Genomic DNA, 576716 nt, shown 5'->3' on the forward strand with positions numbered 1-576716 from the left:
TACACAGCTCCTGGAAAGTGGTCTTTCTCATGCGGAAGTTCCGTAGCCAGTCTTGGTCATCCCAGATCTCCATCACGAGCCGGTCCCACCAGTCAGAGCTGGTGTCAAACCTCCAAACACGCCTGTCAACGAAAAAGTTCGGAGGCAAGGGCAGTGTGGCTGCCGGACGGGGGAACCCCTCATCCCTCTGGTCTGGGTCCAGCTCGGGAAGGAGCCTCATGATTGTCTCACGAAGATGCAGCAACAGCTGCAGTATGGTGGTGTGGGGCCCTCGCCTGCCCAGGGGCAGCTCTGGCTCCATGCCACAAATAAGGGTCTGCAAGCAGAAAAACCTCACAAGAAAAAAGCTGCTGGGGTGTCCCAGGAAGCTGAGCACTCCAAAGCAGCACTGCGATGCCTTGCCAAATTCCTCAAGGGACAGCAAAGGCAGCTGCAGCAGCAGAGCAACGGGTATTCAGGAGTGTCCCTCTCACCACGCGTCTCTGCAAAGGGCAGGCAGGCAGCACCCGGAAGGAAATGCTGCCCCCATGCCCTGGCAGAAGCAGTTCCGGGTGGCTTTCAATTTCGAAAGAGCGTCCGGCAGTCTGGACGCTCTTTTTCGAAATAGCGGATCGATCTTTCGATCCGCGCATTGTAGTCTGGACGCGCTCTTTCGAAAGAGCCTCTTTCGAAAGATGCTTTCGAAAGAGGCTCTTTCGAAAGAAGCCTGCAGTCTAGACACACCCCTAGAGGATATGATATGGCAAAGGGCAACAACTAATGATGATACAACTATTATACAATGTCTATTTGAATGTCTATTTTAGCATATTAGCATGTATTGTCTCAATGGGTGACCATACAAAAGGAAAATGAACAAAGGTCTGAATTTGCCTTAAGAAGATGCAAATCATATTAAAAACTGGCAAGAATTATAGCAGTCATATAAAGGAAGAAAGAACCTTGTAAAGTGTAAGCATGTGGATTGAATGTTTTAGCCCTGGCAGTTCTTTATACTATGTTTGCAATGGCTGAATTATTGCCTTTTGAAATGCATGGTGACATTATTTGTACATGTGGGAGCATGTGCCATGCTGTTCCTAGGCACGTGGCCCCAGCAGGTTGTGACAGAGGACCCTTTGGCTATTGGCCACATGGTGTCTGAAGAGGCTTGCCATGCTTCTGACCACAGGATGGGACCCATGGGGTGGGACCCTCCTGTGGGACCCTCCCCCACCTGCTCATGGACGCTGAGGACCCTGCACCTGTGGTGGTGGGATCCACACAGACCGGCGCCACTCCTGTTCTGAGCCTTGAACCTCTCCTCCCTCTTCTTCCCCTGTCTAGCTCCCTCCTCCCCCTCCAAGGTTTTCAACACCCTCCTACTTCCATCCTCCCTCCTCCCCTCTCCCAGGGCCTTTCCCCAGTTTCTTTTACCCCTTTGTTATGTGAAATACAGAGTGTTTAGGTTTGCAAAAAAATGTGTCTTTATTTTTTATCAGGAAAGTGGGAAAGGAGGGGTAACTGGCGGAGCATTGCCAGCAGATCTAGAGAAGCCCTGTCTGGGTTGATTTAGTGGGATTGGTCCTGCCTGGGGTAGAGGTCTGGACTTGATGACCTTCTGAGGTCTCTTCCAGCTCTTTGATTCTATGATCTATAAGGGACAGCAGTGAGGGGTGAAGCAGAAGCCCCCAATAGAGTGGACCAGGGGAGAGTGTCACTGGTCACCCTGGTAAAAGCTCTCCCTCAGGGCCTCCAAGATGTGCATGGCCCCCTGATGGGGCTGCTGGATGAGGCTCTGCCTAAGTGTTCAGCCTCAGCTCCCCCACTCTTGCAGGAAGGCTCCCCCCTTCCTTTCACACACATTGTGCAGAACACAGCATACAGCCACCATATGTGGGATGTTGTGCTCCCCAAGGTCCAGGTGGGTGAGGAAACATCTAAAATGCACCTTCATGTGGCTGAAGGCACTCTCGACCACCATGCAGACCCTGCTCAGCCTGGCTTTAAATGCCTGTCATGAGGGGTTGAGATGGCCGGTGTATGGCTTCATGAGCCTTGGCTGCAGGGGTTAGGCTGCATTCTCCACCAGGCTGATGGGTATATCCAGATCCTCAGCCCTGATGTTGCGGTTGGGGAAGCAAGTTCCAGCGTGTAGCTTCTGGAACCCACTCAAGTTCCTAAAGACACATGTGTCATGCACCTTCCCTTAGAGCCCAACATATATGTCCGTGAACTGGCTCTAATGGTCAGTCACAGCCTGCAGGACCACCAAAAAGTATCCCTTGTGGTTTATGTAGCTTGATGAATGGTGGCCTGGGGCACAGATAGGGATGTGGGTCCCATCGTTAGCCCCCCCCACACACACACACACCCTTCCTGTACTTGCAGAAGCCTAGGGCAATGCATCCACATTTGCCAAGAAGATGATTCTGTGGAGCATGAGGCTATTGATGGCCCTGACCACCTGCAAGAGATAAACAAACCAAGAATCACAGGGGTTCTAGGGCACCTGCGAATTTCTTGTGATCTGCTCTCCTAGTTCCCCTCCCCCCCACTCACTAGGAGCAACTCCCTGCAATCATTCCCACCATTGGTAGGGCTTTGTGATGGCATGACAAAACAAACCCTCCCGAGGAGGGGGCTTGCATCCCCCCATCGCCTCTTTTCCTAGAGAAGCCCATTCCTTCCTTCCACCACCCTCCTGAACAAATAACCTGAGAATGATATACCTGTATAAGCAGGGCCCCTATGGTCGATCTCCCTATGCTGAACTGGTTTCCCACAGATTGGTAGCTATCTAGTGTGGAGAGCTTCCAGAGGGCGATGGTGACACATTTCTGGAGGGGGATGAAAGGCCTCATGTGCATGTCACATCGCCTCAGGGCAGGGGCGAGCCACTCACACAGCTCAAGAAAGGTGCCTTTCTTCATTCTGATGTTCTGGAGAAATTGTTAGTCTCCCCAGTGCTTCAGAAGGATGTGGTTCCACCAGTCTTCACTGGTGCCCAGATGCCAGATGTGGCAGGGCACAGCAACCAGGTCACAGTGGGCAGCCTCCAGCTGCTGGAGCCACTCCCCCACATACCCGGGAAGGGTCTGCCACAAGGGTTGGGGGCTGGGTTCATGCAGAGCCTGGGAGGCTGCCTGCAGAAACTGCTGCACGACTTGCAGCAAAAGCTGCAAGAGCTGAAGACTGCCCAGAGGCAGCTCTGGCTCCATAGTGGAGAGTGCTGTGGTGTCCTGAGTCAGGACAACCAGAGCAAGAAGAGGAAATGCTTTGCTTCCCCTCAGAGAGGTAGGTAAGCAAGCAGGGAAACCTGAGAAATGGCTATCTGGGGAGAAGTCTCTTAAGGAACCAGCCTCAGATATTGGAAGGACAGAATAGGTCGTGCGGGTGGCAGAGTGGCATTATACATCAAAGATAATGTAGAATCAAATGAAGTAAAAATCTTAAATGAATCAACATGTTCCATAGAATCACTATGGATAGTAATTCCATGCTCTAATAAGAATATAGCAGTAGGGATATATTATCGACCACCTGACCAGACCAGTGATAGTAATGTTGAAATGCTGAGGGAGATTAGAGAGGCTATCAAAATAAAGAACTCAATAATAGTGGGGGATTTCAACTTTTCCCATGTTGCTTGGGTACATGTCACCTTAAATGCCTTAAATGATTGCTTCTTGGAGCAGCTGGTATAGGAACCCACAAAGGGAGAGGTAATTCTCGATTTAGTACTGAGTGGAGCACAGGATATGGTCCAGGAGGTAACTATTACAGGACTGCTTGGGAATAGTGATCATAATATAATAACATTTAACATTCCTGTGGTGGGAGGAACACCTCAGCAGTCCAACACTCTGGCATTTAATTTCAAAAAGGGGAATTACGCAAAAATGAGATTAGTTAAACAGAAATTAAAAGGTAGTGACAAGAATAAAATTCCTGGAAGCTGCATGGAAACTTTTCAAAGATACCATAATAGAGGCCCAACTTAAATGTACACCCCAAATTAAAAAACATAGTAAGAGACCTAAAAAAGAGCCACTGTGTCATAACAACCATGTAAAAGAAGCAGTGAGAGATAAAAAGGCACCTTTTAAAAAGTGTAAGTCCAATCCTAGTGAGGTAAGAAAGGAAAATAAACACTGCTAAATTAAGTGTAAAAACGTAATAAGAAAAGCCAAAAAAGAGTTTGAAGAACAGCTAGCCAAAAACTTAAAAGGTAAGAACAAAATGTTTTTTAAGTACATTAGAAACAGGAAGCCTACCTGACAACCAGTGGGGCCCTTAGACGATTGAGATACAAAAGGAGAAATCAAGGACGATAAACCCATTGCAAAGAGACTAAGGGTATGTCTACACTGCTACCCTAGTTCAAACTAGGGTGGCTAATGTAGGAATTCGAACTTGCAAATATTTAAATATTCCAGGCTTCATTTGCATGTTCCCGGGCGGGTGTCATTTTTAAATGCCCGTAGTTCGAAATACCTGCCTGTGGCTACATGCGGCATGAACTAGGTAGTTCGAATTAAAGCTCCTAATTTGAACTACCATTATTCCTCCTGCAAGGAATTTTAATTGTAGTTCGAATTAGGAGCTTTAATTCAAACTACCTAGTCCGTGCCGCGTGTAGCCACAGGAAGGTATTTCGAACTACAGGCATTTAAAAATGGCGCCCACGGGGAACATGCAAATGAAGCCCAGGATATTTCAATCCTGGGCTTCATTTGCAAGTTTGAATGCCTACATTAGCCCCCCTAGTTCGAACTAGGGTGGCAGTGTAGACATACCCTAAATCAGTGGTCCCCAACCTTTTGAGGTTGTCGGGCGCCAGGGGGCGTGGCCATTCGCCCGCCGGGCGCCAGGGGGCGGGGACACTTGCGCGCCAGGGGGCGCCCCCCCCATAGCCGCATGCCCGGGGCCGGGGGCCCCCCCATAGCCATGCGCCCGGGGCCGCTGCTCCCCTCCCGCAAGCGCCGCGCGCCCGGGGCCGACGCTCCCCGCAAGCGCCGCGCCATGTGCCCGGAGCCAGGCCAGCCCCGAGCATCTGGCAGGCGCATGCAAATGGCCCCGCGGGCACCATGGTGCCCGCGGGCACCGTGTTGGGGACCACAGCCCTAAATGATTTCTTTGCTTTAGTCTTCACGGCTGAGGAAGTTAGGGAGATTCCCAAACCTGCACCATCCTTTGTGGATGATGAATATGAGGAACTGTCCCATACTGAAGTGTCATTGGAGGAGGTTTTGGAACAAATTGAAAAACTTAACAGTAACAAATCATCGGGACCAGATGGCATTCACCCAAGAGTTCTGAAAGAACTCAGATGTGAAATTGTGGAACTATTAACATGGTTTGTAACCTATCCTTTAAATCAGCTTCTGTACCCAAAGACTGAAAGACAACAAACATAATGCCAATATTTAAAAAGAGCTCTAGAGACCCTGCCCATTACAGACCAGTAAGTCTGACGTCAGTAGCAGGCAAATTAGCTAAAACAAAAGTAAAGAATAAAATTGTCAGACACTTAGAAGAACATAATTTGCTGGGCAAAAGTCAACATGGTTTTTGTAAAGGGAAATCATGTCTTACTAATTTATTAGAGTTCTTTGAAGGGGTTAACAAACATGCGGACAAGGGGGATCCGGTAGATATAGTGTACTTAGATTTCCAGAAAGCCTTTGACAAGGTCCCTCACCAAAGGCTCTTGTGTAAATTAGGTTGTCATGGGATAAGAGGGAAGATCTTTTCACGGATTGAGAAGGGTAGGAATAAATGGTAAATTCTCAGAATGAAGAGGGGTAACTAGTGGTGATCCCCAAGGGTCAGTCCTAGGACCAATCCTATTCTACTTATTCATAAATGATCTAGAGAAAAGGGTGAGCAGTGAGGTGGCAAAGTTTGCAGACGATAATAGACTTCTCAAGACAGTCAAGACTAAAGCAGACTGTGAAGAACTTCAGAAAGATCTCACCAAACTGAGTGACTGGGCAACAAAATGGCAAATGAGATTTAATGTGGATAAGTGTAAAGTAATGCACATTGGAAAAAATAACCCCAATTATACCTACAATATGATGGGGGCTAATTTAGCTACAACTAATCAGGAAAGAGATCTTGGCGTTATCGTGGATAGTTCTCTGAAAACGTGTGCAGTGGCATCAAAAAAGCAAATAAGATATAGGAATTATTAAAAAAAGGGATATAAAATCAGACTATTCTGGCGTCGGGGGGGCCCCCTTCGGTCCTGCGAGTCAGGGTCCCTTCCCGACTCCGTGCCCTGCCAGGAAAGGGGTGTTGGGTACCTCTTCGGTCGGCAGGCTTCTACGGAGCTCCGAGTGGCTTCTGTGGCTTCTTGGCAGGAGTCCCTTGGCCGGTCCTTGTTGGTCCGAAGCCCCATTGGTCTGGGCAGGGACACCCTGTTCCGGTTTCCCCCCAGCCCCTTTCTGTGGGGGGGATGAGAGGCGACGGCCGCTGGCACCCCTGCCATCCGCACCTCTCCCCAGTCCGGCGGAGTCTTCCCTTCTGCACCCTCCGGCTCGTTCCCCGCCCCGCGGGTGTGCTCCTTCCCACAGGTGTGCTGGCGCTGCGCTTAAAAGCGGCCGCCAGCTTGCCGTGCATGCACAGCAGCACAGCTGGAGTTCCTCCAGCTCCCTGCTTGCCGCTCGAGCTGCCCGCATGTGCAGACCCGGCGTCAGTGACGGGATCAGCCCGTCACAGGGTGAATAAAGAAAAGTTATTTAATCGGTCCCATAATATAAGAACTAGAGGAAATCAAATGAAATTAATTGCTAGCAGATTTAAAACTAATAAAAGTAAATTCTTCTTCACACAGCGCACAGTCAACCTGTGGAACTCCTTGCCAGAGGAGGCTGTGAAAGCTAGGACTATAACAGAGTTTTAAAAAGAGCTATATAATTGAATGGAGGTTAGGTCCATAAAAGGCACTGGCCACTGTCGACAGACAGTATACTGGGCTAGATGGACCTTTGATCTCACCCAGTATGGCTATTCTTATATTCTAATGTTCTTGTAACCTCAGGCAGCAGCCACACGAGGTAGCTACTGACTTTATGCCCTGCCTGAACAGGTTTCAGGTGGCCTTAAATGCAATTCAGTGTCCAATCAGTGTGGACACTATTTCAAAATGCATTTTGTGTGTAGACCGGCTATTTTGAAATAAAGTATTCTAGAATATCTCTTCTGGAATAGCTTATTCCAAAATAACACTTCTGTGCAGACATAGCCTTAATAACCTAGCAATTGCAGATCCCATCTGTAAATCAAAGCTGTATGTGTAATATATGGAAACTGCAGATCATGCATCACTATATTACAGCCTTGGGAACTGGGACTAATAATAGACAGACTGCTTTAATGTGTTTTCAGCAGCTTGAAGATCAGTGTGCAGTTTCAGAAGGAAGGACCCCAGGATGCAGTTAGAGCTATGATAGCCAGTTGTGTTGGAAATTTATTAGTATGTTACAGTAAGAGAGAGAAAATACTCATACTACATAGTTCTGTCTTTTGTTTCAGCTAGACCAGACTAACACGGCTGCATCGCTATCACTATTCCTAGTATGTGAGTGTCTCTGCAGGATCAGGTCTCTAATTAGCATGACAGTGAGGTGAGTGGCAGTAAAACAGTGTGCCCTCAGCCATATTGTGCTGCGTTGAAAGCAAAGCTTAGATGGGCTAGAACACTGCTTGAATGGGAGACCACTAAGGAACAGCAAAGGTGCTGCAGGAGCAGTGTTCATGATGCACTGTAGGTATCCCTTTCGCTATTTAGTACTAAATCAGTGCCCCTAGTTATTTTTTGGATGAAGCGTGGAAAGGTTAGGACTCTAATATAGGACTTGGGAGACCTGGTCTCACTCCCATACTCCACCATAGATTTCTTGTGTGACTTTGGGCAAGTCACTTCGGGTACATCTAGATTGCAGCGCTATTTTAGGATGCATCTGGTATAGTTTTCCGCATCTTTACAGCATGCCCAATATTTCAAAATGCACCTGAAATAACAGGCATGCTAGTCTGACATCCTTGTAAACCTCATTCCACAAGGATTAAGGAACTTCTTGGAATAAAAATTGGTGTTGTGTAGACAGTGCCAAATTTTGAAATAGGCTATCTTGAAATAAGCTCAAAATAAGATACGCAATTGGCATAGCACAAATTGTGTAGCTTATTTTGAGTCGTCGTTTCAGTGTAGACACACCCTTCATCAGTTTTCCATCTGTAAAATGGACATCAAATCCAGCCCCCTGTCCAAAAGCAGGACAAATCCCAACTAAATCATCCCAGCCAGGGCTTTCTCAAACTGAGACTTAAAAACCTCTAGGGATGGAGATTCCACCATCTCCCTAGGTAACCCATCCCAGTGCTTCACCACTCTCCTAGTGAAATAGTTTTTCCTAATATCCAACCTAGACCTCCTCCACCATAACTTGAGACCATTGCTCCTTGTTCTGCCATCTGTCACTACTGACAACAATCTCTCTCCATCCTCTTTGGAACCTCCCTTTAGGAAGTTGAAGGCTGCTATCAAATCCCCCCTCACTCTTCTCTTCTGCAGACTAAATAGACCCAACTCCCTCAGCCTCTCCTCATAGGTCATGTGCTTCAGCCCCTTTATCATTTTGGTTGCCCTCCGCTGGACCCTTTCCAATGTGTCCACATCCTTCCTGTAGTGGGCCGAGGGGGACCCAGAGCTGGACACAGTACTCCAGATGTGCCCTCACCATTGATGAATGAAGGGGAATAATCACTTCTCTAGATCAGCTGGCAATGTTCCTCCTAATGCAAACTAATATTCCATTCAACTTCCTGGCTACAACAGCACACAAGGGTTGACTCATGTCCAGCTTCTCATTCATTATAATCCCCAGGTCCTTTTCTGCCAAATTGCTGCTTACCCAGTTGTTCCCGAGCCTGTAACAATGTTTGGGATTCTTCCATCCCAAGTGTAGTACTCTGCACTTGTCCTTGGGATGGGAACACATTGGGCGCTGCCCAAGGGCTCAGAAACTCCCTCTCATTCTCTGTTTTGTGTATTTCTTTGTCTCTTACTGCAGGTTCTGAGGGCCAGTAACTCCATCCTTCTGTGCAGAATCATCCACTTGGGAGACCTGGACCCCATCGTGGCCAGTTTTCCGGCCCGGTAGATCCTGAATTGCGGTGGAGCCATTGATGGAAACCATATTCCGATCCACGCACTGGACCATCAAGTGGCACAATACATAAATTGCAAGGGCTACTTTTCTATGGTGCTGCATGCCCTGGTTGACGGTTCACGGACATTTTTGTTTGGTGGTCAGGCAGGGCATGTACGAAAACCTGGAGGTGGGCACATTCTTCCCCCACAGTTAATTTGCTGTTGGGGATATGCAGATGTCATTGTGCAACACAGGGGACATGTCTTACCCCTTGATGCTATGGCTTATGAAGCCTTATACCGAACACCAGGACTGACGCAGGAACCAATTTAATGGCCACCTGAACTGGGCCAGGATCCAGATAAATCGCACCTTTGGCCACCTCAAGACACAGTTCAACTGCCTGCTGACCTACATTGACATGAGGGAGCACAACATCCCTGAGGAGGTTGTGGCATATTGTGTCCTCCACAACATTGTGGAGAGGAAGTGGGAGGCCTTCCTCCCAGGGTGATAGGCAGACACCGGCCATGAGGGTCAAGCCTTCCAGCAGCTGTGGATAGCTGTCATACACCAGGCCCATCAGTTGGGGGTGTGCATTCAGGAGGCCCTGAGGGAGAGGTTTTCTCAAGGACCCCAGTAACTCTCCCCAGGGTCTCCCTAAAAAGGGCTTCTGGCTTGCTACCCTATCCCTTCCCCACCACAACCCCTCTCTTCACCCCTTCCCTGACCTCTCAATAAACACACCTATTTGGTTTCCAACAAAATGAAGTCTGTATTTATCTTACATTCAGAAAAGTTGGGCGGGGAGAAGCTGGCTCATAACCTGCATGGGGAGGTGGGACTCGGAGTGGTGTGTGGGGTGGCTAGATGTGTCACCTTGGGTGCGGAGACCTCATCAGAGTTGGGATTGGGTGGGTCCGGGGACCATAGGTGGGTGGGCAGTAGGGGGGGCTGGAGCTGGGACAGGGATGGCAGGGACAAGGGGAGGACGCATAGGCATCACTTGGGGAGGAAGTATGGGCCTTCCTTGGGGAAGTAGCAGAGGAATTGGAGGGGGGCAGGAGGAGGGAGAATGGGACTAGGAGGGGGGTAGGAGGATAGTAGGCGGGAGGAGTGACAGCAGGCGGGTGTATCATCATTTCTCTCATGACGGCAAACATGCTATTACACTGCTACATAGCTGGTCCCAGGCAGTTCCACCACTCAGTGTCCTTGCATATTTTTTTTCTCCTCCTCCCCCCAACCCCATGGAGAGTGTGCTGTGACAGGCAGCTAGAAACTGTTGGCTTCTAATTAAAGTTTGAAATCTAGAAGCCTCTGCTGATTTGCTGAACCTTGGTAGGTGGAGGGGCTATCAGGCAGTCCAGGGCTTTATAAAGGAGTGAGTCAGCGACCAGGGAGCTTGCAACTGTGACTTTAGAGTGGAAGTTTGGAAAGGAAGAAGGAAGGGGGTGATGTACTCTTGTTTTTCCTTTATACTCTTTTTAGGGCAGCAGGTACGGATGGTGATAGTTCTGCTGTTGTTATCTGCACAGCAAGTGCCATGTTTGTCTTCCTCTCAGAAGAAAGAAGGGATTTCATCTGTACTAAGTGCAAGCTGGTCGCCATTTTGGAGGAAAAAATCAGAGGACTGGAGGCCCAAGTGTGGACCCTACGCTTGATCAGAGAGGATGAAGACTTCCTCGATAGAAGGCAGTGTTTAATCCTTCAAGCAAGGTGGGCGGAAGAGCCAGAGAGGGCAGTACAGGATGAGGAAGAGAACTGGTATCATGTAACTTCTAGAAGGAAAAAAAGGACAGCACGGGAATCCCCCATTTCTACAGAGGTAAATAATCACTTTCAGGCTCTCTCCACAGTCTCTGCGATGGAGAATTCATTGGAAGGGACCTCACAAGGAAGAAATCAGAAGGGAACCACTTCAACTGGAAGGCATAGGATGCATAGTCCTGGGAATGGGGGTTCCATGACCACCACCCCCAAACGAAGAAGGTGAGTGTTGGTGGTTGGGAACTCCCTCCTAAGAGGGACTGAGCCATCCATCTGCTGTCCAGACGTGGATTCTAGAGAGGTGTGCTGCTTACCGGGAGCTAGAATTCAGGATGTGACTGAGAGGCTTACAAAATTGATCAAACCTTCGGATTGCTACCCCTTCCTGCTTCTCCATGTGGGAACTAATGATATGGCCAAGAACGACCTTGAGCGGGTTACTGCGGATTATGTAGAGTTGGGAAGAAGGATCAAAGATTTCGGAGCGCAAGTAGTTTTTGTAGTAAGTTGAGGGTCAGGAACATGGAGTCAGCAGGCCTGAATAGAGGCCTGTAACATGAAAGCAGCAACAGGCCTAGAATCTAGTGAGCAAGACTTTGGTTCAGTAACACAGGAGCCAAGAAAGAGGCCCTGCTGATAACTGTGTAATTGCGTAAGTTAGGTGAAGCATGGAAGAACACAGGGAAGCATAAAGTACAGACTGTACAAAGTTGAGAACACCACATCAGATTATCTGGAGACATCTTTATTGTGTACCTTCCCGCTCACTTGAATTTCCATTGAGCCACCACAGTGTATCCCATTCCAAATTAGCTCCAATCTTCCTCACACTGGGTATGTCTACACTACCCCGCTAGTTCGAACTAGCGGGGTAATGTATGCATACCGCACTTGCTAATGAAGCCCGGGATTTGAATTTCCCGGGCTTCATTAGCATAAGCGGGGAGCCGCCATTTTTAAATCCCCGCTGCTTCGAACCCCGTGTAGCGCGGCTACACGGGGCTCGAACTAGGTAGTTCGGACTAGGGTCCTAGTCCGAACTACCGTTACTCCTCGTGAAACGAGGTGTACCGGTAGTTCGGAATAGGCACCCTAGTCCGAACTACCTAGTTCGAGCCCCGTGTAGCCGCGCTACACGGGGTTCGAAGCAGCGGGGATTTAAAAATGGCGGCTCCCCGCTTATGCTAATGAAGCCCGGGAAATTCAAATCCCGGGCTTCATTAGCAAGTGCGGTATGCATACATTACCCTCCTAGTTCGAACTAGGAGGGTAGTGTAGACATACCCCCAGGCTGGTCGTGCCTCGGGGCACTAGAGGGTGCGGGGTAGGGGGACTCGGGCCTGCCCACTCTCCCGAGTCCCAGCCCAGGGCCCTAAGGCAGGGAGACTGCTCCCTGTCCAGTGAGTGGGATAGTAACCCCTAAAGTCACCTGCTCTTGGGTTCCACAGCCCTGCCCTGGGCCACTTCCTACTCCGCTGCCTCAGCCCCTTCGTCTCCGCCAGTGGTCCCAGGGACTGAGTTACCTCACTTGGCATCGGACCTCTCCTCCCTTGGGACCCCGTACTGGCTCTTGTGAGGACCTTTCCCCCCTCCAGCATCCCTGGGCCTACTTTTCAATGCCCCACCATCCCAGTGTGTGGCGTTATTGCCCAGCACCACCGGGCCATCGCACTCGGCGGTGATTTCCTCACCCGGTGCTCCAGGGTCAAGTCACGTGGTGCTGACGTCATCCACACGTGCCATCTGGCTCGCCTGCCCAGTGTTCTCAGCGCCGGAGTCTGATCAGGTTTGGGTGTCCCCCTCCCGCGGACCCTGCGCTGTTGCTTCAGCAGCTTCCTCGCAGACATCCCCACCCAAGATTCCCTTCTCCTGGGCCCCTCTTGTGTGCGGGGTTGCTACACCCCGCCACACACCTCCCCCGTCAAATACCCCCTTCTACTCACCCGCCCCCCCTCACTGTCCTGTCCTGGCACTCGCTATAGGCAGTCTGCATTTTGATGCTCTGCACCACCCCGAAGTGGTATGTTTGGAGGCTCAGGTACCATCTCATGATCCTGGGGTTGGTGTCCGCCATCGTGTTGAGCCACTTCAGGGGAGTGTGGTCTGTTACCAATGTGAAAGGGTTCCCTAAAAGAAAGTAACGGAGTGCATCGATAGCCCACTTAATGGCTAATGCTTCCTTTTCAATTTTGGCATAGTTTTTCTCTCTCGAAACTATTTCCGGCTTAGGTACACCATCGGGTGTTTAACACCCTCTTTTTCCTGGGCCAACACCTCTCCAAGACCAACTTCCAACGCGTCGGTCTGGAGTATATAGCGGTGGGCAAAATCGGTTTGGTGTAACACCAGTGCCCTAATTAAGCATTCTTTTATGGTCTTAAAGGTCTGAATGCTCCTTTCCGTCCATCTTACCCACCGGGGCTGACCATTTTTTGTAAGGTCCATCAAGGGACCAGCCACCGTCACGAAATTAGCTATAAACCGGTGGTAATACCCCACCAAACCCAGGAATTGGCATACCTGTTTCTTTGTCATGGGAAGGGGGTACTCATGGACAGCTTTCACTTTATCTACTAGGGTCTTTATTTTTCCCCATCCCAGCATATACACCAAGTACGATACCTCGTGTCTCCCAAAACAGCACTTCTTTGGGCTGGAGGTTAATTCATCTTGTATTAGAGTCTTCAATACCATGGCCACATGCTGGAGATGTAGTTCCCATGATGTACTGAATATTATAATGTCGTCTATGTATGCCACTGCATACCCCTGGTGGTCTCTCAGAATCCTGTCCATGAGTCTCTGAAAAGTGGCCACGGCCCCATGTAACCCGAATGGCTTCTTTAGAAAGAGGTACAGGCCGAAGGGGGTCGCAAAGGCTATTTTTTCTCTATCTGCTGCAGCCAGCAGTATCTGCCAGTACCCCTTTGTTAGATCAATGGTCGATAGGTACCGGACCTGCCCCAGTTGTTCTAACAGCTCATCTACACGCTGCAGCAGGTATGCATCAAAACGTGAGATAGCATCGACTTTCCGAAAGTTGATGCAAAAGCGGGTAGATCCATTGGCCTTTGGCACCAACGCAATGGGGCTCCTCCATTCCTTATGGGATTCTTCTACCATGTCCCACTTTAACATGGATTGTAACTCTCCCTGTACCGTTTCCCACAGCTTTCGGGGGAGGGAGCAGAGGGCTTCTCATATCTTTTGGCCAGGTTCCGAGGTTATTTCAAGGTACGTTAGGTCTGTCTGTCCTGGTTGTCTGGTTAGCCCCTGCTGGTACCTGACAAGTAGTTTCTGTAGTTTGTGCCACTGCTCGGATCCAGTTCTTCCCCCATCCATACTTTGTCAACCTTCGTTTCCTCCTCGCCCCATGGGCCAAACTCCACATCCGTAGGGTTGGATTTCAATGAGGAGTGTTTCCCTTCACTCCCATTTTTTCAATAGTTTTACGTGGTAGATTTGGGTGGCCTTCCTTTTACCGTCCATTTGGACCTTGTAGTCCACCTCTCCAACCCTCCTTAGCTCCTTGTAGGGCCTTCGCCACTGGGCCAGCAACTTAGACTCTTCCGTGGGGAGTAACACCAGGACTTGTTCCCCAGGCTCAAACTCCCTCACTTTAACCACACAGTTATACTATTGGGCCTGGGTCTCCTGGGCTTTTTGCAAGTTCTCTCTGTCCCATTCCTCTAAGGCATGCAGCCTTTGCCTTAGTCTGACTACATATTGGATGGAGCCCCGGCTTGGGGAATCTTGCAGTTCCCATTTTTCCCATACCAGATCTAATAGGCCGCAGGGCCGTCGGCCGTATAACATCTCGAAGGGGGAATACCCGACTGATGCTTGGGGCATTTCACGGACCGTGAACATGAGTGCTGGTAGTAATCTACCCCAATCGTAGTGTCCTTTCAGACGAACTTACGTAACATAGTCTTCAAGGTCCATCAGTCTGGGGATGGTACATCGATGTTCTGATTTTCTTGACCTGTAACCACTTACACAATTCCGTTATTACTCAGGAGGTCATGTTTGGGCCTTGGGCCATCAATCGCTCCTTTGGTAACCCCACCATAGAAAATATTTTCATCAACTCCTCGGCTATCACTGGTGCTGTAGTCATTCCCAAAGGCACAGCCTCTGGGTACTGTGTCGTGTAGTCCAGGATTACCAGTATGTACTGATGTCCTCACCGCAACTGATCTAGGGGGCTGGCTAAGTCCAACATGATGCGTTCAAAAGGGAGTGGCACCAGCGGGGCTTTCCGGGGCTTCTCTTGTGAGGTACTCTGACACTCTGGGCAGGATGTACAAAAGTCTTTGATCTCCTTATACACCCCAGCCAGAAAAATTATTGTAATCCTTCTGCTATGTCTTGTCCGGACCCAGGTTTCCGGCCCAGGTGTTATTGTGTGCCAGTTCCATGACCCACCTCTGGTAGGGTCTGGGGACCAACAATTGTACCTGGTCTTCCTTCCTCCCCCCACTGGGGACCACTCTTCATAGGTGATCACCTCGTACCTCAAAGTGGGCGCCCTGATAGCCACCTGCGTCCCTGCCATCCTGGTCCTCCTTGGCCCCTCGGGCTTGTTCCCATGCATTTTGTAAGGTTGGGTCACTTCCTTGTTGTGTCAAGAAGTCCCCTTCGTCCACCTCCATGGCGACGGATGGTACCCTCTCCTCGGGCTCAGCCACAGGTTCAGGTCTCGCCTCCTTGGGCCACACACATGATATCGGTGCCCATCTATTGAGCTCTGCCCCCGGGAGCCTTGCTCCAGGGCCGCACTAAGTGCCTGAAGCCTGGTCAGTCTCTGCCCAACAGGACCGCATGGGTCAGTTGGGGCGACACTGCCACTTCACAGACTGCTTCCTCCCACCCATCATTAATCTGGACCCTGGTTGTGGGATACGCATGTACGTCCCCGTGCACACAGCGTATCCACAGTCGTCACCCTTGGGATGGGGCTACTCCAACCACTCCAGCCTCCCATCTCCCTGTTACTTGGAAGAAACCACTCTGACTCTGACGAAGGAGGGAAAAGATAAAAATTCCTTTGTCCCAGTTTGAAATCCCTACCTGCATTACTGTTGGCTGACCAGATACTTGGCTAGGGACAGGAGACATAGTTAACCCCTTAGTCATCAGGCTGCTGGCTAGCTTTCATGGTTATGACAGTGGGTAACCAGTTCAGCATGGGGAACTCCACTGTTGGGACCCTCCTCATGGAGATAAGGTACTCTGGGGCTGAAGTCCCTGTGTGTGTGGGGGAGGGGGGTCCTGGATAAGGGAGATCCTTGGAAAATGGAGGTTGGGGGCTGTTAGGAGTGAAGTGGGGGTCAGGGGAAAGCCCCATCCCCAGGAGCTGTGCCGTCCTGCCCTCACACAGTCCTGCTGCTAGGGGAGGAGGGCAGTGGCCTCATCAAAGGTGTCTTCTGGGGCATTTGAGTGGGGGAAAAGGAGGGGAGCAGGTCAGGCACCTCCCAAGGGCTCAGGCACTCCCTCTTTCATTCTTTGTGTTATGTGTTTGTTTGTTTCCTTCTGCAGGTTGGGAGGGCCATCAACTCGATCCTGCGGTAGAGGGTTATCTGTGTGGGAGACCTGGACATAACTGTAGACAGACTTGTTGCCCTGGGGTTCCTGAACTGCAGGGGAGTGATTGATGGGACCCACATCCCGATCTGTGAACCGGACCATCAAGCGGCCCAGTATATTAATTGGAAGGGCTACTTTTCAATATTGTTGCAGACCCTGGTCAACCACTGGGGACATTTTACAGACATTTTTGTCAGGTGGTCAGGCAGGGCACGTGATGTCCAAGTCTTCAGAAACCCGAGCCTATATAATAAGCTGGGGCGGGCACATTTTTCCCCCACCATGAACTTGCTATTGGGGATGCGGCCTACCCCCTTGGCTGTGGCTGATGAAGCCGACACTGGCTGCCTGCATCCCAGCAGGGACCAACTGAATGTTCACCTGAATCAGGCCAGGATTCAGGTGGAGTGCACCTTCAGCCGCCTCAAGCTACATTTCAGGTTCCTCTTGACCCACCCGGATGTGGGGGAGCACAACATCCCCAAGATGTTGTGTCCTCCACAACATTGTGGAGAGAAAGAGGGAGGCCTTCCTCCCAGGGTTTGGGGGAAGAGGCTGGCCTTGAGGAATAAGCCTTCCAGCAGCCACAGACTGCTGCCATCAACAGGCCCATCAGCTGGGGGTGTGCATTCAGGAGGCCCTGAGGGAGAGGTTCTCTCAAGGACCCCAGTAACTCTCCACAGGGCCTCCTCCCTGGGGCCTCTGGCTTGCTGCCCTATCTATTCCCCACCACAACCCCTCCCTTTGCCCTTTCCCTGACTTTTCAATTAACACCTGTTTGATTTTCAACAAAATGAAGTCTGTATTTTGAAACATTCAGTAAAGGTGTGCAGGGGAAGAGGGGATCATAACTGGGAGGGAGAGGGGCTCATAAGTGGGAGGAAGCTTATAACTTGGAGGGGAAGGGGGTGGTTTGATGTGCCATCACGGGTGTGGGGACTTCATTGGAATTGGGGTTGAGTGAGTCAGGGGACCACAGGAGGGTGGACAGGAGGTGGGGCTGGAGAGGGGTCAGGGATGGCAGAGGGCAGGGGTGAGGGCATAGGCATCACTTGAGGGGCATGGACATTTCTAGGGGAGGGGGCATAGGTATCATCTGGGGAGGAAGCAGAGGCATAGCTTGGGGAGGGAGCAGCAACATAGCAAGGGGAGCAGGCGGAAGGGGAATGGGCATAGTAGAGGGGGCTGGAGGGTGAAAGCCAGGAGCAGCAGCATCAGGTGAGTGTGCCATCATGTGCATCATGAAAGCACACATGTTGTTACACTGCTGTATCTGCCACTTGGAGTCCTTGTGGACCTTGTATGACAGGGTCTGTTGCATGTCATGTAGGACATTGAAGTGCTGGAGCACCAGGTTTTCATGGACCCTGGCATGCCTTCGGGTCCCCTGGGCTCTGGAGGGAGGCTGCATTGGTGTGGCTTGCCCCTCAGTCCCAGCTGGTCCAGCTGTGGAGAACACAAAGAGGGAGAGGCAGTCAGTCATCCATGCAGACACTGTCCCTGAGTCCATGTTCTCCTTTGTGAGCAGCGACCAACAGTCCTTGGGCTCAAGGAGGGGGATGTCCCAGAAGCAAGGCCATGTGTGGCCGCACAGCATGCAATGCCTCACAGAGGACTGGCTGCCTGTTTCCCACCCTATCCCTCTACCCGTCAGCCCACAGACAAGTAAGCAAGGGACATGTCCAGCCCCAGTGGGATCCCCTCACAGACAGCAGAGGAGCTGGGAGCATCCTGGGCCTCCCTTGGGTCCGCATACGAAGCTGCAGCTTGCAGCACTGTCTATGGGAGCGGCTGCTGTCTCGCACATGCAGGCATGCCCGTGTGCTGAGTGCACACCTCTCAGTGTCCGTGGGGTCATGCCTGTGCCCTTGTGGCTAGACTGCTTCCAGACATGGCAGCCCCCCCTCTCATGGCAGGATATGTGTGGCCTCCCCTGAGCCTGACAATAGGATCCTGGGCATGCTCAGGGGCTGCCTGCTGCATCTGCATGCCACACACTAACACTCCACGTGGTTTCATGTGCATGGACCACAGCACGCTGTCCAGCCCGAGCCCCCCAAGCTGCACTCACTCCCCACATCCTGTGTGCCTGCTTCCCCCTAAAAGATAGAGCACTCACCTGAATATCACTCCTAGGCATCTGAGGAGGCCTGGGAGATATCCTGGCTCAATGGCACTGGTTCCAGGGAGAGGGTCATAGTGTCTGCCTCGTCCTCCTCCTCCTCCACCTCTGGCTGGGACTGGGCCTTCTGCTCCACCTCTGACTGGGCAATGACTGGGGTCTCCAGGCCAGAAACCTGATAATAGAGACAGGTGTGAGGTCCTACCCCTGAGCATGAGCTGTGCTCTCTGGCACACACATAACCCTGGAGGAGCTCTTTGACTTTATTCCAGACCTATTCCAAGGTCCAGGGTAGATGTCTGTGCTCCACCAGGGACTCGGTCATCCAGCCATAAATGTCTGAATTGTGGTGCTTGGCACAGAGATCCTGCAAGGTCTTCTCACGCCACAGCTAGAGGAGGGACAGGGTCTCCGGGCTGGACCAGGAGGGTCCCCCTAGGTGGGTCCTGGGACCCTTGGGGCTGCTCCCTGCAAGGGCCAAGGCCATTCGAGGGGCTTGAGGTTGTGCCATCACTCTGCAGGACTGAGGCAGGTAGAGCCACATGGCGAGGTGCTGCTCCATGACTATATTCCTGCCACAAGGCTTGTGGTGCCTGCAGCTTTAAGAGGGGCCAGGAGACAGGAACTATAGAGTCCTGATTACTTTGTATGGAGTGGCCACCGGGGCATCTGTGGCATCCCAGAGGCATCTTCTTTAGAAAAAAAAACCCTCCTCCCCATCCATACATGCCTTTTCCAGCAAGTGCTTTACTGGAAAAGGCTTCTTCATCGTAGAATGAGGATTACCAACATCAGAAAAATCCCTGTTCTTTCGTTTTACTTTTGAAAGAATGCGATTGCAGTGTGGACGTTCTGCAAATGTGCAGTGTGGATGTTCCACACTGTTGTACAAACATACCCTTACATAGTTTTGGGCTCTCGTCTCTGGCTAAATGCAGTGTTAAATAAATAAAATTGGGACAATGGCCCCATGCTAACCTTTCCTCCAAAACTTTGTTGTAGCTATTGTTGATGGCATTTCCAGTTCTACCCCAAGCCCAGTATGCCTCTGTGTGGTAGGGGTGCATTTGATATGGTCTCCCACAATATTCTTGCCAGCAAGTTAAGGAAGTATGGATTGGATAAATGGACTGTAAGGTGGATAGAAAGCTAGCTAGATTGTTGAGGCCCAATGGGTAGTGATCAACAGCTTGATGTCAGGTTGGCAGTTGGTTTCAAGTGGAGTGCTCCAAGGATCGTTTCTAGGCCAGGTTTTGTTTACGGATGACACTAGGCTAGGGGAGGGGAAGATATGTTGGAGGACAGGGATAGGGTTGAGAGTAACCTACACAGATTAGAGGATTGGGTCAAAAAAAATCTGATGAGGTTCAACAAGGACAAGTGCAGAGTTCTCCACTTGAAAAGTAAGAATCCCAAGTATTGTTATAAGCTGGGGACTGACTGGCTAAGTAGCAGTTCAGCAGAAAAGGACCCGGGGATTATAGTAGATGAGAAGCTGGATATGAATCAACCCTTGTGTGCCCTTGTATCCAGGAAGGTGAATGGAATATTAGGTTGCATTAGGAGGAACATTGCCAGCAAATCTAGAGAAGTGATTATTTCCCTTTATTCAGCTCTGGTGATGCCACATCTGGAGTATTGTACCTAGTTCTGGGCCCTCCACTACAGAAAGGAGTGTAGCTTCCGCACCCAGGGAGAGGGTCGCCAGAATGAGCTCGGGATCAAGCTCAGTCAGGAACAGGACAACAACTAGCACAAGTGCTGCAAAAACAGCAGCATGGCTATGTGGAGCCATCGCATGTCCAGGGACAGCTCCAGCTCCAAGACACCAAGACAAAAGCTGTAGTATCCAAAAAGCAGGGCAACCACAGCAGTCACTATGGGAGCTTTGCTGTCCCTCGAAGAGGCAGACAAGCAGGCAGCAGAAACAGAGAAATGGCTTTCTAAAGGGGGTCCTTTTAAGAGCGTATCTCTGCAAGGCTCCGGCACCAGCACTCAGAAGCAACTGGTGATCTAAAGCCCTGTCTGAAGTGGTTCCTGGTGGCCTTTTATGTGAGGGAGCATCCAATCAGTCTGGACACTCTCTTTCAAAAAAGCGCATCACTTTTTCCATGAGCTTGTGTGTGGACGCTCTCCTAAGGGTATGTCTACACTACAGAGTTATTTCGAATTAACTTTAATAGCTGTCTACATATACAAACCTCTATTTCAAGATAAATTCGAAATAGTGGAGCCCTTATTTCGAATTAGGTAAGCCTCATTCTATGAGGAATAACACCAAATTCGAAATAGCTAATTCAAAATAAGTGCTGTGTAGACACTTATTTCGAATTAGAGGGCCTCCAGCTCTTCCCAGTTTCCCCTAGTGGCCACTCTGGGCCAAACCAAGAAAACTCCTCTCCTGTCCCCCAGCCCCGGGGCCCTTAAAGGGGCAGACTCTGGCAATTGGGCATATGCAAGAGCCAGGCCTGCCAGCAGCTGCAGACCCTCAGCCAGTGGCCACAGGATGGCAGCCAGTGGCAGCCAGCTCTTCCCCTCCCAGTCCCCCAACACCCAGGGGCCATAGACGGCATGCGCCTTCATGGACTAGTGCGGAGATCATGGACCTCATTGAGGTTTGGGGGGAGGCCCCCAACATCCATAATCTTCACACTAGATGGAGAAACATGGCCGTCTATGGCTGCATAGCAGCCACCATGGCCAGGAAAAACCACAGGCGCACCCAAGAGCAGGTGCACCTGAAGTTGAAAGAGCTGTGGCAGGTGTATGCCAGGGCCACCAGGGGTGCTGCCACAGCAGGGGCTGACACCTGCCCCTACTATCCCGCCCTCAACCAACTCCTGGGGGGCGGGGCGGTCTGCGCCAGCCCAGGAGACAGTGAGCCGGGACTGGAGGGCCCCGACCCGGGCACACCAGAAGGGCCACCACCAGCTGTCCTGGTACCGGAGTCGGCAGGGTTGTCCAGGGAGGCCATACCAGGTAAATCCCCTACCCAAGGGGGAGGCGGGGAGGGAGACCAGGGACAGCGTGCGTGGGCTATGCCTCCCAAGGATAATGCATCCACCTGTGCACGTGCAAGCATGTGCCATGCCACCCTTGGGCAGGTGGCTCCAGCTGCGTGACACCCAGGGGCCGTAGCCCAATAGGCACATGCGTGTGTGAAGAGACCTGACATGCTCCCGACCCTGGGGCGGGACCCAGCAGGACGCTCTCCCTTCACATGCCCCCTCTACATAGAGGCAGGGGACATTCTCGCCCCCCCCCCCCCCCCCGGCTACACTATACACGGCACAGGGACATGGGTGTGGTCTTGGGGCAGCTCCCAGTCCCGCGGAGAGCCAGACATCCTGACCATGGCCTCTGTCCAAGCACATCGGTTCTGATGGTGCAGGGCATGGTCGCCCTCACGTCACAGGGGTGTGTGTGGGGGGGGGGGCTGGGCATCATCCACTGTGTCCCCAGAGAGAACTGACCACTTCTCTTCTTTCTCTACAGCTGCACTAGCTGCTCATGCCAGGCGCACCACCCCACCCGGGACATGCTCCCACACCCGCGGCCTGCTCCGGACCACCACCACGGAGCAGGATTACTGGGACCAGCACCAGGGATCCCTGCGAGCCCTGTACCACACCATCCAGGCCTGGATGCAGGAGGACCTGCAGCTCCGCCGGGAGCAGCTTGCTTAGGACTGAGCCATGAACTCAAACCTGCAGGCCCTGCTGCAGAGCGTGCTGCCCCGTGCTGGTCCTGCATCTGCTGCCCCACCAACTACTGTTCCTCCTTCCACTCCTGCCCCCCTCCCACCTCTTCCTCCTCAACCTCCACACCCTCCTCCCCATCCCCCCGGGGATGCCAAGGCCCTCTCCCCCGCCATGCTGGGAGGTGGTTGGCCCGGCAAGACCCCCAGCCCTGAGTGCTGAGCTTCCCCTCCCCCTTCTTCCCCTTGCTTCCCCCTTCCAGCTCCCTCCTCCCAGTTTCCCCCTCCCCGCTCCCACCTTCTCTCTTGCCTTCTCCCACCTTCTTTCCCTTGTCTCCCCAGAGTTTCATTCCCCCTCCCCAGTTGTGTTAAATAAAGACAGGTTATATTTTTGAAAATACATGTCTTTTATTTGACATCAGGAAGGGGGGGGGGGGGCCATATATAGCCAGTTAGATTTCTGTCAGCTTGGAGGCAGAGCATTATTTGGCTGCTAGACTGCATTGTTATTGACACATAGTTCTTAAATCATTCAGAAGCTGTTAACTGAGGCTATGTCTACACTATGGACGTGCACATCTGATTAGCAGAACATCCACAGCTAGCAGCATGTGTTTCTATTGGTGAGACATATCCTCACTTGCCTGGGTGCACATAACAAAATGTATCCTGCATGTGGATGGAAAAAATAGAGGGAATATTGCTTCTAACCAGTGGCTCTGATTTCACCTGGCCTCAGTCCTCTTCCTTTCCCCTTCTCCCAAGCAACTGGGTAAGGGCGAGGGGCAGCAGACGCTGTACTGGAGGGTGGCTGCAGCTTGGGATGAGCCACAGGGCCCTCAGCTGGAGAGACAGCCCTTCCGTGGGGGGGGAGGGGAGAGAGGTCCCCACCTAGTGAGCCAAGTGCAGAAAGTTGGCTGGCGGCTCAGGCGTTCCCCAAAGAAGAGCGAAGCGCTGCGGGGCCCGCCCAGCGCCCCCTGCCCTGCAGGGAGGAGCCGCAGGTCTCCCTCCCCCGCGCACGGAGGGGCGGAGCGGCCGGGCCGGCTCGCCTGTCGCTGCGCCTCTGCCGAGCGCGTCACTTCGCACCGGCGCCGTGCGCTGAGAGCCCGCCGCAGCAGCGCTTGCCGGAGCCAGCTGGGCCGGCAGCTCCTCTGGCGCCGCGCCGCTGCCCGCACCCCGGAGGGCAGGCGGAGACCGAGCGGGGCGGCGGTGCATCTAGTTTGCCCCCGCACTGGTCCCAGGCCAGGGAGAGCTCGCCCGCGTGGTGCTGAAGGAACAGCTCCCTGCCGCCGGCCGAAGCTGCGGAGCGGCGCACCGAAGCCAGCCCGCCCCTATGCCCGCCCCCCATGCCGCCGCTGCCCGCGCCTCTCTGGCTACCATGCCTTGAGCCCCCTCCCCCCCTACTCCTGCCCAGCGGCTCCCATGGCGGTGGCACGGAAAATCAAAACTTTGTTGACGGTGAATATCTTGGTCTTTGTGGGGATTATCCTCTTCTCCGTATACTGCCGGCTGCAGGAGCGCTCCTCGGAGCTGGTGCAGATTGTCCGCAGCGCCGACCGCCGTCTGCGGAACCGCAACACCAAGGGGCCGGGCAGCCTGAGTGAGCGGGAGGCCATCCTGCAGCGCCTGGACCATCTGGAGGAGGTGGTGTATAACCAGCTCAATGGTGAGCGCCTTGCCACGGGTCTAGGCAGGGCGGGGGAGCGCCTCATGCGCCCATCACTCCTCCCGGGAGGGTGCCCCAGAAGCGTCCCCGTGGGCGGCGAGAGCGCATGGCAACCTTAGAGACTTGGAGTTCCTTCCTCGCCTTCAGCAGGGGAGGGCAGCACGTGGATAGCGGGTCCCAAGTGCTCAGTGGGCAGGGCGATGCAGAGGTTTACAGGAGGGAAGAGGGAGACTCCCATATATGGCTTATGATCAGTGTTTCCTGTTGGAGATATAGTTGGGAGGGTAGCTACCAGTGAAGTGAGGGGAAAGAGATGTATGTGTGTCAATGAGTACTTGTGAATTATCTCCAGTGCTCAGATCTACAGTTTGCCATAAAGTCTGTTGGTCAGAAGTCTGAATTAATTTTTTTTAATAAATGGTGGATGGGAACTGTGTGTGTGCATGTAGATGCACCCACTTGACTATTTGATATATTAGCTAGCAATCAGTGCAATAATCACATTGCCAAGTTTGGTTTCAGCATTCACTTCCAAAACCACTCCTTGCTGTCTAATAGTATGCATCTTTGTCCCATTGTTGATAGCACCATGTGGTTCATTAATGATACTAACACTTAAATCTGATAAGATCTCAGGGAGTGAGGAAAAACAAAGTATGCCCCTCTTTTATTGGACTCAGTTCTGATTCACCAGCCTTGAAAAATTTAAATAGATATACAAATAAGCTCATATTCCATGATGGCTAGAACATGGTAACTGATTAAAGTTACTATAGGACTGCTAGTCTTTCACACAGAAACTGGTTCTTCTGTGACAAGTGAATTGCAATTTGCAAAGATTCATAAACTGTGAAATGTGAAATGCTAGAGGATTAAGTATGTAATTAAATACCAGTGTTTTGGACAAGAGAAAAGAGAAGGAACAACTTAGATTTACAATATAATGAAACATGTGCCTTAAATTTAGTGCCAGATAAAACTTAGAAGTATTTTTAAATTACATAAAATGTACTTGCAAATGTACTTGTACAAGCTTGGAAAATGTGGATAGCCCAATGTGTTGAAAAGCATTTGATGGTCTAAGTTCTAAGGTACTTACAATTGGATTGAAAGAACCATCTTAATCATAACATTGATTTAACATAGGCTACAGCTGCCCCAAAATGCAGAAATGTCATGTACAAGTACATTGCTGCCACCTGCTCCCCTTGCTCTCTTCTGAATGACAGAATCAATCTTAACAGCTTAGACTGTTATGGTAATACGTTATGTATGCAGAGACAAGTAATAACCTTCATCTGCCTCTCTCACACATGTTTATCACATATACATACACAAAACTAAGCGTGAGAGAGTAGTCTACAGTTAGATGTTTTACTAACAGCCCAAAGGAGATGTCAAGAATAAATTTAGGGATAAATCCTGCCTCCCAGCTGCAACATAGCAGTACAGAGCCCAAACTGAACCTACACACACCAGAGCTGAGCTGTGTGAAGCTGAGCTGGGCTCTTGGGCTCAAACTTGTTTTGAGGAAGGATGGGGGGAAATGGAGCTTGTTCCACTGAGCATTCTTCTAGGAAAGTGTGGGTGCAGGTGCCCTGCTGCTGTAATGGCTGCAGAGGAGTTCTGCTGCTGATCCACAGGTAGTAGGGCAGATTCCTTGTTTACAAGCCCAAGTCCCCAATAGGGATGTTAAAAAGTGTATAATTCATTAATCATGTAATCAACAAAAAATTTGTCAACTTCAACAAAAATTTTGTCAACTACATGATTAATCAATAAAGGTTAGCACTGCTACCACTCTGTCTCGGCTTGCGCTGGGACCCGGCATCAACCCCTGCTGTGGTTCTACTCACACAGGCAAGCTGGTTCAGTCCTAGTTCGTGCCAGGACCCAGCATCAACCCTTGCTGTGGCTCTGCACAACACAGCACTTGTGCAGAGCTGCAGCAGGAGTTGATGCTGGGTCCCAGCGTGAGGACCCAGCTAAAAAACTTACTTGCGAAGCCACGGGGGTGGGAGGTGTTTGCATGTAGGCAATAACATTAGCTAATAAGCATCTGCTTATCAGTTATCATTAGTCAACTACAATATTAAATCCCTAATCCCCAACAAACAGCTTTGAAGCTAAGTGCTGGGGTTAGTGTTTGGCCCTTCTCACATGGATTTTTAGGTGACTGTAAGTGTAAGGTGTGACTCAAGATGAAATCTCAGTACCAGTGGGATCAGTTTTGCTTGATAAATTTGGGGGAAGTCAATGGGAGCTTTGTGTGTGCCAGACATGAAGAATCAGGCAGGACCTGCTACATGTGGTTGCTGAAAGCTTTCATTAAGCAGGATGTTCTTTGTAATTTCACTTTCTAATTTCACTCTCTTTGTCTCTCTTTGTAGCCTCACCCTTTCTTCCCAAGACCCTGCACCTTCTGGGGGGCCTGGAGATAGTCCATGATCAAAATTCATGAAGTTCCCCCCCCCCCCCATGAAATTGCCCATTCCTTGTATAAGTGCATTCAGAATCAGGCCTTCTATGTTTAAATTAGACCAGGGGTGGCCAATAATTTTTGAAGGGGGCCAATTTTCAGAGTGGTTGTAGGCCATCCCAAAAGGGGTGGGGCCTCAAGCAGAAGGGGTGGGACGGGCAGGGCTTTTAAATAGAAACAAGTGAAAGGACTCATGCCTCCCCTGTGGCTCCCAGGCAATGCTCACCGCCCGGGAGCCACAGGGGAGCTGCGAGCCCTTTCAGTTTCTTCTATCTAAAGGAATTATGCCTTAGCAGCCACCAGGAAGGCTCAAGTCCTTTAAATAGAGGCAGTTGAAAGGGCTTGCAACTCCTCGGCTACCAGGTATTAGTGGCGGGCCAGCAGGTATGAGCCCTTTCAACTGCTTTATTTAAAGGACTTGTACCTTCCCGGAGGCTGCTAAGGCATGAGCCCTTTAAATAATGGGTTCCCAAACTGGGGGGGGGGGGGTAGGTGAAGAAATTCAAGGGGGGGCATGAGGTGACCCATTCTCCCCGCCCCCCGTTCCTCCCCCAAGTTTTTCTGCTATTTTTATTTTGGCCCCGGTCAGTCCCTCCCCCCTTTTTTAAATTTTTGCTTAGCAAGTTTTACTGCTATTTTTTTGGGAGGGGGGCATGAGGGTTTCTCAAAAATTAAAAAGGAGGGCATGATGCCAAAAAGTTTGGAAACCACTACTTTAAATAGAAACAACTGAAAGAGCTCACAGCTCCTGTACTTACTGCATTGCCTGGGAGCCACAGGGAAAGTACTACTTTAAAGTACTACTTTAAATCGAAGTAGTTGAAAGGGCTCCTGCATCCTAGGCTCCCATGCCATGCATTAGGATCGCAGGCCGGATAAAAGAGCTAGGCGGGCCTGATCCAGTCCATTGACAGGCTCTTGCCCAGGCCTGGGTTAGAGACAAGTGTTTTTTAACATCATGATTCATTATTTAGAAGGAAGCACATTGCTTTGACAAGTAAGTTAATTTATGAAAGTGCTATATACTGTCTTAAGGAAATCCCATGGTATTAGATACATGTTCAAAGTGCTCCAGAGTTGTGCAGTTTCATCCTTGTATACACCACACTATTGTTCTAACCTAGAGTTCCCAAACTTTGCCATAATTTTTGTCTCTAAGGTGAGAGAGTTTCTATGTCTTCTCTACTATTATCTTTTCACCAAGATAGTAGCAAAAGTCTTTTATTGGGGCCAGTGATACACTGGGGATGCAGATTGTAATCATAACGGGTCTGATCCTGCATTCCTTGCATACATAAATCTCCCAGAAACATCTAAATAAATTAATGGAGATTGCCTATTTCCTAGAAATAGATGGGGACCTTGAAAGGTCATGGAGTCCTGTCCCCTGCCTTCACAGCAGGCCCAAGTACCATCCCTGACAAATTTTTGCCCCAAATGGCCTCCACAAGGATTGAAATCACAACACTGGATTTAGCTGGCTAATGCTCAAACCACTGAGCTATCCCTCCCCCCAAGCTATGGAAGTTCTGACTGACAAATGGCAACACAGAATGGGGAGTTGGGTCTGGCAGGTTCATTCATTTTTTTTCCTTATTGTTGAGTCATTTCCACATTGGTCTCAGCAAATGAAGAGCCATCTATTGAGTACTTAGTCTTTGGTTAGGAATGTCTAGTATTCTATACTAGGCCCTGATTATGGCTTAGTGCTAAGCAAAGAAGACCTTGTTTATATTTTCCATGGACCTGCTTGAAGTGCAATTATATAATACTTTGCATAGGGAAATCAACTTCCTAGTTTGAAAGTTTCAGAAGGGTAGCTGTGTTAGTTTCTAACTTTAAAAACAATGAGTAGTCCTTGTTATCTGTCGTTGGACTCGGCCAAAGAGCAACCTAGACAAAAGGGTGAACTCGAGCAGCACTGGAGCTAATTTATTAGTACAGATTCTTAAAAGTATGGCAATACTCAAACCACACATCACATTCATATTAGCAGTTTGGAGGCAGGCTATAGATGCAGCATAAATTATTTCTGATTTCACAAGCTGCTGGAGTTGGCCAGAGATTGACCACAAGCCCACAACTATCCCTGAAGTCACTTTGAATCCATGGGAGGGCTACTGCCTCTGGTTCAGTTCTAGGTTTCACATGCTGTTACATCCTTTCTGAGAGGCGATTTTTTCCTGGCCGCTCGTCAGTTGATTTATACACTGTGCAGGGTCTTTTCTAGCTTTAAAAGGTTATAAATCCTAGACTGCCTTAAAATTGGGTGATTTTCATTCATGCTTTCCCACAAATTCCACAGATTACATGCATATTAATAAGCATACATTAAACAATATGGTTTCTTAGCAAATGTCTGGCCTTATTGGTCTTGACATAACAAAAAGCCTAACATAAATTGTAGCTCAGAGAGCCAGAATCAAGGTAAGGTGAAAGCAGGACTGTATGTCCAGCCAGCTAGACTCCAGTGGTGGGGGGGTGTTGTGTCCGGCTGGCTACAATCCTATGGCACCTTAGGACATGTCTACACTAGGAAATTATTTCAAAATAATGTATTTCGAAATTATAGCTTCTAAGCCTTGAAATTTGTCTAAGTCAGGCTCCCTTAATGTGGATACGCTACCTCAACGTAGATAATTAAGAGAAACTTCCAGATCACAGGGCCTGGTTCTCACGGGGAACTTTAATCACCTGACATCTGTTTGGAGACCAATACAGCAGTACACAGACAATCCTGGGAGTTTTTAGAGAATGTTGGGGATAACATTGGCCATGCTCAGCTTGTCCTGCTCCTCACAAACAATGAGGAGCTAATAGGAGAAGTAGATGTGGGTGGCAACCTGGGAAGCAGTGATCATGAGACTGTTGATTTCAGGATCCTGAAAAAAGGAAGAAAGAAGAGCAGCAAAATACACACCCTGGACTTCAGAAACACATATTTTGATTTCCTCAGAGAACTCATGGGGAAGATCTTCTGGGATATCCTGGGATAGTAACATAAAGGCAAAAGGAGTCCAGGAGAACTGGCTGTATTTTAAAAAAGTCTTATTGAGGGCACAGGAACAAACCATCCTGATGAGCAGTAAGAAAAGCAAATATGGTTGATTACCAGCTTGGCTCAGTAGTGAAAGCTTTGGTGAGCTTAAACACAAAAGGGAAACTTAGATAGATAACTAGGGAGAAGTATAAATATATTGCTCGAGAATGCAGAGGCGGAATCAGGAAGGTGAAAGTACAATTGGAATTGCAGCTAACAAGGGATGTGAAGGGTAATAAGAAAGGTTTCTACCGGCATGTTAGCAATGAGATGGTGATCAGGGAGCATTTGGGGCCCTTACTGGATGAGGGAGGTAACCTAGTGGCAGATGATGGGGGAAAGCAGAAGTACTCAATTTTTTTTTTTTTGCCTTTGTCTTCACAAACAAGGTCAGCTCCCAGACTATTGCACTAGGCAATATAGTATGGGAAAGAGGTGGGCAGCCCTCAGTGGAGGAAGAACAGGTTAAGAACTATTTCAAAAAGCTAGACATACACAAATTCATGGGTCCGGATTTAATGCATCCAAGGGTACTGAGGGAGATACCAGATGTCATGTCAGAGCCTTAGTCCATTATCTTTGAAAATTCATGGAGATTGGGGGAGATCCCAGATGACTGAAAAAAGGTAAATGTAGTGCCCATCTTTAAAAAAGGGAAGAAGGACAATCCAGGGAACTATAGACCAATCAGCCTCACCAGAAAAATCATGGAGGGTAGCCTCAAAAAATTTATTTTGAAACATTTGGAAGAGGAGAAAGTGATCAGGAATAGTCAACATGGATTCACGAAGGGCAAGTCATGCCTGACCAAGCTGATTAGCTTCTATGATGAGATAACTGGCTCTGTGGACATGGGGAAGTCAGTAGATGTGATATACCTTGACTTTATCCATGATTTTGATACAGTCTCTCATCATATTCTTGCCAGCAAATTAAGGACGTATGGATTGGATAAATGGACTGTAAGGAAAATGGAAAGCAGTAATGGAAAGTTGGCTAGAATGTCGGGCTCAATGGGTAGTGACCAATGGCTCGATGTCTGGCCGGTGGTCGATTTCAAGTGGAGTGCCACAAGGATCAGTTCTAGGGCCAGTTTTGTTTAAAATATTTATTAATTACCTGAATGAGGGGATGCATTGAACTCTCAGCAAATTTGTGGATGATACCAAGATATGTTGGAGGATAAGGATAGGGTGCAGAATGACCTAGACAAATTGGAGGACTGAGCCAAAAGAAAACTGATGAGATGAGGTTCAACAAGGATAAGTGCGGAGTCCTGCACTTGGTATAGAAAAATCCCAAGCACTGCTACAGGCAGGAGACTGACTGGCTAAGTAATAGTTCAGCAGAAAAGGACTCAGCGATTACATTGGATTAGAAGCTGGATAAGAGTTAACAGTGTGCTCTTGTACAGGCAGTCCCCGGGTTACGTACAAGATAGGGACTGTAGGTTTGTTCTTAAGTTGAATCTGTATGTAAGTCGGAACTGGCGTCCAGATTCAGTCGCAGCTGAAACTGACCAGTGGCTGACTACAGGAAGCCTGAGGCAGAGTTGCTCTGCCCCAGGCTTCCTGGAATCAGCCTCTGATCAGTTTCAACAGGCTGAATCTGGACGCCAGTTCCGACTTACATACAGATTCAACTTAAGAACCCCAGGCGTCCCCAAGTCAGCTGCTGCTGAAACTGATCAGCGGCCGATTCCAGGAAGCCTGGGGCAGAGCAACTCTGCCTCGGGCTTCCTGTAGTCAGCGCTGGTCAGTTTCAGCAGCGGCTGACTTGGGGACGCCTGGGGCAGAGCAGCTGGGGTGCTGCTGGGTTGCTCCAGTAGCGCCGCTCCTCGATGCTACTGGACCAATCCACCAGCACCCCAGCTGCTCTGCCCCAGGCATCCTGATTCAGCCACTGCTGAAACTGACCAGCAGTGGCTGAATCAGGACGCCTGGGGCAGAGCAGCTGGGGTGCTGCCGGGTTGGTCCAGTAGCGCCCAGAGCGGCGCTGCAGGACCAACCAGCAACGCCCCAGCTGCTCTACCACAGGCGTCCCCCTGGTCTGCTGAAGACCAGCAGACCAGGGAGACGGGGAGCAAAGTGGAGAAAAGCCGCGGAACACACCGGCAGCGGAATAGCCGCGGCGCATCTGGGCTGTCCGCTGCCCGGTGCTCCGCGGCTTTGCTCCACGTCTCCCCAGACCAGGGAGACCGGGAGCAAAGCCGGGGAGCACATGGGCAGCGGACAGCCCAGACGCGCCGCGGCTATCCCGCTGCCGGCGTGTTCCGCGGATTTGCTCCCCGTCTCCCTGGTCTGCTGGAGACCAACAGACCGGGAGACGGGGAGCAAAGCCGTGGAACATGCCAGCAGCGGGACAGCTGCGGCGGTCTGGGCTGTCCGCTGCCCGCGTGCTCCCCGGCTTTTCTCCCCGTCTCCCTGGTCTGGGGAGACGTGGAGCAAAGCCGCGGAGCACGCAGGCAGCAGACAGCCCAGACGTGCTGTGGCTGTCCCGCTGCCGGCATCCTCAGAGGCTTTGCTTCCCATCTCCCTGGTCTGCTGGTCTTCAGGAGACCAGGGAGACAGGCAGCAAACCCCGTTCATAACTGCGGATCCGACGTAAGTCAGATCCGCGTAACTCGGGGACTGCCTGTAGTCAAGAAGGCTAATGGCATATTAGGGTGCATTCAGAGGAGCATTTCCAGCAGATCTAGAGAAGTTATTATTCCCATTTATATGGCACTGGTTTGGGCAGAGGGCTGGACTCAATGACCTCCTGGTCTCTTCCAGCCCTAGGATTCTATGATTCTGTGATTTTATGACTTAGAGTGCCAGGAAGCATGGGGAAGTAATTACTTTGAATGACTCTGGAGAGTAGTTATTTCAAAATAGCAGCAGTGGAGCATTCACACAACCACTATTTTGAAATAACTGTTTTGCAATAACCATTATTCCTTTTGGAAAGCAGGAGTTATTATTTCAAAATAACCAGCCCTTTATTTCGAAAAAACAGACTTGGTAGTGTGGACGCACCATATCTTATTTGAAAATAAAGGGAGTTATTTCAAAATAACTATCTAATGTAGGTCAGGGCATAGAGACTAACACAAATATATAATATCATGCTGCTCATCTGAAGAACTGGGTTTCCCCCATGAAAGCTCATGATAGTATCTATATCTATATCTATATCTATATCTATATCTATATCTATATCTATATCTATATCTATATCTATAGATAGATAGATAGATAGATAGATAGATAGATAGATAGATAGATAGATAGATAGATAGATAGATAGATAGATAGATAGATAGATATAGTTGTTACTCTCTAAGGTGACACAGGGCCATGGGGTGATACAAAACCCATCTTCCCTATTTGTTTCCATGCAGCCAAGAAAATGATATCATATGTCTTAGAACTCACCTTCTCTAATAAGAAAAAAGAGGTTATGTTTGTATGATGTGCCAGCATAAAACTAGACAGCTGAAATGCTTTGCCAAGTGCCATATGAAGAACTTTCAATTTTGAATATAATGTACCAATATATAATGTCCATGAAACATCCCCAAAATGCCTATCCAAAATCCATATGTGAAAGTCACTAAGAATAGTCCTAAGAATTATATCTGGTGAACCAGGAAGAATTTTTAGAGTTGTGTGAATAGGAACTGCCACACATCCTTGAATAAATGTGCAAAGATACACATAAAATAATTGTTTTCAATATACTGATCCCCTGAATTCCCACTGTCTTAGAAAATACATATTTCTGAAAGCTTCCAGCATACCCAGCAGCTGCTTGTTGCAGAAATAAGGCAGCAAGGGGGAATCACATGACTGTAGAATGTGTTTGCTAGGATTTATATAAGTCTTTTAGTTTGTGGCTTTCAAAATTGTATCTGTAATGAACACTGAACTATTCTGACTCTGGTTCATCAAACTATCTATTATCATAAATTTGTTAAATGTTTATTTTCTGTGAATATTGCTTACCTAAAAGTCAACATTGAAATCGTGGCAGAAAAACAGACAGCAATTTATGAAATGTCATAATAATTTATTATCATTTTGGTTTTTTACCTTGCAGCAAGATTTAATTAACTAGATTTTTGCCTAATCAGTTCTGCATCTGTTGCTAATAATTTACCATAGAGAATGAAAAATGTTTAATATCCCTAACTAGCACATAACCTTTTGTACCAAAAGCAATTGAAGGGTGAGATGCAATTTTACTATAATTGCCTTTTTCCCTTTTCACTGTCTCTTTCCAGAAATACACAACAATCAATAAGCATGTAATTTGGTTTCATTCAATCTAAAAAGATTAAGAGAGTTTTCATCTTCTCATTATGTATGCTCACATCATGCCTTCCTACCCATCATTTGCTTATTAGACTTTTGCCCTATTAGGTTGTAGACTTGGAGGGATAATTTTTTGAATATTCTATTAAATTCATCAGATTGTCATTCTTTACACAGAATAATTTGATTTTGTTCTGTTTGGGAAAACTAAATACAACAGCAATTTTTGGAGTGATAAATAGTTTTTAAATTGCATATGTATTGCATGGAGGGAAGAAGTGGACTTTTATTGTAATTGCAGTATGCAGATTTAAAATTATGTAAATACTGTAGTAAGCCCTGGACACAGGAGACTGATTCATGTAGGCTATGACTCCTGATTTTAGAGTGTGCAGGAAGCAAAGTAATTGTGTTTAAAATTTATGTGGGCAACCTGCATACCGAAGAGGTAAAGCTGTACTTTTAAAAGGACAGTTTATCATTTGCAGGCTAGGAACTGGTTGAAAATGAGCCTTTTCAGATTTCCATGTGAGTGATAAGGGTTGGAAATGAACAGCAAATGAATAATTTCAAATGCCCACCTCAGATTTGTCAAAAAGAAGCTTTTATACAGCTGGAGTATTTCAGATGCAGGGTAATTCCATTACAGAAAGTAGTGGCAAAGCCATGTGTACAAGAGGGAGGATTAAATATGACTGTCAGCTTTTCATTAAACAAACTGCACCTTTTGAGATCAGAGAAAAAGTGTTTTCTGTTGTAACTATTTAAATTGAGCAATCCATGATGCTAATGCACATCTGGTGACATTAGCACTTCATATTCTCAAGAAGCAGCTATTCTGTTTGGGCCACTGCTCTCAGCCCAGCATTTATCTTATAATATGTAGGGCTCATTCCTGCAGAGCCACTGGGAGCTATTCAGGATTGCAGAACAGGGTGTTGTGGAGCCAGGATGAAAAAGTATCAAAGTAGATTTGTTAAAAAGACTGTGCTGAGTATATCTGTTAGTCAACTGAAATAGAATAAATATTTACATATTTCAAATCAGAGAATCATGGACTTCTTTCTGGTCCCATGTCAGTTTTACCACAATATAACTCTCCCAAGTTCAACTGAGTTCCTCTTGATTACATTGATGAGAGGAGAATCAAGCTCACAGAATGAACCATGGCTTTCAAGATTTTTAGGGCTGAAATCTGTGCTACTTTGTCCCTGTCATAGTCATTTACTTGTGCAAAGGTGCATGTAAAATAGAATCTAATCTAAGTGGCGGTAGCATTTGCACCCACTTTGCATGGCTTTAAATGGTGACAAGTGGTGAATTAGACCCTTAAAAGTCATAGGGTGCAATTCTGGCTCCATTGAAGTCAATGATAAAACTCCCATCAGCTGAGCAGGGATTTCATGCCTCCCTCCTTCCCCAAATTTGAGGGGAAAAGCATGAAGAGTAGGATTATAGGTTGGTTACATAAAAATTCAACACGGTCCTGTTTTATTTATTATTTTTTCAAATAAAAAAAATATACCAAAATGCCAGATTGTCATAGTACACAAAGTAAATAAAATTTAGAGTCGAGGGAAGAGAAGAAAAGCAATTTTTACCTATAGAGTCAACCTTAACCATTGACCTCTAAAAAAGCAGCCCAAATAGCTTTAAATGTTTGGATTTTCCCTTTCTGTGGCATGCTAGTCATTCATTAGCTACAAGGCCAATCCTAGCACTAAGCCACAGATCAATCAATGGGAGTTGTCTATTTTTGCAGGATTTATTATTTTGGGGACCAAAGCTACATATTGAGACCATGCCATCTTGTTACAAGATAATTGCTACGTATGAGGAATACATCCAAGAGTGTATTCTGGGGCGAGAACTCCCTGTTATGTCACCTTCCCCCCAATCACACACACATACACACTGGGTGGCCAGTGCCCCCTAACACGCCCTTGCTCTGCTGCCAGACCTCCCTTTTCTTGGGCTCTATGTTCAAAAAACATCCATGGCCCATGCTGTACTATGGATGTTGCTGGACCAGGGAGTCTTGGTTAAAGGAGATATAACCTGTAATAGCATAAGAACATAAGAATGTCCGTACTGGGTCAGACTAAAGGTCCATCCAGCCCAGTAGCCTGTCTTCTGACAGTGGCCAATGCCAGGTGACCCAGAGGGATTGAATCAAACAGGCAATGATCAAGCGATATCATCTCCATCCTAGGACAAACAGAGGCCAGAGGCACCATTCCTTACCCATACTGGCTAATAGCCATTAATGGACTTTACCTTCATGAATTTATCTAGTTCTCTTTTAAACCCTGTTATAGTCTTAGCCTTCACAACCTCCTCAGGCAAGGAGTTCCACGGATTGACTATGTGCTGTGTGAAGAAGAACTTCCTTGTATTTGTTTTAAACCTGCTGCCCATTAGTTTCATTTGGTGGCCCCTAGTTCTAATATTATGGGAACAAGTAAATAAACTTTCCTTATTCACTTTCTCCACACCACTCATGATTTTATAGACCTCTGTCATATGCCCCCTTCATCTCCTCTTTTCCAAGCTGTAAAGTCCTATGTCTTTAATCTCTCCTCATATGTTCCAAACCCCTAATCATTTTAGTTGCCCTTCTCTGAACCTTTTCTAATGTCAATATATCTTTTCTGAGATGAGGAGACTGCATCTGTACTCAGTATTCAAGATGTGGTCGTGCCATGGATTTATATAAGGGCAATAAGATATTCTCTGTCTTATTCTCTATCCCTTTTTTAATGATTTCTAACCTCCTGTTTGTTTTTTTGACTGCTGCTGCACACTGCATGGACGTCTTCAGAGAACTATCCACGATGACTCCAATTTCTCTTTCCGTGGAACGAGGTATACCGGTAATTTGGAATAGGAAGCCTAATCCGAACTACCTAGTTCGTGCCGCGTGTAGCCGCGGGCACGGAGTCCGAACTAGCGGACATTTAAAAATGGCAGCGCCCGGCAATATGCAAATGATGCCCGGGAAATTCAAATCCCGCGTTTCATTTGCAACTCCAGTTGCCTACATTAACCACCCTAGTTCGAACTAGGGTTGTAGTGTAGACATACCCTAATAGATTAGTAAGACATGATTTCCCTTTACAGAAACCATGTTGGTTTTTGTCCAACAAATTATGTTCTTCTATGTGTCTGACCATTTTATTCTTTAATATTGTTTCAACTAATTTGCCCGGTAGTGAGGTTAGACTTACCGATCTGTAATTGCTGGGATTGCCTCTAGAGCCCTTTTTAAATATTATCATTACATTAGCTATCTTCCAATCATTAGGTACAGAAGCTGATTTAAAGGATAGGTTACAAACCATGTTAATAGTTCCACAATTTCACATTTGAGTTCTTTCAGAACTCTTGAGTGAATGCCACCTGGTCCCGGTGACTTGTTACTGTTAAGTTTATCAATTAATTCCAAAACCTCCTCTAATGATACTTCAATCTGTGACAAGTCCTCAGATTTGTCACCTACAAAGGATGGGTCAAGTTTGGGAATGTCCCTAACATCCTCAGCCATGAAGACTGAAGCAAAGAATTCATTTAGTTTCTCTGCAATGACTTTATCGTCTTTAAGTGCTCCTTTTGTATTTCAATCTTCCAAGGGCCCCATTGGTTATTTAGTAGGCTTCCTGCTTCTGATGTATTTAAAAAACATTTTGTTATTACCTTTTTAGTTTTTGGCTAGCTGTTCTTCAAACTCTTTTTTGGCTTTTCTTATTACATTTTTACACTTAATTTGGCAGTGTTTATGCTCCCTTCTATTTACCTCACTAGGATTTGACTTCCACTTTTTAAAAGATGTCTTTTTATCTCTCACTGTTTCTTTTACATGGTTGTTAAGCCGTGGTGGCTCTTTTTTAGTTCTTCTACTATGTTTTTTAATTTGGGGTATACATTGAAGTTGGGCCTCTGTTATGGTGTCTTTGAAAAGTATCCATGCAGCTTGCAGGGATTTTACTTTAGTCACTATACCTTTTAATTTCTCTTTAATTAGCCTCCTCATTTTTGCATAGTTCCTCCTTTTGAAATTAAATGCCAGAGTGTTGGGCTGCTGAGGTGTTCTTCCCACCAGAGGAATGTTAAATGTTATTATATTATGATCGCTATTTCCAAGTGGTCCTGTTATAGTTACATCTTGGTCCAGATCCTGTGCACCACTCAGTACTAAATCAAGAATTGCTTCTCCTCTTGTGGGTTCCTGTATCAGCTGCTCCAAGAAGCAGTCATTAAGATATAAAAAAAATTGTAGCTCTGCATCTCGTCCTGAGGTGACATGTATCCAGTTAATATGGGATAGTTGAAATCCCCCACTATTATTGAGTCCTTTATTTTGATAGCCTCTCTAATCTCCCTTAGCATTTCAACGTCCTGTCCTGGTCAGTTGGTTGATAATATCCCTACTGTTATATTCTTATTAGAGCAGGGAATTACTATCCATAGCGATTCTGTGGAACATGTTGATTCATTTAAGATTTTTACTTCATTTGATTCTAAATTTTCTTTCACATATAGTGCCACTCCTCCATCCGCACGACCTGTTCTATCCTTCCGATATATTTTGTACCCAGGAATGATTGTGTCCCATTGATTGTCCTCACTCCACCACGTTTCTGTGATGCCTATTATATCAGTATCCTCCTTTAACACGAGGAACTCTAGTTCACACATCTTATTTTTTTGACTTTTAGCATTGGTGTAGCACTTTAAAAATTTGTCACTGTTTATTTGTCTGCCCTTTTCTGATGTTTCAGATTCTTTTTTATATGAATGTTTTTGTTCTCATCTGGCGCATACTTTATCCTCTTCCATCCTCTCCTCCTGACTAAAATCTAGAGAATCTCTATCAATAGGCTATCCGCTAAGAGACTTCACTGTCTGATCCACGTGCTCCTCTGTACCAGTTTGCTTTCCCCCATCTCTTAGTTTAAAAACTGTTCTGTGACCTTTTTAATGCTAAGTGCCAGCAGTCTGGATCCACTATGGTTTAGGTGTAGTCCATCCTTCCTGTATAGGCTCCCCCATCCCAAAAGTTTCCCCAGTTTCTTATAAAGCTAAACCCCTCCTCCCTATACCATCTTCTCATCCACGCATTGAGACTCTGAAGTTCTGCCTGCCTACTTGGCCCTGCGCGTAGAACTGGAAGAATTTCTGAGAATGACACCATAGTGGTCCTGGATTTCCTAGTAGCCTCCCTCAGCTCCTCCAGTTCAGCCTAAATTTGGCATCCAGGATGTCTCTGCTACCCTTCCCTATGTCATTGGTACCTACATATACCACAACCACTGGCTCCTTTCCAGCACTACACATAAATCTATCTAGATGCCTTTAGAGATCCACAACCTTTGCACCAGGCAGGCAAGTCACCATATGGTTCTCCCGGTCATCGCAAACCCAGCTATCTACATTTCTAATGATCGAATCTCCCATTACTAACAACTGCCTTTTCCTACTTACTGGAGTTCCCTCCCCCGGAGAGGTAACCTCAGTGCAAGAGGATACTCCAACATCTGGAAGGAGGGTCCCAACTATGGAAAGGTTTCTTTCTGCTCCTATTGACTGCTCTCCTTCCCTGAGCCTTTCATCCTCCTTAACAGCATAGGGACTGTCTGTCCAGAGATGGGACAATTCTACAGCGTTCCGGAAAGCCTCATCTATGTACCTCTCTGCCTCCCTCAGCTCCTCCAGTTCAGCCACCCTGGCCTCCAAAGCCTGTCTCCAAAGTCCTCCAAAGCCTGGTCTCTGAGGGCCAGTAGCTTCTTGCACCGAATTAACACATACGCCACCCACCCATAGGCTATGTCTAGACTGCAGGCTTCTTTCGAAAGAGGCTCTTTCGAAAGCATCTTTCTGCATCTTTCTGCGTCTAGACTGCAGGCGGATCTTTCGAAAGAGCAATCCGCTTTTTCGAAAGAGAGCACCCAGCGAGTCTGGATGCTCTCTTTCGAGGAAGCCCTATTTACATTGAAGAACGCCTTCTTTCGAAAGAGGAACTTTCGAAAGAAGGTGTTCTTCCTCGTGAAACGAGGTTTACCGCCATCGAAAGAAAAGCCGCGTTCTTTCGAAATAATTTCGAAAGAACGCGGCTTGAGTCTGGACGCAGGGGAAGTTTTTTCGGACACAGCTATAGGGAAAATAATCATAAATGCTACTCTGAGCACAATAAACAGGATAGCCCTCACTCTGCTGCTGGGCTTCTGCCTGCATTCTCTCCTACAGCTATCCAGGTTATTGATAGGGTTTCTAGTTAAATCAGGAAGTTTTAATTAAAACCTTTAAATGAAACTATAAGACTAGCAAGTGTACCTTGGCCCCTTCCCAACTCCCTCTCAAAACTCCCTGTTTGCGGTTCATGTTTGCAAAGCTCCCTGGTCGCTGACTCACTACTTTATAAAGCTGTGGCCTTCCTGATATCCTTGCCCCCTGACTAAGGCTCAGCCAATTAACAGAGGCTTTTAAATTTCAAACCTTTAGAAGCTCACAGCTTCCAACTGCCAGCCACAGCACACGCTCCTTCAAGCAAACAAACCAAACAAACACAAGCTCAGCACACAGCAAGAAACCCCCAAACACACACTACAGACAGCCACTTCTCCAGAGTCCTGTATTTGCTCCTCCTTTACCTGCAGAACTCCCTTTCAAAACTCCCTGTTTGCTGCTCCTGTTCGCAAAGCCCATGTCATTTAAAAAATAAAAAAATTGGATCACCTGGTTTGGTGAAAGTATTTCACATCTCTTACTGCATTGTGCATCTGATATATTAGTATTAGTATATATTAGTTTTCTATATAATATATATATGTCCTTTTTTGCTTTGTAGCTGACAAGCAAACATACTCTGATATAAACATGTAACAGTTTTATGGTTGACTCATTTGTTTATTACTTTTTCTGCCAAATCTATAGATATGAAATCATTTGCAGTATGTACCATTAAAATTAATATTTACAATGGTGCCAAAGAAAATAATAGTTATTTGATTGATGTTGTTCACTGTGTTTAAAAAGATGTTCCATGCTCTATTGAATTTCTTTGTGAATCTGGCTAGAGCTTGAATAGTACATAAGTATTAACATTTTTCTAGTGCAGAGCTAATACAATTTGGTTCTTTCATCTGCACCAAGTGACTGCCAGATTTAAGGGTTTATATTGACCATAAAACATGGCTGTGGTTTAAACCATTTGTTTATTGTTGCTTTTTAATTTTGTTAGTTTTTAAATAAATAAAAAAATGAAAAATCAAGACTATTGTTTAAAATGCAGTTTTAGTCACTGGCTATCTGGCTATTCTCTAAGGAAATATTAAAATTTATGAATCTAAGGAACAGCAATGAGTTATGTTTAACAAACCTTCCTTTTATTAATGCCTTTCTCTAACCTCTCTAACACATGTGCCCTTTTACTACACATGGAATAATTTTTTTGCCAGTGGTGATCTACTTGATTGTCCCTTACATTTTTTAATACCAAACCCCCTTTTCCTATAATTTACAGTATTCTAAGTAATGGGAAGTAAGGGGACTGTTGGGAGCAGAGGTACTGTGCTAAAATAGATTTAGCTCCATTGGCTGAAATAATCCTCTGAAATACAGAACATTTTAGGTCCCAAGAATGGAAGATCAGACATGAAGATCCTTCCCATTTCTAGGTCCCAGTTCATAATGGTTCAGGATATTTCAGTTAAGTCAATGAAATATAGTAGTAATATAATTTAAAAAAAATCTGTCTATAACAACTGGTTCTTTAACGCCCCAATTCATCAAAGCCCTTAAATATGTGCCAATTTTACAGACATACTCAGGTCTGTTGTTTTTCAGGCTCTGAATTTAGCAATGAACATAAGCACATAGTTACTTTAAAACACATGCTTTTAAAGTCCATCCTAATTCATCAAAATATTTAAGTTCATGCTTTAATCCCCTTGCCTTCAAGTTCAGTATGTGTTTAAGAACATTGATGAATTGGGGCCTAACTGAATAGTGGTAAAAATCAGTGAGGTCTCAGGTTTCATAGAATCATAGAATAATAGGACTGGAAAGGGACCTCGAGAGGTCATCGAGTCCAGCCCCCCGCCCTCAAGGCAGGACCAAGCTCTGTCTACACCATCCCTGACAGATGTCTATCTAACCTGTTCTTAAATATCTCCAGAGAGGGAGATTCCACCACCTCCCTTGGCAATTTATTCCGATATTTGACGACCCTGACAGTTAGGAATTTTTTCCTAATGTCCAATCTAAACCTCCCTTGCTGTACTTTAAGCCCATTACTCCTTGTCCTGTCCTCAGAAACCAAGAGGAACAAATTTTCTCCTTCCTCCTTGTGACACCCTTTTAGATATTCGAAAACCGCTATCATGTCCCCCCTTAATCTTCTTTTTTCCAAACTAAACAAGCCCAGTTCATAAAGCCTGGCTTCATAGGTCATGTTCTCTAAACCTTTAATCATTCTTGTCACTCTTCTCTGTACCCTTTCCAATTTCTCCACATCTTTCTTGAAATGTGGCACCCAGAACTGGACACAGTACTCCAGCTGAGGCCTAACTAGTGCAGAGTAGAGCGGCAGAATGACTTCATGAATTTTGCTTACAACACACCTGTTGATACAACCTAGAATCATATTTGCTTTTTTTGCAACAGCATCACACTGTTGACTCATATTCAACTTGTGGTCCACTATGACCCCTAGATCCCTTTCCGCCATGCTCCTTCCTAGACAGTCGCTTCCCATCTTGTATGTATGGAACTGATTGTTCCTTCCTAAGTGGACCACTTTGCATTTCTCTTTATTAAACCTCATCCTGTTTACCTCTGACCATTTCTCTAACTTGCTAAGGTCATTTTGAATTATGTCCCTATCCTCCAAAGAAGTTGCAACCCCACCCAGTTTGGTATCATCTGCAAACTTAATAAGCGTACTCTCTATCCCAATATCTACATCATTGATGAAGATATTGAACAGTACGGGTCCCAAAACAGACCCTTGAGGAACTCCACTTGTTATCCCTTTCCAGCAGGATTTAGAACCGTTAACAACAACTCTCTGACTACAGTTATCCAGCCAATTATGCACCCACCTTATCGTGGCCCTATCTAAGTTATATTTGCCTAGTTTATCAATAAGAATATCATGCGAGACCATATCAAATGCCTTACTAAAGTCTAGGTATATGACATCCACCGCTTCTCCCTTATCCGTAAGGCTCGTTATCCTATCAAAGAAAGCTATCAGATTAGTTTGGCATGACTTGTTCTTCACAAACCCATGCTGGCTATTCCCTATCACTTTATTACCTTCCAAGTGTTTGCATATGATTTCCTTAACTACCTGCTCCATTATCTTCCCTGGGACAGACTTTAAACTGACCGGTCTGTAGTTTCCTGGGTTGTTCTTATTCCCCTTTTTATAGATGGGCACAATATTTGCCCTTTTCCAGTCTTCTGGAATCTTCCCTGTCTGCCATGATTTTTCAAAAATCATAGCTAAAGGCTCAGATAGCTCCTCTATCAGCTCCTTGAGTATCCTGGGATGCATTTCATCAGGAGCTGGTGACTTGCTGACATCTAACTTTCCTAAGTGATTTTTAACTTGTTCTTTGTGTATCCTATCTTCTAAACTTACCCTCTCTCTGCTTGTATTCACTACGTTAGGCACACCTCCAGACTTCTCGGTGAAGACCGAAACAAAGAAGTCATTGAGCATCTCTGCCATTTCCAAGTTTCCTGTTACTGCTTCTCCCTCCTCACTAAGCAGTGGGCCTACCCTGTCCTTGGTCTTCCTCTTGCTTTTAATGTATTTATAAAAGGTCTTCTTGTTTCCCTTTATGCCTGTAGCTAGTTTGATCTCATTTTGTGCCTTTGCCTTTCTAATCTTGCCCCTGCATTCCCGTGTTGCTTGCCTATATTCATCCTTTGTTATTTGTCCTAGATTCCATTTTTTATATGACCCCTTTTTTATTTTGAGATCATGCAAGATCTCCTTGTTAAGCCAAGCTGGTCTTTTGCCATATTTTCTATCTTTCCTACACAGCAGAATTGTTTGCTTTTGGGCCCTTAACAACGTCCCTTTGAAATACTTCCAACTCTCCTCAGTTGTTTTTCCCTTCAGTCTTGCTTCCCATGGGACCTTACCTACAAGTTCTCTGAGCTTATCAAAATCTGCCTTCCTGAAATCCATTACCTCAATTGTACTGGTCTCCCTTCTACCTTTCCTTAAGAGCATGAACTCTATTATTTCATGATCACTGTCCCCTATACTGTCTTCCACTTTCAAGTTCTCAACTAGTTCAACTAGGTTTGAATAGTTCTTTCAAAGCATTCTTACTTTTCAGAGAACAATAGAAAAAAGAGGAGAAAAAAATAACTTAGCAACATCATTTAGATAGTAGGGCTACGTCTAAACTGCATCCCTGTGTCGACAGAGGGATGCAAATCAAGCACATTGAAATTGCTGATGAAGCAGGGATTTAAATCCCATGCCTCATTAGTCTAAACATGGCCATCGATTTTTTTTTTTAAATGGAGATTTTTCGAAAAAAAAAAAAACCCAGCAGTCTAGACGTGGATCTCTCAAAAATACAGCCTTTTTCAACAGATCCTGTAAACCTCATTTTTTGAGGAATACAGGATCTGTTGAAAAAAGCTTTATTTTCGACAGATCCACATCTAGACTCCTGCATTTTTTCAAAAAAACTCCATTTAAAAAAAAAATCAGTGGCCATTGTGACTGGGCGAGCCTGGGAGAACTCCCAGGGAAGGTGGGGAGCTGGCGGAGGCCGGGCAAGCCTCATGGTGGTTTCCCAGATCCACACCAGCATTGGGAGGGATCCATCCCACTGGAGCACTGTTCAGGGCTATTGCCTCAGTTTCCTGTAATAAAACATAAGGTTTGCCAGTCTTGGATACAATCCAAGCCTCAGTAATGGCTATTGGTGTTAGCCCAGCATCTGCAGTTGTCCAGACTCCTTTTCCCTTATAGGAGTGCAGTACATGGGTTTGTGTCCCCAAACTGGGGTGTTGGGACAAGGGCTATTAAGTGGTTTAGTCCCTTCTTATGGTGCATCCTAATTCCTGCTAAATGACTTTTCTCAATGACACAGGTTTGTCTACTATTAATTTGGTAAGGAGGGTGAGCTTGTTCACTAAGTCTCATACCTCATGGTCCTTTTCTTAAACATATTCCTGAGGGAAGAAAAACAAAAAATAAATCTGAGAGTTGCTTTAACTCTCAGCACCCATCCTTAGCGGAATCTAGCTCATCTGGGTACTGAGGGACATGCATTTCTACCTCTCCACTTCTGCAGCAGAAGCTTTACATTTTTGCAGTTTCATATTTGCATTCTTTTTTATATTCAGTAAATTTTGAAGAACCTCATTACAGGTTTTCCATAGAAGACAAGCTGCAGCTGTTTCCCTCTCCATTGGAGCCAAGGGTTTACATATCCACAGGTAGTCAGACAATTTGTCTTCTAGGTCTGAGATTGTATGGACAGCAGTTAACATTTGATCAGACCAAGGGCTATGCCCGAACCTTTGCAAGATTTTTTCAAAAGGGGTAACAATTTCTCAGTCTTCTCTCTGGGAACCTTCTTAAAAGACTGCTTACATTTAAACATTTGCTAGTATACCCAACCTCCTACTGGGACTAAAATAGCAATACCAATACCTCCTTTTTTTTTCCTTTCTGGAGAGCTATAATTTGAACTTTCTGATCTCAGGTAGTTTGCTGATCAAACTTAGCTATTACCTGCAATGCTTCTTTGTGCTGCCAGCTTGGGCATTTACATCACAAAGGAAATTACAACCTATTGTGGCTCTTGGAGCTTTCACAGCATTTAATCTGTTTGCAGTTTTTTTTTCTTCTACAATATATATGGCATGTCACAGGAAAATGTGCAGTCTTTGTTTACAACACTACTTAGCCACATTAAACTTTGCAGAGAGTGTAACTCTTTCTTTATGCTTACAGTTTTCCTGTACTTTCATTAAACAACTTGGACTGAAAGTAAACCAAACCAATTTGTTTTAAACCTACAAACAAGATTACTGGACCTTGAAAACTTTATATTATTTATACAATATATATATGTATATTTACACACAGATACACATACATTCTCTCTGAACCTTTCTTACACTATTTCTACATAGCTGTACAACAATTACATTCCCTTTTTATTCATTGGGGGTAGTTAAGTTCCAATAGAACCCCCTCCCTTTAGAGTTCTTTTAGCAGTATCTATAATCAAATGTACAGATTTGAGTCAAATTTGCCTGGATTATTTACAGACATTCCATTGGAAAAAGGGCCCATTTTTCCTTCAGAATGGCTGCAAAGAAACAACAATTTTCGATCTACACCATTTTAGCATTTGCACAACTGCTCAATTCTCTCCATTCTCTGTACAGTTAAATTCTCTGTGGGTTTCTTCTTTTCTTAAAACACTTTCTTATCTCTAAAAATAAAAAAAAACACTGGCTTTGTTTCAGATATTACTCTTGTAAGTATTGTTTTAAGGATTTAGATTTCCAGTACTTACTGCCTTTTTCTTAGTTCTACCACAAGGCCTTCAATCTATCTGTTACCTGCCTGCTTGTCTGGGCCTGATCCTGTTTTCTTTGCTAATTGGAAAGTGGTTCCTTCCTACAGACTCAGGCTTTTTCCCATTCCTTAACTTGCAGGCAGTTCTATACTTACAGAACTGCACCCGCAACTCCTCAGGATTTCCCCAATCCTTTTCTAACATTTTTCTATCCCATTTTGGGTTGCCCCTACCTTCCTAGGCAAACCCTTTCTCTATACCACTAAAATCCATGTCTATCATGACAGGCTTCATGTTGCTGTATGTGAACCTGTAGCACAATCCTGCCGACTACACCAATTCTGTCAGCCGATGGTCAGGGCAGTGAGTCCCTTATGACCGGCTGAAGTTCTTTTAAATTGTGCTTGGTTCTGTTACAGCAACTGAAGGAGTCAGGTTAAAGCTTAAACAGTTACTATTTTATTGTTACAGGGTAAACTTAGTTGTTAAATGCTACTGCTGTGTTACAGATAACACAGCCACTACAAAGGACAGGTCAGAAATTACACTAATAAGACACTTACAGGTACCATGAAACCCTTTTGGTTCTCTGAGCTCTTATTAAATGCATGCAAAATAGACACCTAGCAGATATATATTCTCACCCCTACGTTCCAGACTTGGCGTGGCCAGCGTCTTTCTCTCAATCCCTCGGGAAGAAGCAGGGCGAGGTTGGGCGTCCCAGAGACCTCGGGAGACAATCAATACCTGCCAGCAGATGTAGATGATTGGAGCTCAAATGGGGTGGGTTTCTAAACCCCTCTTTATACCCCTTGGGTCACATAGACTTCTTCCTGGTCTCAAGTGGCCAATTAGGAAAAATGGCTTCGAATGCCAAGTTTCCCACGAAGGGTGCAAAGCATAATTCACACCTGGGAAAATGTAGACAATAGGCACCTCTGGTATGTGATGGGCGAAGATTCCTCTCCTGGGACAGTGCAGGCGTGTCAATTACTGGTACTAGTCATCAGGGCGACGGGAGGCCCTGGGTCATCAGCTAGCCCATTTACTGTCTGGTTTTTGTTTATGGTAGAGTCAGGGACAGGCAGCACACCTGCGTTCCCAGGGCATCAAAGGCTGACTGCCTTTCTCTTGCTCTCTGGGGGGGGGGGAAACAAGATGGGGTTTGTGGAAAAACAAGATGGGGTTTGTGTCTGGCTACACCTTTTTTGAAGATGAGCACTACATTTGCCTTTTTCCAATCATCCGGGATCTCTCCAGATCTCCATGACTTTTCAAAGATAATGGCCAAAGGCTCCTCAATGACATTTTCCAATTCCCTCAGTACCCTCAGATGCATTAAGTCCGGACCCATGGATTTATGTACGTTTAGCTTTTCTAAATAGTTCCTAACCTGTTCTTTACCCACAAAGGGCTGTCCATCTTCATCCCATCTTGTGTCATTTAGTGCATTAGTCTGGGAGCTGACCTTGTCCGTGAATTCTGAGGCAAAGAAAGCATTGCGTACTTCAGCTTTCCCCACATCATCTGTCACTAGGTTACCTCCTTCATCCATTAGGGGCCGCACACCCTCTCTGATCACCTTCTTCTTGCTAACATGCCTGTAGAAACCTTTCTTGTTATCCTTCACATCCTTTGCCAGTTGCAATTCCAATTGTGCTTTGGCCTTCCTGGTAACCCCCCAGCATTCTCAAGCTATACATTTATAGCTCTCCCTGGTAATTTGTCCAAGTTTCCACTCTTTGTAAGCTTCCTTTTTGTGCTTAAGTTCACCAAGGATTTCCCCTGTAAGCCAATCCGGTCTCCTACCATGTTTGCTTCTCTTGCTACGCGTCGGGATGGTTTCTTTCTGTGCCTTCAATAAGGCTTCTTTAAAATACTGCCAGCTGTCCTGGACTCCTTTCCCCTTCATGTTAGCATCCCAGGGGATTCTGCCTATCAAGTCTCTGAGGGTATGTCTACACTACCCTCCTAGTTTGAACTAGGAGGGTAATGTAGGCATACCACACTTGCAAATGAAGCCTGGGATTTGAATTTCCCGGGCTTCATTTGCATAAGTGGGGAGCCGCCATTTTTAAATCCCCGCTGGTTCGAACCCTGTGCAGCGCGGCTACACGGGGCTCGAACTAAGTAGTTCGGACTAGGGTGCCTATTCCGAACTACCGGTACACCTCGTTTCACGAGGAGTAACGGTAGTTTGGAGTAGGCACCCTAGTCCGAACTACCTAGTTCGAGCCCCGTGTAGCTGTGCTGCACGGGGTTCGAACCAGTGGGGATTTAAAAATGGCGGCTCCCCGCTTATGTAAATGAAGCCCAGGAAATTCAAATCCCGGGCTTCATTTGCAAGTGCGGTATGCCTACATTACCCTCCTAGTTCGAACTAGGAGGGTAGTGTAGACATACCCTTACATATAATGCAACTCCTCCTCCTTTTCTCCCCTGCCTGTTCTTCCTGAACAGTCTATACCCTTCCATCAGCTAATGGTCCTCTGAAACAAAGGAGATCAAGGTTAATGTTGCCATTATAGGCATAGTTATAAATTATATCAGCACTTTATTACATTGCTTAATGTCATTTGATTTCCTGTGTTCTAAAATATACTTGAAAGTCTGTGATCCTTACTCAGGGCTAAATTCAGCCATCAACTAAGTATGCACAAATCTCTTCAGCTTCAGTGGAAGCTGTGGTGTGGCAGTTAGCTGACAGTGTACATACTAAGATTACGTCTAGACTGCAGGTTTCTTTTGGAAGAAGCTATTTTCGGAAGGGATCTTTCAAAAAAACTTCTTCCGAAAGAGAGCTTTCACACTGCAAAGGTGCTTTGAAAAAGCTATCTGCTTTTTCGAAAGAGAGTGTCCAGACTGAATGGACGCTCTCTCACATGTAAGCTGTGATTGCTATAAATGGAATGGCAACCAGGGCACCTGTGCTTTTTCCTCTTCCCTCTTCTTCCAAAAGAACTCCCTCTTCCCCATCCACACGCGCGTTTTTGCAAAAGAGCTCTTTCACAAAAAGACTTCTTCCTCATAGAATGAGTATTACCAGTGCTGGAAAACCCCATCTGTTCTTTTGATTTTCTTGCGGAAGAACACAATTGCATTGTGGGTGTTCCTCAAGTTTCATCGAGAAAAAGGCCGTTTTACTGACAAAATTCTGTAGTGTAGACAGAGGCATCGGGCGGGGGGCAGGCGCCATGCTAGGGGGGCATCGAATTGGTGTGGGACCGAGCCCGCGTGCATGCTGCTCTTTCAAGCTACCGGCTAAATGCTGCTCTGGCTGCCAGCACCGGCTCTCTGCAAAGTGAAAGCCAAAGCAGTCAGCTGGGTGGGAGGAGCAGTGCTCTGAAGAGCAAGACTGGGTAAGTTCCTCGTGCCTGGCTGGGAGGGGGGATGGATTTGATTGGGGGAGTACTTCCCTTCCCCACATGGGGAGGGGGTGCCGGGCTGGGCGGGGTGGGACTGACCGAGCCACTCTGAGGGTATGTCTACACTACCCTCCTAGTTCGAACTAGGAGGGTAGTGTAGACTTACCCTGAGTCTGCTCTTCTTGCAAGCTGCTGGCTAAGGGCTGCTGCAGGCTGGGGACACTGGCTCTCTCCAAAGTGCAAGCCAAAGCAACCAGCTGATGGGTGGGAGGAGCAGTGTTCTGAAGAAGGGTATGTTCCTCCGTGCCTGGCTGGGGGGGTGTGGATTTGGGGGAGTGCTCTGCCCCGCACTGGGGGTGCCTTGCTCTGAGGGGAGGAGAGGGGAGTGCATGCGGGGGTCTGGCTTTGGGGCAGGGGTGAGGTGAGTGTATTGGGATGGGGAACACTGTGGGGGGGCTGGCTCAGAGGAAGGGGGTGAGTGCTTTTGGGATGGGAGGCATTGGGGGGCTGTCTCTGGGGCAGGGATGGTTGTGTTGTACTTAAAAGTACTGCATGGGATCTTTTTTTGGGAAAAGGCAAAATGCCACATTTATTGGCATTACACATAGCAGTCAATAGTTATATGCATATAATACAACACACACACACACACACGTCTTGTTTTTACCAATAGCTGTTCCACATAACTGTTGGCCAGATTAGTTAGGTGGGGGAGGGTTGGAGCCAGATCAATGCTCCCATGTTTTGACTTCAAGGTGCCTTAGAGATGTCTAGTGTCTTCCCTCTCATGCTGAGTCATCATATGTATATGCAGTTATTCATCTATGGCACCTTCTTCTGGTTGTTTTTTTTCTAATGCTTCCCCATTCACTTTCAAAGAGGTATCTTCCAAAAGCAGGCACTTGCTGCTTACTCCCAGAGCATCCATAGGTCCAGCCTTCTTTCAATGAGCCCACTTCACTCAGAGGTCCCATTGTTCTTATTGTTCTTGAATCTGGCTTCCACCTTTCTCCAACCATTGCAAATGCTCAGAGTTGCTTTTCTTTCATGCCTTATCCATTCACACCTCATTCACTCAACAAGATAATCAGTTTAGCAAAGGGGGGAGGAGGGCTAAAAAGTCTACAAGATACAGGGTTTCTGTGTAAAAAGACTTACTACAAAGTTTCTACATTCTGTAAAAGTATACAAAGTTTCTATAAAAGGACGAACTAAAGACTTATTACAAAACTAAAAGGACTTGATACAAAGTTAAAATAAACAAAATTAATAAGAAAATGATTAATACAGAGATTAATGAGATTTACCTATAGTTGCATTGGTATGGAGGGGGCTGAACTGCCTGATCTGGAGAAGGGATGTTGTTTTGGAATGGGGGGTGCCTGGCTCTGGGGTACAGGTGAGTGTATTGGGGTTACTTATTTTTTTAAATAAAAGATACTTTATAACAAAAGAAAAACTTAAAAAACAATATTCTGGTGGCACTTTAAAGACTAACAAATATGTAGATCAGGCATGTCAAACTTGAAGCCCTCTGAGGGCCACACAAATGAAAACGGATAGCTTTCAGGGACACCAAAGAGAATGTACTTCTATAGGGCTTTTGTAATTATTTATTATTAATTATTATTATTATAGATTATGTTTTAGATATATTTTATAATATTTTTCAGGCTCTGTTTTAATATAATACAATAATTTGATGTGTAAAATTATTTGCTCATATAAAATGATTTTTAATTTAAATATAAATTTAAGGTACTTTAAAAAATGTTTTATGATACAGGCAGTCCCTGGGTTACATGGATCCAACTTACATCGGATCCCTACTTACAAACGGGGTGAGGCAACCCCACACTAGCTGCTTCCCCCCAGCAGACTAGGGAGACGCGAAGCTAGCACCCCCCCCCCCCCCGCCAGCAGACCAGGGAGACGCGGAGCGGCTTTTCTCAGCAGACACCTCAGCTTGAGAATAAAGGACTGAGGGAAGTGAGATGTGGGAGAATAAAACTGAGCTCTGGAGAAATGTTTGGCTAGAGTTTCCCCTACAATATGTACCAGTTCTGACTTACATACAAATTCAACTTAAGAACAAACCTACAGTCCCTATCTTGTACGTAACCCGGGGACTGCCTGTACATAACTTGTTTTGTTGAAATGAAAACAGGTATAGACCATCGTCGATCAAATAGAACAGGTTTTTTTGAAAATTTCACATACTTTGTAAATCTGAAATTTTGCATAAACATATAATTCTTTGTGCAATTTGAAAAAAATGACATATTTATTGATATAAAATTAATATACATTTTGTGATTTTATTTGGGAATAAATAAACAAAAACCAAAACATTAACAAAATATTCCCCTCCTTTACCCCAGAGCCAGGCACCCCCATACCAATCCAATCCCCCTCAAGATAGTGCTACTGTGATCTATTATCTGATCTATTAATTGATCCAAGGATCTGTGGCTATTAGTGGTGTTTGTGATTTTTTTTTCTTATGTTCTTATTTTTTTTGCTGACTTGGAAATAACAACAGATCCACAGTAACAAATGATTGGGGGGGGGCACAAATTTGGGCTTTGCCCCCAGGCACAAAACATCCTCGCTACACCTCTGAGTGTAGACATACCCCAATTGGAATACATGTGCTTATTGTTTTATCCTCTTTTCCCTCATGATTACTTTGGTACTGTATTTCAGCTGATTTTGTTGACTTAGAAGCCAGAAAAGCCTTCTCTGTAACTCTTTTCCTGATGTCAGATTGCTCAGCCTTCCTTTCAGTTCTGAATGATTGGTTTGGTTTTTCATTTTATGGTGTGTCCTCCAGCTGCAAAGCATATTGAGTGAGTCTGGTTGCAGAACCAGATCTCTTCATTATAGAAGCGTCATTCAGACTCTGGAAATAAGAGGATGAAATTAATGAATTGCCCCAGGAAAAGATATACCTGCTCACCAACTGCTATCAGATTAAGTTACCCAAGAGTGTTGCCTGCCTAACCTTGCTAATTGGTATTTGGTTTTGGATGATGTAGGGGATAGAGACAGCTTCTACCTCATCAGGATGATCCAGATAGCTGGAAGGTCCTTTTGCTGCCAGATAGTAGAGCTGGTGGTTGGGCATTCTCAGTGATGAAGGGTTCTGATTACTGTTAGCTTCTTATTTTTTTATTTTATTTTATTTTTTGTCAGAAATCATCAGCACCAGAAATCATGCCTAAATAGCCAGAAAGTCACTGTCCTGGTTTCTCTCTTGCACTTGAGATATACTTGGGGCATCTGTGAGCCAGTCGTGCTTTCCTGCTACTTGTGATACATTTGCTTTAGCCCCATCTGAACAAGTTAGAACAGCATCTTAATGGGTTATATGAATTGGCTATGATTTTGTGATACCTTATGCTGTTTGTGACTAGGGATAGCACAGTTCCTATTAAAAGCAGTGTTCCTTTTAATTTTTTCCATCCCCGGGCAGAATAAATTTTGTTATGTGCATTGAGGATTGTGTGGATGTGTGCTACCAATAGAAACACATGCAGCTGGCTGTGGATGGTCTGCTAATTAGTTAGGTGGGTAGGGTGCTGGACTTGACCTTCTGAGGTCTCATCCAACTCTATGATTCTATGATCATGACATGAATATAGCAGAGGCAGGGCCAGATTAAGGGGAGGGAGGCTAACCAGGCAGCCTGGGCATGCGGCGTCCTTTACCATTTCAATCAGGCGCCCCCATAGGTTGGCACCCGGGGGCGTGGCCGCACATGTGCCGCTCGCCCGGGGGCGTGCCGCCCTTTACCATGTCAATCAGGTGCTGAACACCGGAGGGCGGGGCTGCACATGCGCCATGCACCTGGGGTGGGGCCACGCATGCCAGAGCCATCTATGACCAGAGCCATCTATGACCCTTCACTCCAGTTAAACTGTCCAGTTACTTTGCACCACCAGAGTAACAAAAAGTGGCATAAAAAAGTCATAAAGCAGAATTGTGGAGTGCTTATATAAATAGCTCAGTTGGCTTTAAAGAGACAATGTGCTCACTGAAGGTATGTCTACACTACAACACTAATTCGAACTAATTTAACTAATTAGTTAATTCAAACTAAGCTAATTCGAACTAGTGCATCTAGACCTAAAAACTAGTTCAAATTAGCATTTTGCTAATTCGAACTAGCATGTCCACACTGAGTGGACCCTGAACCGAGGTTAAGACAGGCCGGAAGCAGTGCCGGCAGGGCATCAGATTAGGACTTAGAGCATGGAGCTGCTGTCTCAGGCTAGCCGAGGGCTGTGCTTAAAGGGGCCCGACCCCCACCCCAGACAGACAGTTCTAGGGGTTCCCCTCTTGCAGAGCAGTCCTGGCTTGGAGTGCCCTGAGTGCTCACACTCGGCACATCACAGCACTCGGCCATCAGCCCGGCTGCACTTGCCACAGGCTGCCATCCAGGGGTATGTCTACACTACAGCGCTAATTCGAACTAACTTAGTTCGAATTAGTTAATTTGAACTAAGCTAATTCAAACTAACGGATCCAGACTAAAAAACTAGTTCGAATTAGCGTTTTTCTAATTCGAACTAGCATGTCCACATTAAGTGGACCCTGAACCGGGGTTAAGGATGGCCGGAAGCAGTGCCAGCAGGGCATCAGATGAGGACTTAGAGTGTGGAGATGCTGTCTCAGGCTAGCTGAGGGCTGTGCTGAAAGGGACCCGACCCCCACCCCTGACAGACAGTTCTCAGGAATGCCCCGCTTGCAAAGCAGTCCTGGCTTGGAGTGCCCTGAGTGCCCACACTGGGCACATCACAGCACTCGGCCATCAGACCGGCTGCACTTGCCGCAGGCTGCCATCTGGGGAGAAGGGTCAATTGGGGGGCTGCAGGAGAGCTTCCACCCCCAGAAGCCCACAGAGCCAGCCCAGTCGTCCCCATCGGGGGCTTGTACCCCATTACTCCCTCACCTCCTTCCACTTACCCTTCCCTAGCCCCACTTCCTGGTGTACAAAATAAAGGACACGTGTGGTCAAAAATAGAAACTCTCTTTATTTAACAAAACTGGGGGAGACTGGGAAAAGGAGGTGGGAGAGGGGAAGAGAGAGGGTGGGAGAGGGGAGGGCAACTAAAATGATCAGAGATTTGGAAGAGGTCCTAGATGAAGAGAGGCTAAAGAGACTGGGACTTTTCAGTTTAGAAAGGAGGAGACTGAGGGGGGATATGATAGAGGTCTCTGAAAGCATGAGTGGCATGGAGAGGGTGCATAAAGAAAAGTTCTTCATTAGTTCCCATAATAGAAGGACTAGAAGACACCAAATGAAATGAATGGGTAGCAGGCTTCAAACTAATAACAGAAAGTTGTTCTTCACAAAGCAAAGAGTCAACCTGTGGAACTCCTTGCTGCAGGAGGCTCTGAAGGCTAGAACTAGAACAGAGTTTAAAGAGAAGTTAGATCAAGTCATGGAGGTTGGGTCCATGGAGTGCTATTAGCCAGGGGGTAGAAATGGTGTCCCTGGCCTCTGTTTGTGGAAGACTGGAGATCGATGGCACAAGACAAATGGCTTGGTCACTGTCTTTGGTCCATCCCCTCCAGGGTACCTAGTGTTGGCCGCTGTCAGCAGACAGACTACTGGGCTAGATGGACCTTTGGTCTCACCCAATACACCCATTTTTATGTTTTTATGTTCTAAGCTCACTGGACCACCTTGATTTTCATGCAAACCTGCTCCTGGGTGGCCAGGCTGGCAGCTATCCTGCCCTAGATGGCCACTTTCCTGTGCCTAGTGCAGAGGTCATGGATGAGGTCCACGATCTCTGCACTAGACCAGGCGGGCGCCCGCCTCTTGCGGCCCCAGGCAGGCTCCTGGGAGCCGCCAGCCTGGTCCCGGGAAGAGGCGGAGGGCTGGGTGGCAGCGGGTGGCTGGCTCATGCCGTGCCAGGTGCAGGGTCTGCTGGCTGGATGCTGCCAGGCTTGCACCTAGCACAGGAACCGTAGCCAGACCGGGCCCCTTTAAGGGCTCCGGGGCCAGGAGGGTGGCAGAAGAGTTTCCCTGGTGGTGCCCAGAGTGGCCACCAGGGAAAGCTGGGAAGGGCTAGCCTCCCACTAGTTCGAATTAAGTGGCTACACAGCCCTTAATTCGAACTAGTTAATTCGAACTAGGCGTTAGTCCTCGTAGAATGAGGTTTACCTAGTTCGAATTAAGCGCTCCGCTAGTTTGAATTAAGTTCGAACTAGCGGTTTGCCTGTGTAGCACCTATTAAAGTTAATTCGAACTAACATCTGTTAGTTCGAATTAACTTTGTAGTGTAGACATACCCTAACATAGGGATACCAATCTGGGTCACAGTGTACAAAGGAGTAATTAAAACTCAGACTTGCATTTCATCACTGCTTGATACAAATGGTGCAGTAGTTTAAATAATAGTCCCCAGCTGTGTGCCAACATGGATCATGGATGAAAATAAATCCTAGCAGGTATTTTTCATCTCTTTCTTATCAATCTTGAAAAGACTCCCATAAATATTCATTTTACTGTGATCATAAATATTGCATGTGGGGCTTTGTCAATGCTCTTTTTGTCTCCGTAAGGTTTCATAGACCAGTTATTGTCATGCTTTGCAAAATAGTCACAGCTCAGTAGTTCTGAGAGGGTAGTCAGTCTACGTGGTATTGACAATATGTTATTATTTTGTGTCCTCCAAAGACTTGTCTGTAATGAATTAACTGATTTGTTTAAACAGAGTGATTCAAAGTGTAGTGCAAAGAAAGATATAACTTTAAAAAGCAAACCACATTCTCTCCCTTTGCCCAAATTCCGTCTCAGTACAGTTGTCATCAAAACTAATTGCTTGGGCTTATACAGGTATCGTCTTTTGTACAGTATTCCTTGGTTGTTTTCTTAAGATCAGCTTTAACAGATGTCTTGTTTACTAATTGTTTTTGTGCTTGAAGGCTATGTTACAAATTTTCACTTTGCTCACGTGCTGTTAAAGTTAATGGCTCAAATACATACCTTGTGTCATTGCAATACTTTCCAGAGATGAATTTGGCCCAATGAAACTATTTCTAGGAACAGGGTGATCAGGATATGGCCAACTACAATGTTGTATGAAAAGTATGGAGGAATTGTGCCTTTTGATCTTCCCTTGTAATAGTGTCAATAAGATAAGGAACAGGATCATCTCATTTAAGGGTCTATCACTTTTGAATGATCACTCCTTTAATACAGAACCCTGGAGCATTACAATTCTGTTTACATATTGTACTCACTTGTTTCTTCAATATCAAGAATATATTTATGTTCGTAGCACCCCAGTGCAGTCGAGCAGTGGCATTATCTCCACTTTAAAAATGGGAACTGAAACACAGAGAATCTAAGTGACTTACCCAAGGTCACACAGTAAGATTGTAGTTAGAACAAGGATTTGAATCCAGCTCTCTCATGTCCTAGGCTAGTGCTCTAATCAGTGGAATATCCTTGTTTCCCTGCATGAAATGTGTGTTCTTTGCTGAGGAGCTTCATTTTCTCCAGTGGCGTGCACCTGGAGATCAGGAAATCCCTCCTGAATTCTCAAACAGGGATAAAAAAGTTGGCCTTTTGTTTAGTTTGTATGGATTATTGGTAAGGCAATAACGGTTAATTGGTTGTTTTCATCTGGATTCTTTTATGATGTTTTTTGGATTTTATTTGTCAGTGAAGCCTTGTTGCCCTTTAGAAAATGAATTTATTTCCTATGGCTCCAGGATGCCTCTAGGAAATGCTTTAATAAATAACAAAGCTTGTATCTTTTATTCCTCAGCTCTGACACAAATTTACTGTGTCTCTTTGGACAAGTCACTTTGTATCTTTGTGCTTTAGTTCCTGTACTTTATTTCTTGGGAATGTTGGGAGAATAGATATTGCAAAAGATCATAAGCTGCTCAGATACTACAGTAATAGTATCTATAGAAATACCTTAAATGAGAGAAAGGGGTACAGGGTCCATTTCCTTATTGCTAACCTGGCAATTTAAAAGGGCCCGGTCTTCCAGCTGCTGTCATAGTTACTGTGGCAGCAGGGGTGGATGGAGCCTCAGGCCCTTTAAATCTCTACCTGAGCAGAAGACACTGAAGGACTGGCTGGGGAGGCTATCCCAGCCCCTTCCCTTTTTCCCCAGTCCTCCCTCCCCAAATCTTGCCCATACTATGTCTATACTACAGAGTTTTTGGGGGGAAAATGGTTATTTTCCCAAAAAAACTTCACTTACGTCCATACTGCAATAGCATTCTTTCGGAAAAAAATCGAAAAGAGAGAGGTTTTTACATCATCGGTAAACCTCTTTCTATGAGGAAGAAGCCTTTTTCTGAAAGGGTATGTCTACACTACCCCGCTAGTTCGAACTAGCGGGGTAATGTATGCATACCGCACTTGCTAATGAAGCCCGGGATTTGAATTTCCCGGGCTTCATTAGCATAAGCGGGGAGCCGCCATTTTTAAATCCCCGCTGCTTCGAACCCCGTGTAGCGCGGCTACACGGGGCTCGAACTAGGTAGTTCGGACTAGGTGCCTATTCCGAACTACCGTTACTCCTCGTGAAAGCTCTGATTGCCATTAACAGAATGGCCATCAGAGCACCTGTGCTTTTTCTACAAGAAACCCCTGTTGAGCGTCCACACATACCTTTTTGCGCAATAACTCTTGAACAAAAAGAAATTATACCTAGTACCCTATACCCTATACCGCAAAAAAGCCCTCTATTCTGCCATTCTACTGTAAATTTTCTTGTGCAAAAATGAGCTTGAGGTGTGAACGCTCTGCGGGTTTTTGCACAAAAATGGCCGGTTTTGCACAAACCCTGTAGTATAGACATAGCCAGAGTGTGTAGCCCCTTCCAAACCTTGATCAAAAGCATAGTACCATCATTCAGTTTTCATGCCCATTTAGCCTATAAGTAGGAGCTAGTTTTAAGTGAACTGTGGCACTAAAAAGAAATACTATTTGGTGTGCATTTGTGACATTGACAGCAAGAACTTTCTATCCTTACAAAAGCCTTGTTTAACATCAAATATAAATACATCAGGGAATTAAAAGTTCCGTTTCCGATAAGATATGTGTCACCGTAAGAATATAATTTTTTAAACCTTTATCTCTCCCTGAGTGGTTTACTTAAGGATTAGGTCTAAAACAACAGTGCAGAAGAATAGCAAAGAGAATAGTCAGGCCCTCCACACTGGATGTGACTGCATTAAGACTTCCTAAATTGAGTTAAAGTTTCAGAAGCTGTCAGAAACCTGTATCCCTAGAAAAGGGAAAAAATGTATAGGCAGGTGTGTTAGACCAAGCTGGATGAGCAAGCATCTCAGGGTATGTCTACACTACAGCGCTAATTCGAACTAACTTAGTTCGAATTAGTTAATTCGAACTAAGCTAATTCGAACTAACGTCCGTTAGTTCGAACTAACATTGTAGTGTAGAACTAAAAACTAGTTTGAATTAGCGTTTTGCTAATTCGAACTAGCAAGTCCACATTGAGTGGACTCTGAACAGGGCTTAAGGATGGCCGGAAGCAGTGCCGGCAGGGCATCAGAGGAGGACTTAGAGCATGGAGATGCTGTCTCAGACTAGCTGAGGGCTGCACTTAAAGGGTCCCGACCCTCACCCCGGACAGACAGTTCTAAGGGGTGCCCCGCTTCCAAAGCAGTCTTGGCTTGGATTGCCCTGAGTACTCACACTGGGCACATCACACCACTCGGCCATCAGCCCGGCTTCACTTGCCGCAGGCTGCTATCTGGGGAGAGAGGACAATCGGGGGGTTGCAGGAGAGCTTCCACCCCCAGAAGCCCGCAGAGCCAGCCCAGTCCTCCCCACATCGGGGGCTCGTGCCCCATTCCTCCCTCACCTCCTTCCACTTACCCTTCCCTACCCCCCTTCTTATTGATGTACAAAATAAGATAACGTTTCTTCCAACATTGACTCTGTCTTTATTGAAGAAAACTGGGGGAGACTGGGATAAGGAGGTAGGAGAGGGGAAGAGAAAGGCTGGGAGAGGGGAGGGCAACTAACATGATCAGGGGCTGGGAACAGGTCCCAGATGAAGAAAGGCTACAGAGACTGGGATTGTTCAGCTTAGAAAAGAGGAGACGGAGGGGGGACAGGATAGAGGTCTCTAAAAGCAAGGGTTGGGTGGAGAGGGTGCATTCAGAAAAGTTGTTTATGAGTTCCCATAAAGAAGAACTAGAGGACACCAAAGGAAAGGAATGGGTAGCAGGCTTCAAACTAGTAAGAGAAAGTTGTTGTTCTTGACAAAGCAAATAGTTAACCTGTGGAACTCCTTGCTGCAGGAGGCTGTGAAGGCTGGAACTGGAACAGAGTTTAAAGGGAAGTGAGATCAAGTCATGGAGGTTGGGTCCATGGAGTAGTCTTAGCCAGGGGGTAGGAGTGGTGTCCCTGCCCAAAGTTTGTGGAAGGCTGGAGAGGGATGGCACGAGACAAATGGCTTGGTCACTGTCTTCGGTCCATCCCCTCCAGGGTCCCTAGTGTTGGCCGCTGTCGGCAGACAGGCTACTGGGCTAGATGGACCTTTGGTCTGACCCAGTACGGCCATTGTAAGCTCAGGGCTCAGGGTCGGAGGTCTCAGTGGACCCCCTTGATTTTCATGCACACCTGTTCCTGGGTGGCCAGGCTGGCAGCTCTCCTGCCCTAGACGGCCACTTTCCTGTGCCTAGTGCGGAGATCGTGGACGAGGTCCACGATGTCCGCACTAGCCCAGGAAGGTGCCCGCCTCTTGCGGTCCAGGGCAAGCTCCCGGGAGCCGCCAGCCTGGTCCCGGGAAGAGGGGGTGGGCTGGGGGACATCGGGTGGGTGGCTCTGTGCCGTGCCAGGTGCAGGGTCTGCTGGCTGGGTGCTGGCAGGCTTGCACCTGGCACGGGCACCGTAGCCAGCCCGTGTCCCTTTAAGGGGTCCGGGGCCGGGAGGGGGGCATAGAGTTTCCCTGGTGTTGGCCAGAGTGGCCACCAGGGAAACCTGGGGAGGGCTAGCCTCCCACTAGTTCGAATTAAGGGGCTATACACCCCTTAATTCGAACTAGCTAGTTCGAACTAGGCTTAATCCTCATAAAATGAGGTTTTCCTAGTTCGAACTAAGCGCTCCGCTAGTTCGATTCAGATTCGAACTAGCGGAGCGCTAGTGTAGCTGCTATGAATGTTAGTTGGAACTAACGTCCGTTAGTTCGAACTAACATTGTAGTGTAGACATACCCTCCGAGAGGTGATTAAGAAAAAGCAGAAAGCATATAAGGAGTGGAAAATGGGAGGGATCAGTAAAGAAAGCTACCTTTTTGAAGTTAGAGCATGTAGGGATAAAGTGAGAAAGGCTAAAAGTCAGGTAGAGTTGGACTTTGCAAAGGGAATTAAAACTAATAGTAAAAGGTTTTATAGCCATATAAATAGGAAAAAAACAAAAAAAGAAGAAGTAGGACCACTAATTACTAAGGATGGAGTGGAGGTTAAGGATAATCTAGTAGTGGCCCAATATTTGAACAAATACTTTGCTTCAATCTTAAATGAGGCTAATGAAGAGCTTAGGGATAATGGTAAGTTAACAAATGGGACTGAGGATAAGGAGGTAGAAAGCCAAACTTGAACAGCTTAATGGGAGTAAATCGGGGGGCCCAGATGGTCTTCATCCAAGAATATTAAAGGAACTGGCACATGAACTTGCAAGTCCATTAGCAAACATTTTTAATAAATCTCTAAACTAAGGGGTTGTACCATTTGACTGGAGAATTGCTAATATAGTTCCGATTTTTAAGAAAGGGAAAAAAAGCGACCCGGGTAACTATAGGCCTGTTAGTTTGACATCTGTAGTATGTAAGATCCTGGAAAAATTTTTGAAGGAGAAAGTAGTTAGAGACATTGAGGCTAATGGCAATTGGGACAAATTACAACATGGTTTTACAAAAGGTAGATCGTGCCAAACCAACCTGATCTCCTTTTTTGAGAAAGTAACATTTTTTAGATAAAGGAAATGCAGTGGATCTAATCTACCTCGACTTTAGTAAGGCATTTGATACAGTACCACATGGGGAATTATTGGTTAAATTGGAAAAGATAGGGATTAATATGAAAGTTGAGAGGTGGATAAGCAACTGGTTAAAGGGGAGACTACAGCGGGTCATACTGAAAGGTGAACTTTCAGGTTGGAGGAAGGTTACTAGCGGAGTTCCTCAGGGATCAGTTTTGGGGCCAATTTTATTTAATCTTTTTATTGCTTATCTTGGCACCAAAAGTGGAAGTGTCCTAATAAAATTTTCAGATGACACAAAGTTGGGAGCTATTGCCAATTCAGAAAAGGATCAGGATATCATACAGGCAGATCTGGATGATCTTGTAAATTGGAGTGATAGCAATAGGATGAAATTTAATAGTGAAAAGTGTAAGGTTATGCATTTAGGGATTAATAACAAGAATTTTAGTTATAAGCTGGGGATACATCAGTTGGAAGTAACGGAGGAGGAGAAGGACCTCGGAGTTCTGGTTGATTATAGGATGACTATGAGCCGCCATTGTGACATGGCCGTGAAAAAGGCTAATACGGTCTTGGGATGTATTAGGCGAGGTATTTCCAGTAGGGATAAGGAGGTGTTAGTGCCATTATACAAGGCATTGGTGAGACCCCATTTGGAATACTGTATGCAGTTCTGGTCTCCCATGTTTAAGAAGGATGAATTCAAACTGGAACAGGTACAAAGAAGGGCCACTAGGATGATCCGAGGAATGGAAAACCTGTCTTATGAAAGGAGACTCAAGGAGCTTGGCTTGTTTACTTTAACCAAAAGAAGGCTGAGGGTAGACATGATTGTACTTTTTAAATATATTAGAGGGATAAATACCAGGGAGGGAGAGGAATTATTTAAGTTTAATACCAATGTGGACACAAGAACAAATGGATATAAGCTGGCTAGTAGGAAGTTTAGACTTGAGATTAGACAAAGGTTTCTAACCCTTAGAGTGAAGTTCTGGAACGGCCTTCCAAGGGAAGTAGTGGGGGCAAAAGATCTATCTGGTTTCAAGATTAAACTAGATGGGTTTATGAAGGGGATGGTTTGATGAGATAACAGGATCTTGGTAACTAATTGACCATTCATTATCAATGGGAAATAGGTCAATGGAGGGATGACAGGAGTTACTATAGAGAACTTTCTGGGTGTCTGGCTGATGAGTCTTGCCCACATGCTCAGGGTTTAGCTGATCGCCATATTTGGGGTCGGGAAGGAATTTTCCTCCAAGGTAGATTGGCAGAGGCCCTGGAAGTTTTTCGCCTTCCTTTGTAGCATGGGGTACAGATCACAGCTAGAGGATTCTCTGCATCTTGGGGTCTTCAAAGTATTTGAAGGCTTCAATATCTGAGATATAGGTGAGAGGATTATTCTAGGAGGGGTGGGTGAGATTTTGTGGCCTGCACTGTGCAGGGGGTCAGACTAGATGATCATAATGGTCCCTTCTGACCTTAAAGTCTATGAGTCTAGATTGATCCTACTTTATACTCTCACTCATGGGAGAATATTGAATAGAATCCTCAAAAGGTGTGCAATATGCAATGTGAAACTTGGAATGCACAAAAACCAAATTCTGGTTTAAGTTCTTCAGTTTTTTATAATTCTCTTCCGCGGTGGACCGGCTGAGTGGCGCAGAAGTCAGCCGAGTGCCATGGCGGGAGAGGATGGGGGGTGGGGCAGTCACGTACATGCCCAGGGGAGCATGCCCTACATGCCCTAGCCATGTACATCACTGCCCCTCCCCTCTTCGCCTCCCGCCATGGCGCTCGGCTGAATTCTGCGCCGCTCAGCTGGGCCACCATGGGGGCGCCCAAACGGATGCTTGCTCCACTTGCTCCCCCACGGCGGCCCGGCTGAGTGGTGCAGAAGTCAGGCGACCACCACGGTGGGCGTGGAAGGAGGGTAGGGTGGTGATGTGCAGCGTGACAGCAGCTCCAGGCACCGCCCCCTGGCGGAGAACACCCAATAAACCTGGTCTATACCAAATTCATCGTGCAAAAGGCTACTCCCTGAAATAAGGTAAAAAAGTACAAAGTTCAGCATTAAAGAGATTCAGGGATGCATGATATGCTAGCTTTCACTAAGAAATGGCTTCGCCATTCATACTCACATGCTGGTATGTAAATATTACATAAAGGGAGAGACTCTAGTAACTTTGACCTGCAGCTGAAGAACACAGACTGCTACCATTTGTACTTAAGGACAATTCCCTTTGATGGCAGCAGCAGAAAGTCTTTTATCCACTTTGTGTGAACAAATGGCAACCATTCAGCCACATACAGAAAAAATGCGATCTCTGGCTATCAATAAGACAAAAACATGTCATGTCATTAGGGCATAGGTGGGTTCAAAAACAGGTGCTGGGGAACTAGGGAGGAGTTCTGATACATTCCACAGAGACAACTGCACCAGTGGTGGCCCAGCAAAGGACAGTTTCTTTTCTGCAGGTGTGAGGTGGGTTGACCGTCCTCCAATCCTCCTCATGGATGTGTAGTGAAGTGGAGGCAGCACGCTGACCTGTTTTAATGCAGAAGATTCTGTCTATAGCTCTTTCAGGAAAACATGTACATTGTGGAGCCACAATGATCTTTAGGCAGGCCTGGGGCACAATTAATCAAAAGTGGCCAGAGTTCTTGGCCATCACTGCTGCTACTGTGGCTGCAATGGTGGCCAAAGCCTCGGGCCATTTAGATTGCTGCTGGAGCCCTGTGTAGAGTGCTCTGAGCATCTCTTTGGGTATGTCTACACTACAACGTTAATTCGAACTAACTTAGTTCGAATTAGTTAATTCGAACTAAGCTAATTCGAACTAACGGATCCAGACTAAAAACCTAGTTCGAATTAACGTTTTGCTAATTCAAACTAGCATGTCCACATTAAGTGGACCCTGAATCGGGGTTAAGGATGGCCGGAAGCAGTGCCAGCAGGACATCAGAGGATGACTTAGAGTGTGGAGATGCTGTCTCAGGCTAGCCGAGGGCTGTGGTTAAACGGACCCGACCCCCACCCCTGACAGACAGTTCTCAGGAATGCCCCGCTTGCAAAGCAGTCCTGGCTTGGAGTGCCCTGAGTGCCCACACTGGGCACATCACAGCACTCGGCCATCAGACCGGCTGCACTTGCCGCAGGCTGCCATCTGGGGAGAAGGGTCAATTGGGGGGCTGCAGGAGAGCTTCCACCCCCAGAAGCCTGCAGAGCCAGCCCAGTCGTCCCCATCGGGGGCTCGTACCCCATTCCTCCCTCACCTCCTTCCACTTACCCTTCCCTAGCCCCACTTCCTGGTGTACAAAATAAAGGACACGTGTGGTCAAAAATAGAATCTCTCTTTATTGAACAAAACTCGGGGAGACTCGGAAAAGGAGGTGGGAGAGGGGAAGAGAGAGGTTGGGAGAGGCGAGGGCAACTAAAATGATCAGAGATTTGGAAGAGGTCCTAGATGAAGAGAGGCTAAAAAGACTGGGACTTTTCAGTTTAGAAAGGAGGAGACTGAGGGGGGATAGGATAGAGGTCTATAAAAGCATGAGTGGCGTGGAGAGGGTGCATCAAGAAAAGTTCTTCATTAGTTCCCATAAAAAAGGACTAGAGGACACCAAAGGAAAGGAATGGGTAGCAGGCTTCAAACTAGTAACAGAAAGTTGTTCTTCACAAAGCAAAGAGTCAACCTGTGGAACTCCTTGCTGCAGGAGGCTGTGAAGGCTGGAACTGGAACAGATTTTAAAGGGAAGTGAGATCAAGTCATGGAGGTTGGGTCCATGGAGTGCTATTAGCCAGGGGGTAGGAGTGGTGTCCCTGCCCAAGGTTTGTGGAAGGCTGGAGAAGGATGGCACGAGACAAATGGCTTGGTCACTGTCTTTGGTCCATCCCCTCCAGGATCCCTAGGGTTGGCCACTGTCGGCAGACAGGCTACTGGGCTAGATGGACCTTTGGTCTGACCCAGGACGGCCATTGTAAACTCAGGGCTCAGGGTCGGGGGTCTTAGTGGACCCCCTTGATTCTCTTGCACACCTGCTCCTGGGTGGCCAGGCTGGCAGCTCTCCTGCCCTAGAAGGCCACTTTCCTGTGCCTAGTGCGGAGATCATGGATGAGGTCCCGGGAGCCGCCAGCCTGGTCCCGGGAAGAGGGGGAGGGCTGGGGGGCATCGGGTAGGGGCTCGATCCATGCCAGGTGCAGGGTCTGCTGGCTGGGTGCTGGCAGGCTTGCACCTGGCACGGGCACCGTAGCCAGCCCGTGCCCCTTTAAAGGGTCCGGGGCCGGGAGGGGGGCAGTAGAGTTTCCCTGGTGTTGGCCAGAGTGTCCACCAGGGAAAGCTGGGAAGGGCTAGGCTCCCACTAGTTCGAATTAAGGGGCTACACACCCCTTAATTCGAACTAACTAGTTCGAACTAGGCTTAATCCCCGTGGAATGAGGTTTACCTAGTTCGAACCAAGCACTCCGTTAGTTCGAATTAAATTCGAACTAACGGAGCGCTAGTGTAGCGCCTATGAAAGTTAGTTCGAACTAACGTCCATTAGTTCGAACTAACTTTGTAGTGTAGACATACCCTTTGTGCAGTGGTTCAGATAGCACTGAAGACTAGTTGCTTCGAACCGCCCCTTCTGCCTGTGGTTCTGCTCCTTCTGGGGGCATGGAACCAACCCTCCTCTCTTTTCTGGGGGGCCTGCGGAAGCTGTCACCCCCCCCCACACACACACACACCCCACCACCACCACCTTTAGGCATGGAGCCTCCTCCACTAACCAGCTTCTAGGATCAATATTTTGTCTCAGCTTGGTCCAAAGGGGACTCCCAGATTCAAGCAGGCTCACTGTAGCCACAGGTAGCCAAAGCAAGAGGAAAACCATCTTAACTGTATGTCTGTAGTGAGATGTACATTCTTCTAGTGTGTCAGGCAGTCTTTTAGGGTCCTTATGTCATCTGGTCAGGGATGGTCTGGGAGTCTCCTGGCTTTAGTACTCCCTTCAGCAAGAGGGAGAAACACATCCCAATTGTGAGATTAAGTAGAAAGGTTGCCATCATCTCTATGTTTTCTGGGCCTATTATCTCCAGGAGATAGAAGGACATCTTTCTTTCTTACAGATGCTCCAGGCAACTTCCGCCTTCCTGTTTTTATATACATCTTGAGCTCAGACTGAGCAGCTTCTTCTGAGTAGGTCAATCCTCTTCCTGCTTCCCCTGGAAGATAATCACCCTGTTCTCCATTAAACTTACTTGTACTCCACTGCCCCCATTCTCCTTCCACAATCTTCAGGAAGAAATGCAGAATACAGTCATATTTCTTCATCCATCAGCAGCACATGAAGTAAAATCAAGGAACTAGTCAATGAATCAATTCAGATTATCCAAAACTGCCTTTGAAAGTGATCTAACTCTTTTTCTGCCAGCTTCCCAATTGCAGGCCTGAGGCACTTTTAAATTAGCATATAAAAGCCAAAGTGTAATATTGTTACAACAAAAAGGACTAGAGGTATTTTCTGATTGCATAATCACAAAGTTTAAATAATAAATGCCCAAATGATAGCACTTTCCCCCCAACATTCAATTTTTTACATCACTATGCAAAGCTAGGTCATACATCAGAGTATAGCGGTATGGTTTCTGTTCCAAAACACAGCAACATAATCTAGATTAGCTGGATTCTATTCTCAGATATTCATAGAAATGGAATAACCTAACCTAGTTTAGAGGGAAGAATCCATCCCTCCACGTCTATTTAGACTGCTCTGAGAAGACAGCATTCTGCTCTTTGGTTAGTATTAAAATAACTAGACAATTAGCCCATGATAAGACGGGCTTTTCAGGTCTCTCCTCCATGTCGGTCTTCTTTCCTGAGCTTCCGCTCTCTCGCTCTGTCTCTCTCTTTCTCTTCTCCTCCCCCTCCTGCCTCTCACTCCAGGGACTGCGGAGCCCAAATGGCCTTTTGGGCTCTGCACTTCCTGTGCTGCATGGGGAGCGCGGAGCCCAAACGGTTACTTGCGCAACTTGCTTCCATGAGGCAGCCCGGCTGACCAGTGCAGAAGTCAGCCAAGCGCCACAGCGGGAGACGAAGGACGTGATTCAGGCAACAGCGCCGCCCATAGGGAACGTCCAGGGAGGTAACAGCGCAACCTAGAGGGAACAGCCAGCATTTCAGTGTTACAGAGTCATTGACATTGGGCTACTATATATATGATGGCAAGTTTCCATTAGGAGTTGGTGGGCTGTGGGAAGGTCAGCATTGGACTGGGTAGGCCATAGGACAAAAAGTTTGAGAACCACTGTTCTTTTGTCATTCCCAAAATACACACAACGTTTTACATTAAAATGAAAAATTAATTCAAAAATTTTAAAATGTGTAAAATAGGCCAGCTGGGGCACTCTGCTCATTTAAAGGGCTGTCTGAGAGTGTGCTGTAGGGGATTCATTTGTGCTCCCAGGATGGACAACTAGAGGGGCTGGTGGTGGTAGATGCCTCTCTCCGGCTGTGGCAGAATGCTTCACCCATCATCTGACAGCTGTGGTCTGTACCCAATTGCCATGTTCCTGGGGCAGACCCCATGTCTCAGCCATTGTGGCCGTGCAACTGCTGCAACAGCGAGGCTGCAGTGGCCCATCTTAGGCTGTGGCTGTGGCAGTCTGCCTAACAAGGCCCCAATTGGAGACCCGCCCCCACCTGGTTGCAGCATTCTGGCCTGACTTTGATCCTGGGGCAGGCCCCACGGTCCGGCCTCTGTCTGGCCTAAGGAAGTGTTGGCAGTGGCCCTCCTCTGGCAGTGGCACAGGTTGGAAGAGAGGCCCTGATCTGTTTGTGGTGATCTTGGCTCGGCCCCTTGTCTGGTCACTGTTGTGCGGGTGCAGCAGCCCACTCCTGCAACTCCCACACTCACCAGCCCCCTGCTCTGATCCCCTCATTCACCCCAACCCTGACCCCTGTACCCCAACAACCACAAACTGCACCCCAGCAGCAGTAGAAATCCCATTAAAGTCTGTGATTACAATGTTTCATTTATGCTATTATTAATTATCATGTCAATTATCAATAATATTATGTTGTATATTTTCAGGAACGCAAATGGGCATTCTTATACAGCTCTTTGTTGTGCACTTGTTCTGAATTTTGATGTAGTTTGGCTCTTTGATTTGAAAAAATTGTCGACCAGTGAACTAGGGATAGGAAGAGGCAGGTGGGTGGACATGAAAGCCCAGTGGTATTCCAAATTTACCGGTTCCCTACACAGCTATGTATATATAAGGACAGCCCTGGTGCTTAGCTCAGCAGTACCCTGATCTACCCTATTATAAATAAATGTTCTAAACTTGGGAAGTAACGATGGCTTCAATTAACACTAACGTTCAATTAAAAACTAGATCGTTACCAAATAGAAATGTACTCTGAAGCTCAGACTATATAGCCCAGGGAGGAAATAGGGTTTCAGAGCCTGAGCCACATAGCTCTGTTTACTGCCATAATGCAGATTAAAGTCTGGAGAGGAGGGTTGCCAGATGGCTTAACCAAAAATCTCGAATACCCACCCCCCCAAAAAAAACATGGGGGAAAAAATTCTGTCGAGGAAACAAAAAAAAGGGGGGAGATCAAAGCTGTTGAACAAAAAAAAAAAAAAAAAAAAAAAGACCCCAAGAGTTACGCAGAAAAAATACAAAAAATAAAACAGCATTAAAACAGTACGGCCCCTTTAAGAAAAGTCTTTAGGCTTTTTGCCAGCGGTCATCTCATTTTCTTGATCAGAGCCAGAAGGCAGCTTCTCTGTGGAACCAAGTAAGTGGGGGTGGGGGAAGGAGGTTTGGGGCTCTGAAGGGGTGGCAGGAGCTGGGCCCGGTTTCTGTAGGATTGCCAGGTGTCCACTATTTTCACCTCCTGACAGGGAAAAAAAAAATCAGAATATACCAGACATTTTAGGTATCCAGTATTTTCTGCCTTTTTTAACGGACAGGAGGTGAAAATACTGGACTGGCTGGATCAATACCGGACACCGGGCAACCCTACTGGAGAGCCAGGATCTGAGACTCACCGCTGCAGGTTTGGTTTTTTTATTTGTTTGTTTTTGTTTTTTTTGTTTAGCCATATACCCTTAGGCTTAAAGGTGACAATACATATCTGTCTTTTAGAGAGAAATTGAAAGCAGATCTTCTTGTCTTTCAGGTGGGTCATTAGTAATACAAGTCAACATTTAAACCAAGATCAGGGCCTAAGTTATTGTAGTTCAAGGGTTCTCAAATGTCACTGCACCATGATCCCCTTCTGAAAACAAAAAATATTTCATGACCCCAAGAGGGAGGACTGATATCTGAGTCCACCCGAACTCAGTGCAGAATCCAGGCCTTGCCTCTCTGGTTGGGGTGGGAGACTGGAGAAAAGCTTGAAAGTCAAGGATTTCAGCTCCAGGCAAGATGTCTGCAACCTGATCCTTTCTGTCCAGGGCGGGAGCCCTCGGGCTTTGGCTTTGCCCCCAAATAGAGGGACTTGAGCTTTAATCCTTGGCTCTAGGAACTGCAAGTCAGTCCTGGAAAGCCCATTTAAAGCAAGAACCACAGCTCTCACTGTCGAGAATGGCATGGTATCTCTGAGTTATCATCCAGGCCACACAAACATAATATGTCTCCTCCATTTTCAAGATCTTAAAATAGCAGACTACAGTTCCCCATCTTATTCCACTTGTCATTCAGTGATGATCCGAGGGAACAGTAACGTATTTCTCTATCCTCAGAGGGGTAACCAAGTTAGTTTGTAGCTGGAAAAACTTAAAAAACAATGAACAATCTAGCAAGACCTTAAAGCCTAACAAAACATGTAGATGGTATCATGAGCTTTTGTCGGTACAATCCGCTTCTTCAGATGAATGGAAATATTAAAAGTCCAGTTCCAAAATAAATAGGGGATGAGGAGGAAGGGAAAAAATAGTTAATTAGAGTGTTCATGTTACATGAAGCTGATAGAGAAGGTGCAAATTGTTCTTAAGTACCCATTGTTTGGTTGATTAAGTAATTAGGATGTGGAAGGTAGTGTGCTAGTCAGGTGATGTCTTTATGCATTTGTGATGAACTTGTAAATGAAGTTAAGTTCCAATGCTTCCCTGTGTATTTGGTTGAGGAATTGGCCTGAAATGAACAACACAGTGACTTTGAGATCCATTAATGAGTGCCCGGGCAGGGTAAACTGTTCTCCAACAGCTTTCTGTGTGTTGTCTTTTTGGATATTTGATTTGTGTCCATGAATTCTTTGCCATAGAGACTGTCCAGTTTGGCAAATATACATGGAAGAGGGCATTGCTGGCATTTGATGGCATAGCTCACATTCCTGGATATGCAATTAAATGAGCCTCAGATGTTGAGGTTGATGTTGTTGGGTTCAGTGATGAAATTGCTGGTGTGGATGTGTGGACAGAGTTGGCAGTGGTACTGATTGCAGAGGTGGTTTCCTGGACGATTATGATGGAGGTGTGCTGTGTGGTTACTGGAAATAATTTGTTTGAGGTTAGGGGGATGTCTGTAGGTGAGGATTATAATCTGTATATTATAGATTATGAATATTTAAAAGCATTCTCCTTGCAGATTAAATTTACCTTTTGTTGTCAGACACACACTTTCAGCCAAACAGAACTATGATTAGCCAGGTAGATAAACTATGTGTGAGCTTGCCATGACTATAGCTAAGCCACAGCCACATTAGCCACTGTCTTGAAACATGCATCATAGAGATGTGCACGTATTGATGCAGGGTTAATTTACATTAGGTCACAATATGTTGCAAACTGTTTGTGTATGTCTACACTGCAAAGTTAATTCGGAAAGACGGTTCAGTTATAGGACTAGTCTGCAACTGGCTGGCCGACTGACTTCTCTGATTGAGTGGTTACTCTGTTATTAGTGCTTGGAAATGGGTAGTGTATGTTTGTCATTTAGTGTGGGGGAGTCACCAGGCCCTGCGCTCCCATCCACAGTCAGATGTGACTCTCAGCTAGCAGGTAGAACAGAAGGTTTATTGATTTTCAGGGACACAGCATAGCACAGGATCATTGTTAACACAGGAACCAGGAGCATTCAGTGCCATTTCTGTCATAAAGTAGGGATTCTGGACCCTGTTCCTCCTTTCTGCTCTAATACCCCCTCTCTAAACCAATAGGCTGTGTCTACATTGGCACCCCTTTCCGGAAAAGGGATGCTAATGAGACACTTCGGAATTGCAAATTCCGCGGGGGATTTAAATATCCCCTGTAGCATTTGCATGAACATGGCTGCCGCTTTTTTCCAGCTTGGGGTTTTGCCGGAGAAAAGCGCCAGTCTAGACGGGATCGTGCGGAAAATAAGCCCTACTTTCAAGTAGGAATAAGGGATCTTCCGGAAAAGGGCTTATTTTCCGCAAGATCCCGTCTAGACTGGCGCTTTTCTCCAGCAAAACCCCGAGCCGGAAAAAAGCGGCAGCCATGTTCATGCAAATGCCGTGGGGGATATTTAAATCTCCCGCGGAATTTGCACTTCCAAAGTGTCTCATTAGCATCCCTTTTCCGGAAAGGGGTGCCAATGTAGACACAGCCATAGAGACTGACCCATTCCCCCCAGGCCCTAGTCCCCAGCTTGGTGTCAGCCCTGCCTTGCTCTTTGTTCCTTTTCCAGAGCCAGAGGTGCTTCTGCTGCCACCAGGCTCTGCTGTGCAGGACTTGAGAGACTATACATTCCTCCACAGTGAGTCATGACCAGCCTGCCCCTCATCATCCAGATAGTGTGCTGTGCCCAGGGAAACTGAGCATGCACACACACGCAGAATTATTACAGAACAGCACTGGACAGAAGAATCAAATACAACACCACAAGGCAAACAGAGTAATACAAAAGTTTCAGAAGGATAGCTGAGTTAGTCTGTAACAGGAATAACTTAAAAAAACAACAAATAGTCTGGTAGCACTTTAAAGACTAACAAAACATGTTTTGTTAAAGTGAATACAGTCCAAATACAGTACCTGCTATTTCACATTATTTTTATATATATGTAATGGCTGCATGGCTTTGAGCTTAGGAGTAAAATGGCACTGATCTTAATGTTAAAGTCTTTAAAATGGTAAAAGAACAGGGAGATGCTCTGTAATAATTTCTGAATACTGTATGTTACCTGATGTTGGAATTCTTTTCTGTGGCTCCAAGTAACACTTCTTTTATGGTTACATGACAATGGAAGGGCAGTGGGCAGGTGGAGGTTAGCTCAGCTCCCCTCTGTAGGCAAAAACTCCATCTACACTACCTCAGAAAGGCGATGTAAGCTATGCAACTCCAACTATATGGTTCACATAACAGGAGTCGACATACTCTAAGTCAATTTATCACAGGTTCTACACCCTGGGGGCTCATCTACACTACGGGGAACAGTCGAAAGAAGATCACAGAGCTTTTGAAAGTGGAAGTAGTTAAGACATGGCTTTTTCAGCAACCCCCCCCCCCTTGTCAAAAAGTTGCATAACATCCTTTTTTGAGGAAGAACAGCTTTTTGATGAACAGGGCGGGGAGGGGCTGCTGAAAAAGCCGTGTCTTAACTACTTTCACTTTTGAAAGCTCTGCTTTCAAAAGTGCAATCAGAAGAAGATATGCAAATTGTCACAGAATTTGCATATCTTCTTTCAACCGTTCCTCATAGTCTAGATGAGACCTGGCAGATCAATGGGAGAAACTCTCCTGCCTACTTCTCTTACTCTTCTTGTCTGGAATATCGTACTAGAGTCAACTGGACAGTGATCTGCAGTCAATTTGGCAGGTCTTTACTAGACACGTTAAATTGACCACCAGTGAATCCATCTCAGAGTATTGATCCAGGCTGTCGTGTAGATGTAAACAACTTGTATGCTTAGAGAACAAAGAACTTTGATTGTGTTTGATGGAAGTCCCTCAAGGATAGGGCATGGAGTCTTATTGGTAGTAGACCAAGACCCAGACCTCCCCTAAGTTGAGAAGTCTGGAGCAAGATGGGTGAGGATTTGTCATAACCGGGAGGGTTTGCCCAGAACCCAGGGACTAAGGGGTTAACCATGTCTCCTGTCCCTAGCCAGGTAACTTGTCAGCCAATAGCAATGTGGTAGAGATTTCAAACTGGGACAAAGGAATTTTTATCTTTTCCCTCCTTTGTCCAAGTCAGAGCGGTTTCTCCCAAGTAACAGGGAGATGGGAGGCTGTCTTTCTCCAGGAAAAGTCTTCTCACAGTGTGTAAGTAGGGCAAAGATTAGTTAGTCCATGAGGTTTTATTGTTTTCTGGTTTGGGAATTTGGAACTGAGGTCTGAGCTGTTAAAAGTGTTTTTTTTTTCTTCTTTTTTTCTTAAAAGTGTTTTTCTCTCTTTTGTAATGAAGCCTTCTAACCCGGAGAATTTTCTCTGAGTATATCAATTGGTGGCTCTTTTCCATCTAGCCACTTCAACTATACTTGCAACTGTAGTTTTGTTTTGATAATAAAAGTTTGTTTCCTTTTTCTAATTAACCTGGTATTGGTTCATTTTGGTATCATAGTTTTACCTTAGGGATGAGATTCCCCAAGTGATCTCTTCCCTGGTTTTTTGTGGAAATATTTGGGTGGTGGCAGCGGATATTCCCCAAAGTCCGGGTATTAGGATGGGGCGGAGGGGAGAATGTTTTTGTACCAAAGCCTGTAGAGATAAGGTTTTAGGGTGCTTTTGCGGGCCCCCACTTCTACATTTGTCATGCAAGAGTGGGGAACATCCTTGACAGTATTCAACTTAGATAGAGAGACATGTGCATGGGCCTTTTGTTGTGTTAAAAATCCTTTTTCTCTTAATGTTATCTGTTGTTCCTGCTTTTCAGATTAAATATCATGGGGTTTTTACCAGGTAGCTGTGTGTCATTATATTCCTCACTGGTCACAAGCTCTACCCAATCAAAGCTGTTGGTGTGAGCACAATTCACACAGAGGAGACTGTAACCAACCACCTGGCCTAAGAATTGGAGAATCATGAGATTCCACAGTAAGGAAACTAATGAGGCCTGAGACCAAGGGAATGCACCCAGAGAGTTCTGAGAAGGGATTAGAGGCACAGCTTGTTCTGTATCTGTAACAAAATGCCTGTTGACTTCAGTGGGAAGTTTGCTGGATTAGTAGCTTCACTCCTTTGGCTATTCATTAACATGTTGGAATCTATCTAATTCTTTAGTCATATCTGATTCAGAATTCCTTTCCCCCAAATACACCTGTTCTGTTTCCTTCCTCTAATTTGCATTGGTGAACTCTCTGCCATTCAAAAGATCTTTTACCTATTAAAAAGGTTTCTTTAACTTGGCTACTAAAAGCTTGCTCCTGAAGCTAATTAAATAGCCCAGAAGTTTTCAGTTGATCATCTTGGGGCTTTTCAAGGAGAGCCTACCCCTCTGTGTCTGACCGTATCTCCTCCTGGGAGCAGCTCTTTTAATGAGCACTTCACCACAGGACATCTTTGTTTCCCTTGGAAAATTAAGGCCTGCAGAAAATCCAGTGTGCTGATATAGCAGATCCAATTCATGTTGCTCAGTGAGACACTGACATGTCACAGCAATGTGAAATTCACTGCTTTGAAAAGCTGTCAAGTCACATATTATTGCCTGGTTATAGTCCCTTTGATGGGGACTCGCACCTTGACCCATGCACATTGATAGGAAGGTACATGTATTCCTATTACTTTAAGAACTATGCTAATGATAGTTTTAACTGCTGCTAGGGCCAACCAAGCTGGACAGTAAAGGGAAGGGATGAGATGAAATGCATACCTGCTAGCACTCCAGGTTAGGGGTTAAGCAATAGATCACCAGTCTAATCTGGTAAAAAATATTATGTTGTAAAAATGACATGGCTGACATTCCAGCAGACAGTGTGATAGACAGGAATGGTGAACCTTTGTTTGTGCTATCAGTGAATTCTGCTGCAGGAGATTAAGACTTTTAGAAGAGATGGATATTTTAAGACCACTAGCAATATTTCTGGCATACCCAGTGAAGATAATGATGAGGGTAATCAGATATTATGCTTCTACTCTTAAAATGCTTTTTGGTGAGCTTTGAAAAGAAATATTTCTTCCATGTGCTGTGCAGCATTGCTTAATTCACCAAGGACTTAAGCAAATACATGATTTGTATTTGCTTTTCTCTGAAGACTCACTCCTGGAAACCAAATACAAAACTGATGACACATTCAGATTTTGGCTTCCTTTAAAAGCACTTGGCTATCAAACAACTACACAGACCAGAGTTTTAGCCCCCTGGCTTTCCACCATATGCCTGCCACCATCATCAAGGGAATCTTTGGAAGTTTTCCTGCCCTGTTCCATCCTTCTGCACAGATGATTCAATTAAATGTATTTCAGCATTGTAAGCCACATGTCTCCTTGGATTTTAATACTAGGACACAAGTCTTAGCATCAGTTATTCAGATTAAAAGAAAACATACAGATCTTTCTGTTTTATTGCTTCATCCTAAAAATGAAAAAAACAAACAAATAAAAACCCTCCACAGGACAGCCAATGTATAATTTAGAAATGTCCTGGTGACAGCGAGTTCTCTTTTCCTTTGTCAATTTAAAATGCTCCATGTTGTTCCCCAATGTGTTTTTCACCAGAGTATTTCTCTTATGGGGATTGATTCTGCTCCCAAAAAAGTAAATGGCAAAATCTGGTGGCAGTAGGATCAGGTTCATGATCAGCAATAGTGGGATCGATATCTACTCCATAAAGGGGACTTGACCTCCTGCTTCCTACAGCATCTGCATCTCCCAGTTTCTCGTCTCTTGGGAATTTGTTTATCTCCTTCCAAATTACCTGTAATTAGAGAACATTTTCTCATCTCATGGGGAAACAGGTTTCAAATGATTATTCCATAAAAGCAATTACTTTTGATATTGGATATCTGCACATGTAAATGTAATATCTTTCCCAATTAAAAAAATAATGAATTTTACATCTAGAGAGTGTTGGGATTTTGTGGTTCCCAGAGAGTCAGGTACTGGGCAGAATCAAGGGTCTTCAATTCAATTCAATTCAATTCAATGTGCACAAAGGGAGAGCCCCTGGTACTAAAATCAGCCAGAGCCCCTCGAGCAAAGAGTCCCTCCCCTTGCTGTTTTATAGCACATGGTTACAGGTTACATAACACAAACTTCTAAACCAATCAGATTCAACCTTTCCATATATGGCTTTGTTTATCACATGCTTGTACTTCTCCACTCCACATGTTGAGTTCACCCTCCTCCCCTTGGCCTTTTCAAGGCTGTTGCTAGGGTGGTGAGCCACAGCATGCTTCTTTATGCATACGTACTTTCCAAACCACATTTTGTTTAAAATGAACACATGCATACCCTTCAGTTCCCCATTTGGTTTTGGGGCTAAGAACAATTCTTAGACCCCACTAACACCACTTCCTTGTATTTATTGGGAGCTATAATTGACCTTATCAACACTTAATTAACTGCAGTTTTGGTAACAGAATTAAACAATACATTCAACCTTTAATACATAATGATATCTATACTAAAAGTAATAATAAGTCCCCATATCCATTGCGAAAACACAACTGAAATCCATCCCCAGGGAATCTCTGTTCCCACAATAGCAAACTCTTCTATCCACTGAATCACTGCAATTGCCTTAGCACTTCTTTCATAATATCTTTCACAATAGGAAGAACAAGATGTTCAAGCTAGGCTTACTTTCCAAAGCTAAATACCCAAATCCACACCAGATAGTGGAGTCTTTCTTCACTGTTATATCATCCATTAAATTAAACATTACATGCACCATTAAGTCAGGTCCCAACATTTGGGATAGAGCTTGTCCTGACTCCATGTTTCTTATATGCAAAACCCATCCTCACAGGATGGAACATTGGTCCCATGGGAAAGCTATGTAGTTATCTCCAGCCATTATTACATACAGGCAGTCCCCGGGTTACGTACAAGATAGGGACTGTAGGTTTGTTCTTAAGTTGAATCTGTATGTAAGTCGGAACTGGCGTCCAGATTCAGCCGCTGCTGAAACTGATCAGTTTCAACAATGGCTGAATCTGGACGCCAGTTCTGACTTACATACAGATTCAACTTAAGAACCCGAGCCATCCCATTTGCAGCTGCTGACTTGGAGACACCTGGAGCAGAGCAGCTGGGGTGCTGCTGGGTTGGTCCAGTGGCGCCCAGAGCGGCGCTACAGGACCAACCGACAGCGCCCCAGCTGCTGAACCACAGGCGTCCGGAGCAAAGCCGCGGAGCACGGGGGCAGCGGGACAGCCCAGACGCGCCGTGGCTATCCTGCTGCCCTCGGGCTCCGCGGCTTTGCTCTGCTTTGCTCCCCCTCCCCCTGGTCTGCAGACCTGGGGGAGGGGGAGCAGAGCAGAGCAGAGCAGAGCGGTGGAACACGCGGCCAGCTGACAGCCCAGAAGCATCTGGGCTGTCAGCTGTCCGCGTGCTCCGCTCTGCTTCCCCTCCCCCTGGTCTGCAGACCAGGAGAAGGGGGAGGGGGAGGAAGAGGGGGAGGGGGAGGGGGAGGGGGAGGGGGAGGGGGAGGGGGAGCAGAGCAGAGCAGAGCAAAGCCGCGGAGCACGCGGCCAGCTGACAGCCCAGACGCGTCTGGGCTGTCAGCTGGCCGCGTGTTCCACCGCTTTGCTTCCTCTCCCTGGTCTGCTAGAGACCAGGGAAAGAAAGAGCCCTGTTCGTAACTGCGGATCCGACATAAGTCGGATCCGCGTAACTCGGGGACTGCCTGTACTCAGCTACACAGGTGTCTATGACATGAGAATGGGAGTGGGTGGAAGGGCTGAGCCTCCAATCCAGGAGACCAACGCACAGGAATTAACACCCCTCCAAAGATGGAATAATCATTCCAAAATGCTCATTATCAATAGAGACCACTCCCCTGCCATCATGCAAGGTGAAGACATTCAGTCTTTGAGAACTGTGGCTCTCACCCAACAGGGCACCTGTGACACGAGCAAGTCTCCTATCAGGGCTGCAACTTTCATGTTAACACCATGCCAGTATGATAACACCATTCCAGACCAATGCTTGCTCAGAGATTTTAGTAGTTTTTAATAGATGGCTGAGTACAACAGTGAGGACCTAACCAACTATGTTGCTGAGTTAAGGTGATATCTAATTAATTAGACACGAGCCCTATTCTCACCACAATAAACTGTCATCCCTGCTACTAACAAATTTTCAGCCCAGTCCCTATTATGAGATTTGATAGCTTGAGTAATGGCATTTACAACTGATCCAGTGGCTCCTCCCCAGGTGACACATCAATAAAACACTTAACAATACTGAGAATGACCCTCAAGGAGTCCATAGGGTAAACAGAGATTATTGTGTCCTATGTTGAGTGTCACCCTTGTATACTTTTACTCGTGACAGGTGCACCCAAACTAGAATTCCAGTGACCCAGGCCGCTGAAGGAGTTACCAGGAAAACCATGTGAGGTCCAGTCCAGGCTGGTTCAAAGGTTCGTTTTCTATAGGCTTTCACCAGTACCTGATCACCGGGCTGCACCTCACATGTGTCTTCTTCGCTAGCCTTTGGGTCAGGTTCAGTTTGGGGGTCCTGTGAGACACACTGAGATAACAATTTGCAATATTCAGCAAGCTGGTCACCCATGACATACAATTCCCCCGCTCCAATGCACAGATTTCCTGGAGTCCTCATCGCCCGCCCTGTCAGCATTTCAAAAGGAGATAAGGAATGTGGATTAGTAGAACTGGATCTCATAGACATGAGAACCACTGGTAAATTGGTGACCCAGTCTTTCCCTGTAGCAGAAAACATCTGTTTGGTTAGTTTGTTTTTAATGGTTCGGTTAGCTCTTTCTATTAATCCCAAACTCTGGGGATGGTAGGGACAGTGGAATTTCTGTTTGATCCCCAGTGACATGCATAATGTTTTCATCACCTTCCCTGTAAAGTGGATACCTTGGTCGCTATCAATGAAGCATGGAAATCCCCATCGGGGAATTATTTAGGTCATCAATATTTTAGCTACATCAGACGCAGTGGCCTTGGCCACTGGGAAAGCTTCTACCCACTTAGTAAAGTGATCCACGATCACCAGAACATATTCTTTCCCTCTGCACCTTGGCAGAGGTCCAATGAAATCTACTTGTAACTGTGTGAAGGGCTGTGTTGGTCTTGGCTGATGTTGCATTTTCATTTTCACTGTGGGAGCAGAATTACATTGAGCACATGTTAGACACCTCCTCACATAATCATGCACATTTGCATTAAGCTGAGGATGCCACCAGGTGTCCGACATCCGGTGGATCACCCTCCGTGCTCCATCATGTCCCAACATGTGATATATTTGTATCATAGTTCCCATCAGCACATTTGGTAACACTAATGTGTTTCCTGGGCCTCTCCAAGTGTTATCATCACACAGTTTGCCCCCATTATCCATCCATAACCACTTCTCTGCCCTTGGTGCAGCGTGTTGGATGTCCTGTAATTCAAAAAAGTTTGGGGTTTTATGAGAGGCTGTGTTGCAGCAATCAATTGCATCTCTTTACCTTCCACTGCTGCTCGTTTAGCTAGTTCGTCTGCCCTTCGGTTCCCCTTACTATGAGGGTCTGTCCCTTTTGTGTGGGCCCTCATTTTTATCACTGCTAATTCGGTAGGTTTCTGCATGGCTGCATGAAGTTTCTCCACTATTCCCCCATTTTGTGTTGGGGATCCTGTACTCGTCAGGAATCCCCGATTTACCCACAAGTTAATATAATCATGTACAACCCCAAACGCATATCTAGAATCAGTAAATATGTTTACAGCATGACCTTTCGCAGCTTCACATGCTGCAACTAATGCCTGCAGTTCTGCTACTTGTGCAGATGCCCCAGGCAAACTGCCATGTGCCACCAGCTGTCCATCTTGAGTACAAACGGCCCATCCTGTGTGTCGCTTGCCATCCACATATAGGCAAGAGGAACCAGGTATTTAAGTTTCTTTTACCAATGGAACGTCCATGGGCTCTTCCTCAAGGCAACAATGATATGGGTGTCCCTCATCTGGGGTAGGCATGAGGGTGGCAGGGTTTAACGATGATGCTCTTTGCAGATGTACCGAAGGCATTAGCAAGCTCGTTTCCCATCAAGTCCATCTTGCCATATGGACTGCTGAAGATTTCTTCCCTGATAAAATAGCAAGGACAGTGTGAGGTACAACAATATTTACATCCTGTGAACCAATAAGTGGTGTGGCCTGATTTAGGGCCAGAGAAGCTCCTTCCACTGCCTGAAAGCATGGTGGCATTGCTTGAGCGACAGCATCTAGTTTAGAAGAGTAGTATGCTACTGGGCGCTGTTTGTCCCCATGTTTTTGCGTTAACACTGCTGCCATATGTCCCTCACTGACATGCATGTACAATGTAAAAGGCATTAATGGATTAGGAAGTCCCAACCCTGGGGCAGTACTTAGCCTTTTTTTCAATGTGGTAAATGCCTGTTCACAGTCAAGTGTCCATTCAATTGCCTCATGTGGTCCACCAGCACCCTTCAGGAGATTATTAAGAGGCTGGACAATCCTTGAATAATTGGGGATTTGAGTTTGGCAGAAATTGAATAGCTCCAACACTTTCCTAACTCCCCTGACCGTAGTTGGTCATGGGCATGCATTAATAGCCTCAGTATGGTCAACAGTTAAAAGCCTGTACCCTTTGGATATTAGGTACCCCAGATATGATACTTCCTCCTTTGCAATCTGAGCCTTTCTAGCATTACATTTTACCGCACTGTCTGCCAAGTGCTGCAGGATCACTTCTAAGTCTTTCATGTGCGTTTGGCGATCTGGTGAGGAGATAAGAAGATCATAAACATACTGTACAATACAAGAAGCCATGTCTGGCAGCTTTGCCAGCATATCAGCTAATGCTCTATGAAACAAAGTAGATGAGTTATGAAAACCCTGGCTTATGTGAGTAAAAGTATATTGCTTCCCTTTAACAGTAAATGCAAACCAAAATTCACTGTCAGGCTGCACAGGACATTTTGCTTTTACCATGGTGAAAACATCAAAAGCATGCAGGCCTCCCACGACCATCCACTCCTGCACCTTTTCCCAGAAAGGTAGGTTTGGGTTATTAAGCTGCAAAGATGGCAATTCTTTTAACATGCTCCACAAGTCAGATGGACTCATAGGAGTGTGCTCTAGGCAACTAACAGTAGCAGGGTCCCCTTCCCCTTGTTTAGGATTAAGGACAGTGTGCACTCTCACTGGAGCCATAAAACCAGACTGATATCCCCACATTCCACATGTAGGGTCCAAAGGTGCTGAGGGACAAGATCTCTTTTCCTGAAAGGCTGTTTCTTTATAGTTTTTTGCTTCTATTTGCAGTTTTTCTACCTCTGCTTCTAACTCTCCTACCCTTCCTTTTAGCAATCACACTTTCTAACCAGCTGTTCATAATCAACAATTAAACACATACCAGCCAATTTGTCCTTTGATAAATATTGTGGTTTATGCACAAAATCAGTGTTGCCCACTTGTAATGGGGGTTGGTCATCCTTCTTTCTTTCAGTCTTACAGCAAAGATATCTCAATAAGAAAACTAATAAACTTACTGCTACAATAGTGATAAAAGCACTAATTAAACACTCTTCATATTGTGGATCACTAAATCCCTTCATTTTATCCTTTTTTTTAAACCTAAATATCCTCCAATCTCAAAATCTTTAAATACAATACTGTTTACAAACTAATAACAATTTCCAATTAGGAGATCTGGGCCAGCCAACACATTAACTAGAGGTACTTATGGCTATACCTGCCCCTACACTAATTGTTGGTCCTTATAGCCTCTTTGATTTCCCACTTCAACAACATTTAGTCAGAGGAACTTACAGCTTAACCCGCCCCCACACTAAGTACAGTGTCTTAAGACTGCAACCAAAATGTTTCAAAACTGCAACAAACCCCTTAAATTCCCCAGCACCCAGATTCACTTACTACAAAAGGTGTGAGAGTCACCAGTCAGGTCAGGGACACACAACCAAATAAAAAATGAACAAAATCACCCTCTTACTTGATTGTAGGTCTTGATCCTGAAGGATATTTCTCACCCTGCTCGCAGCACCAAGAAACTGTTGGGATTTTGTGGTTCCCAGAGAGTCAGGTGCTGGGCAGAATCAAGGGTCTTCAATTCAATTCAATTCAATTCAATGTGCACAAAGGGAGAGCCCCTGGTACTAAAATCAGCCAGAGCCCCTCGAGCAAAGAGCCCCTCCCCTTGCTGTTTTATAGCACATGGTTACAGGTTACATAACACAAACTTCTAAACCAATCAGATTCAACCTTTCCATATATGGCTTTGTTTGTCACATGCTTGTACTTCTCCACTCCACATGTTGAGTTCACCCTCCTCCCCTTGGCCTTTTCTAGGCTGTTGCTAGGGTGGTGAGCCACAGCATGCTTCTTTATGCATACCTACTTTCCAAACCACATTTTGTTTAAAATGAACACATGCATACCCTTCAAGAGGGAGTAGCCTATACAATGCTGTGTCGTCTGCCAATTGTATAGCAGTATGACAGTGATGCCAACAAAAAAAGTCTGTGTATGTGGGGCAGCTGTGACTTGGCGCTTATAAACCAGCAAGAAATTCTGGTTTGCACCTTGAGGTCATCCAGGTCATGAACGTTGGAGAAAATTTCTATCAAGGCTCAATAAAGTAATATGATTTCCCCTGAGGGTTTCTTCCCTACTTTGAAAATGAGAACTTGGTTACAAATGGAAGTGCAATAACATGTGCTATTTTTTGCTTATATCCATTTATTAGCTTTTTTTTTTTTTTTTACACATCTTTTCTTAATGTTTCCCATTAGTGCTGATTTTCTTCCTCCTACACGGACAGCAGTGGAACTAATCGTGATTTACACTAACATAAATCAAAAACAAACACCAAATCTAGTATGAAGAATCCTTAGAATCTTAAGTAATAAGATTGAACAAATGGCAATTGAACAAATGCAGTCTGCTCTTTGTATGCAGCCTGCTTATCATCTTAGCTCAGGGCCTCACATGTTCTTCAAGGCAGGCGCCCTGTCTAGTGAACTTTTCTCTGGCTGACATTGGTGGAGTGGTGCTAAGGCTTCTGAGCTAGAACTCATCCTTGCATGAATTAGAACTGCCATCTTTTATCTCATCAAATGAATGACAAGATAGGGAGCTTTTCTCACAGGCTGTGTCTACACTGGGCCACTTATTCCGGAAAATCAGCCGCTTTTCCGGAATAAGCTGTGAGCTGTGTACACTGGCCCCTTGAATTTCCGGAAAAGCAATGACACTGTACTGTAAAAAATCAGACGCTATTCCGGAAACCATACGCTGTTCCCGCTCGGGCATAAGTCCTTATTCCGGAAAAGCTTTTCCGGAAAAGGGCCAGTGTAGACAGCTTTTCCGGAAAAGCAGAAGAAATGGGGAAAAGAGCTTTGGAAGCCACGAGACCCCATAGGATCCTGGACTTCCTGGTAACCCGAGCTCCCTACAAAGCTCGGAGGCTGCTGGGCGCCCGTGGCAGGAGCCTGCCGGAGAGCGTGCTGCTTGAGCTCTGGCACGTGGCACTCTGCTGCCCAAGAGCCACCTCTGAGCCCAGCATGGCAGCTGCGGGTGGTGAGCCACCTGCACCCGCAGGGGAGGAAGCCGCCAGGGGCCGGAAACACCAGGCCCCATCCTGGACCCCCAGGGAGCTGGAGACCCTCCTGGACTTGTGGCAGGAGGAGGAGGGTCTCCACAACCTGCAGTCCCACCACCGCAATACAGACCTGTACACGCGGCTGGCACAGAACCTGGCTCAGCAGGGATACCCCGGCCGCAACTGCGAGCAGGTGTGGTCCAAAGTAAAAGAGCTGGGGCTGGGATATGTGTGGGCCACCGACGGAAGTGGGGCAGAACCCGATGCCTGCCCCTATTACGACCGGCTCCACGCTTTTCTGGGCCCGCCAGCCCCGGAAGCCCCAGCTGTCCCTGTGGACACCTGCCAGCGCCCTCCCATCAACGGCATCAGGCGCCTGCATGCATCTGATAAAGTGGGTCTTTGCCCACGAAAGCTTATGCTCCTACACTTCAGTTAAGGTGCCACAGGACTCCTCGTCACTTTTGCAGATTCAGACTAACACGGCTACCCCTCTGATACTTGACACCATGCAAGTGTAGATGCTCTCTTACGCAAGAAAGCTCTGATGGTCATTTTAGTCATCAGGTTTCTTGCACAAGAAAGTCATGTTGCCTATCTACACTGGCCTCTTGCACAAGAACAGTTGTGCAAGAGGGCTTATTCCTGAGCGGGAGTGTTATAGTTCTTGTGCAAGAAGCCCTGATTTCACACATTAGAACGTCAGTGTTCTTGCACAAGAGCTCCCTGCCAGTGTAGACAGACAGCATGTCAAAATCATGCCAATGTAGACACAGCCTAAGAGCTGAAATCACTGGTTTGGATGGAAGCCAGACCCATTGCAGTTAGCAAAGCGGTGGCAGCCAGCAGAGTGGCTGGTGGGAGCGGCGGCAGGCAACTAGCGGCATGGCGCAGCAGGAGAGGAGTGGCGACCAGTGGCGTGGCATGGCTGGTAGGAGCGGCGGCAGGCAAGGAGTGGCGGTAGGAGGCCAGCAGCATGGTGCGGCTGGTAGGAGCAGCAGCAGGCAAGGAGTGGCAGTAGGTGACCAGCAGCGCGGCTGGCAGGAGCGGGGGCAGGCAATCAGCGGAATGTCCAGTAGAGTGGGATGAGACAGCTGGTGGAGCGTGGTGAGCAGCTCGCGTTAAAGACTGCAGCAGAACCCTACAGAGAGGTGGGGCCATCGGCCTTGGACCATGTAAGGTGCCCCTATCTATCCTCCGCCCCCATTTCTACCCAGGTTGGGAGGTAAAACCCTGCAGGTGAACTTTTGGACTCTGGGCGTCACTGACCTGGGACAGAGACTTTTCAGGTGTCGGACTTTGGGACTTCGGGTGATTCTTGGCTGGGGGGTGGAAGGGCTTAGTTCATGTTTGGGCTAGGAACTGTGTTTGTGGTATTTTCCCAAGTTAATGCCATATGACTTCTCTCTCTGTTTCATTAAATGTTTCTTTCCTACACTGTGGCTGCGTCTAAACTGGCATGATTTTGCACAAATACTTTTAACAGAAAAGTTTTTCCGTTAAAAGTATTTGTGCAAGACAGCATCTACACTGGCATGTGCTTTTGCACAAAAGCATCCGTGCCAGTGTAGATGCTCTCTTGTGCAAGAAATATCCAATGGCCATTTTAACCATCAGGCTTTCTTGAGCAAGAAATTAACATTGCTGTCTACACTGGCCCTCTTGCACAAGAATACTTGTGCAAAAAGGCTTATCCCTGAGCAGGAGCATCGGAGTATTTGTGAAAGAAGCACTGATTTTGTACATTACACTGTCAGTGTTCTTGCGCACATACTCGCAGTCAGCGTAGACAGGCGGCAAGATTTTGCGCAAAAGCAGTTGCTTTTGTGCAAAATCTTGCCAGTGTAGACGCAGCCTCAGACTCTGTGCTTGTGAGTGGGGAAGCATTGCCTCTCAGAGGCACGCAGGAGTGTGTGAATTTCCCAGGTTACTGAGTGGAGGCTCAAGCCGGTTCTATGTGAGATGGACCCCTAGATATTGAACCCGGCCCTGGTTGCTGCCAGGCCTACCTGGCAGGAGGGTTATATAAACAAAACCTAAGAGTAGGTCTGACTGGGAAACTGGTAAATGCCAGTTAATTTTTAGGGTACTCACCTGCAAGGGGAAGACCAGATTCAAATCTCTGTTATGAACTGGCCCTGACTACCAGGTTATTGGTTCTTTCTTTCTTTCTTTCTTTCTTTCTTTCTTTCTTTCTTTCTTTCTTTCTTTCTTTCTTTCTTTCTTTCTTTCTTTCTTTCTTTCTTTCTTTCTTTCTTTCTCATGTTTTCATAAAAAGCTTCCAAAGATCTTGGGTTTGTTCTGCATCAAAATGGAATCAAATGCCAAAGCCACAAAAATATGAGTAAAATGAAAATCTTGTTTTGTCAGCTCTGCTTCTGTATTGGAGCTAAATGTTGGCACTTTACAAAAGAGGAAATTTGACGTACAGAGACTGACAGAGTAGGCCAAAATTGACACATGGCCAAGAATTTTCAAAGCTAAACCTACAAAGGTCTGCTGTTATTTGCACTGTTCCAGCAAAGTGATACATATTTTCAGAAAGGGATGCTACTGTCATAATGCATAATTATTTGCAAAATCTCTCTGATATTGATTTACATAAGTATTGAAAATATAAAGATGTTTGACCATAAGCATGTTCTGATGGTCCTGGAGCAGATTCCTGTCCAGTCTAGTCAAACAGTCTTTCCCTCATATTTGCAAGTGAAAAATTGAAGTAATTGGCATTGTTTTGAGCCACACAAGCCTTCCTTGCATGCTTCCTCCTGTTCCAGCTCTAGATCCTCTCTTAGCTCTGCTAGTGCATTTCAAATCCTGCTAAACAGTCAAGCCTGGAACCCACCTGGCCCACTACTGGGAGATGGTTTGAATGGGAGCACAAATAGTAATTTGATGGGAGCAACAAACTCATTGCTGCTCATAGATTTAGGTTAGCAATTAGCATCCAGAGTGAAAGCTCGAGGCTCAAAACTACTGCAGCACCTAGTTTTGCAGCTAGAAAGTGACAAGTTAAAATGCTCTGACTTTTTATAAAGTTGTTTAATTTTTTTTTCTTTTTTAACCCCTCATCCCTGGCTTCTTGCTTATTTTTTCCATGGCTGAGCTGGACACGTCTTCACAGATACATATGTCTTTCAAGAGAGGATTCAGGAAACTTGGCTATAACAATAAACATTAAAATAAACATGGCCGCTGTGCTGTGCCAACGATCAGCTGATCCGGCACAGCGGGGCACAGTTCACAAGGGAAGCCTTTGTCGACCACTCTGGTATGCCTTGTGAAATGAGGGAAGCCTCATGTCGACCGTGCTGTATCTAGACTGCCCCGCTGTGCTGGATCAGCTGATTGTCGGCACAGCACAGCGGCGGCCATGTTTATTTTACTGAAGCGGGGATTATTTAAATTCCCGTTTCTTTGACTATGCCAAATAAATTAATTTACATGGCTCTGTCAATGGAGCCATGTAGTCTAGACATAGCCTAAATGTTAAACAGACATATACCCTCAACTCCTGCATATCCGAATTTTGCATATCCAAAGCAGTGTACCCCCTATATAATATATGAGGGGTAGATGTATTGGTCAGCAAGCTGCTGTGAACTGGAGAGATATGCTGTGTATGTGGATGAGGTTTAGGTTCATGTAAGAAAACTTTCAACCAAATCACATAGCAGCGGGACTTGAGCTTTCCCACTTTCTGCACAGGAAGAAGGCAAAGAATAAAAAATCAAAGCCCTGGCCAATTTAATGTGAACACCTGTACTTTCATTCATCCAAAATACAGACTGGGTACTATCCCAATGTTTATTGTTATAGCCAAGTTTCCTGAATCCTCTCTTGAAAGACATATGTATCTGTGAAGACGTGTCCAGCTCAGCCATGGAAAAAATAAGCAAGAAGCCAGGGATGAGAGGTTAAAAATAAACTAATTTACATGGCTCCATCTAGACACACCCTTAGATTGAGACATAAAGCAGATACATCTCCATGTCAGCATACTGCATATTGCTCTTCTGCAATCTTAGCTGAATTCTAAGTTTTTAAATAAAACTTCCTTTTGGATATTATTGAGTCTGCTATGTGCTTCTGCAAAGTACATTCATTTTCCCAATCCTAATTTCAGTGTACTGATCAGATAATGCATTCAGTGACCTCTTTATGTCTGTGGATAGGATAATTTTTGGATATTCTCCAAAGCAATAATAAATTTTCATGAGGCATGCTTTGTATGGCTCCAGTGAAAGGATCCAATTCCTTTTCTTAGCAATGTACACTCCTTTGACAAAAATAAGGTATCAACAGAAGAGAAAAATATGAGGCACAGGCTCTGAAGGATACTCAGCATTTTGGCAGAATGAAATCCTGTAAGGTAACATGGAGGATGATAGCTGTTCCTTTCCATAGAAGAACACTGCTACTAGAGCTGAGACATCATTCAAGGATTAAATACGTTTCTGTGCACCTTAGACTCCAGCTAAAGTCAGTGATGTTTAGCATTTCATGAGAGAAGCTCCTTCCTTTGCTAGAATTGGTCTGTAATAAATAAATATATAATTGTATAAACAGGTGGTCTAGTTCTGTAAATCAGTTTAACCACAGTTGACCCTGACTCAGGTAAACCGCTTTCAGTTCCTGACTCTATCGCAGACTTTGTTTGTAACCTTGAGCACATAGCTACTTATTTATTTCTGTTCTCCCTCAGTTTTCCTATGGTAAGTTAGGTATGTCTACAGTACAGCGTTAATTCGAGTTAACTTAATTCAAAATAGTTAATTGGAATTAAGCTAATTCAAAATAATGCAGCTATACACAAAAACTTTTTCGAAATAGCGTTTTGCTATTTTGAAATAGCGCATCCACACTGAGTGGACCCTGAACCAAAGTTAAGGCTGGCCAGAACCAATGCCGGCAGGGCATCAGGTTAGGACTTAGTGTGTGGGGCTGCTGCCTCAGATTAACTGAGCTCTGTGCTTAAAGAGACCCTATCCCCACCCCGGACAGACAGTTCTCAGGGTTCCCCACTTGCTTGTCTACCTCAATGAGGGAGAGCAAAGCAGTCCTGTATTGGAGTGCCCTGAGCACCTGCACTTGGGACACCACAGCACTCGGCCACATGGAGCAAGAGCTGCCCCTGAGCCAGTGCCGGTGCGTCTCGTGGGGTCGTTGTCATCAGCCCGACTGCACTTGCTGCAGGCTGCCATCCGGGGGGGTCCATCGGGAGGCTGTCAGGATCCAGGAGGCCCTGCGGGAAAGCGTCCACCCCGAGGAGCCCTCAGAGCCTCCCCGGTCCTCCCCACCCGTGACTCATGCCCCATTCCTCCCTCACTTCCTTCCACTTACCCCTCTTTAGCCCCTTTCCTGATGTCAATTAAAATACACTTTTTTTCAAAAATAGAAACTGGGTTTATTGAACAAAACTGGAGGCGGGATGAACCTCTGGGGAGACTGGGGAAAGGAGGCAGGAGATGGGAGGAGAGAGGGTGGAAGAGGGGAGGGAGAGGAGGGAGCTGGAAAGGGGAAGTAAGGGGAAGAAGGGGGAGGAGAAGCTCAGTTGTCAGGGATGGGGGTCTCGTCGGGCCACATGTCTCCCAGCATGGTGGGTGCAGGGGCCTCGGTGTCCCTGGGTGATGGGGAGGAGTGTCTGGAGGTTGAGACTGGGGATGTGGAGATTGAAGAGAAGGGTGAGGAGATTGAGGAGGGAGAGGTGGGAGGGAGAGAAGAAGTGGAAGGAGGAACGGTAGCTGGGGGGGTAGCAGGCGCTGGAGCGGCACGAAGCAGCATGCTCTTCACTAGGGTCTGCGGATGGATACAGATGGCACGACCCAGAGCAAGCAGCTCCCTCTGGAATTCCCATTCTTCCTGTGCCTGCTGCTCCATGATGTGGGTCAGGGCTCACAGGGCCCCCAGCTGCTGCTCTCGGTACCCCTGCCATGTTGTGGTCATCCTGTGGAGCCCTCAGGTGCGGGAGCATGTCCCGGGCAAGGTGGTGCACCCTGCATGTGCAGCTGGTACGGCTGTGGAGAAAGAAGAGAAGTGGTGAGTTCTCCCTGGGGACACAGTGGGTGAAGCCCAGCCCCCCTCTGCGAGGTGAGGATGACCATGCCCTGCACCTTCAGAGCCACTGTGCTTGCACAGAGACCATGTTCGGAATATCCGGCTATCCCCGGGAGTGGGAGCTGCCCTGAGACTGCACCTATGCCCCTGTGCTGTGTATAGTGTGGGTGAGATGGGGGGGAGGGATGTTAGGCTGTCGTCAGAGGCATGTAGATTAGACACATAGGCAAAGGCAAATGAAGCCGCGATTTAAATGATCGCAGCTTCATTTACATTTACATGGCTGCCGCGCTGAGCCGACAAACAGATGATCAGCTGTTTGTCTGCTCAGCGCGCTAGTCTGAACGCTCCCCTGCCAACATCAAAATCCTTTGTCGGCAGCCCCATTATTCTTCGTGGGATGAGGTTTACCGGGGCTGCCGACAAAGGGCTTTCATGTCGGCAGGGGAGTGTCCAGACTAGCGCGCAGAGCGGACAAACAGCTGATCAGCTGTTTGTCGGCTCAGTGCAGCAGCCATGTAAATGTAAATGAAGCCCCAATCATTTAAATCGCGGCTTCATTTGCCTTTGCCAAAACAACAAATCTACATGGCTCCGTCAACGGAGCCATGTAGTTTAGACGTACCCTTAGAGAGGGCTTGTGAAGGGAGGGCGACCTGCTATGTCCCGCCCCAGGGTCAGGAGCATGTCAGGTCTCTTCACACACGCGTGTGGCTATCAGGCCACGGCCCCAGTTTGGCACACAGCTGGAGCCTCCTGCCCAGGGATGGCACGGCACATGCTTGCACATGCATAGGTTGCTGCGTAATCCGTGGTAAGCAAGGCCCATGCACGCAGTCCCTAGTCTCCCTCCCCACCTCCCCCGGGAAAGGGGCAGTGATGGCCACATGGTGTGACTTCCCCAGACGAGCCTGGTGACTCCTCTGCAGGGACAGCTCGGGGGTCCGGCTGATGTGGCTCCCTCCGTGGCAGCTCCTCCTCTGCGCCATGGTCAGGGCCCTCTGGTCCTGGCTCACTGCCCCCCTCCCAGGGTGGCATGGACCATCCCACTACCCAGGATGTGGTCCAGTGCCTCAAAGTAGGGGCAGGTGTCTGCCCCTTCTGAGGAGCTGCCCCGAACATACCCCTGCTGCAGCTCTTTAATTTTCAGGCGCACCTGCTCCTGGGTGCGCCTGTGGCCTTTCTGGGCCATGGTGGCAGCTATGCGGCCATAGACCGTCGCTTTCCTCCATCTAGTGCGGAGGTCATGGACATTCGGGGCCTTCCTCTAAACCTCAATGAGGTCAATGATCTCCTCACTAGTCCAGGAGGGAGCGTGGTGTCTATGAACCCTGGATGGCTCCTGGGTGCTGGGGGACTGGGCAGGGGACAGCTGGCTGGCACTAGCTGCCTGGCTCATGGTGGGGCCACTAGGTCAGCTTGCAGGCCTGGATCTGGCATGTGCAGTCCGGCCAGAGTCTACCCCTTTAAGGGCTCCAAGGCTGGGGGAGAGGAGAGGAGTTTTCCTGGTTTGGCCCAGAGTGGCCACCAGGGGAAACTGAGAAGGGCTGGAGGCCAGCTAATTTGAATTAAGTGTTTACACAGCACTTATTTCGAATTAGCTATTTTGAATTTGGTGTTACTCCTCATAGAATGAGGTTTACCAATTTGAATTAAGCGCCCCGCTATTTCAAATTAAATTGGAAATAGCGGTTTGCATGTATAGATGCTATTAAAGTTAATTCGAATTAACTTTGCAGTGTAGACATACCCACAGGGAAGATAGTTAGGTCCAGTCTGAATCCAGAATGTATTCCACTGGAAATTAAAACAGAACTGTCATCCATTGGAACAAAACCTTGAGAAGTTTTAATTTCCCATGTAATGGGAACTTCAAATATTTGTTCAGGAAAAAAAATTAAAAAATGATATTTTGTTTTGACTTCTTCAAATGAAAGTGAAGTTCTCTGAGATGTCCAGAGATTGGGTGGTCCTCTTCCAGGCTCTTTTCATCAGAGCAGGACCCTAGAAGTTTATGCAGAAGGTGATGTAATTAATCTGGTTAAGACAGACAATCCTAAACTTTGAGACAAAAACTGTATCAAGTGATGGCAGCCAACCTGGGGGGAGGGGGCCCTTTTTTGGCTCCACTTTTCTGTGACTTAATTATAGAACTGAAATAGACATGTTACATAGGAACCGTGATTTAGCTCTAAATCATTAGCTTAGATTAATTATTACCTAGCAGTTCTACCATCAACATCCTCACTCATCTTCCTCATGTCCTCATCACTAAGAAGTGGTCAAAATTATTCTTGAGACTTCCTTTGTCCATCTTCCTGAATCATCAGTGAGTCCAACAGTTAGTCAAGTTGCTTCCACTGGCTAAATATTCAAGATAAATGACACTATACGGCCCTGTATTTCACTGAGGGTAAGTCTACACTGCAAGCTTCTTTCGGAATAAGCTTTTCTAAAAGATATCTTCCGGAAAAGATTATTTCAAAATAGAGAGTCTACACACAAAAAGCACAATGAAATAGTTATTTGCTATTTTGAAAGATAATATCTACACTGATTGGACACTATCTTGCATTTAAGGACACCCAGAAGCAGTTCAAGCAGGGCATTAGGTCAGCAGTTGCCTCCTGGAGCTGCTGCCTAAGGCTATCTGAGACGCATGCTTAAAGGGACCCCCCCTGGACAACCGTTTCTTAGGTTCTTCTGCTTGCCTTCATCTCTGAGGGACAGCAAAGCATTTCCTCTGCATGCTCTGGTCGCCTTGCTTTTGGACACCACAGCACTCTTTACCATGGAGGTGGAGCTACCTCTGGACACACGATGACCCCGCATTGTCGTGCTATAGATTCTGCAGCAGTTTCTGCAGGCTGCCTTCCTGGCTCTGCATGAGCTCGACCCCAAGCTCATGATGGAGAACCTCTGCCTGTGTGTGGGAACGCTGTGCTTGCAACCACGCTCCATGGTGGAGCCCTGCTTCTGGCGGCTGGGCACCAGTTCTGACTAGTGGGACCGGCTAATGATGGAGCAGTGGAATGACCAGCAGTTGCTCCAAAACTTCTGCATGAGAAAAGAGACATTCCTGGAACTGTATGCCTGGCTTGCCCCTGCCCTCAGATGATGTGGCACCCAGCTGCAACCCACTATCCCCGTGGAGAAGCAGGCCACCATCGCTGTCTGGAAAATGTCCATGCTGGACAGTTACTGATCCATAGGCAAGCAGTTTGGTGTGGGGAGGTTGATGATCAGGGCCCTCAACATGCAACTATGGCACTCTTGGGCTGCAGTCCCTGGGGTGAGAGGACTCCAGCTGACTCTGGGCTCCATGCAGCACATCTCCTTTGAAATGCCATGGCGATGTTCTAAAGGGGAAGCATTGAACATCTGATCTCAGGCTTAGCACTGCACAGAACCTGGGGACTGCCACTTTGAAGAACCATTGCTGCCTCTATCTGATTCGCTTATCGGATAGCCAACTAGTCAACTAGTCCTTAACATCCCTAACGTGGACCCCATCGTTGCTGGATTTGCCACCCTGGGCTTCCACAACTGCAGTGGGGGCTATTGATGGCAAACACATTCCCATCCAGGCCCCTGGCCACCAAGCAGCGTAGTACATTAACAGAAAGGGATACTTTTCTGCAGTCCTGCAGGCTCTGGTTGACCAGTATGGCCAGTTTATAAACGTCTTTATAAGCTGATCAGGGAAGGTGCATAACACCTGCATCTTCTGCAACTCCAGCTATGACCACAAGCTGGAGACAGGCACTTTCTTCCCTCAGAGCAACAACATGGTCAAGGACATTGAGATGCTATTGTGCATTGTGGGGGACACAGTCTACCTCCTCATGCAGTGGCTTATGAAGCCCTACACTGACCGCCTGGATCCCACCAAGAACCATTTCAATGGCTGCTTGGGCAGGGCCTGCATGCAGGCAGAGTGCACCTTCAGCCACTTGAAAGCGAGGTTCATGTGCCTCCTGGCCCACCTGAATGTGGGGGAGCAGAATATCCCCCAGGTGATATCTGCTTGTTGTGTGCTCCACAACATCATGGAGAGCAAAGAGCACCCTTCCTTGCAGGGTGGGGGGCAGAGGCTGGCCAGGAGGGAAAGGTCTTTGAGCAGCTGCGCACAGCTGCCATGTGCCAGGCCCTTCAGGTGGGGGTGCGCATCCAGGAGGCCCTGAGGGAGAGTTACTCTTGAGGACCCCAATAACTTTCCTCAGGACTCCCCACTAGGGTCCTGAGCCTTGCCCCTCTCTGCCCTTCCCACAACAACCCTTCTGTTCCCCCCTCCACCTCTTTTCCCAGAAGACACAATAAAAACAACTGTTTTGTTTTGAAAAAATAACTGTTTGAGTATTTATTTAGGATAGAAGTAACTCGGGATTGAATATGAAATTGGATAGGGCATGTATGCGTTCTTATTGTTTGTATTTTATATTCTTTTTTTCCTTGCTGTTTCTGACTAGTAGTTAACTCTACACCTTTGCTAAAAAGTTGTGGCATTTAGAATTATACAGCTCGTAAGCAATGATCATGTTTGTTCATTTTACTTTGTAATGTTTTTCTGCTCTAATGGGTTTGTGACAGAATGGAGTTAAGTTTCTGAAAAAACAAAACAGTATCAGTGTTCTTTCTTTCTTCATCTTGAGATCTGTTACAAATGATTATTATTCATAGTGAATAAGTTTTCTGTTACTTAGCCTTGGTCTACACTAGGGAGTAATTTCAAAATAACTCTCCTTATTTTGTATTAACAAGGCAGAAGGGAAAAGGCTTGTAGCACCAGGAGAACCCCGCTAGCCATTCCACATAACACCCTTAAGTGGAGCCATAGCTGATCCTACCACTCCCGCTGCTCCCCCCATGGCTGCTAACATGTCTGCAGCACCAAGAGGTGCAATGCTGAGATCTATGGCTGGATGGTCGCCAGGCTGTCCAAAAAAGAGCAAAGCAGGATCCTGCATCAGGTGTGAATGAAAATCAAGTAGCTCTGGCAGTCCTACACCAAGACTAGGGAGCAAAGTTCCTGCTCTGGGGCAGCACTGCTGATGTGTAAAAGGGAAGTCAAATCCCCCGGAGCCATTGACTCCCCTATGAGGGGCACGTACAATATACATACATTGCTAATGCTTAGATATATTTGCTATTTGTATAGGAGTAAGACATGACAAAGGTCACAAGTAATAACTTATAATAAGGAGACGAGGGGAAGTGAAACCAGTCTTCTGTTAAGTAGAGATATGGATAGATTCCACCTCCTTTAAACTTGTGACCGGCTCAAGCAGGAAAGGAAAAAGGGAAGTATGGCTCGCCCATTGTTCAGCAAAAGTGAATGAATGTAACACAGCTGTAACTGCAAAGTCAGCAAGTAGGCATTGTATTTAACCTCATTGGGAAAATTAACCTGACCTATAGGAATGCTAAATGTAAAAAATGAAGTAACCTATCATGTTAAGGCACCTAAACCAGGAAGGATGTTAACCCTATAAAAACCCCTGCCTATGAGATGTTGGGGGTCGGCTCTGCTTTGAACATTGAGTTCCTTAGCCGTACCTTGGTTGCAACCAATAAACTTGAGTTGGACCCAGCCTGAAAGTGTGACTCTCTTCTTGGGGTAAATCAGACTAGCCTCCAAGGGGACGAAACCTTGCAATTTATGCAACACTGCATACCTGCTGCTTCTATGAGCAGCTGAATGCCATCTTGGGAGGAGACTGGTGACCTCTTTCCCTGTTGTGATTGACTGTGGCCAGGACACCATGCCCATCAGCCAGGAGGTCATAAACAACCTGGAGCTGGTTCCCTCCCAAGACTCGAACAGTCCCAGAAAATGCACTTTCAGGTGAGTTCTATCACTTTTCCTATACACGTGTGGGGGCAGACGGCGGGTTGTAAGGGACCTAGGCTGAGAAGGCTGAGCAACAGCCTGTGCACTTGGGTGCACATGGAGCATCAGTCCAGAGCCCTCAGCCCCATGACACTCTCACACAGGGGCCCATTGCTTCTTCTCACAAGACTCCTGCACACGCTGGCCTTACTCCAGACTCTGTGGTGGGACACCTTCCTATCACAAGCCACTACTAAGGAGACATGGAAACACATAGCAGTACCACACCTGGCACGGGCTCATGCCTGCACTGAGGCACCATCCACTCTGGGTCAACTGCAGTGATGTGGAGCAGCCCAACCCCCCGCATGGGAATCTGCCAGGGGGAAGAAGAGGAGGGGACTCATTAGCACTCTCTCTGGCAAGTGGCCTCTGCCACTCTCACACACCTCCCCAACACCCTCCCCTCTCCTCCAGGGGGCAGGGATAGAAGTTTTCTGTCTTCAGGACATTGCCAGTGCTGGAACCAACATGTGCCAGACACAGTCGCAACCCAAGCACCCTATCCCCTTCCCGCATCTGCAGGCTCCTGGTTTGGCCAGAACATTCTTAATATGTTAAATGACTGCTTCTTGGAGCAGCTGGTTTTGGAATCCACAAGGGGAGAGGCTATTCTTGATTTAGTCCTAAGTGGAGCGCAGGATCTGGTTCAAGAGGTACATAGAACTGGACTGCTTGGAAATAGTGACAATAATGTAATAAAATTTAACATCCCCATGGTGGGAAAAATAACTCAACAGCCCAACACTATGGCATTTAATTTCAGAAAGGGGAACTACACAAAAATGAGGAAGTTAGTTAAACAGACATTAAAAGGTATAGTGACAAAAGTAAAATCTCTGCAAGATGCATGGAAACTTTTCAAAGACACCACAATAGATTCCCAACTTAAATATATACCCCAAATTAAAAAACACAGTAAGGGTATGTCTACACTAGCCCCCTAAGTCAATCTAAGGAGGATAATGAGGGTGACCAAAATTGCAAATGAAGCACAGGATTTAAATATCCCGTGCTTCATTAGCATATTCCCAGCCGGTCACCATTTTAGAAATTGACTAGTCCAAAGTAACTGCCCACGTCTACACGTGGCAGTGAAACGGGATTCTGAATTAAAGCCCTAATTCGAATTAGCTGTTATTCCTCCTGAAATGAGGTTTACCAGCTTATTCAAGTTAGGGCTTTAATTCGGAATCCTGTTTCACTGCCGTATGTAGACGCGGACAGTTACTTTGGGCTAGTCAATTTCTAAAATGGCGACTGGCTGGAAACATGCTAATGAAGTGCGGGATATTTAAATCCCACACTTCATTTGCAATTTTGGTCACCCTCATTAGCCTCCCTAGATCGAACTTGGGGGCTAGTGTAGACATACCCTAAGAGAACAAAAAAATGCCATCGTGGCTTAACAACCATATAGAAGAAGCAGTGACAGATGAAAAGACACCTTTTAAAAAGTAGAAGTCAAATCCTAGTGAGAAAAATAGAAAGGACCATAAACTTTGTCAAATTAAGTGTAAAAATATAATGAGAAAAGCCAAAAAGGAGTTTGAAGAGTAGCTAGACAAAAACTCAAAAAGCAATAGTAAAATGTTTTTTAAGTACATCAGAAGCAGGAAGCTTGATAAAAAAAACAGTGGGGCCCTTGAAACATCAAGATGCTAAAGGAGCCCTCAAAGATGATAAAGTCATAGCAGAGAAGCTAAATGAATTCTTTGCTTCAGTCTTTATGGCTGAGGATATTGGGGAAATTCCCAAACCTGACCCATTCTTTTTAATGGGGATATGTCTCAGACTGAAGTGTCATTAGAAGAGGTTTTGGAACAAACAGATAAACTTAACAGTAACAAGTCAGTAGGACCGGATGGCATTCACCCAAGAGTTGTGAAAGAACTCAAATGGGAAATTGTGGAACTATTAACTGTGATTTGTAACCTGTCCTTTAATCGGCTTCTGTACCTAATGATTGGAAGATAGCTAATGTGACACCAGTATTTAAAAAGGGCTACACAGGTGACCCTGGTAATTACAGACTGGTACATCTTACATGAATACCGGGCAAATTAATTGAAAGTATAGTAAAGAATAAAATTATCGGGCACATGGATGAACATAATTTGTTGGGGGAAAGTCAACATGGTTTCTATAAAGGAAAATCATGCCTTACTAATCTGCTAGAGTTCTTTAACAGGGTCAACAAATATGTGGGCAAGAAGGATTCAGTGGATGTAGTATACTTGGATTTCCAGAAAGCTTTTGACAAGGTCGTTCACCAAAGGCTCTAAAGTAAAGTAAGTTGTCATGAGATAAGAGGGAAGGTCTTTTCGTGGATTGAATACTGGCTAAAATACAGGAAACAAAGAGTAGGAATAAATGGCAAGTTCTCAGAGTGAAGAGAGGTAACTAGGGGATCCCTCAAGGGTCTGTCCTGGGACTCTTTCTATTCAACTTATTTATAAATGATCTTGAGAAAGGGATAAACAGTGAGGTGGCAAATTTGCAGATGATACCATTCTGCTCAAGATAGTTAAGACCAAAGCAGACTGTGAAGAGCTTCAAAAAGATCTCACCAAACTAAGTGATTGGGCAACAAAATGGCAAATGAAATTTAATGTGGATAAATGTAAAGTAATGCACATTGGAAAACATAATCCCAACTATATATACAATATGATGGGGACTAATTTGGCTACAACTACTCATGAGAGATCTTAGAGTCATTATGGATAGTTCTCTGAAAACATCCATTCAATGTGCAGTGGCAGTGAAAAAAACAAATAGAATGTTAGGAGTCATTAAAAAAGGGATAGAGAATAAGACAGAAAATATCTTATTGCCTCTATATAAAACTATGGTACACCTATATCTTGAATACTATGTACAGATGTGGTCGCCTCATCTCAAAAAGATATTGGTATTGGAAAATGTTTAGAAAAGGGCAACAAAAATTATTAGGGTTTTAGAATTGGTCCCATATGAAGAGAGATTAAAAAGACTTGGACTTTTAATCTTAGAAAAGAGGAGACAAAGGGGGATATGACAGAGGTCTATAAAATCATGACTGGTGTGGAAAAAGTGAATAAGGAAAAGTTAATTACTTATTCCCACAATATAAGAACTAGGGGGTCGCCAAATGAAATTAATAGGCAGCAGGTTTAAAACAAACAAAAGGAAGTTTTTCTTTCCTCAGCACACAGTCAACCTGTGGAACTCCTTGCCAGAGGATGCGGTGAAGGCTAGAACTTTAACAGGGTTCAAAAAAGAGCTGGAGGGATTCATGGAGGTTAGGCCCATCACTGGCTATTAGCCAGGATGGATAGGAATGGTGTCCCTTAGCTGCTGTTTCTCTGGAAGTGGGAGATAGGGGAGGGATCACGTGAAGATTACCTGTTGTGATCCCTCCATCTGGGGCATCTGGTATTGGCCACTGTTGGCAGACAGGATACTGGGCTTGGTGGTCCTTTGGCCATTCTTATATTCTTATGTTCTTATTCCCATGCCTGCTTGTCCCCAAGACATGGGTGTTACTGTGCTCCCCTGGGATGTTTATACCCCTGCAAGAAAATGCCCTCTGTCTAGGCAACAGATGGCCTTGCTTGACTCACATCACCATCATCTGAATTGAGACCACAGTGTCAGTTCAGAGATTAGGGCTAGGCTTCATACAGTGTCTCCTGGGAGGACTGCCCTTTTCACTTTTCTTCCAGCTGACTCAAATGCAAATGTGGTGCATCCACCACCTCCCAAGCCATCAGCATGACTCCGCAAGATCCACAGATGGAAGTGTACCTGCAAAAGACCTGCTGTGGGAGCACATGGACTGCCTCCATTCCCTCATCCAGAGCTTTTATGAGGAGTGCTAGGAGCAGACTACCAACCACGAGGAGCACTGGGCTGCCTGGAAGCTGAGGAAGGCCATGTGGAAGCAGCTGTTACACAAGCATGAGACCATGTGCTCCTCAATTATATCTGTCATGGAACACATGGCCATGTGTATGGAGCAGTCCACCAGCCACCTTCCTGCACCAGCCCCCCAACTTCCTGTCCTTCCAACTATGCACACCTACCCCTGTCCATGCACCCACCCCCTGGCTCCTCCTCTTAGCCCCCTCCCAAAGGTTGTCAGGGCCTCCAAACATGGGGTAGTGGGACATCCTGGGCAACCAAAGCCTCACGAGGTTCCTGAGGGAGGTGCTAGTCCCTGCCCCATCCCTGACCCCCACTTCTCCTCCCTCCCGGGTTCTTTCCCCAGTGCCTTCCCTGATGTATATATCCCCAAATAAAAAATGAAAGTTGTTTTTTCAAACAAAAAGACTTTATTATTTGCTCTGTTATAATTATAATTATACATGGTTGAAGTGGTCTTACCCAGAGGCAGATTAGGGGTTTGTGTGGCCCCTCCCTCTTTCAGTTCACCCCTCCAATTTCAGTACTGTTGCTGGGGAATGGAGTTGGGGTGCTGAGGATTCCAGGGATTCCAGGGGGCATTTTTCTGGGGGCTCTTGGGCTACGTCTACACAGCTTCCATCTTCTGCAAAAGCCTATGCAAATAAAGTGCAGATTAGCATAATACTGTGCTTCATTTGCATTATTAATTAGGAGCTGTTTTTGTGCAAGAGGTTTTTGCGCAAACAAGTGCCATCTATATAGCGCCTTTTTCTGCAAAATCTCCCTCTTGTGCAACAGCCGTTCTTCCTCAAGAAATGTTTTGTTTTTGTCAAATTAACATTTTCTACTAAAAGCTATTCTGTTGGAAGATTTTCAATCAGCTCTGTTTAACAGCAAAAATCTACATTATACCATTATTGGTTGTAATTGTTTCATTTGCTTGTTCTGAATCATAGGTGTGATAAAAATCAATTTCGGATTGTATTCAGGAATCGTTGCTTCTGTTTTTTTCATTATAAATATAGAATGCAGAAACATAACACTGTTGTTTGTTGGTCAATAATTTAATTCCATCTCTTTTTTAGTATAACTGCAGTCAGGTTAATGTACTCCACAAAAAGAAGACACCCAGAACCTTTCAGTGCAGTTTCAGTGAAAAAGGGGTGTTTAGTGGGCATTTTCTGTACACGAGATGAGTAATAAAGAATAGTAGTTCATGATGGATGGGGCAATGATGTTTTTTTCATGGCACAACACAACAGATTGCATGGGGGAACATTAATGTCTTTAGGGCAGGACCTGTCTTTCTCAGTGTGTTGTAAAGCATCTAGCATGCATTGAGGCTTCAGTATTCAGGCCATGGTGATGATAAGGAAGGGTTCATCCTTGCCACTGGCTGGCCAATTTTTGGCCAAGCCAGACTTGGGTGGTGCTGCATTCCTGCTTGCCAGATCACAATGCCCCTCATTCAACTTTGGTGGGAGAACATGTAGGAACACATGCTCCAGCAGGGTCAGGCTGTAGATGGAGGTGGGTGCCTCAGTGGGGAAGAGAAAAGTCCAGAGAGGAGAATAAGACAATTCCATGCCCCCACCACATTGTAAATGGCACTTCACAGCTCCTAGTATTTATCACTATTAGCATAGCAGCTAGAGGCACCAATCATCATTGTACCTCATGATGTTGGTACAACACAAACCCAGGGCTTAGCTGTGACTTTGAGCACAGGATGGGTTTGAGGGTGGAATGGGGTAAGCTGCAGCTCCCATGGAAGAGAAGCCCCAAAATGGTTGTGGCTCAGAATCCACACTGAGACATGATGCCCACCCCATGGCCTTCCAAATGCAAGGGCAAGGCAAGAGTGATTTATCACTGGCTTATACCTGCAGAAAAATGTGGTACCTTCCACACCAACAGAGCTATGCTGGTCAATAACAGGTAGCATTGTGCAGCTGGAGTAGTGTTCACTCCCCACCCCTTCTATTTACTCTGGAGAGGGAGTCACTGTATTCCACACCCCCAGACTCAAGACTCAAGTAGCTTGGGTAAAGGCAGATAGGAGAATCTTAGTAAGTTCCCTCACTGCAGAGATCTAATCCAAGCTGTAGTGTAACTCACAGAGGAAGATGGCCAGGATCAATCAGACAGCATTGTCTACATGTTTCAGCTCATGCCTGAAGAAAAAAACAAAGAATTCCCACCTGCGTTGTAAATTATGGGAGTTCTACTTGGAACAATTCCATGAATTCAAGGATAGCTTCAAAACACAACCAACTTCAATTAAATCAGTGGCAGTGTTCTGAATCATCAAATCTTTTATCTGATTTTGCTCATTTTGCTGCAGAATGCCATATAGAAACAAATTCTTCAAGTTTTCTGCCCGTGTTTGGCAGTACAATGTAATGTAGAAAAAGAGCATTCAGCATTTGCATGCTGCTCTAGCACAAAAAAGACTAGCTGAAATGTTTGTCAAAGCTGGAAAAGGTTTTGTGCCTGCCTGCCAAAACTGCCTGATGCTGAATGTTTTTCTCCAGTCCAGCTGAGTTAACTTCTTGACTTTTTTGATACCTTATTCCTGTGGCAAGACTTCCATTTTTAGTTACACTGATTTCACTTCCCAGATTTTACATTTAAGAGGAATAGGATTTTCAAAGGATCAAATGGTTGTCAAATACCCAACATGCACTCTGATTGCTCCCTGCAGTGTTAAGACAAATATTTTCAGATACCAGTGCCAAAAACTAAGGGCCTAAATCTGCAGTGAAGCACTTAACTAAATTTGTCTTGATTTGAGAGCTATTTGTTAAAGCAGTCCATTTACATTTAGATGCAATTCAGGTTACAGAGGGAGAGAGAACCCAGAGAGCTCTGTGTCAGAAGGGGAGTTTCAGGATATGTGACAATACCATTTCATTAAAATCTTTATTAAAATAAATGAAAGAGTAACAAACATCAGAAAGCATAAAAGTTATGGAACATAATACAGCTCTAGGACTTCCTCTGGTAACATTACTAAGATTAAGAATTAGCCTACAGAGGCATAGCGAGGGTGTTATGCGCCCAGGGGCGAAGGCAAAATTGGTACCTCCCCCCCACTGCTAAATTGCTAAATAGTGGAGCCCCAAACCTGGTGCATGGCTGACCCTGACCCTGGGAGGAATGCGGGGAGCTTGTACCGCGTCTTACCCAACCCCCTCCAGTTTGGGGCTGGGTCCTGCACACACTAACCCTCTGGCAGAGGTGAAGGGGGTTGGGCTGGGGAGACAGAGGCAGGGAAGAGGTAGGTCTAGCCGGTGGTGGCAGGCAGAGGAGGAGCAGGTGAGCAGAGGGATGACAGGGTGCGTGTAGAGGGACTATACTGGCACCTCACTAATGTGGCACCCAGGGCCACTTCTTCCCCTTCCCCCCCCACACACACTCTGGCACCCTCATCACTATACCACTGTAAATAATCCACCTCTTGGGATATTTATTGTTTAATGAATTACTTATTTTACTAACTACAGACATATAAATTATAAAGTTTTATGGTTTACAGTCTGTTAAATAATTTTTTCTCTTTAATTTGTTCATATCCCATTGTCATTAGGTTCATGTGTTTTACATAAAAAATGTCAAATTCTTAAATATGTAAGTTTTATAAAACATGAGATAAATAAATGTTATACAACTAAATCACTATATTTCATTCAAGTATTTAAAACCACTGTTATAGCAAATGAGTAACACATTGCATTAATGAATAAAAAGTAAAAAAGATTTTGAGCATATCAAATTTATTATAAAAGAGAGGTAGCTGTGGTAGTCTGATCTTAGTAAAACAAAAAGAAAAAAAGTTATGTAGCACTTTAAAGACTAACAAGATAGCTAATAAATTTATTGTAAGCAATCTGTAATGCTTCCTAACTGTCCATTTACTTACCTACTTAACCTAATTGTTTTTCACATTATTGCACAGAGAAAAATGACATGAGAGTTATGAATGTAAGAGATTAAATTTTTAAAATAACACTCCAAAAAACTTTTAAATAAAAGTAACACACAACACAAGAATCACCCTCACTTTCTTGAAGGCACTTGAAGCAGTAAGTAGCCTAAGGCTGAGGATATCCTACAAGCGTGGCTTTCTGTCTGCCATGAGGACTTTTTCCTTCATGCTGCCTTGAGAGTCTATCCTTAAGTAAAGAAAAGAGGTCTCTCTGAGCTGCTCTTCCAAATTTCACACAAGCCATTCAACTGAAGCCATAGATATCAAAATTCAAGGCCAACTTTGCCTTGAGCAGACTGCCTCTCCAGGTGTCCACAATCACAACATCTGAACATGTATAATCCTTTTAGTTGAGAGAGTGAAGTTAATCCCAAGTCTCTACTGTGACTGTGACATGGAAAATCTGCAACAAAACATGGGGGCTGTGTCTAGACTGGCAAGATTTTCCGCAAAATCATCTGATTTTGTGGAAAAACTTGCCAGCTGTCTACACTGGCCATTTGAATCTCCGCAAGAACACTGACGATCTTGTGTAAGATCGTCAGTGCTCTTGCGGAAATACTGTGCTGCTCCCGTTCGGGCAAAAGCCCTCTTGCGCAAATCATTTGTGCAAGAGGGCCAGTGTAAACAGCACAGTACTGTTTTCCACAAAAAAGCCCCAATTGTGAAAATGGAGATCGGGGCTTTTATGCGGAAAGCCGCGTCTAGATTGGCCATGGACGCTTTTCCGCAAAAAGTGCTTTTGCGGAAAAGCATCCAGCCAATCTAGATGTGCTTTTCTGAAAATGCTTTTAACGGAAAACTTTTCCGTTAAAAGCATTTTCGGAAAATCATGCCAGTGTAGGTGTAGGCGTAGGTGATCTATCACTTCAGAAATGCCAACTCCTTTAGAATTGAGGCTCTGATTATCTAGCACCAGCTGAGGTAGAGCAAGCACCATGTGCACATCTGGTACATTTTTACCAAAACTCCTGCCTGCCCAACTCACCAAAGGAGAAAGGAAACAGGGAGGCAAAAAGGAATGGTTTAGTACAGAACCCTTTTTTATAAGCTTCAGAGGGGTAGCTGAGTTAGTCTGTAACAGGAAAAACTTAAAAACTAACAAAACAGTCTAGTAGTACTTTAAAGACTAACAAAACATGTAAATCGGGGTAGGCAAAAGGGCCTCTGTGGGTTGGATCTGGTCCTGGGAAACCTTGCTGCTCCCCTGCCCCCGGGCCAATTAGGACTTGGGGGTGGGGGAGCATGTGAAGCTTTCTCTGCTCTACCCCCACCCTGCGAGCAGCACGCAGTGTTTCCAAGTGCCATGTGCTCCTCGCAGGACAGGAGGAGGCTTCCCATGTTCCCCCGCCCTCAAGCCCTGATTGGCCTGGGGGTGAGGAAGTGTGCCAAGCCTCTTCCAGGGCATGGGTGCCTAGTGGGAAGAGGGGGTAAGGAGGTTCCCCCACCTCAGACCATAATTGGTCTGGGTAGCCCTGCCCCTTCCAGGGTGAGCTAGGGCTACTTCAAAAATTTTTGAAGTGGCCCCCGGGCAAAAATTATTGCCCACCCCGTATGTAGATGGTATCATGAGCTTTCGTGGGTGGAAGTGGGTTGTGTCCACAAAAGCTCATGATCCCATCTACATCAGGCATGTCAAACAAGCTTCTGGCAGGCTGCATGTGGCCCAATTGAAATTTTTTGTGGCCTGCCACTACATTTTTATAAAAGAATAAAGCACATGGCCGAGTGCAGATCATGGCTGGCCAGGCTGCTCTGCACAGGCATCAAGTGCCTGCTCCCAGCTGACTGCTGTGCTCATGCCTCCCCAGAACCGAGGAAGAAATGTGTGGCGCCAGTGACACTGGCTACAGGGTGCAGGCATTAGGTATGGGGGGGGAGGGACTAGGAGTGCCTGGGTTTGGGGAAGAGAGGAGGCATTGGGTTAGAGCAGGGGGGGCAGGGTCTGTGGGAGAGGAGGGCAATTGGGTTAGAATGGAGATATGGGAGTGCCTGGCTCTGGAGCAGGGGAGGGGGATATTTTGTTAATGTTTTGGTTTTTATTTATTTATTTCCAAATAAAATCACAAAATGTATATTAATTTTATATAAATAAATATGTCAATTTTTTGCAATTGCATGAATAATTATATTTTTATGCAAAATGTCAAACTTACAAAGTATCTGAAATTTTCACAGAAGCCTGCTCTATTTGATTGGCCATGGTCTATACTTGTTTTTATTTCAATAAAACAAGTTATGTATCATAAAAAATTACCTTAAATTTATATTTAAATTAAAAATTATTTTATGAGCAAATAACAATTTTGCACATCAAATCATTATATTATATTAATACAAGACCTGAAAAAATATTATAAAATATACCTAAAAGATAATCTATAATAATAAATAATTACAACTATATGTATAGAAGTACATTTTCTTTGGTGTCCTGAAAGCTATCAGTTTTCATTTGTGTGGCCTTCAGTGGGCTTCTGGTTTGACATGCCTGATTTGTATGTTTGTTAATCTTTAAAATGTTACCAGACTATTATTTTTTAAGTTTTTCCTTTTGTTATAAAGTATCTTTTACTTAAAAAAAAGCAACCCCAATGCACCCACCTCTCCCCCCTTCTCAGCCCCTCCCAAGCATCCCTCCATCCCAATGCACTCACCCCTCCCCCTGAGCCAGACCTCCTCCTGGTCTCCCAATCCCAATTCACTCACACCTCCTCCAGAGCCAGCCCCTCTGACCCTCCATCTCAACGAACTCACCCCTTCCCCTGAGCCAGCACCCCCATCCCAAAACACTCACTGCTCCCCCTGAGCCAGACCCCTCCAGCGCCCCCATCCCACTGCATTCACTCCTTCTCCTGAGCCAGGTCCCCCTCAAAGCCCCCCATCCCAATGCAGTCACCCCTCTCCCAGAGCCAGCCCTCCCCTGCTCAGAGCCTCCCATCCCAATACACTCACCCCTCCCCCTGAACCAGGCTCCCCCAGCACTAGGAGCACTCCCCCCATCAAATCTTCCTCATCTCCCACCCCCCACAGAGCCAGGCACCGGAGGAAGAGATGGCCAGATAAGGAAATCTAACCTTTAAAGTGGACGCTCCTGCCGCCCGACCCTACTGCCTCCACTCGCAGTGTGTAGAGCCGGGAGCACGTAGTTCCCGGGTCTCTGTTCAAAAGTGTCACATGGGCCAGAGCAGTGTGCGCTTCATTCCCACCCCAGCTCTGTGCCCCCCCAGCGTGATGCCCAGGGGCAACTGCCCCCCGCCACCCTTCCTTCGCTACACCTCTGTTAGCCTACCATAATCACACCCCTTCCTGAAGACCTGATGTTAAGAGATGTAGGACCAGCCTCACCCTTGACATGCCTGTTGAAGGTCCAGACAGGTAGGGTGCATCTAGACTGGCAAGATTTTGCACAAAAGCGGCTGGTTTTGCACAAAAACTTGCCAGCTGTCTACACTGGCCACTTGAATTTGTGCAAGAGCACTGACTTTGTAATGTACAAAATCAGTGCTTCTTGAGCAAATACTTTCATGCTCCCACTCGGGAAAAAGCTCTCTTGCGCAAGAATACTTGCTGAAGAAGGCCAGTGTAGACAGGGAAGAATTGTTTTGCGCAAAAAAGCCCCGATGGCTAAAATGGCAATCGGGGCTTTCTTGCACAAAATCGTGTCTAGACTGGCCACGGATGCTTTTGCGTAAAAGCACTTTTTGCGCAAAAGCATCCGTGCCAATCTAGACGTGTTTTTGTGGAAATACAGGCAGTCCCCGGGTTACGTACAAGATAGGGACTGTAGGTTTGTTCTTAAGTTGAATTTGTATGTAAGTCAGAACTGGTACATATTGTAGGGGAAACTCTAGCCAAACATTTCTCCAGAGCTCAGTTTTATTCTCTCACACCTCACTTCCCTCAGTCCTTTATTCTCAAGCTGAAGTGTCTGCTGAGAAAAGCCGCTCCGCGTCTCCCTGGTCTGCTGGGGGAGGGGGCGGGGGGACGCTAGCTTCGCGTCTCCCTGGTCTGCTGGGGGAAAGCAGCTAGTGCGGGGTGGCCTCACCCCATTTGTAAGTAGGGATCTGATGTAAGTCGGATCCATGTAACCCGGGGACTGCCTATACTTTTAACAGAAAAAGTTTTCCGTTAAAAGTATTTCCACAAAATCATGCCAGTCTAGACGCAGCCGTGTGTGTTGAGTGGCTAAGCTATACTGTGAAGCTAAGCTAATAGTAGATAGAAGGTAGAGAAGCTCACAGTGTGCATATAGCAAGCATTTTTAATGAATGGCTAGCCGACCCTATTAGCCCCAAAGCGTGGCTTTTTTATAGCGCTTTAGCATTACTTGATTCTGGCCCAACCTACCATGCCCATATTTTATTTTCTCACCCTAAGAAATCTTTGAGTACACTTATTCTCCAGGGTAGTAGATTATGATGCTTATTATTATATATTAACAATGATTATCTTGTTCTCAAAACCATTATCTTTGGCCTTTCTAGTTTTCTGCTCTGCAGTCTGTTTTATGATTATCAACCAATTCTGGCTCCGAATGAACCAGCGCAACCCTAGATTTAGTTCCCATATTTGGTTCCCCAGAGTTGAGGGCCATTTTATCTAGGACAAAGGTCACGTATGCTAACTTACTCCACTAATATGCTTTAGATGTTCATATAGGATGCAGTCCTGTATGTTTCTTGCATTACAGCCTAATACTAGGGATATATACCTTATAATGAATACATAATATGTGTATATACTGGATATAATAACAAATTAGTATGAATCAACCCAGGAAAAGTATGTTATCTTGTATTGCAGACAAGCACCTTATCCTTATGGGTGACACTAAGTATGCTATAAGCTTCTTAATTTGGCATAAGTCAACCAGCTATAGCTATAATTGTTTTGCTCTGTGTGTGAAATATTTGAAAGGTATTTGTTCTTTACTGTACTGGATGGAGAAGACTGTTATAAATAAGTTAATAACTTTTAATGACTTATTCAGCAAATGGAACCATATCATTAAGGTTTGTAATAAGTGATGAAATTATATATTAGATTCGATCACTAATGTAAGTTTCTGTTGCCATGGAAGATTCACTTAACAATGAATCTGCAGATTTTATTTCCCATGCTGTTTTTATATTTGTTGTTTTTAAATTGATTTCTTGAAATTAGCATTAATACATTAGTGAATAACACTACCAGGTGGGCTGTCCATCAGAAAACGGTTCACAGGGGGAATGGTGTTCTCAATATTTGTTTGAGTCAAAACAATGGAACCTATGCTCAGATAACTTAGCCAAGACAAGTTAGACAACATTTGCTCAGGTCCTCATTTTCTTCATCCAGTTGTTGCATGCTTACTTAAATAAAAACTGTAGAACTGATTACCATTGGCTTAAATGTTTAAAAAACCTAAACACGTACACAGAACCATATTGCTACTCACTCTCTACTATCCTTTTGTGACAAAGTGGGGATTGTATTCACTCTTTTCACTTTGTTATATTGAATGCGATTTCTACTGTCCTGTAGTAACCCAGTGTGTGGACCTCTGCTTCCCTGGGCACTAAACCAATGCCTAGGTGGTGATGGGAACTTCAATGTGATAGCATCCCACATGTACAGGGTGGCTGATACCCTATGTAACTTGAGTCTGGGGGAGAGTTATGACCAGGTAACACCTTTTGCCTGTAAAGCTGGACAAAGGCAGGAGGCAGAGTTGGCTGAGGGTGTGAGTGAGTCTCTCTGGGCTGGGGTGCAGGGAAAGCAGAGTAAGTCTCTTGGCTCTGAGCCTCCTCTCCCCAAGATGGATTATACTCACTGCTTCTGCTCCCTGTTCTAAGAAGCCTCTTCTACTCTGTATCCCTGTGAACTAATAAACCTTCTGTTTTACCTGCTGGCTGAAAGTCACATCTGAATGCAAATGTGGGTGCAGGGCCCAGTGACTCCCCACATCTCAGCAACACCTGTCAATTTCATTTGTTTTCTTTCTAGGTTTAGCCAAACCCATGGGACTAGTTGAAGGTCCAGGAGGCTTGGGCCAAGGAGGACTGGCTGCTACTTTGAGAGATGACAGTCATGAATCTGAAACTAAATATGAAGAATATGGTTACAATGCCCAGCTGAGTGACAGAATATCACTGGACAGGTCCATTCCTGACTACAGACCAAAAAAGTAAGTTGAATCCTGTATTTTTATTAGTGCAAGTGATTGTTGTTCTCCTGACCATGGTTGCAGCCCTGGATGCCTGCCTTAAGTTCAGAGTATACTGAAAGATTAGTCATGTCACACACCTAAGTTTAATGAAAACTAAAAAGACCATCCCAGGCATGGAGACTGCGTTGGCTTCTCTAGCTAACTTTGCAAGTAATGTTGCAATAGTAATAGCCATGCCTTTAGGTCAGTAATGATTTCAAAGTGCAAGGTTTGCTGAGCATTGTTCACTAAAATCCTTAGCAACAGCCAATGAGCTCAGATAGCTCTCTAGCTATCAGAAAGACAAGATAGCACCACGGCATGGAAGCAATGCTGTTTTGTTGAGTACTGATTGTTGAAGATTGCAAACATCAAATGTTTTGTGTTAAATTGCATTTAGGATGTTCTTATGAAAGAATGTAGAGGCAGAGCATTTACTCATCTCTATTTTGTGATAAAATAAGTAGCAAGATAATCACAGCAGGGCTGTTAATTACAGTCAGAGATGCACTTACGATTATTATAATGTCTGTGGAATATGCATATTTACACAATAATATAATATTCTTCACATATCTATACAAAATGACTACATGGCAGTTCTATGTTTAATATTTTTATTGATTTATTATAGGTTGTTTAAGTGACTTTCAAGTCTTTCAGATGTATATCATTATGCTTTCTCCAAAAAAAGTCATTCATTGAGTCATTTAGCAAGGGGGATAGCTCAGTGGTTTGAGCATTGATCTGCTAAACCTAAGGTTGTGAACTCAATCCCAGAAGGGGCTTTTTAGGGATCTGGGGCAAATGTGTCAGGGATGATACTTGGCTCTGCTTTGTGGGCAGGGGACTGGACTCAATATCCTCTCAAAGTCCCTTCCAGTTCTATGAAATAGGTGTATCTCCATATATTATTCTCAGAATGGCAATCAGTAATGTGTTAATGCAGTGGAGATCAGCTGTAATGCCTAGCTGCTCTCAGTAGACAAAACTGAAAAGAATACTTAATTTCTACTAATAATTTTCTCTTTTAAAATCCCTGTTGGGGTTCCCAGGCAGAAGTGAAAGTTAAATAGAAATTCCTCATTCTGTGGGGGAAAATGTTTAGTTTAAGCACAATAGCTGTGCTCCATGAATAGATTACAATTTTTATAAATTCTTAGTCAAGTCAAGAAGCCAGAAACTAAGTTTAGCAAAACAAAACTTAAGCCTATCCACAGATTCCCTTAGACATTATGTGCCAATACAGTTGCAGAACTATTGACTAAGGAAGCATTCACAGAGAGAGAAGAAAAATATTGCTTAGCTCTTTAACCTGGCTCAACATGTGACAAAAATCCATTTTGGGATTTGCCTTGACAAAGGGTAAATCCTTCAGTATTAGATTGTCTTGTGACCACTAAAGATATATATTAAGCCTGATTCCAACACTAACGAGGTCAAGGGGAATTTTTCAGTTGACTTAAGTGGGCTTTGGATCATGACTCTTGTTAACTAATAATTCAAGTAGTAAAGTCTCAGAGGGGTAGCCGTATTAAATTTGTAACAAAAAACTTAAAAAATGAGTGGTCCTGTAGCACCTTAGAGATTAACAATATAGATATAGATATAGATATAGATATAGATATAGATATAGATATAGATATATACTATCATGCGCTTTCGTAGGCACAATTCCCTTCTTCAGATGAGTGGAGCAAAAGAGCACTTTTGCTCCACTCATCTGAAGAGGGTTGTACCCAAGAAAGCTCATGATACTACAGATATAGTAACAACATTTCTAAGCCTTTTGTTCCACTTATTTGAAGACGTGGGCTGTGCCCATGAAAGCTCATGATACTTTGTATATTTTTTGTTAGTCTTTAAGGCACTATAGGACACCTCAATGCTTTTTAAAGTTTTTAATAATTCAATTAGTTAGTAAATGTGGGTAGGTGAACCATAAAAAAAGGAAAAAAAGAAGCTTAAGCTGCAAAGTTTGGATCTAGATGCTATGAATTTGGGAGTGTTAGGCATTGATGATGATGCAGATTGGATTTTGGCTCTGGCTTAGCTCTACTTATAAGTTTAACCATTGATTCAAATAAGTATCTATGCTTGTTCCTAACTATTTGGGTGCCCCACTTGGCCTGGGACTCCCATAAGATTACACTGTCTCTTTAAACATTGAAAATGCTATAAGAACTGCTTCCTGGGTGATATTTGGACATTTTAGTTAGGGCCTGGAAACACCTGAATCCAAACATGGCCAAACCTCAAAAAACATTTAGTTTGAATTTGCTCTGAAAAGGTTAGGGGCTGTCATTTGGATAGTTTTATCTGTGTGTATCAGAGGGAAGCTGTACCACCATTCAGTTGGCATAGTTCATTAGATTGCACTTTTTGGCTATAATTTTCACAAGCAGCATTGTATTGATTCTGGTAACTACAGACACACGTGCTGAAACACCAGACACTCTTGGCAATGCTCACTTTAATACTAACTAACACACAGGGTTTGGCCACCACTTCCAAAAGCGCTGTATTCCACATGAGTCTTGTACTAACACAAAGGGAACAGAGCAAACACTGGCTTGTCCACTGTTCAGTGTAATATCTGAATGTTTCACCTTAACACATCTACTATGGTATGACCAATGTGAAATTTCATCTATACACAATGGCTGAAACTAATGTTCACAAAACAGATAGGAAGTCTGTGGCTGATCTCAGATTTTGACCCAGACTTTCCGAGTCCTGTGCCAGAGCATTGTCATCTACACCATCCTTTCCGCCCAGTCTAAGCTCCATTTTGCTCATTCAGAAGCTCATATGTACATACACCTGATAGGATTATAGGTGCAAATCAGAAACATTTTTTTAACAACTAGCTGTTTGCATGGACTATTTTACCCAATTTATGCAAATGTGGAGCTTATATTATGCAACTAGATAAACTCATGCATGTTACTGATGCTTTGGAAAAAATGTGGCTTTAAACATTGAATTTCATTATATTTTAACTGTTGCCAACGTCACCACTTTTATCCACTTCTGTATAGAGATAATGCCATGTCTACACTGGCACGTTCTCACACAAAAATTCTTTTGCAGGAGAGTCCTTCTGCAAAAACTCTTCCAGAAGAGAGTGTCTACACTGGCATGTGCTTTTGCACAAGAGATGTGCTTTTGTGCAAGAGCATCCATGCCAATGTAGATGCTCTTTTGCGCAAGAAAACTCTGATGGCCATTTTAAACATAGGCCTTTCTTGTGCAAGAAATTCATGTTGCCTGTCTACACTGGCCTCTTCTGGAAGACCTCTTGTGCAAGAGGGCTTATTCTTGAGCGGGAGTGTCAGATTTCTCATGCAAGAAGCCCTGATTTTATACATTAGAATGTTAGTTTACTTGTGCAAGAACATGTGGCCAGTGTAAACAGGCAGGACGTTTTTACACAAGAATGGCCGCTTTTGTGCGAGATTGCGCCAGTGTAGACATAACCATATGGTAAGGATTCCAGTTGTGACTCTTCCTAGCATACCTTAAATAAGTGCCCAGCAATATAATGGCTTTTCTAGATGCATTTTCATCCATGCAGTGAACAGGAAAGTCATGTCTCAAAAAGGGGACATGCAGTCAGATGGAACCAATGCCAGGAGTATGAAATTGTGGCAACTCCCGATGTCATCCCATTGCCTAGAGATCTGCAAACCTTTGCAATACTTCCAGCAAACTGCTTATCCTGAATGTTTGCATTTCTCTACTTTTCTTCCTGCTGCGGTTGTGTGACCTTCAAACTCAAAGGCCAAACAATCTTTCCCCAGAAATGGAGAAATACTAACTCAGCACAGAAGCAGGCAGCAGTTTTTCAGATATTTTATTTATAGGCGCCAAATGGAATTAATCACAGTAAATATTTCACTTGAAATTACAGTTCTTTTGATTGCAATAAAAATCACATTTTGACCTACTTATGGAAATATCTCTCAACTCTCTCTTCTTTTGCTATTCCACATACACCAGAGGCATATTTTAATGGGCTTTTTAGATGAGCTAATTAGATTAGACCCTGAAAAACATTTTGAAAAGTCTGATTTCACATTGCATTTCACCTGCACCAAATTGGATGCTCATGGAGTCGGACTGGTGACCCTCCCTTTGGAAGTTTTATAGGCCTTCTGGGTTAATTTCTATAGTTTAGTAATTTGGGACTGTTAATGCTCTGGGAAAATGCAAGAATTAAATATCAGAAGTGATATTTACATGCTACATTCAGTTGCAAAATATTATCATTAATTATGACTCAGGATGATTTTCCACACTTTCAACTGAAACATTTTGCATTGGACTTAACAGGGATTTCACTTTGCAGCTTGGTGTAATCAGTATAATGTGTGCTATTTCTTTAGCTTTGTTAAAATACACAGTACTGCTTTAAAAATATGGTCTAGTTAGATAAAAATAGTTCCAGATAGTTATCCAAATTCCAATGGAAAATATAGAGAAGTAGTTATGAAATCCAAATAAATGCCAAATGAGTTGTGCAGGATTATTTTTGTTGTGGTGAATACCTAAGGAATGAATGCTGTGTGTAGGATTATTTTAACCACCATTCATAAAAATGGATGTAGGCCTCAACTCTAGGAGCTGGTGAGGGTTGCAGACAGGGGTAAGATGAGTATGTGCAGCTCAGCACCCCCACTCTGAAAACTGTTCAACTAATAGCACAGACAGTATCAAGCAGCAGCACAGGCTAGCTAACCTAAGTATGCACCTGGGGATCCAACTCATCTGCTATATTTTTAGCCAGCAAGCTTAATGAGCACTAGCAAGATTATGTTCATGGAAGCTGTGTGTATTACTCAAAACACCCATGTTATTTATGTTGCAAAGTCAAGCCCCAGAAAATTAGGAAAGATTGGATTTACAGCCACCCATGCAACCTTAATTTGGAACCTGTACACCAGTGTTCCCTCTAATTTTTTTCATCCATGTGCAGATTAATTTATGTTATGTACACCAAGGCATGTACAGATGTGTACCACCAGTACAAACATAGGTTGCTGGCTGTGGGCACTTTATGCACGCTGCTAATCAGCTGGGTGACACCTGAATCTCTTTGGGTGGCCAATAAAGTGCTCATTTTACAAGAAACACAGTTGTACATAAAATCTGTGCACTGAATGAGGCACGAGGCATGTGGAAAAACATATAATGGAATTGAAAAATGTATCATAGCACATGTGTACAAGGAAGGAGAATTAAGAATACCCAATAACTGTAAAACTTGTATTTCCTAACTTTCCAATCCTAATAACTTTCTTCTTATATTTTTTGTATGCAGTTTCCTAGGTATTGTTCATTTGGGTGGAGTGATTCTTGTTTCTTTTTTAGAAAAAAGGTAAGGCCAAATTCTGATGCGCAGAATTGCAAACCCTATGCCTTGTCATGTACAATCAGGAAAGACTGAGTGCTGAACTTACAGCATTGTAACACACATGGTGCATCTACACTGCAGGGCTTACCTCAAAATAAGCTACGTAAATTGAGCTACGTCGATTGCGCATCTTATTTTGAAATAGGGAGCATCTACACAGCACTTACAGGCAGTCCCCGGGTTACGTACAAGATAGGGACTGTAGATTTGTACTTAAGTCGACCCAGCAGCACCCCAGCTGCTCTGCCCCAGGCGTCCCCAAGTCAGCCGCTGCTGAAATTGACCAGCTGCTGACTACAGGAAGCCTGAGGCAGAGTTTCTCTGCCCCGGGCTTCTTGGAATCAGCCGCTGATCAGTTTCAACAGCAGCTGAATCTGGACGCCTGGGACAGAGCAGCTGGGATGCTGCCGGGTAGGTTTCCGCAGCGCCGCACCTCAGCACCCCAGGTACTCTACCCCAGGTGTCCCCAACCCCAGGTGTCCCCAAGTCAGCTGCTGCTGAAACTGATTAGCGGCTGATTCCAGGAAGCCCGGGGCAGAGAAACTCTGCCTCGGGCTTCCTGTAGTCAGCCGCTGGTCAGTTTCAGCAGCGGCTGACTTGGGGACGCCTGGGGCAGAGCAGCTGGGATGCTGCTGGGTTGGTCCAGTAGCGCCGCTCCTCGGCGCTACTGGACCAACCCAGCAGCACCCCAGCTGCTCTGCCCCAGGCGTCCTGATTCAGCCACTGCAGAAACTGATCAGCAGCGGCTGAGTCAGGACTCCTGGGGCAGAGCAGCTGGGGTGCTGCCGGGTTGGTCCAGTAGCGCCGAGGAGCAGAGCTGCGGGACCAACCGGCAGCGACCCAGCTGCTCTACCACAGGTGTCCGCGAGAAAAGCCTGGTCTTCTGGGGGGGGCGCACTAGCTGCGCCCCCCCCCAGCAGACCATAGAGACGCAGGTGGTGGGACTGAGACGTGCCACGGTGCTGCCGCCCGGGTCCTCCGCGGCTTTGCTCTGAGTCTCCTTGGTCTGCTGGGGGGGCCCCCCAGCAGACCAGGGAGCCGCGGAGCAAAGCCGCAGAGGACCCGGGTGGGACCGCGGCGCATTGGGGCGGTCCCGCCGCCCGCGTCATCCGCGTCTTTGCTCCGCGTCTCCCTGGTCTGCTGGGGTCCCCCTCCCCAGCAGACCAGGGAGACGTGGAGCAGCTTTTCTCGCCCCGGAGAACGCGGGCGGTGGGATCTCAGCGCGTCTGGGCGGTCCCACCACCTGCGTCCTCCGGGGCAAGAAAAGCCCCGTTCGTAAGTACGGATCCGACATAAGTCGAATACGCGTAACTCAGGGACTGCCTGTATTTTGAAACAGAGCACTCTTCCTCTGACTTCCTTTATTCCTTGTACAATGAGGTTTACAGAAGTTGGAGTAAGAAGTCCTTCAGCTTGACACTATTTTGACACTATTTTGAAATAACTGCCTGCTGTATAGATGCAGACTAAGTTATTCGGAATAGCACTAGTTATTTCGAAATAGTGTTGCAATGTAGATCTACCCACAGATAGCCCTTGAGCAATACAAGACAGAACACATTCACTGATAGCAACAGAAGGCTGTTGTCCCAGAAAAGGGGCTGTAATTCTGGGGCAACATCCTGGCTCTAGAAATAGTGGTCTGGCATAGTCAACTGATCTTCTCCCCACCCTTTCCCTTTCTACCCTGTGACAGGGCACCTGCCCTGCACTGGCCCTTTAAGACCAAGACTCAGGCCTTGAGCCGGGGCTGGGAACAGAGAGGCCAGCTGAAGCTGTTAGGCTAGTGAGAGCACAGCTGGCAGCTATATATAGAGAAGCACAGTGATTAGGAGAAAGAGCCAGTGAGGGGCTGACTGAGGAGGAAGCAGGAGCTTCCAGGAGGGAGACCCGCTGGGGTAGCCAGCAAGGGCTGGGAGAAGGCCAGCTAAGACTCCCCTGGCTAGGGGCCGGAGGCATGGCCCAGGGTTTGGAGGCGGATCACAGCGCGGCTTAGGTAAGCAGGGCCGTGGAGATAATCCCATGCCAATGATGAGCAACTTGCACGGACTGTAACTTGCCCTGAGAGGGGCTAGATGAGGACAGTCAGGGGGCACTGAGGCACGGTGGGGGCATGCACCCTGACAGATGGTGGAGAACGTGGGTACTGTAACCTCACCCTGAGGCGAAATGGGCTATTGTGTGTAAAGTAGCCTTGTCCCGTTGTGAGGGAAGGGGGCTATTGTGAGCAAACAGTGGTCAGTAGGCCACAGGACAAGAGCGGGGAATTGGGGAAAAAAAATTAATAAGTATTGGAAGGCCTGGGAGGCCCTACAGGTGAGGCCGTGGAAAAGGTGGAGCCGGCCACTACAAAGGCATGGCCCTCGACTCCGTAGTAAACCAGGCTCCAAGAGCTGGGGGCAAGGGCCGAGACTGAAAACTTGATTTGCCTGTGGGCACAGGGGACACCTGAAGAGGGAGTGCCCCTACAGGGTGGGAGCCAGGAGGCCCCACCCAGATAAAAGGGACAAAGGGAGAGCACCCCCGGTGAAGGCAACAGGGGAGGCACGGACATGTTGGGCCTGTGGGGAGCTTGGCCACATACGGAGGGGGTGCCCTAAGAGGACCTGGGGAGCCCCGGCTAGCACGGGTGGAAGGTTGAAGTGGCAAAGCGCCTGGAAGAAGCCGTGGAACCACCGGCCCTTGACGTTAGGGGAAACCAGAGGGCGAGCAGGAGGTGGTGTGGACTCGGGCAAAACCAAGGAGCAAGGGAGCTCAGATTGGAGTCCCCCCCAGAGGGCTTATGGGCCAGAACCAGTAGGACGCCGGCAAGCAGGCGACGCCCATACAGAGAATGTGTATGGCCAGGTGATGGCTGTGGACCTACGGGCGAGACCTCAGGATAGGACAAAGATTACTCTGCAGGTAAGGCTGGAGGGAAGGCTAGTGACCGCCCTGGTGGATTCTGGGTGCAGCCAGACAATGGTACAAACAGAGCTGGTCCCAGAGTGGGAGGCGGCAGGGGGAGACATCTCTATGCAATGCATACATGGAGATGTCAGAGCCTACCACACCGGGTGGGTTAATCTGTCAGATGGGGTAAACGAGATGATCTGCAGGGTAGCGTTAGCCCTGAAACTGGTATTCCCGGTACTACTGGGCTGGGACTGGCCGGGTTTCAGATGCATCCTGCGTGACTGGGAGGTGCAGGGGCAACCGCCACCAGCTGGGATGGAGGACTCGAAAAGGGGAACATCCTGAGGTCCAGGGGAGGAGCCCGACCCTGAGAAAACCCTTGTTTCAGAGGAAGTAGGAGGGGAAGAGGACTTCCAAAGAGACCAGCGAGAAGATCCCTCCTTAACCTATGCCTGGGAACAGGCGGCCAGAGAGACCGGGGACCCTGATGTGGGAACAGTTGCCCGACCAACCCCGCGATTCGAGGTAAGAGCTGACCAATTATATCAGATTGCGTGGACAGCTGAAGGGCAGATGGAGGTTAGCCAGTTGTTGGTCCATGCAAGATACCGGAGGCGGGTATTAGACCTTGCTCATGCTAATCCCTGGGCAGGACATTTGGGGTGGGAAAAGACCCTGCAACGCATAACGCAAAGATTCTTTTGGCCAGGGATTTATAAGGAGGTCTGAGACTTTTGTGAGTCCTGCCCTGAGTGCCAGAGGATGGGTCAGGGAGGGGTACCAAAAGCCCCTTTAGTCCCTCTCCCTGTGGTAGAGGTGCCATTTGACCGGGTGGCTTTAGATCTAGTAGGACCCCTGGAGAGGTCCCGAAGAGAACACCAATATATACTTGTTATAATTGACTACGCCACCCGATACCCCGAGGCCGTCCCCCTCAAGAATACGACAGCGTCAACGCTGGCACATGAGTTGGTACAAGTATTCTCTCGGGTGGGAATCCCGAGGGAGATACTAACAGACCAAGGGACCAATGTGACTTCTAAAGTGATGGTAGAACTTTGCCGTCTCTTAAACATTAAGTCATTGCGTACCTCAGTTTACCATCCCCAAACAGATGGACTTGTTGAACACTTTAACAAGACATTAAAGGGGATGTTGCGGCGGTTTGTGGAGCTAGACCCAAAGGACTGGGACCGATTACTACCGGCACTGTTATTTGCGGTGCAAGAGGTGCCCCAGGCCTCAACGGGATTTTCCCCATTTGAATTACTTTATGGCCGACAACCCCGGGGGATACTGGACTTATTGCGGGAGACATGGGAGGAACAGGACTCCAGGGTGAAGGGTACAGTACCGTATATTGTGGACTTACAATAGCGACTCCGGACAGTAGGGGAGCTGGCTAGAGAGAACCTCCTCCAGGCCCTAAATAAGCAGGCCCAATATTATAACCGAGGGGCCAAATCCAGGATGTTCCAACCAGGAGACAGGGTACTCCTGCTGTTACCAGCGCCAGACTCAAAATTATTGGCCAAATGGCAAGGGCCCTTCGAGGTCCTACGACAGGTAGGACCAGTTGATTATGAAATCAAATTATCAGGAAAACGGAAAGACAAGCAGATTTATCTTGTCAATTTACTAAAGAAGTGGATTGCACGAGAGGGTATGCTTATCACCTTACAGCCACCAGACCCGGAGCTGGGACCCTGGGAAGGTGACTTGAAGGCAGAAGGGGCAACGCATATCGGGGCAGAGTTGACGGAGGAACAACACAGAGAGATGAACTCCCTCCTTCGGGAATTCGAACAGGTCCTAACTACACAACCGGGTAAGACCTCTCTGATGAGCCACCATATCGCGATGACCCCAGGTAAAAGGATCCTGGACCACATACGACCCCTCCCACGGAAAATGTGGGGGCCTGTTCAGGAAGAGCTGCAACGGATGTTGCAAATGGGGGTGATCAGAGAATCAAGAAGCGAGTGGCGTAGTCCTATTGTTTTGGTGCCTAAGTCCGACGGCACGATATGGTTTTGCATAGACTTCCAGAAAGTCAACGCAATTTCGCGATTTGACGCCTCTCCTATGCCCAGAGTAAATGAACTGCTGGAATGGTTGGGAAGTCCCATTACATCTCTATGCTCGACCTCACTAAGGGGTATTGGCAGATTCCTCTGACAACAGCCTCGGAGGACAAGACCGCATTTGCCACACCATTTGGTCTGTTCCAGTTCATCACAATGCCGTTTGGCTTGAATGGGGCGGCAGCGATGTTCCAGAGGCTGATGGACAAGGTATTACATGAACATCGTGAGTATGCTGCTGCGTATATTGATGACATTGTCATTTATAGTGAATCATGGCCGGAACATCTGCAACATCTGAAGGCGGTCCTCGGAGCCCTGGCCAATGCCCAGCTTACTACTAACCCAAGTAAGTGCCACTTTGGACAAAGGGAAGTATCCTATTTAGGCTACATGGTGGGACAGGGAAGGATCAAACCCCAGGTGGACAAGGTAGAAGCCCTGAGAAGTTACAAAGCACCCACCACAAAAAGGCAAGTCCGCCAGTTCCTGGGTCTAGCTGGTTGCTATCGGCGATTCATACCTAATTTTGCCACGATTGCTGCACCCTTGACGGACTTGACCCAAAATACACAACCCCAAAGGGTCCAATGGACCGCGCAGTGCCAGAAATCGTTCCAAGCGTTAAAGCACCAATTGACGCAAACACCGGTTCTTCACCAATCCGACTTTACAAAACCGTTTATAGTACAGACAGATGCGTCAGACAGAGGTCTAGGAGCTGTCCTCTCGCAAGAGCAGGAAGGGGAGGAACACCCAATCCTGTATTTAAGCAGGAAATTACTACCGCGGGAGCAACTGTATGCCACGATCGAGAAGGAGGCCCTGGCAGCTAAGTGGGCAATAGAGGCACTACGCTACTATCTGCTAGGGGGAACCTTCACATTGATAACAGACCATGCGCCATTACTATGGATTCAGACAATGAAGGAGACCCACCCTCGGATCATGAGGTGGTATTTGGCCTTACAGCCTTATAAATTTGAGGTCTGCCACAGGCCGGGGAGAGCCCCTAACAACGCTGATTTTTTTTCTAGGTCCCTAGCCAATAACGAGATGGCATAAGAGGATGGAGTCCTGGAAAGGGGGGTGAGTGATGGGGCATTGTCGTCCCTCACTGACATCAGCGGGGTGACCCTCTGGGGAGCACGCCTGCCGACCCACCGACGTTGTGGTGCATTCTCAGAGGCAGCGAGGGCAAACCTGAAGGTAGCTAAGGCCTTGAGAGGAAACCAGACACCGAGGGAAGATATAGGAGAGGCCCGACTGGGGGCTGGCCGAGGAAGGGAAGCCCGATCTGAAGGGGAAGGTGTGTGACAGGGCACCTGCCCTGCACTGGCCCTTTAAGACCAAGACTCAGGCCTTGAGCCAGGTCTGGGAACAGAGAGGCCAGCTGAAGCTGTTAGGCTAGTGAGAGCCCAGCTGACAACTATATATAGAGAAGCTCAGTGCTTAGGAGAAAGAGCCAGTGAGGGGCTGACTGAGGAGGAAGCAGGAGCTCCCAGGAGGGAGACCCGCTGGGGTAGCCAGCAAGGGCTGGGAGAAGGCCAGCTAAGACTCCCCTGGCTAGGGGCCGGAGGCATGGCCCAGGGTTTGGAGGCGGATCACAGCGCGGCTTAGGTAAGCAGGGCTGTGGAGATAATCCCATGCCAATGATGAGCAACCCGCACGGACTGTAACTTGCCCTGAGAGGGGCTAGATGAGGACAGTCAGGGGGCACTGAGACACGGTGGGGGACCTGCACCCTGATATACCCCTTAGCACCTCTGAAAATCAGGCAACTTGTATTCAAGCGCCTAAGCAAGGATTTAGCTAGCTAATGTGAGGCACTCATGTTTCAACATTCTGGCTGAAATCTCTGTCTAAATTTTACTGGACTCCTGAGATCTGAAGAGCGTGATATCAATATTTTCATCAATTCACAAAGCAGGAGCTCCTTGAGTAATGTTAAAAGGCAGCTGTAAGATTTGGAGTCCTCTTGTCTAAATGGAAAATGGCCAACACACTGAATAATAATGGTGATTTATTTGAAAGAAGGCTTTGACTATGGTCAATTTGACTATGACATTTGGTGATGGATGTGGTAGAAGAACACAGATATTTAGAAAGACATCTTTGACTTTTTCCCCATGAGTGAGCCACTTACAGAAACAATGAAGAATTCTCTACCCTTTATTTATAATACACATAGGCTGTATCTACATTGGCCCCTATTCTGTAATAGGGATGCAAATGTAGCACTTTGGAATAGGCAAATCCGCAGGGGATTTAAATATCCCCCGCGGCATTTGCATTAACATGGCTGCCGCTTTTTTCCGGCTTGTAGATAAGCCGGAGAAAAGCGCCAGTCTGGACGCGATCCTCCGGAAAATAAGCTCTTTTCCGGAGGATCTCTTATTCCTATTTTCAAGGAGGATTTGCCTATTCCAAAGTGCTACATTTGCATCCCTATTACGGAATAGGGGCCAATGTAGGCACAGCCATAGACTATAATCAGGGGCGGATGAGAGTGCCATGGGGCCCAGGGCAGCACCGTAGGGCCCCAGGCAGTGAAATTTTGTGGGACCCCCCCCCCCTTTGACATGGCGAATGCACCGTGGCACCACAGCACATGCACAGGGCCTCGGGAAGCGCGGGGCCCAGGGCAGCTGCCCCGCTCGCCCTGCCCTAAATCCGCCGCTGACTATAATGAATCACAGTATTGCCAAATAAGATTTTTCTGTGAAACATTTTCCCCAGAAAGATATCCACACAGTTAGCATTGCCTTAGCGAAGAGTTACCGTGGAAGATTGAGATTTGCCTCCTGTCTAGGACCAAGAATTACAATAAAAGATCATATTTCTGCATGGCAAGCATTTTGCTAATGCTTTACTGCACATGCCATCTGGAAGGTAAGAGGAAGCAGGAGTTTAAGCACCCCTGTACCACTACAGAGCTTACCCCATTGAGTCTTGTCAGTATTATGCTTTTCACAATTGCAATAAAACTGGTATCTTCCACAAGAAGTGTGTTTTTGTGTACTGCAACAACACTGAGAAATCGCTGCAAGGAATACAGAGCTACATGAAGAGGGAACAAAGCAAATATAACCAGAAAAATTCATTAGGTTAATATCACCCACAGATCAGCCTAGCAGGTGAACAACCTGCACATATTAATAAAATACAGGCAGTCCCCGGGTTACGTACAGGATAGGGACTGTAGGTTTGTTCTTAAGTTGAATTTGTATGTAAGTCAGAACTGGTACATATTTGGGGGGGGGATGGGGAGCTGGAGGGGGAGGATGGGGAGCTGGAGTTAGGTGGAAAAGACCCTAATTCTCATACAACTTCCTTATTCTAAGAAAAACACATACTGTTTTGATATGAAGGTTTTTTTGGTTGATATTTTAATTAAAAATTGATCATAAGTTTCAGTGTTTCATGCTATATCCAAATCTTCCTCTTGGGGAACCTGAAAGATCCCAGTTATTCATTTAATAGTCAGAATCTTTGTTTTTTATAACTAAAAAAAGTTTATTCAATGCATATTACTGTTCCAAATAGAATTTGCTACAGATGGTTCAGTGAAATGGGTATTAAGTGTAATCAATAGTCATTGGAGAGCACAGTGAAATACTGATACAATCAAAGCTGTTGTTGTATTCTGCTGAGCAGAAAATGGAAATCCCTTCCTGTGAAGTGTGTGTGTGAATTTATCCACAGGATTAATTTTAAAGAAAAATTCTGTGTTGGGAACAGGAGTTTAGCCACAGGTGGGTCCTCATTGTCCACTCACCCACTTTGCAACCAGACCCATCCCCTCGGGGATTACCCTGCTCCGCTCCAGCCAGGGTGTGGGTTGGGGCTTATCCCCTCTTCCCTTCTGCCCTACTCCTCCCCATTCTTGCCCACCCACACCACTGGGTAATTTTTCAGCTTCACCCCTGCCAGGCTGGAAGGGACTTGTTAATTTCACGTGACGCTAACAAGATACTTGCAGCTCTAGTGCTAAAGAGGGAAAGAGCTGTTGCTCCCAAGGTGGGGACTGTAACACAATGGGTCTCACTGCCTGCTGCTCCTGCTGTTCCCTAGGAAATTAATTTTTCCTCTCTGGAGTGCCCCCTTTTGGCTGGTGTCTTGTTCCCCCCAGCAGACCCGCGTCCTCTGCGGCGAGAAAAGCTGCTCCGTGTCTCCCTGGTCTGCTGGGGAGGGAGTGCTAGCTCCGCGTCTCCCTGGTCTGCTGGGTGGAAGCGCCCCCCGCGCCGCCAGAGGCGGCGACAGTGGGGGAGGCACCCCGCACTAGCTGCGCCCCCCCCCTCCCGTTTGTAACTAGGGATCCAACGTAAGTCAGATTGATGTAACCTGGGGACTGCCTGTACTTAGTAGCAGAAAAAAGTTGTGAATGGGGCTGCTTGTCGAAGAGATTTCTAAACCCTTCCTTCTTTCCACATTCCCTCTTCTTTTGGCTTGTACCTAACTGGATTAATATTAAATATTTCTGAAATTTTGAATATTAAATATTTCTGTATTCAGAGCCTGGAGGTGGAGCCACTGGGAATGGGACCAGCAGGTGGATGATAATCCAGAGTTGTGCAGATCATGAGAGTTGGCAGCCTAGCGAGGCATCAAGGCAGGTGGTGGGGTTGAGTGTGTGGTGATACAGATTGAGAGGCTGGTGTCAGAGCTGAGCAAGGGCCTGGAGGTTAGGGAAACAACAGCGGAGCAGAGCAAGTGATTGGGGGGCTAGTGGCAAGACCAAGCAAGGGATTGGAGGGCCGAAGTCAGGGCAGAGTGAGGGGCCAGCGATGGGGCCGAGTGAGACATAGGGTGCTAGCAGGAAAGCAGCAGAGTTGCAATATCCCCCAGGCCATAAGGTGTGAATCCCGAGGCCAGGACCCTGAGCAGCAGAAGCATGGAGCTGGAATGCCCCATACCTGAAAGTGCTGCAGCATTGTTCTGCACCCACACTTCCTGCACCTATTTGTGCTTCTATGCCATGAATTAGTCCAAAGATGTCTTCTCAAGCTGGGATTTACAACCCAGATCCTAGCATAGACACAGCCAAACTCATGCATACCTTCTCTTGTCAAAAATACTTGCTGTGATACATGACACACATATTGGAGAAAAGTTAATATGGTCCAAGAGCTCCGTAAATTGGCATTTACAAGAAATTGTGGCCATTACATGAGGATCCTTAATTTAACAGATCTCTTTTGTGCAACTGCATGCCTAGCACATTGTGGCAGCTAAGTGACAGCGATAATACTAATAGATGAATTCAGTCTACCAGCTATATCAGTCAAAGAAGTTAATTCTTTTTGGCATGGTCACAGATATTTGTTGTGAGGAAATGTAGTCTTAAACAGCAAACTTATTAATGGTGAAAGATCTGAAATTTTCAGCCACAAAGTGCAGAAACTGTAGGTCTTGGAGAAATTAACATATTCAGCCCTTTTATAGAGTGAGATATTATAATTGTTTGCTGTTAATACTTCACAATAGCAAAGGAATTGCATCTCTGGGGTTCTGAAGAATAATGAATGGTTCTTAATTAATGCACTGCACCTTAAAAAAAGCTTTTTTAATTATCTATCAAAAGGATTCTGGAATTGATCAGTTGGAGCTATCAAGGGGAAAGACTTAGGAGACAGACTTCCGGTTTCTTTATTTAGGGGTTTAATAACATGAGCCAGTTTTAAGGCCTTTTGTTAGAAACCAGCCATTCCATCAGAGATTGTCCTTCAGTGCTCAAGGCCTTCGAGACTTAACAGTTTCATGGCTGCAAAGGCATGTACAGGTTCAAGCTCTCTAATTCAGCAACTTCTGTGGTCTGGCACGATTTGAGTTAGGTGTGGTCATGTTTCCTGGAGTCCCATAAAGTTTCTTTACAGTCACTAGTCCTGGCTCTCAGTGTTCTGTGCTGTTATTTATCTTTAATTTACCCCTAAATGTTTTCTAAGAACTCATTAAGTAGGGGAAGTGTTGGTAAAGCCGCTAGACAATATTGACTTCCCATGGTCTGGGAAATTCTCAGATTCAGCACCAGTCATTTCCCAAGGGTGCTAGACTACAGAGGTTCAACTTCAACATATTAAAAAACTGACATGATTTCAGACATTTTTCCTCTTCCCAACATAGCATGATGAACTATTTCCCCAACTAGAAGACAGTTGCAAGATTTTTGGGAAGGGGTGTCCATTGTTTTACTGAAAGAAGTCATGTATAACTTTCATTTATCTGAATGCCATTGGAGAGGAGAAGCAAAGTTTTAATATATGGTTTTCTGCTTGAAGACCTGTTCAAGGGAGCATTTCTTATGGTCATGTGCATTGGAAAATGAATAGGAGCCAGGAAGCAAGACGAACTGTGTGGATTTATAATTTACCACTATAAAATATTAAACAAATTAATCAAAGTCAAAATGAAATATTTTTACTTTTTTCCATTAAAAATGTTATCAGCATGAATATGTTCCCATAGAACATTTAAATTTGAACTCAACCACATTTTTGACAGAAAACCGTTCTGTCAATTTTCAACCAGCTCTACATGAATTCAAGGATATTTTGCTAGCTCTGTATAAAGCCTTGCTTGGAACACATTTGGAATATAATACCTTGTGGGGGTAGTCTAAGGGTACGTCTACAATGCAAGCCTCTTTCAAAAGAGGCTTTTTCGAAAGATAATTTCAAAAAAGCCTTTTTTGAAAAAGAGCATCTACACTACAACCAGTACTTTTGAAAAAGCAAGCCGCTTTTTCAAAAGAGAGCACCCAGGCAGTCTGGATGCTCTCTTTCGAAAAAACACAGTTTGCATTACATAGCGCCTTTTTTTGAAAGATAATGGCCAAAGGCTCTAAAATGACATTTGCCAACTCCCTCAGTGCCCTCTGATGCATTAAATCCGGACCCATGGATTTGTGTATGTCTAGCTTTTCTAAACAGTTCTTAACCTGTTCTTTCTCCAGAGAGGGCTGCCCACCTTTTTCCCATACTGAGTTGCCTAGTGCAGTAGTCTTGGAGCTGACCTTGTCTGTGAAGACAGAGACAAAGAAACCATTGAGTACATCAGCTTTTCCCACATCATCTGTCACTAGGTTACCTCCCTCATTCAGTAAGAGCCTTGCACCCTCTCTGATCATCCTCTTATTGCTAACATGCCTGTACAAACCTGTCTTGTTGCTCTTCACAGCCCTTGGCAGCCACAATTCCAATTGTGTTTTCGCATTCCTGATCACTCTCCTGCTTTCTCGAGCTATATATTTATACTCCTCTCTAATCATCTGTCCAAGTTTCCACTTCTTATAAGCTTCTTTTTTTGTGTTTAAGGTCACCAAGAATGTCCTTGGTAAGCCAATCTGGTTGCCTTCCATATTCATTTTTTTAATTGTGCATCAGGATGGTTTCTTCCTATGCGTTTAGTAAGACTTCTGAAAAAATACTGCCAGCTCTCCTGGACTCCTTTCCCTTTCATGTTAGCATCCCCAGGGATCCTGCCCATCAGTTCTCTGAGGGAGTCAAAGTCTGCTTTTTTGGTCCAGGGTGTGTAATTTGTTGTGCTCCTTTCTTCCTTTTGTCATGATCCTGAAATCAACCATCTCATGATCACTGCTTCCCAGGTTGCCACCCACATCTACTTCCCCTACTAGTTCTTCCCTGTTTGTGAGTAGCAGGTCGAGCTGCGCATGGTTCCTGGTTGGTTCCTTCTATACTTGTACCAAGAAATTATCCCCAAAATTCTCCAAAAACTTCCTGGATTGTCTGTGTCCTGCTGTATTGGTCTCCCAATAAATGTTAGAGTAATTAAAGTCTCACATGAGAACCAGGGCCTGTCATCTGGAAGCTTCTCTTAGTTGTCTGAAGAAAGCCTTGTCTACCTCATCTACCTGATCTGGTGGTACACAGCAGACATCAACCACCACAACATCACCTCTGTTGCTCCCACCTTTAAACTTAACCCAAAGACTGTCAACAGTCTTTTCTCCCTCTAAATTCTGCAGCTCTGAGCAATCATAGTGCTCTCTTACATACATTGCAACTCCTCCTCCTTTTCTCCCTGAACAGTTTATACCCTTCCACGACAGTGCTCCAAATATGCGAGTCATCCCACCAAGTCTCCATTATTCCAATCAAATCATAGTTCTTTAACTGTACCAAGGCTTCTAATTCTTCCTTTTTGTTTTCAAGACTTCTTGCATTCATGTACAAACACCTTAGATAACTAGTTGATTGCCCTACCTTCTTCATTCGAATCAGGAGTCCTCCTTTGTTGCTCCTTCCTCCTTGTATTTCTTCCCAGTATCCCACTTCCCCACTTACCTCAGGGCTTAGGTCACTGTCCCCCGACAAACCTAGTTTAAAGCTCTTCTCACTAGGTTTGCAATACTGCCCATGGATATACTCTTCTCTCTCTTGGTTAGGTGGATCTCATATCTTCCTAGCAATCCTTGTGCCCAGAACAGAGTCCCATGGTTGAAGAAACCAAAGCCTCTCTCTGACACCACCTGCTCAACCACACATTTATTTCCACAATTTGATGATTCCTACCTGTACCTTTTCCTTCAACAGGAAGGATGGATGAGAACACCACTTGTGTTTCAAATTCCTTGATCCTTCTTCCAAGCACTACATAATCTGCAGTGACCTGCTCAAGGTCATTATTGGCCGTATCATTAGTTCCTACACAGAGAAGCAGGAAGGGGTAGTGATTTGAAGGTTTGATCAGTTTTGGAAGACTCTCAGTCACATCCTGAATTCTAGCTCCTGGTAAGCAACACGCTTCTTGAGATTCCAGGTCTGGTTGGCAGATGGATGATTCCTTCCCACTTAGGAGGGAGTCCCTGACAACCACTACCCAACCCATCTTCTTCTTTTGGGGGTGGTGGTTGTGGAATCTTTCTGGTAGATGGTGTCTCCTTCTGATTTCTTTCCTAAGAGGTCCCTGCCAAAGCATTCTCCACCGTAGCACCTGTGCAGAGAACCTAGAAGCGGTTACTTGCCTCTAGTGTAATTGTGTATATCTGAGTTGGCTTCATCTCCTGGAGGTTACATGCAGCCAGTTTTCTTCCTTGTTCTGTACTGCCCTCACTTACTCTTCAGTCTGCTGTGCCTGACTCTCAAGGAAGTCTTCATCTTCTCTGATGGAACATAGGGTTGATACTTGTCCACAAGTCCTCTAATTTTTTCTTCCAAAATGGCAACCTGCTTGCACTTAGTGCAGATGAAATCCCTTCTATCTTCCGGGTGGAAGACAAACATGGCACATGCCGTGGAGGTCACAACAGCAGACCTAGCATTATCCATACCTGCCTTCCTTCAGAGAGATTCCTCAGATGTTTTAAAATGCCCCTTGAAGGGCAGAAGAGAAACAAAAATTCAAGAAAAAGACCACCAAACACTATAGGGCTCCCCCTAAGGCGAACTCCCCTTTTGGCTGCTTTTGAGTCACTTCTTGCTGCATTCGCTCTGGCTGCCTTTTTATAAGGCTGCTGGCTAGGCCTGGCTCAAAGCCTTGCCTTTAATCCGATCAGCCTCTGAAGTCCCACCTGGAACAAAGCACTCCCAATTCATACTTTTCAAACTTTTCCAACTGCTGCTCTTTTCAAACTGCTGCTCTTCTCAAACTGCCAAACACTCAGTCAAACAAATGCTCAGAGACAGACAAACACTTTGATACTCAGCTCACTGGCTCACAACACAGTTCCCCCAAAGCCACACTTACCTGAGCTCCTCTCAGATGTTTCCCAGACAAACTCCCTTGTTGGTTGCTGTCCTGTTTGCTGCACACAGATGCAGATACTTGTAGATATAAAGTGGATATCCATGAATTTGTGGGATTCTATGAATGTATCTGGTCCATATTTTGGGCCAGATTCTAAGCTGGGGTAAACTGGTATCAGTAAAGCTATCTCAGGATTTGACCCTTTCTGTGTTGATTAGAAAGGGAACTGCCCCACCTATAACTGGAATTGCAGCTAGCAAGGGATGTATTCATTAGAGCTGGGATGCTTGCAGACCCATTGTATTGTATGCACATAATGGCTGACAAAGCTTTTGAGTAGGTGCACTATATATGGCTTTCTGTGTTGCCTAAGAGTTGAAGAGAATAGAACTGCAAAGTTGAGTAAGGTCCTCTGCTACTTCTCTCCTTTCAGTTACATAAGGCTCTATGGGTGGTAGTAGAAGAATTTCTGAAATGGTGTTATGCAATTGTGGTGAAGTGACACAGTTTTATTGGAAACTATTTGAAATCCTGATTCTTTAACTGGGATAGAGAGGCCAAGGGTGGGTTTGTATTTCATTTAAATAAAAAGGAATATTACTAAAACTTGGGGGTGGGGAAAAAGAAAGCTGGAAGAGAGCTTCAAGGTTTAGTGTGTCTGTATGTCTGCAGAGTGTAATGTACAAAATCACACCTGCTTGTTCAACATAAAGGCAGAGGACTCCAACAATTAGGGGTTTAAAATCCCATTTAATTGGTTAACCAGTTAAATGATATGTTTAACTGGTTAATCAATAACACAGGAGTTGGGCAAATGGGGCACTCCAGCCTGTCTGGGTTGAACAGTTTCCTGACTCAGGAAGGGGCTGCTCCAGCTTGGCCACAGCAGCCCCTGCCTGCGATGTGCCCAGGCTGGAGCAGGCTCTGTGCTCAGGCCACTGGTTAACTGGAACTGGTAAGCATCCCCTTAATTAAGCATACATTAAAGGGATGCTTACCAGTTAACTGGTTAACCTTTCACATCCCTATTTCCAATGAAGAGAGCAGGGACAGCTCCACAGGTTGCTGATCTATTAGAGTTCTCTGAAGGGGTTAACAAACATGCGGACAAGGGGGATCCAGTAGATATAGTATACTTGGATTTTCAGAAAGCCTTTGACAAGGTCCCTCACCAAAGGCTCTTGTGTAAATTACATGGCCATGGGATAAGAGGGAAGGTCCTTTCTTGGATTGAGAACTGGTTAAAAGACAGGAAACAAAGGGTAGGAATAAATGGTAAATTTTCAGATTGGAGTGGGGTAACTAGTGGTGTACACCAAGGGTCAGTCCTGGGACCGATCCTTTTCAACTTATTCATAAATGATCTGGAAAAAGGGGTAAGCAGTGAGGTAGTAAAGTTTGCAGATGATACCAAACTGTTTAGGATAGTCAAGACAGAAGCAGACTGTGAGGGACTCCAAGAAGATCTCACCAAACTGAGTGATTGGGCAACAAAATGGCAAATGAAATTTAATGTGGATAAGTGTAAAGTAATGCACATCGGGAAAAATAACCCCAACTATACGTACAGTTTGATGGGGGCTAATTTGGCTACGACAAATCAGGAAAGAGATCTTGGAGTTATCGTGGACAGTTCTCTGAAAACTTCCACACAGAGTGCAGCGGCAGTCAAAAAGGCAAATAGGATGCTAGGAATTATTAGGAAAGGGATAGAAAATAAGACCCAGAACATCTTACTGCCCCTGTATAAAACTATGGTACGTCCACATCTTGAATACTGTGTACAGATGTGGTCTCCTCACCTCAAAAAAGATATTTTAGCCTTGGAAAGGGTTCAGAAAAGGGCAACTAAAATGATTAGGGGTTTGGAACGGGTCCCATATGAGGAGAGGCTAAAGAGACTGGGACTTTTCAGTTTAGAAAAGAGGAGACTGAGGGGGGATATCATAGAGGTCTATAAAATCATGAGTGATGTGGAGAGGGCTGATAAAGAAAAGTTATTTATTAGTTCCCATAATAGAAGAACTAGAGGACACCAAATGAAATTAATGGGTAGCAGGTTTAAAACTAATAAAAGGAAGTTCTTCTTCACACAGCGTGTTATCAACCTGTGGAACTCCTTGCCAGAGGAGGCTGTGAAGGCTAGGACTATAAGGGTATGTCTACACTACAGCGCTAATTCAAACTAACTTAGTTCGAATTAGTTAATTCGAACTAAGCTAATTTGAACTAACGCGTCTAGAACTAAACACTAGTTCGAATTAGCGTTTTGCTAATTCGAACTAGCACGTCCACACTGATTGGACGCAGGGGGATATTTAAGGGAGGCTGAAACCGGTTCTGGCAGGGCATCAGGTCAGTAGTTGCTTTGTGTGGCTGCTGTCTGAGGCTATCTGAGGCTTGTGCTTAAAGGGACCCCCCTGGACAGCCGGTTCTCAGCTTTTCCTGCTTCCTTGCCAATCTCGCCGAGGGCCGGCAAAACGTTGGTCTCTGTGTCCGTCTGTGTCGGTGCTTCCCTTCGGGGACGCCGCTGCAGGTGGCAACATGGAGCCAGAGCTCGCCCTGCACCTTCTGGTGCACTTTCTGGACTTGCTGCTGCAAGCCTGCCACTAATGGCTCGAGGCTGCCTGGCACCTCCCGGTGCACGTCAGCCCCCTGCCTCTCCGCCTGGCCGCCCTGGGGCCGTGGAGGAGCCGCGGCGGTGCCCCGGCACCGGCGTGCCCCACCGCATCTGGCGTCTGGACACCAGCACCGACTGGTGGGACTGCATCGTCCTGGAGCGCTGGGAGGACCGACAGTGGACCCAGAACTTCATGATGAGGAGGGACACCTTCCTGGAGCTCTGCGAGTGGCTCGCCCCTGCCCTGCGCAGAAGGGCCACTCGCATGAGGCCCGCCATCCCCCTCCAGAAGCGGGTGGCCATCGCCCTCTGGAAGCTCTCCACGCCGGACAGCTTCCGATCCGTCGGGAACCAGTTCGGCGTGGGGAGATCCACCGTCGAAGCGGTTCTCATGCAGGTATGGCACTCGTCGGCCACTGCGCCAGGAGGGGAGGGGGGCTGTGAGGAGGGGATGGGCCGCTCCAGGGACAAAGGGGGGCGGGAAGAGGCGAACGCGCCCCGCACTGGAGGGGTCGGGCTGTCCCGGCCGTACTACACGCCGCCAGGGGGGTTGCTTTCGGGAGTGGGGCGCGGGGCACTGCCAGGGCACGAACGCTCCCAGCCACCCGGGCACCCCACTGATTGGCGCTTTGCTGTGTCTCTCTCCGCAGGTGGTCAAGGCCATCAACCGGGTGCTGCTCCGCAGGATGGTCCGCCTCGCCAACCCGGACGCCGTCATCCAGGGATTCGGCGCCCTCGGCTTCCCCAACTGCGGGGGGGCCATCGACGGGACGCACATCCCCATCTGTGCCCCGGAACACCAGGCGTCCCGGTACATGAACCGCAAGGGGTTCTTCTCCGTGATCCTGCAGGCCGTGTGTGACCACCGGGGACAGTTCACGGACATTCATGTGGGCTGGTCCGGCAAAGCACACGACGCCCGGGTGTACCGCAACTCCTCCGTGTGCCAGCGGCTGCAGGACGGGACCTTCTTCCCCGACGGCCACATCAGGGTCGGGGACGTGGACATGCCCGTCTGCCTGGTGGGAGATGCCGCCTACCCACTGCAGCCATGGCTGATGAAGCCCTACACAGGGCACCTCAATCCCTCCCGCCAGGCCTTCAATGCCAGGCTGACCAGGGCCCGCATCGTGGTGGAGGGGGCCTTTGGGCGACTGAAAGGCCGCTTTCAATGCCTCCTCACCTGTCTGGACCTGGCCGAGCACAACATCCCTCCCATGGTGGCAGCGTGTTGTGTGCTCCACAATTTGTGTGAGCAAAACGGGGAGGCTTTCTGCCAGCCTGGATGGCTGAGGCTGAACGCATGGCTGGACACTATGGTTAGCCCCGCACCGCTGCCGTCCGGGAAGCCCAGCAGGGGGCTGTCCGGATCCGTGAAGCCCTGTGGGAGAGCCCTGTGGGGTGGAGGAGGAGGACTGACCTCTCCCTGCATGCCCCACTGGGGCCTTCTTCCACCCTACCCCCCCTTCTCCTTTCCCCTCCCTACCTACTGTCAAATAAAGACACCTGTTTTTCAAACAAAAACGTCTTTTTATTTCACATAACTGGGGTGGTGAGAGGGAGGAATGAGGGTGGGAGAGGGGAGGGGGAACCTGGAACGAGGGAGCTGGAAGGGGAGAGAAGGGAGGAAGGGAAAGGAAAGCTCACCACACTGCGGGTCCGGGGGTGTCGGTGGGGAATGGTTGTGGAGGGTGGGGCAGGAGGGACGGGGGGTGTGGAGGAAGCAGGAGTAGGAGCAGGAGGGGTAGCTGGGAGAGCCAGAGGAGCAGGGGGAGAAGGGGGAGCAGCAGGGGGAGCAGCAGGGGGAACAGGAGGGGGAGCAGGGGGAGCAGGAGCAGGAGGAGTTGGGAAGCGGTCAAGCAGGCTCTGGAGGTAGCCTCGCAGGGCACAGCCCTGCTCCTCCAGGGCCTCCAAGCTCCTCCGGCGCAGCCTCAGGTCCTCCTGGACCCAGTGGTCCTGGAGACAGAGCTGTTGCTCCAGGAACTGGAGGTGCCGCCTCTGGTAGTCCTCCTGGTTCCTGGCTCTCCTGCTTGCCCGGGCATGGGCAGCTGCTGCAGGCGGGGTGGTGCGCCCTGCAGGCCCAGGTGCTGTGGCTGTGGTGCAACAAGACCAGCGGTCAATTACCCCAGGGGCCCAGGTGTGTGAAATCCAGCTCGCCTCTGCAAGACCAGGGCCCCCGCAGGATCCCCAGCTGCTGCTCTGTGGTGGGCAAGGCCCAGGCGCACGGTCCCGGGGCTCCCTCTCGCCCCAGCCCCCCGTACACATAAGGGGAGCACGATGGTACTCACAGGTGGACGCCTCCCCGACCTCGGACGACACAGGCGAGCGGCTCTGTGGGGTGCCTCGGGGGTCCCGGGTCCTGGGCAGGCTGCCGGCAGGCTCCTGGCTCTTGGAGCCCTCCTCCTCCTCCTCCATCTCCTGGAGCGATCCCTCTGCCCCGGGGTCTATCACATCCTGGGGGACAGGGACGGCATGAGCCCCCAGGAGGCGGTCCAGGGTGTGAAAGTAGGGGCAGGCCTCCAGGTCAGCCCCTGGCAGGCAGGCCCGGGAGTAGGACTGCCGCAGGTCTTTGATCTTGCAGCGCACCTGCTCCCGGCTGCGCTGGTGGCCCCTGGCGGCCAGGCTGGCAGCCATGCGGCTGTAGAAGGCCGCGTTCCTGTGGCTTGTGCGGAGATCGTGGACATTGGAGGCTTCCCCCCAAACCTCGATGAGGTCCACAATCTCCGCACTTGACCAAGCGGGTACCCGCCTCTTGCATCCCCTGGCAGGCTCCTGGGAGCCGCCAGGCTGGTCCTGGGGAGTAGTGGAGGGCTGGGTGTCCTCGGGTGGCTGGCTCATGTTGTGGCAGGTGCAGGGTCTGCTGGCTGGGTGCTGGCAGCCTTGCAACTGGCACAAAGTGTGTAGCCAGCCCGTGGCCCTTTAAGGGCTCCGGGGCCGGGAGGGGGAGCAATAGAGTTTGCCTGGTATTGGCCAGAGTGGCCACCAGGGCAAGCTGGGAAGGGCTAGCCTCCCAGTAGTTCGAATTAAGGGTCTACACAGCCCTTAATTTGAACTAGCTAGTTTGAACTAGGCTTAATCCTCGTAAAATGAGGTTTACCTAGTTCGAACTAAGCGCTCCGTTAGTTCGAATTATGTTCGAACTAACGGAGCGCTAGTGTAGCACCTATGAAAGTTAGTTCAAACTAACGTCCGTTAGTTCGAACTAACTCTGTAGTGTAGACATACCCTAATAGAGTTTAAAGATAAGCTGGATAAATTCATGGAGGTTAGGTCCATAAAAAGCTATTAGCCAGGGGATAAAATGGTGTCCTTGGCCTCTGTCTGTCAGAGGCTGGAGAGGGATGGCAGGCGACAAATCGCTTGATCATTGTCTTCGGTCCACCCTCTCTGGGGCACCTGGTACTGGCCACTGTCGGTAGACAGGATACTGGGCTAGATGGACCTTTGGTCTGACCCAGTACGGCCGGTCTTATGTTCTTATGTTCTCCTAGTTTACCTTTCCATCTCCTTTCTGAGTAAACACTTGCTTTTAACTTGCAAAGGTATCACTCATGTATTAAAGGACACAGGGATTGTGTAATCTGAGCAATTAGTGCACCTTTGCAAGTGACAGGCATTGCTGGAAAATCAATGCAGCAAATCTGTGCAGCTGCTTACCCAGCTTTGTTCTGAGTTCCCATTAGTGCCACCAAATTGAGCATCACCAACTGGACTGCATTCCACTTGCATAAACATTACATGGGCACAAATAGTACAGGGCAATATTCAGTAGTACAAATTCCAAAGCATAGGTTACCCATGATTAGTAGCTCAGAGAGAAGTATTCAAAAATGTATTGAATGTATCTGGACCTCTTAGATAGGAAAAAGTAGACGAGAAATTTCCTGGGAACACCTTTTGTCCCTAAATGTAGCATTTCTATCTATAGAGAGGACTGGAAATGAGGAATCTCCATGAGATTTGGTTTTTGGATTTAGTTCTTAAGTGAGTTAAGAGTTAAAAAGAAAAAAGACTCATGTGTCTCAGCTAAACAGTTTTTCATTCTTACAGTATGAAAGAATTGATGTATTCTGGCTCCTCTTTCTTCTGACGAAGAGTATGCATGAGGATTTATGTGTTTTTAACAGCCACTTCACCACTTTTGGGAGGCCGCCTGCTGTTACTAGCAGATGACTTACTCAGAATCACATGGGGAGGTTTATATATCAAATATACCTTATTAGTACTTTGAAACAATTTGCTACCATTGGAATGAAGAAAGAAGTGAGAAAACTGCCATAGTAGATTTTTTCTAAACAAACCCTTAGAACTGATGGCTGTCATGGGAAATTTCTGCTTGTGCTAAAAACTCTGCATGCAAATTCTTGATTTCCAAAGTTTAATCTATTGTAAAAGTACATTAAATATTATTTAAGTGATGACATTTATGAAATGTGAGACTCTGCACTACTAAGGATATCTGCTACTGAGGCTATGTCTAGACTACATCTCTCTGTCGACAGAGAGATGTAGATTAGGCACATAGAAATTGCTAATGAAGCAGGGATTTAAATATTCCATGCTTCATTAGCATAAACATGGCCACCACTTTTTTTTAAACAGAGCTTTTTCGAAAAAATGGCAGTCTAGATGCGGCTCTGTTGAAAACAAACCCTTTTATGACAGATCCTATAAACCTCATTTTTTTAGGAATACAGGATCTGTTGAAAAAGGGTTTTCTTTTCGACAGATCCGCAAGTAGACTGCTGGGGGGGTTTTTCCGAAAAATCTCAGTTTTGAAAAAAAAGGCGGCCATGTTTATGCTAATGAAGCACGGGATATTTAAATCCCTACTTCATTAGCAATTTCTATGTGCCTAATCTACATCTCTCTGTCGACAGAGAAGTGTAGTCTAGACACAATCTGAGAGAGAAATAGCACCACTTTAACATTTTTATTTTAAGTCCTAGATGAAAATTGAGCACAAAAGCCCATTTTTCTGTTAATTGCTCTTTCATCAAATGCGAATTAACAATGAGAAAATCGTCAGCTGGTATAAATCAGCATTGCATTTAATGGTGAAATAATACTGAATCCGTATTACTGGCACCAACAAAATTCTGAATTTGAAACTACACTACAGAGTTGCCTTTCTTTTAGCACTTAAGAAGACTTTATATTCATTGAATACTCACCTTCTGTTCCCTATTTAGAATTCCTGATGGTGTGTATAGGAGCTTTAAGTGGCCACTAACTGCAGAATAATCAATTGGAGTATGCAGTGCTGACCCAAGGCAAAGTTTTTTTCCACAATCTGAAATCTTTCTGGGATAATCTCTTCAAATTGCATTTGTCCGTTTTTCGTCTGGTAAAATCTGGTAAAATCTGACCAGCTCAATCAAAAGCTGTGGAAGGACCATCCAAAAATATTTCCTCTCCATCAGTGACTCACAGTTAACACAGATTCACCTGTGCAATGGCATTTTAAAGCTCATTTCATTTCTGTCCCCAGGGTATATTGCTGCTTATTGCCTCCTATCAGTTCTAGGAAGAGAAATGTATTCCTATATATATCTGAACTGTCATGTTAAATTACACTCCACTGTATCACATCAGAAGATAAAGGAGGGTAAAGGGACAAGCTAAGCCATGAATGCAGGTGATCTTTTTGGAAGTTTTGCTAAGTGCAAAATCTCTTAGTCCATGCAAGGCTTTAAAATAGGTTATGTCTACACTACAGCACTAATTCAAACTAACTTAATTTGAATTAGTTAATTCGAACTAAGCTAATTTGAATTAGTGCATCTAGACCTAAAAACTAATTCTAATTAGAATTTTGCTAATTTGAAATAGCATGTCCACATTGAGTGGACCCTGAACCGAAGTTAAGGCTGGCCAGAACCAGTGGCATCAGGTTAGGACATAGAGTGTGGAGCTGCTGTCTCAGGCTAGTCGAGGGCTGTGCTTAAAGGGACCTGACCCCCCACCCCGGACAGACAGTTCTCAAGGTTCCCCACTTGCTGGTCTACCTCGCTGAGGGTATGTCTACACTACCACCCTAGTTCGAACTAGGGTGGTTAATGTCCACAAACTTGCAAATGAAGCCCGGGATTTGAATTTCCCGGGTTTCATTTCATGTTGCCGGGTGCCGCCATTTTTAAATGTCCGCTAGTGCGGACTCCGTGCCCGCGGCTACACGCGGCATGAACTACAGGCAATCCCCGGGTTATATAGATCCGACTTACATCAGCTCCCTACTTACAAACGGGGTGAGGCAACCCCGCACTAGCTGCTTCCCCCCAGCAGACCAGGGAGACGCAAAGCTAGCACCCCTCCCAGCCGACCAGGGAGACGTGGAGCGGCTTTTCTCAGCAGACACCTCAGCTTGAGAATAAAGGACTGAGGGAAGTGAGGTGTGGGAGAATAAAACTGAGCTCTGGAGAAACGTTTGGTTAGAGTTTCCCCTACAACATGTACCAGTTCCGACTTACATACAAATTCAACTTAAGAACAAACCTACAGTCCCTATCTTGTATGTTACCCGGGGACTGCCTGTAGATAGTTCTGACTAGGCTTCCTATTCCGAACTATCTGTACACCTCGTTCCACAAGGCGTACAGATAGTTCGGAATAGGAAGCCTAGTACAAACTATCTAGTTCGTGCCGTGTGTAGCCGCGGGCACGGAGTCCGCACTAGCGGACATTTAAAAATGGCGATGCCCGGCAACATGCAAATGAAGTCCGGCAAATTCAAATCCCGGGCTTCATTTGCAAGTTCGTATGACTACAATTAACCACCCTAGTTCGAACTAGGGTGGTAGTGTAGACATACCCTGAGGGACAGCAAAGTATTTGTGTCTTGGAGTGCTCTGCTTGCCCTCACTCGGGACACCACGGCACTCTGCAACATGGAACTAGACCTGCCCTTGGGGACTCCGCTGCATCTCGTGGACACATTGCCGGCAGCCTGGCTATACTCTCTGCAGGCTTCCATCGGGGAGGACTATCAAGGGGATGTCAGGATCCAGGGGGCCCTATGGGAGAGCTTCTACCCTGAGGTGCACTAACAGTCTCCCGGCTTGTGCCCCATTCCTCCCTCTTCTCCTTCCACTTCACAACCTCCCCCCTTCCTGATGTCAAATTAAAGATACATATTTTCAAAATAACAACTCTCTTTATTCAACACAACTGGGGAGGCGGAATGAAACTGTGGAGAGATGGGAGAAAGGAGGCGGGAGATGGCAGGAGAGAGAGTGGGAGAGGGGAGGGGGAAACCTGAGAAGAGGGAGCTGGAAGGGGGAAGCAAGGGGAAGGAGGGGGATGGTAAACTCAGGGATCAGAGGCCAACTGCCTCCCAGCACGATGAGGGAGGGGGCCTCGGCATCCCCACGGGGATGGGGTGGAGGGTGTGGAGGTTGAGGAGGAAGAGGTGGGAGGGGGGCAGGAGTGGGAGGAGGGACGGTTGTTGGAGGGGGGGGTGCAGCAGGTGCAGGACCAGCACAGGACACCATGCTCTGCAGCAGGACCTGCAGGTTTGCGTTTCTGGCTCAGTCCTCAGCCAACTGCTCCTGGCGGAGCTGCAGGTCTGCCTGCATCCAGGCCTTCACGGTGTGGTGCAGGGCTCACAGGGACCCCAGGTACTGGTCCCAGTACGCCTGCTCCGTGATGGTGTTCTGGAGCAGGCCGCAGGTGCGGGAGCACGTCCCGGGTGGGGTGGTGCACCCTGCATGAGCAGCTGGTGCAGCTGTAGAGAAAGAAGAGAAGTGGTCAGTTCTCCCTGGGGACACAGTGAATGATGCCCAGTCCCTCTCCTCCCCGCGACATGAGGGCGACCGTGCCCTGCACCGTCAGAGCCGTTGTGCTTGTACAGAGGCCATGGTCAGGATGTCTGGCTCTCCGCAGGACTGGGAGCTGCCCCAAGACCACACTCAAGTTCCTGTGCTGGAGCAGAGGAGAGATGTCCCCTGCCTCTGCGTAGAGAGGGTGTGTGAAGGGAGAGCATCTTGCTGGATCCCGCCCCGGGGTCGGGAGCATGTCAGGTCTCTTCACACACGCGTGTGCCTATTGGGCCATGGCCCCTGGGTGTCACGCAGCTGGAGCCACCTGCCCAAGGGTAGCATGGCACATACTCGCACATGTACAGGTGGCTGCATGATCTGTGAGAGGCATGACCCAGATGCGTGGTCCCTGGTCTCTCTCCCTGCCTCCCCCCCGGGCCGGGGACAGTACTGGCACTGTGGGACAGTACTGGCACTGACCCGGTATGGCCTCCCCAGATGACCCTGCTGACTCTGGTGCTGGAACTGCTTACGGTGGCCCCTCCAGTGCACCTGGGACCCGGCAAGCTGTCTCCTGGGCTAGCGCGGACTGCCCCACCCCCCAAGAGTTGGTCGAGGGCGGGGAAGTAGGGACAGGTGGCATCCCCTGCTGTCGCACCGCCCCTGGTGGCCTTGGTGTACGCCTGCCACAGCTGTTTCACTTCCAGGCGCACCTGCTCTTGGGTGCATCTGTGTCCCTCTTGGGCCATGGCAGCCTAGTGTGGAGGTCATGGAGGTTGGGGGCCTGCTCCCAAACCTCAATGAGGTCCATGACCTCCGCACTAGTCCAGGAGGGCGTGCGCCTTCTACTGCCCCTGGCTGGCCCATGGGTCTGGGGGACGGCTAGCTGTCACTGGCTGCCTGGCTCATCGTGAAGCCACTGCGTCAGGGGCAGAGACTCCTGGCAGGGCTGTCTCTGGCAAGTACCATCTGGCCAGAGTCTACCCCTTTAAGGGCCTCGGGGCTGGGGGAGAGGAGAGGAGTTTTCCTGGTTTGGCCCAGAGTGGCCACCAGGGGGAACCTGGGAAGGGCTAGCCTCCCTTAATTCGAACTATTTAATTCGAACTAGGCGTTAGTCCTTGTAGAATGAGGTTTACCTAGATCGAATTAAGCGCTCCGCTAGTTCGATTTAAATTCGAACTAGCGGTTTGTATGAATAGACGCTATTAAAATTAATTTGAACTAACAGCTGTTGGTTCGAATTAACTTTGTAGTGTAGACATATCCATAGTTATTTTTAAAAGCCCTGGGATTAGGGGGTTTCCTCATTTTGCTTAAAATTTGCTCCTGAATTATTTCAGTTCAAGTTCTGAAGTGCCTACTGTTTTCAACTGCATCCCTTAATACATCTTTAAAAATAAACATCCCTTGATTCTGGTAGATATGCAGAGAAAATCCATCGTAGTGCATGCCACTCACAGCAGTTCAATAATGAGGAAATCAAGATTTTCAGCTAATCACACAAGAGGTGTTTTTTATAAACACACCGACAGACTCAATTGTCAAGCAGTTTTACTCTTCTGCCTGAAATAAAAATGTGTTGTGGACTCAAAGTCAGTGCAATGTTTCTTTTTAGTAGCTTGTTTGCTTGGTTTAGTCTTCTAGAGCACTAAAAGAAAGGCAACTCTGTAGTGTAGTTTCAAATTCAGAATTGTGCTGGGTGTCTATAATACAGATTCAGTATTATTTCACCATTAAATGCAATGCTGATTTATACCTGTGCCCCTTGGTTTGGGTAAATTTAGTGCTCAGAAAGTGAGGGACTCTTAACACTAGTAAAGCCACAGATATGATACTAGTTCCAGCCAGCACGATATAAGTGTCCCGCCTGACTAGGTCCACCATATAGCTTTGCCAGTTCACTTCAGCTTAATCTGCTTGATTTCCCAGTCCTTGCCTGCCAGTTAAACCTGCCATTGAAGCCATGTATTGGTTTTGTAGCATGGAAATATGGAGCCTTATTTTCTGTTTTTCCAGTAGGTTTGAAATAATCTTGGCTTCCATACTACAACCTCTGTACCTTCCTCTGGGATATTGCAAGTTAAACCATCAGGTTGGGTTGCCATTGTGATGGGAGAAATCAAAGGAAGGCCTGAGAGTCCTGGGAGGGAATGTAAGTGATACATCAAGAACATTCTTTTCTCTGGCTTGGTAGTGACTAAGTGCTCTATCAGGGCATGTCTATAAGCAGGGAAAAAGTCAAATTAAGCTACTTCAGCTGTGTCAATTTTGTATCTGAAGTCGAAATAGCTTAATTTGGATTTAGGCATTGTCTACACAGCAGGAAGCCGAAGGAAGAACACTCTTCCTCAGACTCCCCTTACTTCTTGTGAAATGAGGGTTACAAGAGTTGGAGTAAGGAGTAATCCAGTTCACCATTATTTCAAAATAATGGCTTACTTTGTAGAAGCACTCTTTGTTATTTCAGAATAACATTACTTATTCCGAAATAACACTGCTGTGTAGACATGCTCTCTTAGGGAATGGCCCACTGGTAAATTGAATAACTGGCTCTAATTCTGGGCTGTGCGTCTGTGGAAAAAAGGAACTAGAAAGCAGCTGAATGTCCCCCACTTGGTGATTCCCCTGAAATATAGGGGGCTGTCCTCTGAAAAGCCAGACCTCAGCGCTGCCCAGACTGTGGCAACTGCCCCTCCCCTCACCCTGGCATGGCACTCTGGCAATGATTTATAGGGCCCAGGGCTCTGGCTGCTGCTGCTGCTGCCACAGTAGCAGTGACAGTTGCTGGGAGTTCTACGCCTCATTAATTGCTGGGCCCTGGGTAGTGATGTGAATGGTTAGCTCTGTGTGGCCCATCACTGGCAGGGGCTGTTCTGGCCAGCCAGAGCTGTCCATGGCATGCCTCCCTCCCCGCCACAGTCAGGGGCTGCTCCAGTGGGCTGGCTGGACAACCCTGGTCTGCAGCTCTCCCGCTCCTCCCCACCCCCAACTTTCTGTTTAACTGGTTAACTGATTAATGTTTAATTAAATAATTAAATGTGAGTTTACATCACTAGCCCTGGGGAAATTGCTCCCTTTGTGCCATTCCACCGGTGGGCCTGTTAGGGTGTGAGCAAATGTTCAGTCTTGGGAAGACAAGCTGTGGTGTTATTAGTGCTACCAGGTTCTATATGGATGTAGTGGATCTTGGAGAGGAAGAGGTGTGAACAGCTGGACAATTTGCTCTCTACTTCAATATCTGAGTTAATTCTTGAAGCAGAATTGCTGCCTTAGAACTAGGCAATAGTGTGACTTTTGATCACTGAAAGAAGGATTTATCCCCTATTTACTATTTGATCAGTTTTATTCTGGGACTGGTGGTATCTTTATTCTGGGACTGTCGTATGTATGTATGTATGTATGTATCTCTCTATAACAGAACAAAACTGATCAAACAGCAAATAGGGCAAACCTTTATAGCGTGTGTTTGTTTACGCATGTGCGTACATGCATGCATTTAAAGACACACACACACACACACACACACACACACACGCACACACACAAACATACATTTACCTAGCAGTGCTTGGGTCCTTAATTCAGATAAGTTTTTGTTTTTTTTCATTTAAATCACTGTTCTGGACTGGGCTGGGGCTGGGGCTAGGGATGAGGGTTCAGTATGTAGGCTGCCTTAGGGTGAGAGGACTACCCCAGTTCTTTCTCACCTCAGCAATTTGAGGCCAAGTGAAAAGCACCTCCCCATGGCTTCTGCAGTTCCAACAGGCACAGCCAGAGGAGAGGTACATGTCCTCTGGTTGTCTGTCTGTCCCCCACACAGACAAACAGGCACACAAACTCTGAAATATAACTGTCCCTTTCTCCGCCCCTGTCCCTTGCTGGCCCAAGGGTTATAGCTATTCTGGTCATCATCTCTACAGCTTTGCAGGCCGTTCTGCAGTATAACTATCCCTCATGCCAGAGCCCTTCCTTGACGAGAAACAATCAAATTCTAGGCACATCCCATTGTCCTGACACCACCAAGTCCTTATCTTTTTTCAAGTTATGATAAGAGGAAGCTGCACACCAGATTTGGTGGTTCTAGTTCTTCCTATTTAGGAGGAAGCCTGGAACAAATAGACTTACAGTTGGACAAACAGACACACAGATTGTGTATATAATATATACGCACTCATGCAGGATCATCATAGAATAGAGGTGATTAGATAAGGCAAACAGAATATTCTCAAGGCATGGGTGGCACATATAAGAGGCAAGGGGAGGTAGTGTCTTCCCTGTATCTTAGGATGCATCTAAACTGCACTGTTTTCCAGAATAACAGCTGTTACTCTGGAAAAACAATACAGGCAGTCCCCGAGTTATGCAGATCCGACTTATGTCGGATCCGCAGTTACGAACGGGGTTTGCTGCCTGTCTCCCTGGTCTGCTGGAGACCAGCAGACCAGGGAGATGGGGAGCAAAGCCTCTGAGGACGCGGGCAGCTCTGCCTCGGGCTTCCTGCAGTCAGCCGCTGGTCAGTTTCAGCAGCGGCTGAATCTGGACACCAGTTCCGACTTACATACAGATTCAACTTAAGAACAAACCTACAGTCCCTATCCTGTTCATAACCCAGGGACTGCCTGTACTAGCATCCACACTGCAATTCCATTATTTTGACAATCTGTCAAAAATAACAGACAGCTTTTTCTGACAACGGTAAACCTCATTCCACAAGGAATAGACCTTTTTCTAAAAAAGCTTTTTTCAGAAAAGTGCATGTGTGGAGGTGGAATAGGGAGTTTTGTCGAAAAAAGAGGCCTCTAGGAAATACCTCAGGTGCTTTGATCGCCACTCATCACAGCTCTATTGCTCCTGTTCCCCAGCAGCTCTTAAAGCTGCAGACACAGGGGACAGGGCTTGTGGCAGGAAGCCGGCCCTTACAGCTTCCAGCGCCAGTACAGCTGCCAGTGCCACATGTCTTGGCACAATGTCCGAGCCACAAGCTCCCCAAGATCCTGTCCCAGGGAGCATGCAGAAGGCTTCCAGGAGCCTGCCAGGGGCTGCAAAAGGTGTGTCCTGTCCTTGTCTGTGGCAGAGATCCTGGCCCTCCTTGAGGTGTGAGATGATGAAGAGAATCTCCAGGATCTCTGCTTCAGATGGAAGGGCCGCATCAGTACTCTGGAGCAGATCTGGAGCAAAATAAGGAAGCTGTAACAGGCCTATGCCAGGGCGAAGGAGTGCAACTCATGCTCCAGGGCAGGACCCCACTCCTGCCTTCATTTTGAGGACCTGCATCACATCAGCATCTTTCCCACCCCTGGTGTTGCACACGGGGCTGGAGACATCCATTGTCACCCGCCTGGAGGGTCTCAACCCACGAGGAGGAGGAAGAAGAGAATGTATTTTTATTGTGTCTGCAGAGAAGGGGGTAAGGGTGAGGAATGGAGGGGTTGTTGGAGGAAAGGCAGAGAGGGGCAAGGCACAGGCCCCTAGTGGGGAGGCCCTGGGGAGAGTTACTTGAGTCTTTGAGAGAAACTCTCCCTTAGAGCCTCATGGATGCACACCCCTAGCTGGTGGGCCTGGCAGATAGCAGCTGTGCACGGCTGCTCAAAGGCCTATCCCTCCCGGCTGGCCTCTGCCCCCCACCCCGGAAGGAATGTTCCTCCCTTCCTCACCATGATGTTGTGGAGCACACAACATGCTGACACCACCTGAGAGATCTTGTGCTCTCCCACATCAAGGCAGGTCAGGAGGCACCTGAACCGTGCCTTCAAGCACCCAAAGGCACATTCAGCCCTGCCTATGGGCCCTGCCCAGGCAGCCACTGAAGTGGCCCTTGCTTGGGTCAAGGTGACTGTGTAGGCCTTTATCAGCCATGGCATTGGGGGAGCCATGTCCCCCATGATGCACAATGGCATCTCAATATCCCTGACCCTGATGCTGCACTCAGGGAAGAAAGTGTTGGCGTCCAGCTTCTGGTACAGGCTGGAGTTGCGGAAGACGTGGGCCTTCTGCAGCTACCCTAAACAGCCAACAAAGATGTCTGCGGACAGGAGGCAGTAGTTGACCAGGGCTTGCAGGACCATCGAAAAGTATCCCTTTCTGTTTATGTACTGTGCTGCACAGTCACTGGGGCCCTGGATGGTGATGTGGGTTCCATCATAGCCTCCCCATCCCAAAGTTGGAGAAGCCCAAGGCAGAAAATCCATCAACAATGGGGCCCAGGTTGCCCAGGCGGATGACCCTGCACAGCAGTACAGTGTTAATGGCCCTCACCACCTGCAGAAGGAGACAAACAAAGAAACAAACCAGAGAATCAAAGGGTGTGCTTGAGCCCTTGGAAGGTTCCCGAGCCTGAGCCCTCACTTCTCCGCCTCCCCAACACCTCAGCAGCCACCACTTATGAAGCCTGCCCCTCCTCCACCCCGGCCCCGCAGGGCTGTGTGAGGGTGGAACTGCAGAACCTTCTGGGGACAGGGCTTCCCCCCCCAACCCTCCCCACATCCCTAGAGTGCCCCTAGAGTCCCCCTTTCCCTAGAGTCCCCCTTTTCAGTACTCCCCGAAAAGGGGCTGCAGCCCAAGAGTGCCATTCCTGTATGAAGAGGGCCCTGATGGTGGACTTTCCCACACTGAATTGATTGCCCATGGATCAGTAACTGGCGTAGATAGCTTCCAGATGATGATGGTGACCAACTTCTCCAGGGGTGTCACATCGTCGGAGGGCTGGGGCAAGCCAGGCACACAGTTCTAAGAATGTCTCCTTGCTCTTGCAGAAGTTTTGGAGCCACTGCTGGTCATTCCACTGATCCATCACCAGCCAGTCCCACCAGTTGGAACTGGTGTCCAGCATCTAGAAGAGTTGCTCCACCGTGGGGTATGGTTGCATGGGGATTGCTTCTGCACACAGGCAGAGGTTCTCAAGGATGAGCTCAGGGTTGAGCTTATGTAGGGCTATGAAGGCAGCCTGCAGGAACTGCAGCATGGCAGTGTGGAGCCATCGCGTGCCCAACACAGATCTGAATCCATGGCAAAAAGTGCTGTGGTGTCCAAAGGCAGGGCTACCAGAGCACACAGAGAAAATACTTTGCTGCACCTCAGAGAGATAGGCAAGCAAGCAGATGAGTATGAGAAACAGCTGTCCTGGATGGGGGGGTCTCTTTAAGTATGCTTTTAGATAACCTTAGCCAGCAGCAGCTCCTGGAAGCAACTGCTGATCTAATGCCCTGCCTGAACTGGTTCTGGGTGGCCTTAAATGCGAGATTGTGTTGAATCTGTCTGGACGCTGTCTTTTGAAATAGCAAATTGCTATTTTGTTGCATTTTTTGCATGTGGGCGCTCTATCTTGATATAAGCTATCTTTTGGAAAAGCTTATTCCGAAAGAAACTTGCAGTGCAGACATACCCTTAATCCTCATCCTCTTACATTTCCTTTCCCTCTTTTCACCCCACCCCAGACCATTGCAACCTGTTCAGCCTTCCTCAGGTAATTCTTGTATTACTGGAATGGGTCTAGTGGGGCTTAGCTGAACATTTGCTTTAAATATGTCTCGTTTGTTGCTAAAGATTTAAAAATAACATAATTAAAAAAAATCCTTGCATAGATTTTTAAATGTGCAGTCTGAGAATTCAGCTGTAGACTTGAATACTTGGTTTATCAGGTATCATTTTTTTAAATAACTTCCGCAAAAGACCACCTTTATCTAAAATACAAATTTTCATTTTAATTACTATAGTACAAAATTTTCCTATCCTTTTGACCCACCCCTACTGCTGTAATCTTTTCCTTCGCCCCTCTGTTGTAACATCTCTTTTCTTTCAGGTAGCTGGACAAATGAGTTCATCTTTGTTTACTTCTGACTGTTTGATGAACTTGTTTAAAGCGAATCCTCCACCAAAATCCATACCTTAATAAGATGTAAAATCATTTGTTATGCCTAAAATCTTTGGAAACATATTTTAACATGAACATATGGTAAAATTTCATAAACATGTGAAATTTATGGAGATCACACAAAATGAATTACTGTTCCTTTTTTCTAAAAGCAATGAATTTTGTTATGAACACACTGAACCACTCTGACTGATTAATTTAAATTAATGTCTTTGTTTTAAGGGGCTAAATATGTAGTAATCTGGAATGATTAGTTTACAAAGTCTTAAGAGAATGTAAGAAATACTGATTAAGACAATGTAAAATATGCTCCTTTTTTTTTAGAAAGAAAGTTCAGAAGAGATTTTTTTTTTCAAATGTCATTCGCTATATTTGAATTCAGAGATTTGGCTGGAAGGCATGAGCAAGAAGGGAAAAGAATAGGGAAACAGTGAGGAAAGGGCAGTGCCGAGGCAAAGTTGGGGCCATGTCTGAGCGGACCAGAAGTGAAATATGGATTTTGCAGGGCCTCAGAATTCTGCTGTTCCTTACCAGAGGTGGGATGCTGATGTCAGAAGAGGAGTGCTATTATTCTGGTTCTATTGAGAGCTGCCTTGTAGTAGACACAATGCGTGGAGAAGCACATCACAATTGAAGTGAAGTCAGACAATAGGGTGGACATCAGCAGTTGCTACTAAACTAAAAACTTATATAGCTGAGATGGGCATGAAAGGTGGGGACAATTGCCATGCACACACCAGAGAAAATAGATAAAGGCAAGCATGAGGCACACACTTTTCAATTTAATGTCATTAATATATTATGGAACTTGAAGCCAGCTTTCTGTTCATGTGTGGCTGTCTGGGTGCTTCTTGGTTTTCTTAATTATTACTTAATATTTTTCTCCTTTGTTTTAAAGGCCAATTACAGGATTTAAAGTGTTGTATTCTCAGGATTTTTAAAAAATCTGTATGTATGTAATTTGCCTTTAAGACAATGTAAACATGAGCTAAAGCCTGAATTGTACAAAATATACCTGTATGGCATAGATAGTAGTTTAGATCTGACTAATAACAGAACAATAATCTAAAAAAATCCTACATTTTGGGTACTGCTGATAAGTCAAACTCTACCCCTTAAAACTCTAATGGGAATTCCAGAAGGAAAGTCACATGTTTCAATTATTTCCAGCCAAAAAGATCATACTTTTCTCAGTCAGAAACTGAAGTAAGCTTTCTTCTATTTTGTGAATGTCTCATTAGTATTCTGTTCCCTCAGAGGGTTGCAATGCAGTTTACATTAAACTCAGATTAAAAATGATACTGAATCTTCGCACCTATTCTTCACTGCCAAAAAAAAGTGACCTAGAGCCCTGGTTTATTGCTAGTGTCCTTGTTTATTGCCTTCGTGTTATTAACTAGGGATGTAAAAAATTATTTAAAAAGATAACCTTGTAACCACTTGTGAGCCGATGGTCAGGGTAGTGTGTGTGTGTGACACCCAAGTCTTTAACTGCTAAGACACAAGGTCCCGTCGCAGCAGGCAGCCTAGGAGGCTGAAGGGCACCCCGAAAGTTTAACGTCTGTGCCTTTACTGCTAGGACCGGGGTCCCGTCGCAAAGGACAGCCAATTGGCTGACAGATGCCCTAGAATTTATAGGAAGAGCTTATTACATCACAGATTTCAGCTGCTAGGACACAAGATCCCTCTGCAGCGAGCAGTCTAGGGAAGACTGAGAGATGCCCCAATGGATCTGTCACCTGGGAGTGGCATGATCCAAACGCCCAAGCTCTTCCTATACCTGTCCCTTATGACCGGCTGAAGTTCTTTTAAATTGTGCTTGGTTCTGTTACAGCAACTGAAGGAGTCAGGTTAAAGCTTAAACAGTTACAGGTTTATTAAAGAAGCTTATAAATCATATGGTTACAATGGCTATTGCTCTATTTCTTAACTGCTAGCAAATACAGATCTTATGGTTACATAGGAAAAAGGAGGATAGAAAATAATGGTTCCAAGTGAAAGCTTAATCTTTAAAGAGCTCTAACACTATGTATATACACTTAAACAAAGGACTACATCCAGGTACAATTTTTACCCCCTTCTGTGCCTCTTGACTCCAGCGGGTCAGGCCAGGGTCAGTCCCTCAATTCCTCAGAAAGACAAATACGAGGTGGGCGTCCCCATGGAACCTCGGGGGGTCAAACACCAAACCCGACCAGCAGATAGATGGTAGATTGACGCTCAGAGAAAATGTGCTTCTGGACCCATTTTTATACCCCAGGAGGCCCGTATCCTCTTTCTTATCTTAAGATGCCAAATTGTACTGGTCCTTTTTGTGGCACCAGTTCTTACAAGGGAATTTCAAATAATTTACACTTGTTAGAGAGAGAGATAAATTAGGAGTGCTGGATATTCTTTGCTGGGTGGGAGATTCCTCCCCCCGGACGAGTGTGTGATCATATCAATATGAGTTTAAGTCAAGGGCACTCCTCGGCAGCCTCTTGGTCAGCGATTAGTTTGACCACCCTCTTATCTCTGCTTACAGTTGTCCATGGTCACTGGATGAGCCAGCATATCTAAGCCTCCTGCTCCAAGGCTTTCAAAGATCATGCTGTTTTATTGCTCTGTGTGCCCTGCATGCTTTCAAGCAGACAAAGATGGATGTTAAGTGGGGGAGGAGGGTTCATGTTTGGCTACACCACTAAAAGTCTCAACAGTTGCATGCTGCAAGCATTATACTGCAGAGCCTACGATATTACCAGGACTGCCAGGCCTTGCTGGCCCTGGCCCTGGCCCTGGCCCTGGCCCTGGCTCTGGGGAGACTTTGCTGACACAGAAAAGCTGCATCCCCAGAACAGGTCTAGGGAGGAGTCTTCACTGCCTGTGGTGAGCTGTGTGTGGCTGGAGCAGCCCCCTGCCTGGGATGGATGGGGAGCTGCTCCAGCCCCTACCAGTGAACTAGAATTGATAAGCATTACCCATTTAGAGTAAGGGTGGACAATAATTTTGGATGGAGAGGTCAAGGGGCACACTCCTCCATGATATTAATGGAGGAGGTGTGGGATCTGGGATCGAGGTTGGGTGCAGAAGGGAGCTTAGGGTAAGGGACTGGGGTACAGGAGGGAGAGTAGGATCTGGGAGAGAGTTTGGGTGAAGGAGACAGTTGTTATCTAGGGCAGTGGACTGGGGTCAGTGTTCCTTCTAAGCTGTGCAGCAGCACAGCTTCACAGGTGATTAATCAGCACCCAGTCAGAGGCTCAGGGCTCCATGCACAGAGCTGACTGACTGGGAGGGATTAATTAATCACCTGTGAAGCTTAGGGAACACTGATTGGGATGCAGGGTTTTGGAATGTGACCCATGGCAGGAGGGGGTTGTGACCTAGCACAGAGGACTGGGGTGCAGGACTTTGGGTTGTGATCTAGGGTAGGAGGGGATTGTGATCTGGGGCAGGAGACTGCGGTGCCCGATTTGGGAGGGGTGTATGGGTATGTTGAGTGGGAGAGCAGGGAGTTGGGGAAGTGAGGGTTTGGGTGCCAGAGGCAGGCTGTTGTCAGGATATTTACCAGCCAGCAGCCTAACCAGCCAGCCAACCTGCTGGCTTGTGTGAATGACTGAGGCGAAGGGGAGTGGGGCATGGTACTTTGTGTGCTGCCTATTATTTAAACAGGCAGCTCCCATTAGCCAGTTTCTGGCCAAAAATTGGCCAATGGAGGCCGAGGCAATGCCTGAAGCCTCCCCCACCTCTCTTCTGGGATCACAGTTTTGAAAGAGAAATGGCCCAGAAGCTGCTTTTCCGAGCAATGTGTGGGTGTGTGGGGCAAGCAGGGAAGCCTACCTAGGGCTCCCCATTGCATTCATAGGCTGGATCCAGTGGCTTAGTGTAGAGATGTTAAATAGTAGTTAATTGGCTAATCGAGTAGCCAATAGTATTTCCATCCACTGCTCGATTAGTTGATAAGGAAGGGCAATGTCAGCATTCACTCCCAGCTCACACTGGATCTCAGCACAAACTCCTGCTGCCTCTCTGCATTTTTAAAGGGAAACTGGCAGGAGAAGGTGCAGGCTGAATCCCTTGTCCTGGATCTGAGCATTCGCACTAGCTTGCCTTTAAAACGTAGAGTGACAGCAGGGGGAGGGAGGAAGGTGTTTGTGCTGAGACCCGGGAAAATGGATTCAGCCAGCATCCTCTCCTGCCTGCTTCCCTTTAAAAATGCTGTGTGGGAGGGAAAGGGAAGAGGACATGAGGAAGTAGTCGATAGTGCTATTTGATAAGCTCCTGTTTATCAGATAGTCGACTGCTCCTTTACATCTCTAGGCAGGCCGGACCTGTGGGACATATTTTGCCCAGCCCTGATTTAGGGTGATGCTTACTGGTTAACCAGTTAACCTTTTACATTCCTATTATTACTCCAGGTGCACCCAAAAGGTGAAGAATCTGTATTCTGTTTACTCATCACAGAGTATTCAACTTCTTTATATGACTGATCTGGGGACTAAATTATATCCTTGATGTTTCAAACAGAGGTAACATATTATGATCTTATGGTAAGAAGTATCTACTATGGAGCTTGGTTCCCTGAAGTGGCAGAAGATGTCTCTTAGTTTCATTACAAATATGTAACTGCTAGAAATCCAGTAAGAATAAATATTGAAGCATCCAGAAAAAATAGTGAATTCCATGGACTTCATGACAATGGTGATACAGTCAATACTTCTTAGCAGGACATGTTTAATAAGGTTATTTTCTTAAGAAGAATGGCTGGGAAAATTGCCTTCAATATATTTTTAAAAGGCATAAAAATCAATTTCTGGTTATTCATTTGTACAATGGAGATAACTAGAAAATGATTTTTTAAATTCTATATGTAAGTGAAATGAAATTAAAATGATAGGTTTTAAAAAAAAAGACTAATAATTAGCTGCTAGGAGATTGCTCTTTACTTATATCTTTAAAATGCCTAACTTAATGCAATTGTCCCATGCTGCACCAGGCAATTCTAATTCTCTTCTAATGTGTACAAATTCTATAAAAGTGCCATAAGGTCCCAATCTAGCAAAGCTCTTAAAACATGTCCATAGCTTTCAGTGTGAGTAGCCCTTATGAAACTGGGGACATGCTTCAGTGCTTCTCTGATTTGGAGGCCTTGTGTTGTAATTTAAGTTCATGAAGCACATTCCTAGAGTCATGACCCATTAAGGTGTCCATGGGAGTTTTGTCTGAAATATACCTGCAGAATTTGGGCCAAGAAAAACATTTTGAAGTCTCTACAAGGTCATTTGTGTCTTTCTGGTGGATCTGCACATCTGAAGTCATATGCTTTATGGACCTGATCCAAAGCCTCTATAACTTTTTGATTACCCATCATCTGTTGTTTATGAGGCTTAGTTAATTGGGAAACTTTTCTGTTTCAATTACCAGACTAATTCTGTGTAGGCACACACCTTCACTTTGTCCTATCTGCCTGACTCTGAGACATCCTTCCATAAGCATGCATTTATTACTCCCCATTCCCATGTTCAATCTAATATAAAGCATCTAAATATGAAAGATTTAATGCTTCGATTCTCAATGCTAAATCAATGTTCTTTAGACATTTATTCTTGGAGCATAGGTTCATGCTGTACCATAACTCTTCCCAGATACAATAAACTTGGTGTATATTCAGTCTGACATAAACTGTGCTATTTAAAATAAGAGAAAATTAATACAAGGCTACAGTTCATTTGTTAGCTTCCTTTATATGAGTTGTAGCTTTAACTCCTCTATCCCCGCCTGAGCACCGTTACCAAGCACGCAGATACCCAGAGGGAGCTACCCACAGAGTAAATTATGAATAGCATTGTCCTGCTAGGACCCTGAAATATTAATGACTGTTCATTGTAGGATCAGCAGAGAAAATTCTATTATAAGACAGATTTACTTAGTCTGTGATTGGCCTTTTGTTTGATTGTTCACTCTTCCAGTAGTTCTGTATTTGTACATAGATAGAAAGATGCATCTTGGTATATAAACATTTGCCCAGAGATGAAAGTAGGTCGCTTGCAAAATAGGGAAGAGCCTATGTTGCCAACTTCTATTTCCTCCAAAGATTTTTAGAAGCTTATTCAATGAAGTAACAGCAACAAATAAATTGTAATCAGCCTTCCTCCTCACACTACACTGTGACGATTAAACCCTAATGAAACCCATAAAAAACTGAACACTTTTTAAACTCTTTTTTCTGGCATATCTTAGCAATATTACAGTTTTCCTTGTACATGCTAGTCAATTTGTAGCATGTCTGGTTAGTAAAAATTAAGCAAAACACATTGAATTTTGACACTTGCAACACAATCTTCAAGATAATGAATACATTTCAGGATGCAGCAATCTGCTCTTACGCAGATGTGAAAAGTGGTTAAATTCCTTGAATAAATTATTAATATTAATGTGATTTAATATCCTGTACATCTTAGTATTGGCTAGACCTCAATGTGGAAAGGTGGATATGCTGCCAGCAAATGTGTAATCTTAAAATTCTCTGTCCAGTTTCCAGCTCTGAAGATCAATGGAAACATCCAGGCCTTTAGGGTATGTCTACACTAGCCCCCTAGTTCAAACTAGGAAGGCTAATGTAGGCATTCGAACTTGCAAATGAAGTCTGGGATATTAAAATCCCGGGCTTCATTTGCAAGTTCAAATGCCTACATTAGCCTCCCTAGTTTGAACTAGGGGGCTAGTGTAAACATACCCTTAGGTACTTATGTGAAGTAAACCAAACTCATAGAGGTTCTCTCATTGTTTTCTATAAAGTTACCTTCTTTGGATGTTGCCACATCCCTGTGGAGACAAAGAGGACCTTTTAGCAGGAGGGTATGATGGATCTCACTACTGGTGATGCAGCAGGAAAGTTGATTTACATTAACTTTGAATTGCTGGGTGAAGGCTAGTGACCTATGGCAGGAGGAGCTTGTGTGCATCAGAGAGAAGCAGCAGCAATTTGGTGAATATATTTGCTGCTAGAAATGTATTTAGTTCATCACTTAAATGAATAATTCCTGGCCATGTGTAGCTCAGTCATGAGTTGTTCATTGCAGACATTCATTATTTGAAATTTGAGAGATCTTCATTTTTATTGGACACAAAGATCACATGGTATTCTTTCTGTTCTTTAATTAGTGTTGCTCTTAGAATCAGCTTTCAAAACAAGAATTTAAAACTGTCTTTCTGACTACAGTTGTATAAAATGTGCTTTTTTTGTGAATAGTGTGGTTAGCAAATACTTTGGTTCAAATTCACAGCTGGTGTCAGTGCAGGTGTAATGAATATAGTTCTTTATTTGGTACCCCTTCACTTGATTTTCATGTCTAGCTGATTTCTGTTTTGAGTTTAATTTTCAAAGAGCCTCCCCCCCCCCCCATTCCAATGTCAAAGAGAGAGTTGTTTAGTGTCACATTTGGTCTGATTTTGAGTAGAAGCTGAGAGTCCATGTTTCAGTCAAAACTGGGATTAGGATCTTGTTGAAGGATTTGTGACCCACTTGACAAATCTTGTTTTGAGTTCTTAATTATTAATGAGTCCTGGAATCCGGCAGGATTGTCTTTTGAAGCATTTGTTTGAATATTCTGCACAGCTCTTGTTCTAGCTACAGCACTAAAACAAAAATACAGGTATGTGGGGGATTGGATTTCTTTGGGTTGTTTTAGGGTTTTATGAAAACATATGTCAGTTCCTGCACTAATTTTCAACAAGTTATTACTTGGTGATGCAGTTTGCCTGCAGAAAAAGGCAGATCGTGTTGGACACACTAGGGGAGAGGGTGAAAATTTCCTTCAGATTATGTATCTAATTTGTATTAGTAAGTCAGGCTAAATTACCTCAAAAGTCAAATATTTTTCATCCCAAAAAGATATGGGAGTGAGTGATGTAGTTTTCATCCATTTTTCTCATGCTAAGAAATGGTGAACTATGAAAGGGTACGTCTACACTACAGCGCTAATTCGAACTAACTTAGTTCGAATTAGGTAATTCAAACTAAGCTAATTCGAATTAATGCATCTAGAACTAAAAACTAGTTTGAATTAGCATTTTGCTAATTCGAACTAGCGCGCCCACACTGATTGGACGCAGGGGTGCATTTAAGGGCGGTTGAAACCAGTTCTAGCAGGGCATCAGGTCAGTAGTTGCTTTGTGTGGCTGCTGTCTGAGGCTATCTGAGGCTCGAGCTTAAAGGGACCCCCCTGGACAGCTGGTTCTCAGCTTTTCCGCTTGCTTGCCAACCTCGCCGAGGGACAGCAAAGCATTGGTCTCTGTTCCCGTCTGTGTCGGTGCTTCCCTTCGGGGACGCCGCCGCAGGTGGCAACATGGAGCCAGAGCTCGCCCTGCACCTTCTGGTGCACTTTCTGGACTTGCTGCTGCAAGCCTGCCACCAATGGCTCGAGGCTGCCTGGCACCACCTGGTACACGTCAGCCCCCTGCCTCTACACCTGGCCGCCCTGGGGGCCGTGGAGCAGCCACGGCGGCGCCCTGGCACCGGCGTGCCCCGCCGCGTCTGGCGTCTGGACACCAACACCGACTGGTGGGACCGCATCATCCTGGAGTGCTGGGAAGAACGACAGTGGACCCAGAACTTCAGGATGAGGAAGGACAGCTTCCTGGAGCTCTGCGAGTGGCTCGCCCCTGCTCTGCGCAGAAGGGACACTTGCATGAGGCCCGCCATCCCCCTCCAGAAGCGGGTGGCCATCACCCTCTGGAAGCTCTCCACACCGGACAGCTACCGATATGTCGGGAACCAGTTTGGCGTGGGGAGATCCACCGTCAGGGAGGTGATCATGCAGGTATGGCACTCGTCGGCCACTGCGCCGGGGGGGAGAGGGGCTGCAAGGAGGGGATGGGCCGCCCCAGGGACAAAGGGGGGGCGGGAGGATGCGAAAGTGCCCCGCACCGGAGGGGTCGGTCTTTCCCGGCCGTACTACACGCCGCCAGTGGGGTTGCTTCCAGGAGTGGGGTGCGGGGCACTGCCAGGGCACGAACGCTCCCAGCCACCCAGGCGCCCCACTGATTGGCGCTGTGCTGTGTCTCTCTGCAGGTGGTCAAGGCCATCAACCGGGTGCTGCTCCGCAGGGTGGTCTGCCTCGCCGACCCGGACGCCGTCATCCGGGGATTCGGCGCCCTCGGCTTCCCCAACTGCAGGAGGAGCAGGGGGAGAAGGGGGAGCAGCAGGGGGAGCAGCAGGGGGAACAGGAGGGGGAGCAGGAGGAGCAGGAGCAGGAGGAATTGGGAAGCGGTCGAGCAGGCTCTGGAGGTGGCCTCGCAGGGCACGGCCCTGCTCCTCCAGTGCCTCCAAGCTCCTCCGGCGCAGCCTCAGGTCCTCCTGGACCCATTGGTCCTGGAGACGGAGCTGTTGCTCCAGGAACCGGAGGTGCCGCCTCTGGTAGTCCTCCTGGTTCCTGGCTCTCCTGCTTGCCCGAGCACGGGCAGCTGCTGCAGGCGGGGTGGTGTGCCCTGTAGGCTCAGGTGCTGCGGTTGTGGGGAAAGACCAGCGGTCAATTACCCCAGTGGCCCAGGTGTGTGAAACCCAGCTCCCCTCTGCAAGGCCAGGGCCCCTGCAGGATCCCCAGCTGCTGCTCCGTGGTGGGCAAGGCCCAGGCGCACGGTCCCGGGGCTCCCTTTCACCCCAGTCCTCCGTACACATAAGGGGAGCATGATGGTTCTCACAGGTGGACGCCTCCCTGGCCTCGGACGACACAGGCGAGCGGCTCTGTGGGGTGCCTCGAGGGTCCCGGGTCCTGGGCAGGCTGCCGGCAGGCTCCTGGCTCTTGGAGCCCTCCTCCTCCTCCTCCTCCTCCATGTCCTGGAGCGGTCCCTCTGCCCCAGGGTCTATCACGTCCCGGGGGGCAAGGACGGCATGAGCCCCCAGGAGGCGGTCCAGAGCCAGAAAGTGGGGGCAGGCCTCCGGGTCGGCCCCTGGCAGGCAGGCTCGGGAGTAGGACTGCTGCAGGTCCTTGATTTTGCAGCGCACCTGCTCCCGGCTGCGCTGGTGGCCCCTGGCGGCCAGGCTGGCAGCCATGCGGCCATAGACTGCCGCGTTCCTGTGGCTAGTGCGGAGATCGTGGACATTGAAGGCTTCCCCCCAAACCTCGATGAGGTCCACGATCTCCGCACTAGACCACACGGGCGCCTGCCTCTTGCGGCCCCGGGCAGGGTTCTGGGAGCCGCCAGGCTGGTCCCGGGAAGAGGAGGAGGGCTGGGTGTCATCGGTTGTCTGGCTCATGGGTGTCAGGTGCAGGGTGTGCTGGCACGGGTGCTGTCAGCCTTGCAACTGGCACAAACTGTGTAGCCAACCTGTGGCCCATTAAGGGCTCCGGGGCCGGGAGGGGGGCAGTAGAGTTTGCCTGGTGTTCGCCAGAGTGGCCACCAGGGCAAGCTGGGAAGGGCTAGCCTCCCACTAGTTCGAATTAAGGGTCTACACAGCCCTTAATTCGAACTAGCAAGTTCGAACTAGGCTTAATCCTCATGGAATGAGGATTACCTAGTTCGAACTAAGCGCTCCGTTAGTTCGATTTAAATTCGAACTAACAGAGCGCTAGTGTAGCGCCTATGAGTTAGTTCGAACTAACGTCCGTTAGTTCGAACTAACTTTGTAGTGTAGACATACCCAAAGTTACTGAAGCTACATTAAATTAAGTACTTTTAAAAGCATATAAATAAAATATGACTATTGGACCTAATGAACCTGATTCTGCTATTCCATGCTTGAAAAAAGATGGAATTAATTCTGTTGAATCAATGGGCCTCCTACTTCTACACATTTTAGACCCTGTTGACTTTCAGAGAAGCAGTTATACCTGGTCTTCAATTCAGACTGCAAGCCCTTTTCAGGCAGGGACCACTTTTTATTATGTGTGAATAGTATATACTACAATGCAGTGCCAATCCTTGATTGCAACCTGTAGGGCAGGAGTGGGCAATAAAATAATGGTGGTTCACCAGAGTTAGCCCCCAGTGGGCCACTGCCACTATATTTATCTGTATCTCCTCAGGTGTGGCCAATTGCAGCGCCCATTGGCCAGGAACAGTGATCTGCAGCCAATGGGAATTGTGATCCTCATACCTGCAGATGTGCAGGTAAATATAGGGCATGGGGGCCCACCAAGGGCTAACCCTGATGGACCAGGTCTGTCCCACGGTTTGGTATTTGCCCATTCCTGCCCTAGAAGCACCTGAAATACAATTAATAAATTAATAAAAAAGAAAGAATCAGGCCTAATGGAACGACAGTGGTGTACAACCAGTGTGACATTAGTATAAGTACTACTGCTGTATAATTCCAGCATGAAATGATACATACTTAGTGTATCATTTATCTTATTTAAGGAGTCATTCCTTTAGAATTTAACTAAGAGCCATGGAGTAAGCTGTAGTTACTGAGGATCTGTTCCCATATTGCACAGGCCACATATGTCATGCCTGAAACTTTGCACAGAAGTTCCACAGGACAGAAATCTCTGGGAAATGTGGTTTGAATGTAGAAAATGGGAAGGAAGTGACAGACAAGACCATAGTGTAAATAGCCATACATGCATATTGCACAGAGTGCAAGTCAGAAAGGATTATTATATTTCCGATAGTGCCCACTATGTGCTAGGCATTTTTCAAGCACTCAGGAAGGATGGTCCAAACTCTGAGGAGCCTGCCATATAAGGAAGGAAGTTGATCTAAGAGATGAAAGCAGACAAGTACACATGTATCCCGCCTCCACTTCCTAGAACCACAGCAGTGTATACTAGGCATCAGTGCAGATTTCTGCTCTGGCCTGGGGTGCTCAATGCCCCGTCACATCTCTCAGCCCCATCTCTGCCCCACCTTTTTCTTCCCCTGCTCTGCCCCAGCCCTGACCCCACTCCACTCCTTTCCCCAAGGCTCTGCCCTCTTTCTACCCCCCACTCTTCCTCTTACCTGCCTCTTTCCATCTTTCCCCCAAGCAAACTCTGTCCCCACTCCTTACCCTCTCTCCCAGAGCCTTTGAACACAGCAAAACAGCAGCTTGTGACAGGAAGGAGGCACTGGGAGGGACAGGGAGGAGTAGATTAGCAAGGTTGCTCATAAGCAAGAGGCACTGACGGGAAAGATGCAGAGGGAGAGCTTTGCTGTCAGGGGGTGCTGAACACCCTCTAATTTTTCTCGGTGTGTGTGCTCCAGCTACAGAGCACTTATGGAGACAGTACCTAGTGTACCAAAATGTGTGGTCTCTCAACAGGTGCCAGCCTGGAAGACATTGCTATCTGGGGTGAACATTTCTCTGTGAGGGTGTCGTTTACATTGCGTTCCTCCTTCGACAGAGGAATGCAAATGCAGACAAACAAAATTGCAAATGAAGTGCAGATTTGAATTTCCTGTGCTTCATTTGAATTATGGCGGCTGGCCGCTTTTCCGAAATAGCGTATTTTGAGAAAAAAATGGATTATTTTGAAAAGAAACCGTTCCGTATTTCAAAGGAAGAGTTTCTTTTTGAAATAACCCCGTTTTTTTAAAAAATATGCTATTTCAGAAAAGTGGTTGGTCACCATTATGCAAATGAAGTGTGGGTAGTTCAAATCTGCGCTTCATTTGCAATTTGGTTTGTCCGCATTTGCATTCCTCTCTTGAAGGACGTACTCTGAATGACACAGTTATATCCTTCTGTTCTGCAGCTGCCATGATTTGGCAATGTTGGTGGCCACAACCAAAGGTCAGATTAAGGAAGGCACTTCTGTTTTCTGTGCTGCTGGCAATGAGCTTTTCCTCTAACAATCCTACGGGTCCCCACCTCATGACCTGTGGGAATGTGGCATGCATACAAGAGGATACACTTTGAGAAACTCACTAGGGGTATAATAGTGTAGTCAATTAACTGAGTAACCGATAAGTAAAAGCTTAGCAGTTAATGCTATAGACTACATGCATTTCCCCCCGCCCTTCCCTTTCCCAGTACATTTTTTAGCAGGCAGACCAGCAGGCCAGCTCAGTCGGTGGACATGGGAAAGTCAGTGGATGTGACATACCTTGACTTTAGCAAGGCTTTTGATACGGTCTCCCACAATATTCTTGCCAGCAAGCTAAGGGAATGTGGATTGGATAAATGGATGGTAAGATGGATAGAAAGATGGCTAGAAGGCCGGGCCCAGTGGGTAGTGATCAACGGCTCGATGTCAGGATGGCGGTCGGTTTCTAGTAGAGTGCCCCAAGGTTCGGTTCTAGGACCGGTTTTGTTCAATATCTTTATTAATGACATGGATGAGGGGATGGATTGCACCCTCAGCAAGTTTGCAGATGACACTAAGCTAGGTAGATACGCTGGAGGGCAGAGATAGGGTCCAGAGTGACTTAGACAAATTGGAGGATTGGGCCACAAGAAATCTGATGAGGTTCAACAAGGACAAGTGTAGAGTCCTGCACTTCGGACGGAAGAATCCCAAGCATAGTTACAAGCTGGGGACGAGCCAGCTAAGTAGTAGTTCTGCAGAAAAGGACCTGGGGGTTACAGTGGATGAGAAGCTGGATATGAGTTAACAGTGTGCCCTTGTAGCCAAGAAGGCTAATGGCATATTAGGTTGCATTAAGAGGAGCATTACCAGCAGATCCAGAGATGTCATTATTCCCTTTTATTCGGCACTGGTGAGGCCACATCTGGAGTATTGTGTCCAGTTCTGGACCCCCCACTACAGAAAGGATGTGGACGCATTGGAGAGGGTCCAGCGGAGGGCAACCAAAATGATTAGGGGGCTGGAGCATATGACTTATGAGGAGAGGCTGAGGGAGTTGGGTCTGTTTAGTCTGGAGAAGCGAAGAGTGAGGGGGGATATGATAGCAGCCTTCAACTTCCTGAAGGGAGGTTCCAAAGAGGATGGAGAGAGGCTGTTCTCAGCAGTGACAGATGGCAGAACAAGGAGCAATGGTCTCAAGTTATGGTGAGAGAGGTCCAGGTTGGATATTAGGAAAAACTATTTCAGTAGGAGGGTAGTGAAGCACTGGAATGGGTTACCTAGGGAAGTAGTGGAGTCTCCATCCCTAGAGGTGTTCAAGTCCCGGCTTGAGAAAGCCCTGGCTGGGTTGATTTAGTTGGGATTGGGCCTGCCTAGAGCAGGGGGCTGGACTTCATGACCTTCTGATGTCTCTTCCAGTTCTATGATTCTATGATAAGGGGATGGTTTGAGAACATGATCTTGGTAACTAAGGGTACGTCTACACTACAACGTTAATTCGAACTAACTTAGTTCGAATTAGTTAATTCGAACTAAGCTAATTCGAACTAACGCATCTAGAACTAGCAAGTCCATATTGAGTGGACCCTGAACAAGGCTTAAGGATGGCCGGAAGCAGTGCCGGCAGGGCATCAGAGGAGGACTTAGAGCGTGGAGATGCTGTCTGAGGCTAGCCGAGGGCTGCGCTTAAAGGGTCCCGACCCCCACCCCGGACAGACAGTTCTAAGGGGTGCCCCGCTTGCAAAGCAGTCCTGGCTTGGATTGCCCGGAGTACCCACACTGGGCACATCACACCACTCGGCCATCAGCCCGGCTGAACTTGCCGCAGGCTGCGATCTGGGGAGAGGGAGCAATCGGGGGGCTGCAGGAGAGCTTCCACCCCCAGAAGCCCGCAGAGCCAGCCCAGTCCTCCCCATCGGGGGCTCGTACCCCATTCCTCCCTCACCTCCTTCCACTTACCCTTCCCTAGCCCCCCTTCTTATGATGTACAAAATAAAGATAACGTTTCTTCCAACATTGACTCTGTCTTTAATGAACAAAACTGGGGGAGACTGGGAAAAGGAGGTGGGAGAGGGGAAGAGAAAGGCTGGGAGAGGAGAGGGCAACTAACATGATCAGGGGTTGGGAACAGGTCCCAGATGAAGAGAGGCTACAGAGACTGGGACTGTTCAGCTTAGAAAAGAGGAGATGGAGGGGGGACAGGATAGAGGTCTCTAAAAGCAGGGGTTGGGTGGAGAGGGTGCATTCAGAAAAGTTCTTCATTAGTTCCCATAAAGAAGGACTAGAGGACACCAAAGGAAAGGAATGGGTAGCAGGCTTCAAACTAGTAAGAGAAAGTTGTTCTTCACAAAGCAAAGAGTCAACCTGTGGAACTCCTTGCTGCAGGAGGCTGTGAAGGCTAGAACTGGAACAGAGTTTAAAGGGAAGTGAGATCAAGTCATGGAGGTTGGGTCCATGGAGTAGTCTTAGCCAGGGGGTAGGAGTGGTGTCCCTGCCCAAAGTTTGTGGAAGGCTGGAGAGGGATGGCACGAGGCAAATGGCTTGGTCACTGTCTTCGGTCCATCCCCTCCAGGGTCCCTAGGGTTGCCCGCTGTTGGCAGACAGGCTACTGGGCTAGATGGACCTTTGGTCTGATCCAGGATGGCCATTGTAAGCTCAGGGCTCAGAGTCGGGGGTCTCAGTGGACCCCCTTGATTTTCATGCACACCTGCTCCTGGGTGGCCAGGCTGGCAGCTCTCCTGCCCTAGCTGGCCACTTTCCTGTGCCTAGCGTGGAGGTCGTGGACGAGTTCTATGATGTCTGCACTAGACCAGGCGGGTGCCCGCCTCTTGTGGTCCCGGGCAAGCTCCTGGGAGCCGCCAGCCTGGTCCTGGGAAGAGGGGGAAGGCTGGGGGGCATCGGGTGGCTGGTTCGAGCCGTGCCAGATGCAGGGTCTGCTAGCTGGGTGCTGGCAGGCTTGCACCTGGCACTGGTATCGTAGCCAGCCCGTGCCCCTTTAAGGAGTCCGGGGCCGGGAGGGGGGCATACGAGTTTCCCTGGTGTTGGCCAGTGTGGCCACCAGGGAAAGCTGGGGAGGGCTAGCCTCCCACTAGTTCGAATCAAGGGACTACTCACCCCTTAATTCGAACTAGTAAGTTCGAACTAGTCTTAGTCCTCATAGAATGAGGTTTACCTAGTTCGAACTAAGCGCTCCGCTAGTTCTAATTAAGTTCAAGCTAGTGGCGCGCTAGTGTAGCGCCTAGCAAAGTTAATTCGAACTAACGTCCATTAGTTCGAATTAACTTTGTAGTGTAGACATACCCAAAGAAAGCAGGCAAGGAATCTATATCCAATTCAAGTTTCAGCACGTTCTTTTGATTGGTTCTTCTCCCAGCCACCCACCAAAGCCCTTGCTAGCTACCTTAGTCACCGGGTGTTGATAAGCTCTCCTCCTATCCATTACACCCCCATTCCTGTGCTCAGTGCTATTATCCGCATTTTACAGAACAAAGGCACAGAGTGACTTGCCTAAAGACACAAAGGAACTCTCTGGTGGAGCAAAGAATTACACTCAGCTCTCATACTCTCAGCTTTGAAAAGAGGAGACTAAGGAGGGATATGATAGAGATCTGTAAAATCAAGACTGGTGTGGAAAAAGTGAATAAGAAAACGTTATTTATGTGTTCCCACAATAGAACTACGGGGTCACCTAATGAAATTAATAGGCAGCAGGTTTAAAACAAACAAAAGGAAGTTTTTCTTTATTCAGCACAGTCAACCTGTTGAACTCTTTCCTGAGTATGCTGTGAAGAGTAGGACTTTAACAGGGTTCAAAAAGAGGTAGATAGATTCATTGAGGTTAGGCCCATCAATGGCTATTAGCCAGAGTGGGTAGGAATGGTGTCCCTACCCTCTGTTTGTTTGGAAGTGGGTGACAGGGGAAGATCATGAGGGGATTACCTGCAGTGTTCCTTCCCTCTGGGGCATCTGGTATTGGCCACTGCTGGCAGACAGGATACTGGGCTAGATGGACCTTTGGTCTGACTCAGTAAGAATGGTCTTACGTCCTTATGTTTTTGTTATTGCCTGAGCCACTGCACCATCTTTTCTCTCTAAAGCCACTCTATTGAGACCTACTTTACTTAAGGTTTAGGAAATATGCAGGTCACACTGAACCTGCTCAGGGGTTAGCATATTTGATCCCCCTTAAGCTAGCATCCCATCATTTCATTTGTACAGTTTTACTGCTCTATCAGTAACTTTTTGCCTCATTCTGATCTCACATGAACAATTCTGGAGTTGGTCTTGACTTAGGAACAATATAAAGAAGGTCATAATCAGAGGCATGATACATGTATTTGCAGCTGCTGCTTTTTTATTGCATGCTTTCACTGAATGCCCTGTGAAATCTTTCCAGGGGTGTGTAGGGTACCAATCTATTCCACACTTTTCAGCTGGTGACACAGAGTTCTGCTGCATTTTGAAGTAATGATCCTGTCTGACTTCTGATATTGTCTGCTGCAATGACTGAAAGGAGAATGAGGCCCAAAAAGAAATTCATCTATATCAGTGGTTCCTTACTTTTTTATGCTTTGGACCGGCAAACCCATTCACAAAATTGGTAATATTTTATTTGCATATTCATTATGCAAATAATGAATTTACAAATATAATGTTATCAGCTCCAACCCATATCCTTGGTCCCCCGTGCCCTCACCCAACACCACTTTGCCCCCACCCCACCCCCTCACTTCCTAGAGTGAGGCTGTCCCCTCTAGGGGGCGTAGCAAGGTGACCTCCTTCACATCCCTTTACTTCACACAGTGTAGCAAGTGGGCTTTCAGTAGCTATGGTGTAACCACTGACAAGGCCGCTCACTCTCACAGAAAATAGGATTCGAATGAGTAGAAGTTACGAGTAAATGCTTATTTTTTAAACTCATAACTGATTTCCAGAGATTACCCAGCAGCCAAATCATTGTCATGCCCCACAATATAACTGCTAATGGTGGGGAAAGAAGTCATCATTACATTGAAGGGATGAGCAAAAAGGTCAGAAAGTATGACAAGAGCAGGAAAAGTCATTTCCAGTAGCATCATTAGCAGTGTTTTATAGGTTAAGCTCAGTAATTGCTATGATATTTGTGAGTGAAATTTGGCTGTGAGAATAAGTAGGTAATTTTTTAAGATAAGGTCTATCTTAGTTGGAGAGATATTACACAAAATAAGGAAGCAGGCTACAGCAGAAGAGATGCTAACTGGCAGTTTGGAGCCGTAGATGCTGTGCTGTTCACCTGCTGCATGAATAATAATAATAATTAATAATAAATAATCAAATCAATAATTGCTATAGTGAGAGGCAGATATTATTAGGGATATGATGCTCACTTGATCAAAAAAAAAAAACCATCACACTACCACAGCTGATGATGAATACTTTCCCAAGTTCTAATACTGATCCATTCAGATTTAGGGTATGTCTAGACTACATGGTTCCGTCGACGGAGCCATGTAGATTAGGTTTCTAGGCATAGGAAAATGAAGCGGCAATTTAACTAATCACTGCTTCATTTACATAAAAATGGCTGCTGCGCTGTGCCGATCAGCTGTTTGGCAGCACAGAACAGTAGTCTGGACACTCCGCGGTCGACAAGGGAAGCCCTTGTCAACCGCCCTATTATGCCTCTTGGAATGATGTTTACCGGGCCGGTCAACAAGGGCTTCCCTTGTCGACCGCAGAGCATCCAGACTACCGGGTTGTGCCGCCATACAGCTGATCAGCACAGTGCAGCAGCCATTTTTATGTAAATGAAGCGACGATTATTTAAATCGCCGCTTCATTTTCCTGTGTCTAGAAACCTAATCTACATGACTCCATCAACGGAGCCATGTAGTCTAGACATACCCAAAGAGACCTAACAAAGCCAACGATCACTATGTCCATCCATTTGCATGGGAAGGGAAAAAAGACAAATTCTTGGTGCTTTTGACTGTTAGCCCTGGTCTACACTAAGGAGTTACTTCGAAATAACCCCCCCTTATTTTGAAATAACATTTGGAGCAACCACACTACCACACCTATTATTTTGAAAGAAGGAGCTGGTTATGTTAAAATAACTCATGCTTTCCACAAAGTATAACATTTATTTCAAAATAGTTACAGGCAGTCCCCGACTTACGTGGATCCGACTTACGTCGGATCCCTAGATACGAACGGGGTGAGGCAACTCCCGCACATGTGCAGCAGCATTCCCGGGGCTCGCTCACCTGGGTCCTAGGATCCTCCTCCTCCTCGGGCCGGCTCCGACTGGGGTCCCGCAGAGCTGCCGGGCAGAGGAAAAGTGCCTCCCCACGCCCGCTGCCCCCCCCCCCCACCCCCCTGCCAGCAACAGGCTGCCGAACAGACAAAAGCAGCCTCTCTGCCCCTCCTCCCCCTATACATGCCGGGCTCCCGGAGCGCAGCAGCGTCCCCGGGGCTCGCTCACCTGGGTCCTAGAATCCACCTCCTCCTCCTCTTCGGCTGGCTCCAACTGGCCTCTGCCTGCAGCAGTTGGCCACAGGGACAGGGATCCCGCAGAGCTGCCGGGCAGAGGAAAAGTGCCCCCCCACGCCCGCTGGGCCCCCCCCCCCCGCGGCCTCGCATCCTGCACGCCTCCCCCTCCCCCCTGCCAGCAACAGGCTGCCCCCTCCCCTGAGCAACAGGCTGCCCAACAGCAGACAAAAGCAGCCTCTCTGCCCCTCCTCCCCCTATACATGCTGGGCTCCCTGGGCAAACAAAGACTCCACCAAAACAAACAAAGTGCTGGCCTCATTGTGTTAGCAAAAAAAGGACCCTCCTCCTAGAACCCTGGGTGGTGTGTGGAAATAAAGCTATTAGCTCAAAGCATGGTGCAGAGCTGTTTGGTATTTGATGAGTTACTCCTTTAGTCCTGAGTTTGTCACAGGGACAGAAATAGATGTGAAATCTTCTGAACAGGGGAACAGACAGCAAAACAAACATTAGAGGGGAGTTAACCTTTCCCTATGCTATCCAAAACTAAAAAAAATGTTTGGCTAGAGTTTCCCCTACAATATGTACCAGTTCCGACTTACATACAAATTCAACTTAAGAACAAACCTACAGTCCCTATCTTGTACGTAACCCGGGGACTGCCTGTATTTCAAAACAGCAGTAGTGTGGACACACCAATGCTGCAATTTCTAAATAACTGTTCTCCAGAGTCAGTCAAAGTAAGTACTCCCCAGATCTTCTTGGGGCTCTAAGTCAAGGTAGTGCATCCACATTATGGGAGCCTGTCTCAGATTAATTTCAAAGCTTTCCTGCATTGTGGACATATTATTTTGAAATTATTTTTTCAGGAATTATTATTTCAAAATAAGTTAATTTGAAATAATTTTCTAGTATAGACATGCCCTAAGGGTTTTGGAAGCATTGTACTTTGTTGCACTTCTTGTACTGTATTAGAGGCCATCTCCCACTATTGTTTTCTTCTCTGACTGACATTAATACCAGTGCACAAAAAGAGAGTGCACCGGTGTTGAGAAGAGCATGCATTAGGTAACTCACGCAGCCAACCAGCTGGGCTAGCATGTATTTTCAAGTAACTGTGAGAGAGGATTTGCACCTTCTGCAAAAATTCACACATTTTCCAATCCCACTATAGTCTTTTATTTCTGTTTTTTCACAGAAACAATGGGTTTAATTCACAGCAACAGACTTGCCTTACATTGAACTCTCTGTGCTGGTATGGACAGTCATCCCACAACTCAGATTTTAGTAGTCTATAAAAATGAGTAGAGCAACAAATGTAAGAGTTGTGCCTGGAGGACAGGAATAAGTTGGGATGTATTCCAGGCTTTCTCTGCTTTTTCCAAAACTTCATGTAGGGACTGATTTTGATATATGGTCTCCCAAGCTGTGGATATAGATTTTGCAAATACATCTATTTATCCATTTGTCTGCAAGCCGGACAACTGCAGAAATAACAAAATTTGTGAGGGCTAATTCTTGTTTGCATGGAAACATAGGGCACTGGCTTGGGTATAAATAGGGTTCACATGAAAAATATTCTGTACCATTTTGAGATCTGTTTTTAGGCCAGTTGAAAATACGGGTTTGATCCTACTTCTTTTTAAATCAGTTGATGTCATCAGAAGCAGACTCAATTCATAGTCCTTAAAGTCTTCTTTTCAGTTATTTTTGAGTCTTAAAGCAAAACATATGAGTATTTTACAACATCTCATTTTGTATGAGACAATTTAACCTTGCTGCAACTAAAATCCTCTACACATTCTGCCTATGTTCAGGAATATGCAAATATATGGTTCTATTGTCATTAAGGTGATTAAATGTTAGCATTTAATTAGGTGATTTTTATTCAGGACTAAAATGGTCTTCATTTGTACCCAAATAGAATGTACCTGGGGAATGCCATTCATTACCATAGATCAGAATGAACAAGTACTCTGTGTCTAAATGCTAGGAAGAGAGAGATGAAATCCAATCTTCTGCATGTTTAATATCTGTCTCTTACTGGGTTCTAGTTCTTGCCTTGTTCTCTACAGGTGCAAACAGATGACCTATTCTGATGAGCTGCCTCAGATCTCGGTGGTCTTTATTTTTGTAAACGAGGCTCTGTCTGTCATCTTGCGCTCAGTGCACAGTGTTGTGAATCATACCCCATCCCATTTGCTCAAGGAGATCATTCTGGTGGATGACAACAGTGATAACGGTGAATGTCAACACATGCTTTCTTTTCCTCTAAAGGGTTTTATCTTATGTTTTGTAATGTGATTAAATAGTAAATGGAAATAATAGAGTTGCTTCTAATTTAAATATATTTTTCGGAGGTTTGACTGGAACAAGACTAGATCCAAAAATATCTGAAGTAGCTCAGAGGCGGAATATCAGAAATAAAAGTACAGATTTGTAAATAATGGCCCAGATCCTCAGAGAAGGTAAATCCTTTAACTATGATCCAGTTTGTGTCAGTGGTGGATCTGGCTCAGTGACACCAATTGTACAAAACTTAGTCATGTTGGCAAGACTAAGCCATGAGTGAGGTCGCATTGACTTAGTTGAGACAATTCACATGAGTAACAACTTACTATCATGACTAAAGGTCTTTTGATAGCATCTAATATATTTTATTTAGTCCCTGACATAAAATTCTTGATAGAAAATAAACTTTTACTAAAGTTGTCTATAAAAAAGGATCAGATAGTTTATTTGATCCCTCAAACTTCCAGATTCAGAGAAATATATTGATTATTAGCCCAGACAGGCCTGGCCATACCATGAGGCGAACTGAGATAGCCGCCCTCAGGTGCCAGACTGCAGGGGGGGTCACCACTAGGACCCAGGGGGCATGGGAGCATCATTTGAGCTCTCCACCTCAGGCACCAAAATGTTGTGGGCCAGACCTGAGCCCAGATGATTAAATAAAACAATTATACTTACAAAGGAAGTTCCTGATAAGCGTCCATTTCTGTTTTCATTGACACTGGGATAAATTGGACACAATTTCACCAAAGTGGATGGGGCTGTTATACCCTGGTATAATTGAGATCTGAAACAGGTTATGAAACTTTTTTTTTCACGCAAGAGCTTATAATTAGAGTGCAAGAATCACACTATAAGACTAGGCATGAAGCCAGTCTCATAGTAAAGTAATATAATTAACAAATACAAAAAATAGCATGTATTTTAACTAACATCATTTATTAGACAAAACTCAGAATGTAGGACAGCATTACATTTTAGGTGTTAACAATCAATATGGCTTAATTAGGTTACCAGCTCCTGTAATATATTAGAAAAATTTAAATAAGTAAATTATGCATTGTGTTTGTTATGATAGGTTGTTTCTGCCTATTTTAAGCTCTAGAAATCATTATTACATTTTAACACTGCTCAATTCAGAATAAGATCTCAAATTTAACATTTCCTTGGAAGCCTATCAATTTAAACATTCTTGTATTTGGATACTTCTTCTCAGGAATCCCAAAAAAGAGAAACCAAAAAGAACTCCTTATCAGTATGTCTGTATTGACCTGTCAACATATGGACAAATTCTGCTCTCAGTTATACCAACGTAAAGATAAAGTCATTTAGTTAAATTAGTGGAGTTGATCAGGATATATACCAGGCAGAGAGTAGAATCTCACCTGGATTCTCTGAGGTAACTTTCCTCTCCACTGCTGAAAATTGACTCATATCTATTGATCTGGCTGATAATTGTTCCTTTCCCTAGCATAAGCCAGGATACTGGAGAGCTCTAATATTATGTATTACATGACGTGTGTCAGGTCAACTATTCTCATAGCTTATGTTAAGGAAAGGAACAATTACCACTCTATAATTATTTTGAATTTTAAAAAATATGGTAAATAGAATCTAATGCAGTCCATGATGAAATTTTTAAAGTTCAAAGTTCATTATTCACAATTAGTCCGTTTATGAATGTATTGAAGTGAAGGCAAATGTCACAGCTGATGAGTTCTGAATCACATGTTGTTGAATGAGTGGAAAGTGACATCATTGGGAGGTGGGCTGTTTAATTATCTAGTATCAACTTCAGTTTTCAGAAGATGGGATGGAGCACAGGTTTTCTGAATTACATTTAAGTGCAAACCCTTGAACTCAGGCGGCCTGTTTCTGATCTGTTTTAGGACCCAGTCTAAAGCTCAAAGTAAAGCAGGAGTAACTCCTCTTATGCCAGTTGAGTTTCTCTGGTGTGTGATCAGACTCTCAGGGTATGTCTACACTGCCACCCTAGTTCGAACTAGGGTGGCTTACTATAGGCATTCGAACTTGCAAATGAAGACCAGGATTTAAATATCCCGGGCTTCATTTGCATGTTCCCAGGTGCCGCCATTTTTAAATGCCCTGTAGTTTGAACTACCTTGTAGGAGGCATAATGGTAGTTCAAATTAGAAGCTTTAATTCAAACTACCTAGTCTGTGCCGCATGTAGCCGCAGGCAGGTAGTTCGAACTACGGGCATTTAAAAATGGAGCCCGCCTGGGAACATGCAAATGAAGCCCGGGATATTTAAATCCTGGATTTCATTTGCAAATTCAAATGCCTACATTAGGGTGGCAGTGTTGACATAGCCTCAGAGACTTTCTTTAGCATGTCAGAAATTATTAGGGGTCTTGTAATATTGTGCAAATCCAAAGATATCCACTTTATATCCATGGGTATCTGTATCTGTGGATATTGATGCAGATATCCGTGGTTCATTTTTGTGGCTACTGATATGGATACAAATGTTGAATTTAAGACCCTGCAAATTTGTGGGTATCCGCTTTATATCCATGGGTATCTGCATCTGTGGATGTGGATATCCATGGATCATTTTTTCTGTCTGTACAAGGCTCTAACAATAATCACTATTTTGAAACTAATTGAAACCTGATGTTCTCTAAATACTTGACAAAATTCTAAGCAGTGCTGAGTAACTTTCCAAGTGACACAGCAATGAGGGTTTTATTTAGGCAAAATACCTATAAAATTCCATGTATAATACCTAAGGACCAAACTGCATGTGTGTAAATCCAAAGTAATACTCTTGAATTTCATAGGATTATTCTGGGTTCACACCACTGTAATTAAAAGTTGAATTTGGGTTAAGACAAGACCTTAGAACAGGGCCCATGTACATCAGTAGAAACTGCATGTACCTACCTCCTCTTGGAATGCAGCCAATCATTTGGAAAGGTCTGAGGCTCAGAATTATTTTTGAGTCTTTAGTTTTAGAAATGTTTGTTCCAGGGTAAATCATATCTCAATAAAATATTATGTGATGGCTATTTGTTCTCAGTGGAAATTTCTTTGAGAGCACGGGTGTGTGTCTTTTTTTTCAGTTGAGCTGAAGTTTAATCTGGACCAGTACGTCAATAAGAGATACCCAGGCCTGGTGAAGATAGTGCGCAATAACAAACGGGAAGGACTGATTCGAGCTCGAATCCAAGGCTGGAAAGCAGCAACCTCTCTGATCGTTGGTTTCTTTGACGCTCATGTGGAGTTCAACACTGGCTGGTAAGATAGTTTGATGCCAACACATATGTCTTTGCAGTCTGGATTTCCCAAGGGGAGAACATGCTGCAATACAAACAGAAGCATTTTTACATGGTACGCTATGCTCCCAAAGTCTGCAAATGAGAGTTTCTCAGAGGTGGCAACCAAATAATTCCAGTGATTACGTTGCTGGAAGCTTGTTTATTTTGTTTAATTTGAATAATATTCTTGATCGTTCCAGTGTTACAGTGTGCTGAGGTCTCCTGAAATGGCTGCCAGATCCATTAAGGACTGTCATTCTTGCATCTACACAGTTCAACATATAGGGAAGCAACTTGCATGGAAATCAATCTGAGATCCCTGGAGTGAGCAAATGTTGAAAAATCATTAAGCAAGTTCTGAGCTCAAGAGCAGATCTATGTTTTAAAAATATATTGTTGAGGACTTTCATTTCATTTGGTTTTGTTTACCCTCCATTGTTGTAATTTCCTTTTAGAAGCTAGAATGTAAACATGATTTTTTCTATGTGTTTTCTTGCATTTGCATTTCGGAGAGAAATGGATTATTACCTGTGTTTCTAATGCATCTTAAAATTAGTATGCCGCTTTTGCTTGATTTTCAAACCAGCGACACTGATGACATGAGCACAATTCTGAGGCTACATCTAGACTGGCAAGTTTTTCCGCAAAAGCATTTGCTTTTGCAGAAAAACTTGTCAGCTGTCTACACTGGCTTCTTGATTTTGTGCAAAAGCACTGACGTTCTACTGTCCGAAATCAGTGCTTCTTGTGCAAATGCTTTGACGTTCCCATTCAGGCAAAAGCCCTTTTCCAGAAATGTTTTTGCACAAGAGGGCCAGTGTAGACAGCTAAAAACTGTTTTGCGCAAAAAAGCCCCGATGGCGAAAATGGCGATCGGGGCTTTCTTGCGCAAAACCGCATCTAGATTGGCACGGACGCTTTTCTGTAAAAAGTGCTTTTGCGGAAAAACTTTTAAAAACATTTGCGGAAAATCATGCCAGCCTAGACGTAGCCTGACAGTTTTATGTATCTTTGCAGCGCCATTCACTTCAGTGGGATCAAACCAGATTATAACAATAATTGTTGTTGTTTTACTCCTAAAGAGCCAATGGAGAGAGCACAAGAGTAGAAAGCACTGCATTGACTGGGGTTGCACTTGGCCTTACAGTGTATTTTTTTTTAAATAACATGATTTGGCAAAAGAGAGTTTATTAAGAAAATAATTACCATGTTAATGCATTTCCCAATATGATGCACTGCTGGAAATAGGTTCTGAATGGACTAATATGAACACGCAGATAGGTAAGGACAGCTGGGACAGATAGTGTGAATGTCTAGCCGAAAAGAGGGAGGGATTAATTGCTGCTAAGGAAAAACTTCTGTACAGTTAGGTGTTTTTGTTTTGGGGGCCTGAGAGGAAGTTTAAAAAACAACTAAAAGTGGCTCTAGGTACAGCCAAAGAGTATTATATAGGGAGGCTTAACTGCAAAAGCCCTGTGGATTTGGGGGGAACTACTTTTACTGGTATTTTTGTGTCTCTCAAGTCTTTACAAAATAAAAGCTGCAACAAAATAAGTTTGGTTGAAATGTGGCTGATGGGACTTTGCCTCGACAATTTCACAGCAGGCACTATAATTATGCCTGAGGTAACAGCATCCCATTAATTTATCTTGATTATGAATGGGAGTCCATGTTGGCTATTGTACAGAGTGGTGGCTGGGGACTGAAGAGGCCTGGGCTCTGTTCCTGGAACTTAGCCTGGTACTCTGTTTCTCCTTCTTCTTCACAATGAAGAAAAATTTGCTTAGGTCTATTCATGTCATTGGCTGTATAAAAACTAGGGGTGTTACTGCTCTGTAAGAGGGGTGGTTGTTCACTTTTCTTAGTGCTTGCTTTATTGTAATGTTACGGAGGATCAAGGTCAGCATGGTCAGAACCTAATACAGTAAAAGAGACACAATGTGTAGTATTTAAAAGCCTTTTAAGACCTCAGGTAGTAGTCACTCCTCTTTCTTGTCCCTATCCAGCTGATCTGGACTTAAAAGCACTCCTGATGGTCTGATTAATTTTTCAAATTAAGTTAGTACTTTATGTGCTATTCCCACCTCTTAACAGGATAAGGCAGGAGGGCATGTCTACACTAGCCTCCTAGTTCGAACTAGGGAGGCTAATGTAGGCATTCGAACTTGCAAATGAAGCCCCGGATTTAAATATCCCGGGGTTTATTTGGATGTTCCTGTCTGGTCGCCATTTTTAAATGCCATTAGTCCGGACTAACTGCCCGCAGCTACATGCGGCAGTTAAACGGTAATTCGAACTAGTCCTGGAATGAGGTATAACAGGTAATTCGAACTAAGGACTTAGTTCGAATTACCATTTAACTGCCGTGTGTAGCCACGGGCAGTTAGTCCAGACTAGTGGCATTTAAAAATGGCGACCGGATGGGAACATGCAAATAAAGCCTGGGATATTTAAATCCCGGGCTTCATTGGCAAGTTCACATGCCTACATTAGCCTCCCTAGTTCAAACTAGGAGTTAGTGTAGACATACCCGGAGAGATTCCAAGTCTGGGACTCAGTCTTAAATCTTCCACATGTCTGAGCGAGGCACTATCCCTGTCTACATTCCCTCATTAAGGGTGTGTCTAGACTACAGGGTTTTGTCGACAAAAGTGGACTTTTGTCGACAAAACTATACCTGCGTCTACACTACCGCCGAGTTCTAGCTACATACATTGATAGAACTCGGCATTTTTGTTGATGGCGGTAAACCTCATTCTACAAGGAATAACACCTTTTGTCGACAGAGTTCTGTTGACAGAAGATGTTATTGCATCTACACTGTTCTTTGCGTCTATACTCTCATGTCGACAAAGCGTCTTGCTTTGCCGACAGAACTGGCTGTAGTCTAGACGCTCATTGTCGACAGAAGCTTTGTTGACAGTATCTGTCGACAAAGCCTCTGTCGACAAAAGCCTGTAGTCTAGACGTACCCTAAGATTCTGGTCCTGTAGGAACTATATATTCCAGATTATAAATCTGTAATAATATACTCATTGAGAGCAGCATACCTTGTTTTTTGTTTGTTTGGGGTGGGTTTTTTTGAGGTGATGGAATAGAAAATATGACTTTTTTTGTCAAAAAAGCTCCAGCGTTTTCCTCAGTTTTTAGTGTAACCAGTAGCAATTTGCTTGTGATTGGCGAATGAGAACCTTCCAAGTATCTCTTTGGGAGATAGATTGCTGCACAAATGCAAACAAACCACACCACATAGAAAATAAAATGGGGATACAGTACAGAATTTCCCCTTTATGATGCAGAGCCAGGTTCAGTCTTGATGGAAGTGGGTCTCTTGAATTCTCTTGAATTACACTAACATATGTATAGGCTGTAAATGGCCTGAGGTTTCACAGTAGTGGAGAACAATATAGGGCAAATATCTGGAAGCCTGATGATCCTCTCAGATATCTCTTCATCTGGTTGTCAGAGACACATTGTGGCTTTCCATTGTGCCTTCAATTTGAGGTAACTAATGTTTTTTTTAATTTTCTTCTCAATTTTGATGTCACAGCCATACCCTGTATTATTGTCACCATTCTGGTCCAATCTCCGGTAGATGTAAATAACTTCAGTGGAGCAACAGTGATGTTTCACCAGCTGAGGAACTGGCCCCTTGTGTATTTCTCTGCTACTGTACATTTTATGAAACAGTCCATCATGTCTTCAATAGACACAAGGACATGGCAACTGGTTGCTAAATGGTGCAGCATAATATTAACAGAATAACATTGAAAGGAAGAAGAGACTGAAGCTATGTGGACAGGGTTTTTTTTAAAGAGAATATTAACATTTTTGGTGAGGATTAAGTAAATTCAAGTCACTTTTGTTAACACTCAGAGAGTGCAAGACTGAACTAGTAAATGTACACTAAGATTTAATTACACCAGGTTAGTCCCAGAATTATATCAAAATACAGCAGAGTTGAGAGTCACAATTTGATTCAGCCATGATAGCATGAGATTTTTAAGGTGAGTGTTCTATATTAATCAGGAGAGAAGTGATGAAACTGTGACTTGCATATTGAACTTAAAAGAGCTTATCTGCAGGGGCAGATTTACAATGAAAAATACCATGCCCTGACATCGGGGTCCCCCCAGTGACATGAAGCCCCCAGGGCCAGTAGTCCAGCAATGGGTCCAGCACTTTCCCTCCCCCGCTCTGTGGGGGGCTAATCCCTTTGCAGAGAGGGCTGGGGGGAGGGAGTGGAAACAAAAGAAGATTCACTTGCAGGCTGCAGCCTCAGGAGAGCCAGCAGGAAGCAGTGAGCAGCACAAATACAGGCTGGAAGGCTTCAGAACAGCACGGGGCAACTACACAGCTGGCACAAAAAAGCTGCACTTTGATGTGGGAAAGCACCACTTCTCTCTGGCCACTGGCTATGCAGCTGCCCAGTGCTCCTCTGAAGCCTTCCAGCCCACGTTCATGCTGCTGGCCACTTCCTGGTGAACGGCAGCTGCCTGTGGAGTAAGGAGGGGGCTGGCTATGACTGCCCATAGTGGCAGGGGTGAGGGGGCAGCTGGGGGCTGGAGAGCCCACAAGCTACACAGCCAACAGGAAAAAGCTGCACTCCAAAGCAGGAAAGCACCATTTCTTTCTGGCAACTGGTTACGTGGCTGCACTGCCTCCTCCTGAGTCCTCCTGGCTTGTTGCACTGCTGTTGGCTGCCACCTGGTGAGTGGCTGCTGCCCATGAATGAAGGGGAAAGCTGCTGGGGATGGAGATCCTGGGCAGCGGGCACTTTCCTCCAATAAGAACACTCCTTCTCAAACTGAGCCAATATCTCAGAATCAATTCTTTTGGATAATTTACATTTTTGAACAAACTTACACATAGCATTAATATGAGCTTTGGAAGTTTCATGATCAGCAATATCTCTTGCAACATTTCTCCAATTGCAGTGTCTGTCAAAAATGTTTGTTTTTCTTTACTATGGTCAGAGAATAATTTGCACCATAATAATAGACTGTTTTGGTGGTTTCTGGAAAAAAATCAACCAATTTCTCATTTCTGTGGTCCCATTTTTCTTCATCTTCAGAAAATGGGACTCATGAAGACCTCTCAATTGCTTTCACCCTCAAATCTCATATTCTTTTTTTCATGATTCTATATTATCTATTTTTTGGTTTATTTATTAAGAAGTATTCTGTCCAGTCCAATGACATAGATTTTGGCCATAATGCAATGTCTTCAAGGTAGGTTTCTTCTCTTACTTCAACAAAATTAGCAACATTTTGTAGTTCCATTGTCACTTCAGAGTCCACTTGTTCAACTTTTGCCATTGTCATGATATTCCCCACAACTTGGCAAGTAATCATATAATTGAGATGTTTCCTCCCCCATACTTTTTGATGAATGTCCTCTATTCAATACTTCAAGATTTTTAAAATAAGATGACACACTGTCTTTTTGCTTAGCTTTGTCTTTTCGCCTCACCTTCATTTTTCTGTGTTTTAACTGCCAGACTCATCGTATCACATTATTGCTAAAAACTAACCTTGATTTTTAGACACATTAAAAATGTCTGAAAGAGCAGAGGTGTAGCTATGGGTGGACTTTGGTGGTCCATGGTCTGGACTACCCATTCCCCAGTTCGATTTAACACCAGTGGCACTGGAATGTTTTTAATAGTGGAGTCCTGTCTCTCCTAAGCACAGGTCCAGACCTGGGTGCAGGCCACAGGCACAAGAACTAAGAGTTCCGGCAGGGCTGCTGACAGAATAGCCAGGCCTCTGGGCAGAGTGTCAAAAGGGCAGGGATGAGTCCCAAGAAGGGTGAGGCCTGAGGTGGAAGGAGTAGAGCTGGGAGCCCAGCACAGGAGCAGAGATGTGATGGTGGGGCTGGAGAAGGAAACTGACGGAGGAGATATGAAGAGCTCCCTGGCCATGGAGGACAGTCTCAAGCACCCCTGTAGCCCTGCGCTGGCTGGCCCAGAGAAATGGGCAAAGACTCACATGTGCTCCACCTGAAGGGGGGGGGGGGCAGTTCCATTGGCCACCTGAGCGCTGCCCACCCCCGCATACAGGCAGCAGCCACTCACCAGGTAGCAGCCAACAGCAGCACAACATTACAGGAGCTGGAGAACACTGGAGGAGGGAGCAGTGTAGTCATACAGCCAGGAGCCAGAGAGAAGTGGCACTTTCCTGCTTCAAAATGCAGCTTTTTCCTGCCGGCTGTGCATCTTGTGGGCTCTACATCCCTCGTCAACGGGCAGCTGCCACTCACTGGGTGGCAGCCAGCAGCATGAACATGGACAGGAAGGCTGCACAGGTGCACTGAACAGCCGCACAGCTGGCGGCCAGAGAGAAGCATCACTTCAAAGTGCCACTTTCCTCCATCTGGATGTGCAGCTATCCTGTACTCCTCTGAAGCCTTCTAGACTGTGTTCATGCTGCTTGCAACCTACTGTTGGCTCTCCTGAGGCTGCAGCCTGCAGGTGAGTCTCCCTGCCCCCTTGAACTCCCACAGTGCTCTCTGCAAGGGGACTGGCCTCCCATAGAGTGGACACTCCTTGCGTGGGAGGGTGCTAGACCCAGTGCTGGACTGCCCAGCCCTTGGGCCCCGTGTCATTGTGGGGGCTCTGTGCCAGGACAAAATATGTTTCATTGTAAATCTGCATCTGAGTATCACCAGCTAGGCAATTATTCTCCATATTATAATTATGCATTTGCCTTTTCCTCTCAAAACACACTTTGCTCTTGTCTTTACTGAGTTTCATCTTGAATTCAGTTCTCCAATTTGTCAAGATCCTTTTGAATGCTAATCCTATTTTCCAAAATGCTTGCAGTGTCTTCAAGCTGGGTATTATTTGCACATTTTTAAGTATGTTCTCTGCTCCCTTACCCAAATCATTAACAAAATTATTGAATCAAACCAGACTCAGGTCTGACTGCTGTGGTACTCCTCTTGGAATATCCTGTCAGTTTGACAGTGAACTATTGACAACTACACTTGGGATCTACAGTCTTTCTGTAGGAATTTTATATATTCAAGTTGTCTTTGAGTTTATTATAGTTAGTTTATTATTGATAGTTTATTATTGTTATTAGGGTGAAGGAACCTGAGGTGATGAACAGAAATTTTGGTGTCTCTCTGAGATCAATGATCAATCAGTAAGCTTTTCTGAGACAGATGTGCAGGTTTGATCACAGTAGTGATATCCACCAATAGGGTGAGCTGGAGGATCTGATAATCTTCAGCTCTTTCCAGTCATGTATTGTTTATAGACTTTTCCATTCTGTTCACCACTACACTGTCAATGACTGTATCTAGTAAATTTCTGATGGGGAAACTGAGAAATTGTGACTAATTCATAGAAAATCCATAGCAGAGCTAAGAATTAGACCCACATCTCATGAATCCCAGTCCAATACCTTAGCTACAAGTACAACCCTCCATCTCCATATCATTATTGCTCAGGGCTGAATCAAACTACTTAACTGAAGTGAATCAGTGTTACTGTTCTGTGGAGTAAATAAAACTCCATTAGTGAAGGTTTGTTATTCTAATGACTGATTTTGAATAGAACCAAAAAGTCCCAGTGAATTCTGCCATTGATTGCTAAGGGTGAAAATTATATACTAACTTAAGACAATGAAAAAAGTCAGCATAGACCATCTTTAATTGCCCATCTGTGATATGGCCAGATTAATCCAGGGCTGCATTATATTGTGCACAGTGACTCAGCGACTTGGCGGGTTGATTAATGAGAATTGCTTTTATGGAGCATAGGGGGCCCATCAGTTTCATACAATAAAATTATTTCCTTTAAATATTATTTGCTCCTTTTGTTTGTGGTAGTTTCCAGTCTGTTGCTCTGCACCATGGTGTAGGTGTTTACATAATAACTCTCCCAAGAAACTAAGTGTAGTTTTTTTTGTAGGAGGTAAAAAATACACTGAAAGGTGGCAGGTCAAATTAACTATTGAATTATTGAAATTGTGCTCTGCTTAATTACAACTTTTTTGCTTCTTGGGTGATGAAATATATTAGTTCAGGCCAGATATTTTCTATTGACCCATTCCCCGTAAGATTTTCCTTAATGTGAGCTGATACTATTTCTGTGTCAGGGATAAGTGGAGAGGACTGGCTAAGAATCAGGCCACTACCATTAATTCTCAAATGGAATTTTCAGTTAGAATCATGCAATGATTCACCAAACAATTCTGTAAAATTCCACCTGTCCTGCTGCAAATGTTCTTTTTTACAGGAACACAATGTTAATCAATGTCAGTAAGCCTGCAGGGCTGAAAATCTCTGCAAAACAGATGGAACGGCAAATATATATGTGGCTATCCAGGGTCATATCCTTCCTCTATCCCCTCTGGCTGCTCTGATCCATAGCCAGAAAGCCAATTTACCTGGTGCTTCTGCTAGTGTAAGGGGAACCCCCAGTTAGCTGAGGGGTGGATATAGTGGTCCAAAGTCCCCTGCTACACAAAGCTTCCTGTGTAATGGTGCGTAATGGGAGCTGGAGGAATCTGGAGCATGGCTCAGTTAGAAGAAGCATGGATGGAGTATTGCACTCCAAACACTCTTGTCTGCTGATACAGCCCAAAGGACCCTCAGATGCATCATGCCACTCACACTCCAGTGCATAGGAGTTGTGTAATCATATGGTACAGCAAAATTAGGCCCACATAATTCAGTTGTGTATCCCTAAAGCATAGTGAAGTTCTGCATTCATTCTGTATACACCAATTTCATTTCCATGCCTTCCATATTTTGTATTTAGATGCACTCATTTTCCAATGAAGCTCCAACCAGCCACAAAGGCCCACCAGTGCGGAGGAAGGGGAGCAAAGGAGGCAACTGCCTTGGAGATTCTAAAGGCCTCAGGCCTCATGGCTTCTGCTGCAACAGCAGCAGTGAACCCCAAAGCCCCAGGCCTTTTAAATCATCACCAGAGTGCCACATAGCACAATCCTGCAGACTCTAAGGGGCAGTGAGGGGGTGCTCCAGGCGGTGTTGAGGGCTGTTGGGTGAGGGGTGTAGGGTAGGCTGGTGTGGTGCACTCACTACTCTGGCCCTGCCTCTTCTATGTGAGGCCCTCTGCACCTTCTGGTAGTGTGAAGCCTTTTCCTCTCCCCCACCTAGCGCAGGAGTTCAGCATGGCTGTTGACTTCCCTGTAGCCACAATTAACTATCCTACAGAAGATGTGAAGCATCCCATATTTGAGATGGAGAGGGAGAGAGTGAGATGACAGAGAGGAAAGAGCCTGAATTAAGTTATTTGGGGAGAGGGAGCAAAATAAAAGATAATGTAGATGGGGAGATGAATGTATTAATTCTATGGAGGAAAAAGAGAAAGTTCTGAGTCCAAAAGGTAGACCTCAGAAGGAGAGATAGTCTACAACATATTAGCAGCCTTAAAAAGAGTGTGGGGATCCATAAAAGAATACATAATGATACTGTATTATACTTGCTTCCTATCTTAGAAGTTACTGTACCGACCGTCCTCCTTCCCCCTTCCCACAATCACAGTTGTGTCTAAGCCCTGAATGGATTTATGCAGTACTATAGTAGTTAAAAATAGTGCTAGTAAATGAGTGTTGCCATAAAAAGCAGAGGAATAAAAGAAGTTCATTAAGAGATTTCAATATACAAAAAAGACAGTGCTTAACAAAGAAGAAAGGGACATGAGCTATACATTCTGTAAATCTGTGACTAGCACAGTCTGTCTTTGGAGATTATACCCCGAAACTGGTGCCAAAATGAAGATTTGTGTGCTCCAGGATGCTATTTTAGACTTGCTATTTTATGCATTAATGTGTAGTGCATTATGATGTAGTGCAGTGTTTCTCAATGTGGTTTCTCAAACACTGCCAAGGAGCATCACAGCTCCCATTGCCTCTAGTTTGCCATTTGCAGCCAAGGGGAACTATGGGAAGTGGTGTGGGCTGGGCTGCCTCTTCCTATGGCTCCTCTTGGCTGTTAACAGCGAACTGGAGCCAATAGGAGCTGTGAGGCTCTGTGGCTGCAGGGCCAGTAAATCAACACACCAGTGTGGTCAGCAGCTTTTTCAAAGTTGTTTCATGGAACACTTTGAGAAACACTGATGTGTGGGACTAATGATTGGATTCTCAAGATGTACTTTAAATCAAGGGAAAAGCTGATTTTATGGTGATCAACAAGGGCATGTCTACACTAGGAAATTGCCTCAAAATTACTAAAATTGACTTTACTCCTTATTTAACAAAATTGAAATAGCATGACCTCACTATGGGGAAGCACAGAAATCAGTTAGAGTTCTTCTGACATAGTGCATCAACATTCATTGGAGCCTGCCTCAGACTTAGGGCCCCAGGAAGCACTTTGGGAAGAGCACCAGGAGGGTGAATACTTCCTATGGTTGCTTGGTCAAGCAAGTTGGGATATATACTTTCAGGGCTCCTCTCTACAGCTGCGTCTTACAAGCCACTCCTCTACTGCCTTCCCTCTCGTGAGACACAAAAGGGATGCAGTGGACACATGCCTTCTCATGCTGTAGATGCCATAGCATGGAGCCAGAGCAGTACTTCCAGACTGCCCACATGTTGCTTCTGCAGGATGAGGATGAGGAGCAGCAGGAGGATGAGCCCCAGCATGGACCACAGGTACTGGACCTCCTGCTGCTGTTCATACCCATCAATGCAGATATGTAAATCTGTGACTAGCACAGTCTGTCTTTGGAGATTATACCCTGAAACTGGTGCTCTTTTACAAAGTAAAAAATATATATCTTAGTGAAGTAAGGGGTCTTGTGATTCAAAAGGTTGGAGACCACTGCTGCAGAGCCTAGACAGCAGCCTGCCGAAACTGCTGCAGAAACTGCAGCACAACAGTCAGAGGCTATCGCATGCCTAGAGGAAGTTCTGGCTCCATAGCAGGGTGTGCTGTGGTGTCCAAAAGCAGGGTAACCAAAGCATGAAGTGAAATTCTTTGCTGTCCCTCAGAGATGTAGGCAAGCAGAAGAACCTGAGAAATGGCTTTCTAGGGGGGTCCATTTAAGCACGCATCTCAGATAGCCTCAGGCAGCAGCTCCAGGAAGCAAATACTGACCTGATGCTCTGCCTGAACTGGCTCCAGGTGGCCTTAAATGCGAGATAGTGTCCAATCAGTTTGGACACACTCTTTTGAAATAGAAAATTGCTATTTTGCTGTGCTTTTGTGTGTAAATGTGCTATTTCAGAATAAGCTATTCCAGAAGATATCTTCTGGAATAGCTTATACCGAAAGAAGCATGCAGTGTTGATGTATCCTAAGAGTCAAGTAAGCAGTGGAAGTATTGGTAATGCTTCTAGATATAAATTCCGATAAATTCTCTGGCTCAGCACCAGTCAAGTCCCGAGTGTGCCGGACTAGAGAGGTTCAACCTGTATATCAGTGGTCTCCAACCTTTTGAATTACAAGATCTTTTTTTTTTTCAATTTAACTGCAAAGTAAGATCTGCCTCAAACCCAAATACCCTTGCCCCACTTCCTTCCTGTCCCTTCTCCGATGCCCTGTCCCATCCCTTCTCTAAAGCCTCACCCTGCTCCATCCCCCTTCCTCATTTTCAGCAGGCTGAGGTAAAGGTGCAGGCTCTGGTCTTGGGTCAAGGGATTTGGAGTGTGGGAGGGGTTCAGGGCTTAGCCCAGGGTGGTGGATTGAGTTTCAAGAGGGTGGGGGTTCAGAGTTCAAGTTCTGGGAAGACATTTGGTTGCAGGCGACTCATGTCTGGGGCAGGAGGTTGGGTGCAGGAGGAGGTTCAGGGCTGAGAGAGTTCAAGAAGCAGGCTCTGGCTGGGCACTGTTTAACTAAGAGTTTCTCAGTGGTGAAGCAGTGAGATTAAGGCAGGCTTACTCCTGCCCTGGCCCTGCTCTGCTCCTGAAAGCAGCTGGCATGGACAGCAATGACTCCATAGGACCATGTGCTGCCTCTCATCTATCGGCACTAAGCCCACAGCATAGTTCCCTGTTATTGATCAATGGAAGCTGCAGGAGTGGCGTCTGTAGGCAAGGACAGCCTGTAGAGACCCCCTGCTCTGCTTTTCTCAGGGACATACATGCCAGATGCTTCTGGGAGCAGCAGTTACCACAGTGATAATTACTCCAGCCACAACAGGTTAGGCATTTTAGAACTCACTACTCAAAGAACTGAATTTAAGCATAAGAGAGAAATGAAAATTATGAAATGCACAGACCAAAAAACAAAACTAACACACTTTGCAAGTAGTAAAAAGAGTAACAAGCCCCCACGTGTGTGCTGGGTCGGGAGATGAGAGAGAAGGTCAGTGTGTGTTTGTGAGAATAAGAGACACATACAGAGTGTTAGAGTGACAGAGCTTTGCATTGCCAAGCTCCCTCCATCCCCTTCTCTCTGTGTGGAGATGGGGTACAGGAGTGGGGGGAGGAGAAACACCCTGACATCAGTTCCACCCCCTCATCTCCCTCTCACATCCTGCACAGCAAGGCAGAGGACAGGAGCAGCATGACAGTAGAGTGAGGGGCAACTGGACAGCTTCCAGGCCAAACTAGTCAGTATCACCTGTCAGAGGCTCCAAGATCTACTAGTAGATCCCAATCTACTGGTTGGTGACCACTGCTATATATAAATTTGGAAAAACACCACCCAAATCAGCACTAATTGACCTTTCGGTTAGTTGTTTCTGGAAGACATGTGGGGACATTTTGGTATTCTCAATACTGCTTGAAAAACAAAACTTACCAATGGCTGAGTGGGTTTTTTTCACTTGTTTTTCAAGAACTGACCCTACCAGTTCAAGAGTGAATTGCCAGCCTCCTATGTCCCTGCTATATCACATGCATCAATTAAGAGTGTCAATCAACATATTTTTCAGTCCTGCAGTTTTCACAAATACTGTATTAGTTACAAAATACTTAAGTGCATTGCAAAGGGAACTATGTTTCGGCAGATTTTAGAACATCCTAAAAAATACCACACAAGTTACTCCTCAACACAGTGCTACATAAATATTAATGTACAGATAGGAAAATGAAGGCAAGGAGGGTCACAGGCTGGTGCAAAGCCAGAAAGCAAAGCATTGGTAGGCTTGGCAGTAAAACTCAGCAATTCCCAGCTCCTATTACTTATCTAGTCCCATAGGGTATGTCTACACTACAAAGTTAATTCGAACTAACAGCTGCTTGAAAGTAGGAATAAGGGATCTTCCGGAAAAGGGTTTATTTTCCGCAAGATCCCGTCTAGACTGGCGCTTTTCTCCAGCAAAACCCCGAGCCGGAAAAAAGTGGCAGCCATGTTCCTGCAAATGCCGCGGGAGATATTTAAATCCCCCGCGGCATTTGCAATTCCGAAGTGTCTCATTAGCATCCCTTTTCCGGAAAAGGGTGCCAATGTAGACACAGCCTGAGGGTCCAATCCTGCAAGGTGCAAAGCATGCCAACCAACTCTAGCTCCTAGCAGAAATAAAATATGGATCAGCGCATTTGAAAAGTCACTTGGCACCTTGGGAATCAGGTTCCATATGCACATCAGCTGTGATTGTTCCTTAGGCATTCATACTTGGGGGTTTAATTGCAAGTTGTTTAAATAGGCAATGTACCCAAAGCACAAAGCAGATGGACCAATAACTTCGGTGTGGACTGCAGCACATTAATTAGGATGCCAATTCGCAGGATCTTTGGGACGGACTCATGACCTAGCAAATCAGAATAAATAGCAGATTTGCCATTTATACAACATTATAGTAGTAATGAGATTAACTATCTTTGAAGGACAGTGGGAGTTCAAGGGGAATGCTTCTGATATTCTAAGAAAGCACAGTAGAATTAAAAAAGATGGATCTGCATAGTATTCTTAAATTATATCTGTGCTTGTCAGGCTCCAGACATCAAGAGACACACACAAAAAGATTTCACCAAAGAGGCTGAGGTGTCAGCCAGCTATACTTCCCCCATCACAGATTGTGTGCCTCGGTTCACTCAAATAATAATTGCTGTGAATAATCTCAGTAGGAGCATCTCCAACTCAAATGAAAAATAAAGGATTTCAAAATACCCAACAACAAGTGCAGGTGTCATTAATGACACACCACTAAATTGGGATTTAATTCGAACTAACGGAGCGCTTAGTTTGAACTAGGTAATCCTCATTCCACAAGGATTAAGCCTAGTTCGAACTTGCTAGTTCGAATTAAGGGGTGTGTAGCCCCTTAATTCGAACTAGTGGGAGGCTAGCCCTCCCCAGGTTTCCCTGGTGGCCACTCTGGGCACCACCAGGGAAACTCGTCTGCCCCCCTCCCGGCCCCGGACCTCTTAAAGGGGCACGGGCTGGCTACAGTGCCCGTGCCAGGTGCGAGCCTGCCAGCACCCAGCTAGCAGACCCTGCACCTGGCACGGCTCGAGCCACCCACCCGATGCCCCCCAGCCCTCCCCCTCTTCCCAGGTCCTGATGAAATGCACCCCAGGATACTCAAGGAGCTGATAGAGGAGGTTTCTGAGCCTTTAGCTATGATCTTTGAAAAATCATGGCAGACAGGGGAGATTCCAGAAGACTGGAAAAGGGCAAATATTGTGCCCATCTATAAAAAGGGGAATAAGAACAACCCAGGAAACTACAGACCGGTCAGTTTAACGTCTGTCCCAGGGAAGATAATGGAGCAGGTAATTAAGGAAATCGTATGCAAACACTTGGAAGGTAATAAAGTGATAGGGAATAGCCAGCATGGGTTTGTGAAGAACAAGTCATGCCAAACTAATCTGATAGCTTTCTTTGATAAGATAACGAGCCTTGTGGATAAGGGAGAAGTCATATACCTAGACTTTAGTAAGGCATTTGATACAGTCTCGCATGATATTCTTATTGATAAACTAGGCAAATATAACTTAGATAGGGCCACGATAAGGTGGGTGCATAACTGGCTGGATAACCGTAGTCAGAGAGTTGTTGTTAACGGTTCTAAATCCTGCTGGAAAGGGATAACAAGTGGAGTTCCTCAAGGATCTGTTTTGGGACCCGTACTGTTCAATATCTTCATCAATGATATAGATATTGGGATAGAGAGTACGCTTACTAAGTTTGCAGATGATACCAAACTGGGTGGGGTTGCAACTTCTTTGGAGGATAGGGACATAATTCAAAATGACCTTAGCAAGTTAGAGAAATGGTCAGAGGTAAACAGGATGAGGTTCAATAAAGAGAAATGCAAAGTGCTCCACTTAGGAAGGAACAATCAGTTCCATACATACAAGATAGGAAGCGACTGTCTAGGAAGGAGCATGGCGGAAAGGGATCTAGGGGTCATAGTGGACCACAAGTTGAGTCAACAGTGTGATGCTGTTGCAAAAAAAGCAAATATGATTCTAGGTTGTATCAACAGGTGTGTTGTAAGCAAAACTCGTGAAGTCATTCTGCCGCTCTACTCTGCACTAGTTAGGCCTCAGCTGGAGTACTGTGTCCAGTTCTAGGCGCCACATTTCAAGAAAGATGTGGAGAAATTGGAAAGGATACAGAGAAGAGCGACAAGAATGATTAAACGTTTAGAGAACATGACCTATGAAGCCAGGCTTCATGAACTGGGCTTGTTTAGTTTGGAAAAAAGAAGATTAAGGGGGGACATGATAGCGGTTTTAAAATATCTAAAAGGGTGTCACAAGGAGGAAGGAAAAAATTTGTTCCTCTTGGTTTCTGAGGACAGGACAAGGAGTAATGGGCTTAAAGTGCAGCAGGGGAGGTTTAGATTGGACATTAGGAAAAAATTCCTAACTGTCAGGGTGGTCAAATATTGGAATAAATTGCCAAGGGAGGTGGTGGAATCTCCCTCTCTGGAGATATTTAAGAACAGGTTAGATAGACATCTATCAGGGATGGTGTAGACGGAGCTTGGTCCTGCCTTGAGGACAGGGGGCTGGACTCGATGACCTCTTGAGGTCCCTTCCAGTCCTATTATTCTATGATTCCCGAGACCAGGCTGGCGGCTCCCGGGAGCTTGCCCGGGACCGCAAGAGGTGGGCATCCGCCTGGGCTAGTGCAGACATCGTGGACCTCGTCCACGACCTCCGCACTAGGCACAGGAAGGTGGCCGGCTAGGGCAGGAGAGCTGCCAGCCTGGCCACCCAGAAGCAGGTGTGCATGAAAATCAAGGGGATCCAATGAGACCCCCGACCCTGAGCCCTGAGCTTACAATGGCCGTCCTGGGTCAGACCAAAGGTCCATCTAGCCCAGTAGCCTGTCTGCCAACAGTGGCCAACCCTAAGGACCCTGGAGGGCATGGACCGAAGACAGTGACCAAGCCATTTGTTTCGTGCCATCCCTCTCCAGCCTTCCACAAACCTTGGGCAGGGACACCACTCCTACCCCCTGGCTAATAGCACTCCATGGACCCAACCTCCATGACTTGATCTCACTTCTCTTTAAACTCTGTTCTAGTTGTAGCCTTCACAGCCTCCTGCAGCAAGGAGTTCCACAGGTTGACTCTTTGCTTTGTGAAGAACAACTTTCTGTTATTAGTTTGAAGCCTGCTACCCATTCCTTTCCTTTGGTGTCCTCTAGTCCTTCTTTATGGGAACTAATGAAGAACTTTTCTGTATGCACCCTCTCCACCCAATTCCTGCTTTTAGAGACCTCTATCCTGTCCCCCCTCCGTCTCCTCTTTTCTAAGCTGAGAAGTCCCAGTCTCTGTAGCCTCTCTTCATATGGGACCTGTTCCCAACCCCTGATCATTGTAGTTGCCCTCCCCTCTCCCAGCCTCTTTCTTCCCCTCTCCCACCTCCTTTTCCCAGTCTCCCCCAGTTTTGTTCAATAAAGACAGATTCTATTTTTGAACACAATTGTCCTTTATTTTGTACATCAGGAAGGGGGGCTAGGGAAGGGTAAGTGGAAGGAGGTGAGAGAGGAATGGGGCACGAGCCCCCGATGGGGAGGACTGGGCTGGCTCTGCGGGCTTCTGGGGGTGGAACCCCTCCTGCAGCCCCCCAATTGCTCCCTCTCCCCAGATGGCAGCCTGTGGCAAGTGCAGCCGGGCTGATGGCCGAGTGCTGTGATGTGCCCAGTGTGGGTAGTCCGGGCACTCCAAGCCAGGACTGCTTTGCAAGCGGGGCACCCCTGAGAACTGTCTGTCCAGGGTGGGGGTCGGGACCCTTTAAGCGCAGCCCTCGGCTAGCCTGAGACAGCAGCTCCACGCTCTAAGTCCTCCTCTGATGCCCTGCCGGCACTGCTTCCGGCCTTCCTTAAGCCCGGTTCAGGGTCCACTTAATGTGGACATGCTAGTTCGAATTAGCAAAACGCTAATTCGAACTAGTTTTTTAGTCTAGATCCGTTAGTTCGAATTAGCTTAGTTCGAATTAACGTTGTAGTGTAGACGTACCCATATATAGTAGCCCAATGTCTGTGACTCTGTAACGCTGGAACACTGACTCTTCCCTCTGGGTGGTGCTGTTGCCATGCTTCATGGGGAGCTTAGGGCCCAAATGGCCGATTGCACCGCTTGCTCCCCCACGGCGACCCGGCTAAGCAGCACAGAAGTCAGCCAAGCACTACAGCGGGAAGCCAAAGGGGGCAGGGAGGTGATGTGCGACATGACAGTGGCTCCAGACCCCGCCCCCTGGCCGTGAATGTTACCGCCCCGCCTCCCTTCACCTCCCGCCATGGTGCTCTGTTGGGCCACTGTGGGGGAGCCCAAGCAGCCGCTTGCTCCACTTTCTCAGCCGGGTCGCCGCGGGGGAGCAAGTGGAGCAAGCAGCCATTTGGGCTCCACTGTCCCCTGAGTGAGAGGCAGGAGGGGGAGGAGAAGAGAAAGACAGAGACAGAGAGAGAGGCAGGAGGCAGAGGAGAGCTGAGGGGGGGCAGTAGGAGGAGGAGAGAGAGAGAGAGAAACAGAGCGAGACACCGGAGGCTAAGGAGAGAAGAATGACATGGAGGAGAGACCTGAAAATCCTGTCTTATGATGGGCTAATTGTCTAGTTGTCAAATAAGAACCATACGGGGAATCATAGAACCATAGAGCTGAAAGAGACTTCAGGAGGTCATCAAGTCCAGTCCCCTGCTTTAGCCAGGACCAATCCCAACTAGATCAACCCAGCCAGGGCTTTGTCAAGCCGAGACTTAAACACCTCTAGGGATGGAGACTCCTCTATTTCCCTAGGTAACCCCTTCCAGTGTTTCACCACTCTCCTAGTGAAACAATTTTTCCTAATATCCAACCTGGACCTCTCCCACCACAACTTGAGACCATTGCTCCTTGTTCTGCCATCTGTCCCTACTGAGAACAGCCTTTCTCCATCCTCTTTGGAACCTCCCTTCAGGAAGTTGAAGGCTGCTATCAAATCCCCCCTCACTCTTCGCTTCTGCAGACTAAACAGACCCAACTCCCTCAGCCTCTCCTCAGAGGTCATATGCTCCAGCCCCCTAATCATTTTGGTTGCTTTCCACTGGATCCTCTCCAATGCGTCCACATCCTTTTTGTAGTGGAGTGGCCCATAACTGGACTCAGTACTCTAGATGTGGCCGCACCAGAGCCAAATAAAGGGGAATGATGACCTCTCTGGATCTGCTGGCAATGCTCCTCTCAATGCAACTTAATATGCCATTAGCCTTCTTGGCTACAAGGGCACACTGTTGACTCATATCCAGCTTCTCATCCACTGTAACTCCCAGGTTCTTTTCTGCAGAACTACTACTTAGCTGGTTGTTCCCCAGCCTGTAACACTGCTTGGGATTCTTCCGTCCCAAGTGCAAGACTCTGCACTTGTCCTTGTTGAACCTCATCAGATTTCTTGCTTCCTAATCTTCCAATTTGTCTAAGTCACTCTGGACTCTATCCCTGCCCTCCAGTGTATTCACCTCTCCCCCTAGCTTAGTGTCATCTGCAAACTTGCTGAGGGTGCAATCCATCCCCTCATCCAGGTCATTAATAAAGATATTGAACAAAACTGGTCCTAGGACCGAACCTTGGGGCACTCTGTTAGAAACCGACCGCCATCCTGACATTGAGTTGTTGATCTCTACCCATTGGGGCCGGCCTTGTAGCCAATTTTCTATCCAACTTTCAGTCCATTTATCCAATCCACATTCCCTTAACTTGTTGGCAAGAATATTGTGGGAGACTGTATCAAAAACCTTGTTAAAGTCAAGGTATATCACATCCACTGACTTTCCCATTTCCACAGAGCCAGTTACTTCATCATAGAAGCTAATCAGATTAGTCAGGCATAACTTGCCCTTTGTGAATCCATGCTGACTATTCCTAATCACTTTCCTCTCCTTCAAGTGCCTCAAAATGGATTCCTTAAGGATCCCTTCTATGATTTTTCCAGGAACCGAGATAAGACTGACTGGCCTATAGTTCCCTGGATCGTCCTTCTTCCCTTTTTTGAAGATGGGTACTACATTTGCCTTTTTCCAATCATCCAGGATCTCTCCCGATCGCCATGATTTTTCAAAGATAATGGCCAAAGGCTCCTCAATGACATTTGCCAACTCCCTCAGTACTCTCGGATTCATTAAGTCTGGACCCATGGATTTGTGTACATTTAGCTTTTCTAGATAGTTCCTAACCTGTTCTTTACCCACCATGGTCTGTCCATCTTCATACCATCTTCTGTCACTTAGCGCATTAGTCCGGGAGCCCAACTTGTCCGTGAATACAGAGTCAAAGAAAGCATTGAGTACTTCAGTTTTCCCCACATCATCTGTCACTAGGTTACCTCCTTCATCCAGTAGGGACTGCACACCCTCTCTCATCACCTTCTTCTTGTTATCCGTCACATTCTTAGCCAGTTGCAATTTCATTTGCGCTTTCGCCTTCCTGATAACCCCCCCGCATTCTCAAGCTATTACATTTAAACCCCTCCCTGGTCATTATCCAAGTTTCCACTTTTTGTAAGCTTCCTTTTTGTGCTTAAGTTCACCAAGGATTTCCCCTGTAAGCCAATCCGGTCTCCTACCATGTTTGCCTCTCTTGCTACACATTGGGATTGTTTCTTTCTATGCCTTCAGTAAGGCTTCTTTAAAATACTGCCAGCTGTCCTGAACTCCTTTCCTCTTCATGTTAGCATCCCAGGGAATTCTGCCCATCAGGTCTCTGAGGGAGTCAAAATCTGCTTTTCTGAAGTCCAAGGTTTGTATTTTATTACTCTCTTTTCTTCCTTTGGTCAGGATCCTGAAATCTACCATCTCATGATCACTACCTCCCAGGTCGTCACCAACCTCTACTTCCCCTATTAGTTCCTCCCTGTTTGTGAGCAGAAGGTCAAGCTGCGCATGCCCCCTGATCGGATTCTTCAGCACCTGTGTCAAGAAGTTAACCCCATTATTCTCCAAAAACTTCCTGGATGGCCTGCGTACTGCCGTATTGGTTTCCCAACAGATGTCAGGGGGATTAAAGTCCCCCACAAGAACCAGGGCCTGTGATCTGGAAACTTCTCTCAGTAGTCCGAAGAAAGCCTCATCTACCTCATCCACTTGATTCGGTGGCCTGTAGTAGACACCAACCACTACATCATTGCTGTTGTTTGCTCCTCTAAACTTAACCCATAAACTCTCAACAGGTTTTTCTCCCTCTACATACTCGGGTTCAGAGCAATCATAGTGCTCTCTTACGTATAGTGCTACTCCTCCTCCTTTTCTTCCCTGCCTGTTCTTCCTGAACAACTGTACCCTTCCATGACAGCGCTCCAATCATGCAAGTCATCCCACCAAGTCTCTGTTATTCCAATTAAATTGTATTTCTTGGACTGGGCCAGAGCCTCCAGTTCTCCCTGTTTGTTGCCCAGGGTTCTCGCATTAGTGTACAAACACCTCAGATAACCAGTAGATCACCCTATCTTCTCCAATCGAATCAGGGGTCCTCCTTTCTTGCTCTTTCCTCTCTGCATTCCTTCCCAGTATCCAACTTTCCCACTCCCCTCAGGGTTTTGGTCAACGTCCCTCAATGAACCTAGTTCAACCTCCTCACTAGGTTTGCAAGCCTGCCCGCAAAGATGCTCCTTCTTCTCTTGGTTAGGTGGATCCCATCTCTTCCTAACAATCCTTGTGCCCAGAACAGAGTCCCATAGCTGAAGAAACCAAAGCCCTCTCTGCAACACCACCTGCACAACCACACGTTTACTGCCTCAATTCGACGATCCCTGCCCAGTCCTTTCCCTTCAACAGAGAGAACGGACGAGAACACCACTTGTGCTCCGAATTCTTGGATCCTTCTTCCCAGTACTATATAATCTGCAGTAACCCGTTGAAGGTCATTCTTGGCCGTATCGTTAGTTCCCACGTGGAGAAGCAGAAGGGGTAGCGATCCAAAAGTTTGATCAGTTTGGTAAGCCTCTCAATCACATCCTGAATTCGAGCTCCCGATAAGCAGCACACCTCTTGAGATTCCAGTTCCGGACGGCAGATGGATAGCTCAGTCCCTCTTAGGAGGGAGTCCCCGACAACCACCACCCGTCATCTTCTTTTGGGACTGGTGGTCGTGGAACCCCTATCTTTAGGACTATGCATCCCATGCCTTCCAGTAGATGGTGTTCCCTTGTGGTTTCTTCCCTGTGAGGTCCCTTCCAAAGCATTCACCACCGCAAAGTCTGTGGAGAGAGCCTGATAGCGATTACTTACCTCTATAGCATTGGGGGATTCCCATGCTGGCCTTTTTCCTCTTTGAGAAGTTACATGCTGCCAGTTCTCTTCCTGGTCCCGTACTGCCCTCTCCGGCTCTTCTGCCTGCCGTGCTTGTAGGATTAAATACTGCCTTCTATCAAGGAAGTCTTCATCCTCTCTGATGGCGCGTAGGGTCGACACTTGGGCTTCCAGTCCTCTAATTTTTTCTTCAAAAATGGCAACAAGCTTGCACTTAGTACAGATGAAATCCGTTCTTTCTTCCGGGAGGAAGACAAACATGGCACATGCTGTGCAGGTAACAACAGCAGACTTATCACCTGCTGTCCTGGAGAAAGGATTTAAAAAGAAAGGCAAGAGAACCTCAGCCAATCAGCAGAGGCAGAGGAAAGAGCTCTGAGGGATTTATGGGCTTTCCAGAAAAGGGAGAGGGATTTTTACCGTCATTTCTTCTCAGCATTGATAATATGTTGGTTTGCCCTGCAATAGCAACTGGTATTATTCATCTTATGTACATTTATCTGCATTAACTGTGAAGCTATGGTCTGCAGTGTGGTTCAGTGGTAGAATGTGTTCCTGGCCTGCAGCATAATCTTCAATAATACATTTCACCTGTGTCTCAAGCTATGTCTATTCTGCTCCACAGTTCTGACTACCGGCATGAGAATAGCTGCGTGCACTGAAGTGCTGTGCTGTAACTCTCCTACCCCATCACTTGATTCTGCAGAGGTGAACTAAAAGGTTCCTAGTTCAGATTAAGGTAGATTAATAAAAAAAGAACAAGTTAAAAATCACTTAGAAAAGTTAGATTCCTGCAAGTCACCAGGGCCTGATGAAATGCATCCTAGAATACTCAAGGAGCTGATAGAGGAGGTACCTGAGACTTTAGCTATCATCTTTGGAAAATCATGGAAGACAGGAGAGATTCCTGAAGATGGAAAAGGGCGAATATAGTGCCCATCTGTAAAAAGGGAAAGAAGAACAACCCAGGAAACTACAGACCAGTCAGTTTAACTTCTTTGCCAGGAAAGATAATGGAGCAAGTAATTAAGACAATCATCTGCAAACACTTGGAAGATAATAAGGTGATAGGGAACAGCCAGCATGGATTTGTAAAAAATAAATCATATCAAACCAATCTGATAGCTATCTTTAATAGGATAACGAGTCTTGTGGATAAGGGAGAAGCGGTGGATGTGGTATACCTAGACTTTAGTAAGGCATTTGATAAGGTCTCGCATGATATTCTTATCAATAAACTAGGCAAATACAACTTAAGTGGGGCTACTATAAGGTGTCCACTTATCATAGGTGTGGCCAAGTTTTCCATAGTCCCATAAAGTAGTTTATAGTCACCAGTCCTGATTCTTTCTGTTCTATACCGTTATTTAGCTCTAATTTACCTCTAGATGTCTTCTAAGAGCCCAGCATAGGCAGTTGGTATCCTATGCAGGGAAAATCTTTGCCTTCCCGAATCACTCTGCCCTTAGAACACCTGCTGTTGGTGTTCTTGGGGCAGAGAGTTGCTTCCCGCAGTGTCTGCCTCCCAGTATTCCAGGAATAAGCTGTGCAGTGCACCCTCCTCCCTCCCCTAGTGCTCTGGGGCTGGAGAGGCTGGGCCACATGGCTCACCCTCCTTCCTCTCCCAATGGCTCCTCTAAAAAATCCCTTTAATCTTTTTGTAAATGTCTATCCCTGGATAGGCTAGCAATCTATGTTAGATGGTGGTCAATTCCAAGCACATCAAATGCCAAAGGAAAATTGGTTGGAACAGGAACCTATGCTCTATGTTCTTCCATGCTTCTCAGATAGTCAGAGCAGATGCCAATAGGAAACTATAGGAAAGCCTGATTTTTCACAAAGCTACAATAAAAACAATAGCTTCTACCCACAACACTGATAGTGTGGGTTTGAAGTGAGGTCTTCAACGTGCTGCAAGACTATAATATAAGAAAAAGTTGAATCAAAATATGCAACTCCAGCTATGTTAATTAGATAGCTAGAGTCAACATACCTCAATTCAAGTTTCACTGTCATCCCCACAGGGGAAGCCAACAGGAGCAAACACTCCCATTGGCTTCTTTTACTCCTTGCTAAATCAAATTTCAGAAGACCGAAGGCTGCAGCATCAATTTTTTGTGGAGTGAAGACAAGCACATAGGCTGTGTCTACATTGGCACCCGTTTCTGGAAAAGGGATGCTAATGAGACCAGTCGGAATTGCAAATGCCGCGGGGGATTTAAATATCCCTCATACACAGCCATAGTCTTTAGGAAAATCAGGCCAACTATAGTCATCAAGCAGTTGTTTTTAAAAGCATAAAATAAAAATAAAAACGTGATCAAAGAGAAATCATATATATGGTACAGGCCAGATCCTTGGCTCCTGTGAACTGAAGCAGTTCCATGAATTTCATTGGAGCTAGGCCAATTTAAACCATCTGAAGTATTCATTCAGTACATCTGTATCTCCTCTCAGACCTCAAATAGCTTTGAGCTGATACAGTCTGGAAGTAGTTTCTACATGTATTCCAATTAGAGACCTCATAGTCTAACAGATAGGGCAATGAACTAGAACTCAGTGGATATAGGTGTTAATCCTGGTTCTGCTACTGACCTACTTTGTAGCCTCAAGCAACTTCATCTCTCTGTACCTGTTTTCCCTTTTCTGTGTTAGACTTTAAGCTCATTGGGACAGGGAATGTATTTCTAATGTTTGTTCAGGGCCTGGCACAATGGGATGCTAATGTTATTGACGTAATTTAAAATACATAATCTGTATAAGCAGAAAGCTTGTTTTCCATACTATTCTATATATATAGTTACGTTTCATTTGTGATGTATTTTATTGTATGTAGATCAGTAAATATACTGAGATATATATTTCTCCATTTAAGATAGTAAATTAAATATTACAATGGGTATGTATGTACAGTAACTAAGTGCACAGAAAGTGAAAAAAGATCACATTATTTTCTTGCATTAAGAGAGAATAGAGGAAAATTCCCCATCTGTTCCACCTGACATCTCTATCAGCTTTCCTGAACTGCCCTTCCAGAGTTCAGGCCTACAGTCCACCAGGCAGAATAGAATGAATACTAAAGAATATGCCAGCTTCAGAGTTAAAGATCAGCTGTTTGGCTGCAAACTCTGAATAACTCTTTTCTGCTTCACTGAAAAGCAATGAGGATGCTTCAGTGAGTATTCTAGATTGTTTAGGTAAATGAATAGCGGGAGTTGTTTTTCTGGCTTGTCTTCTGTATGTCTACACTGAAACACTATTTCAAAATAACTAGTGCTATTCTGAAATAACTTAGTCCACTTCTATACAACAGGCAGTTATTTCAAAATAGTGTCAAAATACTGTCAAGCTGGAGAACTTCTTACTCCAACTCCTGTAACCCTCATTGTATGAGGAATAAGGGAAGACAGAAGAAGAGTGTTCTATTTCAAAATAATTACTGCATAGACGCTCCCTATTTCGAAATAAGATATTTCTAAAAGAGGGTACGTCTACACTACAACGTTAATTCGAACTAACTTAGTTCGAATTAGTTAATTCAAACTAAGCTAATTCAAACTAACGGATGCAGACTAAAAAACTAGTTCGAATTAGCGTTTTGCTAATTCGAACTAGCATGTCCACATTAAGTGGACCCTGAACCGGGGTTAAGGATGGCCGGAAGCAGTGTCGGCAGGGCATCAGAGGATGACTTAGAGCGTGGAGCTGCTGTCTCAGGCTAGCTAAGGGCTGTGCTTAAAGGGTCCCGACCCCTACCCCGGACAGACAGTTCTCAGGGGTGCCCCGCTTGCAAAGCAGTCTTGGCTTGGAGTGCCCTGAGTGCCCACACTGGGCACATCACAGCACTCGGCCATCAGCCCTGCTGCACTTGCCGCAGGCTGCCATCTGGGGAGAGGAGGCAGTGGGGGGGCTGCAGGAGAGCTTCCACCCCCAGAAGCCCGCAGAGCCAGCCCAGTCCTCCGCATCGGGGGCTCGTGCCCCATTCCTCCCTCACCTCCTTCCACTTACCCTTCCCTAGCCCCTCTTCTTGATGTACAAAATAAAGATAACGTGTCTTCCAAAATGGAATCTGTCTTTATTGAACAAAACTGGGGGAGACTGGGAAAAGGAGGTGGGAGAGGGGAAGAAAGAGGCTGGGAGAGGGGAGGGCAACAAAAATGATCAGGGGTTGGGAACAGGTCCCATATGAAGAGAGGCTACAGAGACTGGGACTTTTCAGCTTAGAAAAGAGGAGACGGAGGGGGGACAGGATAGAGGTCTCTAAAAGCAGGAGTTGGGTGGAGAGGGTACATACAGAAAAGTTCTTCATTAGTTCCCATAAAGAAGGACTAGAGGACACGAAAGGAAAGGAATGGGTAGCAGGCTTCAAACTAGTAAGAGAAAGTTGTTCTTCACAAAGCAAAGAGTCAACCTGTGGAACTCCTTGCTGCAGGAGGCTGTGAAGGCTAGAACTGGAACAGAGTTTAAAGGGAAGTGAGATCAGGTCATGGAGGTTGGGTCCATGGAGTGCTATTAGCCAGGGGGTAGGAGTGGTGTCCCTGCCCAAGGTTTGTGGAAGGCTGGAGAGGGATGGCACAAGACAAATGGCTTGGTGACTGTCTTCGCTCCATCCCCTCCAAGGTCTCTAGGGTTGGCTGCTGTCGGCAGACAGGCTACTGGGCTAGATGGACCTTTGGTCTGACCCAGTACGGTCATTGTAAGCTCAGGGCTCAGGATCGGGGGTCTCAGTGGACCCCCTTGATTCTCTTGTACACCTGCTCCTGGGTGGCCAGGCTGGCAGCTCTCCTGCCCAACCCAGCCACTTTCCTGTGCCTAGTGCGGAGATCATGGACGAGGTCCACGATGTCTGCACTAGCCCAAGTGGGTGCCCGCCTCTTGTGGTCCCGGGCAAGCTCCCGGGAGCTAGCAGCCTGGTCCCGGGAAGAGGGGGAGGGCTGGGGGGCATCGGGTGGGTGGCTCGATCCGTGCCAGGTGCAGGGTCTGCTGGCTGGGTGCTGGCAGGCTTGCACCTGGCACGGGCACCGTAGCCAGCCCGTGCTCCTTTAAGGGGTCCGGGGCCTGGAGGGGGGCAGTAGAGTTTCCCTGGTGTTGGCCAGAGTGGCCACCAGGGAAAGCTGGGGAGGGCTAGCCTCCCACTAGTTCGAATTAAGGGGCTACACACCCCTTAATTTGAACTGGCTAGTTCGAACTAGGCTCAATCCTCATGGAATGAGGATTACCTAGTTCGAACAAAGCGCTCCGTTAGTTCGAATTAAGTTCGAACTAACGGAGCGCTAGTGTAGCGCCTATGAAAGTTAATTCGAACTAACATCCGTTAGTTCGAACTAACTTTGTAGTGTAGACATACCCTAAGATAAGCAATTGACTTAGCTTAATTTGCATAGCTTATTTTGAGTTAAGTCCTGCAGCATAGAAGCACCCTCAGGGTATGTCTACACTATAAAGTTAATTCCAACTAACAGACGTTAGTTCGAATTAACTTTGATAGGCGCTACACAGGCAAACCACTAGTTCGAACTTAATTCAAACTAACGGAGCGCTTAATTCGAACTAGGTAAACCTCATTTTAAGAGGACTAACACCTAGTTCGAATTAGCTAGTGGGCTGTCGACTGGAAGGAGTGCCAGGCCAACTGGGAGGAGTACCTGACTGAGCGTGAGCAAAGAAAGGCCACCTGGGGCCAGCTGCTGCACTAACATAATACCATGTGCTCCTCCCTCACCTGATGGAATGCATGGTGTTGTGCATGGAGGAGGTCACCAGCCATCTCCCTACCCCCCTATAGTTTTCCCCCTTAACCTTCCAAGGGGCTGCAAGGGCCCCAGAACATGGGGCAGTGGGACCTCTTGGGCAGCCAAAGTCTCCCAACAATCCAGAGGAAGACACCACTCTCAGCCCCATCCCTGAGACTCCCTCCACCTCCCCTCTTCCAGTTTCTTTACCCAGTCACTCCCCTGATTTATGCCCCCCCACCTCCCGTAAAGAGTACTATTTCTGTATCAAACATCTTAATTAATTGCTCTGCTGGTGAAGAGGAGGAAGGTGTGAAAAGAGAGCAGGGGAAGGGAGAGGTAGGGGAGGAAAGACAAACAGGGGTCTTGGAGAGGCACAAGGGAGAATCTCACAACTGGCCTTGCACAAAACTCTCTCTCAAGACCTCTGATAAGCACAGACCCTTGATGTGTTCTCCAAATAGCACTTATATCCAGCTGCTTAAATTCCCTAGCCAGATGTTCAGCCACAGACCCTCTGTCCTGGCAGAAAAGACTCCCCCTTGCTTTTTCAATGGCTGTCATGGGCACAAAGGGGATGTTGTGCTTGCTGAGGTCCAGACTAGTGAGGAGACTCCCGAACCTCCCTTTTAAATGGCCAAATAGGCTACCCGTATAGGGCTTCATGAGCCAGGGGAGCAAGAGGAAGACTGCATCACCCAGGATCACAATGGGCTTGTCCACTTCCCCAACTCTGATGGTGCAGTCAGGGGAAAAAAAGTGCCATGGTGCATCTTTCAGAACAGACAGAAGTTCCAGAAGATGCAGGAATCATGCGTTTTTCCCAACCACCCAACACTGATGTCGATGAAGGATCCCTTGTGATCCATGAGGGCCTGCAGCACCATGGAGAAGTACCCCCTTTCTGTTGATGTGCTCAGAGGCATGGTAGACTGGGGCCAGGATGTGTGTGTGTGTACCACCTATGTCCTCCCCCCGCAGTTTGGGAAGCCCATGGCAGCAAAGCCATCCATGATGCTGCCACATCCCCCAGACTCTCTGCAACAGCAGATGGTTGATGTCTTTCACTACTCATATGAGCATGGCCCCAACTGTGGATTTCACTCATATTAAACTGGTTCCCAATGGAGTGGTACATGTCTGGCATGGTAAGCTTCCACAGGGTGATGGCCACACGTTTACATAAGAATGGCCATACTGGGTCAGACCAAAGGTCCAAAGGTCCTGCCATCTATTTCCAGAAAAACAGAGGTTAGTGACAATATTCCTACACATTCTGGCTAATAGCCATTGATGGACCTAACCTTCATAAATTTATCTAGCTCTTCTTTGAACTCTGATAAAGTTCCAGTCTTTACAACATCCTCTGGCAAGGAGTTCCACAAGTTTACTGTGCACAGCATGAAGGAAATCTTACTTTTGTTTGTTTTAAACCTACTGCCTATTAATTTCATTTGGTGACCCTGAGTTCTTATATGATGGGAACAAGTAAATAACTTCTCCTCATTTACTTTTTCCACAGCAGTCATGATTTTATAGACCTCTATCATATTCCCCCTTAGTCTTCTCTTTTCTAAGCTGAAAAGTCCCAGTGTTTTTAATCTCTCTTCAGATGGGACCCTTTCCAAACCTCTAATCATTTTGTTGCCCTTTTCTGAGCCTTTTTCAATGCCTGTATCTCTTTTTTGAGATGAGACTACCACATCTGTATGCAGTATTCAAGATGTGGGTGTACCATGATGAGAGCATCTGCACTGGAATGGCGGGTGTCATGTGGGTGTCCTATCATCGAAGGGCAGAGGTGAGCCACTTGCAGAACTCAAGGAAGGTGACCATCCACATGCAGCCATTCTTGATTGTCCCATACCTGCAGGACAATTTGGTTCCACCAGTCTGAGCTTGTCTCTCGTTGCCAGAAGCTGCATTGATGGGTATGAACAGCAGCAGAAGGTCCAGTACCTGTGGTCCATGCTGGGGCTCATACTCCAGCTGCTCCTCATCCTCATCCTGCAGAAGCAACATGTGGGCAGTCTGGAAGTACTGCTCTGGCTCCATGCTATGGCATCTACAGCATGAGAAGGCATGTGTCCACTGCATCCCTTTTGTGTCTCACGAGAGGGAAGGCAGTAGAGGAGTGGCTTGTAAGACGCAGCTGTAGAGAGGAGCCCTGAAAGTATATATCCCAACTTGCTTGACCAAGCAACCATAGGAAGTATTCACCCTCCTGGTGCTCTTCCCAAAGTGCTTCCTGGGGCCCTAAGTCTGAGGCAGGCTCCAATGAATGTTGATGCACTATGTCAGAAGAACTCTAACTGATTTCTGTGCTTCCCCATAGTGAGGTCATGCTATTTCAATTTTGTTAAATAAGAAGTAAAGTCAATTTTAGTAATTTTGAGGCAATTTCCTAGTGTAGACATGCCCTTGTTGATCACCATAAAATCAGCTTTTCCCTTGATTTAAAGTACATCTTGAGAATCCAATCATTAGTCCCACACATCAGTGTTTCTCAAAGTGTTCCATGAAACAACTTTGAAAAAGCTGCTGACCACACTGGTGTGTTGATTTACTGGCCCTGCAGCCACAGAGCCTCACAGCTCCTATTGGCTCCAGTTCGCTGTTAACAGCCAAGAGGAGCCATAGGAAGAGGCAGCCCAGCCCACACCACTTCCCATAGTTCCCCTTGGCTGCAAATGGCAAACTAGAGGCAATGGGAGCTGTGATGCTCCTTGGCAGTGTTTGAGAAACCACATTGAGAAACACTGCACTACATCATAATGCACTACACATTAATGCATAAAATAGCAAGTCTAAAATAGCATCCTGGAGCACACAAATCTTCATTTTGGCACCAGTTTCGGGGTATAATCTCCAAAGACAGACTGTGCTAGTCACAGATTTACAGAATGTATAGCTCATGTCCCTTTCTTCTTTGTTAAGCACTGTCTTTTTTGTATATTGAAATCTCTTAATGAACTTCTTTTATTCCTCTGCTTTTTATGGCAACACTCATTTACTAGCACTATTTTTAACTACTATAGTACTGCATAAATCCATTCAGGGCTTAGACACAACTGTGATTGTGGGAAGGGGGAAGGAGGACGGTCGGTACAGTAACTTCTAAGATAGGAAGCAAGTATAATACAGTATCATTATGTATTCTTTTATGGATCCCCACACTCTTTTTAAGGCTGCTAATATGTTGTAGACTATCTCTCCTTCTGAGGTCTACCTTTTGGACTCAGAACTTTCTCTTTTTCCTCCATAGAATTAATACATTCATCTCCCCATCTACATTATCTTTTATTTTGCTCCCTCTCCCCAAATAACTTAATTCAGGCTCTTTCCTCTCTGTCATCTCACTCTCTCCCTCTCCATCTCAAATATGGGATGCTTCACATCTTCTGTAGGATAGTTAATTGTGGCTACAGGGAAGTCAACAGCCATGCTGAACTCCTGCGCTAGGTGGGGGAGAGGAAAAGGCTTCACACTACCAGAAGGTGCAGAGGGCCTCACATAGAAGAGGCAGGGCCAGGGTAGTGAGTGCACCACACCAGCCTACCCTACACCCCTCACCCAACAGCCCTCAACACCGCCTGGAGCACCCCCTCACTGCCCCTTAGAGTCTGCAGGATTGTGCTATGTGGCACTCTGGTGATGATTTAAAAGGCCTGGGGCTTTGGGGTTCACTGCTGCTGTTGCAGCAGAAGCCATGAGGCCTGAGGCCTTTAGAATCTCCAAGGCAGTTGCCTCCTTTGCTCCCCTTCCTCCGCACTGGTGGGCCTGTGTGGCTGGTTGGAGCTTCATTGGAAAATGAGTGCATCTAAATACAAAATATGGAAGGCATGGAAATGAAATTGGTGTATACAGAATGAATGCAGAACTTCACTATGCTTTAGGGATACACAACTGAATTATGTGGGCCTAATTTTGCTGTAACATGTGATTACACAACTCCTATGCACTGGAGTGTGAGTGGCATGATGCATCTGAGGGTCCTTTGGGCTGTATCAGCAGACAAGAGTGTTTGGAGTGCAATACTCCATCCATGCTTCTTCTAACTGAGCCATGCTCCAGATTCCTCCAGCTCCCATTACGCACCATTACACAGGAAGCTTTGTGTAGCAGGGGACTTTGGACCACTATATCCACCCCTCAGCTAACTGGGGATTCCCCTTACACTAGCAGAAGCACCAGGTAAATTGGCTTTCTGGCTATGGATCAGAGCAGCCAGAGGGGATAGAGGAAGGATATGACCCTGGATAGCCACATATATATTTGCCATTCCATCTGTTTTGCAGAGATTTTCAGCCCTGCAGGCTTACTGACATTGATTAACATTGTGTTCCTGTAAAAGAGAACATTTGCAGCAGGACAGGTGGAATTTTACAGAATTGTTTGGTGAATCATTGCATGATTCTAACTGAAAATTCCATTTGAGAATTAATGGTAGTGGCCTGATTCTTAGCCAGTCCTCTCCACTTATCCCTGACACAGAAATAGTATCAGCTCACATTAAGGAAAATCTTATGGGGAATGGGTCAATAGAAAATATCTGGCCTGAACTAATATATTTCATCACCCAAGAAGCAAAAAAGTTGTAATTAAGCAGAGCACAATTTCAATAATTCAATAGTTAATTTGACCTGCCACCTTTCAGTGTATTTTTTACCTCCTACAAAAAAAACTACACTTAGTTTCTTGGGAGAGTTATTATGTAAACACCTACACCATGGTGCAGAGCAACAGACTGGAAACTACCACATACAAAAGGAGCAAATAATATTTAAAGGAAATAATTTTATTGTATGAAACTGATGGGCCCCCTATGCTCCATAAAAGCAATTCTCATTAATCAACCCGCCAAGTCGCTGAGTCACTGTGCACAATATAATGCAGCCCTGGATTAATCTGGCCATATCACAGATGGGCAATTAAAGATGGTCTATGCTGACTTTTTTCATTGTCTTAAGTTAGTATATAATTTTCACCCTTAGCAATCAATGGCAGAATTCACTGGGACTTTTTGGTTCTATTCAAAATCAGTCATTAGAATAACAAATCTTCACTAATGGAGTTTTATTTACTCCACAGAACAGTAACACTGATTCACTTCAGTTAAGTAGTTTGATTCAGCCCTGAGCAATAATGATATGGAGATGGAGGGTTGTATTTTGCAAGTAGTAAAAAGAGTAACAAGCCCCCACGTGTGTGCTGGGTCGGGAGATGAGAGAGAAGGTCAGTGTGTGTTTGTGAGAATAAGAGACACATACAGAGTGTGAGAGTGACAGAGCTTTGCATTGCCAAGCTCCCTCCATCCCGTTCTCTCTGTGTGGAGATGGGGTACAGGAGTGGGGGGAGGAGAAACACCCTGACATCAGTGCCACGCCCTCATCTCCCTCTCACATCCTGCAGAGCAAGGTAAAGGTCAGGAGCATCACAACAGTAGCGGGGAGGGGGCAACTAGATAGCTTGATAGCTTCCAGACCAAACTAGTCAGGATCACCTGTCAGAGGCTCCAAGATCTATTGGTAGATCCTGATCTACTGGTTGGTGACCACTGCTTTGCAGGAAAATGACCCCAAGCTGCTTGAGGAGACCCTACACTGTGCCCCACCCACGCCATTGCATATGACACTAACCTGCATTAAATCACTCTAAGCTGCACCCAAGGTGGATTTTTGTGCATGTTATTGCTTGCAGAATTAGAGAACTTAATTGCTTACTTTATCAGATTGCTAAAGAATTTGAATGATTGAATGGTCAGAAAACACTTTGCTTCCTCTGTTGTTCCCAGGTTGGAACCAGCACTTACCCGAATCAAAGAAGATCGAAAGCGTATCATCCTACCAGCTATTGACAACATCAAGTACAACACTTTCGAAGTGCAGCAATATGCCAATGCAGCCCATGGCTACAACTGGGGACTCTGGTGCATGTACATAATTCCACCCCAGGACTGGATTGATAAAGGGGATGAGTCTGCTCCCATCAGGTGAGTCTGCAGACCTATTGCTTTGTTGCTTTTCCATTTCAGCTGCTACCAGATGCTGGGTGAGGTAAGGGAGGGCATGCTGTAGGTGCTGTAGTAAATGGAAGGGAGATGAAATAAGCATGCCCACAAACACACATACTTGATCCTAAGTTCTGCAAAACTGATGAGTGCATATGGCAAAGAGGTATTTAGTTACATGTGCACTTCCTTTATTGCCATGTGCTAATATGAGATTTTGAGGACATAATGGGCGCACTGAGGTTTGAAATAGGGCCCTCGATGTGTAAAAGTCACATCAATATGTCATAGCTCCCCTAGCTATTGTTACTTATTCACAGCAAGAGCCATCTCAATCTATATGTTTTCTAAACAAAAGAATGCACAATCTCTACCCAACTACCTTCCCAACTTTGTATATATATCTGTTTGTGTTGATTGTATTCCCCAGACACCAGACACCTTAATAGCAAAACAATAAAGACTCTTTCATACAGTTCTTGCTTCCTCTTAATTGGAAAAAAAAGTTTGAGTCCCAACACCATTTATTGCTATCTAACTACACCAGCATTGTTAATGGTGCTGGGATATGTGATGGATTAGGCCTTTTAGGAGATTCTGGGTAAGCTGTATTTGTGAGGCAGTGTGTAGTCTGTTGGTCCAACTCTCTGACTATGACCTGGCCTGTTCACATTTTAGATCTTATGGAGTTTCAGCCAAGACCTTGAAGCTTTCAAGGTGTAGTATAAGAGCGGCCAATTGCACCAGCTGTGGATAGTGAGAATGATAACCTGTTATGTTCACTCCCCTGAGGCATCTGAGAATGTGTGTGTTAACTAAAAACATCTAACCAAAATTAACGCATCATGCTCTGCAATTAATTCCAAGCAAATCATATATTAAAAATAGGGTGGAAGCTTTTATTCTTGGCATGCACTTTATTCTTTTCTACACGTGGCAGGACTCAGCTCTCTTATCAGAAGATGTCCTTCTACCATGCGAATAGCCCAAAGCCAGACTGACACAAAAAAGTTAGTTTGACCCAGGTACTTATTGCAGGTTGTGAAAAATGCATACCCATGAGTAAGCCCACCTACCTGGAAGGCAAATTCTTCAGTTAACCTAGATCAACGGTCTCAAACTCAATTTACATTAGGGCCAGTACCCAAACCTCAAGTCCTCCTCCCAGACCAATTCAATCACTGAAGAATCTCTCACCCACAACCTATATACCTGCCTAAGGCTCTTGGAGGAAGTTTGGATGGGGGAGGAGAGCAGGCTCTGGAAGGACGTTTGGATGCAGGAGTGGCAATAGGTCAGGCTTTGGGATGGAGTTTGGGGGCAGGTGGGAGGGACTGGGATTCAGGAGTAGAGGCTCTGAGAGAGAGTTCAGGGGCTGGAAGAAGAGTGTAGGCTCTTTGAGGGAGTGGGGTATACACTTCCCTATAACCCCCCCCCCCTCTGGCAGTGGCTCTGGGGGTGGGGGTGTTCCACCCCCCTGTGGATCTCCTGGCCCTGCCTGTTGCCCACATACTCCCTCGGACCATACAACTTCTGACCCCACCTGCTGCACCTGTGTGATTTTAAATGCTCCAGGAGCCACCACGGCAGCACTGGTAGTTTAGCGGGGTGACAGAAGCTTATAGCTGCTAGCTCCACGCAGCTTCTAGAATGTCCCAGTGGCCTGGGGAAGGTGTGTATCTCTATGTGCTGCTCCTAGCAGCTGGAATAGCACACAGACACCCTCCCGGGCTGCAGGGACTTGCATGCTAGCAGCCATGTGGACCTGATTAAATAACTTTTGAAAAATATTTTGCAGGCTGGATTATGGAGCTGCTCAGGCAGCAGATGGCCCTTGGGCCTTGAGTTTGAGAACTAGGTGTTGCATATTGAGGAGATGGGTGAACCATTGTGGCAGGGAAGCTATTAATTTCCACCCTGAAGCACTAAAACACCACAGTTATAGCGTTTCCAGTGAAGACACTGCCTAAGGCTGATTGACCTCTGTGTGAACTTCATAAAATTCCTCCCATGGGCCAAACTGATGAGATAGTTAACTAAGTACTGAGTGATTAACCAGTTAACAAGATGATTTAGTTTGCTAGCTGAGGACCTGTAAAAGACAAACACGTAGAGAAGGCAGGAAGAAAGGGCCAGAGAAGCCCTGGGGTTTAATGCAGATGAAGAGCTCTCCCCCCATTTCTTCCGGTGTCTGGAGAGAAGGTCCAAGCCTTATGCCATGCGGTCCAATCACTGATAAAACATATTGCAAATAAAGGTTCACGAATGATATAGTTATCATCGAGGAAGATGAAGAGCAGCTAGTGAGAAGGGTGCAGGTGCTAAATGAGGAAGGGAAGTGGTACAGACTGATTATAAATACTGATAAAATGAAGACGATGGGATTTGGAGATGAGGATATAGGAAGGAAGATCAGTGTATATGGGATCAAACTAGAGAACGTAGAGAAGTTCACCTATTTGGGGAGCAACATGATGTATGATTTAGACTGAAAGATGGAAATAGCAATTAGAATTGTGAAAGCAAGAGCGAGTTTGAAGGCGATGGATAAGATCTGGAAAAGTAAAGCAATTAGCTTAGGAATGAAACCGAGCATCTTGAAAACATGTATTTAGCAGCATGTTGTACGGATGTGAGACATGGGTGATGATGAAAGATTCGAAGAGAAGGATATTAGTGTTCGAGAGGAGTTGTTATAGAAAGATCCTGAGAATAGGATGGATGCAGAAGGTCACCAAGGAGGAATTAGATAGGAAGATACAGCCAAAAGAGAACCTACTGCAGAAGGCTATACAATGGAAGTTAACAGCTATTCGGGCATATCTGCAGAATGAACGACGAGCGAAAAGTTAAGATCCTGGTATTCAGCATAATGGATGGTCCAAACAGGAGAGGCAGACCCCACAGAGAATGAGTAGATGATATAGTAGATTGGTGCGGAACTAGTCTACAGAAACTAAGCCACACCGCACTGGACAGGGAAAGATGGAAGGAAATAGTGAGGAAGGCTTCGGACACCAACCGACTTTGAGCCCATGGTTGTTGAGCCCATGGATGATGATGCAATAAAATTCATGATGCTCAACTTGCCGAGGAAGTGTATAAGGACTATGGGCAACAAGGAGTGCAGGGTGAGGGAACCTTGCCCCATGACACAGCAGTTGTTGTAATTGTTGCAAGATTGTTAAAGATACAAGGGTATAGGTATCTGAGAGCCTTGGACAGTTGGAGTAAACTTCATGGGAAAGGAAAATTTAGGCTATGGCAGGAAATAAAGGAATTTGGGTAATTTCCTTCCATAATAAATTAGTATAAATATTAGTAGAAGTGAGTTTGTTTTGGAATAGAGTGAAGATGTAACTTTTGCAAAGCCTGTTCTCCAGATTGGTTATGTATTAAGGTCTTTCTTTCCTATAGTGTGCTGGTTACTTTTTGATTAATAATCTTTTGTTACTGATATTGTAAAACTGATATTGTAAAAGAGAATCTAATGGGAATAAAAAAGCAGAAAAGCAAAGGAACTGAGAAGGGATGTAGAAAGAGTCAAAAGATAAATTGTACCCCCTGGTACAGTCACACAATGGTGTGAATTTAGTGCAAAATCCATAAAGTAGGCTGGAGCAAATCTATCGAGAATTTTGTGAACAAAGAGGCCAATTTTGCAGTGGATCCTGAAATGAATAGGAAGCTAGTGCTGTTGATTGAGGACCAAAGTGAGATGGAAGTGTATGTATATCGCCCCCTCTCCACCTGGTTCCCTTCTTTAAGGCCAATCTGCTTACAGGTTTTGATGGACAGGTCTGGGTTCTTCTGGATCCCGCCACCCACTCAACTTTCTTTCTTCTTATGGATTTATTTGGTGGTGCCTCCATCTCCCTCACTCCTTCCTGGCAGGGTCACCAGGGCAGCTTGGGAGGAAAATTCTAACCCAGGGTAATTCCCATGTACTTGCCAGATAGTTGGAGACTCCCAGAAAATAACACAAACACATACACTATATTAAACACAATTATATTAAACAGGAGACAAATATAACATTACAGGGTAAAACACTATTTTTAGGTTCACCGGTGCCCAGCAACTGTAAGGTTAGTGTCCTGTTGGTACACGTACTTTGTTGGGGCCCTTGATGACTTATAACTGTTGCCAGCACACAGTGACCGAGGGGGGTAACAGCTGGGTTCGGTGCCCGGTGTGCGCGCTCCAATAAACACACCGGTGTGGAGAAGCAAAAAAAGTTTATTTGAACGCTCAAATAGGTGCCAGGAGACTAGACATCTCGGATCAAGCACACCAATGTAAGCAGTTTTCCCTCCTTATATACCCAGGTTGTTTACTTGCAGGAAAATAGTGAACTGTAGCAAGGTTCCCATGCTGGGACATGTTGCTAGCTTTATCCTCCTCTTCCTCCCCCCTACAGAGACATCTGAATTCTTCTTCTATACCACTGATAGTAACTAGGCAACCTTAAGGTCTGTCTTGCTCTTCCCAGCTATTAGCGAGCCAGAGAAAAGTTATGCCGGGGGGGGGGGGGAGGGCGGAAGGGGGGGAAGGGGGGTGCTTTTAGGGTGCTTGGGCTTAGAGCGGGGCCACTTCATCTATTCTTGTGATCTTCCACTCCCCCGAGTTACCTAGGATCATGCCCAGTGACCCCAACATGACCACAAAATTCTTCCCTACAGTGGTTTAGCAGTGGGGCTGACTGGGTCCAGTATAGCCCAAAGGACTCACAAGTGGGAGAAGGTGGTAAATCCCTCCATAGGTTTAATATACAGCAGGTTATAAAATCCCCAAACAAATTCCCTTACTAACTAAAAGATGGTGCACTCACACACTCCATGAATGAGCCTCATGTTCAGAGATGACTCAGTCACTGCAGAAGAGCTAGTCTCTTGCGGCAGGGATCCTCCTCAGGCAGGAATCAGGCTGCTATGGTCCCAGAATTTCCCCTCACCACAAAGGGGTGCAGGGCTCAAGGTTCAGGCCACACAACTGCACCAAAATTCAAACTATAACCTCCTAGCCCAGCATTCAGACACACACAGCGGGCAGCAGCCCTGAACCAGCAGATAGAGCAGAGCTGAGCATGCAGTGACTGGTATCACCAAGGGAGCTGGAGAGCCAATTCAGCCTGGCTGGGGAAGCCTCCCAGCAAACCCCACAAACTGGAAATCAACAGTGGAGAAATAAAACCCAGCTGAGGGATCCTGCCTTCAGGTCCCTAGAGGTTAGTTCTTAGGAGGAAACCCTGCATGCAGGCCTGGCACTCACTAGCTCCCCCACACAGAGCCCACCCCTTGCCCTGGCTGGCTCCAGACTCCTCAGACAATGGCTCCTCCTTCCCCTTCTGAACTCCCTGGGAGGGGCATCTCACTCCCTATGGGTTGCCGGGCAGACTCTGACCCTGGTAGGAAGAGGAGCCAAAGCAAATTCAGTGTGCCTGTCCCTGAGCTGCCAGCAGACAGAGGCCCAGGAATCTAGGTAATCTCCTTGGGGGTTACATATGTAAGAAAAGAAATGGAGGCATTTTATAAACATGGAATTAAAAAAAATGTGTGATGTGGCAAGGTTCCAGAGAACATGAGCCCTTTTAAGAATTCTGAGCTTGGGGCATTCATGGGATGAACGCCTATTTTCATTACAGTGTGTGAGAAACCTTTCATTGACTTCAGTGGGGTCTGGATTTCACCTATGGTCTATATGCAATCGTTTTTGAAGGTTAGTGCAGAAGTCAGCACCCAGCATGATCTAAGAAGATTTGTTAATTTTGCTCTTCTCATAATTAGAACTAGAAGATTTGCCTGGCATTGTTCATGTCCTTAACTCAAATAAGTTTTGCTTTTCTTCATTTAAATCATTGCTCTGGAGTGGAGCTGCGGATGAGGGGGCTCAGTATGCTGGCTGAGAGAACAACTTCAGTCCTCTGTTATCATGGCAGCTTCAGGCCAGATGAGAAGTGCCTGTCCATAGCCACTGAAGCTGCAGTGGACACAGCTGGGGAAGATATGGACACACAGGCAAACAGAGACACAAACAGATGAATTCTCTGAAATAAATAGTCGATTGCCATTCCTTTCTCTCCCTGAATAGTGATAGAAATGTAGCCGTGTTAGTCTGGTGTAGCTGAAACAAAAAACAGGACTATGTAGCACTTTAAAGACTAACAAGATGGTTTATTAGGTGATGAGCTTTCGTGGGCCAGACCCACTTCCTCAGATCAAATAGTGGAAGATTGTGCCAATTTTCTTCCACTATTTGATCTGAGGAAGTGGGTCTGGCCCACGAAAGCTCATCACCCAATAAACCATCTTGTTAGTCTTTCAAGTGCTACATAGTCCTGTTTTTTGTTTCTCTCCCTGCTGACCCAACGGGATTATGGCTGCCCCATCTCTGGCCTCTTGCTGCTGTCTTGTGTTCCATATACAGTATAATTGTCCCTGCTAAAAGACCTTTCTCTTTCTGTTTTATGGGGAAAAATTGCATTCTATGTGCATCCCATTGTCATGGCACAACCAAACCCGGACCTTGCTTTAAGTTATGATCAGAGGAAGCTATATACCAAATTTGGTGCTCCTCGCTCTTATCATTTAGGAAGAGTTCTTGCACAAATGGATTCACAGAAAAGAGATGGACAGACAGACAGACAGATGTGTATTTCTAAATATACAGTAATAAGTTGAATATTTGTGAATTTTGCTTTGTTTGGATTTCAAGAAGAAATGGAAATATATGAGGAAAGTGTGTGGATTTCACTTTATTTTTTTTCAAGTTAAAATTTTACCTAAAAGGAAATTTCTCAAATTCCACACTAGGGTTTGTTTTTTTGTCCCTTTGTGAAGCTGGTCTGGGGGGGGAGAGGGAAAGGGTTCGCGGGGTTTTATCTTCATTTTTCAATGTGGTAAAAACCATCAACTCGCAGTTTTCATGTCTGGAATGTATAGTTCTTGCACAGCTTTTCTGAAATGTACTTGCAGAAGGATACTGAGGTACTCAGCAGGACTGAGGCTGCTCATTTGAGTACTATTTAAAACAATCAATACAAAGGCTATGCATCTCCAGCATTCAACATTTCTCTTGTTTCTTGAAGTTCCTTATCAAGAACAGAATTAACACGTGAGGTGCCATCTCCTCATTTGGTGTCAATCAGCTAGTCTGTTCTGGGTCTCTTAGCACCTTTCCCCAGACATACTGCTCCAATGTAGTCTCTGGCTAACATGGAGATCTATTTTCCTTTCCAGGGCTTGATCCTGAAAAATGCTGAGTGTGGCCCTGATCCAGCAAAGCATGTGCTTAACTTTAAGCACCTTAGTAGTTCTACAACTGATATCAATAGAGTCAATAGGATTGGCCATGTGCCAAAATGCTTTGCTGATTGGGGAAAAGTGCAGAATTAAGTTCATATACTGGAAAGTGTCACTGTGCTTCAGACGTGAGCAAACCTTGAAATTGCTTTTAGATTCCTACCTATGCCTCATTACTGCAGAACAATGCTGTATAATAACACTAACTTTATTTATCACAGAGCAGAACAGTCTTCATCGCTGACCCTTTGCTCTGTGTGAATCTGCAGTAAATTAGAAAGTAATTACTTAGGAAATCACTTTTCCTGGATAATTGCCCTGCTTTCCACACATGGTTTTTGAAGTGCAGTTGTTGTTTTATGTGTTTCCATTCAACCGTTAGAAATAGTTTTAATGGAGAAAATACATCAAACAAGGCTTTAATGTCTGAACTCATTATCTGTTCTTTGTTCCTATGGGATTGTGCAGAAACAAAATTGCTATACAGGCAGTCCCTGGGTTACGTGCAAGATAGGGACTGTAGGTTTGTTCTTAAGTTGAATTTGTATGTAAGTCGGAACTGGTACATATTGTAGGGGAAACTCTAGCCAAACATTTCTCCAGAGCTCAGTTTTATTCTCCCACACCTCACTTCCCTCAGTCCTTTATTCTCAAGCTGAGGTGTCTGCTGAGAAAAGCCGCTCCGTCTCCCTGGTCTGCTGGGGGCGGGAGGGGGGGGGGCGCTAGCTTTACGTCTCCCTGGTCTGCTGAGGGGAAGCAGCTAGTGCGGGGTTGCCTCACCCCGTTTGTAAGTAGGGATCTGATGTAAGTCGGATCCATGTAACCCGGGGACTGCCTGTATTAATTTTCATATACATTGTTCCAGTGTCTTGAACATCTATAGTCTTGGGGACAATGATTATGCATCAAAAGAGGGTGAACCATGAAGTCTCACTTTAAAAATTTCCTTTTGTTATTATGGACCTCATTTGCTGCAGTTTTGAGAATATGGCAGTCCACCTACTGTCAGTGAATGCTATGCTGACTCAGCAACTCTGAAGCTCAGTCCCAAAATCCTTTGGCTGAGAAAAGAGATAGAATGGATCATGTTTGTTTCCTGATATACTGAGTCAATTTCACTTTAAATATACAGGGTGTCATTCACCAGTGCTTCAGTTTTGTGTTGATGATCTCAGTAGGGTTACAATGGCATCAGACTGAGTTAATGCAATGAAAAACTAGGCACACAAACACAGAAGTAAGCAGTGTTGAAATCTGATGTATGTAAATTGCTAATTCCTAAGAGCAGCAATTTTATTCTGTACAGAACCTAATTGAAGAAACTCTCCAGTTGAACAACTCATAAGGTGCCCAGAGAGAGATGAGACAAAAGTGCTAGGGCTGGGATCTTGACCCTGATTGCCCTGGGACACAAAGATGCTCTGATGACATAAGTGTCTCTTTTAAAATGATGAATTATATGCCCTGAAATGCAGACATCAGTATTGAGCTAAGAATGCAGAAAAATCTTGCTGGTAACAAGTGTCCCAAAAAAGTTTTAAGTTGAGATTTTCAGGGGAGTTAGGCATCCTTCTAATATCGACTTTAAATCAACATAACTCAGATTGCTGATGGGCAGTGAGTGCATGTCCAAAAAAGTGACACATTGCTGGACTTGCAGTCTTTTTCATTAGAACTGGATTGGATTTTTTCAGTGAAACAATGCCAGTTTCTCAAAACCAACACTTTATGTGGAAATGCATCAGTTTTGATGAGTGGCTTTATTAAAAGGAAAGGGGAATCAGGGAGGTGAACATACTTTCCTTCTGTTCTCAGGGGGCAGCAAGAAGTTGGCATTCAGGGGATCAATTAAAGCAATCACGTATTTATTGATCATTTTCAAAATAACCAAGCTTGCCTCTCTATAAGATTTGTACACTCTTTAGAATATTATGGGCTGCATCTGGACTGGCATGATTTTGCGGAAATACTTTTAACGGAAAAGTTTTTCCGTTAAAAGTATTTCCGCAAAAGAGCATCTAGATTGGTACGGATGCTTTTGCGCAAAAAGTGCTTTTGTGCAAAAGCATCTGTGCCCAGTATAGATGCGCTTTTGCGCAAGAAAACTCCAATGGCCATTTTAGCCATTGTGCAAGAGGGCTTATCCCTGAGCAGGATCATCAAAGTATTTGCGCAAGAAGCACTGAATTCTTACATTAGAACAATTCAAGCGGCCAGTGTAGACAGCTGGCAAGTTTTTGCGCAAAATCTTGCCAGTCTAGACACACCTATGGTGAAAAAACATGGAACATCAGGTAAAGTGAACCAGGACTTAGAACTTCACAATCTTTATCTTTACAGCCTGTCTATGAAGTAAGGAAATACCATTATATCTCTTTTATAAATGGGAACTGAGCAAAGAGAGACCAAGGAATAGATTTTCAAAAGTACGGGTATTAAGCATTTAAAGATGCAAATTGTTGCTACTAGGGTTGTTAAAATGCCTATCTCCCAAGGGAATTAGGTGCCTATTCCTTTTAAAAATCCAATGCATGGTACCTAAGTATTTGAAGTGCCTAAATACCTTTGAAAATATGGTCCCGAGTGACTTGCTTACAGTCCTTATGGGATAGCAGATATAGCTTAGCATTTCCCAAACTTTCAGATTTACAGTGTGAAGCTAGGACACCAGGGAATAGTTTTAGCTAATTAAGAAAAACTCTGCCTTTAACTACAGGCATTTATTAAACTGTCAAAGACATTCCTGCTATTTTCCAATTAGTGTGAACCCTGCAGACTTTCATGGAGAGAACAAACGAACCTGCAAAGAGATTGGCAGGCATGGTCCTGGCCCATTAAAGTCATTAATTTTCCCTCCCGTCTCACAGGGAAAACAGAACACATCCATAAACACAAAGTAGCTACACTTTAAAAGTTAACAACCAGCCTATTTTAGGAGTTCCAGACTGATTATTCATGAAAAGACAGATTTTCAAAAGCTCCCATTGTTCTCATTGGAGCATGCAGACAGTGCAGATTTAGCTCCCATGGAGAATTTTTCTGCATCTCCTTAAGAACAATGGGAGCTGCTGTATGTTGAAAACTTTTGAGAACCTGCTCCCACTTGTAGGTGCTCAGTGCTCTGAGAAGTCAGGCCTATATTTGTATGTGTGTGATATTTGTGGGTGTTGCTCAGAACAGCCAACAGCCACTGTGAACTCCCAAGCAAGGTGGGGGGAGCCCTCTTCCATGCTGCCAGAAGGGACAGGTCCTTAGGCAGAAAGGGAAGGGCTGGGGCAGCCGGCATTCAGCTCAGCCCAGATTGCAGCACAAATTCCTCACCCCTCAGTCCTCAGCACTGCCTGGAGCACAAGATGCAGTGTTCTGCTGGTGATTTAAAGGATCCAGGACTCCAGCAGTGGCAGCTGGGAGTCCTGGGCTCCTTTGAATCACTGGGCCCAGGGCAGTTGCTAACTTTGCCTCCCCCTTCAGTGGGCCTGTGTGTGTGTGCGTGTGTATGGATTTCAATCTGTCAAATGTCATTTAAAGGTTTGACCAGGAATCTTTTGACAAAACATTTTTCATTGGAAAAATGCTGATTTATCTGAATGAAAACAGTGTATTGGAAATTGTTGGAATGCCTTCTTTCAACACTTTTTAAATGAAAAAGATCTGGCCTGGTGTGAAAGGACATCTTACTGAGAAACTTCAGTTAATTTCTAGGGGAAAAGGTTTTTTTAACAATGAAAATATCAGATAAGAAATTAAATGTATTAGTTGCCCAGATCATAGAACACGGAACTGGAAGGGACCTCGAGATCCAGGTTGGTTTGTTTGTTTTTCAGGTTTTTGGTATGCTCAAATTTGTGAGTTTTCAACATTTCATCACAATTTGGGATGAGGAGTTTTATTTCAAAATCTCAGAAATTCTTGTGGGTCAGGAAAGCTGTTTTCTACTAGGAGTATGAATGATTAAACGGCCGGCACTGGAGCACCTTTGCTGGTCCAGCACTGTGGGTCCTGCTCCACATTGAGTGCTCCAACCAATCTGGAGCAATCCTTCCCCCAGCAGGCCCAGCCCAGCATGTGGCAGGTGGGGTGCTCCGACCCTGCCAGAGTTTAATCAGTTAAACAGTTCAACATAGGGTATGTCTACACTACAGCATTATTTCAAAATATCTTATTTCAAAATAGTTAATTGGAAATAGCTTATTGCGAAATAACGCATCTGTACACAAAATGCATTTTGAAATAGCATTTTGCTATTTCGAAATAGCACATCCACACTGAGTGGACTGTGAATCGCATTTAAGGCTGTTCCAGCAGGGCACCAGGTCAGGACTTAACCTTGTGTGGCTGCTGCCTAAGGCTAACTGAGATCTGTGTTTAAAGGGCTCCCCTCCCCCCGCCCCCAGACTGCTGGTTCTCAGGTTTCTCTGCTTGCTTGTCTACCTCAATGAAGTCAACTAAAATGCATGTTTTTTCACAAACACAAACTGTCTTTATTTAACAAAACGGGGGGGAAGGGGATGAAATTCTAGGGAGACTGGGGAAAGGAGGTGGGAGAGGAGAGGAGAGAGGGTGTGAGAGGGGAGGGGGAAACCTGGGAGGAGGGAGCTGGAAGGGGGAAGCAAAGGGAAGAAGGGAGAGAGAGAAGCTCAGTGGTGGGGGTCTTGCTGGGCCAACTGTCCTCCAGCACAGCAGATTTGGGGGCCTCGGCGTCCCCGGGGGGATGGGGAGGAGGGTGTGGAGGTTGAGGAGGATGTGGAGGTTGAGGAGGGTGTGAAGGAGAAGCAGGAGGGGGAGAAGGAGTGGGAGAAGGAGCGGTAGCTGGTGAGGCAGCAGGCACTGGAGTGGCAGAAGGCAGCATGCTCTGCACCAGGGTCTGCAGGTGTTGGCAGATGGCACAGCCCTGGGCAAGCTGCTCCCGCCGGAGCTACTGGTCTTCTTGCACCCAGTTCTGGAGGGTACGGTGCAGTGCCTGTAGTGCTTCCAGGTGCTGCTGTTGATACCCCTGCACTGTTTGGGTGGACCTGCGGAGCCCTCAGGTGCAGGAGCATGTCCTGGGTGGGGTGGTGCGCCCTGAATGCACAGCTGGTGCGGCTGTGGAGAAACAAAACAAGTGGTCAGTTCTCCCTGGGGACACAGTGGGTGCAGCCCAGACCTCCTCTGCGAGGCGAAGATGACCATGCCCTTCACTGTCAGAGCCAATGTGCTTGCACAGAAGCCATGGTCAGAATGTCCAGCTATCCCCGTGAGTGGGAGCTGCCCCGAAACCACACCCAGGCCCCTGTGCTGTGTACAGTGCAGCTGAGGTGGGGGAGAGATGTCTTCTTCCTCTGTGTAGAGGGGGGCTTGTGAAGGGAGGGCATCCTGCTGTGTCCCGCCCCAGGGTCAGGAGCATGTTATGTCTCTTCACACATGCGTGTGGCTATCAGGCCAAGGTCCCTGTGTAACAGCCAGCTGGAGCCATCTACCCAGGGCTGACACGGCATGTGCTTGCACATGCACAGGTTGCTGCATGATCTGTGGTAAGCAAGGCCCACGTGCGCGGTCCCTGTCTTCTTCCCCGCACTCCCCAGGAAGGGGACAGTGATGGCACTCACATGTTGTGGCCACCCCCGACAATCCTGGTGACTCAGCTGCTGGGACAGCTCAGGGGTCCTGACGGCGTGGCGGCTCCTGAGGCTTCTTCTCCATGCTCTGGTCAGGGCTCTCTGCTCCTGGATCGTTGTCCCCCGGGGTGGCACAGACCATCCCGTCCCCCATTATGCAGTCCAGAGCATCAAAATGGGGACAGGTGTCTGCCCCTGTAGGGGAGCTGCCCCATGTGGCCCTTGTGTACGCCTGCCGGAGCTCTTTAATTTTCATGCGCACCTGCTCCTGGTGCGCATGTGGCCTTTGGTGGCCATGGTGGCAGCTATACGGCTGTACATGGCTGCTTTCCTCCATCTAGTGCAGAAATCATGGACATTGGAGGCCTCCAAACCTCTATGAGGTCCATGATCTCCGCACTAGTCCAGGAGTGCGGGCACCATCTCCAGCCCCTGGGAGCTGGGGGATTGTGCGGAGGACGGCTGGCTGGCATTGGCTGCCCAGCTCATTCTGTGGGCACTGGGTCAGGGGCAGTGACTGCTGGCAGGCCTGGATCTGTCACGTGCAGTGTGGCCAGAGTCTATCCCTTTAAGGGCTCCAGGGCTGGGAGAGAATGGCCACCAGGGGAAACTGAGAAGGGCTGGAGGCCCCCTATTTCGAAATAAGTATCTATACAGCACTTTTGAATTATCTTTTTCGTATTTGGTGTTATTCCCCGGGGAATGAGGTTTACCAAATTCGAAATAAGCTCTCCGCTATTTCAAATTTATTTTGAAATAGCGGTTTGCCTGTGTAGATGCTATTAAAGTTGATGTGTGGACATACTCATAATGTTTAACAGGATTTTACATCCTTATTTCCCACCCAGTTCTGATCATGTAATTCCATTATTCAAAAAGGGAGAGATGGAAAGGAAGAAAAAAATCAGACAAATATTTCCTATTTTTTAAAAAAAGTCTTCAAAATATAAACAAAAGAATAAAAATGAAAGTTCTATTGATGGATATCGGACACCTGAAGCCATTATGGTTCTCTTTTGGCCAATAGAAGTTAAACAAGTTCTATCCCTAGATCTCTCTCTTGGCAGCAATAGCTCATAAAGCAGCATGTCTACCATAGAACAATTATATCTTCTAAATCCATTCCCATACCTGCTACTTCATTGAAAGCTCTCTTTACTGACTCTGCAGGGTTTTGAATCCTGTCTTGATAAATCTGAACTGGTTCTTTTAGGTGACATCTTTGTCCCATTGAAGCCAGTACCAAAATTCTCATTTACTTCAATAGGGCCAGGATTTCAACCTTTATCAGTTAAGAACTCAGAGGCAGGAGACAGGATTAATTGGAGAAACAAATTGATTCAATGAAAAAGTATATTAGGAAACTGGAGGCAATTTAGTAATAAGATCTTTCCTGGTGCCTTTATTATGTATCATGCCTTTCTCCATTTAAAAAGAGATTCTTGATAATCTTCCCAGTTAATAATGTTAGGAACCTGGAACATCCAAAGGGGAGAAAATACTTTAAAAAAATTAATTTCCACTTTTTAAATAGTTCTTTGTTGAAGTTGATCCTCTCCTCTGGATATCCCTGTATTTCAATGATCTAATACATTTCCTAGGGTACAGCTCACTTTTCGTCTACCACAATTGTTTATTTTTGCTTTTTTCAATAACTAGCCAGAGGATAATGCAAGGAAATTGGAAGGAAGTAGACTTGGTATACCAGAATGCCCATAAAGGGAAGCCACACCATACAGGCTCCTAAGTTGGTGCTTAAATCTAAGTTTGCTGAATTAGGTTATTATGCATCCATTTGTAAGGCTGGAGTCCAGACATTATGACAATGGGAAGGCATTATTAAATTCTGTCATAATTTTTATGGGGTTTTTTGCCTGAAACTTTTGAGGGAGATTTCACCTTTAGTTACTAACTCAGAATTGCTCCTAGTTCATTGTGGTTGGGCTTTTCATTTTACTATATGTCTCTTAGGATATGTCTACATGGCATTTAGACACCCACAGCTGGCCTATGCCAGCTGACTCTGGGCAGATCTATATTAAACCAGAAGATAGGCTTAAGATGCACATTTCCAGCTACGTAAATAATGTAGCTCGAGTCAACTTGCCTTAAGCCAGCGTTTCCCAAATTATGGGCCGCAGCCCGGTACCAGGCCATGGGAAAAAAATACCGGGCCTCAGCGTGGCTGCTGGGAGGGGAGCAGAGCGGGGCGGGCTGGAAGGAGGAGGGAGAAATGGTTGCCAGGAAGCAGGTTGGGGGCAATTGGGCTGTCCCATGGAGATCCGGGCTGGTCAGGGGGTCGTCGGGGGAGCGGGGCTGACCGGGGGAGATTGGTGAGGGGTGGGGAGAACCAGCCACCAAAAGCAGGGCTGGACGGGAGATCGGGAGGAGAAGGGGAGGGAACAGGACCGACCTGGGCAAATTCAGACCCTGCAGACCCTGGCAGATGAGTGAGTCTGGCCGGGGATTCCATTTTGTCCCCCCTTCCCCTCACATACCCTCCCTCTAGTAGTTGCGAACTGCCTGGCAGGTAGACACACTCACACAGCGTGAACACATCTATCAGCCAGGCAGTTTGCAGCTAAGGACTGATACACCTAATTATAATAAAACGTACCCAATTAGAAAATACCAGGCATTTTATATGTCTGGTAATTTCTCAATTTCTTTCCCGGACAAACCTTCAAATATCAGACTGTCCAGTACAAAACCAGATACCTGGCAATCCTACCCCTCCTTGCATCCTCCCTCCTAGCCAGATACCCTACCCCCAATCTGCTCCTGCTCCTGCCTCCTGGAATGCTCATGAGGTGCCAGGTCCCCCAAGCCCTGGCCCAGGCTGGGTGGAAGATACAGCCGGGTGAAACACTGAAAATGTATTCATTTTTCATTCTTTTTTTATATGCGTTTATATTTTTGGGCTGCAAAAAGCAGTACTGAAAAAAAACCGGGTTCCAGCTAAAGTAAAAAGTTTGGGAAACCCTGAGCTAGCCAGCTTTCTATCCACCTTACAGTCCATTTATCCAATCCATATTCCCTTAACTTGCTGGCAAGACTATTGTGGGTGACTGTATCAAAAGCTTTGCTAACGCTGGCACTGGGGGCTTGGGAGGACCAGAAACAACTTATTTGAATATTCATCATTTGTGTAATGAATATGCAAATATGCAAATGAATGTTACCAGTCCTCTAAAAGCTCGTGAATGGATTTACTGGTCCCCATGACAAAAAGTTTGGGAACCCCTGCCTTAAACTAAATTTCTATAGTGTCCCCACAGTGGAAGGTCAATGGGAGAAACTCTCCCATCAACTTCTCTTAGCCTCAAGACTGTGACTGCAGCAGCAAGGAGCACAGGAGTCGATGGGGGTGCCCTCAGCATTTGATTTAGTGGGCTCTTATAAGACCCATTAAATCAAATGGCAGAAATCAACCTCCATAGTGTCAATCCTTCATTTATAGACATGACCTTTGCTGCGGGGCTGTTTAACTGTAATGTGGACTTAAAGTCTCACACTAAAACTGAGGCTTTAGGACCCTGAGTTGCCCAAAGGTGGAGCCTGAACATATGCACTACAGTCAAACTGTCCCATAGACTGAGGCCTGTGAATCCATGTCAGCTGGCACAGGCCAGTCACAGGTTTAAAATGTAGTGTAGGCATATCCTTTGAGAATGTCTGCTCTGCGGCTAGTAGCAAGCCTCCCTTGGTAGCCACGACTCACAGTAACAGGGCTAATGCTAACACACTCACATTAAGTACAGGCAAAATGCAGGACAATGTAGCACTTTAAAGACTAACAAGATGGTTTATTAGATGATGAGCTTTCGTGGGCCAGACCCACTTCCTCAGATCAAATAGTGGAAGAAAGTCACAACCATATATACCAAAGGATACAATTAAAAAAAATGAACAAATATGAAAAGGACAAATCACATTGCAGAACAGAAGAGGGATGCGGGGGGGGGGGGGGGGGGGGTGGGAAGGGGGAGGAAGGAAGGTAAGTGTCTGTGAATTGCTGATATTAAAGGTAGGGAGAGTGGGATGTTTGTGAGTTAATGGTATTACAGGTGATAATTGGGGAAACTGTCTTGGTAATGGGTGAGAAAGTTCAAATTCTTGTTAAGTCCTTGTTGGCAAGTGTCGAATTTTAACATGAATGACAGTTCAGAGGATTCCCTTTCAAGTGCAGATGTAAAAGGTCTTTGTAGCAGAATGCAGGTGGCTAAGTCATTTAGAGAGTGTCCTTTCTGGTTAAAGTGGCAAGAAACTGTTTTCTCTTTGTGATCTTGTCTGATATCTGTTTTGTGGGCATTAATCCTTTGGCGAAGTTAATTAATGCCCACAAAACAGATATCAGACAAGATCACAAAGAGAAAACAGTTTCTTGCCACTTTAACCAGAAAGGACACTCTCTAAATGACTTAGCCACCTGCATTCTGCTACAAAGACCTTTTACATCTGCACTTAAAAGGGAATCCTCTGAACTGTCATTCATGTTAAAATTCGACACTTGCCAACAAGGACTTAACAAGAATTTGAACTTTCTCACCCATTACCAAGACAGTTTCCCCAATTATCACCTGTAATACCATTAACTCACAAACATCCCACTCTCCCTACCTTTAATATCAGCAATTCACAGACACTTACCTTCCTTCCTCCTCCTTCCCACCCTCCCCCCCCTCCCCCGCATCCCTCTTCTGTTCTGCAATGTGATTTGTCCTTTTCATATTTGTTCATTTTTTTTAATTGTATCCTTTGGTATATATGGTTGTGACTACTTTCTTCCACTATTTGATCTGAGGAAGTGGGTCTGGCCCACGAAAGCTCATCATCTAATAAACCATCTTGTTAGTCTTTAAAGTGCTACATTGTCCTGCATTTTGCTTCAACTACCCAAGACTAACACGGCTACATTTCTATCATTAAGTACAGGGGCACTGCATCAGTGGCAGGGGCACAGGCTAGCCACCCACCTTACTTCCTGCATCCATGCTTAAGTAACTAGCTGGAGACTCTGCCAGGGCTAAGCATCCACATAGTTATTTTTAGTATGCTAATGTAAGCCCCACTAACACAAGCCTGCTTAGCTGTGCTGGAAGGCTGATTCCCAGCTGCAGTGTAGCCATACATCCCTTTACATTTCTATAGCAAAAAGTTCTGTCACTTTCTTTTTAAAATCAGTCTGGTGTCCAATTGATCCCTTGAGTCTCTCACATCCTGAAATGCTCTGTAGCCTTTTTTTAAGTAGGGTGGTCAATCCTCTAGGATTGGCTTGGAGTCTCCACAAATGAAAGATTAATCATTAATTAAAAATTATGTGATGTGATGATGAAATCTCCAGGAATATATCCAATCAAAATTGGCAACCCTATTTTAAAGTATGACATGTTATGGGGCAGACAACTGGTGTGCAGAAGAACAGATTGTTCTCAAGTATCATAGAATCCTAGAGCTGGCAGAGAGGTCAGGAGGTCATTGAGTCCAGCCCTCTGGCCAAAGCAGGCCCAATCCCAACTAAATCATCTCAGCCAGGGCTTTGTTAAGTCAAGACTTAAAAACCTCTAAAAATGGAGATTCCACCACCTCCCTAGGTAACAGTGTTTCACCACCCTCCTAGTGAAATAGTTTTTCCTAATATCCAACCTAGACCTCCTCCACTGTAATTTGAGACCATTCCTCCTTGTTCTGACATCCCTCACCACCTCTCTCCATCCTCTTTGGAACCTTCCTTCAGAAAGTTGAAGGCTGCTATCAAATCCCTCCTCACTCTTCTCTTCTGCAGACTAAATAAGCCCAGATCCCTCAGCCTCTCTTCATAGGTCATGTGCTCCAGTCCCCTTAATCATTTTGGTTGCCCTCTGCTGGACCCTCTCCAATGTGTCCACATCCTTCCTGTAGTGGGGAGTGGGGGGCCCAAAATTGGACGCAAAGATAGAATGTAGGTCTCCTGATTTCTGTTTCTGTTTAACTGGCAGGAGGTTTTGGTCTAGAGATAAAGGACTTCAGATTCTTAACCTTCATCAGGTTTTGATGCTGTTTATCATGAAGGAAACCCTGAGATCACTTACTCCTAGCTGACAGCTCATATTCCTCTTTCCCCTCCTCAAAAATTGTGGCAGCCAAATATTTCTCTTTCTTCACAGAATGTTACCATTAGCAGTGATTGAACCTGCAACTGCTCATATGTATAGATGCACTTACATGCCCAGAGCTTTGGATAATTACTCCTAAAAACCAAACATCTTGAATCCGCAGAACTGGGCTGGACATCTTGTAAGAACAGGCTGCTCTGAGATTTGTTTCCTTCTTCCCAGATTCATATTAGACACAAAATATGCTTGTTTGTGGCATTTTGGCTTTTAAGGTACAATTCTACAGTTTGTTGCGGGTGGATGGAGCCTTTGCATGCACACAGAATCCCACTGACTTCAGAGGCTTTGCAATGTTCCCTGTAACTTGTGCAGCTCTGCTCTGGAGAGAATCAGATCCATCTAGCTAATTAGCAGAGAACCCAAAGCTAGGTTTTTTGTTTCTACTGGTGGTACACAGTCACACACACCTTGGTGCCCATAAAAACATATTCTGCACATGGACAGAAAAAATCCACACATAGATGGAAAATATTAGTGGGAACATTGGAGCTTCATGCAGGTATAGGGGTTTGCCAGTGTAGCATTCCTTAGAAATCATTATGATACCGTATGGGCAATCAGTTCCAGTACATGCAATGCAAAATCATCATAGCTGTTCTAATTCCATGAGCAAATGGAATCTAGACGTGGAGAGTGCTACAAAAATAAAAAATAGTGAAACTGAAGTTTGGTCAAATGTCTTACAGAGGGTTAGTTTGAGATAAAGCCTTAAAAACCTAGGATAAAGGTTCAGGTTGGATTTTATTTCATCCCATGCTAATATTTCAGACATTTGACATTCCCCAGAAAAGATTCCCAGGCGGTCTTTTTCCCCTGTGTCACATTTCACATATGAGTTGCTTCTAAGTCAAATTAACATGCAGATTGTTACTTTGATGCACTACATCATTTTCCATCATCTTTCCTAGAAAGCACCCTATATGGAATCCTATCACATTGCAAGAAAATGTGTAACACAGAATACTATTTCAGAGGAGTTTAATAAATAACGATGCACTAAAACATACTGATTCCTTGATTTTTTTCCTTCTGCAGCAAAATATAGAACAGCAGGGAAGGTACCTAATGTCCTAAGCTTTACCTGTGAGCCCTTTTTTCCTCACCTGCCCTGTCTTTTGATGAATTGCTCTGTGTTTGACTTCATTATCTGCAGCCACTAACATTGGAGTCATTAGTCAGCTGCACCCAGCCAAGCATGGCCTTGCCTTTTATACACCAGCAGCACTGGTGTATTACAGCATTGCATATGTTCTTGGTAATTGCTTAACATGCTTTAGTTTAGTAGCACTGGAGTACTGTCAGGAGTACCCACAGTCAGCAAACTCCAGCAAGGGTGTTGTGACACACTAATGTATAAAAATGAGCTCCCAAAATGCCATGAGAGAGTGGTCTCATTTGTGTTTCCACGATGTGAGAGAGACTGGCTTAGACCTAATAGACAAGTATTGGGTCTAACTCTGATTTTATGATTTTGTTTACACTGGTGAATTCTACTGTTTGTAGTGGAGCTACTCTGGATTAACACCAGTGGACCTCAGAGTATGGCTCATCTGTAAAGTCCTTTGAGAAAGAAAGTGCTGAGTTGTGCTAATAAATGGTTCACTGGCAGATATCTTTTTTGGCTGCCAGTTTACAGAAGCACAGAACAGAACCCTTTCTGGTTTATTTTTAAGAGTTTGGCTTCCAGTTAGAACTATTCCTCCCCCATCCCATTCACAACTGTCTAATTTTAGCATAATTAAAAGTTCTGAAGTTCTTCCTATTTAGATGCTAATTACCTTACACATTGCAAAAACAGCCTCCCCACCTTTTGATATCTCCGGATTAGCCACTTAACTGACTTTTACAATAAGCAATTTCCTCCTTCCTTGTGTCTTCCTCGCCCCCTCGCCCCCGCCTTCTGATTCTAGGTAGCTGATTCGTTACTGTACAATTTCTTCATTATATCCTTCTGTTATATAATGGTCATGCCAATTCACTTTCAGAATATGATCTGAGGAAGTGGGTCTGCTCCATGAAAGCTCACCACTTAATAAACAAACTTGTTAGTCTTTAAAGTGCTACATGACTGCTTTTTTTGTTTTACCAAGATCAGACTAACACTGCCACCTCTCTGTTACTGTTCTCAGTTAACTGCAGCATGCTCCCTGCAACTCCTTCACATGCGCTGCATTTAAAACTCAGACTAGCAGGCTGGCCTAGTTCTAGCCCATAGGTCTAAGTTTTAAATGAAGAGCACATAGGGGAGCCACAGAGGCAGCAGTAAGGGATGGAAGGTGGCTTCCTGGGAGTGGGGCCAGAGTGCAGTGGCTGCAGGCCCAGGGGAAGCCCTGAGTAATCATGTAAGCACTAAGAATTGTTATGGTTACGTGATTATTAAAATAATTGATTTCTAACATCCATAATTTATATATCAGCCTAATACTTTTCATTTTCTCTGTCACTTGATCTGTTTTGTTCTTGGTGAATCCACTAGCTAGTATCCTACAGTTTGTTTAGGAAACAGGGGTGTAGGGGCTTTACTCCCAAACACACCCTAGAGGAGAAAAGCACCAGATGTTCTGTTCTTCTTGCCCAAGGTCACAGGGACATGGGATCAAAACTAGATTAGCTCCTCTGTCCTTGCTGAGCCCTGGCTTTAACATTGATATTTTCTGTGAAATAGAAAGGATTTCAAGCACTGGTCACTAAGATTATCTTAAAGTAATTTACGCAAATTGACTGCACAGTATCCTTGCCCTACATAATAGTATTGATTCCTCTGACAGAATTTCAAAGCTTGAGCCACACCAAAACAAAAAGCCATTGTATTGTATAGTTCTAACTTTGTCGTTTTGCCATTGCTGTCATTAATATTTGGTGCCTATATTATCTTCCCTGGATGGTCTGGAAGTGTTTTGCAAAGATCATCTCTCAACACCCCTTGGCAGGAGGCATGCTATAATAGCATATATGTGCTGGACTGTTTCATGGTGCGTTCCATCTGACAGATGAGAAGGGCATGCTTTTCAAATGCAAGACAGTGGGGTAGCATTCTCCATTTTTAAATGTGACCGAGTAACTTAAGTCCTGGTGACTTTTGATAAGATGCAGGATGTGAAGTACCTAAGTCACTTTTGAAAATGGGATGGAGGCTTCTGAGCTTCTGAGGCACTTTTGAAATGATTACCCATAATTTCTATCCTCCTTTCCCAGATAGGGAGACAGAAGCATAGGAAAGAGAAATGATTTGCTCAAGATTGAGAACAGAAGCCTGGTCTCCTGACTTACTGTCCTGTTATCTTTCACTGGTCATAAAGTGGCATTAGAGCTAGTTAACACTTGGGTGAACCAAAGCATGGCAAGGTTAAGGTATGATGCTTGGAAAGGCTGAACCCCCCCAAACTCCAGATGAAAATAATGGAGGCTGCACATGTTCTGCATCTCTGCAAATAAAGCCTTCATTGACTTAACCAAGCTTTTACAATGAGCTACAGTGACTGCAAAGCTCCAGGTTTCCTGACTTCTAACTCCTTGCTCTGTAGACCACAGTCTTGTACTAGAATCATTTTCTGTACAATTTCTGAAGCTGCTATTTGGTTACTGTGGGCTCCATACTGCCATATGGAAATAGAGAGGGGAACAGAGAGATGATGGGAATTTTTGTTGTATCTCCTTACACAAGGGGCTGCATGGTGTTGTATCTGCCACTGTCTGTCAGTTAATTCTGTTTTTATGTAGGGATGTTAAATGGCATTTAGTCAGCTAATTGATTAGGCTCTTAGTACATTTAAAAGGCTGAAGTGTAGCAGGGGAGGGGCAGGGACCAGGTGCACGCTGGGAATCAGCTGATTCCCTGCTTGCACCCAGTCCCCATCTACACCTGTGCCTTCCCTGCCCCCCCTCCCCCCCTCCAGAGATGGTGCTTTTAAGATGGTTCCTCCCAGCACCAGCTCCTGCTTCCCCCGCTTGCTGCCTCTCTCTGATAGAAGTGGGCAATTAGTCGAGTCACTAATCAACTAATTGCTTACATCCCTATTTTTGTGGTCATGATATTTTTAACATTTTGTTGGAGCTCTTGGGAGATTCGTGTTTGATTGTTCTAAATTAAAAGAAATAAAATGGTGTGTGTGTGTGTGTTGTGGGGGAGGGGAGTAAACAGAAGTATGTCTCCACTGCCTGTAGAGAAAAGAAGAGCACACAGTCACATCCAGGAAATGTATACTCAGTTTTATTTAGTTAAAGCATCAATGCTTTATTGTGTAGCATCAACAGCTGCACAATTCCTTTTCCTATGAGAGGATCCAGCACCTGGGAGACATCTGATTGCCTGAAGATACTGTTCCTTATTAGGGATGGAAAAGAAATTCATCCTTCAGGGGAAGAAGCTGCTTCCTTATTGCTAGAAGAAGCTGCTTCCTGTTAATCTTTATGGGGGAATGCAAAAGGAAATTATGCTGATTCCAAACTAATGGCTTATTCTTGCAAGGGGCTGAACTCTTTAGTCCTGATACAGAGTGGCATTTAAGCATGTGCTTGCCTTTAAGCAAGTGACTAGTTGATGTTTCTGTCATTGTCATAAGAGCTTGATAAAAAACTAATAGCTCAGTCAGATACTAGCTCCTTTTAAAGATGATTCAATTTGCTTCAGCTTTATTTGTATCCCCTTTTCTATTCCAATTTCTAGATCAAATTCACTTCTCTGCAGTTGTACAGCAAAAGACCTATAAATTATGTATGTCATACTTATGACTTCACAATGGGACATGTTTAATGCATGTACTTTCCATAGGCTGTTTGTAAAGGGTTGAATCTCATCCTCCATGAAGATTCTGGAAAACATGTTTACCGCCAGAGTATCTACAGATACAAATGAATATATTTGTGGAAAGCACCTTTTGACCTTGTAAACATGTCTTGACTCACCAGGAAGCTCATTTGGAGAGTTGCTCTTATCTTTTGAGGGAACAAAACCACTGCCAGAATGATGGACTTGTGCAATCAAAACTAACTGATGATGCTCTAATTTTGGATATTGAATACACCTCACATAACTTTCATGAAGGAACAGGAAATAGCTGGAAAATAATTAATGAGTCTAAGAAAATTGCAACCCATTCACCTTTAAGGAACAGAAAGAAGCTGAATGTTCCAGGTAGTCAGCGTAAATTATTTGCTTAATTTTAGTCATCACTTTGAGAAATTATCTGAGGTCAAGTTTTTAAAAGCACCTAAAAGACTTAATATGACATCTTACCTATGGCACCCAGAATTTTGAGCCTCGGTGTCACTCATCTCTACTCAGCAAGTGAGAGTTTAGCTGCTGTATGTCAGCTTTCTGACAACTTCAGAAGGGTAGACAAGTTAGTCTGTAACTGGAAAAACTTAAAAAAGAACGAATAGTCTAGCAGCATCTTAAAGGCTAACAAAACATGAGGATGGTATCATCGGCTTTTGTGAGCATAGCCAGTTTCTTGACATACCAGCTAGTCTCTTCAGCACCTCTGTTAGTTCAAAACTTGTCTCTTATAATCTGTAAACCCCAATTCCTGAGCTCCACAGAGATGTCTCTCTGAAATTGTCCAGTCCCTGTCACTGGGTGCTCACAGAAGTTAACTTCACTGCTTCCAGAGACAGAGTACACACCACCTGTTTGGCAAGTTCAGGACTCACCCTTCAGTTTAGGACACAGCATTGGCATGGTTTTGTAATACAATAAGAATCAATTAACAAAGATCCGAGATGTGAGTGATTCTTAGCAAGAATAAGACAGCAACAAAACAAACACAAACTTTAGTGACTAAAACTTAATTTCAGCAAGTTGCAGTCTTTGCCTAGGCAGGTTTCTCACTTACACCAAATCTCTAGCAGTTCTTGCCTTCCAGCCAAGAGGTCCAGCTTTCAAAGCGCGCTGTACCTATCATCCCCTTAGTGATGGTTGTGAAATCTCCATCTCTGGAGATATTTAAGAGTAGGTTAGATAAATGTCTATCAGGCATTGTCTAGACAGTACTGGGTCCTGCCATGAGAGCAGGGGACTGGACTCGGTGACCTCTCAATGTCCCTTCCAGTCCTAGTGTTCTATGATTATATGGATAACTAACATGTCTTTTTTATTCTTCTAATATTACTCTATGTCCATTGTCTCTGCTTCCAGATCCAAGTAGGCTTCTTGAGGTGAAGATTCTATCCCCCAGTGTGATTGTTAAAGCTTGATGTCTTTGTTTATCTTATACTAGCAGAGTTATTGGTGTATTGGACCCAGCTGCGTCTGGACATGGCTGAGGGAGTCAGTTCAGGGCAAATTGCTCAAAACCGGGGCTACTTACAGCCCTTGACTTGAGACCTTTCCCATATAGGCCATAAATCAGTCACACAGAACAGGAAGCCTCACAAGCAAAACCCCCCAGACACCCTAGCTTTCCCTGTGCCACAATCAGACCCAGACCTTACACACAGATAAGAGGTTATAAAACTCAATCTTGCCAACTCTGAACAGATCCTCCTAGCCCCAAAGGACCAGCAACAGTTCCAGGCCAATTTATACTTTAGATCTTACCTACAAGATCATACTGGGACAATCTTTTAGAATTTAAAATCTAAAGATTTATTAATAAAAGAAAAGGTTGAAAGTGAGATTTTTAAATAGAACACATTACATACATCAATCACCAGTGCTTGGTGAAGGCTCTTAACAAAGATGTCACAAACTGCCAGCTTAACAGTTTCTGGTGTACATCCTGTATCAAGATGGGTCAGCAGTCTTTCCTGGCTCTCTGTCCCTAGCAACAGGCGCGGATATAGGGCAGGGCGAATGGGGCGGCCGCCCCAGGCCCCGTGCTTCAGAAAGCCCCGCGCATGCGCCGTGGCAAAGGGGGGGCCCCGCAGAATTTTGCTGCCCGGGGCCCCGCAAAACGGTCATCTGCCCCTGCCTAGCAAGGATCCATCTGGAATCAGAGCAGGATTGAAGACAAGATGGAGATCGCCTCATGGCACTTTTAAATCCTGATGTCTCCCAGACTGGAGCTGGTCACATGATCAGGTGACCTGTCTGTGTTTCACATACAAGTAGTCATGAGGCACTGACGGGTTTGCAGGTTTCCAGACCCATTCCTCAGGTGCCACTCTGAGAGCCATTGTCCATGAAGCAGTGATAGTTAGCACAGCCATTCACTGAACAATCCTTCCTCACGATATGCAGTCCAAGATCATTGCTCCCTCCCAGCTAGAGAACTTTTACAGTACAAGTACAGAGCTCATATTCATAACTTCACATACAAACATCATACAAATATATGAGTACCATACATAGAATCTGCAGAGAATGACTTTATCTAACTTCTCTTTAAACTCTGTTCTAGTTCTAGCCTTCACAGCCTCCTGCAGCAAGGAGTTCCACAAGTTGACTATTTGCTTTGCGAAGAAGAACTTTCTCATATTAGTTTGAAGCCTGCTAGCCATTCATTTCATTTGGTGTCCTCTAGTCCTTCTATTATGGGAACTAATGAAGAATTTTTCTTTATGCACCCTCTCCACACCATTCCTGCTTTTATAGACCTCTATCATATCCCCCCTCGGTCTCCTCTTTTCTAAGCTGAGAAGTCCCAGTCTCTTTAGCCTCTCTTCATATGGGACCAGTTCCAAACCCCTGATCATTTTAGTTGCCCTCCCCTCTCCCACCCTCTCGCTTTCCCTCTCCCACCTCCTTTTCCCAGTCTCCCCGAGTTTTGTTCAATAAAGAGAGTTTCTATTTTTGTCCACACGTGTCCTTTATTTTGTACATCAGGAAGGGGGGCTAGGGAGGGATAAGTGGAAGGAAGTGAGGGAGGAATGGGGTACGAGCCCCCGATGGGGAGGACTGGGGTGGCTCTGCGGGCTTCTTGGGGTGGAAGCTCTCCTGCAGCCCCCCGATTGACTCCCCCCCCCCGGATGGCAGCCTGCGGCAAGTGCAGCCGGGCTGATGGCCGAGTGCTGTGATGTGCCGAGTGTGGGCATTCAGGGCACTCCAAGCCAGGACTGCTTTGCTGTCCCTCATCAAGTTAGACAAGCGAGCGGGGAACCCCTGAGAACTGTCTGTCCGGGGTGGGGGTCGGGTCCCTTTAAGCACAGCCCTCGGCTAGCCTGAGACAGCAGCTCCACGCTCTAAGTCCTAATCTGATGCCCTGCCGGCACTGCTTCTGGCCATCCTTAACCTCGGTTCAGGGTCCACTCAATGTGGACATGCTAGTTCGAATTAGCAAAACACTAATTCGAACTAGTTTTTAGGTCTAGATGCACTAGTTCGAATTAGCTTAGTTCAAATTAACTAATTTGAATTAAGTTAGTTCAAATTAGTGCTGTAGTGTAGACATACCCTCACTTATTAGTTGAGAAGAGTTCTTGAAAAAAACAGACTCACAGACTGACAGGCTCTAAAAGATAGGTAGACAGATAGATTTAAATATACTTTAATTATTCAGTAATCAAACCAGTCAGAAAGGTAAAGGCATATTCATTAATTTGTTTTTATGCTTTGCCTCCGAAACACATTTTAAGAATATATTTTTAGCACACATAATTCTTCACAATCCATACACACCTCATGCAATGATTTTCAGGACTACCATGTCACCGTTTACATATTAGTAATAGAGAGGTAGCCATGTTAGTCTGATCTTGCTAAAACAAAAGGAAAAACTATGTAGCACTTTAAAGACTAACAAGATGGTTTAATAGCTTTCGTGGGCCAGACCCACTTCCTCAGATCATATTCTGGAAGAGAATTAGCATGACCATATATACCAAAGGAATATAATGAAAAAAGTGAACACATTATTAAACTGACAAATCAGATTTAGTACAGAAGGTGGGGTGAGGGAGAGGGAAGGAGGGAGGGAATAACTATTTATGAGTCAATGAATGGCTAATCAGGGTGATAAGTGGGGAAGCTATCTTTGTAATGGGTAAGGTAACTATCATCTTTGTTAAGGCCCATTCGTAAAGTGTCAAATTTAAGCATGAATGAAAGTTCTGAAGTTTCCTTCTGTAATCTGGCTACCCATGGCTGTGCTGCTGATCTGGAGACATAAGTTGTCCCCAAATTATAATGTCAGGGTTGTTTTTGAGACTCTGGATAATCAAACCAGCTGACAAAGGGGGTTCTGTGGTCATTATGAATAAGTCAGACTATGACCAGGAGGCAACTAGACAACTCTCCAACACCACATTTTACAGACCTCTCTCCTCTGATCCTTCTTCAGAATACCAAAAGAAACTACACTATCTCCTTAAGGAACTCCCTGCCTCTACTTGGGACCAAATTCACACAGAAACACCTTCTGAACCCCGACCAGAATTGTTCTATTTGCTTCCCAAACTCCATAAACCTGGACACACTGGACATCCCATCATTTCAGGTATTGGCACACTCACTACGGGTATGTCTACACTACAGAACTATTTCAAATTAATTTATTTCAAATTAGTTAATTCGAAATAAGCTAAATCGAAATAATGCATCTAGACACAAAAACAAATTCAAAATAGCATTTTTCTAATTCGAAATAGCGTGTTCACATTGAGTGGACCCAGAATCAAAGGTAAGGCTGGCTGGAACCAGTGCCAAAAGGGCATCAGGGTCGGACTTAGTGTATGGGGCTGCTGCCTCAGGCTAGCTGAGGTCTGTGCTTAAAGGGACCCAACCTCCCATCCCAGACAGACAATTCTCAGGTTTCTCTGCTTGCTGGTCTACCTCACTTGAGGGACAGCAAAGCATTTGTGTCTCTGAGTGAACTGCTTGCCCTCACTCGGGACATCACGGCACTCTGCAACATGGAACCAGGGGACTCTGCTGCATCTCGTGAACATGTTGACAGCAGCTTGGCTACACTGTCTGCAGGCTGCCATCCGGGAGCACCATCGAGGGGCTGTCAGGATCCAGGGGGCCCTGCAGGAGAGCTTCCACCCTGAGGAGCACTAACAGTCTCCCTGGTCTCCCTGGCTTGTGCCCCATTCCTCCCTCTCGTCCTTCCATTTACCCTTCCCTAGCCCCCCCCCTTCTTGATGTCAAATAAAAGACACGTATTTTCAAAAATATAACCTGTCTTTATTTAACACAACTGGGGAGAGGGAATGAAACTCTAGGAAGACGGGGGAAAGGAGGCGGGAGAGGGCAGGAGAGAGGGTGGGAGAGGGGAGGGGGAAAACTGGGAGGAGGGAGCTGGAAGGGGGAAGCAAGGGGAAGAAGGGAGAGGGGAAGCTCAGCAATCAAGGCTGGGGGTTTCGCCGGGCCAACCGCCTCCCAGCACGGTGGGAGAGGGGGCCTCGGCATCCCCGGGGGGGATGGGGAAGGGAGGTGCGGAGGTTGAGGTTGGGGGTGTGGACATTGAGGAGGAGAGTGTGGAGGTTGAGGAGAAAGAGGTGGGAGGGGGGCAGGAGTGGGAGGAAGAACAGTAGTTGGGGGGGCAGCAGGCGCAGGTTTGTGTTCATGGCTCGGTCCTCAGCAAGCTGCTCCCAGCAGAGCTGCAGGTTGTCCAGCATCCAGGTCTGGATGGTTCAGTGCAGGGCTCACAGGGCCCCCAGGTGCTGGTCCCAGTAATCCTGCCACGTGATGGTGGTCCGGAGCAGGCCGTGGGAGCGGGAGCATGTCCCGGGTGGGGTGGTGCGCCCTGCATGAGCAGCTGGTGCAGCTGTATAGAAAGAAGAGAAGTGGTCAATTCTCCCTGGGGACACAGTGGGTGATGCCCAGTCCCATCCCCCCCCCCTGCGACCGTGCCCTGCACCGTCAGAGCCCATGTGTTTGCACAGAGGCCATGGTCAGGATGTCTGGCTCTCCCCAGGACTGGGAGCTGCCCCAAGACTGAACCCATTCCCCTGTGCCATGTACAGTGTGGCCGGGGCGGGGGGGAGATGTCCCCTGCCTCTGTGTAGAGGGGGCGTGTGAAGGGAGAGCATCCTGCTGGGTCCCGTCCCAGGATTGGGAGTGTGTCAAGTCTTTTCACATGCATGTGCCTATTGGGCTACGGCCCCTGGGTGTCACGCAGCTGGAGCCACCTGCCCAAGGGTGGCATGACACGTGCTTGCATGTACACAGGTGGCTGCGTGATCCGTGGGACACATGGCCACGTGCACAGTCCCTGGTCTCCCTCTCCACCAGGGACGGTGCTGGCACTTACCTGGTATGGCCTCCCTGGATGACCCTGCCGACTCTGGTGTTGGGACAGCTGGCTGTGGCCCCTCTGGTGTGCCCAGGTCAGGGCCCTCTGGTCCTGGCTCGCTGCCTCCCAGGCTGCCTCTCAGGGTGGCGCGGACCACCCCGCCCCCCAGGAGTCGGTCGAGGGTGGGGAAGTAGGGGCAGGTGTCAGCCCCTGCTGCGGTGCCACCTCTGGTGGCCCTGGCATATGCCTGCCACAGCTCTTTCACCATCAAGCGCACCTGCTCTTGGGTGCGCCTGCACCTTTCCTGGCCATGGTGGCTGCTATGCGACCGTAGACGGCCGCGTTCCTCTGCCTAGTGCAGAGATCATGGAAGTTGGGGGCCTCCCCCCAAACCTCAATGAGGTCCATGATCTCCGGACTTGTGCCATCTACCGCCCCTGGCTGGCCCCTGGGTGCTGGGGGACTGGGCGGAGGACGGCTGGTTGGCCCTGGCTGCCTGGCTCATCCTGGGGGCACTGGGTCAGGGGCAGAGACTGCTGGCAGGCTTGGCTCTGGCAAGTGCAGTCTGGCCAGAGTCTACCCTTTTAAGGGCCCCGGGGCTGGGGGAGAGGAGAGGAGTTTTCCTGGTTTGGCCCAGAGTGGCCACCAGGGGGAACTGGGCAGAGCTGGAGGCTCCCTAATTTGAAATAAGTGTCTACACAGCACTTATTTCGAATTAGCTATTTCGAATTAGGTGTTATTCCTCATAGAATGAGATTTACCTAATTCTAAATAAGGGCTCCACTATTTTGAATTTATTTCGAAATAACGGTTTGTATGTGTAGACAGCTATTAATGTTAATTCGAAATAACGTCTGTAATTTCGAATTAACTCTGTAGTGTAGACATACTCTACCAGATTATCCAGCTATGTAGACTCTTTCCTCAAACCCTATGTAACCAACACTCCCAGCTATCTCCAAGATACCACTGACTTCCTGAGAAAACTATAAAACATCGATAACCTCCCTGATAACACCATCCTTGCCACGAAGGATGTAGAAGCACTCTACACCAGTATTCCACATGAAGATGGATAACAAGAGATTAGAAACGCTATCCCAGAGGATACCACAGCCAATCTGGTAGCAGACCTATGTAACTTTGTTCTCACCCACAATTATTTCCAATTTGGAGACCACTTATACCTCCAGATCAGTGGCACAGCCATGGCCCCACAGTACGCTAACATCTTTATGGCTGACTTAGAACAACATTTCCTCAGATCCCATCCCCTTTTACCCCTCCTTTACTTACGCTACATTGATGACATCTTTTATGATCTGGACCCATGGCCAAGAAACACTGGACGCATTCCACAGAGACTTCAACAAGCTACACCCCACCATCAATCTCAGCCCGGACTATTCAACATGAGAGATCCATTTCCTGGACACCACAGTACAAATCACTAATGGAAAATTAAATACCACTCTCTACAGAAAACCCACTGACTGTTACACTTACCTACATTCCTCCAGCTTCCATCCAGGACACACCATATGATCCATCGTCTATAGTCAAGCCCTTAGGTACAACCGCATCTGCTCTAATCCCACTGACAGAGACCAGAAACTTCAAGATCTCTACCAAGCATTTGTAAATCTCAATTACAAACTGGGAAAAATAAAAAAACAAATTGAAAGAGCCAGACGAATACCCAGAAACCATCTACTTCAAGATAGGCCCAAGAAAACCAACAATAGAACACCACTTGGTGTTCACCTATAGCCCCCGATTTAAACCCCTCCAACGCATTATCAATAACCTACAACCTATATTGGAACGGGATACAACACTCTGAGAGGCTCTGTAGGACAGACCCATAGTCTCTTATAGACAACCACCTAACCTCAGGAAGATTCTTACCAACAACCACAGGGTATACCACATTAATACCAACCCTGGAACTTTCCCTTGCAACAAACCCCATTGCCAACTTTGTTCACATATTTACTCTGGTGACACCATCACTGGACCATCACAGTTACAAGATCAAGAACACATATTCCTGTTCATCCAGAAATATAATTTATGCCATCATGTGCCAACAGTGTCCTTTTGCTATGTATATTGGACAGACTTCTCAGACACTTTGCCAAAGAATTAATCCCACAAATCAGACATCTTCACAAGGAAAAACCAGTTGCATTTCATTTCAACCTAGCTGGTTTCATTTCAACCCACCTGCAATGAGGAGTAATGGTAATCCATATTAGGAGCTTTAGTTCGAACTACCTAGCCCGTGCCGCGTGTAGCCGCGGGCAGGGAGTTCGAACTACCAGGCATTTAAAAATGGAAGCGCCCGGGAACATGTAAATAAAGCCCGGGATATTTTAATCCCGGGCTTCATTTTCAAGTTTGAATAAGTACATTAGCCCTAGTTCGAACTAGGGTGGTTAGTGTAGACATACCCTAAGATAAATAGCTTCTAGTATCTAACAAAGAGGATAAAGCAATTTCTGTGAGAAATTAGAACATTTTCAGATCTAGTTCAAACCTTTTTGGTATTGTTATGTTGATTACACAAGGCACAAGAATTCCAAGAGGACTTCATTTATGAGGGGAAATATTTGCACAAGGCCCTCATGTAAAGGATATATAAAATATTTTAGGATAAAGGATTATATAATTAGAGTTTTAGTTGGCTCCTCCAACCACATCCAACTCCCAATAAAGCAATGGAAACCTTTCCAATGGCATGTCTTTCATTAATTTTAGTGGGATTTGGATCAGGTCCTTGGTTCATACCTGTGGTAGTATAGTCAGCACCACATCTTCATCTTTTTGAAAAGTGCATTCAAACTCTTCCACTGCAAAATAATATGGGTATTTGCACCTGAAGCACAGCTCCTTACAGTTGCATTAAAAAAAATTAAGGAACAGAGTGCATCCTTTCATAGTATAGTTCAGATTGGGTCAACTATGAGGAAAACTCCAAGGTTCCTGCCAGGGAGTCTTCTCCAAATTGTCTGGAAGAGGCAGAAGGTCCACCATAGATTTTGGAAACTGGCAGCTTTTCTTTACTGCCTGGATGATTTAGGATGGAAATTAATCTGAATTATTTTGAAATAACATGTCCACACTGATTGGAGCCTGTCTTAGACATAGAGCCCCCAGAATCACTCCGGGAGGGTGGACACTTCCTGCAGCTGCTTGGTCAGGGAAGCTGTGACACTTACTTTTAAGGGCTCCTCTCTACAGCTGCATCTTGCATGCCTTTTTCCACTGCCTCCCCCTTGTCGAACACAAAACAGATGCAGTGTGCTCTGATTGCCCTTGTGGATGCCACAGCACTCACAACATGGAGCTAGAGCTGCTGCAAAGCAGTGCCAGGCTCATGAGCCTCATGCTATGCCTTATGGCACAGTATTTCCACATTGCTCAAATGCTGCTCCAGCAGAAGGAAGACCAGCCCAGACCACAGGCCCTCATCACTCATGTCCTGGCATTCCTGTTGCTGCGCATGCTCCTCAATCCCCTGGTCACCATGGAATACCACTTCTGGTGGTGGGAGACCAGTTTGGACTGGTGGGACCACATCCTCCTGCAGCTACTGGATGACCAGCAGTAGCTCCAGAACTCCCACATATGGAAGGCCACCTTCCTGGAGCTCTGCGAGTGGCTCACCCTTGCCCTCAGGCAACAAGAACATGCAACTGAGACTCATGATCCCTGTGCAGAAGCACGTCACCATCACCCTCTGGAAACTTACCATGCTGCACATCTACTTCTCTGTTGGGAACCAGTTCAGCATGGGGAAATCCACCATTGGGGCTGTGTTTATACAAAGACCATAAGCCATGTGCAGTTATGGAGGGTCATCATGGCTTTGCCTCTGTGGTCTTCCCCAACTCTGAGGGTGGGCCACAGATGGCACACACATCCCCATTCCGGCCCCTGACCATCGTTCCTCAGACTACATAAATAGAAAGGGGTACTTCTCCATAATGCTGCAATCCCTCATGGATCACAAGGGATGCTTCATTGACATCAGTGTAGTGGTTAGGAAAGGTGCATAATGCCTGCAACTTCCAAAACTTCTTCCTGTTCTAAAAGATGCACTGTGGCACCTTTCCCCACCCCTGCAGAGAAAAAAAAGCCTTTTTTGGGGGGGAAACAAGAGGACCTTTTATTGGGGGGATATTCAATAGGGGAGGGACTGGGAAAAAAAACCTGGAATAAGGGAGAGTGGGGAGGGGGGCCTCAGGGAAGAGCTGGGTCTCAGACTTATTTGGTAGGCTTCAATTGCCTGAGAGGTCTCACTGGTTCATGTTCTGGGGTTCTGGCAACCCCTGAGGTAGCTAAGAGGGAAAGCCACGTGTTGCTACGGAGGTGGCTGATGGCTCGCTCTATTACCCGCACAAATTTCTCTATCCCTTCCATACTTCAGGGACACATACCTTTACCCAATTCCTAGGGCTCAAGGTGAAATCCTGTTAATTTAAACACCCACTCTTACCCAATTCCTAGGGCTCAGGATGTAACTTGCGAGTCTGCAGGATTTTTATTCACTGAAAGAATCTTACATGTTCTCTATTTATTGATAATTATCAAAAAAGCAGAATATCCATGCTAAATATACAGGCTACATCTACACTGCAGGCTTCTTGCACAAGAACGGCGGTTCTTGCGCAAAAACTTGTGCATGCGCTTTCTTGCACAAGTATATTTACAGTAAGGCATTGGAACAGAGGGCTTCTTGCACAAGATCTCTGATGCTTCATATGAAGAAGAAGCCTTCTTGCGCAAGAGATCTTGCACAAGAAGGCAGTGTAGACAGGCAGCAGAGAGCACAAAATTAGCCTCCCTGGACAAAAAGGCAGGTGGCCACTTGACACGCCGTACCCACACTCACAGCTTGCTACTTCCTGCTTGCTGGACTCCCCCATAAAGGCCCAGGCACCCTGCAGATACTGCATGGCAGTAGCAGCACAGACGGCAGCTCCACCACACGGCTCTGCATTCCAGCTCTGCAGGCATGTTTGCCCCTCAGGTACCCCGTGAGCCTGCACCCTCATCTTAGGAGCCACCCCAGGGTTCCCAGCAGGCCCAGAAGGGCAGCAAGCAGCGCACCCCATGCTGGCTCGGGGCTGAGGTTGAGGCCCTTCTGGACCTGTTGGTGCAGGAGGAAGCCCTCCACAACCCCGCTTCTGTCCCCACAATGCGGACATCTTCAGCTGCATGGCCCAGGCGCTGGCTGACCAGAGACATCCGGCCCAGACTCTTGAACATGTCTGGGCCAAGGTGAAGGAGCTATGCCTGAGCTATATGAGGGTCACTGAGGGCAGGGAGCGGGGCAGGAGTTAACACCTGCCCCCACTATAAGTGCTTGCACACCATCCTCACCTGCACGCCCTTGCTGACGGGAAGCAGGAGTACAGATTTTGAAATAACCAGACCGTTATTTCAAAATAATGGATTTGTTAGTGTGGGTCCTGTGCTTATTATCTCCCAAATGTAGAACAGGACTGAGTATGCCAGGCATGAGGTGAAGTATAGTTTTGGGGCCCCTCTATCAGTTGGGTTTGAGGAACTGATAGTCTTACTTAGGTCCCACTTTCAGAAAATAATTAAGGCATTTAGGAGACTACACCTTATTAAAAATAAGTGGAATATAGGCTCCTAAGTGCCTATGTACATTTTGGAACTTTAGAACCTAAATCACTTAAGTGCCTCTAAAAATTTAACCTCAGCCTTGGAATTCATCTGGTAATTTCTGTCTACCTAAGGCACTTGTATGCCCCCCATGTTTTCTGATCACATCTCAATCTTTAATATGCTCATCCTCATAAACTCCTGGGAGGGAGGGACAGAGGAAAGGAGGTGCTATTAGTCCCATAATCCAGATGGGGATCTGATACTCCAGGGATCTGTATGACTTGACTAAAATCACATACATGATGAGTGGCAGAGCAAGGGTCAAGTTCTAACCACTGGACTATCTTTCCTTGTGGTATGTCTCACCCATGATATATAAGGTAGAATGAAATGCTGCTGTGTATTCCATAACGATATGGGACTTACACTGCACACAGTGGCAGAAAGTTCATTATTAACCATAGCAGATGTGAATAAAATAACATGCTGGGAGCAAATATGGCACAAGTCCATATTTGCACGGTCCTTTTCTGGACCATAATCACCCTTCTGTCATAGATTTGCTTCTGGCAGTCAACTGTTCTTACACTCTGAAAGGCAATCTGACTAGTATGACTGCAGAGCCTACCGTTGTGCTTAGCTAAAAGAGTACAACTCTTCCATTCTTCATCACTTGTATTTTCTTCAAGTCCAACATGCTTTTCTGACTCTTAACCAGATTTTGTTCTCCCTGTGGATAAACCTCAAGCTGATCTTGTCTATGATTTTCATTGAAATGAACATCTCCCATTTTTTTACTCTCCCAGTCTCAGGTTTTTTCCTTTTTCCGGGAAGGAGAAGCATGAACTAGAAGTTTGTTATAGTGAAATTTTCATGGTTGGTTAATCACCTTACATGGGCCATTTTGAATTAATTCTTGTGGAGTTGTCAAAATGCCCTTACCAAATGCACACTGTGTGCAGGAACACAGTTTCAGAATAGGCATACTCAAGCAGTAAAGAGATTTGGGCTTTTTTTGACTTTTTGTTTTTTGTTTTTTGTTGTTTTTTTTTTTGCTGAATAGGATAGAAGTAGATTAGCATTGTATATAAATTATAATAGTAGCAACATTCTCAACATGGGGCATTTCTGTAGGACATGAGAGGTTAATGGTCTAGAGCAAAGTTTCAGGCCATCAGCTCTCCCATCCAGTTATTAATTTAAAGAAAACTGCACAGACTTTACTTGTAGTAATATAGAATGTAAGGCTGCATTTACACTGCAGCCCAGATCAACACTCTGAGATCAATCCGCCAGTGATCGATTTAGTGGGTCTAGTGAAAAACTGCCAAATCGACCACAGATTATGCTCCAGTCAACCCTGTTACTTTGCCCCAAATAAGAAGAGAAAGGAAAGCCTGTGGGAGAGTTTTTCCCATCAATCCATCCCACAATGTAGAGCCAGGAATACTTGACTTAAGGTATGACTTGAATTGATGCCCTCTATTTTCTTCATGCTGTTGGAGTTGTATAGTTGAAGTTGACTTTCTGCTGTAGTGTAGATATAGACTAAGAAAAATTGTATCATCTTACTATGCCTATAAAAAAGTTTTTCATGTGGGACAACAGAGTGACATCAACATGTCACTCTGCATCCTGCAGTCTCTCCTCAGCCACCTTGGCCTCTCTCCTCCCTGCTGCTAACACCATAATGGGGTCAGCAACCTTTGGCTCGTGAGCCATAGGCTCATGATAGATCTAACTATGATTCTTTGACTGCTCGAAAGCAGTGCTCACTTTCCTTGCACCTTAAAGATAGGCTGCTGCTGGGCTTGTGGGGGAAGGACAGCAGAGCAGGACCAGATAGTGAGTGGGCAGGCAGCAGTGAAGCCTGTGGTGGGGTTCAGGACTGGGGTAGACCCTGGCCCCTGAGCCACTGTACAGCGGCTGACTGAAGCTCTGGCAGCCGCCACATGGAGAATGGCTGATGTTTTAAAAACAGTTGATGGGGTATCAGTGATGGGATCCATGCAAGGAGGGAGCCACAGTAGGACCCTTGCTGGTAGAGGGGTCATGGGGAAGACAGGACTGGGGTACACCCCACTCCTTTCAGTCTCTGCGCAGTGGCTGGCTGAAGATCTATCAGCTGCCTTGCTTTAAAAACAGCTGCTCCATTGCACTGGTGGCAGGAATCATGTGGTGGGGGGGTGGGAAGGAAGAGAAAGTACTGGGCTGATGGAAGTGGGGAAGGAGAAGGGGCCCTGGCTGGCAGAGAGGGGAAGGGAGAGAAAAGGCCGGACTGGCAGAGGAGGGGAGAGGTGAGGGAGAAGGGATTGGACTGGGAGAGAGGGGAAGAAGAAGAGGCTTGGGCTGGTGGAGCGGGGGAAGGGAAGAGGGAGAAGGGACCTGGACTAGCAGGGGGGAAGGAGAAGGGACCTGGGCTGGTGGAGGGGGTTGCCCACAACACTTTCTCCAGCACTCTGGCTATGTCTAGACTGGCCAGTTTTTCCGGAAAATCAGCCGCTTTTCCAGAAAAACTTGCCAGCTATCTACACTGGCCGCTTGAATGTCCGCAAAAGCACTGACTTCCTACTGTAAGAAATCAGTGCTTATTGCGGAAATACTATGCTGCTCCCTTTCGGGCAAAAAGTCCTTTTTGCACAAAAGGGCGAGTGTAGACAGCTGAGATTTGTTTTCTGCAAAAAAGCCCCGATCGCAAAAATGGTGCGATCGGGGCTTTTTTTCGCAAAACCACGTCTAGATTGGCCATGTATGCTGTTCTGCAAAAAGTGCTTTTGCGGAAAAGCGTCCGTGCCAATCTAAATGCTCTATTCCTAAAATGCTTTTAACGGAAAACTTTTACGTTAAAAGCATTTCCGGAAAATCATGCCAGTCTAGACGTAGCTTCTGTGTTTTCTTGTAGGTTACCCTCAAAATACTTCTAAGCCCTGGGCTACTTAGCTCATAGATTTTGATGGCAAGTTTCTCAAAGGTGATTATTGTTTTGGGATACCTCTCTTTTTCATAGAATCATAGAATAGAATCATAGAATCATAGAACTGGAAGACACCTCAGAAGGCCATCAAGTCCAGTCCCCTGCTCTAGGAAAACTCCAACTAAATCAACCTGGCCAGGGCTTTGTCAAGCTGAGACTTAAACACCTCTAAGGATGGAGACTTCACTACTTCCCTAGGTAACCCATTCCAGTGTTTCACTACCCTCCTAGTGAAATAGTTTTTCCTAATATCCAACCTGGACCTCTCCCACCACAACTTGAGACCATTGCTCCTTGTTCTGTTATCTGTCACTACTGAGAACAGCCTCTCTCCATCCTCTTTGGAACCTCCCTTCAGGAAGTTGAAGGCTGCTATCAAATCCCCCCTCACTCTTCGCTTCTGCAGACTAAACAGACCCAAGTCCCTCAGCTTCTCCTCATAAGTCATATGCTCCAGCCCCCTAATCATTTTGGTCCAGCGGAGGCCCATATACCAGAGGGTGCAAAGGGTGTGAACACTCCCCACATCATCCTCAAAGTAAGCATGAGGCAGAGGTGGTGCATTGTTCTGACTTCCCTCCCCTGTGCTCTAGCTGGCTAGGAGAAGGCAGGAGCGGCATGTTACCCCGACCACCCTCCTCCATGCTCTGGCCAGCTAGGGGAAGGCAAGAGCAGGGCCAGCCAGGGGAAGGCAGGAGTGGTATATTACTCCAGCCTCCTTCCCCCATGCTCCAGCCAGCCAGGGGAAAGCTTAGGCTGATTCCCCCCAGCCCTGGAGTGATGCTGGGACATGGGGGTGAGGCAGCCAACAGCGCCTCCCACCATTCCAAATCAATAGTCACTACTGAAAGTCTTCCCAGTTGAGTTCCTGACTGAAGATGGTTCAGACAAGAGCTTTTATTAGGCAACAAAATTTTCTTTCAAAATTGTCACCTTTTTCTAATCATTTCTCTCCTCCCCTTCCCCACTAAACAAATTCATTTGTGGAAGCAAAATGCTTGCAGCAGTTTATATAGTCATTACTTAACCTCATTCAGCTTCATATCAGAGGAGTTGATTGGGTAATGTTTGGGGAGGAAGGCAAGGGGAGATCCAGGAGCAAATCAAGCCATTTCAGTCTCCATGTCAGAAAATAGTGCTGATCAAATGTGTTTCTATCAACAATTGCCTTTTTCAATTACTCAGACAAAAATCAGAGGAATGGTGTGCAGTGTAGTATAGCCCAGTAATGATGTGAAAGGCTGAAATGGCCAGCAAACAGAAAGAGAGAGAGAGCTGAAGTTGTACCAGTAATGTGAATGTTACAGTAGAGGCTATTATAGATAAGTAATAGCCATGCCTCAGCAAATGAACCTTTTCAAGGGCACCAAATAGTTCCTTCCATAGGTCTGGCTGTCTGCTTGAATGTTAGATACATTTCAAGCCCAGCAGGGAAGAATTGTTAAATCTATCCATTTACTTAGCCATTTGTTTAAGGCTTTTTAATCTCCTGTCATATAGGCAACAAACACCTCATGACAGAGGGTAGCATACCTGATGACACCATCACTGTGGCTACCTCCTGCTACCAGGGGATTCATTTATACATTTTGCTTTTGCAATCTTGGGCAGTATTTTTCCTCTATATGAATCCAACTGATTATGCACGTCGTGCCTCTGAGGTAGTGGGTTCCAGCATTTGAAAACTTATGCCCAAATAAATGTGTTAGTCTTTAGGTGCCACAGGATTCCTCATTGTTTCAGCTGATGAATGTTACTCAGATGCCACCTGCTTCTATTTTATGTTTTGTGACTTTGTATGTTCACTGGAAGAACTTTTGTATTTGGTAAGAGTGAGTTGATATTACAGCAACAAACAATGGAAGAAAGGAAGTGGGGTGCTGGATTTTTACACTAAATAAAGCATATCGTAGGTCTTTTCTTCTCTTCCTGCTTTCCAGGGACATTGTGTATGGACTCTGTCTAAAATCAAGGCAATAGATGGAATTTTCTCCACTTTATTAGAAAATCAGTAGAAGCAAAATTTGGGCCTGACCCAAAGCTCATTAAGTCAATAGGACTCTTCTGTGGGCTTTTGATTGGCCTGCTGAGAACAACTATTGAATAGCCCAACTCACATTAATGTTAATAGAAACAGGAACATGAGCAATTATTCTAATCATTTATCTTTGCTGCAATCTTCTGCTTTTCCTAATGGAGGTCCTAAGCCTGCAATGTGTGTCACTGCTCAAATCAGTGGTACTCTGCACAGGTGCTTGGGTCTGTCCCAGAGGATCAGACTGCAGGATGAGGCCACATAGTATGGGAGCAAGAATTTGAGATACAAATAAATGTGGTGCTAACTGAGCTTGTTGCATTTTCTTTTTGTATTTATTTAAATTGGAATTCTGAGAAATCATAAAGTCATTATAGGTTGCAGGAGGGGGCTTGGCATTCCAGTTCATCAGATCGCCATATCAGTAGTAGTATTATTTTTTTAAAACAGAGGAGAGAAAGGAGATACTTGTGCTGAAATATCACTTTAGTAATTTAAAAATGCTATTAAAAATCCAAGTCAGTATTAAAAAGTCATTAGTGCAAGTTTGGGTGGGGGTTTGTTTCTAATGAAGAAACAAATTAGATCTCACAAGTAAAAGGGTAATAACATTTACTGTCAGTTTTCTACTGTTGATAGGCTTATCTTCAGTGTATGTTTTTATATATGTCCAAGGCCAGAAAGTTGCTCAGTCATATAGTTGCTAATATACCTTCCCATTCTCCCATTTGTACAAAATTTGTTTCTGGAAAGTACTGCAATCTATAATTAGCATCTGTTGCTAGTTTGCCATTCCCCGATGCAATTTTCATGACTATATTATCAATTCAAAATTTAGGTAGGGTTGTTTTAAATAAATGAGATGCAAATTGACCAAAACCATAGTGACTCCTTGCATTCCAGCATAGCTGGGTCATATTTTTTCTCTGAGGAAAAAAAAGAAAGCTTAGTAATGCCACAATGTTATTAACAGTTTTGACCTGAACTCTGTGACAACAAACTAAAAGGCTGCGTCTAGACTGGCAAGTTTTTCCGCAAAAGCAGCCGCTTTTGTGGAAAAACTTGCCAGCTGTCTACACTAGATGCTTGAATTTGCGCAAGAACACTGACGATCTGATGTAAGATTGTCAGTGTTCTTCTGCAAATACTATGATGCTCCCATTCGGGAAAAAGCCCTCTTGTGCAAATGTATTTGCGCAAGAGGGCCAGTGTAGACAGCTCAGGACTGTTTTGAGCAAAAAAGCCCCGATGGCGAAAATGGTGATCGGGGCTTTCTTGTGCAAAACCGCGTCTGGATTGGCACGGACACTTTTCCACAAAAAGTGCTTTTGCGCAAAAGCGTCCGTGCCAATCTAGATGCTCTTTTCCGCAAATGCTTTTAACGGAAAAACTTTTCCGTTAAAAGCATTTGCGGAAAATCATGCCAGTCTAGACGTAGCCAAAGAGAAGTTCTGCTTAGCTCTAAGCAGATCTTGATTTTTTACATCAGTTTCTGAATGCTTTGATTTCTTTAGAACACTTCTTTAAAAAGAGAATTAAGTTATTTTACATTTAACTTTTCAAGTTTAGCTCCAGGGTTACTTGTAAACTTTTGATCTCTTAAAAGTGCAGCACTAGGATTGTTTTCTCTTTTCCTAGTGAGTTCTCCTCTTCTAAAAATTCACTATAGTGAAGTGATGTATTTTTCCCCTACAGAATGACTTTAAAGCAGAATGAAATTCACTCACATGCGGAGTGCCAGAAAAAAGTATATATGCCACTTAATACCTTGATCAATCAAAGCCCTTCAATGTGTATTCAACTTCAAGAGACTTGCTTTGCATGAGCAGGGGCTACTTATGTGCTTCAAATTAGGAGCACTGATGGACAGGGTCATTTGGGTTTAACTGGATGCTGCAGGCTGTCTTCACAGGAATGAACTTAACCCTAAAAGAATTTACAGAATCTCTGCAGTAGCTTGTTTAATTCATGTCAAAGCTCATTACAGTCAGGTTCCATTATATGATATTAAAAAACCTTTTTCTCCCTCTCTTTCTGGGCAGGACTCCAGCAATGATTGGATGTTCTTTTGTGGTGGACCGAGAGTATTTCGGGGAGATTGGCCTGCTTGACCCTGGCATGGAGGTCTATGGGGGAGAAAATATTGAACTGGGCATGAGGGTGAGTGGCAAATAAGAAATTTCTTGCATATAGACCACAAGAGGAACACTTTGTCCGATAGAACTTTCCTCTGTCTTTCAGTTTACTAAACAAAGGTGGCTGGAATTGTAGGAGTATCAAAACAATAATAAATCCACACACAAACACAATAAGGGTTGCTCATGGTCCTGCTAACACTGGGAAAATTCATCCCATTCAGCAGTGTGGTTTACTCTGTATCCATGCTTCAACTCATTGGCCCAGATCCCCTGCTATAACAAATCAACTTAGCTGCATTGACTTCAGTAGGCCTGTGCCAGGGTGGATTGATTTAAATCACTAATGTTAATCATAATTTAAACCAACAAGCAGGAAACCTTGATTTAATTAATCAATTTTAATTTTGTTTTGCTTTTGTAGCTAAGGAAACACTGATATTCATTGGCTGGCAACCATTAGAACATGGTGACAGCCAACAAAATATGGCCTTTACACTAAATTTGATACTGCTTTTGCTAACCAGGATGATACACTGTATCTATGAACATTTCTAAGATGTTTTATAGCTTAATTTACATTTTTTTCAAATTCTTAATTTTTACATTTTTGTTTACATGTGAAAACAGTGAATGATGCACTTATTTACTGGATAGTGATAGAAATGTAGCAGTGTTAGTCTGGTGTAGCTGAAAAAAAACCAGGACTATGTAGCACTTTAAAGACTAACAAGATGGTTTAATAGGTGATGAGCTTTCGTGGGCCAGACCCACTCCCTCAGATCAAATAGTGGAAGAAAATTGTCACAACCATATACAGGCAGTCCCCGGGTTACGTACAAGATAGGGACTGTGGGTTTGTTCTTAAGTTGAATTTGTATGTAAGTCGGAACCGGTACATATTGTAGGGGAAACTCTAGCCAAACATTTCTCCAGAGCTCAGTTTTATTCTCCCACACCTCACTTCCCTCAGTCCTTTATTCTCAAGCTGAGGTGTCTGCTGAGAAAAGCCGCTCCGCGTCTCCCTAGTCTGCTGGGGGGGGGGGGGGGTGCTAGCTTCGCGTCTCCCTGGTCTGCTAGGGGGAAGCAGCTAGTGCGGGGTTGCCTCACCCCGTTTGTAAGTAGGGATCCGATGTAAGTCGGATCCATGTAACCCGGGGACTGCCTGTATACCAAAGGATACAATTAAAAAAAATGAACACATATGAAAAGGACAAATCAAATTTCAGAACAGAAGGGGGATGGGGGGGAGGTAAATGTCTGTGAGCTAATGTCACAAAGAAAAAACAGTTTCTTGCCATTTCAACCAGCAAGGACATCGTCTCAACAACTTGATTACCTGCATCCTGCTTCAAAGGCCTTTTAAGACTACACTTGAAAGAGAATCCTCTGAACTGTTATTCATGCTTAAATTCGACAGTTTACACTTAAGTTTGAATAAAGACTCTAATTATCTTATCCATTACAAAGATAGCTTCCCCAATTATCACCTCTAATATCATTAGCTCACAGACATTTACCTCCCCCTCCCCCCCCCCCCCCCCCCCCGCAACCCGCTTCTGTTCTGAAATTTGATTTGTCCTTTTCATATGTGTTCATTTTTTTAATTGTATCCTTTGGTATATATGGTTGTGACAATTTTCTTCCACTATTTGATCTGAGGAACTGGGTCTGGCCCACGAAAGCTCATCACCTATTAAACCATCTTGTTAGTTTTTAAAGTGCTACATAGTCCTGTTTTTATTTACTGGATGAATGTTCTGCTTTCGTTTTAAGCTCTACATGGAAGGAAATTAAAATTCAATTAAAATGCACATCCAAATTATTTTATTTAAATAAAGTTACCTTAAATATTCTAATACATAAGACAAAATTATGAAAAAGTTTCTCAAAACGTATTTTTCATTTAAAACTGGTTTATTAGACAAGGGAAGTATCATGTATAGCTAGTGAATTGAACTGATTGGTCGCTATGTCCTTCCAGACTTTAGAACTAGTCGATTTCATTTTCTCACACCTAACGTTTATTCAGAGCTACCCAGTGCTGCCTATGTCTGGGCTGGGGGAGGAGGGGTAGGACTGTGTGCAGACCTCCTGCCAGCATGCCCTGGGCTAGCCTGAGGTTGAGAGGGGGCAGCTTGGGATCTGGGGAGGGGGTCCAGCCTGGAGTTTGGGGAGAGGGACAAGCTTGGGTTTGGAGCTAGGAAGAGGGAACTGGCCCAGAGCTGGGGGTTGAGGGAAGAGTTGGGGCCATGCAGGCTTCCCCCAGGCTGGTGTTCCCTGAGAGCATTCTGGAGAGTGAGGTCTCTCTCACCTGAAAGTCTCTCTCACCACCACCTCCCTTGCATTCCATGGGGTAGAGAGGGGGTCCATGCAGGTTTTGCCTGCTGACACTCTCTGGGCCCAGGCCAGAAGGGAGTGGGGGCTGTGTACGCCTTCCCCCTTGGCATTCCTCAGGGCAGGGGAACAGCACAGGCTTCCTCCCTCAACATTCTCCAGGGCAGGGTGTTGGGGAGGTGAAAGGGAGTCTGGCAGAGAGAAGGGGGACAGCTGAGAGGTGGAGGGAGCCATGCTGGTCTCCCTCACCAGTGCTCTCTGGTTCAGTGGGGAAGGGGAAGAACAGTGTGGGGCACATAGCCTGGGCCACAGAGGCTACGCTGGGCAGCCCAGTGGTACAGGTGGCAGGGGAGGGAGGCGCTGGTGGATCCTGTGGGAGGTAGCCAGGGCTGGGCTGGTCCTCCGGTGGTGCTCCTAGGAAGGAGCCAGCAGTGTGGTGTGGGGTGCAGGAGAGGAGTTTTAGCCAGAGAGGTGCTTACCAGTGGCAGGCAAGATGTTGGAGCCCCATCCCCAGTTGGCCACTCCTTTGGTGGTGTAGCTGCACCCAATGTTCATTCTGCAGGATAGCTTTCCCCTGTGTTTGCTGCCTCAAGTGTGAGTCTGAGGATCCCTCCTGTCTCTCCCCCTTCCTTTCCATGCTATGGAAAACTATCAAATTCTAGGCATCCTGTTTTCCTGGCACAATCAAACCCTAACCTTGCTCTAAGTTATGACTAAAGTAAGCTGTATGCCAAATTTGGTGGTCCTAGCTCTTATGATTTTGGAAGAGTTCTTGAATGAATGGACCCGCAGATAGACAGACAGACAAATACAGGCCTCTTATATATATATATATATATATATATATATATATATATATATATATATATATATATATATATACACACACACGCACACACACACAGAGAAAGAGAGAGAAAGAGTCGCTTTCATGCTTTTACATCTCCCAGTTGGTTTCTTAACTTTGAATTAAATAAATCATCCATTTGATCTAGCAGAATTAATTGAAATGAAGGGAACATTCTTTCTGAACATTCTTAAGAGCAGTGCTAGGCAAAATATGGTTCAGGGGCCTAATCCGGCCTGCTAAGTCACCAGATCCAGCCTACAGACTACCTTACTGGGATCCTCAGGCATGCAGCTGCCACCGTTTAAAGTGCAGTCTGTACAGCTTTCTGCTCTGCAGGGAGCAGGAGGCTTCATGTGATCTCCCGGCCCCCATTCCAATCCAATCCTCAGCTCCTATAGGCTGGAAACAACTGGCCAATAGGAACTGACCCCAGCCAATCTCTCAGCTCCTATTGGCTGGAAACAACCAGCCAATAGGAGCTGAGAGATTGGCCTGGGGGATGGAGTTAGCACAAACCTCTTTCCTTCCCAGAGCTGAGAGTCACTTGGAGATAAAAGCCTGGGCTACGTCTACACTGGCCCCTTTTCCGGAAGGGGCATGTAAATTTCACTAGTCGTCGTAGGGAAATCCGCGGGGGATTTAAATATCCCCCGCGGCATTTAAATAAAAATGTCCGCCGCTTTTTTCCGGCTTTTAAAAAAGCCGGAAAAGAGCGTCTAGACTGGCCCCGATCCTCCGGAAAAAGCGCCCTTTTCCGGAGGGTCTTATTCCTACTTCAAAGTAGGAATAAGACCCTCCGGAAAAGGGCACTTTTTCCGGAGGATCGGGGCCAGTCTAGACGCTCTTTTCCGGCTTTTTTAAAAGCCGGAAAAAAGCGGCGGACATTTTTATTTAAATGCCGCGGGGGATATTTAAATCCCCCGCGGATTTCCCTACGACGACTAGTGAAATTTACATGCCCCTTCCGGAAAAGGGGCCAGTGTAGACGTAGCCCTGGAGTTTAAAGTGATCTGGGGCTTCATCAGGCAGGGAACCCAGCCTGCCTTGTGGATGCTGCAGGGCTGCTGGCTTAGGTAAGCACTTCCTAGTCAGATCCTACCTCTGGCACCCTTGCCCCACCCACATCCCAACTCCCTCCTCCATGTCACTATCCAAACTCTCTGCATCCCCATACCCCAGGTCACAACACCTTCCCAGACCTGGTACCCTCTCCTATACCCATCCCCCAAACCAGAATCCTCTGAGATTCTGTACCCCAATCCCCTGCACCAGGTCACCACCCAAACCCTCTGTAGTCTGCATCTCCTTTCAACTTCTCCCAGGTCACAATTCCTTCCTAGATTTTGTACTTCCTCCTATAGCCCCTCCCCCAGGCCAGAACTTCTGCACCCATACTTTCTCCCTGACCCTACACCCCAATCCTATGCCCCAAATCACAACCATCACCTTTACTCAAATTCTCTCTCAGACCTCACATCATCTCCTGCACTCCAGTCCCTTACTCCATGCACCCTTCCAAAAATTATTGCCCACCCCTGCTTAAAAGACTACAGGTGGTAAAATCTGGTTTAGCACTTCAACAGCTCTAGTTCCAGGTGCTTGGTCAGTGACTTCCATCCATTCAGAGGTTCGAATTTTAAAGAAATTTGGCAGCAAACATGTGCTGCTTAATTTTTTATTAATACATTTAAACTATTTTAATACATTGGTTTAGGCCTTAACATGAATTGCCATAATTTCAAATCTAATTTTAAATAGGTTTATATCAAACCCTCCTTTATTTAATTTGAATAAAGAAGCCTTCCAATTTACATTTTTTTAAATGTTTTTATTTTTTTAAATGCTATTTTTTTAAATGCTGAGCCATACTAATTTTTTTCCATTTGCTCATTGTTACATCATGCATGTATGTGTGTACACATGAACACCCGCACAAAATACTCCCATTTATCCAAATAGCACTGAGGACAAAGATTTCATTCAGATAATCAAGAATACAGGACTTCTTCAGTAGCAGAGTTCTCTTCCCTCTGGCTGGGGGGGTTCCTCTCCCTCCTTCTCACAGTCCTGGTTTGGGGGTCACTATTCTGGCCTGTCAGATCTGCAGCCACTCCCATCTTACAGCAGCCATATGCTATTGCCCCACAGTAGCACTTGGAGCCCTCTATACCTCTTTTGTCATGGCTACGCTCACTCCTTCCTATGGCAGCGGGGCTGCCAAGAGCTCCTTGCACTTCCACAGGAAGCATTCAGCGGCAGCTAGGGACTCATCCTTCTCCTCTCAGGCCCCATCTTGCTCTCCACAATGTTGTCCGAACCTTTGCATTATTCATATCCCTTCCTTCTCACCTAGCATGAAACAAGTGCCCTCTGCAGCGTGCTCCTTATATTGAGGGACCATACTCTATATAGTACGGGGGGATCACATTCTACTGGAGTTTTAAGAACAGACCATTGTGATCATTTAGTCCAGGGACCTTAAACTCTGAGCCTGGAGGCATTCTGCAGGCCAGAACATATTTGCACTCCAGCCTGGGACAGTGGCTGAGGGGAGGCATGTTCATCCCCGTCCCTGAAGCCCTGCCCCTTCCTACCACTGCCCCGATCTCTCCATCCCATTGCATCCTGTACCCCAAGGGACACAGCTTCCGGGATTATCAGGGTGCCTAATATGGAACAATAGCAGTCGTCAGGCCCCCTATACTCCCAACAGTAGGGGAAGTACTTGTGGGCCTATGCAGCACACTGCTCCCCTTCCCTGAAAGTGCACATGATGCAGAGATACACACTCTAGTCCCAACAGCTGGCTGCTTTGAGCAGTGTGTGGGGCCATTGGCTGACAGGGAACCAGCCTAAGGGTCCCTGCTAGGCTGCTAGCTGGGAGCCCCCTACAATAAGCACCTCCTAGCCAGAGTTTGCACCTAGCTCCTAGTCCCTCCTGCACCCCAACTCCCTGCCCCAGGTCACAGACCCTTTCTGCACCCAACCTACATCTCAAACCCGATACCTCCTCCATTAAAATCATAGAAAAGTGCTGCTCGTGATCACTTACCAAATTTTTGGAGGGCCCCCCATCAAAAATTATTGCCCACTCCTGCGCTAGACTCTTGGTAAATTCCTCCAATGATTAATTATTCTGTTCAAAATTTAACTTTTTATTTCATTTGAATTTGTCTAACCTCAGCTTCCAGCCACTAAGGGGTATGTCTAGACTGGCAAGATTTTGCTCAAAAGCAGCTGCTTTTGCGCAAAAACTTGCCAGCTCTCTACACTGGCTGCTTGAATTTGTGCAAGAGCACTGATTTTGTAATATACAAAATCAGTGCTTCTTGCGCAAATACTTTCACGCTCCTGCTCGGGAAAAAGCCCTCTTGCACAAGAATACTTGTGCAAGAGGGCAAGTGTAGACAGGGAAGAACTGTTTTGTGCAAAAAAGCCCTGATGGCTAAAATGGCGATAGGGGCTTTCTTGTGCAAAATCGCGTCTAGACTGGCCACGGATACTTTTGGGCAAAAGCACTTTTTGTGCAAAAGCATCCGTGCTAATCTAGATGCGCTTTTGCGGAAATACTTTTAACGGAAAAACTTTTCCATTAAAAGTATTTCCGCAAAATCATGCCAGTCTAGACGCAGCCTAGTTGTATTATATCTTTCTTTGCTGGAATGAAGAGTCCATTATCAGATTTTTTTTCACCCTGTAGGTACTTACAAATTGTAATCAAGTCACCTTTTAATCTTCTCTTTGTTAATCTAAAGAAATTCAGCTTCTCAAGTCAATCATTACAAAGTATTTTCCCCTAATACTTTAATACTTCTTCTGTCTCTTCTCTGAACATTCTTCTTGGCTGGTGGATGCCAGAACTGGACACACTATTCCAGTAGCAGTTGCACCAGTGCCAAATACTGTGGTAAACTATCTTCTCTATGCCTACTTGACAACCTTTTCTTTATGCATCCGAGAATCAAAGTAACCCTCTTGGCCACAGCTAAGAGCTCATGTTCAGCAGAATGTCCACCAAAGTCACTGCTTTCGAGCATAGAGTACTCTGTCTTGTGACCTATGTTTTTTTCCTGGAAGCATATATTTACATTTAGCTGTGTTTAAATGCATATTGTTTGCTTGTGCCCACTTTGTCCTCTATCAATGACCAGGGCTTGTGGCAGACTTTGCCAAGTCCTGAGCAATGTAGGGAGAAAGGGCAGGGCTCAGCTCTGAGCCACCCAGAAGAGGCAGGGCCTCAGATGGAAGGGGTGGGGCTAGGGAAAATCAGTCAACAGCGATTTAAAGGGCCCAGGGCTCTAGCATCTGCTGTTGCCATGGTAGCAATGCCAGCAGCCAGAGCCCCAGGCTCTTATAAATCACCTAGCCCTGGGCAACTGCCCCCATTCTGTATCCCTGTCGGCGGCCCTGACAGTGACCTGTGTCCTTCATTATATTACTGATCTAAAATTATTCTGTTTGCTTAGTCTAAATATGGTTAGGTCAGTATCAAAGCCATCATTAATTTTTATCTCTGGAGTCCATTCCTCTATCTGGCACATTTCTCTTAAATCTCCAGGGGCATTCTTAGCAAAGTACGGTTGTAAGGGTTGTAGTTCAATCCACATTGCCATGAAGACCTCCCTAGGAGTGAATCAGTTAGGCTGTGAATCATAGGCTGTGTCTACACTGGGCCACTTATTCTGGAAAATCAGCCGCTTTTCCGGAATAAGCTACGAGCTGTCTACACTGCCCCTTGAACTTCCGGAAAAGCAACGATGCTCTACCGTACAAAATCAGCCACTATTCCGGAAAAACTATTCTCCTCCCGCTCGGGCATAAGTCCTTATTCCGGAACACTGTTCTGGAAAAGGGCCAGTGTAGATAGCCCAGTAGTCTTTTGCGGAAAAGCGCGTCTACATTGGCCACAGACGCTTTTCCGGAAAAAGGGCTTTTCCGGAAAAGCAGCCTGCCAATGTAGATGTTCCTTTTCCAGAAAAACTGAAAACGGAATAGTATTCCATTTTAAGCATTTCCAGAAATTCATGCCAGTGTAGACACAGCCATAGAGTACTAGAACTGGAAAGAACCTCAAGAGGTCATCAAGTCCAGTCCCCTGCCCTCATGGCAGGACCAGTCACCATCTAGATAAGGACTACTCAATATGCGGCTCATGGGCGGCACGCAACACATGGCCCATTGGCAGTTTGGGTTGACGTAGGGCTCAACACATGATCCGTGTGTGGGATCCTTTGAACATGGTCTCCACTGGGAACACACTCCATAACAGCAAGTTAATATAATGAGCTTCTGTTGATATGCGTTTTAGTAGTTAAATTCCTAGACTTGCATTGCTCAGTAAACGTGCAAATTGGGTGGAAATGGGTAAATATTGCTTTATATTAATATCAGAAGAACTGATTTAAATGGGGGTCTGCATATTGCATAGTCTTGCCTTAATCTTTGTATCCATGCCCATCAGTGTGAAAGAAGCTATTTGCATATATTTACATATATATTTGCATGAATATGCAACCACACTTAAGTTGCGGCTCTTAGCATGTGCTGTGACTATCACTGTGACCCCGGAGCTTCCAAAGTTGAGTAGCCCTGATCTAGATCATCCCTGATAGATGTCTATCCAACCTGCTCTTAAATATCTCTAGTGATGGAGATTCCACAACCTCCCTAGGCAATTTATTCCAGTGATTAACCACCCTGACAGTTAGGAAGTTTTTCCTAATATCCATGGTGTAAAAGGGAATGGATCCACTGTACCAGATTTAAGGATAGTTGCTAGGATGTTCCATACCTTGGGGGAAGCATCCTGTCACCCCCATAGTCCTCATTTTTATATCATTGTGATTTTATGATTCAAATATATCATATATATAGTAGCCCAGTGTCTCTGAGTCTGTAACGCCGAAATGCTGGTTGTTCCCTCTGGGGGGTCCTGTTGCCTAAAATGCTGGTTGTTCCCTCTAGGGGGCACTGTTGCCTGAAATGTTGGCTGTTCCCTCTGGGTGGCGCTGTTGCCTCCCTGGCTGTTCCCTCTGGGTGGCGCTGTTGCCTCCCTGGCTGTTCCCTCTGGGCGGCGCTGTTTCCTGAGTCACGTTCTTCGCCTCCCACCTTAGCACTTAGCTAACTTCTGTGCTGCTCAGCCGGGCTGCTGCGGGGGAGCAAGCAGCACAAGTGGCCGTTTGGGCACCGTGGTCCCCATGCAGCACCCCTGTGCAGAAGTCAGATGAGCGCCATGGTGGGAGGGGAAGGGAGCGGGGCAATGACGTACATGGCCAGGGGGCCGGGCCTGGACGAGTATGCATCCCCGACGGAGACAGAATAGAGCCGAGAGAGAGTGAGAGGCCAGAGGGGGAGAAGAGAAAGAGAGAGACGGAGAGATAGGCAGAAGACGGAGGAGAGCTGAGAGAGAGAGGGAAGGCAGTAGGAGGAGGAAAGAGAAAGAGACACGGAGTGAGAGACTGGAGGCTCAGGAGAAAAGACCGACATGGAGGAGAGTCCTGAAAATCCCGTCTTATGACGGGCTAATTGGCTAGTCATATATATAGTAGCCCAGTGTCTGTGCGTCTGTAACGCTGATGTACACGGCCTTGTTTGGGCTCCGCATTCCCGAGTGAGAGGCAGGAGGGGGAGGAGAAGAGAAAGAGAGAGACACAGAGAGAGGCAGGAAACAGAGGAGAGCTGAGAGAGAGAGAGAGAGAGAGAGAGAGAGCGGGAGGCAGTAGGAGGACGAGAGAGAGAGAGACCGGAGGCTCAGGAGAGAAGACTGACATGGAGGAGAGACCTGAAAATCCCATCTTATGACAGGCTAATTGGCTAGTATATATATAGTAGCCCAGTGTCTGAGCGTCTATAACGCCGAAATGCTGTCTGTTCCCTCTGGGCAGCCCTGTTGCTGAAATGCTGGCTGTTCCCTCTGGACAGTCCGTGCTGCATGGGGAGTGCGGGGCCCAAATGGCTGCTTGCCCTGCTTACTCCCCTGCGGCAGCCCGGCTGAGCGGCGCAGAATTCAGCCGAGTGCCACGTTGGGAGGCGAAGGGGAGCGAGGCGGCGATGTGCAGCGTGACAGTGACTGCAGGCCCCATCCCCTGGCCGTGAACGTCACCGCCCTGCCCCCCTTCACCTCCCACAGTGGCACTCGGCTGACTTCTGCACTGTTCAGCCAGGCCGCTGCAGGGGAGCAAGCAGCACAAGCAACCGTTTGGGCTCCGCACCCCCCATGCAGCACGGGGAGTGCGTAGCCCAAATGGCCATTTGAGCTCCGTGGTCCCCCAAGTGAGAGGCAGGAGGAGGAAGATAAGTGAAAAAGAGAGACAGAGAGAGGCAGGAGGTGGAGGAGAGCTGGCGGGGGGAGGCAGTAGGAGGAGGGAGGGAGGCAATAGGAGGAGGAGGGTGGAGAGAGAGAGAGAGAGAGAGAGAGAGATCGGAGGCTCAGGAGAGAAGACCGACGTGGAGGAGAGACCTGAAAATCCCGTCTTATGACAGGCTAATGGGCTAGTATACATATAAAGAGCATGCCTTGTAAAGTATCAGGAGACAAGTGATAATCTGCTGAAAGTCAATTCTCTGTCCATATATGTATATAATCAATGCATGTGATAAGTTATGAGACTTTTATATGGCTATCATTTAAACATGCTGTAAGTCAGGGAATCAGTCAGATATTAGCTCCCCAGAGACAAGAGCAACGAGAGCAGTCAGAGCCAGGAAGGGTGTCAAGCAACTAACAGTCATTGTTCAGCAAGGGAGCTACAATCCAGACTGGAGAGAGTTAAGGAGGCACAGCAGTTCCATGGTCCTAAGCTGTAACCCTGGGGGACACCTGTCATTGCTCTTTGTTGCACAAGGAGGGGGCATGCTCCCCCCTCTGCCTGCAGAGAGCTCAGCTCTACAAGACCTCTCTATCTGCCAGTGCCCTCAGGATGAGACTGTAGCATCCAGTGTTCAAAGGATTCTCTTGTTCTTTGCTCAGCCCTCTCTCTCCCTAGCAGTATGATGCTAGGACAGGGACAACTACAGCCTCAGGGCTCAATGGTTTGGCATTTGTTTCCCCTCATTCATCTCCCCATCTCTTAGCCCAGGAACTGAGACTGCCTTTTTGAAGACTGTGCTCACATAAAGCAGCACCATAGAAACAGTGAGAAATAAAGACCTTGAGTTCTTAGCTTTACTGTAAAATGTGGAGCCAACAGTTCAGGACTGTGTTTGTCTGAATTAAGCTTGAGTTGCCTGGCATATTGCAGATTCAATACATTATGATCCTTTGCTGTGATCTTCAAGGGTGCTGTACACTCACAAATTTCAATGAAGTCTAAGGGACCTGTCAGAGGTCAATACTTCTGAAAACTAGAACACTTAATATGGCTAGAGCACAGTCTCTTCATCCTCACTGTATCCCCATCTCATGCCAGCACAACCTGAGTGCATGTTGTGTGCTCACTAAAGTTTGTATTCTGTTCATGCTAGGATATTAACCCTCAAATTAGTCCAGTCAACTCATTTATATAAAATAAATGCAAATGTTCACACCAATGGCCAGGGGGAAGATGGTCATAGTGAAAGATGTGTATTTGCATATATTTGTGTACATTTGCTCTTCAGCAGTGGGGTTTATAATGGAAGTTTAGGTCTAGGATACCTATAGTTGGATGAGCTGTTGAATGCTTATTTGGGGCAGACCAGCTCCTACTACAATTCATTCTATTTTCCTTAAGAGATGTAAGACGATCAGGAAATTATCAGGGTTGTGAGAGATCCCTGGCTTTCCTTTCTCATTCAGCAGGACTTTGATCTGTTTGAAACTTTTTCCACATGGCTGCTTAAAGAATAAACTGGATGTCTTGGCAAAACTCTCTAGTAACTGTTGAATAACCCTGATAAGGAATTCGAAAAATCTCATTCTTTTTTTTATGAGAAGAACTTGCTGGGTGTGAGGAGAACTCTTGAGAAATAGAGGAAAGGGTTATAATAGGATTAGGAAATCTGGGGTGTTGCACCTGTTTCTGCTGCTCACTGGTGTGACCATGGGCAGTCCTTTACCCCAAAGCTATGTCTACACTGGCGCGTTCTCATGCAAAAACTCTCTTGCAGAAGAGTTCTTCTGCAAAAACTCTTCCAGAAGAGATGTGCTTTTGTTCAAGAGCATCCATGCCTGTGTACATGCTCTCTTGTGCAAGAAAGCTCTGATGGCCATTATAACCATAGGGCTTTCTTGGGCAAGAAATTCATGTTATCTGTCTACACTGGCCTCTTCTGGAAGATCTCTTGTGCAAGAGGGCTTATTCCTGAGTGGGAGCGTCAGAGTTCTTGCGCAAGAAGCCCTGATTTCATGCATTAGAATGTCAGTTTACTTGCACAAGAACACGTGGCCAGTGTAGAAAAGCAGAAAGTTTTTGCGCAAGAGCAGCCACTTTTACGCAAGATTGCACCAGTGTAGACACAGCCCAAGGTTTTGAAAATTACCCTTGAGTTTTCGGTGCCTGACTCTAGAATCTCATGCTTGGGCTTGGTTTCCACAGGTGCTCAAGCACATACAGATCATGCTGGCTTCAGCTGGAGTTGCTGGTTCTCAGCACTTCTGGACAACCAGGCCCTAGGGCAAGGGTGGACAATAATTTTTGCAGGGGGGGCACTTCACGAATTGTGGTAGTGATTGCAGGCCAACTCTGCTTTTCCCTTCCCCCCAAAATGGCAGGACCTTGGGCAGAAGGGGTGAGGCCCTATAGGGAAGAGGCAGTTCTTTCTAGGCACCACATGCCTTGATGGGGGAGTGTGCAAAGTCTCCTCCCATCCCCCCCGTCCTGTCCTGCTAGAGGCATTTAGCACCTAGAGGGAACTTCAAGTAATTTTGAGCAGCTGGTGGTTCCCTCAAGTTATGTTAAATATCGGTTAATTGAATAGTCGAGTAGTTGACTATTCTATAAGTCCCTGGGATGCGGCCAGCAGCCAGTACATTCTGCCCCAACCCCAAGAACCCCCTACCACTCCATGCTGCTGTCTCTGACCCAGTGCAAGCCAGTACTGAGTTGAGCTGCTGGCCAGCCTGCTAAAAAATTTACTGGCAAGAGGGGTTGAAAAGCATCTAGTCTGTAGTATTAATCTATAACCTTTTGCATATCAGTTAATCAGTGGATGAGAAGCTGCATATGAGTCAACAGTGTGCCCTTGTAGCCAAGACGGTTAATGGCATATTAGGTTGCATTAAGAGGAGCATTGCCAGCAGATCCAGAGTTGTGATTGTTCCCCTTTATTCGGCTCTGATGAGGCCACATCTGGAGTATTGTGTCCAGTTTTGGCCCTCTCCCTCCCGCCCCCCCCCCCCCCACACACACACACTACAAAAAGGATGTGGACGCATTGGAGAGGGTCCAGCGGAGGGCAACCAAAATGATTAGGGGGCTGGAGCATATGATGTATGAGGAGAAGCTGAGGGACTGGGGTCTGTTTAGTCTGCAGAAGCGAAGAGTGAGGGGGGATTTGATAGCAGCCTTCAACTTCCTGAAGGGAGGTTCCAAGGAGGCTGGAGAGAGGCTGTTCTCAGTAATGACAGATGGCAGAAGAAGGAGCAATGGTCTCAAGATGTGGTGGGAGAGGTCCAGGTTGGATATTAGGAAAAACTGTTTCACTAGGGGTATGTCTACACTACCACCCTAGTTCGAACTAGGGTGGTAGTGTAGACATACCCTAGGATAGTGGTGAAACACTGGAATGGGTTACCTAGGGAAGTAGTTTAGTCTCCATCCCTGGAGGTGTTTAAGTCTCGGCTTGACAAAGCCCTGGCTGGGTTGATTTAGTTGAGATTGGTCCAGCTTTGGGCAGGGGTCTGGACTCAATGACCTCCTGCGATCTCTTCCAGCCCTAAGATTCTATGATTCTGTGGTTCCCTGCTAAAACAACCAGGAAGAAAATCTTTACACCACATGAAACTATGATCCACATAGTTGGGATTACAAAAAAACATGACATATACAAAAGTAATAGTATAAAGACTTGTTTGCTTTCCTGTTGTAGCTTTTTTCCTCAAGATAATAAGAAGGGGTTTGCTGTTTAACATAAAATCGGGCAGGTCAGTTATCTTCATTTTTAATGTAGGCTTGGAAAATGAGTATCCGACTGAAAATCATGTTTTGTACAACATATGGTATGATAGTGTGAAAGCTTTCACCAACAAGAACTCAAGAAATGAGTCAAAACACATATGTGAATGCTAGGCTAGGTGAAACCGTATCATGTATATTAAATTGTTAGAGCTATAATAAAATGATACATTGGTATTCCCCGTTAAAATCGAAGCTGCAATTTTTGTACCTAAAAGCCTATTTAGATTTGCCTCTACAGCTTTATATAATGTAATTTACCTGAATATCCTGTTGGTAACAGAAAAGCAAACAATTTTACATTTTCAAAGCAATAATTTTCAAAGCATTAATTCACCATGGCACTCTGGAGAAGCAGATAAATAAGTGCTGATATATTTAACCATGGAAGAAACCAAGGCAGGGAAGTTAAGTGGCTTTCCCAAGGGAATAAAGCAAAATGTACAGACTTCTGCAAATTCAGGACATCCATCAAATGCTTATGCCTGGGTGCACACTTTGTAAGGACTGTAATTTCATTTCCCACACAGCTTAAGGTCCTGATTCACTCAGAAAAGCACTTACATGCATGACTTCAATAGGAGTTAAGCAGGCGAATAATTTCTGTTCATAATAAGGATATTTTCCTGAATCGAGTACATGGCAAACACAGTTTTAAAACTCTAGGAATTGTATTAGAGCCCAATTTTTGTGTTAATTTCTCTAGCTGACTGCTGTGTTGTGCTGTTCAGCCTATTTTATCTTATAAGCTGAAACCACAGTTACTACGTCTCTGTGGTTTTTGGAGAAGGGAGAGACATTGATTCACTGGATATCTTCATTGGCCTGTATACAGTGACTATTGTCCTATTCAAAACCAGTGTGGTAATCCCCCTCTTCAATGTGTATGGTGTACAGAGATAGCATACAGTTAGTCCACCCAGTCCCACTGTATCAGTCACATTGATACAACCAGTGGAAAGTGGTAGTGATATCTTTCCCCAACAATTTACTACCATGCATCCCTATTTAGAGTAGTAAGGCTAATTCATTCTCACTTCAAACTCCCCATGCTCTTTAACATCTTTAATCTAGTTGTAGGTTCACAGCAGTCCCCATTGGTCCCAGAATTACATCATTCATGGAGCCAGAAGGCGCCACTTTTTATAATGGGAACAATTTACCAAGGATCATTTACATTTTACATTAAGATCAGGTGTTTTCCAAAGGATCTGCTTTGGCAATTATTGTGGGGCAGTTCTATGACCTGTGTTATACAGGACATCAGATTAGGTGAACGCAATGATCCCTTCTGGCCTTGGATTCTAGGATTAATCTACAGGCCATAATTTCACCCATAATTGCCTACATCAAACTCAATACATTGTAAACATATTCTGGGAGGGGATTTTAAAGAGGGTTTGGCTAGTCTGGAGGATTTGGATAGCAAGTAATGGGGACTGAGCATTCAAATCCCATAGATGCCTTTGGAGGATCTTAACCGAAGAATTTCTGTCCCTGTATCCAGGTTGTTTCTCTTGCTGTCCTTTCTTCTCTGATGCATTTTTATGAATGTAGCTTACTTGTGGGTTTGTGTCTGAGCTGGTACCTGGTGGAGTGCAGAAAAATGGGGCAACTGTCAGACTATCTGTTGCAAGAAATTAACTAATGGAAAAGCCTATAAACATTCCACATGCCGTTTCTGTGTGCTGGTTTCACTGACATTGTGCCTTTAGGCCAAAGGTACATGATATGCCTGACCTACTGAGCCTCACAGAACAACTCACAAGTTCAGCTCCAGTTAGCTGCAGTTCAAGGTCAAACAGGACTTTAAACTACAAATAAATGTCAGGGATTACTGGAACATTGATTTCAGTGTTTTTGATTACTGACAGATCCTATGAATAAATTAGCCTTGACAGGTGCCATAAATTGTATAGACTATTGAGTATGAGCAGTATATGTTAAAGAAGGGCATGGGAGATGTTGGGGACATAGCACCCTGCAAATATGTTTATATTAAATGAGAGGTGAATTTTGATACCACATTTCAGGAGTAATATTTGGAAGAAAAGGGATCACTTTCCATTCATTTGAGATTTCTTGCCAAGATGGATGAGCACGTCTGTTTCTCAAGTAATGATTTGGTTTGGCTTGCCATGTATTATGAAGTACAAAGGAATTTATACTAACCCTTCCAAAAGCTTAGACGAGACTAGCTTACTCAGAGATCTCTGTGTTTTGAAGAGTGACCATAATTAGTTACTCGTTCTATGGAAAAGGCTGATGTTGAGTTTTAGAAGGCGTGCTTTGCATTTTTATTGTACTGCTTATAACAGACCACATGCTCCGAGAGAGGATTATTTTGCATGTCAAATATTGCTGTGAGGGGACATTTTACAGAGAAATCAACACTGATTTTCCTGCACGGTATAACTTATAGTATGTAGCTTTTTTCTATGGCTATCTGAATTGTGGAGCTAACCTCCTTCAGTCCCCATGTATAGTATTACTACTAGCAGGGCAAATCATTGCTTCATAAAACATTACTTGGTTCATATGACTATTAAATGAGCACTTGGAAAGAATATGAGAGTGTTTTCCCCCAATATTGCCATCTTATTTTTCTTGTTCTCATCAAAATCACATCCAGGTTTCAAAGAGAGTCCTAGATTTTGAGCCAAAATCCTCTAAAATCTAAATATTGCAATATTAGATTTAGTCAGCATTGCTCAGGTCTGTAACTCAGTTTCTGGGGTTGGGATTTTTTTGGGGGGACGGGGTTGGAAAATAAAATTGAAATGTACCATGCTTCATTTAAATTATTGGTCTGGGTGGGATTGGGAACGAGGGATTCAAAATGCAGGCTAGCCTACAGAGAGAGGACTGCCCCAGCCCTCTCTCATCACAGTAGCTTGGGACCATGTGACAAGTGCCTCTTCTTGGTTGCTGCAGCTCCAGTGGGCGCAGCTGGCTAGGGGTGCATGGCCCCAGCTGGGATAGGCCCAGGTGCATCTGCCCCCTGTACCCTGTCCTCCCCCCCAGCCAAAGTGAGGAATGCAGCAAACTGTGCACTTTCCCCTTGCTTCCTGATGAAGGGAAACAGCCAGCAATGTTCCTGTATTAATGGGGGGAGCTTTGCCCTCCCCCCCAAAGGGCATCTGGGATGGGAGACTTGGAGAGGGGCAGTCCCAGATTCGTAGGGTTGCACATTCAGACAGCCCCTTTTATCCAATTTGATATTTCTTTCTCAGTGCTTCTCCACCCTCCTAGTGAAATAGTTTTTCCTAATATCCAACCTGGACCTCTCCCACCACAACTTGAGACCATTGCTCCTTCTTCTGCCATCTGTCACTACTGTGAATAGCCTCTCTCCATCCTCTTTGGAACCTCCCTTCAGGAAGTTGAAGGCTGCTATCAAAACCCGCCTCACTCTTTGCTTCTGCAGACTAAACAGACCCAAGTCCCTCAGCCTCTCCTCATAAGTCATATGCTCCAGCCCCCTAATCATTTTGGTTGTCCTCCGCTGGACCCTCTCCAATGCGTCCACATCCTTTTTGTAGTGGGGGGCCCAGAACTGGACACAATACTCCAGATGTGGCCTCACCAAAGCCGAATAAAGGGGAATGATGATATCTCTGGATCTGCTGGCAATGCTCCTCTTAATGCAACCTAATATGCCATTAGCCTTCTTGGCTACAAGGGCACACTGTTGACTCATATCCAGCTTCTCATCCACAGGAACCCCCAGGTCCTTTTCTGCAGAACTACTACTTAACTGGTTGGTCCCCAGCTTGTAACTATGCTTGGGATTCTTCCGTCCCAAGTGCAGGACTCTGCACTCGTCCTTGTTGAACCTCTTCAGATTTCTTGTGGCCCAATCCTCCAGTTTGTCTAAGTCACTCTGGACCCTATCTCTGCCCTTAAGCGTACCTACCTCTCCCCCTACTGTCATCTGCAAACTTGCTGAGGGTGCAATCCATCCCCGCATCCAGGTCATTAATAAAGCTATTGAACAAAACCGGTCCTAGAACTGAACCTTGAGGCACTCCACTAGAAACCGACCGCCATCCTGACATCGAGCCGTTGATCACTACCCTCTGGGCCCAGCCTTCTAGCCATCTTTCTATCCATTTTACCGTCCATTTATCCAATCCACATTCCCTTCACTTGCTGGCAAGAATACTGTGGGAGACCGTATCAAAAGCCTTGCTAAAGTCAAGGTATATAACATCCACTGACTTTCCCATGTCCACCAAGCCAGTTTCCTCATCATAGAAGCTAATCAGATTGGTCAGGCATGACTTGCCCTTTGTGAATCCATGCTGACTATTCCTAATCACTTTCCTGTCATCCAAGTGCCTCAAAATGGATTCCTTAAGGATCCCTTCCATGATTTTTCCAGGAAAAGACTGACCAGGTAAGACTGACCGGCCTATAGTTCTCTAGATCGTCCTTCTTCCCTTTTTTGAAGATGGGCACTACATTTGCCTTTTTCCAATCATCCGGGATTTCTCCCGATCTCCACGACTTTTCAAAGATAATAGCCAAAGTCTCCTCAATGACATTTGCCAACTCCCTCAGTACACTCGGATGCATTAAGTCTGGACCCATGGATTTGTGTACGTTTAGCTTTTCTAAATAGTTCTTAACCTGTTCTTTACCCACCATGGTCTGTGAGGCTCAACCCATCTTGCGTCACTTAGCGCAGAAGTCCAGGAGCCGACCTTGTCCATGAATACAGAGGCAAAGAAATCATTGAGTACTTCAGTTTTCCCCACATCATCTGTCACTAAGTTACCTCCTTCATTCATTAGGGGCCGCACACCCTCTCTCATCACCTTCTTCTTGTTAACATGCCTGTAGAAACCTTTCTTGTTGTCCTTCACATCTTTAGCCAGTCGCAATTCCATTTGTGCTTTCGCCTTCCTGATAACCCCCCGGCATTCTCGAGCTATACATTTAAACTGCTTCCTGGTCATTTGTCCAAGTTTCCACTTTTTGTAAGCTTCCTTTTTGTGCTTAAGTTCTCCAAGGATTTCCCCTGTAAGCCAATCCGGTCTCCTACCATGTTTGCTTCTCTTGCTACGCATCGGGATGGTTTCTTTCTGTGCCTTCAATAAGGTTCTTTAAAATACTGCCAGCTGTCCTGAACTCCTTTCCTCTTCATGTTAGCATCCCAGGGGATTCTGCTTATCAGATCTCTGAGGGAGTCAAAATCTGCTTTTCTGAAGTCCAAGATGTGTATTTTACTACTCTATTTTCTTCCTTTGGTCAGGATCCTGAAATCTACCATCTCATGATCACTGCTTCCTAGGTTGTCACCCACCTCCATTTCCCCTATTAGTTCCTCCCTGTTTGTGAGCAGAAGGTCAAGGTGCTCATGGCCCCTGGTCGGATCCTTCAGCACCTGTGTCAAGAAGTTATCCCCAACATTCTCCAAAAACTTCCTGGATTGCCTGTGTACTGCCATATTGGTTTCCCAACAGATGTCAGGGTGATTAAAGTCCCCCACAAGAACCAGGGCCTGTGATCTGGAAGCTTCGCTCAGTTGTCCAAAGAAAGCCTCATCTACCTCATCCACCTCATTCGGTGGCCTGTAGCAGACACCAACCACAACATCACTGCTGTTGTTTGCGCCTTTAAACTTAACACATAGACTCTCAACAGGTTTTTCTCCCTCTTTATACTGGAGTTCAGAGCAATCGTAGTGGTCTCTTACATATAGTGCAACTCCTCCTTTTCTCCCCTGCCTGTTCTTCCTGAACAGTCTATATCCTTTCATGACAGCGCTCCAGTCATGCGAGTCATCCCACCAAGTCTCTGTTATCCCAATTAAATCATATTTCTTGGACTGGGCCAAGGCCTCCAGTTCTTCCTGTTTGTTGCCCAGGCTTCTTGCATTAGTGTACAAACACTTCAGGTAACCAGTTGATTGCCCTATCTTCTCCATTTGAAACAGGGGTCCTCCTTTCTTGCTCCTTCCTCTCTGCATTTCTTCCCAGTATCCAACTTTTCCACTCCCCTCAGGGCTTTGGTCACCGTTCCCCGACGAACCTAGTTTAACGCCCTCCTCACTAGGTTTGCAAGCCTTCCTGCAAAGATGCTCCTTCTTCTCTTGGTTAGGTGGATCCCATCTCTTCCTAACAATCCTTGTGCCTGGAACAGAGTCCCATGGTTGAAGAAACCAAAGCCATCTCTGAGACACCACCTGCACAACCACGCACTTACGTTCTCAATTCAATGATCCCTGCCCAGTCCTTTCCCTTCAACAGAGAGGATGGACGAGAACACCACTTGCGATTCAAATTCTTGGATCCTTCTTCCCAGCGCTACATAATCCGCAGTAACCTGCTTAAGGTCATTCTTGGCCATATCATTAGTTCCCACGTGGAGCAGCGATCTGAAGGTTTGATCAGCTTGGTAAGCCTCTCAGTGACTTCCTGTATGCAAGCTCCCGATAAGCAGCACACCTCTCGAGATTCCAGGTCCAGATGGCAGAGTCCAGCTCAGTCCCTCTTAGGAGGGAGTCCCTGACCACCACCACCCTTTGTTTTCTTTTGGGGGTGGTGGCTGTGGAACCCCCATCCCTAGGACTATGCATCCCATGCCTTCCAGTAGATGGTGTTCCCTTCTGGTTTCGTCCTTGTGAGGTCCCTTCCAGAGCTTTCAGCACTGCAGAGCCTGTGGAGAGAGCTTGAAAGCGATTACTTACCTCTATAGCATTGGGGGATTCCTGTGTTAGCCTTTTCCCCCTTCTAGAAGTTACATGCTGCCAGTTCTCTTCTTGGTCACGTACTGGCTCCTCTGCCTGCCATGCTTGAAGGATTAAATGCTGCCTTCTATCGAGGAAGTCTTCATCCTCTCTGATCGAGCATAGGGTCGACACTTGAGCCTCCAGTCCTCTAATTTTTTCTTCCAAAATGTCAACCAGCTTGCACTTCGTGCAGATGAAATCTATTCTTTCTTCTGGGAGGAAGACAGACATGGCACACTCTGTGCAGGTAACAGCAGCAGACCCATCACCATCCATCGCTGCTGTCCTGGAGAAGGGATTTAAAAAGAAAGGCAAGAGAACCTCGCCCCCTTCCCAACTCCCTCTCTAAACTCCCTGTTAGCACTCACCTGTTCGCAAGCTCCTTGGTCACTTGCGCACTGCCTTTTAAAGCCTTGGAGTGCCTGAAAGTCCCTCCCCCTACCAAGGCTCAGCCAATCAGCAGAGGCTTCTAGAATTCAAACTTTAATTAGAAGCCAACAGTTTCCACCTGCCAATCACAGCCACTCACAGCACCTACCAATCATAGCCAATCACAGCACAAACTCCATCAAGGGGAGGGGTAGGGAAAAGGGGAAGTGGAAAAAAAAGCCTCTCTCACAAACACAGGGGAAAACAAACAAACAAAAACAAACAAAGAACACACACCAACCCTCACTCACAAACACAAGCTCATCACTCAGCAAGAAAGCCCCAAACACAACACACACGTCCCTCAAGAGTCCTGTATCTGCTTCTCCTCTACCTGGAGAATGTTATTTTGGAATAAGGTATTCTGGAAGAGATTTTCTGGAATAGCTTATTTTGAAATAGCACATCTACACACAAAATGCTTAGCTATTTCAAAATAGTGTGTGCACACTGATTGAACACTGAATTACATTTAAGGCCACCTGGAACCAGTCAGGCAGAGCATCAGGTCAGTAGTTGCTTCATGTGGCTGCTGCTTGAGGCTATCTGAGGTTTCTGTTTAAAGGGGCCCCCCTGGACAGCCATTACTCAGGTTTCCCTTCTTGTTTGCCTACCTCTTTGAGGGACAGCCAAGCATTTTCTCTTCTTGCTCTGGTTGCCCTGCTTCAGGACACCACAGCACTCTTTGTTATGGAGCAGGAACTGCCTCTGGGCAGTCTTCAGTTCTTGCAGCTTTTTTTTTCTTCTGAAAGTCATGCAGCAGTTTCTGCAAGCTGCCTCCCAGACTCTGCAGGAAATCAACCCTCAGCCCTTGTGGCAGACCCTCCTTGGGTATGTGGGGGAACAGCTCCAGCAGCTGGAGGTCGCCCACTGTGGATTGGATGCTGTGCCCCGCTGCATCTGGCATCTGGACACCAGTGCAGACTGGTGGAACCACATCCTTCTGGAGTGCTGGGGAGACCAACAATGGCTCCAGAACTTTCAACTGAAAGACACCTTCCTCAAGCTCTGAGTGGCTCGGCCCTGCCCTGAGGAAACTGGACATGCACATGAGGCCCACCATCCCGCTCCAGAAACATGTTCCCATCGCTCTCTGGAAACTCTCTACATTGCATTGCTACTGATCCATGGGGAACCATTCAGTATGGGGAGATTGACCGTCAGGGCCCTGGTCATGCAGGTATGGCACACTTGGGCTATTGTCCCAGGAGGGGGGTGTGCCTCCGGATGCAATGGGCTTTCCTAGAGAAAGGGGGCTGAGAATGGGTGTGGTGCAAGCTCCCTCCCCGGGAGGGTTTGTTTTGTCCTTCCCTCACAAAGCCCTGCCAGGGTGTGATTGCAGAGGGTTGCTCCTGGTGAGTGGAGGGAAGAGGGACTGGGAATGGGGACCCGAAGTTTGTCTTCTTCTGCAGGTGGTAAGGGCCATCAAAAGCATCTTGCTGTGCAGAATCATCTGCCTTGCAAATATGGATGCCATCAGGGTGGGGGGCCTAAGTGCTCAACCTCTGCCCCTCACCCTGGCCTCCCCCTTCCTTTTGCACATGTTGTGCAGAAAACAGCATGCAGCCACCACATGTGGGATGTTGTGCTCCCCAATGTCCAGGCTGGTGAAGAGGCATCTAAAATGTGCCTTCAAGTGATCAAAGGCACTCTCGACCACTGTGCGGGCCCTGCCTGGTATTAAATGCCTGTCGTGAGGGGTTGAGGAGGGATAAGTGGAGGGATGGCAGTGAGGGGTGAAGCAGAAGCTCCCAGCGGGGAGGACCAGAGGAGAGTGTCACTGATCCCCCATGGAGAAGCTCTCCCTCATGGCCTCTTGGATGTGCACAGCCCCTAGATGGCAGCTTTGGGCAACTGCCCATCAGGGGCTATGCACATCTGGGAGGCCCTTAGGTAGAGTTTCTCTCTGGGGGATCAGTGACACTCTCCCCTGGTCCTCCCCCCTGGGAGCTTCTGCTTCACCCCTCACTCCCATCCCTCCACTTATCCCTCCCTTCCCCCCTTTCCTGATGAAAAAAGACACTTTTTTTTGAAAAGCTAAACACTCTGTTTTACATAACTGTAGGATCAAAGAGACTGGGGAAAGAATCTGAGAAAGGGAAGGACAAAAGGGTGGAAGAAGGGGGGGGGTGAAAACCTTGGAGGAGGGAGCTGGAAGGGGGAATAAGGAGCAGGATAGGCTCAGGGCTTGGGCTGGGAGTAACTCCAGGATGTATGGATCCCACTGCCATGAGTGCAGAGGCCTCCGCATCCATGGGGGATGGGGAAGTGTGGAGGGAGAAGTGGGAGGGGAAGAGGGAGTGAAAGGAGGAACGACAGCAGGAGATGGAGCAGAGGCTGGAGCGGGAAAAGGCAGCATGCTCTGCACAAGGGTGTGCACATCATCGCACAGGGAGTGGCCCTGCGCAAGCAGCTTCTGCCAACTCTCCCACTATAGCTTCAAGTCCTCCTCCACGTAACCCTGCATAGTTTGATGCAGGGCCTGAGTGCCACCAGGCGGTGCCTCTGGTATTTGTCCATCATATGGGTCCACCAGCCAAAGCCTCGGGTCCGGGAGGCTGTCCCAGGTGGTGTGAACAGCCCTCCACTTGCAGCTGGTCCTGCTGTAGAGAACAAAGAGAGATGGTCAGTCGTCCCAGGGGACACAGTGCCTGAAGCCTAGGCTCATCTGCGAGCCAAGAGCAACAGTTCTTGGCTCTGTCACAGGCCATGTGCACTCTGGCCAATGGCCCCAAATGGCCCCAGGAGTGGGGGCTGACAGGAAACTGTGGGCATGCCTATGTGCTGTGTGAGGGATTGCTGAGTGTGTATATATGTCAATGTCCCCTGACTCGTTTTTGAGGAGGTATGTGGAGGGAGGGTGTCCCAATAGTGTCCCACCCCGGGGTCAGGAGCATAATATGCCTCTCCAGACACCCTGTGCCCAAGAGGTCAAGGGTCCTCTGTGTCAGCCTCCTAGGGCCATGTGCTTCCATGTGCACAGGTTGCTGTGTGACCCATGGCCAGCAAGGGCCAAGCATGGAACTCCCAGCTCCCCCCACCCGGCAATCACCTCCACTCCCTGTATGAAGGGAAAGTGATGGCACTCATGTGATGTACCTTCTCCGGTCTCCAACGATGCCAAGGAAACGACCACAGGGAGGCTTTGGGGCTCCTGGGTCAGCTGCATGCTGAGGCTGTCCTTGTCCAGGTCCTGGTCCTCCTCCTCCTCATTGCTGCCATCCCCCACCCTCATGAGGATGACAATGGACGTCTCCAGCCCAGAGTCTATAACTAGGGGAAGGGAAGGGACTCCCCCTCCCCCCAGGGTATGATCCAGGTCATTAAAATAAGGACAGCTGCTCCAGATCAGGAGCTGCCCTCCTTGGCCCTGGAATAAGCCTGGCAGAACTCTTTCACCCTCATCCGCACCTGTTCTTGGGTATGGATGTGGCCTTTAGTTGCCAGGCTGTCTGCCATCTGGCCATAGATGTCTGCATTCCAGCATCTGGTGTGGAGGTCTTGGGGATTGGTCTCATTGCCCCAAACCCCAGTAATGTCCAGGATCTCCACACCAGACCAGGAAGGCGCACGTCTCTTGTAGCCCCTGGCAGGCTCCTGGGAGCTGTCTGAATGCTCTCTGGGAGCAGAGGAGGGCTGCATGGCAGCATAAGACTGGCTCATTTCAAGGCCTAATTGCAGTCAGGGGTAGCTGCAGGGTGGCTCAGGGCTATTGGGCCTGCTCCCAGAGCCACAAACCCTATCTGCAGAGTCTGCAGCTTTAAGGGTTCCGGGGAGGAGGGCATGGAGTTCTCCTGTGAGTGGACAGAGCAGCCATCAGGGCACCCTGGAAAGGGATAGAGGCCCCCTATTTCATAATAGCCCCTATTGCCTGTCTATACAGCTTCTATTTCAAAATATCTATTTTGTAATAGGTGCTATTCCTTGTAGGAGGAGGTTTACAGAACTCAAAATAAGCCATCCGCTATTTTGTAATTATTTCGAAATAGTGGTTTTGATGTGTAGGCACTCACAAAGTTATTTCAGAATAGCAGCCATTATTCCAAAATAACTTTGCTGTGTAGACATATCCTCTAAGATTTTCTATCCATGAGTGCAGTGAGTTTTGCCTTGTGCATGTCAAGGTCATGTGCACTTGTTTCGATGTGTGCCACCGTGGCACGCACCAGTTATTAAAAAGTATTAAATTGCATACCATTATGCCTAACAAGGCAAGGTTTTTTATTATAAAGGACAACAGAATATTTAGGAAGCTGAGGTCTAAGCAAAGACCAAATTCAATTCACTCATGCTACGTCTCCACTATAGGCTTCTTGCACAAGAAGACTTTTGCACAAGAGCGCGTCCACACTATTGGATGCTCTCCCACATATAAAAGCCACCCGGAACTGGTTCTAGCTGGGCTTGAGGTCATCAGTCGCTCTTGAATGCTGTTGCCGGAGTCCTCCAGAGACGCGTGCTTAAAGGGACCCCCCCAGACAGCTGCTTCTCTGTTTCTGCTACCTGCTTGCTAGCCTCTTTGGCAAATCTAAGCTTCAGCAGTGCCTGCTGTTTGCCCTTTGCTTTTTTGGGGATGACACAGCTTTTTGCCTTTTGGTTTGCCATGGAGCCTGAGCTTCCCCTCAGCATGCGATGGCTCCACACAGCCATGCTGCAGTTTCTGCAGCATTTGATCCCAGCAGCCTACTTGTTGTAGTTGTATGTGGACACTGAACTCCTCCTCATGTCTCTCTGAGTAGCTGCAGCTGCTCCGGTCTGGCTGCCACACACCACCGTACTCAGGAGTGTCAGAAGGCTGGAGATCAGTTCGGAGAGGTGGGACTGGCTGATCATGGAGCAGTGGGATGACCAGCAGTGACTGCACAACTTTTGCATGCATGAGGCCACCTTCCTCAAGCTCTATGCCTGGCTCACACCAGCCCTCCGGCCCACTATCCCTGCGACACCCACCTGCAGCCCACTATCCCTGTCCAGAAGTACGTCACTATTGCCCTCTGGAAGCTGACCACCCCAGACAGCTACCAGTCAGTGACCAGCCAGTTTGGGGTTTGGAATTCCACCACGGGGGCCATCCTGATGCAGGTAAGGAGCTTGCGGGCTGCAGTCCCTGCCTGGGGGGGTGAACTGGGGGTGGGGAGAAAGGGTTGGCCCTGGGGGCTTGTCCCACCCTCACAAGCCCTGCTGCTGGAGGAGGGGGGGCCCACAGGCTCATAGGGGGTGGCTGCTGGGAGGTTGGGGGGTAGAGGAAGGATGGGGATGTGCACCTCCCAACAGATCATGCAACCCCTCTAGACCTCTCTGTTCTCTGTGTTTCTTTGACTTTTTCTGCAGGTCAGCTGGGCCATCAGCTCCCTGCTGCTGTGCAGAGTCCTCTGGCTTCAAGACCTGGATGCAACGATGGGCAGATTTGCTGTCCTGGGGTTCCCCAACTGCAGGGGAGCCATTGACGGTGCGCACATCCTCATCTGGCCCCCAGAACAACAAGCAGCTCAATTCATCAACCACAAGGGCTACTTCTCAGTAGTCCAGTAGGCCCTGGCGGACCACCAGAGCCACTTTACAGAAATTTTTGTGGAGTGGTTGGGTAAGGCACATGATGCTCAAGTGTTCAGGAATTCCAGCCTGTGCACCAGCCTGGAGATGGGCACCTTTTTTCTCCACCGGGATTTTGCAGTGGGTGAGCACAACATGGCAGTGTGCGTAGTTGGGGATGCGACCTACCCACTCATTCCCTGGCTAATGAAACCCTACACCAGGCACCTGGATCCCAGCAAGAATCTGTTCAATGCCCACCTCAACAGAGCCCAGAAGCAGGTGGAATGTGCCTTCGGAAGTCTCAAGGGATGGTTCTGCTGCCTTCTCACCTGCCTGGATGCCAGGGAGCATAATATCTCTGAGGTGGTGGCAGAGTGCTGTGTGCTCCACAATATTGTGGAGCACAAGGGGGAGGCCTTCCTCCCGGGGTGACAGAGGCTGGCCACAAGATGCTGGCCACAAGGGTTGTGCATTTTCAGTCGCCACCTGCCAGGCCCATCAGTTGGGGATGTGCATCCGGGAAGCCTTTCTGGAAAGGTTCTCTGAGGTCCCCCCAGTAACTGTCCCCAGGGCCTCCCCAACAAGGGCATCTGCCTTTCTGCCTTTTTCTGTTCCCCCTCGCACTCCTTCCCCTTGCCTCTTTCCTGACCTCCCAATAAACACACCTGTTTGATTTGAAAACAAAATAAGTCTTTTTTTATTCAACATCAAGAGAAGGAGAGCAGGGGGAGGAAGGATGTCTGAACTGGGAGGGGGGCTGTCTGGACTGGGAGGGGTAGTGGGATGGGCTGCTTTGCCATCTTGGATGTGGGCATGTGTTCAGGGTTGGGTAGGTCTGCGTACCTCAATGGGTTGGGCAGGAGAGGTATCTGCAACTGGGCCAGGGTTGTCAGTAGGGGCAGGAGGAGGGGCCATAGGCATCACTTGGGAAGGGAGGATGGGCATTGAGAAGGGAGGGAGCAGAGGCATGGCATGGGGAGGGAGGAGAGACATAGCAGGGTGGGCAATGGCCATAGGAGGTGGGCAGGAGGGTGGAAGGCAGGAGCAGCGGCATCGGGCGAGTGTTCCCCCATGCGGGACAGGATGTTACAGGCATCGCAACATGACATCATCTCAGTCCACGCACACTCCTGCCATTCTAGATCGGCATTGAGCCTGCGCGACAGGGTGTTATGAATGTCACGCATGATGCCGATGCATTGCTGCATGAGATCCTCCACCACTCTGGTCCATCTGTGGCTCCCTTGGATTCTGGCAGGTGGCTGCAGTGCTGGTGTGGTTCAGTCCTCCATCCTGATTGGTATGGCTGTGGAGAACACAGAAAAGGAAGAGGCCGTCTGTCCTCCCTGCACACACATTCCTGAGGCCGTGCCCTCCTATGTGAGCCATGACCACATCAGTCCACAGCCAGAGAGAAGGAGATGTTACAGGGGCCCCGATGGGACCTGAGGACTGTGCTGTCCTCTCCCTTTCCCCCGACACACACACACCATGGCCAGGCAGGCAAGGGAAGTATACGGCCCCTGATGAGCAGCAGGAGCCACCATGAACAGCCTGCCCCTTCCTGGGGTCTACATACATAGCTGCGGCTCATTGGGCTATCTGAGGGAGCAGCTGCTGACTCAGAGGTCCAGGCATGCCCGTGTGCAGCACTCCAGGATGTGTGTGGGGTCATACCTGTGCACTTGCAGCTAGCCTGCTTGCAGCTGGCTACACCACCTCCCCTCTGGGGGCAGGACTTGTGTGGCCACACACGAGGCTGGCAGCAGTCTCCAGGGCACATTGAGGGGCTGGCTGCTGTGGTCATGTGCCACATCTTCCTGCTGCACATGATTGCACATTCCCAGACTGCAGCAGCATGTGCTAACCTAGCAGCCCATGCAACACTGTGTCCTCCGCCCCCTGTGTGGCCACCTCACTCACCCTGTGTGTGTGTGCCAATGTACCTGAAGCTCCCTCCCAAATTTCCTTGGAGGCCTGGGAGATGTCCAGGCTGGTAGGGACTGACTCCAAGGACTGGGTGATGGTCCCACTGTCTTGGTCATCTTCCTCCTCCTCCATTGGGAGCTGGAGGTGCCCCTCTGTGTCCTCCGGGTCGGGGACAGGCTCTGGGCACTGGACTACCAGCTGTTCCAGGTCAGTCTACCACAATGGAGGGGGAAGAGGGTTCCCTTCCCCCACAAGGAGCTGATGGAGCTCCATATAGTAGGGGCAGGTGTAGGGTCCTGCCCCTGAGCACATCTTGTACTTCCTGGCCTTGACGAATCCCTGACAAAGCTCCTTTACCGTTCCCTAGTCTTGCTTCAGGGTCCGGGCAGTGTGACCTCACTTCTCCAGAGATACAATGTGGGAATAGATCTCTGCATTGCAGTGCATGGCCCAGGTAGCCAGCAGTGACTCTTCTTCACCCCACAACTCCAGGAGGGTGGAGATTTCAGGGCCTCTCCAGCTGGGGGAATGCCTTTTCGTCCCAGTATGGGGGTCCTGTGACCAGTGTGGCTGGTTTCTAGAAGGGTCAGGGGGGTCTTAGGGAGCTTGGAGGGAGGTCATTTGTGGCTGAAGCTGTGTTGTCATGAAGGCACCTGCTCTGGGCAAACTTCTAGCCACAAGGCTTGTACAGGGTGCCTACAGCTTTAAAGGCGGCCAGCAAACAGAAACAATAGAGTTCTGATTGACTTGTCTGGAATGGCACAGAGGTCACCATTTTTTTCCCCTAGAGGCCAACTCTGTTGCAAAAACACCTCCAGTGCATCCACACTTGCCTTTTTGTGCAAGAGCAATAGCAGCAAAAAGGGAGTTGTGTCTCGTAGAAGGAGGTTTACCTACACCACAAAAAGCCCTCTGTTCTGCCATTTTACAGTATTTCCTTGTGCAAAAATGCACGAGGTGTGGACACTCCCCAGGTTTTTGCACAAAAACCTTGTAGTGTAGATGTAACCTCAAAGTAAAAGTTGCAGTCAGAATACAAAACAGAAAGGCCACTATCCACTCTTTCCATTTCTTTGCTTTACAATTGAGGTTTAAATTATCCACCCAGCAAAGCTTCAAAGTTTAACTTTAAGCACATGAATAGTGAAACCTATTGGTATTATTGGGACAACTCATGGTTAACACTAAATGCTACAGACATGGTTAAGTATCCCAGTCAGCAGTCCGTTGTAATTGGACCCAGACTTGGGATTTCACTTGCATCCATATCAGCACTGAGGTTCAGAAATTAAGATTCAAAACTTAGGTTAGGCTGTATCAAACTTCCAAAAACCTATCACCTAGTTCATTCTGTCACCCGAACATACTCCTTCTCAGAACCTCTTGGGACATCACAGGATCAGTCTGTGCCCAGGCGGACTCTGTGCCATAATTCTGTAACAGTAAGTGGATAGTGATCCCTACCATGTGATCTCATTAACTTTTGTAACCCTGTCTAAAGATATGCAACTAAAGGCAAGAAACATTGTGCAATACCCCTGCTGCAGGACAGGGTTTAGTGTTTTGCAATGTTGTTATAGCCATATTGATTCTGGGGTATGAGACAAAAGGCAGGTGAGGCAGAATCTTTTGCTCTATGCGCTTCTGTTGGTGGAAAGTACAGCTTCTTCAAATTGACCCTCAACTGCCAATGTCTTCTAAAGTCATCTCCTACAACATGCATTACCCTGATATGTAATATTCCATTCCAGTTTTTATTTAGCTCAGACACTCCCAATTGCCTTCCCCATACCAGTAAGATTGTACCTTCCACCAACATAATGTATCTCACCTACCTTGTATCTCTCAGGGTATGTCTACACTAGCTCGTTAATTCGAGCTAGGTAGGCAAATCAGGCAACCGGAGTTGCAAATGAAGCCTGGGATTTAAATATCCCAGGCTTTATTTGCATGTTCCTGTCTGGCCGCCATTTTTAAATCCTCCTTAGTTCAAACGAACTGCCCACGGCTACATGCGGCAGTTTAAAGTTAATCTGAACTAAATCCTTAGTTTGGATTAACTGTTACACCTCATTCCACAAGGAATTCCAGCTACAGGTCCCTTCCTGGTAGATTAGCCAAGTGTGACTTGTCACACGGCCCTCAGCCACAGCTGAAGCAGCAGTAGAGTCAATTGCTGCTTGGAAACCTTTTCGAATGACAGGGGAAAATCTCTCTTCTGCCAAGACACTGCAATGTTTAATTGAGCCCCCTCTCCTACACAAACAGGCTGCGTGAGTCAAGGGTAGAGGTAGCAGTCTCTCCCCAAGTTCCAACCGTGGCAGAAGCCTGGTTTATACTGGTAAACCCCTTCAAAACTGCTCATGGTTCCCGCAACAGGCTTTGGACTCTGAAGACCAGTAGTCTAGAAGAAGTTTAACAGGACTGATCTTCAGCGAGGAATATGAGTGAACAAGAATTTCCCCAGAGAATTACATTAATGTTGTTAATCTTAGGTCCTTCCTCATCATCCTACCACCTCTGTAGTCCAGTTACTTCAGCATCATGAAAAATCTGTTCTTGGACAGCATTATTGTTTTTACAGATTGTATATCCCATTGTCAGGGCAGAATTTCACTTCCATTAGCTGTCCATGCCATTGGAGATCATGAGGTGATGGCAAAGGAAGTTCCTGAAACAGCAGGAGCAGCGTCCCTAACTGCCACTGAAACAGCCTCCCCGGCCCTGCACCCTGGCTCCAGGGGGAGGAAAAGGGGACAGGGCAGCTACCATCCACCATGCAGCCCAGCCAGAACCCATCATACCATCACTCAGCTTCCGTTCCAGCAGGTGGTGAGTGCTGCTGCATGGCTCTGCAAATGAGGCAGGCGGGCCTGCTAGATGCTGTGGGATCAGTAAGATCTATTGCAAGATTGGTAGGTCTTTTTGGATCATGAGACCCAACAGACCAGTGGTATTAGGAGTATCTCTTCCTTTAGGTAATGATGAGAAAGAGGCTACATGACCCTTTACAAATTCTTTTAAGTACTGCCTACATTACTGTGTAGGTGTCAAGTAAATTCAAGATATCTATTAGAAAATATCACATTCAGTGAAAAGAATCTGTTCAAGAAATCTAGACCTACATTTTCGAGTGTCCACTACTTAAGATCACCTCAGGTGTTAAGTGCCCAACTTGAGGCTCATGAGGCCTATTTTTCAGAGGAGTTAAGCACCAGTCATTACCAGTGAAGACCAAGAGTCTCTGGTAATCATGCTCGGGTGTTACAAGTTGGATACCCAACCACTGAGGTATCCACATAGTAAAAATGTTTGAAAACTTTGGACTATATCCCCAGATGACATAAATTGGTCCATTTCCATTAAGTCCTAGAAATGTTAGTCCTTAGAATTTTATTCCTACGTGTAGCAGTGCCATGGACTTGCAACTATTTCCTAGTTTATGACTTTTATTTGGGTGGTTTAGACTGACAGACAGTATGGCTTTTCTTATCAATCCCTTTTTTGCACATTTTTTGGGAAGTTGCAAGTTGCAGAAAGTAAAATTTAGAAAGCCAAATTCAGAGGCAGCCTTATGGCAATCCATTCTCAGCAGTAGCTGGGTACATTTCTGCAAGGCTTCATAATCTGTCTTTTCACTCAGTCATCCCCATTTAGAAGCAAAAATAAGTGATTACTAAGGATAGTATAGTTTACTCTTTTTTGGGGGGGGGGGGGGTCCATTCATAAAGATCCAGTGTCTTTTCAGTCACTTAGGGTATGTTCCATGAGGAGTAACGGTAGCTCGGAATAGGAAGCCTAATCCGAACTACCTAATTCGTGCCGCGTGTAGCCGCGGGCACGGAGTCCAAACTAGCGGACATTTAAAAATGGTGGCACCTGGCAATATGCAAATGAAGCCCGGGAAATTCAAATCCCGGGCTTCATTTGCAACTCCGGTTGCCTACATTAACCACCCTAGTTCGAACTAGGGTGGTAGTTTAGACATACCCTTACAGAGGTGGCAATGAAATGCCACTACAGTATAATAATCTGGGTTTAAAACTCCTTCTTCTACATATTTGAATTAATATGGACAACATGCTGTGCTTAATTCCTGAAGCACCACTTCCTGTCATTTCTACAGAAGTGATAACTACCATGTGAAGACTGCCGAGCCCTTCTAATTTATTAACATGTTTCGTGGGCTTATAAAAAGCAAATAACTCTTGGAGCACCAATCCTTCCATAGGCAAGAAAGCAGATAAGGAAAGGAGAAGGAAACCAGAGGAATTCATCTTTATAACTTTACATTTTATCAATGAGTAAAGGTATAGACAACAGAAGAAAATCTGAAGCAACCGAAAGTAAGAAAAAGGGGTAACCACTGTGGCTATCTAAAGTCAAAGCATTTCCTTAAAGGAAGAAAACTAAAGAGATCTTTTTTTTGGTAGTGCAAACTACTTTAGGAGGTATTTCAAGCCACCCCTTAGATGTGATGTAGTAAATTAAATTTAATATCCCTAGTAATTACACCAATCAACTAATCTACTAGTCGATGGATTTTCAATAAGCAGGGAGCTGGGAGCTAACCCCACTGCGGCTCTGCCTTTTAAATGGATTAAGAGCTGACAAGTTCCTAACCCATTTAAAAGGCTAAAGTCATCAGGAGGGACCCAGTGCAACCTGGGACAGCTGATTCCCAGTTCACACTGGGTCCATCCTGCTGGCTCTTATAACTCTACCGTCACCTACCCCACCGTCCCCATGGATCATGTGGGACAAGGTCACCCTCCTATGCGATAGCAGGGCCCCATCCTGGGTTTAATCTTCGCTCCCGTGCATTGGGGGCGGGCATGCGTGCCCCTGTGGGCAAAGCATATCTGGCAGTGACCCGCCACCCTGGGAGCCATTAGACCTTACGGCAGCTCTCAAAGTATAAGTTCTGATCCAGCGCCTCCTCTTTGGCAAGTTCCTCCATGTCCGTAGCCCAACACTGGGCTGTAGCCCTAGTAGTCTTTGTCTCTGGGTGGGACTAAGCCTGACCCAGCCTGCAGTCCAGTCACTTGTGGGGTATGGGAACGCGAGCCCTCCCACTCAACCGAGTTCCAGCCCAGGACCCTAAAGGGTAGAGCCCTGTGGTCTTACCCAAATGGTGAGTGTCAAAGCAGCACCCACCACCCCCTCAGGGAATCGTCTGCAGTGATTCTCCATCCTGGGCTTCTTCCTACACAGTCTACATGCTTTGGTGGTGTTCGCCACCTGCCAGCCCCGTCATGGAGCTTACCCAACGAGGCTGGCGTCAGGGTCTCTGGGGCACGGGTGGTGGTGTCGCCCTCTGCAGGGGTTCCCCTGGCAGTCGCATAGTCTCCTTGCTGGCCTCAGGCTCCCCTTCCCAGGGGTCAACCTTCTGGGCTTCCTCTGTCTGCCCCTGCAGGCCCGCTGGAGTTGGAGATGCTCCCCCTGCTACCCGCCTGGGGTCCTCCTCTCCCAGCACTACGGCCTGCCTCCTCCTAGGGCCGCCAGCATTTGGGCCTTCCTCTTCCCACTCAGCCCCGTCTCTGACTCTCTCTCGCCCTCCGTGTCCTTGGTCCCTCCCTCCTCCCCCAGCAGCTCCAGAACCACATTTAAAATCCCTGTGGGACCACCGGAGCATGCAGAACAGCACTGGGGAGCGCCGGGCGGCACATCCGCTGATGTCAGCATGCCAGTGTCTTTGCACCACTGAGAGGGGATGGGCTCTCCCCATCACATCCACATTTTAGTAATGAGTAAAGGCGGAGACAACAGAAGAAAATCTGAAGTAGCTGAGCATAAGAAAAAGAGGTAACCACTGTGGCTATCTTGGGAATCAGCTGTCCCTGCTCATGCTGGGTCCCTCTTGCTGCACTTTAGCCTTTTAAATGGATTGAGAGCCTATTAGCTCTTAATACATTTAAAAAGCAGAGACAAATCTGGGACTAGACATGAGCTGGGAATCACCTGATTCCTGGATCACACCTGGTCCCTGCTATCCCTTGATAGATGCAACAAAGGGGCGGAGAGGGGGACAGAAGCGACTAGTTGACTAGTCCCTCAACTATAAGCTGCTGTTTATCAGATAGTCACTTACATCTCTAGTAATTATAAAACTAAATAATGAAGTTGGATCCATGAGCTTACTAGAGACGATACAGTAAATCTTTTAGCATGTAGTATGTTTACCTGCTTAAATTGTGGCACACAACCAAATGGAGTATGCTAGTGGAGAATTTAGAGTTAGTGCTCAGTTTCATTTTTGGGGGCTCTCCTGGAGATCCATCCAAGAAAAAGAACATTCACTCTTCCTGCCCCTTCATGTTTCACTCGTTTTTATTTATCCTCCTCCTATATTATAGGTAATAAGATGTAAATTAAGATAAAGTGAGGTACCTTGATTGTTTTTGTAGTTTAACTTTTTTCCAAGGACCACTTGAAAAGGCAGGTTAAAAATTACCTTTTCAGTTTGACACTGATGACTCAACATGTCCTCTTAGAGGTAGTCCCTGTAGGCTGGTAGGCCTCCCAGAGGGGTTCCTCCGCCTCCGGGCAGCCAGTCCACCTCACTATAGGGGGTAAATAGTCCCACTCCTGGCCTTACTCCATGTCGGGGCAAGAGGCAATGAGTTCGAGTGCCCAGCCTTACTTCAGGTCCAGGTCACAAGGAGGAAGTCCCATATAATCCCAAGGCCCTGCCAGGGCCAGCTACAAAGGCAGACAGTACCTAAGCCCTGGCCCTGGAGCAGAGCGGGGTAGCAAACACAGTAAATAAGGCCTAAACCTGGTCCCAGCTGGGCAACAATCATCATAGCAGTTCACATGGGAGGAGACCAGACCCTGGTTCAGGGTGTGGCTTCAAACACACAGGTTTGGGGATCTCCTTGTTCAGGGGGGAGAAAGGCTGGTCACCTGCAGTGGTGGGGAGGGGGAGACTGCCACCCAATGGGAAGGTGGGGGGGGATGCAGGCCCTTCCGCTCCACTGCGCCCCGGCCCAGGATGCAGCCAAGCAGCTGCTACTGGCTCAGCAAGGGCTCCAGCCCACAACGTGCTGACCTAGGGCTGCTCTCAGCCCATACTACCCCCTGGCTACTTCTCATCTCCCCCTCCACGGGCACCTGTGTCTCCCGCAGGTCAGCCAGGGAGTCAAGGGTGGTGTCTTCCCAGCAGAGTTGGGGTGGCCCAATCCAGGCCTCAGTGGGTTGGGGCTCTGTAGCGTCCAGCTGGTTCACAAGATCCCAGAGCTCAGGCAGGCATCAGTGTTCGAGCAGGTCCTCTGGCTCAGGCAAGCCCTCAGGGTCCCTGGGAGTCGGCAGGTCCTCTGGCTCAGGCAAGTCCTCAGGGTCCCTGGGAGTCGGCAGGTCCTCTGGCTCAGGCAAGTCCTCAGGGTCCCTGGGAGTCGGCAGGTCCTCTGGCTCAGGCAAGCCCTCAGGGTCCCTGGGAGTCGGCAGGTCCTCTGGCTCAGGCAAGCCCTCAGGGTCCCTGGGAGTCGGCAGGTCCTCTGGCTCTGGCAAGTCCTCAGGGTCCCTGGGAGTCAGCAGGTCCTCTGGCTCAGGCAAGTCCTCAGAACATCCAGGCACCAGCAGTGCCTCTGGGTCACTCTTCAGGCCAGGCAGGGAGGTCTTCACCAGCCTCATGGAAGGAGGCTGTGGGAGACTCAGGCCAGGGCTCAGCCTCATCAGCTAGGAGCTCTGGCCAGGCTTCTATCTTCCTCAGAGGCTGGGCTCTGACTGAGTTCCCTGGCAGAGTTCTTATAGTCCTAGCCACGCCCCTTGGCTTCCTGTCAAGTGAGTGGGTGGAGCTAGGCTGTGCCCAAAATGGCTCCCGGAGGGGTTCCTCTGCCTCTGGCTCAGCAGGTAGCCACTCAGTGCCCCACTATACTCCAGAGATGGAGGAGAGGCAGCAAGGTGCAGGGGCTGCCCTCTTCCTTCTCCCCCCCCCCGCTGGTTCCTGCTCCTGCACCAGCCGGAGCCCTCCCCAGCCACCTGCCTGCCTGCTCCTCCTGGAGAACTCTGCTGCTGCTGCTCCGGCCTACCACCACAGCCACCTGCTGCTGTAGCTGCCACTGCTGCCTGTGGAGAGAGGGGGGGGCCTGCTGGCTACCCCCCTCTCCGCTCCCCTGCTCCAGAGGAAAAGGACTCCATTGCCAGCACTCACCACCTGGAGGCCCTCCTCACCTGGCGGCTGCTGCCACCCTACCGCCTGCACCCCACCGAGAGGAAGAGGATAAGATCACCATTTGGACTGTGAAGGGGGTTTGTCTTTAAGAACTGAGTTTTTTTCCATCTGCTCTCGGGATGGTGGTGGACTGAGACACTGAGAGGGAGGCTGGGGGAGAGGCGCAGAGCTCTCCCCCTGGTCCAGAGGGCCCCCCCATTCCACCACCCCCCACAACCCCTTCCACCAACCCGTTCACCATTTGGACTCGCCACTTGGTGGGGCCAGCTGTCACCCCACTGCAGCAGCGGGCAAGGACTGTTCCCCCCTTCCTCCCACAAGCGCTCGTGGGTGTGCTCCCACCACCCCACCCCTCCTTGGACTCGGCCCCCCTCCCTCACTAGTGTATGGTTGGGGGGCCTCTTCATCCCTGCTCCCCCCTGCAGAAGCCTCGCCCACCCCGCCCTGTTAGCCAGCTTTCCTTCTCTCTCCCCTCCTAAGTTTGCTGCTCCACCCTGCCCAGCCTAGAGTTTGTTTGTTGACCACCTGCCCCACCTGAGCTTAGCACAGCCCCTCCTGCCCCGCCCTGCCTTTGTCCCTCCTACTATAGTGTGTCCCGCCCTCCAATCCCTGTTTGTTTAGCTCCGCCCGTGTTTGCCCACCATTATTCTTTCCCCGCGCCCCCCCCCCCCCCGTAGCTCCCTGCCCCCACCCAGCATATCTAGTCCTCGCCCTGAGCGGTTTCTACCCCTTTCCTTCCCCCCATTTTAGTTAGCCCTCGTTGCACATTGCACCCCCCCATTTGATGTTCTCGTAGCCCCCCCCCCTTGTTTCGTACCCCAGTGCAGCTGGAGGAGCTGGCCCCCGCCCTGTACCCGTTACATTGCCCCCTGTCTGCCCTGCCAGCACCCTCCTCCTCCGCCTCCAGCCTTGCAGGGAGGAGTGGTTGCTGGCCCCTCAGTTCCCCTGTTTATATCCCGCCCTTTTTGGTTCCCTCCCTCCCAGCAACTAGTCGGCCGGAGGGAGTGGTTGCCCCCCCCTTCCTCTTCTCCCCTTCCCTCCCAATCATATGCCCCCCCCACCCTCCCCTTCCCTTGCGTGCCCCTGCCCCTGTACTAGCGCCCTCCTCCTCTGCTACAGCCTCAGCAGGGAGGTGAGGCTGCTAACCCCCCCACTCATATCTTCAGTTGCCCTCCCCAGAACCAGTGCCCTCCCTTTTCCCCACCCTTTCCCTCACGGACACCCTCCTCCCTTGCCTGTTGTCTGGTGGGGAGGAGTGGTTAACCCTTGTCCCCCCTCTTGTCATCTGTGCCTCCTTCCTCCCCCCTTCCATGATGGAGGAAGTCCCTGCCTCTGGTGTTCCCACACTCCCTTTGTTACCACCGGACCCAACAACTGCTGCGGCTGACCTCCCGACCCCAAGCCCGACCTCCGCCGCTGCCACGGCTGCCACTCCCTCAGATCCGGGAGCAACCACCACCTCAGCCGGAAAAAAGGGCGGGGGGAAGAAAAAGGGCAAAGGCCCGGCCCCGAAGGCCAAATCCATCACGGCCAAAGCTGCTCCGCCCCCCCGCAGCCCTATCATCTACCGCAGCCCCTCCTTCCCCTGCTGTTCCCTCCACCAACTCTGGGGGTGACCCAACCAAGGCCCCCAGAGCGTATGCCCAGGTGGCCGCTGCCGCCGCCTCACCTGCCTCGTCATCAGCCCTGACTGCTGCCTCCAGCTCCATCCCTGGTGGCCGGGGCCCCTTTCCCACCATGACCAGGAGGCACGGCGTCCGTTGCCTCCTGGTAGCCGCCTCGCCCCACATGGAAACGTACGTGCGGGCGTTGGCGAGGGTGGTGGAGGCCTCGGCTGTGGTGGCGGCCTCCAAAATGTACGGCAAGGCAGTGTTCTTCCTTGCCTCGGAGGCCACCGCCCAGGAGGCGGTGGAGAGGGGCCTGGTGGTGGGGGGCGTGCACGTGCCCCTCGAACCACTGGAGGACCTGGGCATACGGGTGGTCCTCACCTCCGTCCCGCCCTTCCTCCCTAATGCCGCCCTACTGCCCTCCCTCTCCACTCTGGGGAAACCCATTTCAACAATCAGCCCTCTCCCGTTGGGCTGCAAGGACCCTGCCCTCCACCACGTCCTGTCCTTCCGCCGGCAGGTACAGCTGCAGCTGCTGCCGGCGGCGCGTGGCGGGGAGGCGCTCGAGGGGTCCTTCCTGGTGCTCTACCAGGGGGCCCACTACCGAATCCACTATTCCTCGGGGGAGATCCGGTGCTTCCTCTGCCGGGCGATGGAGCACGTCTGGAGGGACTGTCCCTTGGCCCGGTCGGAGGAGGCGTCCGGGCCCCCCGGGGCCTGTAAGGGCGCCGGGCCCCCTGGTAGTCCGGGCTCCGCGGCCGCCCCTCCTCCAACTGACGGCCCTGCTCGGGAGCCAGAGGCGCCCCCTCTGGTGTGCCCGAGCGGGCAGGCGGGCCCCACCTCTATTTGATCAGTCACTGCGGGGCCCGAGGAGGAGAGGGTGGCGCGGTTGCCGCCGGGCGAAGGAGAGGGCCCTCCCCGGGTGGAGGTATCCCCCTCTTTCCCACCCTTGCCACAACGCCGTCCCCGAACACCGAAAGTGCCCCCCGGCCTTGCCCTTGCTGACCAGCCCTCCATTTCCACCTGGGAGGGCTGGACGCTCGTCGGGGGCAAACGCAAAGCCCGCCGGTTGCAGACTCGATCTCCCCCCCCCTCCGATGAGGAGGACGGGAAGGCCCCCCTCCGAAAGATCCCGAGGGGGGCCGGCGCTGCCGAGAGCGCCACTGACGAGCATCAGCGGAAGGCGCCGGCCGAGGAAGCCGTGGCAGCGAGGGGGGGCGACGATGCCCCCCCTGCGGAGCTTCTCCATGAGGAGGCCTCGGATGGAACCCCCCCCGGCTCCGGCTCCAACTGAGCCCCCCTCCGTCCCCGCTGAGGTAATTGTTGCCTCAGCGGTCGGAGGGGAAGGCACCGGGGCCGAGGGGCTGGAGCTTAGCTCCATCTTTGAGGAGATCGAGGCCCTGGGTCTGACCCCGCTCACCCAGGGGGAGGACGACCCTCCACCAGTGGGCCTCGGTCTGGGCAGCGACTCTGTGGTGCCGCCCCCTCCTCTCCCTGATCCCGTGTCCCAGGTGGCTGATCCCGTCCTCACACTTGGGGCACCCCTGATACTGCCCACTGGCCCGGCCGATTTGAGCGCCGGAATGGATGCCGCCGAGCCCTCCGGGGCGACGGCTGGCGCCGAGCGGCCGGGTCCCGGGGTTGGGGGTGCCTCCTCTTCAGCAACTGAGGCGGGGCAGTCACCCCCCTTTCCCGTTGGGGGCCCAGTAGAAAATGCCATCCAGGCCGACGCCGAGGCATTAACACCTGCCTCCCCACCTGAGCCTGGCGTCGGTGTGGGCCCCCTTCCTGTTTCTGATCCCCAATTCCCCATTCGGGAGGCGCCGCAGCCCGGTGGGATTGCCACAGGGGACCCCTTCCCAGACCCCGTCCAGGATCCTGATTCCTTCCCATGTCCCGATCCTCCCCCTACTCCCGCTTCTGCCCTCTACGAACCCATTTCCAGTCCTGAAACCTTCCCTGTTCCCGCTCCTTCTCCTACCCCCATCTCTGCCCCATTCCCTGACCCCGACCCACTGTCCGGCCCTGAACCCACCCCTCTCCCCATCTCTGCCGTGGAAGAAACACCTCCCCTGCTGTCCCCCCCTTCCTTTCCCATCCTGGTCCCCGTCGTGTTGCCCGATCCGTCCCCACCACCCTCCCAAACATCCGCCAGTGCCACCCCCGTGAGGGCCATCTCGTTCCCGCTAGCCGCGGGCAGCCCTCCGGGGGTCGTTTTTGTATCCCCAGTCCCCAACCCGTTAGGGGCTGCCTTGTTCCCTCCGCCGCCTCCTTCCCTGCCAGGGTCGGGGGCGGGCAGCGCGGCACCAGCAGCAACGGTGCCGCGTCGGGGATCGGATCCCTGCTTGCCCGTCTCCGTGGCCCATGAGCTTTATCCAGGGGCCCGGACGGAGGAGAATTCTGGTTCGCCCTCGGTGCTGATGGGCGAGCTGCACCGATTCCTCGCGGATAACCTTGGGGCGAAAGGAAAGGTGCAGCTCGTCCTCCAGCGGGGGGGGGGACTTCCACTCCATCCTCCAGGCCACTAGAGCCCTGTTGCAGGAGGGGAGAGGGACCAGTAGGCAGGACAACGCGGCCTACCACCAGACCCGCAGGTTTCGGGACGCTCTCCTGACCTTCGGGTCGGGGAGCGGTCTGCTGCGGGGCCTGCGTGAGGCCGCCCCAGCCCTCGTTATGAATTATACCACCATTGCAACATTGAACGCCCGGGGCAGTAGGGCGGGTCTCCGCAGGAGCCGGGTGCTCTCCTTCCTTCAGGAAAGGGGGTACTCGGTGGCTTTCCTGCAGGAGACCCACACGATTCCAGCCGTCAAGGCTGGCTGGCGGCTGGAGTGGGGGAACGGGGTGTATTTTAGCCACCTCAGCGCTCGCTCGGCCGGGGTGGTCACCCTGTTTGCCCCTGCCCTACGGCCCGAGGTGCTGGGGATCGCCGAGGTTGTCCTGGGCCGCCTGCTGTACGTCCGGGCTCGCGTGGAGGGGCAGACGTTGAACTTGGTCAACGTCTACGCCCCGAACGCGGGCCCGGACCAGGTCACCTTTTATCAGCAGGCGGCCACCTTCCTCGGCACTCTGGATATCGCGAGTGCCTGGTCCTGGGCGGGGACTTCAACACCATCCTCGATGACCAGGACCGTGTAGGACTCGTGAACTGCCAGGCCGCGGCAGACGTTCTCAGGGAGATCGTGGAACATCACTCCCTGTTGGACGTCTGGCGGGACCACCACCCGGATGACAGTACCACCTTTACTTACGTCCGGGTGGGGAAAGAGCGGTCGAGCCATTCCCGGTTGGATCGCATCTACCTTTCACGACTCCATCTGGCACGGGCCCACTCCTACAGCATCCGGCCGGCCCCGTTCACGGACCACCATTTGGTGGCCATGAAAGCCTTTCTGACTTCGGAGAGGCTGGGGTCGGCCTATTGGCACTTTAACAATAGCTTGCTGGAGGACATGGGCTTCATGGCGTCCTTCTGGGAGTTCTGGCGGGCTTGGCGGGGGCAGCGGTCTACCTTTCCCTCGGTGCAGCGATGGTGGGATGTGGGGAAGGTGCGCGCCCAGCTCTTCTGCCGTGACTACTCCCGGGGCGCCAGCCGGCGGAGGGATGCGGCAATAGAGCAGTTGGAACGGGAGGTCTTGAAGCTTGAGAGGCACCTGGCATCCGCTCCTGAGGATCCACTCCTCCGCGAGGCATACCGGGAGAAGCGGGAGGAGCTCCGGGCCCTGGAAGATCACAGGGCCCGGGGCGCTTTTGTTCGATCTCGCATCCACCTCCTTCGGGAGATGGATCGCGGCTCCTGCTTCTTCTATGCCCTGGAGAAAAGGAGGGGGGCAAAAAAACATGTCACCTGCCTCTTGGCAGAGGACGGCGCCGCCCTCACGGATCCAGCGGAGATGCATGGAAGGGCCAGGGCCTTCTATGCCAGTTTGTTCTCCCTGGATCTGACCGAAGCCGACGCCTGCAGGGCGCTCTGGACTGACCTCCCGACGGTCAGCACGGGCGACCGAGACTGGCTGGAGCTGCCTCTCACTCTGGCTGAGTTCTCGGAAGCCCTCCGTCTCATGCCCAACAATAAAACCCCGGGCTGACCGTGGAGTTCTACGGCGTGTTCTGGGACGTCCTCGGCCCAGACCTCGTCACCGTCTGGGCCGAGTCCTTGGAGAGCGGGGTCCTCCCTCTGTCCACTCCTTGATCCTTTTTTCATTATTTGTCCCCCGAAATTAATTGGACATGGGTCCCGTGTCCCTCCCATAAGGCTGGGGAGGGGCTTCGCCCTCCCACCCTCCCACAGTTTCCAAATAGACTCAGCAGGTAGCCACTTAGTGCCCCACTATACTCCAGAGAAGGAGGAGAGGCAGCAGGGTGCAGCCCCTGCTTCTGCACCAGCTGGAGCCCTACCCCTATCTAGCCACCACCTGAGGCCTCTATGCAGCTGGACCTGCTCCCCCCAGACACCACCGCTCACCACCACTGGCTGCTGCTACTGCTGCTGCCTGAGGGAAGGGGGGGCCTGCTGGCAGCCCTTCCTCTCCCCTCCACTCCGGAGGAAGTACCACCACCCAGAGGCCTTTGCCCGCTGGCTGCTACCTGCCCGCTGTTGCTGCTGCGCCCCGCCAAGGAGGAGAAGAGGGGCATCATCACCCGAAACTGTGGAGGGGGTTTGTGCACCAGACTGAGTTTTTGTCACCTGCTCCAGGAGTGGTGGTGAACTGAGCTGTTGAAAGGAGGGCGGAGGGAGAGGCTCAGAGCCCTCCCCCCAGTCCAGCTGCCCTCCTGCTGCCACCACTTCCAATGTCCCCCCCACCGCCCTTCACCATCTGGACTGACTCTTCTCCCCTTGCCTCTTCTACCCCACTTTCCATCTGGGACTTTTTGCTGCAGCGGTGGGCAAAGTTGAACCCCACAAGTGCTCATGGGTGTGCTCCCTCCCCACTCCCTTGGACTTGGCCCCCCTCCCTCAGCTGTGTTTGGCTGGGCCCCCCCACACACATACTGCTGCGTATCCCACCCTGTCTCAGCAGCTTGCCCCCCCGCCCCCACTGCCTGCCCTGCCCTTTCCTGCTAGTCCAGCTCATTTTTTCCCTCCCTTCCCAAAGTTACTTACCCACCACATTCACTCCCAAAGTTTGTTACCTGCCACGCCATTGCCCCAGCTGGCCTAACTGTGTGTGTACCTTGCCCCTCCCAGCTGCTGTTTTGCCTCCTCCTCGCCCCTCCCTCCAGCTTCTTGCTAGCCTTTGAGCATTACCCTGTCTGCCTTGTCCCCCCCGAGCGCCTGTGCTCCATCCTTCCCTTTTTACTTAGTTCCCCGGTACACTGCACTCCCCTCAATGATCCCATAGTTCCCCTCTATATCCCAGTGCAGCCGGAGGAGCTGACCCCTGTCCTACACCTATTGCTTTGTCCCCTGCCTTACCCTGCCAGAGCCCTCCTCCTCTGTCCCCAGCCTTACCGGGAGGACTGGTTGCTGGCCCCTCAGTGTCCTGTTTTCATCCCGCCCTTCCTGGTGCCCTCCCTCTCTGCAATAATCCATGGGAGGGAGTGGTTGCTTTCCCCTTTCCCTCCCTCACCAATCTTGTCTCCCCAGCTTCCTCACGTCCCTCCCCCCACAGTAGTGCCCTCCTTCCCTTCCACAGCTTTAGCAGGGAGGAGCGGTTGCTGGCCCCTTGGTTCCCCACTCCACCTCACCCTTAGAACCCTCTCTCCTTGCAATTACTCAGTGGAAGGAAGTGGTTGCTTCCCCCCCTTTTTTCTGCCCCTCCCCCCCAATTGCATACTCTTACCCTTGCGTTTTCCCTCCGTAATAGCGCCCGTCTCCTCTCCCTCAGCTTCAGCAGGGAGGAGAGGCTACTAACCCCCCCTGCCCACTTCCCTAGTTGTACCTTCCTGAAACCTGTACCCTTCCTTTCCTTCCCCCTCCCTTTCACTGACGCCCTCCTCCCCTTCCTGCTGTCTGGTGGGGAGGGGTGGGTTAGCCCTTGCCCCCACCCACCATTTGTGCCTCTTTCCATCCTTTCCTCAAGATGGAGAAAACCCTGGCCCCTGTCAGTCCCATAGTCCCCACCATTGCCACCGGGACCAAAGAATGCTGCGGCTGACCTCCCGACCCCGAGCTCAAGCTCCACCGCTGCCATGGCCGATACTCCCTCAAGATCGGGAGCAGCCCCTACCTTGTCTGGAAAAAAGGGCAGGGGGAAGAAAAGGGGCAAAAGCCCAGCCCGGAGGGCCAAACCCTCCGTGGCCGAGACTGCCCCACCTACTGCAGCCCCACTGTCTGCTGCAGCCCCTCGTCCCCCTGCCATTGCCCCCACCAGCTCTGGGGGCAATCCGACCACGGCCCCTAGAGCATACGCCCAGGTGGCCATTGCCATGCCTTCAAAGGCCGCATCATCTGCCCCGACTGCCACCTCCAGCTCCATCCCTGGTGGCCGGGGCCTCTTTCCCACTATGACCAGGAGGCACGGCGTCCGCTGCCTCCTGGTTGCCACCTCGCTCCACATGGAAACCTACGTGTGGGTGTTGGCGAGGGCGGTGGGGGCCTCGGCCGTGGTGGCGGCTTCCAAGATGTATGGCAAAATGGTGTTCTTCCTTGCCTGGGAGGCCGCCGCCCAGGAGGTGGTGGAGAGGAGCCTGGTGGTGAGAGGCACGTACGTTCCCCTCAAGCTGCTGGAGGACCTGGGCATATGGGTGGTCCTCACCTCCGTCCTGCCCTTCTTCCCCAATGCCGCCCTGATACCTTCCCTCTCCACCCTGGGGAAGCCAATATCTGTCATCAGCCCTCTCTCGTTGGGCTGTAAGGACCCTCTGCCACATCTTGTCCTTCTGCCAGCAAGTGCAACACCAGATGCTGCCAGCGGTGCGTGGCGGGGTGGCACTCGAGGGGTCCTTTATGGTGCCCTACCGGGGGCCCTCTACCGGGTCCACTATTCCTTGGGGGAGACCCGGTGCTTCCTCTGCCGGGTGATGGGGCACGTCCAGAGGGACTGCCCTTTGGTCCGGTTGGGGGAGGGGTCCAGGACCCCCGGGGCCCGGGAGGGTGCAGGCCCTAACACCGCCAGCCCCCCGGTAGTCCGGCCTCTGCAGCTGCCCCTCCTCCAACCACCGGCTCTGCTTGGGAGCCAATGCATGGCATGCCCAAGCGAGCAGGCAGGCCCCACTTCCACTCCATCTGTCTCTGCGGGGCTCGAGGAGGAGAAGGTGGAGCAGTCACTGCCGGGCAAGGGAGAGGGCTCCCCCCAGGTGGAGGTTTCCTTAACCTCCTCTCTCCCTCCCCTGCCTCAACGCCCCCCCAAAAAACTAACTGTGCTTCCCGGCCTTCCCCCTGCTGACCAGCCCTCCACCTCCATCTCGGAGGGCTGGATGTGCGTCCGGGGAAGCGCAGAGCCTGCCGTTCGTGGGCTCTATCTCCCCCCTCCGATGAGGAAGGTGGGAAGGCCCCCCTCCATAAGATTCTGAGGGGAGCCAGTGCTGTCGAGATCGCCTCGGCGTGCACCAGCAGGAGGCGCCGTCCGAGAAAGCCGTAGCAGCGAGTGGGGACAAAGACATCCCTCCTGTGGAGCCGATCCACGAGGAGGCCTCGGGTGGAGCTCTCCCGGCCCCAATACCGGCTAAGTACCCCGCCGTTACCGCCGGGGTAATTGTTGCCTCAGCGACTGGCGGTAAAGGCTCCGGGGCCAAGAGGATGGAATTCAGCTCCATCTTTGAAGAGCTCGAGGCCCTGGGTCTGACCCCACTCATTCAGGGGGAGGATGACCTTTTGCCACCGGGCCTTGATCTGGGTGGCGACTCTGTTGCGCCGCCCCCTCCTCTCCCCACTACCACCCTAATGCCCCAGGTGGCTGACACCGTCCTCATGCTCGGGGCGCCCCTGGTGTTGTCTATCGGCCCGGCTGACTCAGACGCCGGCGCTGGAATCGCCGATTCTTTAGGGGCAACGACCGGTGCCGAGCTGCTGGGTCCGGAGCTTGGGGGCGCCCTTTCCCTTGCAAATGAGGTGGGGTGGCCATCTAACCTTCCCGCTCCTGCCCTCCCTGTCCCCATTTGGGAGGTGCCGCAGTTAGATGACCCTAACTCAAAGGTTCTTCCCCCTGATCCTGCCCCAAATTCTGGTTCCCTCCCCTGCACCAATCCTCACCTCACCTCTTGGCCCTGACCCCACGCTCTATGAACCGATCTCCAGCCCCAAGTCCTCCCCTGTCCCCAATCCCTTTCCTATCCCTATCACTCCCCCTCTCTCTAACCCTGCCCCACCATCCAGCCTAGAGTCCACCCTCCCTCCCAATCCTGTCATGATGTCCACTCCCCCACCACCTCCCCCCATCCTCTCCCCACCCCCATCTCCGATGTGAAACCCTTCCCGCTTCCATCATCCTCTCACACCTCTGTTGTTGCCACTCCCAAGGGAGCCGTCTCATTCCCGCTAGCTGTGGGTGGCCCTTGGGGTGATATTCGTACCCCGGTCTCCAATTCCTAAGGGGCTGCCGTGTTCCCTCCACCGCCCCTTCCCTTGCTGGGGTTGGGGACAGGCAGCGCAGTCACAGTCAGCACCATGCAGGGGGTCAGATCCCTGCTTCCCCATCTCCATGGCCCATGAGCTCCATCTGGAGACCCAGATGGAGGAGAACCCTAGCCTTTCAGTGCTGAGGGTCGAGCTGTGCCAGTTCCTTATAGATAACTGCGGGGCCAAAGGCCAGGTGCAGCTCTCCCTTCAATGCTGGGGGGACTTTCATTTGATTCTTCAGGCCACCAGAGCCCTTTTGCAAGATGGGAGAGGGACCAATAGGCAGGATGGCGCGGCCTACCACCAGACCCACAGATTCCAAGATGTTCTCTTGATCTTCAGGTCGGAGAGCGGTCTACTGCGGGGCCTGTGCGAGGCCGCCGATTCCCCTGCCTGTGAGGATCCACCCCAGCCGTCGTCATGAAGCACACCATATTTGTAACATTAAATGCCTGAGACTGTAGGGCGGGTCCCCGCAGGAGACGGGAGCTCTCCTTCCTACGGGAGGGGGGATACTCGGTGATTTTCCTGCAGGAGACCCACACGACTCCAGCTGTCGAGGCTGGCTGGTGGCTTGAGTGGGGGGACAGGGAGTATTTTAGCCACCTCTGCACTTGCTCAGCTGGGGTGGTCACCCTGTTTTCCCCTGCCCTATGGCCCGAGGTGCTGGGGACTGCCGAGGTTGTCCTAGGCCTCCTGCTCATGTCCGGGCCCACGTAGAGGGGCTGACATTGAACTTGGTCAACGTGTATGCCCCGAACGTGGGCCCGGACCAGGTCACCTTTTATCAGGAGGCGGCCACCTTCCTCGGCACTCTGGATCCCTCGCGAATGTCTGGTCCTGGAAGGGGATTTCAACACCACTGTTGATGACCGGGATCATGTAGGACTCGCAAACTGCCAGGCCGCAGCAGGCATTCTCAGGGAGATCGTGGATCAGCACTCCCTGGTGGACGTCTGGTGAGACCACCACCCGAACGACAGCACAACCTTCACCTACGTCCAGGTGGAGGATGATTGGTCGAGCCATCGGTTGAGTTGGATTGCATTTACCTCTCCTGTTTCCATCTGGCACAAGCCCACTCCTCCAGCATCCAGCCGGTCCCATTCATGGACCCATGAAAGCCTCTCTGTGTTCGGAGAGGCTGGGGCCGGCCTATTGGATAATAGCTGGCTGGAGGATGTGGGCTTCATGGCATCCTTCCGGGAGTTCTGGCTGGCCTGGCAGGGGCAGCGGTCCACCTTTCCCTCAGCACGGCGATGGTGGGACATGGGGAAGGTGCGCGCCCAGCTCTCCTCCCTCTTGGTGAAGGATGGCACCACCTTCATGGATCCGGTGGAGATGCGTGGAAGGGCCAGGGCCTTCTACACCAGTTTGTTCTCCCCGGATCCAACCGAAGCTGACACCTGCAAGGAGCTCTGGACCAAGCTCCCGACGGTCAGCGCAGGCGACCAAGATTGGCTGGAGACTCCTCTTACTCTGGCCAAATTCTTGGAAGCCCTCCGTCTCATGCCCAACAATAAAACCCCAGGCATGGACGTGCTGACCATGGAGTTTTACCGTGTGTTCTGGGACATCCTCGGTCCAGACCTCATCACCGTCTAAGCCGAGTCCTTGGAGAGTGGGGTCCTCCCTCCATCTTGCAGGCGAGCCATGCTTGCCTTGCTACCAAAGAAGGGGGACCTCCGCGACCTTCGGAATTGGCGTTCCATCTCGCTCCTCAGCACAGACTACAAGGTCGTAGCAAAAGCCACCTCGCTATGACTGCGTTCCGTGCTGGCGGACGTGATCCATCCCGACCAGACCTACACCATCCCGGACCATTGCATTTTTGATAACCTGTATTTGGTCTGGGATCTCTTGGAGCTTGGGAGTGGGGACAGCTTGTTGTTCACTCTCCTGTCCCTGCGCCAGGAGAAGGCGTTCGACAGGATGGATCACGGGTATCTCCTGGGCACCCTGCAGGCCTTTGGCTTCAGGTCTCATTTTGTGGGTTTTCTCCGGGTTCTGTACGCCCTCGCAGAGTGTTTGGTCAGGCTCAACTGGACCCTGACCGAGCCGGTCAGCTTCTGGTAGGGAGTACGTCAGAGGTGTCCGCTGTCGGGCCAGCTATATGCTCTGGCAATCAAGCCCTTCCTCTGTCTCCTCTGCAGGAGGCTGACGGGGTTGGTGCTTCAGGAGCCGGAGCAGCGGCTGGTCCTGTTGGCATACGCCAATGACGTGCTCCTCGTGGTCCAGGACCCGGGTGACCTGGCATGGGTGGAGGCCTGCCAAGCTGTCTACTCGGCGGCCTCCTCCGCCCGGGTCAACTGGGTCAAGAGCTCTAGTGGTCGGGGACGGATGGCGGGCCAGATCCCTCCCACCCGCACTTCAGGCTATCAGGTGGAGCGTGGGTCTGCTGCTCTATCTGGGCGTCTATTTATCCGCCACACATCCCTCTCCACCGGAGAACTGGCAGGGTTTGGAGGCCAAGGTGGCTGGGCGGCTGCAGAGATGGACAGGACTGCGCCAGTATCTCTCCCTCCGAGAGAGGGTGCTGGTGCTAAATCAGCTGGTCCTGTCCATGCTCTGGCACCGGCTCAACACCCTCCGCCCGGCACCGGAGGTCCTGGCCAAGTTCCAGAGGATAGCTCTGGAGTTCTTTTGGCCAGTACTGCACTGGGTCTCTGCAGGGGTCCTGTGTCTCCCCCTGGAAGAGGGAGGCCAGGGCCTGGTCTGCGTGCACAGCCAGGTCTGGACCTTCCACCTCCAGGCCCTGCAGAGACTCCTCTTTAGTGCAGGTAGTGCAGCATGGAGCATTTTGGGGTATGCCTTCCTCTGCCCTGTTCCGTGCCCCCCCCCCCAGCCTTCCCATCCCTGGACCCCTAGCCGGCTACAAAAGTTGCAACAGGTCTGCGCCTAGGGAACATCAATACACGCTCGTGCTCTACACTCAGCATTTCCCCACCCTCGTGTCCTGCCCCAATACAAAGTGGCGGGACTACCTAAGACCCATTGAGAGTGGGGAACCTCGAAGGGCCAGCGTATATTCCACCTTAATCCCGCAGCCCATCAGGGACATCAGTTGGCGGTTCCTGCATGGAGCCGTGAGCACGGGTGTGTACCTGGTGCGGTTCATCCCCATCCTGGATACCTGCCCCTTTTGCAGTGTGAGGGAAAACCTGGCACATGTCTACCTCGAATGTGCCAGGTTGCAGCCCCTATTCCGGCTCCTCCAGAATCTCTTATTGAGGTTTTGAGCACTTTTCCCCACACCTTTTCATTTATGCACACCCTATCCGTGGCTCCACAAAGTCATGGGACCTTCTCGTCAACCTCCTCTTGGCCTTAGCTAAAACTGCCATCTATAACACCAGGAAGAGGATGCTCAACGAGAGGGTTCCCTGAGACTGTGGGACCTATTTTCGTTCCTCCCTAGTATCACGCATCCGGGCAGAGTTCCTCTGGGGGGCGTCCACTGGCTCCCTTGACAGCTTCAAGGAGCAGTGGGTGCTGTCCAGGATTCTCTTCTTGGTATTCCCAACCGGTTCCCTTGTTTTGACCCTGTGACCTGCACCTCCTGACTGTGTTTTTCATTATTTGTCCCAAGTATTTAGTTGAACCCCAGGTACAGTCATCCCTCCTTCAAGGCTGGGGGAGAGGCTTCCTGGGTTTCAAATAGAGCCCCACTACAGTCCCGAAGAAGACAGCAGTTTCACTGTGGCAGCAAATCTCAGCATTTTCCTCCAGTAAAAATACTCCTTCTCAAACTGAGCAGATAACTCAGAATCAGTTCTTGTGGATAATCTTACACATCTTTGAATAACCTTACACATAGCGTTAATATGAACTTTGGAAGTTTCATGATCAACAATATCTCTTGCAACATTTCTCCAATTGCAGTGCCTGTCAAAAATGTTTGTTTTTCTTTACTATGATCTGGGAATAATTTGCAAACGTAACAGTAGACTGTCTTGGTGGTTTCTGAAAAAAATCAACCAATTTCTCATTTCTGTGGTCCCGTTTTTCTTCATCCTCAGAAAATGGGACTCATGAAAACCTCTAAATTTCTTTTGTCTTCCAATCTTATGCCCTTTTCTCAAATTTTCCATATTACCTATGTTTTTCGGATTATTTACTAAGAAATATTCTATATTATCCAATGAAATAGATTTTGGCCATAATGCAATGTCTTTAGAGTAGGTTTCTTCCCTTACTTTGACAAAATTAACAATATTTTGTAGTTCCATTGTTACTTCAAAGTCTACTTTTTGCAGTCGTTGTAGTATCCCCACAACTCAGCAAGGGTATGTCTACACTATAAAGTTAATTCGAACTAACAGCCGTTAGTTCGAATTAACTTTAATAGGCGCTACACATACAAACCGCTAGTTCGAACTTAATTCGAACTAGCGGAGCACTTAATTCGAACTAGGTAAACCTCATTCTACGAGGACTAACGCCTAGTTCGAATTAAGTAGTTCGAATTAAGGGCTGTGTAGCCACTTAATTCGAACTAGTGGGAGGCTAGCCCTTCCCAGCTTGCCCTGGTGGCCACTCTGGGCCAAACCAGGGAAACTTGTCTGCCCCGCTCCCAGCCCCGGAGCCCTTAAAGGACCACGGTCGGGCTATGGTGCCCGTGCCAGGTGCAAGCCTGCCAGCACCCAGCCAGCAGACCCTGCACCTGGCACGGCATGAACCTGCCACCCGCTGCCACCCAGCCCTCCGCCTCTTCCCAGGACCAGGCTGGCGGCTCCCAGGAGCTTGCCCGGGGCTGCAAGAGGCGGGCGCCCGCCTGGTCTAGTGCGGAGATCGTGGACCTCATCGAGCTTTGGGGGGAAGCCTCCAGCGGCCACGACCTCCACACTAGACACAGGAAAGTGGCCGTCTAGGGCAGGATAGCTGCCAGCCTGGCACCCAGGAGCAGATTTGCATGAAAATCAAGGTGGTCCAGTAAGACCCCCGACCCTGAGCTCAGAACATAAGAACATAAGAATGGCTGTACTGGGTCAGACCAAAGGTCTATCTAGCCCAGTAGCCTGTCTGCCGACAGCAGCCAACACTAGGTACCTTGCAGGGGATGGACCGAAGACAATGACCAAGCCATTTGTCTCGTGCCATCCATCTCCAGCCTTCCACAAACAGAGGCCAGGGACACCATTTCTACCCCTTGGCTAATACCACTCCATGGACCCAACCTCCATGAATTTTTCTAACTTCTCTTTAAACTCTGTTATAGTTCTAGTCTTCACAGCCTCCTGTGGCAAGGAGTTCCACAGGTTGACTATTTGCTTTGTGAAGAACAACTTTCTGTTATTACTTTGAAGCCTGCTACCCATTCATTTAATTTGGTGTCTTCTAGTCCTTCTTTTATGGGAACTAATGAAGAACTTTTCTTTATGCACTCTCTCCACACCACTCATGCTTTTATAGACCTCTATCATATCCCCCCTCAGTCTCCTCTTTTCTAAGCTGAAAAGTCCCAGTCTCTTTAGCCTCTCTTCATATGGGACCTGTTCCAAACCCCTCATCATTTTAGTTGCCCTCCCCTCTTCCACCCTCTCTCTTCCCCTCTCCCACCTCCTTTTCCCAGTCTCCCCGAGTTTTGTTAAATAAAGAGAGTTTCTATTTTTGACCACATGTTTTCTTTATTTTGTACATCAGGAAGGGGGGCTAGGGAGGGGTAAGTGGAAGGAGGTGAGGGAGGAATGGGGTACGAGCCCCTGATGAGGAGGACTGGAGTGGCTCTGCAGGCTCCTTGGAGTGGAAACTCTCCTGCAGCCCCCCAATTGACCCCCCCGGATGGCAGCCTGCGGCTGATGGCCAAGTGCTGTGATGTGCCAAGTGTGGGCACTCAGGGCACTCCAAGCCAGGACTGCTTTGCAAGTGGAGAAGCCCTGAGCACGGTCTGTCCGGTGTGGGGGTCGGGTCCCTTTAAGCACAGCCCTCGGCTAGTCTGAGGCAGCAGCTCCATGCTCTAAGTCCTAATCTGATGCCCTGCCGGCACTGCTTCCGGCCATCCTTAACCTCGGTTCAGGGTCCACTCAGTGTGGACATGCTAGTTCGAATTAGGAAAACGCTAATTCGAACTAGTTTTTAAGTCTAGATGTGCTAATTTGAATTAGCTTAGTTTGAATTAACTAATTCGAACTAAGTTAATTCGAATTAGTGCTGTAGTATAGACCTACCCCAAGTGATTAGATAATGGAGATGTTTCCTCATCCATACTTTTTGATGAATGTCTTCTATTCAGTACGTCCAGATTTTTAAAATAAGATGACAAACTTTCTTTATGCTTAGCTTCATCTTTTTGCCTCGCCTTCATTTTTTTGTGTTTTTGACTGCCAGACACATAGTATCGCTTCATTGTTTCCTAAAAACTGACCTTGATTTTTAGACAGATTAAAAATGTCTGAAAGAGTATGGATGTAGCTACAGGTGGGCCTTCGTGGGCCATGGTCTGAGCTGGCCATTCCCCACTTTGGTTTAACACCTGTGGTATTGGAATGTTTTTAATAGTGGCGTGCTGAAAGCCAGCCTCTGTCTCTCCTAGGCTCAAGTCCTGACCTGGGTGTGGGCCACAGGTACAGGAACAAAGGGTACATCTGCACAGCAGTGTTATTTTGGAATAACTTACCTTATTCCAAAATAACATAGTCCGCATCTATACTACAAGTAGTTATTTCAACATTATGTCAAAATAAGGTCAAGCTGGAGGATTTCTTACTCCGACTCCTGTAACCCTCATTTTACAAGGAATAAGGGAATTCAGAAGAAGAGTGCTCTTCCTCAGACTTCCTGCTGTGTGGACAGCGCCAAAAGCCGAAATAAGCTATTTTGATATAAGCTACACAATTGATGTAGCTTAAGCTGTGTAGCTTATTTTGGCTTTAGCCTTAAAGTGTAGATGTGCCCTAATGGTTCTGAGATGGCTGCTGGCAGAATAGCCAGGCCACATGGCAAGGTGTGTGGGAGCAGGTCTGGGCCCCCAGAAGGGTAGAGCCCATGATGGAAGGGGCAGAACTGGGGGTCCAGCATAAGAGCAGAGCTGTCATGGTGGGGCAGGAGAAGAAGACTGACAGAGGCCATATAAATATCTCCATGGTCATGAAGGACAGTCTCAGGTGCCCCAGTGGCTCTGTGCTGGCTGGCCTGGAGTAGTGGGCAGAGACCCGCATGTGCTTCACCTGAAGGTAAGGGGGACATAGTTCAATCAGCCACCTTAGCACCCCCACCCACCCGAGCTCTCCATCCCCCAGCCACTCTCCCCTTCACCTGCATGCAGCAGCCACTCAGCAGGTGGCAGCTAACAGCAGGACAACATTACAAGGGCTGGAGGATTCAGGTGGAGGGTGCAGTGCAACCACACAGCCAGCTTCCAAAGAGAATTGGTGCTTTTTGTGCTCAAGTGCAGCTTTTTCCTGCTAGCTGTGTAGGTTGTGGGCTCCCCAGCCCTAGCCCCGCGTCTCCATGGGCAGCCACAGCCAGCCGCCCTCCCCCATCACCAGCAGCAGCCAGCAGCGCAAACATGGGTTGGAAGGTTCCAGTGGAGCACTAGGCAGCTGCACAGCCAGCTGAAGAGAATGGCACTTTCCCACTTCAAAGTGCTGCTTTTCTCCAGCCAGCTGTGCAGCTGTCCCATGCTCCTCTGAAGCCTTCCAGCCCATGTTCGCGCTGCTCACTGCCTCCTGCCAGCTTTCCTGAGGCTGCAGCCTGCAGGTGAGCTTCCCTGCTCTCCTGGCCCACTCCCCACACAGACCCCTCTGCAGAGGGAGTGGCCCCCCTACAGAGCAGCCACCCCCTCACATAGGAGAGAGGGGGTGCTGGACCCAATGAAGCACTACCCAGTCCTGGGGGACTCATGTCATTGGGGAGGTATAAGATGTCCTGCTCGTATCTCATCCAACCACCTGTTTTATTGTGCCCTCTGTCACCTTTACAACCCCCAACAGTACAGGTTCTGTACAGTTTCATTTGATGGTTACTCCCAATGGACAATCTCACCAGCCTGGGCACCAATATTCAACCTCCGATGGCAGAGTAGGGGGACCCGGGCCTGCCTACTCTCCTGAGTCCTGGCCCAGGGCCCTAAGGTAGGGAGACTGACTCCCTAACCTAGCAAATGGGGGAGATGCCTCTAAACTCATTTGCTCACAGGCTTCGCAACCGCACCCTGGGCCACTTCCTACCTCCGCCATCCAAGTCTCTCCCTCTCCTTCCCTTAAGAGGTGGGGCATTCCCTCACAGCCCTGGTAACCTCCTCCTTTACCTTTGGTGCTGGCGCCTTTTTATCCCCACCCCAGCGTATGGTCTGCTCCGCCCCCTTGCTCGTTCCCCAGTGCTGGTTTGACATCACGTTGTATTGGTGTATGACATCATCCCCCGGTGCCGTGTTTGTGGCTGCTCTCGGGGCTCTCACTCTCAGCACAGCCCTTCCCCCTTCCCCCTTCCCTGAGTGGGGCTTCTAAATCTGGCCACACCGCTTCCCGACCATGGTGGTGCCGGCCAGCCTTGGCTCCCGAGACTCCTCTGGCCCCGGGTAAGAGTGGGGTTGCTTCTCCCCACCTCAGAAGGTATATTTCATTATAAATCCACCTCTGGAATATGCAGAACAAATTGCAGCCTGGGAGACTTATAGACTTTCCCTCAGTGGATGTTGGAATTCAGCTTTGTGTGTAGAGGCAAGGCAAACATTGATTTAATTTAATATGGATCTGAATGACACTTATTTTCAAACTACCTCTGGTACATCTGATGTGGTATTGCACTTGTTACTACTTTAATAAATGTCTTTTCTGACCTGGGTTCTTCTCTTCAATCTTTTAATTCCTATGGGCTGTGTCTAGACTGGCCAGTTTTTCTGCAAAAGCGGCCGCTTTTCCGGGAAAACTTGCCAGCTGTCTGCACGGCCACTTGAATTTCCACAAGAACACTGACTTCCTACGGTAAGAAATCAGTGCTTCTTGCGGAAATACTATGCTGCTCCCGTTCAGGCAAAAGTCCTTTTGCGCAAAAGGGCCAGTGTAGATAGCTCAGATTTGTTTTCCACAAAAAAGCCCTGATCGCAAAAATGGCAATCGGGGCTTTTTTGTGGAAAAGCGCGTCTAGATCGGCACGGACGCTGTTCCGCAAAAAGTGCTTTTGTGGAAAAGTGTCCATGCCAATCTAGACGCTCTTTTCCGCAAATGCTTTTAACAGAAAAAAGCATTTGCGGAAAATCATGCTAGTCTAGATGTAGCCATGATGTTTCTACCTCCTTTGCTGTGGTGGCATTATGCAGTGGTTTCCCATTAGCACGTGAACAGACTCAGCTTTCACACTGTAATAGAAGAGCATTTCTGTCCCAGTTGTGGCCTTTATTATTGATAGGGTTTCCCCCAAGCCTGGTAGAAGAATATGAAGAGTCACTTTCTTGATCCATTCATTTTGTTTTATTTAGCAAAGGGCCCCAAACCAAAATCCCAGATCAAAATATTCCCAAAATGTTGCAGGTAGAGATGTGCATGTGCAGATACCAGATCTGAGTTGCTTGCTGACTATTATACAGGGGACAGTATATCTTTAGGCACCTGGACAATGACCTTCCCACCCCCAGGTAACCAGAGGTCCATAACTCATTTTTCTTTCGTAGATCTGAAAAGGTATGGAACCAAACAAGAAGCAGTTAAGGAATAGATATAGCTAGAGATGATTATACTTTCAATGCCCAACAGACATACATGAAAGGAACAAGAGGAAAAGAAGAAGCCAGTTGTGGAGTGGAGTGAGTGAAAGTTGGTACTTGACTCAAGCACAGACTATTTCTCTGCTTTCTCCTTGGAGGGCTTAAAATGTAGTTCCTAATTCCATGGCTCTGGTTCACATTTTCTTCCACCTGTGCCTGGCAGACCTTTAGACCAGTGGTCCCCAACGCGATGCCCACGGGCACCCTGGCACCTGCCGGGGCATTTTGTGCACCCACTGCGTGATCTAGGCCAGCCCCGCCCTGGTACGTGACACATGCACAGTGCCAGCCCCGGGCTTGTGGTGCAACAGTGGCCTCGCTCCCAGACACGCAGCACATGAGTGGCCCCACCCCCGGGCACCTGGCAGCCCCAAAAGGTTGGGGACCACTGCTTTAGACCTTCTCCCTCCAACTGACTAGAATGCCTTGAACTCCCTTCCCAGTGTCCCTCCTTGCACCTACTCCTTGCCTAGACTATTATTCTTTTCCATTTGAAAGTCTTGATTAGTCTGTGAGAACTGACATGAGGAACAAATATTTAATAACAGGCTCTTCAATCTAGCAGAAAAAAGGTATAACAGTATCTAACGGCTGGAAGCTGAAGCTAGACAAATTGGATCTGGAAATAAAGCATACATTTTTAATAGAGTAATTGATCATTGGAACAGTGTTATTGTGGATTCTTCATCACTGACTATTTTTAAATCAAGACTGGGATGTTTTTTCTAGAAAAAATTTTGCTCTAAGAATTCTCTGGCCTGTATTATACAGGAGGTCAGACTAGATGATCACAGTGGTCCCTCCTGACCTTAACATCTATGAATGTGTGAGATATATTTAAACATTTGCCTCAGAGGGTTGGTAGAAAGTACTCGCACAAATCCTCTTCACGTTAACAGGAGTCATGTGTATCATTTACTAACCATAATGCACCCTCTGGTGCAACATCCACATTTTCTCAAATGGCTCTGTTAAATAAACCACTTGCCCCCCTGGCATTTGTCTCTCCTCTACCCTGACCCTTTGAAGCCTTCCTCTCCCCTCCCCCTCCTCACAAGCCCCTTCCTCTCCCAGCCCTTCTCCTTCCTCTACCTTCTGCCTTCCACTTTGTGGGGCTGGAGTCTGCGCTACGTCCCCGGACTCCGAACCCGCAACTCAGCCACACGGCACAACGCAGCACCCAGCAGTTTTAAAATCCCGGGCTGTGATGTTACGTCACGCCCAGGCGTCTCCCCGCCTACCGGTTTGAGCACGCTGCGCAGGGCAGCAGCAGCCAGCAAGGGGGAGCGCAGTGAAGGATGTGCACAGCAGGGAGGGGGACGGGGATGGGAGAGATGCTCTGGGTGGGGGGACACGTGGGGGGGGGACCCAGGGCCCACTCCAGTTCCAAATATTGGTGGAGCATGGGCACCACGAGCCCATACAACTCACTGTCCATGCCTCTGCTGGCTAGCCGGCTCTCTCTCTTTCAGAGGGGGTGGTGGAGTGCTGGCTCCTCGCGGAACCCCTAGTTTTGCTTCATGGAACCCCAGGGTTCCCCGGAGCACCAATTGGGAAACATTGGCCTAGAGTAATCAGCCCTGAGCACTGCCCACAGCATACCATGATGGCCCCAAGTGGTCCTCACCACCACCAAGAGCATAGTGCCCCTCACCCCAGCCCTTAGCACTGCCTGGAGCATGTAGTACAATGCTCTAGCAGTGATTTAAAGGGCTTTGCAGTAGCCCTTTGAATTACTGGGCCTTGGGGCAATTGTTCCTTTTCTTTCCCCCTTCTCCATAGGCAGGCCTGAATGTCTGGAATATTCCCTGAAATTCTGGAATCTCTCAGATGCATCTTTGAAAATTATCGTGTAACACATGGAAGTGGAAACATCCTAACAGAGAATGCCCTCATGTTGAACATGAGGGCTTACAAGATTGCCTCAGCAATTGGCACTATTGTTATAATTAACTGTTAAAGACAATGGAGTACAAAGTGAATCCCTAAGGATCTTGTGCTTACCTAAATCTGAGCAGCCTGACTAGTTTATTTTTACCAGGGCACTGGGAAGATTGAATACACAGCCCCAAAGGCTGGATTCTCAAATAAGTCTTAAGATGCTATTTGATGTAGGTCATTGTACTGTGATTAAACTAACTGGGTAAGCATGAAAATCCAAACGTGCCATACAGAGCCTTCCTTCAGGCAGAACTCTAATTTATAGTCAAGCTGCATAACTGTGTCATTTTGCTAATGAATTCTCCAGCAAGTATAAGTACACTAATCATTAAAAGGTAAATATTGGTGTGCAAATGTGCAGAATATTGGTTTATTGCCTCCTGTTGTACAGGGTACATATGTTTTATGGGATTTTTCAGGCAGGAGTATGTAGTCTAACTAAGGACTGTTTTTCAATAGGACACAGAATAAATAAAGTTGCTAGAAACACATTTAAATCTATTTTAGTATAATCCAAATAACTGGTTACTTTCTAATGACTCTATCATAAGACTGCTAAAAAACTGTAAGGTACGATAGCTTGGATGTCCACAGAGGGGAATTTTCAAACTCACCTAAATCACTTAGGAGCAGATGTCTCACAGAAAGCAAATAGCACTTACATTGCTAAGTCATTTAGGCAATTTTGAAAATCCTATCCTGTATGTATATGTATGTTAGCAATCTCTATTTAATAGCTATTGGTGTCTTATTTTGTCTGTTAGCACTGGAAATTTAAGTGCCTTCTTCCTAGTAATTGTACATGTAAAGCCTATTTCAGCAGATATTTTGATTTTTTGAGGAAAAGTAAGAGTTTTATTCTACAGCATATTTCGGGGGGAGTTTTGTTAATATATATGATATAGAATAGCTGATGGCAAGTGATGATAGGTTGTAGGTACCACTGGGAGTTCTAAAATGAGTGGTTTACAAAACTGGTGAAGTAATGAAAATCTATAAACAAGACACTGTGAAACAGCAGACTGACAAAATGTTTAGCTCTTTACTTTGGGCTGCTTGGCTTATATTGGAATTCCACTTGACATATCACCCTCATGTCTTTTGTTATTTTGAGATAGTTCCATTCATAACAATAACACATTCCAACTAATCTTGATTACTGCTGTGATGTGTTTGCTGACAACCTAGAAAGACAGAACCAGTGGAGCATCTTATGAGCTGTAGGACCAATTCTTCCATGATAGTTTGTCACTCAGGGTATGTCTACACTACCCCGCTAGTTCGAACTAGCGGGGTAATGTAGGCATACCGCACTTGCAAATGAAGCCCGGGATTTGAATTTCCCGGGCTTCATTTGCATAAGCCGGGCGCCGCCATTTTTAAATCCCAGCTGGTTCGAACCCCGTGCCGCGCAGCTACACGCGGCACGAACTAGGTAGTTCGGACTAGGCTTCCTAGTTCGAACTACAGTTACTCCTCGTGGAAGGAGGAGCAACGGTAGTTCGAACTAGGAAGCCTAGTCCGAACTACCTAGTTCGTGCCGCGTGTAGCCGCGTGGCACGGGGTTCGAACCAGCCGGGATTTAAAAATGGCGGCGCCCGGTTTATGCAAATGAAGCCTGGGAAATTCAAATCCCGGGCTTCATTTGCAAGTGCGGTATGCCTACATTACCCCGCTAGTTCGAACTAGCAGGGTAGTGTAGACATACCCTCACAGACTCTAAGCAGTTTAGCAACACTGTATTGTATCTGATTTGCAGTTATTGGAAGTATGGCCCATGTAGACTTTCTGATCAATTCAACCTAATTAAAGGATTAATTCTCTGAGTTTAAAGCCAATTTACCTTTCAATGGTTGTATGAATGGCAGCAGCTCAGTCAAGAACAAGGTAATATCTTGGAGTCAATTAAGTTAGAATGTGGTGCCTATTAGACTTGATACAGTTCGATAAGAAATAAAGCAGATGGATTTGTCCTTAATAAAAACTTTAGCCTATGTGGAAAGTACTAATCCATATAGATTTTATATTAAGGAATGTGAAACTCTGTGTCCCTGAAAACACTTTCATCTCTTTTTGGATGTACTGATGGTTTCCTAAGACAGATCTGTCCTTTTAAAGGGTTTAGAATTAAAAAAAAAAGTTTATTATATTGTTTCCGGTGAATGTTGTTCTCTCAACTGCAACCTGATCTAAGAAAATATTATATTAATAAAACCAGCTTTGGAACAGAAAGACAGAATGATGCTATTAGTAACCGCAAAACCCCTTTCAAAACTCTATTCATCATCCAAATAATTTACTAAATGTTTTTTGAGGGAAACAATTAATTGGGAAGAATGATTCACATTGAAGTTTTATTGCTTTTCTTATGTTTGCCTAAAGTTTGTAACATAAAATAATGATTTAAGAAAACACAAAGGGGGCAAATTCTCAGTGGCATGCTGGCCATAAAATTCTCTTCTGTTAACTGGCTATCTCAACTGATTCACGTTCCCTGAAGAATCCAGAGGCTGTGTCTAGACTGGCCAGTTTTTCTGCAAAATCAGCTGCTTTTGCGGAAAAACTTGCCAGTTGTTTACACTGGCTGCTTGAATTTCTGCAAGAACACTTACGATCTCATGTAAGATTGTCAGTGTTCTTGTGGAAATACTATGCTGCTCCCGTTCAGGCAAAAGCCCTCTTGCACAAATCATTTGTGCAAGAGGGCCAGTGTAGACAGCACAGTACTGTTTTGCGCAAAAAAAGCCCTGATGGCTAAAATGGCGATTGGGGCTTTTTTGCACAAAAGCGCGTCTAGATTGGCATGGACGCTTTTCTGCAAAAAGTGCTTTTGCGGAAAAGCATCCGTGCCAGTCTAGATGCTCTTTTCTGAAAATGCTTTTAATGAAAAACTTTTCCGTTAAAAGCATTTCCAGAAAATCATGCCAGTCTAGACATAGCCAGAGAGAAACCACTTGTCCTGTGCTGATAGTATGAGTTAGTGACTTTGCCCTCTGGTAGAATCACTGAAGAAAGGTTGTGGGATTTTGGTGTACTACCTCCTGCTACTTCAAGATGACTACATTCTTTTTTAGCTCAAATGGAACAGACCACTACTGCTTTGTTTTTGGAAATGAAGGTGGTTGGTTCTAATCCTAGTTTCCTGTGAGCAGGTAGGTTTTATTTTGTGATGTCTGGGTTACATGTTGCTGCCCAAAATCAGCAGTTACCTTCTGTGTATGGATTATTTATGGGAGTTGAACACCCTTCACAGTACCCACCAGGAGATGTTATGAAGAAGGAAGAAACTCACTGAAATTAAGGGGAGCCTTTCCAGAGGCTGTGAACTTTGGATCAGGCTTATAGTGAGAATCTAGACTACAATCTGGCTCTATCAGTTACTTAAACACAGACTATCGTTTGCTTGCATGTTTTGGCCAATCCTTCTCGCAGGTCTTGGTATTTCCCCATTTTCTGTTGTCTGTGATTCTTTTTCTTGACTTCAGTTGCTCCCATCAAACTTTCCCTTCTGTGTGCATTCTATTATTTCTGGTAGAAGCAGGAGTAATCAAAGAAGTTTTATTATTTGTACCTCCTGCCTCTACCAGAAATAATCTGTGTGGCCATGTCTACACTACAGATAAAATCAGAGTAGCCACAGTTGATCTTCTGGGGTTCGAATTAGTGGGTTTAGTGAAGACATGCTAATTCAAACTGAGAGGGAGCTTCCATCAATGCTAGTAGTCTTGCTTCTATGAGGAATAAGGGAAGTCAAAGGGAGAGTGTGCTCCCTTCGACTTCCCAAAGTGTGGATGGTGCCAAAATTCTAGTTAAAATATTTCATCTTAAGCTATGCAATTAACATCACTAAAGTTGTGTATCTTTACTTGAATGTATCCCCTAGTGTAGACCAGGGGTATGGGAATTGATGTTAGCTGCTACGGATGCAGATTAAGGGTCTAATTCCTATAGGAACTCAATACTTCTTACCAATATATGTTCAAGCAACCTAGAACTTGGCAGGATGAGATTCCTATGCTACTATGCAGCATAAATTTACAGCAGTGTTTGGATAGCTGAACCCTATAATAACAGAATTTAATCTAAAATATGAAATTGCTATGTAATGGTCATAACATTGATTAGTGAGTACTGAGTGATTGTTCTTATTATTTCTTTTTACCTATTGGTTGAATTCCCCTTACATGTCACATCTGCCATTGTATGTTGCATGCTGCACTTCCAGCTCTGCAGAGCCATTGCTAACAACCTTGTCATGTCTCAGTACCTGACTGTGTCTAGACTGGCATTTTAAAAGCATTTGCGGAAAATCATGCCAGTCTAGACATAGCCCCTCTGTTTCCTTGCTCAACCAAAATCAGGAAACAAATCCCCTTCCATCTCCCCATTTCAGCCAACTGTATCATGCTTGGTAATCCCATATGCTAATTATCTATAATTTCAAAAATGAAGATTTTCATAAACCTCAGCTCTGGGAGAGAATTGGGGTCCATTGGGTTACTGCAGGGGCAGTATGTAAGATCATCAGAATGACCATTCTGGATCAGATCAAAGATCCATCTAGCTTGGTATCTTCTACCAGTAGCAAATGCCAGGTGCTTCAGAGATGGAATGAACACAGCAGGCAATCGCCAAGTGATTAATCCCATCAACCATTCCCAGCTTCTGGCAAACAGATGTGAGGGACATGCAGAACATGGTATTGAATCTCTGCACACACTGGCTAATAGCCATTTAGGGACTTATTTTCCATGAGCTTATCTAGTTCTTTTTGGAACTCTAGTCTTGGCCTCTGCAACATCATTTGGCAGAGAGTTCCACAGGCTGACTATTATGAAGAAATACTTTCTATAGTTCATTTATATCTGCTGTCTATTTAATTTCATTGTGTGTCTGCTAGTTCTTGTGTAGTACGAAAGAGTAAATACTTCCTTAATTAATTTTTCCACATCATTCATGATTTTATGGGCCTCTGTCCCATCTCCCCTTTAATCATCTCTTTTTCAAACTGAAAAGTCCATCTTTTTAATCTCTCCTCATATGGAATGTGTTCAGTAGTCCTAATTATTTATGCACCCTTCCTTGTACCTTTTCCAAATCCAAAATTCCTTTTTTGTGATGGAGTGATCAAATCTGCTCACAGTATTCAATATATGTGTGTATCATGGATTTATATAGGCAATGTGATGTTTTCAGTCTTATTATCTATACCTCTCCTAATGAGTCCCAATATTCAGTTCATTTTTACGATTGTCACTAGACATGGAGCAGATATTTTCAGGCAACTATCCACAATGAGTCCAAGACATCTTTAATGGGTTCAGCTAATATTATGTTGTGTGTATATTTGGGATTACATTTTTCCATGTGCATTACTGTGAATTTATCCATATTGAATTTCATCTCCCCTTGTGTTGCCCAGAGTGACTGTGAAATCTCTTTGTAAATCTTTGAATTCAGTTCTGGACTTACCTATCCAAAGCTTGACTATTTGTATCATCTGCAACTTTTGCCAGCTCACTGTTTACCCTTTTCTACAGATCATTTATGGATGTGTTAAACAACACTGATCCTAGAACAAACCCATGGAGGACACCATTATTTACTTCTCTCCATTCTCGCCATTTATTCCCATCCTTTGTTTCCCATCTTTTGCCTGGAGTACCTGATAATGCTATCAGGATCATCTAATGATCCTTAGTTTACTTTAATGGCAAGACTTTTGTTATTCTAATCACCCCTGCCTTTGATAATAAACAACAATAACAAAAATGGCACCTCGAAAGTGTAAGGAGAAGAAAGAAGAGCAGGTCATCAGCTTGGGAGAAAACGTGTTTGGTGTCTCCCATATCTTCACTTCCTTCAATGATGTTTTGTCCATGTAACTGATCTTTCTGGCAAGGAGACCATCTGCTGAGTGACTGGTGGTATGAAGGCTGACAGAGACGAGTCTTCACCTTATGCTGCTATGTTGGCAGCCCAGGCTGTTGCCCAGAGGTGCAAGAAGCTGGGCCTCACTGCCGTTCACATCAAGCTGTGAGGTACAGGTGAAAACAGGACCAAGAGTCCTAGACCTGGTACCCAGTCAGTCCTCAGAGCCCAAGCTCATTCTGGAATAAAGACTGGGCATATTGAGGATGTTACCCCTATCCCTTCCACTAGCAGAAAGGGAGGTCACTGTGGTCATCATCTGTAAACTATGGCTGAATTTAGTTTCATCATTAAGACTCTCAAAGGAAAAAAAAAGAAAAAAAGAAAAGGTCATGCTTTTCCCACTTCCAAATTCTTCACAAATCACACTCAGGCTGTCGTGCAGTTAAGAGCTCTAGCGACATCTACACTACAGGATTTTTGCACAAAAATGGCTGTTTTTGCCACGGAGTGTCCACTCCTTAAGCATGTTTTTGCACAAGTAAATTTATAATACATCAAAAGAACAGAGGGCTTTTTTTGCGGTTTAGGTATTCCTCTTGCTAAGAGGAATAACTCCTTTTTGTGCAAGAGCTCTTGTGCAAAAAGGTGTGTGTGGATGGGCAACTGGGGTTTTTTGCTCAAAAAGAGCCAATCGAAAAAAGCTATTCTGTAAATAGCAATCAGAGCTTTCTTTTGAGAGAGCGTCCATGCAGTCTGGATGCTCTCTTGCACAAAAGAGTTTCACTTTTGCAATGCACTTTTATAGTGTGGACATGCTCATGCGCAAGAAGTTTGTGCAGAGATCTCTTCTGCAAAAAGCTTCTTGCACAAGAAGCCTGTAGTCTAGACATAGCCTCTCTGTCTGAGGCTAGGGTGAGCAGACACCTGGTATAAAATTTTGGGTGTGGGAGCTGCAGCCTCTCTGCCCCTCTCCCCAGTGGTGGTGCTGTTGGTAAGTTCCCACCATCATGTTAATCACTGATTTCAACCCAGAAACAATGCAATTAGCATATTTTAAGAAGTCATTTAGGTATAGTGATAACTGATTTGATAAGAGGAAGGAAAATATTTTCTATTATATTGTTTGTACCTGTTTGCTTGTAAAATGGCATCTGTTTGAATGACCTACATGTGTTCAAGTGTCAGACACTAAGGGTATGTCTATACTAGCCACCTAAGTTCGAACTAGGGTGGCTAATGTAGTCATTCGAACTTGCAAATGAAGCCTGGGATTAAAATATCCCAGGCTTTATTTGCATGTTCCCGGGTGCCGCCATTTTTAAATGCCTGGTAGTTTGAGCTCCCTGCCCGCGGCTACACGCGGCACGGGCTAGGTAGTTTGATCTAAAGCCGTAATTTGGACTACCATTACTCCTCCAGCAATGAGGAGGGAGTTCGAACTACCAGGCATTTAAAAATGGCGGTGCTCAGGAACATGTAAATAAAGCCGGGGATATTTAAATGCTGGGCTTCATTTGCAAGTTTGAATGACTACATTAGCTACCCTAGTTCGAACTAGAGTGGCTAGTGTAGACATACCCTAACTGTTTTGCTTTGTTCAGCTTTCCTCTACTAGAAAATTCTCTTCATGAGCCAGCAGAGCACTATATTATCTGTTGTATCACCTCTCTTTGCAGCTTCATTCATATATTTCCATGATCCTTTGGGTTGTGAACACAGATCATTAAAGTCTGCTTGTTCTATAACAATATGCCCTACACCAGTGGTTCCCAATCACTGGTCCATGGACCAGTGCTGGGCTGCAAACCAATGGCTGCCAGGCTGCAGCAGCTGTTGGAGCTGAAGCCAGCTGTTCACATTGGCTCTGGGGGCAGAGGGTCACTCAGCTTTAGCTCCGGTACCCAGCTTTAGCTCCGGCAGCTGTAGTGGGTGATTTTGCCCAGCAGTGGTGCTGAGGATGGGGCAGCAGCAGAAGGAGGCACCTCCGTCCTTCCTCCCCTCTCCCACCTAGGTAAGATGGCAGCCCAGCCAGGGCTCTGAACTCCCATCCCCCCCCCCCGCGCCCACCTCTACCCATGGGGGCACAAGAAGCACTTGGGGAGGCAGGGAGTGTGAAGAAGGAGGGAATGTGTGCACTACCAATGGCCACTCCCCTGCCCATGCAGCAGTAACAGTCATGATCCCTAGAGGGGGCAGCCTTGGTCTGAGGAGTGGAGGGGCGTCAAAGGGCAAAGGGGTGTTGAGTGAGGGTGTGGTGGGGTCATAGAATGACCAAGAGGATGTTGGTATTGGCTGTAAAGCAGAGGTTAAAGGGTCAAAGGGCACAGGGCTTGAAGTGGGGGTCACAGGGTGTTAAGCTGAGTTGGGGGTAGGGGTTAAGGAGGGAGGCCTGGGGTTAGATGTCAAAGGGCAAGGGGGGGTTGCAGTGGGTCAATGGTTATGGAGCCAGATGTGGTGCAGCTTGTGCTTCTGTCTCAGGGGACAGCAGACCTGAGGGTGTCTGATCAGAGTAAGGGGCCTCAGAGCTTGTGGAACAGGAATTTGCAGGATCAGTGGGGCAGGATCAGGGTTTGGCACAACAGGCAGTCATGGAGTTTGTGGAGCAAGGGACACTGGGGATAATGGGGCAGAATCAGAGAGCCCTGGGACTGGTGGGACAGGATTCGGGGAAATGAAAGGATGTTAATTTAAGTCAGGGGTCACCATGATGCAGTGTGCCAAGATTGGTGGTGACAGTGGATGCAGGACAGGCTTCAGGCAAGTCAGAGGAGGTTGACTAAAGGAAGTTGACTAAAGGGGGTTTTGGGAGGTGATAGGCAGTGGTCACCGGAGTGACAGACTTGGCAAGACAGATTTGTGAGGTAATGGGATTACAGCAGTGGTCCCCAACCTTTTGGGGCTGCTGGGCACCTAGGAGCGGGGCTGCATATGCACCCAGGGGTGGGGCCAAGCACACCTGCATGCCCAGGGATGGAGCTACCCATACACCATGTGCCTGAGGCTGGCACCGCTCCTGTCCTGTTCGCCCAGGGTCGGGGCAGCCCATGTGCTGCATGCCCATGGCCGGCGCCACTCCTGTGCCACACGCCCAGAAGGCGGCAGTGCCCATGCGCTGCACCCTTGGGGCCAGTGCTGCTCCTGTGCTGCATGCCCAGGGGCGGGGACGCCCATATGCCGCGCTCCCAGGGCCGGCACTGTGTGCCCGGGGGCGGGGCTGCCCATGCGCTCGCACCCAGGGGCAGGGCTGGCCCCGATCACTCGGCGGGCGCACAGAAATGGCCCGGCGGGTGCCATGGCGCCCGCGGGCACCACATTCAGGACCACTGGATTAGAGGGACATGGGGATATCAGATGATGGGTTTGGCAGGTTTAATAATACAGAGAGACTGAGAATCAGGGTTGGCTGGACCGGGTCAGAGAGTTCTGGGGTTGGAGGTAGAGGGATGTGCAGCATAGGGTAAGTGGGTTGATGGATAGGTAACATTTTATTTGCATATTTTCATGTTCATTATTTGCATAATGAATGCATAAATATGCAAATAAAATGTTACCGGTCTGCCAAAAGTTTGTAAATGGGTTTTCTGGTCCATGGTATAAAATAGATTGGGAACCACTACAGTTCTCTCTAAGGGAAATGACTGATCTCATGGCAAATTAGTCAAGACAGGTGGTATGGCCCTAATACAGAGATTCTTATCAATCTAAGTAACAAACATGCTCATGATTGGTTACCAGTCATAAGTGTTTACTTTATACCTCAGTTAACAAGGCATCCTGGCTTTTTTTTCTCCCTGTTGGTGAGACAGGCGGCAAGGAAGGCAAAATATCAAGAACACATGCCAGTTTGAAGACCAATGGGTTACAATGAGCACAATGTAAAGTGTGACAAACCAAGGTTCTGTTTATTTTTTTACCTCTCACCAATGTTCTCTCTAATCTTTTCCATTCATGTGAGTGCTCTGCTAATCAGCTGGATGACATTTGAATGTCTCCTGAATGACCACACAAGCACCCAGGTTACAGGAATCACTGCTCCTCACAAAAAGAACTGGAGGTAAATTGAGTTACACTAATGTCCCAAAGTTACATTCATACAATGCAAATGAAATCATGGAATGAAATCAAGAAAACATTTTGGGAAAGTCCAGCTTCCCTTCCTCTTTCTCATTAGGTGGTAGTATGCTTCCCTCCTAGTCCCCTTCACCATTGGCTGATGCAAGATGAATCCTATAATCTTAAAAAGAGCCACAGAGTCTAGCCCGTTCTTTATAACACAGGGGGAAGAATCGAAATACTTCGAATGTGTGAGCAGAGCTACTAATCCCAAGTGTCTGATACTGCCTTATCATATTCAGATAAGACAAGATAGGTATTCAGGTGGTAAGCTTATTAAATAGATCTCTAACTTTGCTTTTTAATAAGCTGCTTTGGTTCAGAAGCCATAATGTATTATGTTAGTTCATAGTTCATTTTTTCTGAGTGAGCCATAAGTAGCTTTTAAAAACTTCCGACCCATGTGTTCCATTCTCTAACATCATCCAGATGGCCTCCATAGTTAGTGGGATGATCTGAGGTTTAGACAAGTTTATAGTTTAGAGGCAACCATAGACAATATTTCAGTGAGATTCCCACAGCTACTTTGACAAATACTGGATGAGGTTCAATACAGTGGTATAGAGAGAAAGATTAAATTTTGGCACCTGCTTACAATGGCAAGGTTCTTTAAAGAACTTTATGAAGCTGTATTATTTTTTATCTTTTTATAAACTCCAATTTTAGGTTTCTTTTGTGAGCAGTGTAAATTGTATTATGGTTCGCTCCAGCTTTTCAAACAGTTCACAGTAAACCATTAGCACATGTCAACACAGTAGAAAAAAATCTTTCTCACTTTCACATAGATGATAGGGTTTCAAAGTGTTGCTGTAAAGGAACCAAGTAGTCCTGGACTGAGACGTAAAATTCTGGCTTAGATTATTGAAAACTGGCTAAGAGGCAGAAAAGAAACAAAAAGGTACAAATGATTGGTTATCCATGTGGCAAAAGGTAACAGTAGATTGTCTTCAGGATTCATTGGTGAAGTATTGTATCAATCATACCTTTCTTGCTAGTGCATGGATGTTCTGCTCTTGTGGGCCATGCCCTGTACTGGTGAGAGTGATTCAGACTGAGGGATGCATCCATTGATATGTGTGTATCCCAGTCATCCTGGAGACATCTTGGCTATTTCTTACCAATGAATGTGACAGAGAAAAGGAAGAATTCTTAGGGGAGGAGGATGCTTAAAATTTTAGACCTATTGAAATTAGTACAAAGATTAGCTATAATCAATGCATACTAATGGATCAGATGTTTTTATATATTGCAGTTATACCTAAATTGTGCTATGCAGCCTGCTGCCTTGTGATGCTAAGTGCAGTACAATCACATAGTAAGAGAGGAGTCCTGCCCCTGGGCTCTTTTTGTCTAGGTAGAGAAGACATGAAATGGATAGGCGGGAAAAGAGAGATGCAGAGATTTGCATACAACCCTTCAGCAGGTCACATGCACAGCTCAGAATAGAAATGTGCTCTCCTCACTCCCAAGCCCCTAGACTAGGCTGCCTTCCTCTCTAGCCTTGTGACTTTAAAGCAGGGGTGGGCAAAAGGGCCTCTGCTGGCTGGATCTGGCCTGCCAAGCAGTTGGATCCAGCCCATGGAAACGCTACTGCTTCCCTGCCCCCTGGCCTTAATTGGCCTGGGGGTGGGGAAGCACACATAGCCTCCTCCCGCCTGCCAGGAGCACGTGGAACTTTAAAGCGCTGCTCGCAGGGTGGGGGAGAGGGGAGAGTGGAGGAGGCTTCGCGTGCTCCTCCACCTCTAGGCCAATCAGAGTCTGGGGGCGGGGGTGCTGCGTGAAGCTTCCTTCACTCTGCCCCAGCCCTGCGAGGAGCTTGCGGCACTTCAAAGCTCTGCGTGCTGGTCACAGGGGAGAGAGGAGGCTTCCCACATTCTCCCGCCTCCGGGCCTGATTGGCCTGGGGGTGGAGGAGCATGCCAAGCCTCTTCCAGGGCATGGGTGCCTACTGGGAAGGAGAGGCAAAGGGTCTCCCCCACCCCCAGACTAATCATGGTCTGAGAGTGGGGTAGCCCCGCTCCTTCCCATTTAGGCCCCACCCCTTCTGGGGTGGCCCGGGGCTACTTCAAAAAATTTTGAAGTGGCCCCCAGGCAAAAATTATTGCCCACCCCAGCTTTAAAAAGTAAGATGTGGAAGTAAAAAGTAATATTACAGTAGCAGGGCACTTGTGTAATCCTTGTGTGAACATGTGCAACCCCAAGCTATGCACATGCATTCAGGGCTTTACAGTCTGATATCTTAGACAATATGGTTCCTAATAAGTCCTCCAGAGCCACTGGTTGAGGGTCTTCTTTATGGGTTTTGGCAATCCGAGTCTTCATTGAAAACTTCTGAATAACTGGGCGAGTAAGAAATATGTGAATATGGATTCCAGAGACAAGATTCCACCTATCATGAGAACCAACAGGAAGTCCTAGACTCTTGGTGTTATTACTGCCTTTGACAGCCAACAACTCTATTATGTTGAAGAAGACCCAGCTGTGAGCTGGGAAAAACAACATCCTCAGATTTTGAAAAAAGACCTCTGATGTATAGTGGTGAGACCATAGCAAGTGTTCAGTTATCAACAAATTTATCATAAGATTTTGTGTGATATCTCAAGCTAGCTCCTTTTTACTGAATGGTGTTATCACATGACTTGGTGTGGCAATCTAGGGTTTCTGTTATGTACATCTCGACTATCTCTCAGTATGAGATAGCACGCACTCTAGACATTCATATATCAGCCCCATGTTAATTTGATGGTATCTAACATTTTAGATCAGAGAACTGAAATCTTAAAGTTCAGGTTATAAAACATGTTATACTTGTTAAAGAGAATGGGGCCAGTAGGGTGATCAGGCTGGGTACATGATGCCTGCATATTTAGGAACTCTAGCCTCTACCACAGGTTGCAGGCTGAAATATTCATTCCCCACTGGACTTTGCAGATGGGGACATGCAGATGCCAACTTGCATCATGGGCCATTTGACCTACCCACTGATGCTGTGGCTCATGAAGCCCTACACTGGTCACCTGGACCTGAGCAGGGAACAATTTAACTGGGCTTGCATGCAGGTGGAATGTTCCTTTGGGCACTTCTAGGCCCACTTCAGGTGCCTGCTGACTCACCTTGATGTAGGGGAGTGCAACATCCCCAAGGTGGTCTCTGCATGTTGTGTGCGCCACAACTTGGTGGAGAGCAAACGGGAGGCCTTCCTCTCAGAGTGGGGGACACAGGCTGGTGGCAAGGGGAGGCAGTTTGAACAGCCTCAGACAGTTGCCATCTGCCAGGCTGGGGTGCACATCCAGGAGGCCCTGTGGGAGAGGTTCTCTGAAGGGCTCCAGTAACTCTCCCCAGGGTATCCCCAATGGGGGCTTGTGCCTTGCCCCTCAATACCTTTCCCAACACAAACCCTCCCTTCCCCCATTCCCTGGACAATTAATAAAGACACTAGTTTTGATTTCAAAATAAACTTTGTATTTAGTTCTTTACAATCAAAGTAACTGGGACAGAGGGGGGCTCAGAACTTGGAGGGGGGCTGAGAACAAGGAGGGGGGCTCAGGGATGGGAGTGTCACATGTAGTGCCTGCAAGTGCTGTCTCGGGTCCAGGGACCTCGACAGACTTGGGGTTGGGTGCGGCCTGGGACAACAGGGGTCTAGGTAGGAGGGGGTGTGTGGTCAGGGATGACAGGGGGAGCAGGGGAGCAGTGGTGGGTGGAGCAGGGGTGAAGAGAGCAGGAACGGGGACAGGACCCGGGTATGCCATGGCCTCCCAGATGGCGGTACACATGTTTTTGCCTTGCCACACTAGCTGGTTCCAAATGAAATTGCGGCATCATCACAGACCTTTTGGGTGACTGTTTGCTGCATGTCTCACAGGACTGCAATGTGCTGTCGCAGGAGGTCATGGTGGATCCACTGGTGCTTGCAGCTCCCCTGGCTTCGGTCAGCTGCCTGGACTGGTGTGGCTCACCCCTTAGCGACAGCTGTTCCAGCTGTGGAGGACAAGAGGGAGAGGTGGTCATGCAGACACTGTCCCTGAGGGTGTGCCCTCCTCTGTGAGCAGCGAGCAACTGTCCTTGGAACAGAGGATGGTGATGTCCTGAAAGCAAGGCCAATTGTGGCCTGCATAGTAGGCCCTGCCTCACAGGGACCACGAGATGCCCAGAGGACCATCCTGCCCACTTCCACCCTCCACAGACAAGCAGGCCAGCGAAGTGTCCGACCAGAGAGCACTCCCATGTGCGAGAGAGGGGCCTGGAGCAGCCTGGCCCTCCCTGGGTCCCACACACACATACCTGCACCTGGCAGTGCTGTCTGCGGGAGCGGGTGGTGCTTCGCACATGCAGGCATGGCCAGGTGCTATGTGCAACAGTCGTCAGTCTATGTGAGGTCATGCAAGCACCCTTGTGCCTAGTCTGCTTCCAGGAGTGTCTGGCAGGGGGAGGACGTCCCTCCCAGGTGTTGTATGTGTGTGGGGTTTCCCCCTAGGCTGTGACCAGCAGCCTTTGTGTGCTCCAGGACTGGCTCCTGAGACCACGTGTTGTGCACTGCCGCTGCACGCTGTCCAGGCCAAGCATGTCGAGCGACGATTGCGCCCCATCGCTTGTGCTCCTGCCTCCCCTTCCCTGTGTATGTGGCAGCCTGAGAGTACTCACCGGATGTTCCCTCCCCGGAGTCAGATGATGCCTGGGAGATGTCCATGGCCTGGGGTACTGGCTCCAGGCTGAGGGTGATGACACTGCCAGTGTCTTCCTCTTCCTGCAGCTGCTGTTGGTCATCATCGTCCTCCTCCAGGAGCTCTGGCTGGGTGACCACAGGTGTCAACAACCCTGAGTCCACCAGTATGCATGGGGACAGGGTTTGCCCACCACCCAGAATCTGGTGGAGCTCTGTGTAATACAGACAGGAGTGGGGTCCTACTCCGGAGCAAGAACTGTGCTCCCTGTATAGCCTTACTGCAGCTCTTTGACCTTGCTCCTCACTTGGTCAAGGGTGCAGAGGCGGTGTCCTCTCTGTGTGAGAGCCTCGGCCATCTGGCCATAAATGTCCGCATTTCTGTGAAATGACTGGAGTTCCTGGAGGGACTGTTCCTCACACCTGAGCTCCAAGAGGGCCTGGATCTCAGCCCCCAACCAGGATGGCTTTCCCCGGGTGCCTGCAGCTTTAAGAGATGGCTGGAGACAGGAACTATAGAGCTGTGATTAGTGTGGACAGAGTGTCTACCAAGGCACCTGTGCTTTTTCCTCGAGACCCTTTTTTTCATAAGAACTGCCCCTTCCGTGTCCACACACGCCTTTTTCTGAAAGAGCTCTTTCAAAATAGGTGTTATTCCCTGTAAATTGAGGTTTAGCAATGTTGGAAAAAGCCCTGCATTCTTTCGATTTTCTTTCAAAAGAAAGTGATTGCAGTGTGGATATAGGTGAATTTTAAAAAAATGGCCATTTTTCTGAAAAAAGCCCTGTAATCTAGATGCATACATAGATCTGGGAGACTACCCACTGGCCTCATATTAATTACATTTATACTCACATTGTAATTTCCTATTATAGTTTTACATTGAGATATGAAACTGAATGAAAGGGAAGTCATTTGTCAGCTTTTTGTTCTGTATTTGTACAACACCTAACTCAATGAGATCTATGCCCTGTCCAGGGCCCTTAGGTGCTGCTACAATACAAGCAATGGTAGAGTGGTAAATTAGGAAATATCAACATGCAATTGCTAGATGAGGCCTGGAAAGGAAGCCAAATAACACAACTTGTTACCAGTTTTACAGATCCAGGTGTTGTCTGAGTTTGAGTCCAAAATTATAGCATGCTGCTTTCTTCTTTCCTGCTTTGCTTCCATCTACTAGGCAAAGCCACTTTTGTTGAGCTGCAGCCAGTGCCAGATTTTCCCTCCAAGTTGGATGGGATTCTGAGCACATCTCCCAGATTTCTGTACTGAAGGTGAATGACTATACATTTTTGTCCACATCATGGTCCCACCATAAATGCCGATCCCATTTTTTAGAGCCACCCTGAATCTTGTATCCTGGGGATATCGTCTCCTGCCATTCTCCAGATATGAACAAGCCATGTAACCTCCTCTTCTTGATATAGTTACTCCATGGAGAAAGCAATTGGCAAGAGGAGCTTATCTGACTTCCCATATGAGACAGTGACATACAGTATTAAGTCCGATGCTGTTCACTCCGCAGCTATTAATTCCACTTGGCAGGGTCACAACCTGCCACCTGTCAGCACTGAGTGTTTGTTTTGCAGAAATATGAATATCACACTGAAGTTATCCTATGTTAAAAGCACTGTTTTTTCAGAAGATTAGAAATGCAGCAGTGACATAGTCCTCAGTATTCTCTGATCCTGAACTTCAGGGTTCATTACTAACTAATGAAAGATGCTGCCCACATTTTTGGCAAAAAAATGTTCTAAGATGGGATTTAATCATTTTAAAACCAAGGTGTTTCCCTTCATTCAAGCTCTCTAGAAGCAGATGCTTCACACTCGTAGATGCATTCTCTTCCTTTAAAGCCAAGAGATTGCTTGAGTGCAATAGTTTTATCTAAAAATATGCCCTGTGGCTGTGTCTAGACTGACAAGTTTTTTCCGCAAAAGCAGTAGCATTTGCCGAAAAACTTGCCAGCTGACTACACTGGCTGCTTGAATTTGCGCAAGAACACTGACGATTTAATGTAAGATTGCCAGTGTTCTTGCGCAAATACTATGCTGCTCCCACACGGGAAAAAGCCCTCTTGCACAAATGCTTTTTAAAAACTGTTTTGCGCAAAAAAGCCCTGCTGGTGAAAATGGCGATCAGGGCTTTCTTGCACAAAACCGCGTCTAGATTGGCACGGACGCTTTTCCACAAAAAGTGCTTTTGCGCAAAAGCATCCGTGCCAATCTAGATGCTCTTTTCCACAAATGCTTTTAACGGAAAAACTTTTCAGTTAAAAGCATTTGCGGAAAATCATGCCAGTCTAGAAGTAGCCCTTCTGTTTATCACTCAGTTAATGGACCAACAAAGCACTTCCAGCATTTCCAAATGCACTGACTGATTTTCTACTGCAAATGTTTGGTGCAGCATGATGAGAGTATCTGGAAGACTGTTATAGTTACCTGTTTCTATACTTGGGCCTGATTCAACTCCAGTGTAAGGGTACGTCTACACTACAGCGCTAGTTCGAACTAACTTAGTTCAAATTAGTTAATTCGAACTAAGCTAATTCGAACTAACGCGTCTAGAACCAAAAACTAGTTCGAATTAGCGTTTTGCTAATTCGAACTAGCAAGTCCACATTGAGTGGACTCTGAACAGGGCTTAAGGATGGCCGGAAGCAGTGCCGGCAGGGCATCAGAGGAGGACGTAGAGCGTGGAGATGCTGTCTCAGGCTAGCCGAGGGCTGCGCTTAAAGGGTCCCGACCCCCCACCCCGGACAGACAGTTCTAAGGGGTGCCCTGCTTACAAACCAGTCCTGGCTTGGAGTGCCCGAAGTACCCACACTGGGCACATCACACCACTCGGCCATCAGCCCGGCTGCACTTGCCGCCGGCTGCCATCTGGGGAGAGGGGGCAATCGGGGGGCTGCAGGAGAGCTTCCACCCCCAGAAGCCCGCAGAGCCAGCCCAGTCCTCCCCATCGGGGGCTCGTACCCCATTCCTCCCTCACCACCTTCCACTTACCCTTCCCTAGCCCCCCTTCTTATTGATGTACAAAATAAAGGACACGTGTGTTCAAAAATAGAAACTCTGTTTATTTAACAAAACTCGGGGAAACTGGGAAAAGGAGGTGGGAGAGGGGAAGAGAGAGGCTGAGAGAGGGGAGGGGGAAAACTGGGAGGAGGGAGCTGAAAGGGGGAAGCAAGGGAAAGGAGGGGGTGGGGAAACTGAAGGATCAGGGGTGGGGGTCTCGCTGGGCCGACCGCCTCCCAGTACGGCGAGGGAGGGGGCCTCGGCGTCCCCGGGGGGATGGGGTGGAGGGAGCGGAGGTTGAGGTGGGGGGTGTGGACATTGAGGAAGAGGTTGTGGGGGTTGAGGAGGGAGAGGTGGGAGGGGGAGCAGGAGTGGGAGGAGGGACAGCAGTTGGGGGGACAGCTGGTGCAGGACCAGCACGGGGCACCATGCTCTGCAGCAGGAGCTGCAGGTTGGTGCTCAGCCCTCGGAGCTCAGCCAGCAGCTCGTGGCGGACCTGCAGGTCTTCCCGCATCCACGACCGTAGTGTGCGGTGCACGGCTTGCAGGGCCCCAAGGTGCTGGTCCCAGTATTCCTGCTCCGTGCTGGCAGTCCGGAGCAGGCCGCGGGTGCGGGAGCATGTCCCGGGCGGGGTGGTGCACCCTGCACGAGCAATTGGTGCAGCTGTAGAGAAAGAAGAGAAGTGGTCAGTTCTCCCTGGGGACGCAGAGGATGATGCCCAGCCCCCTCCCCAACTCCGCAACGTGAGGGTGACCATGTCCTGCACCGTCACAGCCGCTGTGCTTGTACAGAGGCCATGGTCAGGATGTCTGGCTCTCCCTGGGACTGGGAGCTGCCCCAAGACCGCACCCATGTCCCTGTGCCATGTATAGTGTGGCCGGGGCGGCGGGGGGGAAGGGGAGATGTCCCCTGCCTCCGTGTAGAGGGGACATGTGAAGGGAAATCATCCTGCTGGGTCCTGCCCCTGGGTCGGGAGCATGTCACGTCTCTTTGCACAAGCATGTGCCTATTGGGCAATGGCCCCTGGGTGTCACGCAGCTGGAGCCACCTGCCCAAGGGTGGCATGGCACGTGCTCGCACGTGCACAGGTGTCTGCGTGATCCGTGGAAGGCATGGCCCATGCGCGCGGTCTCTGGTCTCCCTCCCACCTCCCCCCCGAACTACTTAATTCAAACTACTTACCTGGTACGGTCTCCCTGGATGACACTGCTGGCGGTGACCCTTCTGGTGTGCCCAGGTCAGGGCCCTCTGGTCCTGGCTCGATGTCCCCCGGGCTGGCACGGACCGCCCTGCCCCCCAATAGTTGGTGGAGGGCAGTGAAGTAGGGGCAGGTGGCAGCTCTTGTGGCCCTGGCGTACGCCTGGCGCAGCTTTTTAATTTTAATGCGCACCTGCTCCTGGGTGCGTCTGTGTCCCCTGCTGGCCATGGCGGCTGCTATGCGCCCATAGACGGCTGCATTCCTCCTCCTAGTGCGGAGATCATGGACGTTGGGGGCCTGCCCCCAAACCTCAATGAGGTCCATGACCTCCGCACTAGACCAGGAGGCCGCGCGCCGTCTATGGCCCCTGGCTGGCCCCTGGGTGCTGGGGGACTGGGCAGGGGACGTATCACTGGCACTGGCCGCCTGGCTCATCCTGCAGCCACTGGTTCGGGGCAGAGACTCCTGGCAGGGCTGGCTGACTCTAGTGCCGTCTGGCCAGAGTCTACCCCTTTAAGGGCCCGGGGCTGGGGGAGAGGAGAAGAGTTTTCCTGGTTGTGCCCAGAGAGGCCACCAGGGGGAACCTGGGAAGGGCTAGCCTCCCACTAGTTCGAACTAAAGGGTTACACAGCCCTTAGTTCGAACTAGGCGTTAGTCCTCGTAAAATGAGGTTTACCTAGTTCGAACTAAGCGCTCCGTTAGTTCGAATTAAGTTCGAACTAACGGAGCGCTAGTGTAGCGCCTAGGAAAGTTAGTTCGAACTAACGTCCGTTAGTTCGAACTAACTTTGTAGTGTAGACATACCCTAAGTTAGGTTACAGTAGCTCCCTAGGCTGCTCTATCTCAGCTGATAATGTTCCTCAAGGGACTCTCCAGGTATGTCTACACTACCCTGCTAGTTCGAACTAGCGGGGTAATGTAGGCATACCGCACTTGCAAATGAAGCCTGGGATTTGAATTTCCCGGGCTTCATTTGCATAAGCGGGGAGCCGCCATTTTTAAAACCCCGCTGGTTCGAACCCCGTGTAGCGCGGCTACACGGGGCTCGACCTAGGTAGATTGGACTAGGCTTCCTATTCCGAACTACCGGTACACCTCGTGGAACGTGGTTCAAACCAGCGGGGATTTAAAAATGGCGGCTCCCCGCTTATGCAAATGAAGCCCGGGAAATTCAAATCCCGGGCTTCATTTGCAAGTGCGGTATGCCTACATTACCCTCCTAGTTTGAACTAGGAGGGTAGTGTAGATATACCCTCCAGTAGTAGGGAGTAGCTGGCATTCACCATGCTCTAGACCAGTATTTCTTAAAGTGGATGGCAAGTCCACTTTGAGAAAAATGCTAATGGGTCACTTTGGTTTGTTTATTGAATGGCTCCGCAGCCCTGGAGCCTCGCAGCTTCCATTAGCAGCAGTTTGCTGTTTGTAATGAAGGGGAGCTGTGGGAAGCAGCGTGGCCCAGGCCACTGGGCAGACAATTGCTTTGCTTGCTACCCCCTTACACTGTCCCTGTCTATTAGCATACTGAAATACAGATGCCATGGCTAAAGTGAGCTGTGTAATTTTTATAGTATATCGCAGTGAAGTATGTATATTTGCAATATTGCAAATATGACGAACTGCAGTGCCAATTTAACAAAGTTTTTTAGTATTCTATTTGGCTGTGTCTAGACTGGCAAGTTTTTCTGCAAAATCATCTGATTTTGTGGAAAAACTTGCCAGCTGTCTACACTGGCCGTTTGAATTTCCGCAAGAACACTGACGATCTCATGTCAGTGTTCTTGCGGAAATACTGTGCTGCTCCCGTTCAGGCAAAAGCCCTCTTGCGCAAATCATTTGCGCAAAAGGGCCAGTGTAAACAGCACAGTACTGTTTTCCGCAAAAAAGCCCCGATCGCGAAAATGGCAATCGGGGCTTTTTTGCGGAAAACCACATCTAGATTGGCCACGGACGCTTTTCTGCAAAAAGTACTTTTGCAGAAAAGCATCCTGCCAATCTAAACTTGCTTTTCCGAAAATGCTTTTAATGGAAAACTTTTCCGTTAAAAGTATTTTTGGAAAATCATGCCAGTGTAGACGTAGCCTTTATGTGTATAACATAGTAAAAGCTTTTTCTAAAGAGAGTGTCCAAATTGAAACATTAAATGAGCCTGATTTTCAGAAAGCACTGAGCATCAACCCTCTGAAAATCATGCTTTTTTAAGGTGTCTCAACTTGGGCAATCAAAAGTTGGGGCAGCCCAAATAGGTATTCATTTTGGATGTTATAATAATATCTAGCTCTTATATATTCCTTTTCAGCTTTAAATCTCTTTACAGAAGAGATTACTTTTGTTATTCCCATTTTATAGATAGGAAAACAGAGGCACAGGGAAAGAAGTGACTTTGTCCAAGGTTACTCAGAACACAATGGCAAAGAGCCAAAAATTGAACCCCGCTCCAGTACTTTCTCTTTTTCTCTGTTTCTCTCTCTTTCTGCATTAGGTATAGTTTAATGCCCACGAAATCAATACCTGAGTTATGTAAGGTCTCTTCATCATCCTGTGATATGTTTTTAAGTTCCGTGCTTTAGAAGACTATTTATTTTGAGCGTCGTCATCATGTCTGTTAGAAGCAGTCATGGTTTGATATTAATATTTGCAGCTGCTTTGACACAGTAGAAGGCATGAATATCTGAAAGCCACTCTCCTTTTTATGTCGTTTTTTGTTTCCATCTTAATGTCATTCCTCTCGCTAAGCAAGTGAATTTATTCTGAATGCAAAACAACTGTACATTTGTTTTTAAAATGCTTCTTGAATAACAACTTGTAGCAACTGTGAAATATCACAGAAATGAGACAAGCTACATGTATATTTTTCTTTTTGATACTGGGACAGATTTTGCCAACTTGGGCTTGCTTGGCTTAGGTCCAAAATTATTCTGGACACAAATATTTATTAAGAAGAATATTTATCAGATGGTCTTTCTTTCACTCTTTTTTGTTATTCTGAATTCTGTCACAATCAGTATTTGTTCTGAGGTTGAGGTTTGTTCTGCAGATTTGAAGAGGTTGAAATTGTATTCATTGTAGTACCTGCCCATAATGATCAGAACAAAATAAAGGGTGAAGGATCTGTTTTCAATAGCTATTATTTGGGCCCCAAGATTTTTTTGTTCAAACTAAATGCAGGATCCAATTAACCAGCGATTGCAATAAAGATGCTATTGGCCTCAATACAAACATATCCTTAAATCCATTCCTATTCAGCAAAGCACTTAAACTTGTTTAGCTTTATGCATGTGTGTAAGTCCCATTAAAGTGAATAGGGCTTAGGCAAGTGGTTAAGCTTAAGTTTGTGTATAAGTGCTTTGTTGAATGGGGTGGTTTGCTGAATCAAGGCTTATAAAAATGCCCACATTCTTATTAGTCTTGCCACTGGATCCATGCAAGCAGACCTTATGTCCACACACTGTTCCATTAGAGTCAATGGGCCCATTGCACAGATGTAATGCTTGTCCCACATGTATCTCATTGACGGATCAAATCCTATCACTGTATGGTGTGGTTGGTTGGGACTAAGCCCCTAGGTTCTGTGCTTCTTGGCGGGTTTTCTTTGTGTGCCTCAGAGGCTCGAGGTGTCCTGAATACTGCCACAAAGGCAAAGTTATCCCGCTTTCTGAGCCCTTTTCATCATAGGTAAGTCCAGGATATGGAAAATCAGCCCCTATGTTAGACCACAGGGCCTCCCTGTTTCTTGCAGGCAGCCCACCAGCCAGAAGGGGGTTGAGGAGTCCCACCCAGTCCCACCCACTTGCTCCAGGTTCCAGCCCAGGGCCCTATGGAGATGGGGGTAGGACCAAGTGGGTTGTGAGGCCTAGCTCTTGCCCCATGAAACAGTGGCCTCTCCCTGGGCCACTTCCCCCAACCCCTTCTGAGTACCAACTCCCAATGCCATGGGTCAGGCTTTGTTGCAGGCTGTCTAGGGTCAGTCTCTTCTGCTGGGCTGCTCTGTTCGCCTTCACTTCTCCTCTCGTCTGGTCTGTCTGGTTGGTCCCACCACACCCCACCTTGCCTGAGGGAGGGTATTTATGGTGCACTCATCAGCCTTAACTGGCCTCAGGTGTTCTGATCTGCCTCCCTTTTTCCATTCTGTGCTGGGAGCTGTATTCCTTACACCTTTTCCCCTTCCCTTTTCTGAATTATCACCCTCCACCCCACTTCCTGCCTAGTGGAGGGGGGAGTGTTAAATCTCCTTCCTCCCCTCTCTTTCCCTCCCTGTTCCCTCCCCTGGTGTTTTTGGTTCTCCCCTAATTGTTTGTTTTGTCTTTTCCTCTCCACCCCGATGACCCTTCCTAACCCCCCCCCCTAAAAACAACAACCCTTCTGAGGCTGCCGGGCCCCCCATCACTACGGAAAAGGGGGAGAACATGGACCAGGACCCCGGGGCCTCGACCGCTTCTGCCGCGGCACCTCCAGTCACCTCTGAAGAACCTCCCCTGAAGGGTAGGAAGGGCCTGGGGATCAAGAAGGGCAAGAGCACCGCCTGGAAGGCAAAACCTCCTGAAGCAAGGGCTCACTCCCCGGCCGTGACTCACATACTGGCCATGGCCCTCCCTCCTTCCCGCTCCCCTGTTCCTTCCACCAGCTCTGGGGGCAATGGTGTCCCGGGCCCTAGGGCATACACCCAGGTAGCCACCGCCCCCCACCTGCCACCTCCCAAGCCACCTCCCGGAATACCATCCCTGGCAGCCGCTGCCCCTTTCCCACCCTGACCAGGAGGCATGGGGTCCGTTGTCTCCTGGTGGCGGCTTCGCCCCACATGAAGACCTACGTGCGGGCATTGGCATGCGTGGTGGGGCCCGCGGCCGTGGTGGCGGCCTCTAAGATGTTCGGGAAGGTGATATTCTTCCTGGCATCCGAGGCTGCCACCCAGGAGGCGGTGGAAAGGGGTTTGGCGATGGGGGGAGTCCACATTCCTCTCAAGCCTTTGGAGGACCTGGGCGTACGGGTGGTTTTGTCCTCCATTCCTCCCTTCCTCCCCAATGCCGCCCTATTGCCTTTCCTCTCCACCTTGGGGAGGCCTCTGTCAGTCCTGAGTCCCCTTCCTCTGGGCTGCAAAGATCCTACCCTCCGCCACGTCCTTTCCTTTCGCCGGCAGGTACAAATCCAACTACTGCCAGCAGGATGTGGTGGAGAAGCCCTCAAAGGGTCATTTCTGGTGCCCCATCAGGGGGCCCGGCACCGGGTGTACTACACCATCGGGGAGGCCCGGTGTTTTCTCTGTCGGGCGACAGGGCATGTCCAAAGGGACTGCCCCCGGCCCGGTTTGGAGAGGCACCCAGGACCCCCGACACCCGGGAGGGCAACAGCCCTACCATCGCTGGTAGCCCTGATGGTCCGAACTCTGGGGTCGCCCCTCCTCCAACAGTGACCGTTGTCAATCCCGCTCGGGTTCTGCAGGGCCCAGATGAACGTGAAGGTGCTGTTGCTGCCACCGCCAAAGGTGGCAAGGCCAGGCCCGCGGAGGAGAGGGTGGCGGGGTCAGTGACGGGACTCGGGCAGGACCTACCTCAGAGGGAGGTATCCCTTTCCCCTGCTGCCCAGCCCCCATCTACCCTTGCCCTCCCAGAGCTGCCATTTCCCCCTGGCTCTTCCTCGATTCAGGCCTCCGAGGGATGGGAGCTTGCAATGGGGAGGCGCCAAAAGTGTGCTTGGCGTTCCATCCTGTCCACTGAGGGGGAGGACAACCTCCCTGCACCTATGGGGGTGGACGCTGGAGCCATTCCACCCTCTGAGCCCGCGAACGATTCACAGCACCATGAAGCGGTTGAGGTGACCGCGGCGGTTGCGGGAGAGGTGAACACCTCCCTCCCGGGGTCCCTGCAAGAGGGGGCATCCATGGAGGATGCTCCCACTGTTCCCACCTCCATTGAGGGGGCTGCCGCTGACCTTGCCACCGACAAAGATCACCATCTGGTGGCGGGCAGTGGGCTCACCTTCCTCTCTCAGGAGATAGAGGGTTTGGGGCTGATCCCGGCTTCCTCAGAGGGGGATCATCAGGTCCTGAAGGGACAACAACCAACCTCTCCTTCCCCTTCTGACCCGCTGCTATCCCTTCTCCCTGCCTCTGAGTTGCCCCAGAATGTGACCATCTGCCCGGCCATCGGCAGCACTTCGGCCATGGCCGCGGAAATCCTTAAGGCTCTCAGCGGGCGACAGCTCCCATTAATATCCATCACCCCCGGCACTGAGGCCTCCGGTGCTGCACTCTCTGTGGCACTGGAGCCCAGTGCTGGGGAGACTATTACTATCCCTATCGCTGCCACCGATTTCCTGCCCTGTGAGGAAACATCACATCCCAGTGCCTCCTCTGCTGAGGCTTCTCGCCCTGCTCCTTTTCCTGCTCCCTGTTCAAACCCCCTCCCAACTGAGCTTCCCACTCCTCTTCCTCCTCCCCCCCGTCTTTGTATTTTCCCTAATCCCTCACCTCTTCCTCCCCCTACTCCCCTTCCTCGCCTCCCTCCTTTTCCTGATCCCCTGCCTGAACTCTTTTCCTCTCCTTACTCTGTTACTGCCACCCCTGGGGTTGCCACGTTTAGCCCAAACGTTGGCCCCCGGGAAGCGGTTTTCACTTCTCCTGCTCCCAGCACATCTGGGGCTGATCTCCCTCTGCCACTGTCCTCCCAGCAGGAACCTCAGATGCCCTGTGTCGATGGGTTGCAGGGCTCATGGAGGGGTCTGGCCCCAAGACGTTCAAGGGCCCGAGGCCCAGACGCGCTAAAGGGCAAAATACGTGCTTTCTTGGAAGAAGTGGCTCCAAGAACAAAGTTGCTCTCGCCCTTCAGTGCTGGGGAAATTTTCATCTCGTCTTACAAACAGTAAGGTCCCTCTTCCGGTAGGGTAAAAGGACCGGGCGGTGGGAGGCCATGGCTTACCAGTGGGTCTGCAGCTTCCGTGACGCCCTGCTCACTTTTGGGCATGGTCACCGTTTGCTGAGAGGCCTAATGGGGGCAGCTGGCACTCATGCCAATGAGAATCTTCCCCAGCCCTCTCGATGCCACCACTCATCTTTGCCACTCTGAACATCCCGGGGCTGTGGGTCAGGTCTCAGTAGGTGTCAGGTACTCTCCTTCCTCCAGAAGGGGAGGTACTCTGTCGTATTCCTACAGGAGACCCACACAGCTCCGGCTGCCGAGGCTAGCTGGCGGCTGGAGTGGGGGGACAGGGTTTATTTCAGCCACCTGTCGGCCTGACAAACCGGGGTGGCTACCCTGTTCTCCCCGAACCTGCAGCCCGAGGTGCTGGGGACTGCCGAGGTTGTGCAGGGTCGCCTGCTGCATCACTGGGTTTGGATGGAAGGGCTGTTATTAAATCTTGTCAAAGTCTACGCCTCAATGTTCGTCCCAGAGAGGCTCCACTTCTAGTAGAGGGCATCTGCCTTCCTTGGCACTTTGGATCCTCGCGAGTGCCTGGTCCTGGGCGGGGACTTCAACTGCACCTTCGAGAAGTGGGACCGTACGGGGCTCGAGCAGTGCCCAGCTGCCACGGAAGTCCTCAGGGAGATGATAGACCATTACTCCTTGGTGGACGTCTGGCAAGACCTCCACTGGGGCGAGGAAACGGTGTTTACCTACGTCCCGGTGGTGGGTCATCAGTCTTTCCACTCCCGTTTGGACCACGTTTATCTGTCTCGTCATCATCTCTTCTGGGCCCACTCCTCCAGCATTTGACCTGCCCCTTTCTCGGACCACCACTTGGTGGCCGTATGGGCCTCTATTTCCTCGGAGAGGCCAGGGCCGGCCTATTGGCATTTCAATAACAGCCTGCTGGAGGACATGGGCTTTGTAGCGTCCTTCCAGGAGTTCTGGCTGGCCTGGCGTGGGCAGCGGTGTTCTTTTCTCTCAGCGCGGCGATGGTGGGATGTGGGGAAGGTGCGCGCACAACTATTCTGCCGTGACTACGCCTGGGGGGCCATCCGGTGGAGGGATGCGGTGATAGAGAAGTTGGAACGGGAGGTTTTAGAGCTAGAGAGGCAGCTGGCCACCGGCTCCGAGGATCTGCCCCTCTGCGGAGTGTACTGGTGGAAGCAGGAGGAACTCTAGGACCTTTGAGCCCGGGGTGCCTTTGTTCGTTCTCACATCCATCTCCGTCGGGAGATGGATCGAGGCTCCCTCTTCTTCTATGCCCTGGAGAAAAAGAGGGGGGGCTAAAAAGCACATCATCTGCCTTCTGGGTGGAGGATGGCTCCCCCCTCACGGATCCAGTGGAGATGCGTGAGAGGGCTCGTGCCTCCTACGCCTCTCCCTTCTCCCCGGATCCGACAAATGCTGATGCCCACAGGGTTCTCTGGAACGAACTCCCGATGGTCAGCGTGGGCGACCGGGACCGGCTAGAGCTGCCTCTCTCTCTGGCCGAGTTTTTGGAAGCCCTCCGTTTCATGCCCACCAATAAATCCCTGGGCATGGACGGGCTGACCGTGGAGTTCTACCGCGTGTTCCTGGGACGTCCTCGGCCCGGACCTTGCTAGCGTCTGAGCCATGTCCTTGAAGAGTGGGGTCCTCCCTTTATCATGCAGGTGGGCCGTGATTGCCTTGCTACCTAAGAAGGGGGACCTCCGCGATCTGAGGAATTGGCATCCCGTCTCGCTCCTCAGCATGGACTATAAAATCATTGCCAAAGCCATCTCCCTAAGGTTGAAGTCCGTGCTGGCAGATGTTGTCCATCCAGACCAGACCTACACCGTCCCAGGCTGAACCATCTTCGACAACTTTTTTCTGGTCCGGGATCTCTTAGAGCTTGGGTGTAGGGACGGTCTGTTGCTGGCCTTCCTGTCCTTGGATCAGGAGAAAGCGTTTGACCAGATGGACCACGGGTACCTCCTGGACACCCTGTGGGCATTCAGCTTTGGGCCCCATTTTGAGGGTTTTTTCCAGGTGCTGTATGCCTCCACAGAGTGCTTGGAGAAGCTCAACTGGATCCTGACTGCACCGGTCAGCTTCGGGCGGGGAGTACGTCAAGGCTGTCCGCTGTCAGGCCAGCTGTATGCTCTGGCCATAGAGCCCTTCCACCGTCTCCTTCGCAAGAGGTTGAAGAGGTTGGTGCTCCGTGAGCCGGAGACGAGGCTGGTCCTGTCGACATATGCCAATGACGTGCTCCTCGAGGTCCAGAACCCGGGAGACCTGGTGCAGGTGGAGGCTTGCCAAGCCGTCTACTCAGCGTCCTTCTCCGCCCAGGTCAACTGGGTCAAGAGCTCTGGCCTGGTGGTAGGAGCTGGGTGGTAGGCGGGCTCCCTCCCACCCGCGCTTCAGGCCATCAGGTGGAGCATGGGTCCACTGCTCTATCTCGGTGTTTTTCTTTCTGCCACGCATCCCTCTCCGCCAGAGAACTGGCAAGGTTTAGAGGCCAGGGTGGTTGAGCGGTTGCAGAGATGGACGGGACTGCTCCAGTGCCTCTCCATGCGTGGGAGGGTACTGGTATTCAATCAATTGGTCCTGTCCATGCTCTGCACCGCCTCAGCACCCTGGTCCCACCCCCGGGCCTCCTGGCTTGTATCCAACAGCTCATGCTGCAGTTCATCTGGCCAGGACTGCACTGGGTCTCTGCAGGGGTTCTCCATCTCCCCCTGGAGGAGGGAGGGCAGGGCCTGATGTGTTTGCGCATGCGGGTTCATGTCCTCTGCCTCCAGGCCCTGCAGAGACTCCTATTTGATGCAGGTAGTCCGGCGTGGAGCATGCTTGCGCATGCTTTCCTTCGCCGCCTTTGAGGGCTTCAATTTGACCAGCAGCTCCTTTATCTGAGAGGTCTTCTGCAAGACCTTTCCGGGCTGCTGGCCTTCTACCAGGACCTCCTCCTGACCTGGAAGCTGTTAGCAATGACCAGGTCCTTGGGAGCCACTGTGGGGGCAGACCTCCTCACGGAGCTCCTGCTACGCAATCCCCATCTACATGTGCAGGCGGCGGAGTCTCCCTTGGTGCACCAGAGGTTGGTCCTGGCAGAAGTCACCGGAGTCGGAGACCTCCTGGACTACGACCAGGGAGACTGAGTGGATCCTCGGGCGCTCGTCCAGCGCATGGGGCTCTCCACCCTATGTACTCCCCGGCGCATACTTCAGGAGGTGAAGGACGTTTTGCTGCCCACTTCTCGGGTGTACCTAAACAAAGTCCTGCAAAAAGGTGCACCCCGCCCTCCCCTTTCCCCCGGCCCTCCCGATCTCTCCATTGGCCCTCAGCCCTGCATACCTTCCAGACCACCTCCCCCTCGTCACCCAAGCCAGCTGCACTCGATACAGCCAGTCCCCTTCCGAACCGCGCCAAAGTCACCTGTACACACGCGTGCTTCACATGCTCCACTTCCCCACCCTCGTGTCCCGCCCAGGCACCAAATGGCAGGACCTTCTACCATCAATAGAGAGTGGGGAGCCCCAGTGGGCCATCCTCTATTCGACCTTGGTTCCACAACTCACCAGGTACAGCTGTTGGAGAATCCTGCATGGCACGGTGAGCATGGGCATGTACTTTGCGTGGTTCACTCCCACCCCCGAAACGTATCTCTTCTGTGATGTGAGAGAGACCCTGGCGCACATCTACCTCGAGTGCGCCAGGTTACAGACCCTCTTTCGGCTCCTCCAGAATCTCTGGCTGCACTTTTCCCAATACTTGTTAATTTACGCACATCCCATCCATGGCCCCACAAAGTCGTGGGATGTCCTGGTCAACCTCCTCCTGGCAATGGCCAAATTGGCAATCTATAAAACCAGGGAGAAGAGGTTGGCCGGGGGAGGGGCCTGTGACTGTGGGGCCTATTTCCGTTGCTGTATCTGCTCACGTATCTGGGCAGAGTTCCAATAGGCAGCGTCCACTGGCTCTCTCGAGAGCTTCGGGGAGCAGTGGCGCTGTCCGGGGTTCTGTGCTCAGTATCCCCATCCGGTTCCCTCGTTATAGCCCTTTGACCCTCACACCCGTACCTGTTTTCTCATTGTTTGTCCCCAGTAATTAGTTGATTCTTCTGGGTTCTGTGGACCCTCCCTGCAGGCTGGGGGGAGGTCCTTTAGATGTGGGCCCGCCCACCTCCCGGACACCAAATAGTCCCCGTGTATCTGCCTTCTACTAGTCTTTGGCAGCCCCCTGCTCTTGGACTGCCACACATCATCCTCCCCCCCGCCCCGCTCAGCACCTGGGGTTTGGGCAACTTGGGTTGTTAGGCAGTGCATGCGGGGTAAGCCATCGGCATTCCTGTGGCGGCTTCCTGCCCTATGTTGCACTTGGAACTGGTAGGGTTGGAGGGATATAAACCAGCGAGTCACCTTGGCATTTTTTTCCTTATTTTGTTGCACCCACTAGAGCGGGGCATGGTCCGTTACGAAGACAAACTTGCGTCCCAACAGATAATATTGTAGTGCCTCCATGGCCCATTTTACGGCAAGGTATCCCCTCTCTACCACAGCATACTTCCATTCTCTAGGTAGCAATTTTCTGCTGAGGTACAGTATTGGGTATTCTTCTTCCCCTACCCTCTGGGATAAGACTACCCCCAGCCCCACCTCGGATGCATCCGTTTGCAGGATGAACTCTTTTGTAAAGTCTGGGGCTATTAGTACCGGGTTGTTGCAGAGAGCTGACTGCAAGTTGGTCAATGCTTTTTCTGCTGTGTCCGACCATGTGATTACATCAGGGCTTTGAGCTTTTATTAGGTCTGTCAGAGGACTGAATCATGTAGCAAAATGTGGGATAAAATGATGATAATACCCCACAACCCCTAGGAATGCCCGTACCTGCTTTTTGCATTTTGGTTGGAGCCACTGTTGGATAGCTGCTAGCTTGTTCAGTTGGGGCTTCACCAGACCTTTCCCTACCACACACCCAAGGTACTTGGCTTCAGTAAATCCTACAGTGCACTTCGCTGGGTTTGCCATGAGGCCGGCACACCTGAAGGTCTCCAGCACTGCCTCTACCTTCTGTAGCTGTGTCTTCCAGTCTGGGGTATGGATGACCACGTCAACTAGGTAGGCAGCTGTGTATTTAGTGTGGGGCTGCAGCAGCTTATCCATGAGTCACTGGAATGTTGCTGGGGCCCCGGGGAGGCCAAACGGGAGTACTGTGTACTGGAATAGACCTTCCGGGGTGGAGAATGCCATTTTTTCTTTAGCATCTTCTGCAAGGGGAATTTGCTAGTATTGCTTAGTTAGGTCTAGTGTGGTCGGATATCGGGCATTACTTAGCCGGTCCACTAATTCATCGATGCAGGGAATAGGATAGGCATCGAAGTGCGAGATCTCATTCAGACGTCTGAAATCGTTGCAGGAATGGGTGGTGCCATCAGATTTTGGAACTAGAACTATTGGGCGTGACCACTGACTGTGAGATTCCTCTATAACCCCTATCGCCAGCATCTTTTCCACTTCTGCTCTGATCTCTTCTCTTTTTGCAGCAGGGACCTGATAGGGTCTCAGCATTATTCGGGCCCCGGGGCTGGTGGTGATATGGTGGACAGCCACCAATGTTCGCCCTGGTTTCATGGAAAACACATCTTGGTTTCTGAGAATCATTTCAATTACTTCCTCATTCTCCTTGGGTGACAACTCAGGGCCTATCTTTACTGATTCCGGGGCTTCTGTTCGGAGGTCTGGTTCCCTCTGAGCAACCACACAAGCCTCGTGCTCTTGCCAGGGCTTCAGCAGGTTTATGTGATAAATTTACTTTCATTTCCGGTGCCCTGGTTGTCAGACTTTATAATTTACTTCTCCTACTGCTTCGATCACCTCATACAGACCTTGCCACTGAGCTAATAATTTACTTTCAGTAGTGGGCACTAGCACCATGACCCAGTCCCCTGGCTGGAATTTCCGAACTTTGGCCTGACAGTTATAGCATGTGCGTTTTCCATATGCTCCCTCACAATTGGGGTAACTTGGGCTATGCAATCTCTCATTTGCAGTACATAGTCCACTATGTTCTTCCCCGTAGCCGATTCTTCTTCCCAGCCCTCTTTGGCAATATCCAAGATGCCACAGGGGTTCCATCCATACAGTAGTTCGAATGGGGAGAATCCAGTAGATGCTTGAGGTACCTCTCAAATTGCAAACATAAGATAGAACAGCAGCATGTCCCAATCTTTCCCATCTGCACTCATCACCTTTCTAATCATGGCTTTCAGGATCCAGTTAAATCTTTTCACCAGCCTGTCGGTCTGGGAATGATAAACTGATGTGCGCAAGGTCTGGACATGTAGCAGAGAATATAAGTCCTTCATTAGCTTGGACGTGAAAGGAGTCCCTTGGTCAGTAAGGATCTCCTTTGGGAGCCCCACCTGGATAAAGATCGCCACCAGTTCTTTTGCGATGGTCCGGGAGGTCACGTTTCGTAGCGGAACCACCTCCGGGTATCTAGTAGCGTAGTTGAGGACGACCAGGTATGTATTGGTGAGGTATTCTATATATTCTATGTATGTATTATATAATGAGGTAACTGGCTCTGTGGACATGGGAAAGCCACTGGATGTGATCTACCTTGACTTTAGCAAGGCTTTTGATACGGTCTCCCACAATATTCTTGCCAGCAAGTTAAGGGCATGTGGACTGGATAAATGGATGGTATGATGGATAGAAAGCTGGCTAGAAGGCTGGGCCCAACGAGTAGTGATCAATGGCTCAATGTCAGGATGGCGGTTGTTTTCTAGCGGAGTGCCCCAAGGTTCAATTCTAGGACCGGTTTTGTTCAATATCTTTATTAATGACCTGGATGAGGGGATGGATTGCACCCTCAGCAAGTTTGCAGATGACACTAAGCTAGGGGGAGAGGTAGGTACACTGGAGGGCAGGGATAAAGTCCAGAGTAACTTAGACAAATTGGAGGATTGGACCACAAAACATCTGATGATGTTCAACAAGGACAAGTGTAGAGTCCTACACTTGGGACGGAAGAATCCCAAGCATTGTTACAGGCTAGGGACCAACCAGATAAGTAGTAGTTCTGCAGAAAAGGACCTGGGGGTTACTGTGGATGAGAAGCTGGATATGAGTCAACAGTGTGCCCTTGTAGTCAAGAAGGCTAATGGCATATTAGGTTGTATTAAGAGGAGCATTGCCAGCAGATCCAGAGATATCATTATTCCCCTTTATTCGGCTCTGGTGAGGCCACATCTGGAATATTGTGTCCAGTTCTGGGCCCCCCACTATGAAAAGGATGTGGACGCATTGGAGTGGGTCCAGTGGAGGGCAATCAAAATGATTAGGGGGCTGGAGCATATGACCTCTGAGGAGAGGCTGAGGGAGTTGAGTCTATTTAATCTGCAGAAGCGAAGAGTGAGGGGGGATTTGATAGCAGCCTTCAACTTCCTGAAGGGAGGTTCCAAAGGGGATGGAGAGAGGCTGTTCTCAGTAGGGACAGATAGCAGAACAAGGAGCAATGGTCTCAAGTTGTGGTGGGAGAGGTCCAGGTTAGATATTAGGAAAAACTATTTCACTAGGAGAGTGGTGAAATACTGGAATGGGTTACCTAGAGAAGTAGTGGAGTCTCCATCCCTAGAGGTGTTTAAGTCTCAGCTTGACAAAGCCCTGGCTTGGTTGATCTAGTTGGGATTGGTGCTGACTAGACCTGGGGGCTGGACTTGATGACCTCCTGAGGTCTCTTTCAGCTCTATGATTCTATGGTGACCGCAAGTTGTTTTCTCCAGTGGCACCACTGAGTCCATCGTGATAGTTTCAAATAGGACATCAATCGATAATGGCACTAGCAGGTCCCTCAGGTGAGGGCGAGGGCTATGTAACTGATACTCAGGACAGGAGATGCAGTATCACCGGACGTCCTCATACACCCCCAGCCAGAAGAACCAGCGTAGGATTTGTGCCTGGGTCTTCTCTACCCCCAGATGCCCTCCAAATAAGCGACTATGGGCCAGGTCCAGGATAGCCCGCTGGTGCCTTTGGGCGGACAAGAGCTGATGCACCTCCTGCCCTTGTATGTTGGCCACGTGATACAGGAGGTTCTTTTTGAGTATGAAATAGGGGCCAGACCCCCAGGTTTTCCCCGCTACTGGTACCCCATCTATTTTGGCTACTTCCCTTCTCATACGTTCATATCTAGGGTCCTCTGCCTGGTCGCCCTCCCAGGGTTGGACAACTCGAGTCCCTGGGGGTCTCCCTCCCTTCCCTCAGCTGGCTCTGGGTCATTCCCCCATTTCCCCCATTCCTATGGGTCCCCTGCTATGGGCCCCTCAGGGTCCTTGCTCTCCTGAGACTCTGTACTCTCCCCTAGCATAACTTGGGTACCTTGGCCTGCACAAGCACCCCTCCAGACCTGGAGCAAAATATGTATGCCTAAAGCCTTGGCTGCTCTCTGCTTCTTTGTCTTTCTGTCCTTTCCAGGGGCAGGGAAAAGTTCCTGGTCCCATTCCGCAAACATGGGAGGAGAACACAGTTCACTATTGGCCTCCCCTGTCTCTGGGGCTTCCCCAGGCTTCTGCTGGGGAAGTAAACCTCTGAATCCTGGAAAGTCCCTGCCTATCAACATTGGGTAAGGAAGATGGGGGATGACCCCAACCCGTACCTGAACCTGGGTCCCTTGGACTTCCACCACCACCAGGACATTGGGGTAGAAATTGATGGTCCCATGTACACAGGTGACCCCAGTCCTCCCTGCTGGTAGTATCTGGTTGGGCTTCACGAGCTTCCTAGAAATAAGAGTGACCGCACTCCCTGAATCTGAGAGCCAAGGTCTCTACCCCACCCATCCTCACTGGCTTAGTATAGTTGTGAGGGGCAGCCGCAACCCCCACGAGACTAAGCAGGAAGCATGGGTCCCCCCAACTCCTAAGATTGCACTGCACAGGCTCCTCAAGGTTAGGGCACTGTGCTGCTATGTGGCCCCATTCCTCACACCCATAGCACCAGTAATCTCTCCTCTGCCTATGAGGGGTCAAGGGACTGGCCTCAGGGTTAGTCCTTTCAAGATTCTTTTCCTCCCACCTTGGCCCTTGTGGGCCTCCACTCCTTTTTTTCCCCCCCATTTTGGGTCCCTGGGACCTTGGGGCAGTTGAGACCCTAGAGGCGGAATTGGTAGTCTACTTTGTCGGGGGCCCTCCCTCGGAGGCCTGACCATTTCCCTGGCGGCTAGCTGTCGCTCCACTAGTGAGAGCATCTCCTCAAAGGGAGCGAGGTCATGTTGGCCTACCCACATGTGGAGATCAGCTGGCAGCTTCCGAGTAAACTGATTGATAACAAAGGTCTCCAGGATCTCCTCTGGGCTACATACATCAGGTTGCAGCCATTTCCGGGTGAGATGGAGTAACTCAAACAGTTGGGCCCTCGGAGGTTTCCCCTCTTGATATTTCCAATCATTGTACCTCTTGGGCCCGGGCTGCGGAAGTTACTCCAGCACAGGCCAGGATCTCTTCCTTCAGCTGGGGGTAGCTAGTTGAGGCCTCAGCAGGCAGGTCATAGTAGGCCTTCTGGGCTCCCCTACAGAGGAATGGTGTGAGTATGCTGACCTCTCACCAAGCCTCATGGTGGGCAGTCCGCTCAAAAGCCAGAAGATAAGCCTGTATGTTGTCTCCCAGTGTCATCTTGTTGCAGGCAGTTACTGGCTTTCATGGCTACTGATCCCATTGCCTTGAGAGGGTCGGTCAGCAAGCACCCTTACGCGGTCCACCACCTCTCAGAAGAGAGCTCGGTCTACAGCTGCCTGATTCATAAGTAACTCGTTTGTCTCCTGCTGTAGCTTAGAGGCCTCCTGCATGGCCAGCCCCTGCATCCGGGTGGCCTCCTGCTAGGCAGCTGTGGCCTGTACTAATGCCTTCACCAGGCCTTCCATTGTACAATACCCACCAAACCCAACACCACAGTGCACCCTCATTCCCTGGAATTTGGTGGGTTTTTGTTTGTTTGTTTTTGGGGACGTTGTGGGGTTTTTTCTTTTTCTTTGTTTTTGCTCTCTCTCTCTCAAAAAAAGGGGGAAAACGCTACTGCACTGCGATTATCATCCCACTGCTGGCACCAATTGTGGCTGGTTGGGGGTAAGCCCTTAGGTTCTGCGCTTCTTAGCGGGTTTTCTTTGTGTGCCTCAGAGGCTCACGGTGTCCTTAATACTGCCACGAAGGCAAAGGTATCCCACTTCAGGTGTTGAACTGCTAGTCCACAGTCTCTGGCAGCCTATAATGGGAACATAAAGCTGCATACCCAGCTTCCCGTGTATCTGCAGCACCCTGCTGTCAGGGTGCTGCACTTCTTCTGCACCCCTCCTCTCTTCTTCCTTTTTGGAGGCGGGTGTCTGTAGAGGGAGCCTGCTGCTTTTTGTGGCAGGAGGGCCCTGGCTACCTTTTACATTCTGGGCCAGGCCCCTTTCTTCCATCTGCCTTTTCGCAGGCAGCTTTCCCCCCATTTTCTTGGTGGGTCAATTTTGGCCCCCCTTTTTTCCACCTTGGCAGGCCTGACCTACACCACTCCTGCTGCTGCTGCTCTCCCTGGGGTTCTCTCTCCCCACAGACTGCCCTACGTTGGGGGGGGGAGATTAGGGGCCCTTCCATCAGGGTTCCTGGGTGGGGGCTGGTGCAGCTCTTTTGGGGTGCTGAGGGCAGAGGGTGGTTAAACTCCCCCTGGTTCATTGGCTTTCTGCTGCTGTTCCCTCTCCAGGCCCCAGTTGCTGTAGGGGCCTTTTCATTCTTGGCCCCACTGCTTGCCTCCTTACACTTCTTTGATCTTCTAGGCCCTATGGCAGGTACTCAGGCACCTTTTGGCACACTGGTTCCCTTCCATCAGCTGTGTCTCCTCCCTTTCCCCCCCGCCCCCTCCCCACCATTGAGGAGGCATCTCTTCACTGTCTGACTTCCCTCTCCACTGCTTGTCCTATCCACCTTCTTGTGTGCCCATGCCCCACCCCCATTCTTTTGTTAGGCTCTTGAGCTTCCCCCTCCTTTTTAATTACCACACACAGGGTACGTCTAGACTACAGGCTTTTGTCGACAGAAGTTCTGTCGACAGATACTGTCGACAAAGCTTCTGTCAACAAAGAGTGTCTAGACTACATCCAGTTCTGTCGACAAAGCAAGGCGCTTTGTCGACGTGACAGTGTAGACGATAAGGACAGTGTAAATGCAATAACGCTGTCTTTCGACAGAACTCTGTTGACAAAAGGCGTTATTCCTTGCAGAATGAGGTTTACAGCCGTCGACAAAACTGCTGAGTTCACTTTTGTCGACAAAACCCTGTAGTCTAGACACACCCACACAGTTTCACTTATCCCCATGTTCTTTAATAATTTACCCCTCATCTCTCCAGCGTAGCCAGAGGAGCCACTCTTTCCATCTTGTGCTGGGAGCTGTATTCCTTATTCCTTTCCCCACCCCCTTTCTGAATTATTGCCCTTCCACCCCACTTCCAGCCTAGTGAGGGGGGGAGCCATAAACTTTCTTCCTCCCCTCCCCTTCCTTCATTGTTCCCTCTCCTGGTGTTTTTATTCTCCCCTAAATTGTTGTCTTGTCTTTTCCTCCCCACCCATGACCACAATGGAGGGGTTGTCCAGTGACACCCCTGCCAACCCTTGGCAACCCGCCCCTAAAAATGACAACTCCTCTGAGGCTGCTGGGCCCCCCGTCACTACGGTAGAGGGGGCAGACATGGAGAGAGACCCCGGGGCCTCAACCACTCCTTCTGCAGCGCCTCTAGTCATCATAAAGAATGCTCCCCTGAAGGTGGTATTCTTCCCGGCGTCCAAGACTGCCACCCAGGAGTCAGTGGAAAGGGGTTTGGCGGTGGGAGGAGTCAACGTTCCCCTCAAACCTTTGCATATGGGTGGTTTTGTCCTCCTTTCCTCCCTTCCTCCCCAATGCCGCCCTACTGCCTTTCCTCTCCACCCTGGGGAGGCCTCTGTCAGTCCTGAGTCCCCTTCCTCTGGGCTACAGAGATCCTACCCTCCGCCACGTCCTTTCCTTTTGCCGGCAGGTACAAATCCAACTACAGCCAGCGGGATGTGATGGAGAAGCCCTCAAAAGGTCATTTCTGGTGCCCCATCAAGGGACCTGGTACCGGGTAGTACACCAGGCGGGAGGTCTGGTGTTTTCTCTGTCAGGCGACAGGGCACATCCGAAGGGACTGCCCCCTAGGCTGGTTTCGAGAGGCACCTGGGACCCTCAACGCCCGGGAGGGCACCAGCCCTACCATTGCTGGTAGCCCTGATGGTCCAGACCCTGGGGTTGCCCCTCCTCCAACAGTGACCGTTGTCAATCCCGCTCGGGCTCCACAGGCCCAGACAAGCATGCGGGTGCTGCTGCCGCTACCGCCAAAGGTGGCAAGGCTGGGCCCGCAGAGGAGAGGGCGGCGGGGTCAGCTACGGGACTCGGGCAGTACCTACCTCAGGGAGAGGCATCCCTTTCCCCTGCTGCCCAGCCCCCATCTTCCCTTGCCCTCCCACTGCTGCCATTGCCTCCTGGCTCTTCCTTGGTTCAGACCCAGCCACCTTCCTCCAATGGATGGGAGCTTTCTATGGGGAGGCGCTGAAAGTATGCCCAGCATTCCACCCCACCCACTGAAGGGGAGAAAAATCTCCCTGCACCTTTGGGGGTGGACAGTGGAGCCGTCCCTCCCTCTGAGCCCATAGACGTGCTTCACAGCACCATGAAGCAGTTGAGGTGACCGCAACGGTCACGGGAGAGGTGAATACCTCCCTCCCGGGATCCCTGCAAGAGAGGGCTCCCACTGTTTCCACCTCCACTGAGAGGGCGGCTGCTGACGTTGCCGCCTACAAAGATCCCCACCTGGTGGCAGGCAGCGGGCTTGCCTTCCTCTTTCAGGAAGTGGAGACTTTGAGGTTGACCTCAGAGGGGGTATGTCTACACTACCACCCTAGTTCGAACTAGGGTGGTTAATGTAGGCAACCGGAGTTGCAAATGAAGCCCGGGATTTGAATTTCCCGGGCTTCATTTGCATATTGCCGGGCGCCGCCATTTTTAAATGTCCGCTAGTTCGGACTCCATGCCCGCGGCTATACGCGGCACGAACTAGGTAGTTCGGATTAGGCTTCCTAGTCTGAACTACTGTTACTCCTCGTGGAATGAGGTGTACTGGTAGTTCAGAATAGGAAGCCTAATCCGAACTACTTAGTTCGTGCCGCGTGTAGCCGCTGGCACGGAGTCCGAACTAGCGGACATTTAAAAATGGCGGTGCCCGGCAATATGCAAATGAAGCCTGGGAAATTCAAATCCCGGGCTTCATTTGCAGCTCCGGTTGCCTACATTAACCACCCTAGTTCGAACTAGGGTGGTAGTGTAGACATACCCAGAGGGATCATCATGTCCTAGAGGGACAACAACTGACCTCTCCTTCCCCTTCTGACCCGCTGATATCCCTTCTCCCTGCCTCTGAGTTGCCCCAGGGTGCGACCATCTGCCTGGCCATCTGCAGCACTTGGGCCATGGCTGCCAAAACCCTAGAGGCTCTCAGCACTGGGGAGACTATGACAACCCCTACCACTGCCACTGATTCACTGCCCTGTGAGGAAGCACCACATCCTGGTGCCACCTCCGCTGAGGCTTCTCACCCTGCTCCATCTCCTAGCCCTTACCCCACTCCTGCTCCCTGTTCAAACCCCCTCCCAACTGAACTTCTCTCCTCTCTTCCTGCTTCCCCGTCCTTGTCTTTTCCCTAATTATCCCCTTCCTCCCCCTTCTCTTCCTCCTTTGCCTGATCCTCTCCCTGACCTCTTTTCCTCCCCTTACTCTATTGCTGCTGCCCCTGGGGTTGCCACATTCAGTCCAGACGTTAGCCCCCTGGGAGGCAGTTTTCATTTCTCCTGCTCCAAGGACATCTGGGGCTAGTCTCTCTGTGTATGTCTACACTACCCTCCTAGTTCGAACTAGGAGGGTAATGTAGGCATACCGCACTTGCTAATGAAGCCCGGGATTTGAATTTCCCGGGCTTCATTAGCATAAGCGGGGAGCCGCCATTTTTAAATCCCCGCTGCTTCGAACCCCGTGTAGCGCGCGGCTACACGGGGCTCGAACTAGGTAGTTCGGACTAGGGTGCCTATTCCGAACTACCGTCACTTCTCGTGAAACGAGGAGTACCGGTAGTTCGGAATAGGCACCCTAGTCCGAACTACCTAGTTCGAGCCCCGTGTAGCCACGCTACACGGGGTTCGAAGCAGCGGGGATTTAAAAATGGCGGCTCCCCGCTTATGCTAATGAAGCCCGGGAAATTCAAATCCCGGGCTTCATTAGCAAGTGCGGTATGCCTACATTACCCCGCTAGTTCGAACTAGCGGGGTAGTGTAGACATACCCTCTCTGCCACTGTCCTCCCAGCAGGGACCTCAGATGCCCTGCATCCCCATGTCGATGGGTCACGGGGCTCATGGAGGGATCTGACCCCAAGGCGTTTGAGAGCCCGAGGCTCCGACCCCAGATGCGCTCAAGGGCAAGATGCGTGCTTTCTTGGAAGACATTTGTGGCTCCAAGAACAAAGTCACTCTCGCCCTTCAGCGCTGGAGAGATTTCCATCTTGTCTTACAAACGGTAAAGGCCCTCTTGGGGGAGGGTAAAGGGACCGGGCAGCGGGTGGCTATGGCCTACCAGCGGGTCCACAGCTTCTGTGACACCCTGCTCACTTTCAGGAACGGTCACGATTTGCTGTGGGGCTCAATGGGGACTGGTAGCACTCCTGCCAGCGAGGATCTTCCCCAGCCCTCTCGATGCCGTCGATCATCTTTACCACTCTGAACACTTGGGGCTGCAAGCTGGGTCTCCCTAGGTGTCAGGTACTCTCCTTCCTTCAGGAAGGGGGGTACTCTGTCCTGTTCCTATAGGAGACCCACACAGCTCTGGTTGCCAAGGCTAGCTGGTGGCTGGAGTGGGGAGACAGGGTTTATTTCAGCCACCTATTGGCCCGTCAAGCCGGGGTGGCTACCCTGTTCTCCCTGAACCTGCAGCCCAAGGTATGTAGGACCGCCAAAGTTGTTCAGGGTCACCTGCTGCATCTCCAGGTTCAGATGGAGGGGCTGACATTAAACCTCATCAACATCTACACCCTGACATCCAGCCTGGAGAGACTCCACTAATATCAGCAATCGTCTGCCTTCCTCGGCTCTTTGGATCCTCGCGAGTGTTGAGTCCTGGGTGGGGACTTCAACTGCACCCTTGAGGAGCGGGACCGTACATGGATCAAGCAGTGCCCCGCTGCTGCAGACGTCCTCAGGGATCTAATAGACCATCACTCCCTGATGAACGTCTAGCAAGACCTCCACCTGGGCAAGGACACGGTGTTTACCTATATCCAGGTGGTGGGTCACTGGTCTTTCCACTCCCGTTTGGACCGCATTTATCTTTTTCGTCATCATCTCTTCTGGGCCCACTCCTCCAGCATTAGGCCGGCCCCATTCTTAGACCACCACTTGGTGGTTGTGAAGGCCTCTCTTTCCTCAGAGAGGCCGGGGCCAGCCTACTGGCATTTCAATAACAGCCTGCTGGAGGATGTTGGCTTCCTATAGTCCTTCTGGGAGCTCTGGCTGGCCTGGTGTGGGCGGCAGTGCTCCTTTCCCTCAGTGTGGCAGTGGTGGAATATGGGGAAGGTGGCTCTTCTACCATGACTACACCCAGGGGGCCAGCTGGCAGAGGGATGTGGTGATAAAGCAGTTGGAACAGGAGGTTTTAGAGCTAGAGAAGTGGCTGGGCATGGACCCCGAGGATCCATCCCTCTGCAGAGCGTACCAGGAGAGGCGGGGGGAACTCCAGGCCCCCAAGCACCTTCGGGCCTGCGGTGCCTTTGTTCGTTCTCATATCCATCTCCTTTGAGAGATGGAATAAGGCTCCCACTTCTTCTATGCCCTGGAGAAAAAGAGGGGAGGAGCTAAACAGCACATCGTCTGCCTTCTGGGTGGAGGATGGCACCCCCTCACGGATCCAGTGGAGATGCGTGAGAGGGCTCGTGCCTTCTATACCTCTCTTCTCCCTGGATCTGACTGACGCCGACGCCTGCAGGGCTTTCTGGAACGAGCTCCCGATGGTCAGCGCGAGTGACTGAGACCAGCTAGAGCTGCCTCTCTCTCTGCCCGAGTTCTCAGAAGTCCCTGTCTCATGCTCACCAATAAATACCCGGGCATGGTCAGACTGACTGTGAAGTTCTACCACATGTTCTGGGAGGTCCTCAGCCCAGACCTTGCTAGCATCTAGGCCGAGTCCTTGGAGAGCAGGGTCCTTCCTTTATTGTGCAGGCGAGCCACGCTCACCTTGCTGCCCAAGAAGGGGGACCTCCATGATCTGAGGAATTGGTGTCCCACCTCGCTCCTCAGCACAGACTATAAAATCGTTGCCAAAGCCATCTCCATAAGGCTGAAGTCCATGCTGGTGGACGTGGTCCATCCAGACCAGATCTATACCATCCCGGGCCGAACCATCTTCAACAACCTTTTTCTGGTCTGGGATCTCTTAGGGTATGTCTACACTACCACCCTAGTTCGAAGTAGGGTGGTAATGTAGGCAACCAGAGTTGCAAATGAAGCCCGGGATTTGAATTTCCCGGGCTTCATTTACATCTTGCCGGGCGCCGCCATTTTTAAATGTCCGCTAGTGCGGAGTCACGAGGAGTAACGGTAGTTCAGAATAGGAAGCCTAGTCCGAACTATCTAGTCCGTGCTGCATGTAGCCGCGCGGCACGGAGTCCCCACTAGCGGACATTTAAAAATGGCAGCACCTGGCAAGATGCAAATGAAGCCCAGGAAATTCAAATCCCGGGCTTCATTTGCAACTCCGGTTGCCTACATTACCACCCTACTTCGAACTAGGGTGGTAGTGTAGACATACCCTTAGAGCTTGGGTGTAGGGACAATCTGTCATTCGCCATTGGATCAGGAGAAGATGTTCAACTGGATGGACCATGGGTACCTCCTAGGCACCCTGCGGGCCTTTGGCTTCAGGTCCCATTTTGTGGGGTTTCTCCAGGTGCTGTATGCCTTTGCAGAGTGCTTGGTCAAGCTCAACTGGACCCTGACTGCACTGGCCAGCTTCAGGTGGGGAGTACGTAAAGGCTGTCCATTGTCTGGCCAGCTGTATGCTCTGGCCATGGAGCCCTTCCTCCATGTCCTTTGCAAGAAGTTGATGGGGTTGGTGCTCCATGAGCCAGAGATGAGGCTTGTTCTGTTGGCAAATGCTGACGATGTGCTCCTCGTGGTCCAGGACTCCGGCAACCTGGCACAGGTGGAGGCTTGCCAAGCCGTCTACTTGGCAGACTCCTCCACCTGGGTCAACTGGGTCAAGAACTCTGGGAGGTTGGTATGGGCTGGGTGGAGGCGGGCTCCCTCCCACCCACACATTAGGCTTCAGGTGAAACGTGGGTCCACTGCTCTATCTCTGCATTTTTCTCTCTGCCAGGCATCACTCTCTGCCGGAGAACTGGCAAGATTTAGAGTCCAAGGTGGTTGGACAGTTACAGAGATGGACAGGACTGCTCTGGTGCCTCTCCCTGCACAGGAGGACACAGGTACTTAACCAATTGGTCCTATCCATGCTCTGGCACTGTCTCAACACCCTGGTCCCACCCCCCAGGTTTCCTGGCCCGTATGCAGCAGTTCGTGCTGTGGTTCTTCTGGCCAGGACTGCACTGGGTCTCTGCAGGGGTTCTCCATCTTCCCATGGAGGAGGGAGGGCACGGCCTGACATGTTTGCGCATGCGGGTTCATGTCCTCCGCCTCTGGGCCCTGCAGAGACTCCTATTTGCAGGTAGTCCAGCGTGGCGCACGCTTTCCTTTGACGCCTCCGAGGGATCTGATATGACCGGCAGCTCCTTTATTTGAGAGGTCTTCCACGAGATCTCTCCGAGCTGCTAACCTTCTATCAGTTCCTCCTCCAGACCTGGAAGCTGCTTGCAGCGACCAAGTCCTTGGGAGCCACCATGGGGCAGACCTCCTCGCGGAGCCCCTGCTACACAATCCCCATCTTTGTGTGCAGGCAGCGGAGTCCCCCCCTTGGTGATCCAGACGTTGGTCCTGGCAGAAGTCACCAGAGTCGGAGACCTCCTGGACTGTGACCGAGGAGAGTGGGTGGATCCTTGGGCGCTTGCCCAATGCATGGGGCTCTCCACCCTACGTATTCCCCAGCACATACTTCAGGAGGTGAAGAAAGCTTTGCCATCTACTGATCGAATTTTATCTCAACAAGATCCTGTGAGAGAGTGTACTCTGCTCGCCCTTTACCCCCAGTCTTTCTGATCTCTCCATCGGCCCCCAGCCCCGCATACCTTCCTGACCACCTCCCCCTCGTCACCCGAGCCGGCTGCATGCGTTACAGCCAGTCCCCTTCCGAACCATGCCAAAGAGCCACCTGTACATGCTCATGCTGCACACACTCCACTTCCCCACCCTTGTGTCCCACCCAGACCCCAAGTGGCAGGACCTCCTACCACCAATAGAGGGTTGGGAGCCCCGGTGAGCCAGCCTGTATTCGACCTTGGTTCCATGGCCCACCGGGGACATCAGCTGGAGAATCCTGCATGGTGCAGTGAGCACGTGCTTGTACTTGGCATGGTTCACCCCCATTCCCGGCACTTGCCTCTTTGTGAGGGAAGCCTACCTCGAGTGCGCCAGGTTACAGCCCCTCTTTCAGCTCCTCCAGAACCTCCTGTTGAGGTTCTCGCTGCACTTTTCCCCCCACTTGTTAATTTACACACCCCATCTGTGACCCCACAAAGTCACGGGACCTCCTGGTCGACCTCGTCCTGGCTATCACCAAATTGGCTATCTATAAAACCAGGGAGAAGAGGTTGTCCGGGGAAAGAGCTTGCAACTGTGGGGCCTATTTCTGTTGTTGTATCCGCTCACGTATCCGGGCAGAGTTCCAATGAGCAGTGTCCCCTGGCTCTCTCGAGACCTTCGGGAGGCAGGGGGCACTGTCTGGCATTCTCTGTTCAGTATCCCCATCCGGTTCCCTTGTTTTAGCCCTTTCATCCTCACACCCATCCCTGTTTTCTCACTATTTGTCCCACGTAATCATTTGGTTTTCCACGCTCTGTGGACCCTCCCCGTAAGCTGGGGGGAAGTCCACTTCCTGGACACCAAATAGTCCCCGGGTATCTGCCGTCCACTAGGCTGTGGCAGCCCCCTGCTCTCAGGCTGCCACAACCTTAATAATAGGTCTGAAATGCCCGTCTGCTCAGGTCACTGACCTCGGTTTACTGGGGTTTTAATTTACTTAGGTAGTGCAAAGTGTCTTTAAAATGAGCAGTGATAGAATCAAATTCCACTTGTGTTGGGGAATTGCCTGCCATCAGAAAGCTGGGAAAAGGAGGGAGCACATTGGAGCCTTTCAGTGGGGAGGCATGGAAAAGAGTTGGTAGAGCACAGAGTAGGCCGCTAAGTACTTTAATTTCTGCTGGGCCTGGGTAGCTGAGGATCAAAGAAACACCACAAGTTCCTCACAGCTGCCATTCTTCACTACTTCTAATCACAAAGGGTATGTCTACACTACAATGTTAGTTCGAACTAACAGACGTTAGTTCGAACTAACATTCATAGCCGCTACACTAGCACTCCGCTAGTTTGAATTTGAATCGAACTAGCGGAGCGCTTAGTTCGAACTAGGAAAACCTCATTTTACGAGGATTAAGCCTAGTTCGAACTTACTAGTTCGAATTAAGGGGTGTGTAGCCCCTTAATTCAAACTAGTGGGAGGCTAGCCCTTCCCAGGTTTCCCTGGTGGCCACTCTGGCCAACACCAGGGAAACTCTATGCCCCCCTCCTGGCCCCGGACCCGTTAAAGGGGCACGGGCTGGCTACGGTGCACGTGCCAGGTGCAAGCCTGCCAGCACCCAGCCAGCAGACCCTGCACCTGGCACGTCACAGAGCCACCCACCCGATGTCCCCCAGCCCACCCCCTCTTCCCGGGACCAGACTGGCGGCTCCCGGGAGCTTGCCCTGGACCGCAAGAGGTGGGTACCTTCCTGGGCTAGTGCGGACATCGTGGACCTCGTCCACGATCTCCGCACTAGGCACAGGAAAGTGGCCGTCTAGGGCAGGAGAGCTGCCAGCCAGCCTGGTCACCCAGGAGCAGGTGTGCATGAAAATCAAGGGGGTCCACTGAGACCCCCGACCCTGAGCCCTGAGCTTACAATGGCCATCCTGGGTCAGACCAAAGGTCCATCTAGTCCAGTAGCCTGTCTGCCAACAGCGGCCAACCCTAGGGACCCTGGAGGGGATGGACCGAAGACAGTGACCAAGCCATTTGTCTCGTGCCATCCCTCTCCAGCCTTCCACAAACTTTGGGCAGGGACACCACTCCTCGCCCCTGGCTAAGACTACTCCATGGACCCAACCTCCATGACTTGATCTAACTTCCCTTTAAACTCTGTTCTAGTTGTAGCCTTCACAGCCTGCTGCAGCAAGGAGTTCCGCAAGTTAACTCTTTGCTTTGTCAAGAAGAACAACTTTCCCTTACTAGTTTGAAGCCTGCTACCCATTCCTTTCCTTTGGTGTCCTCTAGTCCTTCTTTATGGGAACTCATGAAGAACTTTTCTGAATGCACCCTCTCCACCCAACCCCTGCTTTTAGAGACCTCTATCCTGTCCCCCCTCCGTCTCCTCTTTTCTAAGCTGAACAGTCCCAGTCTCTGTAGCCTCTCTTCATCTGGGACCTGTTTCCAACCCCTGATCATGTTAGTTGCCCTCCCCCTCCCAGCCTTTCACTTCCCCTCTCCCACCTCCTTTTCCCAGTCTCCCCCAGTTTTGTTCAATAAAGACAGAGTCAATGTTGGAAGAAACGTTATCTTTATTTTGTATATCAATAAGAAGGGGGGCTAGGGAAGGGTAAGTGGAAGGAGGTGAGGGAGGAATGGGGTACGAGCCCCCGATGGGGAGGACTGGGCTGGCTCTGCGGGCTTCTGGGGGTGGAAGCTCTCCTGCAGCCCCCCGATTGTCCCCTCTCCCCAGATAGCAGCCTGCGGCAAGTGCAGCCGGGCTGATGGCCGAGTGGTGTGATGTGCCCAGTGTGGGTACTCCGGGCACTCCAAGCCAGGACTGGTTTTCAAGCGGGGCACCCCTTAGAACTGTCTGTCCGGGGTGGGGGTCGGGACCCTTTAAGCGCAGCCTTCGGCTAGCCTGAGACAGCATCTCCACACTCTAAGTCCTCCTCTGATGCCCTGCCGGCACTGCTTCTGGCCATCCTTAAGCCCTGTTCAGAGTCCACTCAATGTGGACTTGCTAGTTCGAATTAGCAAAACGCTAATTCGAACTAGTTTTTAGTTCTAGACACGTTAGTTCGAATTAGCTTAGTTCGAATTAACTAATTCAAACTAAGTTAGTTTGAACTAGCGCTGTAGTGTAGACATACCCAAAAGGACTGAACTTGGGCTTCCATCTTCCAGAGAGGGAGGGGCTACAGAATTGCTGGATGCCTGAGCAAGAGAGGGTATAGCTTCATACTCCTAGAAGGGGTGGGGCCTTGGATGGAAAGGGCAGAGTATGGACTAGCCTGCCCCAGCCAGTCCTTCAGTGCTGATGAGAGCATATTGCTAGGCACTCCAATGGCAATTTAAAGGGCCTTGGTCTCTAGCCACCACTGTTGCTGAGCTGCAGTAGCGGCAGCAGCAACTGGGAGCCCCAGGCCCTTTTAAATCGCCAGGCCCTAGGGTAAACTGTCTACTTTGTCCCTGCTTCTGTTGGCAGGCCTAGTCTTCCCTATTGGTTCAGTTCATTTCTGATAATATGTACATCTTGTGTTGGTTATATTCAATATATTTCGATTTGCTTTTGCAGGACAAGTAGATGGGAGATTGGCAGTTTAGGCACATTTCAAATTTTCATCCATACATTGATATTTGCTATTTACAATTAATTTTCTCTTATGCCAATATCTTAAAAATGCAAATGCGTTTCAGCTATGTCTACACTGGCAAGTTCTTGAGCAATAACTGTTTTGTGGAAGAGTTCTTGTGCAAAAGGTCTTCCACAAGAGCGCATCCACACTGCCATGGGATTTTGCACAAGAGTGTCCATGCTCTCTTGCACAAGAAAGCTCTGATGGCCATTTTAGCCATAGGGGTTTCTTGCACAAGAAAATCACATTGCCTGTCTACACTGCCTTCTTGTTGAAGAGCTCTTGCACAAGAGGACTTATTCCTCACAGGGACAGGAATAACTCTTCCGGAAGAAGCCCTGTTTTCTGACGCTGTACTGTAAATTTACTTGCGCAAGAACATGTGTGTGATTAGTCCCTACAATATTATTAGTAGTACTTATATTGCATTATTTGCATGTGAAGTGAATGCTCTATACATCCACTGTACAGTATTTTGTTTGACATGAATTTTAAAACTGCTTAAGCTGTGTCCCAAACAGCGTTTTCTAGAGCATGTTTTGTAGAAAACATCAGAGAAAGGATGAGAGGAAAATGGCTATTCATAGCCTTCAACATGGCAAATGAAGCATTTCTTGCCACCAAGGCAAGAAAGCAGCACTTTGTGGCACCTGGGATTTGTTCAGAAATATTCTCCTTCATTTTATGGAAAGAAAATAGGTGCATAAGGGAAATTTTTACTTTCACAAGAGACTCCCATAACTCACTTAAGGCTGAGCACTCATGAGTTATTAGGCTTTTAGACACAAGAAATAACCCTCATAAGCCATTACTGCCACTGTAATAACTTCTCCTTTTCACAGAAACACAGCTTTTCCTCCTTATTTTTCTGGCTGAAATCTATTAGCATCAGTTGGCTGGGGTGGGTTTATCAGAAGAAGTATCTTAGCCGGGGGGGATGCCACAGTCTTATATAAAACACTTAGCCTTGGCTGCAGGGTACAGCATTATTTGGGGGTTAGTAGAATTTACTAACAGTATGTGATAAAATTTTCAGGCATGAGAGCCTGCCATTTCAAAGAGGGTTGCTGTATGCTGCCACTTAATGAACTGGGTATTAAATTGAATTGATTGATTAAATAGATTGATTGGTTTAAAATATTACATTGAAGACTATAGTAGCTATAAAGATTTCAGCGACTATTCACTAGTGTCATAGAAATTAGAGACAGCAAAGTCATCAGACAGAGGAAAATGTGCCCACATTGTCTATCTAGCCTTAGGCAATGACTATTAATAAAATAAGTTCTTCTACTTAAAACAAAAAAGCATAAAGTAAGAAAGACATTGGATTCGTGCTTTCATGTATTCAGAAGCATACTTGCTTTTTTGAAATAGAATAAGGTATTTGTTCTACTACTTTATTGCTGGTAATACTTCAAAGCCACTGTAAGAGACATTGAGCTAGATTCAAGTCTGGCTTGGGCATCAGCAGCCAAATTGTTAACTAAATATCAAATCAGGCAAAGCACTTAAGCATAGACTTCACTTTAATCGTATGAGTGGTACCACTGAAGTAAGTGGAATTTCAATATTTAAAGTTAAGCAGGCATGTAAGTGTTTTCCTGGGTTTCGAGCCTAAATTACAGTTTCAAGTCCCAGTTCTATCCACGTTAAACCTCTTCAACACCAGTGAGGACAAGAAATAACTTGATAACAATCCATAAAAGCCCACGTGATGAGAAATTCTGATAGCAGAGGACTCTTTAATTTAGCAGACAAAGGCAAAATAGGAGTTCATGGATGGAACTTTAAGCTAGACTGAAAATAAGGTTCAAATGTAAGGGTAATTATCCTTTACAACAAGTTGCCCAGCATTATGGTAGAAAAAGGTAAATGTAGTGCCAATTTTTAAAAAGGAGCAGGAGGACAATCCAGGGAACTACAGACCAGTCAGCTTTATCTCAGTCCCTGGAAAAATCATAGAAGGGAACATTGGAAGCAGGGCTGGCTCTAGATATTTTGTAGCCCCAGGCAAAAAATTCCCCTCCCCTTTTTGTCCAGGGATGTTGCATGCGCAAATGCAGCTTACACAGCTTGCTGGGGGTGCGCCCACAAATGCAGCTTGTGCAGATTCCTGGGGAGTGGGGCACGCGCTCCAGGGAGAGCCCAAATCCTGGGAATTTTCATATCCTAGGAGAGTGCCAAGGACTCCCCATATGAGGACAATGGGAGGGCAGGTTCATCCACAGCAAGTCAGTTAAAGACTTCCAAAGTATGCAGCTGTTCACCTCACCTAGTGCTGGAGTCCCGGTCCCATTCCTCACTCTGCAAAGGGATTTTATTTTTAGAAGCCTTATAATCACTCAGACTCCAACCCCAACACATCAGCTGTCCAACTCTTGGTGTCCATGGACAATGAAACAGTTCAAAGGGATTAAGAGAATTTTTGTTTCAACTCCCCAGCTCAAATGTCCAAAACAAGACAGGCACCAGACAACAAAACCCCACTATCCTAGGACCTATTCCATGAGGGCAGTTCTGTGCTTTCTCCTTCACCAAACAGCCTCTGAAGCAGGGTGGATTGATTTAAATAGGTTTCATTTAAATCTCTAATTTTAATCATGATTTAAACCAGCAAGCAGAAAACCTTGGTTTAAATGAGCAATTAATCATTTAAATTGTACTTTTAAAATAATTTCCTAAAGGATGGTTGAGTCTTATTGATTAGCAACCTTTAAAACATGTTGATTTACAACTAAATATAACCTTTATGCCAAATTTGGTGCTTCTATTTACTGACCAGGAGAATGCCCAAATAATTGTGTAACTTACATGTAATCAGATTCTTAATTTTTACATTTTTATTCTATTACAATATGGTGTATAATAGGAACACTTAAGAGACAGGTTTTACCCATTTATTATTTGCTAAGTGGTGGCTACTTTTTTTAAAATGATTTGCATCTACTTCAGTCTGGATAGAAATTCATTTTAAAATAAACAAAACCAGCATTTAATTTTTGTATGAAATATAACTATATTAAATGTGAAAGACACATAAAAACGTATCCAAACACATTTTGCATCTAAAATTCATGTATTAAACAAAGGAAATATCCATAGTGAATTTAACAGATCGATTCTAGTCATCGTGGTCTTCAAGATGTTAGAACTCTCTCATAACCAGTTTTTTACTGAAAGAAGAGGAAAACAAGTTTTTCTGCTTTGTCAACTCTCGCTTTTGCAACGGTGAATGAACTAATCATTGAATTGAACTAGCTGAATAAACCAAAGTGATAAAAACATTCTCTCTTCACCTGCAGAAGAAGATACTGCTAATGTAAACACTGGTGCTTGCACAACACCTTACAATAATGAACTGGTAGAATTTCTTTAAAATTTGATAGGACATATGTTCTATTTAATTTTTAAATTTAATTTATAAGTGATTTAAATAGGCTATGATAAATTTAGGCCATAACAATTTTTAATTTGATTTTAAAGGTATATTATTTAAAACAAAACCTATTTAAATGGGATCACAATTACAATTTTAATAAAGCTCTCCAGCCCCAGAGAGGAAGGGACTTGGGGACACACGCACTGGGAACACCAGAGTTCCCCTTCCTCAGACAAAAGGGGAGGGAGAATCACCTAGGTCCAGGCAGGGGTGAAGTTGTCAGGACACAGCACAAGGGGGCTGGATTCCTGGGCAGGTGTGGGGAGGAGGGTTCAGGGACCAGAGTGTAGGGGGAAGGAGGATTGTTTAGAGAGCCAGACAGGAGATGGGGAGCCAAGTGGGTGGCAGGGAGGCAGGGTGGGCGGAGGGGAGAAGAAGAGACGGGGTCCCAGCAGGGTTGTAAGCCAAGAGGTGGGTTGTGGAGTTGCTGGGCAAAGGCCAAGCTGGGGAAGGAGAAGAGAGTGGGGAGGTATTGGGAGGGTTGCGGGACAGTGGGCAGGGACACACAGCCAGGCGGGGAACAGATGGGCAAGGGGGGTTCACAGCCAGGAGAGTTTCAGGGGAGAGAACACAGGTGGGGGGTGGCCAGCCATGGGGGTACACAGGTGGGGAGGCCCAGGGGCAGGAGGCAAGGGAGGGAGAGTTGTAGGGGGCACATATGGGAGGGAGGTGGCTAGCCAGGGGGGCACATGGGCGGGAGGGGGCCGCATTCACTTGAAGGTGAAGAAGAGGCTGCCAGGCTCAGCATCACATGCGCTGCCCTGCAGGAAGCAAACCAGAAGGGGCCATGCCTCGGGACTGCCCGTGCAGAGCTCCCAGCACCCCGTGGCCAGGTGCAGGCTCCGAGCAGCTGGGTGTGGGGCTCCCAGATTGGGGAAGCCTCTCCGGGTCTCCCTGCCTGCTCCTCCTGTGGGCCGGAATGCCACCCCTGAAAATATGCCACTACAAGCACGTGTTTCCTTTGCTGGTGCCTAATGCCGGCCCATCTTGGAAGAGTAGAAAGTGATCAGGAATGTCAATATGGATTCACCAAGGGCAAGTCATGAATGACCAATCTGATTAGCTTCTATGATGAGCTACCTGGCTCTGTTGAAATGGGGAAGTTAGTGGTTGTGATATACATTAACTTTAGCAAAGCTTTTGATACGATCTCTCACAATATTTTTGACAGCAAGTTAAAGACATGTGGATTGGATAAATGGAGTGTCAGGTGGATAGAAAGCTGGCTAAATTGTTGTGCCCAATAGGTAATCATCAATGGCTCGATATCTGGCTGATGGTTGGTTTCAAGCGGAGTACCGCAAGGATTGGTTCTAGGGCTGGTTGTGTTTAACATCTTTATTAATGACCTAGATACGGAGATGGATTGCATCCTCAGCAAGTTTGCAGACTACACTAAGCTAGGGGGAGAGGTAGATACATTGGAGGGTAGGGGTAGGATTAGGGTAACCTAAACAAAGTGGAGGATTGAGCCAAAAGAAATCTGATGAGGTTTAACAAGGACAAGTGCGAAGTCCTGCATTTGGGACGGAAGAATCCCAAACATTGTTTCAGGGTAGGGACCGACTGGCTATGTAGCATTTTAGCAGAAAAGGACCCGAGGATTAGATGAGATGAGAAGCTGGATATGAGTCAACAGTGTGCCCTTGTAGACAAGAAGGTTAATGGTGGAGCATTTCCAGCAGATCTAGAGAAGTTATTATTCCATTTTATTCGACACTGGTGAGGCCAAATCTGGAGTATTGTGTCCAGTTCTGGGTCCTCCCCCCAGTATAGCAAGGATGTGGTTGCATTGGAGAAGGACCAGAAGAGGTTAGCCAAAATGATTAGGGAGCTGGAGCAATGACCTATCAGGAGAGGATGATGGATTTGGGCTTATTTAGTTTGCAGAAGAGAAGAGTGAAGAGGGATTTGATAGCAGCCTTCAACCTCCTGAAAGGAAGTTCCAAAGAGGATGGAAAGAGATTGTTCTCAGTAGTGACAGATGGCAGAACAAGGAACAGTGGTCTCAAGTTACAATGGGGAAATTATAGGTTGGACATTAGGAAAAACTATTTCACTAGGAGAGTGGTGAAGTACTGGAATGGGTTCCCTAGGGAGGTGGTAGACTCTCCATCCATACATGATTTTAAATCCCGGCTTGACAAAACCCTGACTGGGATGACCGCTTTGGGCAGGGGCTGGACTTGATGACCTCCTGAGATCTCTTCCAGCCCTTTGATTCTATGATTCTATGATTTTCTCTCAGCTGAAATATTTACATCAAGACAGAACAGTATCTTTCTAACATATGTAATCTAGGACAATCAGAAGTTATGGACTAGATGCAGGTATCACTGGGTGAAATCCTGTGCAGGAAGTCAGGCTAGAGTATCATAACAGACCTTAAAGTCTATATGAATCTACAACTTATGCCTTCAGACCTCTAGTTAGTGGTAATGATATAAGTCAGAAAGAACCCAGGTTAACTCTCAGGTCCTAAGTTGAACAGCTGGAGCTGAGAGTTGGAAAACCATCCTTTTACTTATAAAAACTGAGCCAAATAGATATTGAGTCAACATGAGATTATAAAAGTGATGCCCAGGATGCCCTATATACAGCCATTTTTAGTATGTTGAGTCCTTCTTATTGGTGTACAATGATGGCAGTAGGGTTTGGAAGATGCCCCTATTGTTTGGAGAGCCAATGGGGATTGTCCTAAACCTGGAATTTCTCTAATATGGGCTTCAAGATCATTTTTTGGCATAATACTGTCAGCATTTTCACTGTGTGCTCGTTTGTGAGTGATCTTGCAGGTATCTACATGGCTTGTAGATCTATCCAGAAGGACAATGACTATTTCTTCTGTCAACTTTTATAGTTAGATTACTGTGTTCTTGAATATTTTTAAGTTAAAAAATAAGGTTCTAGTTACATTTTGAAGGAAAAGGAGTTTCTGGAACATTTACTGCTAAGTTCTTTTTGATCTGAGATGGTAAAGGATAAATATTGTGGGATGCTATGGTGTGGTGTCTGTCTAGGGCAGAGTTTCTTAAAAGACCAAGGAACACCAAATAATAATTGTTTTTTATGAGGAACACTGAGGATTTTTTTTGTTGAGCAAAAAAAAAAAAAAAAAAGTCAGCCTCTTTAACGGCAACTATTTTGAATTCTGTTGTTCACACCTCCAACAGTTTAAGAAACTCTGGTTTAGGAGTTGCAATTCTTACTGCCTAAACATCAAGGTTATTTAATATAAATCCATTAATATACTGCTGTTCCCAGTCACATTAAGTTCTGTTCTATCTGCAGCAAGCAATTCACTCTAGATAGCATCCTTTCAGGATTAGAGAAGTGCTAAAACTAGCAAAGTTCAGAGTTTTGCTCTATAACAGTATCTTAGACTGTTGTTATTGTAAAGCTACTGATCTCTTGTAAGACTGAATACAGGTGAAAATTATATTAACCTAAGCTCAATATTCCCTGCCCCTTGGACAAGTGTTCAGGGGAAGCATGGTAAGTCTGTCTGTTTGGAAAACAGATGGAAGGAATGTGACTTTAGGCAGGCCAGACTCCAAACCAGCAGGTGTGTGAGGAGGGGCCTCATGCAGAAGGGATGGGCTGAAGGCAGTCAGTGCTCAGCACTGCCCAGACTGCAGCTCAACCCCTCTTCATCCCAGCCATCCAAACTATGTGGCAAATCAAAGGGGCAAGGCCACTGGATCTGGCCACTAGACCTGGGAACTCTGGGTCCCTTTGAATCTCTGGGCACCATGGCAATTGTCCCCTTTCTCCCTCTTTCAGTAGTCCTGCTCCACACCAAAGGATATTTCTTGAACTTGTGGGGTATTTTATCACGCTCCTGAGCCAGAAAGTTGCAGTGCAGTCACCAAAAATGATGGACTCAATGGAGAGACTATATTTGGTATTACCTCCTCCACTGTGTCTCTCTCTTACCTTGGGACCAGCAACACTGAAAACAACATTGGATAATGGTATGGATAATGGATAATTGGATAATTCTTTAAAAGGCCCTGAACAGCATATGCTCTTTCACGTAATTCTGATTCTTAGCAGCTTCTGGGGGTAGCCAAGTTAGTCTGTTACAGAAAAAAACAACAAATGATCTGGTAGCACTTTACAGACTAACAAAACATGTAGATGATATTATGAGCTTTCGTGGGCACAGCCTACTTCTTCATATGACCGGAGTTATGCGTAGGGGATATGAAAACTTGAAATAAATAGGAAAGGGGAAAGAGAGGGGGGAGAAAAAGAAAAAAGGAAAGGGGGGTTGAGACAGAGCATCATTAAGTATCTGGAGAATGGGTACTTAGACCTAAGTAGATAAAAATCAAAGTCAATAGATAGATTACTAGGTCAGGAAGGATACCACTCAGAAAGCTGTTAGCACCTTCAGTGGTTAGTAAGTAGGTAGTATCCTAGCCAGCCCATATCACAACTGAGTCCATTAGCATGTGAAGTGAATTTGTGGATGAACTGTGATTCCAGTCCTTCCCTATATATCTGGCTTGTGGAGCTGCCCTGTGACAAGACAGCCACCTGCAGGTCTGTCAAACTGTGGTTAGGCAAGCAGAAATGTTCACCTACAGGCGTCTGTGTGTTCCCTTTAAGTATATCCAATTTGTGTCCATTGATTCTTTCCCACAGAGACCGTCCAGTTTCTCCAATACGTATAGCGTGGGGGTGGGGGGGCACTGCTGGTATTTGATGGCATAGAGCAAATTACTAGATGTGCAGTCAAATGACCCTTTGATTTTGTAGCTTATATTGTTTGCTCCAGTGATGAATTTGTCATTGTAGATATGTGGTCAGAGTTGGCATCTTTTTTGGTTGCAGGGCTGGGTTCCTGGAGGCTTATGATGTGGTTGTGTGACATAGTTATAAGAAAGAATACGTTTCAGGTTAGGGGTTGTCTGTAAGCAAGAATAGGTTTTTCTCCTAAGGCCTCTGAGAGTGAGGGATTATTTTCCAATACAACATCCATTCTATGCAGCTTGCTTTCATGAATGTAGAGGATACCCAAATCTTTTAAAGTGCAAATTTGTGCAGTATGAGGATTGCTCAGCATAGTGCAGTTGCATTGCAAAAGCTGATGACTGGAGTTGGTTGATAGTAGGTGACATGGACAGGTGAGAAAGGAAAATTCCCATCCCTTGAAAAGCAGATAACATGGCTGGAATTTCTTTGGAAGTGCAAGTAGCAATTGCAGAATAGCATATAAACATTGATAGAAGAACTATAAGGCAGGCATTTGATACAGTGAGCATCTCGTAAGTAGAGCTAGTGAGAAAATCCCCTATGGATTGAGCTATAGTTATTGCTTCTGTCTTATTTAATCTCTGTAGAGGCATTACCCTGCATGTGACAGGCTAGGGGTACGTCTAGACTACATGCCTCTGGCGACAGAGGCATGTAGATTAGGCTACCCGACAGAGTAAAATGAAGCGGCGATTTAAATAATCGCCGCTTCATTTAAATTTACATGGCTGCCGCGTTGAGCCGACAAACAGCTGATCAGCTGTTTGTCGGCTCAGCGCGATAGTCTGGACGCTCCCCTGCCGACATCAAAGGGAGTTGTCGACAACCCAGGTATGCCTCATCCCAGCCTCCTGGGATGAGGCATACCTGGGTTGTCGACAACTCCCTTTGATGTCGGCAGGGGAGCGTCCAGACTATCGCGCTGAGCCGACAAACAGCTGATCAGCTGTTTGTCGGCTCAACGCGGCAGCCATGTAAATTTAAATGAAGCGGCGATTATTTAAATCGCCGCTTCATTTTACTCTGTCGGGTAGCCTAATCTACATGCCTCTGTCGCCAGAGGCATGTAGTCTAGACGTACCCCTAGGGTAATGAAAGATAGAAAGGGATTACTTAGAAGCACTGGGACAGATAGGCAGATTGTGTTCCATGTTACTCACTGCAGCGATGCTCCAGGGCAAAATTAAATGAACTGAAAGTCCAGAAAGGTGCCTTCATAAAGAAGATGTAGAGCTATATTTTCCTCAAATTTTTGTACAGATGACAAGCAAAGCAATGCAGCCCCAGTGATTGTATTTTTATTAGACATCCTAATAGTGAAGTGGCTTTGGATTATAAAACCTGAGATTTGTAAAAGAAGAGGGATGTGATCCAGTGGAAATAAAAGCCAGCAGATGTGTGATGGGGGAGTTACTTCATCCTCCCTGAACATTATCTACTAGAGGCATGAAATCCAAATTCTAATTAGATGAATTACCATTTAATGACTTCCATTATTCTCCAAAAACCAAAAACTACCAGGCTAATGTCATTTTTTATCAAGCTCTGGCTGAATTGTACTTACTGGAGTTAAACTATAGTAACTATCCAGGAACATAAGATGCCATTGTTCATTAAGTAAACACTATTGCAATTTATTCCAACTCCACTAATATTCCAGTCACATCTGATGTCCTCCAGAATTCCGTCCTGTACTGATATATTGTGACTAAGATGTGTAAAATGGACACTGGCTTACTGTGGCCACAAGACAATGAGAGCCAGGAAAAGCATTGTTTGTGGGTTTTGATTTGTATGGCTTGCCCGTGAGATCTTTTTAATGAATAGTAGTACTTTGAATAGCCACGGCCAGATTCTCTGCTGGTGTTAGTGAGTGAAATGCTTTAGAAATCAGTGGAATTGAACCCATTTACACCAACAGACAACGAAACTAGCTTGTACTACATAGAACCTTCGGAAGATCTAAAAGTATTTTACAAGCAGAACCTTAGTGAGGGCAGGTGTACACATTTCCAGCTATGTAAATAACATAGTTGGAGTTGATGTACCATAAGCCTAGTTAAGGCATCATCTTCTCTGTAGGAGGTTGAGGAGAGAAACACCCCCATTGACTTCCCTTACTCCTCGCAAGAAGTTCTGGTGTCTATGGAGGCATCCTCAGCATTCAATTTAGCATGCCCCATCAGACCTGCTAAATCGAATACCAAAAGATCAACCACTGCAGCATCCATCTTCCCGATAACATAGACACGCCCTGAGATAGGGATGTGTGGTTATATCCATGTGTAGGGGATTGACCCCCAGAGAGGGGCTTACGTCCGCCCCCTCAGTTACCAAAGTCGTCTGCAACTCCACGTGACTCACTCTGTGCGTGCCCCACGGCGGTTGGGGGACGGGGGTCCGGGTCCGCCCTCGCTCCGGACCCCAGCCCAGGGCCCTAAGGTCAGGGAAAGACTCCCCACCTAGCAGGGTGGGTCGAGACCCCTAAACTCCCCTGCTCTCAGGGTCCACGTCCCTGCCCTGGGCCACTTCTTCCCCCGGAACCAATCGGCTCACCTGGGTGCTCCCTCGGTTCCCACCCAGGGCCTCCAACACCGGCTTACGCTCTCCGGTCCTTGTGGGGGAAGCGTCTCCTCGGCGTTCCCCCCTCTGCCTGGCTCACGGCCGCTTTTTAAATGGCCCGCCGGTCGCAGGCAGATGACGTCCGTGCCTTCATCTGCCTGCGCCCCCCCCCCCCCCCCCCCCGGGCCGGGCGTCATGTGACGACACCTCGACGTCACCCCGCCCCCATCCTCTTCCGGCGCTATCTGCCGGCCCCGGCTCGTTCCCCGGCCGGTGCGTCGGCTTCCCCACGCTGAAGCCGCGGGCGGCTGGCTGTGCCGTCCCGGGGGGTGAGTCCTCCCTCCCTTCCCGCGACGTGCCGGCGGTTTTCGGGAGGGGCGGGGCTACCCCGCCACACCATGTTATAGGTTGGTGGATTGAGACACAAAGAGGTTTAAATGATGGCTTAATATCACATTGCCAGTAAGATCTAAGGATAGTTTCTAGAGGATGCCAACTTTGCTTTGTGAACCAGGCTGTGTGGTACCCTGGCTCATGAACTTGATATTTCTAAGCCTGCACCTCAGCACCCACTCTGCGTTGTAAACCTGAGTTTAAAGTTGTTGTATCCAGGACTCATAGCCATGGAGATGTTTCTGTACTGCACTGCACAGATCTTTTGGGGGATGCAGCTTGAGCTGTACCCTCACTGCAAAGAGCCAACACTTGGACTCAAGTCACAGTGGGACATGGACTAATACCCATCCTTAGCAGGGTTCCAGGAGCTGGGTCCTGAGCACTTAGGGTATGTCTACACTGCAAAGTTAATACAAAATAACAGCCCTTATTTTGAATTAACTTCAATACATGCAAACCGCTATACATGCAAACCGCTATTTTGAATTTAATTTGAAATAGCAAAGCGCTTAATTCAAATTTGGTAAACCTCATTCTATGAGGAGTAATGCCAAATTCGAAATAGCTATTTAGAAATAAGTGCTTTGTTGACACTTAATTCGAAATAGGGGGCCTCCAGCCCTTCCCAGGGAGCCCTGGTGGCCACTCTGGGCACAACCAGGAAAACTTACTCTCCTCTCACCGAGGTTTGCATGAAAATCAAGTTGGTCTGGTGAGACCCCCAACCCTGGGCCCTGAGCTTCCTCTCCCCTTTCTTCCCCTTGCTTTTCCCTTCCAGCTCCCTCCTCCCAGGTTTCCCTCTCCCCTCTCCCACCCTCTCTCTTGCCCTCTCTCACCTCCTTTTCCCAGTCTCCCCAGAGGTTCAATTCCTCCCCCCAGTTTTGTTCAGTAAACCCAGTTACTATTTTTGAACATACGTGTCTTTATTTAATATCAGGAAGGGGGGGTTAGGGAGGGGTAAGTGAAAGGACATGAGGGAGGAATGGGGCATGAGCCCCTGGTGGGAAGGACCGGGGTGGCTCTGAGGGCTCCTGGGGGTGGACACCTTCCCGCAGGGCCTCCTGGATCCTGACAGCCCGCCGATGGACCCCCCCGAAACACACAAACTCTCCCCGGATGGCAGCCTGCAGAAAGTGCAGCTGGGCTGATGGCAACGACCCCACGAGATGCACCAGGGTGCCAGAGGCAGTTCCGACTCCATGTGGCTGAGTGCTGTGGTGTCCCAAGTGTGGGCACTCAGGGAACTCCAAGACAGGACTGCTTTGCTGTCCCTCATTGAGGTAGACAAGCAAACAGGGAATCCTGAGAACTGTCTGTCTGGGGTGGGGGTAGGGTCCCTTTAAGCACAGAGCTCAGTTAGCCTCAGGCAGCAGCCCCACACACTAAGTCCTAACCTGATGCCCTGCCGGCACTGGTTCCAGCCAGCCTTAACTTCGGTTCACGGTCCACTCAGTGTGGATGTGATATTTCAAAATATCAAAATGCTATTCCGAAATAGTTTTTGTGTGTAGATGCGTTATTTTGAATTAGTTTAATTCGAATTAACTATTTCGAATTAAGTTGATTGAAATAGCGCTGAAGTGTAGACATACCCTTACTGATCCAGGCCGGACAGATTTCTGTGTGGATAGAAGCAGGGCTTGGGCTCAAAGCTGAGTCAGAGCCCAAGTGTACTGTTCAGCAGCAGGGGCCAGACTCCTAGGCCCTTTAAATTGTTGCCAGAGTATCTTGCTGCCTACTCCAAACAGCAGTAATAATCAATGGCTCTGTCAGGTTGGCAGTTGATTTCTAGCAGAGTACCCCAAGGATCTGTTCTAGGACCAGTTTTGTTCAACATTTTTATTAATGACTTAGATAAGAGGATGGATTGCACCATCAACGAGTTTGCAGATGACACTAAGCTAGGGGGAGAGGTAGATACACTAGAGGGCAGGGATAGAGACCAGAGTTACCTAGACAAATTATCAGAGGGGTAGCTGTGTTAGTCTGGATCTGCAAAAGCGGTGAGGAGTCCTGTGGCACCTTATAGACTAACTGAAGTGTAGGAGCATAAGCTTTCGTGGGCAAAGACCCACTTCGTCAGATGCAGGTAGTGGAAATTTCCAGAGGCAGGAATAAATATGCAGGCCAGGATCAGGCTGGAGATGACAAGGTGGATCCAATCAAGGAGGATGAGGCCCACTTCTAGTAGCTGATCTGGAGGTGTGAATTCCAAGAGAGCAGAAGCTGCTTTTGTAATTAGCAAGCCATTCGCAGTCTTTGTTTAATCCAGAGTTGATTGTGTCAAACTTGAAGATGAACTGTAGCTCAGCAGTTTCTCTTTGAAGTCTGGTCCTGAAGTTTTTTTGCTGCAGGATGGCTACCTTTAGAACTGCAATTGTGTGTCCAGGAAGATTGAAGTGTTCCCCTACAGGTTTTTGTATGTTACCATTCCTAATATCTGATTTGTGTCCATTGATTCTTTTACGTAGGGACTGTCCAGTTTGGCCGACGTATATAGCAGTGGGGCATTGTTGGCACATGATGGCATATATTATGTTAGTAGATGTGCAGGAGAATGAACCAGTGACAGTATGGCTGATCTCGTTAGGTCCTGTGATGGTGTTGCTGGTGTATATATGTGGGCAGAGTTGGCACCGCGGTTTGTTGCAAGGATTGGTTAGACAAATTAGAAGATTGAGACAAAAGAAATCTGATGAGGTTCAACACGGACAAGTATAGAGTCCTGCACTTGGGATGGAAGAATCCCCAGCATTATTGCAGGCTGGGGACCAACTGGCTAAGTAGCAGTTCAGCAGAAAAGTACCTGGGGATTACAGTGGATGAGAAGCTGGATATGAATCAACAGTGTGCCCTTGCAGCCCAGATGCTTAATGGCATATTAGGGTGCATTAGGAGGAGTATTTCCAGCAGATCTAGAGAAGTGATTATTCCCCTTTATTTGGCTCTGGTGAGGCCACACCTGGGCTGTGTCTACATTGTACCCCTTTTCCGGAAAAGGGATGCAGATGAGACAAGTCGGAATTGCAAATGAAGCGGGGGATTTAAATATCCCCAGCTTCATTTGTATAAACATGGCTGCCGCTTTTTTCCAGCTCGGGGCTTTGCCGGAAAAAAGCACCAGTCTAGACAGGGATCTTTCAGAAAATAAAGTATTTTCCGAAAGGTCCCTTATTCCTGATTTTAAGAGGAATAAGGGACCTTTCGGAAAAGGCTTTATTTTCTGAAAGATCCCGGTCTAGACTGGCACTTTTTTCCGGTAAAGCCCCAAGCCGGAAAAAAGCGGCAGCCATGTTTATACAAATGAAGCTGGGGATATTTAAATCCCCCGCTTCATTTGCAATTCCGACTTGTCTCATCTGCATCCCTTTTCCGGAAAAGGGGTGCAGTGTAGACACAGCCCTGGAGTATTGTGTCCAGTTCTGGGTCCCCTACTATAGAAAGGATGTGGACTCAATGGAGAGGGTCCAGCAGAAAGCAACCAAAATTATTAGGGGGATGGAGCACATGACCTATGAGGTGAGACTGAAGGATTTGGCTATGTTTAGCCTGCAGAAGAGAAGAGTGATTTGATAGCAGCCTTCAATTTCCTGAAAGGATGTTCCAAAGAGGATGGAGAGAGGTTGTTCTCAGTAGTGATGGATGGCAGAACAAGGAGCAGTGGTCTCAAGCTAGAGTGGGAGAAGTATAGGTTCGACATTAGGAGAAACTATTTCATTAGGAGGGTGGTGAAGTACTGGGAAAGGGTTACCTAGGGAGGTGGTGGAATCTCCATCCCTAGAGGTTTTTTGAGTCTCAGCTTGACAAAGCTCTGACTGGGGTGATTTAGTTGGGATTGGTCCTGCCTTGGGCAGGGGGCTGGACTTGATGACCTCCTGAGGTTTCTTCCAGCTCTATGATTCTATGATTCTAGCTGGGAGAGACAAGGCATGCCACCTCTGGGTTGTTCTGAGGGCTGCCTGTGGGCTGGCATAGTGCACTCTCGGCGGCTCTCAGGGTTGTCTGCTTCTTGCACCACCCCTTCCATCTGAGGCCATGCCTCTTCCAGAAGTTAGGCCCCCACCACACCTTGCCCAGGGTCCTGCAGAGGCTATTGGAGCTCCTGAGTGTAGATATACCTTAGGAGATCCCAGATCCCTTTTTTAAATGACAGCCTTGTGTATGGCTAAATACAGGTTTGTGGTAGATAAGCAGGATGGAGTGTTGGCCTCCCACTTTATACTCTAGAATTAATTCTTGGGAAGAGATATACTCCCTTTATTGGGTTGCCAATAAAGAGGGTGGATGTATTCAGGCTTCTGTAAAATGGGGATAGTAATAGCTTTCCTCCTCCTCCTCCCCACTTGCCCACCCACCCAGACAGCTGTTAGGATTAATGGACATCAGTAGAACACTCCAGGGTGCTGTTAGGATTAATGGAGATCTGTAAAGCACTTTAAGATCCTGACCTAAAAGCTTCTATATAAGCATGTATTCTGCTTGGAGACCCTCCTCAGCTCTCTGCAGTCATGACTCATGCTGTTGGATCCCATCTACCCTCCACTACACTCCATTCACTGCCGCCTCATCATGGAGTCGTGGGACAGCAGGCAATGACTCCAGAATTTGCGGAGGAAGGACACCTTTCTGGAGCTCTGTGAGTGGCTCACCCCTATCCTGAGGCAATGGGACACTCGCATGAGACCTGCCATCCCCCTCCAGAACTGGATCGCTATCACCCTCTGGAAACTCGCCACACCAGAAAGCTACCAGTCCAATGAAAACCAGTTCAGCATGGGGAGATTGACTGTTGGGGCTGAGCTCACTTGGTATGGCATTCTCAGGCTACTGTCCCAGGAGGGAGGGAGGGGGGGGATGCTGGAATGGGATTCCCTAGGGAAAAGGAGAATGGGAGAGGGTGAGGGTGGTGCAACCCCCTTCCTGGGAGGTTTTTTCAGTCCTGCCCTCCCAAAGCCCTGCCGGAGATGGGGTAAGTATGTGTGTGGGGAACAGGGGGGGTTGGACTCAGGGAACTCCCAAGGGTTCTGGCCACTCTCTGATTCTCTCTTTGTTTGTTTGTCTCCTTAGAATCATAGAACCATAGAGCTGGAAGAGACCTCAGAAGGTCATCAAGTCCAGCCCCCTGCTCTAGGCAGGACCAATCCCAACTAAATCAACCCGGCCAGAGCTTTGTCAAGCCGAGACTTAAACACCTCTAGGGATGGAGACTAAACTACTTCCCTAGGTAACCCATCCCAGTGCTTCACCACTCTCCTAGTGAAATAGGTTTTCCTAATATCCAACCTGGACCTCTCCCACCACAACTTGAGACCATTGCTCCTTGTTAGATGTCTTCCTAAAGCCTGTGGTCTATGGTCTGCTCCATGGATCATGGAGTGCCATGAGGGGCTCCCTCTGGAACTCATCCATGGGTCTCCAGCACCTGTGGGTCCCTTGGGTTCAGGAGACTGCTCTGGGTAGTGCTGACTGCCCCCGTCTTGCAGCTGGTTCAGCTGTGGAGAATAAAAAGAGATGGTCAGTCATCCTAGGAGACACTGTGCCTGAAGCCTTGCCCTCATCTGTGAGCCAAGAGTGACAGTTCATGGCTCAAATGAAGCTGATGTGCTTGGAGCAAGGTCAAGTGCACTTTAGCCAGTGAGCAGGGGCCCAGATGTCCTTAGGCAGGGAGCCTTATAATCCTTGCCCCAATCCCATGGACAAGCAGACATGTGAAGGTGCCAGCCAGACTGGAATCCTGTGGGTGGGTGGGTGGGGGCCACAGAGGCAGCTGGGCTTCCCTCTGTTCAACACATCTGCTGGGTTTGGCAGTTGGAGCATCCTGCAGAGAGAAAACTTATATCCCTACCTGCTGTGGGAGAGGGGGACACGGTTTTGGGGGAGAGATGTGTGTGAGGGGTTACCTCTGTACATAGCAAGATATCAGGTGGTCAGCCAATAAAAATGGAGGTAGGAATTTCAAACTGGAAGAGAGGATTTTTGTTATTTCTCTCCTTTGTTTTAAGATTCAAAGTAGTTTTCTCCCAAGTATTGCGAGAGATGGGAGACACTTCTCTCTCCAAGAACAGATTTCTTAAAATGTGTAAGTAGGGAAAAGTTTAGATAGTCCATCAGGATTTGTTGTTCCTTGTTTGGGGATTTGGAAATAATGTCTGAGCTTAATAAGTGTTTTTTTTTCTTTTGTAACTAAGCCTTCAGCCCAGGGACTTTCTCAGAGTATCAATCTCAGTGGTGGCTCTAGCCAATTTACTATGTTCGCAACTGTAGTTTTCTTTTGATAATAAACTATTGGTTTTTTTCTAATTAACCGCTTTTGGTTGATCTTTGTGTCCTGGAAGGTCTATCTGTGTCTATCTGCATGCCTCTCACTAAGGGGTCAGCTACCAGAGATTGCAGCTTGTTTTTCTCTTTTCTTTTTCAAGTTCTTTTGGGGAAAAAAGAGCTAAGGTACCCCTGACTTGGTTTCAAGTGTCCACCCCTGTATGTGGGTTCAAAGCACTTGATGGTGGCAGTGGATTCCCCAAAATCTGGGTATTAGGATTTTAGGGGGAAGTTTTTATACTAGAGCCTTTAGAGGCAAGGTTCTGGAGTGCTTTTGCGGGACCCCAACTTCTTCATTCATCGTACTAGAGTAGGGAACATCCTTGACAGCCCTGAACTGTCACTCTATGTGGTCCCACATGCACAGGCTACTGAGTGATCCCCAGGCTGCAAAGGCTGAGTGAGGCGTGAACCCCAGCGCCTTGCTTCCTGCCCCCTGTATGCTTGTATGTGTAGGGAACATGATGGCACTCACCTGATGTGGCTACCCCAGTCTAGGACAATGCCTGGGACACATCCAGAGCTTGGAGTACTGGCTCTACGATCGCCTTGTCCAACTCCTTCTCATCTCTGTCCCCCGGGAAGGTGATGACAGGCACCTTGAACCCCGAGTCCACTACCGGGTGGGGGAAAGGGACTGCCCCACCCTCCAAGATGCAGTCCAGATTTATGTAATAGGGGCAGGTGTGGGGTTCTTCCCTGGAGCAGGAGCTGCGCTCTTGGGCCCTGGTATATACCTGGGGGTATGTCTACACTATCACCCTAGTTTGAACGAGGGTGGTTAATGTAGTCAATCGAAGTTGCAAATGAAGATATTTAAATATCCCGGCCTTCATTTGCATTTGCCAGGCGCCACCATTTTTAAATCCCCGGTAGTTCGGACTCCGTGCCCGCGGCTACACGCGGCATGGAGTAGGTAGTTCGTTACGAGGAGTAACAGTAGTTTGAATTAGAAAGCCTAATTCGAACTACCTACTCCGTGCCACATGTAGCCGCGGGCACAGAGTTCAAACTACCAAGGATTTAAAAATGATGGCTCCCGGCAAGATGCAAATGAAGCCCAGGATATTTAAATCCCGGGCTTCATTTGCAACTTTGATTGACTACATTAACCACCCTAGTTCGAACTTGGGTGGTAGTGTAGACATACCCTGGTGGAGCTCCTTCTCTTTCATCCACACCTGCTCCTCAGGTAGCCATCTGGCCATAGACATCCATGTTCCTAGTGCAGAGATCCTGGAGGTTTGCCTCCTCATCCCAGACTTCAAGGAGGGCCAGGAGCTCCATACCAGACCAGGAAAGTGCACATTTTTTGAGGGCCCAGGTAGGCTCCTGCCTCGATTTTTACAAAAATGAGACAATCTGCTGCTCAGCAGATTGTCTCATTTTTGTAAAAATCGAGGCAGTAGCAGCTGCTGGGTGGCTCAGGGCTGTCAGGGCCTCCTGTCTGCCATAAGCCCTTTCTCCTGAGGCTGCAGTTTTCAGGGCTCCAGGGGAAGGGGAGACTACAGTGCTTGGCTGAGTGTAGACAGAGTGGTCAGCAGGGTACTTTGGGAAGGGCTGGAGGCTTCTTATTTTGAAATAACTGTAGTTGCCCTGTCTACACAGCCCCTGTATAGAAATATCTATTTCAGAAGAGGTATTATTCCTTGTAGAATGAGGTTTACCAATGCCGAAATAAGCCTCCTGTTATTTCAAAATGTCTAAATACAGTAAAACTCCAATTGTCCAGCATCCAGTGGTCCGGCATTCTCAATAGTCCGGCACCAACTGGAACCTGGAAGTGCTCCGGCCAGCCGGACAATTGGAGCTGCTGTGAATCCCATGAACGCTGGGCTAGGAAAGGGAAGGGGAAAAGAGGGAAAGGGGATTATACCCCTACAACGGGTCAGCCAGTGCGACTGGCCAGGGAGTGGGAGGTGGGCGGGGAACGGCGAGGGAAATGGCGAGGGGGCGAACCCTCCACCATTTTTCAGGAAGGAAAGGGAAGCCCCGCACCGCCGCCATGAGTTTCTGGGAGGGGAGCAGGCTCCCCACCCCACAGACTGCAGGGAGGTGAAGGGCGGCGCTGCAGGACCAACCTGGCAGCATCCCAGCTGCTCTGCTCTGCAGCTTCCCCAAGTCCGCCACTCATCAGTTTCAGCAGCAGCAGACTAGGGGAAGCGGCACAGAGCAGAGCAGCTGGGGTGCTGCTGGGTTGGTTCCGCAGCGCCGCCCCTCACCCCCCAGCTTAGTGCCCGGCAGCACCCCAGCTGCTCAGCTCTGCAGCGTCCCCAAGTCTGCCGCTCATCAGTTTCAGCAGCGACAGACTTGGGGAAGCAGTGCAGAGCAGAGCAGCTGGGGTGCTGCCGCATTGGTCCCGCAGTGCTGCCCCTCGCCCCCCTGCTCAGCAATAACTACTTCAGTCTGGGGGATGGAGAGCTCCCAGAAACTCTTGGCAGCAGCGCGGGGCTTCCCCCGCCTTCCTGCTGCACCATTCCCCGCCCACGCCTTCGGATGCAGTGTGGGTCCCGGCAGACCCGGCAGAGCCTCCTGCCGGAGTACCTCCCAATACTCCGGCACATCACCTTGGTCCCAAAGGTGCCAGATTATCGGAAGTCTACTGTAATGCAATTGTTGTGAAGGTGCTTGCATAGTTATTTTGGAATAACGACCATTATTCTGAAATAACTTTGCTGCGTAGACATATCCTAAAAGGTATAAAAGATTCAATGTACTTCTTGTATTTTAGTTCATTATGGGTTGTCCTTATTTTTAATCATTACCAAATAGGCCAGACTGACTGTTGGTGCAATTATCAAGTTCAGCATAATTCAAATGAAGAAAATGGAGTTATGCTGAGGATAAATTTGGTCTAGTAAATGTAAAATGACTGAGTACATGGTAGAATTTCAAGAGCAGGATAAGAAGTCAGTGTTTATTCTCACAATATATAGAGTTAACTATTACAAATGTTTAATTAGTAAGGTATTTTTAGTTCTTTATGGGGGAAGGGAGGGAGGGAGGAAAAATGCTTCCATATGCAAAAAGCTATTACAATTTTCAATTGAGAACAGATTTTGCATTCATATGCTGGACAGAACAAGAAATGCATTTAGCCTAGGGAATAAATTTCACACGATGTAAACTCTTGTGTGTTACAATCAATAATTTTTTAATTTCTTTGTTTTTCCAATAAAACTAAAAACATCAGCCTGTGAGTTAAATCAGGCCATAGTCTACAGCTGGGGATACTCTGCACTGGAGAAGTGAGGTGATAAGAAGCAACATGATCCTTTGTTCAGCAGCCTAGCTCAGTTTAAATTTCCCTGGAGAGACAGCAAATCAGCAAGCAAAGTAAAAAATAGACTATTCTGGGATCTGCATAAATGTGACAAATGAGTTTACAGACTCAAGATTGCAGACTCTTTAGAGAGCTATTCAACATACAATGTGCTATCAATTTTGCCCCTTACCCTACTTTTCTCCTTCTCCCTATCCATCAAACAGACTGTAATTTGCTGTGGAATCGCTTTATCACATTAGATGCAAAAAGACATGTCTGTCTGACTGTCAGTCATGTCATAGACATATTAATAATGATCTTTATCAATACTTTTAATAGCCAGAGGGGGACCAAGAAGGAATATTTTTGCCCTTTCCCACAACAGTTGTTGTTGTTGTTCGTCCATCGTATTCGAAGAGGACCTTGACATCTAACAGGTTATGGACTGTTCATGGTGTGTCCGCAAATGGCTGATAAGGCCGATACGGGCACGGAATGTTCTACCACAGGTCGGGCAGACATGTGTGGGCACCACTGTTGCAGCTTTTGCAACTCTGGCTTTACGGAGTGCTCGCTTCTCTTGTGCTATGGTTGTCCTTCTGGCTTCAGATGTTTGACAGCCTTGGTAGATCAGCGTGTGCCATGTTGATCGGTCTTGTGCCAGGGTCTCCCAGGAGGTGGTGTCAATATCCAGGGACTTGAGAGAGGCTTTAAGCGTATCTTTGTATCGCTTCTTTTGTCCCCCGTGCGATCGCTTCCCTTGAAACAGCTCACCATAGAAGAGCTGTTTAGGGATGCGATGATCTGGCATCCTTGCAACATGGCCTGCCCAGCGTGTCTGAGCTTTCATCAGCAGGGTGTAAACTGACGGCAGACCTGCTCTAGAAAGGACTTCTGTGTCTGGCACCTTATCCTGCCACCGGATCCTCAGTAGTCTGCGGAGGCAAATCGTGTGGAAGTGGTTCAGTTGCCTAGCGTGCCTCCTGTATACAGTCCAAGTCTCACTGGCGTACATCAGGGTAGTTAACACTACTGCTCGATAGACTTTAAGCTTTGTAGCAAGGCTTATTCCACGGCGGTCCCACACTTTGGTCAACAGTCTGCCGGATGCAGAGCTTGCCTTGGCGACTCTGCAGTTGACCTCGATGTCAATTGTCACTGAGCGGGAGAGGGTGCTGCCAAGATATGTAAATTGGTCCACTGCTTGCAGCTTTTGTCCCTTCACTGTGATGGTGGGCACTTGATGCTGAGCTTTTGGAGCTGGCTGGTGCATCACTTCGGTTTTCTTTGTGTTGATGAGAAGGCCGAAGTTGTCGCATGCTGCTGCAATTTGTCCATGCTGGCTTGCATTTCCTGCTCTGATCCAGCATTCAGGGCGCAGTCATCAGCAAAAAGGAGATCTCGTAACAGTCTCTTTTATCTTGGTGACAGCCTGGAGTCTTCGCAGGTTAAACAATTTCCCATCGGTCCTGTATCTCAGTCTGATTCCCAAGGAACTGTTCTGAAAGGCGTCTGACAGCATGGCTGGAAACATTATGCTGAACAGGGTCGGTGCCAGCACACACCCTTGCTTGACGCCGTTTGTGACGGGAAAGGCCTCTGAAGCTTCTCCATCATCCAAAACACGAGCCGTCATGCCGTCGTGGAACTGACGTACCATCAAGATGAATCTGTCAGGGCACCCAAACTTCGACATGATGCGCCACAGACCTTCGCGACTGACAGTGTCAAAAGCCTTGGTGAGATCCACGAAGGTGGTGTACAGTTCACGATTCTGCTCTTGACACTTCTCTTGAAGCTGTCGGGCTGCGAAGATCATATCCACTGTGCCACGCTCTTTGCGGAAGCCGCACTGTGTCTCGGGTAATAAACCCTGTTCCAGGTGGTTAATCAGACGATTCAGCAACACTCGTGCAAGGATCTTACCTGCGATGGAAAGCAGTGATATTCCTCTATGATTATCGCAAACTTGTCGATTTCCTTTCCTCTTGTAGAGGTGTACGATAGACGCGTCTTTCAGTTCCTGAGGAATAGATCCTTGATTCCAGAAGGACTGGAACAGCTGAGTGAGTTTGTTGACAAGCACTGCACCACCACCCTTATAGACTTCCGCTGGAATCGCATCAGATCCTGGGGCCTTGCCACTGGACAGCTGGCTGATGGCCTGTAAGGTTTCAGTCTCTGATGGTGAGACATCCAGGCTGTGGTTGATATCCACCTGGGGCATTCTATCAATCGCCTCGTTATTGATGGAAGATGGGCGGTTCAGTACGGATTGGAAGTGCTCAGCCCAACGCTGTAAAATCAGAGCCTTCTCAGTAATGAGAGTTGCACCATCTGAGTCCAGTAGAGGGGAACTCCCTGAGGGCTGAGGTCCATACAAGGATCTAAGGGCTTCGTAGAACCGTTTGGCATCGTTTCTATCAGAAAACTTCTGGATTTCATCTGCTTTGGCACTCAACCAGGAGTCCTGCATCTTACGAAGCTTGTTCTGTACGATCCTGCGAATGTTGTTGAAGGCATTTTTCTTAGCTGTTGACGATGGGTCATTCTGGTGAGCACGGTGAAGGCGATGCTTTTCAGCAAGTATGGCCTTGATCTCTTCATCGTTTTCATCAAACCAGTCCTGCTGTTTCCTGTGTGAGGGTCCAAGAACCTTTAGTGCAGAAGAGTGCACAATATCCCGGAAGCGTTCCCAGTCCTTCTCAGCATTTTCCTCTAATTGCAGCTCTAAAAGTTGGTTGCCAAGATCTTCTGCTAGTAAAGTTGCTGTGTTGGGGTTCCTCAGTCTACTGACATTGATCTTTTTCATCACAGCTTTGTTTCCCTGCGGACGTCTCTTTGGCTTGATGCGAAAGCTTAATTTGGAGATGTTAAGTCTGTGGTCAGTCCAACAGTCAGCACTCGGCATGGCCTTGGTCACCCTTACATCCTGTCTGTCTTTCCTCCGCACAATGACATAATCAATGAGATGCCAGTGCTTAGAGCGTGGGTGCATCCAGGACGTCTTTTTGCGAGTGGGCAGGCGGAAGATGGTATTGGTGATGATCAAATCATGAGCCGCACATGTCTTCAGTAATAGTAGGCCATTGCTGTTACATTTACCGATTCCATTTTTTCCAATGACGCCATCCCAGGCAGTGTGATCAGATCCTACTCTCGCGTTGAAATCGCCAAGTAGAATCAGCCTGTCAGTGCACTTCACGGATGAGAGTAGGGCATCGAGATCTTCATAAAACTTGTCCTTTACTTCATCCGGATTCGTCATTGTGGGCGCGTAAGCGCTGATCAGTGTGGCTTGCTTTCCTCTCGGTAGTGGAAGATGCAGTGTCATGAGTCGGTCATTCACGCCCTTGGGAAGACTGGCAAGTTTGCAGACAAGATGATTCTTAACCGCAAAGCCAACTCCAGATTCACGACGTTCGTCACTGCTGCGTCCACGCCAGAAGAATGTGTAACCACCTCCTGTTTCCATGAGCTGACCTTCATTTGCTAGACGAGTTTCACACAGTGCCGCAATATCGATGTTAAATCTTGTGAGCTCTCTGGCGACCAGGGCTGTTCTTCTTTCTGGGCGGTCTGCTGAAGGGTTGTCCTGAAGCGTGCGTACGTTCCATGTGCCAATAGTGAGTGGTGTCACCTTGCATTTTGTTCGAAATTTTATTGTTCGACCGCATGAGATGGGATCCCCTCCAGCCGCGGTAAGCTGGCCAGGGTTCTGTGAAGCAAACAATGTTTAGGGCACCTTTTCTAGCCCCTTCCTCTTACTACGGAGGTGAGCAGTGCAATCCTAAAGAGGGCTGCTCAGTCACTCAGGTAGACGCCGAATCCAGCTGTTGCTTCCACCAGCAAGAAGACGACCATTAGACCTGAGCCGCCTGTGTGCAGGTCCGCGGCTACAGCTCCCAGTGTATCCACACCTGCTGCTTCGTCGCTCGCCCGTCGCCACAGGACTTAGGAGATGTCGAGATGTCAAGACTTGCGCGTGAATTAGATTAAAGTGAGGGAGAGGTGTGCATAGTCAGCCTCACTCTCTCTTCCCAGATTCCATCTTACTCCAATGGCAGGACTAAAGTCGAGACGGTTGGAGATGGGCTGGGCGCAGTGGTTGACCAGGGCATCTTTCATGTCTTGCCGTGCTCTTAGCGTACCACATCGCTTGCAGAAACCACCTTCATGACCGTTGGTCCTATTCTAGTAGGTCTCATCCGCTCGATCCGCCGGAGTCTGTCTTCACATGCTCGGGATAGACAAGTCCCTATCTCACCGAAGGTCGATGACCCGACGGCTACTCTCAACCTGGTTTAGCCACCTGTCGAAGCTGTTGCCCGGGGTGTGGCCGCTGCACATGCTACAGCTACTAGGAGCCACAGGTGAGAGTTGAGTGACAAGTGGGGACCAAAGGTGGACGAGCTGCCCTAAAAGGACACGACATGCCCGTACATCAGAGGTGCTACCCCTCCCTGAACACCCCATACACCCCCCACAACAGTAATTAATAGAGGACCTCCTGGAGTTGCTAGGGGACCTAAGCAATTATATAGTCTTCTTTTTCCTTTAGCCATCCTAAGGCAGCAAATGTCAAGGGAACTATGGCATTTCACATTAATTAAAATTACTTCTGTCCCTGGCTTTCTCCTATATAGCATCATCTCAGCTCTCCAATGACTCCAACCATGAGCTGTCACTGGGCTAGAAATCTTGCCCGAAGATACTTCTGGTCAGGACAGAAATCACTTCTATACTGATTCTTGTGGCCTTTTCTCACACTCCTTTTCCAGTTTCTCCTGCAGCTCTGATTTCCTGGTATATGTGAAAAATAATAGGTGTAGAGGATGCAAGGAGGAAGAGTGTTGATTATTTACATGGTTTCAGACCTCAGAGGTTTGCTTCAGAGTTGGCTTGAAAGTTTGGATCAATTCTGGCTTCTTCCTCACCAGCAACCTCACTCCAGCAATGTATGGTCTCCATTTTTCCCTAGTCAACATCCAGAAAGATTGAAAGTATTACATGTGTACACTGAGAGAGGAATGAATCCTTACGGGTGGGTTTCTCAACAGATGTAAATGGACCAGGGACATAACAAGAGCAGGGCAAGCGGCCACTAGCCCCAAGTGCATCATAATCAGGAGCTGTCATGGCTCAATTCACCAGCCTGATACTCCAAATGCAGAGATGGGGGGCTAGCTAGTAGAATAAACTCTGCAAAAACTGTCTCTGTGACTCCCAGAGACAAACTTGTTTGATTTCAGTCCCCTTGAGATCCAAAAAGACAAAGACTGATTTTCTTGCTGCCACCACCCAAGTGATTAAAAGAAAAGTGATCTCCAGGTAAGAGATCACTTGGGAATCCCCTCCCTACAGCAAAGCTCTTCCCCTGTTCCCAACTTCCATTTTGCTTAGGGTTGGGGAAAAAAACAGAGGGAATCCAAAGAGAACAATAGACTCTGCCCGGGTAACTGGGCACATAAACTTAAGGATACAACAATCAACCAATATCAGTTAATCAAAACAAAAAGGAAAACACTTCTATTATCCAAACAAAACTACTGTTGCAAGCACAGTAAGGGTATGTCTACACTACCCCGCTAGTTGGAACTAGGAGGGTAATGTAGGCATACCGCACTTGCAAATGAAGCCCGGGATTTGAATTTCCCGGGCTTCATTTGCATAAGCGGGGAGCCGCCATTTTTAAAACCCCGCTGGTTTGAACCCCGTGCACGAGGTGTACCGGTAGTTCAGAATAGGAAGCCTAGTTCGAACTACCTAGTTCGAGCCCCATGTAGCCGCGCTGCACGGGGTTCGAACCAGCGGGGTTTTAAAAATGGCGGCTCCCCGCTTATGCAAATGAAGCCTGGGAAATTCAAATCCCGGGCTTCATTTGCAAGTGCGGTATGCCTACATTACCCTCCTAGTTCGAACTAGCGGGGTAGTGTAGACATACCCTAAATGACTAGGTGTTATATAGCCATGAAATGACATAGACTCAGGGAAAATCCCTGGGCTATAATCCTTAGTTACATAAGATAGAAAACAATTAGCCAACTCAAACGTGATTTCCCAACCCCCAAAAACGAAAACAATAAACCCTGACAGATTATCTAAACTTTTCCCTACCTACACATTTCAAGAAAACTGTTCTTGGAGTGTGTAAGTGTCTCCCATCTCCGTCAATACCTGGGAGAAACTGCTTTGATCTCAAACAAAGTCTCTGGCTATGTCTAGACTGCATCCCTTTTCCATAAAAGGGATGCAAATTAGACACATTGCAATTGCAAATGAAGCGGGGATTTAAATCCCCCCCACGCTTTATTTGCATAAACATGGCTGCCGCTTTTTTTCCGGCTTGGAGCTTTGCCAGAAAAAAGCGCCAGTCTAGATGCGGATCTTTCAGAAAATAAAGCCTTTTCCGAAAGATCCCTTATTCCTCTTAAAATAAGGAATAAGGGATCTTTCGGAAAAGGCTTTATTTTCCGAAAGATCCGCGTCTAGACTGGCGCTTTTTTCCGGCAAAGCTCCAAGCCGGAAAAAAGCGGCAGCTATGTTTATGCAAATGAAGTGGGGGGGATTTTAAAAAGGCTTTATTTTCCGAAAGATCTGCATCTAGTCTGGCGCTTTTTTCCGGCAAAGCTCCGAGAAAAAAAGCGGCAGCCATGTTTATGCAAATAAAGCGTGGGGGGATTTAAATCCCCACTTCATTTGCAATTGCGATGTGTCTAATTTGCATCCCTTTTACGGAAAAGGGATGCAGTCTAGACACAGCCCCTTAGTATAAGGTCTGACATAATGACAGCCTTAAGCTATTTAAAAGCTTCCTGGCACTTGTCAGCCCATTGGACTGTGTTTGGTTGTTTTTTCCTGGTCAGATCTGTTAGTGGTGTGGTGATCTCACTGTAGTATGGTACAAATCACCTGTAATACCTGGCCAAGCTAATAATGATTTGGACTCATTTCTTTGATTTAGGGAAAGGCCAGTTTTAGATAGCCTCCACCTTAGCCTGTACAGGGTTGATAGTTCCTTGACCCACCTGGTGTCCAAGGTAAGTTACCCTATTTAGGCCAATTTAACATTTTTTATCCTTAACTGTTAACCTTGCCTCCCTTATACATTGGAAGAGAGCTTGAAGGAGTTCTAGGTGTTCTGCCCATGAATCAAAGAATATGGCCATATCATTCAGATAGGCCAGTGCAAATTCCCCAAATCTGGCTAGTACAGGCCTTTGGAAGGTTGCAGGTGCATTGTGCAGCCTGAAAAGGAGAATATTTCAAGAAGTCCATTCTTGGAGAGAGAGCCCATATCCCATCTCCCTCAATACCTGGGAGAAACTGCTCTGATCTCAAACAAAGAAGAGAGAAAGAAAACCCTTCTCTCCTGTTTTGAATTTCCTATCTGCGTTTTTATTGGCTGACTGCCCGAAACCCTTTCCTGGGTGTATCTCCAGTTGCTTAACCCTTTTTTCACTCTTCACATAAGTCAGACTCTCTTTAGCAGCTCCAATTTATGACAGGGGCACAAGGACACAATAAGTAAAAATAATAAGCTACAAAAATAAAGAGCACAAGGCATGCTAACCCAAGGAGAGGGGGCACATAATTAATATTTTGCAAAAATACCTAGTTATGATGATTAAATGGACACTGCTGTGCAGAAGTTAATAGATCAGTTGGAGAGTACAGATCCATACATGGCTGAAATAGGATTTCATTTGCATTGAATGCACATGTATTAGTTTGGGAAGAACAAGTTGCTTATTTAAATCTTAGGCCCTCAACAAGTCTAGGCAGAGCTTTTGTTATTTTAGCTCTACTATGTGCTCATTCCACCTGCTGTGATTATTTAGGAATATTTATCTCATTGCTGTAATAAGTTATCACAAGTTCTGTTGGGCAGGCTCTTTTATTTTACTGCTAAACTCTGATGTACTCTCTGGAATCAGTTTTCAGAGGACCTCATGCCTTTCTCCCACAATATGAATTCTGTTAGTGATGGTGCAGAAAGGGACACTAGGGTTATATGATGGATAAGTTCCCAGGGCTCTTGTGGATATGCAAATAGTATCTCTCCTTCATGATTCCAGCCAGAAACTGCCCCTTTCCCCAACACTCACTTCTTTTGTTCCATCCCTTCCTTTAATTGGTAGAACCAGTTCAGTCACTGCTATGGGGGCTCTCAAGACGCCCCCTGCTGGGCAGTGTTTACAGGCAGAGGCCAGTAGGGGTCATCCACAGCCCAAGCACTGGAACCAGCAAGGTACTGACACTACATTACATCTCTTCCCCTTCTGAGAGCGAATTGAGCGGGGCCACTCTGCTTGTGGCCTGGGGAAGTTTGGGCCCCCCACTACAGGATAGCATGTTGGCGATGATGTTGGCATTCCCCTTGACATGGATCACTTCCATGTCATAGTCCTGCAGGAGCAGGCTCCACCTATTATCTGTCTTGGGCATATTTAGGTATTAGGATTTCATATATTCCTAGATCATTTGTAATGGCACTACAGATCTTGCTATTAGTCATGGATATTGAGTGATAAGTTGCACAGAATATCTGTGTTGCTATAACTAATGCTTTGAGAAGAGCCTATCATGGGACTTAAGCTAAACATTAAAATTAAAACAAGATTGTGCTCTGAAAGGGCAGCAGATCATGTTCTGCTCTCACATGTCCACCACCAACGTCAGCATGGCTACCTGGTGCAGCCACCAAACTTGAATTGAAGAATCAGATCCCAACTGGTGTAAATCAATGTAGTTTCATTAAAGTCACCACATTTATACCAGCTGAAGGTATATCCTCAAAAGTTCAATATATTGCTTGTGCTCCCATGGCTTCTTCATTTCTTCCAAATTTCCTTCCATTATTACCAACCTACTTCATTTCAACTTCCTTCTTGTCTAGTGAGTCTCTATAGTAGAAATGAGCAGGTTGGAGTTTTGTGTTCACATGCTATGTCCTTTGAAAGTCTTACGATATGAAAATCTTTCCCTCCCTGTGCTGCTTATGGATTGCATGTTCAAGGTGCAGGCAAATGAATAACCTTTTGGGCATGCCAGAAGCTGATTGGGAGTTGTGCCTAATGGATTTATAATGTGGGGCTTTATAATGTGGGGATCAAGTCAACCAGGAACTCAACTGTTTGACATTCCTGAAGCATTATTTATATACTCTTTAGAAACATTTCTAAAGTGACTTCTAGTAACCATGTTCAAGGGCTCAATACAAGATTAAACTTCACGTTTCCCTAGCTCAAAATATTAGTAATTAATCTGAGTGTGCAGCATTTCTACATTATAGCATGCTTTTATTTTAATAGCCTTTGTTTGAATTTATTATTGTAAGTAAATTAGCATGCTAAAATTTGCATTGTAAAAGAGTGTTTTGGAACAAAGTAGGATCTAATGAGCATAGAGCAAATCCCTTGGCTCTGCACTGGAAATGACTCTTGCTGAATGAATCTTTAGCAGCATAAAAGCATTTTGTGTTATAATAAAATGAAATAAAAAACCCTCCAGGACTTAGTGCAGACAGTTTTTAAAGACCATTTATAGCTTGTTTCAGGAAAGACAAAACAAAAAATGATGTCTCCACTCTGTGTCCTTTGAATGAATCCTTTATGGTCACGTCAGGTTATTTTCATTTTTTAAAATTTTTATTCAAGAATGACATTACTGTAATGGAGGTATGAGTACATCCCACTCCCTCTGGGTTCAGCTATCAATAAGGTAAACGTGCCAGGAAGCATTGTAACAAGAAGTTGAACACAAAGTAAATATGGTCCTCTATCAAAAGGGTTAAGTAATGCACTAATATTATTTCAGGAAAAGCCATTTTTTGGAAAACAGCTTTGTGTCTTTCTCTTGAGACCTAGAATAATTACTGCAATGATATATTAGGGATACTAGTTAGTCCTAGATCAGTGGGTTCATAGAATCATAGCACACTAGAACTAGAAGGTACCTTGAGAGGTCATCAAGTTCAGTCCTCTGCCTTCATGGCAGAACTCAGTACTATCTAGACCCATGGTCACCAACCCGTCGATCACGATTGATAGGTCGAACCTGGAGGCTCAAACAGTCAATCGCGAGGCTTTGGGGACCCCCCCTCGCTGCCCTCCACCCCCAAGATTAATGCCACACTGATGCTACTTCCAGGGACTACGGAGGTAGCGTGGTTTTCCTGAGGGGTTGGGGAGAGTTCTGCAGCTGCACGCTATGTCCCGGAAGTGCGCGGGCTGCTCTCCCCACCCTCCCAACAGCCAGCGCAATATCTAAAATGCTGGTCTGTCGCGTGCTGGGGACTTTGTTCCCATGCTGCCTTTCTGCGTGGGGAGGAGGAGGCTGGTGGTATGGGACTGGGCCAGCTCCAGGTGCTCGGATGGCGTGCGCTGCCATGGGGAGTGGAGGAGGAAGCTGTCTGCTGCCCAAGCAGTTGCGGCTGGTGCGGTCTGGGACTCCACTAACAGCCTCCCCCTGCACAGGAAGGCAGTGGGGAAATAAAGTCCCCAGCGCACTGGCTCCAGCTGCTTGGGTGGACACACTGCTGTGGGGAGCAGAGGAGCAAGGCGCACACTGCCCCATCTTTTGGGGCTGGCATGGTCCAGGACTCCCCCTACCACTGCGTGGGAAGGCAGTGGGGGAATAATGTCACCAGCGTGCCAGCTCCAGCTGCTTGGGCAGCGGCAGTGGTTGGGGCTGGCATTGTCCAGGACTCCTCCTCCCTCCAGCGCAGGAAGGCATGAGGCAAGCGACAGACCAGCATTATCCACATACTTCCAGGGCCTTGATGTGCAGCTGCAGGATCCCCAGGTACCAATCCCTGTCCTCTCCACCCACCCAGACCCCCACAAATAACCTGCCCCGGTACCCACCAGCACCCTGCCCCAGCACCCTGTCCCCTACTCCCACCATCACAGTTGGGGCCACATTAGTGAGGTTTGGAGGGGTTGTGTGTTGTATCTCACTTGTGTGGCCCTGACTGACTTTTCTGTGGGTCAGTAACCCCGATTCAAAACAGGTTCCCCGCCCCTCTCATAAATAAAGACACTGATGAAATCTTTTGTATTTGACATAATATTTTATTTAAAAATGAAGCCTGGACAACAAGCCCCCAGTTGGGGCCAAGCCCTCATGTGGCCACAGCATCATATCACTCCTGTACCCCCAACCGTGACCCCAAATCTGAGCCTATCATACATTGGAATCCCCTGTCCTGAGCCTCTCACATCCCCAAATGCCTGCACCCCCACATCCTCAGTCTTCTACCACAACATTCTTGCACCATTCACACTCTGCAAACCTGTGTCCTGAGCTCATCATACACCCGACCTCCCTGCCCTGAGCCCCTCACACATCCCAACCCAAACTCCTGCACCCTTATATCCACAAACCTGTGGCTTGCTCAGCACCCCAACCCTCCACCTGAGCCCAACACTCCCCAGCCTGGAGCCCCCTTCTTGAGCCAGCATCCCCTTCTCCACATCCTGCTGCATCCAAATTCTCTCCTGAAGCTTGCACCTCTCACCCTTTCCCACATCTAAATCCCTCATTTACACCCCAGAGCCTGCACCTCCAGTCTCAACCCAGTGAGGGTATGGCAAGACTGCAGGAGTTTTTCCGGCAAACACGCTCTTTTGACAGCCCCTTTATTCCTTGTTCCATGAGGAATGAGGAGCTTCCAAAAGAAGGGGTTTGGGCCAAATGTCGGAAAATTTTCTGCCAACAGAACAATTGAAAAAAGTGGCAGTGTAGCCATACCCTGAGGGTATGTCTACACTGCCACCCTAGCTCGAACTAGGCATTCGAACTTGCAAATGAAGCCCGGGATTTAAATATCCCAGGCTTTATTTGCATGTTCCTGGGAGCCGCCATTTTTTAAATGCCCCGTAGTTCGAACAACCTGCCCGTGGTTAAATGCGGCACGGACTAGGTAGTTCGAACTAAAGCTCCTAATTTGAACTACCATTATTCCTACCTAGTCCGTGGCACATGTAGTTGCGGGCAGGGAGTTCGAACTACGGGGTATTTAAAAATGGCGGCTCCTGGGAACATGCAAATAAAGCCCAGGATATTTAAATCCCAGGCTTCATTCACAAATTCGAATGCCTACATTAGCCACCTTAGTTGAAACTAGGGTGGCAGCGTAGACATACCCTGAGAGTGTATAAGGATGGGGATAGCAAGTGATGGAGAGAAGGGAAACAAAGAGGGTGGGCCCTCAAGGACGGAGTGGGGTCTTGGGGAAGGGGCAGGGTAGATATTGGCTAGTTCTGACATTTAAAAAGTGATCTTGGGTGTAAAAAGGTTGAAGACCACTGGTCTAGACCATTCCTGATAGATGTCTATCTAACCTGCTCTTAAATATCTGCAGAGGTCAAGATTCCACAACCTCCCTAGGCAACGTATTCCAGTGTTTCACCACCCTAACAGTTAGGAAGATTTTCCTAATGTCCAAATTTAATGGGACATTAGGAAAAACACTGTCTATTTAACTATCTGCTATCTTTGTTGACTTTTGGATTGTTCAGGAACCAAATGCAGAGAGAGAGACTACAAAATTGGCCTTCATATGCAAATTTGACACCATGACTTGGACTGAAAAAGACATGAATTGAATGGGCTGTAATATTCAACACCCAAATGACATCAAAAGCTAAGTATCATACTTACAGCCCACCCTATTAGCCTTGTTTAGCATAGGCACTATAGTTGACAGGGGCTTTTTTCCTCCTCCAATCTCCCCTCTTTTTCTGCTTTGAATATCAGAGTTACTGTGCCTTTTGCTCCACTCATTGGAAGAAGTGGGTTGTGCCCATGAAAGCTCATAATATTTTTTATATATGTATTGTTAGTCTCTGAGGGTACATCTACACTGCAGGTCAAAAGTTGAATGACGATATGAAATTTCAACTATGTCAATTGCATAGCTGAAGTTGAAATAGCTTAATAGCAGGAAGTCAAAGGAAGAACACTCTTCCTTTGATTTTCCTTATTCCTCATAAAAGGGTTACAGGAGTTGGAGTAAGAAGTCCTCCATGTCAATATTGTTTTGAAATAACAGCTTGCTGTGTAGATGCACATTTTGTTCTTATTCTGAAAATGACACTAGACAATAATCACAAAGACTCTGCTTCAAAACCTGTTTTGTTCTTTAAAGTGAGATTTTTGGAGTTATGATAATGAGGTAGAAATAGCCATGTTTGGGTGCATTAGGAATACCATAGACAGACAGAGCCAATTATAAGCATGGCTAGGTTTTAATAGTCTTCCTTATTCAGTTCAGAGAAGGCATCTATATTCTGTCTTGCAGAAGTGAGCCCATTTACTTTCATCATGGGCTCACAACTCCCAGCTCACAGCTGTGTTCTCTACTGATCCAGGTCTGTTTTTAGCAGAGGCCAATTTGTACAGGATTGTGGCAGACTATGGTGGTTCTGTATTGCATGCAAAGCTAGTGGATTGACTAGTCAGTCTCATGGTTATTTCAATTGCAGGTTGGTAAAGCTTAGATATATAAAACAACTATTTCTTTAGTACTTAAATACAGCAAGAGCTCAGCTGTTGATATTCTGGTTTAAGCTTAATACGTGTGTATCTTTATCTCTTGCTAAGACTTGAATTTAGAGGAAGATTTGCTCTGGGATCTTTTGGGATAAGCAAGAAGAAACAACCTGAACCAATAATCTGATTGGGAAATAATGAAATTGATGGATCTTTAATGCCATTTCACAGACCCTATGTAAGTTATTTGGCTTGTTTAGTTTAGTCAGAGCTCCCACTGAAAGCATCACTGCTTGTTGACATGATTGCTTGGGATTGGATTTACTATTAACCTTTTCTTTATGGTGGAGCTTTATATAATAAACACAGTACAATGAAACCATGCAATGCCAAGGAAATCATAGTCAAGGATATCATGATTTACAAAGGTACCAGGGAATCTTTAATATCTACAAGAATAAGATGGAAAATCTTATTCTTCAGGGCTCCCATGAAATTCCCATGCTCACTGGGAGAGGAATATAACAAAAAGGAAGAGGGTTGAAAAGTTAAACTAGTGTGTGTTAAATTAGTCTTAAAGCAGGTATAAAATTATTATACATAAAAGACCTGACCTGGTTTCATGCAGAAGTCTCTGTGGCACGCACAATATGATGCTGATGTTAATGTACAGTGTACAGCCGATATTGGACAGTAATGTAAAACTGACATAAATCATCTGAATGAATGCTGCTGAATGATGCCCACACTCTAAGACTCCCCTTTAACAATGTCACAAATGTCAGTACGGAGCTTCCTTCAACATAATGACCGCTGTTAGCAGCAGAATCAAAAGTACAAAATTGTAATTAAAATCATCTTTGTTTTTAAAGGAACCATACACTTGGTTCTATGTGAAAATTTCTTGGAGAACTCTTAATCTTTCAGCCTGATGGGTTGGGCAAAACAAACATGGCTGGAGCTTTATTTTAATAAATTTGTGCCTTGGTTTCCAATAAATGTTTGCACTTCTATAGAGGCAGTGTAAATTCACACTGAATAGTGATTGTCTACTGAATGGTGATGGACTATGTCTACACTACAGGTTTTTTCCTGGATACTGCAGGTATCCTGGAAAAACTCCACTGCATTCAGGGAACACGTCTGCTCTTATGCTTTTTTTTGAGGAAGAGCAGATGCACTCTTTCAGAAGCCCTGTCTTCCTCCTCCCAGGAGGAAGAAAGGCTCTTCCGAAAGAGGAGGCTTTTCCAAAATTTGGCCCAGTGTAGATGGTCCAAATTTCAGAAAAGCATCTTCTGAAAAAACTATCGGAAAAAGGTACGCAAATTGCAGAGCACAATTTGCATACCTTTTTCAGATAGATCATTGTAGTGTAGACATACCCTGGGAAGCAAATCCATCACAAAGTTGAACACCCATGCGAAGGCCAAGCATTCTGGATACTTCTTCTGTAGTTGCCATGAATGACGGATTTTATTAATGGAGGGGCTTCATGTTGTGTTTTAGCTGTAGATCTTCAAAGCAGGGTACAGATTTCTATTTATTATTATTTTGGTCTTTCTTTCTAGACTGGGCTTTCAAACTGCTAACTATATCCCTGGCTGTCCAGTTACTAAGGACTTAGTTCGGATTAACTTCTGACTGCTGCATGTAGCCATGGGCAGTCAGTTCGAACTAAGGGGATTTAAAAATGGCGCCCGCCCAGGAACATGCAAATGAAGCCTGAGATATTTAAGTCCCGGGCTTCATTTGCAAGTTTAAATGCCTATATTAGCCACCCTAGTTCAAACTAAGGGGCTAGTGTAAACATACCCTAAAATCTGTAAGAATACAGGAAGTGCTACACTGTATTGGACAAGCAGTCCATCTAGCTCAGCATACTGACCCAGCCTTTGCCATTAGCAGAGCTGAGCATGGTTTTTTTTCAAAGTACACTTTGGACTTCTCTAGTCTGGCAGTTTCTGATCCTGCAACATCCATGGTCTGGCATGATTTTAATTAGCCTGAGCTTCACTAGTCAGGGGCATGGTCAAGTTTCATGTAATCCCATAAAGTATGTTTACAGCTATTAATCCTGGCTCTCAGTGTTCTGTGCAGTTACTTAGTTCTAATTTACCCCTAAATGTCTTCTAAGAGCCCAGTAATCAGTAGAAGTGTTGGTAATGCTGCTAGGCAATACTGACCTCCCATGATTCGGCAAAGTCTCTGGTTTGGCATCAGTCAGGTCCCAAGGGTGCTGGAGTAAAGATCAACCTGTATTTTTTGTATTTAATAATGGCTTTTGAACCAAACGAACACTGAAGGAACAGAATCTGCACACCGTGTGTGAAGCAAGCAGAGGAGTTTATTACAAATAGCGCTGTTGAGTGTCATATCGCTTGTTAGGGCTACATGAACACTGTCAAACAATAGGTTACCACTGATTATATAGGATGCTCAATGGGCAGATCAAAGTGATGTGGGGAGAGAAGTAAGATCCTGAACTCCATCATAGGTTCTAATTGTGAGGAGCAGACATCAGTGTTTCCAGTAAAACAATGATAGAGATGCAGCCCTGTTAGTCTGGTCTAGCTGAAACAAAAGACAGAACTATGTAGCACTTTAAAGACTAACAAGATGGTTTATTAGGTGTTGAGCTTTCGTGGGCCAGACCCACTTCCTCAGATCAATATGTGGAAGAAAATCGGCACAACTTTGGTATATATGGTTGTGCTGATTTTCTTCCACATATTGATCTGAGGAATCGGGTCTGGGCCACAAAAGCTCATCACCTAATAAATCATCTTGTTAGTCTTTAAAGTGCTACATAGTTCTGTCTTTTGTTCCAGTAAAACAAGTATTTAAACAAAGCAGACATCAGTTATCAAAATACAGGACTATGTAGCACTTTAAAGACTAACAAGATGGTTTATTAGAAGATGGTTTGTTAGTCTTTAAAGTGCTACACAGTCCTGTATTTTGTTTCAGCAACACCAGACTAACACGGCTACATTTCTATCAGTTATCAACTATGTGTTAAGTGATTGTATGTCTGTCAGCTTCAGGAAGGTGTCTCTGAATGGATGTGATCCATCTGGGGATTAAAGTAGAGAGATTAGGAGTACTTAACAATGGCACAGTTATGCCTAGCAGCATTAAAAGTGTCATGTCTCCCACTCTGGGCTAGGTCTGTGTGTGGGAAGGAAGGGGGTTAACCATCATGTACTGTGTTTGTGTGGCAGTCTCAGACTCCACATTTAGAATAGGGATTCTTAACAGAATATCATAGCCTGCCTCAGAAATTTTCATCCTAGCCCAGTAAGAAGTGGAAGTGTTGGCAATGCTGCTAGACAATACTGACCTCCTATGGTTCAGCAAAGTCTCTGGTTTGACATCAGTCAGGACCCAAGGGTGCTGGAGTAAAGATCAACCTGTATTTTTTTTATTTAAAAATGGCTTTTGAACTAAATGGACACTTTTTTGGTTTGATCAACATTTTCCATTGTTTCTGTGAGAAAGAGAAAATAAAAATAAAAATATATGGTTTTGGTCAAAAGATTTGGCTTTCAAAGACTGAAATTTTTGACTGAACCTAATTTTTTAATCAAAAACTTTTTTTGAAAACCAAACATTTTCTGGTTTTATTTTGTATTGAAACTTTTAACAATTTTCTTTGGAAATTTTGAAAAAAAAAAGAAATGTGCTTGAGACATCCTGAAAATTATAACAATAATTAACATTTTTTATTAATTCTAGCTATTACTAGCTGCTTCAGAGGAAGAAGTAAAAAGCCCTGTAATAAACAATTATAAGGAAGCCTATCCCAAAGGAAAGTTCCTTCCTAACCTTACAGAGTTGAAGTGTACCTTGTGCCAAGAAGCATGTGGATTTATAATCCTTCCAATTTGCCCATTGTGTACTTTACTTTGATTACATAGAACTTCACTGTTGCACAGAAATAAATCAAAGATAAAGAAAAGTACAATATTGCTTGAGTTTTTCTTAGCAAATGGAAACAAAGTCTGAATACTGAAAGTTCTTTAATATCCACCCTATGGTATCCGGGTTAATTGCAAACTAATGTAAATATTTTCCAATATCCCAGCATATCTCAGTTGTGTATACAGAAAAAGTTTATAATCGGCACCATTAAATTTTGCTGCATCAAGCACAAACAGTATCTTTCAGAAGGTAATTTTGCGCAGATATAAGTACTTGTTTTTCTTAATACTTCATATATATGTTTATATTGCAAATAGGAAATCTGATTGAGATAATTAGAAGCAGAAACACCCAGGTTATGTGACTATGGTATAGAAGAAAAAAAGCCTTCATGCTGCGTTTGTGAACAACAAGTAGCCAGAGACAGTTTATTCGAGCAATATTGCAAGGGAAGAAGCTGCTGCTAGGTAGATTGTCGAATACAAACAATTATGAAGCAGTTTATATACTGTCCATTAGATATAATAACATTAAACAATTAGTCTCCTTCTCATTACAAATACCAATGGCTAACAGTTATTTTAGTTCCACCCAGATACTCCTTATCTCAAGGACCCTGCCAGAGTCAGCATTCTATCCTTATCTCTGTATGGAGGTGAGAGGCAAAGGCAGTGTCTTATTACAGCTCTCACGTTGTCAGGCCACAGACTTAGCCTGACTCTTGCTCTCTTGGGGTATGTCTACACTACAGCACTATTTCAAATTAACTTAATTCGAAATAGTTAATTCGAATTAAGCTAATTTGAAATAATGCATCTAATCACAAAAACTATTTCGAAATAGCATTTTGCTATTTCAAAATAGCACGTCCACATTGAATGGACCCTGAACCGAAGTTGAGACTGCCTGGAACCAGTGCCAGCAGGGCATCAGGTTAGGACTTAGTGTGTGGGGCTGCTGCCTGAGGCTAACTGAGCTCTGTGCTTAAAGGGACCCTACCCCCACCCCAGACGGACAGTTCTCAGGGTTCTGTGCTTTCTTGTCTACCTCAATGAGGGACAGCAAAGCAGTCCTGTCTTGGAGTGCCCCAAGTGCACACACTTGGGACACCACAGCACTTGGCCACATGGAGCCAGAGCTGCCTCTGGGCACACCAGTGCATCTTGTGGGTTCATTGCCATCAGCCTGGCTGCACTTGCTGCAGGCTGCCATCTGGGGGGTCTGTTGGCAGGCTGTCAGGATCCTGGAGGCCCTGAAGGAGAGCGTCCACCCCGAGAAGCCCTCAGAGCCTCCCCGGTCCTCCCCAAGAGGGCTCGTGCCCCATTCCTCCCTCACGTCCTTTCACTTACCCCTCCCTAGCCCCCCTTCCTGATGTCAAATAAAAGAAATGTATGTTCAAAAATAGAAACTGGGTTTATTGAACAAAACTGCGGCGGGGAGGGAGGATGAACCTCTGGGGAGACTGGGAAAAGGAGGTCGGAGAGGGGAAGAGAGAGGGTGGAAGACAGGAGGGGGAAACCTGGGAGGAGGAAGCTGGAAGGGGGGAGCAAGGGGAAGAAGCGGAGAGGAAGCTTAGGGCTCAGGGTTGGGGGTCTCGCTGGACCAACCTGACTTCCATGGTAACCTGCTCCTGGGTTCACATATGGCCTTTGATGGTCAGGCTGGCAGCTATCCTGCCATAGATGGCTGCGTTCCTCTGTCTATTGCAGAAATCATGAACGTTGGGGGCATCCCCCCGAAAACCTGAATAAAGTCCATGATTTCCACCCTGGACCAGGAAGGCGCCCGCTTGGGAGTTAGTAGACTGCTCCTGGGGAGTGGTGGAGGGCTGGCTGCCAGTGGCTTACTGGCTCCTGTTTTGGGGCCACTGGGACAGGGGCCCCAGTGGCCAATGATGGCTCTTTGCTGGCAGTCTTGGAGCTGGCACAGGCACTGTGACCAGGGTCTACCCCTTTAATATCTCCGGGGCTGGGGGAGAGGAGAGTTAGCTTTCCTGGTTGTGCCCAGAGTGGCCACCAGGGCTCCCTGGGAAGGACTGAAGGCCCCCTATTTCTAATTAAGTGTCTACATAGCACTTAATTTGAAATAGCTATTTCGAATTTGGTGTTACTCCTTGTAGAATGAGGTTTACCAAATTCAAAATAAGGGCTCCACTATTTCAAATTTATTTTGAAATAGTGGTTTGCCTGTGTAGACGCTATTAAAATTAATTCGAAATAACTGCTGTTTTTAGTGTAGACATACCCTTTCTAACTAGACCAAGATGGCTGCACACAAATTCCCTTTTTCCCTTTTCCCTGCCTCCACAATGGTAACATTGATGTTACTGCCAGATTTGTCTATGGCTGCCTAAAGAGCAATATTCAGACCGGAAAACAACTGCACTTGGGAAATAAATTGACTACCTCTTAAAATTACTTGATCATGTCCTCACACATTACCCTAGGTGATGGTGACTGGGACCCAAATGCCGTCAGTGTCCTCCTGGATTACTGACTGTGCTAAGAAATTAATGAAAGAAAATGAACGTGGAAGCCACCTTTCACAGACATTTTTGCTACTCTGCAGAGGCAACAGTTTCCTTGCTCTATCCCTGGCAGAATATCCAGGCATGTATGCATCCTGCCTTCAAACACTTGGGCTGTGTCTAGACTGTATCCCTTTTCCGTAAAAGGGATGCAAATTAGACACATCGCAATTGCAAATGAAGCGGGGATTTAAATCCCCCCTGCTTCATTTACATAAAAATAGCTGCCGCTTTTTTCCAGCTTGGAGCTTTGCCGGAAAAAAGTGCCAGTCTAGACGCGGATCTTTCGGAAAATAAAGCCTTTTCCGAAAGATCCCTTGTTCCTTATTTTAAGAGGAATAAGGGCTTTTTCGGAAAAGGCCTGTACTGTTCCCCCAGTGCATGCCCCCATCACAGTGGGAGCCATCTAACCCCAGAGGGGAGGCAGAAGAATTTAGTGCATAGGAATTAGCTTCTGACTGTTAGTACAAAAGTTAGTATGCTGCCTTTTTTGAACAGCACACAAGCTTGCAATGGAACAAGTGAGTGAACAGGACAATTAATTGCCACATTCCCAGTCAGCTAGCCTTGAAATAAAATACTCTTATTTATTAAGGCTACCAAGAACAGAGGGTGGCTGATGATGGAGACATGGTATTGGCTAGGTCGTAGAACTAGTCTGGTGGGTTCTGGCCTTCGGCAGATCTCTGGAGGCATGCAGACTTGAGAAGGCTAGGCCTCTTGCATCTCGTCCTTAGAAATAACAACACTCATCTTCACAGAACAACCTGGAAAGTCTGAGGTTTCCCTGCTGACAGTTTTTGCAATGATTAGCCTGGTACAAGAACTCCTAGAGAGCAAAATAAAATACAAATCTGCTTCTCATATATGGGGCAATCCAAGACATTGGTTCAGGAATGAGTGGTTGGCTATATGCCTTAGTTTGTTCCCAGGTACCTTGTACCTTCCCTGTCCTACTTGTTTCAGCCTTACAGCTGGACAGATCTCAGGCTATGTCTATACTGCACCTGTTTTGCCCAAGAAATATGCAAATGAGGCTAAGTGTGGAAAAAATACAGAATGTCTTTTGCACAAGAGGGGGTTTTTGCCCAAAAAGGAGCAGTGTGGTTGGCTTCTTTTTGGGCAAAAGCCTCTTGCGGAAAAAGCGAGTGTTCATTAATTATGCAAAGGAGGCTCAGTGATATTCCACGCTTAGCCTCATTTGCATATTTCTTGTGCAAAACGGGTGCAGTATAGACATAGTGTCAATGTGTGACCCATAGGGCCTTATTTCAGAATGCTTCCCTGTTGTTTTTGTCTTCTTTTTTGAATAGCTAAGAACATTGTACTCCATCTGAGTCATGTTACTTCACACCGGATGGGGGGAACCAGATTGTGTCTTGTGTTCAATAGTCTTGAAGAAGATATTCCCTTTGGCATATCCCATGAAAAGAGTTAATGAGCAAAGAGTATGCCAATGTTCCAGGTGCTAGAAACATCAGTTAGGGTATGTTTAGACTGTCGGCAGAGGGATGAAGATTAGGCAGGCTGACATTGTGAATGAGGCAGGGATTGAAATATCCCACACATAATATGCATAAAAATGGCTGCCACGTTTTGCCGACTCAGCACTTTGTCAGCAAAAAACAGCAGTCTAGAGGGGGATCTGTCGAGAAAGAAAGCCTTTTTTGATAGATCCCTTATGCCTCCTGCAAGCACACAACCCATAAAAATGCAGTGACAGCCAGGGCTAGATTCTCAGCTAGTTTCACTGGACCTAGGCTAATTTATACCACCCAAATCCAGTCTCTACAATCCAGGAGTCTCATGTAGTCATTGCTTTGTCTAAGGGCTCAGAGGATAGTGACTATATCTCAAGTCATCAGAAGATGATGTATAGCCTGCTGTACAGTCATATTAGTATATTTTACAGAAAAAGTTATTTCTTGTTTCATGGTTTTCTTGTATTTTCCAACTCTCTCACAGGTTTGGCAATGTGGAGGAAGTATGGAAGTGTTACCCTGCTCTCGAGTTGCCCACATTGAACGCACAAAGAAACCTTATAATAATGATATTGATTACTATGCAAAACGCAATGCCCTGCGGGCTGCTGAGGTCTGGATGGATGACTTCAAGTCTCATGTTTACATGGCATGGAACATCCCGATGACAGTAAGTGGAGAACACTTGAGTAAAAGGGAGGCAGAGAAATATGCATAAACTGCCTAAATATGGGGAAACTTTTGGGATAGGGGGAGCCTATACAGGAAGGATGGGCTCCACCTAAACCAAAATGGAACTAGACTGCTGGCACTAAACACTAAAAAGGTTGTAGAGCAGTTTTTAAACTAAGAATTGAGGGAAAACCGACAAGTGTGGAGGAGCACATGGATCTGACAGAGACATCTATTTAGGGGAGGTTCTAATAATAGAGATGCTTTGTGTTCTAGTCAGGGAGGAGAGGATGGAAGTATGGGTCAAATGAAACACAACCAAATGAAAGAGTCTAACACATCAGGAAATGGCAGAGAAATAAATAGTGACAAATTATTAAAGTGCTTATACACAAATGCTAGCAGTCTTAATTAGAAAAAAGGGTGAACTGGAGTGCCTAGTTTTAAAGGAGGATATTGATATAATAGGCATCACGGAAACTTGGTGGAATGAGGACAATCAATGGGACAAAACATATCAGAAGGACAGAACAGGTCATTCTGGTGGGGGAGTGGCACTATATGTGAAAGAAAATGTAGAATAAAATGAAATAAAAATCTTAAATAAGCCAAAATGTTCCACAGAATCTCTATGGATAGTAATTCTATGCTCCAATAATAATAAGAATATAGCTGAAGAGATATATTATCAACCCCCTGATCAGGACAGTGATAGTGACTATGAAATGCTAAGGGAGATTAGAGATGCTATCAAATTAAAAAACTCTATAATAGTGGGGGATTTCAACTATCCCCATATTGACTGTGTACGCGTCACCTCAGGACAGGATGAAGAGATATGAAAATGTCTTGCTACCTTAAATGAGTGCTTCTTGGAGCAGTTGGTTCTGGAACCCACAAGGGGAGAGGCTATTCTTGATTTAGTCCTAAGTAAAGCGGCAGGATCCGGTTCAAGAAGTAAATATAACTGGACCACTTAGAAATAGTGACCATAATGTAATAAAATTTAACATCCCTGTGGTGGGAAAAACACCTCAGCAGCCCAACACTGTGGCATTTAATTTCAGAAATTTCAGTTAAACAGAAATTGAAAGGTACAGTGGCAAAAGTACCTGCAAGCTGCATGGAAACTGCAAGCTGCATGGAAACTTTTCAAAGACACCATAATAGTGGGGAAAATCGAAATGACCATAAACTTTGTCAAATTAAGTGTAAAAATAGAATAAGAAAAGCAAAAAAAGGAGTTTGAAGAACAGCTTTTCCAAAAGGGGCATGCTAATTTCACAGGTCGTAATAGGGAAATCCGCGAGGATTTAAATATCCCCCGCGGCATTTAAATAAAAATGTCCGCCGCTTTTTTCCGGCTTTTAGAAAAGCCGGAAAAGAGCATCTACACTGGCCCCGATCCTCTGGAAAAAAGCCCTTTTCCGGAGGATCTCTTATTCCTACTTTAAGAGATCCTCCGGAAAAGGGCTTTTTTCCGGAGGATCGGGGCCAGTGTAGACACTCTTTTCCGGCTTTTCTAAAAGCCGGAAAAAAGCGGCGGACATTTTTATTTAAATGCCGCCGGGGATATTTAAATCCCCCGCGGATTTCCCTATTACGACCTGTGAAATTAGCATGCCCCTTTCAGAAAAGGGGCCCGTGTAGACATAGCCAAAGAGTAATAGTAAAATGTTTTTAAGTACATCAGAAGCAGGAAGCTGGCTAAACAACCAGTGGGTCCCTTGGACAATCAATATGTTAAATGAGCACTCAAAGATGACAAAGTCATAGCGGAGAAGCTCGATGAATTCTTTGCTTTGGTCTTCATGGCTGAGGATATTGGGGAGATTTCCAAACCTGAGCCATTCTTTTTGGTTGAGAAATCTGAGGAATTGTCCCAGATTAAGATGTCATTAGAGGAGGCTTTGAAACAAATTGATAAACTTAACAGTAACAAGTCACCAGGACCAGATGACATTCACCCAAGAGTTCTGAAAGAACTCAAATGGGAAATTGAAGAACTATTAACTGTGATTTGTAATCTATCCTTTAAATCGGCTTCCATACCTAATGATTGGAAGATTGCTAATGGCACACCAATATTTTAAAAGGGCTCTAGAGCGGATCCTGGCAATTACAGACCAGTAAGTCTGATGTCAGTACCAGGCAAATTTGTTGACTCTATATTAAAGAATTGTAAGCAGGGGCTGAACTGCTGCTTGCTATCAGCCAGCTAAAAGGAGGGGTGGGTGTGCCCATTACAATTGTTTAGCTCTGCAAGGTAATTAACTGTTAACTGTTGATATGTAAATACAGCTCTGGAGAGAATATGAGGTGTGTAAATCCCATTCAGCCAGGGCTGATGGAGGATCAGTGTTGGAATGGAATGTGGAGAATTGTAAATAATTTGGGGCAGTTGTGGGGGTTACTAATCATGCTACCCCTAAATGTGGGAACTGTAAAACATGGCACCAGTGCTTGCAGGAGCGACATCACCATCATGGTAAGAGGTCTCAGAGGAACAAGCTTCCCTCCTTCCAGAATTAAGTGAACTGAGTTGGGGGAAGGGTTAAAGGGCTTGAGTCAGCCTGCTTCACACCTGCCAGGTGTGAGCTATAAGACTGGCCCAACCTGCTCCTTTCCTCCTGGCTATGTTTAGACTGGCATGATTTTCCGGAAATGCTTATAACAGAACAGTTTTCTGTTAACAGCATTTGCAGAAAAGAGCATCTAGATTGGCACAGACACTTTTCTGCAAAAGCACTTTTTCTGGAAAAGCGTCCATGCCAATCTAGACACGCTTTTCCGCAAAAAAGCCCCCATTGCCATTTTTGCGATTGGGGTTTTTTTGCGGAAAACAAATCTGGGCTGTCTACACTGGCCCTTTTGTGCAAAAGTTTCGCGCAAAAGGACTTTTGCCTGAACGGGAGCAGCATACTATTTCCGCAAAAACACTGACAATCTTACATGAGATCGTCAGTGCTTTTGCGGAAATTCAAGCGGCCACTGTAGACAGCTGGCAAGTTTTTCCAGAAAAGCGGATGATTTTCTTGCGCAAAAACTTGCCAGCTGTCTACACTGGCTGCTTGATTTTCCACAAAAGCACTGACGATCTACTGTCCAAAATCAGTGCTTTTTCCGGAAAAGCTTTAACGCTCCCGTTCGGGCAAAAGTCCTTTTTGCAAAAAACTGTTGCACAAAAGGGCCAGTGTAGACAGCTAGATAAGACTTTTGCTCAAAAGCAGGCTAAACGGAAAAAAGCGGATTGGATGCTGGGAGACCCCGTAGGAGCCCCGGACTTCCTGGTAACCCGAGCTGGTAACCCCCTATCTATCCCCCCACCCCTATTTCTACCCAGGTTGGAAGGTGAAACCCTGCCGGTGAACTTTGGGATTCTGGGTAGCACGGACCAGGGACAGAGACATTTGGGGTTTTGGACTCTTTGGACTTCAGGTGATTCTTGGCTGTGGGGAGGGGGAGCTTAGCTCATGTTTGGGTTATGAACTCTGTTTGTGGTGTTTCCCCCAAGTTAATGCCATATGACTTCTCTTTCTGTTTCATTAAATGTTTCTTTCCTACACTTAGGCTCAGTGCTTGCACGTGGGGAAGCATTGCCTCTCAGAGGCACCCAGGGGTGTGTGAATTTCCCAGATTAGTGGGTGGGGGCTCGGGCAGGTTCTGTGTGAGATGGACCCCAAGATACTGAACCCAGCCCTGGTTACTGCCAGATCTACCCGGCAGAAGGGTTGCAGAATACAATTGTCAGACACATGGTTAAATATAATTTGTTGGGGGAAAGTCAATATAGTTTCTGTAAAGGGAAATCATGCCTTACTAATCTGCTAGAGTTCTTTGAGGAGGTCAACAAACATGTGGACAAGGGGGATCCAGTAGATATAATATATTTAGATTTTCAGAAAGCCTTTGACAAGGTCCCTCAAGAAAGACTCTTAAGTAAAGTAAGTTGTCCTGGTATAAGAGATAAGGTCCTTTAGTGGATTGGTAATTGGTTAGAAGACAGGAAACAAAGGGTAGGAATAAATGATAAGTTTTCAGAGTGAAGAAAGGTATCTAGTGGGATCCCCCAAGGGTCTGTCCTGGGATTCATCCTATTCAGTTTATTTATAAATGATCAAGAGTAAGGGGTAAACAGTGAGGTGGAAAAATTTTCAGATGATACCAAACTGCTCAAGATAGTTAAGACCAAAACAGACTGTGAAGAGCCTAAAAAAGATTTCACCAAAGTAAGTGATTGGGCAACAAAATGGCAAATGAAATTTAATGTTGATAAATGTAAAGTAATGCACACTGGAAAACATAATCCCAACTATATACACCATATGATGGGGACAAATTTGGCCGCAACTAATCAAGAGAAAAATCATGGAGTCATTGTGAATAGTTCTCTGAAAATATCCACTCAGTGTGCAGCAGCAGTGAAAAAAGCAAACAGAATATTAGGAGTCATTAAAAAAGGGATAGAGAATAAAACAGAAAATATATTAGGGTATGTCTACACTACAACATTACTGTAATTCGAACTAACTTAATTCAAAATAGTTAATTCGAACTAAGCTAATTCGAATTAGTGCATCTAGACCTAAAAACTAATTTGAATTAGTGTTTTACTAATTCAAAATAGCATGTCCACATTGAGTGGACCCTGAACCGAAGTTAAGGCTGGCCAGAACCATTGCCGGCAGGGCATCAGGTTAGGATTTAGAGTGTGGAACTGCTGCCTCGGGCTAACATCACATCACAGCACTCGGCCATCAGCCTGGCTGCACTTGCCACAGGCTGCCATCCGGGGGGGTCAATTGAGGGGCTGTCAGGATCCAGGAGGCCCTGCAGGAGAGCTTCCACCCTGAGGAGCCCACAGAGCCACCCCAGTCCTCCCCATTGGGGGCTCGTACCCCATTCCTCCCTCACCTCCTTCCACTTACCCCTCCCTAACCCCCCTTCCTGATATAAAAAAATAAAGGACACGTGTTCAAAAAGAGAAACTCTCTTTATTGAACAAAACTGTGGAGGGGGATTAATCTCTGGGGAGATTGGGAAAAGGAAGTGAGAGGGGGAAGAGAAAGGGTGGAAAAGGGGAGGGGAAAACCTGGGAGGAGGGAGCTGGAAGGGGGAAGCCAGGGGAAGAAGGAGGAGGGGAAGTATAAAACTATGGTACGCAATATCTTCAGTACTGTGTACAGATGTGGTCTCTTCACCTCAAAAAATATATTTTGGCCTTGGAAAGGGTTCAGAAAAGGTCAACTAAAACAATTAGGGGTTTGGAACAGGTCCCATATGAAGAGAGGCTAAAGAGACTGGGACTGCTCAGCTTAGAAAAGAGAAGACTGAGGGGGGATATGATAGAGGTATATAAAATCATGAGTGGTGTGGAGAGGGTGAATAAAGAAAAATTCTTCATTCATTCCCATTGTCATGGCTCCTTCCCCACTCTGGCATGATAAATGCAGAGGTGGGGGCCAGCAAGTGTACCCCAAAGCCTTATCTACCAGGCTTTGGTATAAAACTTCCCCCCAAGATCTCAAAAACCTAGATCTTGGGAATAAAACTTCCGCTGCCACCACCCAAATGTGATAAAGAAATCAGGGGAAAGATCATTTGGGAAATCTTACCCCTAAAATAAAAATCAAGGCACACAATTAACCACTGCCAGGTTAATAAAAAGAAAAGAAAGAACTTTTATTATTACAACAATATTCCTGTTGCAACCATAATGACTAGATAGGGAGGTAACAAAATATACGCATGGAGAACCTCCATGGGCCTAGAACTTAGTTACAAAGAAAAGCCAAAACATCTTTTACACAGTGCCAGATCTCAGATCCCATACCCAATCCTTAAAACAATAAAACCTAACGAGACTACCTAAACTTTACCCTACTTACAGAAAATGAAGAATGGTGTCTTGGAGAGAGAGAGAGACATGCTTGTCCCTCTCTGTCGTTGCAGAGAACTCCTGCAGAGAGACAAAAGGTCAAAGGAAAAACCCAAATTCCTTTGTCCCAGGTTGAAACTCCATCCTACATTCCTACTGGTCACTCCACCTAGCTAGGTGTTGTTAACCCCTTAGTCCCCAGGCTGCTGGCTAACCCTCATAATCATGACACCCATAATAGAAGGACTAGAGGACACCAAATGAAATGAATGGACAGCAGGTTTAAAACTAATAAGAGAACGTTCTTCTTCACACAGCACATAGTCAACCTGTGGAACTCCTTGCTGTGAAGGCTAGAACTATAACAGAGTTTAAAGAGAAGTTAGATAAATTTATGGAGTTGGGTCCATGAAGTGCTATTAGCCAGGGGGTAGGAACGATGTCTCTACCCTCTGTTTGTGGAAGTCTGGAGATGAATGGCACGAGACAAATCTCTTGGTCATTGTCTTCGGTCCATCCCCTCTGGGGTACCTGGTGCTGGCCACTGTTGGCAGACAGGCTACTGAGCTAGATGGACCTTTGATCTGACCCAGTTCGGCCACTCTTATGTTATTATGTTCTAAGCTCATGGCTCAGGGTCAGGGGTCTCACTGGACCAACTTGATTTTTATGCAAACCTGCTCCTGGGTTCGCAGTGTAGAGGTAGCCAGAATGTATACTAAGGTCCCCATCCACAATTCATAAAGGCCTATAGAAAGACTCCTGCAAACTTCCATGGGCTTTGAATCATGGTCTTAAGAAAAGCATGCTACTTTGCTGGGCACCCAAAAACATTTAAAGGCAGGAAGTCCATTGAAGTTGTATGGAGGGTAAAATCAGGAGTCTTTTCACTGACTTCAGTGGGCTTTGGTGGAAGCCCTAAATGCCTGCCTTAAGGGCTGCCTTCAGAAAAACTGTACTTTATATGCTAGAGAGTTTCCAAAATTGAAGAATTCCGGGTCCTTTCAGATCACAGCAATGGTGCTCTGCATACTTCCCAGAATACATAAATCTACAGGAGCAATGCTCCATTTTGCTGCATGTGCTATATGAGGCATTGACTTGTGTCACTGAGGGTACGTCTATACTACAGCGCTAGTTCGAACTAACTTAGTTCGAATTAGTTAATTCGAACTAAGCTAATTCGAACCAACGCATCTAGAACTAAAAACTAGTTCGAATTAGCGTTTTGCTAATTCGAACTAGCGCGTCCACACTGATTGGACGCAGGGGGGCATTTAAGGGCAGCTGAAACCGGTTCTGGCAGGGCATCAGGTCAGTAGTTGCTTTGTGTGGCTGCTGTCTGAGGCTATCTGAGGCTCGTGCTTAAAGGGACCCCCCTGGACAGCCGGTTCTCAGCTTTTCCTGCTTGCTTGCCAACCTCGCCGAGGGACAGCAAAGCATCGGTCTCTGTGCCCGTCTGTGTCGGTGCTTCCCTTCGGGGGGGGCTGCCGCAGGTGGCAACATGGAGCCACGGCTCGCCCTGCACCTTCTGGTGCACTTTCTGGACTTGCTGCTGCAAGCCTGCCAGCAATGGCTCGAGGCTGCCTGGCACCACCTGGGGAACGTCAGCCCCCTGCCTCTCCACCTGGCCACCCTGGGGGCCGTGGAGGAGCCGCGGCGGCACCCCGGCACCGGCGTGCCCCGCCGCATCTGGCGTCTGGACACCAGCAGCGACTGGTGGGACAGCATCGTCCTGGAGCGCTGGGAGGACTGACAGTGGACCCAGAACTTTAGGATGAGGAGGGACACCTTCCTGGAGCTCTGCGAGTGGCTTGCCCCTGCCCTGCAAAGAAGGGACACTCGCATGAGGCCCGCCATCCCCCTCCAGAAGCGGGTGGCCATCGCCCTATGGAAGCTCTCCACGCCGGACAGCTACCGATCCGTCGGGAACCAGTTCGGCGTGGGGAGATCCACCGTTGGAGTGGTGTTCATGCAGGTAAGGCACTCGTCGGCCACCGAGCCGGGGGGGACGGGGGCTGCGAGGAGGGGATGGGCCGCCCCAGGGACAAAGGGGGGGCGGGAGGAGGCGAAAGCACCCCGCACTGGAGGGGTCGGGCTGTCCCGGCCGTACTACACGCCGCCAGGGGGGTTGCTTCCGGGAGTGGGGCACGGGGCACTGCCAGGACACGCACGCTCCCAGCCACCCGGGCACCCCACTGATTGGCGCTTTGCTGTGTCTCTCTCCGCAAGTGGTCAAGGCCATCAACCGGGTGCTGCTCCGCAGGGTGGTCCGCCTCGCCGACCCGGACGCCATCATCCGGGGATTCGGCGCCCTCGGCTTCCCCAACTGCGGGGGGGCCATCGACGGGACGCACATCCCCATCCGTGCCCCGGAACATCAGGCGTCCCGGTACGTCAACAGAAAGGGGTACGTCTCCGTGATCCTGCAGGCCGTGTGTGACCACCGGGGACAGTTCACGGACATTAATGTGGGCTGGTCCGGCAAAGCACACGACGCACGGGTGTACCGCAACTCCTCCGTGTGCCAGCGGCTGCAGGCCGGGACCTTCTTCCCCGACTGCCACATCAGGGTCGGGGATGTGGACATGCCCGTGTGCCTGGTGGGGGATGCCGCCTACCCACTGCAGCCCTGGCTCATGAAGCCCTACACGGGGCACCTCAATCCCTCCCGCCAGGCCTTCAATGCCAGGCTGACCAGGGCCCGCATCGTGGTGGAGGGGGCCTTCCGGCGACTGAAAGCCCGCTTTCGATGCCTCCTCACCCATCTGGACCTGGCCGAGCACAACATCCCTCCCGTGGTGGTGGCATGTTGTTTGCTCCACAATTTGTGTGAGCGGAAGGGGGAGGCTTTCCTGCCAGCCTGGATGGCTGAGGCTGACCGCATGGCTGGACACTACGGTCAGCCCCGCACCGCCGCCGTCCGGGAAGCCCAGCGGGGGGCCATCCGGATCCGGGAAGCCCTGCGGGAGAGCTTCCAGGTGGAGGAGGAGGAGGACTGACCTCTCCCTTGCATGCCCCACTGGGGCCTTCTTCCACCCTACCCCCCCTCCTTCCCCTTTCCCCTCCCTACCTACTGTCAAATAAAGACACCTGTTTTTCAAACAAAAACGTCTGTTTATTTCACAGAACTGGGGTGGGGGGAGGGAAGAATGAAGGTGGGAGAAGGGAGGGGGAAACCTGGGACGAGGGAGCTGGAAGGGGAGGGGAGGGAAGGGAGGAAGGGAAAGGAAAGCTCAGGGGTGGGAGTCCGGCTGCCTCTCCCGTCTCGCCACACTGCGGGTCCGGGGGCATCGGTGGGGAATGGTTGTGGAGGGGGGGGCAGGAGGGACAGGGGGTGTGGAGGAAGCAGGACCGGAAGCAGGAGTGGGAGCAGGGGGAGCAGGGGGAGCAGGGGGAGGAGGAAATGGAAAGCGGTCCAGCAGGCTCTGGAGGTGGCCTCGCAGGGCACGGCCCTGCTCCTCCAGGGCCTCCAGACTCCTCCGGTACAGCCTGAGGTCCTCCTGGACCCAGTGGTCCTGGAGACGGAGCTGTCGATCCAGGAACCAGAGGTGCCGCCTCTGGTAGTCCTCCTGGTTCCTGGCTGTCCTGCTTGCCTGGGCGCGGGTGGCTGCTGCAGGCAGTGTGGTGCGCCCTGCAGGCCCAGGTGCTGCGGCTGTGGTGCAAGAAGACCAGCGGTCAATTACCCCAGGGGCCCAGGTGTGTGAAACCCAGCTCCCCTGTGCAAGGCCAGGGCCCCTGCAGGATCCCCAGCTGCTGCTCCGTGGTGGGCAAGGCCCAGGCGCACGGTCCCGGGACTCCCTCTCGCCCCAGCCCCCCGTACACATAAGGGGAACACGAGGGTACTCACAGGTGGACGCCTCCCCGGCCTGAGATGATGCAGGCGAGCGGGTCTGTGGCGTGCCTCGGGGGCAGGCTGGCGGCAGGCTCCTGGCTCTCAGAGCCCTCTTCCTCCTCCTCTGTGTCCAGGAGCGGTCCCTCTGCCCCGGGGTCAATCACGTCCCGGGGGGCAGGGACGGCATGAGCCCCCAGGAGGCGGTCCAGGGCGTGGAAGTGGGGGCAGGCCTCCGGGTCGGCCCCTGGCAAGCAAGCCCGGGAGTAGGACTGTCCTTTATTTTGCAGCGCAAAAGGGACAACTTCCTTGGACCCACAGATTCTGAAGGGTCTGAGGTTTCAGCTGCCATTGCAGCTATTGTAGTGGTACCAGTGCCTGGAGCCCCAGGCTCTTTAAATCACCTCTGGAGCATGGTGTGGCATGCTGGGGCACTGAGGACTGGCTGCCCCAGCCCTACCTCTTCCACCCAAAGCCCCACATCTTCCAAGAGTGCAGAGCTGGGCCCCCTGCCTCACCTTGCCCAGGGCCCAGCATGGCTGTTGGATGCATTGGCCAGGTCTCTATAAAAGCCATGTTTCTGCTGGATTTAAAGGGTGGTGTTTGCTTGTCTACAATTGTTTCCCTCCCTCTGGATTAACTCTTGTGTCGTGCCAGAAATTAGATGATAGTGTGGGAATGACAAAAATTTGTATATCAAAAAGCATTTTGCATTAAATCCAAAGTGACCAGGTTTGCATCCCTTTGAAAGGGCTCTTAGATTCCTGATGGGAAGAGACAAAAAGAACTTTGCTATATTTGTTCACTTGATGGTTTCCACAAATGAATATTGAGAGTAAAAAAGACATTCAAATAAACTTTTACACCTAAACATGATTTTCTTAAATTTCTCAATTACCTTTGATTCAGTTTTCAGCTTTGAAGAAAAAAAAAACAGGCACATCTATATTGGAAGACATAAACTGGCAAGAAGCCTGGGTCATTAAAACTTATTTTCCATAAAAGAAAAAATCTGATTGATGAAAATGTACATCATAAAAATAACCCCATTAGTTCTTGAAAACAAGAAATTCATAGCTCTGTCGCACTGGGGCATTAAACTGTGAGGGTATGTCTACACTACCCCCCTAGTTTGAACTGGGGGGGGTAATGTAGTCAAACGGAGTTGCAAATGAAGCCCGGGATTTGAATTTCCTGGGCTTCATTTGCATAAAGCCGGCCGGCGCCATTTTTAAATGCCGGCTAGTTCGGACTGCGTGCCGCGCGGCTACACGCGGCACGAACTAGCTAGTTCGGATTAGGCGGCATGCAGTCCAAACTAGCCGGCATTTAAAAATGGCGCCGGCTGGCTTTATGCAAATGAAGCGCGGGAAATTCAAATCACGGGCTTCATTTGCAACTCCGTATGACTACATTACCCCCCCTAGTTCGAACTAGGGGGGTAGTGTAGACATACCCTGAGGAATACCAAATACTATACTATCATTAGCTATAGAAATAGATTGTATGGTTGTTAGAGGAGTAAAAAGCTCACTGCTTTATCAACAAGAATTATCTACCCTATTTATGTCCATATTAAGCATTGACTGTTGCACAACACTGCCAGCCAATAATCTGTACACTATGACCACTGCTAACATAGAATAAGTACAATACAAGTAACTGCAAAACATGTCTTCTTATCAAACTAAGCTTCACTTTCAGTTGAAATGAAATTGTGAATGAGAGGATTGTTTAATTGTAGCAGACTCATGAGTATTCTTTAAAAAAGTATTCATTAAAATAGATATTGCCATCTGACAGATTGCTGTATCAGTCTACAATACCCCAGTGTATTTCACACTATCCTTTCTGTACTTGATTGCTGTGTCAAGCCACTCAGAGTCTATGAATGGCTTGCATTCTGGCTAGAGGATGGCTAACTGATTCACACAAAAGCAAAAGAATGCTCCTATGAACCAGCAGATTTCTTTAACAAGTCAAGAAAACATTGTTTCAATGCACCAAAGATGTGGTTATACCCTTTCTTATAATCCCTTCCCGGCCAATTTAGTGATCCAGGAATCCTATGTCTAGCAATTAACCTTATTCACGCTGAATGATGTGTATGTAATATTGGCTACATTTCTGTGGCCGGTGTGAACACTCCCCCCCTTTAGTTCCCCCCCCCCCCCCCGGTTTATGAAATGGATGTATGGACATCAATATACATAACTCAAAGGTGCTTTGAGCAAATCATTTCAACCCGTCAATCTTCGTGTCATGATCTGCTGGTTCTGTTTCTCTTACTTAGATGTATGTATTATGTGTATGTGTAAATGTAGACATATGGAGTGGAGAATACTTTGTGGGTTTCAAATGTGTGAATGAGAGATATGAGGGTGTTACCTTCAAAGTCTTGATGAGCAACTGTTAGACAATCTCATTTTCCCTTACATTTGAGCAGGACTTGATAGGGAATGTCTTCAATTCCTTAACAAAAAGAATAGGAAAGTGCAGGCCTTCATCTTTTGGTGGGCTGCACCTGAAGGAAAGGAGCTGAAGTCCCTGGGGGGCAGGGGAGTGCCCTGGTTTGGAGGGGCGGCTGGAAAGGAGGTTTTAGGGTGAGTTTGAAGAGTTTGTATGGAAGTTTCAGTGTAGAATTAGCCAAGCATTTTGTTTCTTTTGATTTGTAATCTACCTTGCTTGTCCTGTTCTCACTTATTACCACTTAAATCCTAGTGATTCTTCTTAAAAAAATAATTTTTATTTTCTATCAAACCCAGTGTAAGTAATTGCTACCTGGGGGGACAACCAGTGTGAACATTTCCCCTTTCATTGCTGAATGGGGCTTACCTAATACTTTGGGGTCTGATCCTATTTGAGGAGTGATATCCCAGGAAGTTGGGCCCTAAACTTCACTCACCTTAGACCAGAAGAAGTTCGGTGTCTGTACTGCTTCTCGGTGGGGGCAGGGATCTCTATTTGGGGCCTTGGCTAGAGGAGACCAGTGGAGCTGGCCTAGCAGGACCAGGCAGTAAGGAGCCCCAGAAAGCAGGAAGGCAAGTGGCAATGGCCATGTCAGCACCCCAGGAGTCACTCCCAAGGGGTCATCTGTGACCGCACCCCATCACAGCTGGAATTAATCTTTATGTGGCAAATAGAAAAGGCTAGGCATTACTAAAGTTGTATTTTCTCTGGAAAACTATATGTCTGGGTCAGGAAGATACTAATAAACCTCAAGCTAAGACATACGGCTGAATTGTAACCAGGTATTCAGTATTGTGTGCTAAGCATACAGTGATATTTCTGAAGGAAATATATAAGGTGCTTACAATGGCTATGTGTACACTACAAAGAAAAGTGGGAAAAAGATATGCAAATTGCAAACCACAATTTGCGTATCTTTTTCCACTTTTCTTTCGAAAGAGGCTTTTCCAACATTTGGCCCACCTACACGGGGCCAAATGTTGGAAAAAAAACCTCTTTCGGAAGATCCCTTGTTCCTTGTAGAACAAAGTTTACTGGAATGGCCAAAAAAACGCGTCTCCTTTTCTGAAATTGTTTTTGGAAAAAATCAGATGCATTCCTTGGATGATGCAGAGCTTTTATGGAATATCTCCGGTATCCCAGAAAAGCTCTGCAGTGTAGATCTAGCCAATTACAGCAGCACAAAACTCTTCACCTTCAGTTCACTGGACATTCTTAGAAACATTGGGTCATATCATTGGGTGATGTAAATCAGTGTAGCTCTGTTGACGTCCTGCTTCCTGTCAATGGAGCTCTGCCAATTTACACTAACTGAAAATCTGGCTCTGGTTTTGGATCACGTGAGTTGATGCTTCAAACTCAATATTTTGTTAAATTTTGTGTTCACATGTATGCAAAAATCTCAAAGCAAAGTTCCATCACCTGAGCTAAGTAGCAGTTCAGCAGAAAAGGACCTGGGGATTACAGTGGATGAGAAGCTGGATATGAGTCAACAGGGTTTCTTCCAGCCCTAGGATTCTATGATTCTATGATAATTTTCAACTCTGATTCATACACAACTTGAGCAATATCTGCTCAAAAGTTTGGTGAAGCGTAATGAACCTTTTTACAAGCCTGTTCTGAGTTTTGGGAGGCTTAATCTTGATCCTGTTTGAACTGACATAACTTTGTAGAAGCTAATTACTAACGTTATGGGTGTGTTAAACTGGTGTAAATTAGGGTGTGTCTGTGATGGGGAGAGGTTAGAGATGAACCCTTGGGGGTGTTGACAAGGCCACTGCTATCCTCCTCCTTGCTCTCTGGGGAGTCTCACCACTCAGTCCTGCTGGGCCAGCTCCACTGGTCTCCCCCAACCAACACACCAAGCTGAGGTCACTACCCTCCACCCCCGGGAAGCAGTAGAGACACTGAACCTCTTCAGGTCCAAGAAGAATGCAGTTTTAGGCCCAGATTGCTGGGATACAACTCCCCAAATGGGATCAAAACCCCTAATAAATTATTTAGGTAAGCCCCCTTTAACAATGAAAGAATGTACACATTGGTTGCTTCCCCAGGGAATAATTATTTACACTAAGCTTGTCATTAAGTAAAAGTGATTTTATTAAGTACAAGCAGTGGGATTTATGTGGTAATAAGTGAGAACAGAGAGCAAATTAGATTGCAAATAAAAAGTAACAAAAAGCACTTAGAAAATTCTAATACTAAAATCCTCAGCACAAACTTATTATAAGCCCACTCTAAAATTGTTTCTTTTCCAGCTGCTTTCAAAACAAGGGTCATCTTTCCTCCCCTGGGATGTCTGCTTCACCTTCTCCAGGTGTCCAGCCAGCCAAATACAAAAGATTCCTACCTGCCTATTCTCTTTAAAGAATTCCCTTATTGCATGGGGAGTCACCTGGCTACTCCCCACCAACCATTGGTGAGACTTGAGGACAAAAGGCTATTTGCATATGATTGTCCAGACATTGAGGCCTCCCAGAAGAAGAATTAGCCTTGATGGCTTTCTATATCTACCTGTCTACAGTATTCCCTATTCCATATGTCTAATTTTACACACAAGAAAGATACATACACCAAAATAAGATAACAGAACCAGCGGATTATGACATGAAGATTGATGGGTTACAAGAAATAATTTGCTCAAAGCACCTTTGATTTATATATATTTATGTCCATAAATCCATTTAATAAAGCATGAGGGGGGGAGGGGTTTCCATCACAATGTCTACATTGCAGTATAAGCCCATGATTTTAGCTCAGGCTCAAGCCCAACATCCCTTCCTTCTATATGCAAATTGAACTAACATAGGGCTCGGACACCAGGTTCCAGAAACCCATCGGGAAGGAGTGTCTGAGCCTGAATCAAACTAGGACTCAGAGTTCCAGTGTTTCTTTACAGCAGTGGTCCCCAACCTATAGAGGCTCCCAGGCGCCCAGAGGTGGGGCCACTAACGCGCCGGGTGCCCAGGGGGTGGGGCCACTCATGCACCGGGTGCCCGGGGGCGGGGCCGTGCATCCTGGGGCACGCCAGGGGTGGGGAAGCCCTTGCACGCGGCGCCGGCATGTGCCCCAGGGCCGGGGCCGCCCGAGCGCCTTGTGCCGTGGGCCCGGGGTCGGTGCCGCCACCCAAGCCGCGTGCCTGGGGCCGGCCCCGCGTGCCTGGGGCTGCCCAAGCGCTGCACACCAGGCACCGGTGCGTGTCGCGTGCCTGGGGCCGGCGCCTCCAGTGCGCCACGCACCGGGGGCGGGGCCAGCCCAGGTTGTTGGCGGGTGCACACAAATGCACCAGCGGGCGCCATGGCGCCCGCAGGCACCGTGTTGGGGACCACTGCTTTACAGTGTAAGTGCAGAACCACTGGGCTTGTGCTCTGGGAGCTCACTAAATGTTTTCCACAATCCCATGGGCTGACATTCTTTGTCTTCTTGACAAGGAGATTGGGTGAATGGCGACATATTACCACACTGCACCACAAGCAAGGGGTTTGAGCTTGTGGTACAGTGTGGGAAAATGTCACATGTACATTTTGGATAGTGATTGGACTCAGGGCTGTGTAATGCAGGAATTGATGAACTCTGGGTTCCAACCTCAGGCTCCAGAATCCGCACTATGAATTTTTCCACAAGAGGCAATGCAAATGAGGTGCAGATTAGCATTTTTCCACGCTTCATTTGCATAGTCTCTTTCATTCCATTTTTGCACAAAAACAGGCAGTGTAGCAATGGCCATTTTGTGCAAAAAACCCTTTTTCCACAAGATCCTTATGCCTCTCCGGGACAGGCATAAGAATCTTGCAGAAAAAGGTAGTTTTGTGCAAAAAGGCCACAGCCATGCTGTTTCTGCGCAAAGACCCCTAGCACAAAAACAGAATGAAAAAGAATATGCAAATGAAGCACAGGAAAATGCTAATACGCACTTCATGTGTATTGCCTCTTGCAGAAAAGCTCACAGTGTGGCTGTAACTTGAGTTACCACAAGTACATTTACACAACCTGCATTTCACACTCTGGGTTTTAATGTAGACAGATGTTTTGGTCACATTTAGATCCTAAGCTTGTAACAAAATCTGTAACCAGGGCAATTATATTAAAGTTTCATTGCAACTATTTAGCATCACTTTTGGTGCCCATAACCTGTTTTTAACTTTTGTTTCTACTTTGGTTTTTGTTCAGTTTTCTTCTTCTTCTTCCAGTGAGATCTTGTTTCTTGCTGTTGTCCAAGTAAGCTGTACAATAAGTAGCTGCTTACAAAAGAAATGGGGGAACGTAGTTTCAAATAAAATAAATGCTGGGTTGGTTTCAAGTAAAGAAAACAGCTGTGAAGTTAATATGATAGGATTTCTGTGCTGTCTTCCTGCTTTGCAGAACCCAGGAGTTGACTTCGGAGATGTTTCAGAAAGAATAGCTCTACGACAGCGTCTGCAGTGCCGGAGTTTTAAGTGGTACCTGGAGAATGTCTATCCTGAAATGAGGGTTTACAACAATACAATCACTTATGGAGAGGTGCTGTATGGCTTTGATAATCCATCATAACTGCATTAGAGCAATCCTTTCATCTTAGTTAGTGAGCATCAGATGACAATACAGTTTAAAATTGTCTTGAGAGCAACATCACAAACTTTTCCATACCTCTTTTAAATCCAGTCTATAAAGCATAGGCTATAACCAATGTTACCCTTCCCATCAGTGATTCCTGTAAGCTATGCACATGGGTGGCCATCCAGAAAAGATTGAAATGCTGTCCATCTAATTAGAAGAGCTCTCACAGCTGGCTGCAGATCTTTCTGATTGTGGTGGACATTTGCACATGCTTCAGTGCACATAACAGAATATATTCCACACATGGATGGAAAAAAGATAGAGGGAATATTGTTTGCCACTGTAGTGCATCCAAATAAATTAATATCAGGAACAATTATATGCACTATCCTGGTTTTTCTTTTGGTATACAGCAGCCTCAATATTGAAAAGCCAAGGCAATTTGTTTCAAATGGGATAATGTCCTGAATAACAAGATCAAGTCTGCAATCAAGGTAACTGAGGCATTCAATCTAAATGAATTACAGCTGTGGTGGCATGGTCACTGGATCCTCTAAAAAAGGGGTCTCTTTTTGGCCACATTCACTAAAATCGTATGAATGAATACATTGACTTTGCCCACTGAGTTTTGAAAATCCTGCTGGCTGAAGGAAAACTGATACCCCCACATAAGCAAGACTACAGTTGGATGAGTCTTATACACAACAGCTGAGACTCAAAGTAGATAAAAACATCAGTTTGTTTGAAATTAGCTTCTGCTTTTCCTTCTCTTTCCACCATAGACTAGTGCTGAATAAGATCTTGCAAAATCTGACATAATTTTTATAGACAGATCTATTTAAAAATTAGCCCAAACTATGCTCCAGGCTCCAGACATATCGGAATGGCAGAGATGCTTTGATCCATACGCATGCTTTGCACCTGACTCCTCTATTTATTTTATTTTTTTTAACAAAAAGATTTATTAAAAAACCAGTAAGACACTACTACATCATGACACTGTCACACTGGGCTTTTAAACACAAGACTTGCTCTACAATACCAAGGAAGGGGCATAAAACAAATTGATTCTTAAGCATAGCAATTAAGAAATAAGACAGTGAAAGCAATTTTGTTTTAATGAGAACTCAATTAAACTTCAAAGGGACCCAACGTCTTACTTCCAATTCAGGGACTTGATACAAAAAAATTAGTTTGAACTGCTATTAGCAGGTAGCATGAGCCACCTCAAATGAATCTTCAAATGAGAAAATACTGCTTCTCCACCTGTTTGGGATAAGTTGCAAATGGAATAATTTAGTAAGGTTTGTTGCTATTTTGATGCCCACCTCGCCGGGATACTTTCCCATAAGCACTCTGCTGATTGCTATAGTCACCATATCCGTAGTAGTTGTTGTAACCAGTGTAGTCATATCCTCCATAGCCACCATACCCTGGGCTGTTGTAGCCATAGTTGCCATATCCCTGATTCCAGTAGTTACTATATCCCTGGTTCCAGTTTTGACTGGGGCCACCACCTCTTCCACGAGCTCTTCCAACAAATCCTCCTCTATTTACAGTGGCCAAACAAAAACCAAGATTCCAAAACTGCCTGATTATTAAGAAAGCTTGGAGGTGCATCTGTGGCTGAGGCTCACCTGTAGGGGTTTTCTGTTGTTTGTTTTTATTCATATATAAATAGGTAATAGCATAATCTCCTATTTAGAGAAAGACTGATAGGATTTACAACTTGGAATGAGGCAAAGTTCTAATAACTTCACTGTCGTACAATTTAAAACAAAATCTGAAATTGCCTACTGAAGATACATTCAAAACATAATGCAATGAGTTTTCTTATGGTCATTCTTCTTTACTGTAACATGTAATTGAGCTCATAAAAATAGGTCATTCATTTTAGATTTTGATGCAAAGTGCACGTTTTACTGGGTAATATTTTATATCTTATTATAACAGTCTCTGGCACTAAATAAGAAAGGACATTAGTAAATTCAGCATTAGCTATTAGTATCCATGAGGTCAAAGAAGGTTGTTAACTGAGAAGCCCATTGGTGCTTGATCATGTCATGCCAATTACACCATGTTTTCAGGAAGTCATTCACTATAATGAAATCTGTTTCCATTGAGTGATCAGATAGAAAGTTCTTATGTTAAAAAGGAAGCTTGCTGGTATCTTAGCCCACAGTGTACACAGACCTTAAAGTCCAGTTAAGATATGCATCTTCAGCTACATCAATTGCATAGCTGAAATCAAAGTACCTTCACTGAGCTTTTGGCACTGTCTACAAAGCAGGAAGTTGAAGGAAGAACATTCTTCCTTTGATTTCCCTTACTCCTCATGAAATGAGAGTTCTAGAAGTCAGAGTAAGAAGCCTGCTATTTTAAAACAAGTTTGCTGTGTAGACGCACACTTTATTATTTCAAAATAACATAAGTTATTTTTGAAATAAGCATGTAGTGTAGACATTGCCTTAGTTATTAAAATGTATTGAGCTATAGAGTCAAAGCCAGATATTTAGCAGATATAAACCGGCATAGTTATTCTAGAGTCTGATAGCTATGTTGAAATGTATTGTAAATAATTATATGTATTGACACTAAGACATCTTGTTATTAAATATCTTCTCTTCTGGTTTTTTTGGGGGGGGGGGTTGAGAAAAAGAGATCACTGTAGTCTTTGGACTTCAGAGTTTTAGGAAAATAAATTAATCGAGTGGAAACAGCGGTAAAATATATTTTTACTTATGCAATTCACAATCTTCAAAACCCCATAATAATTTTGTCTTCATCTTTAGCCCTGTCACAGGGCAGACTCACCTCAATGGTGCCTCCTACTGGTAGCACTGGGAATTAGCTTGTATCTGCCCACCAGCTGCCTCCTTCTTGCTGGTGTCTCCCCAAGTCAATTCCGGACCCACATCACTCCCGGATGGTGGCATCCTCTACAGGACACTTCCCTCCAACAGCGCCCATACCAGTGACTCTTGGCCACGTTCCAGTGGAGAGGGAGTGTTTATCAGTCTCTGCATTCCCGGGTGCTTCTAGGGAGCACCCAGTTCCCTATACCCTCCTTGCTTCAGTGACTCACTGCCAATCTTCATCTAGCCCCTGCCTCAGGGGCAAACTGCAGTCTGTGATGGCCACTCAACATTTGCAAAGGGCTGTGGACCTGCTGCCTTTGCCTATCCCGGGTGGGTCTCTGAAGCCTTCCTGCATTCAAATCTGGCCTCAGGCCCTGCAGTCTGGGATCTGGTCAGACCAGAGCTTCCCTTGATCTGCCTTCCTTCCACAGCACTGCTCTACCTCCAGGAAGCCTCTCTCCTGCTCTCCGACCAGAGCAAGAGTAAGTTCCCCTCTTCTCCCTCAGGAGTCCTTCTTTATATAGCCCCCAGTTGGGCACTAATTAGCAATAATTGCCTCAGCTGGGGCTTCACTCTCAGCTCTCACTTACGGCTGTGTTTTACCCTGAAAGGACTAGTGCATGGCAGTCGTTCTATCATACACCCTCCCCTTTAAGTATCTCCCGTGAGGGGAGGGGATGTTGTACCCAATGGCTGTGTGTCTACATTGGCACCCTTTTCCAGAAAAGGGATGCTAATGAGACACTTCAGAATTGCAAATGCCGCGGGGGATTTAAATATCCCCCGCGGCATTTGCATGAACATGGCTGCCGCTTTTTTCCGGCTCGGGGTTTTGCTGGAGAAAAGCGCCAGTCTAGACGGGATCTTGCGGAAAATAAACACTTTTCCAGAAGATCCCTTATTCCTACTGCAAGATCCCGTGTAGACTGGCATTTTTCTCCGGCAAAACCCCGCGGCATTTGCAATTCTGGCATTTGCAATATTTAAATCCCCCGCGGCATTTGCAATTCCGAAGTGTCTCATTAGCATCCCTTTTCCGGAAAAGGGTGCCAATGTAGACACAGCCTATGGCTGTGTCTACACTGGGCCACTTATTCCAGAAAAGCAGTTGCTTTTCTGGAATAACTTGCCAGCTGTCTACACTGGCCCCTTGAATTTCCAGAAAAGTACTGAAGATCTACTGTAAAATTGTCAGTGCTTTTCCGGAAAAACAATGCTGCTCCCGTTCGGGCAAAAGACCTTTTCTGGAAAAACTGTTCCGGAAAAGGGCCAGTGTAGACAGCACAGTAGTCTTTTCCGCAAAAAAGCCCTGATCGCGAAAATGACGATCGGGGCTTTTTTGCGGAAAAGCGCGTCTACATTGGCCACGGACGCTTTTCCAGAAAAAGTGCTTTTCCAGAAAATCATCCTGCCAATGTAGACGCGCTTTTTCCGGAAATACTTATAACAGAAAACTGTTCTGTTTTAAGCATTTCTGGAAAAGGGTGCCAGTGTAGACGTAGCCTAATACCCCAGCATCTCCCTCAGCTGGACATGAAGGATGTCTCTCTTTCTTCAGGCTCTCCGGCCTCTGGAGAGTCCTGCTCCCCTCTTCAAGAGTCTGGGTCCCCACAGTGGCCCTCTCCACCTTAGTGAGGGTCTTTCTCTCAGTCTGGATCCCCCGTGAAGCACAGCCTGCTCCCAGGTGGGTTTCCAGAATTGTCCTGAGCCTTTCTGCCTCAGACACTCCCTGAGGGTATGTCTACACTACAAAGTTAGTTCGAACTAACGGACGTTAGTTCGAACTAACTTTAAAAGGTGCTACACTAGCGCTCCGCTAGTTCGAATTTGAATCGAACTAGCGGAGCGCTTAGTTCGAACTAGGTAAACCACATTTTACGAGGACTAACGCCTAGTTCGAACTAGCTAGTTCGAACTAAGGGCTGTGTAGCCCTTTAGTTCGAACTAGTGGGAGGCTAGCCCTCCCCAGGTTTCCCTGGTGGCCACTCTGGCCAACACCAGGGAAACTCTATGCCCCCCTCCCGGCCCCGGACCCCTTAAAGGGGCACGGGCTGGCTACAGTGCCCGTGCCAGGTGCAAGCCTGCCAGCACCCAGCTAGCAGACCCTGCACCTGGCACGGCACAGAGCCACCCACCCGATGCCCCCCAGCCCACCCCCTCTTGCCGGGACCAGGCTGGCGGCTCCCGGGAGCTTGCCCTGGACCGCAAGAGGCGGGCACCTTCCTGGGCTAGTGCGGACATCGTGGACCTCGTCCACGATCTCCGCACTAGGCACAGGAAAGTGGCCGTCTAGGGCAGGAGAGCTGCCAGCCTGGCCACCTAGGACCAGGTGTGCATGAAAATCAAGGGGGTCCACTGAGACCCCCGACACTGAGCCCTGAGCTTACAATGGCCGTACTGGGTCAGACCAAAGGTCCATCTAGCCCAGTAGCCTGTCTGCCAACAGCGGCCAACCCTAGGGACCCTGGAGGGGATGGACCGAAGACAATGACCAAGCCATTTGTCTCGTGCCATCCCTCTCCAGCCTTCCACAAACTTTGGGCAGGGACACCACTCCTACCCTCTGGCTAATAGGACTCCATGGACCCAACCTCCATGACTTGATCTCACTTCCCTTTAAACTCTGTTCTAGTTGTAGCCTTCACAGCCTCCTGCAGCAAGGAGTTCCACAGGTTAACTATTTGCTTTGTCAAGAACAACAACTTTCTCTTACTAGTTTCAAGCCTGCTACCCATTCCTTTCCTTTGGTGTCCTCTAGTCCTTCTTTATGGGAACTCAGGAAGAACTTTTCTGAATGCACCCTCTCCACCCAACCCCTGCTTTTAGAGACCTCTATCCTGTCCCCCCTCCGTCTCCTCTTTTCTAAGCTGAACAGTCCCAGTCTCTGTAGCCTTTCTTCATCTGGGACCTGTTCCCAACCCCTGATCATGTTAGTTGCCCTCCCCTCTCCCAGCCTTTCTCTTCCCCTCTCCCACCTCCTTTTCCCAGTCTCCCCCAGTTTTTTTCAATAAAGACAGAGTCAATGTTGGAAGAAATGTTATCTTTATTTTGTACATCAATAAGAAGGGGGGCTAGGGAAGGGTAAGTGGAAGGAGGTGAGGGAGGAATGGGGTACGAGCCCCCGATGGGGAGGACTGGGCTGGCTCTGCGGGCTTCTGGGGGTGGAAGCTCTCCTGCAGCCCCCCAATTACTCCCTCTCCCCAGATGGCAGCCTGCGGCAAGTGCAGCTGGGCTGATGGCCGAGTGGTGTGATGTGCCCAGTGTGGGCACTCAGGGCACTCCAAGCCAGAACTTCTTTGCAAGCGGGGCACCCCTTAGAACTGTGTGTCCGGGGTGGGGGTCGGGACCCTTTAAGCGCAGCCCTCGGCTAGCCTGAGACAGCATCTCCATGCTCTAAGTCCTCCTTTTATGCCCTGCCGGCACTGCTTCCGGCCATCCTTAAGCCCTGTTCAGAGTCCACTCAATGTGGACTTACTAGTTCGAACTAGCAAAACGCTAGTTCGAACTAGTTTTTAGTTCTAGATGCGTTAGTTCGAACTAGCTTAGTTCGAATTAACTAATTCGAACTAAGTTAGTTCGAACTAGCGCTGTAGTGTAGACGTACCCTTACTTGAAACTTTTGCCCTCACCACTCTCTCCTTTGGGTTAACCTTCTGCTGAACCTCCTTCTTGGCCTCCTGACCCTCTCCCTGAGGGCAATGACTTTTGATATGGCTCTCAGCATGGCAACGGAAGCACCTTGTGTGCCTTCCCTTCACTCAGGCCCTCCTCCAGTTGTGGCTTAGCCCTTCCCTTAGGGCTAGCTGGGGCCCTGAAGGTCCCCATGGTGCACTCCCTCTTAAGATGCCTGGGATCCCCACATGTTGATGTTCAAGGCCCCCCTGTTTCCTTCAGAGGGGCCAGTCTCCCGTTGTCCATACTATATAGGTGGGGCCTCTCTACTCCCACCCAGTTGGGGCACTCCCTCTTCATGTGCCCCCTGCACCCACAGGCATAACAGCTTTTAGGTTCAGGCACCAGCTTTCAGCTTTTGGTGCATGACGGAGTCCAGATGCCCATCCCCACAGAAGCCAGACTAGTCCCCTCTACTACTCAGAAAGATGGGCCACTCAAGCCCTCCAATTAACATTTACCTTTATCCTCCACACACAGTTTCTGAGGTCTCTCTGAGTGGCCTGGGGTCCAGAGTCTGTAAGATATCCCCCTTGTTTGCAGGGAGGCACAGCCCAATGGCCCCTTTGGTTGCAGGGTCGTGTGACCCAATGGAACGAGTTCATAAAATAGCCCCCTTGCTTGTAGTGTGGCTCAGCCTAATGGTCAGAGTTTAAAAATTAACTCCCTTAGTTGTAGGCAGCATGACCCAATGATCTAAGTCTATCAAATAGCCCCTTGTATCGGGGGGAACACATGCCCTCATTCTCCAGCACATGTCATAGGGTGGACTCACCACCATGGCACTTCCTGCCAGTAACACTGGGAAATAGCTTGTATCTGCCCACCTGATGCCTCTTGTTTGATGTCTCCCCGTGTCCTCACTTCACTCTCCAGTCTGGACCTGTGTCACTCTTGGACTGTGGTATCCTCTTTAGGACACTACCCTCCAGCAGTGCCCTCTCCAGTGTCTCTCAACCCCCTTCCAAGGGGTGTTTATAAGTCTCTGCACTCTGAGGTTCTCCCAGGGGAACCCCTCCTCCCCCAATTCTCCTGTACCCAATGGTCCACTGACAGTATTCCTCTAGCCCCTGACCTCAGGGGCAACTGTAATCTGAAATGGCCACTCGTGATTGGCAAGGCGGTTTGGACCTGCTGCCTTTTTCTTTCCTGGTTCTCCTCCTGCAGCCCTAGTACTCTCAAACCTAGCCTCAGGCTCTGCAGCCTGAGAGTGAGGTCAGGTCATCATCAGGAAGCCTCTTACTTCCCAGACACCCAGGCTACGTCTACACTGGCCCCTTTTCCGGAAGGGGCATGTAAATTTCACCAGTCGTCGTAGGGAAATCCGCGGGGGATTTAAATATCCCCCGCGGCATTTAAATAAAAATGTCCGCCGCTTTTTTCCGGCTTTTAAAAAAGCCGGAAAAGAGCGTCTAGACTGGCCCCGATCCTCCGGAAAAAGTGCCCTTTTCCGGAGGGTCTTATTCCTAATTCAAAGTAGGAATAAGACCCTCCGGAAAAGGGCACTTTTTCCGGAGGATCGGGGCCAGTCTAGACGCTCTTTTCCGGCTTTTTTAAAAGCCGGAAAAAAGCGGCGGACATTTTTATTTAAATGCCGCGGGGGATATTTAAATCCCCCGCGGATTTCCCTACGACGACTGGTGAAATTTACATGCCCCTTCCGGAAAAGGGGCCAGTGTAGATGAGCCCCCAGTCCCTTCTGCTTCCAGCCAGACCCAGAGTAACTCCTCTCTCCCTCCAGAAGCCATTCTTTAAATAGCCCCCAGCTGGGCACTAATTAGCAATAACTGTCTCAGCTGGGGCTTCACTCTCAGCCCTCAGGGCTGGGTTTTGCCCTTAAAGGCCAGTGCAGGGCAGACATTCTGTCACAAGCCCATATAGTACGTTGGTCATAAAATAATCATAATTAAATTTAACTGTTAGTATACCTTAATTCTCTCACCAGATTGTCTGCTGTGCTCATGTAGCATGTGCCATAATTTTGAGGATTATTCACTGAGTTTCTGATGTTTTATTTGTGCTATACACCATCTCTTGTATAACATGCATATGCCTGAAAATTTGCTCATCCTCTGAACTAAACCTGACCTGATGATTTCAAGATGTTCAGTTATATGGCTCCTTAATAAAATCAGAATAGGTGTTTTCCATATATTCATGTTCACCTGGACTCCGAGGTTCCAGATAGTTCCAAAATACAAGAGAAAACTGCTTTCTAAAGTGAGTAGGAAGGGGGAAAAAATCTGAAATCCCATTATATTTTCAATCTGATTTTCACACTGATAAAGTCCAGATAGTCTGGGAAAGTATCTGAACTTCTGGTTGAGTCAATTATCTTAACCTAAACTTTGAACCTTTTGAAATTCTCCCAGTGCTATTTATTATTATTGTGTTGTCTCATGACAATACACCAAACACGACACACTATTCCCCTCCTAATTCAACTAAGTTTCCATTACATATACATTTGCTTTAATACATACTACACTAATAATAAAGTGTTCTACTATTAGAAACACTCCATTGGTGATTAGTCATGTTTCATCAAAGAGAACTAAATTCTCTCTGTATTTACTCCAGTGTAAAGCATCTGAAGTCAACAAAATTAATTTCAATTTACACAAGTGTAATTTGGAGCAAAATTTGCCCTTGCAGTGAATTTAGTGGTTTGTCCAATTACTGAAAATAAAAATCTGATCCAAGCTGGTAGTTTGGCAAGGTTGTAGCACATTTTGAGAATGCAACTGTGTTTATTCACACAGGAAATTCACTGTCTGTGCAAGTGTCCATGGAAAGGATTAATAGAATGTCAGCACTAGTGAATGAGAGCGTTTTCCTTCATCAAAGAAATTTTGAACATTTTCAGATACTGTTTGTTTTGAAAATGGTAAAGCGACAAATTTACAGTTAATTGGGTTTGTATTATAAGAAGTGATGCCTAAAGCAATTGGTTTTTATGCTCTCCTTGTAGGTACGTAGTAGCAAAGCTAGTGGCTACTGTTTAGACCAGGGAGCAGAAGATGATGACAAAGCGATTCTCTATCCTTGCCATGGAATGTCCTCCCAGGTAAATTAGCTGACACTTTTGTTACTCTTAAATAACAATAAACTCTTGGACCTAAACAAAATGTGATTGGATGGATATTGGCAGAATTTGGGCTTTTCATTACTTTATCCTTTGAGTAACTGAGGGTCTTTTTTCCTCAAGATATTTCATAAGGAAATCCACCTCACACATATTGTTCCAGAAGACCTGATTTGCCTCATATCTTCCAAAAATTGTATTAATCATGTGTTCCTTCTAAAGCAGGTCTGTACAATTTCACAATAGTAGAGAAACGTTTGTATATAAGAATGGTCATACTGAGAAAGACTAACGGTCCATCTAGCCTAATATCATGTCTTCTGACAGTGATAGTGCGAGGTATTTCAGAGGGAATTAACAGAACAGTGATCCCTCCCTTGTCTTCCAGTCCGAGCATCTGGTTGCTAGAGGTTTAAGAACACTCAGAGCATGAGGTTGTGTCCAGTCTTCCCTCTAAGTTGTGCAGCAGCACAGCACAGCTCTGCCCAGTTAGTCAGCTCCATGCATGGACCCCTGAGCCTCTGACTGAGCGGGGCTGATTAATCACCTGTGAAGTTATGCTGGCCTTCAGTTTAGAGGGAACATTGGTTGTATCCCTGATTATCTTGGCTAAAAGCCATTGATTAATCAATTCTCCTTGAACTTCTCTAATTCTTTATGAACCCACATATACTTTTTACCTTTACAATATCCCCTGGCAACAAATTCCACAGGTTGACAATGTATTATGTGAAGGATTAGAATCATAGGGCTTTTGATTGCTGCTGCACATTAAACAGATGTGATTGGAGAACTATCTACAGTGACTCTAAGATCTCTGTCTTGAGTAGTAACTGCTATTTTAGACCCCATTATTTTCAATGTGTAGTTGGGATTATGTTTTCCAACATACATTCTTTGTCTACATTAAATCTCATCTGCCATTTTATTACCCAGTCACCCAGTTTTATGTGAGATCCCTTTATAACTCTCTGCACTCAGGTTGAAACTTCATTAGCTTCAAAAATTTTGTATTGACTATAAAGATTGCCGTCTTAATGTTTACCTCTTTTTTCCAGATCATTTATGAATGTGTTGAACAGCATTGATCTAAGTACAACATTACCAAACAAAGACAATGGGATATTAGTCACATGGGTTTTTTCCAATTTATATGGGATACTTTCACAAACATATTGACCTATAATAATTTTATCACAAAAAAATTCTTTAAATGGTAAATGAAAATATGTGGCTTCACCATAAGAATTTAATTGACCAAAATCAAACAATTTTGTCCAGACTATAGTAACCAAAGAACTATGTAATTTACTTTGTGAATCTATGTTCTAAAGATGTCAATTAAAGAAAATATTAAAATATTTTAAATTTGTTCTTATAATAGAATATTGTAAAATACTGAATTTAGAGTGTACGATCCTTACAAAATTGTTTATCACTTGCTCACGGGATTAGTCTTATTGCCTTAAGCTTTGCAGTAGACCAATAAGGCCCTGTTCAAGAAAGCATGCAAGCATGAACTTAACTTTTAGTGGTGGCTTCTATGCATTGTTAAATAGGGATGCAGTGAAACACATGCTTAAAGTGTTGTTTAAGCACTTTTAAACTAAGATTATTATAAAAAAAATTATTTATTTTATGCTTATATGCTTTTCTAATCAACATTTATTTTCATGAATTAGGCCTCATGTATATAATTTTTTCTTACAAATGTTTTTTGCCATTCATTTTAAAATGAAGTGCCTCCATCCCATATTTTTCTTTCTATTACTTTTCTTTTTAAATGAACCTAGATATTATTTAAATCCAATACTTTGTTTTTTTCTGTAATTTAATTTTAATTTCTATTGAAGCAGAATTTAAATCAAACCTGCATTAATGAACAGTCATTCGTGCATAAATAATGTCTGAACTTATTGCTAACTAAACAATTAAATGAAGTTCAGCCATACGTTATTGGCTTGGAATCGTAGCATGTACATTACCATGAAGCATAACAAGATTTGCAAAATATAAATATTGCCTATTGTGGTTAATTGCAAGCCAGCGACAGGTTGTACCTTATTACAGCAAAATGAATAGATGCTTGATTCACACTGCCAAAAGATCCACCCTTGGCATGCTCCTTACGGAACACTTGACTGACACTTTCAGAGTACATTTAGATAGTACATATGATTAAGATAACAAAATAAAGTTGCTTAATTAGATGCAAATGAGTTTTTCAGGAAGAGTCATTATCGGTGAAGACTGACAAGACTCATGTACAGAGTGAAGCTTCTAGCACCATTTTATTTTAACCAGAAGGTCCCAGTTTAAAGTCCTTGTAGAAGGTCTCTCTTCAATCTCTAATATTCTTCTAAGTAAAAACTTAGGGTATGTCTACACTTGCCCCCTAGTTCAGACTATGGAGGCAAATGAAGCATACCTCATTGCACGAGGAGTAACAGTTAATTTGAGGGAAGGGTTTTGGATCGGACTACTGCGTCTACCTGAGTTAATTCGGGCTACTAGCATTTTTAAATGGTGACCAGATGCGAATATGCTAATCAAGCGTGGGATATTTAAATCCCACACTTCATTAGCAACTTTGGTATGTTTCATTTGCCTCTCTAGTCCAAACTGGGGACAAGTGTAGACATACCCTTAAAGACTAACAAAACATGTAGATGGTATCATGAGCTTTCATGGGCAAAACCCATGACCAGAGTATAATAAGTCCAGATCCAAGAATAGATAAGGGAAGGAGGGAGGGGCTGGAGAGAGAAGGAAAAAGGAGGGGAGAAAGAAAAAGAGAGACAGTGAATGCAAATAGTTACAAGAGGCTGTTAAAAACCATTATACCTTCATTGTTTGGTTGGTTGTTTAAGACATTAAAAGGTGGAAAGGTAGGGTGCGAGCTATCCTCTATCCCGGTTCAGACTATTAGCATAAGAACTAAATTTGTGAATGAAGTTAAATTCCAATACTTCTCTGTGTATTTGGCTTGTTGAATTGGTCTGAAACAAAACTGACCTGGAGATCCAATAATGAGTGTCCAGGAAGATTAAAATATTCTCCAACAGGTTTTTGTGTGTTACCTTTTCAGATATCTGATTTGTGTCCACTAATTCTTTCCCATAGAGATTGCCCAGTTTGACCAATATACATTGCAGTGGGGCATTGCTGGCATTTGATGGCATATGTCAAGGATAATTCCCCACTCTGGCACGATGAATGTGGAAGTGGGGGCCTGCAAAAGCAACCCCAAAACCTGATATCTACAGGATTTGGTACAAAAACTCCCCCCAAATTCCTAATACTTGGATTTTGGGAAATAAACTGCTACCATAAAGTGCTTTTGAACCCACAAACAGGGGTGGACACTTGAAGCCAACCCCAGGGCACCTCAAGCTCTTTTCTCCAAATAGCCTGAAAAGAATTGAGAAAAATACAAGCTGCAGTCTGTGACTGCTGTCTCCTTGTCAGAGGCATGCAGATCCCACAGACAGATTTTCCAAGACACAGAAATGAACCAATACCATGTTAATTAAAAAAAGAAAGAATGTTTATTATCAAAACAATACCCCAGTTACAAGCATAATTGGACTGGCTAGATGTTAAGTGCCACCAATTAATATACTCATGGAGGATTCCGCCATGGGCCAAAACTTACTTGTAAAAGAAAGGAAAACCCATTTTTAACAGCACAAACATCAGATCCAAATTCCCAAACCAGAAAACAATAAAACCTGACGGATTCATCTAGACTTTACCCTACTTACATATTATGAAGAGTCTTTTTCTTGAAGAGAGACATGTCTTTGTCTCCCTCAGTATCTAGAGAGCAGACTGACTCAGAGACAGACGGAAAACCCAAAAATTCCTTTGTCTCAGTTTGAAATCCCTACCTGCATTACTATTGGCTGAGCAGATACCTGCCTAGGTACAGAGGATATAGTCAACTCCTTAGTCCCCAGGCTGCTAGCTATCCCTCATTGTTATGACAGCATAGATCATATTTGTGGATGTGCAGTTAAATGAGCCTTTGGTCTCGTGGCTGATGTCATTTGGTCCAGTGATTAAATTTCTGTTACAGATGTGTGTGCTTTGGAGCTGATTTCAGGGATGGGTTCCAGGATGATTATGATGGAGGTGTGTTGCATGGTTACTGGAAAGAATTTGTTTGAGGTGAGGGGGTTGTTTGTAAGCGAGAATTGGCCTTTTCCCCAAGGCCTCTAAGAGCGAGGGGTCATTTTCAAGGATAGGTTATAGATAGTTGACAATGCATTAGAAGCATTTAAGTTAACATATCCTTCTGAGTGCTCACTTGAGTCAGTGAGGTAAATGGCTCTGGCTATAATTTATAGGACAGGTAAACTGTCAACCTAGTTGTGGGTCATTCTGACACTCTCATTTGATACAGTGCACTTCACCCTCATAAGAAAAGGGGATGAGATGCATCACAATTGTGGTTTTGAAAGCTGTTATGGTTGAACAGTCATGAAAAGCAAATTAATCATTTCCCCAATATCTACTGACTGGCTAGCAGGCTGCATAGGTCCTACGAAGCAGTTAATGTATCAGATTACATCTCCTGCTGCCATTGCCATGCACCTTCCTGATGCACCCCATCCTGACCACCACCCCGTGTTGCCTGCCCCAACCCGGCCTGCAGGGCGCCGAAGCCTCTGCACCCACAGAGGCACTGGCAGGAGCCGCCCCTCCCGGCACTAGCTCCTTCTCCCAGGTCAGAGCCCCCTCCCACTGTCCATCTTTCATCCCTATGTAAAAATACAGTTTATTCTTTGTTTACCAAAAACAGTTGTGTTTATTGGGAAGAGAGGGAAGTGTGGGGGGAGGGAAAGGTTGGAGATGGGAGGGAGATGTGGACTCCAGACAGAAGCAACCCAAGCGTGGAACCTGAGAGAACGTCTCCTTGAGGGCCTCCCAGATGTGCTCCCCATCATGGTGTGCGGCTGTGCGAGGCTGCACAAATGCCCAGCCCTCACCTGCCATTCCCCCCAAAAGGAAGGCCTCCCCTTTCTGCTCCACTATGTTGTGCAGCATGCAACATGCTGTGAGAACCTCTGCAATGTTCTGCTTGCCCATTTTGAGATGGGTGAGAAGACAAGGGAATCTCGAGTTCATACGTCCGAAGTCGCACTCCACCTGGTTGCAGGCCCGGTTCAGGTGCTGGTTGAATGTTTCCTGGCTGAAGTCCCTGCATCCAGTGTACAGTGGCATCAGCCATGGAATGAGGGGGTAGGCTGCATCCCCCATGATGCACAGTGGAATGCGGACGTCCCCAACCATCAACTTCCGCTGGGGGAAGAAAGTGCCTGCCTCCATCCTGCGAAACAGGCTGGAGTTTTGGAGGATGCGGGAGTCATGTGCTTTGCCTAACCACTCCACATAGATGTCCGTGAAGCATCCATGGTGGTCCACAAGGACCTGGAGCACCATTGAAAAGTACCCATTCCAATTGATGAAGTGGGCCACTCTATGCTCCGGTGCCCGGATGGGGATGTGGGTCCCATCCATGGCTCCCCCATGTGTTGGTGAACCCCAGGGCAGCAAAGCCAGCCACGGTTGCATCTATGTCCCACAGGAAGATGACCCTCTTGAGCAGGATGTTGCTGATGGCTCGGACAACCTGTAGAAGGGCACACAGAAACACGGGGAATACACAGAATGAGGTGCCTGCCCCCCTGTGATGCCCTCTCTCACCCAAACACTCCAGGGTCCTCTTGCCCCGGAGCCTCCCCCCACCAGCAGGTCTATGTGAGGGAGGGATGGCACAAGCCCCTGGGTGATGGGGCTTCCCTCAGCCCCAGTCTTCCCTTCCCCCAGGCAGGGACTGCAGCCCCCTGAGGGTCTTATCTGCATCAAAACAGCACCCACTGTGGACCTGCCTACCCCAAATTGGTGTGCCACTAAGCGGTAGTTGTCCAGGGTGGCCAGCTTCTACAGGGTGATAGCGACCCTCTTATCGACGGGGATGGCGGGCCACAGCTGGATGTCGCATCTGAGGAGCACAGCAGCAAACCGGCTACATAGCTCCAGGAACATCTGCTTCTGCATCCTGAAGTTGTGAAGCCACTGCCGGTTGTCCCATTGCTCTAGGACCAGCTGGTGCCACCAGTCAGAACTGGAGTCGAGTCTCCAGAATCACCGCTCCATGGATGGGTAGGGATGCCACAGCAAAGCCACCACATCCAGGGAGAGGGAGTCCAGACTGAGCTCAGCATCAAACTCGTGCAGGAGTAGCGAGGCAGCGTAGAGCACTCCAAAATGGCCATGTGGGTCCAGAGCAGGCACAGGACCATCCCCGGCTCCATGGCACAGTAAGCAGAAGGCAAAAGACCCCAAAGGCACTAGGGCACAAGCTGTGATGTCCAATGAGGCAGAGGGCAACCACAACAGGCACTGCTATAGCTCTCAGTCCCTACGAGAGGTCCCAAAGCAAGCAGCAGCAGAGAAATGGCTATCCAGGGACATCCCTTGACGCACGTGTTTCAGAAGAACTCCAGCCCCCATCTCCAGAAGGGGAGTTCCAAAGTGGTTCCAGGGGGGAGGTCTTTGTGCAAGAGCATCCCGTCGGTGTGGATGCCCTCTTGCGCAAAATGGTTCTTGCGCAAGAAGCCTGCAGTGTTGACTTAGCCTTGGTTTGTTTGTATTTTTCCAGTTCAGTTTACATTCTGTTAGGGTATGTCTACACAGCAAATTTATTTCGAAATAACTTTACTAGCATCTATACAGCCAAACCGCTATTTCAAAATTAATTTGAAATAGTGGAACACTTATTTTGAATTTGGTAAACCTCATTCCACAAGGAATAACACCAAATTTGAATAGCTATTTTGAAATAAGTGCTATGTAGACACTTATATCAAAATAGGGAGCCTCCAGCCTTCCCAGGGTGCCCTGGCGGCCTCTCCAGCCTCAACCAAGAACACTCCTCTCCCTCCCTCCTCCTTTTTAAGGAAAGGGTTGATTCTGGCCACAGTGCCTGTGCCAGCTCCAAGCCTACCAGCCCAGAGCCAGCAGTCACTGCCCCTGACCCAGTGGCCCCAAAACATGAGCCAGCAAGCCACTGGCAGCCAGCCCTCCATCGCTCCCCAGGAGCAGTCTACCAGCTCCCAGGAGCCTGATAGGTCCTGGAGAAGGAGGGTGCCTTCCTGGTTCAGGCTGGAGATCATGGACCTTATTCAGGTTTGGGGGGGATACCCCCAACGTCCATGATCTACACACTAGACAGAGGAATGCAGCTGTCTATGGCAGGATAGCTGCCAGCCTGGCCACCAAAGGCCACATGCGAACCCAGGAGCAGGGTTTGCGTGAAAATCAAGCTGGTCCAGCGAGACCCCCCAACCCTGAGCCCGGAGCTTCCCCTCCTCCTTCTTCCCCTTGCTTCCCCCTTCTGGTTCCCTCCTCCCAGGTTTTCCCCTCCCTTCTCCCATCCTCTCTTCTCCCCTCTCCCGCCTCCTTTCCCCAGTCTCACCAGAGTTTCATTCTCCCCCCACCCCGCCAGTTTTGTTAAATAAAGAGAGTTTGTGTTCATGAAAATACATGTATTTTATTTTATATCAGGAACGGGGGTTAGGGAGGGGTCAGTGGAAGGACGTGAGGGAGGAATGAGGCACAAGCCATTGGGGCAGGGAGGCTCTTAGTGCTCCTCAGGGTAGAAGCTCTCCCACAGTACCCCACAGGATACTGACAGTCCCCCGATAGACTTCCTGGATGGCAGACTGCAAAAAGTGCAGCCTGCAGAAAGTGCAGCCAGGCTCACAGCAATGCGTCCACCAGAAGCACCAGAGTGCCCAGGGGCAGCTCTGGCTCCATGTTGCAGAGTACTGTGGTGTGCCGAGTGAGGGCAACCAGAGCACACAGAGACAAAATGCTTTTCTTTTCTTCATCAAGGTAGGCAAGCAAGCAGGGAAACCTGAGAACTGGCTGTCCAGGGGGTCCCTTTAAGCACAGGCCTCAGAGAACCTCAGGACTCCTGACCTGATGTCCTGCCGGACCTGGTTCTGGTCGGCCTTAAATGCGATTCAGAGTCCATTTAGTGTGTACACGCTATTTCTAAATAGCAAAAAACTATTTTGAAATGCATTTTGTGTGTAGACATGTTATTTCGAAGTAAGCTATTTTGAAATAAGATATTTCAAAATGACGCTGTAGTGTAGACATACCCTACGATGCCAAGCTGTACGGAGAGGTGCTGTGTTGTCTAAGCTGAACATTTTGCAGATAAGCATGGGTTAGAGTTACTCACATGCAGCCCAGCTAATTAACAATTACAGAGCTGGAAAAGTTATATAATCTTCCCACAATTTACAAAATTAATTCAGTACGAGGACTGCAGCTATGAAAATGTAGTCAAGGATGTTCAAGTAGATAGCATGAAAGAAGTTGACAGCTAGCATTTTTACTCTGTTACATCATTTTAAAAACTCCTCTGTAATTAGCATATCATGTTTAGCTTTGAGTTCCTAACATTTTAAGTCTCATATTCTAAACATGAGGTGTCCGTATTATATTGAAAGTTGAGTTGTTTTCATGTTCCTATTGAATGTGAAAATATATCCCCTCTAGATCTGGCACTCGTTTTGACCCACTGGATTATATTATTGGTGCTTTGTGCATCTGACTTCTATAAAAGCAGTTCAGTACTCATCCAATGATCAATTTGATTTTATGGTCCTGATTCTGCCAGGTATTTGAGGATGTGCTTACCTATATCTATGTGAATGGTCTCTTTCCAGTCAATGCGGAATTGCATGCTTAACATTAAACACATGCTGAATCGGCATCTATGATTTCATTATTCATTCTATTATACTTTTCCACTACCTATCCTTTTGACTCTTTTTGTATTGCATAATCTAGAACCATAGACTTCCTGATAAATCAGTCAAAGAAACCCCAACCATTCCACATTTAACTATTTAATCCTGACCATTAACAAAACTTCTCTCTTATATATTTTTTCAATAGCTAAGGTCTTATCTTTCTCCACAAGTTGCACCAGTTTAACTAAAATAGATTTAATTAAATTGAAGCAAATGCCTGTGTAAATACTTTTGATAGTAGAAACCACTGACTTACCCCAGCTTAGCTCACTAGGGAATTGTCTCAAGCTAAATCAAGAGAAGCCACTTGAAAAAAAATCTTAATTAGTTAATGCACTACAAAGGCAATTCCCCTGCCTTTGATTTTTACATTTTCACATCAAATGCTATGATTGAGACACTTATTTAAGACACTGACTTAATTAGCTTCATTAACACTGGTCCTACAATTGACAGGTAACTTCTTTTGCTTTTATATATATCCTGGATCAGGGTTCCCAGTAAGGTGCATGCCTGTGCAAGCACACACCAAGAATTTCATTCATGACCACCCCCTCAGCAGAGCCACACAACTGCAGTTCCTGCTGCTCCTGAGGGTGGGGCTGTGTGACAGGTTACTGCCTACCTCAGGAGCAGCTGGGCATCCACCTCACAGCCTGAATGGTGACTATCTGAGCTGAAGCCTGGGCTGCAGTACTAACAATAACTCTGTGGCTTGGCTCCAGTCCCAGCACACAGGGCAGTTTCCCAGTGCTTAGCCCAGCCCCAGGGAGCAGCTGGGGCTGGGGCTGCATGGCAGCTGCTGGGACCAGGGCTTTGGTACTGAAAATAGAACTGTAGTCCTGGATAGAATTCTCCCATACAGGGCATGCTGCCTCATATGCTGGGACTAGAGCCAGGCCATGATGCAGCTGCTCCTGAGCTGGGGCCACAGTACTAAAAATAGCACGGCAGCCCTGGCTCCAGCCCCAGCTCACAAGGCAGCTGTTTCAGAGTGGTGGAATGTAAAGGAAGGGGCACAGAGATATCTAAAGGGAAGGTGGGGATGAGGGAGAGGAAGGGGCTTGTGCTGAGGGAAGAGGAGGGCAGCCAGGGCAGGATAAGAAAGGGGCAGGCACCAAAGGGCAGGGTGGAGGAAATACAAATGCTGGGGAGCCAAGAGGAGACAATGAGGGGGAAGGGCAGGAGGAGCAGGAGTGAGAGGGAATGGGAAGGTGTCTGAGGGAGAGGAGGAGAGGAGAGAGCAACGTAATCTGCAACGTGATCCAGAGATAGGAGAGGGGATGGGCAATGTGAAGGAAGAGGAGGGGGAGGAGTGGGTGACAGAAGAGTGGTTGAAAGGAGGGATGGGCATGAGGAAGGCAGGGGATGGAATAAGTCATGTGAGGATGCAGAGGGACATGAAGAGAACTGGAGCAAAAGATTGTGAGGGAGTGGGCACAAAGGAGGAAGAGGGAAAGGTGGCTAGTTTTGGGAGGGCAGGGACAGTGAGAGAAGGGGTAAGGGTAGGTCCAAGGGTTGGAGAGGATGAGGAGGTGAGGCAAGTCCCAGGAGGGCTGAAGGAAGTGAGAAAGGCAGAAGCCAGGACAGCAGAGGAGAATGAGGGGTGGGGAGCAGCAGCAGGCACCAGGGGAGCAGATGAGGCAAAGGAAGGATGGGAGACATGACAGCAGAGGGGAAAAGGGAGAGGTTTACTACTTAGGTACCTCAGTGGCACACATCCGAAAAGGTGCACATGACCTTAATATTGGTGCACAAGACAAATCTTGATCCTCTCATGGATGGAAAAATCTTAGAGGGAACACTGTCCTGGATTCTGTAATTTTCATACCAACTCATCTGATGAAGTGAGTTTTACCCATGAGAGCTTACAATGTAATACATTTGTTAATTTGTAAGGGCATATCTACACTACAGAGATATTTCAAAATAACTCACATTATTTCAAAATAACAAGGCAAACATCCACACAACAAGCCTGTTATTTCAAAGTAACAGGTTTCTTATATCAAAATAATAAACCCTCATTTCACGAGGAATAACAGATTGTGTAATTGCTATTTTGAAACAAGGTGAGTGTGGATGGCTCAGCAGTGCTTATTTCAAAATAATTGGACTCCAGGGCTTCTCACAGGTTGGGGGATGGATAGCTCAGTGGTTTGAGCATTGGTCTGCTAAAGCCAGGGTTGTGAATTCAGCCCTTGAGGGGTCCATTTAGGGATCTGGGGCAAATCTGTCAGGGTATGTCTACACTGCCACCCTAGTTCGAACTAGGGTGGCTAATGTAGGCAATCAAAGTTGCAAATGAAGCCCGGGATTTAAATATCCCAGGTTTCATTTGCATCTTGCCGGGCACCACGATTTTTAAATCCCCGTTAGTGCGGACTCCGTGCCTGCGGCTACACGCGGCACAGAGTAGGTAGTTCGAATTAGGCTTTCTAATTCAAACTACCGTAACTCCTCTGCCATGGGGGTAGAGGACTGGACTTAATGATCTTTCAAGGTCCCTTCCAGCTCTAAGATAGGTGTATCTCCATATATATATGATCCTGTCTTAGTGGCCACTCTGTCCTCACTCTTCAAAACTAGTTTTCTTTCCCCTGCAGCCTTTAAAGCTGCAGGAAGAAGTAAAAGGGTTGGTGGCATGACTGGCCCTGCTCGCACTATGCCACATAGCAGGACCCTGCACAGCCTTCTTTGATGCCATGGCAGACCCCCAGAGCTCCTCCTGAGCAACTGATGGCTGCAAGCTCACCAGCAGCCACCTCGGAAGCTGCTGGCCAGGGTTGAAAATGGGACCTGTTGTGGACTAGTACAAAGAGCCTGGATCTCATAGAGGTCTGGAGTGAGGAGTCTGTGAGGAGTCTGATCTCTGCACCAGGCACAGGAACACAGATGTCTATGGCCAGATGGCCACAAGTCAAAATTTAAAAACTGTGACATATCTACACTAAGGTCAGGGAACAAAGTTCCCAATCTGATGCAACTCCTCTGACCTGCTGCTTCTACTCCCAGATGGATGGATGGCATCCTGAGGAGGGATTGGTACTTCCCCTCCATCCTGTTGTGGATTCTGTCCTTGACACACGCTTCATCAGCCTTCAGGGGAGCAAGGCTGGTAGGCTGTGTCACAAATGGGCATGTCCACCTCTTCCATCCTCATGGTGTGATCAGGGAAAAAGGAAAATGGTGCTGGTATAGGCTGAAGTTCCTAAAGATGCAGGAGTCATGCACCTTCCCTGACAACCCAATGTTAATGTCGGTGAACCGGTCCCAGTGGTCCATGAGCATCATTGAAAAGTACCCCTTCCTGTTGATGTAATCGGAGGTGAGACAAAGTGGTTGGGGGCCCAGATGGGAAATGGGTGCCATCAATGGTCCTCCCACTGTTGAGGAGGCCCATGCAACAAAGCTAGTTAGTGATGATGGGGTCCACATCACTACATGCCGAAAACCCCCCTTCCCTATGGAACCCCATTCCAGTAGTTCATCACCCTTCTAGGACAATAATCAGAGAATCAAACCTGCATGACCATGGCCCCAACAGTTGATCTCCCAATGCTGAACTGGTTCCTGACAGAGCAGTAGCTGTCCATCTTGGTGAGCTTCCAAATTGTGATGGTCATGCGCTTCTGGAGAGGGGTTGGCGGGTCACATGCAGATGTCTTGTCACTGGAGGGCAGTGGCAAGCCACTTGCAGAGCTTCAGGGAGGTATCCTTCCACTTGTGGAAGTTCTGGAGCCACTTCTGGTCATCCCGCTGCTCCATGATACTGGTCTCCTTGGGTGTGTCTAGACTACATGCCTCCGTCGACGGAGGCATGTAGATTAGCCAGATTGGCAGAGGGAAATGAAGCCGCGATTAAAATAATCGCGGCTTCATTTAAATTTAAATGGCTGCCCCGCTCTGCCGATCAGCTGTTTGTCGGCAGATCGGGGCAGTCTGGACACGACGCGCCGACAAAGAAGCCTTTCTTGATCGGCACAGCTATGCCTCGTGAAACCAGGTTTACCTGTGCCAATCAAGAAAGGCTTCTTTGTTGGCACGTCGCGTCCAGACTGCCCCGATTTGCCAACAAACAGCTGATCGGCAGAGCGGGGCAGCCATTTAAATTTAAATGAAGCCGCGATTATTTTAATCGCGGCTTCATTTCCCTCTGCCGATCTGGCTAATCTACATGCCTCCGTCGACGGAGGCATGTAGTCTAGACACACCCCTGGTGCCAGAAGGTGCATGGTGTGCAGGGGAGAAATTCAAATCCCGGCTTCATTTAGAATTTCGGTATGTCTAATTTACATCCCTTTATCAAAAAAGGGATGTAGCTTAGATGTACTCACAGATACCAACCTTAAATTAAAAACTAGTTATTACTTATCAGAAAGTGACACCTTTCAGAGATAGCACTGTTTGCTATTTTTAAACTGGAAATGGTTGCTTTGATAAATGACTTCTGGCAGATTTCTCGTTCCATTCTGGTTCCTGAACAGTGGAAGAAAAAACCCTCAATAATCACACATACAATAGATAATCAGAGGATTATATTCGGGGGTATTTCACTTATACAGATCATTTAGCATATACAGATCATTTAGCACTCCCATTTATGGCTGGATGGGAGAAGTACTACCTATAAAGAGTTAAACTCAGAGAATCAGAGAATCCCCGCACTGCCAGCGCTCTCCGGGTCGCAGGCGTCAGTGCGGGGGTTGGCCCCTCCATCACACACCTCCCCCCTTTGGTTCCCGCCTGCCTCCTTCCCCTCTGTCTGTTCCCCACACCACAACAGGAAGTCAACGTTTGCGTGAGCCCGCCCTGCTCTATGCATTATGTTAAAGGTATACTGCTGCAAGAACAAATACCACCTCATTATGCAGGTGTTCATCTCCCGCATGTTATGCATCCAGCGTAAAGGTGCATGGTCTGTAACTAGTACAAACAGATTTCCGAGCAGGTAGTATCTAAGGGCTTCTACTACCCACCATACTGCTAATGCCTCCTTCTCAATTGTGGAATAGGCTTGCTCTCACAGTAGCAGCTTACAGCTTATATACACAATGGGCCGTTCCTCCCCTCTCTGTTCCTGTGCCAATACCACCCCAGGCCCATGTTCGAGGCATCTGTTTGCACTATAAAGGTCTTTGTGAAGTCTGGTTGGGTGAGGAGTGGGGCTTCCATGAGACACTGCTTCAATAGCCGGAAGGCTTCCTCACAGTGCACTGTCCAATGCACCCTTTGCTGGTGCCTATTCTTTGACAGCTCTGTTAAAGGTGCTGCCGGAGTAGCGAAGTGTGGTATGAATCGCCGGTAGTACCCTGCCAGACCTAAGAACTGACGTACCTGGGTTTTCACCCGCAGGGTCTTGTACTCATGCACGACCTCCACTTTGTCTACTTGCAGCTTCAGCCGGCCACTCCCCAAAATGTACCCTAAGTACGCTACTTCCGCCTTGCCGAAGGCGCATTTGCTCAGGTTCGCCATAAGCTGGGCTGCCCTCAGGGTTTGCAGGACCTCCTGTATGTGCTGCAGGTGGTCTTCCCAGGAGCCGCTATAGATGATCACGTCATCTATGTATGCTGCTGCGTAGCCTCAATGACTGCCCAGAAGTCGATCCATAAGCCGATGGAAGGTGGCAGCTGCCCCCATTTAGCCCAAAGGGCATGGTCAGGAAATGATATAATCCTAAGGGCGTGGCAAAGGCTGTCTTTTCCTGGGAGGCCGGCGTGAGGGGGATTTGCCAATACCCCTTCGTGAGGTCCAGCGTGGACAAGTAACGGGCTTCACCCAGCCTCCCCAATAGCTCTTCCACCTGGGGCATCGGGTAGGCATCGAACTTAGAAATCGCGTTCACCTTTCGGAAGTCTATACAGAACTGCAGGATGCCATCATGTTTGGGGACTAGGACTATTGGGCTACGCCACGCACTCCGGGACTCGCGTATTACCCCCATCTGGAGCATCTTGCAGATTTCCTTCCTCACTGGCTCCCACAGCTTCCGGGGTAGTGGTCGGAACGGTTCCTGCACCTTCTGCCCCAGTGTGGTCTGTATATGGTGGGCGACCATGGGTATTCACCCCGGCTGGGTCGATAGTACAGCCACAAATTCCCGGAGGAGGGCCTTAACTTCCTCCTTCTGCCGGTTGTTCAGCATGTCACCAAGCACCGCTTCTCCTCCGGGGCTGGCCAAGTCCCCCCTCCACGGCCCTAGTTCCAGTTCCGATGGCTGCGTTGTGACCAACATGCTCTCTCTAGCATTCCACTTCTTTAATAGGTTGACGTGATAGATCTGAGTGCTCTTCCGCCTATCCATCACATGTATCTTGTAGTTCACGGGCCCCATGTGGTGGAGGACCTCGTAGGAGCCCTGCCATTTGGCCATCAACTTTGACTCTGCCGCTGGCAGGAGTAGCAACACCCGATCCCCCAGGGTGAAAGACCGGATTTGGGCGCCCCGAATGTATCAGCGGGCCTGTCTCTCTTGTGCTCTTACCAGGTTGACTCTGGCCAGTTCCCCCGCTGTCTTCAATCGTCTCTGCAAGTCCAATATGTAGGGGATCGTCCCTTTTACCCGGGAGTCCTGCTCTTTCCACTCCTCCTGCAGGAAGTCCAGAAGGCCCCTTGGCTGTCGCCCGTATAGGAGCTCGAAGGACGAAAAGCCTGTGGGACCTCGCGAACTGCGAACAGAAGAGCTGGCAGGAACAGATCCCACTCCTGTGGATCTAACCCCATGAACTTCCTCAGCATTGTTTTTAGTGTTCTATTAAAATGTTCTACCAGTCCATCCGTCTGGGGATGGTAGACGGAGGGGCGCAGTTCAGTCATCACACGCCCTGAGACATTAGTCCCCTGGTTCGTAAGGATCTCCTGCGGTATTCTCACGCTTGCGAATATTTTTACTATCTCGGCCGCCAGAACGGGGGCTTTGGTACTACATAAGGGTACTGCCTCAGGGTACCGCGTGGCGTAGTCCACGAGAACTAAAATATATGCATTGCCCCTTTTGGACCTTTCTAATGGCCCAACGAGGTCTAGGGCCACCCTCTGGAAGGGTGTATCCACTACCGGGAGAGGGATTAAGGACTCTTTGGGTATCTTGTTTCCCCCGGCCCGCTGGCAGTCCGAGCAAGAATCACAAAAGTCCTTGGCCTCCTTGTGTACCCCTGGCCAATAGAACCGCTGCAGGACCCTCTGCAGGATTTTCTCTGTCCCCAAATGGCCGGCCCAAGGGCTAGCGTGGGCTAGGTCCAGTACCTGCCACCGGAACTGTGCAGGGACCAGTAGCTGCTGAGTCTCCCCTAGCTCCCCCGGCTGGGTGAGGACCCGGTACAGCTGGTCAGTGCTTACCTCAAACTGGGGTCCCCCGACTCCTGGCTTCGCTGTGTTGTCCGCCTGGCTAGTCTGCTCCCATGCATGCTTAAGCGAGGCATCCTCCTGCTGCTCCCTGAGGAAGTCGGCTCCTTCTCCGATCTTTCGCTGGCGCTCCCGGTCATCCACTGCCTCCGCTGCCTGTGCCTCCGGTGGTTCCCGCCTGACCCCCTTGCTCAGGGGGGATCCACCAGTGTCTTCAGCTAGCCACACTCCGGGCGCCCAGCCCCACTGCACTAGCAGCTGCCGAAACCCTGCCCAGTCCCTACCCAGGATCACGGGATAGGCCAATTTTGGAGCCACAACCACCCGGCACCGCAGCTGCCATGGCCCGTCCAGGCCTCCCCAGCACCGCGGGGTAGTCTCCAGGCTCTTCCTGATGTGACCCGCCACCGTCAGGGACATTGCGCCGGTCTCCCACAGCATCAGGTGCCCTCTGCTCACTCCTGGCTGGGTCACCACCTGTAGGTGTCGAGAGCACAGCCAGCTCCTGCTCTCCCTCCCCCCCCCCCGTCTCTTCCCCGCCTCTCCCCTTATGGGCATCCTGGTTGGCGTCCTGCCCCAGCATGCCCTGCACACCGTCCATCTTCCCTGGAGCCCTAGAGCCCGCCGTTCGCAGCTCGGCTCTACCGGTGCCTGCACTGTCATTGTGTTGTTGGCCTGCCGCCGCTTTCCCCACACTGCCGGTGCTCACTGGGTCGCAGGCTTCAGTGCCGGGGTTGGTCCCCCCATCACAGGCAGCAGGGGTCAAAGCGGAGGAATATACACAAAGGCTGAATCCTCTAAATGTAACTTAATTTTGCACTTGTAGGATAGGTCCTGCTATTCAGCTTGGCCTTCAGCATTTCTCTAAATTAATTAACACGGCCCTTATGAGTGTATACATGTTAATTAGGTATGGTCAGGTTCTAGAACTGAGGAGGTTATGTTCAAGAGATTTACAGAATAGTTGAACTAGAAGGGACCTTGAGAGGTCATCAAATACAGTTCCCTGCACTCAGAGCAGGACCAAGCACCATCTAGATCATCCCTTGCAGGTGTTTATCTAACCCGCTCTTAAATATCTCCAATGATGGCGATTCTGCAAACTCCCTGATATTATTCCCTGTGTAACCTCTGTGACTAAGATCCCCAATAGAAAATAGGGATACACAGTACTTCCTTTCTCACATCTTTATTCTAGTTTGCTAATTAGATGGCTTTTTAAAAAGTCATCTTTTAAAAAGTGGAAGTCAAATCCTAGTGAGGAAAATAGAAAGGAACAAACTGTCAGATTAAGTTTAAAAATATAAGAAGAAAAGCCAAAAGGGAGTTTAAGGAATGGCTAGCCAAAAACTCAAGAAGTAATAGCAAAATGTTTTTTAAGTACAGCAGAGGCAGGAAGTCTGCCAAACAACTATTAGGCCCTTGGATGACCAAGATGCTAAATGAGCAATCAAAGACAGTAAAGTCATTGCAGATAAACTAAATGAATCCTTTGCTTCAGTTGCCACAGCTGAGGGTGTTAGGGAAATTCCCAAACCTGAGTGATTCTTTTTAGGTGACAAATCTGACAAATCATCCCAGATCAAGGTGTCTTTAGAGGAGGTTTTGGAACAAATTGATAAACTTAACTGTAACAAGTCACCGGGACCAGATGGCATTCACCTAAGAGTTCTGAAAGAACTGACATATGGAATTGCAGAACTACTAACTGTAGTTTGCAACCTATCCTTTAAATCAGCTCTTGTAGCTAATGACTGGAAGATAGGTTACATGACACCAATATTTATAAAAGGCTCTAGAAGTGTTCCGGACAATTACAGACCAGTAAGTCTAACATCAGGACAGGGCAAATTAGTTGAAATTTTTCTTCTTCTTAAACCCTTGTACTTCGAGTGGAGCATAGGTCATTTGCAAGTCTCTTCCACTTCACTCTATCTTGAGAAAAAACTTCTAGCTGGCCCCAGGAGTACCCCAGTTATTGTCCTTCAGTCTCAATACATCTTCTTCACATTGTCCGGGGTCTTCCTCTTTTGCGTTTTCCTCGTGGGTTCCATGTGAGAGCTTGAAGGACTATGCTGGATGATGGTTTTCTGAGAGTGTGGCCTAGCCATCCCCACTTTCTTCTCTTGATTTAAACATAAAGTGGTTCTTGTCCTGTTCTGTTCCAAAGCTCCTCATTTGTGACAAAGTCTTGCCATTTGATGCGAAGGATGTATAGTAAAGACTAAAATTGTCAGACACATAAATGAACATAATTTGTTGGGGGAAGTCTTGGTTTCTGTAAAGGAAAAACATGCTTTACTAATCTACTAGAATTCTTTGAGGGTGTCAACAAACATATGGACAAGGAGGATCCAGTGTATACAGTATACTTAGATTTCCAGAAAGCTTTTTACAAGGTCTCGCACCAAAAGCTCTTAAGTAAAGTTAGTTGTCATGCGTAAGAGGGAAGGTTCTTTCATGAATTGATAACTGGTTAAAAGACAGGAAACAAAGGATAGAAATAAATGGTAAGTTTTCAGCGTGAAGAAAGGTAATTAGTGGGGTCCCCCTAGGATCTATCCTGGCACCAATCCTATTCAACCTATTTATAAATGATCTAGAGATAAACAGTGAGATAGCAAAATTTGCAGATGATAAAAAACTGCTCAAGATAGTCAAAACCAAAGCAGACTGAAGAGCTTCAAAAAGATCTCACCAAATTAGGTGACTGGGCAACAAAATGGCAAATGAAATGTAATGTTCATAAATATAAAGTAATGTACATTGGATACAATAATCCCAATTACACATACAATATGATAGGGACTAATTTAGCTACAACTGCTCAAGAGAGAGATCTTAGAATTATAGAATCATAGAATACTAGGACTGGAAGGGACCTCAAGAAGTCATGGAATCCAGTCCCCTACCCTCATGGTAGGACCAAGTACTTTCTAGACCATCCCTGATAGACATTTATCTAACTTACTCTTAAATATCTCCACAGATGGAGATTCCACAACTTCCCTGTTAATCCAGTGTTTAACAACCGTGACAGTTAGGATCTTTTCCCTAACATCCAACCTAAACCTCCCTTGCTGCAGTTTAAGCCCATTGCTTCTTGTTCTATCCTCAGAGGCCAATATGAACAAGTTTTCTCTCTCCTCCTTGGTATCATCTGCAAACTTAATAAGCGTACTTTCAATGCCAATATCTAAATCATTTATGAAGATATTAAATAGAGCCGGTCCCTAAAGAGACCCCTGTGGAACCCCACTTGTTAAACCTTTCCAGCAGGATTGAGAACCATTAATAACTTCTCTCTGGGTACGGTTATCCAGGCAGTTATGCACCCACCTTATAGTAGCCCCATCTAAGTTATAAAGATAACTTTGCCTAGTTTATTGATAAGAATATCATGTGAGACCGTATCAAATGCCTTACTAAAGTCTAGGTGTACCACATCCACCGCTTCTCCTTTATCCACAAGACTCGTTATCCTATCAAAGAAAGCTATCTCTCCCTATCAAAGAACCCTTCTCTCATAATAACTGGTAAACCTCATTTTATGAGGAATAAGGGTTATTTTGAAAGAAGGGTTTTCTCTTGAAGTAACCGTGTCTTAACAGCATCTGTTATTTTGAAATAGCGCTAATTCGAATCCTGTTTCACTGCTATGTGTAGACGCGGGCAGTTACTTCAGGCTAGTCAATTTCTAAAAATGATGACCAGCTGGGAACATGCAAATCAAGAATGGGATATTTAAATCCCAGGCTTGATTTGCAATTTATGTTGCCCTCATTAGCCTCCTAGTATAGATGTACCCTTAGGGATGGAAGTTGGTGCTGCTGAGAGGGCAAAGGACTGGATTTGATGACTTCTCAAGGTTCCTTACAGCTCTATGAGATAGGTATATCTCCATAATAGGCAACTGGTTTCAAACAAACAAAAGGAAGTTTTTCTTCACTCAGTACACAGTCAACCACTGGAACTCCTTGCCAGAGGCTGTGATGAAGGCTAGGACTTTAACAGGGCTTCAAAAAAGAGCTAGATGGATTCATGGAAGTTAGGTCCATCAATGGCTATTAGCCAGGATGGGTAGAAATAGGGTCCTTAGCCTCTGTTTGTCTGGAAATGGATGATGGGAGAGGGAACATGTGATGATTACCTGTTGTATTCACTCCCTCTGAGGCATCTTGCATTGGCCAATGTTGGCAGGCAGGATATTGGGCTAGGTGGACCTTCAGTCTGACCCAGTATGGCTGTTCTTATGTTCTTGATTATTATCTCCTCAGGGCAGGAACAGTTTCTTTAGTACAATCAGACCTGATCTCTGTTGGGGCCTCAAAGTACCTGCACAATACAAACAAAGAAGAAGAAACAAATGAGTCCCACACAGCTGATGAGCTAATTTCACCCTTGGTGTAGTTAAACTGACTTCAATGAAGGATCACCAGCAGTGTTCCTGTAAGCTGATTAACAGAGCACCCACAGCCAGCAGTATCTACCTCAGTGCACATAAAATGTATTCCATACATGAATGGCAAAAATTGGAACAGTGGTAACCAGAGCTGAAATTAGCTCTTTAAATGTTCCTCAGCATCCTCTTTGTCATAGATGAGAAAGAACTAACATTTTCTATGGCATCCACTCAGATTCTGTAGTCAGATTTCTCTGGCTAAAGTACAGTTTTCTTACAAAATCCGGTAGCACACTAACAGTCTGGCATCAAAGCTCAAGATCTTATTTATATATTTTAGGAAGGCAACAGGGAAATTGAAGCCTTGGTCTCCCCTTCCCCCCCTTTTCCCCCATTCTACAATATTAACCCACTTAATGTAATACCGTGGTCACCAAAGGGTCGATCGCGAGCTACTGGTCGATCTCGAGGCCTCGACCAGTCACTCGCAAGGCGTCCTGTCCGCCCCGCCCCTATTTCCCTCCCACTCCCCACAAGCCCCACTACTTACCTCAAGAGAAAACGGAGGTAGTGTCGGCTTCAGAAGTCCCGCAGCTTAGTGCCACTTCCGGTGATTCCAGAAGTGTGCTAGCTGCTCTGCCAGCTGGGTGTACTGCGGGAGGGAGCATCTGCTTCCTGCACCGCACAGGAGGGGTGAGTCTGCCCCGCGGGAGGCGTGCAGGGGGTTTCCCGGCGCACGCGGGGGGGTTGGCCCCGGGGCAGGCATGCATGCGGGGCTTCCCAGCACGGGGAAGTTGGCGCCGGGACAAGTGTGCGCAGGGCTCCCCTGCGCAGGGGGGGTTGACCCCCTGGGCAGGCGTGCGGGGCTTCCTGGTGCGGGGGTGGTTGGCCCCCTGGGCAGGTGTGCGCACGGGACTTCTCGGTGCGGGGGGGGGGGGGGTTGGCCTCCTGGGCAGGCGTGCACGCGGGGCTTTCCTGCACGGGTGGGGGGGGGTTGGCCCTGGGGCAGGCACACGCTGGTTTCCCTGGGGGGGGGAGAATCCTGGGAGGAGGGAGATGCAGGGGACTCTCTGCCTCCACTGGCACCCCACTCCCCAGCCCCTGCTCCCCAGCCCCCACTCCCGAGCCACAGAATGCTGTCCCCACTCCTCTGTCCCCAGCTACAGAACTCTGTCCCCATTCCCGTATCCACTCTCCGAACTCTGTCCCCACTGGCACCCTGTCCCCTGCTGCAGAACCCTGTCCTCTGCCCTCTGCCCTCCCAGCACCCTGTTCCCTCTCCCCTGCCCCCAGCCACAGAACTCTGTCCCCACAAAATGTAGAATTATAAATGCTTCATTTTAGATTTAAATAGCATGAATAAAAAACAGACCATTTATTTCATAACTATAAACACGTGATTTTAATTATATGTATCGCATAATTTAAAAATAAACTGTTTATCAGAGTGTGTAAGTAAGGGCTGGGGATAGCAAGTGATGGACAGGAGGAGAATAGAGAGGGCGGAGCTTCAAGGAAGGGGCGGGGTGGTAGATCTTTACCTGTTCTGAGATTTAAAAAGTGATCTTGGGTGTAAAGAGGTTGGAGACCACTGATGTAATATGATAGTATTTTAATGCTCCTCACTGATTCTTGGGATGGTTTTTGATCTGCTAGCCATATACTAGTTTGGAGTAATTGAAGGGCTATTACATTTTGTCAGCAGCCCAATTGTGGGCACTGTTTTTAACTCTTCTCCTGACAGGAATGGATACAATGAACTGTGCTTTTTTATTATGGTGTTAAGCTGAAGTCTTGCATGGTGGACTGAATGGTCAATGTGACTCAAATGAAAATATGAATGCTTGATAACTAAGCCTTATGACATGCCCTTTACAACAATGGCATAAATGGGACTGTTTTCATCTACTCAGATGACTGAGTGCATTCATTTGTTACCTGGCTGTAGCCTTCACTCCATCACTGTGGGTTGTGATTCTGAAAACTGACTGCATTTTTCACTTTATATATGTACATATTTCCCATGTGAGGCTGAAGCAGAAATAATATTACTTTGCAGATTATCTGAATTTGATGGCTTTTCCTTTTAAATATCTGAACATGGTTCTTGTGATGTTCATCACACACAATTCTAGGTTATAGGGATTCCAGAGGAAATGAAATATTTTATCACAGAAAAACTGCTTATTTTGGGGTTTCCAGTGGCAAATTCTTATCATTTAAACCACGGAATGTTCTGATCCACAGGGGAAACTGATACTGAACTATAGATCAAATAGCTGATTATCAACACTAGACTTAGTATTCTAGCTAATTTGCAGAGAGCATTTGGATTCCAAGTTGTGCAGAGGGGGAGTGGCTAACTACAAACTACATTAACACAAGCAAGCCACACTGATGTGGCTGCATCTCTTTCTCACTCTCTGTTGATCCTTCACTGTTAGTTGGAAGTATGAAATATGCAGAATGTTTCCACAACCCAACAGGTTTTACTTTGGTATGGAAGGAAAAAATTTTCACTTCTTTGAGCTAACAAACTATTTACTTTCTGAACTAGTTTGCCTGCTTTAAACGCTTCCCAACTTCCAAAAGGCAAAGGCAAGAAAAGGAGTCTTATAGTTGTAGGCCTCGATTTATCATGTAGAGACAGTGTACTGACTGATGTTTACTTATCCATAAGGAGAATGCTCTGCTTTCTCAGATACAGTCACCAGCCCAACTCCTTGCTCCACCTGATTGTGCTTGAACGAAAGTGGTAAGTGGCAACATTGAACACATGCTGGGTGCGTCTAGACTGGCAAGATTTTGCGCAAAAGCAGCTGCTTTTGCATAAAAACTTGCCAGCTGTCTACACTGGCCGCTTAAATTTACGCAAGAGCACTGACTTTGTAATATACAAAATCAGTGCTTCTTGTGCAAATACTTTCACACTCCCACTCGGGAAAAAGCTCTCTTGCGCAAGAATACTTGCGCAAGAGGGCCACTGTAGACAGGGAAGAACTGTTTTGAGCAAAAAAGCCCCGATGGCTAAAATGGCGATTGGGGTTTTCTTGCCCAAAATCACGTCTAAACTGGTCACGGATGCTTTAGCACAAAAGCAAATCTTTTGCGCAAAGGCACTTGCCAATCTAGATGCACTTTTGTGGAAATACTTTTAGTGGAAAAACTTTTCCGTTAAAAGTATTTTCGCAAAATCATGCCAGTCTAGACGCAGCCACTCTGTCAAAGGAATCCTGGTCTAAAAGTGAACAGACAAAGCACTTTTAGCACTGGAAAGATGTGATTATTCACAGTGTGTACTTGCTGAGGCTAATAAGAACAAGAAGGTATCTTTAGAAAGCTGGGTTTTAATTAAACGTTTTTGATTGGCCCTTAATAAGATCACCACTTGCTCTGGTCAATGATAGCCAGTAAATGCCTAGAGTTTGTGACCTTCTTTCCATTCCTTTTTAAGCAATTTGAGTGTCATAATAGGAATAAGGCCAGAGAGGCAATGAATTTCTGGGCGATAATTGAATTACTCCAATGGCTGAAGATTTTGCTCTGCAGCTCCTGGCATCTACTACATATCTGAGAGGGTTTGTTTGTTGAAAAACTTCTAAATAGTAAGAGCTAGGACCACAAAATTCAGTATAAAACATGCTATCATAATTTAAAGCAACAGGAGAGGGTTTGGTTGTGCCAGGAAAATGGGACGTGCCTGGAATGGGATTGCTACTCAGAAAATCAAACAGAAAAGAGACTGAATCATCAGGCAAGTAAAAGGAGCTGGCTGGGGGTGCACCTCCCTCATCAAGGATGGCTGCAGCCTTGAGCCTCCTAACCACCAGGCTCCCTTTAAGGAGGGCTGAGGGGTCTGAAACGCCCATTCTGAATTCTTACAAGGTCAATGCTGCCTGACGTGAGGCGTGACGTGATGTCAACCCGGGATTTTAAAACTGAAAAGTGCCACACGGCCGCTGCCACGGCGCACATGGTTCACAGTCTGGCCCAGCAGGCGACAGAAGGCAGGGCAGTGGCAGCGGCTTGGATGGGGTGGGAAAGGAAGGGGCTTGAATGGAGGGAGGAGGAAGAGGCTTGTACGGAGGGAAGGGGGAGAGAGGAAGAAGCTTGTGTAGAGGGGGAGGGGCTTGTATGGAGGGTAGGGGGAGAGAGGGAGGGGCTTGTGCGGAGGGGGAGAAGGAAGAAAGGGGAAGGTACCAAGAGACAGGGTGGAGGAGAGACAAATGCCAGGGGGCCAAGTACAATCAGGAAAAGGGCAGGAGGGGAGGTGTCAGTGGGAGGGGGGACAGGGTGATGCTGTGAGAGGGGAGGAGAGGGGAAGGGCATTGGAGGCTGGAGGGGAAGATGCTGAGAGAAGGCTTGAAAGAAGAGGTGGGCATGAGGAAGGCAAGGATGCAGCAAGTCATGTGTGAGGGCACAGAGGGGCAGGAGAGGAATGGGGCAGAGACTAGTGAGGGGGTGGGCATCAGCAAAAAAGAGGGAAAAGGCGGCAGGGGCAGTGAAGGAAGGGGGAGGCACCAGGAGGGTGCAGGGCTAAAGGAAGGTGCAGGTGCCAGGGGATTCTGGGCGTGAAGCAGAAGGGCAGAAACCTGCAGGGAAGGGACCAGCACCAGAGGAGAGAGGCAGGACAGGTGTGTAGAGGGAGGTGTTACAAGAGGGGATGAGGAGGGGTAACTCACATGATCAGAGTTGGGCTACTGGAGGAGTGGGCACAGGGGGGAGAGAAGGGCTGGTGGATGGGGGCAGGTCGCAGGAGGGCTGAGGGCAGTGAGAAGGGCAGGAGACAGGACAGCAGAGGAGGGTGAGGAGTTGGGGGGCAGCAGGCACCAGAGGAGATGATGAAGCAAGGAGAGGAGACATGGCAGCAGAAAGAAAAGGTAATGGTTTATAAAATATTTATTAATAACATGGTATGCTGCCCACAGCCAGTTTGTTTGCACTCCACACTGCAGTTTGGGTTTATATGGGGATCAACACGGCTGCGTCCAGACTTAGGGGGTTTTTCAAAAAAAGTAGCCTTTTTTCTAAAAAACTTCACCTGCGTATAGACTACAGCTGCGTTCTTTCGAAATTAAATCAAAAGAACGTGGCTTTTCTTTCAACAGCGGTAAACTTCATTGCACGAGGAAGAACGCCTTTTTCAATGGAGATCTGTCGAAAATAAGTGAGTGTGGACGCGGGGAGGCCATTTTTTTAAAATACTGGCCTCCAGGAAGAAGCCCTGGTGGACAATCTGGGGCATGCCTTGCATGTCTCTGGTTCCTGTCTGCAGCCATTTCTTAAAGGGACAGGCACCCTCACAGCCACTTGTGGCAGCAAAGCAGCCAGAGCACACGGCTGGTGAAGTGCAGCATGTCCCAGCCCCAAGACCCTCCTGGCCCTTCTAGAGAGCCTTTTGGGGACCCAACCAGGGGCTCCAAATGCCGGGCACCGTCATGGTCTGGGCCAGAGCTCAAGACCCTTCTCGAGCTCTGGGGAGAGGAGGAGGCCTTACAAGCCCTAAAAAGCCGGCAGCGAAATGCGGACATTTATGGCCACATGGCAGAGGCCCTGGCCCAGAAAGGACACTACCCCCGCACCCAGGACCAGGTGCGCTCCAAAGTTAAGGAGCTGTGCCAAGGGTATGTGAAGGCCAGGGAGGATAGCTCCTGTTCTGGGGCAGCCCCCCACTCCTGCCCCTATTATACTGAGCTGGACCAGATCCTGGGTGGTGGTGAAGCATGCACACCACGGCGTCTCGTGCAGTCAGGCTTGGCGGACCCTGTGGTGGACGCACAAGAGCAGGACCCAGAGCAGTCAGGAGACGGGGACATGGTGCCAGAGGAGGACAGTGAGGAGACGGCGACCCTCACCCTGGAGCCAGTCACACAGACCCCAGAGGCCTCCCAGGTGTCATCTGACGCTGGAGATGAAGCAGCAGGTGAGTGCAGTGAGGTTGTGTAACACCCGGGGGAGGGGGGTGCACAGTGGGTGATGCACAAGGGAAACCTGTAATGCTCAAGCTGATGCCCAGGTCACACACGGAGTTACCTTCAGAATGTCTGATTCCCTTGTCTCAAGGAGAGGGCATGCCCTTTTGGACAGCTGTTGCACACATGACTGATTGTGATAGAAATGTAGCCGTGTTACTCTGATCTGAGGAAGTGGGTCTGGGCCATGAAAGCTCATCCCCTAATAAACCATCCTGTTAGTATTTTAAGTGCTACATAGTCCAGTTTTTTATGACTGATTGTGTCTTCCTCTTTTCCTCCACAGCCGGACCAGCCATGCAAGAGGGCCGCAACACCCCAGCCCCACCTCCATCTCAGGGACATGGGAGCTGCAGACACTGGCGTGTGTATGTGGACATCCTGAGGCAGCATGTGGAGGCCGTGCAGGAGCTCAACACAATCCTGCGAGAGAGGGCGGAGGCAGAGGATCAGTGGCATGACCGGCTGATGGAGGAGCTGGTCCAGCAGCGCACGTCCCTGAGTGCCACTCTCAGGGAAGTCTGCGGCTTGCCTGCTCCTGTGCCTGGTCCTGCTCCTCCAGCACCCCATGACCCCGCCCCACCAAACCCCCCTTCCACAGCAGCATCCCTTTCCCCCCTTGGACCTCCCTTTCCCCCAGGCCCCCCAGTTCCCCAGCCCCTCTCTCCCCCTGGCCCTCCTCTCCCCCAGGCCTCCCAGTCCCAAGAGCACCTACCCGCTGTTATCCAGCCAACCGACAGGTGCACCACCCAATCCCGTGGCCATGGTGGACCCCGAACACAAGGCCCAGGCAGGAGACTGAGATCAGGCAAGCACCATGCAACCTGATCCCCTTCCCCCCTCCAGGTTTCAAGTCCCCTTCTCCCCTCCAGATTTCAAGTCCCCTTCCCCCCTCAAGGTTTCAAGTCCCCTTCCCCACTCCAGGTTTCAAGCACCCTGTGACAGGGCACCTGCCCTGCACTGGCCCTTTAATACTCGGACTCCGGCCCGGAGCCGGGGCTAGCAGAGAGGAGGCCAGAGGGAGCTAATTAGGGCTAGAGAGGGCCCAGCTGGCAAAGATCCAGGACTGCACGAATGGCTGGTAGAAGCCAGCTGAACCTATTAGGGCGGGGGAGAGCCCAGCTGGCAAAGATCCAGGACTGCATGAATGGCTGAGAGAAGCCAGCTGAACCCATTAGGGCGAGTAGGAGCACAGCTGGCTTGTGTATATATAGAGAAGCCCAGGTTGCTCAAGGAGAGGAGAGAGGCCAGTGAGGGGCTGGCTGTGGAGGAAGCAGGAGCTCCCAGGAGGGAGACCTGCTGGGGCTAGCCAGCTAGAGCTGGGAGAAGGCCAGCTAAGGCTACCCTGATGAGGGGCCGGAGGAAAGGCCCGGGCGTGGAGACAGGTGGCAGCCTGGCTTAGGTAAGCGGGGCCACGGAGATAAGCCCAAATGCCTATGATGAGCAACCCATACAGACTGTATTCTGCCCTGAGATGGGCTATATGAAGACAGTCAGGGGGCACTGAGGCGCACGGGGGTGCGAACCCCCTGACACACCCCCATCACCCCAGTTAAATGACAAGGAATGTGTTAAACAAACTGTTTATTGTACATAGTTTGGCATGAAAGTATATTTTCTACATCAAAAATGAACAAAAGCTTTTTTATGTTTGCAACAGTTATACTATTTTCCAGTGAGTGATATTTAAAAAAATAAAACAGAACTTGTTATTTTGAGACAAACCCTGGTGTTTATTATTTCTCCAAACAGAGTCAGGAGATGGGTTGTGGAGGGAAGCTTCTATTCGGCCAGTCCCCAGGCAGAAGCCCCTCAGTAGAGTCAGTGGCCTCCAATTGAGAATTGCTCCCGTAGGGCCTCCCTTATGCAAACAGCAGACCTATGAGCCTGGTGGATAGCAGCTGGACAAAGTGCCTCTCCTGACCATCAGCAACTGTACTCCACCCTGGTAGGAAGGCTTCCCCTTTCCTCTCCACCAGGTTATGGAGAACGCAACATGCGGCCACCACCTCAGGGATGTTGCTCTCCTCCATGTGTAGGCATGTGAGCAAGCACCGGAATCTGCCTTTTAAATGTCCGAACGCACATTCCACCTGGTTGCGAGCCCGGTTAAGGTGAGCATTAAACTGCTCCTTGCTCGCATCCAGGTGGCCGGTGTAGGGCTTCATCAGCCACGGCATCAGGGGGTAGGCGGCATCAGGCACTATACACACCGGCATGTGCACATCCCCAACCGCAAAGTTGTGATGCGGGAAAAATGTTCCTGCCTGAAGCCTCCGGTAGAGGTACGAGTTCCTGAAGATGCGGGCATCATGTGCCCGCCCTGACCACCCAACACAAATGTCAGAAAACTGGCCACGATGGTCGACCAGGGCCTGGAGGACCATAGAAAAGTAGCCCTTTCTGTTAATGAATTGGGCTGCTCGATGGGGCAGTGCACGGATTGGAATGTGTGTCCCATCGAGCGCTCCTCCACAATTCGGGAAGCCAAGGGCAGCAAAGCCGGCCATGACGCTGTCCAGATCTGGTAGACAGACGAGTCTGTTCAGCAGCTCCAAATTGATGGACCTCACCACCTGCAGAACGAGACAGACAACAAAATGTTAGAAGGGGTGCCTTATCTCTTAGGAGGAGAACCCACCACCCACCTTCCCTCTCAAACACCCCAGGAATCCCCTCCTCAGAACTCCCCCCCCCCAACAATTCAGGGTGAGTGGAGGAGCTCCCTCCCACTCACACTCCACTTTGCCCATCCTGACAGTCTCCCTTCCCCCGACCCCAAACTATGATTGTCCCCAGACAATGACTTACCTCCATCAGGATGTATCCAACAGTAGACCTGCCCACTCCAAATTGGTGTCCCACGGAGCGGTAGCTGTCGGGGGTTGCCAGCTTCCAGAGGGCAATGGCGACCCTCTTTTCCACGGGGATAGCGGGCTGCAGGTGGGTGTCTTGCCGTTGCAGAACAGGGGCGAGCCAGGTACACAGCTCCTGGAAAGTGGTCTTTCGCATCCGGAAGTTGCGTAGCCACTCTTGGTCATCCCAGAGTTCCATAACGAGCCGGTCCCACCAGTCAGAGCTGGTGTCAAGTCTCCAAACACGCCTGTCCACAAAGAAGTTTGGAGGCAAGGGCAGTGGGGCTGCATGATGGACGATCCCTTCATACCTCTGGTCTGGGTCCAGATGGGGAAGTAGCCTCATGACTGTGTCATGCAGATGCAGCAACACTTGCAGTATGATGGCGTGGGGCCATCGCCTGCCATGGGGCAGCTCTGGCTCCATGCCAAAAAAATGGGTCTAAAAGAAAAAAAACCCCAAACAAAAAACCTGCTGGGGTGTCCCAGGATGCTGAGCACTCCAAACCAGCACTGCAATGCCTTGCTTACCTCCTAGAGGGACAGCGAAGGCAGCTGCAGGAACAGAACAATGGGTGTTCAGGGGCGTCCCTTTAACCACGCGTCTCTGCAAAGGGCAGGCAGCAGCACCCGGAAGGAAATGCTGCCCCCATTCCCTGGCAGAAGCGGTTCTGGGTGGCTTTTAATTTCGAAAGAGCGTCCAGCAGTCAGGATGCTCTTTTTCGAAAAAGCGGATCGATTTTCCGATCCGCGTATTGTAGTCTAGACGTGCTTTTTTGAAAGAGGGTTTTTCGAAAGTTACTTTCAAAAATGCCTCTTTCAAAAGAGGCTTGCAGTCTAGACATAGCCCATGCGGCCAGTGAGTGGAAGCCAAAACAAAAGTAGTCAGTGTAATGATCTTCTGCTGATATGTGTTTTAGTAGTTAAATTCTTAGACTGTCATTGCTCATGAAAAGTGCTGTCACATGGGTAGAAATCAGCTAAATATTGCATTTTGTTAATATCAGCAGAACTGACTTAAATGGGGCCTGTGTGTTGTGTAGTCTTGCCTTAATCTTTGTATTCATGCCTGTCAGTGTGAGAGAAGCTATTTGTATATATTTCCTTACATATGCAACCACACTTAAGTTGAGGTCCTCAGCATGTTCTGTAAGTATCAGTGTGGCCCCTGGGGCTTCCAAAGTTGAGTTGCTCTAGCTCATCCCTGACAGGTGTCTGTCTAACCTGGTCTTAAATATCTGCAATTTAAGCCCATTTCTTCTCATCCTAACCTCAGAGGCCAAGCAGAACAATTTTTCTTCCTCCTCCTTACGATACTCTTTTAGATACTTGAAAGCTGCTCTCATGTCCCTTTTTGGTCTTCTCTTTTCCAAGGTAAACAAGGCCAATTTCTTCAGCCTTGCCTCATATCTCATGTTCTCTAGACCTTTCATCATTTGTGTTGATCTTCTCTGGACTTTCTCCAGTTTCTCCTCATTTCCTGAAATGTGACGCCTAGAACTGGACATGATACTCCAGCTGGGGCCTAATGTAGATGGCTCATTCCCTGCCTAGGGAACATGAGACTGGGTGGGTTAATTTCCAGTCCTCCTCTTTATTCTTTTCCTAAGCCAGGAGGGCCCAGTAGTTCTGATGCGGGTTGGAGAGGGGATGAAAGCCAGATCCAGGATCAATGAGCCCTGGGAAGTGGGCCCATTGAAAGAAGAATGACCTGTGGATGCCTTGGGGGTCAGCATCATGGGTCTTCTTTGGGAAGCCCCCTCTTTGGAGGTGAATGTGGCAGCAATGAGACATCACCCAGAATCAGGCGCCATAAGCACTAACTGCAGATTCATGGAACAGCTCTCACGGATCTTGCACATGCATAAGAGGATAGCTCTGCAGGAGGGGGGGCAGTGGTGTAATAAGGGCACTGGAGGGGTCAGTTGCCCCGGGAGAAAAATAATATAAAATTTAGCTAAAAATAGATGTCACACGTTTTTAAAAGGAATACCGTATCTCCTGCCTTTTGTCTATTTTTGTCTCTTTAGGCCCCCAGTTAAAATTTTCAAAGGCACTTGAGTGACTAAAGTCATTTTTTATATTTGGACTTGGAAATCTAAGCTCAGATTTTCCAAGGTAATTAAGCTCCTAAAGAGACAGTTGCCAACTTGGATCTTCAAAGATATCTATCTGATCTTTACACACCTTTGAAAATCTGGTCATAAGTATCCTAGTCAGTTCTGAACGTGAGATGTAGGAGCCCAGTCCTAATTCCTTCAGCCTTTTTTTTTTAATTTAAACATTTATCTACATTAATTCCCCTCCTTTCTCTTTCACTATCCAATAAATGCCTGGATCAAAATTTTAGGTGCTTTTTGAATATGCTGACTTGAAAGTGGAAAGATTTCATATTGTCGTGTATGATTCCTGGTAACCCATCTCAAATATGAAAAACTAGATTGATACCTGTTCATATCAGGAGCTGTTGAATTCAGTTCACCATTTACAGTATCTCATTAGGATGTTCAGTGGAGCAGATATATCTATATTTTTATTTATACTGTGGGCAAAGCATGGGCTCACAAGAATTCCTCCATTGTTTTACCATGAGTCTCAAAACATTAGGCTGTGTCTAGACTGGCCATTTTTTCCGGAAAAACAGCCACTTTTCCGGGAAAAACTTGCCAGCTGTCTACACTGGCCACTTGAATTTCCGCAAAAGCACTTACTTCCTACTGTAAGAAATTAGTGCTTTTTGCGGAAATACTATACTGCTCCCGTTCGGGCAAAAGTTCCTTTTGCGCAAAAGGGCCTGTGTAGACAGCTGAGATTTGTTTTGCGCAAAAAAGCCCCGATCATGAAAATGGTGACCGGGGCTCTTTTGCACAAAAGCGCATCTAGATTGGCATGGATGCTTTTCCGAAAAAAGTGCTTTTGAGGAAAAACGTCCGTGCCAATCTAGACGCTCTTTTCCGCAAATGCTTTTAACAGAAAACTTTTCCGTTAAAAGCATTTGCGGAAAATCATGCCAAGTCTAGACGTAGCCTTGGTGTTTTTCTAAGGGCCTGGAGTCAATTGATGATGTAGGAATGTCAGCTTTCATTTAAAAAAATTTCTCTATACTTCTGGACCTTATAGCTAAGGAGGAAAGCTTTAAAACATGAACCCTAAATACTCAAGAAACAAAAGGCCAATAAAAATCCAACATGTTTTATTTTTAAAAAATCTTATGATTTGTAGACCAGTCTCATAACTTTGTGTAGGCGTTCCTTGTGATTTTTGGGTTGGCAATACTGCTCTTTGATTGGTGAATTTAGAGAGGTCTCTCCCTTCAGTTTCCCTTTCCACCTTCCTTTTTTGTCACAGGTCATCAGAGAATCATACAGACATTGGAGAGTAGGGTGAGTCCATGACTATGGTTAATGACTGGTCAGGGTGACTAACTATTATCAGCCAGTGGTCTGAATGAGCTATCTACTGCCATCTGTTAATCAACTGTAGGAAAAGGCTTCAGGAGCAGACCTTATTTATATAGACAACTTACTTTGCCACAGAGATCAGTAGACACACTTGCTGTGTCAAGGCGACCAATTTTGGCTCTTTTGGGTTGAAATTCACTTAAGACTTGGATCTGGGAGAATGAAATGTTGTTATCCATATTGTATGATTAAAAGACTTGAACTTAATATGACCTGGTTTAGGGTCTACCATAACTTGAACACTGAGCAGAGGATAGTGAGTCACATCTAAGTGAAAGTCACAGAAGATGGAAACATGTTTTATTTCTGGTGGTGTAGAGTCTATTTGGGAATCCTCAATTATATCTGACACTTTACATCCAGTGTTTAAAGCCAGAGCTGACTAGAATCAATTGAGAGTCCTTGTCTTGTCTCAGTGATCGCTTGAGCAAAAATCATTGACAAAATCTTGTGTAGACTGACCTTGGACTCAACATGCAGGCAGTGTGTTGAAGGGCAGTGCAAAGGACGCAGTGGTGGTGAGGTACCATATTACCTAGTGAAATCATTGGTGTTGAAATCACTAAGGACTGAAATTTGACCAGAGAACTGACACTTTCTTAACAGACTCCATTTTTGCTATTTAAAAAGTAAATCAATGTAAATTTCTCTCTGGTAATTTTTTAAAAATGAAAAAATTGGATAGTTTGCAATTGAAAATATTTTACCTGCACTTAAGGCAACTGATTTAATTTTATGTAACATTTTGCATAATAAATGTTCAATTATATAGATATGATTTTGATCAGATCTACTTGATGTGATTTTTTGTGTGCGGTTGTGGTTTGGGTTTTTTTTTTTTTTTGCTCAATAATAAATCCGGGGTGGAATGGGGTGGCCCCTCCAAAACAGTTCGAATTGGGCCCTGCACTTCCTAAAGCTGGCCCTGCACAAACACATACAGTACCCTGCCAAGAGCCCTGCACAAACACATACAGTACCCTGTCATTCCAAGAGGAGTAACAGCTAATTCAAACTAAGGAGATAGTTCAAATTAACATTTAACTGCTGCGTCTAGCCACGGGCAGTTAATTCGGACTAAGGGAGATTTAAAAATGGTGGTCCCCGGGAAGGTGCAAATGAAGCCCGGGATATTTAAATCCTGGGCTTCATTTGCTACTCCGGTTGCCCTCATTTGCCTACCTAGCTCAAACTAACGAGCTAGTATAAACATACCCTAAGTTATTCCTCCTGGGGCTCTAAATTGAGATAGTACATCTACTTTAGGGAAGCCTGCCTTGGATGAATTTTGAGGCTTCTCTGCAGTGTTGACATGCTATTTTGAAATAAACTACTTGGCTATGTCTAGACTGGCATGATTTTCCAGAAATGCTTTTAACGGAAAAGTTTTCCGTTAAAAGCATTTACCGAACAGAGTGTCTAGATTGGCATGGACGCTTTTCCGCAAAAGCACTTTTTTCAGAAAAGCGTCCATGCCAATTTAGACGTGCTTTTCCGCAAAAACACCCCAATCGCCATTTTCGCGATCGGGGCTTTTTTGCACAAAACAAATCTCAGCTGTCTACACTGGCCCTTTTGCACAAAAGTTTTACACAAAAGGACTTTTGCCCAAATGGGAGCAGCATAGTATTTCCGAACGAACACTGACAATCTTACATGAGATCATCAGTGTGTTTGTGGAATTTCAAGCGGCCAGTGTAGACAGCTGGCATGTTTTTCCGGAAAAGCGGCTGATTTTCCGGAAAAACTAGCCAGTCTAGACACAGCCCTGTGGAATAACTATTCCAGAATAGCTTATTCTGAAATAACTGTGCAATGTAGATGAAGCCTATTTGTCCTGGACTGGGTCCTCTTATGGCAATGGCTCCAGACAAGCAAAATAATCATTTACTCTCTCTATATATATAAATGAGCAAAGGTTAAATTCTGAAGTTCATTATACTTCAGTAGGATTAATACGTATCTCATGTGTTTGTGTGTGGTAAGGCATTAGTGCTTTCATGCAGCCTGCTTAAACTTTTTCTTTGTTCAAAAAGCTCAAAAATAATAGAGGCCATTTACCAATCCCTTTTAATTACAGCCAATGCATTTACCATATCACTAAACTTCAGAATATTTATCCCTCAAGAGAAGTAAAATATCTGAGTCTATCTTCTTAATGTCCAGATTGAAGCATATGGTAGCATATCTGTTAGTTCTCTCATGAACCAACTGTTTCCCCCCTCTCTTATTTTTGTCTACCTGATGTTCAAGTTGTACTGATGGATTTTTTTTCAATAATGTTTATTTACAAAAACTAATTAGAGTGGAGGCTTTGACAGAGGTCATAAGAGCAAACTACATAGCAAATTGCCATTGTGTTCTTGTTAAATCAATTCCCACTGGGTGGATTTGAGAGTGGTTATAATTTACATATTGATTACTGCATTTTCTTGATTGCCCTTTTGGGCCATTTTTTTGCAATGGAGGGGAGAAAGGGCAGGAAGAAGAAGTAAATGTCTTAGGAGTGATGCCATGTAGGTAATTTTACTCCCTAGCTTTATAAAATGTATGTGCTTGAATAGGGTACCTCCACCACAAGTGGTAACACAAAGTAGCTGCAGGATACTGTCTCAATAATTCTATTCCTGCACTGGGGGCAGAAATGGACGGTGGGGTTGGGGTAGCTTTAAGCTGTTCAAATGCTCCCTGTTTTCTAACCATCCTTGATGTTAGTTCAGCCCCATGTCCCTCTAAAGTTGGCATACTTTGGACAGATAAGGCCTAAGTTAAGGTAAGTTACCACGGCAAGTCACCCCAGTTGAGTATGGAGGATGAGCATAATTCTCCAGCCTTTGACACCAAAACTCTCTGGTGTTCTGATACAACTTAAACTGTGGGTTGTCTTTCTCTTCCTCTTTTCTTCCAGCTTGTCCGCTATAGTGCTGAGGGTCTCTTACAGTTAGGCCCTCTGGGCTCCACAGCATTTCTGCCTGACTCTAAGTGTCTCATTGATGATGGGAAAGGCAGAACCCCTACTCTGAAGAAATGTGACGGTGGCCTGAGACCTGCACAAAGACTCTGGGATTTTACACAGGTGTGGAAGGGAGCTTTCTGAGATGGTTGTTGTCCTAGGAATGAGACAGGAGGGCCTGCCTGAGGTAATATGGAACCCATGCAGTTGTTTCCTGCTAATCAAAAGCAAAGAGATCATAAACACAAAGCCAGGTGGAAAGATACTGAGATTGCTTCAACTCTTAAGCTACACATGAGACATAACCCTTCCATTTACCCCTCCATGGAGGACGCCGTGGGTGGTGGGTGAATCTAGAGATGGGAGAGGCAAGCTCCAGCTCCACCCCTTCTGCCTAAGACCCTGCTTCTGCCCTTCAGGACTTTTTGGGAGCCAAATCCCTACCTCTATAGGGGCAGCCTCTGCCTCCCCAAGCCTGGGCAGTCCCAGTTTTCCTTCCCCCCTCTTGGGAGGGTTGGCTGCACAGGGCTGAAGCCCAGGCAGCCCAGGAGACTAAGGGAGCTGCTCTGAATAGGGGGGAAATTTGGGGGGAGTGTGAGTGGGGCAGCCAGCGAATTTGGGAAGGCATTGCTTTCCCCTACCTTTTAAACGCACCGACCATACAGTAAACATTTACATTGCAGCTGGTGGTGGGAATGGCAGCTTTCATAGATGTATCCATGCTAGCTATACTTCAACTAGATAGAAGTACAAGCTCAGGTAGGTCAGGCAGAATTATGCAGCCCATGCTCAAAGCTAATCTACCACATCCTCATTTCTGTTGTTAGTGAGCTAGCTAGAGTGCAGCTGGTATTGGTACATCAACTAAGCCACAAATTGCTCACCTGGCTGCCAGGTAGATGTACCTTTGGAGTCAAAGGCTTGTTTTGAAATTCTCAGCTTAATAGAAAATCAGTGATATACAGGGCTAACTATTTCTAGTGTGCACGGGCAAAGTATAGAGTCCTTATTGTGTAAGGCCATGGTCACCAACCCATTGATTGCCATCGACTGGTCGATCCTGGAGGCTCGACCAGTCAATTGCAAGGCTTTGGGGGCCCCCCTCACTGCCCTCCACCCCAAGATTAACGCCACGCTGATGCTACCTCCAGGGACTACAGAGGTCTTCCTGTGGGGTTGGGGAGAGTTCTGCAGCTACGTGCTAGGTCCTGGAAGTGTGCGGACTACTCTCCCTGCCCCCCCAACAGCTGGCGCAATACCTAAAACGCCGGTCCATCACACACTGGGGACTTTGTTCCCATGCTGCTTTCCTGCACGTGGGAGAGGGGTTGGGGATCTGGGACTGCGCCGATTCCAGCTACTCAGGCAGCGCGTGCTGCCATGGGGAGCGGAGAAGCAAGGTGCGCTCTGCCCGAGCAGTTGGGGCTGGCATGGTCCGGGACTCTGCCTCCACCCTCTCCCTGCACAGGAAGGCTCCAGCGCGCCAGCTCCAGCTGCTTGGGTGACCCACGCTGCCATGGGGAGCAGAGGAGCAAGGCACGTGCTGCCCCATCTGTTGGGGCTGGCGTGGTCCAGGACTCCCCCTCTCCCCCACATGGGAAGGTAGAAGGGGAATAATGTCTCCAGCATGCCAGCTCCAGCTGCTTGGGCAGCGCACGCGGCGCCAGTGGTTGGGGCTGGCGCTGTCCGGGACTCCCCCTCCCCCCAGTGCAGGAAGGCATCAGGCAAGCGACAGACCAGCACAGTCCAGTACTTCTAGAGCCTGGGTGTACAGCTGCAGGATCCCCAGGTACCAATCCCTGTCCCCTCCCCCCACCCAGACCCCCACAAATACCCTGCCCCAGCACCCACCAGCACCTACTGGCACCCTCTCCTGGCACTCACTGTCACACTGTCCTCTGTCCCAGCACCCATTGGCACCCTGCCCCAGCACCCTGTCCCCTACTCCCACTAGCACAGTTGGGGCCACATTAGTGAGGTTTGGAGGGGTTTGTTTTTGTATCTCACTTGTGTGACCCTGACTGACTTTTCTGTGGGTCAGTGATCCCAATTCAAAACAGGTTCCCCGCCCCTCTCATAAATAAAGACACTGAAGAAATCTTTTTATTTTATTTAAAATGAAGCCTGGACAACAAGCCCCCAGTTGGGGCCAAGCCCTCATGTGGCCACAGCATCATATCACTCCTGTACCTCCCACCGTGACCCCAAATCTGAGCCTATCATACATTGGAATCCCCTGTCCTGAGCCTCTCACATCCCCAAACTCCTGCACCCCCACATCCTCAGTCTTCTACCACAACACTCTTGCACCATTCACACTCTGCAAATCTGTGTCCTAAGCTCATCATACACCCAACCTCCCTGCCCTGAGCCCCTCACACACTCCAACCCAAACTCCTGCACCCTCATATCCACAAACCTGTGGATTGCTCAGCACCCCAACCCTCCACCTGAGCCCAACACTCCCCAGCCTGGAGCCCCCTTCTTGAGCCAGCATCCCCTTCTCCACATCCTGCTGCATCCAAATTCTCTCCTGAAGCTTGCACCTCTCACCCTTTCCCACATCTAAATCCCTCATTTACACCCCAGAGCCTGCACCTCCAGTCTCAACCCAGTGAGGGTACAGCAAGACTGCAGGAGTTTTTCCAGCAAAAACTCTCTTTTGACAGCCCCTGTATTCCTTGTTCCATGAGGAATGAAGGGCTTCCAAAAGAAGGGTTTTTTCCAACATTTGGCCCAGTCTAGATGGGCCAAATATCAGAAAATGTTCTTCCAACAGAAGGATAAAAAAAAAGTGGCAGTGTAGCCGTACCCTGAGTGTGTATAAGGACCAGGTTTAGCAAGTGATGGAAGAAAGGGAACATAGAGGGCAGGGCCTTAAGGAAGGGGTGGGGTCTTGGGGAAGGGCCGGAGTAGATCTTGGCTTGTCCTGACATTTAAAAAGCAATCTTGGGTGTAAAAAGGTTGGAGACCACTGGTGTAAGGGAAGTGTCAGCTACGAATGTCAGCCATGGCATACCCTCGGCTACATCATGCCATTGGTGGGGTTCATCATTGCACTGGCACTGTACAAAGGCCAGAGACCAAGCAAGAGGGAGTAAAGAGGCAAAGGGAAAATGGTTTGCCTAAAGACTGGCAGTCTGCTACAGAGTTAGGAATAGAATCCAAGCATCCTGTTACCTTACTACATCCCACTGCCTCTCCCACTTTTATGACTTCTTTGTTTCATGCTGGAACACTAACAAGAAGAAAAATCATTTTGCTTAACATTCTCAACATTATGCTGTCACAGTGAAGGCATCAGTGCTCAGTTCAGGATGAATGGAAACATGAAGGGCAGCTCCAGGGTCTAGCAGGACTCCAACCCACCACCCCTGGCTGTGGAGGGTGGTGCCTTATGGTCAGGCCACTAGAGGACCCAGTCCACCACCCCACCTTCCCTGGATGCCTTACTCTGCCCCCTTCAGCCTAGCACCTGCACCAGGACTGGCAGGCTGGTGGTAGGTGCCCCATGGCTCCCAAGGCTGGTGGGACTTGACTTTACCATCCTGGGCACTTAGAGGCAGAGGCCTTCTCTGTCAGGCCACCAGAAGATCCAGCCGGCCACCCCAGCTTCCCTGGATGCTTTATTCCACCCACCTTCAGCCTGACACCTGCTCCAGCCTTGGGAATCTAGTGGTGGGTGCCTGGCAGTTCCCAGGGCTGGCAGGATTTGAACCCACCAGCCCCGGATCCAGAGAAGGAAAAAGCAACTGTCACCGCAGCTTATCAAACAGCAAAGGATGCATTACATAGCTCTCTCCTTTTCTGACTCCTGAACTGTCTTCAACTGGTTACAGTCAGTCTGATTACAATCACACAAGGTCTGTGTGTGGACACAAATCTATTCCCAGAGACTTGAGTCAGAACCGGATTTGCTTTTTATGACTCTACTTACTGTGCTCTAAACTTCTGCCAATAGAAAATGATCATACCACATTTACAGACAGTTCAATCTCACTTTTCTTAGCAGAGGTTCATCCCGACAAGCCTTCAGCTAATTTAATGCTTTTAGAAATCTCTGTTCTAACTACTCAAGAGAGAGATCTTAGAGTCATTGTGGATAGTTCTCTGAAAACATCCACTCAGTGTGCAGCAGCAGTCAAACAGGCAAATAGAATGTTAGGAATCATTAAAAAGGGAATAGAGAATAGGACAGAAAATATCTTATTGCCTCTATATAAAACTACGGTACACCCACATCTTGAATGCTGCATACAAATGTGTTTGATGCATCTCAAAAAAGACACATTGGCTACTAGCATTGGAAAATGTTCAGAAAAGGGCAACAAAAACAATTAGGGGTTTGGAATAGGTCTCCTATGAAGAGAGGACTTTTCAGCTTAGAAAAGCGGAGACTAAGGGGGGATATGATAGAGGTCTATAAAATCATGAGTGAAGTGGAAAAAGTGAATAAGGAAAAGTTATTTACTTATTCCCATCATATAAGAACGAGGGGTCACCAAATGAAATTAACAGGCAGCTGGTTTAAAACAAACAGAAAGTTTTTCTTCACTCAGTGCACAGTTAACTTGTCGAACTCCTTGTCAGATCATGTGGTGAAGGTTAGGACTTTAACCGGGTTCAAAAAAGAGACAGATTCATGAAGGTTAGGTCCATCAATGGTTATTAGCCAGGATGGATAGTAATTGTGACCCTAGTCTCTGTTTCTCTGTAGGTGGGTGATGGGGGGGGATCACATGAGGATTACCTGTTGTGATCCCTCCCTCTGGGGCATCTGGTATTGGTCACTGTTGGCAGACAGGATACTGGACTGGATGGACCATGGACTTTCTTATGTTCTTAACCATCCTGCAAGCACAACTCTCTCAGCAGTCAACTGCAAATGCTGGCTTTTCCATTAATGCTGGCTTTTAATGGAAAGAATGTTATTAAATAAAAACAAGCATCAATCATTGGGTAGCATGTGACAACTACTCAGTGCTCGTGTTTTTCTTTAATTCAGAATGGTCCAATCATCAGCAGAAACACTGGACGGTGTCTAGAAGTGGAAATGTCAAAGGATGCCAATTTTGGGCTCAGACTCGTGGTACAAAGGTGCTCTGGGCAAAAATGGATGATTAGAAACTGGATAAAACATGGCCGACATTGACTACTGGGGCCGAGAAGCTGTCACCTCCACAATCAGACATTGCTCAGTGTGTGATATGCTTCAAAGCATTTGTGTTCAATCAAACTGCTATGAAAAGAAGTTGACTGCCCAGGACCATGGACTATGAGGCACAAACAGGCAAATAAGCATCCTGCCTGACTCTTTCTTGGATCAGTGGATACCCTGGAAATCTTGAGATGTCCAAACAGAACAGAGAAATGGGCTCATTTCAGCTTTCCCAGAGGAGGAGTTAAAGGACAGCCGTGTCCATAATGAGTTCAAAGGGGAATTCCCTCTACTGCCTCATTAAAAAGAATCCTCTGGTGGATAGTTTTTTAGCTTTAAGTTATTGACTGGTGAACAACTCATATAGTGAATAATCATGTGCCTTTTCTACTGTACTTCCTATTCAAGCAGACTGGGAAATCCCTTCTGAAAGCATGTTTGATTCATTGTATGGAACAACTAAAAACTGTGAATAAATAACTGCAAAATATGATAGATTGTAAATGTCATAGATGGTTGCCTGAGTGTGTCTGTATTTATAGGATGATCCAGTTTTGCACCTTCAGCCTGTTCAAAAGCAGCATCCTGGGGATCCAAACGTAAATTCTGAGTAGTTAAAATGTCAACGTACCCTTAAGTTTTTCTAATATAAAGGAAACAAGATACAGCACTTCTTTATTTAACTCCTTAGGGCGGGGGTCACAAACTTCAATCCATGGATCATCATCAGTTGAAGTGATTGTGCAATCTGGCCTGTCCATTACCCATTGCACTCCACTTCCCCTGCGACTTTTGCTACTACAGACAATGTGGAGAGGGCCGGGGATGCAACCTCCAGTGCTACCAGGCCTTTCAGTGATCCCCAACGCTGCAACCTCAAGGGATGGTGTGCCACAATGGGAAGAGTGTGGCGATGACAGGAAAGGGAGGGACTTGGGAGCCAGTAACAGACAGCCCACTCCCCAGAGATTGCCAGGACTTCCTGGCTGGATTGCACAATTTCTCCAACCAGGAATGACCCATGGGCCAGGACTTTGAGACCCCTGCCTTACAGACAGTGTATGTGCTGTAGTCTGGATTTATAGACCTTCCACCCTCTGACTGCAGTTACAATGTAAGGCATAGCACTGCATTTATGAGTCACTCCATTCAAACCACTGGGAGCTGCTCTAGATAGCCATCACTTCAGAAAATTAGGTGACTTATTTAGGGCCTAATATGAATTTCGGAGCTTCACTTTAGGTTCTTCTTTTTAAAGATTTTGCAGTCTCTGTGACTCATTCCATAGACATGCTGAATGTCAGCAATTTCACATGCACTTTTCCTGCCCTAACCATAATCTTGTATCTCTTGAGAAAAAAGATAAAAATAAATCCCAAAGTTTGCCACAATTAGAATAAGAAATAATCAAAAAATGTAACAAAAAAGCCCACGACATTTCTATTAATGTACCATTGATACATTTTACTATTGTTGAGCTATATAATCCTTAGCCATGACAGCACCTTTATAGGCTTGCCCCTTCCTGCATGGCCCATCAAGGGTTTATGTGCAAAGGGTTAAAAGAATGACAGGACCCAATCCAAAGTTTGCTGAAGTCAATGGAAAACTTCAGTTAACTTCAATGGGCTTGGGATCTGGTGCATGGTACATAGCCTTTTGCAGCACAAGATTCAGTGACAATGTAAAGATGTTAGAGCAGAAGGGAATATCTGTTAGAATTCATTAGGAATAATAGGATGTAAATCAGCTGCTTAAGTTCTGGGTGCCTGACCTGTGCTCAGATCTGGGAAGGCTCCCTTTAAACCCTGGGGCCCTGAGGACAGGGCAGGCAGCAACACAAGTGCAGTCCCTCAGTTAGTAAGGCCTAGGCCCACATACAGGGCGCTGCAGCAACACAAACGCAGTCCCACAGACAAGAGAGGAGAAAGGGATGCTGCCACTTAGTATGTGGGGTGGCAGGGGGGACATGGGCCCTCCCTAATCCACCACGTCCCAGCCTAGGGCCCTAGCAATGGCAGCCCTGGCTGCCACTGGGATCCCCACAACATGTTGAAATGCTCTAAAGTGTTATAAAATCAGCCTGACAGTTGACAGCTTTCCCTGTTCCTCTTCCTAACTCCCTCTCCACATCTGCCTGGCCCCACATAGGCTGCTGGTTCTCAGGGTTGTTGTAGTCTGCACCCTTGGGCAGGGTAAAGAAGGTCTCCTCTTCAGAGCAGGAGCCCAGCAGTCCAGACTAGTTCTCAGCATCTGCAAGGTCTTCACGGCCCTCGTGGCTTGGGAGCTCAGAGCAGGCCTCTGTTTCCTCCAGTGGCGGGGGCCTTACTGAGTTCCTGGGCTGAGCTTTTTATCCTACCTGTCCTACCCCATACTCCCAGGGAGTCACGACTGAGCTCCACCCACGCAGGCTTAGAGAGAGGTTATTCCCCCTCAGGGTCTGTGGAGGCCACTCACACCCCCCTCCAGGAGAAGGAGGAGGATGTGATAGCTGTTCCCTCCCCACCTGAGCTCAGGAGCACCCTTCCCTTCTGCTCCTCTGCCCTGCACTGCCCAGTTGCTGCTTCTTCTGCAACTGCTACAGGGAGCCCTCCCTACCCAGATCTCCCTTGTGGCTGCCTACCTGCTTGCCTGCCTATTGCTGGGCCTCTCCCTCCTAGGGCTACTGCTGCTGCTGCCACCCACAACTTGCTGCTCTCTGGAGGAAGAGATGAAGAGGACCCCGCCACCATCAGCTCCACTATCCAGAGGTTCTTCCCCAGTTGGCTGCCACTTGCCTTCTGCTGCTGTACTGCCTGTACCCTGCTGAGGAAGAGGACCACCACTTGGACTCATGGAGGAGGTTTGTTTGTTGAGACTAAGCCTTTAACACCTGTGCTCCTGGGGTGGTGGTAACTTGAGTTGTTGCAAGGAGGGCCAGGGAAGAGTCATGGAGACCTCCATCCAGTCCAGTTGCCCCCCTTTTCTACTGCCACCACCTCTACCACTCTCCATTGTTCCTCCCTTGCTTCCTAGACCCCCTTGTGAATCACCTGTGCCCCTGGCTCTGCCCCTGCTGACCAGCCCTCTTCTTCCACCTCAGAAGGTTGGGTGCTCATTCAGAGGATGAGCCCATGGTCTGCAAGCTCACTCTCCCCGCTCCAATGAGGAAGGTGTGAAGGCCCTTCACAAAATAATGAGGAAGGGTTGCCGATATCACCCCCAACAAGGATCAGCAGAAGGCTCTGGCCTAAGACACCAGGACAGCGGAGGGGAACGGCACCATCTCCCTCGTGGAGCCCATGCCTGAGCAGGCCTCAGATGGAGCTCTCTTGGCCCCTTTACCATCCGCATCCCCGTTCGCCACTGCCAAGGCAATTGTTGCCTTGGCGGCCAGTGGGGAGAACTCTGGGACTATGGGGATGGATTTTAGCTCCATCTTCGAAGAGATCAAGGCCCTATATCTGACCCTGCTTGCCCAGGGGGAGGATGACCCCTTGTCAATGGGCCTCATTCTGGGCAGCGACTTAGTTGCACCATCTCCTCCTCCCCCTTCCTCCTCCATGCCCCAGGTGGCAGCCTCCATTCTCACCCTCGGGGGTGCTTCTAACACTAGCCAACCGCCCTGCCAACGAAAGTGCCTCATCAGAGGCCTCCAAACTCCTAGGGGTGACGGCTGGCGCAGAGCAGCTGGGATTGGGCTTGTGGATGCCCCCTCCATCTTTCAGGTGGAGCAGTCACCCTCCCTCCCTGCTAGGGGCCCAGCAACTGGTGCAATCACAACTGAGACCATGGCTCTTAACATAAGTCTACCTGGCCATTCGATCCTGGCATCAGTGCGGGCCACCTACCCACATCCATCCCTTAAGTCCCAGACCACATTCAGGAGGCACCACAGCCCAATGGCTCAGACCTGGGGGACTGTCTCCTAGCCCCATTTGTAAGCCGTGGCCCTTCTCCCTGTCCCAATCCTTCTCCCATTCCCATCCATACTTCTGGTCTTGATCCCACCTCTATTCATGGTCCTGGTTCCAGTCCCATCCTCATTCCTAGTCTCGCTCCCACCACCTTCCTTATCCCCACTGCTGTTCCTGGCCTGACCTCCACTTCTGACCCCAACCCTATTCCCCCTTCTGTTCCCATCGTGATGTCCGTTCCTCTACTACCACTACCCATCCCATTGTTTTTGCCACCCCTTTGGTGACTGTTTCATTCCCCCTATCAATGAGTGGCCCTCAGAGGGTGATTTTCATGTCTCTCATTTCTAGTTCCTTAGGGGCTGCCCTGCTCCTCCACCGCCCCCTTTCTTGCTGGGGATGGAGATGGGCAGCATGGCGCCACCACCACATTTGGTGCTGCACCAGGGATTGGATCCCTGTTTGCCCAGCTCCATTGCCCATGAGGTCCATCCAGGGGCCCACATGGAGAAAAACCCCCTCAGCACTGAATACCGAGCTATGTCAGTTCCTTGCAGATACCCATGAAGTGAAGAATAAAGTGCAGCTCACATGAAGGTGCTGGGGGGAATTTCACTCTATCCTCTTGGCCACAAAGGCCTCTTGCAGAAAGGGTGAGGGATCAAAAGGCACGACATCATGTCTTACTGCCAGACCTGCAAATTCCATGACACTCTCCTGGCCTTTGGGTCAGGAAGCGGTTTCCTGGGGATCACCCTGCCCTTGAGGATCCACCCCAGCCCTCATTTGAAATACACTATCTTTGCAACATTAAACTCCCTGGGGGTATTTCTACACTACCCCGCTAGTTTGAACTAGCAGGGTAATGTATGCATACCGCACTTGCAAATGAAGCCCGGGATTTGAATTTCCCGGGCTTCATTTGCATAAGCGGGGAGCCGCCATTTTTAAAACCCCGCTGGTTCGAACCCCGTGCAGCGCGGCTACACGGGGCACGAACTAGGTAGTTCGAACTAGGCTTCCTAGTTCGAACTACCGTTACTCCTCGTGAAATGTACCTACCTAGTTCGTGCCCCGTGTAGCCGCGCTGCACGGGGTTCGAACCAGCGGGGTTTTAAAAATGGCGGCTCCCCTCTTATGCAAATGGAGCCCGGGAAATTCAAATCCCGGGCTTCATTTGCAAGTGCGGTATGCCTACATTACCGTCTTAGTTCGAACTAGGAGGGTAGTGTAGACATACCCTGGGTTATCAGGCAGGTCTCTGCAGGAGCCAGGTGCTCTCCTTCCTTCAGGAAAGGGAGGTACTCTGTGTTTTTTCTGCAGGAGACCCACACAACTCCAGCCATTGAGGCTGACTGGCAGCTGGATTGGGAGGATGGGGTGTATTTTAGCCACCTCAGTCCCCAGGAAGCTAGTGTTGTCACCCTGTTCTCCCCTGCCCTATGTCCCAAGGGTTCCCAGGCCTCTTGCTGCTGCACGTCTGGGTGCACATAGAGGGGCTGACATTGAACTTGGTCAATGTCTACACCCTGAACATGTGCCCAGACTACATAACCTTTTGGCAGCAGGTGGCCACTTCCTCAGCACCCTGTATCCTCACAAGTGCCTGGTCCTGAGTGGGAATTTCAACACCACCCTTGAAGACGGGGATTGCTCAGAAGTCAAGAACTGCCAGGCCACAGCAGGCATCCACAGGGAGATTGTAGACCACCACTCCCCTGGCAGATATCTTGCATGATCACCACCTGAATGACACCACCAACTTCACCTACTTCACCTACATCCAGGTGGAGGATGATCAGTCATGCCACTCATAGCTGGACTGCATATATTTTTCATGTTTCCACCTAGCATGGGCCCACGCTGCCAGGGTCTGGTTAGATCCCTTTATGGGCCACAGTTTGGAGGTTGTGAAGGCCTCTTTCCTCCCCAGGCGAGCACCCTATCCCCTAAGCCATGCAGGAACCTGCCCTGCCACCTTGTCATCAGGGCGCCCTTTATCCCTCCTGCTCCGGGGCTGCCCGGCTTTTGGCCATCCCATCTGGACCCGACCTGGGGGAGACAGGACTTGAACCCACAACCCTGCACTCCCCAGGTGAGCGCCCTATCCCCTAGGCCACATGAGAACCCTCCCCAACACCTACTGGCACTGTAACAACAGCCTGCTGGAGGATGTGGGCTTTGTGACATCTTCTGGGAGTTCTGGCTGGCCTGGCGGGAGCAGCAGCCCACCTTTCTCTCAGGGCGGCAATGTTGGAATGTGGGGAAGGGGCATGCCCAGCTCTTTTGTTGTGACTACTCCTGGGGCACCAGCTGGCAGAGGGATGTGGTGATAGAGGAGCTGGCATGGGAGGTTTCGAAGCTTGAGAAGTCCCTGACATTTGACCCAGAGGATCCACCCCACCACAAAGCATACCGGGAGAAGTGGGAGGATCTCTGGGCCCTCCAGGACCATGAGGCTTAGGGCACCTTTATTTGATCTTGCATCCATCTCCTCTAAGAGATGGATTGTGGCTCCCGTTTCTTCTAAGTCCTAAAGAAAAAGAGGGGGGCGGATGACCAAGACTGGCTAGAGCTGCCTCTCACTCTGGCCAAGTTGTCGGAAGCCCTCCATCTTATGCCCACCGACAAAACCCCAAGCATTGACAGACTGACAGTGGCGTTCTACTGCATGTTCTGGGATATCCTCAGCCCAGACCTTGTCATCTGGGCTGAGTTCTTAGAGAATGGGGTCTTCCCTCTGTCGTGCAGGTGAGCAGTGCTCACCTTGCTACCGAAGAATGGGGACCTCCACGACCTTGGGAACTGGCGTCCCATCTCGCTCCTCAGTACAGATTACAAAGTCATAGTAAAAGCCATTTTGTTGCGGCTGCAGTCCATGCTGATGGAAGTGATCCACCCCAACTAGACCTACTCCATCTCTGGCTGCAGTACCTTTGACAACCTCTATCTGGTCTGGGTCCTCTTGGAACTTGGGTGTAGTAATGGTCTATCACTCTCCTTCTTGTCCTTGAATCACAAGAAGGCTTTCGACAGGGTGGACCATGAGCACTCTGCAGGGCTTTGGCTTTGGGCCCTGTATGGTGGGTTTTCTCTGGGTGCTCTATACCTTTGCGGAGTGTTTGGTCAGGCTCAACAGCACCCTGACCGAGCCGGTCAGCTTTGGGCGGTGAATACATCTGAGGTGTCTGCTGTCAGGCCAGCTGTACGCCCTGGTGATTGAACCTCTGTCTCCTCCATTGGAGGTTGAAGGAGTTGATGCTCTGAGAGCCAGAGCTGCAGTTGGTCCTGTTGGCGTATGCTGATGACATGCTTCTCGTGGTCTAGAACCCAGGTGACCTTGTGCAGATGGAGGCAGCAACCACTCCTCCTCACTAGACTGAAGGCTGGGAAGGAGGGCACTGGATTCAAGGGTGGGGGAAACTGAGGGAAGGGGGCAGCAACTATTTCTCCTTTCTCCTTTCTCGGCTGGATACAGAGGGGAAGGGTGCTAGAGAAGCACAAGGACGGGTGGAGGGTAGGAGGGGGCATGACCAGGAAGGTGGGGAAAGCAACCACTCCTCTCTGCAGGGCTGAAGACTGAGGGGGAGTATGTTAGAGATAGGAGCAGGGATGCAAGAGGAGGTGGGGAGGGATGCTATTGGGGGAGGGGAAAAGCAACCACTCCCTCCTGCTGGATTGTTTGTAGGAAGGGAGGGCACTAGTGGAAGAAACCCACTGCTCAAAGCAGGACCCAACTAAATTATCCCAGACAGGACTTTGTCAAGCCTCTTCTTAAAAACTTCTAGGGATGAAGATTCCACTCACTCCTTAGGCAGTGGTGGAATCAATATGTAGCTTCAATATATAGAATGTATTTGAAATGACTCATCTACAGTTCTACTAAACAGACTGCCCACTTCTGCTCCCATTTAAAATGTTTGTATGGATTTCAAAATAATGGAATTGATGCTTGCTTTGTTATTTCAAAATAATGCTAGTTATCTCAGAATAATGTTGCCATGTAGACACACCCTAGGGGAATACTTTAACCTCCTGAAAATTCAGTAATGGATCTAAAAATAGCCATCCTTCTACAAAAACATAAAACCTTTAAAATCCAATTTTAAAAAATGTAAAAGGAAAACAGCTGCAATTTGCAAATTCAATAGAATCAAATTAGTCTTGAATAAAGATTTAAACTGGCTAACACATTTAGAGGCAACTTCCTCTCTCTTGATAGTCACATCTCTCCATTAGCTACTCTGAATGAACCATATTCACTCTGACTTGGTTAGTGCCATTAACATTGGTCCTACACTTGCTAAGTAACTTCTTTCACTTTCTTTCTTATAGGTGTGTGTGTGTGTATAAATATATACTTCTGTCTGTGTAATTTCTACTCCAATTCATCTGATGAAGTGGGTTTCACTCACAAAAGCTCATGTGCTAATAAATGCATTATTCTGTAAGGTGTCACAGGACACTTCATTGTTTTTGCAGATATAGGCTGTAGTAAGTTGAGGGTCAGTAACATGGAATCAGCAGGCCTAAGGTCTGCAACATGGAAACAGCAACAGGCCTGCAATCTAGTGAGCAAGACTTTGGTTCAGTAACAGGAGCCAAGAAAGAGGCCCTACTGATAACTGTGTAATTGCGTAAGTTAGGTGAAGCATGGAAGGACACAGGGAGGTACTGGGTACAGACTGTAAGCCAAAGGGGAGTAATGGAACTTCTTAAGGAATGTCTTGGTACAAAGACTCCCTAAAAACGAATGCACATACCGACCTAGGTTCAGGACCAGGTCAAGATTGACAGCATGAAGGATAGTAAGTAAGCCCCCCTTCCATAAGGTGAGGGGTGGTAACTAGGCAACAGAGGGTGGTAACCCGTATGTAAAGAAATGATGTAAGTTGTTTGTATCTGTCTATAAAAGGACACCACAAAAGGTGCTCTCCGGCTAACCTTGGTGGTGGGGAGGGAAGGGGTGCACTAGGCGCCTGAACGGCAGGTGTCATTGCCTAAGCTTACAGAATGAACAGTAGCTAAACTTTGACTAACCGCTGTTAATATCTGATATACGGCAATAGGCCTGCCCAGTGTTGGTACCTTGTCAACACGGGCCATAGTGCCCAGTGGTGTAACATTGTACTGATCTCTGTTACCAACTGGTAGAGCTTCGCTTTGACAATAAACCTGCGCGATTGATTTCAAACCTTGCCTGCATCTGTCGTTTCCGGGGCCTCTCAGAGATCTCCTGTGTTGACCCAAGTGTACGGGGTCTAACACTCTAGATAAAGGGAGTACCAATTGTTACGCACGCAGCCGAAAGTTTATCATCACCAACGGAGTAGAGGTCCGGTCAGGAGTGTGCCAGGACGACCCTGACCAGACGACGCTGACACAGACCACTGAAGGTACCGAGATACGAAAACACCAAAGTACAACACACCAAAGTACGACAGACTAACACAAATATCCCTCTGAGATTCTTGATTATTATAACCTTTGAAATTTTCTAATAAAAATGGAAAGTCAACAACAAAATGTTATGGTTCATTACCTCATGTAGATTAAATGTAATGTGTTATAAAAGCAAATTAGCTTATTTTAGTTATATGCATTAAATATGTAATGTACTGAACTCAAAGGACCTATGCCCATTTATACCAGCTGGGTATCTCGTGTATGCCCAGTTCTAGCCTTAGAACTCTTCAGTGCAAGTGCACTGTATCTATTAGGTCACGAGAAAGTCTAGGAGTTCCAGTGTAGAGATGTAGGAGTACAGCAATTGCAGTAATCAATTCATGCAGAAATATCATCAACTGAAGATCTTGCAGGTCCTTCTGGAACTGGTATATGTGTAAAAGGCAGTGGCCAAAATATTATATGGCAGCCTGAGAACAGGGAGCTGCCGAAGCCTAGTGGAAGGTAGATATACAGGGACTATTTGGTGTCCACCCACTTCTAAGGGACCTTCCCCCAGCCTACACGGAGGGTCCACAAAGCCCAGGAAACCAACTGATTACTTGGGACAAATAATGAGAAAAAAGGGACGGGTCTGAGAGTCAAAGGGCTAAAATGAGGGAACCGGATGGGGCTACCAAGCAGAGAACCCTGAACAGCACCCACTGCCCCCCGACGGTTTCGAGAGAGCCAGTGGACACTGCCCATTGGAACTCTGCCCGGATACGTGAGTGGATACAACACAAATAGGCCCCACAGTCGCAGGCCCCTCCCCCGGCCAACCTTTTCTCCCTGGTTTTATAGATAGCCAATTTGGCCATATCCAGGAGGAAGTTGACCAGGAGGTCCCGTGACTTTGTGGGGCCACGGATGGGGTGTGTGTAAATTAACAAGTGAGGGGAAAAGTGCAGCCAGAACCTCAACAGGAGATTCTGGAGGAGCCAAAAGAGGGGCTGTAGCCTGGTGTGCTCGATGTAGATGTGTGCCAGGGTCTCCCTCACACCACAGAAGAGGCACGTTTCGGAGATGAGGGTGAACCGCGCCAAGTACACGCCCGTGCTCACCGCGCCGTGCAGGATTCTCCAGCAAATGTCGCCGGTGGGCCGTGGAACCAAGATCAAATAGAGGCTGGCCCACCAGGGCTCCCCACCCTCCAATGGTGGTAGGAGGTCCCGCCACTTGGTGTCTGGGCAGGACACGAGGGTGGGGAAGTGGAGCATGTGAAGCACGAGCGTGTACATGTGACTTTTTGGCACAGTTTGGAAGGGGACCGGCTGCATCACGTGCAGCTGGCTAGGATGACAAGGGGGAGGCGGTCAGGGAGGTACACAGGGTTGGGGTTGGGGGCCAATGAAGAGATCAGGAAGGGTGGAAAAACACTAATTTACAGCACCCAAGACTTGCAGGTAGCAACAATCACAGTTCATGTTGGCTGTGGATCACTGCTCCCAGCTAATGGAAGCAGCAGGATTCAGCACAGACCAAAACACCCCTTCTCATTACTCTCATTGGCAATCTGTAGCCAACATGAACTGCGATCACCAGTACCTGTGACCGTGCAGGTAAATATAATTGTGGTAGCCCACCAAGAGCTCACCCAGGTAGACCAGATCCAGCCCATGGGCCAATATCATATTAAGGTCATTCACGTACATATGCAAGAAACAATACCCCTGTAAAAGTGATATCTCTACCTTCCGTCTTCAGGCAAAATTCTTGTGTGCATCATAAGTAATTTTGCAAGAGCATGGATTGTGAAGGGTCTCCTGTTTTCCTTTGTGTTAGTTATTGACTTTTTTGATAGACAACATTTATTTGTAAATCCACATTAATGAGTCTGTGGAGAAGGCTTGCCGTGTTGCTACCCATGCTATTTGTGGACTCAATTCCCCTCAAAGGTGGCATCTTTCCATAGAAAAAGAAAAAACCCAAAACAAACAAAAAAATCTTTATAAAAGAAATCTCTAATAGTTTCTTTGGCATGAGTATCTTCCAAATTATATCAAGCAGAACTAAGTTCTTACATGTACTTACTCAATTATTCTGAATCTGATATTAATTGCATCACAGTAATGATCATAGCTGATCAAGTCAACAATATGGGTTTTGGATGTAGCCTTATTTTATTCCTTTAGTCAATAAATCATTCACAAATCAATTGTGATTAATGTGTGTGTTTACCATTGCTAGATATGCACCAGATAATTTGAATACGGATTTTCAGGGTTGCTTGAATTATTTGCTTTGTCTATTTACTATTCATGTCCTAAAATTGGTCACCTGTGTCTGACCGTATTGGTTTTGGAGCCTGAAAAATTTGAAATTTGAAAACAGGAGTCTGATGAATGAAATATGAGCATTGTGAATACACATTCATGCTAAAAGTAGATTTGCAAACATTTTCATGAATCTACCACAATAGTCAACAATCACTCAGCAAAACAAACATAGCACCTTTATTGCAAAATAGTTTGTAAAGAGCTCAGTTGAGTAATTAGCTGTATTCTCTTTCTTTCAGCTTAGGCTATCTCTCTATTGAATATAACCCAGTATTTTTAATATAACTGTCAGATTATTTCATTTCAGACAGTTAATAGTGTGAATGACCTACTGTGACGGGGTAGGCGGACCCTCCGCCCAACCCCGCACTGAGAGAAGCCCCGAGGAGAGGGGCAGGGAGGGGCGGTGGAGCGACGAGGATTGTGCCGCCGAACGCCGGGCGGTAGCGCAAGACACCGGCGCGACCAGCAATGGTAGGTCTGAGTCGGCGCCCGGGGATGACGTCAGCGGAGGCGCCGGCCAGCACACGGAGCAGGGCGGGGGCCGGGACGCCCTGGTGACGTCGGGCCGGAGCGCCGGGGAGCGGGAAATTCAAAAAGGCTCCAGCCCAGGCCAAGAGGGGGGGAGTACTCGGCGCCGAGAAGAACCCGCGGACCGGCGAAAGGACCCAGCCTCCGGGGAGCCCGAGCGACCAAGGGACCCCCGAAGCAGAAGATGGAGGGTAAGCCTGTCCCCCCGTTGGGGGAACCGATAGAGACCTCGACCGGGAAGGAGGGACCCAGGGCGCGGGGCCGCGAAACTCCGCGAGTGGAGGGTTTGGGGGGGACTTGACCCCCTCCACTGACAGGGGACGCACGTCCCCTTTCTCAGGGCCCTGGGTCGGGGCCCGAGCCCCCTTCCCGGTCCCTCTTCCATCGAGGTCCGCCTAGTTGCGTCTCACGCCGGCGACGCGGAACAGGCACGGAGGCCAGAGGCTCAGGCGGGGGAGCCTAGCCCCCGCTTAGGGCGGTGTTCCACCCGAACTCGGGGTGGCCTTTAACAGGGCGGTTACACCTGCACTATGTGAAAGCGTCTGTGTTGGAAAGGGGAGCATTTCTAATTAACAAAGATCATATTGCAATTTATAGTACTTCTTTGCAAAAGTAAGGTCACTGAAATCAAATTATATTCATTAAGCAATAAATATTCATTATAACAATGTTAAATTTTGGCTACAGCTACACTGCCATTTTTTCCAGAAGAAGATATGCAAATCACACTAACATTTGCATATCTTCCAGTTCATTTTGCAGAAGAGATTTTGCTGCTATTTAGCCCCGTGTAGATGGAGCCAAATGTTGGGGGGGGGGGGGAGAGAAACCTTTTTTGCAATACTCCTTATTCCTCATAAATTGAGGTTTATAGGGTCTTGAGAGGGAGGGTTTTTTCCTACATTTGGCCCTGTCTACACAGGGCCAAATAACATCAAAACTTCTTCCTCACAAAGAATTGGAAGAAGATATGCAAATGTGAGCATGATTTCCATATCTTCTTCTGGAAAAAACAGTGGTGTAGCAGTAGCAGAGAAAAGCCTATTGGAGCAGTAGATCTTCACAGCAGTGCTTCTCTTATTGAAAAAAAGGACAGTGATAACATAAGCAGCAGGGCCTTTGTTGATATGAAGATCTTTATCCAGGGAAAGATACAGTTTAGTATGGTGATTTGGAAGTGAGAGTATAACTGGTGAGGAATGGGGAATGAGTGTTGGCTTTAACACCCATTGGGAGCATAGGAATAGATATTAGGATATGTCTGCACTATAGCACTAATTCGAACTAACTTAATTCGAATTAGTTAATTTGAACTAAGCTAATTCAAATTAGTGCATCTAGACCTAAAAACTGCATCTAGACCTAAACACTAATTCGAAATAGCATTTTGCTAATTCAAAATAGCATGTCCACATTGAGTGGACCCTGAACTGAAGTTAAGGCTGTCCGGAACAGGTGCCCGCAGGGTATCAGGATAGGACATAGAGCGTGGAGCTGCTGCCTCAGGCTAGCCGAGGGCTGTGCTTAAAGGGACCCGACCCCCACCCTGGACAGACAGTTCTCAGGGTTCCCCGTTTGCTTGTCTACCTCGATGAGGGACAGCAAAGCAGTCCTGTCTTGGAGTGACCTGAGTGCCCACACTCGGCTCATCACAGCACTCGGCCATCAGCCCGGCTGCACTTGCCACAGGCTGCCATCCGGGGGGGGGAGTGTTAATCGGGTGGGCTGTTAGGATCAAGGAGACCCTGCAGGAGAGCTTCCACCCTGAGGAGCCCGCAGAGCCACCCCAGTCCTCCCCATCGGGGGCTTGTACCCCATTCCTCCCTCACCTCCTTCCACTTACCCCTCCCTAACCCCCCTTCCTGATGTAAAAAATAAAGGACACGTTTGTTCAAAAATAGAAACTCTCTTTATTTAACAAAACTGGGGGCGGGGGGATTAACCTCTAGGGAGACTGGGAAAAGGAGGTGGGAGAGGGGAAGAGAAAGGGTGGGGGAGGGGGAAAGCTGGGAGGAGAGAGCTGAAAGGGGGAAGCCAGGGGAAGAAGGAGAAGGGGAAGTATAGAACTGTGGTACTCCATATCTTCAGTACTATGTACAGATGTGGTCTCCTCACCTCAAAAGAGATGTTTTGGCCTTGGAAAGGGTTCAGAAAAGGGCAACTACAATGATTAAAGGATTTGGAACAGGTCCCATATGAAGAGAGGATAAAGAGACTGGGACTTTTCAGCTTAGAAAAGAGGAGGTGGAGGGGGGATATGATAGAGGTCTGTAAAATCATGAGTGGTGTGGAGAGGGTGCATAAAGAAAAGTTCTTCGTTAGTTCCCATAATAGAAGGACTAGAGGACACCAAATGAAATGAATAGGTAGCAGGCTTCAAACTAATAACAGAAAGTTGTTCTTCACAAAGCAAATAGTCAACCTATGGAACTCCTTGCCACACTAGGCTGTGAAGGCTAGAACTATAACAGAGTTTAAAGAGAAGTTAGGTAAATTCATGGAGGTTGGGTCTATGGAGTGCTATTAGCCAGGGGGTAGGAACGGTGTTCCTGGCCTCTGTCTGTGGAAAGCTGGAGATGGATGGCACGAGACAAATGGCTTGGTCATTGTCTTCGGTCCATCACCTCCGGGGTAGCTGGTGTTAGCCGCTGTTGGCAGATGGATCTTTGGTCTGACAGCCGTTCTTATGTTCTAAGCTCAGGGTCAGGGGTCTCACTGGACCACCTTGATTTTCATGCAAACCTGCCCCTGGGTTCACATGTGGCCTTTGGTGGTCAGGCTGGCAGCTATCCTGCCCTAGACGGCCGCATTCCTGTGCCTAGTGCAGAGGTCATGGACATTGGAGGCCTCCCCCCAAACCTGGATGAAGTCCATGATCTCTGTACTAGAGCAGGCAGCGCCAGCCTGGGAGCCACCAGCCTGGTCTTGGGAAGAGGTGGAGGGCTGGGTGTCAGTGGGTGGCGGGCTCATGCCGTGCCAGGTGCAGGGTCTGCTGGCTGGGTGCTGGCAGGCTTGCACCTGGCACGGACACCGTAGACAGACCGTGTCCCTCTAAGGGCTCCAGGGCCGGGAAGGGGGCAGAAAAGTTTCCCTGGTTTGGCCCAGAGTGGCCACCAGGGAAAGCTGAGAAGTGCTAGCCTCCAACTAGTTCGAATTAAGTGGCTACACAGCCCTTAATTCAAACAATTCGAACTAGGCGTTAGTCCTCCTAGAATGAGGTTTACCTAGTTCGAATTAAGCGCTCCGCTAGTTCGAATTAAGTTCGAACTAGCCGTTTGTATGTGTAGCGCCTATGAAAGTTAATTGGAACTAATGGCTGTTAGTTCAAATTAACTTTCATGTGTAGACATACCCTTAGTTTCATTATTACTCCTACTTCCTTTTGTGCTGAGTGCAAGCAACTTTAGTTGACCTTTGGTTCATAGAAAGTCCTTTACCTGTGAGAGAAGGGCTATGTAAGGAGTATGTAACTCACTGCCATCGCTCCTCCTGCTCATCACATTGGTGAGGATCCCCTTCTGGCCAGTGTCTCACCTGTGATCACTTTGTGCTATCTCCACCTTCTGGCTCTGGACCTGCATTTCTAAAAGGATCATGACAACCTCTTCAGGACACTAACCCTTAGCAGAGCCCACTACTCCAATCCCTTGCCCCTTCCGGGAGTATTAGCAGTCCTCAGTCTCTCCCTCTCCCACTAAGGTCAACTGCAGCCACAGTCAAGCCCCTAAACTATCAAGGCCACTCCTCAATGTGGCTAGATGCAGTGCAAGGAAGAAGGGGGAGACCCAGGCCCATGATTTACACTAGGTCCTGGCCCAAAGATCTTCTGGCGACAGTCTTGTCCTGCTTTCCTTCTCTTCCCCACTATTGTCTCTCATTCCCTGAGCTACTTCCTTGTGACTCCTTGCACCTCGTTGTGACTTCTTTGCATCAAAGCCTGCAGAATGCTCAGCACTGCCTTTTGTGGGTGGGGGAGAGGGGGAAAAAGTCCTCTAGCCTTACTAGTCAGGCATTATCTGCTCTGCAGAGCAGTTCCTTATAACCAGGTGTGTCGGCTCAATTCCCCAACCTGACACTTCAAGTGCAGAGATTGGGGGCTCAGTTTACTCCCAGAGACAAACTACTTCCATCTCAGTCCCCCCTGAGATCCAAAAAAGACAAAAGACTGGTTCCTTGCTGCCACTACACAAGTGACTAAAGAAAATATAAAATAAACACTTTTCCAGGGAAGAGATCTCGTGGGAATCCCCTCCCTAAGGTAGAGGTCTTTCCCCTGACCCCAACTTCCGTTTTGCTTGGAGTTGCAAAAACAGAGGGAATCTGCAGAAAACAATGGACTCTGCCCTGGTAACTAGGCACATAAACTTCAGGACATAATGATCAACCAATACTGGTTAATCAATACAAAAGGAAAATTCTTTTATTATCAACACAAAACAACTGTAGCAAGCAGGGCTGGCTTTAGGAAGTGCAGGACTCAATTCAAACCATTTTAGCGGCCTCCCTCCCTCCCAACCCCCAGGATTTTTTGTTGAGCCAAAAAAAAATACACACAACAAATCACAACCACACATCTCACATCAGAAGTAGATCTGATCAAAATGTATATCAGTATAGTTGAACATTTTCAAAAAAATGCCATCCTTTATTATGCAAAATTTTACACAAAATTAAATCAATTGCCTTAAGTGAAGGTCAAATATTTTCAATTGCAAACTACCCAATTTTTTTCAATAAAGTTTAAAGTTTGATTTTTAAAAATATTACCAGAGAGCGTTGCAGTTTTCTGTTACATTGATTTACTTTTTAAATAGCAAAAACTGATTCTTTAAGAAAGTGTCAGTTCTGTGGTCAAATTCCAGTCCTTAGTGATTTCAGCACCAATGATTTCACTAGGTAATATGGTACTTCACCACCATTGTCTCCTTTGCACTGCCCTTCAACACACTGCCTGCATGTTGCGTCCAAGGTCAATCTAGACAAGATTTTATCAATGATTTTTGCTCAAGCGATCACTGAGACAAGACAAAGACTCTTAGTTGATTCTAGTCAGTTCTACCTTTAAACACTGGGGCTACATCTAGACTGGCATGATTTTCCGGAAATGCTTTTAACGGAAAAGTTTTCCGTTAAAAGCATTCTCAGAACAGCATTCCCGATCGCCATTTTTGCGATTGGGGCTTTTTTGCAGAAAACAAATCTCAGCTGTCTACACTGGCCCTTTTGCGCAAAAGTTTTGCGCAAACGGGACTTTGCCTGAACGGGAGCAGCATAGTATTTCTGCAAAAAGCACTGATTTCTTACAGTAGGAGGTCAGTGCTTTTGCAGAAATTAAAGCAGCCAGTGCAGACACCCTGCAAGTTTTTCCGGAAAAGAGGCTGATTTTCCAGAAAAACTGGCCAGTCTAGACACAGCCTGGATGTAAAGTGTCAGATATAATTGAGGACTCCCAAATAGACTCTACACCACCAGAAATAAAACCTGTTTCCATCTTCTGTGACTTTCACTTAGATGTGACTCACTATCCTCTGCTTAGTGTTCAAGTTATGGTAGACCCTAAGCCAGGTCATATTAAGTTCAGGTCTTTTAATCATACAGTATGGATAATATTTCATTCTCCCAGCTCCAAGTCTTAAGTGAATTTCAACCCAAAAGAGCCAAAATTGATCACCTTGACACAGCAAGTGTGTCTACTGATTTCTGTGGCAAAGTAAGTTGTCTATATAAATAAGGTCTGCTCCTGAAGCCTTTTCCTACAGTTGATTAACAGATGGCAGTAGATAGCTCATTCAGACCACTGGCTGATAAGTTAGTCACCCTGACCAGTCATTAACCATAGTCATGGACTCACCCTACTCTCCAATGTCTGTATGAGTCTCTGATGACCTGTAACAAAAAAGGAGAGTGGAAAGGGAAACTGAAGAGAGACCTCTCTAAATTCACCAATCAAAGAGCAGTAGTGCCAACCCAAAAATCACAAGGAACGCCTACACAAAGTTATGAGACTGGTCTACAAATCATAAGATTTTTTAAAAAATAAAACATGTTGGATTTTTATTGGACTTTTGTTTCTTGAGTATTTAGGGTTCATGTTTTAAAGCTTTCCTCCTTAGCTGTAAGGCCCAGAAGTATAGAGAACTTTTTTTAAATGAAAGCTGAGATTCCTACATAACCAACTTGACTCCAAGCCTTTAGAAAAACACCAAAGCTGTGTCTACCATTGGCATGATCTTGCACCAAAGCAGCCACTTTTGCGCAAAAACATGATACCTGTCTACACTGGCAGAGAGTTCTTGCACAAGAACACTGACGTTCTAATGTGTGAAATCAGTGCTTCTTGTGCAAGAACTATGATGCTCCCACTCAGGAATAAGCCCTCTTGTGCAACTGTTCTTGCGCAAAAGGCCAGTGTAGACAGGCAACATGAATTTCTTGCACAAGAAAGCCCAATGGCTAAAATGTCCATCGGAGCTTTCTTTCGCAAGAGAGCGTCTATACTGGCATGGATGCTCTTGCACAAAGGCACATGCCAGTGTAGATGCTCTCTTGCGCAAAAACTTTAAAGCAAGAACTTTTGTGTTAAAGAGTATTTGCGCAAGATCATGTCAATGTGGACGTAGCCCAAATGTTTTGAGACTCAAGGTAAAACAATGAGGAATTCTTGTGAGCCCATGCTTTGCCCACAGTATAAATAAAAATATAGATATATCTGCTCCACTGAACATCCTAATGAGATACTGTAAATGGTGAACTGAATTCAACAGCTCCTGATATGAACAGGTATCAATCTAGTTTTTCATATTTGAGATGGGTTACCAGGAATCATACATGACAATATGAAATCTTTCCACTCTCAAGTCAACATATTCACAAAGCACCTATAATTTTGATCCAGGCATTTATTGGATAGTGAAAGAGAAAGGAGGGGAATTAGTGTGGATCAGTTGTCACCAACCAGTAGATTGGGATCTACCTGTAGATCTTGGAGCCTCTGACAGGTGATACTGACTAGTTTGGCCATGAAACTATCAAGCACTGGCACTTCAGTTGCCCTCCACATACTGTCATGCTGCTCCTGCCCTCTGCCTTGGAGCTGTCCCCTTGGGAGCCTCCTGCTTGAAGGATGTAGGAGGGAAAAGAAAAGGGGTGCTGATGTGAGGGTGTCCCTCTTTCCCCCACTTCTGTACCCTGTCTCCACACAGAGGGCAGGGGATGGAGGGAGCTTGGCAATGCAAATCTCTATCACACTCACACAATGTGTGTGTCTCTGTCATTCTCACAAACAGACACTGTTCTTCCCTTTCAGCTCCCGACCCAACACATACGTGGGGGGATTGTTGTTGCTACTTTTACTGCTTGCAAAATGTTGTTTTTGGTTTTTGACTGTCCATGCTTTGATCCTCCTCCTACACCCAACCTCCTGTCCGCAACATGAGCTACCCTGCACCCAAACTCCTTCCCAGAGTTTGCACACTGAAACCTTTCCTGGACTCCAATCCACCACACTAGGCTAATCCTGTACCTCCTCCCGCACTCCAAACTCCTCAGCTCAAGACTAGAGCCTGCACCCCAAACCCTACCTCAACCTGGTGAAAATGAGTGAGGATGGAGGAGGAAGGGGGATGGAGTGAGTAGGGTGAAGCCTAGGGGAAGGGGTGGAGCAGATGCCGGGCCTCAAAGAAAGGGCAGGAATGAAGCGGGGGAAGGGTATATGGATGAGGTAGATCTTACATTGCACTTAAATTGAAAAAGTGATCTTGTGTTTAAAAAGGTTGGAGATCACTGGTGTAGATAAACGTTCAAATTAAAAAAAAAAAAAAAAAAAAAGCCTGAAGGAATTAGGCCTGGGCTCCTACATCTCACATTCAGAACTGACTAGGACACTTATGACCAGATTTTCAAAGGTGTGTAAAGATCAGATAGATATCTCTGAAGATCCGAGTTGGCAACTCTCTCTTTAGGAGCTTAATTACCTTGGAAAATCTGAGCTTAGATTTCCAAGTCCAAATATCAAAAATGACGTTAGTCACTCAAGTGCTTTTGAAAATTTTAACTGGGGGCCTAAAGAGACAAAAATAGACAAAAGGCAGGAGATATGGTATTCCTTTTAAAAACGTGTGACATCTATTTTTAGCTAAATTTTATATTATTTTTCTCCCGGGGCAATGACCCCTCCAGTGCCCTTATTACACCACTGCCCCCCCTTCTGCAGATCTATCCTCTTATGCATGTGCAAGATCCGTGAGAGCTGTTCCATGAATCTGTAGTTAGTGTCTGTGGTGTCTGCTTCTGGGTGGTGTCTCAATGCTGCCACATTCACTTCCAAAGAGGGGGCTTCCCGAAGCAGGCCCTTGCTGCAGACCCCCAAGGCATCCACAGGTCCAGTCTCCTTTCAATGTGCCCACTTCCCAGGGCTCATTGATCTTGGATCTGGCTTCCATCCCCTCTCCAACCCCCATCAGAACCACTGTGCCCTCCTGGTTTAGGAAAAAAATAGAGGAGGATTGGAAATAAACCCGCCCAGTCTCATGTCCCCTAGGCAGGGAATGAGCCTACGTTAGGCCCCAGCTGGAGTATCATGTCCAGTTCTGGGCGCCACATTTCAGGAAATGTGGAAAAACTGGAAAAAGTCCAGAGAAGATCAACACAAATGATGAAAGGTCTAGAGAACATGAGATATGAGGCAAGGCTGAAGAAATTGGCCTTGTTTACCTTGGGAAAGAGAAAACTAAAAAGGGACATGAGAGCAGCTTTCAAGTATCGAAGGGTATGTCTACACTACCCTCCTAGTTCGAACTAGGAGGGTAATGTAGGCATACCGCACTTGCAAATGAAGCCCGGGATTTGAACTTCCCGGGCTTCATTTGCCTAAGCGGGGCGCCGCCATTTTTAAATCCTCGCTCGTTCGAACCCCGTGCAGCGCGGCTACACGGGGCACGAACTAGGTAGTTCGAACTAGGCTTCCTAGTTCGAACTACCGTTACTCCTCATTCCACGAGGAGTAACGGTAGTTCGAACTAGGAAGCCTAGTTCGAACTACCTAGTTCGTGCCCCGTGTAGCTGCGCTGCACGGGGTTCGAACGAGCGAGGATTTAAAAATGGCGGCGCCCCGCTTAGGCAAATGAAGCCCGGGAAATTCAAATCCCGGGCTTCATTTGCAAGTGCGGTATGCCTACATTACCCTCCTAATTTGAATTAGGAGGGTAGTGTAGACATACCCTCAGCTACTTCTGGCCAGATGACAGACAATGGGCTGCAGAGAGGGATCCTGGCAACCAGCTCAGCTGATCCCAGAGGGGGGAGAACATTAGATGGAGGAGAAGAGGTGGAGAAGAGAGGGTCTAGGGACCCTCATACCTAGAGAGAAGAAAACTGACTGGGGAGGTGTTGCTGGGGATATTGGAGGCTCCACTGGGAGATTGGGGAAGGTTTTTGAGGGGGACTGAGAGCAGAGCAGGCAGGACTCAACTGGCTGCAGGAGGTTATGTCTACAATACAGCGCTAATTCGAACTAACTTATTTCGAATTAGTCAATTTGAAATAAGCTACTTCGAAATAACGCATTTAGACCCAAAAACTAATTCGAATTAGCATTTTGCTAATTCAAAATAGTGCATCCATACTGATTGGATGCTGGGTCGCATTTAAGGGCAGTTGAAACTGGTTTCGGCAGGGCATCAGGTCAGTAGTTGCTTTGTGTGGCTGCTGTCTGAGGCTATCTGAGGCTCGTGGTTAAAGGGACCCCCCTGAACAGCCAGTTCTCAGCTTTTCCGCTTGCTTGCCTACCTTGCCGAGGGACAGCAAAGGGTTTTCCTCTCTGCCTATCTGTGTCGGTGGTTCCTATTGGAGACGCCACCACAGTTGGCACCATGGAGCCAGAGCTTACTCTGGGCATGCTGCTCCAGTTTTTGGACTTGCTGCTGCAAACCTGCCAGCAATGGCTGGAGGCTGCCTGGAACCATCTGGAGCACATCAGCCCCCTTCCTCTCCCCCTGGCCTCTCTGGGGGCTGTGGGGAGCCACAGTAGCTCCGGGATGCCAGCATGCCCTGCCGCATCTGGCGTCTGGACAGCAGTAGCGACTAGTGGGACCGCATCATTCTGGAACGCTGGGGAGACCAACAGTGGACCCAGAACTTCAGGATGAAGGACACCTTCCTGGAGCTCTGCGAGTGGCTCACCCTTGCTCTGTGGCAACGGGACACTCGCATGAGGCCTGCCATCCCCCTCCAGAAGTGTGTGGCCATCGCCCTGTGGAAGCTCTCCACGCCGAACAGCTACTGATCCATCGGGAACCAGTTCGGCGTGGGGAGATCCACCATCAGAGCTGTGCTCATGCAGGTACGACTCACCGGCCACTGGGCCGTGGGGAAGGAGGCTGCAAGGAGGGAATGGGCCGCCCCAAGGAAAACGGGGGGGGGGGGGGGAGGCGAAAGTGCCCCACACGGGAGGGTTCGGTCTGTCCCGGCTGTACTACACGCCGCCTGTGGTGGCCAGGGTCGCAGTGGGGGTCATTTCCGGGACTGGGGTGTGAGGCAGTGCCAGGGAACGAACACTCCCAGCCACCCGGGCACCCCAGTGATTCGCAGGTTGGTGTGTCTCTCTGCAGGTGGTCAAGGCCATCAACCGGCTGCTGCTCTGCAGAGTAGTGCACCTCACCAACCCGGACACGGTCATCCAGGGGTTTGGCGCCCTCTGCTTCCCCAACTGTGGAGGGGCCATCGACGGGATGCACATCCCCATCCATGCCCCGGAACACCAGGCCTCCCAGTATACCAACCTCAAGGGGTACTTCTCCGTCCTACAGGCCGTGTGTGACTACCAGGGCCAGGTCACAGATATTAATGTGGGCTGGTCCGGCAAGGCACACAACGCCAGGGTGTTCTGCAACTCCTCCGTGTGCCAGAGGCTGCATGCCAGGACCTTCTTCCCTGACCGCCACATCAGGGTCAGGGATGTGGACATGCCCATCTTCCTGGTGGGGGATGCGGCCTATCCCCTACAGCCCTGGCTGATGAAGCTGTACACGGGTCACCTCAACCCCTCCTGGCAGACCTTCAATGCCAGGGTCACCAGGGCCCACACTGTGGTCAAGGAGGCCTTCGGATGCCTGAAAACCAAATTTAGATGCCTCCTCACCTGCCCCAACCTTGCTGAGCACAAGGGGGTTCCCATGGTGGCTGCATGGTGTGTGCTGCACAATTTATGTGAGTGGAAGGAGGAGGCTTTCCTGCCAGCCTGGATGGCTGAGGCTGACCACATGGCTGGCCAGTACGCATAACCCCACACCACCGCCGTCCGGGAGGCCCAGCGGGGGGCTGTCCAGATCCGGGAAGCCCAGTGGGAGAGCTTCCAGGTGGAGAAGGACTGAACTCTCCCTGCATGCCCTACTGGGGCCTTCTTCCACCCTCCCTTCCTTCCCTTTTCCCCTCCCTAGCCACCCTTCCTAATGTAAAATAAAAACACCTGTTTTGCCAAAAACCCCTCTCTTTAGTTTACATAACTGGAGTGGGGGGAGGGAGGAATGAGGGTGGGAGAGAGGAGGGGAAACCTGGGAGGACGGAGCTGGAAGGGGGAGGAAGGAGAGGAAGGGAAGGGAAAGCTCAGGGTTGGGGGTCCTGCTGTTTCTCCCATCTCGCAGCACTGTGGGTGCGGAGGTGTCAGGGGGGAGTGGGTGTGAAGAGTGGGGCAGGAGGGACGGGGGGTGTGGAGGAAGTGGGAGGAGGAGCGAGAGCTGGGGCGGCCACAGGGGCTGGAGCAGGAGGAGGCAGGAACCTGTCCACCAAGGTCTGGAGGTGACCTCTGAGGGCACGGCCCTGCTCCTCCAAGTTCCGCTGCCGCAGCCACAGATCCTCCGTCGCTGGTACTCCTCCAGGTTGCGCGTGCTCCTGCTGGCCCGGGTGTGGGTGGCTGTTGCAGGTGGGCTGGTGCGCCCTGCAGTCCCAGGTGCTGTGGCTGTGGTGAAACAAGAGCAGTGGTCAGTTCTCTCTGGGAACACAGTGGGTGAAACCCAGCCCCCCCCCGTAAGGTGAGGTCGGTGTGTGGTGAATGGGCCAGGGGCCCTGCATGACACCCAGCTTCTGCTCCATGGTGGGCAAGGCCTGGGCACATGGTCCCTGGCCTCCCTCTCCACCCCACCCCCATACACATAAGGGGAGCATGATGGTGCTCACATGTGGAGCTCTCCCCGGCCTCAGACGATACAGCCAATGTGTTCTGTGGGATGTCTCAGGGGTCCTGGGCAGGCTCCCTGCAGCCTCCTGGCTCTCGGCGGCATCCTCCTCCTCCTCCTCTGTGTCAGGGACAGGACCCTCTGCCCTGGGGTTGATCACCACTGCATGAGCCCCCAGGATGTGGTCCAGGGCCTTATAATGAGGGCATGCCTCTGGGTCGGCCCCTGGCTGGGAGGCCCTAGAGTAGGCCTGCGGCAGGTCTTTAATCCTGCAGTGGACCTGCTCCTGGGTCCACATGTGGCCTCTGGTGGCCAGGCTGGCAGCCTTGCGGCTGTAGACGGCCACGTTCCTGTGACTAGTGCGGAGATCGTGGACGTTGGAGGCCTCCCCCCAAATCTCAATGAGGTCCACAATCTCGGTACTAGACCAGGCAGGTGCCCACCTCTTACGGCCCCGGGCAGGCTCCTGGGAGCCGCCAGCCTGGTCCTGAGAAGAGGGTGACAGCGGGTGGCTGGCTCATGCTGTGCCAGGTGCGGGGTCTGCTGGCAGGCTTTCAACTGGCACAAGCACTGTAGCCCCTTTAAGGGCTCCGGGGCCGGGAGGAGGGCAAAACAGTTTCCCTAGTTTGGCCCAGAGTAGCCACCAGGGCAACTTAGGAAGGGCTAGCCTCCAACTAGTTTGAATTAAGTGGCTACACAGCCCTTAATTCGAACTATGTATTATTCCTCATAGAATGAGGTTTACCTAGTTCGAATTAAGCTCTATTTCAAATTAAATTCGAAATAGCAGTTTGCATGTATCAGAGGGGTAGCCGTGTTAGTCTGAATCTGCAAAAGCGACGAGGAGTCCTATGGCACCTTATAGACTAACTGAAGTGTAGGAGCATAAGCTTTCATGGGCAAAGACCCACTTCGTCAGATGCAGGTAGTGGAAATTTCCAGAGGCAGGAATAAATATGCAGGCCAGGATCAGGCTGGAGATGACGAGGTGGATCCAATCAAGGAGGATGAGGCCCACTTCTAGCAGCTGATCTGGAGGTGTGAATTCCAAGACAGCAGAAGCTGGTTTTGTAGTTAGCAAGCCATTCACAGTCTTTGTTTAATCCAGAGCTGATTGTGTCAAACTTAAAGATGAACTGTAGCTCAGCAGTTTCTCTTTGAAGTCTGGTCCTGAAGTTTTTTTGCTGCAGGATGGCTACTTTTAGATCTGCAATTGTGTGTCCAGGAAGATCGAAGTGTTCCCCTACAGGTTTTTGTATGTTGCCATTCCTAATATCAGATTTGTGTCCATTGATTCTTTTACGTAGGGACTGTCCAGTTTGGCCGATGTATATAGCAGTGGGGCATTGTTGGCACATGATGGCATATATTACGTTGGTAGATGTGCAGGAGAATGTACCAGTGACAGTATGGCTGATCTGGTTAGGTCCTGTGATGGTGTTGCTGGTGTATATATGTGGGCAGAGTTGGCACCGAGGTTTGTTGCAAGGATTGGTTCCTGAGTTCGAGTTATTATGGTGCGGTGTGTAGTTGCTGGTGAGAATATGCTTCAGGTTGGCGGGTTGTCTGTGGGCAAGGACCGGCCTACCTCCCAAGGCCTGTGAAAGCGAGGGATCATTGTCCAGGATGGGTTGTAGATCACTAATGAGGCTTCTGGGTACACGCATATTCTCACCAGCAATTACACATGCTTCAGGTTGGCAGGTTCCTCACCCACACGAGGAAGTGAGGAGACAGATTGACAGAGCCAGACGTGTACCCAGAAGCCTCCTGCTACGGGACAAGCCCAAGAAAGAAACCAACAGAACACCACTGGCCATCACCTACAGTCCCCAGCTAAAACCTCTCCAATGCATCATTAGTGATCTATAACCTCTGCTGCTACCGTTCTGCTGTGTGGGAATTCTGGGGGGGGGGGCTACAAAATGGGGCTGGTCTGGGATGAGCATCCATATTTCTCAAGGAGATTCAGGGGAGCTGCTAGAATTCAGCACCTCTAAAACTGTATCATGCTATCATGGAAATGCAGTGGACATTTTCCAAAGATGCAGAAAGAGGAAGGCAAGGGATATTGCGATGATTCTGCCTGTGGGAAGGGGCAGTAATTCCCACGAGTGCTTTATAGGATGTTTCCATTCTAGTCAGCCCCTTTGCATGGCCAGTATGTTTGGGAAAAACATAGCTTCTTACCACTCAATTGGTGAATCAGAGAATCATAGAAATGTAGGGCTAGAAGGGACTCCAAATGTTCATCCTCCTGCATGAAGAATGCATTATCACCATCCTCTTTACAGCATCACCTCACATGTTTGAAGATTGTAATCATGTTCTCCACTCTCCCCAGGTCATTTCAAGGGGATGGATGGAAGGTTCCACGTGGCTTGTGATGCCATAGCCTCTCTCTGGCAGACCAGAGTCCCTCTTCCCCCACCAAAGTCTGTCCTGGCAAAGTAAGTCTGGGCTTCAGGTCTCTGGTAGTCGAGTAATCCATTACTGCCATTTTGACACCACCTTTGGAATTATTGGGTACTGGCCATTACTGGAAACAGGCTACTCTACTGCATTGCTCACAGTCTAACTCTGCATTGTAATGCCTCTGTATTTTTTTTATTACAATTTACTTTCCCTTTTCTAACAAATATATTTGCCTTACTAGAAACGCTAAACTCACTAGCTCTTAATTCTATTATGCCATAGATCTGATATTCTCATCTTTGCCCTACTTGATGGTTGATGTTCTCTCATGTGTGTTAGATGTGAAGGCTCAAGTTTCATAAAAACAGAAAAAGCGGTACGTTTTCAGGGTTATTTTTTTCTCCATGAAAAATGATCTGCAATGGTTTCAAACTGAGAGACAGTATCCTAATACTGGCAGAGCCTGGAATGTTCTCACATGAGAGTTTGCTGTGAGATGTAACACAGCTATCAGAACGAATTCTGTTATACACAGGAATTTCTGAGGGTTGGTGATGGGGGTTTTTTATATATAAATTTGGATTGCAAAGGTGCAAACCCACCCTTTTTGATCCCCCCCCCCCCCCCCCAAGTGAGCATGCTCTGGCCGGCCAGGGAAAAGCAGGAAATGCACACTGCCAAAGCCTCCCTCTTTGCTCTGGCTGGCAGAGGGAAGGCTGAGGCAGATTTTCCTCCCCTTGCCCAGGAACAAGACCTCCCCTCTTCTGGGCAGGGAGGGAATCAGTCCTAGCCTTCCCCGGGCTGGCTAGAGCATAGGGGAGGGAGGCTTAGGCAGCCTGCCATTCCTGATTTCCTTGGCTGGCTAGAGCATGTTTATTTGGGGAACCATAGGGGGGGAGTTGCACCCTTTACCCTCCCCCTGCATACAGGCCTGAGCTGTCATGCCTAGGAAACCTCAAATTATGCTTTAATGGTCTGCCAACATTGCCAAGAAATAAATAACTAATAACTTCACCTCTTTGTGCTAAGAAGTACTTCTAGTTGTGAGAAGTTTGCCGACTGAAGCTTTCTGCCGTTTGTTCACAGTGCAATAACTGAAGCAAAATACAGGACTATGTATTTTGCTTCAGCTATACCAGACTAAAACGGCTACATTTCTATCACTATTCTGCAATAACTGGTGATTCAAGGAAAGCAAGTCAATCACTTCTGCAAATTTAGAGTCAAAGCCCCAAGCAGTCATCAACAAGAGCAGAGTTTGTAAGCCATTTTCCAGTTCACAAAAGCATTGCACAATGAAGAGCAGCTTGAAGTCTGCTCAGGCAAAGAGGAGGCCTGCAATTATACCCCACCCACACACACACTCCCCTTCTAGTGTGGTGTACAGTCCCATCTAGTGGTTGTGAGACCATTTACAGAGCAAATAATGTGTGCTCTATAGTCTTAGCTGAGAAGCAGCTAGCTTTTAGCTCAAGAAGCTTATGCGCTGAGTTCCAGAGTCCCAGGTTTGATTCTGCCTGTTGAGATGCTACACAGGTGAGCAGGAACATAGGCAGAGCACTTTGGGGAAGGTTGCACAGCTCATAAAGTAGGGACCCTTATCTGTAAGCTTCTGAACTAGAGTCTCAGGAGATTGAGCTCTGCCATACATTCCCCTGTATGAACTTACATTTTGGAGTAGATTTTTAGGCATTGCTCCCTACAGTCCACATCCCCAAGATATTTAAGTACCTAATTCCACTGAAATAAATTAGGAGTAAGGCAGCTAAATACCTTTGAGGAGTGACTTAGCTGAGTCCAAGTTTCAAAAGTGGCTTAGGCCGTTAGAAACCATTGAAAGTCAATAGAAAAGAAAGAAGAAGTGCCTAAGAGTTTTTGAAAATGCCTCTCTGAAACTTGAGGCCACTAGATAATTTTTTTAAATCTGGCCATTCAGCTACATTTTTCAGCACAAATCCTGGACATATAACTGTCAAATTTTAGCCAGACTCCCAGAAATTTTTGAGAACTCAGTTGAAATTAGAGGAAGCTATGGTTGCCCAAAAGATCAGGTCCAACATTTCTGAACTTGGGAAGCCAAAAGCTTGGGGTTCTACTCTGAAAAATTAGAGTGGAATAAACTGTGGGGAAGGGAAGGACTCATACGTATTATTTCTCATAGGCTACGTCTACACTGGCCCCTTTTCCGGAAGGGGCATGTAAATTTCATAAGTCGTAGTAGGGAAATGCGCGGGGGATTTAAATATCCCCCGCGGCATTTAAATAAAAATGTCCGCCGCTTTTTTCCGGAAAAGAGCGTCTACACTGGCCCCGATCCTCCGGAAAAAGCGCCCTTTTCCGGAGGCTCTTATTCCTACTTCGAAGTAGGAATAAGAGCCTCCGGAAAAGGGCGCTTTTTCCGGAGGATCGGGGCCAGTGTAGACGCTCTTTTCCGGCTTTTTTAAAAGCCGGAAAAAAGCGGCGGACATTTTTATTTAAATGCCGCGGGGGATATTTAAATCCCCCGCGCATTTCCCTACTACGACTCATGAAATTTACATGCCCCTTCCGGAAAAGGGGCCAGTGTAGACGTAGCCATAATGTCTTCAGCAAGTGTTCTCTACTCACAAATATTTAACCTCTGACTGTTTTAAATGCTGGCCCCTGTAGAATTAGTCTCGGAACTGAAATTCAAAGTGGATTGTTGCTTCCTCCTGTCATGCTAATAATAACCCAGCTGGCTAGTCCAACTTATGCAACTGCACTGTCTTTTAATAATACCTCCGGTAACCCCTGTGAAATTCCATTGTCTTCAAGTGGCTTGCACAGGAGCAACTTGGCAAACAATTCTGTTTATGATGCAGCCAATGGAATAGCGCCTTCTGGTGACTTTCAGCACTGGTGGCTTGGTTAACAAGACTGCAAACATGAAGGCCCAGTTGGGCACCTGGAAACTTTAAACAGTGCCTAAGAACTTATTTTGGCTTCCAAAGTCAGCAGATCTGATTTTAAATATGGATAAGGGACTTGATGTCTACAGAAGGTCAGGAAGAAGTAATCATTTTAGTCTGCAGCAAGGGAGATTTGGGTTAAATATGAGGAAATACTTTCTAATTCTAAGGGTATTTAAGCTTCCAAGGGAGGCTGTGGAACCCTGTCATTGGAAGTTTTCAAGAACAGGTTGGACAAACACCTGTCAGGGATGGTTCAGGTGAATTTAGTCCTGGAGGGAGCTGCATCAAATGATCTTTTGAGGTCCTTTCAGCCTTATATTTTTATGATGCTGCACTGCTCTGCAACTTGTGAGTTCCTTTACAACCATGCAAATGGGGTTATGAATTAGGCTTCTAGTCTAATTTGGTAGCATTCACTATCAGATCAGGTCCACACTACAGGGGAAGATCGGCTTAAGATACACAGTTCCAGCTACATAAATAATGGGGAGAAACACTCCTGTTGACTTTCCTTACTCCTTGCAACAGCAGGGAGTATCAGTACCAATGGGGGCACCCTCAGCATTCGATTTAGCTGGTCTTTACTAGACCCACTAAATTGAATGATGAAAGATCGACTGCCGGAGCATCAATCTTCCCACAAGTCTAGACATGTCTTTATTTTCCACTAACGTGACTGGACAATATCCATGGAATAGGAAATCTGGCCTGAGGAACTCCTGAATAAGCAAGTGCTGTTTTTTAATAAAGTCACTGCTCCAAGTAAATCCTCAGTTCAACTGTTTGCAGCAGCATCAAGTGAAAAACTGAAGGAATATCATTACATTCAAACTTGTAGAAAGGGCCTTTCCTACTAGGGAAGGATGCCAGATCAGGGATGGTTTAGACAGTATTTGGTCCTGCCGTGAAGGCAGGGGACTGGACTCGATGACCTCTCAAGGTCCCTTCCCGTCCTAGTATTCTATGATAGTAACCCATTCTGATATCACAAGGGTTCTGTCCCTCTAATAAACTTTATTCCAAAATAATTTTACTGTGTAGACACACTCTTAGGATATGTCTACACTGCAGGGTTTCTCCGGAAAAACAGCCATTTTTCTGGAAAAACAATACTTATATCCACACTGCTATTGCATTCTTTCAATGGAAAGTTGGAAGAATGAAGCGGTTTTTCTGACAGCAATAAACCTCTTTCTATGAGGAAAGGTGTGTGTTGAAAAAGGTGTGTGTGGGCGTGGAAGAGGGTGATTTTTAGAAAGACGAGGCCTCCAGGAAATAACACACATGCCCTGGGGGCCACTCCGTCCAAACTCCGTCTATAGTTCCTATCTCCTGCCAGCTTTTAAAGCTGCAGGCACCTGGGACAAGCCTTGTGGCAGAAAGCCAGCGCTGGGAGCTGCACCTCACCATAGACCTCTGACTGCCACCCACTTTTGGACCCATGGCCCCCCAAAATGCTCCTGGCCCTTACAGGGAGGAACACCAGGGCTCCCAAGACCCAGACAGGGGCAGCAAACAATGTGTGCCCTCCTGGTCCAGAGCAGATATCCTGGCCCTCCTTGAGCTGTGGAAAGAGGAGGAGAACCTGCAGGATCTCCACTCCCGGCAAAGAAATGCCAACATCTATGGGCAGATGGCCCAGGCTCTTGCTGAGAGGGAATATCCCTCCTCCCCTCAACATTAGAACAGGTCTAGAGCAAAGTGACAGGCCTGCGCCAGGGTGAGGGAGCACAGCTCTTACTCCAGGGCAGAACCCTACTCCTGCCCCTACTTTCAGGAGCTCCACCAATTCCTGGGAGGTGCTGAAGCCCTTTCCCCACCCATGGTGGTAGACTCGGGGCTTGAGACACCTGTCGTCGCTCACCCAGAGTTCCCTGCCAAAGAGGAGGAAGAACAGCAGCTGCAGGAGGAGGAGGACACAGACAGCACAGTCACTTTAACCCTGGAGTTGGTACGCCCAGGCCCTGGAGATCTCCCAGGCATCCTCTGATGGTGGGGAGCGATCATCAGGTGAGTGCTCTCAGTTTCTCACACACACAGGGAGGGGGAGGCCACATGGCCTCAGGAGGCAGCCACAGAGCATCCCTGGGCTCTGTTCACAGGCTCAGGGGAAGCTCCACACACATCTGACCCCTGAGGTGGACTCCCTCCCACTACCCACCAATGCTAGAAGCAGGCTGGGGACAATGGCACACACACGATCCAGTACAGATCAAGGAGTGCCACACACAGCACACGGCCATGCCTGCATGTGCAAGGCCCCACCTGCTCCTGCAGACATTGCTGCCAGGTGCAGGTGTGTGTGTGTGGGTCCTATGAAAGGCCAGGCTGCTCCAGGCCTCTCTCCCGCTCATGGGATCTCACTGTGGCTGGACACTTTCCTTGCCTGCTTGTCCATGAAACATGGTCCCCTGGGCACCTCAGGTCCCCTGTGAGGCAGGGCCCACTGTGCAGGCCTTGCTCCTGGGACCTCCCCATCCTCTGGCCACAAATCAGGGCATGGCCTCAGGGACAGTGTCCGCCTCTCTTTCTTTATCCTCTACAGCCAGACTAGCTGAGGGGTGATCCATGCCATCAGAGGTAACCGTCTAACCTCAGGGAAGCTGCAAGAGCACAGAGGTCCAGAAGGACCTCATGAGACAGCACGTGGGTGTCCTGCATGACATGCAGCAAACCCTGGCCCAGAAGGTCTGGGAGGACGCCGAGTGGCAGAACCACATGTGGGACCAGCTTGTGTGGCAGGGCAACAACTTGTGCGCCATCATCCAGGAAATGATGGCACACTTGGCTGCTGTCCCTGCTCCTGCCTCCCACCCTCCTGCCCCCTCTGCTATGCCCATTTCCTCAGCCCCTGCTATGCCTATTCCCCCATCCTCTGTCCCCCCAAACGGTGCCTATGCCCCCTCCCTCTGCCATCCCTGCCCCTGCTCCAGCCCCCCTCCTGCCCATCCTCCTGTTGTCCCAGGCCCCACCCAACCTCAAGTTTGCCGAGGTCCCCAGAATTAAGGTGGCACTTCCACCACATATGCCACTCCCAGCCCTAAGCCCCCCTCCTACCTTCCCCATCCAGGATCTTAGTTCCCCTCCTCCCCAGTTTATTTAATTATAAAAAATACAAACTTTGTTTTGTTCAAATCAAAACAAGTATGTTTATTCAGAATTCAGGGAAGGAGGAAGGTGGGAGTTGTGGTGGAAAAGGGATAGTGGAGCAAGGCACAAGTCCTTAGTGGGGAGGTTCTGGGGAGAGTTACTGGGGTCCTTGAGAGAAACTCTCCCTCAGGGCCTCCTGGATGCACACCCCCAATTGATGTGCCTGGAAGATGGCAGCTGTCCACAGCTGCTCAAAGGCCCTCTCTTCCCAGCTGTCCTCTGCCCTCCACCCCAGTAGGAAGGCCTCTCCCTTCCTCTCCACAATGTTGTGGAGGACACAGCATGTGGAGACCACCTCAGGAATGTTGGGCAAAGTCTACACTGAGCTGAGTCAGGAGGCACCTGAACCTCACCTTCAGGTGCCTAGAAGCGCATTCCACCTGTATGTGGGCTCAGCTGAGGTGAGCATTGAATTGGTCCCTGCTGGGGTTCAGGTGGCTGGTGTACAACTTCATAAGCCATGGCATGAGAGTGTAGTCCACGTCCCCAACCCTAAAGTCATGCTGGGGGAAGAATGTGCCAGCCTCCAGCTTCTGGTAGAGACTGGAGTTTCTAAAAACGTAGGCATTGTGCGCCCTTCCCTACTATCTGATGAAAATGTCTGTAAACTGTCTATGGTGATCAATCAGGGCCTGCAGCACCATTGAGAAATAGCTTTTGTGATCAGGGCTGGCTTTAGGAAGTACGGGGCCCAATTTCAACAGAGCCCCACAGCAATTTTGGTTGAGCAAAAAAATCCCCCTCCAGCACACACACACCCTTTCCCACAGCACAGGAAAACCCTGCACTAAACTCACACCTCCTGTGGCGCAGGCAGCCTACTCACTCCTCCTCCAGGGCCAGCAGATTTGTATAATTTTTGGTGGTACCCCATTAGCCACACTCCCTGATCCCCGTTAACTACGCCCTGACCCTCATTATCCACACGCCCTGAGTCCCATTAACCAGACCTCTGGAGGTAACACACTCGGGGCAAGATGGACACATGACCAGAAGTAAAAGCTGTCATGTCACCCCTCTCAAAGGACTTTTCCCTCCATCCTCCTACCAACAGGGATTAGTTTGGCCCCTACCAAACCCACCTCATGCAACTATCCTGCAATTGCATTAACCCAATGTGTGTGATGTTAACTCAGGGGCAGAGAGGCTGAGGGAAGTGTTCCCTCTAAGGCTATGTCTACACTCGCAGCTTCTTGTGCAAGAACCCACAGAGCAGCCACACTGCCCACCTGCTATTGTGCAGTATGGCATGGTAAGAGAAGGTGTCTTGCGCAAGAGCTATGCTATTTTCTAACAGGTGTAAGCTCTCCTGCGCAAGAGGGCAATGTGGATGCTCGGCAGGGATTTCTTGTGCAAGAAACCCCTATGGCTAAAATGGCCATTGAAGCTTTCTTGCTCAAGAGAGCGTCCACACTGCCCTGGATGCTCTTTCACAAAAGCACAGCTCACACATGGCAGTGTGGATGTGTTCTTGAGCAAGACTTCTTGCACAAGAAGCCACCAGTGTAGACACAGCCTAAGATTTACTCCCATGAGCAGAATAGATTTTGTGTTGTGCACCTGTACTGAGTTCATGTGGCTTGTTTGGATGTGGCACCCAAGTTATTAATAAATATTTTATAAACCTTTACCTTTTCTCTCGGCTGCCATGTCTTCTCCCCTTGCTCCATCAGCTCCCCTGGTGTCTGCTGTCCCCCAACTCCTCACCCTCCTTTGCTTTCCTGACTCCTGCCCTTCTCACTGCCCTCAGCCCTCCTGCGACCTGCCCCCCTCCACCAGCCTTTCTCTCTTCCCTGTGCCCACTCCTCCAGTAGCCCCACTCTGATCATGTGAGCTACCCCTCTTCATCCCCCTCTTCCAACACCTCCCTCGACACACCTGCCCTGCATCTCGTCTCTGGTGCTGGTCCCTTCCCTGCAAGTGTCTGTCCTTCTTCTTCATCCTAGAATCCCCTGACACCTGCCCCTTCCCTTAGCCCTGCACCCTCCTGGTGCCTCCCCCTTCCCTTACTGCCCCTGCCTCCTTTGACCTCTTTTTCCCTGATACCCACCCCCTCACCTTTCTCTGCCCCATTCCCCTCCTGCTCCTCTGTGCCCTCACATAAGACTTGCTCCATCCCCACCTTTCTCATGCCCACTCCTTCTTTCAAGCCTTCTCGCAGCAACTCCCCCTCCCCTTCTAGCCCCCAATGCCCTTCCCCTCTTCTCTCCTCTCCCAGCATCACCCTGTCTCCCCTCCCCTCCTGCCCTTTTCCTCTGCACTTGGCCTCCTGGCATTTGTCTCTCCGCCAGCCTGTCTCTTGGTGCCTTCCCCTTTCTTCCCCCTCCCCCTTCACACAAGCCCCTTCCTGTCCGAACCCAGAGCTATGCAACGTACCTCTGAGAAGTTTTAAAGTCCCGGGTGTGACATCACGTCATGCCCAGGCGTCTCTCTGCTCACCTGAAAACACTGCACATGGCAGCAGAAGCTGGCGAGGGGGAGCCGCACTGAGAGCCATGCACTACAGGGACAGGACGGGAACACGGGGATGCATGGAGGGACTGGCGGGGGGGCCGGGGCCCGCTCCAGGCAGAGCTGGAGGAGAGACCCATCTCCACATATTGCTGGAGCAGGGACCTGGCTCTGAATATTAACTCACTGCCCATTGCACCCTGCACACTTCTGGATTCAGAGCATGGGGCCCCTCTAGATGCGGGGCCCCATTTGGGGGAATTGGGTGAATTGGCCTAAGGCTGGCCCTGCTTGTGATTTATGTATTGGGCAGCTTAATGATGTGGTGCATGGATTGGGATGTGGGTTCTATCAATGGCTCTCCCACCCCAGGGCAGCAAATCCTGCAACGATCAGGTCCTGGTCTCCCAGGCAGACGACCTTGCACAGCAGGATGGAGTTGATGGCCCTCACAACCTGGAGACAGAGACAAAAAAACACACAGAGAATGAGAGGGAGTGCCTGAGCCCTTGGAAAGTGGCCTCTTACTCCCCCCCCCCAAATACCCCAGGAGCCATCCTCTATGAGGCTGCCTCCCCCCACCCCAGCAGCAGGTCTGTATGAGGGTGGGATGGCACAACCTGTCAGGAATGAGGCTTTCTCCCCCAAGCCCACCTCCACACACCCACTTTCCCTAGGGTCCCCCTTTCCAGGACTCACCCCCCCCCCCTTGCAGGGACTGCAACCCAAAAGCTCCTTACCTCCATAAGAAGGTCCCTGATGGGTGGACTGTCCAGTGCCAAACTGGTGGTGAGCTTCCAGATGGTGATGGTGACCAGCTTCTCCAGGTGGGTGGCGGGCCGCAGGCAGGTGTCCCATCATCTTAGGGCAGGGGCAAGCCAGGCACACAGGTCCAAAAAGATGGCCTTTTGCATGAGGAAGTTTTGCCTTTTGCTGGTCGTCCCACCACTCCATGACCAGCCAGTCCCACCAGTCGGAACTGGTGTCCAGCCTCCAAAAGCGTTTTTGTTTTGATTGCAAAAATGCTCCTGAGGATTTGAAAGCATATTCTCCTTTCTTTCCTGATTTCCCCCTGCCTTTTTTTTATGACAGCTTCTTCCACTCAGCTATGCAAAGGATCATTAATCCATTATGATATAAGGATGAGACGACGCCTTCTGATTCTTAGCGCTTAAAATAAGATGAATCGATCATTTTACTCAAAAGCTGCATAAAATCAAGGCCTCTTTTACAAAGTGTGTGTCTGTATAAATGAACATATTTTTAATGGCAACAATAAATTGAAAGGAAAACACAAAGAGATCCAATAAAGTAAGAAATCAGAGTGGTGCATTTCAAGGTCGTTCAATAACAGCATGAGTGGAGGGATTTCCAAGAAGTTTTTTTACAGAATCTAGCAGGAAACAAAAGCATTAAACAACAAAGCCCAGCTCAAATAGAAAATGGAAATAGGTATGAACCATTAAGGACCTTTTAAAAACAGTTTGAATTGCAGAATCCTGAGCAATGAGGCTCATTTTCCAAATCAGATCAGCTATCCCTTACATTAGATATATGTTGAATGCCATTATAAAGGCCTTTCAACCTATAGAATTCCCAGTTACAGCTACAATCCTACAAGTTGCCCCCAGCAGACAGACCCATGCACCCTCATAGGAGAAATTACCTGGTCTCTATGTAAAGTATACAGGGCTCACCACATAGAGAGGTCAAAGTTTAATGGAGTCCACATATAGTAGACTTCTGGAATCTAGTGATAGTTAGGGTGATCCAGCTTTTCATGCACTGATAGCAATGGAATACATTAATACACTAGCCATTTTTCAAAAACAAGTGGTGAACTGAAATAACTGCCCCTTCTTTTAGCAGCTCTAAGAAAAGTTAATTGAAAAGAATAGGTTTATTTGTTTATTTTTTGGTTGTTTTTGTGATTTTTTTGTTTGTTTGGTTGTTTTTTTTTGTGCAGACATGAGAACAGAAGGAAAAGACCCTTTCCCCTTAGGGCAGTTTTACACATTTTTTCTCGTGGGCACGAGGGATTTGCTGGCAAAAATGCTAAATGTCATGAAAACCACAGGAAAAATCATATCTATAGTAGCCCAATGTCTGAGAGTCTGTAACGCTGACATACACAGCCACGTCCCCTGGCTGTGTACATCAGCGCCCCGCCCCCCCCTTCCCACCATGGCACTCCGCTGAGTGCTGCGCCACTCAGCTGGGCCATGGTGGGGGAGCAAGCAGCGTCAAGTGGCTGTTTGGGGTCTGCGCTCCCCACCGTGGCCCAGCTGAGCGGTGCAGCACTCAGCGGAGTGCTGACGTACACGGCGAGGGTGTGTGTGGGGAGTACGTCACCGCCCCACACCCCCTTCTCCTCCCGCCATGGCGCTGAGTGCTGCACCCCTCAGCCGGCCCGCCGCGGGGGAGCGTTTGGCACCACGGCAGGAGGGGAAGGGGAGGTGGGGCACTGATGTACACAGCCCTTCTCCCTGGCCGTGTACGTCACTGTCCCACCCTCCTCCATTGCAGCGGCCCAGCTAAGCGCACAACACTCAGCAGAACCACAATGGAGGGAGGGGAAGGGGGCAGGGCGGTGACGTATACAGCCAGGGGGCAGGGTCGTGTACGTCATCACCACTCCTTCCCCTCCTGCTGTGACACTCAGCTGAGTGCTGCACCCATCAGCCGGGCCGCTGCGGGGGAGCCAGCAGCTCAAGGGGCCATTTGGGCTCCCCTGTGGCGGGAGTGAAAGGGGGGGGAGGTGATGTACATGGCCTTGCCCCATAGCCATGTATGTCACCGCCCCGCCCTCGCGGCGGCCCAGCTGAGCAGGCAGCACTCAGCCAAGCACCACGGTGGGAGGGGAAAGGGAACGGGGGTGGGGAGAAACGGAGGAGAGAGAGAGCTGGAGGAGGAGGAGAAGAGAAAGGGAGAGTGAGAGGCAGGAGGGGGAGAAGAAAGAGAAAGACGAGAGAGAGGCAGAAGGCAAGAGAAGCAGGAGGTAGAGAGAGCTGAGGGGGGGGAGGCAGTAGGAGGAGAAAGAGAGAGAGACTGAGCGAGAGGCTGGAGGCTCAGGAGAGAAGACCAAGGTGGAGGAGAAACCAGAAAATCCCGTCTTATGATGGGCTAATTGGCTAGTTCATAAAATAATTGCTTAAAAATACATTGATGCTGATTCCAATAAGCAATTGTATAAAACTTAACTGAAAGCACTGTTTAAGACATGAGCATGGCATCTCATTAAATATCACTCATTTCATGTAGGGAAACAAAAGTTTTGTCAACTTGGGATCTCATTGTTATTCTTGCTTTTTTTCCTCATTTACTCTTCTTTCCTGTAGTTGGCTGTAAACATGAGCTTTTCAGGAAAATGAGCTGCTGATTAATACATCTGCCTCATTAATGAATTATTGTATTTGTCAGTAATAACTTAGCTTTGTTTTGCTTTTTTGCCAAAAATATCTGAAGACAAAGCAAAGGGCTAAGTCCATACTATATCAGCTGTTTTAGGATTCCTGGGCCATTAATAGTAATAGGTAAGTTCTCTGCATTTTTGTCTCTGCTTCTGTCAGCCAACGGTCAGGGCTCCCTATATCTGTCCCTTAAGACCGGCTGAAGTTCTTTTAAATTGTGCCTGGTTCTGTTACAGCAACTGAAGGAGTCAGGTTAAAACTTAAACAGTTACAGGTTTATTAAAGAAGCTTATAAATCATATGGTTGCAATGGCTATTGTTCTATTTCTTAACTACTAGCAAAATATAGATCTTAAAAATGGTTACAAAGAAGATAAAGATAGAAAAATAGAAATAATGGTACCAAGTAACAGCTTACTCTTTCTACGTGTACACTTAAGACAGAGGACCACATCCAGGTACAATTTTTACCCCCTTCTGTGCCTCTCGACTCCAGCATGTCAGGCCAGGGCCGGTCCCTCAATTCCTAGGAAAGACGAAAATACGAGGTGGGCGTCCCCATAGAACCTCGGGAGGTCAAACACCTAACCCGACCAGCAGGTAGAGGGTAGAATGACACTCAAAGTGAGTGTGTGCTGGACCTATCTTTTATATTCATGGGGTCACGTATTTCTCTTTCTTGTCTGTCATGCCAAATGGGGCTGGTCTGTCTTTTGTGAGACCAGTTCTTACAAGGGAGTTGTGAACTTAATTTACACTTGTAAGAGAGAATTGAGAGGATTAAATTGGAAGTACTGGGGATTCTTTTCTCAGTGGGAAATTCCTCTCCCAGGGACTGTGTGTGTTCGAATCAACATAGGTGCCAGCCGGTGGCAGTTCTCGCAGCCTCAAGGCCAGCTTATTGCCTTAATCGCTCTCTCCTCATATCTATGTTTCAGCTTCTCAGGATCAGATGAGCCAGCATAGACTATGCTGATTTTACTGCTCCTTCTCTGCCCTGTATGCTTCAGAGAGGCAAATAAGATGGATGTGATGGAGGCGGGCTGTCTGGCCACAGCTTCCCAGAGGATTTTAATCGAGCAAATCACTGAAACCAAGGGAGTTTTGGTAGATTAGCATCCAAGAACGGTGGGATTTTAGAGAAAAGAGTAGGCTGTAGAAAAGAGAGAGAGAATAAGCTATTGGGGGAAGATTATCTTTTTGTTCTGTTTGCACAATACCTAGCATATTGGGGTCCTGGCCCATAACTTTGTGTGTAGGTACGATCATAATAGAAATGGTAACAGTAAAGAGGGTAACTTAATACTGCATCCAATGAAAGACCTATCTTTCTAACAAGATATATTTTGGTTTTGCACCACTTACCATCAAATACTATATTTTTTCCCCATGGTGAGCCGTGTCAGACCTGGGAATAGCTAGAAAACCGCAACAGAAACTCTTACTAGGCCAGATTTCCTAACTGGCTGAGCCTCACAGTAGCACTTCACCAGTGGCTTCTCAGTGCATTAAAGCAGCAATAGCTCCTCACTCTGCATTGCTCCTGCTTTGTTCCGGGCTTGTCCCCAGCCATGTGCTAGCCCTGCCTGCCTCCATCCATCCATCCTGATTCCTGACTCCAGCCTTGAGTACTGCTTCTCTGACCACAAGGCATCACCATTTGTGATAATAAGACTTGTTTGCCATGTAAAGGGCCAAATTCTGCTCCCTCTTAGGTGCAATAAACTCCTAATGGGTGAAATTTACCAGCCTAAGCCAATTCACTCCTTGTTACTTTCAAAGTGGGACACAGATGCTGCATAAGGCTTGTGTTGGCTGTCTGCACAAAGGGTGGACTTCCTCCACCATGTATATTTGTGGGTGCTGGACTTGTCTTATAAATTATGGACCATGCTGCAACAGAACATTACTGGTTGCTTCCCATGCTCTTCAGTGATAAATACTGCATGACTATCTGTTCTTCTTTTGAATCAAATGAGCAATTCAATATGCATTTCAGTTTCCTGTGCTTTTTGCCAGTCTGACAAGCTCTTTACTAGGCTTCATAAGACACAATCCAATTAGGTTTATTTTGAACAGTCTGTCACAAAAAGAAAAGTATTACCTACTTTATGATAACATTATGCAAATCCCTCTTGTTCAGGGGCTTTTATACTGTAATGATTTACTTTTTAATTTGATGAAAAGGAAGCTTTCTAAATCCTGACCTCCAGGACAGAATATAATCTTACATTCTATCCTACCACTAGCCTCCACAAAGTCATGAAAACTGTCAGCTATACTGAAATCACTATCCTGCATCATAACAGCAAGCCCATTATTTCAAAATATAACGGGTTCACTATTCCAATGTTCCTGTAAACCTCATTGCACAAGGAGTAAGGGACATTTCGGAATAGTGGTTTATTTCAAACTTTGGTGCTGTCTACACAGCACCAAATTACAAAGTAAGATATTTTGAAATAAGATCAAAATAAGCTATGCAATTTGCCTAGCTCAAATTGCGTGTCTTATTTTGATCTATGGTGCAGCATAGACACACCCCAAAGTTCTGAAGTTCATGATGCAGCTACATTTAGTAAGATATTTCCTATTATTATAAATTAGGCGGCTCTGTCTGGAATATTGAAGTTCTCATAGAATTTTGTTTTAGCCTGCCCTCTTTTGTGCATAAGTTTATTTAAAGGAAAACATTGGCTTTGTGGGGCATATAACAATTGTGCTGCTTCCCCTCCCCCCCGCGCAAAAAAAATGCTGGGGAGACATAATGTAGACAAAACTGGATTTGGTGTTGCTAAGAGACAATTCATTATGAAATGCAGAATATATTTCCCAGGAAAAAACAATTACTGCAATTAATTTAATGTAATTAAAATCAAGCAAGCCAAGTTCTGCAATAAATTCCTGGTCATGACTGAAATAATTGGATATAAATGTATGTGAGAGAGCATTTGGTAACTAACAAGTTATAAGGACACCAACATATGCAAATTGTTGAAGGTTAGCTGTACAATAATTGAATTTGTCTTATTATATATAATTCAGGAAAACATCCCTATTTAGAACAGCACAAGGAAATCAATGGGATTTAATAATATGTTTAAAGTTAAGCATGTGATTAAGCCCTATATGAAATGAAAGTGACTTTCGCTATATTCTTAACTGTTTTCCTGATTCAGTCTCATAATGTTGTTCAAAGCTATTAACTTCAATAGATTCAGGGGCTAGCCGAGTTAGTCTGTACAGGATAAACTTAAAAAACAACAAATGGTTTGGTAGCACCTTATAGACTAACAAAACATGTAGATGGTATCATGAGCTTTCATGGGCACAGCCCACTTCAGATGACGTCAATGGGGTTACCCTAATTCATAATAGCTAAGGATACGGCTTTTTATCTCTTTCATGTCAGTTATAAAAGAAACTGCTTTTTTACATTGTGTGGCAATAGGCACCAGAAAGGCATGAATTCTAATGTGCACCAATGTGTTACACACTCACTTCTCCTTGTAGGCCCTGTCACATGCACTAAAATTCTTAGTATGCATTAAGCTTTAGTACTTGTCAGCAGCATCTGCATAGGCCAGTAAATGCACAACAGATTGGTGCTCATTAGAACTCACTCTTCTGGAGGACTGAGGAGCACTAGGGAGGCAAGCCCTTCAGAAAACAAAACAATCTGACAATTAGCCCCCAGTCTCTCATTATTAAAGTTCACAGGGGCTGATCCTCTCAGCTAGTGTTCCTCTCAGCATACCTTCATTGAAACAGTGGACAATCCTGGATAAAAACAATGTAATGAATAAATACGGTTCATTTATACTTTGTGGGCCTAGTGGAGTATTTTGCTGTAAGGCCAGGATTAAAGTTGCTTGGGTACAGTCAATGGGAATTATTTTCATATAAAGAACTATGCATGAACTGAATGTGAATCTGATTTCCAAAACTGTGCATTTTTCTCTCTTTGCTGTGTGTGTGTGAAACCTTTAATGCATTTGATCTGAAAGGATGAGTTGTACTGGAAATGAAACAAACAAGACTAGAATCAGAGCTTTTAAGTGCATTAGTTGGAATTGTATCATAGGGCCAAATCCTCCTCTGGTGTATGCTGACATGCTACACTGATCTGAATGGGATTGGGCCAATTTACGCAAATAAGAAGTCAGCACCCGAAGTTTTCACCAAGTCTCCAATTTTGATATCCATAAACCACATTATGAGAGATAACATCAAAGCCATTGGAACTATTAGTGGAGTACATTGATACTCAGTGTAAGAGTATGAGAATCTGGCCCAAAATAAACGAAACTAAAATACTAATGCCTCATTACATGTAGTCTTTTCACATGTATCTGTCATAAAGAGTATGTCAAATCCTATTTCTGGCTAATAGTGTCACAATTTCTCAAGCCTAGAAATAGCTAACCAATTTTATTAAGAATGAAGTTCCACACATCACTATTTTTTGTGATGTTGTAATATTATGATAGATGGGTATAATGTCATTCCCAAAGACAAGTCTACCATCAGCACAGTGGTAGCAGAATTGGACCGTTTATTCTGAATTGAACAAAAATAGAGCTCATTTGTAACACAATTATGAATACTGAAGGAATTGCTGTGTTAAGCTATGGATAGTGATAGGTTTAGTGAGGGAAAAGTATTCCATAGTGAGTGATTTGTTTGTCTTGTGTAAATGCATTGATCTTATTTGGATTGGGGTTAGTGGACTGTTTATTATATGCCTAATTAATGCTTTAATTTAATGGAAACTATTGAGGAAGGCAATAGAATGGCTTGTCAGCTATGAATACCTAAGTGCAAACTAGACAAAGAACTCTTTGTAGTTTCTATTGTTTTAACTGGAAAGCACCTAACAGATTACTGGAAATAAACCGTACCTTATATCAAATAGATGCAGCCAAGCATGCTGTGTGAAAGTGACACCTTTCCTAGGACAGCTTGGAATGTGACAATCATCCCTAATTTGAAGCCTGCTGCCTCTTGTTGCCATCAAGCTTACCTAGTAGCCCCACACCTGAGACAGTATTTGTTGTCTCTTTCTAAGACACGTCGGTAATGTATGCTGCCCTCATACTTTGAAAGGAAGTGAGGGCTGAAGCCTCCCTTGGCTGTGCAGCATTTAAAGCACTGAGGAGCAGTAGCTAAGAATAGTGGTCCCCTTGGTATATTCTGTTACTGAGGGCCAGCCTGAGGGAAGTCAGAACATGGTAAAAGGGCGGTAGTTTTAAGACTGGGCTGGTCTTGTTTTTATTTCGCAATAAAGCACTGAGGAGCTCTCCCCCTCATTACTCCAATTACACTGTAGATGACTCTCAACTGCCATGTGTTGAATCCTAAGAGGTTTATTCTCCTCTCTGTTCCTGCATTGTGCCCTTCATGTTGAATGGGACAAATCTCAAACTGAGAGCTCACAGAAGGATATAGTCTCTGGGGAGAGTGAACTCCAGTGTAGAACAAAAATGGATCCTAAAACCTGGGGAGAATACAGGAAATAGAATGGTAATTTTCTAGTGAGCTCTGCTCTTGTTCTGTGAGGGGAGCCCTCACCTCACTGCATGGCTGAAGAGAGCAACTGCTTCCACCTCAATTTATCCCATCCCACCCCACTCCAACCAAGTCCATTTTCTTTTCCTCTGACAGCATGTGGAGGGGGAGGAGGGAAAAACACTGGCCCTGTTTAACATTTATCTTCAGTAGGCCAGATTCTGTCCCCATGTATTCATTTAAGCCAACAGGAACATTTGAGAGCAAATTCGGGCCCCATATGTCACTCCAGGTGCCTACCTTTTCATTATTTAATTGCTTGCTTAATGCTATGAATGGGGAGACCATCCACCCTAAAATTCCCACTAACATATTTGCAGCTTTGCAGACTCTACAAATTATCTTCAAAGCCTATGTTTGTTGGCTTTCTGAGCAAACAACATAACAACCAGTAGTCACCACTCACTCTTTCTTCCTTCCTTCTTTTTACCTTGGGGGGCTAAAAGCTTATTAACATGGTGAGGCTGGTAAGGGAAATCCTAGAAATAATTTGGCACCCGGGCTTTTATCTGCATGAGCAGAGGTACTTCTCTCTGTCTCATCCTGGAGCCTGGGAGGAAAAAAATGGATGGTTGATTAAGATTACACAAGTACAGAGGAACACTTGTACCTGCCTTCAGCTGCAGAAGACAAGAGAAGATTACTAAATACAGAAGGCAGAATTCTCTACAACCTGGTGGTCATTTACTTCCCTGCAAAGCTATCATAAAATGCTACTAGATCAGAACTCATAGTGCATACCCATGAAAATGGCATTGGTTTACATCAGTGGTGGGCAAACGGTGGCCCATGGGCTGCATGCAACCCATTCGGGTTCTGTGTGTGGCCCGAAAGACATTTTATTTACTTTTGCCTATGTACAACGTTGCCACATTCTGCTGATTTCCGTCCATATGACATTTTTCCCTACTGAAGTGACACGCACATAAAGCAAGGGTACATGCAATGTGGTAATGTGGTGTGTGCTGATTGCACACAACATTGACTGTGAGAGCTGTGCATTCCCTCTGCATCCAATCAATTTAGTGTTGCTACAGTTCAATTGGCACATCTTGACAAATTCTAATTGTGCAAGCACAATGTTAGCAAAATTACTTTATCCTAGGAGACCATTTTGATTTTGACTATCTTGCAGCCCACTGAGATGAAGGAGGGCCACTCCTGTGGCCCGCTCACTAACCCATTGCTAGTTTACTGGTGTTGCTACAGTTCAATTGGCACATCCTGAAAAATTCTAATTGTGAAAGCACAATGTTAGCAAAATTACTTTATCCTAGGAGACCATCTTGATTTTGATTATCTTGCAGCCCACTGAGATGAAGGAGGGCCACCCATTGCTAGTTTACTGGTGTCAGAGACTACACTTGTTGCAAGAAAGCAACATCAGCCACCGAGTTGAAAAAGCTGGAATTTCCTGTAAATGGGGGATTGCTGGCAAGCAGATCTGTTTCCAGTGGGGTCTCACATGGATTGGTTCTTAGACCTTTGCTATTTAACGTTTTTATTAATTACCTAAAAGAAAACATAAAAGGATCAATCTGGGAAAGTGGTAAATAATGAAGAAAAACAGGTCACTAATTCAGAGTGCTCTGGATCATGCGGTAAACTAGGCACAAGAAAGCAATGTGCTTTTCTAATATGGATAAAAGTCAATATAAACCTTTAGGGACAAGAATGTAGGCCATCCTTACAGGATAGTGATCTATTCTAAGGCTTTTTCTACATTTACGTGCATTGTCAATCTACTTCAGCTATGCAAACAGCATAGGTAAAGATTACATACTATGGCATCTTGCATGTGGTAAGGTCAGTGGGGGCTGCTCTCTAGTTGATACCGTCTACTCTTCTCACCTTGATGGAGTACGAGCATCATCAGAAGCATTCGCAGAGATCAATTTATTGTGTCTACATCAGATGCCATAAATTGATGGCTGGTGGATAAATCACTGAAGTGTCTATCCACTATGGGTGCATCGACTGGCAAGATTTTGCGCAAAAGCAGCCGCTTTTGTGCAAAAAACTTGCCAGCTGTCAACACTGGCTGCTTGAATTTGCACAAGCGCACTGATGTTCTACTGTGCAAAATCAGTGCTTCTTGCGCAAATATTTTGACACTCCCGTTTAGGAAAAAGCTCTCTTGCGTAAATGTTTTTGCGCAAAAGGGCCAGTGTAGACAGGCAGCAAAGACGTTTTGCGCAAAAGCAAGCTAAACGGAAAAAAGCCCTAGTGGCTGCTTGGAGGCTTCGTAGCCACAGTCAATTCCCGGACTTCCTGTTAACCCAAGCCCCCTTAAAGCAGACGCGGGCTACTAAGGTCACGAGGCAGAAGCAGTTCTCAGACCTCTGGCCAGAGCTCTGCCACATGGCCCCTGCTGTCACCAACACCACCCAGAGCATGATGGCAGCTCCAGGGGGGATCAGGAACCCCCACCCCCAGCACAGGAGGCCCCCAGGGCCAGAAAGAGACCCTGGTTGTAGGGGGAGCTGGAAGCCCTCATGGACCTCTGGCAGGAGGAGGAGGCCCTGCACAGCACCCGCAATGTGGACATTTTTGCCCGCATGGCCCAGGTGCTCACCCAGCAGGGCCATCCAGCCTGGACCCTGGAGCAAGTCCTAGTAACAGTGAAAGAACTGCACCTGGGCTATGTCCGGGCCAACAAAGGCCGGGGGCAGGAGCCAACACCTGCCCCCACTACCAGCGGCTCCATGCCATCCTGAGGCAGCCCGCACCGCAGGCACCAGATGTCCCTGTGGACAGCAGCATGTGCCCTCCCTCTCCCCTTCACCAGGATCACTGAGGCGGGGGAAGGAGACACCAGCAGCAGGTCAGAGGATGAGGCCAGCACTGCCACCCTGCAGGCCCCCTCTGGCAGCCCCAATGTCTCCCATGCACTCTTGGAGGCTGAGGAAGGATCCACTGGTGAGTATTGCACTTTGCACTCACAAGGGGATGGGGACCCAGGTGCCCGGAGAGGGAAGGGGGACAGCACGTCACGTCACTCAGTCCACGTAGCATTAGGCGGTAAGCAGCATGTGCAACCATGTGCAACCTGGTGACCGAGCGGCGTGTGGCCATGGCAGGCAGCTCCAGGGAACGCCTGGGACCGTGCTGCTCACACACATTCAGCGGGTCCAGGGGGGACGGGTGGATGCTGGCTGGAACCAGCCAGGGACTCAGGCCAGAGCCCGCACCTCTGCCAGGGTGCAGCACGCAGAACGGCAACACTGTCCCATGCCTGGCTGTGAGGAACAGCCAGCAGCGTCACAGCCCGTGAGCGTGGCCCCCACTGAGCCCCTTGCCTACTCCCGGTGCCTTGGCTGGCCCCCCGAGGGAAGTCCCCACTGTGGCCACACATGTCTCTGGGCTATCGTGTGTGAGGGCGAGGGGGAGGGGAAAAAGCACTCTGGTCGCCCCTAGGGCTGCCTGAGTTTTGCTACAAAGATGGGACACTCCCCAGTGACTCTCCTGGTTCCGTCCAGGAGACATCCCATGTGATGGGGATCTGAGAGCCCAGATCACAGCTGCTAGATGTGCTCCCGGGCATTGTGTGGGGACGCATCTCACTCCCTGTCAAACAGCATTGATTAGCCCAAAGCCTCATAGCCTCCACTGGCAGGGAGTTCCACAGGTTAACACAACATTAGCACCTTCCCACCCTCCACGGGGCCATGACACAAACGGGTGGTTATATTACATGGAGGAGGACCCTACTCCAGGGGTGGTCCTGTATGCAAACATACAAGCCAGGGAGGAGGGAGGTAACTGAGTGGGCCCAAGCCACACTACTGCTGTGGTGTCACCTGGGCTCAGGGGTGGAGGGCATGAGGTGTGGGGACAGTGGCCAGGCTGCCTGAGTGACCCAACCTTTCTTCTCTTCCCTGCAGTGGGACCAAGCACAAGCCGGGAACCTTCTAGCCCTGTAGCAGTGGCAGCTGCAGCACCTCCAGCCGCCCAACCACGGAGGCAGTGGCTCCGCCACTGGGACCAGCTCCTTCGGCACCACGTGCAGGCCGTCGAGCATGTCGAGGCAGCCATCACTCGGCGCATGGAGGTGGACATGCAGTGACGCCAGGGGTCCTGGGGCTCCTTCCAGGCCCAGTGCGTCCCCATGGGGGATTCCATTGCGACCCTCACCGCACACATTGCCCCATGCACCCGCCATCCCTCCCCTAGCACTGCCCCTGCCCCTTCCTGCAATGGCCCCTTCTGCTCCTGTCCCTGCCTCTCCTGCCCCTGTCCCTCCTGCTCCTGCCCTTCCTGTCCACCTCCCCGTTCAGCCTGCCCCGACGCGGCCTGCCCCCCATGTGCAGGTCCGCCCCCGCAGGAGCGGTTGCAGGGGCCACCCCTCCCAGGAGTAGCTCCTCCCCCTCTCAGTTGAAGGTCTCCTCTCCCTCCTAAGGTGTTTATTGGGAGGTAAGCAGAGGAGAGGGGAAGGGAGGAAGTTGTAAAGGGAGACGGAGGCGACCCTACTATGGGGCCTGGGAGAACATGTTCGTCAGGGCTTCCCGGATGAGCACCCCATCCTGGTGCGCCAGGTGGATGGCAGCTGTGTGGGGCTGTTCATAGGCCTGGCCCTCAGCTGCCATCTATGCTGGAAGGAAGGCCTCCCCACGCCACTCCACAACATTGTGGAGCACGCAGCACACGGCCACTACCTCCGTGGCATTCCGCTCACCCATCTCGAGTGGGGTGAGCAAACACTAGACGTGGGCTTTCAAGCGGCTGAAGGCGCACTCCAGTTGATTGCGGGCCCAGTTGAGGCGGTCATTGAACTGGGCCCGGTTCTGGTCCAGCCGCCCCATGTAGGGCTGCAGGGAGCAGCCGGAGGCAGGCTGTGTCCCCAATGATACATATGGACATAGGCACATCCCCAACAGTAAACTCCCGCTGGGGGAAATAGGTGCCTGCCTCCAGTCTGCGTACTGTGCGGGAGTCATGTGCCCTGCCGGACCAGCCCGCATAAACATCCAGGAAGCAGCCACAGTGGTCCATGAGGGCCTGGAGTACGATTGAGCTGTATCCATTCCTGTTCATAAAATGGGCTGCTCGATGCTCCGGGGCCCAGACGGGGATGTGGGTTGCATCCAGGGCTCCCCCACAGTTGGGGAACCCGAGGGCAGCAAAGCTGGCCACCGTAGCATTCACATCACGCAGATGGATGACTCCCAGGAGCAGGATGTCGTTGATGGTGTGGACGCCCTGCAGAAGGGTGCAGAGAAACACAAGGGAACACATCACATAAGGCAGGGTGAGTGTGCGCTCCCTTGGGTCCCCCCCCCGGTGATGCCTTCTGTGCTCACGCACACACCAGGGCCCCCTCACCCCACGCCCATGCCCCCCCCCCCCACCAGCAGACCTGTGCAAGGGAGGGACAGCCCAAACCTCTGGGTGACCCAGCCTGGAGTCTTGACTGCACCTGGGCATGGAGTGCAGCACCCTCCCCCCACCCCACTTCCCCTGGGACTTACCTCCATCACAATGACACCGACGGTGGATTTGCCCACCCCGAACTGGTGTACCACCGATTGGTAGCTGTCCGGGGTGGCCAGCTTCCAGACTGCGATGGTGACCCTCTTGTTGACGGGGATGGGTGCCTGCAACCAGGTGGTGGTTCTCTGTAGCGCGGGGGCGAGCCAGGCACACAGGTCCAGGAACGTCCGCTTTTGCATGTGAAAGTTCCGGAGCCATTGCTGGTCATCCCATTGCCCCAGGACCAGCTGGTCCCACCAGTGTCCAGTCTCCACAGTGGCCTCTCCACACCGGGGTGGGGATGCCACAGCGATGCCATGGCCTCCCTGGTGAGGGAGTCCAAAGCGATCTGTGCCTCCAGGTCCTGGAACAGGAGGGCAGCAGCCTGAAGCACCAGCTGCAGGCACTCCAAAATGGCCGGAAGGGGCCAAAGCAGGCACATGGCCACCCCTGGCTCCATGGCAGAAAAAACATGGGAGATGAAAAAAAAACAGGCAAAGGCACTGAGGGTACATCTACACTACCACCCTAGTTTGAACTAGGGTGATAATATAGTCAACCAGAGTTGCAAATGAAGCCCAGGATTTGAATTTCCCGGGCTTCATTTGTATATTGCCGGGCGTCGCCATTTTCAAATGTCCGTTAGTTCAGACTCCATGCCCCGCGGCTACACGCAGCATGAACTAGGTAGTTCGGACTAGGCTTTCTATTCCGAACTACCGTTACTCTTCGTTCCTCGTTCCACGAGATCCCGATTTCATGGTTGTCCATTTGGTATAAAATGCTCTGGTGGCTCTCAACTTAAGAGAGGCAATTTTATTTTCCCCCTGATTTTTGCAAAACGTCAACTGTATGAAGATTTGGTGAGTGTCTCAAGACTCAAGTAAAATGAGTTTTACTTGTAAGCTTTCCAGTATAAGCATATTCCTTGAAAGACAATAACCAATGTAATGGAAAGTGAACTCCTTCGACAGGGATAATGTGTGCATTTTTGTTACATTTATCAATATGAGATTCCTACCATGGCTCAATTTAATTAAACTGACAATCTCAGTAACTCTCGCCTTTTTGTTATTTGTAACAGTAATTTTTAAAATTGAATTAAATTGCTTACTCATTCTAAAAAATGGATGGGCTTATAGTTCTTCAATGAGTAATGATTGCAGTTAATTAGTCACTTATACATCATTTAACTTTATAATAATTATGACACTTTTCAATTATTTCAGAACTGGATGCATTTTTGTCATGGTGGTCAAAATAACTTTGTTTCCTTTTTTATTTTTTCCTCTTTATTTTTAGGGGTGGGAGAGAAAGATTTTTCAGAAAGCCAAATAAAGCCACTGGACCCAGAATACTTTGCAAAGGAAGAAACAAATGTAAAGACTTCTGTGGCTCAGACTCATCACACCTGTATTTACTTCTCTGTGGTTCACTCTAGCAGTGCCCAATCAGATCTCAGGTCTTCAACTGTCACATGTCTCTCGTCAGAGATCCTTGTCACCCTCCCAGCTGACCAGGGCTTTTAAAGGCTGCACAGCTGCCTTCCTTACACCATGATATGCCCAGAAAACTAGTTCATTTAAAGGTCAGGGCCTGAGCTTTGCTTTGCACATTGAGGGCTATGAACAGAGTATTGCCAACAGTTTCAAGTGTCCATGCCTTTTTCTATGCAATCATGTTTATCCTTAAGAGGAAAGCATTACCTAGAATCCATAAGAAAAACAATAAATAACAAAAACAATAAATAGATTTAAACAAACACTAAAGAAAGCAGGTGTTACTCATCATTCTTATGTTGCCCCACACACCAAAGACTTTCCATCTCTTCACCAAGATTGGAGCACCCTTTGGATGGAAGATTGTCCATTTGCTGGATTAAAAAGGAGTGCTGAGTCAGTTCAACCTTGGCCTTTTAATATCAAAAGCCATTTCTTTTCCTGAATTTCTGGAAAAGTCACTCTGAACCACTATATGAAAACCTGTCCAGAGACTGGCACCTCTCTGGAGTTGTTTAGACACAGTGGTTCACTTTAATAACCTCTTGTGAAGGGGTAGACTGAGCCCAAAGGTATCTTGCTGGAGACATAAGGGCTTTGGCACACTCATCCCAAAAAGGGAGCACTGGAGCGGTCCTCTAAGTACATCTAGTTGCATGGGAAGCAACCAATCAGAGCCTAAGCGAGTCATATAAAAAGGAATGGCAGATCGGGGAGGAAGAGAGTTTGTAAGTATTGTTGGGCTGAGGTGCTGTGTCTACACTGCACCATTTTTCTGAAATCACTGTAGTTATTATGGAAAAAAATACTAGCATCCACACTGTAATTGTGTTATTTCAAAAGAAAGTCAAAATAATGAACAGCTTCACCTGACACTGGTAAACCTCATTCCTGACAAGGAATAAGGCCTCTTCTGAAAAAGCTTTTTCAGAAGAGGAGGTATGGGGATACAGAATATAGACTTTTAATGAAAAAAGAGGTGTCCAGGAAATCCCACTGGTGCCCTGCTGGCCACTCTGTCCACACTCATCAGGACTCTATTGCTACGTCTACACTGGCCCCTTTTCCGGAAGGGGCATGTTAATTTCACGAGTCGTAATAGGGAAATCCGCGGGGGATTTAAATATCCCCCGTGGCATTTAAATAAAAATGTCCGCCGATTTTTTCTGGCTTTTATTCAAAGGAATAAGTAGGAATAAGATCCTCCGGAAAAGGGCGCTTTTTCTGGAGGATCGGGGCCAGTGTAGACGCTCTTTTCCGGCTTTTCTAAAAGCCGGAAAAAAGCGGCGGACATTTTTATTTAAATGCCGGGGGGGGATATTTAAATCCCCCGCGGATTTCCCTATTACGACTCGTGAAATTAACATGCCCCTTCCGGAAAAGGGGCCAATGTAGACGAGCCCTATAGTTCTAGTTTCCTGGGTCTCCTAAAGCTGCAGACACAGGGGACAGGGCTAGTGGCAGGATGTTGGCCCTCAGAGCCTCCAGTCACAGTGCATCTCACAATGCCAGACATCTGGGCACCGTGTCCAAGCCACAAGTCCCCAAGAGCCTCTTGCCCATTCCAGGGCGCATGCAGAAGGCTCCCAGGAACCTGCCAGGGGCCACAAAAGGTAAGCACTGTCCTACTCTGGGGATCCTGACCCTCCTGGAGGTGTGGGATGACTAACGCATCTAGAACTAAAAACTAGTTTGAATTAGCGTTTTGCTAATTCGAACTAGCGAGTCCACACTGATTGGACGCAGGGGGGCATTTAAGGGCAGCTGAAACCGGTTCTGGCAGGGCATCAGGTCAGTAGTTGCTTTGTGTGGCTGCTGTCTGAGGCTATCTGAGGCTTGAGCTTAAAGGGACCCCCCTGGACAGCCGGTTCTCAGCTTTTCCTGCTTGCTTGCCAACCTCGCCGAGGGACAGCAAAGCGTTGGTCTCTGTGCCCGTCTGTGTCGGTGCTTCCCTTCGGGGGGGGCCACTGCAGGTGGCAACATGGAGCCACAGCTCGCCCTGCACCTTCTGGTGCACTTTCTGGACTTGCTGCTGCAAGCCTGCCAGCAATGGCTCAAGACTGCCTGGCACCATCTGGTGAACGTCAGCCCCCTGCCTCTCCGCCTGGCCGCCCTGGGGGCCATGGAGGAGCTGTGGCGGCGCCCCGGCACCGGCGTGCCCCGCCGCGTCTGGACACCTGCACCGACTGGTGGGACCGCATCGTCCTGGAGCGCTGGGAGGACCGACAGTGGACCCAGAACTTCAGGATGAGGAGGGACACCTTCCTGGAGCTCTGCGAGTGGCTTGCCCCTGCCCTGCAAAGAAGGGACACTCGCATGAGACCCGCCATCCCCCTCCAGAAGCGGGTGGACATCGCCCTATGGAAGCTCTCCACGCCGGACATCTGTTGGGAACCAGTTCGGTGTGGGGAGATCCACCGTCGGAGTGGTGCTCATGCAGGTACGGCATTTGTCGGCCACCGAGCCGGGGGAGAGGGGGGCTGCGAAGAGGGGATGGGCCACCCCAGGGACAAAGGGGGGGCGGGAGGAGGTGAAAGCGCCCCGCACCGGAGGGGTCGGGCTGTCCCGGCCGTACTACACGCCGCCAGGGGGGTTGCTTCCGGGAGTGGGGCGCGGGGCACTGCCAGGGCACGCACGCTCCCAGCCACCCGGGCACCCCACTGATTGGCGCTTTGCTGTGTCTCTCTCCGCAGGTGGTCAAGGCCATCAACCGGGTGCTGCTCCGCAGGGTGGTCCGCCTCGCCGACCTGGACGCCGTCATCCGGGGATTTGGCGCCCTCGGCTTCCCCAACTGCGGGGGGGCCATCGACGGGACGCACATCCCCATCCGTGCCCCAGAACACCAGGCGTCCCGGTACGTCAACAGAAAGGGGTACTTCTCCGTGATCCTGCAGGCTGTGTGTGACCACCAGGGACAGTTCACGGACATTAATGTGAGCTGGTCCGGCAAAGCACATGATGCCCGGGTGTACCGCAACTCCTCCATGTGCCAGCGGCTGCAGGCCAGGACCTTCTTCCCCGACCGCCACATCAGGGTCGGGGATGTGGACATGCCCGTGTGCCTGGTGGGGGATGCCACCTACCCACTGCAGCCCTGGCTCATGAAGCCCTACACGGGGCACCTCAATCCCTCCCGCCAGGCCTTCAATGCCAGGCTGACCAGGGCCCGCATCGTGGTGGAGGGGGCCTTCGGGCGACTGAAAGCCCGCTTTCGATGCCTCCTCACCCGTCTGGACCTGGCCGAGCACAACATCCTTCCCGTGGTAGCGGCATGTTGTGTGCTCCACAATTTGTGTGAGCGAAAGGGGGAGGCTTTCCTGCCAGCCTGGATGGCTGAGGCTGACCGCATGGCTGGACACTACGGTCAGCCCCGCACCACCGCCATCCGGGAAGCCCAGCGGGGGGCCGTCCGGATCCGGGAAGCCCTGCAGGAGAGCTTCCTGGTGGAGGAGGAGGAGGACTGACCTCTCCCTGCATGCCCCACTGGGGCCTTCTTCCACCCTATCCCCCTTCCCCTTTCCCCTCCCTATCTACTGTAAAATAAAGACACCTGTTTTTGAAACAAAAACGTCTGTTTATTTAACATAACTGGGTGCGGGAAGGGAGGAATGAGAGTTGGAGAGGGGAGGGGGAAACCTGGGACGAGGGAGCTGGAAGGGAAGGGGAGGGAAGGGAGGAAGGGAAAGGAAAGCTCAGGGGTGGGAGTCCGGCTGCCTCTCCCGTCTCGCCACACTACGGGTCCGGGGGTGTCGGTGGGAAATGGTTGTGGAGGGGGGGGCAGGAGGGACAGGGGGTGTGGAGGAAGCGGAAGCAGGAGCGGGAGCAGGGGGAGCAAAAGGGGGGGGAGGAAATGGGGAGCGGTCCAGCAGGCTCTGGAGGTGGCCTCGCAGAGCACGGCCCTGCTCTTCCAGGGCCTCCAGACTCCTCCGGTGCAGCCTCAGGTCCTCCTGGACCCAGTGGTCCTGGAGACGGAGCTGTCGATCCAGGAACCGGAGGTGCCGCCTCTGGTACTCCTCCTGGTTCCTGGTTGTCCTGCTTGCCCGGGCGCAGGTGGCTGCTGCAGGCGGTGTGGTGTGCCCTGCAGTCCCAGGTGCTGCGGCTGTGGTGCAAGAAGACCAGCGGTCAATTACCCCAGGGGCCCAGGTGTGTGAAACCCAGCTCCCCTGTGCAAGGCCAGGGCCCCTGCAGGATCCCCAGCTGCTGCTCCATGGTGGGCAAGGCCCAGGCGCACGATCCCGGGGCTCCCTCTCACCCCAGCCCCCATACACATAAGGGGAACACGAGGGTACTCACAGGTGGACGCCTCCCCGGCCTCAGACGACGCAGGCGAGCGGCTCTGTGGCGTGCCTCGGGGGTTCCGGGTCCTGGGCAGGCTGGCGGCAGGCTCCTGGCTCTCAGAGCCCTCTTCCTCCTCCTCCGTCTCCAGGAGCGGTCCGTCTGCCCCGGGGTCAATCACGTCCTGGGGGGCAGGGAAGGCATGAGCCCCCAGGAGGCGGTCCAGGGCGTGGAAGTGGGGGCAGGCCTCCGGGTCGGCCCCTGGCAAGCAGGCCCAGGAGTAGGACTGCCGCAAGTCCTTAATTTTGCAGCGGACCTGCTCCCGTCTGTGCTGGTGGCCCCTGGCGGCCAGGCTGGCAGCCATGCGGCCGTAGACGGCCGCGTTCCGGTGGCTAGTGCGGAGATCGTGGACATTGGAGGCTTCCCCCCAAACCTCGATGAGGTCCACGATCTCCGCACTTGACCAGGCGGGCGCCCGCCTTTTGCGCCCCTGGGCAGGCTCCTGGGAGCCGCCAGGCTGGTCCTGGGGAGCAGTGGAGGGCTGGGAGCCCTCAGATGGCTGGCTCATGGTGTGGCAGGTGCAGGCTGTGCAGGCATGGGTGCTGGCAGCCTTGCAACTGGCACAAAGTTTGTAGCCAGCCCGTGGCCCTTTAAGGGCTCCGGGGCCGGGAGGGGGGCAATAGAGTTTCCCTGGTGTTGGCCAGAGTGGCCACCAGGGAAACCTGGGAAGCCTTAGCCTCCCACTAGTTCGAATTAAGGGTCTACACAGCCCTTAATTCGAACTAGCTAGTTCGAACTAGGCTTAATCCTCGTAGAATGAGGTTTACCTAGTTTGAACTAAGCGCACCGTTAGTTCGAATTAAGTTCGAATGAACGGAGCGCTAGTGTAGCGCCTAGGAAAGTTAGTTCGAACTAACATTCGTTAGTTCGAACTAACTTTGTAGTGTAGACATACCCTCAGAGAGGTAAGCAACCAAGCAGAAGGCCCTGAGAAATGGCTGTACAGGGCAGGTCCTTTAAGCACGCATCTCAGATAGTCTCAGGCAGCAGCTCCAGGAAGCAACTGTTAACCTAATGCCCTACCTGAACTGGTTCCAAGCAGCCTCAAATGCAAAATAGAGTCCAATCAGTATGGATGCTATCTTTAAAATCTCTATTTTAATTGTGCTTCTTGCATGTAGATGCTCTACTCTTGGGCTACGTCTAGACTACTTCCCTTTTTCATAAAAGGGATGTAAATTAGACGTATTGCAATTGCTAATGAAGGGGATTTAAATCTCCCCTGCTTCATTAGCATAAAAATGGCTGCCACTTTTTTTCCTCACGGAGCTTTGTTGGAAAAAAGCACCAATCTAGACACTGATCTTGCGGAAAATAAAGCCTTTTCTGAAAGCTCCCTTATCCCTTATTTCATATTTCTGCAAGATCAGCATCTAGACAGGCGCTTTTTTTCCGACAAAGCTCCGTGCGGAAAAAAAGCAGCAGCCATTTTTATGCTAATGAAGCAGGGGAGATTTAAATCCCCGTTTCATTAGCAATTGTGATATGTCTAATTTACATCCCTTTTACGAAAAAGGGAAGTAGTCTAGATGTAGCTTTAGAGTAGAAGGGCTGCATACCCAGCTGCCTGAAAGAATTACAGCATAACACCAGTGAAGTGAGGGCAGGGGTCAGGGGAGCTAGAGGCTGATTGGCTCCAAGGACTGGATGAGGACTGAATATAACAAGGTGGCCTGTAGCTTAAGGTGGTTGGGATTATTTTTAATAAAACATTATTTTTAGTAGAAAGTATTAATGCATCAAAAATGAAGAATCCTTTTTTCAGAGAAGAGTAAGTTGTGAAACATTTTTCAACTCTAAAAATTGTGAAAGTTTTAAAATTAAAAATTTTTCAAGATGAACATTGCATTTTTTCTGGTTTAAAACAACTTTTCTTTTGAAAATTGAGCAAATATAGTAAAAAAAATGAAATTAAATCTGAAATGAAACTATTTGAAACAATCAAAGCAAAACAGTTCAATTGACCCAAATTGTAATTGTGGGGGATATTTTTGTTTTGCAAAATGTTCAAAGTTTTAACTTTTTGTTCAAGTTCAGAACTTTTCAATATCTAGCCATTTTTTTGTATGCCAAGAAAATCATTTCCTGCTTAGCTCTACTGATAACTTTCAAAGTAAACCCATCGTGCAGAAGTGGAGGAATTCATCGTTCCCCTGCAAAAGAGGTGGAATTTGAAGGTTCCATGATAAAGATTATAAATAGTGACTAGTGATGTATACATGCATAACCTGAGATATTTTAAGCAAGCCTGACTTTGAAAGACTGTTGGTGAGATGATTTTGGAAATTGGACCCTATAAAGCAGTGAACATTGGAAAACATAATCCAAACTATATGTATAAAATGATGAGGACTAAATTAGCTTTTGACACTGGAGAGATCTTGAGTCTCTGGGTAGTTATCTGCAAGCATCTGCTCAATGGACAGTAATAGTCAAGAAAGCAAACAGAATATTAGGAAGCACTAAAAATGAGCAAAAGAATAACACAGAATATCTCATTATCGATATATAAATCCATAGTATACTCTCACCTTGAACCTTGATTGCCTAATCTCCAAAAAGAGATCTGGGCATTGAAAAAAGTTTAGAAAAGGCCAACAAAAATTATTATGGGTACTGAACGACTGACAAATGAGAAGCGATTGGTAAGTCTGGGACTTTTTAGCCTAGAAAAGAGACAACTAAAAGAGGTTATGCTAGAGGTCTATAAAATCATGACTGGCGTGGAAAAAGTGAATAAAGAAGAGTTATTTACTCCTTCCCAACACAAGAAGTAAGGGTCACCAAATAAAATTAATAGGTTTTAAAACAAAAATAAAAGGAAGTATTTCTTCATACAAATCACAGTCAGCCTGTAGAACTCCATGCCAGAAAACGTTGTGAAATACAAAACTAGATAAATTAATGCAGGACAAATCTATCTATGGCTATTAGCCATAATGGATAGAAATGGAGTTCCTAGCCTCGGTTTGTCAGAAGCTGGGAATGGGAAATGGGATGGATCTCTTGATGATTTGCTGTTCTGTTTATTCCCTCTTGGGCCCCTGGCATCGGTTGCTTTCAGAAGACAGGATACTAGGCCAAATGGACTAACTATCCCTTACCCTTCTAGGATTTTATGATTCTTATGCCTTAAGTTAGGCAATCAAAAAGCAGGTACCCAAAGTCATTAGTCACATTTAAGTGTCTTGGCCCATGGTTATGTGTCACCATATCAGGAAACAGCTGCTCTAGATAAGAACATAAGAACATAAGAACGGCCGTACTGGGTCAGACCAAAGGTCCATCTAGCCCAGTATCCTGTCTACTGACAGTGGCCAGCACCAGGTACCCCAGAGAGGGTTGACCGAAGACAATGATCAAGCGATTTGTCTCCTGCCATCCCTCTCCAGCCTCTGACAAACAGAGGCCAAGGACACCATTTTATCCCCTGGCTAATAGCCTTTTATGGACCTAACCTCCATGAATTTATCCAGCTTCTCTTTAAACTCAATTATAGTCCTAGCCTTCACCGCCTCCTCTGGCAAGGAGTTCCACAGGTTGACAACACGCTGTGTGAAGAAGAACTTCCTTTTATTAGTTTTAAACCTGCTACCCATTAATTTCATTTGGTGTCCTCTAGTTCTTCTGTTATGGGAACTAATAAATAACTTTTCTTTATCAGCCCTCTCCACACCACTCATGATTTTATAGACCTCTATCATATCCCCCCTCAGTCTCCTCTTTTCTAAACTGAAAAGTCCCAGTCTCTTTAGCCTCTCCTCATATGGGACCCGTTCCAAACCCCTAATCATTTTAGTTGCCCTTTTCTGAACCCTTTCCAAGGCTAAAATATCTTTTATGAGGTGAGGAGACCACATCTGTACACAGTATTCAAGATGTGGGCGTACCATCGTTTTATACAGGGGCAGTAAGATGTTCTGGGTCTTATTTTCTATCCCTTTCCTAATAATTCCTAGCATCCTATTTGCCTTTTTGACCGCCGCTGCACACTGTGTGGAAGTTTTCAGAGAACTGTCCACGATAACTCCAAGATCTCTTTCCTGATTTGTCGTAGCCAAATTAGCCCCCATCATACTGTACATATAGTTGGGGTTATTTTTCCCGATGTGCATTACTTTACACTTATCCACATTAAATTTCATTTGCCATTTTGTTGCCCAATCACTCAGTTTGGTGAGATCTTCTTGGAGTCCCTCACAGTCTGCTTGGCTACGTCTACACTGGCCCCTCTTCCGGAAGGGGAATGTAAATTTCAGCAGTCGTCGTAGGGAAATCCGCGGGGGATTTAAATATCCCCCGCGGCATTTAAATAAAAATGTCCGCCGCTTTTTTCCGGCTTTTAAAAAAGCCGGAAAAGAGCGTCTACACTGGCCCCGATCCTCCGGAAAAAGTGCCCTTTTCCGGAGGCTCTTATTCTTACTTCAAAGTAAGAATAAGAGCCTCCGGATTCCCCTTGTCCACATTTGTCTCCTGGATTGTCTCCTGGATTCCCCTTGTCCACATTTTTGTTAACCCCTTCAAAGAACTCTAATAGATTAGTAAGACAGGATTTCCCTTTACAGAAACCATGTTGACTTTTGTCCAACAAATTATGTTCTTCTACATGATTCACAATTTTATTCTTTACTATTGTTTCGACTAATTTGCCTGGTACTGAAGTTAGACTTACCGGTCTGTAATTGCCAGGATCGCCTCTAGAGCCCTTTTTAAATATTGGTGTCACGTTGGCTACCTTCCAGTCATTAGGTACGGAAGCCGATTTAAAGGATAGGTTACAAACCACAGATAATAGCTCAGCAATTTCCCATTTAAGTTCTTTTAGAACCCTTGGATGAATGCCATCCGGTCCCGGAGATTTGTTAACATTAAGTTTTTCTATTTGTTCCAAAACCTCCTCTAATGACACTTCAATCCGGGACAGTTCCTCAGATTCATCACCCACAAAGGACGGTGCAGATTCAGGAATCTCCCCAACATTCTCAGCCGTGAAGACTGAAGCAAAGAAATCACTTAGTTTCTCCGCAATGGCTTTATCGTCCTTGATTGCTCCTTTTATAGCTCGATCATCTAGGGGACCCACAGGCTTTTTAGCAGGCTTCCTGCTTCTAATGTACTTAAAAAACATTTTGTTATTTCTTTTTGAGTTTTTCGCTAGCTGTTCCTCAAAATCTTTTTTTGCTTTTCTTATTACATGTTTACACTTGATTTGACAGTGTTTATGTTCCTTTCTATTTATCTCACTAGGATTGGACTTCCACTTCTTAAAAGATACCTTTTTGTCCCTCACTGCTTCTTTTACATGGTGGTTAAGCCACGGTGACTCTTTTTTAGGTCTCTTGCTATGTTTTTTAATTTGGGGTATACATTTAAGTTGGGCCTCTATTATGGTGTCTTTAAAAAGTTTCCATGCAGCTTTCAGGGATTTGGCTCTAGTCACTGTGCCTTTTAATTTCTGTTTAACAAACCTCCTCATTTTTGTGTAATTCCCCTTTTTGAAATTAAATGCCAGGGTGCTGGACTGCTGAGGTGTTCTTCCCACCACAGGAATGTTGAATGTTATTATATTATGCTCACTATTCCCAAGTATAGATTATTCTAAGAGTTAGGTTTTAAAGAAGGACACAAGTCACTAGTGCCCTTAAACTCCCTCTCCAAACTCTCCTGTTACCTGTTCCTGGTTGCGCTCTCCCTGGTCGCTGAGTCACAGGCTTATATAGCTCTGGTAGCCCCTCCCCCTGACTGAGGCTCAGCCAATTAACAGAGGCTTCTAGATTTCAAACCTTTTAGAGCTCCTTCAAACAAACAAACCAAACAGACAAACACAAGCTCAGCACACTGCAAATAACTCCCCCACACACAAACACACACTCCAGACAGACACTTACCACAAGGGTCCTGTTTTTACTCCTCTTTTACCTGGAGAACTCCCTCTCCAAACTCTCCTGTTACCTGTTCCTGATCTGTAACTATCAAGCCAGATCACGTGCTCTGTGGATTTATTGATTGAAAGGAATGCAATTTCTAATGATAATACTATATATTCTGAATAAAAGAAATGCTGACAAGTTAAGGGTTAACTCCTTAGCCAAGTGACAGCTCTTCTTCTGATCAGACCATGATAATTGGAGAAGCTACAAATAGTTGGGATTTGCAAATGAAACAGATGAAAATACAACTAGTGATAAACAATGGCTAATTATCTTCAAATAGCATTTGGGAAACAGGTGCACTGAGCAATATAAAAGGAAGGGATGGGCAACTCAGGCTGCTCCTGCTGTGTAGCTTTCAGGTTGATAGCAGAAGGAGGCTGATTAGAAAGTTGACTGAAACGCTATGGGAGGGGATTTTTTTCCCCCTGCTCTGTTTTCATTTAGCTCAGGGTCTTTATATTGGGGAAAGAAGAGCCAATTCAGTAAGAAAATGGGGGGGGGGGGTTCTCCTCATAGTGAAGAAAGCCACTTCTGAGCTCCTCTTTATGACAAAAACTTTTCCGTAGTTGTGACTTAGTCATCTGTCAATTGGCTAAATAACTAGTTAAAATAGTGCAGGGGCGGGCTTGTATCGATGGTAAGAGTAATAAACTGGCTTATTGAATTATGTAGATTCTACAAGAACAATATAGGTGCTGAGAGAGTCACATCCATTTCAATAGAACCTTGTCTCATGCTACTTGTTTTCTCTCCCTATCAAAGGGGTGGTCCTGGCCTAAAAACTATGGAGAAGTAACTCAGTCAACAAATAAGGGCACACCTGACCAATTTGCTTAAATTCTCTCTTAAAAGAGCTCTGCAGAATAGCAGGAGTGACCTAAGACAAAACAGTTGTGATGCTCCTGTTGCTGAACCTTACACAGAAGCAATTGCTAACACCAGCAGCAGTATTAAATGGTATAATACCAAGGCTGATCTAGAAGAATCCAAGGAAATTTGGGAATTCACTCTACTGTGTTGTAGCAGACTCCTAGAATTCAAATAACCAGGATGGTGTGATTGTGCAAGAGTGTAAATTTAAAAAGGAGATGTCTCAGGTTGTAATTACAGTTAGAGCTTGTCGTGAAAAATTCATTTTCAGGTGAAAGGTAGAACTAAGTCATTACATCCTGATTCTGCTCTTTCTTATTCCAGTTTTATAGTGCTACTGATTCAAGAGAAATTGTTTCTGTCTGACTTTGGTGTGAGGGAAGAAATCAGGCTCTCTGAGTCTCCAACTTCTTCAAATAAATACAATAGAATTTAATCTGGGTGATTTTGAAAAGTACCAATGTCAAATTCTCCTTATTTCAAAAGAAATAAATATTTCAGAGCCCAGCACCAAGCATGCAGCATTCCAGTCCACCTTGAACTCTCAGGGGGAGGCTCAAAGATTTGGGCTTTGCTTAAGAATCTGAAAGACTGGACTTGCCTCAGTCCCTTAATTGCGTATGCAGACCTCCAAGGTTCCCTACCAAGGTATGTTAGCTGAGGTTTGGTCTCTCCTCATGGTTTTCCCTAGGTTTCTTGGTTTCCTCCTCCTTTCTCTGCTTCAGGCACTTCTCTGAGAGAAAAAGGCTGTTTTAAAAAAATTGAATGGGGTATTGAGAGTCCAACTGGTAAGTATCATGCTCAAAGAGATGTATGGATTGTTTTTCTTCTCAAAGTGCCTGTCTATGAAAGGATGCTCTGGGTCAGGCTAACCCATGGCCCGAAACAGCAGTGGAAAAAATGTGAAGAGCAAAAAATTGTTGAGAAAAAAAAGAGGCTGCCCCTTTAAGAAACAAGCTTAGGCTTTTTGGCCATATTAGGTTCCCCTTGACTGCTGCCATCTTGGGTGCCATTTTGAATCATCAACCCAGTGTGCACAGAGGAGCACAGAGGCTTGGGAGCTATTTGGGGGGTGCAGGAGCGGCTTCACGAGCTGCACTTTTGGGGGAGAAGACCCGCATGTGGTTTGGGAGCCACGGGTTGGCCACCCCACTCTACGCTAATTTAATTTGTGATGCACTGTGAGATAGTAAAATATTTCTTGCAAATATAGTTAACCATTTACTGAGAGATTTGTACAAAACCATTTCAGCCTCTGGGATGTTGGCAGATAAAAATCAGCTACTTGTTGCTTGAGGGGCAGGACTGGTCTATTGAAGGATGCAATATTTTTTTCTGCTTCTATTGTACGATTGAAACATTTTAACCCATAGAATAACAAATAGCAAATCAAATTTATTCATGCTCCTACATCACCAGCCATCTCAAATAAAAACCTTTTTCATGTGACTGTTTCCTGACTATCCAAAAGAGATGTACCAGGGCTAATCAAACAGAAGCTTGAATTTGAGTGTTTAGCTGGCTTGCCCCAAGAATTAATGGACACAAATCTGTTATCTGAAAAGGCAACACAGAGAAACCTGTTGGGGAACATTTTAAATTGCCTGGGCATTTATTAAGGTATCTCAAAGTCACCATAATCGTTTCAGGCCAATTCTACAACCCAACTCCACAGGGAAGCCTTAGGACTTAACTTCTTTTACAAGTTTGATTCTTATCACAGAGGTATGAATAAAGACATTGGTGGGATGGCCTGCTACATTTCACATCCTAATGACAAACACCGAACAATGGGCATTTAAGAACAATTAGCACCTTCTCTATCAGGGTCATGTAACATGGACACTCTGGGTGTGTCTAGACTAGAGGGTTTTTTTTAAAAAAAGTAGCCTTTTTACAAAAAAACTTTACCTGCATCTAGAGAATCCCCCACATTCTTTTGAAACTAAATCGAAAAACACAGCAGGTTTTTTGATAGTGGTAAACCAAGTTTTACAAGGAAGAATGCCTTTTTCGACAGAGATCTGTTGAAAAAAGCATATATGGATGGGGAGCCAGTTTTTTTTAAATAAAAAGGCCTCCAAGAAAATCCCTGGTAGACAGTCCATTTGCATGCCTTGCACCTCTATTGTTCCTGTCTGCAGCCATGTTTTAAAAGGACAGGCACCCAGGCAGCCATTTGTGGCAGGAAGCCAGCCAGAACACAGCTCTTCCTGTCCCACAGTACCCCAGTCATGTCTCAGTCCCAAGACCCCCCTGGGCCTTCCAGGAAGACATCTGAGCACCCACTCAAGAGCTCCAAACAGCAGGCACCAGCATGGTCAGGACTCTCCTTGAGCTCTGATCTGAGGAGAAATCCTTGCAAGCCCTCCACTCGCACCACAGGAATACGGAAATGTATGGCTGTATGTCCCAGGGACTGTCCAGGAGAGGGCACCAGTCTCGCACCCAGGACCAAGTGCGGGCCAAAGTTAAAGAATTGTGCCAGGGGTATGCCAAGGCCCAAGATGAGAGCTCTCACTCTGGGCAGCCCGACATTACTGGCCATACTATGCGGACCTGGCCGACATTCTTGGCGGTGGGGATGCTCAGGCTCCATTGCATCTGGTATAGTCTGGGTTATCAGACCTTGTCATGGAGGAACCTGAGCAGGAGCAGGAGTATAAGCAGTCCGGGGAATCTGGAGAGCGAGACCTGGTGCTGGAGGAGGAGGAGGATGACACTGTGACCCTCACTCTGGAGCCAGTCACCCAGATCCCAGAGGCTTCCCAGGTGTCTTCAGACATCAGGAAAGAACCAGCAGGTGAATGCTATGAGGTTGTGTCACACACAAGGTGGGGAAGGTGGGTGCACCATGACTGATGCACAAGGGAAATGTGTAATGCTCAGCCTGGACATCGTGCAGCTGGCTGTGCATGTGCAAACAAGTGCAGTGGTAGTGTGCGACACATGGGGTAGGCCATGTGGTTCCAGGAGCCATTTCTAGAACACACACAGGCGAGTTGGCAGTACAGGGGGGCATATGGTCCCATTAGCACTTTGGGGCCCCTGTGATGCTCAGGATGCTGCCCAACTCACCCATGGTGTTACTTTCAGAACCTCTGAGTCCTCTGTCTGAAGGAGAGTCCCTTACAGTGAGGGCATGCCCTCATGGACAGTGGTTGCATGCATGACTGATAGTCTCTTCCTCTTTTCCTACACAGCCGGACCACCCATGCAAGAGGGTCTCCCACCTCCATCTCAGGGACATGGGAGCTGCAGGCACTGGTGTGTGGACACACAGTTTGAACCATTATGTGGCGACCCTGCAGGATCTGAACAAGACTCTGCAAGAGAAACACAGGCAAAGGCTCTGTGGCACAACTACCTGCTGGATGAGCTTGTCCAGTAGTGGACTTCCATTTGTGCCACTATGCAGGAGGTCTTTGCTTTGCCTGCTCCTGTCTTTGGTATTACTCGTTCAGCATGCCATGACCCTGCCCCACCTAGCCCCCCTTCTGCACCACCACCCTTTTCCCCCCTTGCACCTCCCTCTCCCCCAATCTTCCTCTCCCCTGGCCCTCCTCTCCCCGAGACCTCCCAGACCCAATTGCGCCCCCCCCCCCCCCATCCACCACACTGTCTGTTGCCCCACCTGACCCTGAGGCCATGGTGGTCCCCGGACACAAAGTGGCAGGAGCCTGTGATCAGGGAAACACTGTCTGACCTGAACCCCCCCCCCCCCCTTCCAGGTTTTAAACCCCTGGTCCAGTTTTTCAGCACCCCACCACTCCAGCTAGAGACAATTTTGCTTATTTAATAAAATATTTATTTTTTTACTCAGAAACTGTTCTTTAAGAGAAAACTATTTACAATAAACATAAGAATTTATATTTTATCCACATTTCTAGATGCTTTCAGTTAATGATATTGATTATAATAAAACAGAAATTTTTGTTTTCAAACAAAACCTGGTGTTTCTCTATTATTTCTAGAGAGAGGTCAGAGTGAGGGTTATATTGGGCCAGGACCAAGCCCCCATAGAGGAGGCCCTGGGGAGAGTCAGTGAGCTCCTCCAGAGATTCGCTTTCTCAGGGCCTCCCAGATGTGAATGCCAGACTGGTGAGCCTGGTGGATAGCAGCTGTCCTGGGCTGCTCAAATTGCCTCTCCTCACCATCAGAACCTGTACCCTACCCTGGGAGGAAGACCTCCCCTTTTCTCTCCACAAGATTATGGAGAACGCAAAATGTGGCCACCACCTCAGGGATGTTGCATTCCCCCATTTCTAGTCATGTGAGCAAGCAACAGAACCTCCCTTTTAAACATCCAACTGCACTACCATGTGCATGTGAGCCCAGCTAAGATGTGCTGCTCCTCATTTGCATCCAGGTGGCCTGCGTAGGGCTTCATCAGCCATGGCATCAGGGGTAGGCCGTATCAGCCACAGTGCACATCAGCATGTGCATGTCTCTAAGCATAAGATCCCAAAGTGGGAAAAATGTTTCTGCCTGCAGCCTGCAGTAGAGGTAGAAGTTCCTGAAGATGCGGGCATCATGTGCCTGCCCCCACCACCCAACACAAATGTCAGTAAACTGTCCTCGGTGGTCGACCAGGGCCTAGAGCACCATTGAAAAGTAGCCCTTTCTATTGATGAATTGGGCAGCTCGATGGGGCAGTGCACGGATTGGGATGTGTGTCTCATTGAGCACTCCTTCACAGTTCAGGAAGCCAAGGGCAGAAAATTGGGCCACAAGGGTGTCCAGGTCTCCCAGACAGACGAGCCCATTCAGCAGCTCTGTATTGATGGCCTTCACCACCTGCAGAAAGAGACAAATAGACGTGCAAAAAAATGTTTAGACAGGGTGCCTGAGCCCTTGGGAAGAGAACCCCCCTCCTCTCCCCAACATGCCCGTCCAATCTCCCCCCCAACACCCCAGGAATCCCCTCCTCAAAATGCCCCCCTCCCCGAGCAGGGCAGGGTGAGCCAAGGAGCTCCCTCCCAGTCCCACCATATCCCCCACTACCCCTTGCCCTTTCCTGAAAGTCCCCCTTTTTGACCCTTCTCTCCTCCTTCAGCAGTGACTGTGCCCCTTGAGTGACTTACCTCCATCAAGACGGACCCAACAGTAGACCTTCCTATACCAAATTGGTGTCCCACCAAGCAGTAGCTGTTGGGCGTTGAGAGCTTCAACAGGGCAATAGCGACCCTCTTTTCCAGGGGGATAGCAGCCCGCAGGTGGGTGTCCTGTCGTTGGAGCGCAGGGATGAACCAGACACACAGCTCCTGGAATGTGGCCTTCTGCATCCAGAAGTTGCGGAGCCACTGCTGGTCATCCCACAACTCCATAACGAACTGGTTCCACCAGTCAGCACTGGTGTCAAGCCTCCAAAAACGCCTCTCCAGGAAGAAATTTAGAGGTAAGGGCATTGGTCCTGCATCCCGGGTGAAGCTTTCATATCTCTAGTCCAGGTACAGATGGGGAAGGAGCATCATGACTGTGTCATGCAGATGCAGTAGAATTTGCAGAATGATTGTGTGGAGCCATTGCGTGCCCAGGCAAGTATTTGTTGTTTTTTAAGTTTTTCTAATTACAGACTATCTGAGCTACATCTCTGACGCTTTTTTCTACTTAGTTTAAAAAAAAAATCCAAAGCTTTCTCCCTTTGCACTTTGAGATGGTTGCTGGCATGTCTGACAGTGACAAATAAAAGCTAACTGCAGTTAGACTGAGAGTATAAAGTAGACTCTTTGAAATAGTTTTACTCAAGGTTAAAAATTAAGGTTACCATCAAAGGCAGCTAATTGGATTGCAATGCTTGTTGCCTGCTCAAGAAACATCAGATATGCAAAACACCCGATTGTTGCCCTGGCCACATTCAAACAATTAGAGCTTTTACTTGAAAACACTAGGCATTTAAGGGGTGAGGGAAGAGGTAGAGGAGAGGTGAGGGACTCTTTGTGCAGGTTCCTGTAGAGAAAATAATGTCTGGAACCTGGATCGTATAATAAATGTGCCTGAGCAGTCTCATTCTTTCTCACCTTTCTCCACATGTTCCAAATCACAAGTTTCATTTGCAAGTGGGCCCTTAGCCCGCATTATCCTGTCATTCTTGAGATCTTCACTGATCAGATTTTCTATATTGAGCTATTGGATATTCGTCCTTTGAATTTGATTATTTGAATTTGATTATTTGAATCTAGGAATGGTTACTTTTCTCTGTGTTTGATGGTCACTAGTGTGATCTTTTTCTTATTTTAGCATTTGCTTCCATGTTTCACAGTACTACCGTATTTTCCGGTGTATAGGGCGACTGGGCGTATAAGACGACCCCCTATCTTTTTAATTAAAAGATAGGGTTTCATCTTATACCCCAGCGCCCTTCCGCCTCCTTTGCTCCCGGTGTCCCTGGTCTGCTGGAGATGGTCCCCAGCAGACCAGAGGCACCGGGAGCAAAGCCGCCAGGAGCGCCTGGGCTCCCCCCCGCCGGAGCCCCTCCGCGGCTTTGAAAGCCTCGGGGGAAGCCGGCGGGGGGGGCATCCCAGGCGCGCATGGGCTGCCCCCCCTCCGGAGCCCCTCCGCGGCGGCGCGGAGGGGCTCCGGAGGGGGGGCAGCCCATGCGCGCCTGGGATGCCCCCCCGCCGGCTTCCCCCGAGACTTTCAAAGCCGCGGAGGGGCTCCGGCGGGCGGGCAGTCCATGCGCGCCTGGGATGCCCCCCCGCCGGCTTCCCCCGAGGCTTTCAAAGCCGCGGAGGGGCTCCGGCGGGCGGGCAGCCCATGCGCGCCTGGGATGCCCCCCCGCCGGCTTCCCCCGAGGCTTTCAAAGCCGCGGAGGGGCTCCGGCGGGCGGGCAGCCCATGCGCGCCTGGGATGCCCCCCCCCCCGCCGGCTTCCCCCGAGGCTTTCAAAGCCGCGGAGGGGCTCCGGCGGGCGGGCAGCCCATGCGCGCCTGGGATGCCTCCCCGCCGGCTTCCCCCGAGGCTTTCAAAGCCGCGGAGGGGCTCCGGCGGCGGGGCATCCGGCGTACAAGACGACCCCCGATTTTTGGGGGATGTTTTTTAACTTCAGAGGTCGTCTTGTACGCCGGAATATACGGTACTCTTATGCCTTCAAAAAAAAAAAGGCAAGCGCTGATACTTTTGTGTTGCAGTATCAATTAAAAGATCGGTCCATTTGCAATACAGAAGCTTTTGCATTTTTAAATTGTAGATGTAACAATAGTGGACAGTTGATTTTCAGGTGGAGAGAGAAGAAAAGAAGGAGAAAAAGATGTCAACTCTCCGTTTCACTCCAGTAGTCTTTCCAGAAAGAGAAAGACAAGAGAAAAATAGTGAAGAAAGGTTGGGTCTAAATCCTGCTTCTAAAGCATTCATTTCTAAGAAAGTTCCAGTCATTTAAAAAAAAAAATCAGATTTGACATAAAATCACTCTTATCTCTGAATACTGAGTTCACAGAGCTAAAAAATGAATGAAGTTTCTTATTAGAGTTATTTTCCTCACGTATGTGTACAATTGATAAACGTAGATGTGGGGATAATATGTTCAAGGACAATGATGTATCCAGAATATTGCCAGAGAGAGAGTTCATAAGAGAACAGAAGGACTGTAAGGTATCCTTGATGGGCAGAGACAGCTAAAGATGAGATTGTGGGAGTAGCTCTAACAAGAGGACTGGTAACCTTATACGGTCACAGAAGTGCTCCATAAATGAGAAACATTCTGCATATGAGTAAGTAGTTAATAGATAAGATACCTGAAGATAATGCTCCAGAATACAGTTAGAAACATTAACAGTCTGCTGCAAAACGACAGGCAAAAGCACTGAAAATTTTTGTGTTTTATGATCTTAACAGTAAGCACACCACATCCATATTCAAACCCAGTACTGTGTTTAAATATGGCACCACCAGGCAGATTTGAATCTGGGACTTCTGGAGCAGCTTCTACAGCTTGAGCTATTAAGCCAACTGACGAAGTGGGTCTTTGCCCACGAAAGCTTATGCTCCTACACTTCAGTTAGTCTATAAGGTGCCACAGGACTCCTCGTCGATTAAGCCAACTGGCTCTCAGCTTAGGCTATAGAGTTCACTCATTCTTATCGCTTTCTGTAAGTGGTCTCAGTGTCACTACATGGGCCAATGAACTACACCCACTAGGTGTGTGGATCATAATTGCACCCCAGATCCTTTTGGAACAGTGGAACAGTTCACCCATAATCTTACAGTAGGAAGCATAATGCAGAGGATAGGGCACTGGCCCAGGAGTTAGGAGATATGGATTCTGTTTATATCTCTGTTGCTGACCTGTTGTATGACATTTAGGATAGCTCCTAGGGCAGTGGTGCCCTAATAGTAATTGGAGCTTCTAGGGGGTATTGTAATAGAAATAATTATTAACCATATGAGAACCATTACATGTCAATCCAGTACATTTCATAGCTGAGCCAGTGTCATTCCATTGATTTCAACAGAGTTACACTGGCATCAAGCAAGTGTAACGCAGCAATGAATCAAGCCCTGTGTGTATATTTAGACCTTGGTGTATATGCCTTCATCCCAAAGGCATATAATAAAGCTAGTCTCTCTCTTTACCTCAATAAAGTTCATGGCAGAAAAGGAAGTCTTATTTTTATCTTACTAGGAATAGTATGTTATAGTATTGCCGATATTATGCTTGCCAGGTAATTGGCACAGCAGAGGGGCAACTTGGATCCCAGAGTGTTCAATATTCAATAGGCAAAACCCTCCCTGTATCTGCATGTGCTCGTTCCATGGGAAGTATGAAAGAGGGAAGCAAATTTAAACTTTTCTGATTGCAGTTTAAGGAACTTCACATCTTTGTCAAGGTTCTCTACTCATATTCTCCAAATCACATGGCACTACATAAAAATCTATAGCAGCAAGCTCAATTTCTATAGAAATGGCATTTGCTTGATGCTTAATATGTAATGAAAGAGGAGCGGGGGCTCAAGCAATGTTTTTACATTCATAACTAATGCAGCAGGCACAGAGGTGCTGGGCTCAGTCCTGGCAGGTCCTGGCACAAGTTAAACACAGATTCGCTAGAATACCAGTTCATTAATGATAATTAAAAGATCACTGTATTACAAAGAGATATTTCATTAGAGCCATTATATATTTGAAACAGAGAATGTGACATGACAATTCCAACCAGGTCCAATAAAACTATTAGGCTACAAATAATAACACATATTAATAATATTGTATTTATTGTACAAATACAATAAAACATGGTGGCTTCTTGTGCAAGAACAGATGTTCTTGTGCAAAAACTTGCTGGGTGTCTACACTGCACGTGCATTCTTGCACAATTAAATTTACAGTCTAGCGTCGGAAAACAGGGCTTCTTCCGGAAGAGTTATTCCTCACTCCATGAGGAATAAACCCTCTTGCACAAGAGCTCTTGTGCAAGAGGGCAGTGTAGACAGTCAACATGAATTTCTTGTTCAAGAAACCCCTGTGGCTAAAATGATCATCAGAGCGTTCTTGCTCAAGAGATCGTCCACACTGCCATAGATGCTCTTGCACAAAAGCACATCTCTTGCGCAAAAAAAAGCACATGCCAGGGTAGACGCACTCTTATGGAAGACTTTTTGCACAAGAATGCTTCCGCAAAACAGTTCTTGAGCAAGAAGCTGCCAGTGTAGATGTAGTCTTAGGGTCCTTCACTAATGAAACAGTTAAGCAATTCAGAACTTAAATTGACTCTGGTTTTAGGCTGCTGGATCTGCATTGTAGGAAACTTCTGTTAAAGTATGTTAAAGTATGTTAAAACTGACACAAGGTTCAGCTGGGAACAGAGAAGAAATTATTAGCTGAAAGCAGTCAAGCTGGAATGAAAAAAATTTTTTTAAGTGAGCAAGCATGATTACTTCCTATAATGAATTGTTTGAAATTGCAAAGTTATTTATGTAGTAAGGATAGCTGGCCAGTCCCTGACCTAAGGATGAATTTATTCCCAGCTTTGCCATTTCCATTGCAAAATGGAATCCAGATAGCACTGGGGTGGCTCTGGACCATATGTTCTTTGTTTGCTTTTTGTCTGTTTTGTTATCCTGGTTAGATTTCTCCATTTGCTTATATGTGCAAGATAAATAGTCCCTTTGATGCATTTATCCTGTTTTCGTTATTTCCCCTGACCATTTTTAAACTGACCATTCTTTGAATTTCCACATTAAGATTTTTTTAGAACATCTCTAACACACAAAGCCAATATAAAAGTGATGGGAGCATATAATACAGGCCATTTCAGTACAGTAGTTTCAGATAAATAAAGTGAAGGTAGCACCTTTATCTTTCAGGGTATGTCTAGACAATATGCCTCTGTCACCAGAAGCATGTAAATAATATTACCTGCCTTAGTCAACGAAGCTGGGATTTAAATATCCCCAGCTTCATTAAAATAAAAATGGCCTTCTCACTGTGAAGGCTCAGCTGGTCATTGGCATAGCGCACGAGTCAAAATGCGGATCAGTTGACAGGGAAGCCATCTACACAGCTCCTTTTTGCACAAAAATGGCTGCTAATTAAATATGCAAATGAAGCATGGCAATATTCCACTCCATGCTTCATTTGCATACGCTTTTCCAGAAGACGGCTACAGTGTAGACGTAGTCTTTGAGCGTGTAGACATAGTCTTTGAGAGGCCTTCATGGCCACCAAATGGTGATCTATGAACAGAGTCAGCCAGAAGCTGGCAGAGTGGACCCATACTTCATGGAAACAAGAAACGTATTTTCTGTCCAGCTGAAGTGGTGCAACTGATCATCCTCCACCCAGATATAAGTGAAGGTGGTGGTGATGTCTGGGTGGTGGTCTTGCCAGACAAGCACCAGGGAATGATGACCCATGATTTCTTTGAGGACCCCACAGTGGCCTGCCAGGTCTCAACTCCTGAAGAAGAGCGGTGTTGAAGTCCCTGCTCAAGACCAGGTAATCACAAAGATCTGGTCACCTGCTCACAAAAGTTCACCTGGTCTGGGCCCGCATTTGGGGCATAGACATTGACCAAATTCAATGTCATACCACCACACAGGCCCAGACATACAGCAGGCAGCCTGGGATGCCCTCAGCAACCCCCAGAACCTTGGGCCATAGGGCAGAGAAGAACACGGTGACCACTCCAGCTGAACAGGCACTGAGGTGGTTAAAAAACACCTTGCCCTCACCTCCCCATTCCAGCCAACAGTTAAACTTGATGATTGGAGTCATGTGGGTCTCCTGGAGGAAAACCATCAAGTACTGCCCACCCCTCCCCCCCCAAAGGAAGGAGAGCTCCTGCACAGACCCATGAGAGTGTTGTGGAACTTGTCGGCCTGGTGGTAAGACATGATGTCCTGCCTCTTGGTCCCTCTCTCCTCCTGCAAAATGGCCTTTGTGGTCCAGAGAACATGGTTAAAGTCCCCCCCAATGAAGAAGAGAAAACTGCACTTTGTCCTTGGCTCTGAGGCATCTGTGAGGAACTGGTGCAGCTCAGCCATCAGCACTGAGGGTTTCAGGGTAGCAGGGTCCTCCTTCGTCTGGGCTTTCAGATGGGATTCATGAGCCATGGAGACTGGCAAACAGGGAGCAGATCCCCAGCACTGCACCAAAAGCTGTGGTGCTTCACTGAATATCTCCATCCCTGGCAAGGGAGGGGGTGGCAGAGGGAACAGAGCAGCCCCTAGAAATGGGGCACATGAAAACCACCACCTGTGGACCACTTGCAGTTAGCAGGAAAAATACAGTCCCCATGGGGGTGGCAATAACAGTTGGATGGTGGGGGCGGTGAAGAGGGAGCAGGCATCATGGTGGGGACAGGAGAAGTCCTGATAGTGACAATGCATAGAGCCAGGAGTGGGAGTAGGGATGTGAGTGGAGTGGGATTGGAACTAGGAGTGGAATCAGGACAGGGAGTAGGGTTAGGAGTGGAGGAGGGAGTTGTGGTGGGAGCAGATGTAGGATCAGGTCAAGGCTTTGGGAATGTGCCCAGGATGTAGTCCCCAGAGCTTAAGTGACCGGGTTATGGTGCCTTCCGAATGCAGTCTAGGCAGAGGGGAGAGGAGTGGGAGGAGGTCCACACTGACGCTGGTCTTGAGTAATAGGCTGGATTGTGTATCAAAACCTCCAGCATTGGGCAAGATGGGATTAGCAAGCAGGCCTCCATCAGGAAGGGAAAGCAACTGTTATGCCTCAGAGATGGAGGGGGCACACACAAGCCCTGGCTCAGCACTATCTAGTCCCTAGGGGCTCAGAATCCTCAAATGGAGTGGATTTGGTGACTGGGCTTATGGGCAATATCAGGAATGCCCCAAGAGTGAGGGCAAGGGTGGCCACAGGAGGCATAGGGGAGGTAGAAAGAGGGGATGGCTCAGCTGAGTCACTGCCCAGACCAAGGCCCATTGGCAAAGTGTCATTTTCCCCCTGGCCTTGATCTCCTCAAAGATGGAGCTAAAGTCCATCCTGATGGCCCCAGATTCCTCCCCATCAGCAACCAAGGCAACAAATGTCTCAGCAGTTACGACGGGGGACATAGGTAGTAGATCTCCTTGGGGAAGGCCTCCCTCTCAGCTGCCAAAAGTGTCTTTGCCTGGTGCTTCCTGCTGACACTCATCAGGGGAGATGTCTGCAGCAGTGGCCCCCCTCAGTATTTTATGGGTGATCTTCCCACTCTCCTTGTTGGAGGAGGGATATTGGGCCTACAGGCTTCCACCAGAAAAGCATCCAGCCTTCTGAGGTGGAGGTAGATGGCTGGTCAACAAGGGAAGAGCCAGGGGGCACAGGTGGTACTTGGGGGATAGGGGTGCTAAGAGGAAAGGAAGGAACAATGAGAGGCAGAGAAATCTCCCCCTGGGGAGAGCCCTCTCCTTCACAAAATGTAGTTGAACATTTTCAAAAAAAATGCTATCCTTTATTATGCAAAATTTTACACAAAATTAAATCAGTTGCTGTCAGCTGAAATGGTCAGGGCAGTATGTGCGTGTGTGTTACACCCAAATCTTCAACTGCTGAGACGCAAAATCTCGTTGCAGTGAGCAGCCTAGAAAGCTGGAGGGCACCCCGAAAAATAGTTTAACATCTGTGCTAGGACCAGGGTCCCGTCGCAGAGGGCAGCCAACAGGCTCTCAGACGCCCTGAGTTTATAGGAAGAGCTTATTACACCTCAGATTTTAGCTGCTAGGATACAGGATCCCTTCGCAGCAGGCAGTCTGGGAAAGACTGAGAGATGCCCCAACGGATCTGTCACCTGGGAGTGACACAATCCAAAAACACCCACGCTCTTCCTATACCTGTCCCTTTGACCGGCTGAAGTTCTTTTGTTTGTGTTCGGTTCGGGTACAGCAGCACAGGTTCAAGTCAGAAGCTTGACACGCACTGGTTTATTTATAGGAGAAAGAAATAGAAAAGAAAAGAAACTTGGTTCAATATATATATATTTATAAGTGAATGAGGGCACCCACTTATTTCCAAAGTTTATAGATAAATCACCTTACCAAAGGCAGTTTACAATAGAAATGAAGCAGTTTGACTAAAGAAACTATAATAAAGTAACTAAACTTATAACAGAGTGACAATTAAAGTGTACACATAAAGAAACACATAGCAGGTACAATTCTCACCTCTGTGTTCCAGCCTTGGCGTGACCAGCATCTTTCTCTCAATCCCTCGGGAAGAAGCAGGGCAAGGTTGGGCGTCCCACAGACCTCGGGAGACAATCAGTACCTGGCAGCAGGTGTAGGTGATTGGAGCTCAAATGGGGTGGGCTTCTAAGCCCCTCTTTATATCCCTTGGGTCACATAGACTTCTTCCTGGTCTCGAGTGGCCAATTAGGAAAAATGGCTTTGAATGCCAGGTTTCCCACGAACGGTGCAAAGCATAATTCACACCTGGGAAAATGCAGACAATAGGCACCTCTGGTATGTGATGAGCGAAGATTCCTCTCCTGGGATAGTGCAGGCGTGTCAATTACTGATACTAACCATCAGGGCGACGGGAGGTCTCCCAGTCGTCAGATAGCCCATTTACTGCGTTCCCAGGGCATCAAAGGCTGACTGCCTTTCTCTTGCTCTCTGGGGGAGGAGGCGGAAACAAGATGGGGTTCATGTCTGGCTACAGTTGCCTTAAGTGCAGGTCAAATATTTTCAATTGTAAACTATCCAATCTTTTCAATGAAGTTTAAAGTTTGATTTTTAAAAAGTTACCAGAGAGCGTTGCAGTTTTCTGTTACATTGATTTACTTTTTAAATAGCAAAAACTGAGTCTTTGTTAAGAAAGTGGCAGTTAGTGATTTCAGCAACAATGATTTCACTAGGTAATATGGTACCTCATCACCATTGTCTCCTTTGCACTGCCCTTCAACACACTGCCTGCATGTTGCGTCCAAGGTCAGTCTAGACAAGATTTTATCAATGATTTTTGCTCAAGCGATCACTGAGACAAGAAAAACACTCTTAATTGATTCTAGTCAGTTCTACCTTTAAACACTGGGGCTACGTCTACACTGGCCCCTTTTCCGGAAGGGGCATGTAAATTTCACCAGTCGTCGTAGGGAAATCCGCGGGGGATTTAAATATCCCCGCGGCATTTAAATAAAAATGTCCGCCGCTTTTTTCCGGCTTTTAAAAAAGCCGGAAAAGAGCGTCTACACTGGCCCCAATCCTCCGGAAAAAGCGCCCTTTTCCGGAGGGTCTTATTCCTACTGGCTACGTCTACACTGGCCCCTTTTCCGGAAGGGGCATGTAAATTTCACTTTGAAGTAAGAATAAGAGCCTCCGGAAAAGCGCACTTTTTCCGGAGGATCGGGGCCAGTCTAGACGCTCTTTTCCGGCTTTTTTAAAAGCCGGAAAAAAGCGGCGGACATTTTTATTTAAATGCCGCGGGGAATATTTAAATCCCCCGCGGATTTCCCTACGACGACTGCTGAAATTTACATGCCCCTTCCGGAAGAGGGGCCAGTGTAGACGTAGCCAAAAAAACTTTGAAGTAGGAAGTAGGAATAAGACCCTCCAGAAAAGGGCGCTTTTTCCGGAGGATCGGGGCCAGTGTAGACGCTCTTTTCCGGCTTTTTTAAAAGCCGGAAAAAAGCGGCGGACATTTTTATTTAAATGCTGCGGGGGATATTTAAATCCCCCGCGGATTTCCCTACGACGACTGGTGAAATTTACATGCCCCTTCCGGAAAAGGGGCCAGTGTAGACGTAGCCTGGATGTAAAGTGTCAGATATAATTGAGGACTCCCAAATAAATCCTACACCACCAGAAATAAAACATGTTTCCATCTTCTGTGACTTTCACTTAGATGTGATTCACTATCCTCTGCTTAGTGTTCAAGTTATGGTAGACCCTAAGCCAGGTCAGATTAAGTTCAGGTCTTTAACCTTTTAATCATACAATACGAATAACAACATTTCATTCTCCCAGCTCCAAGTCTTAAGTGAATTTCAACCCAAAAGAGCCAAAATTGGTCGCCTTGACACAGCAAGTGTGTCTACTGATCTCTGTGGCAAAGTAAGTTGTCTATATAAATAAGGTCTGCTCCTGAAGCCTTTTCCTACAGTTGATTAACAGATGGCAGTAGATAGCTCATTCAGACCACTGGCTGATAATAGTTAGTTACCCTGACCAGTCATTAACCATAGTCATGGACTCACCCTACTCTCCAGTGTCTGTATGATTCTCTGATGACCTGTGACAAAAAAGGAGGGTGGAAAGGTAAGCTAAAGAGAAAGACCTCTCTAAATTCACCAATCAAAGAGCAGTAGTGCCAACCCAAAAATCACAAGGAACGCCTACACAAAGTTATGAGACTGGTCCACAAATCATAAGATATTTTAAAAATAAAACATGTTGGATTTTTATTGACCTTTTGTTTGAGTATTTAGGGTTCATGTTTTAAAGCTTTCCTCCTTAGCTGTAAGGCCCAAAAGTATAGAGAACTTTTTTTAAATTAAAGCTGAGATTCCTACATAATCTGATTCCAGGCATTTAGAAAAACATCAAATGTTTTGAGACTCATGGTAAAACAATGGAGGAATTCTTGTGAGCCCACAAGTATAAATAAAAAAAACCCAATATCTTCTCCACTAAACATCCTAATGAGATACTGCAAATGGTGAACTGAATTCAACAGCTCCTGATATGAACAGGTATCAACCTAGTTTTTCATATTTGAGCTGGGTTACCAGGAATCATACATGACAGTATGAAATCTTTCCAATCTCAAGTCACCATATTCACAAAGCACCTATAATTTTGATCCAGTTTGTATTATTTTTCTCCCAGGGGCAACTGAACCCTCCGGCCCTGTCATTATGCCACTGCCCCACCTCCTGCAGATCTATCATCTTATGCATGTGAAAGATCTGTGAGAACTAGATTTAGGATTTAGGGCAGGGCGAGCGGGGCAGCTGCCCTGAGCCCCGTGCTTCCCAAGACCCTGCACATGCACCATTGTGCCACAGTGAATACGCCGTGTCAAAGGAGGGGCCCTGCGAAATTTCCCTGCCTGGGGCCCCGTGGCGCTGCCTTGGGCTCTGCGGCACTCTCATCCGCCCTTGGTGAGAACCATCCCATGAATCTGCAGTTAGTGTCTGTGCCGCCTGCTTCTGGGTGGTGTCTCAATGCTGCCACATTCACCTCTAAAGAGGGGGCTTCCCAAAGCAGGCCCTTGCTGCTGACCCCCAAGATATCCACAGGTCCAGTCTCCTTTCAATGGGCCCACTTCCCAGGGCTCATTGATCTTGGATCTAGCTTCCATCCCCTCTCCAAAATCCATCAGAATGACTGTGCTCTCCTGGCTTTGGAAAAGAATAAACAGGAGGATTGGAAATTAACCCACCCAGTCTCACGTCCTCTAGGCAGGGAATGAGCCTACATTAGGCCCCAGCTGGAGTATCATGTCCAGTTATGGGTGCCACATTTCAGGAAATGTGGAGAAACTGGAGAAAGTCCAGAGAAGATCAACACAACTGATGAAAGGTCTAGAGAATATGAGATATGACGCACAGCTGAAGAAATTGGCCTTGTTTACCTTGGAAAAGAGAACACTGAAAAGGGACATGAGAGCAGCTTTCAAGTATCTAAAAGAGTATCATAAGGAGGAGGAAGAAAAATTGTTCTGCTTGGCCTCTGAGGTTAGGATGAGAAGCAATGGGCTTACCATATTTTCCGGTGTATAGGGCGACTGGGCGTATAAGACGACCCCCCTATCTTTTTAATTAAAAGATAGGGTTTCATCTTATACCCCAGCGCCCTTCCGCCTCCTTTGCTCCCGGTGTCCCTGGTCTGCTGGAGATGGTCCCCAGCAGACCAGAGGCACCGGGAGCAAAGCCGCCAGGAGCGCCTGGGCTCCCCCCGCCTCGGGGGAAGCCGGCGGGGGGGGCATCCCAGGCGCGCATGGGCTGCCCCCCCTCCGGAGCCTCCCCGCCGGCTTCCCCCGAGGCTTTCAAAGCCGCGGAGGGGCTCCGGCGGCGGGGCATCTGGCGTACAAGACGACCCCCGATTTTTGGGGGATGTTTTTTAACTTCAGAGGTCGTCTTGTACGCCGGAATATACGGTAAATTGCAGCAAGGGAGGTTTAGGTTGGACATTAGGAAAAACTTCCTGCCCGCCAGGGTGGTTAAACACTGGAATAAATTGCCTAGGGAGATTGCGGAATCTCCATCACTGGAGATATTTAAGACCAGGTTAGACAGACACCTGTCAGGGATAAGCTAGGGCAACTCAACTTTGGAAGCCCCAAAGGCCACACTGATACTTACAGAACATGCTGAGGGCCTCAACTTAAGTGTGGTTGAATATACAAGCAAATATATAAAAATAAGCTTCTCTCACACTGACAGGCATGAATACAAAGATTAAGGCAAGACTACACAACACACAGGCCCCATTTAAGTCAGTTCTGCTGATATTAATAAAATGCAACATTTACCGGATTTCTACCCATATGACAACACTTTTCATGAGCAATGAATTTAACTACTAAAACACATATCAACAGAAGATCATTACACTGACTGCTGTTTTGTTTTGGCTCCCACTCGCCAGCCATGTGTTGATCCCCACATAAACCCAAAATGCACCATGGGTCGCAAACAACTGGCTGTGGGCAGCATAGCAAGTTATTAATAAATATTTTATAAACCTTTAACTTTTCTCTCTGCCGCCATGTCTCCTCTCCTTGCTCCATCATCTCCCCTGGTGCCTGCTGCCCCCCAACTCCTCACCCTCCTCTGCTGTCCTGTCTCCTGCCCTTCTCACTGCCCTCAGCCCTCCTGCGACCTGCCCCATCCACCAGTCATTCTCTCCCCCCTGTGCCCACTCCTCCAGTAGCCCCATTCTGATCACGTGAGCTACCCTTCCTCTCTCCTAACACCTCCCTCTAGAAACCTGCCGTGCCTCTCTCCTCTGGTGCTGGTCCCTCCCCTGCATGTGTCTGCCCTTCTGCTTCACTCCAAAATCCCCTGGCACCTGCACCTTCCTTTTGACCTGCACCTTCCTCGTGCCTCCCCCTTCCCTTACTGCCCCCGCCCCTTTTGCCCTCTTTTTCCCTGATGCTCACCCCCTCACCACTCTCTGCCCCATTCCCCTTCTGCCCCTCTGTGCCCTCACACATGCCTTGCTCCATCCCCACCTTTCTTATACCCACCCCTTCTTTCAAACCTTCTTCCAGCACCTCTAGCCCCCAATGCCCTTTCCCTCTCCTCTCCTCTCCCAGCATCACCCTGTCCCCCGTCCCACTGACACCCTCTCCTGCTCTTTCCCTCATTGTCTGCACTTGCCCCCTCCCCGGCATTTGTCTGTCCTGCACCCCTTCCTGTCTCTTGGTGCCTTCCTCTCCCCCGCCAAACCCCTTCCCTTCCACCCCTCCCCTTCCACTCTTCTGCCTCCGCCCTAGCCCCTCCCCCACCTCTGTCCCCGCCCAAGCAGAAGCCCCTCCACCGCACAACAAGCCAGTTCTCTACCTTCTGATGACTGCCTTCCACTTCCACGATGCGGAGGCCGAACCCGGAGCCAGCGTCAGTGAGGCGCCACAACATGCATCCCAGGACTTTTAAAATCCCGGGTCGTGATGTCATGTCACGCCTGGGAATCTTGCCCACATGCAATGCCGTGCTGAGCCATGCACGGTTGGTAGGGACGCTCTAGGGGCGGGATGGGAGGACTCGCCAGGGGGCCGGCAAGGGCGGATGCCACCCCAGATCCCTTTTAGCCCCCCCCTTCCGATAGTCCATCTCCGCCTCAAGCATCCCTGATTCAGCCACTGCTGGTCAGTTTCAGCAGCGGCTGAATCGGGGATGCCTGTACCAGAGCAGCTGGAGTGCTGCCAGGTTGGTCTGGTAGCGTCGACACCAACCCAGCAGCACCCCAGCTGCTCTTGGGGACGTCTGGGGCAGAGCAGCTGGGGGGCTGCCGGGTTGGTCCCACAGCGCCGAGGAGTGGTGCTACTGGACCAACCCAGCAGCATCCCAGCTGCTCTTGGGGACACCTGGCAAGATGCCAGGGGAGTAACAGCAAGATGTTCCACGAGGAGTAACAGTAGTTCGAATTAGAAAGCCTACTCCGTGCCGCGTGTAGACTGGCCAGAGCCTCCATGATCACAGTCAGGCTCAGAAGACTGGCATGGATGGCCAGGGCCCCTGCTGTTCAGTTGTGGACTGTTCAGTTGCTGTTCAGTTTTGGACAGTTCAGTTGTGGATTGTTCTTTAACATATCAAAGTCTCAGCAGAAGTACTCTGAAACTTCTGTTCACCCCAGGAGTGCTAGAAGTAAGTTTTACAAAACAAAGGCACATGAGAATGTGGAGTGAGTGGTCTTACAAGGCAAACTGTGACAAAGATAAGAGTATACATGATAATTTGTGACAGACTAGGAGTATCCATGAATTTGAGATAGGCATTTGTAAGGGTCTTGATTAGAGTTAATTTGATTTCTCTCTGTTACAGGCCTGGAAAACTTTTAAACCTTTACAGCAATTTTCTTTTAGAGTGTTTTGATTTCCTGCACAGTCCCCCCTTTAGACACAAATGGAGTTATTTGATTTTTCTCCCACAATTCCCCCCTTTAATACTCCTATTGGAGTATTACTCAAAGTTATTCTAGACATTTTTAGGTATTCTTTTTTTTGGGGGGGATGAATTCTTATCTTAGAGGGAGGTTTTCTTTATCAGTTGGGTAAATGATCCACTGCCCATTCACCCCCAGATCTTTACCAGTGCCAATATTGCTTTCAAAACATAAGGGAAACAGTCCCTGATGGATGTAATGCTTGAGTAAGGGGAATCCCTGAGGCAATCAGATTTTTATGCCAAATCTGCCTGTTCCCCCCCATGACTATGTACTTCTGGCACAGTGTAAAAGGCTTTCAGAACCTTTGATAAGCTATTCACATATCCAACAGTCACTTGTATTGGTGAGGGACACAACCTTCTGCAGGGCTTCCCAATAAGGGTGGGGAAAGTTATATACTAAGGCTATTCTGACTACTAAAAGAAGGAGAACAATCCCCATCTTATTATAGTATCTTAAGTCTCTAAAGTAGAATAATAATATAGTATTTAGCTAGCAACTAGAAAAGCAGTCTCTTTAAGCTTAATCAGTTAGTATTGTTTGGCTTGCCTCTGCAGGCACTCTTCGAGATTTCGTAGTCTCTTAGTTCACTCAATACTGGAATGGATTCCCCTTTGTGAGAGATACGGGGGCGCCAGGCTCACCTGTAGGTCTTTGCTGGTACAGTCCTCCCTCTCAGGTTGTACCTCAAAGCTCCTGATGGAGGCCAGTTTGGTAACAGTCTGGTTTGAGAGTCTGCCGCCTCGGTCCGCTGGACCTCGTCCTCAGGTGATTCCTCCAGGGAGGGGTCCTGGGTGATGGGGTCAATCAGCTCTGTTGGATCTGCAGTTCGGCATACATGAGTTGCGTGGATCCATGAGCGGCGCTCCTTCACCTTTACTGCTGTGTGGGTGATGAGCAGCGATTGGAACGGTCCTTCCCACCAGGCTGTCAGGGAATTCTTTCTGCGATGTTTCTTTACGAACACGTAGTCACCTGGTTGGATGTTGTGGCACAGTACGTCAGTAGGTACTGGGAGGGCTTCCTTTACCTGCAGGTGCAAGCTCTCCTAACCGTCATTTTATGTCTAGGTTTCTTCTTTCTGTGTGGCTGCTAGCCTGTGGGCCTCCTGCAACATTAAACTGCTTACAAATCACACATGAATTAGATATTATTGAGACAACTTCTAGGTGCACGCCTGGGGCGTACCATTGTTTTGGGATTTGTGAGGCCACCCCCCTTTTGCTCATGTGTGTCATTTGATGAGACACCTGAGCAAGCTGCCGTGTGAGAGATTTTTGGGGCGACTGGGCAGCCATCAGGTGCACCCATTATCCCAGCTGGGGATAAGGAGCAGCCTGCTTTCTCCCAAAGGTTTTTCTCTGCAGGTTGAGCAGCTTGCTGTAGTTCTATCAGGTCCTGCAAAGAAACAGTAAATGTCCTAAGTACTGAACTCTTTGTTTTACACACTGCAATTTGGCTTTGGAAGCCTTGTGACCCTTATTAGCAAGACACTTTAACACATACAAGGTTATCAGTTTTACATCCTCCCTCAGTTTTACTAGCAATTAGCACATCGTCAACATACTGAACCAACACAGAACTGCAGGGAAGAGAGATAGAATTAAGGTCAGCTTTTTAAAAACTTTACAAAAACATGTCCTTCCTGAAGCAGCTTTGCACCACTTCTGGGGATTCCGGAAGTGCACTGGCTGCTCCCCTCAGACAGCTCTCTAGCATGCCGGGCACACTGTGGGAGGGGGTGTAGGCCCCGGAGGAGGAGTGCAGCGCCGGCAGCTTCTCTGCACCATGACCGCAGGACTCAAAAGGGCCAGTCAAGCACAGGGATTTTGGCTGCTCCACGGGAGTTTGGCCCTGGAGCAGGTGCGGGAAGGGTTTTGGCTGTGCCACGGGAGGGGGTTTTGGCCCTGGGGCCAGGGTAGGCACAAGCAGGAGATTTGACCTGCCGTGGGAGGGATGGGTTTGTCCCCAGGGCTGGGGCAGGCATGAGTGGGGGATTGGCCCTGCCGTGGGAGGGTGGTTTGGCCCCCGGCCCCTGGCGTAGGCACGGGACTCTGGGAGAAGTTTTGTCTGCGCTGCAGGAGGGGGATTTGGCCCCAGGGCAGTGTGGGAGAGGTTTTGGTCGGCTTCCCTCGGGGGGGGGGGGGGGGGGGGGCGGAGAATCCTGGGAGGAGGCGGGTTCAGGAGAGTCTTTGTCCCCATTTTCCCCCATTCCCTCTCCTCACTCCCCAACCTCAGAAACCTGTCCCCACCGGCACCCTATCCCCTGCCCTTCTGGCCCCCTGTTCCCTCTCACCACTGCCCAGTTCCTCTCCCCAGCCACAGAAACCTGTCCCCACTTGCACCCTGTCCCCAGTACTATGTCCCCTGCTCCCACTAACACAGTTGGGGCCACATTAGTGAAGCTTGGGGGGGGAGAGGGTTGAAGAAGGGTTTTTTTGCAGGTCATTTGTGTGGCCCCAACTGACGTTTCTGTGGGTCAGTGACCCCGACGCAAAACAGGTTCTCCGCCCTTCTCAGAAATAAAGACAATGGAGAAACTTTTAGTGTTTGACATAGTATTTTATTTAAAAATGAAGCCTGGCCAACAAACCCCCAATTAGGGCCAAGCCCCACATCTGGCCACAGCATCAGAACACTCCTGCTCTCCCCTTTCCCCCAGAACCTACATCTGAGCCTATCATACACTGGAACTCCCTGCCCTGAGCCCCTCACATACCCCAACCCAAACTCCTGAACCCTCACTTCTAGAAGTCTGTGGCTTGCTTAGTAGCCTAACCCTACATCCAACCCCAACACTGCCCATCCTGGAGACCCCTCCCTGAGTAAGCATTCCCTTATCTTCCTCCTCCTGCATCCAGATTTCCTCCCAGGGCTTGCATCTCTCACCCCTTCCCACATTCAAATCCCTCATTCCCACCCCAGAGCCTACACATCCTGTCTTAACCCAGCAAGGTTGCGGTTAGACTGCAGGAGTTTTTCAGGATTCCGGAGATATCCCAGAAAAACTCTTCTGCATCCATTTCATTTCTTTTAGTGGAAAAGCAAACATGATCTTTCGGTCACCCCTATATTCCTCTTTCCACGAGGAATAAGGGGGCTTCCAAAAGAAGGGGTTTTTCTGACATTTGGTCCAATCTAGACAGGCCAAATGTTGGAAAAACTTTTTCCTACAGAAGAATTGGGGGGAAAGGCAGCAGTATAAGGGTTGGGAATAGCAAGTGATGGAGAGGAGGAGAATAGAGAGGGCGAGGCTTCAAGGAAGGGGTGGGGCAGTAGATCTTGGCTTGTTCTGTCATTTAAAAAGTGATCTTGGGTGTAAAAAGGTTGGAGACCATTGATCTAAAGCAACTTCCTGTTTTTTAACAAATCAAGTTGCGCCTCCTATCTCCCTTATTTTTGTTTTTCCAGACATTTAGTTTTTTAGTTATTTTCTTTTTCTCTACTCACAAGCAGCTTTCAAGTACCTCCGTGGAAAATTTCCAAGGTTAAGTGAAGCTAAGATAAAGGAAGGTGTCTTTGTTGGTCCTCAGATTCGTGAACTTCTTCGAGATGATGCATTTCACCATGCACTGCGTGGCAAGGAAACGACGGCATGGAAAGCCTTCCAGCTAGTGGCAATAAATTTTCTCTGAAACAACAAGGCGGACAGGTTGTTGGTGGAAAACCTCCTCAAGGCATACAAAAACCTTGGTTGCAACATGTCACTAAAGATACATTTTTTGCACTCTCATCTAGATTTTTTTCCACTGAACTGCGGAGCAGTGAGGGACGAGCGATTTCACCAGGACATTGCAACAATGGAGAAATGCTGTCAGGGCAAATGGAGCCGATCAATGCTTGCAGACTATCGTTGGACAATGACAAGAGATGCTCAATTTAATGAATACAAGAGACAAGACAAGAAGCACCGAGTAGACACTGAATAGGACTAAACTATGTACATAATTGTTTTTTGCCTTTTGTTTCATAATACATTTTATTTATATAACCCTTTTGCTGCTTTTTAAAGTGTTACATAAAAAGGATAGGTGAAATATTATCATGTAAAGCAACCATAAACACATGAAAAGACAAAGGTTTACAATTTATTATTAAATCTCTACTATCTACACAATATACATAAACGTAAAATGTAAAAACTTAAATATCTTGGAAACAGTAGCCAATCAGTTGTTTTAATTGTCATATTTGAATTCAGCACATCAAAAGACATAATAAATGGCACTTTTTATCTCTGAAGCAGAGAACTTCTAAAAAATTGTAGACCAGTGTAATACCCACTGCACTGACCCCTCTAAGGGCATCAGAAAAGGAGGCATCAGGATCATCTGGCTCTAATGGTTCCCGAGGATCCAAGGCCCTCACAAAAGCTTACTGCAAGGGCACCAGAGAAGCTTAAGTCAAAGTCAGTACCGCCCACCTCCCACTACGTACCAACAAAGGCAAAGTAAAAAAACACCTTTTTTGGACACTCTATCAGCACTGAAAAAAATCAAAGGTGCACTTGGCACAGCTGGTACTTACACCATGCCCAGTGCTGAGGAAACACAAACAACTGGCCCTGACAAATACACCACCGATACTGTCCTCACTGCACTTATTAACAATGGCAAAGGAGCTCAGAGTGATGTCAGTACCAACGACCCCGTTATTTGGCACCAAGGGTATGTCCACATCCAGCAAGTTTACTTTGTCCACTTCTGCAGGTTCAACACCACTATTGTTGAGCAATGAAGATGATGAGCCTCTCATCAGTGCCCATACACCAACACACGCCTTACCCATGCAGCTGAAACTGCAACAGCAGCAGCAAGCACAGCAACTTTTACCCCAATGGCAACCACCCCACTGGCTTCCACCTCCAATGCCGATGCCAGCCATACTGGGATCCTTGAGGCCCTCACAGAGCCCAGCAATCACAACAGATGCAACCTCAACGAACACCATCTGTCCCCATCTAGGGCCACCTCAATATCATTGTTGGACAGACCAGTGTGCCAGGAGGAGGACGACCTACCTTAAAGTGATAAGTCTTCTGCCTCTTTGTTCACATCAACATACATCTCATCATCTTTCCCCAACACATACTGATGCTCCCTCCTCCTACTTCAGGAAACAATTTTAAGTCCTTCCAAGAGCTTTACAAGAAGTTAGCAGACGTCCTCAAGGTCTCCTTAGTCAGCTTCCCTGAGACTCAGCACAAATTAGCTAATATACTACATACCTCCCCAGCAGCTAAACTGGCCCTTCCTGTGGACCCAGCCCGCATGGATCCTGCCAAAGCCATCTGGCAGACACCAACAACAATACTACTTGTCTGCAAGGGATTAGACAGCAAATATTGTCACACCACCAGGGACTGACTTTTTGTTCTTGCATCTGACCCCCTAGCTCATTAGGGTTGCTGCAGTGAATCAAAGAGGAAAACAGAGTATAATGAGGCCCACTCCCTATGACAAGGAGTAGAAATGCCTTGATCTCATGGGAGGAAGGCATGTTCTTCTGCGTCTCTCCAAATGCACTTATCAAACTTTAATGACTCTCTCACAGAGGACAAAGAAAACATTTTCAGGGCCAATATCAGAGAATCCTGATCCCTGAACTCATATACAGTCCTTCAAGCCACGCTGAATGTCTCCAACAGAGCATGTAGTTCCATCACTACAGAATTGGTGATGAGGAGGTCATCATGGCTACATTTGTCCAGATTTCCCTAAGAGGTACAAGCCACAGGAGAAGATCTTCCCTTTCAGCGGTTTAAGCTCTTCGCCGATACTACCAACGTCTCCTTTCAGTCACTCAAGAACCTCCATGCCACTTTGAAGACGATAAGTATTCACGACCCCTTTTAGCCAAGTGCAAGGGCAATTTGATAACAGGACACAACACCAGAGCAGAAAGAGGCAAACCACTGACCAACCCTCCACCTCTAAGCCATCAACCTCAAGATAAATGTTTTGAATGTCAGGTCAAGAGTTTGGTAACACCTCTCTGCTTAGGGTGACCCCATCCTGTCCACCTAGTCCATCAGTGTCTAGCTCCCTTTTATAATCAATGATCCTCCATCATGACTAACAGGTGAGCACTGGACATTGTAAAGAATGGCTACTGTATCCCCTTTTCTTCTGCCCTTCCCTGTCCCACCCACCTTCCCCTTCTCTCTACAGGGACCCATCTTACCAGAGCATTCTCTTCCTGGAGATCAAGCGCCCACTTTACCTCTGTGCAGTGGAACCCATTGCACATTGTTACAAGGGAAAAGGGTTTTAATCCCACTACTTCCTCACGTTGAAGAAATCGGGGGGGGGGGAGGGGGAGTCCGAGTCTCGATCTCAGGAAACGCAATAGACACATGACCACAATTATTCAAGATGGTCACCCTATCCACTATAATCTCTGCCTTAAGCAAAGAGGATTTGTTATTGACTCTCGACCACCTCCAGGACACGAATTTTCACGTATCAATTCACCCAGCACACCACAAGTACGTCAGATTCACAGTGGGTGGCACATACTTCCAATATACGCCACTGCCCCAAGAGTTTTCTCAGAGGTGCTGGTGGTCGTCACTGTGCATCTACGCAGACAAGGAGTTTTCATATTCCCTTACCTCAACCAACTGCCTGATAAGAGCAAGCACAAGTCAAGAGGCACAAAAACCAGTCTGTCTGACCAGAACTTTTTCAGACCCAAGGGTTACAGATAAATCTTTCCAAGTGCAAACTCCAACCAACCCAGACAACAGAGTTTATCAAAGCTCACCTCGATTGCATGGAAGCCATAGCATCTCTCCCAAAACAGAGGTTTCAGCCATACAAGACCTCCTATCACTAGCTCAAGCCAGTCCACAAGTCCCAGCAAAGACCGGCTTGCAACTAGGACCCATATGAGATTGATGAAACAGTGGTTGAGGACAGTGTACAAGCCACTCACTATACAACAGAGTGGCTGAGGCAGACATGGTATACCTACCTGCTTCAAATGTCGACGAAACATCCATGGCAGCTTCCACTACTGCCTCATCTTCTGACTCAGGGAGATGGGCATTTTGACCAGCCATTCCTAGAGGCACTCCATCTCCATGCACAGTTCCTCAATAGCTCACCTCTGTAGACGCAACATTCACTATCAAGTCAATCAAGTCTTGCCGAACAGCCAAAAAACTAGAAAGTCTTATTTTTACAAATGACAAAGGCTCTCAAAGAGGTACGGACTAAAAAGCTTGGCCCCCAGACACTATGCCAATGTCCAGCATTCTGCAATACATCCTAGTGTTGAAGGAGTCAGGCTTTTCGCTGAGCTCTTCAGCCATTGCAGCTTTTCATCAACCCATCAATAATAAATCAGTCTTCCCCCATTCAATGACCAAACATTTCCTAAGGTGGGTACAAAATACATACCCACCTATCGAATGTCCCAGCCTGGGACCTCAACTTGGTTCTTCAGGCTCTCACTGATAAACCATTTGAATCTATGTTGACATGTTCTATGCTCCACCTCTATTTGAAGGTGGCCTTACTGGTGGCTTTCACATCCACCAAGAGGGTAAGCAAAATGGGTGCTCTCATGACAAATCCTTCTTTATGATATTCCACAAGGACAAAGTTGTTTTCCGTCCTCACCCTAAGTTCTTCCTGAAGATTCCCACTCTGTTTCACTGCAATGAGCCCATAAATGTATCTGTCTCGTTCCCGAAGCTTCGCGCCAATAACAAAGAGGCAGAATTGCACACTCTAGACATTCACAGGGTGATTGACTTTTGCCTGGACAGAACTAAACAGATCCACAAGTCAAACAGGTTGTTTATCTCCACCACAGAGAGATTGTTGTTCATGCCAATTTCCACCCAGAGAATATTCAGGTGAATAGTGGACTACATCAGACTCTCTTATTCCACTTGTGGCCAAGCTTCCCTGCTGTACATTTGGGCATACTTAATGAGAGCCATGGAAGCCTCTACAGTCTACCTACATGGCATTCCTCTTAGGGATATATGCAGCTCAGCAACATGATCCTCCGCCCACACATTTGCTAAACACTGTGCTCTAGATTAGACACTTACCCCTTCAGGAGTACCCAGTTTGGACACACTCTCTTAGATGCTGTGCACACACTAACTGAAGTGCCCATCTCCAATCATGAATACTGCTTCATAGTCACCTAAGTTCACCTTCAAGAACACCGCACAAAGAAGAAGAGAGGATTATTCACCTCATGTAGTAACTGAGGTTCTTCTAGATGGTTGTCCCTGTAGTGATCCACCACCTGCCCCTTTCCTGGGAAGAGAAGGTCTATCTCTCCTTCCTGGGTAGAGAAGGAACTGAAGGGACAGTTGGCTATGCATGTGTAATGGCGCCACCACATAAGCCCATCTGCTTGTATGTGCAGACTACCAGAGGTGACTGCTACCAAAAATTTCTAACTGGGGTGCAGCACCCAGTAAGGTGGTACACTCATTAATGGATCTCCAAGTTGCTGTTTTGTTTCAGACCAATTCCACAATTCAAATAAACAGACAAGGATTGGTGCTTAACTTCATTCACTAGTTTAATTCTTATGCTAATGGTTTGAATCATGATATTAGATGGCTCACACATTATCAACCCACCAAACAATGAAGGTGCTAATGGTTCTTGCTGTCTGTGTAGAATGTGGTGTTGGTCAAATTCCCTTCCAAGTACAAACTAATGGTTCTTACAAGCCTCTTAAAACTATTTAGTCTAACTGTTGTTTTTTTTAAGTTTTTCCTGTTACAGACTCACTTGGCTATCTCTCTGAAGCTTATCTACTCACTGTCTTTTTTTCTTCTCCCCTTCAATTTTTCTTCCTTCTCTCTCTCCCCCTCCCTTATTTATTCTTGAATCTGGACTTCCAACACTTTTATTATCTGAAGAAGTGGGTTGTGCCCACAAAAGCCCATCTACATGTTTTGATAGGCTTTAAAGTGCTACCAGACTATTTGTTGTTTTTTAAGTTTTTCCTGACCATATATAAATATAAATCTCCTGCTTCAGGACATTAACTGATTGGGATAGGAAGAAATTTCCCACAGCACGAGGCTATGCTGTAATTATCCTCTATGGCAGTGTTGAGAAACCCTGACTGCTAACTGACTGCTCATCGCAGCTATGGAGCCTTGAGTCTCTCATTGGCTCCAGTTCACCATTTGCAGTTTTTAATCTTTATCAAGTTCAGAAGTTTATCGTGCTTATTTATGTTCATATTCAGGGGAGCTGGCAGGATGGCCAGGAGAGAAGGTAAGTTTGCAGGATGGCTAGCCCCTTGGAAATTTGTGCAGGGGGCACCTCTGTACTCCTAGAAGAAAAAAGGGACAGAACTGGGGCCCAGTGCTCCAGGGGGCTCCTTAGAACCACCAGAGCGCAGGGTGTGAGTCTCTGGAGCATGCTGCCTGGTGTTCTGGCAGTAATTAGCAGCAGCAGTGACTGGTAGCCCTGGACCCTTTAGATTCGCTGGATCCTGGGGCAATTGCCCCATCTTCCCCTTCCCCGCTGCCCATTGTCAGTTCTGTTTAAAATATACTACAAGAATTGTCAAGAATCAAATATGCAGAGTAGCAATAACAAAGGTCAATAACTACCCACCAGAGGTCTGGATTCCTATGAAACAGACTTTGCAGGTGTAGGTGGGTACAGCGACCGGGACTTCATTGCTTTCTGATGGAGGTGCTGTCATTTGGACCAAATAAGAATCTGACTTACTGCAAACCAATTTTGCAGTCTAACACTCTGCTGTCGCTTCCCATGCCACATCCAGAACTACCCTCTAAGTAATACCACGGATGGAGGATCCAGGGAGCTAATACACTGCAGTGGAAATATTGTGGGAAATATTATCTATGACCTGCCTGCCTGACACCTGGGGGAGGCAAAAATGGATCCCAGATTGACTGGAGTGGTTGCCTTGGGGGCTTAAGATCAGCCAGGGAGCAGGACTCAGAAGGGCTGGAGTGGGCCTGGGAGCAGGCAGAAACCGCTAGCCAGGACCCTTCTTCCTAGACTGGAACCAACTGCCCCTGACAATGCAAATCTCAGTACTTTCTTTCACTCCCTTTCCTGTCCCTCCACTCCAGAAAGCTTGAGAAGCAGCAGGGATGCAAGACCTCTCCAGCTCATGGCAGGTAGGGGAGAACACAGCTGAGCCTGGGCTGCAGAGAGCCAAACCATGTAGCAGATGTGTGGGCTGGGCAGGCTGGGGGCAAGGCCCAGATGCAGGCAGATGCTGGTCCAGGGGATGGGCATGGATGCAGCCACCATCATTTTACAGAGCAGTAACATGGTCAGGGCTCCTGGGGTCATAGAATCCCATAGAATGGGATGACATCATTGTCATTCCATAGGAAAGTATTTTATATAGTGTAACAGACTGCTGGCTAAGCCGGAGCTCTGCCAATATAGCCTGGCTGAAAAGGCCAGTTAGAACCAGCTGAGCAAATCCAGGCCTCAAGGGCTATTAGAAGCAGCTCTGGGCCTCATTAGCCAGAGGGCTATATAAGGCAGGCAGAGGGGAAGTGAAAGGGCAAGGACAGGAAAGCAAGAAGCCAGTGTGCGGCTGAGTGTGCTTCCAAGCCAGAAGAAGAGGATGGATGATGTTGCTACAATCTTAAATCATTGTAAATAGAAGGGGGGTGAGAAACTGACAATAAACGGCACGGGTGAGTATACCAGAAAGGATTTCCAGCTGATTTATGGACCAGAAGGTATCCTGGGGTAAGGGACTTTGCCACACATGGGCTATGTCTAGACTGCGGGGGATATAAATCTCCCCTGCTTCATTAGCATAAAAAATGGCTGCCGCTTTTTTCCGCACGGAGCTTTGCCGGGAAAAAGTGCCAGTCTAGATGCTGATCTTGCAGAAAATAAAGCCTTTTCCGAAATATCCCTTATCCCACTCTGACAGCCGTAGCCATGGTGTCAGAAGTAGGATCCAGCACCAGCAAACATGGTTCGCAGCCCAGAAATGTAGGAGACCCCGCAGCAAGAGCACGTGCAGCAGACCCTGCAAAGCTTCCAGCAGTCCCACCATGTGGCGAGACAGGCCTTGCTAACCTGGCAGGCAGAGCAGCAGCAAAGCCTGCAGGACTTCATTAAAGAGCAGAGCAAGATGTAAAAGCAACTCCTGCAAAAAGTGATGAGTCTTGGGGGAGGGGATGGCACCCTACCACCAGGGCTGGGATTCTGTAAAATAGGACCCACAGATGACCCAGACGCTTTCTGGGGAATGAGCAGGTAGCCATAGGTGCTGGAATGGGAGAGGACTACTACCTGGGCCCTGTGTCTGGCTCCTTACTTGGCAGGAGAGGCACAGGTGGCCTACATGGCCTTGGGGGATGATCAAGCCTGCAACTATGATAAGCATTTAATAGTCTCCATCTATTTATTAGTACAATAGACCAAAAGAGCTTTCACAGTAACTCATAAACAGTTTGAAAAGTTCAGCAATGAGGGTTTTTGTTCTCCTTCAGGAAATGAGGTTGTTTGGGTTTTGTGTCTTTCTTTGAAACTACCCACCAAAATAATGTGGGAGGAATATTTATAACTGTCATGCAACTGGCAAAGGAATGATTTTTCATGAGCACATAAAAATCCAATATTAACATGACATGTGGTTTAAAGCAAAAATTGCAAAGGGACAAATCATCAAGCCATTAAATCTGCTTAGCCTAGCTCAAGAGCTAAAGTGTCTGGCAGTGGCCAGTATAGAATTCCTCTGGAGCTGGGGAGAAATCAGGAGGAAACTTTGTAGCCCATTTCTAATCTAGTTAACCCCCATATACTTGGCATAAAGGGAAGAAATGGACATAAACTGAGGCAAGGATGATAAATGGAGCATAGAATAGTGAAACTTTCTTCTGTTCAGCTATGTCCCGTTCTTCCCCTGGTGTAAGGTCACCAAACAGCCTCATGCTGGGGCCAGGAGCTATAGGAAGATGACACCACAACCAGCTGCTGCAGCCATATTGCATGTGGTTGGAAAATCCATCTCTAAGCTGTTAAAAGCATTTTCGGAACAGAGCATCTAGACGCTTTTCCGCAAAAAGTGCTTTTGCGCAAAAGGGCCAGTGTAGACAGCCCAGATTTGTTTTCCGCAAAAAAGCCTCGATCGCGAAAATGGCGATTGGGGCTTTTTTTCCACAAAAGCGCGTCTAGATTGGCCACGGACGCTTTCCGCAAAAAGTGCTTTTGTGGAAAAGCATCCTGCCAATCTAGACGTGGTTTTCCAAAAATGCTTTTAACGGAAAACTTTTCCGTTAAAACCATTTTTGGAAAATCATGCCAGTGTAGACGTAGCCAAGGTATAGCAACATGGCTCTTCTTTGAACAGTGTCCCCAGGTGTGCTCCACGTTGAAGTGTGCTAGCACCTCTAATTGGCAACTTTTTACTGCTGGTCAGCTGTGCATAGGGAACACAGGTAAGTGACCTTTGAAATGTCTACTGAGAGTATTTCTGCAGTATTTCCCACTAGCACTCACTATGTTAGGCCTTCCTTCTTCATCACCATTAGACTTCTAAGTGAAGAGTGAACGAAGTCATTAAGCACCTTGCCACTTCCAAGTTCCTGTTACTGTTTCTCCCTCCACACTGAGCAATGGGCCTACCCTGTTCATGGTCTTCCTCTTGCTTCTAATATATTTATATTATTTATTATATTATGTATTTATATTTGTCAGGGATGGTACTTGGACTCAATGACCTTTCAAGGTCCCTTCCAGTTCTAGGAGACAGGTAATCTCCATTAATTATAATTTATAGAAAGTCGTCTTGTTTCCCATTGTCTGTAGCTAGTTTATGTAAAGCAGTTTTGATTGACAGAGGTCAAAAGAGAAAGACAAAAGGTACTATGGAAAAAAATGCAAAGGGAGATGGCAGGGGACGCATGGAGAGCAGAATATACCCTGAAACAACTTTTGATTATTTTCAGAACAATTGAGGGGGTTCTTGTGACTTCCCAGAATGAGGGAAGGGTGGTCTTGACTTTTGTTCTTTATATAAACTGCAGAACCAGATAGGCACAGGGGGTTCCATGTCATGTTATTAACCATATACAACATGCTACATCTTGCTACATATACACACTACTACACTAGCACATGGATCTGGTGACTTTTGAAACCTAGAGGGCTACTTGAGGGCTCAAAGACAATATTACCTAATTCCTGAACAACACAGGGGGATAATTTCAAAGATCTTTGAGAATCAATGGGTGGCTTTGAAAAACTCCCCTAATGACAGAGGATGAAGGTGATAGAGACTAGCAAATCACTGCTGTTTCATGTTTCACTCTTTTAAAGGTGTGTCCAAGAAGAAAAGGAAAGACTGCCACAGCGGTCCTATTTGTTGTTTCAGACAGTCTGATTCTGATCTGTTATCCTTTATGATGTGTAAAATACATTTCGGTGGTGCTAGCCACACACATGACAACGCTTACGGCAAAGCAGAGGAGAATAAGGTCCTGAGGTGATGCATCTGCTATGAAACAAAGCAGTGGTGCCTGGACTCAGATGTAATTAAAAAAATAAAACTCCTCAAAAGTGAAAGTTGATAGACTCCCTGTAGCTCAGGAAATGCTGAAACAGGGTTCTGAAGTATTAAACAAAATCTGAGTGGCACTTGATACCACATCTGCTGCTGGTATTTACCAGGTTTGTAATTTATTAACTTGTGTATTCTCAGTTCATGTGCAGCATCTGTTTCTTATTAAAGTGCCTCCTTTAACCTAGCTCTCCAGCTAAGTTACTCAAAGGGCAAGTGACTTCTTCTAGGTCAAGTAGAAAACTCAGCCTGGCTCCAGTCCCAGAAAACAAATGTGACATACCATCAATGCCAAGACAGTTTGCTGTATTTATCATTTTAAAAAAATGGGCCACTGCAAAGTGATAGGGAGCCATATTGGCACTGCTATTCCCTGATGCCCTCTTAAGCTTAGCTACTGCAGCAGAATGCTGCAATTGTACCCAGGAGAACGAACAGTAATTTACTAAATATCTCACTTGCTATTTCAACCTCCATGTTACCACCAGACCCACTTTTCAGAGTCCAAGCAAAGCTGTTCTATAGCTAGCCCAGAACTAAAGAACCAAGCATTTCTACCAGTAATTAACCCAGTGAAATGCACAGAAACAGAATTTCCTCTCCAGTTTCAACAGAGATAGCAAGTGAAACTATCAGCAGCGCATAAGTAGGGAGCTCATAAATAGGGAGAGGAAGGGCTCAGCATTTAGATCTCTTATATCTGGCACTACACTGGTTCTAGACATTTATTTATTAGAGAGACTCAACCTGGATACAGATCGGTTACTTTAGAAAACTTAGGGTTTGGATCGCTTTCTGAATTTCATGACTCTAGCTTCTGTTTGAAGATTATAAGAAACAATGGCAGTGCATGTTGGGAAGACTTCCTCATGCTGTCTAATACCTATGAGAAATTCCTCAGCTCCATCGCTCCCCCACAAGCACCATCCCCTCTCAATTCTGTGTAGTCAGCAAAAGCGAACAAAACTCACACTTACCTCAAAGAGGTGTGTTCTCCTAAAGGAACATCCCCTTTCCTGGTTCCCATTCTCCTGAACTGCAGAAATCTTTTAGGCTTTGTCTACACTGTTGGCTTTTGCCAGCAGAGAGTACTTACATGAAGCACTGATTAGCATTTTGTCACACTTAATTTGCATAATCTATTCAAGCTGTTTTGCACAAGGGTTTTGCACCAAAACAAGTAGTATGGATGTTTCCTTTTTGCGCAAAACCTCCTTTCTGCACAACATCCTTATCCCTCTTCAGGGCTTTGTCTACACTACAAGGTGTTCGTGGCAGAGAGTATGCTAGTGATGGACTCATTAGCATGAGTTGCGATGATCTAGCATATTTTCTGCCGATGCTTTTTGCACAGAGTTTTTTCGCAAAAAGAAACAGTGTAGCCACTTCCGTTTTGTGCAAAAAAAAAAACCCTTTTGAGCAAGATCCTTATGGCTCTCCTAGAGGGGCATATGGATCTTGTGCAAAAGGGGGTTTTAGCACAAAATGGAAGGGGTTACACTGCTTGTTTTTGTGCAAAAAGCATTGGCAGAAAATATGCTAATGACATCATGACATGCTAATGAGTCTATCATCAGCATACTCTGTCACAAAAATCTTGTAGCGTAGACAAAGCCCTGAAGATAAGGATGTTGTGCAGAAAGGAGGTTTTCGGCAAAAAGGAAACTTCCAGGCTGCGTCTAGAGCTGTCGACGCTGGCCACTTTGAATTTGCACAAGAACACTGACGATCTAATGTAAGATTGTCAGTGTTCTTCCGCAAATACAATGACTCTCCCATTCGGAAAAAAGACAACTTGAACAAATGCTTTTGCACAAGCAGGCCACTGTAGACCACTGCGAACCGTTTTGTGCAAAAAAAGCCGCGATGGTGAAAAATGCTTTTGCGCAAAAGTGTCCATGCCAATCTAGACGCTCTTTTCCACAAATACTTTTAACGGAAAATCTTTTCCGTTAAAAGCATTTGCAGAAAATCATGCCAGTCTAGACGCAGCCCCACACTGCTTGTTTTTGCGCAAAACCCACTTGTTCAAAAATGGCTAGACTAGATTATGCAAATGAAGTGTGACAAAATGCTAATCAGTGCTTCTTTTGCATGCTCTCTGCTAATAAAAGCCAGCCGTATAGCGAAAGCTTTGGAGTGCCCATCTGTAATAAAACCAATACATATTTGTTTTAAGTGAGCTACATTTCCCAAATAAGTTTCTTTGAAATAGTCATCTATCACTTCGGCCATTCCAACCTTACACTTCCCAGCCTTTACGATCAGCCCAGCCTCCCTCAGCCAATCCAGTACCTGGCTGACCTGGGCCACGTGGTCGTCCCAGGACTAGCTGAAGATACTGGTATCATCTATGTACGCTAGATGATCTCCATTCCCCTCAGCAGCTGGTCCACCAGACACTTGGCATCGGGTAGGCATTGGACACCGTGATGGCCTTGAACTTCCGGTATTGCAAACAGACCCAGATCGACCCATCCTTCTTGGGAACCAGCACCACGGGAGAGGCCCATGGGCTGGAGGACGGCTGGTTCACCCCCAGAGCCAACATGTCCTGGACCTCTCTCTCCAGGTCCTGGGCTATTTTCCCCGTGACCCTGAACGAGGAACAGCGCACTGGAGGGTGAGTGCCCGTCTCCACCCGGTAGACAGCCAGGTTGGTGAGACCAGGCTTGTCAGAGAACAGCTGCTGGTGGGAACACAGCAGCTCTTGGATCGCGGTCTGCTGGGTGAACTGGTCTGAGAGGGAAATTGATTCCAGCGAAGAGTCCTCTCTGGTTCCAGGGAACAGGCCTATCAGAGGATCCTCCCCCTGCTACTCCGAGGGCTTACATACGGCCAGAACCAAGTTCTCCCTGTCCCAGTACGGCTTCATCATGTTAACATGATACACCCGCTGGCCGCATGTCCGGCCTGTCAGCTCCACCACGTAGCTCACCTCATTCAGCTGCTTAACAACCATGATTTTTCTAGGGACTCAGGTGAGGCTGTCTAGTCTGTAGTTCTCAGGATTGTCCTCCTTCCCTTTTTTAAAAATGGGCACTACATTTGCCTTTTTCAGTCATCCGGGATCTCTCCTGATCTCCACAAGTTGTCAAAGATAATGGCCAAAGGTTGTGCAATGACATTTGCCAACTTCCTCAGATGCCAACTGAAGACAAAAGACCGATGTTCTGAAGGAATACTTTGTTCGGCACCTTCCAGCTCTATGGAAAAATACCAGGTTCAAGATAGCATCTAGTGCCAGGTGACATGGTCACATGTCTTTCCAGGATGGACCAAAGTTTGGTTCATAGGACAAACAAGACTATTCACAGGTCATTGATTAGAGTACTGAATTATTTTGTTTCCAGAGCATAAGTAATGGTTCTCATTAGCATTTTAAACCTATCACTTCATATTTCTAACTTCAGATACAAGGGGCCGTCCCAGGTGACTTGCAGCTTGTTCTTCTGCATGGGCATTAGGACCATCACCTGGTCCCCGGTAGCATAGGCGCGGGCTCGTGCATTGTGGACGTACCAGACCTTCTGCTTCCTCTGGGCCCTGTTCAGGTTCTCTTTGGCCAGGCCCATGAGCTCAGCAAGTCTTTTATGGAACGTCAGCACATATTCCACGACCGGCTCCCCCTCCGGAGAGACCTTCCCCTCCCACTCATCGCTCAGTAAGTCCAGGGGGCCCCTCACTTGCCTCTCATATAACAGCTCGAACGGTGAGAACCCCGTGGACTCCTGGGGTACCTCCGTGTACGCAAACAGCAGGTGGTGTAGGTACTTGTCCCACTCCTGCGGATGTTTGTACATAAAGGTCCTTAGCATCTTCTTCAGAGTCCTATTGAACCTCTCCGCCAACCCGTTGGTCTGGGGGTGATACGCTGAGGCCCAGGTATGCTGGGCCCCCACACGTCTCCCACAAGCACTGGAGCAGGGCCAACATAAAGTTGGATCCCTGGTCTGTGAGAACCTCCTGAGGGAACCCCACCCTACTGAAAATGGTCAGCAATGCATCTGCCACCGTGTCTGCCTCAATAGAGAGTAGGGCCATGGCCTCGGGGTAGCAGTGGCAAAGTCCACCACCACTAGGATGTATTTGTTCCCTGTCCGGTTCGCTCCATTGAAGGACCCCACAATATCCATCGCTACCTTCTGGAAAGGCTCCTCTATGATTGGCAGGGGTCTCAACACAGCTTTCTTCCTATCTTGGGCCTTTCCCACCTGTTGGCAGGACTCCCTGTCTGCTGGGACGGGGCCCTGGGCCCCCTGCTGGGGAACCTCCTCGAGTTCCGGGCTGCCAGCCCCTCGCTGGCTCTGGCTACGGGTGGTGACCAGCGTCCTGTGGGGGTCTGTCTGGCCACTCCACTAGGTCACTCCCCATCATCACCTCGGTAGGCAAGTGCGGGTGCACCCCCCCCACTTCCTTGGGGCCCTCCTTGGCCTCCCATTTCAGATGCACCCTGGCTACGGGTACCTTAAATGGGCTGCCATCTATGCCCCTCACGGTTAGCTGAGTGTTGGGTAGCATACGGTCTGGGGCCCAACATATGGCAACCAGGAAGTACTCACATAGGGGAAGTAAAATTGATATGTGTGACCTGTTTTGCTTTAAGCAACTTTGAGTTATGCATAGTCATAAACCAGTTTTCATAAAGTATGGAAGGTGACAACATGCACCTAAGGAATATAATTTTAAATAAGGAAACAAAACTTTTTAGTGTTTCAAAGTGCTTGGAAGATTTTATTTGGTTCTATACCAGAGGCAGGCATTGCTTTACCAGAGGCATGCTAGCGTGTTTGAAGAAGGATGGTCTGGGTTCATGTCTCATCTCTGCTACAGACTCCCTGGCTGATCTTGGCTGAGTTATTTAATTTTGCACTTCCATTTTCCAGCTCTAAAATGGAGGAAAGTATTTCTCTGTTATTAAGGTAACAGGTCAGCTCTTTAGAACATGGACTGTATTGCAAGGTCTATTGCAGCACAAACATGACCTGATCTTCAACTACAGTGACTACAGATTCAAACAACAGAAATATTACAATCTCTGCTATCACTCTCTCCAAATCTAAAGGGAGGGGAACAACGCTCCTTAAAATCATTTCCTTTCTTATGTGTTGGTTTCCTCTGGATCTTGTTGGACGAGAGAAAGGTTGAACATAATTTTAAGATATTTGGAATGAAGCCATGTAACCAGACTATTTGATACTGTAATAATCTCCAGGTGTGTGGCTCTGCGCTCTGCAGGATAGAATTGGTACTGCTCAACTATGTGTCATAAATCCCCTATTGTTAATAGAGAATAAAAATTCTTCTTTAAGCTCTGTGCATTTGGAGGAAGGTGGAGGTCCAGATTTTATGTCCACTGATCCTATAAAATGTCAAGTGTCAGTAACAAACATCATTATGACATTGCTGAAGTCCTTTGTGACCACATGTTGGCACTTCTGCAAGCCAGATGTTAGAGACCTTTCAATGATGGATATTGCAGATTAATTGAATTCAAAAGGGCCATCCTGGTAGGTGGTGGGCTCTATTAACATAACACTACCTCAGAGACTACAGAAGCTTCAGCAGAGTTAGTCTGCTAGAGGAAAAAACTAATACAATGTCTTGTAGCACTTTATAGACAAACAAAACATGTAGAGGGCATTATGAACTAGAAACCTATTGGGGAATACTTCAATCTTCCGAATCACTGTTGAAAAGATCTTCAAGTAGCTCTCTTGTCAAAAACCAGTTGTATTAGCCAGATCCACAGCGAAGCAGTGGAATTGCAGTTCATCCTCAAATTCAATTCACAAGTTAATGGACTTACTCATGATAAAAGCTGGTTGGGACACTAAACAGCCATTGAAGGTGCAACCAGCTGTTTGTGTAGACTCTTATGTGAGGAAGGATACTATCACTTGACTTTGATTCTTCTCTGCTTTGTTTTAACTACCCAATATTCAGATCCTTACTGATTGCCTCTAGCGCCCTGTCTCCCATCCCCCTTCCTTTTCCCCGTCCCCCCTGCCCTTCCCCGCTCCTATTTGTGCACATAACTCCAGTCATCTGAAGAAGTATAGATACCAGCTACATTTTTTGTTAATCTATAGTGTTCCCAGATAATTTTTTTCAAAGAATAGGCGTGGAAATGTTCTGTCCAGGAGCCTTAAGAAAGACAAGCCCAGTTCACTGTAATGTAAACCACTACCTTGTTTGGCAACTGAATGACATTAATATGGCTGGAAGTTTATTGCTTGTAGCAGCGGGACCTTAAGAGATACACTTGACATCAGGTCATTTAAATTACCGTGATGCCCTGTGGTATGTAAATAACTGCCTGCTCTCTGACATTTGCTAGATTTAGTTGCAAGCTTTCACCCTAAAATTATTTTGTACCCTGGTGAGATCTTTTCTCATAAAATACCATGTTAAGTAGACAGGGGAGCATTTTAGTATTTCAAAGGCAGTTGATAGCAATGAGAATGGATTCTGTGAATAGCCATGTGGGAACTAAACTCTGACATTATATTCAAAGAGGCTGTTAAAGGAATTGCTGTTGTTATCATGAACAGGTTTGACTACCAAAAGGAAGCTGACAGACAACGCTCCAATACCAAATTCTACAGGCCAGCTTTCCTCAGATCCCACTAAGGACTACACTAAGAAACTGCACCATCTGCTCAGGACACTCCCTACACAAGCACAGGAGCAAATCAACACACCCTTAGAGCCCCGACTGGGATTCTATCTGCTACCAAAGCTCGACAAACCTGGAAATCCTGGACAGCCCCATAATCTCAAGCATTGGCACTCTCACTGAAGGACTGTCCTACTATGTGGACTCTCTGTTCAGACCCTATGCCACTAGTACGCCCAGCTATTTCCGAGACACCACTGATTTCCTGAGAAAACGACTATGCATTGGTGATCTTCCAGAAAAATACCATCCTCGCCACCATGGAGCTAGAGGGGGTCTCTACACAAACATCCCACACATAGATGGAATAGACGCTGTCCGGAACAGTATCCCAGATGATGCCACAGCACAACTGACGGTTGAAGTACCACTAAGCTAGGGGGGAGGGGGTAGATACGCTTGAGGGCAGAGATAGGTCCAGCATGAGTTAGACAAATTGGAGGATTGGGCTACATGAAAACTGATGAGGTTCAACAAGGACAAGTGCAGGGAGTCACAAAGCCCTGGCCGGGTTGATTTAGTTAGGATTGGTCCTGACTAGAGCAGGGGGCTGCACTTGATGACCTTCTGAGGTCTCTTCTAGTTCTTATGATTCTAACGCTGTGTCTTTATTCTCACACACAACTATTTCAGAATCAGTGACAATATATACCTTCAAACCAGTGGTGCTGCTATGGGCATCCACATGGCCCCACAATATGCCAACATTTTTATGGCTGAACTGGAACAAGTTCTTTCCTCAGCTCTCATCCATTAACGCCCCTTCTCTTAGCTATGCTACATTGATGACATTTTCATCATCTGGACTCATGGGAAGGAGACTCTGGAAGAATTCCACCACGATTTCAACAGCTTCCATCCCACCATCAACTTTAGCCTTGTCTAGTCTGAGCTACTTCCTGGACACCATCATGCAAATAAGTGACAGTCACATAAACACTACCCTATACTAAAAACCTACCAACCGCTATGTCCACGTTCATGCCGCCAGCTTCCATCCTAGACACACCACATGATTCATTGTGTACAGCCAAGCAGTAAGGTACAACTGAATCTGCTAACACCTACAAGCGCTTTACCAAGCATGCTTGAAACTACGATATCCACACGAGGAAGTGAGGCAAGCGAGTAACAGAGCCAGACATATACCCAGAAGCCTTCTAACTACAAGACAAGCCCAAGAAAGAAAACAACAGAACACCACTGGCCATCACCTACAGTCTTCAGCTAAAAACCTCTCCAATGCATCAGTGATCTTCACCCCATCCTGGAGGCCAGTCCTCGACCACAGCCAACCCGCCAACTTGATGCCAATTCTCACCAGCAACTATACACTGCACTACAGTAATTCTAACTCAAGAACCAATGCATGCAACAAACCTTGGTGCTACCTCTGCCCTCATATCTGCACCAGTGACAGGTCCGTTACAGGACCTAACAATTCCTCATATCTGATTTGTGTCCATTTATTCTTTTACATAGGGACTATCCAGTTTGCTCGATAGATATAGCAAAGGGGCATTTCTGGCACATGACGGCATATATTATATTGGTAGATGTGCCAGTAGTGGCAGCTGCTGTAACAAGCGGCTGCCTTGTGGAGGATGAGGTTTCACAGCTGGATTGGGGCCCTGCATGGCAGAGGCAGTCCCAGAGGAGGAGGGGGGGGGGGGTCTAACATGCACTATGATCATGCGTTCGAAGTAGGCGGTGGGGGGCCTCGCTAGAGGAAATTGAGTACCACACGAACTGATCCGGCTGCTCGCTGGCAAAGTGCCCAGGGCACCTACATTTCTGGTGGGAGCATAGAGAGGCTCTTGCTATTGCTGGGGTAAGGGAAATGGCACTGTCTGGCGCCTGGGGTGATTAGGTTCAGAATAGAGCAACTAAACTGATCAGGGGTTTGGAACTGGTCCCATATGAGGAGAGGCTAAAGAGACTGGGATTTTTCAATTTAGAAACGAGGTGATTGAGCGGGAATATGATAGAGGTATGAAGAGTGTGAAGAGCGGTGTGAAGAGCGTGACTAAAGAAAAGTTATGTATTTAATCACATAATATAAGAGCTAGAGGACATCAAATGAAATTAATGGGCAGTAGCGTTAAAACTAATAAAAGTTCTTCACACAGCGCACAGTCAACCTGTGGAACTTCTTTGCCAGAAGAGGCTGTGAAAGCTAGGACTATAACAGAGTTCACAAAAGAGCTAGAGAAATTCATGGAGGCTAGGTCCATAAAATGATATTAGCCAGGGGGTAAGGAATGAGTCCTTGGCTTCTGTCAAAGGCTAGAGAAGGATGGCAGAGACAATCTGCTTGATTATTGTCTCTATCCACCTTCTCTGGACACCTGGCACTGGCCACTGTCAGCAGACAGGATACTGGGCTAGATGGACCTTTGGTCTGACCCAGTATGGCCAATCTTATGTTCTTACGTAGTTCAGATATCCCCTCCCAGGTCAGACATCGCCTCTATCCTGACCCCCTTCTTTTTATGCTTAATAAAAGCAGACTAATTTTGGTTTCAAACTAAACAGGTATGTTTATTGGGAGGTCAGGAAAGGGTGAAGGGGAGGAGGTGAGAGGGGACAGGGAGAGAGTGGTAAGGCAGAAGCCCCTCTTGGGTGTGAGCCAAGCAAAGCACTTGAGGAAGGTGGCTTTGCACATCTGAAAGTTGTCTAGCCCCCCCCCCCTGCCGATCATCCCCCACTCTGAACTGATCTCTAGCCTCTAGACCCTCCTGGGAGGGGAGCAGCAGTTAGCGTTGAGCAGCTTCAGCCATACAGAGGGATATGAGGAGAAGATCAGTGTCCAAATCCAGCTGCAACAAGTAGGCTCCTGGGACCAAGTTCTGCAGGAACTGCAGCATGGCCCAGTGGGGTAGTCGTATGCCCGGAGCAGCTCAGGCTCCATGGCAAACAGCAAAAGGCCTCAAAAAGCAAAGTGCACACACTGCAGGCACTGCTGAAGCTTTGCTTTGCCAAAGAGGCAGCAGAAACAGAGAAGTGGTTGTCTGGGGTGGGGTCCCTTTAAGTGACTGCCTCTGGAGGGCTCCAGTAACAACACTCAAGACTGACTGGTGACCTCTAGCCAGCTTAGAACTGGTTAAGGGTTGCTTTTATATGCAGGAGCACATCCAATAGTGTGGCCAGTATGGTCCACCCTCTCTAGAGGTATCGATGTTGGGGGGTTTTTTTGCACAAGAGCTTGTAGTGTAGACGTCGTAGCCTAGTCGTCTCTTTTCCAAACTAACAAATTTGGTTCTTTGACTCTTCCCTCTTAGGTCATATTTTCCAGACTCTAAATTGTTTTTGTTGTTCTTCTCTGGACGTTCTCTATTTTTGCGCATCTTTCCTGAAGCGTAATACCCAGATCTGGACACAAAACTCGAAATGAGTCCAGAGTACTTATTAAACTGCATCCTATTTACCTCAGCCCATTTCTCTAGTTTTCCCAGCGCCACGTCCAGAGAAAAGGATATAATTTTCCTCCTTGTGATGCCATTTTCACTACACTTCACTGTAAATAGAGTTGCATTTTGCAAAAAGATGTATGTGGATGGGAAAAGGGGGTTTTGCGCAAGTAACGGCCTCCATGAAAAAGAACAGGTGCGCTGGTGGTCACTCCATATCAAGGAATCACAACTCTATAGCGTCTGTCTGCTGCCACGTCTTAAAGCTGTAGGCACCCTGGGCAAGCCTTATGGTAGCAAACTGTCCAGAGAGCATCACTACACCACGCAGCTTGCCCTGCCGTGGCCAAGCCTCAAGCCTTCTGTTATCCCCTGCCCCAGGGGGTTGAAGAGGCACCCCTGACGTGGTCTGGCCCAGAGATAAAGTCCCTCTTCGAATTGTGGCGCAAAAAGGAGACTCTGCAAGAGCCCAAAGTCAACCACCGGAATGCAGATATATATGCCCAGAGGGCCACCTCCTTGGAGGAGTGGGGACAGCCTGGACCATAGAAAATGTCTGGAGTGCGCACCCAAGGTCAGTACCCCCTCTCCCCCACACTCACACACTTGCCCCTACTACCAGGAGCTACATCACATCTGGGAGGTAGTGGGGTCTTCCACAGCCAGCCTGGACTCTGGGGTCAATACCCTCATAGTTGACTAGCTGGAGATTGCCCCGGAGGAGCAACTGTCCCTCAGGGAATCCCAGATGCACCACCGTCACCTAATAGGCCTGGGCAGGTGGCAGCTGTTCAGACCTGCTTAGATACATGGCCCTCACAGCCCATGTCTGTCTTCCCCCACCCCAGGCTGAAGACCTCCGCCTTCCCGTTCACAATATTGTACTCCCTATGTCCAGCCAAGTGAGGAGGCACTGGAAATGTGCCTTGAGGCAGCAAAATACACATTCCACCTGGATCCTGGCTCGATTCAGGTGTTCATTACAGAAGTCACTGCTGGCATCCTGGGAACTGGAGTAGGGTTTCATTAGCCATGGCATTAGTGGGTATGCTGCACCCCCTCCGCACACCACTATGTAAGTGGCATGTGCCCACTGCCAACCACAAAAATACCAGTATGGTAAAAAGGTCTGCCTCCAACTTTCTGTAGACACTTGAGTTTCTAAACACTCGGCGTCGTGCCTCACCACCCAACAAAAATAGGCGTCACATATTTTGTCCCATCACCGTCTACAGGGGGACAAAATATTCTGGAAAAAAAATCCCTCTTTCAAAATAAGCCGTTTTTTAAATGGTGGGTTTTTATTTTATTAATAGATAGCGGGGGGAGGGGTCTTCAAAATAGGGTATTTCGAAGCACCTCCCGGATGCTAACATGCAAATAAAATCTGAATTTTGGGATTTTTTTTAAAAATTCATGCTTCATTTTCAATGATGCTCAGCTGCATCTGCATTTCTCTCTTGAAAGAGGACTACAGTGTAGACATACCGTTAATCTGCATTAAGATTATGGAATTATTTGATGACCAGTCGGAAAAAATGAATTTTAGATAAAGCTCATACACAAATTTCCCTAGATCAATTTGCTTTTTCAGTCACTCTCTTATATGGAAGCAATGAACAGAAAATAGCATAGTTTGCTCCTTGAGGGAAAAAAAAATTTAGCCAGCTGAGTGCAAACTTCCTGCTTACCTTTCAGTGCATCTTCAGATGGTTACTGATCAAATACAATCTACTTAAGGCTGTGAAGAAATCACAGTTCCACTGTAAAACTAATTAATTGGCTGATCTAAATTACTGTGGTTCCAGTTTCTACTGGTGGGGGGGGTCAGTGCAGAGATTTTAATATATAAGGATGTCCAGTAATGTTCATTGCTTTAAAAAAAAAAGCAAGCTGGTTATTCGCAAAAAGTTGGCAAGTAGAAAAATTCTTATGCTAAGCTCAGCCGCCTGAAGAACGTTACTTACATTATGCTATGATTGGCACGGGTGCCTACTAAGCTGAACCCTAGAAAATTCATAAATGCGCCATTAAGTGGAATTGTAGCGTAATTGCTCTATCCTCAAAAAACCATCTGCTATGATTTTTTCCATCACTCTTTCACTCCTTCGGCTCTCCACCCATGCAGCTTACTTGGCATACTCAGTGTACTCTGTAACTTTCCTTGAAAGGGATTTCAGAGGATGATTCCAGCGTCTTCCACAGGAATTAATGCTGCTTTAGAGGCTCAATAGCATTAACTATATATAGCTTTTTCTGTACATAGCCCAGAAAAAATGTACAGAACACATACAAACCAGTTTTCACCGTCCCAACCGGACCCGGGGTGAGGCAGGATTTAAACTCAGGACACTGTCCTCGCTAGGTGAACGCTCTACTCCCAATTGTCTTGTGGAAAAGAGAATCAGTCTTGTCCTGTTAAGATAAGCATGGTCTGGAGGGGATCTGATACCAGATTATTCTGATTGTTTCATTTGTATCAGTAAAGTGCTAAGAGCTCCCATTTGTGCTCTGTGTCTCCATTGTGCCATGTTCTGTACAGATGAGGAATGAAAAGAGCTGCTATTCTGAGTATGAGAAAAGTGACATCAGCTGTATACAGACAGTCTGGGAAATATAGGAAACAATGATGCAATGTTTGTCATTGTAATGGGCTCTTGGCTCAGCCCACAACCAGCTTGACAACGTGCTGTTGTTCTGTGCAGGGGAGTAAAGCTCGGCAAACTACATTCATAATTTTGTCTGATTTAATTGAAGCCAGGGTGTATTATTCGGTGTAAAAACAAGGCTTCAGGGTCAAGGTGCCAATAAGGGCTGTGAATGAATGCAACAGATTCTTTATTCCTCCTCTGTCTTTCCCCTTTAGCCAACTTGCCATCACCTAGTTTGGGCAGTTTTCTGCGTCTTCATATTCTGACAGGATGAAATTCAGAATTCTTTCTCTAGTTCTCTCCTGATCCTGGAAAAAAAAAACCTCTCATTTCCATCTTACTTTCTCAGAATTCCTTTGTGAAGGTCTTCCAAAGGATGCAAGGGAATCATAGAACTAGAAAGGTCCGCTAGAATTACTGTGCAGTAATTATATCACAGAAAAACTAGTGTGGCCTCTGGACTTCTTAGAGAAAACTAAGTATACAGTCACGCCATTTCTATCTGTTCTCTGTGCTGCCCAGCTCCATGATCACAAGGGGGGGGGGGCTATATAGCTGGAGCCGCACCAGATACACTGCCAGGTTGCTTCATCTGTGGGCAACTGGATGCTGTTGAGGCCAGTTGCCCCAGTATCTGGTAATTCAAGGCCGCACAGGTTGTTCGCTGTTGTTACCACTATGGTACAAGCACCAGTGGTAAAGCACTGGACAATTTTCAATTGACACGAGAGTGCCGAAACACACTCTATGCCTGTGGCGCTTAGGTCAGGCAAGGAAAGGAGTGTGCGCCATTCTCTGGGCAGATCCATGAGGAAGTTTCCTAACCAGCTCGTTCTTCACGTCCAGGAACGTAAAATCGCACGTGGCTGTTAGTTCCCATGGCAAGAAACAGGTCCTCAAAAAGTTTGGTAAGGCCCATGGGGTTAGGTCTTGCTTCTGAATATTTGGTTTGGTAATGGAATGTAATCATTCCTCTCTGGCTAACTTAATTACTAAGGTGGCAGCTAATCACAAATGCTATAAAGATACCTGCAAAGCACTAAGAATCTAGATAGTCTGGCGTAATGGAAAAAATCTCTGAAAAAATTTCTGTCATCAAAAGACAGTATCATCTGCCGTCATTATCATGTGCACACAGAAAATGTGTACTCTCATAGATATTTTACTGACACAAAGTTTGCTTCTATTGTCTCAGACGTTCTGTAACGCTTGGGTGCCGTATTTCAGGCCAGCAGGTTGAAAATCTACGATCAGAGCAGCTGGCTTCCATGCTAAACAACTGTTGGACAGCTGAGGCAGAGCATGAGACGTACCGTTTAAAAGCCTTTTAGCGAGCTAGCTGGTCCACTGGTTCATGCTGTGAGCTAACTGGACATGAGGCCCGCTTGAGGACCCTTTTAGGTCTATGATTCCCTTACATCCTTTGGAAGGCTTTCACAAAGGAAGGCTGAGAAAGTACACCTGAAAGCGGGACAGTTCCGCTCATGCATATCTTAGAGAGGGCTCTGTCATCCTAGACCGTGTGAACGGTCTATGTGTGCCCCAGATAGACCTGTCCTATTCACTCCTACTGCCCAAACAGAAATAATCACCGTCTGCTTTTAAACAAGAAACCTGTGAGTTGAAGAGGCTGTAAAATCTGGATACAGACAGCAATTTA

The 576716-nt window shown here is 47.5% G+C and overlaps 1 protein-coding gene, 2 long non-coding RNA genes and 1 pseudogene across 6 annotated transcripts; 2 read left to right on the forward strand and 2 right to left on the reverse strand.

Moving 5' to 3' along the window:
- Positions 1–22903: 22903 nt before the first annotated feature.
- Positions 22904–466829, forward strand: GALNT9 (polypeptide N-acetylgalactosaminyltransferase 9). Of its 4 annotated transcripts, XM_075898386.1 has the most exons (11): positions 22904–23987; positions 110178–110358; positions 169974–170140; positions 173276–173450; positions 206597–206794; positions 249668–249785; positions 398865–399050; positions 415594–415731; positions 425269–425364; positions 461162–461329; positions 466212–466829. In XM_075898386.1, exons 1-11 carry the CDS (start codon positions 23744–23746, stop codon positions 466356–466358), a joined length of 1818 nt encoding a protein of 605 aa, XP_075754501.1. In that variant the 5' UTR covers positions 22904–23743; the 3' UTR covers positions 466359–466829. The 4 variants fall into 4 exon arrangements, with proteins under 4 accessions (XP_075754501.1, XP_075754502.1, XP_075754505.1 ...); XM_075898387.1 differs by lacking the exon at positions 461162–461329 and having other exon boundaries at positions 23068–23987; XM_075898390.1 differs by lacking the exons at positions 22904–23987; positions 110178–110358; positions 169974–170140; ... (1 more) ...; positions 206597–206794; positions 249668–249785 and adding an exon at positions 367216–367304.
- LOC142818393 (uncharacterized) lies at positions 76155–80934 on the reverse strand. Its single transcript, XR_012895884.1, has 2 exons — positions 80691–80934; positions 76155–76525 (listed from the first exon to the last, which is right to left on the reverse strand). It is a non-coding gene; the product is annotated as an uncharacterized LOC142818393 (long non-coding RNA).
- On the reverse strand, positions 277488–286905 carry LOC142818394 (uncharacterized). Its single transcript, XR_012895885.1, has 3 exons — positions 285783–286905; positions 284853–285014; positions 277488–278046 (listed from the first exon to the last, which is right to left on the reverse strand). It is a non-coding gene; the product is annotated as an uncharacterized LOC142818394 (long non-coding RNA).
- Positions 314365–314789, forward strand: LOC106731388 (small ribosomal subunit protein uS11-like; annotated as a pseudogene).
- Positions 466830–576716: the final 109887 nt, after the last annotated feature.

The sequence above is a fragment of the Pelodiscus sinensis genome, chromosome 15 (assembly GCF_049634645.1).
Source record: "Pelodiscus sinensis isolate JC-2024 chromosome 15, ASM4963464v1, whole genome shotgun sequence".
Taxonomy (NCBI): domain Eukaryota; kingdom Metazoa; phylum Chordata; order Testudines; family Trionychidae; genus Pelodiscus; species Pelodiscus sinensis.

What these genes read in the sequence shown, in the direction of transcription:
- GALNT9 (XM_075898386.1), top strand. Translation starts at nt 23,744, where the DNA reads ATGGCGGTGGCACGGAAAATCAAAACTTTGTTGACGGTGAATATCTTG. An exon ending in GGTGTATAACCAGCTCAATG is followed by an intron (nt 23,988 to 110,177) that starts GTGAGCGCCTTG and finishes TTTTCTTTCTAG; the next exon opens with GTTTAGCCAAACCCATGGGA. An exon ending in GTGGAGTTCAACACTGGCTG is followed by an intron (nt 173,451 to 206,596) that starts GTAAGATAGTTT and finishes TGTTGTTCCCAG; the next exon opens with GTTGGAACCAGCACTTACCC.